Source organism: Vipera ursinii (genome assembly GCF_947247035.1).
Source record: "Vipera ursinii genome assembly, chromosome: 8".
Lineage (NCBI taxonomy): Eukaryota > Metazoa > Chordata > Lepidosauria > Squamata > Viperidae > Vipera > Vipera ursinii.
In genome coordinates, this window is record NC_139519.1 from 7,587,217 (window position 1) to 8,122,941 (window position 535,725).

At 40.4% G+C, this 535,725-nt stretch overlaps 4 protein-coding genes across 7 annotated transcripts; 3 read left to right on the forward strand and 1 right to left on the reverse strand.

Moving 5' to 3' along the window:
- Positions 1–104,996: 104,996 nt before the first annotated feature.
- SFRP1 (secreted frizzled related protein 1) lies at positions 104,997–151,405 on the reverse strand (the record flags this gene model as incomplete). Its single annotated transcript, XM_083368880.1, has 3 exons — positions 104,997–106,315; positions 137,015–137,092; positions 150,865–151,405. 3 exons carry the CDS (start codon positions 151,403–151,405, stop codon positions 105,993–105,995), a joined length of 942 nt encoding a protein of 313 aa, XP_083225006.1. The 3' UTR covers positions 104,997–105,992.
- A 57,714-nt stretch (positions 151,406–209,119) lies between these two features.
- On the forward strand, positions 209,120–227,083 carry GOLGA7 (golgin A7). Of its 3 annotated transcripts, XM_083368480.1 has the most exons (7): positions 212,295–212,309; positions 213,289–213,343; positions 213,605–213,737; positions 218,535–218,687; positions 221,906–222,007; positions 223,099–223,162; positions 225,882–227,083. In XM_083368480.1, exons 2-6 carry the CDS (start codon positions 213,318–213,320, stop codon positions 223,144–223,146), a joined length of 462 nt encoding a protein of 153 aa, XP_083224606.1. In that variant the 5' UTR covers positions 212,295–212,309; positions 213,289–213,317; the 3' UTR covers positions 223,147–223,162; positions 225,882–227,083. The 3 variants fall into 3 exon arrangements, with proteins under 3 accessions (XP_083224607.1, XP_083224606.1, XP_083224605.1); XM_083368481.1 differs by lacking the exons at positions 212,295–212,309; positions 213,289–213,343 and adding an exon at positions 209,120–209,195; XM_083368479.1 differs by lacking the exon at positions 212,295–212,309 and having other exon boundaries at positions 213,244–213,343.
- A 2,911-nt stretch (positions 227,084–229,994) lies between these two features.
- Positions 229,995–239,219, forward strand: GINS4 (GINS complex subunit 4). The gene is made up of 7 exons (XM_083368905.1): positions 229,995–230,098; positions 233,060–233,146; positions 234,415–234,528; positions 235,320–235,417; positions 236,055–236,143; positions 236,476–236,566; positions 238,163–239,219. The coding sequence occupies exons 1-7, from the start codon at positions 230,021–230,023 to the stop codon at positions 238,257–238,259; spliced, it is 654 nt and encodes a 217-aa protein (XP_083225031.1). The 5' UTR covers positions 229,995–230,020; the 3' UTR covers positions 238,260–239,219.
- Positions 239,220–242,636: 3,417 nt separating this feature from the next.
- PEBP4 (phosphatidylethanolamine binding protein 4) lies at positions 242,637–487,370 on the forward strand. Of its 2 annotated transcripts, none has more exons than XM_083368477.1 (7): positions 242,637–242,770; positions 247,456–247,583; positions 250,693–250,825; positions 329,092–329,190; positions 450,161–450,206; positions 459,675–459,791; positions 486,550–487,370. In XM_083368477.1, exons 2-7 carry the CDS (start codon positions 247,462–247,464, stop codon positions 486,639–486,641), a joined length of 609 nt encoding a protein of 202 aa, XP_083224603.1. In that variant the 5' UTR covers positions 242,637–242,770; positions 247,456–247,461; the 3' UTR covers positions 486,642–487,370. The 2 variants fall into 2 exon arrangements, with proteins under 2 accessions (XP_083224603.1, XP_083224604.1); XM_083368478.1 differs by having other exon boundaries at positions 242,657–242,766.
- The last annotated feature ends 48,355 nt before the right edge of the window (positions 487,371–535,725 follow it).

Below are 535,725 nucleotides of genomic sequence, written 5' to 3' on the forward strand. Positions count from 1 at the left end.
ATAGGCACCCTTGATGCGAATGATGTGGAGCTGGCCACGCCCACCCAGTAGGCCATTTGCACTCTAGCCACGCCCACCCAGTAGGCCACGCCCACCCTGGCCATACCCACCCGGCCCCCTGAGGGCAACCGCAATGCTGATGCGGCCCTCAATGAAATTGAGTTTGACACCCCTGTCGTAAGACATTGCTTAAGACAGGCAGGCAGCTTTCTTATTGCTAAGTTGAAGACTTTTCGACTTGCTTTTGTGGAAAATTAGAGCACGTTATTTGCTATTCTTATTGTTAATCTGTATTTTCTCTTTGCTGCCTTTGTTTTAAGTCACTGCAGTCTTTTATTTTCCTCTGCATTAAGATGTAAGAAAACCTCACAGACTCAACCTACTCAGGTTGCCCTTAGATGCTGTCACAATAAACAGGGAAATACTACTTTAATACCAGCATAGCCGAGTGAGCCAAAACTGTCTCACTTGAGAGCTGAAGACAGAGGAAGGTACCGTATTTTCTGGCGTATAAGAGGACTTTTTAACCCATGAAAATCTTCTCAAAAGTCGGGGGTCGTCTTATACACTGGAAAATATGGTATTAAAGATTTTTTCCCCCTGTGGATACATGACAGTTAAGAACAACCTATAATATAAAGTTAGATAACCTTTAGATAGATAGATAACCTTTATTGTCATTTTTTTTCCTGTGGGCACAATGGCATAGATTAAAAATGAAATTTAGTTGCTTCCTCTCAAAGTGTACGCATACATAACATAAAGCTGTCAATTTGAAAAGTCCACATGTAACATTTGGATGTTTTAATAGGTCAGATCTGGAAATCAAAAACTTCTTTTTAAAGTTTTGTTTCTTTTAGGACTGTGAACTTCTTAATGAATTTGAGTTAATTTGACACCAGCTTTTTAACTACAACCCGGATTAATCACACAATTAAAACAATTTTGCAAATAGTTTACACCTCAGCAGTGATACCTATTTTAAGAGAATGGTGGGTGTGTAAGTAACGGTTTTATAAGCAGAAGTTAACACTTGCCAACAAGTGATCTCTCAGTTCCTATGCAGCCCTGATTTATTTATTTTTTAAAAAAAAATTACGGTAGTCTTTTCCAGACTTTTCCAATCTGGAAAAATTGCATGATATTTTGTTTGTATATGACAACAGCAAGACTATTTGTCTGACATTAGAAGGATTTGTTGATCCCTACAACGGAATAGTAATTGGTAAAACAGAGAGAGCAGCCCTTGAGTTGGTGAAACTGATATCTTTTATTAAGTAAAGACATTGGCTAAATTTAATACCAACTAGAAATCCCTTTTGGACTTTTTGCACATAACTGAAAAAAAATGAAATCATGACATCATGGATTTGAGTATTAGGAATATGTACAGATTATTAAAAAATGAAAGGGGTATTGTTACTACAGAGCAAGAATTGAACTCAAGTTTTATTTACATTTGCTGTAAAAGAAAGCATTCTTTGTTGTGTTCATTTTTGTTTCCACATATACACATACACATACGCATAGCATTTCTGCTAATTCTATATTCTTTCTATTCTTTTTCTTGACTATTAACTTTTCAATGGTTTTTTCTTTCAAAAGACAATAAAATTATATGAACTTTTTTAGTTCATTTTATCACTATTATACAGTTTATCTTGTTTTTTATTGTATTAGTAAGGTTGTATCATTTTGATTTCTGTTCATTAAATTCATTGATTTAAAAAATATACCACCCTCAATCAGGAGTGTCCTTAAGACAGGATAAAAAAAAACAACTCAAGATGATGGTGACAAATTAGCATCAAAACCCTTCTCCTTTTTATGGGCATCATATACAGAGCCTTGGTGGAGCAGTGGGCTGATGCCTCCTTAAGTAACACCAGCTGCCTGCAATTAGTGCAGGTTCGAGTCCCACCAGGCTCAAGGTTGACTCAGCCTTCCATCCTTCTGAGGTAGGTAAAATGAGGACCCAGATTGTTGGGGGCAATTAAGCTGACTTTGTAATAATGCCGCTTGGGTGTGTGTGTGTGAAAGCCCTAATAAGCAGGCATATACATAGAATGAAGGCTACTGCTAAGCTTGTAAGCCGCCCTGAGTCTTCGGAGAAGGGCGGGATATAAATGGAATTAAAAATAAAAAAATAAAAAATATGTGACCCATATAACAGAAGGGCAGGGCTACAATTACAGTCCTGACCACCGTGTTGAATTTTTTGACCACAACCTATGAGTATCCCTAGAGACAGCCTTCTTTTGCCTGAAAATCAGCCCAATTCTGAGGCACAAAAAATCAGACCACACATTAAGTTAAAATGATGTATACACACAATAATCTAGATAACTAATGGTCATCACTAAATTGGCATTAGATAATTCAAGGGGAACTGGACTTAGAAATTTTGTGGGAATGTAACAATTCCAGGCTGATTACTATCTTGACTCTATCCCCAGACCCTGCCTGCTCTTCTACATCATCCTTTCCAAAATGTCCTTTTATAGTATCCTAGATCATGGTAATGTCTTTCCTCCATTATGTTTTGTCTAGTAAACAGGAATATTGGGGGCAATTCCCCCAGATTTATTATCTTCTGCCTGACTGGCTTCCCTGATTTGAATCCATCTACTCCTTTGAAAGGCCGAATGCTATTTTGATTGCTGAGGCTTCCAAGGTGGACCTAGGCCAATCATATCCATCAGAGCCCCCCCCCTTTTTTTAAAGATCAGAGTCCTTGCTACTGCCAATTTTTATGGAGAATAAAAACATTGTTTGCTAATTAGTGTCGATCACAGAGTCGTTACAGAACCAGCTGAGAAGTAAACAGTATCTGTTGTAGGCATTTGAAGACTGTATGATATGCATACAAGCACTTCTTTTCTTATAAGAACTTATCAAAAGGATGGGAGGAAGCTTATAAATAGCATTTCTCTCTTTTTAAAGGAATTTCCCAGAGGGAAAATACAATAAACAGCAAACCAATGACACAGGAGGCTCAGGAAATAAACATAAGAAATTGGGCAGAGCCAAAGAGTTTTTTTAAAAAAAAAATCATGTGACCCGTTGGATCATCTTTTGAGAGAAAAATAGTGCTGTGACCAGAATGAATATTAAATATTAGGCAGACCATATTTTTTACCCAATGCTGGATGTTCCCATAATCACCCAGGAAGAATATATCCTAAATGCAAAGATGATTTTACAGCAAATATTAGTACTGCTATATACTTTCTTGGTAAGACCACATTTGGAATATTGCATCTAGTTCTGGTCACCCCAATACAAAAAAGGTGTTGAGATTCTGGAAAGAGTGCAGAGAAGAGCAACAAAGATGATTAGAGGGCTGGAGGCTAAAACATACAATGAATGGTTGCAGGAATTGGGTATATCTAGTCTAACAAAGAGAAGGACTAGGGGTGAGCTGATAGCAGTCTTCCAATATTCACAAAAAGAGGGGGTCAACCTAGTCTCCAACATTGTCTTGAGGGCAAGACAAGAAGTAACAGGTAGAAAGATGTTTATGGAGATTCTCAGTCATCCAGGTCATAGTTATCCCAAAGATGCTTTTTCATGAGGCAAGTGGACTTTCTTGTTTCTTGTTTTTCTTTGAAGACATTTCACTTCTCATCCAAGAAGCTTCTTTAGTTCTGACTGGATGATGGTGAATGGAAAGATTTATACTCCTTGCAGACAAAAAGTCAAGATTCAGCAGTCCATTTGCATTTAAAAGACAAAGGCCACTCTTTTGAAGACAGCAGAGTCCACATTTTGGACAGAGAGGACCGCTGGTTTGAAAGAGGGGTCAAAGAGGCCATCTAGGTCAAAACTGATCAGCCTCTCTCACCAGAAGGGGAGGGATATGACATCATCTATCTCCAGTCTACAACATAGTCCACACCCATTTGCACTACTCAGGTGACCCTGAGGTCATAGATAAACCTCCAGGTAGTACTAACGACTTGCTAAAAGAATGCAAATGGCCAGCTGTCTGTAAGGAGTATAAATCTTTCCATTCCCCACCATCCAGTCAGAGCTGAAGAAGCTCCCTGGTTGAGAAGTGAAATGTCTTCAAAAAAACCCCAAGAAAGTCCAGTTGCCTCATGAAAAAGCATCTTTGGGATAACAGATAAAAGCTTATCAAAGAGAGATCCAACCTTGAATTAGGGAGAAATTTCCTGACAGTGAGAACAATTAACCAGTAGAACAGCTTGCCTCGAGAAGTTGTGGGCAGTCCATTACTGGAGATTTTTAAGAAGAATTGGTCAGCCATTAATAGAGAATGGTATAGGTTCTCCTGCTTGGACAGAAGGTTGGACTAGAATATCTCCAAGATCCCTTCCAACTATGTTATTCTGTATTCATTCCCTTTTGAAACAGTTCACTAGAGAAAGTCTGCATTCAAAACCCATTTCAAACCTTTGAGATAGAACAGAACAGGATAGGACTATGGGAAAATATAGCCTGGAGTCTAGGAGAAGGGGCTCTTTCGCAGAGGCCAAAGAGACAGTGGAGCTTCAGTCTGGTAGGCAGGAAAAGGGCAAATTTGGACCCTCCCTAGCAATTCAGAGTTTATCTAATAATTATGCAGCTAGTTGCTAAAGTCTGGCAAAATTTCTAACTACGTGAATAACAATTGGTGAATATTCACCAGATGAATAACAAAGAAACTAGTCAGAAGTAATTCCATGTGTTGTTCTTGGTTCTTGGGGTTTGACAAGGAAAGAACATCCCTTAGGTCTTTAAAAAAGGAGTTTCAGGAATTCTGTTTTGGCCAGGAGAGCGAACAAGCAGCTTTGGACAGCAGCGGTCTACCTTAAAGCAGCTCCAAGTAGCCAAACTGGCAAAAAGCAAAACGGAATATCAAAATATGTGAGCATATGGCTAGCACCATTGGTGTGTTCATTCTGCTTGGGTTTTTTTTTTGATGGAGCAGACTTTTTGGGGGCTGAAAACATTCCCAAAGGATGGGAAAGAATGAGAGCACATTGCATGCATTCACCATACGGAGACACGTGTCCATTTCAGCAAAGCAATGAGTCTTAATTGTATTTGTTCCCCTTCATTTGTATATGATGCAATTTTCTTTGGAAAGTAATCTGTGTACTGTATGCACCACATGTATGGGTGATGCATTGAACTGCCAAAATAAAAACAGCTACCATCTCACGATGCTTGCAGATGAGCATTGCGGGCAGAAGATGGATTGAGGACATGGCCATTTTGTCTAGGAACCAAGCAAAAAAGCAACCCAACAGGAGAAGAGACTGACATCAGATGATGGGTTGGAAGAAGGCCATTGCAAAGTGTCAGGAACTGATTAATGGAGGATGCCCATGGTTTGATTCTCTCAGCAGCAACGGCCAAGTCCAGGGAAGTCACCCAGCTAGAGGGCAACTTGTAGGTCATGCACAGAAATAAGGCAGAACATTTTCCATGCACTTTCGGTATATCTCCAAAGTATGTTTGCCAAGAATTGGAAAACTATCGATCTTTAGCTTTTGCTGAATGTCATGCAGCCCACCCAGCAGCCATGGCTGTAATGCAGAGCACTGCAGATCAGCAATCCTTAAGAGCCAGTGTTTCTCGGCCCGGATTTATGCTCTTCTCATTGTAGAATAAATCATGTTGTGTTGCACCAAATGAGAAACTCTGCTTTGTTGAACACTGCTTATGCTTCATCAAATGCTTATCAATGTCTAGACCAATGTTTCCCAACCTTGGCAAGTTTTAGAGAGCTGGACTTCAGTTCCCAGAATTCTCCAGCTAGCCATGCTGGTTGGGGAATTCTGGAGTGGAAGTGCATCCACCTTAAACTTCACAAGGTCGAGAAATGCTAGTCTAGATTAAGGTGGTGATTCATTTGGGTTACTAATGAACTTTTATGGCTGGTGGTGCTTAGCAACTGAAAGCTTGCTAATTTGGTTTTACCCAAGTATGATAGGTGCCAGAAATTAGGGATACTTTTGGACTGCCCCAAATTGGAGAAGGACTGAGACTGGAGAGAAAGTTTGGGACTTCAGCATAGTTGGAGAAGGAGGCAAAGATGAGGTTCATATAAAAAGGTAAAGGTTCCCCCGCACATGCGTGCTAGTCGTTTCTGACTCTAGGGGCCGGTGCTTATCTCCGTTTCAAAGCCGAAGAGTCAGCGCTTGTCCGAGGACATCTCCGTGGTCATGTGGCTGGCATGACTAGACGCCAAAGGCGCACGGAACGCTGTTACCTTCCCACCGGAGTCGTCCCTATTTTTCTACTTGCATTTTTATGTGCTTTCGAACTGCTAGGCTGGCAGAAGCTGGGACGAGTAACAGGCCTCACTCTGTTACGCGGCACTCGGGATTTGACCCGCCAAACTTCCGACCTTCTGATCGACAAGCTCAGCGTCCTAACCCACTGAGCCACCGCGTCCCTGAGGTTCATATATCATACATAAATTAAGAGTTCAATTCAGTCTGATCATCAGTCTTGGCTACAGCCTCTCAGAGACAGTATACAATTCAGCAAAGGGGAGGAAGAATTTTGACTATTTACTATGAGGTAGCCCAGGGGAGTCCAACCTTGGCAATTTTAAGACCTGTGGCCATGCTGGCTGGGGAATTTTAGGAAGTTGAAGTCCACAAGTCCTAAACTTCCCAAGGCAGGACACCCCTGATGTACCCATATTCAAAATGAAAATGCAAATTCCTTCTTTTATCTCAGGGCAATTCTTCCCCCATTGCTTTTTCTTCTCATTATGGTTCAACAAAACCTTTGCTGTACGCTTCATGGCCCAGTGGGTTAGCACTCACATGACTGGATCTAATTTTATGACCATTTTTATGGTGGTCATTAGGCAAATCACACAGTTGTAAGCCTAAATCATGCAGTTGTTAAATGAATCTTGAGGTCATAAGTGTGAAGCCATTCTCCCCAGAGGCCAGGCATTGACATCTGTGTCCTTGGAAATCGTGGTTCTTGGCTTCACTTTGACAGAAAGCATGGAAATGTTTCTGGCTACCCAAGCACTTGTTCAGGCTGGTTAACTTTATTTATTTTTTAAAAAAAATGTTTTTAAAAGGTTGCTTAGACAAACTTGCAAACGTTTGGGGATTAACTTTCTGGAGTTACTGTTACCTGTCAAGTCCTCATGGTGTCTTCTTTACAGTCTAGACCAGGGGTCTGCAACCTTGACAACTTTAAGTCTTGCAGACTTCAGCTCTCAGAATTCCTCTGCCAGCATAGTTGGCTGAGGAATTCTGGGAGCTGAAGTCCACAAGTCTTAAAGTTGTCAAGGTTGCAGACCCCTGGTCTAGACCAATCAGCTACAGGCTGAAACTCTGCTTACTGACTTATTAAACAATTTTAATAAATGTATAAGCTGCTCATGTACTGGCTGGACAGGAAGAGTCCAAAGACAATGCAGTTACAAAGCTACAGTATATAAATGAAAACTTGCATTATGGCCTAGATAAAACTACAGGCAGAGCTTGACTTACAACGGTTTAGTGTAAGTCAAAGTTCAAAGTTACAACGGCACTAAAAAAAAGTGACTTATGACGGGTTTTTCACTCTTACGACCACTGCGTCATCCCTATGGCCACATGATCAAAATTCCGATGCTTGGCAACTGACTCATATTTATGACGGTCGCAGGGTCCTGGGGGTCATGTGGTCACCTTTTATGACCTTCTGGCAAGCAAAGTCAATGGGGAAGCCCAGATTCACTTAACAACCCGAATCGCTAACTTAGCAACTGCTGGGATTTACTTAGGAACTGTGGCAAGAGAGGTCGTGAAATGGGGCGAAATGTCTCACTTAGCAACAGAAATTTTGGGCTCGGTGGTGGTTGTAAGTCGAGGACTTCCTGTACTGGTTAGCCATCTGAATGGGATGAGGGAGGGGATGCGTCTTGCAGTCCAGGTTCAAACATTATTTATTTGGTATTATCTTTGGGTGGCTTATAAACCATCCACAGCAGCTTGAAAGCCATGACTCCATGGCTTAATCTCAAGCAAGGAGTCCCCCTTATTAGACATAGCTGAAAAATATATATATCCAGCCTAATACAATGCATAGCTCAGCTCTGATATTAACGGCCAATAAATCCTAATGTTATTGTCCCTGTTGCGTATATGCAATCATACAGGATGAAAATTGTGCTGTTTGTGTTGGTTGGATGCCTCTGAATGCCAGTCACAGGGGAGCAATCTTGTCCTGCTTCTGGGGGACCTAAATGGGAGCGAGGCTTCTAAATGAATCTTTTAGTTTGACCCAGCAGGCTCCTTGATGATTTGGAAAGTGTCCATTTCATTTAAAGCTTTCTGTATTATCAGCGTAGCTCTTCGAGGATCAGCGCTGTATGCTCCCCTCTTTGGCTCAAACAAAGCAATATTAATTTCAAACCCTAAAAGATATTCTTCCCTTGGAACCATTCCCATAAGGAGTAAGCTGCCTCTTGGCTTGAGAACTTTGCTAAATAATCTGTGACCCATTGGGTTATTGTTTCTCAGATACCTCCTTGCCTAAACAGGGAAACAGAATGACCCACAGGAAGGTAAAAAAAAAGCAGTGGGTATGGGAACGACTTCTGATTTCCTGCCGTCTTCCCCATTGACTTTCCCTGTAGGAAACTGGAAGAGAATGTTGGAAATGATGATGCCATGATTGCTACCGATAGCACAACCACAGTGGCACGGCAGGATTAAAGCCATCAAAACTTTGCCCAATTTGCAACCCATGGGAGTCATAGGTCTCAGATTTTGGACCACTTTAAGATAGCCTATTCGAGGTACATTGGTTTGAAAACCGTTGCCCTGGGACACATCATTTCACCCAACCGAAATCAAACAAACATGAGAGTTTAGTAGTGTGTAGATAACCATTCCTCCACCTTTTCCATTGCAATAGGTGACCAACACCAGGATTTCAGCACTCAAATAAATTCAACCAAAAAACAGGCCACATCCCACTCTAACAAGACTTGATTTTCCCAGCATGCATGGACCAGAACATTTTGAATGGGTTTGCACAACAGGCTTAACAGGGTGACTGTTGGAGATGGCCAGGTTGATTCCGAGGGAGAGGTAAAACAAGTCATCAGTCATGAGTCTCTCTGTGCCCACAAGAGATCTAAGACCAGCCTACCTTGAACTCCTTCTTAACTCCCGCTTACTTCCTTTGACCATTAGTAGTTCAGATTCTTGTTGAGAACTTAAACTAACAATAAATCTTTACACACATTTGAACTGTCTGAATCTTTTGATTTCCCTGGTGCTTGACAGTAACTGAATGAACCCATTTTCTGGATTCACACTACATACTGAATTATAAAGTAACCACAAGCCACACACAGAGAGACACAACAGTGTTAACGTAAGATTAGCATGATGTGGGAATGTAACAGAAGGTTCTGAGTTGCCTATGCTTCTGGTTCAAACCCAGGTTAGATAGATTCTCATCCCCATGATGCTCCACAATATTTTAAATAATACTTTCCTTTCCTTTCTTTCTTTCTTTCTTTCTTTCTATTAATGAGGTAAAACAAACAACAGAAAATCAAAAACAAGCATAAGGGAAGGGTAAGGCAATCAATATAATTCTGGCAGTTGAAGTCCACAAGTCTTAAAGTTGCCAAGTTTGGAGATCCCTTTGCTACAGCAAAGGTTAAAGGGAATATGTGATTATTGGAAAAATTTAAAAAACAGGATAAACCCCCCAAAAGAGGGGAGGGGAAATGTAGGATAAAACATTATAGCATCCCTCTTTCTCCCCTCCCCTCATTTTCCCCCAACCACTACTTCTTCCTGAAATATTTTTATGCTCCACTTTAGATTTCTGCCATGATTGCTTAATTCTATTTCAATCCCTTTAATTTTTTTGCAACGTTGTCTCTTTTTCTTCAGAAGCATTCTAACTATCTTAGCTTGTCTTGCTGTATAATAAGTAACATTCCACAATCAAAAGGGGGGAAAACCCAAACAACCTCAGAGAAGCTTTACATATACGTACACGCTGGACACACACAGACACCCCTCTAAGGCTTCTGTGCACAATTATTAATTAATCACATCAGTGTCTTAGAGGCTGAATTTGCAAAACATGCTAGCTTGAGTTGAAACGGATTGGGGCATTTTGTGATTCAGACCACAAAGTGAACCCAGCCACTTTCTTTATCTCTGGTGTGACATTAAGCCATCATTATCTTGCTATAAGCTGGTCAGTGTTACCTTGAACTGAAAGTTGGGCAGCAAATAAATATGAAAAATAAAAAATAAAAATAAAATCATAGTGCATATGATTGGCATCACCATCATCAGTAGTGGCTTGACCGCTGCAACTCACTCTACATGGGGTTGACTTTGAAGACCAACCATTCAGAAACTTTAATGGGTCCAGAGCAGTAACAGATATGGGGGGGGGTCAGAGGTGGGATTCAAATATGTTAACAACTGATTCTCTCTGTGGATGCCACTTCCGGAAGTCCATTCTGGGTCTGGGCAACAAAAAAATAGCTACCAGTTCTGCCGAAGTGGTGTGAACCGGCTGAATCCCACTACTGTGAGGGGTCCTTTGTGCTCTCTGAGCTTGGTTGTTTTCTTGCAGACATTTCATTACCCAAACCTGGGTAAAGGTAAAGGTTCCCCTGTACATGCGTGCTAGTCGTTTCCGACTCTCGGGGCCAGTGCTTCATCTCCATTTCAAAGCCGAAGAGCCAGCGCTTGTCCGAGGACGTCTCCGTGGTCATGTGGCCGGCATGACTAGACGCCAAAGGCACACGGAACGCTGTTACCTTCCCACCGGAGTGGTCCCTATTATTCTACTTGCATTTTTACGTGCTTTCGAACTGCTAGGTTGGCAGAAGCTGGGACGAGTAACAGGAGCTCACTCTGTTACGTGGCACTCGGGATTCGACCCGCCAAACTGCCGACCTTCTGATCGACTAGCTCAGCGTCCTAACCCACTGAGCCACCACGTCCCTATGAACCTGGGTAGCAATGGGTGAAGTTTGGATAATGAAATATCTGCAAGAAAACAGAGCTCCAAGGAACCAATCATTGCAATCCTGAGCTACAAATATGCTCCTTCATTAGTAAATGAACTGGATGCTGACCTCAGTATGCCCTAATACAGGCCGTTCTCAAACTACGACCACAATTGAGTCCAAAATTTCTGTTTAAGCAAGGAATTTGTTAAGTGAGCTTGGCCCCATGTTATGACCGTTCTTGCCTCCATTGTTAAGTGAATCACTGCAGTTGTTAAGTTAGTAACATGGCTGTTAAATGACTCTGGCTTCCTCGTTGACTTTGCTTGTCAGAAGGTCACAAAAGGGGATCACGTGACCCCGGGACGCTGCGACCGTCACAAATACGACCCAGTTGCTAAATTTCAATCACATGACCATGGGGATGTTGCAAAGGTCATAACTGTGAAAAATGGTCATAAGTCACTTTTTCCCCAGTGCCTTGCAACTGAATGGTCACTAAATGAACTGTTATAAGTTGAGGACTACTTGCACACCTCTCTTTTGCAAGCTGCACTGGTAGCCGGTTTCTTCTGGGTGCAATTCAAGATGCTAGTTGTTCCCTATAAAGCTTTACATGTCATAGCATCAAGCTCCAAAAATCAAGGAAGACAGGCTGATGTTCTTTTGAGCAGTTTCCTTTATTGTTCCTCACCTAGAGACAGAAATCTTGCCAAATTAAAGTAGACTTGCACCATTAAACATATGCTCAGAAAATGACTAGGGAGGAGCCATTTTAACTCTCTTTCTCCCAACCAAGCTATCTAAACTTCGCTGTCTTTTTGCTCCTCTGGAACGCATTCCCTCTATCCTGGGAATCCAGACTACACTCCACCACACCTAGAGCCCGGCGACTTGAGGGACCACCTGTCTCCCATAGCCTTTCCTCTGCCAATTTGTTCTTACAAGGTTGGCACACCCCTGGGTACCCTTGATTAAAGGATATCATCCAGCAGCAGTCCAATAACAGCCTTCTCTGTAGCAGTGGCTGCCCTCCGGACTAAGGTTCTCCCTAAGAACTGGATGGTCCCCACTCTGCTATTGTTCAGAAGAGCTATGAAGACCTGGTTCTTCCGCCAGGCCTTTGGCAAGGGATAGTGAGACCCCAAACTTCATTCCAACCTTCCACCTTGTGTCTTGTTTATGTTTCATTCATTTTATTGTAATGCTCTCGTTTGTGAGTCACTGTCAGGACCCACCCCAATCCACGTCTTAGGAAAACAAAAACTCTTGGAGTCAGTTCTAGTCCAAAAGGAATTTTTACTAGGACATGCTTGGTTGTGGAAATACAAGACAGGACTTGGTGTTGTTTTACAAACTGAAACTTTATAAAGAGTTCCTGGTTCAACCCCCCCTTCCCTCAACCCCATTTGGTCAGCCCCCCATCATTTTACTTCGTGTCATCCCTTTCGTGGGAAAAAGGGAACTTCAAATCTTTATGGTTACTGCCTTCTTCCTCTGCAGATTCAAATGGAGACACAGGCCAGATGCCTTCTTCCCTAACCCTCCCTTTTGTTCCCCCAGTTCAAAAGGTTTCCCTTGGTCTTTGAAATAACCTAAGGCAGGCTGAATCCACATGCGCTCCTCCTTCTTTGGGAGATGGCAGAATCCATGGGGGGGGATAATGTTTTAAACATACATTTATGAATGTGATATAAATGGATTCTGACAGTCACCCAGAGTTGATGAGAGTCAGGAGGCATCTAAGCTTAATAAACGATGACGATGATGATGATGATGATCAATGTGTTTTCAGATCTATATTCAAGCTGTCTAACTCTAGCCAATGCCTACCCATAATTTTTGCTTTGTTCACTAGGCTGCCTGAACAACAAGTTCAAAACACAGCAATTATTTAAAAACAAACAAATCATCTATACTGCTGTATATTGTTTGACTTAAGTTGTGTAATATAGTTGTTGAGCTTGGCTTGCTTTGTTTATCAGTTAGCTAAAGCAATTAGCTCATTCTGCAAACATCGCAAGGGAGGGTATTAACATGGTTCCCAGAGTAGTCCTATTACTTCAGTGGGCAGAAACACGGAAGAACGGCCTGTGCAATTTATACTAAATCGTTTCAACTAAATCCCAGGATGGTGTTCTTTCTTGCCCGCTTTAGACTGTTTTAGAATATCTAAAATAAAAATGTAAACCCATCCCAAAATCCTTACATCCTTCAGAAAGCAACGCAGGGAGAAAAAAAAAAGAAATTATCATGAATAAAAGCCGTTAGTCTAAAGAGATTACCAGCTGTTTTCTCTCAGCTGTCATTCCAGAAGCAAAAGTAGAGCGGATTATATTTCAAAAATTTGCTTCTGAGTGCTAGAACAGTGGAGGTGGGGGGGAGACCCCAACCGAAGATATGCTGATTTCGGCCCTAACCTCTGAGTTATTCAATGTGTTCAACTGCATATTCATACTTGGAGTGTAGCAACTTTCTGAGTAGCACAGGAGCAGATGCCTCTTTGGTGAACCTCAGATCTGGCTGTAATTTACTCTTCACCTACAGATGCACACGTAACAGTCCTTTCCATCCTCAGAGGAAAGAAAGGAAGAAAGAATGTGTACAGAGGGGAAAGCAACCCGTTTCTCCATTCTTTCCTTCCTCTTCCCTCTTCCCCCAGTTCTTTCTGCAACCACCGATTCTTGTCTGCAACTCTCTTTCTAGCCACCTCTCCTAATAATATTCTCTATCAGCCCAAACACCTTTGCCAGTTGGCAGCAAAAGCCCTTCAGAAAACAGCCACAACATGTTTCTGGCAAGCTAGGAAAGTCTGTTGTGCTGGGTGACAATGCCCAGCGCCTGGCTTTCTATACAAAACTCTTCAGGCTCCTCACCACACCCAGACCCCCAGTTCCTCTTGAAATACCCAAATCCATGCACTTTTTAAAATTAGTTAGCAGGGCTGCCTGTTGAGGCTCTGCCAAACACATTTTGCACTGTTGTTTTTTTTGCACAAAAACATCCCCATTAGTAAAGCAAATCATTTCGTTTCGATTCTTAATTCCAACAGCGTTCAAAAATAAAAAAGTGAGAAAATAACAAAGGGGCCTTTTTAAAGAAGACAGGAATTCAGCTGGACACAGATAAGGGTTGTATTCTGAAGTTGGCTGGTCTGATACACACATGGTGGGGAATGTACAACTCCAGACACCTCTAGTTAAATAGGTTTGGCAGATTTCTGTAACACTGAAAAAACAAAAAGCTTCCCTGAGCAGGGATGACAGATGGATAATAGAAAACCTCCATGTTCCTGCCAACAATGCCTCCATCCTTATCACCCTCAGCTTTCACAAAAATGATTTATTTGCTGGAGATGTTCACACAACACACTTCCCTTGGTGAATTAACCTATTTTCTGGGCTCACACGATCCTTCCAACTGTCTGCTGACACAACAGATTGGGTTTGTGCGACGCTGGAAGAACTCTCAGGCAGTAAGACTCACTCGAGTTTCATGCATTGTACGAATGCTACCACTGAGTCCTTTTCTGACCTGATTAAATGTATTGTGCTGACACTGTTGTGAGGGCTTTATTGTTTTAATGTATTTTATCTTTCGGGCAACCTGTTTAATCACTTTTAATTTTTGTACTTCTGTATTTTATATTTGCCCTGTTCACCGCCCTGAGACCTTCGGGAGAAGGGCGGTATACAAATAAAATTATTATTATTATTATTATTATTATTATTATTATTATTATTATTATTATTATTATTATTATTATTATTATTACCACCACCATCTGGAAAACAAGCTTGACACTCCGGATCCCACTGAATGAGGGTCTTTGCAATCCAATGCAATGAAGAGATGGATTTCCAGGAGGGAAGGGGTGAATTCCAGAGAAGTAAAGGGCAACTTAATCCAGATACCATGTGTGAGAAAAAGAGGGTGAAGACAGGCACTCCCTAATAGTTCACAGAGTATATTCTAGATGCAGATTACTTACTAGAGTCCTCAGTTTGGCAAGATTCTGTCTACAGGTACGAAACATTAAAGAACTCAACTTGGAAGGATTGTAATGTGTTATTCTTGGTTTGGGGTTTGATACTCTTGGAGGGTCCTACAAAGCCAATCCAGAGTGCCATTTCCTGGTTGACATCAGTAATTCAGTCCTGAGATGTGTTTAAAAGAAACAAAAAGTGCACTGAACTTCTGCAGAAAAAAAACACTTATCACTTCCAGATTAAAAAAAAACGAGGTAACTGTTCCTATAGAAGGGTCTCTCCCAAGACAGATGCCACCAAGTGTCATTAGATCAGTGGTTATCAACCTTAGCAACTTTAAGACGTGTGGACTTCAATTCCCAGAATCCCTCCGCCAGGACGGATGGATGGGGAATTCTGGGAGTTGAAGTCCACAGGTCTTAAAGTTGCCAAGATTGAGAAGCACTGCATTAGATGCTTCAGTAGTGAAGAGGTTGGACAAGGAATGGGGAGACACAGCTTCAATTCCTCTCTCAGTCTGACAGCCATGCAGTGTAATGGTGAAGATGCTGGGATAAGGGGGGGCTGCCTCATTACATATATGACCCAGAAGGAAAAGCAGCTATCAATCTAAAAATAAAAAATAACATGAGAGAGCCTGTAAGGTGCAGTGGTTATGGAACTTGGCTAGGCATGGGGTCCAAGTCTCCTGCAGGGAGTTGAACTATGGTCGCTTCCAGCCTTACGATTCTACAATTCTCCGCAACCTTGCAACGTCCCTGGCAATTTGGTACTGTCCCTTCTCTCTCGACCCAATAAAATGGTTGCTCTGAAAATACAGTAAAGGAAGATCTCCAAGTAAGCCTCTGAACTCCTCAGAACAAAAGGAGAAATCACTCTAACAAATGATAAATTTAATATTAGATTGAAAGGACCGGCCGAGGAGATTCTGGATGAATCAGCTTGCTCCATATGTTTCATGCATATATTTAATACAATAAATGGGCGTGTGGATTTGGCTCAGGCTTATTTTTATACTCCAGGTGTGTGAAAGCACCTCGGAGCCTGCGCTTTCAATCCATTTTCAGCTGGTTGACACTCTCTTAAGCTGAGGCATCAGCTACAATCCGATCACCACTGGCATCAGTGGAATTGCCAGCTGCTTTCTTCTTTATTTCTTTCCTTTCCGATTTGCAGGGGTTATGCCAGCGATTTTTTTCCTCCAGACATGGGGAGAAGTGTGGAGTAAATTTTTTTTAAAAAAATCACTTGTTGAATATCTGCCTATCAGGTTATTGCTCTGGACACTTGCATGCATTTCCAGTGCCAAATTGGGGCAAACCTATTATGAAGAGTGTTACGAATTACATGAATTCAACTGCACTCCAGAAGTGCTGAGAGCTTTGTGGGCGCAATTAGACTTGGTCCCCCTTCAAGAGTTGTTTGGAACAAGAGCAACAAGCTCACATTGTGGCAGGCCAGGGAGGGGAAGGTGCAAGGAACAGCCTTTGTACATGAAATGCAATTTAAGCAGCAAGAAAGGAAGCTCCGAGACTTCATAATAATTGGACCCAGGACTCGTTGTGTGTAGTAGAAGAACATAATTCTGTAGAAATCTCCAAACAGGATCACCAGCACGAGGACTGCAGGGTCCAAATTCCTATCCTATAGCAGCAGCTTTCTGTTGCAAACCTTCCCAGCTCAATTTGAAACCCGGCTGCTTTACTAGCCATCTACCCACACCTACAAGTTCCTGAAAACAAACTTCATCTCGGCCACCTTGCCTCTGGAGAATTGGCTAGCCACTTATTAGAGGCATTTATTCAAGAGTAAGTAACCCCCACGGACCACTCACTAGACTAGCCTTCTACAGGCACAGTTCATTACCCCCCCCTCCAAAGCGTGGCACATTAGAAATATGTCAGGTCAACAGCAATTTCCCCACCCCACCCAACCAGGGTTGATGAACCTCGGGAAAGATTTGAACCCAGCGCTTCCCTTGCTTCGAGGCCTTCTTCCCACGAACGGAGCCCCGGGGAGTTTTCCAGAGGCCTTCCGCAACCGTTCACCCACCCCTGCCCTACGGCGCTCGGTCCCTAAAGTTGGGGAGGGGGGCGCAGAGAGACACCATTAGCCCCGCTCGCCAGCCAAGAGCCAAGCGCGCCGCTTGACCTCCCTCTCGCGTTCCCACGCGATGACAGCCAAACCCAGGTTGAGGACGGGCGGGTGGATAGACGACACGCGTTCGTCCCTCCCTCCCTCCCTCCCACCCACCCACCTCCCACGCTCCCCCAGCCCGCAAGCCACCCCCCTCCCCAGCATCCTCAAACTTTTTGCCTACCTGCAGAAGCAAGACGGAGCCGGGCGCGTCCTCGGCGCCAAAGGGCATCCCCCTTCGGGCAAGGGAGCGCCGCCGCCGGCCCAGAGACGGGGGTCCCGCAAGCCTCCCCAGCTGCGGGGGCCGAGACTCCCGCTCGCCTCGCCCGCTGCAGTGAGAGCGCTTCAATGCCCGGACCGGCTGGGCTCGATGCAATGCTCCGCCTTCCGCCGTTACTATTGGTCGGTCGGCCGACTGCTCGGCGCGGCGCCCGCTTTGGCCGCAGCGCGGAGGAGAGGAGAGGAGAGGAGGGAGGCGAGCGAGCGTTCTCACGACCGAAGCCGGGCGCGCGGCTCGGGTCCGGAGCTGGGCAGCCGGGGTCAAGGCGGAGCCTGGCTTGGCTTGGCTTGGCTTGGCTTGGCTTGGCTTGGCTTGACGCCCGCGTGAGAGGGGGGGGGGCCTTGGCGGGCGGCCTCGGCTTCTCCCACCGGGGCTGGGTACTGGTACCCAGCGGGCCTCTGCCACCTGTAGGTTGGATGGAGTGGCGTTGGCGAGCATCCCTGGGCGCGGAAAGGGATTGGCGGCGGGGGAGGGTCGAGACAGGGAAGGGGGATCGAGGACCCTGGAGCTGCGTTGCCTAGCGCAGCGTTTCCCAACCTTAGGAACTTGAAGATGCGTGGACTTCAACTCCCAGAATTCCCCAGCCAGCTATGCTGGCTGGGGAATTCTGGGAGTTGAAGTCCACGCATCTTCAAGTTCCTAAGGTTGGGAAACGCTGGCCTAGCGGATAAAGTTAGCCCCTCTCTCTCTCCCGCCCCCGCCCTCTGGCCTCAGCCTTCCCCGGCTGTCTTCTGCTCGAATAAATGAAGCCCCCCCCCCAACCCCGGTCCCCACAGCCCCGCAGAGCACCCTGGAGCAGAAAAGGGCAGGCGGTGGGAGTTTGCGCCACGTGCGAGGGGAAACCGTGGCTGGGGGCTGGAGTGCGTGTGTGGGGGTGGGTGGGCTCGGTGTGGGATGAGCGCCCCAACAGAATTTTTATTTTATTTTATTTTTTTAATTCCATTTTTATCCCGCCCTTCTCCGAAGACTCAGGGCGGCTTACACGCTTAGCAGTAGCCTTCATTCTATGTATATGCCTGCTTGTTAGGGCTTTCACACACACACACCCCAAGCGGCATTATTACAAAGTCAGCTTAATTGCCCCCAACAATCTGGGTCTTCATTTTACCTACCTGGGAAGGATGGAAGGCTGAGTCAACCTTGAGCCTGGTGGGACTCGAACCTGCACTAATTGCGGGCAGCTGGTGTTACTTAAGGAGGCATCAGCCCACTGCTCCACCAAGGCTCCCTGGAAACAGGACTAAGAAGCCTTTTCTAACCCAAAGTGTCTCGCCCAACTAAAGCACAAGTCGTGGTAAAGAGCAGAAAGAATGGGTCGTGGGTTATTTGTGTGTTTGTTTAGGCGGCTGGGAGGTTTTTGTAGCCGTTCTGATGAGCATAAAGAATTGATCGTGGATTGTTTGTTTGTTTGGGTGCTTGGGAGTTTTTGTAGCCGTCCTGATGACGCTGCTGAGATTTGAATATTTCCGCATTTAGAGCATAAAGGCTTGATCATGGATTTATGTATGTTTGTATGTAAGTATGTATGTATGTGGCTGGGAGTTTTTTGTAGCCGTTCTGATGACACTACTGAGATTTGAATATTTCCGCATTTATCTCTGGGAGAAATGAGACAGCTCCCAGCTTGATGATGTTGGGTAAGGCCAGGAAAACTTGCAGCCTTTCCTTGGCTTTGAGTGGGTTTTGTTTTATCTAGTCTTCCTGGATGCAAAACATCTACTTCTCTTTTGATGATGTAACAGTGTCCGGAGTTGTTTAGAATCGGGCATTCTCTAAATCTATATTTAAATAAACAAATCGATAAAGAAAGGCCAGCCGCTCTGTTAGAATACCGCTCCGATGGAAAAATTGACCAAACCGAGCCATCAATATTATGATAATGAGGATGATTGTGCTTTATCCAATCTGCTTTAAACATGTTAATTATGTACAACAGGAGCATCCTAATTGTTTACTACCCAGCTCCTAGTCCCTAGATAATTTAATAAAGAGATGGATGCTCTGCATTTATATCTTCTTTTCTATATTGTAAATAACATTTTTTAAAAAGGGTAAAGCGAATTTCAGATTGGTTCCTTTGGGGTACTTAGTATGAAAAAGCGTCTGGATGAATTTTGGGACACCTTAAAGCAATGTTTTTCAACCTTGGCAACTTTAATATGTGTAGACTTAAATGCCTAGAATTCCCCAGAATTCTGGCTGGGGAATTCTGGGAGTTGAAGTCCACACATCTTAAAGCTGCCAAGGTTGAAAAAACGTTGCCTTCACGGTCCATCTGCTTTTATAAAACACAGTCCACTTCATCAGAGGCATGAGATACAGTCCCCTTGAGAAAGGATTACTAAGAGTAGGGTCATTTCACTGACTTTGCAGTGCAGCAATTATCTTAACCATTCTGGGGGAAAAAAATTCTACTCGAGATTAGTTGCATGGATTTATTCCTTTCTCCTCTACTGTGTGGTCAGTTCTATTGCAACTATTGAAGTCGGCACTGCAATGCTTTGATGCCTACAGTCATTCTGGTTGCATCGTGGGAGAAGAGAACTCCTAGACCAGGGGTCTTCAAACTTGACTCTTTTATGACTTGTGGACTTCAACCCCCAGAATTCCTTGCCCAGACATGCTGGCTGAGGAATTCTGGGAGTTGAAGTCCACAAGTCATAAAAGGGCCAAGTTTGAAGACCGCTGAGCTAGACCAAACTATGTTGGCTAGCTGTGCAGTTGGTAGCAAAACTAGGGGCAAATAGAAGGTGCACTTGGAAGGAGACAGGATTAGCGGTGGCTGGTATATCAATTTTGTAAATATTATATAACCTCTTCCTGTAAATTCTGGATATCAGCTAGGTTTAGGATGCAAATTAGGTTAACAGAATACTGATTTTCTTAAAATCCAGTGACATAAAGTTAGTTACAAGCACACAGATTGCTTTCATTGGGGATTAAAGTCTCAAATCTGTATGAACTGCCTCCATTGATTCCATTGTTTTAGTTAGAAGATCTTGCCTCCATTTTATTACCTACCCCCATTATCTTAGCTATTTCTTGTTAATATGAATATATTTTTTGCTTCATTGCTTGACTGGTTTAATTTTTATACTATAGTTTTGTCTGATTGCCCAGAGTCGTGACAGCAAGATGGGCAGTGAAGAAATTGAGTAAATAAACAAATAAAGAAAGAAGTCTCTTTTTACAGGCCTGTAATCCCTGAATTTGGGGGTAGAGTCAGGGTGACTGGATGCAGCTGAGCGTTTACTGGGTGGATGCCCTTCCTGATGCCTATACAAAGTTCTCAGCAGATATATTTTCTTTGCGCCTTGAGAGAGAAACCTCTGCTGCTACCTAGGATCAAACTCCCAACCTTCTAATGGAGATGAACATTTTCACCACTAGGCCACAATACCGCTCTTAAATAAACAAATAAAATCTCCAATTAATTAATTGTTTTACTGTAGCTTCCTGCAATCCAATTTCCTCCACCCATTTCCTTTTCTAGACTGACTGATATTTTTTCTAATTAGGGGCTATTTTAAAATTTATTTTTATTTATTGTAGGGCACATGCACATAAATCTTTCAGTAAAAAGGAACACGGATAAAATAAAAACAAAAACACAGAATATAAAATCTAAAATATTAACCGGAAGATTACAAACGTAATCAGAGGCTGACTGCTACTTTTGAGGTTTGTACGATAGACGAAATCATGGCCAGATCAGAGCAAGAAGTAAATTCTGTATAGAACTTGGACTTAAGGTCCACCTCCTTAACCACGATTTAACCTATTCTCATCATCTGCACAGCGCTTTATGTTTTAATCTAACACCAAACAGCACACCACTGTACCCTCTTTGTCTTCTCCAAAGCCATGAAGACCCACCTCTTCCCTCCCCCAAGCATTGGGCTAAGATCAGAATGAACCCAGCAAACTCAGAATAGACAAAGGTCATGGGAAATGTGATGGCTTTATTTGTGTATAGTGTGGGACTCCCCTTCATGGATCACTGCCCTGTCGTGGCGAAGGGGCTTGCACAGCTCAAAGAAGCTGAGAGCTAAGACAGGGGTCTCCAACCTTGGGAACTTTAAGTCTTGTGGACTTCAACTCCCAGAATTCTCCAGCCAGCGATGCTCAGACCCCTGAGCTAAGACATGCAGGGTCACAGACAGGTCATAGTGGAGACTTCTGACCAAACATGGTCAGAACATTCACTGGAGAAGGAAATGGCACCCCCCTCCTCCTGTATCCTTGCCAAGAATACCCCATGGACAGTATCAAAAGGTCAAAAGATATGATGCTGGAAGATGAGACTCTTGGTTCAGAAGGTGTCCAAATATGCGATTGGGGAAGAGTGGAAGGTAATTACTCTGATGTAGGGAAAGACTGGAGACAAAAGGAGAAAGGAACTACAGAGGATGAGATGACACAATGAGGATGAATTGGGCAAACTCCAGGAGATAGTGGAGGACAAGGGGGCCTGGCGTGCTGTGGCCCATGGGGTCACGAAGAGTTGGACATGGCTTAGCAACAAAACAACAATAACACCAAGTCTGGGACTGTTGTTTTATTTCTATATTTTTTATTGGGGGCAGTTGAGAGCCTCCCAGGATTGGGTCATATAAGATGGGTGCCCATATCAGTCTCTTAAATTAAAGACAACCAAACTAGAACTATAATAATACCAGATTTCTGCTGCAAAAATCCAGATGGCAGCTAAGGGTTAGGGAGAATTTAAGAGAATTTAGAATTCTCCTTGTTGCCTTCTAACGGCCATCAGAATATTTGCAAACTGTTCTGGTAGCCGTGTTACATACATATTTGTATTTATATATACCCGTCATGCAATTCCCTTTTGGAACAAGCAACATTATGCAGTCAGGCAGGGAGAAAAGAAGGAAATAAAGGAATAAAACGCTTGAGATGAGATACATAGCTTTCACACCATTCATATCATTCATTACACCTTCTATTTCTTTCTATTACCACAAACCATTGTCTTTGGTAATTAAATTCCTCTTAGTTTTGGAGGATTTCATCAACACCATGCAGCCACAAGTTTCTTTTGTCTTTCCCTTCCTCTCTATGAATAACATTTATATATTTGTTTTGTTATTCTATCCTCATCTATGTTACCCATACATCTTATTCTACTTTCTTCATACTGATCACTCACTTTTCCATTTAGCTGCTGTTCATTTGGGACTCTATCATTTTGTACCTCACCTTTTCTTGTTTTATGAACGACATATTTTTAGATTTGTTTTATTCTGCCTTTATTATTTTTATAAATAACTCAAGGCAGTGAACATACCTAATACTCTTTCCTATTTCTTGCCCCAAGAAAAAAACTATGAGATGAGTTGGGCTGGGAATGGGTGATCAGACCAAAAGCCCCCAGCCAGCTTTCATGCTTAAAGCAGGACAAGAACTCACTGTATCCTGGTGATTGACCCAAAATAACCTATCTTTCATGCCTAAGACTAGAACTCACCATCTCCTAGTGACTGACCCAAAGTCACCAAGCCAGCTTTCATGGGTAAGGTGAGACTAGGACTCACCATCACCTGGTTTCTAGTCTGGTGCCTTCACCACTACACCAGATTGCTCTCTACACTCAGCTTCTTAAATATTAAACCCCACAGCATCCAACGTAGTTAGTTTCCCCTGACATATCCTTCATTTTCCTATAACAAAGTCAGCAGCAGCAAATGCTTAAATGCAACTCTTCTCAATTTCCCATGGAAAAAGCATTCATTGCTAACAACAAATTACAAACCTACAATTTTTTTTACAACTATTCCTTTGTCCATTTTTCCACTTTTAGTAAATGTCTTATCCAGACACAGAAGTTCACGACTGGCACTACAATTAAAGTATAACTGGCAATTGTTCCTGTCAAACACAGCAACCTTGGACCCGGATATATTAATTTTCAGATCCATACACCTGAATGCATCGGACAATCGGTGTCATATTCCCTGGGAATCATTTGGATTCTCAGCTGATAACGTAGCATCTTCTGCATACAAAATTCATGTGCTTTCAAGGCCGGCATCGCCACAAGCATTTTCATGCATTTATCTACAAACATTTTGAGCGGGGGAGGAAATATCACACAGTATTGCATTCTTTTACCTCTGCTCGATATTGAATCACTTTGTCAGTGTTCTATGTGTTCCCCTGCTGGCTTTCCTTCCTTACTTTAGCAACAAACTGTTAATTCTACATTCATGCAAAACACTGCAGAATGCAAACCTGTTCACTTTATCCTTGCGATGCTCACAATACATTTTGCCTCAAATACAGTCCCTTTTACACACTTCCCAAAAGTGTAGCCTCTACACACTTCTTTGGTTACTCTGTACAGGTCATCTCTGACTTACAATCATTCATTTAGCAACTCTCTGAAATTACAACAGCACAGAAAAAAGTGACTTCTGCTGGGCTTTCCTACTTAAAATCATTGCGGTATCCCCATGTTTAAACGATCAAAATTCAGACGCTTGGCAGCTGTCTCACACGTATGACAGTCACAGTGTCCCGGGGATATGTGATCCCCTTTTGGGACCTTCTGAGAAGCAAAGTCAATGGGGAAGCCAGATTCACTTAACCACTGTGTTACTAACTTAACTGCAATAATTCACTTAACAGCTGTGGCAAGAAAGGTCGTAAAATGGGGCAAAATCTACTAAACAACTATCTTGCTTAACAACTAAAAAGTTGGGCTCAATTGTGGCCATAAGTCAAGGACTACCTGTAATTTATTTATTTTTTTGTTTCAAGCAGATCTCCTCTTTCCTTATATTCACTTTTCATATATTTTGTTAATCTTTCTCCTATTTTTTCCCCCAATCAAAAACCTATCTCATTTCTTTCATTTCTTTCCTTTTCTCCCATGGTTATTTCTTCCTCATGATCCATTTTTGATATGTTCCCCCAAAGCAAAGTCCCCTTGTTCTTATGTATACTAGAACATCTGCAGCCTGGCAAATATTTGTTTATAGCTGAACTCAAAAACAAACAACCAAGCAGGGTGGACCTGATTAATACATGGATGACAGACTATCTTGGAGCCCCCAAACTGGACAAGAGATGGGGAATTAATAATTAAAAAAGGAATGTTGTCTACTGCTGCCAACAATGAATATGTTCATAAATCCACCAAGCTTATTTTGAGAGGGAATTTACCTTTGGGGGGATTTCATCAAACTGTGGGTCCATGGTCCTAACCCTTCGTCTATGGCCAGATGTTCAGACAGACTCTAGGATAGACTTCTGGTTTCCATCTTCAAATCCCAGAATGCTCCTTGTTGCTGCACCAAATAATTCTGAAATCAGTCAAATCAATCAATCAAAGAAATTACTGTTTCTTTCCGCCTGTGAACTCATCCCAAAACCTCTCCTGATACCTATCAGCCTCCTTGTTTTTTTTTATTTTTAATGAAAGACATCAAATGGAAGGAGCCAGGCTACAAAGCCAAGCATCCAATTTGTTACTGGACTTCACAAAATCCTGGTAAATTTATTTTTATTTTTAATTTTTTAATTTTAGTTGTCTCTTTGTTTTTTGTTTGTTGATTAGATTTGTATCTTGCCCATCTCATCTACTCAGAAATGAGGCTAAATGACAGCCATTTGCAAAGAGGCCAGTCAGCCATGGGAATTAATGTTGAAAAAGTCAATTTCTCCTGGAAGTCATATTCTCTCTCTCTCTCTCTCTCTCTCTCTCTCTCTCTCTCTCTCTCTCTCTCTCTCTCTCTCTGTGTGTGTGTGTGTGTGCGCACGCGCCCACACGTGCACGCACATGCAGCATCCATTGCAAAGGTTTAAAGTGGTTTTTAACCAGTTTAAAATGTATCAGGCTTTTATAAAATAAATATTTTCACTGGTCCTTGGAACATTATTTTCCCATTTGTTCTGGGACTCTAGTACTCGCCTACTGTTCCCAGCTACTTCAATTGTGAGCAATCGGCAGATCTGATGACATTAGAGATTCTCTTTGCCTGCTCTGCTCTCCGCTGGGTCTGGGAGTCTCCAGTTTCAATGTTCATCAGGGAAAAAAGGCACCACCAGCAGCATTTGAAGTTCAAATGAACAGAATATCTTCTGTTCAGGCTCCAGAACACAAGCAAAAAAGGCTGCCAGGCTCAGAGCTGTTCAGAGGTTAACACGGGGGGGGGGGCAAGACTTTTGCCAATAGACTCTTTCTTTATCCCAGGCTGGGGAGAATGTTAGAGGGGAAATCCAGAGTTAATCAAGATCCAGGGTTTGCAAAAAAGCAAAGAAGCTCATTCAGTCCTCATAGAGCAGTGGTCCTCAACCTTTTTGGCACCAGGGACTGGTTTCGTGGAAGACAATTTTTCCATGGACCGCTGGAGGGGGAGTATGCAACCTGGATCCCTCGCAGGCACATACTTGCTCTCCTACTGCTCACCTCCAGCTATGTGGCCCATTCCTAACAGGCCACGGACTGGAATCGGGCCACGGTCTGGGTGTTGAGGACCATTGCCATAGAGAAAGTCAAGAAGATGGAATGAATGCCCTGAAGGGGCATCAAAACTAAATCCTGCTGCATTAATTCTCAGCACAATTCAGTTTGGCACTTTTGTTAGAAATCAAACCATATCCCAGAAAAAGCTTTGCTTGTTGAGAAGGAGAAGTTCCCTTCTCCTTTGCAAGAAATTTCAAAAGTGATTTCTGTCAACTGAATGCAAACAATAAGGGGGAAAATGGAGGAGAATTCTTCTGCCTGGCATAAAGATAAACCAGTGAAACATAACTGTTTCTCTATATGCATACACCTATCAGATCTCAATAACAGAAACCATTGTCACCCAATTCAGTGTGTCCTACCTTGTAGCAAGGAAAAGACAATGCTCACCTGAAGCTCCCAACATTTCTTTCTAGAATGTTTCCATTTTTTTTCAGCCCTTCACCTATTCAGGGGTAGGCAACCTTGGCTCTTTTATGACTCGTGGACTTCAACTCCCAGAATTCCTGAGCCAGCATGCTCAGCATGGAAACCTCTCCCTTTCCCCTCAGCATGGCCAGCTCAGGAATTCTGGGAGTTGAAGTCCAGGAGTCATAAAAGAGCCAAGGTTGCCTACCCCTAGCCTATATTCATCAAATATATTATTTCTGGGCAATCTTCCTAATATGGAGCACAGAAAGAGAGTCAGAAATGGGCAGCCAAACAAATGAATGGCATGAGATAAGAAAAAGCAATATACTAAGAAGACTAACACATTTAATTTAAAGGTGTGGGAAGAATCCAGAGAAAGAAATATTTTGGGAAATATTAAAAAGGCAGATTATATTTCCCCAAAGGATTTTAAAGGCAGAAACCCCCACCCCCCACCCCAAGTCTCTCTGCCCCAGACAGAAACCAAGTCTGCAGAAATGCAGATGTGATAATCTTGTCAGAAAGATTAGAGTCAGGAAGCTTGGATTAGAAAGATAAAGATCCCTAGAATCAACAATTCCTCACACCAAAAAATTCCAACAGTCATCAACCACAGCCCCAGGGAAGCAGGATATGACCTTTGGGACATAATAGGATTAACCCACCACCCTCAGAATACAGAAGGGCACACTCAGACTCAGGTCAAAGTACATGACACAGGAAATACAAAGACTCAAACAAGATCAGGGAACAACCTCAAGAGCCCCAGAAGGTATAAAAGCCCACTCCTGGCTACATGTGGTCAGTTTTTTCCAGAGCCATCTTTCTGTCTGGCTCTCCTCTTCAATCAACTACAACCTTCTTTCTAAAGCAGTCTCCATGTTGTTTATTCCCGGCTTGGATTGGACCCTGATGAAGATTTTTCTTTCAACAAAGACATAAGTTTTCATAGCTCATAAAAGCTTGACTTTTAATAAAATAGGCTACTCTGAAAAGGGGCTACCAGACTTCTAATTTTTGGCTACCATAGAGTAACATGGCTCTCCAATGACAATCTCTCATATTATTTTACACTAGTGTTTCTCAACCTTGGCAACTGTAAGGTGTCCAGATTTTAACTCCCAGAATTCCCCAGCCACTGTATCCCTTTTTCCTTTTGTTCTTGCTAATCATTCTTTGTTTCACCATTTGTAAACACTACTTCATGTGTCAATTTTGATCTTTGAGTTACTCGCCTCTTTCATGTGGAATTGCTGACCGATTCATCCAACTCCATTTTTCTTTAGCTACCTCCCTCAAAACTCACCATGGGATTTTGTGAAGCATTGACTTTATTTATGTATTTGTATCCCAACTTTATGTTTACAAATAAGGCAGGGAACGTATTCAACACACAATAAAAATTCTATTCTATTCTATTCTATTCTATTCTATTCTATTCTATTCTATTCTATTCTATTCTATTCTATTCTATTCTATTCTATTCTTCTCACACATATACACAGATTTTCTGACAGTGTGAACAATCAACCAGTGTTGCCTTCAGAAGTTGTAGGTGTTCCATAACTGGAAGCTTTTAAGAAGAGACTGGACAGCCTGAAGATACTGGACAGACAGACATTTCAGCCTGTCTGAAATGGTATAGGGTCTCGTCTCCTGCTTGAGCAGGGGTTGGACTAGAAGACCTCCAAGGTCCCTTCCAACTCTGATATTCTATGTTCTTTTCCAAACTCTGTCTTAATCTGCTTGATATGATTTTTGCCAGCTGCTGGAGAGCCATGATTTCATCTGATCCATTACCATTTTGCCTCCTTAGCTGTTGAATTAAAGAGAGGTTGAAATGGGAATAAGCAACTTAAAAAGTTGCCTGGAGCCTTGGATCCTTAAACACCAAGAATGAAGATGTATGGATGGATGAATAGATGATATTAGCTGAAAAGGGTTATAAGGGAACTATCTTGATGTTAATGACTATAGGAAATTATTTAACTTCCAAACTTGATGGATGGTTCTGCCTTGGAGGCCTCACCTAATCAAAGGAGAGTTAAAAGGAACTTGCACGGTAGAGAGCCTTTAATCCCCTATCAGTTATTTTCTAAGAGTTGTTTAAATATAAGATCAAAGTAGTGTGTGTGGTGGGGGGGCAGAGGATGATTTCATTAAAGGTAAAGGTTCCCCCCGCACATGCCTGCTAGTCGTTTCCGACTCTAGGGGCCGGTGCTCATCTCCGTTTCAAAGCCGAAGAGCCAGCGCTTGTCCGAGGACGTCTCCGTGGTCATGTGGCCGGCATGACTAGATGCCAAAGGCGCACGGAACGCTGTTACCTTCCCACCATAGTGGTCCCTATTTTTCTACTTGCATTTTTACGTGCTTTCGAACTGCTAGGTTGGCAGAAGCTGGGACGAGTAACAGGCACTCACTCTGTTACGCGGCACTCGGGATTCGACCCGCCAAACTGCCAACCTTCTGAATTGAATGTGAGTGGGAAGAACCTTATTCACACAGAAGGAAACTTCACACCGTCCTTATGTGGGTCGTCAGTGATCGCAATTGGGGGCAGAATTTCCATTGCTAAGCAAGACAGTCGTTAAGTTAGTTGCACCTGATTTTATGTCCTTTGACCCAGTTGTTAAGTGAACCACAAGGTTGTGAAGTGAACACAGCTTTCCCCTTTGACTTTGCTTGTTGAAAGCTGGCTGGGAAGGACACAAATGGCAACGACCCCAGGATGCTGCAACGGTCATAAATGCATTCCGGTTGCCAAGTGTCCAAACTTTAATCACATAACTGTGGGGATACTGTGATGGCCATAAGTGCAAAGACCAGTTGGACATCATTTTCAAACAGGCACTAAACTGATAATTGTAAGTCAAGGATTAACTCTATACATTCTTGGACATTCACAGGCAGCCCAAGGGACAGAAGTATTTATGATCCTCTTTATTATTTGCTAAAATAATATTATTGAAGCCAATTACTCAATAAAGCAAGCTAGGATTGTCTTTGGAAAACATGATGAGCTTTAGGAAACATAGGTCTAAAGTGTCCCTTCAGTTGGCAGCTAATTTAAACAAAAAAGCTGGTCATCTTTTGAACTGAGTAAGAGAAGAAAAACAGATGGTGAACTAGGCTTTTTGTGTGACAGACACAAAAGTACCCGGGTTGTTTGCAGCGAAAGGATCAGCAAAAGTCAAGACAGCAACCAAAGCCATACATTTAGCCTGTGTCTTTTTATGTGTGTTGCAACACACATAAAATCAGAACAGGTTGCACATGCATAAAAGAGGGTGCTATTTCAATCCCATGGGCAAACCATGGTTACGTCAACATGCACATATGTGTGTAAATCCTACAAAGCATCCCTTGAAACAAGCCAGCTCTCCTAGCTTATTGAGTTTTGGCTAATTGTAAGGCTATTCCAGTTTGCAAGAAGATTGAAAGTTATGAAAATCAACCCTTGACTGACCTTTTGAAGGACAGATCTTGAAGCTGAAGCTCAAATACTTTGGCCACTAAATGAGAAGAGAGGACTCCTTGGAAAAGATCCAGTTGATGTTGGGAAAGATGGAAGGCAGAAGGAGAAAGGGATGACAGAGGATGTGATAGTGTCATCGGCGCAACAATCATTACAATTCCAGGAGACAGTGAAGAATAGGGGGGGCTTGGCATGCTGTGGTCCATGGGGTCATAACGAGTCAGATCCGACTGAACAAGAATGATCACAAAGGTTGTACAAGATTAGAACTCTTAACTAACTGCATCCTTCTTCTTACCTATTAATTTGTCCTTCAAGGTGGGAAGAGGAAAAAAAATAATAAACAAAGATCTTGGGCCAAACGATCACATCTTTCCCAAGGTTGCACAACATCTTGTTACATTTCCTTAACCCTGAACATTGGCACAATTAAAGAGAAGGATTATTCAAGTAGTCCACCTACAAAATCATTGAATGTGACACTCTCAGCTTCTCCTAAAGTTCTTCCCCAGTTGCCCATTGTAACACGACAGAATATTTTAAAATGCTTAGGTAGTAATCATGACAACTGATTTTAGTTAATATGATTTATGTGGCATGTACTGTACAGTTAAATTAATTCCATTGGGGTGAGCTTTGCCCTGTCCCCTCCTTACTTTTTTATACGGTACCTACCATACATGATACAAAAAAAAGTGAGGCTTCTGGAATTAAGGAAAAGCCCCGTGGTGCTATTAATAAAAACATAAAATGCCCCATGAGCCAAGTCAATGAAAACTTGGTGTCTTCATGGACACATTCATATTGTTTCCTTGGTAACTACACAGAGTTAGTTTTTGTGGTCTTTTTTCTTGGCTCTTCTTTTACTTTCCATCCTGGTTTAGAATCCGTACATTTCCTGGTGCTCTGCCCTCTGAATATTAAGCACGACCAACCATACTTAGCTTTCTGGTGATCATCTGAGGTCCCTTGCTCTATGAATAATCAATTGTAGGGAAGCCAATGGAGAATGCAAAGACACAAAGACGGTGGGCAATACTATACATGAATTTGGGGAAAGGTAGCTCAGTGGGTTAGGACGCTGAGCTTGTCGATCAGAAGGTCGGCAGTTTGGCGGGTCGAATCCCGAGTGCCGCATAACAGAGTGAGCGCCTGTTACTCATCCCAGCTTCTGCCAACCTAGCAGTTCGAAAGCACATAAAAATGCAAGTAGAAAAATAGGGACCACTACGGTGGGAAGGTAACAGTGTTCCGTGCACCTTTGGCGTCTAGTCATGCCGGCCACATGACCACGGAGACGTCCTCGGACAAGCGCTGGCTCTTCGGCTTTGAAACGGAGATGAGCACCGGCCCCTAGAGTCAGAAACGACTAGCACGCATGTGCGGGGGAACCTTTACCTTTACCTTACTTTATTAAAGCCATCTCAGGGCCACTGTGAAGTTCTCATATCCTATTTCATCAGTGTTCTTCTACCCCCACCCCCGCCCCAAGAGCTGAGAAACTGGGCCACCAGCTTCAGCAATCAGAATCAAAAGAATTTCCAGCAACTACAGTAAAGAGGCCTGGGGACACAGGCCAGGGTTATAAAGGGTGGTGGTGAAGGGGTTTCATGATTGAAACCCTATGCTCTTATGTGCATTGCACTTGATACACGTGTAAAAAGGAGCAGGCCTTCAATCACATCGGTGCCTTAGTGACTGTTTTGGTTTATGGTTGATTGGAGACCCCTTCTAGACTTTTTTGCATGAAACAGAAGAGGATGCACTAGTGGGTTTGATGATTAGGAGAAAAAAAATAGGTAAAAATGAGGTTTTTTTGTAATCATAGAATAAGAGATTAGTAATTGCACTGATATTTGCTGTAAAGGAAATTGGAAGATTTCTTACTTCCTCCCTCCCTCTGTCCCTCCTTCCCTCTCCCCCTCCTTCCACCCTTCCTTTTCCCTTCCTTTTCCTTCTCTTCCTAGCGTTCTCCTTCCTCCCTCCCTCCCTTCCGTCCTCCCCCCCTCCCGAAATATCTGATTCTATCCTGCTTGAGACCTTAGCTTTCCTATTGATACATCTCAGTTTTTTACTTAATTGTGAAGAGTGTCCAATGGCAAATGTGTAAATTGAGGGAAGTAAACTAATTTGAACATTCATCCATCGCCCCTCCAGGGGACTTTCAGTCAAATATTTTTTAGCTTCTAATTAGAGAAACAAATATCTTCTGGTGAGTAATTAAGCTATTTAAATTTAGAAGCAAGACAAAATTATTCAGGAATGCTGGGAATGAAAATCTTGAAAGATGGACATATAAGAAAGTCAAGTGAATTATCAGGACCAAAGGGGCAGAAAGATACATTAGATGTGTCTGGTGAAACTTGGCTTAATGCAATAACTATGAGAGAGATCTTGGAGTCCTAACGGACAATCACTTAAATATGAGCCAACAGTGTGTAGCAGCAGCCAAAAAAGCCAATGCAATCCTAGGCTGCATTAATAGAGGGATAGAATCAAGATCACATGAAGTTCTAGTACTGCCTTACAAAGCCTTAGTAAGACCATACTTGGAATACTGTATCCAGTTTTGGTCATCACAATATAAAAATATGTTGAGACTCTGGAAAGGGTTCAGAGAAGAGCAACAAGAATGATTAGGGGACTGGAGGCTAAAACATATGAAGAGAGGTTGCGGGAATTGGGTATGTCTAGTTTAATGAAAAGAAGGACTATGAGTGACATGATAGCCATGTTCCAATATCTCAGGGGTTGCCATAAAAAAGAGGGAGTCGAGCTATTCTCCAAAACACCAAATGGCAAGACAAGAAACAATGGATGGAAACTAACCAAAGAGAGAAGCAACCGGGAAGTAAGGAGAAATTTCCTAACCATGAGAGCAATCAACCAGTGGAACAGATTGCCTTCAGAAGTTGTGGGTGCTCCATCACTGGAAGCTTTCAAAAAGAGAGTGGCTGAAGTATTCTGGGAGTTGAAGTCCACAAATCATAAAAGGGCCAAGTTTAAAGACCCCTGGGTTAGGGCTATGGCAACTACGGCAACTTGATGACCCCAGATTTCAACTCCCAGAATTCCTGAGAGTGAGTGACTACCCCCAAAGTGAATGACTACTTCCAAATACCCCAATCTATCTACCTTCTAAAAAGCCTTCCCCATCTCTCTCTCTCCCTCCCTCCCTCCTTGGGAGAAAAGAAGAGAAAAAGTCATGTTGTAAATCAGTCACAGAATTGCCATCTGCTAATTATAGTGTCAGGTCCTAAAGAACCGGTGGTTTCAAAAGTGCTGAGTCTCCTTGACTACCACCAGCTCAGCATGAATCTTCACACACTTACCTTATTAAGCATGACTTGTGGAACACAAACATTATCTCCTGACTGCATCACATGAGGAAAAGAATCTGCATACGTCAACATGTATATGGATCATGTTAGTTCTGTCTCTTTCCTGTATTCTTGTTTGTAAGATCATTGTGTCCCATTTCTCCATTTGTGTTTTGCTATTAAAAAAACCCCACATAAAAACATACCCATAAACAAACACCGAAATACGACCTTGAAAACATTTTCCTCGCTAGCAATAGAATTGGAAAAGCAGTTGCTCTCAAGCTTTTCATGTTGAAATCTATTATGCACACTTCTGAATGCATTTGGAGCTAAATCCTGCATTAAACAAACAAACCAGGAATTATGAGTGGAAAAGATGATTTGGGTGCAGTCTGCATGCTCATCTGATTGGACCTTATTGCATGTTGTTTTTTCCCCATTCAGTTTAGCTTATATCACTTGGATGGTTAGAAACGTGGGAAGGCAGATAACCACCTCCTCCCTGGTCTGACCATTTTATACTTCTGTTTATTTATCCAATCAATGTATTAGCTGCCTGAATTTCTGAAGCAACTCTCTATGGCAAAGAAAGAAAAGAATTTAAAACCAGCCAAACCCATCCAAAAATAAGAAATAGAAACCACCCACGTTGGAGAAATAACAACATAAACAACAACTTATAAACAAGCAGGGATGTCCACAGAGTGGTCAAAAAGATAGGATGATGTCCATGGTGGCCCCATCCTGCCTCCTTTCCATTTAAGAATCAGGAGTTCCTGTTAAGCTGATTTATTGCTCAAGCCTATACACAAGAAATTAGACAACTAATGGACAGCATTGACCTTTATTTAAACTAAATTTGTGTATCAGTGATGGCATGACCTCTGTAGATGGTCAGCACTAAATTGGCCCTAGATGAGAGTCAATGGAATTCAAGAGGGGTTGGACTTAGACTGTAGGAATGTAATGACTCCAGGCTGGTTCCTCTCTTGACTCTTTTTTTTAATCCCATTTATATCCCGCCCTTCTCCGAAGACTCAGGGCGGCTTACAATCTAAGCACAAACCAATGTGCTTAGCAATAGCCTTCATTCTACGTATATGCCTGCTTATTAGGGTTTTCGCCCCCGCTCCCAAGCGGCATTATTACAAAGTCAGCTTATTGCCCCCAACAATCTGGGTCCTCATTTTACCTACCTCGGAAGGATGGAAGGCTGAGTCAACCTTGAGCCTGGTGGGATGCGAACCTGCACTAATTGCAGGCAGCTGGTGTCCCCAAGCTGTCTGTCCCCAAGCTCTGTCTGTCCAGGAAAAGGTGGGTTTTGTTTTACAAAAGACAACACAGGGACATTGAATTCAGGGACTGAGAATGAAATAGACCAAGCCTTCTCTGTGGAAGGGGTAAAATAAGAAATGCCTAGTCATCCAGTTTTAGTCACCAAGATGTAAAAAAGATGTTGAGACTCTAGAAAGGGTACAGAGAAAAGCAACAAAGATGATCAGGGGACTGGAGGCTAAAACATATAAGGAACGGTTGCTGGAATTGGGTATGTCTAGTTTAATGAAGAGAAGGACAAGGGGGTTCATGATAGCAGTCTTCCAAGATCTAAGGGCCTGCCCCAAAGAAGAGGGAGTCAAGCTATTCTCCAAAGCACATGAAGGCAAAACAAGAAGCAATGGATGGAAACTAGTCAAGGAGAGAAGCAACCTGGAAATAAGGAGAAATTTCCTGACAGTGAGAACAATTAATCAGTGCAATAACCTGCCTCCAGAAGCTGTGGGTGCTCCATCACTGGAGGCTTTTAAGAAGAGACTGGCAGCCATTTGTCTGAAATGGTATAGGGTTTCTTGCCTGAGCAGGGAGTTGGGCTAGATGACCTCCAAGGTTCCTTCCAACTTTTTATTGTTGTTGTTTTGATGCTGCTGAAAATGGCAAGCCACGATTTAGAGGCAGGGATGAGTGAATAAATCACACACTTGTGTTCCCAAGGAACACAAGCCACCCAGATGGAATGTCCAGGAACTATAGTGTGGTGGAATGTTTAATATCTTGACCTTGAATGAGCCATACTAGATATTGAGAATTGGGCTATCCTCAGCAGGCAGTCAAATAGTCTAAAATGGTGTCTGTGACTATCCAGTCAAAGCCTCATCCCTGTTCTATTTGCGACCCATGTAAAAAAGGACAAGGCTTTGATCTGAAAGTGGTCAGAGTCCCTGATGTGCCTTTTTGACATTACCCCAATGGGCTCCCCTTTTGGAGTCCACCATCAAATGACTTGCGTTCTTGGAGCAGTGACTTCTCTTGCCAGACTGATGTGAAGATTAAAATAAAATGGAGATGACATACTTACTGAGGGTTTATTTTCTGAAAGAAGAAGTAGGATAAAATGAGATGGGGGGGGAATGCCCATCTGTTTCTTGCATTCCCTTATGTATTCATTCATGATTTTCTTCTGTTCACTTTTACATTCATCTGAGGTTCTTTTTTTAAAAAAAGAATCACATGAACATTTAAATCTGGAGGCAGGAATGCCATAAGTGTAAAAAGGGATTGTGTCTTTGCATATTTTTAAGGTCTGCACTGGACTGACCACATTCCAAATGAAGAAGAAAGACTTAATCTGTAATTGAATGCAGCAAAATCCAATATTTACAAAACCACCAAAACCAGACCAAGACAGTTGTGCTTTAACATTGCGAAAGGAAGGAACTCTGTCCGAACCATTTCTAATTCTCCATAAAATACCAAGAAATGACCAGGGGGAGATCAAATCAAATCAAGCCTTTTAATCACACTTCATCAACTGCATTCCTGGTGCCTCCCTGGAAGCATAACACTTTGAAAACATTTATTTATGGAATCAATTATTAATAAGATTAATAAAGCTGTCCCTCTCGTGATTTGTAACGCTTGCATGGTGTACAAAAAAGACAAAATAAAGACAATAGCCATAACCAAATCAACCACCAAATCAAACATATAATCAAGACTGATGATGTAAGCATCAAAGGTATGCAGTACAGAACTGATTAATTTGCTACACCAGTCTGATGCACTGGAGAAAAAAGCCAAGCCTTTCCAACTCGATGGTAAGGCAGTAGGAGCAGGTCCAGTAGCAGAGAAGATATGTCTCCTAGGTAGCATTAAACGACCCTGCTTCAGGAAGACCAGGAGCATGCTTGCCTTCCATATCTGCGCAGGACAGATTCTTGAACCTGCACAGGTTGTTGATAGTCCTGCAAGTAGAATGCAATCACAACTTCACATTTGGGGCATTGTCAACTGCATAGCCATAAGCAAACATCACATAGTACTTTTCCCATGCTTCTTAAGCACTCAGTAAGGGTGTGTGAAGCTCTCAAGGCTCACCATTGTCCAGAGATGAACTTCTAGGTAGAAATGGAAGTTGTTACCATCCTGGGCTTGGTACGGAGATGTGTGGACTTTTACCCTCAGAATTTCAGCTAGTAACACAGGTGTTAAGTGAATCTGGCTTCCCCCATTGACTTTGCTTGTCAGAAGTTCACAAAAGGGGATCACATGATCCCAGGACACTGCATCTGTCATAAATATGAGTCAGTTGCCTAGCATCTGAATTTTAATCACGCGACCATGGGGGATGCTGCAAAGGTCAGAATTGTGAAAAATGATCATAAATCACTTTTTTATTGCTGTTGTAACTTTGAATGGTCACTAAACAAACTGTAGCTCTAATATGGTGGCAAACTGGGAAGAGCTTTGGGGAATTGCCTACAACCCTGTAGCTGCACGTTATGCTTCTCAGATTTTGAGCAGCCAGGCTTGCCCTAAAGAATACGTTGCTAAGTGTTTGCCTGGACAGCACTTGGTGCTGAAAACAAAATATTGCTCCAGAATGTAGCTGAGCAGGCAAGCAATATATGTTTTGAACTCCTTCAACAAATGGCTCTTTTACTGGGATCCCATATCATCAGTGGATAGAGAAGGCCCAGCTGTTTAAGGAGTTTATTTTAAAGTATTGTATGACAGTAAATGAGTTTTGTCTGAGTAATCGTTCAGTCACTGAAATCCCTTTCATTCTAACCTTCTCAGCTGAATAAATCTCGGTTAAAGGTAGTATGATCATTTTGCTTAGAAGAGATGTTTTTGGTATTAGGCAAAACGATATGATGCTGGTAGATGAGCCCCTCAGGTCGGAAGGCGTCCAATATGCTACTGGGGAAGAGCAGAGGGCTAGTACTAGTAGCGCCAGAAAGAATGAAGCGACTGGGCCAAAGCCAAAAGGACGCTCAGCTGTGGATGTGTCTGGTGGTGAAAGGAAAGTCCGATGCTGTAAAGATTTTTTCTCCATAGGAACCTGGAATGTAAGATCCATGAATCAAGGAAAGCTGGACGTGGTCAAACAAGAGATGACAAGACTGAACATCGACATCTTAGGTATCAGCGAACTAAAATGGACAGGAATGGGTGAATTTAATTCAGATGACCATCAGGTATACTACTGCGGGCAAGAATCCCTCAGAAGAAATGGAGTAGCCTTCATAGTCAATAAAAGAGTAGGAAAAGCAATACTGGGATACAATCCTCAAAATGGCAGAATGATCTCAGTTCGAATCCAAGGCAAACCATTCAATATCACAGTAGTCCAAGTCTATGCCCCAACCACCGGTGCTGAAGAGGATGAAATTGACCGGTTCTATGAAGCCCTACAGCACCTTATAGAACTTACACCAAAAAATGATGTCCTTATCATCATGGGGGATTGGAATGCTAAAGTATAACTGGAATAACAGGCAAGTTTGGCCTTGGAGTACAAAATGAAGCAGGGCACAGGCTGATAGAATTTTGTCAAGAGAATACGATGGTCATAGCAAACACTCTTTTCCAACAACCCAAGAGACGGCTCTACACATGGACTTCACCAGACGGTCAACACAGAAATCAGATTGACTATATGCTCTGCAGCCAAAGATGGAGAAGCTCTATACAGTCAGTAAAAACAAGACCAGGAGCTGACTGTGGCTCAGACCATGAGCTTCTCCTTGCAAAGTTTAGGCTTAAACTGAAGAAAGTAGGGAAAAGCACTAGGCCACTCAGGTATGAATTAAATCATATCCCTGTTGAATATACAGTAGAGGTGACAAATAGATTTAAGGAATTAGATCTGATAGACAGAGTGCCTGAAGAACTATGGACAGAGGTTCGCGACATTGTACAACAGGTAGCAACCAAAACCATCCCAAAGAAAAAGAAATGCAAGAAAGCAAAATGGCTGTCTGAGGAAGCTTTGCAAATAGCTGAGGAAAGGAGGGAAGCGAAAGGCAAGGGAGAAAAACATAGATATGCCCAATTGAATGCAGAATTCCAGAGAATAGCTAGAAGAGATAAGAATGCCTTCTTAAATGAACAGTGCAAAGAAATAGAAGAAAACAATAGAATAGGGAGGACCAGAGATCTTTTCAAGAAAATTGGAGAGATGAAGGGAACGTTTAATGCAAAAATGGGCATGATAAAGGACCAAAATGGCAGGGACCTAACAGAGGCAGAAGAGATTAAGAAGAGGTGGCAAAATTACACAGAAGAACTATACAAGAATGAGCTTAACGTCCCAGATAATCACAATGAGGTGGTCACTGACCTCGAGCCAGACATCCTAGAATGTGAAGTGAAGTGGGCCTTAGAAAAGCTGAGCAACAACAAAGCTAGTGGAGGTGACAGTATTCCAGCTGAGCTATTCAAAATCTTAAAAGACAGTGCAGTAAAAGTGCTACACTCAATTTGCCAGCAAATCTGGAAAACTCAACAGTGGCCACAGGATTGGAAAAGATCAGTTTACATCCCAATTCCAAAGAAAGGCAGTGCCAAAGAATGTTCAAACTATCGCACCATTGCACTCATTTCTCATGCTAGTAAAGTCATGCATAAAATCCTACAAGCTAGACTTCAGCAGTATGTGGATCGAGAACTACCAGAAGTACAGGCAGGATTTCGAAGAGGCAGAGGAACTAGAGATCAAATTGCCAACATACGCTGGATCATGGAGAAAGCTAGGGAGTTCCAGAAAAACATCTACTTCTGCTTCATTGACTATGCTAAAGCCTTTGATTGTGTGGATCATAACAAACTGTGGCAAGTTCTTAAAGAGATGGGAGTACCAGACCATCTTATTTGTCTCTTGAGAAACCTATATGTGGGCCAAGAAGCAACAGTGAGAACTGGACACGGAACCACTGATTGGTTCAAAATTGGGAAAGGAGTCCGGCAAGGCTGTATACTGTCGCCCTGCCTATTTAACTTATATGCAGAGCACATCATGAGAAAGGCAGGGCTAGATGAATCAAAAGTTGGAATTAAGATTGCCGGAAGAAATATCAACAACCTAAGATACGCAGATGATACCACTCTAATGGCAGAAAGTGAAGAAGAACTAAAGAGCCTCTTGTTGCGGGTGAAGAAGGAGAGTGAAAAACTTGGGTTGAAACTTAACATTAAGAAAACCAAGATCATGGCATCTGGCCCTCTCAATTCCTGGCAAATAGATGGGGAAGAAATGGAGGTAGTGACAGATTTTATTTTCCTGGGCTCCAAGATCACTGCAGATGGGGACTGTAGCCAAGAAATTAAAAGACGCTTGCTCCTGGGGAGGAAAGCCATGGCAAATCTAGACAGCACACTAAAAAGCAGAGACATCACCCTGTCAACAAAAGTGCGCATAGTCAAGGCTATGGTCTTCCCAGTTGCAATGTATGGCAGTGAAAGTTGGACCATAAGAAAGGCTGAGCGCCAAAAAATTGAGGCCTTTGAACTATGGTGCTGGAGAAGACTCCTGCGAGTCCCTTGGACTGCAAGGCGATCAAACCGGTCAGTCCTAGAGGAGATCAATCCTGACTGCTCCTTAGAAGGCCAGATCCTGAAGCTAAAACTCAAATACTTTGGCCACCTAATGAGAAGAAAGGACTCACTGGAGAAGAGCCTAATGCTGGGAAAGATCGAGGGCAATAGAAGAAGGGGACGACAGAGAATGAGGTGGCTGGATGGAGTCACTGAAGCAGTAGGCGTGAGCTTAAATGGACTCCAGAAGATGGTAGAGGACAGGAAGGCCTGGAGGAATGTTGTCCATAGGGTCGCGATGGGTCGGACACGACTTAGCAGCTAACAACAACAACAACAGAAGGTTTTGTGATGCCATGGTGTTTTGTTATCCCAGTTTTAGGATGTAGTGTACTGCAGAGGGATTTGTAAGCCATCTGTTTTCAATTGTTAGCATACGGATAGGAAGAGGCTTCAACACAACACTCTGCTTGCTCAGCTCCTCCTTTGCAACTCAACCATTAGCTTTAACTGGTCATAGCCACAGGCCCACACTTGTTTTTTAATTAGTATGACTTGCTAATCATGTGTTGAAGAATTTTTGTTCACTCTAATTTTAAAAATGTGCCATTAGCTGAGATGTAACACTCAGCTGGTAATGGCACTGCTTGTGCGTGATAAGTGTTTAGTCTTAGGTACATAAAGAGAAAGAGAGAGAGAGAGAAATGTAAATTTAGTATGGGAGGTGCTGGATTAGATGATGCTTATGCTGATACATTACTGACAGCCACGCTTTGCACTATTTGATATCACTGAGAGTCCACTGTAGCTTCTAGATCAGGGGTCTTCAAACTTGGCCCTTTTATGACTTGTGGATGCCTGGCTGAGGAATTCTGGGAGTTGAAGTCCACAAGTCATAAAAGGGCCAAGTTTGAAGACCCCTGATCTAGAGCTAACAACATTACTTATCTAGTAACCTTTGCAGGGTCGGCATTAGTAGCTAGAGGATTCCAGATGTTCAGATGGGGGCTGGAGAGACAGAATCAGGCAGTCGAAAAATAATCAGCACTGGAGATAGAAATCTGGAGTTCAGGCTTTCGGTTTGCGCACACGGCGCTTTCAGACATGCAGAGAGAGCTCCCTCCCTGCCGTCTGATCTTTCTTCATTGGAGGATCCTGAAAAGGGAAGAAAGTTGCCCTGGAGGGGTGACCACCACAAGGAGGGCCTCCTGTGATTGTGGAAGGGTGGCAGCCCTCCTCTTGAATCCGGAGCAGCTCCTTTTGGCCCGAAGAAGAGACTGGCCATCAACATGGCTGATCATTAAGCCGTTCCCTGCCAAAAGCCAAAAGCACCATCAAGCACAACAAAGCAATCTGGAGGACTTGGGTGAGACCTTTTCTTTTCTTATCCCCCTAACTGCCTGCCTGTGGGATTTTTCTGAAAATTTCCCCCCCTCTTTTTTTGTTTTTTGAAAAAACAGCTTTTGTATACTTGGGGGAATAACATTTTAAACCTTAAAGTGAAGGGGAAAAAAACACCATCTGATTAAGCAAAGAAACTAAGTAATCTCATTCCTACCTATTAAAAAGCTCATATTTTTGTGGGGATCTACTGCCCTATTTTCTGTTTAAGATGTGAACTAAGGAAAAAAGAATGGACTAATTATATAAAATGTTAATGTTTATTGCCTTGTACACCGCCCTGAATCCTTCGGGAGAAGGGCGGTATAAAAATTTAATAAATATAAATATAATATATAAAAGTTTTATATTAATTTGAAAAAAAAAGAATTTTACAACTTATTCTATATGCTACTGATGACATCCTGTGGCTAAACATGGAATTGCAAGTAAACCTTTTGCTAATTCTGACAGCTGACTGAATAACAGAGTTGTCCTTGATATTATCTTCAAAGACAAGCGTGGGAACACCTGGCACTGAAAACAACTTTTAGGAGCATTGGAGGTAGAAAATTACTGACTTCTATTAAAATAGCCTCCATGGAAGACTTAACTGTAAACACTAACAAAATGGATGACTATATCCCACCACTTAACTACAAATTGATATTGGACACAATCTTGGCTATAACTGAGCAAATTAAAGCCAAATTGCATGATAAACCTGACAACTCAAAGCCACCAGACCAAACTTTGACCTTAAATGATAAACTGACAACCCAAAAACAAATAGAACTGGAAATTAACACTGAAATAGGAGACTTCAAAGAGCAACAAACGCAGCCTACAGAGAACTTTGAAGTCCAAACTCCAACTTTAACTACAAAACTTACAGTTCAAAAAACAACAACACCCGAAGAAAGAAACATTAAGAGTGAAGATATCAAAGGCCTTCAAATACACTATGTTGAGGATTCAGCTAATCAAATGATAACATTAGCTACTATGTTCTACCTAACCCAGATGGAAATGGAACAAGAATTAAATCAAACATCAAAAACTGAGCTATTAAAGCAATATTTCAATGATTATCAAGGGGACACCAGCTTGGCAAAACTGTCATTTGGATGGTCTCTGTGGATTCAAATAAGAGGTGGAGGAAGAAAGGGAGACACATTTGAGAATTTAAAGACACTAAGGTGGAAGCCTGATTGGCACAAAAGGAAGTCGAGAGTTAGATTTAAAGATTTAGACTTGTCTTTTTTGGGATTTGTAAGGGCAGAACTTAAAAAATCTTTTTTGATGGACTAAGGGGAATCTTTAAAAAAATATAAACTGATTTCATATTTAGATTTTAAATTTTTAAAGGAAAACAAAATTAAGCTTTTTGAATAAAACTTTGAATTATACTATAAAATTTAGAATCTTATAAGATAGTATTTTAATAAGTGTTGAATGGTTAAGACAAAAAATCTTTTCTAACAATTGGTGATTTGTTAAGATGAAAACTAGAATTTACTGTTAAATCATAAGAATGATTTGTAATGAACAATGTAAGTTTTGTAGACAAGAGAATTATTCTTTACTGAAATAGGGAATTGTAGGTTACCCAAAAAGTAAGCTTTCTTCTGTATATTATAGGCCATTTTAGAGTATTTTATTGCAAGTAGGTAAAACTTAAAAACAGGATTTTGATATGTATTAGTCTAATTACATTGAAAACTTTCTTAATTGATTAGGTCATATCTAGAAATGTACTAACTCGATCACTTTGACTATGTGAAAACTAAGGGAATCAGAGAGGGAATCTTTATTGATACAACCTGAACTATTTACAAACAACTTATTATTTGTTACTTTTCACTACCCAACCACCATATTGCTTCACAAATACATGTATATGTAAATATTGAAAAACCAATAAAACTTGAATAAAAAGAAAGAAATCTGGAGTTTAGGGAGAGGTCTTCTTTCAAGGGATGAGCCACAGGCATCTGAAGGATGTGGCAAGGGAGGTTAGTAATACCATGACATTACTGTGCAAAAGATGGGAATTGTGCAATTTGCCCAGTGATACCATAAAATGTGTGTCATTATTGCTTCTCCCAGATACTTACAGAAGAGGTCCCAACTTGTTCTTTTCATATGTACGTGACAGTTTTTCTACACACAAGCACCTTATTGACTTACCTATTTGTCTATAAGATAAATAACAGAACACTGTGTCTTTCTATTTTGTTCCATCTTTTGTAAAAAAAAAAAGATAGTTGTGGATAATTTTTTAGAGCAGGGTATCCAACGTCAGCAACTTTATGACTTGGGGATTTCAACTCCTAGAATTCCCCATGCAGCATTGGGAGAACTGGTAGTTGGGAGAACCAATAAGTTGATGCCAACATTTCTGAGGAATTTGTATCACCTGTTTGAGGATTGCAAATTCTGTAGGAGTACTCGGCAGACCACACAGTTTTCCATCTGCTTCCTTTGTGGTGGTATTCAGTTCATTCGATCTGTCTGTGTGTGTGTGTGTGTGTGTGAGAGAGAGAGAGAGAGAGAAAGAGAGAGAGACAGAGACAGAGACAGAGACAGACAGACAAACAGACAGACAGACAGACAGACAGACCTCTTACATTGGCGGCTTTGATTATACACCATCATATTTTTACCCACCTGCTCCTTCAACTCCTTGCTTTTTAATTCCTAACTTCTACATTAATGTACTTAAAATCTTAATCCGCTTTTAAAATAAGCATTTCAACATTATCAGAATAAGAATTCCAAATAGCTTTTATAAAATAACTTAGCCACTTCCAAGGCCTGTTCCTCTGAACATATTTTATTATTAACCTTACATTGTTTTCAAAGCCAAGGACTGCATTGCAACATTTCAAGGTGTGTGTAATCAGAAGAATTCTTCATATCAAAGTTCAGAAAAATATGCAGATGGAAACTCCAAAGTGAAGATTTAGATATCAAGATATATAGATATTACTAGTCTGAATTAAGCGTATCTATTTAGATATCATTTTTAGCAATTCCAGCCACTACCCTCTTTCTGAAACCTTCCTAGAGTTGCTGTGATACCATAGTAGAAATGTTTTATGCTAAAATATCTCTTTGCTGCTAAATAACATGACCCTTGGGAGATGTGTTTTCCAATCTGGTACCATGCAGAAGTAATTAAATTGCAATTTCCAGCTTAAGCTGGTTAATATCCCTTTTTCTGAGTTCACACAATACATTAAGCTATGATCTAACCAAATGGCATTGGTGCATACAATATATCCAGCACCCCAAACAACAAAAGCCAAGGAGAAATCGAACCAAACTTAGCACAATGTATAAAAGTGATTGTTAGGTAGGAGCAAGTCAAAATTGGTAAGACGATTAAAGGAAAACTGTGAGTAGAGGGTAAAAAAGAAACACTAAAGACAATAGCCACAACAGTGTAGTTGCGGGCAACACTGCAGCCATTTCAGATGATCCTGAGCAACGCCACAGAGGAACTTCTTGGGCAGTACAGGAAGTGGTCCTCAGAAATGAAGGACTATGCCCAAGAGCCGTGGTGGCACAGTGGTTAGAATGCAATATCACAGGCTAATTCTGCCCACAGCCAGCAGTTCGATCCTGACCAGCTCAAGGTTGACTCAGCCTTCCATCCTTCCAAGGACAGTAAAATGAGAACCCAGATTGTTGGGGGCAATATGTTGGGGGCAACATTTGTAAACCACTTAGAGAGGGCTAGCTATAAGTGCTATTGCTATTGTATTCCCTCAAGGCTGGGATTACTACTGAAGACACTGTCTTAAAGGTTCTTCTTGAAGACACTTTAACAATCCAGAACAACAGAAGACCTCTTGAGATGTCATCATAGACGATCCCCAATCCCATACAATTCTTAAAAATGCCTTTCCAAGCCTTTACATCTGCACTGATTTAGCACCAATACACAATTTCTTCATTAAGTACTCTGTTTTGAAATTCAGAAGTGGGAATCATCTAAATAAAGCTAGTTAATAATCTCAATCCATTTCTTGTCCTCCATGCCTAACTAGTACCTAACCAGAAGAGAGGAACGAATTGGAATAAAATGCTTGCTGAGTTGTCAAGAATTCCCGTCTTTATGCATCATGTTGTACAGTCACAGGATCTGTTGCAAGAGAAGGCAGCCATGGAAAAAAATTCAAATAGTTTTCTGGAGGACCCACTTCTATTTACAAGAAAAGCCTTTAGCAATTTGGACTCAGTCCTAAAATTGGTTTCAAAAATCCTGTTTCAAAGATACTTTTCATGATGAAAAGCACAAATGCTTGATGTTACCACCTGTCAGGATGTAACCGACATTAGGAAGAAAACATGAAAAAAATGGGCTAAGTTTCAGAAACAAGACCTCTGATTTTTTTTTAAAAAAAAATTAAAGCAGAGGCTTCAGATGTCATGAATGATTTATTAGCTGCCAAATAACCAATTTCACATCAACCTGAAGAGGGTTTGCTAATTTTCCTTTGTCATTAAAAGGAGGGCTGTAGGACTTCATGCTTAATGAAGAGGCTAACAGCCAGCTCTCTATTTAAAAAGAAAAAACATATATAGCAATGCAATTAAGCATTCATTCAAAGTAGAGATAATAGTGGGGGGAAGGCAGTATATTTTTATTTTTAATAAGTCACTTGAAAACTTTCTGGCTTTTATCGTCATGCATTACAGGCTCTGGAAGCTTTTAAAACAATCATAATTCTGCTTTGTGAAAATCTTCCAATTATGGCAGTCATAAGACAACATAGAAACAAATTATCCTTCAAGAACTCTGATGTTGAATAATGTCCCAGTAGACACAGCATGAATTCCAATTTCCCTTTTCCAAATTTGCAGGGAAAGTTTTTGCTGCACTTTAGAATATTTGCTGGAAGATTGACTTCTGGGACATTCACAGTTCTAATCTGCACTGCCAGAAGTCTCAAAAGATAAATCTAAGAGGAATCTTCACAAGAATGGACATGGGGAGTGTCTAGATGTTGGACATGCTACCCGCTATTTTCTTACCCCCCTCTGGATACTGTACCCATTTTTTTCATGTTGGGCTGCAAAAATTTTATTAAGCAAAAATCAAGAACATGGGGGCATAACCTCAATCTGACAGAGGAAAATTCATAGAGCATAGAACATAGATTAATAGAGTTGGAAGGGACCTCTTAGGTCTTCCAGTCCAACCCCCTGCTTGAGCAGGAGATCCTATACCAGGGGTAGGCAACCTCAGCTCTTTTATGACTCATGGACTTCAACTCCCAGAATTCTGAGAGTTGACGTCCATAAGTCATAAAAGAGCCGAGGTTGCTTACCCCTGCCCATTTCAGACAAATAGTTGTCCAGTCTCTTTTTGAAAGCCTCCAGTGATGGAGCACCTAGAACTTCTGAAGACAAGCTAGTCCATTGGTTGATTCTTCTCACGGTTAGGAAATTCCTCCCCAGTTCTAGGTTGCTGCTCTCCTTGGTTAGTTTCCATCCATTGTTTCTGGTGTTGCCTTTTGGTGCCTTGGAAAATAGTTTGACCCCCTCATCTTTATAGAAGCCCCTCAAATATTTCAACAGTGCTATCATATCCTCCCTAGTCATTCTTTTCATTAAACTAAACATTATAGACATTCTCCAAAGCACCTGAAAGCAGGACAAGAAGCAATAGATGGAAACTAGTCAAGGAGAGAAGCAACCTAGAACTAAGGAGAAACTTCCTGACAGTTAGAACAACTAACCAGTGGAACAACCTGCCTCCAGAGGTGTTGAATGCTCCAACACTGGAGGTTTTTAAGAAGAGACTGGACAGCCATTTGTCTGAAATGTTATAGGGTTTCCTGCCTTGGCAGGGGGTTGGACTAGATGACCTCCAAGGTACTTCCAACTTATTATTATTATTATTATTATTATTATTAGATTAGGCATATATGCATAGTTTAAAAGTAATGACAGAAAATATGACTTCACAGAAAGGGTAGTAGAAGCTTGGAACAAATTTCCAGGGGAGGTAGTGAGTTAATCTTCAGGAACTGAGTTTAAACATGCTTGGGTTAAATAAAGGTCCATCATCTGACAAAAAATAATAAAAATATATAATAAATATAAATATAAATATAAAACTAATAATTAAAAAATGCATAAATTTAAAAGAAAACAAAAACAAAAAACTCAAAGGGCAGACATGAGGAACCACTAAGTCTTTTTCTGCCATCAAGTTTCTATGTTTCTACATTTTTAAAATTAAAAAATGGGCAAAACATTACTGCATATTAACACAGCGTAACTGTGAAAATTTACTTCCTGTTTTGAAGTTTTCTGATTTTTCCCTTATGGTTTAAAAGGAAGGATTTTTTTTAGTTTGTTTGAAAAACACTGAAGCACAAAGTCATTTATTGATCAGCGCCAGAGGCAAAGAGAAAAATTTTTTTTCTTGATATCCAGCTGCTGATACCCAATTGTAGTCTAAATTTTGTGTTTCTTTAATCCAGAGACCAGGCCACCCTCAATGAAGGAAAAATTGCTTTATGTATCAGTGCCAGAAGCATTGACTTGTCCAGAAAAGGGAGGGGTCACAATCCTTTGCTGGAAAACTCTGCCCAGAGCCCGGATTTTGATCCTAACCAGTTCAAGGTTGACTCAGCCTTCCATCCTTCTGTGGTCAGTAATATGAAGACCCAGATTGTTGGGGGCAAGAGGCTGACTCTGTAAACCACTTAAAGAGGGCTGTAAAGCACTGTGAAGTGGTATATAAGTCTGTTATTGCTACACACACAAACACACATACCATGCACACATATACATATAGCAGATATGTATCTGCCAACGGATCTCAGGGGAAAGTGTTACAGTACAATAAAGGAAATTGAACGGCGTGTTAAAAGTGCTTGGCAGGCATTCAGCAAGCTAAGCATAATTTTCAAGAACAACCTCCCCCTGTGCCTGAAAAGTTTTCAATCCGTGTGTGCTACCTGCTCTAATATGTGCCAGTGAAACATGGACACTAACCTCACAATTGGTATAAACGTTTTGAGTGACACAAAGAGCCATGGGAAGATACATGCTCAGCATCACAAGACAAGATAGAAAGACCCGCACGTGGATTAGAGAACAAAGAAAAAAGTACACGATGCCATCAAGAGAGTAAAAGAATTGAAATGGAAAGGGGCCGGCCACACAGCAAGAGGAACTGAGAGCAGGTGGATCAAGGAATCGTAGAACGGATCCCACTCGATCAAAAGCATCCACGAAAGAGACCTGAAAGAAGATGGATCAACGACATCAATAAGTATTGCGGGCCTGACTGGCAAAAGAAAGCTCAGTCACTGCAGTTGTTGAATTAGTAACACCGTTGTTAGGTGAATCTGGCTTTCCCATTTACTTTGCTTGCCAGAAGGTCACAAAAGGTGACTATGTTTGAACACAACAACAGTCATAAATATCTGAACCAGTTGCCAAGCATCCAAATGGAAATCACATCATGGGGATGCTGCAATGTTCTTAAGTGTGAAAAAAGGTCATAAGTCTCTTTTTCCAGTGCTTTTGTAACCTCAAACAGTCACTAGGTGAACTGTTGTAAGTCAAGGACTACACACACACACAAATGCACGCACACAAACAGACAGACAGACACATAGCATACACACACAGCAGATATATACACGCTCACATTTTCATAGCATAACTGCATTAGCATAGTCTTGCATCACCAGTGCTACATGTTAATTCTTTATTGTCCTAGTTAGCATTCTTCCAATTAACACTTTCATTATTTCATTACCACTTGCAACATTCTTTACGCCTGAGTGTTCCTTACACCTAATTGATTATAACTGAGCTACTGTCGTGGGCTTTTTTTTTCTTCCTGGAAGTGAATTTTAATATGGAATTCATCTTAATTTCCAAAGTTCTGTTTCACAACCAAATTACTGGCTATGTTTGAACAACATGCTTAGTACCACAGTTACCGAAATCATGGTTTACTAAACCCAAAATGAATCATCATTGAAGTATGCAGGTTGGTCAACATACAAAATTAAAATGTGGTTGGCAAGCTTGTGGTTCTGTTTATCACATGAAGTAATAAAACACACACACACACAAAACCCAAGTAGAAGCTTACAACAATTCAAACTATTATTAATAACCTTAGAGAATTGATATCTGTTGTGTCTAAAGAGATGAAAATGCACTGATTGACTGAAAAATAGCAGTTGTGTGAATGCCCTCCTTATCATTGGATGAGTGTCTTTCATAAAAACTGGTTTAGTTGTTTGACATTCATTCACATTGTTGCAGTTTAACTAGCAAAGTTTACTTTTAGATTTGTAAGATATGTCGTTGTCTAGAGGTTGAAAACCACCCAAGGATGAAAAATGTAAAATCTTTGAAGAACAATTAAGGTTACAGCACACACATAAACACACACACACAAAAAGCCAGCAAGTACCTTACTTTCAAAGGAGATATCTTGATACAAACAGGTTTGGGCACCAAGAATCCTGTTCATTTCTTTCAAATTTTCAATCTAAAGGGTTGAAAATTTGCTTTATTGTGGAGGAAGGGCACATATTCATTGATCTGATAACTGCTGGTCTATTTATCAGTACAGTTATAGGAAAAATTTCTCACAGGTGTTGGACTGAAGCCAGATTTTCAGGCTTACCCATATTCAAAATTGCAGTATTCAGAAACATATTTTAAAACCATTTTTCTCATTACTTTTACAATTATAATGTAATAAAATTATCACTTCACAGTCAGTTTCCCTCAGCTTCTCAATTTTGCAGCATTAAATTCCGATTATCCCATTTCTTCATAAGCCTGAGTCTTCGGAGAAGGGCGGGATATAAATGGAATTAAAATAAATAAATAATAAATATAAAGTTTACAAGTGAACTCCTATGGATTTTCATAGGCATTTCTTACAACCCATGCACATGTTATTTGTCTATATATTTTTTAAATTTCCATTTATATCCCGCCCTTCTCCGAAGACTCAGGGCGGCTTACAAGCTTAGCAGTAGCCTTCATTCTATGTATATGCCTGCTTATTAGGGCTTTCACACACACCCCAAGCGGCATTATTACAAAGCTTAATTGCCCCCCACAATCTGGGTCCTCCTTTTACCTACCTCGGAAGGATGGAAGGCTGAGTCAACCTTGAGCCTGGTGGGACGCGAACCTGCACTAATTGCAGGCAGCTGGTGTTACTTAAGGAGGCATCAGCCCACTGCTCCACCAAGGCTCTTTTTGCTAGCAATTTTCCTAAAGCAGAACATTTAAAAAGCGTAAGTACATAGCTTTGCATGCACCTTTCATCCATAAAATGTACCGAATGATTTGGTGAACTTAAAAAGATTTCACATGTTGATTTATGTGTTCTTTCAAAAGCATACAATATTTTGCAAAATCCACGTCTCCCTCCTCACCTCACCCTAAAGCGCAAACAAAAAAAGTAGCCATTAGTAAAGCTGTCCACAGACTTGGGAGGATCCAGCCATAAATTCCCAGTCACAAACCAAACCAATAGTGAAAGGAGATTAAAATGACCCTTCGTGTACTTGGAGAACATTTGGTTTAGTACAAGTAGTTACTAACTTACAACCAGAATTGAGCCCAAAATTTGTGTTTCTAAGCAAGACAGTTCTCACATTTTGCCCCCTTTTATGATCTTCCTTGCCACGTTTGTTAAGTGAATCACTACAGTTGTTAAGTTAGTAACACGGTTAAGTGAATCCTAACAACCCATTGAGTTTGCTTGTCAGAAGGTCGCAAAAGGGGATCACGTGACCTTGGGACACAGCAAAGGTCATACATATGAGTTAGAGGACAAACATATGAATCATGTCACTTTTTTCAGTGGTGTTGTAACTTCAGATGAATAGAACAGAACAGAACAGAACAGAACAGAATAGAATATAAATACAAAATAGAATAGAATATAAATACAAAATAGAATAGAATATAAATGTAGAACAGAACAGAGTAGAGTAGAGTAGAGTAGAGTAGAGTAGAGTAGAGTAGAGTAGAATAGAATAGAATAGAATAGAATAGAATAGAATAGAATAGAATAGAATAGAATAGAATAGAATAGAATAGAATAGAATAGAATAGGAATGGGCTATGGTCTTCCCAGTTGCAATGTATGGCAGTGAAAGTTGGACCATAAGAAAGGCTGAGTGCCAAAGAATTGAGGCCTTTGAACTCTGGTGCTGGAGAAGTCTCCTGCGAGTCCCTTGGACTGCAAGGCATTCAAACCGGTCAGTCCTAGAGGAGATCAACCCTGACTGCTCTTTAGAAGGCCAGATCCTGAAGTTGAAACTCAGATACTTTGGCCACCTAATGAGAAGGAAGGACTCACTGGAGAAGAGCCTAAAGATTGTGGGCAAGAGAAGAAGGGGACGACAGAGAATGAGGTGGCTGGATGGAGTCACTGAAGCAGGAGGCGTGAGCTTAAAGGGACTCCAGAAGATGGTAGAGGACAGGAAGGCCTGGAGGAACATTGCCCATGGGGTCGCGATGGGTTGGACATGACTTCGCAACTAACAACAACAACAGAATAGAATAGAATAGAATAGAATAGAATAGAATAGAATAGAATAGAATAGAATAGAATAGAATGGAATGGAATGGAATGGAATGGAATGGAATGGAATGGAATGGAATGGAATGGAATGGAATAGAATAGAATAGAATAGAATAGAATAGAATAGAATAGAATAGAATAGAATAGAATAGAATAGAATAGAATAGGTCACTAAATGGTCACTAAACAAATGGTTGCAAGTCGAGGACTCTTTGTACATTCTCCCATGTTTTCTCATGTTTTAAACCTTCCACCATAAGCATCAAAATCTCCAAGCTGATCAGAAACATAGGAGCCCACAAAGAATAGCAAATCTCATCTATTATCGAGGACAGACCTTCTATCTTGTCCAATACTCAAAGCCCAAACCTTGCAGCTGACAAAACCAGACAAGCTACCAGATGTGACTCAATATGTGCGTTTTTGCCTGATGACTCCCGATTTAAATCATTAAGGCAGGTTTGGGAAAGCTGTAGCCCATAGACAGCCCCCGCCCGCCTGCCAGCCATTTTGCTGCTGGAATGTCATAGTAAAATGGCTGGAGGAAATTGTGGGACAGCTGGGAACTAGTTAGTTGAAAGATTACCTCAGGAAAAACAGTTCAGCTTAGCTTCTGAGATATCAGGAGAAAAGAGCTTCAAAGAATCTCACTGTAAGTAAGACTGGGAAAGTCCTATTTAATTTTAATTTAATTTATTAATATTTCTATACCGCGCTTCTCCCGAAGGACTCAGGGCGGTGTACAGGGCAAGAATAAAACACAGAGATTTACAAAAGATAAAAGGTAATTAAATACATGCCCAATTAAAAATACAGTTAATACATACTAAAAAACCCCAATAAAAATAGTAAAAAACCCCACCAATCCCCCCTCAGGCCAGGCCGGCTTGCTCGAACAAGTATGTTTTCAGATCGCGGCGAAAGGAGCGAAGATCGGGCGCCGTCCGGAGCTCAACTGGTAACTGGTTCCATAGCTCCAGGGCGCCCACAGAGAAGGATCTCCCCCTGGGGGCCACCAGTCGACATTCTCTGACCAGTAGCACCCTGAGGAGGCCCTCTCTGTGGGAACGCACAGGGCGGAGGGAAGTAGACACCGGCAGCAGGTGTTCCCTAAGGTACTCCGGACCCCTGCCATGTAGGGCTTTAAACACCATTACTAGCACCTTGAATCTCACCCGGAAGACAACTGGTAACCAATGCAGCTCACGGAGCAGAGGTGTGACATGGGAGTATCGGGAGACTCCCAACACAACTCTCGCGGCTGCATTCTGTACCAGTTGGAGCTATTATTGCTCCTATTATATAATATTGATCCTATTATTCATGATGCTGTATTTGCTTCCAACTAGCATTCAAGGAACCTTCCCAACATCTGTGTTGTTCTTGGTTCCTTCGTCTTGCCACCTAGCTGTCACATGGCTGATGTTCCACACCATGAATCTTCTCTCTCCTCCTCTCTCTTTCTGGAAAATTAAAAGTGTCTTAAAGGTCCCCTTCCACTGTTCATTCCTCCAGACTCCTCCCAATCTCACATTTGGACTCTGTAAGAGTCTGTCATTGGACAAGGATGAAAGGTCTGTTCTCATTAATAAATCACTTATGATACTCTTTGAAGGCTCCTATATGTCTGATCAACTTGGAGATTTTTATGCTTATGGTGGAGTGTCGAAAAATGGAAGCCTGTTGCAATTTTCTGGTGTTGTCCTATAACCAGACACGCCGAAAAGACAAAGCAAATGTGGCTCTCCACACCAGGAGAAGGAGCATTTTGTGCTACCATGAGAAACCCTTAGAAGTCTAGGCACAGAAGAGGTTGAGAGTTTCCCAAGAACTGGGACATCTGCTGCCACAGATGGTACTGGCTGCTTCAGCAAACAGCTGATGCAAATCCAGACCTATCAAAAATGAGAAAATTACAGCTGGTATCAGTACCAAGTCTCAATATGGTGAGCATCAATTCCTACTGAAGAAAAGAGCTTCCACAGTTGGGGTCTGGTTAAAAGACAACTTGCAATGTTTCCCTTTTGTTTCCAAGACTGCACTGCAAAAGTAAATCTTGTTAATCATTTGGTCTCTTATCTCATCCTACCCTTCAATACGGGAAATAGTTGATAGATATGGACACTAGTATCAAAGTATCAAGGTAGTATCATTTGTATTGACAAATAAATACAAATGCCAAACTGTTTCAAAATAACGTTAGGCCTGTTTGCAAAGATATTAAAAAGGACTTATTAAGATGGGACAGTAGTATCAAGGCCTTGATAGCACTTAGCATTCAGACTTATATACCACTTCACAGTGCTTTACAGAGTCAGCATCTTACCCCAACAATCTGGGTCATCATTTTTACTAACCTCGGAAGGATGGAAGCCTGAGTGAACCTTGAATTGGTGAGATTCGAACTGCCAAACTGCTGGCAGCCGGGAGTCAGCAGAAGTAGCCTGCAGTACTGCATTCTAATCACTGCATGCTCAGAAGCTCTTAATTTTTGAAAGGGCTTTTTTGCAAAGTTTCTAAGTCCAATTTCTTATACAAGACATTGGTGAAATTATGAGTTAATAGGAGTATGTTTTATTCACATAACTCATGAGCAGTGCACAGTCTTCCCCACACCTATGTCCTCCAATTGAATTGGGAAGTCAATTCCCATAATTCCCAGCCAATTTTGGGAAGCCTGCTTTGTTATGTGAGCTATAGAAAGGTCCAGAAACATCCCACCAGGATCTCATTCCTATTTTACTCCTTGCACACATCCTCATACAATATGACTGTGGGATTAACCCAGTTGGGAGAATTGTGCAATGCACAAACTCAGTTGAGCTGACTTTGCATGACATGCTAAGATGCTAACCAAATTTACAGCCTTTTAGGCAACTGATTTAGAGCAGTGTTTAAATGACTTCTTTAAACATGTATGGACTTACAGACATATCAAAACTCGTTTTGTTTCAGTTCCCAGAAAATAGTATCTTTCCTATTCTGCTGGTACCTTAAGCTCCCTGGGAACATGAATCAGAATGGATATAAACAACAACAACAACAACAACAACAAAACAAACCCTCAAGACAGGAAAAGCAGGCAGAGCAAACAATCTGGGGTGACAACAGAGAACAGGACCTTGGAGAGCTCTATATTAGTCCTGACTGAGCTTCTCTATTAGCACAGAGGAAGTTCGAACTCAACACACAATTTGATTTAAATGGTGAAACAAAGTCAGCATATCTTATTACTGCAGTTGACTTTACCAAAACCTATAAAGCTACCTCTGATTCTTTTTTCCCCCACCGTGTATATGTATAGACTAGGGCTGTGGTGTTTCTCTGTGTCATATATATGTGGGTATGTGGGTATATGCATAATGGTATTTTTTTGAGAGCTGAATGCAATGAAATTTCATGTTGACGTATGCTGATTAGTGTAGATTTAAAGTAACAATAAAGTTTCTATTCTATTCTATTCTACTTTACTTGAAAAATTCACAAACCTTCAGAAGATCATGGAAGCTTCGCAAGAGTTGATAAGATCATGCCCCAAAGTTTGTCAAGAACAAACATGTCTAATAAAAGAGCTGCAGTATTAATTCAAGATGACTGTGCAGGAAAGATTGTCTATCACAGTGGTGGCGAACCTATGGCACGGGTGCCAGAGGCGGCACACAGAGCCCTCCCTGTGGGCACCCGCGCCATGCTTCGGAGGTGGCAACTGTCCCTCTTCAACCAGCTGCCCCCCACAAGTGTCCCTCCCCACGAGCGACATTGAGGTGACCACACCCACCTTGGCCACACTCACTCAATCTTCCATGACCACCACAGCCACACCCATCCAGTAGGCCACGCCCACCTAGCACCCAGCGATAAATAAGTGGGTTTTGGTTGCAGTTTGGGCACTCAGTCACTAAAAGGTTCACCATGACTGGTCTATCATCTCTGTAATACAGACACTATCAACTTCTTTTATATTACAGAGCACAAAGATCTGGCAACCTCTTATGTAAGGTAGCTGGTTTGTCTGACCTGGCTGGCCAAAGATCTGACATCTGCTGAACTCTGGACAGAGGGAATCAATGGTGGGCCTTCTGGCTCATACACTACAGTAAACCCTGAAACAATATTATTATTATTGTGTAGTCTTTTGGACCTCTGAAAGCCACCTAAGGACTTAAAATCTTGATGTTTTCAGGGGCCAGGAATAGCATCGCTGATATTCAGCATTAAACTATAGAAATGAAGTTCTGAAGATGTTTGATTTGGGTGAGGGAGACCCAGGTTTGAGTCATTTTGAACCTTGGAGCTCCCTGTAATGATTTCAGCTCAAGTATCCTACATTCTCATTATAAATAAAAGGAGACTGGCCCCTCCCCTTTAGTTCCAGATTCCAAAATGTATCATGAAACCGTTTGAAACATGGAATCAAATTAGAGGCCTCTAGCTTTGTTTGGCAAGGTTGAGATTTGTTTGATGATTTGACAGCTGCCTGGGCATGGACAAAAGTTTATTTTCCAAACTGATTTAGAATCTGAACTGAACTGATTTAACTGTCCAATTCATGTTGTGGATGATTTGCATGCTCATTCTTTCCTGCTGTCTAATTGTGATAAACAAGATATGGAACCAGATAGTTTGGCACTCCTAAAAAATAACAAAGAAAATACATCACTATTTAGGGGGGTAAATAACAGTTCCAAGTTCCCTTACCTTATAGCAATAGCAATAGCACTTATATGCTGTTTCACAGTGCTTTACAGCCCTCTCTAAGCAGTTTACAGAGTCAGCCTATTCCCCCCCCCAACAATCTGGGTCCTCATTTTACTGACCTCGGAAGGATGGGAGGCTGAGTCAACCTTGAGCTGGTGAGGATCAAACTCCTGGCAGTGGGCAGAGTTAGCCTGCAATACTGCATTCTAACCACTGCACCACCATGGCTCTTATAATCAATTTTGCTAAATGAAATGGCAGAAGTCAAGGATACATTGAATGTGACTAAGACACAAACTATGCCCATGTTTGCATGGGTGTTTCCCTGTAATTAACTCAACCTTAGTTTAATTAACGTAGTTCTCTGGGTTTTCATAACATGCTGAACCATCAACTAACCACACAACATACAAGGTTAAAATATGTCTGGCTAATTTGGAGCTCACTGTGTCATGGAAATGTAGTTTATATCTATGTTCCATGTAAATGTAGTCTATTATTCTATGTTCTTCTCTTAAATGTGAACCCTATGTTTACACACTGCAGCACAAGGCTCTCAGTTTTGGGACCCTTTAGGAAAATAGGCATGGGGATAAATGCTTTCTCCCAAACATATCCATTATACAAAAGGGCTTACTCCTCTGAGTAAGTATTTCTGTTTGGAATCTTCATTTCTCCAGATAGTTTTAAGAAATAGGAGACAAGGAATGCACATTGCAGAAGTCCCATTTTTTTTACTTTATTGTTTTTTAAAAAATTAAGAATCCAAATGGGTTTAATAACCACAGAAATTTGAGAGGCTGCTGAATGAGGAAAAAGGTAATAACCTGAGACTGGTGTATGGAGTATCCTTAGAAAAGAATATAGCTGACTGGCTGAAATTCTGGATGGGTTTTCAAGGGCATGCATCTGTCCAAATTAGATTGCATGCAAATCTGCCTCACTCATTGTTCCATGTGCAGCCTTTTATTGTTCTCCCATTTCAAGGCTAAGCTAAGAGGAAATAGGTTTGGTTAAATCTTCAAATGCTAGCAATCACGGCTTAGGCCAGTTTTGACCCAAGGAATGAAATTCTGACATTCCTCCCTATCCTTCCTTGAAGTACTGGGTCAGCTCTCATAGATCAGCCTTTTTCAATTTGATGCCATTGGACTTCAACTTCCATTATGCCCAGCTATAGTGAGTGACCCAGTTCCCATCATTCTCAGCCAAAGTGGCTAATGAGATCAATTGCTAGAAGTGGCAAGAGGATCAAGTTGAAGTACGTACTGTACCAGAGCTGCATTCACACAACCTGCTGGTTTAGGCTAAAATTGGGTTAGGCTGCATTGTGGTCAGTTAAGGAAACCCAGCCTAAAGCCCAAGTGTGAAAAGACCAGTCATTTTCTCAGTTCTCAGGGGTCTGTGGATTCAGCTAAATCAATGAAACATGTCATGCAATTGTCAAAAGCAGGGATGAAATATTCCCCTTCTGTTTTACGATGGCAGGTTGAAATGCAAAAGTCACTTCATGCCTTGTAATTTATTGAAAACAATGCAATCAGCTCAGACCAACCCAGTCAAAAGAAATGGTTTGCTTCACCCTTCCCCAGAGGCTGGCATAATAAGATTGCTCTGCTATTTGCAGAGAAGCCCAATTCTAGGACAAGCTGTGAGATGCAAAATGAAAATTTCTGGCAGGGCTGAGCTACAAAGCATTGTGTTAGCCAGCAAAAGACACTGTGACTTGCTTCATAGATGGGAGTCCTCTATTTAAAAGGGTCCTGGAACTGAATTTGGTGTCTCCCTACAAGAACCCTCAGAAGGTGGAAATTGCCCATAAGTTGGGGACAGCTAAGCCATTGGTGTCTAACCTGGGAAACTTTTAGACTTGTGGACTTCAACTCCCAGAATTCCCCAGCCAGCCATGTGACTGGGGAATTCTAGGAGTTGAAGTTCACAAAATCTTAAAATTGCCAAGATTGGACAGCCCTGATCTAAGCAGAAAGCAAGTTTGGTAGGTAAACTTTTCACCTGCTTTCAGGATTTCCACATTCTGGGAAGATGCTTTTTATTCCTAATTTGGGGATATGCAACTTTTTTCAGCCTCTTTGTCATGCATCTCAGATTGCACCCAAACAGGTAAAAAGCAGGGCCAAGAAAAGCTAAAATTGTAGTATGTAACAAAGATTACCCATAGCCAAGTTTATTGCTCTTTAGTCATGCATTTAACCATGTTCCTTTCCAATTATGTGAAAAAAACTGCACTTTGGTAAAAACATTTGGAGAGTTCACAGAGCCATAACTAAATTTTTCAGGAACTAGTAGTGTTTTCAAATTACCCACTTCTATTTTATTTAAATTATAACCATGATGCCTTCATTTGTAATTCTACTTATAACTTAGGATATATATCAGTTTTACAGGTCAGATGTAGCCATGGAAAGAATGATCATGTGAGGGTGACTGCCATCTTGACTTTTTTGATCCACTCCCGAGTTCGTGAACCTGAGTTTCCTTGTTCAGTGACACAATTGTTCTATTTTCAGTGATATGTTACCAGGTTGTCACAAATGTTCTTTCAATCATGTATCTTTCCAACCCACTTTAGATGTAGCTGGGCTTAATTTATACAATAAAGCCATACAGGCTGGATTCACACATTTCACTAAGGTTTGTATAGATTTTGGTCAATGTGTTGTGTGAACCCAGCCAATTGTGACTAATTTTACAAATCCTGTTTAAGCAAACTATTGTTTAATTCCATGTACAAAATATGTGGTTTATTCAAGAAATCCTGGTTAAATATTAACTGAATGCAACCCACAAAAGTAAAGGTTATACTTTACTTTGCCAAGGAAAATAAAGTTTTTTAAAAATCCAGATAAACTTTCCAATATTTCCACTATTTCTCCCTTGAAATATTTACCGCCCTGAGTCCCTACCAAGGAGAAGGGCGGTATACAAATTAAATAAAACTGAAAAACTGATAAAACTATTCATAGAAGTCAGAGCAGTTTTCTCAAGGACATGATTATCCACAGAGGCTTTGCCTGGGATTCTTTCTTATAGGGAGCCTCAACACACATTGGTTTTTAAGTGAAGTCTTCCATCTAGTGGTTGATTTTAATAAGCTGGGGAAGATTTCCCAAAAGATTCCACATTTTCTTTCTCGCAGATTACTGGACACTGAGAAAATGTTGCTAGTGTCTCTCCTGTCTTCTCTGAGAGGTCCAGTATGTTAGGTCTAAATCAGGGCTTAGCTTTGCACAACTACTTAACTTGTCGCTGATCCTAAATATTTCAAACTGACACATTCTGTGGGTTTGCGTAGTGCATGATTAAAGCATAAATGATCCAGATCACGGGTGTCAAACTCACAGTGTCACGTGACGTGTCGTGATGTATCGTGACTTTTTTTGCATTGCCGGAGCTGGGTTGGGCACGGCCTCTATATGATGCAACCGGCCTGCGGGCCAGCAGTTTGACACCCTTGATCCAGATGGATCCCTCTGCACATTAAGCCACCTCCAAGCCACAAACCTAAGCAAGGTTTGTGCTAACCAGGCTTGGGCTGTTGTATGAATGCAGGCTCAGAGTCCTGCTGCAATACAATCTGCTAGACAAAGATTGGGTAGTTTGTGATTCAGCCTTCTGGGGAATTCTGGCATTGTCTCCATGTGTTTTCTGAACAGCAGTAAGTCCTAATGTGTGTATTGCTTTTACATGTGGCACATCATGTAAACAGGACAATTGCATTTTGTTAAGCCAGGTGGCGAGCTTTGCATCTTGCAAGCTCCAACTCTCCCCTCCTTCCAGGTGTCTTGCATTCCCATTTTATCCTCCTGCCCCCACCCCACCCCACTGGGAGCCCTTTGTCTTCCTTCCCAGGCAGCATTTGATTATTCGATCTCTAGCAAGGGTGCAGTTGGCCGATGCTGGTGAAAAGAACTTTTGGGAAAAAGAGCTCCCACATTCAGAGAGAGAGGTCAAGAAAGCCTTTTGAAAAGAAATGTCACTCTCCGGTTCCCAGAATGGAAGCTGGGTGGGGGAAATCCCCCACCCACTCCTCTTTAGGGTTGTATTCCAAGAAAAGAGTGTGGTTCTAACCATTGTTTCTATTCAAGAGGTAAAAGTGATATGGAGAGGAATTGGGGTTAGGTTCCCATCCCAGGGGCTAAACAAGAAATGGATTACATTTTATTTTATTTTATTTATTTATTTATTTATTAGTTTTTATAAACCGCCCTTCTCCCGAGGGACTCGGGGCGGTGTACAGAGGAAGGGAAGGTATACAGACCGAACAATAAAATAATAAGAAACACTAATGAACACAAACTGGGACCCCAATTAACGCTATCATGCCAGGCCAGCCTGCTGGAACAAAAAAGTTTTTAAGTCGCGACGGACTTCAGTTTTGGAAAACCCATCAGCATTTTACTTTTTCTTATGTTTTTTTTTTCTTTCCCGGAAGGGCATGCATCTCAGCATCTTTATAGGTAGTCCTTGACTTACAATCACGATTCCGTTGCTAAACAAGACAGTTGTTGAGTTTTGCTCCATTTTACGACCTTTCTTGCCACAGCTAGAATCACTCCAGTTGTGAATTTAGTAACACAATTGTTAAGTGTATCGAGGCTTCCCTATTGGCTTTGCTTGTCCAAAGGTCACAAAAGGTGAGGACATGACCCCAGGACACTGCAGCCATCATAATATGAGTCAATTGCCAAGCATCCAAATCTTGATCAACCCCCTCCACTCTGATGTTAGCTACGTCCGCTAGGGAATTCTGGGAGTTGCCAAGGTTAGGGAATCCTGCCATACAGAGAAAGGAAAGCAACAACTTGTGTTGGGAAGATCCAACCTGGTAGGGGTGGGACTTAAGTATGGAGTTAACCTGGAGTTTCTGCAAAATGGATAGGACTGACCTCTCCCCGTGTTAAATGGAGCCTTATCTCATTGTTCCCAAATGAAGGCTGCCAGTCTAGATGCTGGGGAGATTCCTATATTATAGGCAGAACTGTCAGACCCAAAAGGTCAGGCATGCACATGAAGCCCTATGGCTACTCATGCCTATGCAGAGGAATATTTTCAACTAATGATTAGCACTTGCTTGGAGTTAGATAAGGGCCAATTGAATTCAAGAGGGGTTGGACTTGCGGCTATGTAAGGATTCTGAGCTGATCCTCTTTTAACTGCAACCCCAGGTTATGTCACGATTTCTCCTACAAAAACATAATGGTCTGCACAGTATGGCCCTGACAACTTGGGATGTTAAGATGTTTACTTATTCTATGACTAAACTATCTCACCACCCATAATGCTGTATAAGATATGGGATCAGCAAAGCACAAGTTTCATTAAGGGCTGAAAATTGCTGAGCATGTTTTGGTTCTTTGGTCTCTGACCTGCCAACCTTCAAAATGGGATAAACACAAATTATCCACATGCTTGTCTGTTCCTTTATTTGATTATTATTACTGTTCCTTAGGTCTGCAGACCCCCTCAGTTGTAGTCAACTCTAAGCGGTGAACACTGCACCCTTGTGATAAAAGTTTAAAACAAGGCACTTTCAATGGTGTTAAGAACCAACATTCCATGGAAACATTTAAACCAAAGTTATTCAAATTTGACAGCTTTAAGATGTTCAGACATGGAGATCTCCTGTGGAAATCTGGGAGTCTGGAGTCCACACATTTTGAAGTTTTCAGGATTGGAAAACACTGGTTTAAACAATCACAACCTGTATTAAACAAATTGCCAAATAGTATGTCAGGAAGTCTATTAAAATCTGAGCATTCTAAGAAGCCTTTGGAATCAAAGGAATGGGATTTCTTGGAATGCCCAGGCTTCAATTGCCATCCTGAAATGCTTCTATGCAGGATCAACCCGCATCTTTTCATAATAAAGCATTCAGTAACTTTCCATGTAATAGAAATCTATTAGGAATTGTTCAGGATTGCATTTCCCTGAGAATAAGAGCCTATCTTGACATCAGAGGCTGGGGCTTAGCACAAGGACAATCTTATACCATGATGTCTGGGCTGCAGACAGAGTTTTGAAGGATCTATCAAGCTGGACCTGGAAGCGCTGAGGTTTGCATTCAGATGTTGCTGAATTGCAAATTCCAGCATCTTCAACTCTGGCCATGTCAGATGGAATGTTTGGAGAGGCAGAGATCCCAGATTTTAGCTTGAGGGCTTTCCAAGCATGTGTTCAAATCCATTTACAATTAAGAAAAAAAGAAACATAAAATAAAAGAATTCTACCTTGGATCCTATAGATTGAGAGATTTGGCCACAATGGATCATTTGAGATTGTAGAGCCCGCTTTCATCTTCGTGAGAGGGGTAAGTTTGTTTGTTTGCTTTTTGAAACAGAGGAGATGGACTTTATGGAAAACATGGCTCCTCCTTTGTAGCGTTCCCTGGAGATAACCAGATCCAGGGGTCATTCCAGGAAGGGTTGCAAAGAAGCCTCAACATCTGAGCAGGTGTTTCTGTGAAAACATGAGGCATTTTCTATTGTAAGAAGAAAAAGAAAACAGTGCTGGCTGCCTCCTATGATTTCAAAAATGATTACAATGCAACTATTATTTATCTCTAAGTAGACCAACACATTTCCTCCAGTTTTTAATTAAATCTGCCCCATGAAGTGGAGAAGCAAAGCCTAAAAAGAACAAGGGACTGAGGACATATTTATGTCTGCTGGTACCACAACATACATTATACGGAACACTGCATTATCTCAGGTTCCCAGCAATGTACACTTTAATTAAGAACCACACTTCACAATCTCGATGTTCATTCAGCCAGTAGGATCAATGCAGGGGAGAGCTTCATGCTTTCAATCTGGCCAAGTCACTCCGAGCTGTTTTCTTCTGAAGGGTTTTCTGGCTCTAAGCCTCACACATTGTTTATTGTTACACATCCATCAGGCGTGACAAGAAGGAAGCCTGGGAGATGCTTATCTATTTCTAAACCCAACAGAATTCCTTTATAAAAGTGAATGACGGTATTCAATACAGACCTCCCTTGTTGATCCTTCCAGACCTAATCAGCAACTCATTTTCTTGGAAGCCCCTCTTATGTAGCAAGGGACCATCCATCCATCACCTTCCATGCACCCCATCACTGCAATATATGAGGTTAGATAAGTTCTTAGCTGAAGAACCACAGTCTAACAGAATAAGAGAACAACACAATTGTAAGGAATCTTGGAAGTCTTTTCGTCCAACCCCTTGCTCAAGGAGGAGACCTTATACCATTCTGGACAAATTGGACAAAGCTCTCCAATCTCTTCTTAAAAGCTTCCAGTGATGGTGCATCCACAACTTCTGAAGACAAGTCGTCCCACTGATTAATTGTTCTCATTGTCAGGAAATTTCTCCTTAGTTCTAGGTTGGTTCTCTCCTGGATTAGTTTCCATCCATGGTTTCTTGTCCAGCCTTCAGGTGCTTTGGAGAATAGGTTGACCCCCTCTCTTTTGTGGCAGCCCCAACAATTATATATATTTTTGTTCCTCCTCCTCTTTCCTGTTGGTACATCCTTAATTCTACAAATGCAATCCTAGGAATTTGGAAATTGAAATAATCCTGGTCCTTCATCTAAATCATGGAACACAACTTTGAAAAGGATTTTGCATATACAGTAATCTAAACTACCAGTAGTGTTTCCTAACTTTAGCTTTTTTAAGATGTGTGGACTTCAGCATTGCTGGCTGAGGTATTATGAAAGTTGAAGTCCACACAACTTAAAATGGCTAAGGCTTGGAAACCTGATCTAGACCAAGACCCTGCTCAATGCAGGGATTTATTGAACCATCCCCAATTGTTGGCTATTTAGCTCTTGTTTGAGAACCTCCAATGTAAATGAGTCATGGCCATGTTAGTTGGACCAACTGTTGCACCACTTGCCTAATGAACATCTCTTCCAGTCAGAAAAATCCTTCTAATTTTCTCCCTTAAATGTTAGGATATTGAATTTAGTAGCTGGAAAAGTAAAGTTTACAATAGGCCAGAACATACAGTTGTAGTTGATTAGAGAGCACTGACTCATGCATGATGCAATCTACACTATGATTGGTTGCTGTAAGTATAGGGGGGGGATTTCCTTTTTTCCCTCCTTTTTTCCTGTGTGTTCTGTATACTGTTTAATTTACCTCATGATGTCCCTGTGTTCCTGACTATCTTATGTTATTCCTTTTCTAGATGATGACAAAGGCTGCTGTAAATTTGAATATTAAATATATTTATATTTATATTTATATAAAAGACAACAGGTTTGTGTCAATGTCTCCAATTTCATCTGGACAGCTGCTGCACAATTCCTTGATACTAAATTTTCCCTCAAAAGTTCAACCTTATGCTCACCTCATCTTTTAAGCACTCTTAAAGAAGTTGTGGTCAAGACTCATTTCAGTAAAAGTTTATGGTATGAAAAAAGTCATAGATACCATTAGATGCCTCTGTCAGTGAGAGTTTAACTTGATCAGAGCCTTCCCTTCTTCAGCTGATCTCTGTATATATAAACACTGATACCTCAAATAAGGCTAAGAGAGCAACAACAAAAAAATCTTATTGAAAACAGCCTCAACACAGAGGCCAAAGGAAAACAAATTGGTAGAGGTGTAGAGAGAACAAATAAAAATATGGGCTTGAAAGTGGTGGGAACAATAAAGAAGAGATCAGCTCTGGCTAAAAACAAAGCAAAGTCTCTCTTAAGTTGAGTTCAGCTCCTGGCAACTTCATGAATCACATCCATGCAGTTTTTCTGGCCTCGCTGTGGAAGTGGTCTGCCATGGCTTCCTTCCAAGAGATTTTTTTCCCCTCTCCACTTTCTTGTCTAGCCTACAAGCCTGGAATTTCCTGTTGATCTCCCATTGAAAAACAAATCAGGTCTAACTCTGCTCAGCTTTGAGGGATTTAGGAGGAATATAAATATACCATATTTTGTCTTTGCTTTAAGGCAGGGATGTCAAACTGCCGGCCTGCGGGCTGGATGCATCATGAGGAAACCGCGCCCACCCCATTGCTGGCAATGGGGGAAAAAGTTCCGATACTCGTGATGTTGTGAGTTTGACATGTCTGCTTTAAGGGTTTTTTTTCTTAACTGTTCTGTTTGCTGTCCTTGTTTCTAATAAATAGATGGCAAGGTATTACTTGGCCTCCCAGTCTTTCCAGCACATTAAATTTCCAACAAATAGCAATAGCACTTAGACTTATATACTGCTTCATAGTGCTTTACAGCCTCTCTAAGCAGTTTACAGAGTCGACATATTGCCCCACAATCTGGGTCCTCATTTTTACTGACCTCGGAAGGTGAGTGAACCCTGAGCCGATGAGATTCGAACTGCCAAACTGCTGGCAGCCAGGAGTCAGCAGAAGTAGCCTGCAGTACTGCATTCTAACCACTGCATCCTCAGAGGCTCTTAATTTCTTATACAACACACTGGTGAAATTATGAGTTAATAGAAGTATGTTTTATTCACATAACTCATGAGCAGTGCACAGTCTCCCCCACACCTATGTCCTCCAATTGAACTGGGAAGTCAATTCCCATAATTCCCAGCCAATTTTGGGAAGCCTGCTTTGTTATGTGAGCTATAGAAAGGTCCAGAAGCATCCCACCAGGATCTCATTCCTACTTTACTCCTTGAACACATCCTCATACAACATGATTGTGGGCTCAACTAAATATTGGGTTTAGTTGTCCCATTCCAATCTGGTGGATCCTGGACTGTAGTATCCACCATGAAGTTCACAAATTATCCCTTTTAGAGATGCATTGCTCTTCTGATCATCAGCCTTGCAGACCAAAGGCCCCAGTTAGCGTTACACTTGCAATATTAAAAGATATCAGCAGAGATCCTGGTCTGTCGTCCTCCTAGATGCTGCCCCATTCCATGTTTTTTTCCCTAAAAAAACGGCATGTAAGGATGGTATCAGAACTGTCACACTGTGTCCGACATGCTTCACTAGATGCCAGCCTGCCATAAACTATGGGGAGAGGGAGATGAGGGAAGGGGAAAACGGAAACTACTCATCGTGTCCTCCTGAGACATTGGTTCACCATCCCAAGACCATGGACCCAAGTATGGAATGCAATGGCTCACCATCCAGCCTGTGCCGCAGGGATAGTTACCAAAACAACTTCTTCAAATGTGACTGGACAATAGGGACATAATGGGGAGGGGGGGAAAACGTGGAAAGGGAAATTATCTGGGGAATTTTTGCACAAACCTTAATTCTGGCTTTGCTACCCTGTACTCACTTGGCTTTTAGTAAAAGAATTCTCTTTTTTTCTAAAAATGGAGTCGAGGGTCTTTCTTCCCTAAGAGACCAAGCCGGGGCAGGTCTGACAGACAGAGAGAAAGGAGGAAGGGAAGGCACAAGAAATTTGGGAGAGAGAAACAGAAAGGAAGTTCTTTATTACTTTATGGGTATGATTTTTCTCATGTGCTTTAATTCTATTTCTTCATGGATGATGATGATGATGATGATGATGACCTTACAGATAGCTGCTTTGGTTTTTAAAAATTAAAGGAGATTTTTCAGAGATGTATCTGCCTTGAAAGTAGCCGAAGTTGAACTGTATAGCACAGTCAGACATCAGGGGTTAACCACAGTTTTATGACATTTTGCATTATGTCACAAGCGTTCTTCATGATAATTTTTATCCCGTAAAATGCTTTACAAAATTTGCAAAATTTCAATTTCATGGGAGCCGTGAAATTTTGAATGCATTTTGTAAATTAGCGTACTTGAGAAACATTGGTTGAAAAGGTTTTGCCCATTTCACCCAGTTAAAAGTTACAGATTTAAGAGTTGCAGTAGTATAGCTAGCTATGAATTTAGACATATAGGTCGGGGCAGCTAACATTGCATAAAATAACACAAACACAAAATTTCATACACAAAGCAAAATCTAGGTCTTTAGCATCTTATAAAAGTAAAGTCAAGAATGTCAAAATCTGGGGGAAATGCTATAGCAATAACACTTAGGTGTATATACCTGCCCTATAGTGCTTTAAAGCACTCTCTGGGCTGTTTGCAATGTCAGCCTACTTCCCCCAACAATCTGGGTCATCGTTTTACTCACCTCAGAAGGATGGAAGGCTGAGTCAACCTTGAGCCAGTCAGGATCAAACTCCAGACTGTGGGCAGAGTTAGCCTGTAGCACTACAGGCTTTAGTGGAGCAGTGGGCTAATGCCTCCTTAAGTAACACCAGCTGCCTGCAATTAGTGCAGGTTCGAGTCCCACCAGGCTCAAGGTTGACTCAGCCTTCCATCCTTCCGAGGTAGGTAAAATGAGGACCCAGATTGTTGGGGGCAATTAAGCTGACTTTGTAATAATGCCGCTTGGGGGGGGGCGAAAGCCCTAATAAGCAGGCATATACATAGAATGAAGGCTACTGCTAAGCTTGTAAGCCGCCCTGAGTCTTCAGAGAAGGGCGGGATATAAATGGGATTTAAAAAAAAGAAAGAAAAAGAAACAACGGATGGAAACTAATCAAGGAGAGGAGCAACCTGGAACTAAGGAGAAAATTCCTAACAGTGAGAACAATTAACAAGTGTATCAGCTTGCCTTCAGAAGTTGTGGGTTCTCCATCACTGGAAGCTTTTAAAAGGAGACTGGACAGTCCCTTCTCTGGAATGTTACATGTTCTCCTGCTTGATCAGGGAGCTGGACTTCATGGCCTCCAAGGTCCCTTCCCTCTCTGTTATTCTGTTACTGTATTCTAACCAATGAAACGCTATACCAAAACATAGATGACAGAATTTCTATTTGGCATGGCACACCCAATGTGGACATCACATTGGAAAAACCTGCTTAGAAAATAAAATATTAAGCCACTTATCCAGAATGGTATAGGGTCTCCTTCCTGAGCAGAAGGTTTGATTGGAAGACCTCCAAGGTCCCTTCCAATTCTGCTCTTCCATATTCTTCTTTGGTCAGTTCCCAAGACTCAGATTAGAATACGAGAAGAAGAGGCAAAACAGAGTGATCTTTTGGGAGTTGGGCTGTTTCCTCTTTCAGGAAAAATGGGTGTTGGTTGTGTAGGACCAGTTCCCTAATGTTCTTTGGCTGCAAGGAGTAGGGAATGTATGCAAACCTTCAAGTGTAGTCTGTGCTTTTTTTTCCCCTCCAAGAGGCTGTATTTCAAGAAACAAAAATACAGCTGGAGCAGATACATCCTTAGCCTGACTGGAGCTTACCTGCTGACATTGGCACAAGGGAGAAGAGCTGATTTTTGCCAAGACAGGTTTGCTGCTCCTGCTTCTCCTCCATTCCAGAAGCAGGGGTCTGAAACTTGTCTGGACTTTTCAGCCAAGCGGTATTTGTGCCAGTTAAAAAGACAGCAAGCACCAAAGCACCAGAGGGCAGGACGAGAAACAGTGGTTGGAAACTGATCAAAGAGAGAATCAACCTGGAATTAAGGAGAAACTTCCTGACAGTGAGGACAATCAAGCAGTGGAACAGCTTTGCCTCCAGAAATTGTGGGCGCTCCATCACTGGAGATTTTTAAGAAGAAGCTAGACAGTCACTTGTCTGAGATGGTATAGGTTCTCCTGCTTGAGCAGAGGGCTGGACTAGAAGACCTCCAAGGTCCCTTCCAGCTCTATTCTATTCTATTCTATTCTATTCTGTTCTGTTCTGTTCTGTTCTGTTCTGTTCTGTTCTGTTCAGGTCCACCTGAACCCTATGCAGAAAAACCAATTGAGAAGCTTTTCTAACCAATATCTTGCAAAGAAACGGGCATTTCTGCATTTTGGCAGTGCTGGAAAATAAAATAATAATAATAATAATAATAATAATAATAATAATAATAATAATAATAATAATAATAATAATAATAATAATGTGTAAGCCACTCAGTTACTCACAGTGAGATGGGAGGCAAACAAATTTAATAAATAACCAGGCTAGAAAGCAGGAAACTGAGTTTTATACCTGCCTTGAGTATAAGAGATTGGTGGGTGACTTTTGGCCAATCACCGGGAGACCGTGAATTCTCAGCCTAACTCACCTCACAGGATGAGAAAATAGGAGGAGGGAAGTGTGTTGAATATGTTTGCTGCCTTGAGTTTTTTGTGAAAATAATAAAGGGGGAAATGAATGAATGAATAATATACTTGTGGGAAATGATTGAAAAAAAAACCCTCAGGAACTAAGGCTTGATGAAAGTTGCAAATAGACATCAAACTGAAGGGTCAGGCAAAAATGAGTTAAAATGGCTAAGCTGGCTATAAGTTTTGCTTACCCTAAAGAGTGTTTTAAAACATGGCCTGAAACATGAATGACTAATATCTCAGAAAGGATACCATTTTTTTATAAGATGTCAAGCAGTTTTTTTAAAGAAACTTTTACCGAACATAGCCATTATAGAGTATGAAGGCAGAAAAAAACTGTGATTACCAAAATGGGAATTCAAAAGACAAATAAAGAAAAAGATGTGAAAATGGAAACACTGTCACAACAAATCTTGGATGATGCCTCTTTTTGACATTTACAAATTAGACCAGTGGAAGCTTTGAATGCCAAAGAGTGGCGAAAGTTCAAATCCTACAATGCCATAGCAATGATTTAAAGTTCAAGATTGTGTAGAGCAAAAACAAGGAATATAAAGTTGGACTATTTGATCAGGAGTAAGACTATTTGTTTGATATTTCTGGTAAGCCCTATTGGACTTTTTGCCCAACCAGGATTGAAAACATAATGATTTCTGAATTGGTTGTAGATTAAAAAAATAGGCTATGGGGAGAACAGTTCTTTAACTTTAAAAGAGGGTGAAACGTTGTGGTTTTTTTTAATCCCATTTATATCCCGCCCTTCTCCGAAGACTCAGGGCAGCTTACAATCTAAAGCACAAATCAATGTGCTTAGCAATAGCCTTCATTCTATGTATATGCCTGCTTATTAGAGCTTTCGGGGGGGCCCCAGCAGCATTTTACAAAGTCAGCTTATTGCCCCCAACAATCTGGGTCCTCATTTTACCTACCTGGGAAGGATGGAAGGCTGAGTCAACCTTGAGCCTAGTGGGACTCGAACCTGCACTAATTGCAGGCAGCTGGTGTTACTTAAGGAAGCATTAGCCCACTGCTCCACCAAGGCTCTTAGTATACTATCTTATGTTTTGATGAAAGCCTTTTCCTTTTTCCTTCCACTTTTTTATTTTCCTTCCTTTTGTTTCTTCTAGTTTAGTTTGTATTAGTTATTACTATGTTTATTAAAAACTTTAATAATATTAATAAAAAATAAATTCTGAAGGAGACATATCTTCAATTGCAGAGCCCAAAGCTTGGGCTGTGTGATCAGTCCCATACAGAGTAATTTTTCTTCTTCTCTCAGCTAAAGCTACAGCAGCAGCCCAGGAGAATTTGGGGAGTTGAGGTCTACATATCTTGAAGTTGTTAAGGTTGAGAAACATTGCACTAAATAAGAGGAAGTGTACAATCTACCCCACCATTCGGTCTGGGCTTGGCTTTGGTTTTTGAGTGGAGCTACAGCTGGTTGAGCTTCACATCTGGCTGAAAAACAATGTAATAGGTGGGAGAGATAAATATCATATCAAAGATTAGGAAGGGGATAAAATGGTGTTGACAGGACAGATTCTTGGCCATATATGTGTCAGGAGTATTTATTGTTGCTCTTTGAGAAATAATCCAAATCCTCCCCTTTTAATGAAAAAACTTTGGACACAGTACAAACGCTACCCTCTTCCTGAACATCAAGAATCAGGAAATGTTCTCCTACGCGATAATGGATTTTGAATGTTCTTTTTCTTGGGAACCAATCTGGCTTTTTGTTACTTTATTAACGGTTTTAATACATTTTATTGTATGGATGCATTCCATCCTTAAACTCAACCATGAAAACACAGATAAAGACCATCAACTACAGGGGTCTCCACATGGGTCAGTCTTGAAAAGGTAGCCACATGCCCAGCTGTTACAGGAATCACACCATGGTGTGTTGGATCAGCTTCTTCCCCAGTATGATGCAAGTTGTTGGTTGTAATCTTTAAAGTCTTATATAATGTTGAACAGGAGTGGAAAAGGTGCCTTTGAAAGGTTTCAAGTGGATCAGAGGACCCCTTTTGCAACCCCAATTACCCCTAAATGGGTGGGGCAAACATTTGGTTGGTGGGACTCTTTTTAATAATAATAATAATAATAATAATAATAATAATAATAATAATAATAATAATAATAATAATAATAATATCAAAGCTGAATGGTAGAAATATAATTAAAGCCATTAATACATGGGCAGTCCCAGTGATACGCTACCCAGCTGGAATTATCAATTGGACATTGGCCGAATTGGAACACCTAGACCGGAAAATGCGTAAACCTTTGAACATGCACCATGCTCTACATCCACGAAGTAACATCGACAAATTGTACCTGCCAAGAAGAATAGGGGGCAGAGGGCTACTGCAAATCCACCAAACTGTAGAAGAAGAAAAACGAAGTTTGAATGACTATGTGAATCAAAGTTCAGAAAAATTGCTGCAGGCTGTGAAAACAGAGAGCAGAAACAAAGGCAGAATATAAGGAAAAACGGCTGGATGATAGATTAAATAGATGGAAAACCAAAGCTTTGCATGGACAACATTTGAAAAACATTGAAGGAAAATGTGATAACAACTTGACATGGGCATGGATTAAGATGGGAACCATCAAGAAAGAAACAGAAGGCTTAATACTGGCTGCTCAAGAACAAGCACTACAAACTAATGCCATGAAAGCGAAGATACAAAAATCTACTGACAATCCAAATTGCCGACTTTGCAACAACAAAGTTGAAACTGTTTCACATCTAATATGTGAATGCAGCAAAATCTTGCAAACTGATTACAAAGCTAGACATGACCGAGTTGCTAAACTAATCCACTGGGCATTGTGTAAAAAATACGACTTGCCTGTATCTGAAAAGCTGTGGGAACATAGGGTGGAAAAAGTTGTCAAGAATGAGAAGGTGAAGATCTTGTGGGACTTCCAAATACAGACAGATCACCATTTGGAACACAATACACCAGATATCACAGTTGTAGAGAACCGAAGCATATAGCTGATTGATATCACTGTACCAGGAGATGCCAGAGTCAAAGAAAAAGAACTGGAAAAAATTACAAAATATCGTGACCTGGCCATCAAAACTGCGCGATTATGAATGAAACGCATAACAGTGATACCCATTGTCATCGGGGCACTGGGAACTATGTCCAAAAACTTTACAAAACACATCAAGAAATTGCAGTTTCCTGCAATAACTCTAGCAAAGCTACAAAAAACTGTGCTACTCAGAACATTTTACATTTTAAGGAGATACCTGGTTGATATCTAGGATGCTGGCAGCAGCCCGTGTCAGCCATTAGTGCCAGTCAATTTGAGTGTTCAGTTGACTGAGTTTCATGTTTTATGAATAAAAGTTTTATAACAACAATAATAATAATAATAATCTCAAAGGGACCCTGGAGGTCATCTAGTCCAACCCCCTGCTCAGGCAGAAAACCCTATACCATTTCAGACAAATGGCTGTCCAGTTTCTTCTTAAAAACTTCCAGTGTTGGAGCATCCACAGCTTCTGGAGGCAGGTTATTCTCACTGTCAGGAAATTTCTCCTTATTTCCAGGTTGCTTTTCTTTTTGGTTAGTTTCCATCCCTTGCTTCTTGTTTTGCCTTCAGGTGCTTTGGAGAATAGCTTGACTCCCTCTTCTGTGTGGCAGCCCTTGAGATATTGGAAGACTGCTATCATGTCACCCCTAGTCCTTCTCTTCATTAGACTACACATTCCCAATTCCAGCAACCATTCCCTATATGTTTTAGCCTCCAGTCCCCTAATGATATTTGTTGCTCTTCTCTGTACTCTTTCTAGAGTCTCAACATCTTTTTTACACTGTGGTGACCAAAACTGGATGCAGTATTCCAGGTGGGGCCTTACCAAGGCATTGTAAAGTGGTATTAATGCTTCACGTGATCTTGATTCTATCCCTCTGTTAATGCAGCCTAGCCTGTGTTGGCTTTTTTGGCAGCTGCAGCACATTGCTGGCTCATATTTAAGTGATTGTCCACTAGGACTCTGAGATCCCTCTCACAGTTACTACTATTGAGCAAGGTACCCCCTATACTATACCTGTACATTTGCTTTTTCTTGCCTAAATGTAGAACCTTACTTTTTTCACCACTGAATTCCATTTTGTTAGATACCACCCAATGTTCAAGTCTGTCAAGATCCTCCTGTATCTTAAGCCTATCTTCTGGAGTGTTGGCTATTTCTGTCAGCTTGGTATTGTCTGCAAATTTGATGAGTTCCCCACCTATCCCCTCATCCAAATCATTGATGAAGATGTTGAAGAGCACTGGGCCCAAACAGAGCCCTGGGGTACCCCACTACACACTTCCCTCCATATAGATGCAGTTCCATTTTGGACCACACGATGAGTATGGCTGGTCAGCCAGCTACAAATCCATCTGGTGGTGATGCTGTCTAACCCACATTTTTCTATCTCATCAAATAGTAGGTTGTGATCTACTTTATCAAATGCCTTACTGAAGTCCAAGTAAATTATATCCACAGCATTCCTCTGGTCCACTAATTTTGCCACTTGATCAAAGAATGCTTGTCCTTTTTGTCTTTCAATTTATCAGAGAGTTCTTTATGCAGCCATGCTGGTTTCTTTTGAGAGCTATTATTTTTCTTCTTCATTGGTATTGTACTAGCCTGGGCTTTTATAATATCACTTTTCAAAATTTCCCAAGCTTCTTGAGTTGTTTTCCCCTTGAGGATTCTCATCCATGGCATCCTTCCAAAGCTCTTTCTAAGTTTATTGAAATTAGCTCTCTTAAAGTCCAAGACTCGAGTTTCACTGTGTTCTACAGCTTGTGCTTGCATAAGTTTGAATTCCAATATTGCATGATCACTCCCCACCCAAGATTCCTGTGGCTTCAATGCCTTCTATCATTTCATCTCTGTTAGTGAGAATTAGGTCCAATATGGCTTATCTCCTAGTTCCCTTCTCTACTTTTTGGCAGACAAAATTGTCTGCTAGGTTTGCCAGGAATCTGTTTGATCTTCCACTTGGTGCAGAGTTTGTTTCCCAGTTGATGCCAGGGTAAGTAAAGTCCCCCATTACTATTGTGATGTGCTTCCTACATACCTTAGTTAGCTGACTAGCAAAAAGTTCATCTATTTCCTCTGTTTGGTTGGGTGGCCTATAGTACAGTATACACCTATGGCAATGTCATTCCCCCCCCCTTTTATATTGACCAAAATGCATTCAAGACAGTTTTCATCATTGTTGTGTTCTATTTGAATAATATTCCTATATAGCTGGGGCTCCTGCAGGAACTGAGATTTCTTCCACATCTTTCTGAATAAGAGCAAAGGGCAGACAAAGCACAGAGCTCACTTTCCTTTCCCTTAGCATGCAAGAAATATTTTTAAATGTAATTACAGGCTGCATAATCACTGCAAAGAAGAGGGGCTGTGTTGTAATTTATGTCGGATTATATAAATATTCTGGCTGTTTTAGAAACTAGAGGGAAAATGAATTTTCCAAAGAAGCACTTTAGCAAAATGATTGGGGGGAAAAAGAACAGAAGCTGTAGGAAATTGGAGAAAGACACTTCTTAGGAAATCAATACTGTTCACTGCACTTGCTTGGCAGCTATCAGTCCATCCCAACTTTGGTGTGCCAAGAATAAGAGATACACTATCTAAACCTGACTCCTTTGTGTCTAAAGTAGATAGATAGGGTGCACAACTTGGGGGTCCTTCTAGATTCACAGCTCTCTTTAGAAGAGCATATTGGAGCTGTGACTAGGGGGGCCTTTGCCCAGGTTCACCTTGTGCACCAGTTGCGACCCTATCTTGTGCACCAGTTGCGACCCTGCCTTGCGTACAGTCACTCATGCGCTCGTGACTTGTCTAGACTACTGTAATGCTCTCTACATGGGGCTGCCCTTGAAGTCCACTCGGAGGCTCCAACTGGTGCAGAATGCAGCCGCGCGAGTTGTGCTGGGGGTTTCCCGATACTCCCATGTTACACCTTTGCTCCGCGAGCTGCATTGGCTGCTGGTTGCCCTCCGGGTGAGATTCAAGGTGTTAGTAATGACTTACAAAACCCTACATGGCATGGGTCCGGATTACCTACGGCAACACCTGCAGCCGGCGTCAACTTCCCTCCGTCCAGTGCGTTCCCACAGAGAGGGCCTCCTCAGGGTGCCTCCGATCAAAGAATGTCAATTGGTGGCCCCCAGGAGGAGAGCGTTCTCTGTGGGCGCGCCAGACCTATGGAACCGCTTGCCGGTTGAGCTCCGGATGGCCCCCGACCTTCGCTCCTTCCGGCGCGATCTAAAAACGTATCTATTTGAGCAATCTGACCTGGTCTGATGGGTTAGGGTTGGGGTTTTAATATGTCGTAATTATTGTTTTAACCTTGGGCATTTATTTAATCGCTTTTAACTTTTGTATCCTGTTTTTGTATTTATTGCCCTGTACACCACCCTGAGTCCTTCGGGAGAAGGGCAGTATAAAAATATAATAAATAAATAAATAAATAAATAAATAAATAAATAAATAAATAAATAAATAAATAAATAAATAAATAAATAAATAAATAAATAAAGTGGTGTCTCAACTTTGACTACTTTAAGATGGGTGGATTTCAACTCCCAGAATTCTCCAGTCAGCATGCTGGCTTCCAGCTAACTTGCTTCATTACTGCAAATTATAACAGAATCTTGGAAGCCTGCTTGAGATACTTTTCCCACCCATACCAAAGAGCATCAAGGCACAGCAATCTTGAATTTCCTTCTCACTCGCTCCTATCTTGACGTTTCTGCAGAGAGCTGTTAGATATTTTCTTCAAGGCCATCTCTGTACTCCTCTACGTGGTGAGACTTGCTCCCTTATTTGTCACTTTAGAATTGGCAGGAAATTCTTTTACGGAGTGAGTCCCCAAGATTTTCAAAATAAGCATGTGCTTCAGAATTGGAAGGAATTAGTAAAATGCTTTCTCAGCACCACGTTAAGGGTCATTGGAATATCCGTAATTCACTGATTCTCAGCCCTAGAAATGTATAGCACTGATTCTGCAGACATGCATGGTTGCAAATTGATTTCCAAGTGTAATTTAAGAAGCAGTTGTTGACCTACAAGGCCCTTCATGGCTTGAACGACTGCCTGTTCCAACCAGAATTGACCCAACCCAGTAGAGCAGGGTTCTTCAAACTTGGCCCTTTTATGACTTGTGGACTTCAACTCTCAGAATTCCTCAGCCAGGCATGCCTTGCTGAGGAATTCTGGGAGCTGAAGTCCACAAGTCATAAAAGGGCCAAGTTTGAAGACCCCTGTGGTAGAGTATAGGTCACAGGTCTGCAACCTGCGGCTCCGGAGCCACATGTGGCTCTTTCAGCTGTGGCTCCCAGTCCTCTGCCATGTGCAGTCCAAAAAACAAAAAAGTGGGACTAAAAAAGTTCAACCAATCAATTCAAATATGCAGGGTAGGTGCATATCTCGCCTTGGCTCCACTCCTCAGTCAAACCCTGTTCTGCGCATGCGCGCATGTACGCGCATGCGCACACATTTTTTGCGGCTCACAGTTTTTCCTTTTGTGAGGGAACCAGTTCCGAGTGGCTCTTTCACTGTTTCAGGTTGCTGACCCCTGGTATAGGTCAAATAAATAAATAAATCTGCAAATTGTAGACTTGCTTTCTCAAACATTGAACATCTTCCAGATACATCCAGAATTCACTCTCCTGGAACTGTGACATTTACAGCCTCATTGAACCTAGAGAGAAAGCTTCATTGAATGACCCTCATTTTTGTCCGGTCTCTTTACTTTTTCATGTGTGAAGATTTTAAGTACTGATAGAAAAAGCCACCTGGGAAACATGCTTGACATTTGGCAGGCCTCTGCTTGCAATCACTAAAAAAAGCCACAGCCAGGAGAGCCCTTTCACATGCACATGTACACAAAAACACACACCAGCTGGGCAGATCTTCTTTCTGGTTGCAAGATGAAATTTCCCTCAGGCTGCATTACTGGTGCTTTCAAGAAAACAGTTCCTCTTCCTGCCATAGTTGTTTTAACTTGTCAGTTGGTTTTCTCCTCCCCGTACAAACGGGATCTGGATTTAATCAACACTACAGCCCAAGTGTGTTTAGTTTTTGGAAGGTTGTTTTGGCAAAGATGAGGTCCACTGAATAAGTTTTGTGAAATGTATCAGCTAAAGCCTCGGTTCTCTTTCTGGAGATGATTTTGTTCCATTTCAGGCCTCTTATTAACTTGGTATAAATATACATGAAACAAGGACTTCTATGGTGTAGCAGGGCCAATGCTTTCAGCAGTCAGACTGCCCACCCACCCACCCCCATTTGCCCTGTTCCAATCCATTTCTGGAAAGAAAAATGAGCGATGAATGATTAAGATGGATGGTAAGCCACAGATCTTTTACTTGACATTAAAATAATGTTTCCACATTAGAATGGCCCACTTTCTTTTTCATTCAATCTGACATTCCAAACTAAAGTGTCTGGCTTGGGTCAGGCCAGGGTTGTACCTCTTCCAACAGTTGCTAGATGTTTCTGGAAGCTGGCAAGGATTCTATGGAGATGTCCCCCGATATATGTTAATTATAACAGAATAACTGAGTTGGAAAGGGACCTTGGAGATCTTCTAGTTGAAGCAGGAAGCCCTGTACCATTCTGGACAAATGTTGTCCCATCTCTTCTTAAAAACCTCCAGTGATGGAGCACCCACAACCTCTGGAGGTAAGATGATTGTTTTCACTATCAGGAAATTTCTTCTTAATTCTAGGTTGGATCTTTCCTTAATGATTTTCTACCCATTACTTTTTGTCTTGCCCTCAGATGCTTTGAAGAATAGGTTGGTCCCTTCTCTGTGATATCCCCTCAAATACTGAAGACAGCTTTCATGTCACCACTAATTCTTCTCTTCGTTAGACAATACCCAATTTCAACAATCGTTCATTGTATGGTTTAGCGTCCAGATCCCTAATCATCTTTGTTTCTCTGCACTCTTTCTAGCGTCTCTTCCTGTGTATCTTTCTGTACTTCATTATGAGTAATTTGGTCTTCTAATCTTGCTAGTAGGACCTCTATTTGATATTTTGCAGTATTTTATGGATGTCCAAAATCTAATTTTGAATTGCACAGACAAAGTATCTTTTCATATTGTACCTTTCCCTAATGTTTTTGTATGTATTGTTGGGATGGTATCCTCCCTGTAGTCCCAAGTTGCTATTTTTGCAAAGAACCTTTGTGCTGAGAAATATTTCGGAGTCCATGAATATTGTGCCCTTTTTTGTCACATCACATTTAACTGGAACATCCTATTTTGCTGGAAATAAAACCCATGATTTGTTTTGCAGACACACTTATAATTGTCCTAGTCTGCTTAAATTTAGAAAATTGTTTTTAAATGATTCATTTAATGTTTAGTAGCCAGTTTCATGTTCTAAGATAATTTAATTAAATGGAATTATTTGCATGGTTATATTCTCTTTACTGCATTAAAATAAAATAAAATAAAAAATAAATATAATCCTTTATGAAACCCAATCAAAGTCCTTGGTTTTATTCCATCTCTCTCTCTCTCTCTCTCTCTCTCTCTCTCTCTCTCTCTCTCTCTCTCTCTCTCTCTCTCTCTCTCTCTCTCCCACAGCTCACCAACTAAGCATCCAGAAAATGCCTTTTTGTAGGCAATTCTATGTATTATTGTGAACCACTGTACCAATTCAGTCCGTCTTCTTTTGACTAAGAAGCTAAGAATGCCCAAATACGTCTTCAGGTCAGTTTTCAATATATCCAATTATTCTGTCTCTTTTTGTGAGTCAAGTGTTTCACTCATAAACATTACAGTTCAAAGTCAATCTCTAGTTGTATTGTGCAGGAAAGAAAACAAATGTATATTTTCCACTGCTCATTCTCATTTGGTTTGATGAAGGAGAGTTTATCCTGGAAAGCTCAAATGCTTTTTGGTAAAATTCTCATGGAGATAATTTACTTGCACCTTGGTAGTGATGGGAAGCAGCGTGATCAAAGAAGTCAATATGGCAGCCAAGGGCATGTAGTTGAAGCCCCAACACTTTGTCCAGGCCTGTGACGCCATTGTATGACCTGCTGATGCCCTTGATGGAATAGCCAAACCATTGTGTGAATGCTCATTTTTATCCCACTATCTATAACCTCTCTGGCTACCCATCATTATCTATAAATCTCACAGGAAGACATTCAAACCAATGCAATGTTTCAAACAGCCTCTTTCTGTTTAGGAAGCAGAAGCAGAAAAGGGAGGGTTTCAGAATCACAGAACAATGTGAAACAACAGGAGCTTTTGCAACTTTTGTCATCGCCATGAATAATAATAATAATAATAATAATAATAATAATAATAATAATAATAATAATAATAATAATAATAATAATAATTATTTAATTTCTATACCGCCCTTCTCCCGAAGGACTCAGGGCGGTGTACAGGGCAAATACAATAAAAATACAGTATACAAAAGTTAAGATAAAATTAAATATTAAAGCCCAATTACAAAAAAAATTAATTAAAATTAATATTAAAATACCCCAAACCCATCAGACCAGGCCGGCTTGTTCAAATAAATAAGTTTTCAGGTCACGGCGGAAGGAGCGAAGGTCAGGAGCCATCCGGAGCTCAACCGGTAAACGATTCCACAGATCAGGCGCGCCCACAGAGAACGCCCTCCCCCTGTGGGTCGCCAGCCGACACTCTCTGACCAACGGCACCCTGAGGAGGCCCTCTCTGTGGGAGCGCACAGGACGAAGGGAGGTTGACGCCGGCAGCAGGTGCTCCCGTAAGTAATCCGGATGAAGTTCAAAATAAATTCCACCAAGAGAAATTTGAAAGAAGCTCACATGCTCCCTGAAACTAACAGAGAATTAAGAATTACAGAGTTGGAAGAGACGTTGGAGTCTAGTCCAATCTCCTGCTCAAGCAGGAGAACTTATATCATTCCAGTCAAATGGCTGTCCAGTTGTTTTGTTAAAAACCTCCAGCGATGGAGCCCCTACGGTTTCCAGAGGCAAGCCATTCCACTCATGAACTGTTAGAAAGAGAACGTGTAACAAGAGAATTGTTAAGAAAGAGGCAGATTTAGCACAACGTGAGACTCATGGGCTGTGCAGAGCTTCAAAGGTCCTTAAGGTGGATTCTTACCTCCCCCCAAAAGCAAACTGGATGCGGTAAGTAGAATTAGGTGGTTGCCAAGCCCTTCCAAGGCCTTGCTGATTCAGTGGCTTTTCTGTCACTTCATAGATTGCTACAGATAACATACATCAAATGCAGCAGATTTGAAGAACCTGCCAGAAATGGGCCAGTTGCCTGAGGAGGGACATTGAGACGAGAAGCCAGCCAAGGAGGTTTATCCCCTCTTTAAATGCCTTGTTTATCAGAGATCTTCTGCCAAACGTTGCTTTTGGCTTTGTTCACTTTCTCAGCTTCCATCTTTTTAAATAATTCATTAAATATTGTCAGCCCCCAGCCTTTACACTACTTGTTCTCTCTTATGCTAATATTACCCCCTCTGGGCTAGTCAAAAACTCAAGCTTAGCTTTCCCAATTCTAAGTATGGGCTGAAAGTTGATTGAACTGTCAGGAGTTCAATGCCTTCAACCCTGACCAGCTCGAGGTGGACTCAGCCTTCCATTCTTCCAAGGTCGGTAAAATGAGGACCCATGCTGCTAGGGGCAACATGCTGACTCGGTAAACCGCTTAGAGGGCTGTAAAGCACTGTGAAGTGATATATAAATCCAGGGCTTTTTTTGTCATAGAACGCTCAGAACGGAGTTCCGGCACCTTTTTTGGATGGAACCTTGTAGGGTAGGCAAGGCGGGTTGTATAACATGTGTGAGTTCCGGCACCTTTTTCTTTTACAAAAAAAAGCACTGTATAAATCTAAGTGCTATTGCTATTCATTTCGGGGTCAAATCTTGCTTTTAAATTCTGCACAACTAGGACAGTTTTATGTCTCACAATAAAAAATGATCGGAGGCTAGGCTTACACTTACAGACATTAGCCCAAATTGTCACAGCTTTCATGGCGGCGGCAAGCTTCTTGATGTTTTTTCCCAACTGTATAGAAAACCCCCAAGGTCCCATCCAACGCTGTGATTCTATTTTTCCTTTTAATCTGGTCATGTCAGTGGTAATGTATTTCAAAGTGCCGTTGTTTCTGCTTGTCTGTATTAAGAACATAGCCAGGAAGACACCACTGACACAACCAAATTATTCCCAGAAGATCACAAATCTGCCCATGTGTCCAGCCAGCCAGGTATCTCTTTGAAGCTGGTAATGATGGGGTCTGTTCCTGCTTGACATCCATCTATGTCAGTCTCCTGGCAACCCACAAACCCACTAAACAGAGGCAGCAAAGGCTTCCATCCCATGAGGATGAGTCTATAATTCTTCTTTGGAGCCCCACCCAGAAGACAAAGTTTGTCAAGATTCCTTGACCAGCTTGTCACCTTGAGGGAGCAGTCATGATAACATTACATAATAACAGAGCTGGGAGGGACCTTTGAGCAGAGGTTTCCCAACCTTTTGGGCACCAGGGACCGGTTCCGTGGAGAGAGGTTTTTCTGTGGACCGGAGGGGAACGTGGTTTTGTGTGCTGCCTGCATCCCTTGGATGGGGCTTTGCTTGTTTGTGCAGACCGGTTGCTGGCATGCCGCGGCCCGGTACCGGTGCACAGACTAGGGTTTGGGGACCCCTATCTTAGAGGTTTTCTAGTCCAACCCCCTGATAAGGCCCTGTCTAAGAAGGATCAAGCTCTCCAACTAGTTATGCTGTTCCCTTTTGACACCTCACCTAATCTAAGAATTAGAGACAGAAAATTCCTAACAACCAATTAGGGCATATTGATCTTAAAAGGTCCAGAGATAATAGTTTCCAACAGGAAAATCATGACCTTGAATGAAATATGGAGATGGAAAACAGTGGCAGGGTCCTCAGCCTAAATTAAGGATAACTTTCTTCAATTTTTTCCTAGATGATAAACGAACCTTTTCCAAATTAGTACTTTCCGCTGGAATAGTTATGGAGTCCATGCTGGTCATGCCATTATGCCTATTTTTTCCCCAGAAGTTAGTAAATCATAAATCAAAGCATTGCTTGCTTGCACTGAGGAATATAATTCCTTGGGATCGATGCTGATATTCTCTCTAAAGATTTGGTCATAATTTTTTTGACAGCTGCTAATCTGTCCAAAGTTAAGCACTGGAAAAACAAACCCCGATTCCAGACAATGGCATTCAGAACTGGCAAATTGCCACAGCAGAGAAGATTTTAACTCATACATTTCAGTTTGATTCAGGTCGAGTTAAAGCCATTTTTAAAAAATTAATATGTGGCCCAATTTTATAGTTTGTAAATGAGGATTAGAGTTGGGGTTAGACACAACTCTCATTGTGGCTGCTGTGCACTGGTCAAATTCATATCAGGAAGGAATATTAAAGCAATATTAATGTTGGACTATATATACGCACATGCACACACACAGAAAAGGAGACACATGCATATGTCTCTGTGTGCATATACATGCATATATGCATGTTTGTGTATCTGAGTTCTGTAAAATTAGTAATTTTTAAAAGCCAAGGAGAAGTGAAGAAGCATGCTTCACTCTCATGCCAAGACTGGCATCCCAGGAAAAAGGCAGAAAAATTAGTTTTTCTACTTTCTACTAAAAAATATTTTTTATTTGTAGTTTGGAATAGGAAACTTTCTGGATTGCTTGCGAAGTGCTATATAAAAAAACTCTGCTGGGCAAGTCAGAAGCCGGCATGTCACCCTTTCCTCTTTCCTGCTTCTTCCGCCTTAAAAAGGGGACGGGAATATTTCAAAATATCATGGTGATGAAAAATATCAAGTTAAAATCAGAAGGGCATGCCCTTTAAAGAATCTTCCATCTTTCTAATAAATCTGATTTACACAGACTTATTAGGATTCAGATAAAAATGGTAAACAGAATGTAACTGAGGTGCTACATGGGATGTCAGAAAAACAGAGTTGGAAGGGACCTTGGAGGTCTTCTAGTCCAAACCCCTGCTCGAGCAGGAGATCCTATACCAAGGGACTGCAACCTTGACATAGCTGGCTGAGGAATTCTGGGAGCTGAAGTCCACAAATCTTAGTTGTCAAGGTTGCAGACCCCTGCCCTATACCATTCCAGACAAGTGGCTGTCTAGTCTTTTCTTAAAAGCCTCCAGTGATGGAGCACCCACAACTTCTGGAGGCAAGCTGTTCCATGGGTTGATAGTTCTCACTATCAAGAAATTTCTCCTTAGTTCCAGGTTGCTTCTCTCCTTGATTAGTTTCCATCTATTGCACAGGTCTGCAACCCGCGGCTCCAGAGCCGCATGCGGCTCTTTCTGCCGTCTCCTGCGGCTCCCAGTCCTCTGCCATGTGCAGTCCAAAAAAAAAGTGGGACTAAAAAAGTTCAACCAATCAATTCAAATATGCAGGGTAGGTGCATATCTCACCTTGGCTCCACTCTTCAGTCAAACCCTGTTCTGCGCACGCGTGCATGTACACACATGCACACACATTTTTTGCGGCTCCCAGTTTTTCCTTTTGTGAGGGAACCGGTTCCGAGTGGCTCTTTCACTGTTTCAGGTTGCTGACCCCTGATCTATTGCTTCTTTTCCTTCCTTCAGGTGCTTTGGAGAATAGGTTGAGCCCCTCTGTGGCAACCCTTCAGATATTGGAACACTGCTATCATGCCAGCCCTGGTCCTTCTTTTCACTAGACTAGCCACCTCCAATTCCTGCAACCCTCATTCTTCATTCCTATTCCCTTTGTTACATCAGGAGCCTCTGATTTTTTAAAGAATGACAGATATATTTTCAGAAGCAAGATGAACAACTGTCTTCTAAGATCTTAAATACTAGATATAAGTTTGAACCCGCCTACCAAGCAGCCCTTCATACAAGGTAGCCATGAATGAAGAATAGTTCAGTCTGGACTATATTATGGGCAATCCTCAACTTATGACCTTGTGCTTAGTGACCACTCAAAGTTACAGTGGACCCTTCCAAAAGGTACTTATGACTCAGATATGAAGCACTGATGGTTGCATGGGATGTGATAGTATTTTGGGTGCTTGACAACTGGCTCACATTTACAGCTGTTGCAGCATCTTGCAGCCACATGATTGCAATTTTTTGCCAGAAAATGGCATTTATTTCTGGCAAAAAACCCCACCATTGCAAACAATGGTTTAATGACTGTGGTGTTTGCTTAACAATTAAGCATTTGTTTTACAAACAATATATTCCCTTAGCGAATGGTGCAAAAATATAAAATTGGGTCGGTCTTATAGGTGCCTTGATTTATGACTATCATGATGTACAATGGAAACTCTGAAAAAACATCTGTATAACTCTTTAATTTCTCCTGCAGGTGCCATTAGAGTAACTCATTCCACCTAGTTTTCCCAGATGACATGTTCAGGTAAGAAAAACAAAAACTCGATGGAGCCCAGAGCTCTGATGGAATGACCACCTGACAGACAAGCTCCTTCATCCATGCATCAGAAGTATAGAGAGAAACAAAGACTGACCTGTCTGGAAATGGAACTTTTTCCAAAAGAGTAGCCAAAACACTGGATGAGTCAATGCTGTAATAACAAAAATGTGTACAAGAGTTGATGAAAAGGCTTCTGCTTGTAAAAAAAAAAGTAATAAACAGGGACTTATTGTATAATTGTCTCAAGAAGTAAAAGGCAGGCCATGCTACAGTCAATCATTCATAACCCAAGCTATCTACATGCAGTCCACCTTGAATTCCATTGACTCTTATCTACTGCCAATTTGCTTTGACCATTAGTAGTTCAGTTTCATGTATGGGGTATTAGCATGCAATAAACCTTTACGTTCATGTGAATTGCCTGGACTTCCCTGATTTTCCCGTGCTTGACATACATTAAAACCTTTTGCTGTTGTTATTCTTCTATATATATTAGATTGGTACATATATAGTATATAATATATGATATAATGTATATGTGTTATATAATAGATTGTTTTATATACTGTATATAACATAATATATATTAACATATTAAAGGTAAAGGTAAAGGTTCCCCTGCACATGCGTGCTAGTCGTTTCCGACTCTAGGGGCCGGTGCTCATCTCCGTTTCAAAGCCGAAGAGCCAGCACTTGTCCGAGGACGTCTCCGTGGTCATGTGGCCGGCATGACTAGATGCCAAAGGCGCACGGAACGCTGTTACCTTCCCACCGGAGTGGTCCCTGTTTTTCTACTTGCATTTTCACGTGCTTTCGAACTGCCAGGTTGGCAGAAGCTGGGACGAGTAACAGGCGCTCACTCTGTTATGCGGCACTCGGGATTCGACCCGCCAAACTGCCGACCTTCTGATTGACAAGCTCTGCGTCCTAACCCACTGAGCCACCGCGTCCCTCCTATTAACATATTATGTATATGTTAATATATATTATTATACTTGCCATCTTCTATCACTATCTTTTATATTGGATTTTACTGTAATTTCTTTCTTTTGAGTCTTATGAGTCACCCAGTGTCATTGAGAGTCAGGCAGCATGCAAGCGTAAATTTGTTAATTATATATTATTTTTATTGAAAATTTATGGTTGGTCAGAGTCAACCAGGTGTTTAGACTGGACATGGCATTTTTATTCACCTATAGAGTCCTTCTCAAAGGTCTGGGATAGACAGATGTTTGCCTTGGAGGTATTGTCACAATATTATTTTAAGAATGCAATTGCAATTGTTTCCTCTCCTTTCCTCTTTCATACTTTCTTTTCCCATCTTTCTTTTTTATCCTTCTATTGTGCATAATTCCAGCAGATTTCATAAATTAAGCATATGAAGAATGGTTGCAGGAATTGGGTATGTCTAGTTTAGTAAAAAGAAGGACTGGGGTGACATGAGAGCAGTGTTCCAATATTTGAGGGGTTGCCACAAAGAAGAATGGGGTTGTCCTATTTTCCAAAGCACCAGAAGGCAAGACAAAAAAACAGTGGATGTAAACTAACCAAGGAGAAAAGCAACGTAGATAATGAGAAACTTTCTGAAAGTGAGAACAATCAATCAGTGGAACAATCTGCCTTCAAAGGTTGTGGGTGCTCCATTACTGGAGGCATTTAAGAAGAGACTGGACAGTCATTTGTTTGTAATGGTATAGAGTCTTCTGCTTGAGCAGTGGGTTGGACTAGAAGACCTCCAAGTTCCTTCCAGCTCTGATGTTCTGTATTCTATGTTCTGTGTTCTATGTTCTAAGTTGCTTGAAAAGGCCCTGTTTAATTTGCTACAGGCCTTTTGAATCACACCAAGACACCATACAAAAAGGAAGTGAAATTATCTAAGCATGTTTTGTACCCCACTGAGTTTTTAAAGGTCAACATTCAAGAACTCCAGCACCATGCACTTTAACCCCTCTCCTTAAAAGAGGAGCCAAGAATTTTGACCCCGTCATTTCTGGTAAATCACCAATAATTAAATAGCCATCTGTAGATGAGATTCTTCCCTCCAACACCTCCAATTTAGCTCATCTTTAGTCTTATTCCAGTGCAAAATATCCCCAGAGCACCATTTCCCAATTTTGGCAATTTTAGATGTGTGGACTTCTGGGGAATTCTGGAAGCTGAAGACCACACATCTTAAAATTGCCAAGACTGAGAAACACTGTTCTAGAAGAAGGCAAGATAAACCAGCCATCTCTGAAAGAAGTGGGGAAATACAGAACAGAATACTTGAATTCATTCATGGATTGAACCATCCACACTACTGTATTCTTTTTCTGGATGTTCCAGCAACTGAGCAGATGTAGGAGAAATTCACAAGCCTGATGGGGATTTTGACATTTCATTTTGATACTTTATTATTGGTGTGTGTGTGTGTGTGAAATTGCATGTGACTGATACCACCATGTTCCAACTCTATAACCACTACCAACTCTATTGTTAATTTTCCTTCTCTCTGAATATTACACAGGCAGAACATGAGCTTCCAAGAAGTCTTCTAAAACTTTGCATCCTCCCTCATGCTACTCCCAAACCCAGTGACCCTAATGACATGTATTAAAAATAAGAAAGACCCATGAGAATGGTGGAATGTGTGGTTTTATTCTGAATTCAACCCCATTAATAGTATCTTTTAATTATTCTTAAGTGAAAAGGAACAGTTCAACAGAAAGTGAAGGCTTACTTGTGAGACAGCAGCTTGTGTTGCAATGACACTGATGCCCTTAAAAGAAGACATTTGGAAATGATCAGGGAGAACACACTCATACATTCAAAATCAGTTTCATTGCTAACCCAAAGAGTTGAACAGCAACTGCAAAACAGGAAATGAGAGCTTAAATTTCCCAACAGAGAGACACTCCTACAGCAGACTGACCAGGCCTTCCTGGAGGGTAAGGTCAATCCTCCTCAAAAGCATTGTGAGAGGAAACAGCAGGTGAGAAAGTGTAAGCACGCCTGTCCTGGTTACTCAGATCTGTCTAGGCTTATTTTCCAACTGTTAAAAAGCTCCTAGGCAGACTGTGTGTCATTAGGGATCTGAATTTGTGTTGTTCCTTTTTCATTCTCTCTGTTTAAGAAGATGTTGTGGGTAAATTAAGGAGGAATGAATGGAAATTAGAGTGTGGTTGAATTCTACTCAGAGTTGACCATGGTGGTGTAACAAGAGGATGCCAGGACCAGGGAGGTATTTCTTCTTTTCTTTGGGGATTTTAACACATCCCAGCACAGATGTGGTTACTCATGGTGGTGTTGGCAGGGAGGTCTTTTCTTTGTTTCTCCTCCAAGGAAAAGAAAAATTGGAGCACTCGGTGCCACAAGGTCAGATGACCCAGAAGAATTGCTCACAGGCCCAGACAACTTTGTACTGTCAGGTTATTTTTCTTCTTGGAGGGAAAGAAGCAAGAAACAACACATGTTGGGTCTTTATAATATTCAAAAAGAGGGAAGGGAAAAAAAAAGATGCGCAAGGTCACGTCATTCTTTTTCAAGCTGGATTCTCAGAGCCATTAAAGAGACTTGTTAAAGACCGATTTAAGAATATTCAGACGCTGTTTGCAGACCAACCAATTGTACTCAAAGGCTTTCAGGAGCGACAACTCATTTCATCAAATGCCTTTTAAATAATAATAAAAAAAATGCTTATGCTTTTTAGTAATCTTGGTTATTCTGCAAAGGTGCTACCAGACATCTGATTTTTGACTACCATGGACTAACATGGATCTCCTCTTAAATTTTCCATTTAAAGCAATGCATTTATTCCATGGGACATTAGGGTGAAGATTTTTTTCCCCTCTCTTCTTCATAATCACATTACTGAAGAAGTAGCAGGTATCTTCACTGATGACCTAGAAACGTGCAGTTCGGTCTTTTTTGTCAGTCTGGGAGCTAATTGTTATAGGAGGAGTCCCTGTGGATTTTACTCCACTAGTCACTGCTGACTATAGAGGGTGGTGTTCATCTCCGTTTCAAGGCCACTGAGTCAGCACTGTCTGAAGACATTTGGCCAGCACGATGTCATGCAGCGCTGTTACCTTCCCACGGAAGTGATACCTATTTATCTACTTGCATTTGCCTGCTTTCGAACTGCTGGTTGGCAGGAGCTGGGGTGAGGATGGGAACTTGCCCTGTTGCGTGGCACTTGGGTCTCGAACCTGGGTTGCTGGCTTTCTAGCTGACAAGCCCATCATCTTAACCATTGAGCCCCCACACTTCAGTCATTACAGGTAGAGTATTTTTTAAGGTCGTTCTGCTTCAAATGTTCAGTACAATTTATTTATATCTGTGAAAGAAGCAGTCAGGAAAATATAATCATTTTTGCAATGATTTTTTCATTATTACCCTGATCTGCAGGACTAATGGTTAGCATGAATGGAAAACTGACTCTCCTATCAAGTAATGAGCCTTGGTGGAGCAGTGGGCTAATGCCTCCTGAAGTAACACCAGCTGCCTGCAATTAGTGCAGGTTCGCATCCCACCAGGCTCAAGGTTGACTCAGCCTTCCATCCTTCCGAGGTAGGTAAAATGAGGACCCAGATTGTTGGGGGCAATAAGCTGACTTTGTAATAATGCCGCTTGGGGTGTGTGTGAAAGCCCTAATAAGCAGGCATATACATAGAATGAAGGCTACTGCTAAGCTTGTAAGCCGCCCTGAGTCTTCGAAGAAGGGCGGGACATAAATGGAATTAAAATAAAATAAAAAATAAAAAAAATAATGAAGCTGGTCTTAGTTGGCAGGTTTAACACACTACTATGGACAGCCAAAGAACAGAAAAAGAACTGACCCATCTCTACTAAGAGAATCCCCTGCTTAGGTCTCAGTGTAAGGAAGAGCAGCTGTGCAAGCATTGTCAGAAATGGCACATAGCATGCATGGAATCTGACATGAGAACAATTACACAGTGGAACAGCTTGCCTCCAGAGGTTGTTGGTGCTCAAGGAGAGATTGGACAGCCATTTGTTGGAATGGTATAGGGATTCCTGCTCCAGGAGGAGTTGGACTAGAAGACCTCCAAAGTCCCTGCCAACTCTGTTATACTATTACACAAACTAACCTGCATTATTGCCATCACCGGTTCAAACTTGTATTTGATTCACAGTAACTAGGAAGCCTAGGAAGATGGACAAACCAACAAGACTACCATTAGTACTCCAACCTTCTGCAGGGGTAGATAACATAGTTCTATGGGCAATAAGGTAAAGGTAAAGGTTCCCCCGCACACGCGTGCTAGTCATTTCCAACTCTAGGGGCCGGTGCTCATCTCCGTTTCAAAGCCGAAGAGCCAGCGCTTGTCCGAGGACGTCTCCGTGGTCATGTGGCCGGCATGACTAGACGCCAAAGGCGCACGGAACGCTGTTACCTTCCCACCGTAGTGGTCCCTATTTTTCTACTTGCATTTTTACGTGCTTTCAAACTGCTAGGTTGGCAGAAGCTGGGACGAGTAACAGGAGCTCACTCTGTTACGTGGCACTCGGGATTCGACCCGCCAAACTGCCGACCTTCTGATCGACTAGCTCAGCGTCCTAACCCACTGAGCCACCACGTCCCTATGGGCAATAACATTCCCTAAATAGTTTCCTTGGTGTCCATGGGTTCCCTTGCCCCACCTGACTTTTTTTTGAAAATGTTCTTGTAGGAATGTAGAAAAAGAATGAATAAGTAGAAAGGTGTATTGCAAAGCAAAGTAACTTTAGTGTGTGGACTACAGAACTGGATGCCACAGAGATCCCACATGACTAGTAGAAAGCATTCTGGGGGCTAGTTCATCTTCTGATAAATGGATGGCTTGTGTTAACTGTGGCCATCACGGCATAATCTGTGAACAGGAAAGTATCCCATGGCAGCCTTCATGCAACACAATGTCCAGTATGGTCTCAACTCTTCAAACGTCCAAATACAATCCTTGTTCTCCATCCTCGCTGTAGCCCAAACAAGAATTTCCTACATTTACAGGTTATGACTAAGCATTTTCAGACAACATTTAAATTCACTCCCAGTTCTAGTCTAGGCCTTTCTCCAGGAACGGATATTGCTTCAGCCTGCAAGAATCCTTCCAGAACAGGGGGAAGGAGAGAGGGGAAGAGAGAGAGAGAGAGAGAGAGCGTGAAAGAGAGAAAAGGCTGGGGGGGGGGAATGTCAATGTATAAAAAATATTTTTCCAATCAAAAAACTCCAAAAAGTTAAAACAAGCTGCAGTGACAGGCATGTTTACTCCATAATGAAATAAAGTGTTTTTTCCACCTTTTGTAATTTTCTTTCTTTCAATTTCCTGTTTTACAGCTTTGACCAAATGCAATTCATTTGCAATTTTATCATGTGCTGACAGTATGCCGGTGATTGATGATGACTCTGGTTTGATTGATGGAAGGAATTGAGGATTCTGGGACAGGAGGAAATAGCTTGGGTTAGAAGGAACTAATATAGGAATAGTAGCTTCGCCTGTTTAAAAACCAAAATAACTTATCTCTCCAGATTTATTTTTGCAACATCAAGAGCACAGAGTGTAGGCCTTATTTCCATTTCCACTTAATAATATTACAAAATAGGTAAAGTGGCTTCAAGAAAATCTGTGATTGAAAATCCAATTATCTTGGCTCCCAAAAATCACTTTATTGAACTTTATGCCTAGGGCAGAAACTCTTTGTTGAAAAAAAAAATTGCTGTTCTGACTTAAAACATACTTCTGTGAGTTTATGAAATTGGTCCCAGTTTGGTAATTCATATAATCCAGTATTTCTTCGAACTTGGAATTCTGAACATATATGAACTTCAACTCCCCAAATTCCCTAGCATTCTGGCTGAGGGATTCTGCGAGTTGCATTAAATGTGCTGTGCTTGGGGAAAAAACACTTGCAAAAAATAAGTATTTATGGCATTGTAACCCACCTATTTGCTTGATAGTGAGTTGGACAACATATAAATTTAATAAATAAATAAACAAATGTTAAGGCAAATACATAGAAAAATCCCTGTTTGGAGAAATGCATGTGGGAAATGTGTATGAATTTTCATGATATTTTATCTGCAAGCAGTATTAAAAGTCGGCAAATGACATAGATATGAACATGGAACAAAGTTAAGCTTGGGAAAAATAAGTCAATGGTCTTGCTCCAAGTAGATAGATTTGCCCATTCATGTCCTAGTACTATATGTAAAATATGTTATCAGAACCAGTAAATTATCAAAGTTAGTGGAAACCAGCCTAATGGTTTTAGAGTTTAATTAATTGCTGGGAAAATCTAATTTTTGCTCTTCCAAGAATAAGCTCTTTTGATAATTATTTAAGGGAGATAATGTCTTAGTAGTAAATCTTTCTATCTTTTTCTTAGTACAAGTGCATTCCAAAGGACTACAGTCTTGGGCAAGAATGTTGAATTGGGTTGAAAAGAAAAATAAAGTTCTGGCCAGAAACATCTTGAGTGCAGCTATTCCTTTTGCTTTTGTTTTACATTAAGTACATCTTAGTGTTGCAATCTAATCTTTAATTGATTTGTTATGTTTTGGAGCCCGCTTTACTCCAAGTTAAAAATGGAAGTACATAAACATTTTTCAAATTCCAGGACTTGGGAATTTAGGATATTTTTTCCTTGTACATTGAACAAAACAGAAATCCCACGACTGCTGTGATTCCTCCTCCAAGAATTTTAATTATTTTTATTTTTTAATTTATTTTATTTTATTACTAGATGTTGGAGGTATGTGGTAGAACAACATGTTGCTGGCCCTTGGAGATCTCTGCTCTTGTCCCAAAAGAAATCTACAACTTTGGGAAGTATTTGGGGGGGGGGGCAGTGGAGGTCTGAAGCCAAGCAATTTAGGACAAGAGGCCTCTCTTCCATGGCTCACTTGCCTGGGGCCATTGTTGTCTGGCTCTTGCACACAACTTGCTGGGTGGTAGCACTCAAGTTTTGTTTCTTTTGCACATGTTAATATAGACCTCTGAAAGCTAACATTGCTTTGTCACTGTGGAGAGGTAGGACACTAATGGAAAAAAGATGTCAGTCTGATACCTTGACCTTTGCTAAGCCATATTTCACCCTCCTTCCAAGGCCAGTCTTGTCTCTTTCCCCTTCTGTTGTTTCTTTTGCCCCAAAAAAACTAAAGTTGATTGTTAAGTATGGGATTCAGGGTGGTTTGTTTGAGAAGGAAGCCAGAGGGTTTTTGTTTTTTTGTTTAATGACTCTAGACTATTTTGTTCCTCTGTGTTGTTTCATTTCCCTTCAGCCTTTTAGGGGATCCTTCTTCTCCATGAGTTTAATCTCTTCACAAGTCAAAAGCTGAGATGGAGAAAAAAAATGGAATAAAAAGTTTCTTTCTGTGCAACCTTACTCTGCAGGTAGTCCTCAACTTACAACCATTTGTTTAGAACTGTTCAAAATTACGATGGCACTGGAAAAGTGATTTATGACCATCAGATTTGCGACCATCATAGCATCCCTGCAGTCACATGATTATGAACAGGGCATATGGCAACCAGCATGTATTTTTGTAAATGGTTGCAGCATCCTGGGTTGCATGATCACCCTTTGTGACCTTTCCAGATGACGAATAGAATAGAATAGAATAGAATAGAATAGAATAGAATAGAATAGAATAGAATAGGGGAATGGGAATAGAGTAGAGTAGAGTAGAGTAGAGTAGAGTAGAGTAGAGTAGAGTAGAGTAGAATAGAATAGAATAGAATAGAATAGAATAGAATAGAATAGAATAGAATAGAATAGAATAGAATAGAATATGGGAATGAGAATGGGAATGGGAATGGGAATGGGAATAGAGTAGAGTAGAGTAGAATAGAATAGAATAGAATAGAATAGAATAGAATAGAATAGAATAGAATAGAATAGAATAGAATAGAATAGAATAGAATAGAATAGAATAGAATAGAATATGGGAATGAGAATGAGAATGGGAATGGGAATGGGAATGGGAATAGAGTAGAGTAGAGTAGAGTAGAGTAGAGTAGAGTAGAGTAGAGTAGAGTAGAATAGAATAGAATAGAATAGAATAGAATAGAATAGAATAGAATAGAATAGAATAGAATAGAATAGAATAGAATATGGGAATGGGAATGGGAATAGAGTAGAGTAGAGTAGAGTAGAGTAGAGTAGAGTAGAATAGAATAGAATAGAATAGAATAGAATAGAATAGAATAGAATAGAATAGAATAGAATAGAATAGAATAGAATAGAATAGAATAGAATAGAATAGAATATGGGAATGAGAATGGGAATGGGAATGGGAATGGGAATAGAGTAGAGTAGAGTAGAGTAGAGTAGAGTAGAGTAGAGTAGAATAGAATAGAATAGAATAGAATAGAATAGAATAGAATAGAATAGAATAGAATAGAATAGAATAGAATAGAATAGAATAGAATAGAATAGAATCTGGAGGGGACATTGGAAGTCTTCTAGTCCGTAGATCCTAAACCATTTCAGACAAAAGGCTGTCCAGTCTTTTCTCAAAAACCACCAATGATGGAGCACCTACAACCTCTGAAAGGCAAGCTATTCCACTGCTTAATTGTTCTCACTGTTAGGATATTTCTCCTTAATTCCATATTGTTTCTCTCCTTCATTAGTTTCCATCCATTGTTTCTTGTCCTGCCCTCTGGTGCTTCCAATAAGCAAAATCAATACAACTTCAACAAGACCTCCAATAAGCAAAATCAACAAGAGAAATTGCATTCACTTAATAATCATGGTGTTCCCTTAACAACCATGGCAAAAAATGGTCATAAAATTGGGTGCAGTCAATCCTAACAATCCCATCATTTAATGATGGAAGTTCCTATCTCACTTGTGGTCATAATCTAGAATAAAACTACCTGTAATTCCCACAGTGATCCAAATGACATTTCCTATGTCAAGGAATTGCGCAGCAGCTGTCCACTATTATTCCAGCTACTAAATTCAATATTCTGATATTCTAGGAAAATCATCCATGGGCATCCTAGTCCTCCTGGTTGATTTTGGCTCGATTTTCCTGGACCATTCCATTAGGACACCAATTTTCTTTTGGAATTAAGAATAATTTGCCTACTAGTCCATGTAAAAGAAAGGGATTCTGCTAAATAATATGGTTGCATTCATGTTGAATAGAAAAAGAGAGCAGAATCTTTCTAAGTTAGGGTCACTTAATGCTGGTGTGGGACACTGGAGGCCACATTCCAAAGAGCATTCAAGAACAACTTTTGCTCATTTGATTTATTTCACTTCATTAATCAGTTAAAAGTTTGGCTGAATTAAAATGAATTTCAAATTTTTGCAGCCCAGAGATGGTAGCCTAATTCATCTTAAGTGTAATTTGTTACATTTTAGTATGTTTTAGGAAGCCAGCCTCTGTGGTTTGGAAACTATATGGGTTATGGCTTGATGCCTTGTGCAAGCTTAATCAAATGTGGTTCATTCAATCATTAATTGAATTGAATAAGACTTAAGAAAACCTTAATTAATGCAACGTGTCAACCCTTGTGGGAAGATAAAGAAGCTTGAATCTCCAGAATGAAGTAGAGCAGACTTTTGTTTCTGGTTTTTTTTAAAAAGAGGGCACTCCTCTCCTGTCAGGCATTCACTTCCCCCAATATTTTGGACCACATGTCAATAAACTCTTAAAGCATCTACATATCTAATTAGAATGAGAATGACTTTTGCTATCAACTGAAAGGGATTGAAATTCAGCCAATAAGAAAATTGGCAGCAAAGGGAGTCACGGATGTATCTCACTAGAATGCTCTGGGACAGAATTTCTGTTCAAAACATTTCAGCAAATCATCAAGGATTGACTATGGAAATAATTCAAGGGAGGCTTTGTACTCTGCTAAAATTACACAATACAAATTGTAACCTTTCTATGCTTTGGCCCATTGTTCTGTCTGCAAATTGGTAAATGTGGTCTTTTCAATTAGTCATTTTGGACAAAACGGTTGAAGAAGTTGTGAAGATCATTGAAGAGTCATCCATTGTGATTCTGCCTATTGCTTAGTAGAGCTGAGGGGGGTTGGGGGTATTATTTCCAGAAACACTCTTGAGGTTGCTTCACAGATATTTAACTGGAATATTAGATGTTTAAAACATGACTGTTTCTACTGTTTCTTTTCTTTTTTGCATGAGACTTATTTTTCCCGTTTAGTTTTGTAATTTGTAATTTCTATAATTTTTACATTTTTTACTTGATTTTTGATTTATAAAAATTCTGCACACAAAAACACAACTATTCAGTATCTCATTGCTTCAAATTCTGACAAAGGCACAGCCTTCTTCAAAAAGAGGTCACTGAGATTTCAATTTTATCCTTCCTTCCTTCGTTCTCTCTCTCCTTCCCTCCCTCCCTCCCTTTTTTCTTTTCTTTTTGCTATTAATAAATTTTCTTTTAGCACCGTGTTCTTTAAAAGCTTTTATCTTAAACCATTTTTCATCCAGTTTAAAAAAGGGGGGATCCTATTATTGAGCTGAGTTGATAATCTTGCACTCTTGAAGGCACACCTTTCTTGTGGGTTTTATTTTGAATTGAATTATTTCTGAAGTCATAATCGAAGCAATGAACTTTGTCTCAAAAGCCCTTTCATAATCTGAAAGTGTACACAAGAAACAGAAATGAGGGCCTGCAAAGCAATGGTGAGAATGACAATGATCTTGACAGGACTAGATTTCAAGTTTCTCAATGACCCTTTTTAATGGACCAATTGTTTATTATTATGGCCTGTTGATCTCATCATCCAGGGAGGAAAGTAGATACTTGCTATAATCTATAGCACAACTGCCTCTGAAATATTTCCCCCAACTGAACCTTTCTTGAAGTTGACAGTATACGGTATCCAGTGTCTTTTGTAGGCTGTTTCTGGATTTTTCAGCTCAGGAAGTAGAAAGGTAGCAGTGGCCTCTTAGGCCTATCCATCTTTGTTCAAATGCATCCTCTGGACAATCTGATATGAAACTAGATAAAGCCATTTCCCCTAACTTGCTTCCTTCTCAATATTAAGATTGTGTTGATGTGTTGAGATATCTCAGGGCTATGACATTATATTAGAGCAACATCTCCCAGAATGGATGATAAGAGATGTTGACAATAGATCAAAGTATGAAGTTATCCCTCAAGGTGTAATCCATTCAGCCTTCCCTGGGGCCCCATCAAATGATTTAATTACAGCCAGTTGTGCCCACAAAGAGCATCTTAGTGACCTTGCTCTTTTAACCAACACTGGGTCTGACTGGATGAACCCCTTTGACATCCATCACTCTGGCCCCATACCTGCCATAGAACTAGGGAGCAACTGGGGCCACCTCCAGAGGCTCTGAGGAAAGCTGAAGTGTCCTCAGAGACACTAAGTTTAGTCTCTCCTGTTGTCACCCAGGCATTGTCAAATGGAGTAGTACTGACAGGGTGTTTAGCAAACATTTAACCCCAGGAAGCTTTAATAGCTCTTTTTGGCATTATTAAATAAACATTTCAAGAAAACGAGAAGGCTGGTGGAGGAAATGGAGAGGGAGAACTAGTGTAAACTTTCCAACACTCAGGGTTAGAGTAATTATGGGCAAGGAGTGCTCTGCCAAGCTACAATGGCTCTGGAGTATTTCGAGAAGTACCACCACACTTTGAAAACATGCATTCCTCCGAGAGTGTTAATGTGGAAAGGGAGCAAGATCAGCGCAGATGTTTAGTCTACAATGAATGTTTCAAGGTCAAAGACGTTACAGACTGGGCAGTGGGCATTGGGTGCTCTTTATCCAACTATAATCGTCTCTTCACTCCTACTGGCATGGAGTTAATTCCATTGATTATTATTCAGTACAGTTCCAGTGCATGTAGAGGTGTGGTGGCTTAGAAGCGGCTTAAAAGACACTGGAGAAGGTCTGTGCTTTAGCAGTTCAAGTCCTACTACCGCATGAAAAGAATGAGTTCCTACCACTTGCCTCAGATCCTTCCAACCTAGCAGTTTGAAAGCATGTAAATGCGAGTAGATAAATAGGTACCACTTTGATGGAAAGATAACAGCGCTCTGTGTCTGTCAGCCACATGACCATGGAAATGTCTTCAGACAGTGCTGGCTCAATGGCCTAGAAACAGAAATTAGCATTGCCCCCTAAAGTCAGCTACAACTAGCAGAGTAAAACCCACAGGGAAACTTTTACCTTTACATCATCATTGTTGTCGTTGTCATCATCTTTTTATTTAATGCACAAAACACAAGATCAGTATTAAAGTACAAGGTTAAAATATGGGAACTAAAAAAATAAACAAAAGGTAGACAGAAAAGCTTCATGGGAATGTGTGTAGTTATACATATGTATGACTATTTATGTGATCTTAAGGAAATAAACAAGTACTTCAAATATCCAAACGTGGCTACAAAGGTCATGATGATCACACTTGCCCAAAAGGAAGATTGCTTTGAATTTAAGACACTCTCCCATTTAAAATCAGTTTAAGCATCTAAAAAATGCTTCTGCTTTGTATCTCATCCTTCACCTAGAATGTATTTAGGCAGGATCACTTGGAAAGGGAGAGAGGGGGAGAAAGATTTATTTTGCTACAACTTTGCTCACCTGGTTTGCTCTGTTTTTGTGTGATGCTCTATTAAATCCATACCCTTTTATATTTATCATTCCTTATCTCTCAAGCTGTTTGTCTGCTCTGTAGCTGAAGTCCATGATAGTTTCTGCAGCCAATCTGTCTACAGCCCATGAGCTCTTTCAAACACATTTCAATCCTTTTCATTCTTCCCCCAGTTTAAAAATACCTCCCCCCGCTATACTGTCAAGTTCCATCTAGCTGACCATCCAAAGAAGAACCACATGGATTTTTAGACAGGCATATTTAATGCTAGTCTGGGATAGCAGATAACCTTGAAAAATATAAGATTACATTTGCAGCCAGACTTATAATGAGTTAGTTTCTTTAAAATGCTTCTTTGCCACAGTCTCTCACACCTATTTGTAGTAAGCGAGCCTTTTAACAATTTGTGCTTACTATTCAACTGTTCTACATAATGCAAACATATTATATATATATATATATATATTTAACCGCTGTACAAGCAGAACATAAAATACTTTCAAGGGACTTAAACTTGTCAGTGAGCCAAGGCAATAAACCAACTAGCCCAGAAAAGCAGGTAGCACAGATGTATTTGTAAACAACTTTTGGAAGTCTGAAGCTTAACTCAAAGTGCTGGTGATTTGCTGGTGACTAGATGGACACAATCACTGTTAGCAAGGAGGTTCTGGATAGTCCCTACTGCCATGTTATAGGGGGCTTTAGAGCAAATCACCAGCAAATCATCCTTTTTTTCCAGCACCACTGTAACTTGGAAGAGTTGCTAAACGAATGGTTTCATGCTGACTGGGGAATTCTCAGAGCTGAAGTCCACACTTCTTAAAGTTGTCAAGGTTGAGAAATGCTGGTATAAACACACACACACACACAATCGTACTATGTGATCAAATTGGTTTTGTAACAGCACAAAAAAGAGTCTACACAAGCCTTAATCCCTATTGCAATGTTTCTTCAGCCTCCATCCACAGATTTTTTTTTCTTTTTTCAAGCTAATTTTTTTTAAAAAAAAGGTGGGAGGGAGTTGACAAGCCACAATTTGGCTCTGTTGCTATTCAGATTTATTTTTAAACAGCTGATTAAATCACTCCCTCTTAAAAGGCCATGCTGGTTGTTCAAAACACAACAAACCTGAGATAGAAAATGTCATGTTTGAAGGAAAACAAACAAGCCATCCAACTTCCCGCCCCCGCCAAAAAGAATTCATACAGGGACTGGTTTATTCAGCAATTTTAGTTAAATGAATACATAATTGAGGAAACATTCTACAAAAACAAACACTCATAACTTGCTCTGTCTAAAGTTGTATGCAGAAATGGCAGATAAGCCATTTTAATTTGATACAAATATGCATTCTTGTTTGAAAATGAAAAGCAGGGGATTTATGTTCCAGGGTCAGTATAAGAGGAAGTTGATACAGACTCCATATTGCTTTGCTGGCAGCTAAACATGCTGTTGAAATCTAATTAGTGTAGTTGTTTTCATTAGCACTGCAGAGAAGTGAACCAATGAATCAAATCACAAGCCGTGTCAAGCACCCTCTGCAAGAACACTCTACCCTCTTTTTAAGTTGGTTCATGTCTCCTTTTGCTGGAATTTCTGCAGACACAAGTGTTATTCTTTGAAAGCCAAGTTAGTCAAGCATAGCTTTCTATTCTACTCTTCTTTTGTGCCCCTTTAAATCTTACTCCCTTTCGTAGCAACTACCTTGGACAATTTGGCTGATTTGCCTTCAATATGCCAACCCTCCTCCTTTGTGTACCCCAGAAGCAAACAATCACACCACAGAATGGGTCAAAAATATTGAGGTGATGATGACTTAGCAGCAAAAAGGATCAAAACTTCATCTGGGCATGCAGAAGTCAGGAGAAATAAACAGATTCATCTTGGAGTTAAGGTGGTTCCTTCAAATGAGTATCATTGCTTGGACCCTCCATGCGTGGCCTGGGATCAGGAGAACTAGGCACCATCAAGTGAGGAAGCACTATTTTAGACAAAACCACATTTCTCATCAGGAAGCAGTGGTTTAGGAAGAACAGCTTGGTCAAATAATAGGGGAAGGGAAAATAAACTTTTTGCATGAAACATTTACTGAAATGATGGGAGTTAGATCTAATCAGCATTCTTAGTTGGATCAATGATTTGAATCAGACCCGTAACCCCTAGTAGAGACTAATCAGAAGGAGTCATTTGGAATAAATCCATCAGAACTGGCCATGCTGGTGGTGTTGTGTGGCTTTCTAGGAGAAACAAGATTGCACGTGTGCATGTCTTTCTTCTTCTGAAGCCCCAAGGTCATTTGATAGTCAGTGCTGGGAATCAAGAGATTACATCTTCTAGGTAAGCTGGAGATTTGGAATTCCTAATATTTGTACTACAGGGAATGGAAGGAGGCCAGGTATGGCATCCCAGAAGCCATAATCCCATTCATTTTTACTTGGAAGTCACAAATCACATGTTATATGAACCCAACCCATATGTCACAACATCCAGATGGTTCATTTGTCCAATAAAACAGGCCATTCCCACTGGACTTGAAACAAATTCAACTCTAACCCATATCATCCACACAACCCACTAAACCTTTATCTGGTAAACAAATCACATTGGTTGTGTATCCTTAATATGTAATACCCAAATAAACCATTATTTGGCACCTTGAGATGGTTTGAGGGACCTTCATGAGGCACTAACAATGGTACATTCCCATAAGCAAGCTCAACTATTACCTAACTCCATTTTAGCCTAGTCTAGCAGTTGTGTGAATCTACTATGGACAAGAGTAGTAATAAACTTTGTTAAAATAAAGCAAGAATTAGGAAACATTCTTAATTTTATAAAATAGAACATCAGTTGGGAAATAAGCTTCATTGCAACACCACCAAAAGACAAGGACTGTTTAGGATGGGAATAGACTTTCGCTTTTCAATTGTCAAGGAACTTTCTTGTTCGTTCAGATATGCATCTTTTCTGTACCTTTTTGTGGTCATCTCATGACATTCCCAACCCCCCAAATGTCTGAAAGCCGTTGTTTTAGCCAAGTTTTAGAATCTTGATAAAGAGGGAAAGCACAACACAGATGCAAAGTTACAAGTTGGAAATGCATTGATGAAGCCAGAAACATCTGCACTAACTTTTATATACCATGGCTTCTTTGAAATAACATGGAATATTGTGCCCATTTGGGGAAAGAGTAAAAATCATTTTCTGGGAAACATGACATTGGCCAGGAGTAAAAAAAAAATGGCAAAATAAGGGTCTGGCAGCAGAACATAATTCAAACAATTGTTATGTTGGCTGAGGAACAGACTCATCTCTTTCTCAGCTTACAATTATGAGCCAACTTCCTGATTTTCCCCAATATCCATGATGGATAGCACCTGACAGTATTTCAAAATAAGACTGGAAAACAAAGCTTGTGTTGTTGTTTGCCATCAGTGGCCTTCTGCAGAGGATTAACTTGCTGCAATGGCCATTTTGGAGTTTGAAAGCCTCACCGTTGGTTATTTTAGAACTTCATGCAAAGATACCAGAATGGTCTAAAAAGAATGCAAGATTCCTTCGAGATATATTTCTCTCCTTCTTCAGTGTGGCTATCTTGAGAGAAACAGTTAACAGCAGAAAAGTGAAAACAGAAGAAAGCAGAACTTCTTGAAGGCACAAACCCCAGTTCACTCACACCTCTATAGAGATTTATAATCTCACATTTACCCACAAAAATATCCACTAATGAAGAGGCATATGGAAACAAGGGGATGGAAATCCCAAGGAAACAAGCAAAAAGAAACCTACCAAATACAAAATTCACATAAAGTCATTCATGGAAAGGACTGAGGATCTTGCTCCTGTCTATAATCTAAGTCCATGCAAAGCCGAAGGATAGCAATGCGCAATATTTTGCATCTTAAGCTGGAACAGACCCATATGAAATTTCATTGTAGTTCTATCGAATTATGGCCAAATATCAGCATTTGTAGCAAAAAATATTGCCAGGTATGAGAAATATCCCTATTTTGAGGTTTTCTTTGGTTTTCCACAATACGTCCCAAGTGTCCCATTTCTGGGAAGATGTTTATGCCAGATGGATCACCTTGCAAGGAGTGAAAATTTATGCAAGCAATTATATATGCCAACCCATCCAGTCCAGAATGAAGTTGGGTAAGCTTATGTCAAGGGCCACAAATCTTATGTAACCCCTATAGGTAGGGTTAGGCAAGCAGTAGACAGGAAGAAAGATGATGGGATCATCCATCTTTTCTTTTTCTGACCACCTCTACTCTTTCCTACCTCTCCCATTTTTTTTCAACTCACACAGCCCCCAAACCCAAATTAATTACAGAAACTAGCCAAAAGGTTGTGTGAAAGATAAGTCTGGAGTCTGCATAAAATTAGTCTCAGTGTCACCAGAGACCCCTGTCCGTGGGTTGCTCCTGCCCCATTTCTAGAGAAGGGAATTACCAGCATTATTTTTTTTATATTTTATTTTAATTCCATTTATATCCCGCCCTGGAGAAGAGCCTCATGCTGGGAAAGATTGAGGGCAAGAGAAGAAGGGGACGACAGAGAATGAGGTGGCTGGATGGAGTCACTGAAGCAGTAGGCGTGAGCTTAAATGGACTCCAGAAGATGGTAGAGGACAGGAAGGCCTGGAGGAACGTTGTCCATAGGGTCGCGATGGGTCGGACACGACTTCGCAACTAACAACAACAACAATATCCCGCCCTTCTCCGAAGACTCAGGGCGGCTTACAAGCTTAGCAGTAGCCTTCATTCTATGTATATGCCTGCTTATTAGGGCTTTCACACACACCCCAAGCGGCATTATTACAAAGTCAGCTTAATTGCCCCCAACAATCTGGGTCCTCATTTTACCTACCTTGGAAGGATGGAAGGCTGAGTCAACCTTGAGCCTGGTGGGATGCAAACCTGCACTAATTGCAGGCAGCTGGTGTTACTTAAGGAGGCATTAGCCCACTGCTCCACCAAGGCTCTGACTGATAATGTGGTGAGCCTTTGCAAGTCTCCCATGGTTAATGTTATTCATAAGAGTGCTATTCAGAATGTTTCTAGGTAATATTAGAGTACAGAGAAGAGCAACAGAGATGATTAGGGGTCTAGAGACTAAATCATACTATGAATAGTTGAGGGAACTAGTTGTGTCTAGTCTAATGAAAAGAAGGACTAGGGTGACATGATAGCAGTGTTCTAGTACTTGAGGGGCTGTCACAAAGAAAAGGGACTTAATTTATTCTCCAAGGGACCTGAGGGCAGGACAATAAGTACCAGTTGGAAACTGAGCAAGGAGAGATCTAATCTAGAATGGAGAGGAAATTTCCTGACAGTGAGAACCATCAGTGGAATGGCTTGCCTCCAGAAGTTGTGGGTACTCCATCAATGGAGGTTTTCAAGAAGAGTCTGGAATGATATAGGGTCTCCTATTTGACCAGTGGGTTGGACTAGACTAGAAGACCTTCAATGATCCTTCCAACCCTGTTATTTTGTGTTTAACTTCTTCTATTGAAAGAACAGGCTTTTTAATGCCATTCTCAGTAGGATGCTATTACAGATGTCCCTTATTTAGAGCTTCAAAAGGTTCTGACCAGCCATTATGGAAATCAATATGGATTATTTATGGGTAAATAAACCTTTGATATGATCTTGGATTCCTGTTTTTAAAACACAATATCTTCCATCCAAAATCCTCTTTCTGAACTCCCTCTTTTATGGTATAAATAGCTGACAAAAAAGAGCCACAGATGCCAGAACTCTGCACAATTTTGGGAAGTTTCTAGTTCTGCTAGTTCTTGCATCAGATGAACTTTGGAATTCATTCACCTGTGATCAACTTGGAGAAAAGTTTCTTAGAACGAAAAAAAAAGCTCTTGAGAGGTCATTTCTACAAATATAAACAAATGGCCCAATTTAGGATGGATTGAAGAGGACGAGGAAGTCTGAAAACCTCAAGCTGTCACTTTACACCTAGATCCCTCTCTCACATAGGCAAAAATCCCACATGGCCATCGTATATCAACATTCTTGACAGTTCATAGGCCAAGCAGCTGACACTGGAGGAGATCCCTGTGCAAAGGCGCCTCCAAATTTTAATTCCCTGCAATAAAATTTATCTGTTGAAATACAATCCTGTGAACTATCCTTATATGACTTTTCCACTTTTGTTTACTGGGTTATTGAAGAAACTGAACAATCCTTTCAATTTTTTTCTTTCTCCCCTTCCCTTATTTAATTACTTGGGGCTGCAGAAAGAAGAAAATAAGGATTAAATCATCTGTATCCAGATCTGTACACATTTTCAAGAGGTTCTGGCTACACGTTCATGTTAGCAATTTCTGCTCAGTAGGCAAAAACTCCATTCATCTAAAGGAAACATCTTCCTTGTGATAAAACCCATTTGCATCACCTGAACGAATGCTCCGGTACTGTCCTAGTAATTTTCTTGCTACATACACACACATCCTTCAGAGCCGAGTTGAAACAATCTAGGGTTGCTTCTACAATGTAGTCAGACACCTTGGCTATGCCTCTGCAACAATGCTGATAAAATAAGTGAAGATTTACTGTACATTGTCATTTGTAACACTGTCACTATCACACAGTGGCATCATTTACATAGCCAAATCCAACTGGCTATGTAGCACTGTGACAGCATCACATGATCCCTGACTAAAATGGATCATCTACATGGAACTAATCCAGGACAAAGGATGAAGCAGGACTTGGGGAATGGTCGCTGAAGAAAAAAAACAGGTGAAAAGTGATATATACTATATAGAAAAACCAAAAAGCTACAATAGATGTGCTGCGAATGGCTGATTTTTCTGGTTGGCTGTAGAGAGATCTGGGTACAACCCCCCCCCCAACGAAAAGTATATAAATATATTTGCATATTTTGAATATTCCCCAATGAGGATATAACTGGGTCAGAGACACTGGAAGGGGTGCAGAAAAACAATAAAATAGCAGCTACAACCATATGATCGAAGCCCTATCCTTTTTTGTGTGTCACACGTGTCAAAAAAGAGGGTGGGGCTTTGATCACATGATCACAGGCGCCATGTTTACTTTTTTGCCCACCCTCTCCCTTCCCCAGTGGGTGCCCCTGAACTGGGGATGAGTGGAAGAGAGGAACAGGCAAGAAGAACACGAGAAAGGCACAAATGGAAAAGAAGGCGGAAGAATCAGTATCCACAAAGGTTGAAGAAGCCAAAATGTACGTGAACCACCCAATCAGTCTGTGCAAGTTCAGGGCCTGTTATATGTATTTGTTATATATAAAAAAATTAAAATTTTATTAATGGGAAAAAAATGAAAATATGTCCCCTTTCTTCCAGCCCCAGCCGATCATTTGAAGACAGACTGGAATGTGGAACATTCTGGAGTCTTCATCTTCTTCATGAACTTTTTGAATTCTTTATTCTTTTTATCCCACTTATGGATGGCCGTCAGCAAATACTGGGTTTTCACCTTCCGACCCATAATGAGAAACTGGTGGCTGAGGTTGTCCAGCAGGGGGCAAGGACAGTCTGCCCCATTCTTGAGATACAACACGAGCTTCTTCAGTTCTTTCTTCTTGATAGTGCCCAACTTCAAAGGCTTTTTCTTCCTGGGGATGATTTTCTTGTCCCCATTTTCTTTCTTCACCTCCTTAATTTTCATCTTCAGGGCTGGAAAGGCAAAAGAAATTCAAACGGGAGAGGCAAGTTAGTCGGTTACAGAGAAAAAGAAATCACACTGGGAGCTATAAACTACATTGCAGCCAAGCTCAAGTGGAAGAAGGGATGTTTGTTTAAAATGGGCTTCCATAATCAGGTATCCTCCAAATGGCTGACATTTCAACTCTCATAATCTCCAGGAAGATTATGGCAATGGAAATCCAACATATCAACCCAAGAAGCCAGATTTAAAACAAAACAGTATTTATGAAGTTGGGCTTAAAACTGTCTGTGCTGGAAGAGAATCTGATGTTAATAACAGAATAACAGAGTTGGAAGGGACCTTGAATGTCTTCTAGTCCAGCCCCCTGCTTATGCAGGAAACTCTATACCCTTTCAGATGAATGGCTGTCCAATCTCTTTTTAAAAGCCTCCAGTGTTGGAGCACCCACAACCTCTGGAAGCACGTCGTTCCACTGATTAATTGTTCTACCTGTCAGGAAGTTTCTCCTTAGTTCTAGGTTGCTTCTCTCCTTGATAAGTTTCCATCCATTGCTTCTTGTCCTGCCTTCAGGTGCTTTGGAGAATAGGCTGGCCCCCTTCACATCTCTGCTCTTACTACTGTGAAACAGAAGTTATGTCACCTAAAGCAGTCTTCCATAACCCGGAGGTTCTTCATATGTGCTGATTAGTTCCCAGAATATTCAGTATAATCATTACTAGAAAGTTAGAGAACTGCAGTCCAAATGTATGGAGGATTTAGCTGAAATATAGAGTGATTCCAAGTCATAATGACCAGATACATTTTCCATCTCGTGGAAAATTATAATCCTGACCAGCAGTTCCCAAATCTTTGCCTGACCAGCAGTTCTATGAACCACTGCAAGTATATATTCTTGTGAAAATGATGTATTTGTCAACTGTTCAAAATACTTACTCCCCTAACTAACATCAAGAGCAGGCAGCGACCTAAGGAAGTATTCTGCCGAGTAGCCTCTTATTCATTTAGAAATAACTCTGTAGGAGGAATATCAATACCTGAGGCTTTAATTTTTTTGTTGTCCTAATAATTCAGTTATTTAAGTTACCTGCACTGGAGGTGAAGAACACTTGGATTATTTGACAATCACAAACAAAAGGAAGGAAAGGCCAGGGAGGGTAAGATTAGTAAGGCTTCTTGATATCACTGTGTCATCATCAAATGATCCTGGAAATGGGAGCAGATAACTCTGTAGGAACTCAGTGATTCAAAATCTTGACTTTATCCACAATTAGATCAAGCAAGACCTTCCCGTCACTGATGTCCCTCCTCCCTTCTCTTTCTCAATTGTTCACAATTTACAAGGCCACCAAACTCAAGAATCATGATTCTGGGTGACATACGTCTTTAGAGCATCACTTCCATGGATTAAGAATGTAACTATTGTGTCTCAAACCACCAAGACCATGATCATTAAGGGCAAGAGGTGACATTTCAACTGAGAATCCCATCCAGGATACAAAAGAGAAGATCTAAACCAACGCCATTGTTAGTTTGGTTGCTCCAGCATTTGCTATTCTCCTTCGACTTGGGGGTTTGAGCAGAGCAGCAGGTGCCAAAGATCCCAGTTCTGTGCTTCCTGTCCTTTAATTTTAAAACTGTATGATATATTTGACGCAATTTTATGTACATATGTTTTCATTAGTTTAATGTAATAAAATTGGTTGAGAAAGAAAAAAAGCTGGATTTGTGGGATCTCAAGCTAAAATGGAGCAGGTAATTCTGTCATTGTTCAGTGGAAATCCTTGCACTTAATAGACAAATGGTTGAAATGGGTCTAAAACCGTCTTCCAAATTCCTCAACGTTCCCCATGGCTTTGTCTGCTTCCCAACTCTTTCCAGATGCCTCTTCATAGGCTTTAGGGCTGTATTGTCTGTGCTTTTCAATAATCTAACACTGGTGGGATCTCAGGTCTTTGCACTTAGTCCAACTCTTGGTAGGTGATGTTGTCAACACAAGGAAAGCTGACCCCTGAGCTAGACCATGTGAGCAGTCCTGTTGAGATACATAGAGGACTATCAAGTGTTCCTCAAATACATGTAGTTACGAAAGCTTCACGTTTTGTCATCACTCTCCAAAGCAATGGTCCCTTAACTTCACTGCCTGCTATTATCAGGATTCTCACACCCTGTTAAGCCACGATTTGCTTGGCCATTCATGTTGAATAAGCCAGAACTGGTGCGGTTTGTGTAACATGCTAAGCCAAATCAAGCCAGGTGCATTATGATTCAGGATCCAATCTGGGTTGTTCATCGGGATCAGAGGTTTAGTCTTCCAAGCTTACAGACTCATGCTGGAACCCATCCTCAGGGAACTTCTCTCTAGCAGCATGTGTGCTTTGGGCTATTCCAGGGTTCCTCAAACTTGGCCACTTTAAGACTTGTGGACTTCAACTCCCAGAATTCTCCAGCCAGAAGTTGAAGTCCACAAGTCTTAAAGTGGCCAGGTTTGAGGACCCCTGGGCTATTCTGTGTCTGGTATTTATATGGTTCCCTGAGGATGGGATCCAGCACGAGTCCAAAAGCTCGGAAGACTAAACCTGTGGTCCCAGTGACCAATCAAAAATGGAGCCTGCAACATTATCATGGGACACGTATATTCACCTTCATTTGTGCATTATGATTTAGCAGAGAATATGAAGAAAGTTATATTTCCTCTTGAACTGAACTGACTGAAAATTATAGTTTGAATTGACTTAGGATGACCAATTTACAGATGTTCAACTTTGGCACTGACCTATTTGACTCTTTTACATTTTCTAGTTTCGTTTGTCCATCCATTCCTTTGGCTCCCAAGACAAGCTCACAGAGACTCTGATCTAGTTTTCTGATTGGCTGCATTGACTTTGATCCTTCTTTTCTTAATCTAGTGTATCTGGTAAGAATTCAGACATTGTAGCTGGGAATTCTGGGAAATATAGCCCAAACACATCTGCAGGCTACTAGGTTGAGCAAAGAAGAATTAATCACTGGGGGCACCAAGGACCATTAAGTAACTGTCCATGGAAAACAATTTGGAACTTTCTCCTGGAAACTTACAACAGCCCATTCCCCAATTCATATCTTGTGAGGGACAAAACAGAGTTTCAGTCCAATCAACGCAGATTGGAAATTGGCATTTAGCCTGGAGTTGCAGCTGCCAAAACAAATATCTCCCTTCTGCTGGAACCCAACTTTTCCATCAGTTCAACACACGTTCTCAAGCAACTTCTCCCAGGTGGGACCCAGTGTACAAGTGATGGAATAGATCAGGTCCCATTCAGACCTGTTGCCATTTATCCACATCTCTGGAGTCCAGTCTTCAATCTTCCCCCTTATCTAGGCCATTATTCAACCACTTCAGCAGACTGCTGATTTACAGCATCCCAAAATAATGAAATTTCCAGCTGGGTGGAATTACAGAAAGAGAAGGCTGCGCACGTTGTCATGAACATAGAATAACAGAGTTGGGAGGGACCTAGGAAGTCATCTAGTCCAACTCCCCACATGAGCAGGAGTTGTTGTTAGCTGCAAAGTCGTGTCCGACCCATCGTGACACCATGGACAACATTCCTCCAGGCCTTCCTGTCCTCTACCATCTATGAGCAGGAGAGTCTATACCATTTCAGGCAAATGGCTGTCCAGTCACTTCTTAAAAGCCTCCAGTGATAGAGCACTCACATCTTCTGAAGGCATTCCACTAGTTGATTATTCTCATTGTTAGGAAATTTCTCCTTAGTTCTAGGTTGCTTCTCTCCTTGATTAGTTTCCATCTGTTGTTTCTTATCTTGCCTTCTGTTGCTTTAGTAAATAGTTTGCCCTCCTCATCTTTGTGACAGCCCCTCAAATACTGAAACACTGCTGAATGACCATGAGCCATAAACTCCAGGCAGCAGAGACAATTCTGAAAGGCATTGGGATTAACTTTTTAATTTTGCAGCTTCCAAGGAAAGACCAGTTCTATTTCTCCATTCTCTGTACTGGGAGTTGAATCTTCCATTAATGTTACCAATGAAAAAAGTAGTATTATATTGCCAGATAGGGAACAAATCTGCAAATTCTAGCCATTTTCTTCTCATCTGGCTTGGGATTTTTGGGAGTTGAAATCCACAAAAGTTGCCAAGGTTGGACACCTCCAATTTAGATGAAAAATATCTTTTCAACAGCACAAGCCTCCCACATATTCAAATCTACCAAGGAGGGATCTGCATATACACTGACAGATATCACTGGGATATCACAACTTTGTCCCTTCTTGTCATCTTTTCTTTACTTCTGCAATCAACATTTGCAAGTTTGAGGAACAGTCCAACATTCCTTTTAAACTTATGGTCCAAAGGCAAATGAAAGATGAGCCAGTTGCTCACAAGGAACCTCTTACCCTTTTCACACTAACTTCAACTTCTTGCTTAGAAAAAGACTGTTTTCTGTCTCCAGATGTACAGTATAAACACCCGCTTCTCGTAAAGGAAATTTCTTGTCCACCAAGACCGAATGAACGAAAAATCATTAACTCTCTGGAATGATCCATCACAGAGAAAACAGTCTGTAATTGCTGCCATTTTTCTACAACTTGCTCCAAACACAAACATTTTTCAAAGCCATCTCTTTTTTCCTGCTGAATGCACTTTGGCCATTCCTAGGACATATTCGGCATTTCGACAGAGGCTCTCCACAGGCCTCTTAAGGCAACTAACTCTCTTTGACTTGCCTGCATGCCCAAGCAGAGATGGCAGGCTGGCTGACATGCAAGACTACTGGCTACTGGATCTGTACTACTATCATGGACTTTCCAAAACTACAGACTAATGAAATCCAAATCTTAAAAATTGTAGGCAATTGACAGTTATATGTCTAGAGCAGGCATGTCAAACTCGCGAAGTCACGTGATGTCGCGCGACATATTGGAGCTTTTTGCCGGCAATGGGGTGGGCACGGTTTCGTCGTGACGCATCCGGCCCACGGGCTGGCAGTTTGACACCCCTGGTCTAGAGTAAAGGCATCCATAGTCTGTGTGCATGTGTGTGTTTGTGTGTGTGTGTGTGTTTGTGTGTGTGTGTGTGTGAGAGAGAGAGAGACAGAGACAGAGACAGAGACAGAGACAGAGAGAGAAGGTCAGCCACAACTACGTGTGCAGCATATGTTTGCACAGATAGTAAACATGCGCACACCTCACAGTTGCCTCTGTTCTGGGGAGTCAAAGAGATACCTCTGCTTTTAGAGAAACTTTACGGGGTTACTTCTCTGCTAAAGATCCGAAGAGATAACCTGGAGAGCTATTAACTCATTCAGAGATGTCACGGTCAAACTCTTCCAAAGAAAAGTAATTCTGAGACACCTCTTTGGCATGAATGAGTGGGTGTCCTGATTAGCCACAAACCTAAGCTAAGTCAGACATCGGCCCACAACAGGGAAGAAGCAGAAGACGATGTCATGAGCAGAGTCACGCACAACATGTTAGCCTAAGTTAAAACGAAGCTGGAAAGATTGTGGTTCAGGTTTCTGTGGAAATCCAACCACAGAGTTTCAGCAAGTAGTAGGCATTTTCAGAGGAAAAGGGGTTCAAGTAATTTCTTTTTTGTGACTGATGACCCATTTGCTTGTGTTGGATCCGAGTGCCTTGGCAAGCCGTCCAAAGCAGAGGTAAGGATGTTAATCAAGCCCAACCCTAGAACATTAGCCTTGGCCCTGCCAGCAGGGGCTGCTCTAGATTCAAGCTTAATAGTGAACATCTGGAAGGGCCGAGAAGACTAAGCCTAGGTCTTGGCATTAGGGAGTGGCATCATCCACTCAGCAGAGATTCTCCCTGGCCAGAGCTGTCCTCCCAAAGCTAGCACTGCAACAGAAAGTGGCAGGATGAATAGCCCTTGTTCAGGATTCCCACCAGCCAAACATGCTGGTTGGACTCTATTCCTGTTCTCCTACAAACTGCCCATTTCCCACTCCCAATAAAGGCAGCGTTTTCAGGCATCTGAGGTCTGCTTTCAGCCCTCTTATTCCTCTTTACTCCTTGAGGTTGGTGTAACCCCAAATCCAATCCCCCCCTCTTTTTCTCTCTTCATGTTGATGGATCCTAATGACATCACTGCGGGTGCCCATTTTCAAGTTCTCCAAAGCCATCAGGTGAGAGGTTCCCAAATAATAGGGCAAGGTGAAGAAGATAAAAAATACGACATGGGTATGTTTGGTTTAGCACCGTGGTGGCGAACCTATGGCATGGGTGCCACAGGTGGCATGCTGAGCCCTCTCTGTGGGCACGCGTGCTGTTGCCCCAGTCCTAGGCCTTCAGCTGGGCTTTATAAAAGCTTTCCGCTTTAGGCCTCCGCGGCTGTGTGCAAAAAAAAAAAGGTTCAATCAATCAATTTCAACTTCTCGCGGGGGAAAAAAAGTTCTCGCAAAGTTGGAATTGATTGAACTTTTTAGTCCCACCCAGTCTGCCGTTCCCACTGCAGCCACGCCCACCAAATTGGCAACACCCACCCAAAGGGCCACGCCCACCCAGCACCCGATGATACATAAGTGGGTTTTGGGTTGCAGTTTGGGCACTCGGTCTCTCAAAGGTTTGCCATCACTGGTCTAGCGTTTAAAACACCGGGCTAGAAAACGGAAGACCCACCTTAGCCATGGAAATCAGCTGGGTAAGTTTGGACCAATCACTAGGACACAGAGAGTTCTAGTCCCGTCTTAGCCATGAAAGCCAGCTGGCTGACTTTGGGCAGTCACTCACTGTTTCTTAGCCCAACCCACCACCCAGGATTGTGGTTGTGGGAAAACTATTAGGAGGAAGATGTGTTCAATATTTTCGCCACCTTGAGTTACTTGTAAAAATAATAAAGATGGGATGCAAACAAGCAAACAGATAAAATGATCTGGTCCAATTCTTTTTTTTTTAATCCTTCACCATTCCAAGGGGTTCTTTCTCCCCCGCCAACATCTTGTCAAGTTTAGAGAACTCAAACCCTGGCACTCAATTTTAAAGCACTTTTAAGGACACCCCCACCTCCGAAAGAAATCACTTAACTGAGAATTGATTATGCTTTCTTTTTAAAATTAGTCTTTGGGGTTTTTTTCCTCAGCACCTGGAGGAAAAAAGATGTTTCTGTTACTTTCATAACTGACTTGCAAGGTAAGTTTGGCTCAGGCATCTTGGATTACTCAGGTTCACAGCCTGATCTTTTACCCATGGGAGGGGGGGACTTGGGGGGGGAGATCAAATCCAGACTTCAGTCAGAAGCTGCAGAGATTAGAAGCGAGAGCCACGGCCATCTGCCACGTGAAGTGTCCCCAAACTGCCCGGATAGGATCCAGGGAAAAGGCAAAGCAGAAATGCTTTTTGGAGCAAATTTCACTCGTCCTCCTCCTCCTCCTCCCAAAAATGAAGCTGCCAGGAGATCCATTAGATCTGTAAGATAAGGAGGCTCCAAGCAACTTACAACCAGTCAGAGAAGGGACAAAACAAAACCTTGCATTGATTTCCCTTTCAGCTTCCTTGGTAATCTGAGAAGGAGAAAGCCCACTAACCGCAGCTGAGTGGCAGAGACAAAATGAAAAGCTCCTTCTTCTGAGGTGAGGCAGTGGCAGAAATTAGATCTCAAAACTCTGGTTGCTGTAGTTCAGGGGGTCTTCAAACCTGGCCCTTGTATGACTTATGGACTTCAACTCCCATAATTCCTCAGCCACTGGCTGTGGAATTCTGGGAGTTGAAGTCCACAAGTCATAAGAGGGCCGAGTTTGAAGACCCCTGATCTAAGAGCTAGTTCGGTGTTATGGTGAAGGTGCTGGATCAGAAACCAGGAGACAGTAAGTTATAGTCCTCCCTTCGGCATGAAAGCTGGCTGGGTGACTTAGGTCCAATCACCGGGAGACTGTGAGTTCTAGTCCAGCCTTAGGCATGAAATCAGGCTGGGTGACCTGGGGGCAATCACTAGGAAACGGTGAGTTGTAGTCCTGCCTTGTGCAAGAAATCTGCCTGGGTGACTTTGAGTCAATCAACAGGAGACTTTGGGCATGAAAGACAGTTGGGTGACTTTGAGCTAGTCCTTCTCTCTCAGCCCAACCCACCTCACAGGGTTATTGTTGGGGAGATTAAGAGTCGGGAGCAGGATGTATGCATTTAGGACATCTGCAAAACAGGTTGTACTAAGCATTAGTCTCATTGCATCAACAACAACTTTTATTGATTAGCCCTTGGGCCATATCAAAGTACAAAGTTCCAGCAACAAACCGTCACCAAAACTAGATAAAAGCAATCCGAAATGGAATTTGATAAAATACAATTTAAAATGGAATTAAAATACAATTTAAGTTAAAATAGTAATAAAATGCAAATTTAAGATATAGATAAAATATGGAAACATTATATTTCGGAGTCGCCCTTACAATCTACCCCAATCTGTCCCACATATGCAGATCTTAACTGGATCATTTTGTTCAAATACTGTGCTACATTGGATGTTATTTTCAAGTTCTGGCCGGACATAAGGTAAGTTATTTTGATATGGGGATCCCAATGGGTCATTCGTTTGGTATATAGACCAAGATACCTGTCTCTCACCCTCTTATACAAACAACAGTCAAATAGGATGTGAGCCAGGTCCTCTACCTCTGCCGCTCCGCAAATGCAGAGACGCTCATTGTACGGTATAGCATGAAATCTCCCATATCTGACCATTGTATCAAGCTGTTCAAATCTTGCTCTCGTAAATATCTCCCTAAGATGTTTTGGGAGTTGTGACTTCAAATAACTGTCCACTTGAAAAGTACATTTGTATTTACTCAGCCATTTCAAGTTACCCACCTTACTAAGGATAGCTATATCAGTTTGTGCTTCTATATCCTTAATTCTTTGGGCAACTCTTTTTTTAGATTGTTCTCCTGTTACGCAAGAAACAGGAAGGCCACAGCTTCTTACAAAATTTGTTAGTTTGGTGATCCAGGAGATTTGTGATTGTAGTTTTATTTGCTCTAGTAGGCATAATTTGGGGAGTCTATCAGTCTCCATTTCATTAACTTTGCACCAGTAGTTATAAGCTCTAATTTTAGATAATGCCTGAATTGTATGAATGTCTCATTGCATCGATAAAAACATGTCCTTACTATGTGTTACATAGCAATTGTCAGTTGGACCACATCAATGGATTCTCCATTACCTTCTTGTTGCAAAAGACTTCCCAACATTGGAAAGATACATTTTTAGCCCCAATTACTCAATGGATTGAAAACCTATTGTGTTTTGCAGCAAGAGATTATGGATGGTTGGATAATTGCAATGAAATATCATATGTATTGAAATTGTTGGGCATTTCTCATAGATATGAGTGTGCACACATGAATGCACATGTGTGAATGTGCATATGAATAAGGAGGATATATACATGTGTCATTTTATTGTGTTCTTTTTCCCCTTTATTTTTTTCTTTGTTTTGTTTTATTAATTCAGTAAAGGCCAAAATGTTTTTTTTAAAAAATAGATTTATGTGACTCCCAAAGAATAAAGTGAAACAAACCAGCATCATCTACAAGGACCGGACATTTACTTGATCAACTTGCATGTTTTTCAGTGATGGTTGGAGAGGAGAACTGCCTAACAAGTTGCAATTCTGGATCAGGAGGAGGCTTCAAAATGTCTCCGGTCTACCCTAACCAAAGCATTATCCAAGACCAATCTCCTTGCATTCCTTCCCTTGATCCTCACCACTTTACCAAAAACACAGAGACCTTTGTCTCTGTACATCATGTCCAAAAAACTTGGACGTGGTATCCAAGTCCATAATTATTGACTTAACACATGACTGCTTCGTCAGGCTGAGAAAAACAGCAGTTCCTCTGTGAAAGTCTTTTTTGCAGAAGGTCAATAAGTTCTCTTGATGCACATAACACCTTCACACTTTGAACTGCACATTAGCAATCATATTGTCACTTGGCACCCTGGGATAGAAATTTTCTAGCATACACCTAATCATGCTAAGAATTCATTTCTCCCGAGAAAAGTATACTTCCTAGTGTCCTGAAGGTTTCCAAACAGCACAAAATGCTGGCTGACAAGAAGACTAGCTAGGAATGAAAAGGAGGCCAAGGGGAGCAAAGGAGGGGAGATTATCATCTGGCTTCTAATCTAGAGATTCCACCAAATCCAAAGAGGTTTTTGGTTCTGCCCAGTTCCAGAACAAGCTAATGGGAATTTAGCTATCTCTCTAAGGCGGTGTTTCTCAATCTTACCAACTTTAGGATGTATGAACTGATGCAGGAGATGATCAGGCTGAGCCTGATGGTGGGGTCAAACACATCATCAGTCTCAAGTCCCTTCATGCCCACAAGAGATCCAAGCCCTACCCACCTTGACTCTTATTTACTGCCACATTGCTTTGACCATTAGATGTTCAGATTCTTGTAGAGAGTTAGCCTGGAATAAAACTTGTACTCGTTTGAACAGCCACGTTTCCTGATTTCTTGCACTTGACACTTCAACTCCCAGGATTCCCCAGCATAACATAGAGGAATTGGCCGGAGAATTCTGGGAGTTTAAGCCCACACATCTTCAAGTTACTCAGGTTGAGTAACATTGCTCTAAGGAGGTGAAAGCTGGTTTCCTCTTTCTAATTTAATTCCCACGTAGAATATATATCTCTGCGCCTTAACTCTGCTCGTCTTTGGGGAAAACTTCACATTTCCTTTCCAATGAAGGCGCCATGGAAATGCGGAATCTCTCTCTCCCTTTTTTAAAGGTCAGAATCTGGCTGGGTAAGTTTGCTATATAAATAAGGGATGTATATCTTTACAGATAGTCTAGGGGCAAGATACATTGGGATGGGGTTGAGGCATATGGAACCAAAAGTAGGAAGCGATATTTGGTCTCTTTCTGACAGTCCTCTTTTCTGTCTTGGAGACCCTCTTCTTTATCACACATACACACAGGGAGACACACAAACCAAATGGCAGAGAAAGAGGAGGCCACTTCTGCTAGAGCAGGGGTGTCAAACTCAATTTCATTGAGGGCCGCATCAGCATTGCGGTTGCCCTCAGGGGGTCAGGTGGGTGTGGCCAGGGTGGGTGTGGCCTACTGGGTGGGCGTGGCTAGAGTGTGTATGGCCTACTGGGTGGGCGTGGCTAGAGTGCGTATGGCCTGGGTGGGCGTGGCTAGAGTGTGTATGGCCTACTGGGTGGGCGTGGCTAGTGCATGTATGGCCTACTGGGTGGGCATGGCTAGAGTGCGTATGGCCTACTGGGTGGGCGTGGCTAGAGTGCGTATGGCCTGGGTGGGCGTGGCTAGAGTGCGTATGGCCTACTGGGTGGGCGTGGCTAGAGTGCGTATGGCCTACTGGGTGGGCGTGGCCAGCTCTACATCGTTCGCATCAAGGGTGCCTATGGGGGCCTGGGCAGAAGTGGGACAGATCTGGGGGTCTCTGGCAGAAGGAGGGTCTCTGGGCCAGGGCCAAGGCAGTGGGGGCCGTTCCCTCACTGTTTCCAGGATGGCTTCGCGGGCCACATGAAACCACTTTGCGGGCCAGATCCGGCCCCCGGGCCTTGTGTTTGACGTATCTGTTCTAGAGGTTTCAACTGAGTACAAAACTAGGAAGAACGTGCCTGAAGGCCATCTGATCTAATACTAGTTTCAAGGCTTCTCTAAGTGGGCTGCATTCCCACTTCTGATGTATGAGTGGCATCATATATCAAAAAAAGCGCATCATAGTTGCATTCAACTAATGCACTAAATCATCGTATTTTTCTGGATTTGCACACTATTTTGGCCCTAAACTAACAAATCAAACTGGATGTGCACCAATCGCTAAGTAAAAAAAACACACACACCCCACACCCACCCACAAACAAACCTGATCAAATTTAGCATGTTATGCAAAGGTGGCGGCTGCTCTTTGACACTCAATTGAGTGTGTTGTATGAACACAGCCAAGCTCTTTTCCAGTTGGAAGTGGTATTAAGACTTGGGCTTATTTCTTTGGCTGGATAATTCAATAAAAGTGGTTCTACTGTCTTGCCTGGTGCAGGATTATTTCCCCGGCTCCAGGTCTGATTCACCTAAGGTCCATCCTAGGAATTCGTGCTGTTGCTTTCATTACTGATTCTAAAACTGTCCATCCAACTTCTGTATCAGAGGACCAAATAAATGCCTGGTCCATTAGCCAACAAGCCCTCCAGAAAGGGAGTGAACTAAAAGACCAAATAAATTGAAATTGTGGGGGTACTCAAATCATGAAGCCCCGATCTTTCCCCCAAATCCTGACCTTCTATCAGCCACCTTCTGCAAAGTTGACTTGATCTGAACTGGCTAGCGATGATGTGAATTGCAGTCCAGCACATCTGGAGAGCCTCAGATGGAGAAGACAATCCTACAAGGGACGCATTGCTTATTGACGAGTCACGTTGCATGTTATTTTTTTTATCCTATCCAAAATATCCTGGCTTCTCTTTTCCATCAGAGCTATGGCTGCTTTCCAACAGCAGCCAATGTTTTGTCTGAAAGAGGTCTCCAGGCTTCCATCATAAGCCAAACCAAGAGGCACCAAGCACAGTTTCTCGAGCTGCCCACCCTTCGTACAATCAGATTTGAGTGGCACAAAAAACAGGCAAAGTTCATTTTACTCATGATTGGGGATACTCTACAAAGGAGGACAGGAAACAGGGGAGGCAGACAAAATCACCCCTGCCAACTCCCTCCCGTTCCGAACAATGTAATCTCTCCTTGCACCGATTTGGCTTTTTCCCCAGAATTTTTTTACCTGCTAGTTAACATTGTTTACCTTGGTGGAAATTCATGTGAATTGGGAGTCTGAATAGATTAAAAGTTAGGTCCAGCGCCAAACATAATTTTTGCCTAATTACCTTCCTGCCAGGAGATATCATTTGATTAAAGATGTGACAAAAGAATTAGACAGTCTTTCTGTATAGCCTCCCCTTAAAGTTAAGGACGATTCTATTTTGTGGGACGAGGAAGACATGGCAGACACAACAGCAGTGTTCTATACTGGAGTCCCTTTCTATGGGGTTGTTACTATTTAATATATGGCGTACCACACATGGACTAGCAATGTATATTAACATTTCAATGTTAATAAAATATAAATGTTAAAAAGGTCTATGTTCAAATATCAATGTCTAGACCAGGGGTCTTCAAACTTGGCTCTTTTATGACTTGTGGACTTCAACTCCCAGAATTTCTCAGCCAGGCACACGTGCCTGGCTGAGGAATTCTGGGAGTTGAAGTCACAAGTCATAAAAGGGCCAATTTTAGATGGTCTAGACCGGGGGTCTGCAACATGAAACAGTGAAAGAGCCACTCAGAACCAGTTCCCTCACAAAAGGAAAAACTGGGAGCCGCAAAAAATATGTGCGCATGCACGTACATGCGCACCTGCGCAGAACAAGGTATGACTGAAGAGTGGAGCCAAGGCGAGATATGCACCTACCCGGCATATTTGAACTGATTGGTTGAACTTTTTTAGTCCCACTTTTTTTTTGGACTGCACATGGCAGCCTCAGGAGACGGCTGAAAGAGCCGCATGCGGCTCCGGAGCCGCAGGTCGCAGACCTGTGGTCTAGCGAAATTAACCATTGAAGCACAGCATCGTTTATATTAAAAAACAAAATCAGATACTGGACCGATATATGTCCCCCAGGTTACACCCGGTCACGATGTGATCCACAGTATGATGTGGGACTCCTGCAGTCACATTGAAGGGAGGATACTATGCCCCATTTATACAGAGAGTATATATATCTGTGGGGTATGATTGTGGCAGTGATGTCTCCGTGCCCAGGTTGTTCATGCTCAATACAGTATATTCTGTACATGAGCCCAAGCATCTCTGCTACAAAGGTTCTGTCTTTTTCAATAGTGTTGTTGTAGGCTGTCTCGCCTTCTCTTAGTCCAATTCTCTCTTGCAAATGTCCCCCCTTTTTTTTCTTGAACATTTGATGGAGCCTGCAAAAGAGACATTCCATTCCTACCTAATAAACCCATCAGAGAAACCTAAAACAGGGCTAACATTGCTCCCGTCGCTATCTTGATTTTTTTAGCCATTCTCAGCTAAATTTCACAAGCGGTTTTGATCAAATCATCTAATCTAGTTCCTCTTCCGATTCTAGTTCTACTGATTGGTTTACTGCAACCTTTGAAAATGACCCAGCTTGACTCTTCTGACTTGAAGCACAGTACCTTCCCCAGCACAAAAGAGGTAACTTACTTTCTAAAGTCTAAAGGTAAAAGGTAAAGGTTCCCCCGCACACGCGTGCTAGTCGTTTCCAACTCTAGGGGCCGGTGCTCATCTCCGTTTCAAAGCCGAAGAGCCAGCGCTTGTCCGAGGACGTCTCCGTGGTCATGTGGCCGGCATGACTAGACGCCAAAGGCGCACGGAACGCTGTTACCTTCCCACCGTAGTGGTCCCTATTTTTCTACTTGCATTTTTACATGCTTTCGAACTGCTAGGTTGGCAGAAGCTGGGACGAGTAACAGGTGCTCACTCTGTTACGCGGCACTCGGGATTCGACCTGCCAAACTGCCGACCATCTGATCGACAAGCTCAGCGTCCTAACCCACTGAAGTCTAGGAAGCCCCAAATTGATATCCTGACCAACTGAAGGGCTGCCATATGATGCCACAGGAAGGTGCAGTTGATGTGGGAGGGAGAATTTGGAAAAGATTGGGTTTTAAGAGTGAGAATGTGATGAAAAAGCACTTCCGAAGCAAATCCTACAATGTACAAGTACAATAATAATTGTGGTCTGAACTGATTACAAAAAGGCATTTGATTCATTACCATATAATGGGGTCATCGAATGTTTGGAAATAACAGGGGTCACTAAAAACATTAGAATGTTTAGAGAAAAGTTAATAAAGTAATGGAAGACAGAGTTGGTAGTTGGAAATGAAAAATATGAGCGCGTCAACAATAGGAGAGGCATCTTCCAGGGTGACTCACTATCACCCTTATTATTTATCATTGCCACAGCCGCACATTCAGTGATTTTGAAGAAAACAAATCTTGGCTATCAAACAGCAAAAAATGCTAACAAAACTTCACATCACAATCCAGACACTGCCAAATACTGTAAGAAGTTTTAGCCCATATACCGGTAGTCCTCAACTTATGAGCACAACTGAGCTCAAAATTTATGTTGCTAAGTGAAACATTTGCTAAGGGTGTTTTGCCCCATTTTACGACATTTCTTGCTACAGTTGTTAAGTGAATCGTTGTAGTTGTTCAGCCAGTAACATGGTTGTTGAGTGAATCGGGCTTCCCCATTGACTTTGCTTATCAAAAGATCACAAAAGCTGATCACATGACCCCAGGACACTGCAGCCGTCATAAATACAAGCATCTGAATTTTGATCATGTGACCATGGGGAATGTTGCAATGGTCATAAATGTGAAAAATGTTCATACGTTATTTTTTTCAATGCCGTTGTAATTTTGAACAGTCACTAAATGAACTGTTGTAAGTCAAGGACTACTTGGATAGTAATAGAATTTGGCCTAGAGAAATCTGCTACACTAGTCATAAATTGGAGAAAATCACAGACAGTCATCGAATTGAAATGCCAAATGGCCAAACTATCAGAAGCCCTCAGGATGAAACCTACAAGTATCTGGCCATGTTACAGTTGGATATCATCAAGCATGGACAACTTAAAAATCTGATGAGCAAGGAATAAATCCAAAGAGTGAGAAAATTGTTAAAAAATAAAGTTAAATGGAGGACACTCCATCTAAACCATCATTACCTGGGCCATACCTGTGATACAATACATTATTGGAATTAACTGGACACAAACTGAAATGGACTGTTTGGACCAAAAACAAGAAAACCTATGACTATTTACCATCGATTACATCCCTGAAGAGATATTGATAGATTATATTTGTTCTGCAGAAATGGAGGTGGAAATTTACTTTATCAAACAAACTGTCAAAGAAGAATAAAATATTTTATTTACCCAAGTGTGATTAGACACACAAGGAATTCATCTCTGGTGCAAAAGTTTTTCATGAAAATGCAACGCAACAGAATAATCATAATCATAATAGCCAGTAAGAGGGGGTAGTAAAGAACATAGTAAGAAGACTAAATAATAATGCTACAGCCATACTACATGGTAAATATACATAGACATTAGACAGCACTGTGAGAATTAGGTGTTCAGCAGACAAGGGGGAAAAACTGCCCCTATGTTTTGACATGCAATGCTCTATAGCGCCATCCCTAGGGGAGAATTGAAACAGTTTGTGTCCAGGATGCGAGAGGTCTGTAGATATCTTCTCAACTTTCTTTTGCACTTTTACACCATCAGCCAAAGCATGCATTGGCTGATTGTTGTTAAAGACAGCTAAGAACAAACTTTGATGCAAGTTAAAAATTGGAACTTACTGAATGTACAAGAAGCAGAACATGAGTATTATAATAATGTAATAGAAACATGAATAGAATGCTGGCAAGGAAAAGCATGACGTAGTCTGTTTCTATAAAAGATCTAGAGAGGGGGGAAATAAAGACAAAACCTGGCAATTGCTAACAACTTGAACTTAAAAAAAAAGAAACTGAAGGCTTGATTTTGGCTGCACAAAACAGCAATCTATTTAAACTAATATGATCAAGGCCAGAATTTAAAAAAAAATCATCAAATGACAAAGTGCAGATTGTGCAAAGAAGCAGAAAAAACACTAGATCATACACTCGTCTCAGGCAAGAAGATCACACAAACTGATTATAAACAATGACATAACAGATGTGCCAAAATGATTCACTGGAACTTCTGTAAAAAATTAATAATGAAGCTGTGTGGAAAAATACCATATGATACGCTGCTCAACACAGAAGCAGGATATTTTGATGGAGTTTGGACTGGACAAATGTGCTACTTTTACTATTTGTAAATAGTAAACAGGGGAAAAATAGTGAAAAGTAAAGAAATCAAGATGCCCTGTGGAAATAAAATCAGGACACCAGATGAAGAAGATCAATACAAATACCTTTCAGCTGAATTATCAAGCATACTGAAGTCCAGAAAGCTAGAAGTGAAGTCATGAGATGTAAAGAGATCTTAAAGACAAACTCAGTGAATGAAAAACCATCAAGACAATTAAGACCTGGGCAATTTCAGTCCTTAGAATAGTGGACTAGAACAGCGTAGGACTAAAAAGTTTAGATAGAAAGATAAGAAAAATAGTGACAATCAAACTTCATCCATGCAGCAACATTGGCAGACTACTTACAAAGGAGCACGGGGGGGTGGTGGGAGTGGAATGTTGTATAAACCAGATAGTTGAGAAGACCAAAAGGCATTGGAAGAATATTTGAGGGACAATGAAGAAGATGTATTGAAGCTAGTAAACCATGAAGGCTTATTGAATACTGGAGAGACCAAATTGGCCTATAAGAAAGACCAAATGGAAAATAGAAAGGACACTTGGCAAGTATTACATGCCAGTACAAACACACACACACACATACACATCCTTAGCTGGCAAAGCAGATAACAAGAAGACCTGGCATTGGCTAAGACAGGAAAGTTAAAGAAGGAGACAGAGGGGCTAATTCTGACTACACAAGACCAGACCTTCAGAACAAATAAATATCAAGCCAGAATTGAGAAGGGAGCAACAGACAGCAAATACCGCCTCTGCAAAGTTTGGACCACCTAATCATCTGCTGCAAGAAGATCACACAGACTGACTACAAGCAGCGGCATGACAAAGTAGCAGCAATGGTACCTTGGAAGGTCTGCAAGTAAAACCACTTGCCTGCAAGCCAGAACTGGTGGGGACCACAAAATAGACAATAACAGAAAATGAAGAAGCTAAAGCGCCCTGGGACTATAGAATTCAAACTGCAGGCACCTGCCACATAACCCACAAGGCTTGATGATTGTCAGTAAGAAAGACAAAAAATTCTGGATAGTGGATGTTGCAATACCTGGAGACAGAGGAAGAACTGGGGAAACACAAAGACCTGGGCAAACAGAAGTAAAACAACTGTGGCAAAAGAAAGGAAAGATAGTACTAAGAGTAATAGGCACCTTGAGCGCAGTTCCAAAACATCTGGAGCGCCAGTGGAATACCATTGGCATTCACAAAATCATCACCAGTCAATTGAAAAAGGCAACAATATTTTTTAAACAAACAAAAATATCTGCCTATCCCAGATCCTTGACAAGGACTTGTAAGTGGACAAAAATGCCAAATCCAATCTAAACCTCTGGTTGGCTGTGTAATGAACTATAATAATATGGTTTGTTTCCCAGTGGTCTCCCATTCCCATTTCTAACCTTATTTTAGGACAGACATGTCAAACACAAGGCCCGGGGGCCAGATCCGGCCCGCAAAGTGGTTTCATGTGGCCCACGAAGCCATCCTGGAAACAGTGAGGGAACAGCCCCCACTGCCTTGGCCCTGGCCCAGAGACCCTCCTTCTGCCAGAAACCCTCAGATCTGTCCCACTCCTGCCCAGGCCCCCATAGGCACCCTTGATGCGAAAGATGTAGAGCTGGCCATGCCCACCCAGTAGGCCATATGCACTCTAGCCACGCCCACCCAGTAGGCCACACCCACCCTGGCCATACCCACCCGGCCCCCTGAGGGCAACCGCAATGCTGATGCAGCCCTCAATGAAATTGAGTTTGACACCCCTGTTTTAGGAGAAAGAGGGACCTCCACAGACCATCTATCTCTGCTTTATCCATGTCTAGCAAGGGAAACAGGCCCCAGCCCAGCTTCGAAACACATTGCAGCACCTGAAAGTAAGCTGTGATTGCCCAATGAGCCCTATTTGAAGGACAAATTTTAGAGAGAAAAAATAGCAACTGAAGGAAAAATTGGGGTCCATGCCAGGAGTACCATCAACATGGAAATCAACACATGGACAGTTAAGTTTGCCCTAAGCATGAACTGTGGGTGGCTGTGGGTATATATTATGTCTTCTTCTTTTTAGCCATCTGTGAAAGAGTAGAGAAGATGGTCAGTGCAGATGGTAGAAGGATTGGGATTGCTCATGTGTTAGTATTTACCGCAATATGCTGCAATTCACAGGAAAGTCTACTAACTCACACATATTTATTCCTCTGAGGAGAAACACATAGTTCATGCATTTGTAATGCAAAAGAAATTTGGTCAATTCCCCCACACTCGCTGAAAAAAAGATTAACATGAGATTATGTTTGGTTTTTGTAGACTTGAATTCAAGCAGACTTTGTGTTTGGAAAAGCCACAAAGTAAACTCCTGGGGCACCATCACTGGACATACAATAGAAATTTCCTTTGCAAAATATCTCTGGACGTACTTTCTTACATGACAGCATATTACTGAAATTTTAAAAGGGGTGGAAAGAGTCATATGGACATATAGCACATGGGTAAGATAAGGCGGTGATCCAGGAAAGGAGCGAACAGCTGGGGTGGCCCAAGAAAATAAAGGCTCCATTGAACGAAGGAGGCCATCAGTCGCAACTCAGCCTGATTGAGTGTTCAGTGACTACAATAAGCACAATTTAATCCCCCAACTCAGATACTGTGCACCCATCTCTAACAGGTTTCCCAACCAAATTGCTCAAACCCTCAATTTGCGGGAGCTTCACAGATTTTGGATGCAAGAAGACAAAATCTGGACATCCCTTTCTCTCCTATGAGTCTGGTAAGACAAGGTTTACTATATGGAAATAGATTGACATGGGGTCCTAAATTGACCAGATAATCTCAATACTCAGTTAGTGCTATTACATCTAAACATTGGGCTAACTAACTACAACATGATATCCCAGCAGAACAGCCCCTTGGTGATATCATATGATGGTCTGATTCACCCAACATGGTAAAATCAATAGTTGGGTTCTTCTAACACAATGGATGATAAACTCCAAACCTATGTTTGCTTAGCAGAAAGGCCTGGACTGACATTTGAAAACTAGATAAAGTGCACATGCACTGTCACAAACACACCTACATATACACATCTCAAATAAAATGTAATTTCAGCAGGGTTTAAACCAGGAGTGTCCAACCTTGGCGGATCATAACTCCCAGAAATCCCCAGCCAGCATTTTGAGGTCCACAAGTCCTACATTTGCCAAGTTTGAATACTCCTGGTTTTAAAGGAAAAAAAAATAATAGTCTATGTCTAATTAAAAATAATAGTCTATGTCTAAATTAGAGGGCTTCCCATCCACCCCATTTTGATTGGATTTCATTGTGTGCATCTACCCCAAAAGCAAAGTGTGCCTCTCAATTTTAATTCAGGCGGAGAAATCATGTCTCTTTTAGCAATGAAAAGTTGGAGATCCACTTACATAAAGCTCCATGACCTGCAAATTAACTGCCTCTACTTTCTAATCTTGGATCTGGCAACCTGTACTCCCCGAATGACAAACTACCAATGTTCAGATACCTTAAACTAATTAAAGAAGCATTTCCGGATTTGCAGGCACATGCTGGGTTTTTGGCAAGCTCACGCTGTTAAAACTATGACTCCTGGCCAAAGCTGGAGAGAAAAACACAGTGGGGAAGAAAGCCCATTGTCTGATGCATGGCTTAGCAGGGGTCTGCTGCTTCCCCTCACCAAAAATCAATAGAAGCTATCAAAAGAAAAACAATGAGCAGAATTGCCAAATAATTCCTAACAGCCCTGTCTGGAAAAGGCTTGGGCCAAGAGCAATTAGAAGCAAAGACAGGCGAAGCACCACCAGATCTTGACAAGCAGAAATAATTTGGCTTCAATCCCCAACTCATTCATGATGGAGTTGCCCCCTCTTCGCCTCCCCCAATGGCAACATTACTCTGGAGTTGCTATTCCTTCAGCTGTAGCACACACACACACACACATAGAGAGAGAGAGAGATAGAAAGAGACAGAGCAAAGAGTCTTTGATGCTTTCTGAGCTTGTCTGTTTGCTTGCAGACATTTTGTTAAAGGTAAAGTTTTCCCCTGTCCAGTTATGTCGATTTTAGGGGATGGTGCTCATCTATATTTCTTGGCCAAGGAAGCTAGCACTGTCTGATGACAATTTCTATGGTCATGTGACCAGCACGACTATACTCCAAGGCACACGGAACACTATAATCTTTCCACCAAAATGGTACCTACATGTATTTATCTACTTGCATTTGCATGCTTTCAAACAGCTAGGTGGGGAGGAGCTGGAGCAAGTAATGGGAGCTCACCCCATCAAGTGGTGTTTGGGTCTCGAACATGGACTGTCAACTTTCCAGCTGACAAGCTCAGCATCTTTAACCACTGAGCCATCGCACCCCTCAACCTTTTGTTAGCCAGCTAGGTAACGGCATCAGTGTTTTGATGATGTTACCTAGATGGATACTGTAATGAAGCGTGAAACTTAATGAAATCAAGAGGACACCAAGTTGACAGAACAAATTTGTAAAAATACATCAGGTATAATCTGATTCCTCTCTAGTCAGATTTTGCTTCGGTCTCTGATATTTCACTGTTGGCTAATTTTAAAACCTGGAACAAACTTTGCAATGATCTTTTTTTTTAACAAGATGTTCTTCGTTTGGCGTATCTGTTGCACCAATTCAGCTTGTTCCTTCTTTAATTTGTTTGTATAGTGATTGATATTGTTTGAAACTAGAGTTGTAAATAAATTAACACAAATGAAGTATATAAATATTGTAAATGTATAAATGTGAGTAGCATTAACTCTGAGCTGTATAATTGTTGGGCATCCTATTGGCAAATGGACTTATTTATTTTTATAACTGGCTTGAATGGTCATGACCCCTGCTTCCCTCTTCTCCTGCCTCCCAAGATCTTAGGATAAGATGGTCAAGCCTGCTACTTATTCTGCAACAAAAAACATATGGTTTCACTTATATAGTTTCCCAAAGTCAGCCAGTAACAGGTTCCCATGGCAGCCAAAACAAAAATGGATTAGAAAGAAGGAATGCATGCATGGATAAAAGTAGTAGTAGCAGCAGCAACATAGATCCACACAACACAAAGCCAATCCAGGATACCTGAGAATATATCAGTATACAACTGCAATTCTGAATCACAATATATGTCTCTCAGAATAAGATCTTTGTGGGTCTTGTGAAAAAAACCCACTGACATCAAACTGGGGAGCCACCACAAGGGAGACTCTGTTCTTCTCTCTCTTTTTGTGAAAAGGATTTTAAGTAACAGCCTGTTCTGAAGCTACTAAAAAAAACTGGTGTTTCATATCCATCCACATCAGAGAGAAAGAAACCCTGGTTTTTATTTGAATGGGAGACAAGTAGCAATAGCAACAGCATTTAGACTTATAGACCGGTTCATAGTGCTTTACACAGCATCTCTTGGCAGTTTACAATATCAGCATATTGCCCCCAGCAATCTGGGTCCTCATTATACCAACCTTGGAAGGATGGAAGGATGAGTCAACCTTGCCTTGGTCAGGATCGAACTCCTGGCAGTGAGCTGAATGAGGCTGCAACACTAATTTTAACTACTGCAACACCACAGCTCCTGTAGGAAATCCCAGGGCTGCAGACCAGACTTGGATGTCAAACAAAGTAGCGAGAAAAATTAAGAATATGCGGGGGGGGGTGTTTGAGAAAATTTCAATTCCTCTACCACGGTGGCCAATATCTTTGTGCCTACAGGCACCCTGAGAAGGACAGAGGTAGTTTATAGCATCTTCTCCGGGTCATGTGACAGGGAGAAAGGAGGAAGGAGAGATTAGAAAGGAGCAATTGTTAACATTCTAAGTCAGGGGTGTCAAACTCAATTTCATTGAGGGCCGCATCAGCATTGTGGTTGCCCTCAGGGGCTGGGTGGGTGTGGCCTGGGTGGGCGTGGCCTACTGGGTGGGCGTGGCCTACTGGGTGGGCATGGCCAGCTCTACATCTTTGGCATCAAGGGTGCCTATGGGGGCCTGGGCAGGAGTGGGACAGATCTGAGGGTCTCTGGCAGGAGGAGGGTCTCTGGGCCAGGGCCAAGGCAGTGGGGGCCGTTCCCTCACTGTTTCCAGGATGGCTTCGCGGGCCGCATGAAACCACTTTGCGGGCCGGATCCGGCCTTGTGTTTGACATGTCTGTTCTAAGACATAGCCTGATGCTTCATCCATGAGGGATTATTATTATTATTATTATTATTATTATTATTATTATTATTATTATTATTATTATTATTATTATTATTATTATTTTGTCTATACATCTCCCTGCCTAATCCAGTCCATTTTTTGAACTTGTTTTCTTTTGCTGGCTTCTCTCTGTCCCCACTCCTATCACCTCTCCCCACAAGCCAAAGGGGGTCCCTTTGGAGAGATCCCACGCTGGTAGAATGACAGAGTGACTTGACACTCGTGATTTGCAGGACCTGGATCCAGACGGGCTGAAAGCTTGACACCCGAACAGGTAAAAGGCACAAGTCTGAGGAAGGCTAACTTAGACAATGCCCAGGAAATAACAACAGGGATGACAGGTAAATTTCAGGTGCACAGGTGACAAGCTGTGTGAATGAAAAAGCTTTTTTTTTTTTTAACAACAACCATTCACTGCCATTATGCCAACTCAGCCTCCAGGCTGCAAATTCAAAAATTCCCCCTTACTCTAAGTTGGGTCTCTCTTTAACAAGCTTCCACCACCACAAATGGCCCCACAATTGAGCCCAACATTTATGTTGCTAGGTGAGACATTTGTTAAGTGAGTTTTGCCCCTCTTTTATGACCTTTCTTGCCACAGTCGTTAAGTGAATCACTGCAGATCTTAAGTTAGTAACACGGCTGTTAAGTGAATCTGGCTTCCCCATTGACTTGGCTTGTCAGATGGTCACAAAAGAGGTGACGGTCGTTAAGTATGACTCAGTAGCCAAGCATTTGAGTTTTGATCACGTGACCACAGGAATGCTGCAACTGTCATAAGTCCATTGTAACTTCAGTCACTAAATGATCTGTTGTAAGTCAAGGACTATCTGTACTTCTTGTCCTGCCCTCTGATGCTTTGGAGAATAAGTCAATCTCTCTTTTCTGTGCCCAGTATTGGAAGACCACTATCAAGTATCGGGGGACCATTATCATGCCCCTCCTAACCTAAAATAAACCTTTAATGTAAAAGTACTTAAGATTGGGGATATTTTATCTTTATCTTTGCAAATTCCAATGCAAAAATAAATAAATAAATACAGAAACACCAGATTAAATCTGGGCTTGGATCATGATCTACCATTTGACAGTTTTGACTTCCCCACTTCACCCCAGAGGTCAGTAGTGGCTGCCCTTTGGATGTTGCTGTTTTCAGGTCCTGAGAAAGAATCAAAAAGTGGGAGAGAAAATTTGTTTTAACAATGTACATTTTGAGATTCAGATTTGTGTGGATTTGAAGGAAGATTTGGGTAAATTTTAAACAAAGCTGAAGACAATTGAAGAAAAGGAACAGAACTATCCTATGATTGAATATATGAATAAGTGGCTGCTAAACGTATTTAATTCATCTTCCCTGTTGTTTGATGAGCCAACACAGAAATTTCCAGCAGGGCTGGGATTGAGATGTATCAAATCACAGCATCTGCCTCTTATTGTAAGAGAAAACTCTTGTAATCCAGATTCTTAGGTCCTACGAGGTCTCCCAGTATTTAGTCTGCCATGTCCACAAATTGGCTTCTTGGATCCTTTCACCAAAGCCCTGCATAAACCATCAGCAGATGGCTTGGCTGCTGATGTGCAGTTGTTCCAAAGCGTTGCTGGCTGGAGGAATTCTGGGAGTTGAAGTCCGCATTGCTTAAAGTTGCTAAAGTTGAGAAGTGCTGTGCCAAAGCTACATGGAAAAGGAGAGCTGGGACAACTCAAGTAAATGGCTGAACTTCCCAAAGTATCCTTCCCAGTCTGGGCTTCTCTCCAAATGTCAGCGCCTAACATCTCCTGCAACAGCTACACTGGCTGGGGAACTCTGGAAGTTGAAGTTCACATATCTGAATGGCATCTAGTTTGCAGGGCTCTGAGACACACATATTTTTTTATTTTTATTTTTAATTCCATTTATATCCCGCCCTTCTCCGAAGACTCAGGGTGGCTTACAAGCTTAGCAGTAGCCTTCATTCTATGTATATGCCTGCTTATTAGGGCTTTCACACACACACCCAAGCAACATTATTACAAAGTCAGCTTATTGCCCCCAACAATCTGGGTCCTCATTTTACCTACCTCGGAAGGATGGAAGGCTGAGTCAACCTTGAGCCTGGTGGGATGCGAACCTGCACTAATTACAGGCAGCTGGTGTTACTTAAGGAGGCATTAGCCCACTGCTCCACCAAGGCTCTAATATGCCTTAGAGCTCTTCACAATCCTCAAGGATTAGTTCCATTCTCCATTATATGGTTAGTTTGCAACTTTTTGTTTGTGTCTCTTCTCAAGTTGACTAGCAATTTAGCAATAGCACTAACCCTAGCAATAGCGCTTAGACTTCTGCACCGCTTCACCGTGCTTTACAGCCCTCTCTAAACAGTTTGCAGAGTCAGCATCTTGCCCCCAACCATTTGGGTCCTCCTTTTACCCACCTTGGAAAGATGTAAGGCTGAGTCAATCTTGAGCCAGTCAGGATCAAAATCCTGACAGTGGGCAGAGTTAGCTTGCAATACTGCATTGTAACCACTGCACCATTACGGCTCTTGTGCCCCTACAAACAATCCTGAGCCATCGATCTTCCCTATTCATTGGCAGTGTCTACAACATTGAATATACATCTACATATATTCATATATACATCCTTCGGAGTTATTCTCCATTTACTGCAGAGATGAAAGACAGAGAACCTGCTCCAGATGCTGTTAACACTGGGCATATGCTAAGCATTAAAGAGATGAGTCTGCCCTCAACAGTGCCCACATGTTCACTGTTCATAGAGCACTCAGAAAGGAAGAGATAATGCAAGGCTTCCTCAATTAGCCTTGGAGGAGGAGAGTCGTGTTAATAGCAAAAAATTAAGAGTCTGGTACAGCAGAAGGCATAAGACACTTCTGCAGAAAGAAATGACGGGCTGAAGGTGGTTCCATGAAAAGCGGAGCCGAAAACCAAAGAATGAACAGCTGGTGAGTAGACTGCCTTTTCAAAAGTCTCCAGACAAAAATGGGGTGGAAGATAACCCACAAGGGCTCCAGATAATTGTTTTGAATAGTAATACTAAAACATAATAAGATTTTTAAAACCGGACACTAAATTTCAATTGAAGGACAACAGATAAAATTGGATAGCAGTTATAGAATGGTTCAAAATATTCTAACACTGGAAATATTGAAAGACCCTTTGGAAAAATGAAGTTAAAAGTTAATGTTAACAATGTCAGCAGCAAATATCTGTCTCTAGGCCTAGAGTGTCTAAAACAGGGGTAGGCAAACTTGGCTCTTTTATGACTCGTGGACTTCAACTCCCAGAATTCCTGAGCCAGCCATGCTGAGGGGAAAGGGAGAGGTTTCCAAGCTGAGCCATGCTGGCTCAGGAATTCTGGGAGTTGAAGTCCACGAGTCATAAAAGAGCCAAGGTTGCCTACCCCTGGTCTAAAAGATGTTATATATGAGGAACACATTTTACTTTGCAAGACAGAGACTGAATTGAGGGTGGACTTATAAATGACAGGCTACAAAAATGACATGGAAAAAAGAAGAAAGTGGCTGATGTTTTAATAATTAAGAGGGAAATACAAGCAATAAATCAAAAAAGGCATCTGGATAATTTTAGCTTATTCGACTTACAATTGAGACTTTTTACAAGTTTTGAAGAATCTTGTGAGAAAGAATAAAGAAGAAATGAAAAAAAAATAAGTTCTGCGACATTATTTGGATGGACTAAAAATTAAGACATTTAGAAGGAATATAAAGTTGGCCTACGTGATGTTTTTATTCATATCTCGAAATGTCTGTTGACTAAAAAATAAAGAATAGTACAGGCTTCTGGCAGCAACAAGCTAGATGTATGCTGTCTTTTAAGAGGAGGTGAACTTTGGAAGTAAAATCTTTTCTTTTTCTTTGCTATATTTTTTCTTTTCTTTTTTCTTTCTATTTTTCCCCTTTTTTCCGTTTGTAATTACAACCCTTGATGAAATTACTTTTAAAAAAAGAAGGCCTAAGCTTCAGATCATAAAATCTTACACCTTTTAATAAAACCTGTTAGTCAGAAGGAGTGCTACCTCCTCCTGATTTTTCAATTAGCCTGGGTCACCTTAGATCAACTGAGACACTGACAGAGTTTGCATTCCAGAGATGCTCAGAGTGACTCTGAGTGACACAGGTTGGGCTGTTCCCATGACTGAGGTTTTCTGCAACTCAGAAATCCAGCCGGGGCAATTGTTCTACCCTTGCCATTTTTGTCATGATGTAGTATCAAGCAGCAATTTGGTGGAAATCTTGCTGTCTTCTAGTCTCCAACCTGACATCAACAGCTCACCTCTATTGCATGGATAGGTGGGGATGGATGGCAGTGTGAAATAGGGGTGCTTCAAGGAAACCCAACAATGAGCAAATAGTCCCTGTAATCTTGGGATTGGTTTGCCATGGATTAAGGCAGTCTTCCAGCTTTGTCTATAGTTGGCCAGGATGCTATCTGAGTTGGTGTAGAGCAGACATGTCAAACACAAGGCCCGGGGGCCAGATCCGGCCCACGAAGTGGTTTCATGTGGCCCGCGAACCCATCCTGGAAACAGTGAGGGAACGGCCCCCGCTGCCTTGGGCCTGGTCCAGGGCGGCCGGGAGCCAATGTACAATTTCGTGGTGGCCATCTATGCTGAAATGCATTCAGTCTTACCTTAACACGGCCATCTGAAAACAGCGAGGGACCAGCCCCTGCCGCATCGGCACTGCCCCCTGGGTGCACGCTGGGGAGGTATCATCCTTTGTGAGAAATGAAAAAATGCACCCACTCCTGCCCAGGCCCCCATAGGTACCCTTGACGTGAAAGATGTAGAGCTGGCCATGCCCACCCAGTAGGCCACATGCACTCCAGCCATGCCCACCCAGTAGGCCACACCCCCCTGAGGGCAACTGCAATGCTGATGCGGCCCTCAAGGAAATTGAGTTTGACACCCCTGGTGTAGAGGAATGCAAAATAAATAAATAAATAAATAAATTGTCAAAAAAGAAAGGGAAACAACATGGAATGAAAATTAAGATTTATGGGATTCCATTATGTGCTTCAGAAAAGACCAGAAGAACCATCCCTTCCCCTTCAGTTACCCTTTCTATTGTTGGGTTTATCTTGCGAGCTTCTCCATCTTTTGAACTTCAGATAGCAAACAGGACCAGCCTAGTAAATCCAAGGGATTGCTCTAATACTTTTACCGGTCCGCCACATGCCAGAAACTGGGCCGTGGAAATAAGCGAAGCCTCATCCGCGGGATGCAGGTAGCACATTAAACCACACCCCCTCCGGTCCGCAGAAAAACCTCTCTCTATGGAACTGCTCCCTTGGTGCCCCAAAGGTTGGGGGCCTCTGTCCTACAAGACCTGGTCCCATGTCCAACCCTTCCTAATATATACATAAAGGCTGCACAAGCCAGGTGTTCTGTCTACTCTTCAACCAAAGGCAAAATGGAGAACAGTGAATTGCTCAATGACCAAACCAGATGGAAACAAGCATGTAGAAGATCTAAGAGAGCAACAGACACTGGATAATTCCCAACTATGTCAGGCCCAACACCGCTAAGACAAGAATTTGACAGATTTCTCTATGACATCTTCAATACTTGTCTGGGGAAAATATGAAATCTTGGAAACTATTTTAGAAATTTTCCAACCTCATTTGCAGTGAATCAATTTAGGCAAGTCTCTTTGTGTACTTTGAGATCTTTTTCCAGATCTTTTTTTTCATTTGGACTGAGTTTTTTATTTATGAGATGAATTGTTAAGTGACTGATCTGCCATCTCTTGACTGTTGACATCAGTATTCTCTTCCATTCCTTTCTCTGCCTCCCCACAATCCCCTATAGCCACTGTCTGCATCATCATCGACAACATTACCAAGGCACTGTAGAGGGTCCATATGGTACGATATGTGTCGGAAGAAGAATACACTTTCGCATCAGAAAAACTAAAACCTGACACAGCAGAGGTGGGGGATGAAACAGGGAGGACATCATAACTTGTTCCTCAAAAATAACAAAATTAAAAAATAATAATGGGCTTCATGCAGGAAGAAGTTAGATGTATGGATGAGCAATCGAGGGAAAATAAAATAAGGTGTGATTTGATCTTTCAACCACCTACTGCAAATTAATAGCCTCCAAGACTTCAATTCCCACTATCATCGTGAAGCACAGGCAAAAATTAGTATTTGTCCAATTATACTCCAAAAAGGGACCAGAAATCTCTCTATATCTTTGTGGGCAGGAAAAGTTCGTCCCTATTCTAACATAAAATGAAGAGGGCCAAACGGTTATGTACATTTATCTCCATATATGGTCAAACAGAATAGTAGTCAATGAAATTTATGCCCCAGTAAAGTTGTTAAGACTTTGAAGTGCACCAAAGCTCTTACTTGGTTTTGAAGATTAACACCATTAATCTGGAGTACTGTTTAGCAGCTTCAAATATTTACCAAGTGTTTGCTGTCTTGAAACATTGTAGGATTTAAAGCTAATATGAAGGTAAGTGTTTATCCACTCCCAGATACACATCCCAAGTTGTCACAATAGATAGCAACATTCTCAGGATAAGTATGAAACGGCCCAATTCCCTTAAATTTTATATATCTAATTTGAAGTATAAGATGAATTTCAAACAGCAAATTCAGCATTCAAAGATCTGGCAATCCACATTTTACAAGGTTCACTTGAAAATATTCGCTCTAGTCTACATGGAGAACATGCCTGCCTTTTTGAAATCAACTCATTTTCATTTCCCTTTCTGGTTTTCAAACTGGCCAGAACCAATAATATTTTGAAAAATCCAGAAATTCATATGTGACCGATTATATATATCCTTGGTGCACAAAAGGAAAATGTTGTTAATAACGTCTCTGGAACTGTGGCTGGATGGAAGAGTCAAGAAAGAGATAAATGAAGTTTGTAGAGGGCAAAACATGAAGCAGTATAACATCAGCAGAGAGGTAAGGGCTGGGATTTTCAAAACTTTGGACAGAATTTGTCACATTTCTAGGTGAAGTAGGCTCACTACGCCTCATGTTTTTTTTGTTTTCTGAAAATCAGAAGAGAATTAGCCATATTGTTCTTTACCCATTTCTAGTTAATTTTAATTGTGCAAATTGTCTGATGATTTCTGAAAAACCCTCCTAAGTCTATAATATATGGTCCTTGACCACGGTGGGACACTGCTTCCACTCTTGTGATGCTAAGGAGAGCTATATTTCTTATTGCATGGATAGGAGACCACTGAGTGGCGTGGTGGCCTAGTGGTGAAGAGTCCAATCCTAGGTAGTGGCAGAGGTTTCTCTCCTAGGATGCAAAGAGAAAATATCTGCTGCACACTCTGCATGTTATCAGGAAGGGCTTCTGGCAGTAGAGTTCAATTCCATTCAGCCTACCCCAAATTAAGAGATTACAGGATCCTAAAAAGAGAGAGGGTTTTTTTTATGGATAGGAGACCAATCTGGGGAACTGTTCATCAACTATACTCTGGAAGAGTTTCTGGGACTGGTGGATCAGCACATCTGGAGAACATCAGGCAAGAGGAGAATCAACTACTTTGAGTCATAGAGAATGTCTGAGTCTAAGTGTACTTAAAATAAGGGGGGGAAGGCTTCCTTACCAAACTCACTGGCGCACAGGTGCTCCAGGATGGCCTCCGACTTCATTTCATTGTCACAAGGGGGACACACAGCAGTGCCTGGCAAGAGAAGGAGGACACATCAAGCAATGGAAAGTAACAACAGCACGAAAGAAGAACAAGCACCCATATAGGCAAATAGACAAAATTTAACTGCTAATAAGCCGTGCTCGTTAGCTTCCCAAGTGGTTCCTGTTCCTAACGGTGCCAGAGCATTGCATTCAAGTTGGAGTTCATTATTTTGTACTTAAGTAATGAAGTCCAGCTTAAATACAATGCTGTCATTGCACCTATCCAGAAGGAAGACACCGATATGAATAGGAATCTCTTGGGAAAAAATAAGTACGTTGTAATCCAATCCCTCCTTTATTATAGAGGAGGTAAATTGAGAGTTTCGTAGCTAGTTCCAGCCAACAGAGCAGCCATGTGGTGAACAGGGGGGCTTCCCCACAGCCATTGCGTGACAGCGCCCACAACATGGTCTCTTAACAGTTGAGATCAATCATTGACTGCAAAAGATTACCCAACACCGAATTCTTTCAGGCTCACGGGAAACCTGGAAGAGCCACATCCACCACTGAGATCTTTGTTCTGTTGACTTCAGCTACAAAACACAGATGCTTGCCACCTCCGTTCTCTTCTGCACAGTTTGCCAAGATCAGCAACAGGATTCGAAAAGCTAAATCATTTTTTTTTCATCTGCCTCTTGACACTAGAATAGTTTTCCCTCTTCCCAACTCACTCCCATTGCTGTTCAGCTTTCATCTTTGTACATTCCTCCTAAGCTGTTTACATAGCACCTGAAGTTAGCCATAAGAAATGTAATGGGAAGCTATGAGGTTTGCTAGGCAGGACTTCCAAAGAAAACATCCTTTCCTAGTTGAAACTTAACATTCAACCTCCAGCAAGTTGAGTGGAGAATGGAGTCTTATCTGAATCCTTCTTTGTGAGTGTTTGCAGGTGGCTAGGATGGATGGCTGGATGGCTGGATGGCAGGAAGGAAGGAAGGAAGGAAGGAAGGAAGGAAGGAAGGAAGGAAGGAAGGAAGGAAGGAAGGAAGGAAGGAAGGAAAGAAAGAAAGAAAGAAAGAAAGAAAGAAAGAAAGAAAGAAAGAAAGAAAGAAAGAAAGAAAGAAAGAAACTTTATTGGCCAAGTGTGATAGACACACAAGGAATTAGAGGAGCGAGATGAAGATCCATCTTCAGACTGGATTCATACAATATATTACATCCTAAATCTACACTAACTCAATACAGTCACTGTATTCATGTAACATGGTTCCTACTTAATGCTAAGGACACTAGTAACTGAACTGAAGGACCAACCCTAAGATACCCACTGGCAAAGAATTTCCATTCCCACCCTTAAAATCACCCCCATCCTTCCCCCAAAGTCTGCTGTGTTGAAATCCAGATGTTTAGCTGCAGAAATTCGGCAGGTTGGTCTTACAACACTGAGGAGACCCTGGCCCATCACCTACTCACTCTTGCTCTGGGACAGGGGTCTTCAAACTTGGCAACTTTAAGCCTGGCTGAGGAATTCTGGGAGTTGAAGTCCACAAGTCTTATACTTCCCAAGTTTGAAGACCCCTGCTCTAGGACAACAATGTTTAGGACAATCTTAATCATACCTGTACATAAAATTATACAAATAGTCCTTGACTTACCACCACCACTGGGCCCAAAATTTCCATCGCTAAGCAAGGCAGTTGCTTAGTGAGTTTTGCCCCATTTTATGACCTTTTTTGCCACAGTTGTTAACCTAACCATTATGGTTTATTTAAGAACAGCTACAACAGTCCATGATTCAGAACAATGTATAAACCCAGTTATGTAGTGCTTAACCATTCTCTGCCCATTGTTTCTACAGCTTACTTAAACTATTCATCCACAGATTTCATATATTAAAAAAATTTAGTACTAGAAGAATTTGCTGTGGTATTTTATTGTGAAATCATCGTACCATAAAAAAAACCTCAGTGAAAGGTCTCAGCTGTCAAAAAGGAGACTTTCTTTCAAATTCACTTATTCATTCATTCCAGTCTGGCCTCTACCAGGTGCTGCGGATTACAATTCCCATCAGCCCTGACCACAAATTGTGCTGATTTGGGCAGATGGGAATTGAAACACACACACACACATTTAAGTCTGCAAGTAAATATAATGTTGAGGAGGGCGAAAGACAGATTTATCTCTCTTTCATTTATTATGTTTTTGTGGCAGATGTAACCACTAATCCTATAGATAGCATTATACTTCCTACAGGCCAGGGGTGAGAAAGGAAGCACTCATTCATGCTCTCTCTCACACAACCACACACACACACATACAACCAACGCACACACAGAGCAAATGCCAAAGAAGGTGCTTAGAGATAGTTAATAGGTTTTCAGGTCATTGAGCTTCTTCCCCATGAGAAAAGCATAAATCGGGGAGGGGGTGTGTCTTCAAACTTGGCCCTTTTATGACTTGTGGAATTCTGAGGAATTCTGGGAGTTGAAGTCCATAAGACATAAAAGGGCCAAGTTTGAAGAGCCCTGGCATAAATCATAAATCACTGTAGAGAAAGCTCTTGACATATGACCACCACTGGAAACAGAACTCCTATTGTTAAGCAAGGCCGTTGTTAAATGAGACACGCCCAATTTTACAACCTTTTTCCTTGCAATGGTTGTCACTGCAGCTACATGAATCATGTGGTCATTAACTGAATTTGCTTTCCCCCATTGAGTTTGCTTGTCAGAGGTCAAATGGGAAGGTCATAAATGGCAACCATATCACCTTGGTACACAGCAACCCTTATAAACACATGCTGGCTGCCAAGCACCTGGTTTTGATCACGTGATTGTGGGAATGCTGCAATGGTCATAAGCACGAGGACTGATTGTAAGTCACTTTCTTCAGTACCTTTGTAACTCTGAACAAACGATTGTAAGTTAGGGCCTGTTTGTATTGGGGGGAAAAGGGAAAGGAGTTTTGAAGGCAAGAAATACTGTCCTTTGACAGTGCAACACTGGTGGCTCTTTTAAAATTGGAATACAGTTCAGCGTTTTGCAAAGCAAACTTCACAGTTCAATGGCATAATTTTTTCTGTCTGAAATGTTAAAGCTTAAAAAAAATGTTCTTTTTTCTGTTCTTCCGTGTCTCTCTTTAGCTTGATAACCACTCACTCATTATGGATTTTTCATAACTGTTAATGGTAAATCAGTTGTCTGCCAACTAAAAAATACATAATGGGCAAGTGGTTGTACTCTCATTCCAGCAATTTCTTCTGATAACAGCCAGTCAAATTATTATAGCCGGTTCCATTTTTCTTAAGTTCCAAGAAGCAAACTGCTAAACTCATCTTTAGTCCAATTTTTGAAACTTGCATTAGTTGTTTATTAGTAGTAGCATCACTTTCAATTAGTTGGCTATATTTAACTGGGTTTTAGATTTACTCTTGGGGCTTGAATTTAATTTGTTTTGTTTTTATTTTTTGTATTCATGGTTTTAACTGCCCTGTAAACCGCCCTGAGTCCTATGGGAATAGGGCGGTATACAAATCCAATAAAATAAATAAAATAAATAAAAAAATATATTGTACTGTATGTCATATACAAACACTTGCACTCCACAGGAATCAAAACAGAAGACTCTTCCTTGGCCAGCTTCCCACTTGAAAAACAAGACAGTGGAGGGGGGGAGGGAGGAAGCAATGTGGGGAAACCAGGAAAGTTTCAATTCCTAAAGCTAAAAGAAGGAAGAAGGAAAGACACATGGCTGATCAGCATGAATGAAATCAGTTCAAGAGGAAAGAAGCGAAACACAGGTAGTCTTCAACTTACGACCACAATTGAGCCTAAAATTTCAGTGGCTAAGTGAGACATTTGCTAGTGAATTTTGCATCATTTTACGGCTTGTCTTGCCACAGTTGTTAAGTGAATCGCTGCAGTTTTTCAGTGAGTAACACGGTTGTTAAGTAAATCTGGCTTCCCCGTTGACTTTGCTCATCAGAAGGTCACAAAAGGGGATCACATGACCCCGGGACACAGCAACCGTCATACATACGAGTCAGATGCCAAGTGTCTGAATTTTGATCATGTGACCCTGGGGAAATGCTGCAATGGTCGTAAGCGTGAAAAACGGTCATAAGTCACTTTTTCAGCGCCGTTGTCACTTTGAACGGTCACCAAACAAGCTGTTGTTATTGTACCCAGTGGTGGGAATCAAATACATGAACAACCGGTTCTCTGTGTGTGGATGCCACTTCCGGAAGTCTGTTCTGGGCCTAGGCAACCAAAAATTAGCTACTGGTCCTGCCGAAGTGATGCGAACCGGCTGAATCCCACCGATTGTACCCAATTAAATTGTCCAGACTGATTTTAGCTCAGGTCACAGCTCCTCATCTAGGATAAAATAAATTAAAAGTCCCACCGTGCCTCCCTTGAGACACGCTGCAAGGGTTTTAGAAAACCAGGCCTCAGGCTCACTTCTCAATTGGTTTTGTCATTTACTTTCTAATTTTTAAAAAAGGTGAAGAGTTGGTTATATAAAACACACCTTAAGAATTCCACTGGCAGAGAGGGAACTTATGGAAAATAGAGCTTTCTCCTGCTTCTGGCCTTCTCACTAGTAAAAAAAAAAGAAAATCAATCTCTGTCCATCCAATTAACAGAAAATTGTTCTTTTAAAAAAAATTGTTTGCTATAAGGAAAAGCAGCTGGTATTTATCTGCCTGACTTCCAAAAAAGGAACAAGAAACCCTACATTCTTAGCAGTTTCTTTTCATTTTGCAAGCTAGTAAGCAGCATTGTATAGTAAAAGCTTTCCATGTGTTTCTCAACCATCTAATTTGATAGAAAAGTGTTTAATTTTGAAAGGATTTTTTTTTTATTTTAATGAAGTGAGAATGTTAATGAAACTCTGGGGACAAAGGCTATGAGCTGGCAAGAAGTACCTGGAAATAAGAATTTCTCATTTTTATTACATGATACCTTTTCACTGTGAAATACCAAAGGAGAACTCCCATTTTCTTATGGGGAAATGCAAGTTTAAAGTGACAAAAATATATGTACAGAAAAGACCACCAAAGCAGCACCAGGTACCTTGACTGTTCAAGATAAAAGCACCCTTAAATACGTTTGAAAGGAATTTTCAAGCAATTTGAAAATGGAGTAGAAAAGTCTCTTTCATGGGGGAAAGAAAACTGTCAAGCTGCAAGCAGGGATCTGTGCAAATTGTTGGTCAAAAACTCATGAGTGTCACACGTTAAAAGGGGCCAAAATGTCAATTGCACTGTCACAGTTGCCATCTTGAAGTCTGGGGGAGGGGGCCAATTAATACTGTTTAATTGTACTACATTAGTACATTACATTGTTTGGGAACAAAAACCCTTATATGAAAGCCACTATCTTTGTGATATTAATACAGGTAAGTCCTTGACTTACAACCTTAATGGAGCCCAAAACTTCCGTTGCTAAGCAAGACAGTTGTTAGGTGAGTTGTGCCCCTTTTTACTCCTTTTTCTGCCACCGTGGTTAAGTGAATCCCTGTTTAGTGAATCATGTTGTTAAAGCGAATCTGGCTTCCTCCATTGACTGTGCTCGTCAGAAACTGGCTGGGAAGGTCAGAAATAGTGGTCACATGACCCCAAGACAATGGCTACTCTCATAAATTATATGCCATTTATCAAGCGCCACAATGTTGATCTCATGACCACAGAGATGCTGCAACGGTCATAAGTGTGTAACTTCAGTCACTAAATGAATGGTTGTAAGTCGAGGTCTCTCTGTACCATAGAAATCACAAGTCATGTTCTTCTTTAGAAAGATCCCACGACAAAATGGTAGGAAATCACGTTGCTGATTTTCTGCAGTAAAGATTGAAGTGAGTTCTGAGGGCTTTTGATTCCCCTCAGAATTCAAGATAAGAGCACAAGTGTGATAGATAACAATTACGGTGGAGATGTTTTTCTGGGTTGCCAGATCTACAAGGACATTCACCACCAGTTGATTATCCTTCTTTAATTTAAATTTCTGGGCACTCTGATTGCTTTTATTTGCACAACCTGTTAAATAATTAAGATAAATATATTTCTCTAAAAGTAACAACATTTTGTTACCTTAGTTAGTATAAGCTTCGCCCACAAATGGTTGCTAATAGTTCTGATTGTTGGGGGTTAGTCTTGCATTGTTCATTTGATGGATTGCACCTTTATTGCCTTCTCTCTATTAAATATTACAAATATCTGAAAGAGTACGGTGCTATTTACACAGTGTTGACTAGAGAGCATTAACATTCTAATGTTTGAATAACTTCAACCTTTGGAAATAAAGAAGTAGTTTATATCAACGTTAGCTGTGATCTCTAAAATGTTAATGTTGATACAATAAGTTGCTTAAATTTTACATCTAAACCTAAATATGGCATTAATAAGCAACTGCAATGTATATTTAATTATTTGCTATCCAATAAAGGCTTCTGCCATAAGCTTAATATCTCCACCGTAATTCTTATCTATCACGCTTGTGCTCTTATCTTGAATTCTGAGGGGAATCAAAAGCCCTCAGAACTCGCTTCAACCTTTACTGCAGAAAATCAGCAACGTGATTTCCTAGCGTTTTGTAATGGAATCTTTCCAAAATGAAACTTTTTAAAAATAAATCTCCTCCTTTCCATGGAGCATTCTTTCTTTTTTTAATTTATTATTTATAACATTTTAGCCATTGTCTCTCCACTGCGGGATGAAGGCCTCCTCCTCCTGTTTTCAACCTATACCAGGGGTAGGCAACCTCGGCTCTTTTATGACTCATGGACTTCAACTCCCAGAATTCCTGCTGTACTTGCTGATGTCGGCGAGGATGCTTCTGATTGAGCGGAATCCATTCTATGACTGCCTTGGTCCACCTGCCCTCAGTTCTTCTTCCTATGTGATCGGCCCGTTTCCATTTCCATTCTTTTACCCTCTTGATGGCATCGTGTACTTTTCTTTATTCTCCAATCCATGTGCGGGTTTTTCTATCTTGTTCTGTGATGCCGAGCATATCTTTCCACTCCTAGCTTTCGTATCGATTGTGAGCTTGGTGTCTATGTTTCACTGTCACATATTAGAGCAGGTAGCACAGACATTTATTCTTTTATTTCTTTTAAAATAGTGACATGTAACATGAAATATGGGATTCAGTAACAGTATAACACACTTGGAGGGACTTTGGAGATCTTCTAGTCCAACCCCCTACTCCAGCAGGAGACCTTATACCAGGAGTAGGCCACCTTGGCTCTTTTATGACTCGTGGACTTCAACTCCCAGAATTCCTGAGCCAGCATAGCTCAGCATGGAAACCTCTCTCTTTCCCCTCAGCATGGCTGGCTCAGGAATTCTGGGAGTTGAAGTCCACAAGTCATAAAAGAGCCAAGGTTGCCTACCCCTGCCTTATACTATTCTAGACAAATGGCTGTCCAGTCCCTTTTTAAAATCCTCATGATGGGGCACCCACAACTTCTGAAAGCCAGGCCATTCCACTGACTGATTTCACTGTCAGGAAAATTCTCTTAATTCTAGCTTGGAGCATTCTTGATAAATTTCCACCCAGTACTTCTTGCCATGCCTTCAGGTGCTTTGGAGAATAGATCATCTCCTCCTCAACACAGTAGATTTTTTTAAAAAAAATGAAAATAAAATAGGACAGTTTTCTTAGTATTAATAAATCACTGGCTGTCCAGGACTTCCCACTCAAACCTACATCCATGATTCTCCCATCCCAAAGGGAGGGAATCATAATCTTAGTTTCTGGTCTGCTAGATGCCAAAACAAAATAAATTTATACATAAATAACTCATCCCTTTAAATATATATATTTTTTTGTAAAAGAAAAAGGTGCCGGAACTCACACATGTCATACAACCCACCTTGCCTACCCTACAAGGTTCCATCCAAAAAAGGTGGCGGAACTCCGTTCTGAGCGTTCTATGAGAAAAAAAGCCCTGTATATATATTATCCAAGCTATAGAAAAAAGAGAAAGCCCTAATTTCTTTTATGCCTCACCCTCAAAAACACTACCATTTGTGTTCCTTCCCCACGAAACGCGCTGGACGAGGCCTATGACAGTTCTTTCCTTTCCATCTTTTGCAAACTATCACCTTACCTGTCGTATCCTGTTTTAATTTGGCACCAAATTTTAATCAGGAAAAATATCTACGTCTCTCAAAGGAATGGATTTGTAAAATTGGCAGCTTATACCTGAAACCAATACGAGTGGGGGGTGGGGGCAGCAGTGTGTCCGTTTTGTGTGTTTTGTTTTAAAGGAGATTTTTGGTGCCTTTACGGCTGAGACAAACTTCGGCCAAAGCAAAACTCCCGTCAATCAACTCCTAGTTTCCAGCTATGGAGCAGTTATGAAAATAACTTTTTCCTCCCAAGAGATTAGTTTGGAGGGGAGGGAAAAAGTAGTAGCTCTAAATACTGCCTTCTGCTATGGAATGTAAGGAAGGGAGGGAGGAAAAAAGCTTTAAAGGAGAGGGCACTACTTGAGTGCCAAAGTATTGTTTTACATTTGGACCCTGATGTCAGTTTATTCGGAAACCTTGGATAGTATAGGAATGTTAACTTTTTAAAGATGCACAGATTTCATACCTAATGGGAAAAATGGAGAGGCCAATTGTTAAGATAGTCTCTTAAACTACTTTTCCCAACTCACTGATAAAAACTGCATGTGAAATTGAGGAGTCAAAATCCGGGTCAAGGAAATTTGCATAAGGGTTGCCTGGTCTTGGTCTATGCCAGGGGTAGGCAACCTTGACTCTTTTATGACTCGCTGGCTTAGGAATTCTGGGAGTTGAAGTCCACGAGTCATAAAAGAGCCAAGGTTGCCTACCCCTGGTCTATGCTAATAGGGAATTATGGGAATTGAAATCCTTCCTGTTGGGAGAGTGTCAGGGTGGGAATGCCGGTTCCCTACACACAAATATAACGGTCACCTATTCTGCTACAAGAACACACAGAGAGTCCTCCTCTTACAATCACTTGTTTAGCAACAGTTCAAATTACAATAGCCTTGAAAAAAGTGACTTACGGTCCTTGAACTTACAACCGTCGCAGCATCCCCACAATCACATATTCAATATTCGGCCACTTGGCAACAGGCATCCATTTACAACAGTTGCAGTATCTGAGGGTCACGTGATCATCATTTGCAACTTTCCCAGTCCCCTTCCAACAAGCAAAGTCAATGGGAAAAGCCAGTTTTGCTTAATGACAGTATGACTCACTTAACAACTGCAGTGATTCCCTTGACAACTGTAGCTCAAAGGTCTAAAATTGGGTGCAATTCATTTAACCAATCCTGCTTAGTCACCAAAATGCTGGTCTCAGTTGTGATTGTGAAGTCAAGGATTACCTGTAATCATTGTCCATTTGAATTTGGCTTATTGTTCACTTCATTTTTCCTTCTATTTCACTTATGTTTTTATATGATTTGTGGAATGAGTGTCACTGGTAAAGCATCAATGAAAGTCCCACTTGGTATGAGAACCTAACCAAGGGTGGTTTATTGAAGAAATCCTAAAAGAGTCAAGACAACGGCTGTGGCCGTTTCCTGAAGGCCCAACTCCTTTTCAGGCATGGGGTGCTGCAACTCAATGCAAGAGCTTTGCTTGGGACTTTGCATCACGGATCGTGTGAACCAGCTCCCTCTAATGCAAGGCATGTGGTCTATGCAAAGCACAGCGGAGACCAGGCAATGAATAGGCATATGTCCTCAAATCAAATCTTTATAGAAGTCGTAGGCCAGAATAAGGAGTGTAGGGTAGAGTCAATTAAAAAGCACAGAAGGTAGAACAGAGTCTTAAAAAATTATGACAAGCCGGAAGATATACGTGTAGAAAGTACACACAAAAACCAAGAGTCTAAAAAAAATCGAAAGAAGAGGTATCAGCATTGGATGGATGTAGGAGACACCCCCCACACACACACACACATAGCCTTGCTTAATCAGGATTTCTTCAATAAGCCACTCTTGGTTAGGTTTTCACAAACACGTAGGGCTTTCAATGATGCTTTACTAGCCAGGCTCTTTCCACATAATCACAAATCAAGTACAAATATAAGCAAAAATTTGGAAGACTGTACTGAATTACAGAGCATTCTAATAGGGCAAACCAGAGGCTTATTAAGTCTAGTATATGGCACAGGTTCATCACCGAGCCAGTTTTGAGTACTGCTGTGCAGAAACCAACAACATTGTGGTTGTACCATACAGCCTAACTGCACAAGTGGAAAGAGAAAGTATTCAGCAGGTGGGGGAACTAGATAATCTTTGCCGTCCCTTCCAATCCATGACTTTACAGTTCCTTCAAATAAGGTCTCCTAAGAAGACCTAGGAAGCACACTTTCTCCTGTCCCTGTTCTTCCGTACGGAAACAGCATCCCCAGGAGAGCCTCATAGCTTCAATCCTACAGAGATTTCAAAAATCTTTGGAAGCTGGGCTTTGCTTCTAGGGTGGGCTGGAATGACTGTTGAGTTTCCATTGCTTTTCTGATGGGGTGTTCAGTTTGTCTTATTCCAGACATACAAGGGTTTTTTTTCCCCTTTAATTTTCATTTTATTGGTCTCCATTTTGAAATGTAAGCCACCCAAAGTGAAGGAAGTAAGGGAGGGGGGAAGAAGTAAGGGAGGGAGGGAGGGACCCATCCCTACAGAGAGCCCACAGAGTACATTTTACTTTTTGAGGATCCCAGAAGGCAGGATAGGGAACAGCAGATAGAGGCTACAGGAAAGCGGATTCCAACAATTTCTTAAACCCATGACTGGGTTGAACCCAGTTCAACCCATGACTTAGAGAGGTGCTAGTTCCCTTTTTCTGGAGGTGCTCCAGCGGAAACTGGATGGGTTCTGCTTTTTTATGGATGCCTGCAAGGAGCAAAGAGATGGAGTTGAAGGCTTTGGTAGCCCATTCCAATTCTACATTTCCCGGCTTCTAAGTGGAAAAGTATAGTATAGGACATTCTTAAGTTGTAATCTCTTTCATCAGCTATCCTACTAACTGCTTAACTTTATCCGCAAGTGGAGGGTTAGGGCTAGGGTACATGTGACCATATTACTTGCCCAGGATCCATCTCCTTCAGTTTTTTCTGCTTAATATTATATTTTGACTATTAACGCAAACATACACACATATATCCAAATACAGGGGAGGAAAAACCACCTGGATCATGTTCAAGAGCCTTGCTGAGCTCTGGAGTCTCTGGTGTTTTGTTAAAGTTTCTGATTTTGGGCCATTTCTCTACAAGGGTATGAGAAAGGTATTCTATCTTCACAATAGCTCTGAGGTCGAGTGTCCAGGAAGTCATGTTGTTTAAGGCCAGCAAAGTTGCCAGTGCAAGATTTAAGTCACTCAGTACCCAGAACCCTCTCCAACTTGATGCGTTCATATCCTAAGAGTCTAACCACAATGTACTGGGGGGGCACCAGTTTGAGGAAGATCAAGCCCCCAACTGTACTTCAAAGACTAAGGCTGAAAAAGCCTCCCAAGGCAGCCCAGAGTGTAAATTCCAAACAGCCAAGGAGAAACTATCAGGATCATAGCAATACTAAGGTAATGCATTTCCAAAACGTTAGAAAGATTTCCCATGTAATGCTATGCATTTAGACGTAGTAAAACATGCCAGATATAGAGTTTCTATATCTGGCATGTTTTACTACGTCTAAATGCATGTTATATGGGAAATCTTTCTAACATTTTGGAAATACATTACCTTAGTATTGCTGTGATCCTGATAGTGCAGAGAAAAGGGAGATTAAAGAAAGTGGCTTGTTAAGTATGTCTTCTTCTATGCATGCTTAACCAAATAAACATGGCAAGCAGCACACACATAAAGGACTTCTTTGGACTTATTTAAAGTCCAAAGTTCAAACTGCTTGGTGCCCAGTTCCAGCGCTGGTTTCTTTACATCAATTCTCTCCAATGTCTTGCAACTGCAACTCCCATAATTCCTAGTGAGCAAAGGGGCATCTGCCGGTTGACATTATACAAGTCAAGATTGGAGGGCATAAGGGAAGAACCAGTTTAGGAAAGGGTCCTTTAGTCGCTTTCACTTTTTGTACAACATGGTTACAAGCACCACTCAACAAAATCACTGAAGGTCTTTGTCCACAGCAGCTGTTCACCCTAAAACCTCCAGCTGCAAAAGCAGTTGGTGTTAGGGTTTGCCTTCAGGGATAAGACCCAGGACCCATAATTTAGGAGGAAGCCAAATAGGCATCCAGAAAAGTATCCTCACCTGGACTGGCAAGAAGAGCATAGAGCTGGGAACTCGAGTTTGAAATACCCAATAGGGAATCTTTTTTCTTTACCCATTAATAATATAGTAGAGTTGGAAGGAAGCCAACAACAGAGGCTTACTTTATTATCTTTATCTTTGAAATAAATTTCTCTTTTCTGCAACAAAAATAGTGCTTATCAGAACTGGGAGAATCAAGCTTAAATCTTCGCCACAGAGGGGCAACTTTAAGCCAATCAGGATTTCTCAGTCTCGTTTACCACTTGGGTAGGATGAGGAAGTACTAGATGCAATATAATCAGACAAATCTGCTGGGTTCGCCAGCATCCAGGCTCCAAAAGGATCAGGTCATTTATGGTTCAGCATCCTGTGGGAAGCCAGCCATGGATTTTAGCATGTAGTATAAACCAGGTCATCACATGATGCTAAATAGGATGGATTTGTCTGGGCACAGCAGGCATTATAAACAAAGCACTTATGCTTTGTTAGCCCAGGTTGAGCATTAAGCCAATGTGTTGATTAGCAGACCAGCCAGAACTAAATCCTTGTCTATGTCTGGAGTTGTTGGGTATAAAGAACAAAACTGCTGCTATGAAGAGGCTCTCGTCTTAATTAATAGGTAAGGGCAACAATCAGTTGCTTGGTTTTTTTTGTGTGTGTTTTGCTCTCACATTCTGAGAACACAGGACAAGCTGTAACAGAGGAATGTTTGTAGAGGTCCCCAAAAGCTACTAAGATTCCAAAATTACTCAACCACTGCTGCAGAAATGGGAAATTGTTTCTTTCAAGGTCTGCTCTCCCTCCTGCCTACTTTTGGGGAGCAGAACTGCATGAACCTCACTCAGCAAAGTTCTCAGGAAGCTGCCAAGTCAAATAATTAATCCTGTTACTATTAGCAATGTCTGCCATAATTGCAATTAGTATTGGCACCATCAACTTTCTGGAGTCTTTGCCTTACAGACGGTCTAACATTGACATTGAAATCCTCAGCAAGCAGAATCTGTCCTTAATCACTCAGTTACAGCCATTCCCTTCTTAACCTCACACATGAACTCAATTTAGAACGGGTGGGTTACTCAATCCAGAAGAGTCTTCTCCATCCTCCTTCCAACTTTGATGTGCTTCAGAGATGTAGACCAACTTGGTGTCACCACTGCTAACACTTCTGGGAACTAAAGACCAAATAATCAGAAAGTGATGAAGTTATGGAATAATATTCTATTCCAGTGTTTCTCAATCTTGGCAACTTTTAAGACATATGGACAGGCTGGCAGGGGAATTCTGGGAGTTGAAATCCAGATGTTTTAAAGTTCCAAAGTTGAGAAACACTTCTATTCATTACTGAAGACCTTTAAGTGGAAATGGTGTTAATGGGAAGATGGGACCCAGCTGGATCATAATATTACGGGGGGGGGGGTTCCCCCTAAACATTCAGAAGGCCTTCTTGGGTCTTGCTCCAAGATGGCCACCAGGAGCTATCATCTCACCTCAGCTTCCCAGCAGGACCATCTCTAAGTAGCTCCAAGTGAGGCCAATGTAGAAAATGCAGATGCTGCTAAGGACTAAAGCTTACCTTGAGGTTTGGAAGCCTCCGTAGCGTTGGGGGCCGTCATGGCAATGCAGACATCATCCTGTGGAAACTGGTCACACTTCAGCATCTCGGGCCAGTAGAATCCAAAGAACTGCATGACCGGCTCGCAGGAGTCGCGCACGGCCTCGCAGAGCCAACGGCAGGGGTAGATGGGCCGGTCCAAGCAAATGGGGGCAAAGAGAGAACAAAGGAAGAGCTGGGTGCCAAAATGACAGTTCTTGTTGAGCAAAGGCACCCAGCTGCTGGCTTGCTGCTTGACCTCGGCCATGGTCTCGTGGTCCAGCAGGTTGGGCAACACCATCTTGTCGTAGCCCACACTGTGGCAGAGGCGCAGGTCAGCCGGGATGGCCACGCACTGCGGGGGCTTGGTGTAGAAGCGTCCACTTTGGTAGGAGCTGATGTCCGACTGGAAGCTCACGTAGTCGTACTCGTTGGCCTTGGACAGGCCGGGCAGGAGGAGGAGGAGGCCGAAGGCTGCCCAGAGCATCCACAGGGCATCTTGAGGGTGGAAGACGATGCCCATGCTGGAAGATGACGGAGGGCAAGGTTGAAATACCGGTGGTGGCCCGGACTCCGCCCGCCTGGCTTCTTCGAGGCGCTCGGGATGGGGAGAGGCGGAGGGGGGGGGGGTGTTGCAAAAAGCGATTCACCCCAACTTCTGTAACTCAGGAGAACCCGGGGGGGGGAGCAAACCCGCTCGAGTCAAGGCGTCCGGCCGGCTCCTACAGCTAGCTACCTCTGAGTTGCCTCGCCGGTCGGGCTAGCCCAGCCCAGCCTCCCTGCCCGGCGGAACCCGAAGCAAGAACCGGCGCCGAGAACGGCCACCAAAGAGCACTTTCTCCCCCGGAGTTGCGGAGCCCTCCGCCAGCCAATCCGCGGCCAGCTACTCCCCATCCTTTCCAGCCCTCCCTCCCTCCCTCCCCTCCTCCTCCTCCCCGGGCGGGCTACAAGTGTCACTCAATTAGCCAATCACCTCTCCGCCGAGGGCCCCCTCCCCTCGGGACGGGGGGGGGCGGCAGCCGAGCGCTTTTCAGCCCGCCAGGCTCCGCTCCGCTTCCCCCCCCCCAGGTGGGCGGCGGGGGCGAGCGCGGGGCTTGGGGAGCGTCCGCTGATAGAGAAGAAACCGTCCACGCGGAGATTGGCGCGCGCGTGGGGGGGGGGGCAGATGGTCGTGCCGCCGGAGGACCCCCCCCCCCGGCCCCTTCCACACCTGGCTTCCGCAGAGGTCAGCCCGGGGAGCGCCCTGCAGGGGAGCCTCGGCTTCGCTGCGGCTGCTAAACGGCCCGCGCGCCGGAGCCCTAAATCCTGGTTGCAAATCACGGGCCGGCCGGCCCTGCACCGCCACCGGCACCCCCGAACAAAGCAGAGGAGGGCTTAGTAAGAGGTGTTATTTTACTAAGTAGAGAGTCCCCTGCTAATAGAAGAGCCTTGGTGGAGCAGTGGGCTAATGCCTCCTTAAGTGACACCAGCTGCCTGCAATTAGTGCAGGTTCGCATCCCACCAGGCTCAAGGTTGACTCAGCTTTCCATCCTTCCGAGGTGGGTAAAATGAGGACCCAGATTGTTGGGGGGCAATAAGCTGACTTTGTAAAAATGCTGCTTGGGGGGGGGGAAAGCCCTAATAAGCAGGCATATACATAGAATGAAGGCTATTGCTAAGCACATTGATTTGTGCTTAGATTGTAAGCCGCCCTGAGTCTTTGGAGAAGGGCGGGATATAAATGGGATTAAATAAAAAAAAAGTTGGCTTCCTTCTGGGGAAGGGGTCTCTAAGCCCACCTTTGGGGCAGGTTTGAGCTCAGGTTAACCTTGGCCTTCTGAAGGGACGGATTGGAAGAGGTTCAAGCTAAGAGTCGGGGAGAAGGAGCCTTAACCGGTGTGCAAACTCTTGTTGTGGCGATGGGGTGTTAATTTCGTAGACGAGCAAAAGAGCGTTTGGGATCATCCGATGCAGGTTGCAGCCCTGCTGGGGAAAAAAGATGCCAGATGTTCAAAGTGGCTTTAGAAAAGGCTGAGGAACAGGGGACATTGTTGCTGATGGATGCTGGATAACACAGAAAGGCAAGACATACCCAAAAAATTCCTCTGCACTTCATTTGTTAATAGAAAGGCTTTCAGTTGTGTCGTTTGTGTCAAGTTGTGGAAAGTGTTCAGAAACATGGAAATCTCAGAACATCTCATTGTCCTCATGAGAAACTGACATACAAATCAGGAAGCCACGGTACGGACAAAGCAGGGCAAAACAGACTGTTTCCAGGTTGGCAAAGGAGTGAGATAAGGCCTAATAAAAAGGTAAAGGTTCCCCCGCACATGCGTGCTAATCGTTTCCAACTCTAAGAGCCGGTGCTCATCTCCGTTTCAAAGCCGAAGAGCCAGGGCTTGTCCGAGGACGACTCCGTGGTCATGTGGTCATAAGCCTCATACACTCCCCTTATTTATTCAACCTATACGCTGATTATAGTGTGGTTTCAAGACTGGAGGAAGAAGCATCAATAACTCGCACTATACTGATGCTATTACCCTGACAGCCAAAAATCTGCAACCCCTAGTAATAAAAGCCCTGAGTCTTCGGAGAAGGGAGGGATATAAATGGGATTAAAAAAAAAAGTCAAGGAGCACAGTGAAAAAATGGGACTAAAATTATATATAAGGAGACCAGATTAAGAACTAGAGATAGAATAACCAGCTGTAGAACTGACAATTGTGATAAGAAAAGTAGTGGAAGATAGCTTTTCTCTTTTAGGATAAACTGTCAACAAGAAATATGCTACAGAATAGCACTTGGGAGAACAGCTATGAAGGTCTTCAAAAAAGATCCAAATGCCACAATGTTTCTGTACCTATAAAATTCATCATTATGCAAGCCATTGTATTCCTTGTGATGCTCTAGGGAAGCAAAAGGTGGACTTTGAAGATACAGGATAAGAAGAGTATTGATGCTTTTGAACTTTGGTGTTGGAAAAGACTCCCAAGAATCCATGGATAGTTAAGAAAACTAACAAGTGGACCCACCAAACAAATCTATCCCAGTCTTCACTCGAGGCACAAATGACCAGACATAAGAGCCTTGGTGGAGCAGTGGGCTAATGCCTCCTTAAGTAACACCAGCTGCCTGCAATTAGTGCAGGTTCGAGTCCCACCAGGCTCAAGGTTGACTCAGCCTTCCATCCTTCCCAGGTAGGTAAAATGAGGACCCAGATTGTTGGGGGCAATTAAGCTGACTTTGTAATAATGCTGCTTGGGGTGTGTGTGAAAGCCCTAATAAGCAGGCATATACATAGAATGAAGGCTACTGCTAAGCTTGTAAGCCGCCTTGAGTCTTCAGAGAAGGGCGGGATATAAATGGAATTTAAAAAATAATAATAATAATCCTACTTTAATGTATGTTAAGAATCAACTCTTTGGTAAAGGCTCTGATCCTGGGAAAGGTGGAAGGAAGGAAGTGATGACCCCCCAGCAAGGGGGATGGACTCAGTTAAAATGATGGTGGGGGCACCACCGGAAGATCTGAAGGGAGAAGTTACGGGCAGATTGTTCTGGAGAAAAACTGTGATTGCTAAGTGTCAGCAATAACTCAATGGCACATAATCTGAATAAAAAGTTCAGGACACAAAGCAGAATGAATCCCTCTACATTCAAAATGATTTAGATGAGAGACTAGAAGGGGAACTATCAAGTTTTCAGATGACACTAAACACACGAGGATGAGCTCAGGATCCAGAAAGATCTTGACAAACTTGAACAATCTCCCCTATCCAACAAAATGAATTTTAATGGGGAGAAAAGCATGTTTTACATTTAGGCAGGAAAAATCAAAGGTATAAGTACAGATCAGGTATAAGCACAGATCAGGTGAGACCTGGCTCAAAAACAGTAACTGTGAGAGGGACCTTGAAATCCTAGTGGGCGATCACTTCACTATGAGCCAGTAGTGTGCAGCAGCAGCCAAAAAAGCTAATACAATCCTGGGTTGTATAAACAGAGGCATAGAATCAATATCATTACTACTGCTTTATAAAATCCTGGTAAGATCAGACCTGAAATACTGCAACCAGTTTTGGTCACCATACTACAAAAAAGATGTTGAGAGTTTGGAAAAAGATCAGAGAAGAGCAACTAAGATGATCAAAGGCCTGGAGACATATGAAGTATGGCAGCAGGACTTGGATTTGGCTAGTCTAAAGAAAAGAAGAAATAGGGGTGACATGATAGCAGTATTCCAGTATTTGAGGGGCTGCCACAAAGAAGAGGGGGTCAAATTATTCTCCAAAGCACCAGAAGGCAGGACAAGAAACAATGGTTGGAAACTAATCAAAGAGAGAAGCAACCTGGAATTAAGGAGAAACTTTTTAACACTGAGGACCATTAACCAGTGGAACAGCTTGCCTCCTGAAATCATGGGTGCTCCATCACGAGGTTTTTAAGAAGAGACTGGACAGTCATTTATCTGAAATGGTATAAGTTCTGCTTAATCAGGGGACTGGACTAGAAGACTTACAAGGTCCCTTCCAGATTCTCTTCTCTTCTCTTCTCTTCTCTTCTATTCAAAATTATAGGTAAGAATTACATCATAGCTACAATTTATAGTACTAATGAACCTGGTAGAATGTTTATGCAGTCATGAAAAAATGTAATGCAAAACAGAACTTACTTAGTGTAAGTAGATAAGTAAAAGGGAAGAAAATCAGAGGTGGAATCACAAAATGTTTGATATCAGGAATACAGTTGCTCAGAAGGACCCAAAAGAACCTCCATGCTGTTTTCATTCCATGCTCCTGGATATAGTCTGCAATGCCAAGTTACTGTATATTTCCCTGTTTTGCTTGACACTACTTCAAATAAATCACTGGGTTGCTCCCACTTCTTTCCTTCTATCCTCCCCCCCCCCCCCCGCTCAAAAGGAAACAAATTTCTGAGAATCTACTCCTTCCTAGAAATCCAGAAATTCCTTTGGAGAGTGGGACAGTTAGTCTAAGAAGCTGCTAAAGGTTGACACTTTGTTTGGCAACTTGCCAGTCTATAATTCTTTTTTTACTTTCTAATGATGGAAGCATTACAGCCAGAGGTAATGGGTGAATGGGAAGGTTGGGTCTTTCAGCTCACGGGAGACTCAGTGTGCGCCATTCCAATTACTGCATTGCCAGGAGTTAAGGATCATCTTATTCTAACTGTAGTTGTGAACAGGAAAGAGAAATAAAAATCACCTTGTTTTTCTCTTGGAACTAGATTAATCCTAAAGAAATTGACCAGAGTCTAAGTTAGTTTGAGGTTGTCTGACTCCCTGCGAGGAGCAGATTTTTTTAGGACAGCAGTGTCCAACCTTGGCAACTTTTAAGACCTGTGGACTTCAGCTTGCAGAATTCCCCAGCCAGCGTGGGAATTTGAAATCCACAGGTCTTAAAGTTGCCAAGGTTGGCCACCCCTGCTTTAGGGGATGCTTTGCCTTGTGTTTGCTGGCTAGCTCTGGGGAAAGGTCAATCCGTTCAGCAGCTGCCCATCCCATCTTCTCCAAAACCTCTGTGAGGTCCTGACACTCAGCCAATCCAGGAAGTGTCAGGCAGAGTGTTAGTCCCGCCCTAATTTGGAAGCCTGTTGGGAGGTCTCCCTTCCACTTGCACCCCACAGCACCAACTTTCCAGTTCTGCTTCTGCTTGGAAGGCTCATTCAGAACACATCTGGGAAAGTTGGCTTGAGTCATTGTGCATCCAAGAATTGGCAACGGCCAAGAAGCAGACAGGCTGCTGCTCCTGCAACAGCATTTGTGGCAAAAAAAAAATCTGTTGTGCATAAGGCAGAAATGCAGAAACACAAGGAGGGAGCTGCAGGGAATGATCTCAGGGTGTGTGTGTGTGTGTGTGCAAATATTACTATGCTATTTTGTGAGGGTAAACCTGCACCAGCAGCAGTAGATCATCAATCGCGTCCCATTGGCTAGCATTTGAATTAATCTTTTTCCAACAGAGGGAAAAGGCAAGGGAGCTTAGCAAGTTACGTGTCCCCAGCCAACTGTGGCTTATTCAATAGAATGCGGTTAAAGAATTCATAGCTTGGCACAACGTATGTATCCAGTTACTAAGGCAAATCCCATTCAGGTTAGCACGATGCATAAGTTTGGGTCCATCTGGCTGCTGGTGGTGATTCTCCAGAATTTATGCAGGAATTTTCCAGTCCTCGGAAAATACAAAGATTGGAACATGTGACTTCTTGCATGCCAGCGTGCATTCCACCCCTGAGCCTCAACCAGGCTATACAGCTGAGTTTCAGAGGTTTGGGGCATCGCCTTCCGTCAGTTTTTACCGAACATGCCTCTTGGCAAGGCATTGGAAAGGGAGTCCAAAATATCCAATTGTCCCATAACATCCACCCATCCCATTAGAGAGGAGTACAGAGGAGCCTATCAGACAAAGAAGATCTTGTGGGACCCAGGAAGTGGACCTTTCCTGTTACTCTGCCTGCCCTTTGTAACCTCAAGCTTTCATTGGCCCCAACCCTTGCCCTCTTTTCGGAAGGCTCTTAAGAGTGGAGGGGTTCTCAAGTATGAGGTTTGGAGGCCCCGTGATGTGGTTATTGCTTATCTACATTGATTTGGCTCCTTGGTTCTCGTTTATGTTTTGTATTATCCTTATCCTTCTCATCTTTCTTTTTACCTATTCCTATTGGTATTTATGTTGGTAATATCGTACGATGTATGATTTATCCCTTTGTTGCTTATGTGAACATTGAGAACACCAGAGACAAATTTCTTGTGTATCCAATCACACTTGGCCAATAAAGAATATTCTACTCTATTTTATTATATTATTGTATTGCAAGATGCCCAAATTGCTACAATTAGAGAGAATAGAATAGAATAGAATAGAATAGAATAGAATAGAATAGAATAGAATAGAATAGAATAGAATAGAATAGAATAATAGAATAGAATTTAGAATAGAATAGAATAGAATAGAATAGAATAGAATTAATAGAATAGAATAGAATTAATAGAATAGAATTAGAATAGAATAGAATAGAATAGAATAGAATAGAATAGAATAGAATAGAATAGAATAGGATGGGATGGGATGGGATGGGATGGGATGGGATGGGATGGGATGGGATGGGATGGGATGGGATGGGATGGAATGGAATGGAATGGAATAGAATAGAATAGAATAGAATAGAATAGAATAGAATAGAATAGAATAGAATAGAATAGAATAGAATAGAATAGAGCTGGAACGGACCTTGGAGGTCTTCTAGTCCAACCCCCTGTTCAAGCAGGAGAATCTATATCAGGGGTAGGCAACCTTGGCTCTTTTATCACTCGTGGACTTCAACTCCCAGAATAAAAAAGCCAAGGTTGCCTATTCCTGATCTATACCATCTCAGATAGGTGAATGTCCAGTCTCTTCTTAAAAACCTCCAGTGATGGAGCGCCCACGATTTCTGGTGGCAAACTGTTCCACTGGTTAATTGTCCTCACTGTCAGGAAGTTTCTCCTTAGTTCCAGGTTGCTTCTCTCCTTGATCAGTTTCCAACCATTGTTTCTTGTCCTGCCCTCTGGTGCTTTGGGGAAGGAAGGAAGGAAGGAAGGAAGGAAGGAAGGAAGGAAGGAAGGAAGGAAGGAAGGAAGGAAGGAAGGAAGGAAGGAATGAATTTGCAAGGAACTAGTTGCCAATGGCTAACTATAATCCTCCCAACAGAAGCAGGAATGAGTCATATAGCAGGCATGCCCCATTTGAACTGGAAACAACTGAGCAGCAACTTACACTGCAGACTCTATGCCATCTAGTGGGGCATCTACACTTTTGTAGCTTCAATGACGGTAGACTTATCTCATGCGCTTATACCAATAGCACTTAGACTTACAGTTCTGCAAAGAAAAAAACAAATGCAAAAGGAAGGGTTTTCATGAAAGAAGGTGAATGTACGTGTCCCATGATAATGTTGCAGGATCCAATCTGGGTTGGTCACCAGGACCAGAGTTTTAGTCTTCTGAACTTTTAGTCTTCCGAACTCGTCCCCAGGGAACTTGTCTCTAGCTAGTTCCCTGAAAATGGGCTCCAACACAAGTCCAAAAGCTTGGAAGACAAAACCTTCTCTGGTCCTGATGACCAACCCAGATTGGATCCCGCAAGAAGAGTTTTGTTTTTTTACTCAGCCGCTTGGGTTTTTTTTACCCAGCCTGTATCAAGCTCCAAATAAGAACTGGCAGAAATTGCCTTCTGCCCTCAAAATGAGATCCAGTCCGTGATTTGCCTTTGAGAACAGTTATGCTAAATATTGCCATTAATTCAAACCAGATGAGCCCTGAGCCTTGCACGCCCCTAGTGCCAGATGACTTGACCTTTGGGACTTGCTGAAAGTCACCCTGAAATTTACCAGAAGCATTGCAACTTCTGTAAAGATTTAAGATGTATTTATGGCAGGTCCATAAATAATATTGGCTGTGGTTTTCTCTGCCAATCTAGCCTACGAATTAGATTTTTGGGCAAGGGGCGAATTGTGTTTGAATGTCGGGCAGATGTATCTGAGGAAGGGGAGGATAAATGCAGTAGGGCCCATCTACAGAAGGTTTTCATTTTCTGTACTGGGAGGGCAATATTACTTTTCCTCTCTAGCCTTTTTTTTGTGTGAATTTCTACTTAGCATTTATATGGAGTTTTTTTTTTTAAAAAAAAAAACAGGTTCTCCTGCCTTCACTTAAACTTTCAGGCTTTTCTGTAAAAGAAAGTGCAAGTTTCAATTTCTGAATTGAACATCCTCTTCTCTTATAAATAAGGTGACTTATTTGTTTTGTTGGGAAAATGATTTCTGAAGAGGAGCCACTGAAAGCTGCAGCTAATTATGCTCCTGAAGTAATCTGGATTAAATAGCTTAATATGCTTGTGTCTGCTGCATATCCAGGAAATTAATCTGGACTAAGGGCACTTTTAAGCAAAAGCCTTGATCTGCCCTCTGACCAGTTCAGAGTGGGCCATTACTGGGGTATCCGGGAGAGGTCTCAAAAAAAGTCACGCTCAGCAGTCGTGAGCATGGAATTGAAATTTGAACCCATCTTTATATATACATATTTAAAAGGTGGAATTATTACACGGCTACAGCTTTTATTTTTTTTCCTCGGTGGACACTTGCAGGTTACGATATTGTCAGAACATTGGAAATTCAAAGTTTAGTGTCCTTGCTGTTGCTATTGTGCTATTCCCAATCCTGCTTTCTGTTCAGTGGGTGGCAATGTCTGATTGTTTGCTGATAACGCTGACCAATCAATGATTGTTTTGAATGCTTGTTTGGCAGTCAATTCCCAATTTCCCTTAAGCATCTGCAAGTTGAGGTTTAGAAAAATCATTTCTTCATTTTCCCCAGAAGACAAGAACTTGCTAAACTTATTACTCTGGTTACCAGGTGTCTGAACAAGCAAAGGAGGACACAGGAAAATTGGAAATGAGGACAAATAAGAGAAAGGAGACCACATTACGGTAATTGTTTAACATTTTTGGCATTGGTGAAAAAAAAATGCATATGTTGTATACAGGAGCCAGGGTGGCAGAATGGTTAAAAGGCAGTCCTGTAGGCAAACTCTGTCCACAGACTGGAGTTCAATCATGATGGGGTTCAAGGTTGACTCCGTTTTTCATCCTTCCAAGTAGGTAAAATGAGAACTCAGATTTTTTTGGGGGGGTGGGGCTGATATGCAAATAATGCTTACATTGTAAACCACCCAAAGAGTCCCCTTAATTGCTATGGGGTGGTATATAATGCAGTGTATGCCTCACAACATACACAAAGGACAGCACAGCAGGAGGCTGATGGTGCAGATCAGCAGAGGGGTTGGACAGCTCCGGGCGATAACTGCTCACTCAGGATAAGCCTAATGAGTTAAGCTGTTGACAGCCTCAGGCATGGTCAGCCTGGTGGGAAGCCAGGATCTACACCCATTGTCACCTGCACTGGCAGGAAGCCCAGGTTTGAACTGATTGGATGCCATCCAACTGGGTAGGTACATCTTGACCCCAGCTCTGTGTCCGTCTCTATGTGAAGCACGCGACTTTACATATAAGTCTAAATACTTTTGCTATACGTATCTGTATGTAATTTTGGTCTCCAGTGCCAAAGTGCTTTTGCCTAACTAATATTTGTACTTTTTTTACAGTTTTTTTTCACTGTAATTTTTGTTACCCATGCTAAACAAAAGTTAAAGAATGGTATCACTTTTTCCAACATCAGAAAGACTAGGTTTTCAATTGCAGGAACATGCTAAAGCTGGCTAGGAAGAAAAACGCTTCAGCATGTAACTGATTAAAACCCTCAACAGTCTTGTCAATTCCAGTTAGAAGGTAAACTGAGGGAGGGTACTAATCAAAGTCACAGAGTGGATCTTGTTAACTTGCCCTTAGCACTTATTAAGAAAGCACGACATGTGGTAGAAAGAACTGCTCAGAAAGAGATTGTTGGTAGTATTGTGTAGTGGGTCCGACGCAAGGAAGAGACGCCAGACGGTGTGAGTTCAGCTCTTTATTGAAGGGGGGTAGCGAACTGGGGAATGAGGGTTACCTGGCCTCCTTAAATACCCGGCCAGGTAAGCGGACAGCCAATGGGGTTGGCCCTAGGTTTCCTGCCGAAACTAGGTTTCCCGCCAAAACCGTTCAGGCCAACGCCCCCTGGTGGCTGTTGCTATGCAGGTGCCTGCATACATAACAGGTAGGAAATGCAAAAAGCTGGACATTTTTTATTTTATTTTAAGGTTATGTCTAGTACAGGGAACCGGTCAGTCCTAGAGGAGATCAACCCTGACTGCTCTTTAAAAGGCCAGATCCTGAAGTGGAAACTCAGATACTTTGGCCACCTAATGAGAGGGAAGGACTCACTGGAGAAGAGCCTAATGCTGGGAAAGGTTGAGGGCAAGAGAAGAAGGGGACGACAGAGAAGGAGGTGGCTGGATGGAGTCACTGAAGCAGGAGGTGTGAGCCTAAATGGACTCCAGAAGATGGTAGAGGACAGGAAGGCCTGGAGGAACATTGTCCATGGGGTCGTGATGGGTGGGACATGACTTCGCAGCTAACAACAACAAAACTAGACCAGGGGTAGGCAACCTCGGCTCTTTTATGACTCATGGGCTTCAACTCCCAGAATTCCTGAGTCAGCTGACTCAGGAATTCTGGGAGTTGAAGTCCATGAGTCATAAAAGAGCCGAGTTTGCCTACCCCTGGTCTAGTAGATGGAGGAGCTGAGGACATGTCCTTTGGCAGGAGGTCTGGTAACCCTAGCCTAAACCCTACGTCTTTTGAGAGACCCGGTTTTGAGGTGGACCCAAACAGATCGAGATAAGCAGACTCTGAAATGGCTAAAGGCAGAATCTAAGTGCAGCACCTCGGATTGACTAGTCTATTCATTGCTGGAATATCCATAGGAACCAAATGAGGTTTTGATTTGGAAATTCAATTCAGTGGCAATTCAGTCAATTCTCTGAATTCACTGGAAAATCAAAATAAATGGCTTAAACTCTCTCTGGATGATTCAGAGTTTCTGGGTAGGGGCAGAAATGACTTTTTTCCCCCAAATCAGTTCTAGAATCCCAGTTGATTTGATCTGAGGGTGTGAATCGAATTGGAATGACTTTCTGAACCTATTAATCTGTCTCGTCAAATTGAATCGATTTTTCCAAATGAGGGCTGGTGGTGGTGGTGAAAATGAATCAGGGCTTAATAGGAACTAGTCTGTTTATCAGATGGAGAATCTGGGTTACAAGGATATGTGGCTCTGAGAACAGAGTACAAATCACTCAGGAATGTTTTCAGTACTGGAATGCATTATGCTGTAAGGCAACCCTCTGTGCTGCTTCTTTTTTTTCCTTTTTCCTTTTTTTGAAAATAAGTGACTTTTGCTTAGACAGATGTTTCTTTGCCTTTCTTCTGACTATCTCTAGGAAGGTACATTGCAATGGACAGCAATAGTGGGCAAAGGTATTGCAGCGGACCTGTTTCAGTGTGAGAGGTTTTTCCATCGCTTGACCCAAGTGGGCATGGAGACAATTCTTCCACTTGGGTCTGGGGAAGTTTAGAGTTAGGGTTGGATTCACGCTTTAAATCAAGAGTCTCCAAATTTGGCAACTTTGAGACTGGTGGACTTCAGCTCCCAAAATTCTCCAGCCAGCATAACAGAATAACAGAGAGTTGGAAGGGACCTTGGAGGTCATCTAGTCCAATCCCCTGCTCAAGCAAGAAACCCTGTACCATTTCAGACAAATGGTTGTGCAATGTCTTCTAAAACTTCCAGTGTTGAAGCACCCGCAACTTCTGGAGGCAAAGCGTTCCACTGATTAATTGTTCTCACTGTCAGGAAATTTCTCCACAATTTCTAGATTGTGAATATGGCCTATTTTTAAACCTCAAGAATATGTTGCAACAATAGTTTGGGTTCTGGATTAAAAAGTTATGCTTGTTATCTATTGGCTTTTAATACTCTGTTTACCACCCAGTGGCTGTTGTAGTTCTATACATTTTTAAAATAAATACATAATGAATATAATATTAAATTCTCCTTGAGATATTTCAAAAGCCAGGTCTTTTCAAATGTGATGAAAAATAGTAAGAAAAATGAAGAAAGCTTTTTTTTAAAAAAAAAAGAATCATCCTCCCTGTATTGCATTCTCTTTGCCTGGAAAATAAAGAATCCAAGGATAAAATTTTGAAGCCTTCACTAACTTTCCATGTCACCCACCCACCTGGATGATTAACATAAACATCCTTCCTTTACATTGCCTTTAACTTGTGCCAAGTAGCTGATAATATTTATTTTATAAGGCTTCTCCTTCTGCCAGAGGTAACCATTCATTCTGACTTTTGTAGAGAATGAAATGCAGCTGTTCAAAACTAATTCCAATCTAATCATTCAAACTTCCCTATCTATTGGTTTACATATTGATTCCATTGTTTCACCTGAATATAAAGGAGAGTCATCAAAGAACTTATAGTTTGGTTGGCTGTCTTCTACTTCTCCTCTTCCTATTAGTTCATCCCAAGACTTTATGAACTGTTCCTTTCCATTTAACTTTGCAATGGACCTGGATGTTATAATCCTTTACAAAATAATTCCATGTGAACATTTTATGCACCATATTAAGGGTGATACCGTAATACAGTGGTGAGACTCCACGGAATCATTCTTGTGCATTTCTGGGGATATAAAATTTTGGTCACTCTCCAATCCAAAAATAGACTTTGGGGATCAGTCAATAAGACATAGGAAAAGAAAGCAAGAATACATTTGCAGATGGAGGAATTTTTTTTTAATTTTCAAAGAATTCAAAGTTTGGCATTTTTTTTCCTGATTATTACAGATTAGTCCTAGTATGAAATTACTTAATTAAATTAACCTTTCTTCAGTGCCAATCTCTTTCAGCTCTGAAACATGAAGTAACAGCACAAAAATGTTTTGCAATGGACCTGAATGTTATAATTCTTTACAAGATAATTCCACGTGAACATTTTATGCACCATATTAAGGGTGATCCTATATTACAGTGGTGATACTCCACGGAATCATTCTTGTGCATTTCTGGGAATATAAAATTTTGGACACTCTCCAACTTAAATCCAAAAGTAGACTTGGGGGATCAATTAATAAGAGATAGGAAAAGGAAGCAAGAATGAATCTGCAGATGGAGGATTGTTTTCAATTTTCAAAGAATTCAAAGTTTGGCACCTTTTCTGATTATTACAGAATAGTCCTAGTATGAAATTAATTAATTAAATTAATCTTTCTTCAGTGCCAATCTTTTTCAGCTCTGAAACATGAAGTAACAGCACACACAGAAAAAGTCCAAGCAGCCTAGAGACAATGTTTTCCATTGTCCCTAGCATAGCTACAAATTGGCCAGCAAATATATGATCTCTTTCTCAAAAAACATTATTACTCAGGCTCTCAGTCTGATGCCCTGCAGTTTTGCTGCCTTCATATGCCATCCTTGCCAACCAACATGATCTTTGGAGGACATCTGTTTGCAGAAAGTAAGTTTGGTTGATCAGTGGTGATCTACCTAGCAGTAGGAACAGCTATTCTGCAAGCCAGGATAACTTAGTGATTTAGGTGTCCCATTATGAAAAGAGAAATCTAAGTTCAAGACTACCTTCAATCATAGAATCTCATCAGGTAACTTGGTCACAAATAAATAAATAAAACCACTGGCTTTATTCAGACAACATAACCTAACCAAATCAATTTAAAAACTTAACAGCTGCATGCAAACTGTGCCAAACAAACAAAAAGGTTGTAAAGTTCGGGCACAACTCTTCAACAACTGCCTTGCTTAGCAATGGAAGTTCTGGTCCTAATTGTGGTTATAAGTTGAGGACTTGTCAGGTGCAAAGGATCAGGACCACATGTTAAGTTACTGTACAAAGGTTTTATTGCTGAAGCCTGTACACAAGAATCTAGACAACTAAAGTTCAACACTAAATTGGCATCAGATAACAGTCAATGGAATTCAAGAGGGGTTGGACTTGGACCCTTTGTAGGAATGTAATGATTCTGTGTTGATGACTTGTTTAACTCCACTCCCCCAGCTTTGCCTTCTTTTCTCCATCAAGACAATTTGTAAAACTCTCCCATAACATTTGACAGGGAAACTCGTGAGTGAAACCATTGGGATGGGGAGGTCTCGTTTGCTAGATGTGCTAAGCAAAAGCTGGACAGCAGTTGTCAAGATATTTTAATTTGCATCCCTGAACTAAATGGGTTGGCTTCAGTGGCCTGAAAGTGAACAGAATAACAGAGTTGGAAGGCACCTTAGAGGTCTTCTGTTCAACCCTCTGTTCAAACAGGAGATCCTGAACCATTTTTTAAAATCCCATTTATATCCTGCCCTTCTTTTCACAAATGGCTGTCCAATCTCTTCTTAAAAGAGATTATTTATATAGCGCCCTTTCCCGAAGGACTCAGGGCGGTTTACAGGGTATTTAAAACAAGAAACACAAAAGTTAAAAACAATAAAAAAAAATTACATCAATCCCTGAAAAAAAAGTAAAAACCCCAATTAAAATTAATTCTCAGCCTGGTCCAGAGAGCTCGAAGAGCCAGGTCTTCAGGTCCCGGCGGAATGAACGGAGGTCGGGGGGAGTCCTGAGCTCCAAGGGCAGCTGGTTCCAGAGGGCAGGCGCACCCACTGAGAAGGCCCTGTCCCTGGGTGTTATCCGCCGGCAATCTTTTACCGGCGGCACCCTGAGCAGACCCTCCCTGTGGGAGCGCACTGGACGAAGGGAACTTGATGCTGGCAAGATGATCATTCAAGGTGCTGGTAATGACCTATAAAGCTCTAAATGGCTTGGGTCTGGATTATCTAAGGGAACACCTGCTGCCGGCATCAACTTCCCATCGTCCTGTGCGCTCCCACAGGGAGGGCCTTCTCAGGGTGCCGGCGGTTAAGGAGTGCTGGCGGGTGATCCCCAGGGGGAGGGCGTTCTCTGTGGGCGGGCCTGCCCTTTGGAATGACTTACCGGTGGAACTTCGGACCGCCCCCGATCTGCGTTCATTTTTCCGGGACCTGAAAACCTGGTTTTTTTTTATCTATCAGGCCTGGACTGAAGGGGTTTTAGCTTTTAATATTGTTTTAATGGTTGGGCTTAATTAATTTAATCTATTTTAATTTTATACTATTTTTATATTGTATTTTATGCTGCCCTGTAAACCGCCCTGAGTCCTTCGGGAATAGGGCGGTATAAAAATTTAATTAAATAAATAAAATAAATAAATGATCAGAGGAATGATGGAGTTGGCAGAGATGGCCGTGTTTAGCTTAGAGAAAAGAAGTCTGAGGGGGATTCTTATTTTTCTGTTTTTAATTATTTTAGCAACTTTGTCATCTGTCCAAAGAACTGATTAGATGGATTGAAAGTAATTTAAGTAATAATTTGATTGATTTCTATTTTGCCTTCCATTCAAGAGATCCAGGTAGTGCATGTATCCTGTGTTTCTGCTTGTTTCCTTCCACAATTATTTTGTGATGTTATTAAATGAGAGAGATACACAGAGACTGGTCCAAAAATCACCCAATGTGCTTCTATGGTGAGCGTAGAGTAAAAATTGGATTTCCCTGCTTGTGTTCCAACAGCTTACTGACCATGTGGGCTGGGGAATTCTGGGAGCTGAAGTTGAAGTCCACAGGTTGCCAAGATTGGACACCCCTGCACTAGATGGTCTTCCAACTACTTCTCCTCCTCCTCCTCTTCCTCCTGTTTATTATTATATTTCATTGTGAACTTTAGACCTAAGCTAAGCATGCAAAGAAAGTGACTGCCACAACTAGTCACGGGTCAGAGTGATCCTCAGAGCCCAATCTGGAAATGTAAACACAATCCGTGACTTTAAAAAATGGCCCATTGTCTCCATCCCAGCAATGACACTGGAGACAGATGCCCAACCTTCCAGGTGTTTTGTACCAGAAGCTCCAACTTGGTTTCTTCTTGGGCAAGTCCATTCAGAACGAATAATAATGGGAGCCAAAAAAAAAATACCTTGGGGAGAATGTGGGAAAGGTAATCTTTTCCACCAACTCCCAAATACTGACACAACACTGAAGGTTTGTCCTGTAAACATCTAATGGCCAGACATAAATCTAAGCAACTCTCCTTGTAACAAACAGCAGCAGACTTCCAAATGTAGGTCCTTTTTTGTAGGTTCATAATAGACGTTGCCCACATGAAGTCAGCCCGATTTCAGCTGTGTGGGTGGAAGAGATTTGAATTCCCAAAGTAGATTTTAAGATGGCCATTGTTTTTCTCCTCTCTCCCTTCCTCATCCATCCTTGATTCCCTGCTGTTCCTTATCTTGGGTAAAAATTTGTCTCCGGGACATGAGATTTCCATTTGAGTGCCCCTGAAGTGAATGGCTGTGTTTTCATGGGGCCGTGCTGCAAAGTTCTTTTGGAAATCACTGGAGCACAGTGTCATTAGGGAGAAGTGCAGGGGAGTTATACAAAGAAGGACTTGCCAAATTACTAATCGGCAAAAAGCCTCATCCATCTTAATGAGATGGGGTTAAGAAAATAGCAACCTAAGCTGGACACAAAGGGAGCCTTTCTGAGCTGTTTGTTTATTGTGCTCAGAGTAACTCTAAAGTTGGAGAACGGGTCAGTATAAAAATCTATAGGGAAGCTCTCCCCAGAGGAAAAAAATAGATGTTTCACACAGGGGATAAAAATTGAGAGATCAGGGATTTTAATCTTCTTGGGGCAAATACAGGACAAAAAGTGGGAAGAGAAGTTGGTTCAACCTCTTCATCCTGGCATAAACGAAACAGCCTTCTTGACTCAAGGGTCCATAAAACTGGTAGTCTTCTTCCAGACTCTGTTATTGTAAGTGTTAATGCTAACTCTTCTAGGCGTCATACAGATTTCATGGATAAAAACCTCTATAGCAATAACAATAATTGGACAGATGGTCTAGGACAGGGGTGTCAAACTGCTGGCCCATGGGCCGGATGCATCATAGCGAAACCACGTCCACCCCATTGCCAGCAATGGCAAAAAAAGTCGTGATATGTCACGACATGTCACGTGATGTTGCGAGTTTGACACCTCTGGTCTAGGAAGTTGACAAGCAAGGCCATTAAAAAAATAAGTGTTTTGTCCCCAACCTCTGGTGTTCTAGAGAGACTGCATGGAAGATGTATTTAGATACAGCATCTGATCATTGTTGATAAAGGTAATCTCCATGAACATTTCCAGTGCCTTTTTGAGGCTCTGCCATCATAGGTCTTGGAATAGACCTTATTTTGCTTCACACCGAACATTCATTGCTTCATAGGGTCAGCTGCCCTCAATGAAGAAATAATATAGTATTGATTTTGTGCAGCAGCAGAACAATTTATTGGCTATCGGTTCTGTAACACTCATAATTTATTGCAGACGATTAGGAACCTGTGAAAACTCAGTCCACCCTTCAACATCTTGGGTACCTTCCAGAGATGTGGATTCCAACATCCATAATTCTCAGCAGAGGCCATAGTGGCTAGAAGATCCTGGGAGCATGAGTTGAAACATTAGAGGATGCTCAGTCTATAGTTTCCTGCTTGAGGACGGGGTTGGACTAGATGGCCTCCATGGTCCCTTCCAACTTTATTATTATTGTTATTAAATGTACTGGCCGTTATGGCAGGGACTGGCATGGAATTTGGAAGATTTAATGCAGCCACTAGAACTTTTCTATTTTTCAATAGATTTTGGGTCGAAGTACTGCAGGAAACTTTGTCACTCAACTCCAGCAGCAAACTATAGAAAATAAGGCTAAGGAGCTAAGAAATAAAAATAACTCAAGGAGAGACATTCAAAATAGCTTCTGTCCCAACAGCTGAAATAGCAAACATTTGTGTAGGAATTCAGTGTTTTGGAGAAAGTGTACACACTAACAATTTGTACATATTAGAGGACAGGGAGAATCATTGCCCTACAATGCAGCAGGATAAATGAAATGTTTCTCATGTCTCTATCAGGCAATAGGTGACAATGGGAAGAACTTTCCACTTGCTGGATATTTTGGTGAAGAGACATCTGACTAGCTGAGGACAAGATGTGGAAAACACAGACATTGCAAGCAGTTTAGAGACAATGTTCCGGAAGCTTTCACCTCAGGGTTGTCCAACCTTGGCAACTTTAAGACTTGTGGACTTGGACTCCCAGAATTCCTCAGTCATCATTGCCCCTGTTTTTACACAGTTAAGTGAAAAGCTAGATCCTTAATTAATCCTTGTATGTTTGAATTTTTCAGTGACCTAGTGGTATTATTTAAAATCCCTGTCATATAAAACAAACAAAACCACAGATTGTGTGAACTGATCTTTTGCATTCATTTTTATAAATTGCCATGAATAAGGGACAATGAAGTGTCCATCTCACTAGTGCAGGGGTCCCCAACCTTGGCAGCTTGAAGATTTGTGGACTTCAACTCCCAGAACTCTGGGAGTTGAAGTCCACAAGTCTTAGAGTTGTCAAGGTTGGGGACCCCTGCACTAGTTGGTCATCCAGTGTTCATATTTAGGATAAATAAAGAGTGTTGCAAACCATTCATGGGTAGACTGTCTTGCTCAGTGAAATAATGCGCGCTCCAACCATTGTCCTGATATGATTTTCTGTTTAAAATATAAATTAGTTTGGTCTAGTGCAGGGGTAGGAAACCTTGGCTCTTTTATGACTCGTGGACTTCAACTCCCAGAATTCCTGAGCCAGCATGGAAACCTCTCCCTTTCCCCTCAGCATGGCTGGCTCAGGAATTCTGGGAGTTGAAGTCCACGAGTCATAAAAGAGCCAAGGTTGCCTACCCCTGGTCTAGTGATTAAGGCCCCAGACTGGAAGTCACCAAGAGATTGTGAGTTCTAGTTCTACTTTAAAGCATGAAAGTCAGCTGGATGATTTTTGAGCCAGTCATTCTCTTGGCCCAACCCAGCTCAGAGGGCTGCTGTGGTGGGGAAAATAGGAGGAGGAAGGAGTATGTTTGCTGTCTTGAGTTATATCTAAAAATAATAGATGTTACATTTATATTTGTCTCTCTGTGCGTATGTGTGTGTATGGACCAAAGTGGCCCAGTTTTGTTAAGACCACTTGGGACTGTGGCTCCTAAGCTGGGAGAATGGTTCCAACAGATCCGAAATCCCAGTTGCAATGTTAGGAAAAGTTAAGATGTTGCTTAAAACCCTCAAACTCCCAAGGATTTGAGATTTGACCTATAAAGCCCTAAATGGCATGGGTCCGGATTACCTTAGGGAGCACCTGCTGCCAGCATCAGCTTCCCATTGTCCTGTGCGCGCCCATAGGGAGGGCCTCCTTAGGGTTCCGCCGGTTAGAGATTGCCGGCGGGTGATTCCCAGGGGGAGGGCGTTCTCTGTGAGTGCGCCCGCCCTTTGGAACGAACTGCCAATGGAGCTTCGGACTGCCCCCGACCTTCGCTCGTTTCACCGAGATTTAAAAACTTGGTTGTTTGAATTGTCTGGCCTGGACTGAGGGATTTTAAGTTATATTAATTAAATTAAATTAAATTAAATTTTTAATGTTATCTTAATTGTGGGCTGTAGTAATTTTATTTAATTTTATTCTCTCTTTTGTATTGTTTTTAACTTGCCCTGTGAACCGCCCTGAGTCCTTCGGGAATAGGGCGGTATATAAATTCAACTAATAAAATAAATAAGTAAAATAATTAAGGAAGATACATACCACCCTTAGGGGTGAGAAAGGACTATATGTATATTTCTATGTTTGTACATATTATTATTTATTAAATATATATGCTGCCCATCTCATTGTCAGAAAGAGAGAGAGAGAGAGAGAGAGAGAGAGAGAGAGAGAGAGAGAGAGAGAGAGAGAGAGAGAGAGAGAGAGAGAGAGAGTTTGGTGCTCTCCGAGCTTGGTTTTTTGCTTGCAGACATTTTATTACCTGACTTGGTAACACTGTCAGTGTAATTGAGCGTGGGGTTTGCTCCCTGTTTACATGCAGTAGCTTGCCCTGCCATTGTTAGTAGGGATTTGATTTTCTCCTTGGTAGGTCCTTGATTAGGGTATTGTCTTCTACTTGATTGTTTATCTGGCGTTAATCCTTGCTTATCTGAGTGTGGGCTGTTAGAGAGGACATTTTTTGGTGTGTTTTTTTTCTTTCTTTCTTCTGAAGACAAATTGCAAAGCCAGCATCCCTCCCAGAATGGATATTTGTGGATTCAATTAAAACGTTATGAGCTTTCTCCCTTGCAACATGACCAAACGTTCATCAGCTGATCCCTCAACCTGCCTTATGCTGAAAATTAAACTTTAATCTTGCAGGAGGAAATGACATTTCAAAGAAAGCAAGTTTGCAGTATAAATGGTCACAAGCCCTTTCTAGGAGAGTTGAAGCCAAGAAAAAGCAGGGCTGTGGTGGGCTGAGCTGGGTGGGGGCTCCATATTCTTTAGCTCTTAATCACTAGAATGGGAAAATGCGGTAGTGTCACATTCTGGGCTCCAAGACCTGGTTCCATTCAGGCCTTTCAGAAAACGGGGTCAGACATGTCTTTTGACCTCCAACCTTTTGCTTCCCTGGTCTCCATAATTATCTTCTGAAGCGCTCTTCACTGTTCCCCAGGACAAAGAAACAATTTGTCACTTCAATTGTCCATCAGTCAACAGTTGAGCCCCTTTTCAACAGGCCCAACACATGTTTTTTGAGGACTTGTCAGCAAGACCTGTCTAGCCAGACACTATAACCATGGAAAATGGATGCTTTGTTAATTCTCATTCTTAGAAAAGTAAATTCATTCACTTTCCTCTCTCGACCACCACCTCTTTCCCATTCTCCCATTCTTTTCTTCTCCATGGCCTTCAGTTTAGTCTTGAATCGTTCCTGATCCTTAAATGATTGGTCCAAGGATTTGCATGAGGAAGCAGAAATTAATTATTCTTTTCTTTGGCTTGCTTTCCCCCCCTCTCTTTTCTTGTCCCATAATTGTGTGTGCCCAAATGAGATTACATTATGGAAGAGCGCAAAGGATCTCTGTGGAACTGCTTTGCATTTATTTAGCTTCTAGATAAGGTCCCAACCTAATCATTCTAAAGCTTTTCTTAGAATCATTCCTTTCTCTTTTGACACTAGCTATTAAACAAAAATTAGACTTTATTCTACAGGAATTTTCTTGCCAAATGTTCAGGGGAGGTGGGGGCGCGGAATGAGAAATAAAGTAGAGTTTATCTTTCTGGTGAATTTTTGCCAATAATTTTGTGCCAATAGGTTCTTATCGCAAGAGTCAAGAATACGAGAAGATATGCTTCCCATGGATGTCTTTCAACTGTTTTCCTAGATCACATTTCTCTGCAGGAATCCTTTGCCTTGCAGCAGGATACAAATATAATAAGTAAATGCTGCAAACCAGTTCTGAAGAACAGATCATGTTTGAAGATATTAAGGGAAAAAATTACTTCAGATGGGCCTAAATCTATCTGTCCTTCTTTTGGGAGCTTTGCTCCTCTGCATTGTTCTCAAGGTGCTTGACCAGCTCTTTTGAATTTCTCTTTGAGTATTTTGGAGTATTTCTTTTGGAATTTTCTTTCTTTTTCTGTTTTTCCCATGGCAGGAGTGCTACAACTTTTCCCTCAGACTTCCAAGCTTTCAATGGGAAAAGCTTTCCCATTGAAGAGAAAAGGGGATATACATGCACCATGTTTGGTTATTTCCTCACCCAACTACAATAAAATACCAGTTTTCTGAACCTTGATGTGAAGACTGCATGTGTGCAAAAGGCCACATTCTGCTGCAAGTTTCTGCCATGACTGCATTTCACCAATGATCAAAATGATTTCCTTTGTGTTTATGTCTTCGTGCAATGATATCCTAGTGCGAGTGGCATTTTTTGTGTCATTTCCTGGATGAACAGTCAAGTCTCACATAACCAGACAAGATCAAGGAAGGAAGCAAGAATCACACTGTTTATAGAAAAATATCTATCAATAGCCCGTGCCTGCAAAGATGAAGTGAGGAAAGCTAAGGCTCAAAATGAACTAAGGCTTGCGACCAAAATAAAAAATAACAAAAAAAGCTTCTTTCAACATGTAAGAAACAAAAAAAGTGAAGGAAATGATTGGTCCACTAGTGGGTCAAAGTGGCAAGAAGGTGACAAGCAACAGGGAGAAAGCAGAACTATTTAACTCATTTTTTGCATCTGTCTTTACACAAAGGAAAAAACAGACCAATCTATCAAAAATAGTGCCATAAAAACAGAATAGAAACACAAGTTAAGATAGGCAAGAAAATGGTAAGTGAGCACCTGTCCAGCCTAGATGAGCTCAAATCACCAGGACCAGCTGGATTACACCCCAAGGTTCTCAAGGAACTGGCAGATGTGATCTCAGAACCACTGAACTATATTTTTCAAAGATCCTGGAGCACTGGGGAACTACCAGAGGACTGGAAAAGAGCTGATGTTGTTCCCATCTTCAAAAAAGGGAAAAAAATGGATCCAGGAAACTACAGACCTATCAGCCTGTCCTCAATACCTGGGAAGGTTCTGGAAAAGATAATCAAACAACAAATCAGCGAGCACCTAGAGGCAAACAAGATCATTACTAAAAGCCAACATGGGTTTGTGAAGAACAGATCATGCCAGACAAATCTTATTGCATTCTTTGACCAAGTGACAAAATTAATGGATCAGAGGAATGCTGTGGATATAATTTACTTGGACTTCAGTAAGGCATTTGATAAAGTAGATCACAAACTACTACTTGATAAGATAGAAAAATGTGGGTTAGACAGCATCACCACCAGATGGATTCGTAGCTGGCTGACCAGCCGTACTCAGTGTGTGGTCCTCAATAGAACCTCATCTACATGGAGGGAAGTGTGTAGTGGGGTGCCCCAGGGCTCTGTTCTGGGCCCAGTGCTCTTCAACATCTTCATCAACGATTTGGATGAGGGGATAGATGGGGAACTCATCAAATTTGCAGACAACACCAAGCTAGCAGGAATAGCCAACACTTCAGAGGACAGGCTTAAGATACAAGAGGATCTGGACAGACTTGAACACTGGGCGCTACCTAACAAAATGAAATTCAATTGTGAAAAAGTAAGGTTCTACATTTAGGCAAGAAATACCAAATGTACAGGTATAGTATAGGGGGTATCTTCCTCAATAGTAGTAACTGTGAAAGGGATCTCAGAGTCCTAGTGCACAATCACTTAAACATGAGCCAGCAGTGTGCTGCAGCTGCCAAAAAAGCCAACACAGTGCTAGGCTGCATTAACAGAGGGATAGAATCTAGATCATGTGAAGTATTAATACCACTTTACAATGCCTTGGTAAGACCACACTTGGAATACTGCATCCAGTTTTGGTCACTATGATGTAAAAAAGATGTTGAGACTCTAGAAAGAGTACAGAGAAGAGCAACAAAGATGATTGGAGGTCAAAACATATAAGGAATGGCTGCTGGAATTGGGTATATCTAGTGTAATTAAGAGAAGGACTGGGGTGACATGATAGCAGTGTTCCAATATCTCAGGGGTTGCCCCAAAGAAGAGGGAGTCAACCTATTCTCCAAAGCACCCGAAGGCAGGACAAGAAGCAACGGATGGAAACTCGTCAAGGAGAGAAGCAACCTAGAACTAAGGAGAAACTTCCTGACAGTGAGAACAATTAACCAGTGGAACATCCTGCCTCCAGAAGTGGTGAATGCTCCAACACTGGAAGTTTTTAAGAAGAGACTGGCCAGCCATTTGTCTGAAATGGTATAGGGTTTCCTGCCTGAGCAGGGGGTTGGACTAGATGACCTCCAAGGTCCCTTCCAACTTTACTATTATGATTATATGATTATGTTTGTTTGGGAAAACTGCAGGTAGTCCTTGACTTACTTAGTGGTTTCTTTAATTAGACATTTAGTTCATTTAGCGATGGTTCGAAGTTACAACAGCACTGGAAAAAGGGACTGATTAACATTTTTCACACTTATGACCATTGCAGCATTCCCCCCCCGGTCACATGATCAAAATTCAGATGCTTGGCAATGGACTCATATTTATGACAGCTGCAGCGTCCCAAGGTCATGTGATCCCCTCTTGCGATCCTCTGACAAGCAAAGTCAACGGGGGAAGCCAGATTCATTTAATAACCATGTTACTAACTTAACAACTGCAGTGATTCACTTAAAATGGGGCAAACCTCACTTAATGACTGTTTCACTTAGCAACGGGAATTTTGGGCTCAGTTGTGTTCGTAACTCAACAACTACCTGTACTGAATCTTGGAAACTGCAAGATGAATTTTCCTTCCTCGTTTATATTGAGTTTATTAAGGTGGACTTCCACTGAGTGATCTGAAATGTTTCTTTTCAGATTTCTCCCCACCTGGGCTGAGATAGGCTGCCAACAGACTCCTCTTTTATCTCTTGGTTGTTTACATCTGGAGATGCTTTGATCCAGATCCTGTAGGAGACAGAGAATTTGTTTGTGCAGCCAAATGAGAATTGTGTAGATTGGAGGACATATTTTTCCCCGCTTCCCCAAAATGTGCCATCTATCACAATTATCAGACCTGCCTTGTGCTGCAAAGTTTTATGAGACTTTTCTTCAGGCTGGATGTTGTTAAACAAAAAAGAGAGAAAAGGGAGATAAAAAAAAGGTCAGATAAGAGGGCACTCGTGTAATTTCAGACAAGTTAAAAAATGTATCTTTAGACATTTTTATCTCGTAGCTCATGAGATTTTATATATGGGGCGGATGGCAAGAGACATGTGAGATTACACCGAAGTTCCAGAGATATGAAAAAAATCTGTCACCAATTGCAGCAGAAGAGAAAAACCAGGGATATTTCTTTACGGGGTGGGGAATGGGGTTCATAATAGCAGGTATTCATTTTGTCTCAGATCAAGCAAGGAAGAGGAGGGGAGGAGGGAGGGAGGAAAGGAAAAGGAGGAAATACAGTAGTAAGTACATTTTTCGAAGGGATTTCTGTGGGCGAATGTGTGTTCCAAACCGGCTTCAGAGAGGTGGTTTGTCAAAGGACCCAGTCAGAGTGATTGGGAGGCTGAAGTGATTTAATCCACTTACCTGCTCTTGGTGGGATCAATAAGGCAGAGGGCAAGTAAGCACTGTTGGTAGACAGAAAGTCCCGAGTCTTTTGCTCTTGGATATGCCTTTTCATGACAAATGTAAGAGAATCTCTTTGGTAGGTGAGCTACAGAAGATTAAAAAGGCTAGAAAACCCGGATCTCCTAGTACAGTGGTGGCGAACCTATTGCACGGGTGCCACGGGTGGCACGTGGAGCCCTCTCTGTGGGCACGCGTGCCGTCGCCCCATTCCTAGGCCTTCACCTGAGTTTTATAAACCCTTTTCCGCCACCGTGTGCAAAAAAAAAAGGTTCAATCAATCAATTTCAACTTCTTGTGGGGAAAGTAAAGATCTCGCAATGTTGGAATTGATTGAACTTTTTAGTCCCACCCAGTCTGCCGTTACCACCGCAGCCACACCCACCCAATGGGCCACACCCACCCAATGGGCCACGCCCACCCAGCACCTGATGATATATAAGTGGGTTTTGGGTTGTAGTTTGGGCACTCGGTCTCTAAAAAGTTCGCCATCACTGTCCTAGTACCGTAGCAAGGTCCTAAGGCAGAACTTTTCTATCAATGAGTTCAAGTCTGTGAGGGCCTCCACCATGATTGCTGAAAGCAGCTGTGCTGTTTTCAAGTGAGGAATCCCATTAAAATTGTGGTGGATGTTTGATAAATAGCTCAATCTCAATCAGAATAGAGCTGGGACCTTGGATGTCTTCTAGTCCAAGTAGCAAATCCTATACAATTTGAGACAAGTGGTGGCCCAGTCTCTTCTTAAAGACCTCCAGTGATGAAGCACAGGTGATTTCTCAAGGCAAGCTGTTCCATTGGTTAATTGTTCTCACTGTTGGAAAGGTTTTCCTTAATCATAGGTTGCTTCTCTCCTTGATTAGTTTCCATCCATAATTTTTTAAAAAAAATTCCATTTATATCCCGCCCTTCTCCGAAGACTCAGGGCGGCTTACAAGCTTAGCAGTAGCCTTCATTCTATGTATATGCCTGCTTATTAGGGCTTTCACACACACCCCCAAGCGGCATTATTATAAAGTCAGCTCATTGCCCCCAACAATCTGGGTCCTCATTTTACCTACCTCGGAAGGATGGAAGGCTGAGTCAACCTTGAGCCTGGTGGGACTCGAACCTGCACTAGGAGGCATTAGCCCACTGCTCCACCAAGGCTCTGCCTTCTGGTTCTTTGGAAAATAAGTTACCCCCCTCATCTTTGTGGCAGCCCCTCAAATACTGGAATACCATTGTCATGTCCTACCCAGTCTTTCTTTTCTCTTGACTTAGCCATACCCAATTCCTGCAACCATTCTTCATTTGTTTTAGTCTCCAGGACTTTCATCATCTTAGTTGCTCTTCTCTGCACTTTTTCCAAAGTCCTTAACATCTTTTTGGTAATGTGTTGACCAAAACTGGACGCACTATTTTATAAAGCAGGACTAATACTTCACGTGATTTTGATTTTATGCCTCTTTTTATGCAACCAAGGATTGTATTAGCTTTTTTTTTTGCAAAAACAGTCCCAGCCTCATCTACTTGCTTCAATATCCTGCCAAACCCTAAATGCAACCTTGAGCCATGAATGTGTCCTGAATTACAGCTCCCATCAACCCCGGTCAGCAGCCAGCCTGGTATAGTGTATAGTCTGATGCCTTTGAAAGGCACTTGGTTGGAAACAGCGATCTGGAGGCCTCGGCTGTCAGTTCTGCCTGTTTCAGCTCCAGGTTGATTCAGACCAAAGTTGCAGCCCCTTTGTCATCCTAGGGTCATCTCAGCAACCTTTTAATAGCCAATGTTTCCTGCAGACAGACATTCAGACTCCAGCCAAAGAAGCTCCAGGGAATAAGAGAAGAGGGCACAGTTCTACAGAAGGTTTGGATCATGTTACACAGTGAATTTTGGCTGGGAAAAAGAGATCTGCAATTGTTTGGTACAACAAGACTTAGGGAAGGTAGGAAAACAACACGGAGAGCTGAGTGCCTGAACGTCAACTTTCTCTGCAGGCTGGGATAATGATGGATGCATCCAAAGTAGGCTGGATAAGACAAGTACATCTGCAAAGCATCAGTGATTAAAAATCCAGGGAGGAAAAATGAAATATGGGCTCCGATTTCCATGTCAATATCTGGATCCTACAGAATCAGTCCAGAGATCCATCTACCTCCCAAGATGTGCTAGCCAAAAGCACTAGAGAAATCGTGAGCAAGAGAATGTGGCCTCTTTCTCTCTCGCTACCTAATAGATGGTATTTAAGGAGTGGTGCCTGGGGTTCAAGAGGAAGAAGGAAAAAACAACAACAAAAGTAACAGCTGTTGATTTTCATTGGATTTGCATAATCCCCATTCCAAACCATCTAAATTAAAAGCAAATCCCCACTTTGGATGACTGCAGATTTCACACTTTAACTAGGTGTTGGATTAACAAAGTCCTTCCTTTTTGGTCTTCTCTCTTTCCTGAATGTCCCTGCATTTGGCCACAAGGGATACACAGACCTCTAACAATGAAGGAGAAGGAAAAGATAACATTTTTCTTAGCCATACTGCACCAAGCAAGATGGATTCCTGTTCTGTCTCTTCCAACCAACCTTTGCTCTAATCCAGGGGTCTTCAAACTTGGCAAAGCTGGCTGAGGAATTCTGGGAGTTGAAGTCCACAAGTCATAAAAGGGCCAAGTTTGAAGACCCCTGCTCTAATCAAACAGCCCAGTGTTGTCATATTTCTTTGTAGGGGAACTATTCTAATCCTAATTATTTGGTTCCCCCATTTCTGCCTCCTCCAGATCCATGGTGCGAGAATAACAGAATAACAAAATTGGAAGGGACCTTGGAGGTCTTCTAGTCCAACCCCCTGCTCAAGCAGGAGATCCTATACCATTTCAGACAAATGGCTGTGCAATAAAAAAAACCTCCCTTTTTACAACCTCGTAGTCCTTTAATTTGGTGTCCAGTCTCTTTCAGCGATGGAGCACCCACCACTTCTGAAGGCGAGCCATTCCACTGGTTAATTGCTCTCATTGTTAGGAAACTTCGCCTTATTTCTAGGTTCTTTGATCAGTTTCCATCCATGGCTTCCATTGGAAAACCCATTTGAAATCCAACCACACCAGACAAGTGGTTTCATTCCTCTTCTTAAAGGAGAATTTAGGAAGGGAAAAATATCAGCAACAAAAAGCTCTGGGCTGGCTTTGCTTAGAAACTTTTGCCTTAGAATAGAATAGAACTAAAAGGGACGTGGTGGCTCAGTGGGTTAGGACGCTGAGCTTGTCGATCAGAAGGTCGGCAGTTTGGCAGGTCGAATCCCGAGTGCCGCGTAACAGAGTGAGCGCCTGTTACTCGTCCCAGCTTCTGTCAACCTAGCAGTTCGAAAGCACGTAAAAAATGCAAGTAGAAAAATAGGGACCACTACGGTGGGAAGGTAACAGCGTTCCGTGTGCCTTTGGCGTCCAGTCATGCCGGCCACATGACCACAGAGATGTCCTCGGACAAGCGCTGGCTCTTCGGCTTTGAAATGGAGATGAGCACCGGCCCCTAGAGTCGGAAACAACTAGCACGCATGTGCGGGGGAACCTTTACCTAGAATAGAACTGGAAGGGACCTTGGAGGTCTTCTAATCCAGCCCCCTGCTCAAGCAGGAGAACCTGTCCTATACCATTGCAGATAAGCCTCTTTTTAAAAATCTCCAGTGATGGAGAGCCCACGATTTCAGGAGGCAAGCTGTTCCAGTGGTTGATTGTCCTCAATGTCAGGAAGTTTCTCCTTAATTCCAGGTTGCTTCTCTCTTTGATTAGTTTCCAACCATTGTTTCTTGTTCTACCCTCTGGTGCTTTGGGGAATAATGTGACCCCCTCTTCTTTGTGGCAGCCCCTCAGGTACTGGAATACTGCTATCGTGTCTCCCCTATTTCTTATTTTCTTTAGACTAGCCAAACCCACTTCCTGCAGCTGCTCTTGATATGTTTCAGTCTCCAGGTCTTTGATCATCTTAATTGCTCTTCTCTGAACTTTTTCCAAAGTCTCAACATCTTTTTTGTAGTATGGTGACCACAATTGGTTGCAGTATTCCAGGTGTGATCTTAGTAGGGTTTTATAAAGTGGTACCAGTGGTGGGATTCAGCCAGTTCATACCACTTTGGCAGAACCGGTAGCTAATTTTTTGTTGCCTAGGGCCAGAATGGACTTCCGGAAGCGGCATCCACACAGAGAACCGGTTGTTCACATATTTGTATCCCACCACTGAGCGGTACTAATACTTCACCTTCTCTCAGCCTGTTACAGCTTCTGAAAACAGGCCTCTCTCCAGGTGTATTCTTGCACATTGGAAACAAATGGACTTTGCCACCCTCTCAAAGGGCCACCGTTGATTGAGAAAAGAGAGGGGTGAGCTGATGGATCTCTGCAGGTCTGACAGGCCAGTAGGCTTTATGTCAGGGGTCTTCAAACTTGGCCCTTTTATGACTTGTGGACTTCAATTCTCAGAATTCCTCAGCTAGGCACATCCCAGGCATGCCTGGCTGAGGAATTCTGGGAGTTGAAGTCCACAAGTCATAAAAGGGCCAAGTTTGAAGACCCCTGCTTTATGTCAACTGCCTGCTAACACAGCATTACAGTATTTAAAATATTTCACCCAGAAAGAGCAGTGATGACTGACTACAATGGATGGAAAATAGGCAGGGATGAATTTGATTGCCTCTGCCTCTTAAGATAGCTCCATTCCACTTTTTTCATTATGTTTTAGTAGTCCATCCCAAAATTCTTACTTTTACCCACTTTCAGGCATGTTTTTCCTTAAAAATGCATGTTGTAAGTAAGTTACTCTAAGGTAGGCTTTGTTGCGGAGAACTTTTACTAATGCCCGTCTGTTTTATACGTTTTCTTCAGTAATACATGTACATTTCTTTCCTTCCCAACTTTGTGCACACTTTTTTGTCCTGAGGCCTGTGCTGTCAAATCCAGGAAGTGTAAAAGCTGAAGTTTTAGTTTATGAAAGGAAGCAATTTGATTTCTCTCCTGGCTCCTTATTAAAATTCCACAAAACCTTAGTTTGAGTGGGAAGAGTGCAGGCCATTTTTTCAAACCTGACACCCTGGCTGTATTTGAAGGTTTATCGATGATTGTATTTAGATTGTAGATTGTATTTATTGTATTGTATTGTAGATTGTATTTATTGTATAGAGAAAGCAGCTGGTGGCAGAAGACGGATGTTCCCAAAATGCATGTTTCTCTCACTTCTTTTGTTAAAATTGGTCAAATAGGAATTACAGAGTTTTGACGAAAATCTTGTATACAGAAAAAAAGCATCTGGCATCATGAAGGGCAATCTCATGTCAAATCTGTCTTAGCTGCATCAAAGCCATATTGTATGTCACCAGCCTAAAGCATCCAACTGTGTTATGGCTATAATTTTTTTTAAGTTTCCTAGGAGTAAGGATTGGATTCAGATGACTCTTTTACATTTTATTAGCTTGCTGTCAAGACAGAGACTGAAGCCTTTTTTAAAGCATCATCAAGTTGCCCAATCATGAGTTATAGTCACCCTTTAATAAAACTGTTGTGTACAAGATAGATAGATGATAGATAGATAGATAGATAGATAGATAGATAGATAGATAGATAGATAGATAGATAGATAGACAGACAGACAGACAGGTAGATAGATAGATAGAAAGATAGATAGATAGATAGATAGATAGATAGATAGATAGATAGATAGATAGATAGACAGACAGACAGACAGACAGACAGACATATATGAGGAGATTTTATATATACATAACTCAGTTGTTTTACTTTTTACCTTTTTTACCTTTTTCTACTCTCTTTTTCTTCATTTTAACTTACTAAACAAAAAAGGATAAATTTATTGTCTTATTAATAACGATAGAGTAATAACCACAAAGACAAAATATATTGAAGAATTCTTAGTAACCTTCTAATATCAGTTAGGCAAGTAACATTGTTCCCCATTCAATAGTATCAGTAACAGGGCATTCTTTCTCTATAAAATGTAGAACACTGCTGAGTTGATCATTAATAATCACCAGTTTAACCTACCAAAAAGAAGATTATGGATTGTGTGCAGGTATAAAAGGTTGGGGCTTCCATCGTGAAGTTGTGTCCACCATCATGAAGATTTTACACATTTTACACACACACACACACACGCTCACACACACACACACACACACACACACACACACACACACACGTAGATCCTCCAGTAGATTTCCCAACTTCCTGGTTTCAGAAGAGTTATACATAAAATAATAGTTTATTTTTCAGATTTGCTGGGTCCCATGGTGAACTGTTGCTACTTTCCAAAGAATAGAACATGAGTTTACTACTCATAGTTGCACTTGGCTGGTGGTCATCTTAATTTGCCTCATCCCTCCTTTTCTAAAGCAACTGGGTCTAGTTTTTAGGGCTCAAATGCAGCAACTCTTCAACGGAGGCCAACATTTTGCAAGGAAATTGAAGTAGCAGTCAGATGGATCTCTTGCATCTCGATTCTAGAAGAAAAGCCCTAATTTGGAAACCAGCAGCTCAGTCCCAGCCTCCAGTCCTGCCTCTCATCAGGAGGCTGCAAAAACAAGCCCCCCAGCAAAACCCTGACATCAGCTTTAGAGGGAAGTGACAGGCTACAACAACAGAATCCAGCTTCTGTTTCAACAGTTGCCCCGAAAGAGGATCAGGCTTGTCCTTCCAGTCCTAAAGACTAAAAAAGCCAGAGTGAGAGTTTTCTTGCAGGAATTCAATTTTTGAGACTGAAGTGCCTTCATGTTATTTGGGTACAAGCAGTGCTTTTTTTGTAAAAGAAAAAGGTGCCGGAACTCACACATGTCATACAACCCACCTTGCCTATCCTACAAGGTTCCATCCAAAAAAGGTGCTGGAACTCACACGTCATACAACCCGCCTTGCCTATCCTACAAGGTTCCATCCAAAAAAGGTGCCGGAACTCCGTTCTGAGCGTTCTATGAGAAAAAAAGCCCTGGGTACAAGAACTGACCCCTGCATACAAAGATCTGAGTCTTGTGGAGCAGTAGAAATCAATGTGACCTCATCAAGAAGACAAATGCTCTTCCATGTTCAGTACAAATTTATATTTTTGTCTGAGTTGGGTCAAGCAGTCATCGATCTTTCCCTCATTAAAGGTTGGATCAAATAATGTTCCATCCTCTGTCATGTTATTATCCAGAAGGACATAACTTTCAGACCAATTTTACCTCAGAATCTTCCACATTTGCCAAATGACAAATTTGTGGATCTAAGATAGACTTATTGACTTTGCCACTTAAATAAGAGAATAAGATAATGGCTGTAATTCAAGGTGAACTGCAATGGGAAATAATTATTTAGAATAATTATAGATGGCTGGCTCAGGAATTTTGAGAGTTGGATTCCACAGGTTGTTAAAGTTGCCATAGTTAGCTACCCTCGATCTACTAGCATCTTAACTTTTTGATCACCCCACACCAACATCCCTGCAGGCTGAGTCTGTTGTTATCTCAAAGATCAATCTACTGAGCCTCTGCCTTCAAATATTTTTTACCGTACTGTCATAAACTGAGTTCATTCAGCATACTAGGCAACAAATCCTGGTTCACAAACCACTTTGTGAATAAAATGCACTTGGCTGGCTTCTCAATACACACTTAATCCACATATCATGGCTTGCAATGACTGAGCTTGAACAGTATCTTTCTTCAATCAATTCCCAAATAAACCATGCTCTGGATTAGTGTGATGTGTGAATCCAGCCCACTGAGTAAAGTAAAATGCAGCAAATCTGCCAGGAAAAGTTCTCCGCTCTGCTTTTCTTTTCCCACCTCCTGTTTTTCCTACCTTCATGGTGTATTTATCCCCAACTCAGCCATGAGCTGATCAAGGCCTTCCACTCCCCAGCCCAGTAACCTGAACCGATATCGGTGGGAAGCCAACAGAACAAGTTTTCATTTGTTATTGGTAAGCTGAACCAGCTGGGATTTAACGGTTGCAGATCAGGCAGGCCCTGAGAAACTCCAAATGTTGCTGCTCTGTTTTGCCAGCACTTATCACTGGGTTTTGTTGCTTCAGCCCTTGGGCTGCAGGTGTTAATTTGCTTTGGCTGAGCTGATCCAACTGGGAGAATCTCAGAAGAAAACCCAGGTTGAGGATTAAGATTTGGGAGAGATGGAGAAGGAAGAGAAGGTCTCAGCCAGCCCTCCCCAGCCCATTGTTCTCTAAGTAGTTGAGTCCAGGGACAACAGGGATTATACTATTACAGCAATTATACAGTAAAAAGGTAAAGGTAAAGGTTCCCCTGCACATGCGTGATAGTCGTTTCCAACTCTAGGGGCCGGTGCTCATCTCCGTTTCAAAGCGAAGAGCCAGCGCTTGTCCGAGGACGTCTCCGTGGTCATGTGGTCGGCATGACTAGACGCCAAAGGTGCACGGAACGCTGTTACCTTCCCACCGTAGTGGTCCCTATTTTTCTACTTGCATTTTTACGTGCTTTCGAACTGCTAGGTTGGCAGAAGCTGGGACGAGTAACAGGCGCTCACTCTGTTACGCGGCACTCGGGATTCGACCCGCCAAACTACCGACCTTCTGATTGACAAGCTCAGTGTCCTAACCCACTGAGCCACCACGTGCCTTAATTATACAGTACTTCCAGTGAAAAGGTGTTATACCTGCTAGAGGACTGGCCTAAGCCATGAATGACTCCTGCTTGAACATCTAACGTTCAGCTAAACAAGCAACTGCTGATAACTAATAAATTCAAGCATTTCATACTATTACCAAAAGGCAGAAGGGTGAACTTACAGAACTACAGAATAACAGAGTTGGAGAAGACCTTGCAGGTCTTCTACTCCAATTCCCTGCTCAAGCAGAAGACCCTGTGCTATTCTGGACAAATGGCTGTCCAATCTCTGCTTAAAAATCTCCAGTGATGGAGCACCCACAATTTCTGGAGGCAAGCTGTTCCATTAATTGATTGTTCTCATTGGCAGGAAATTTATCCTTATTTCTAAGTTGGATCACTAAATCACTAAATTACAGACTGCTTCCTTCTGCTGTTACTCCATCAGCCTCTACACTTGAGAGTTTCTAAGATTGGGGCAGAGCTTTTATTATGTGGTCCTGGCTGCTATCTTAATATTTTTTTTATCCTCCCCCATGAATTTAGGCCCCTACCTAATGTTTAAAAATAGCACTCGCAGGAGACTACAAAGGACGAGTTTGCAGACCATGTGGTGATCTATAAATGAAGAATGCCCAACCCTATCATAAACTGATCTTGACAAACTACTATGGCTGAGCTTAGATATTATACCAGGGGTCTTCAAACTTGGCCCTTTTATGACTTGTGGACTTCAACTCCCAGAATTCCTGGCTGAGGAATTCTAGGAGTTGAAGTCCACAAGTCATAAAAGGGCCAAGTTTGAAGATCCCTATATTACACTAAGCCTACTTTAACTGAAACCCAGTTTGGCTTAATATAAAATGTGATCCTTGCTTGGGACAGTCTTCTCCCAATACCTTTAATCACTCACCAAATTGCTGCTTTTCTACAAAATGAAAAAGCTGGGTTTACATCAATTGCAGTTAGTTCTTTTGTGACTTAGCATTTGGTGTAGAAAAAGTCCATGTGGTTCATTTGGTGTTTATTGTGAAAGCCTTGAAAATGAATTAGTTCATTCACCAAATGGAACTAGCTGAACACTCCAGTTCTCCGAGTACAAGTTTGCCAAAGCAGTAAATGCTCCTTTGAGTGTAATGGAGTAGTTGAGAGGAATACAGCTGATCTTATAAACTACGGTATATAGCAATCCAGTGAGACAGGCTAATGAAAAATCAAGGAAAAGGGTTGATTGCTTATGCAACTTTTCAAACCAATATACTGATAGAAGAGAATATTTGTAGCTCAGGGTTAAACTGTGAGGTCCTTGGGGCTCTCTGAGTTTGGCTGTTTTCTTGCGGATGTTTCATTACTCAGCTAGATAACACCATCAGTGTTAGAAGGGAGTAGATTTTGGTCTCTATTTATATCTAGTGTTGGTGGGAGCAGTCTTTGTGGATCCTTGATTTGACTGTTGTGTACTGTTTGCCTGAGTTGGTAGTTCCTTGATTGGCGTATTGTTTGCTTCTTGATTGTTGGTCTATTATTATTCTTGGTGTTAATCTCCCAAGGGACAAACACTTGTTGAAGCCCGGCATGTAGACAAATTGGCCATCAACAGGCACATAGAGAGAAACAACGTCTACATACCTAGCAAAGGAAGCAGTCAAAAACCCAACAAGGAACCAAAAGCCCTCCTCACCAGCAATTAACACTCAGATGAGCATAGATTAACAGAAAGATTAATATTAGGCAGAAGCAAGAATATCCCAATCAAGAAACTACCAACTCAGACAAACAAGCTGACAGAAAGCAACAGCCCAATCAAAGGATCTCTAAGACCACCCCCACCAACACTGACAGGGCCAGCCACTAGAATACAAAACAAGAGGAAACCCCACTCTTTATTAACACTCGAGGTTACCTAGTTTGGTAATGAAACATCTGCAAGAAAGCAGCCAAATTCAAAGACCACCAAGGGCCCCTCCCCCCAAATCAATATGCCTATTTATTTGCCCTAGCATTGTGTCATTAGCAGAATAGCTGAAAGGAAATGGCATCATTCCACTTTGAATATTCAACCAGAATATTCAGTCTTCATCCGTGTTAGCAATCTCTCATATGTGAAAGTTTCAACCTTCCTCTGTCATTTAAACAGACTTATTTTGTAAAGATGGACGCGGTGGCTCAGTGGGTTAGGACGCTGAGCTTGTCGATCAGAAGATAGGCAGTTTGGCAGGTCAAATCCTGAGTGCCGCGTAACAGAGTGAGCGCCTGTTACTCGTCCCAGCTCCTGCCAACCTAGCAGTTCGAAAGCACATAAAAATGCAAGTAGAAAAATAGGGACCACTCCGGTGGGAAGGTAACAGCGTTCCGTGCGCCTCTGGCATCTAGTCATGCCGGCCACATGACCACGGAGACGTCCTCGGACAAGCGCTGGCTCTTCGGCTTTGAAACGGAGATGAGCACCAGCCCCTAGAGTCGGAAACGACTAGCACGCATGTGCGGGGGAACCTTTACCTTTACCTATTTTGTAAAGGAAGGAGGGAAGGAGGAAAAGAGAAAAGAAGATGGGCAGAAGGGTGGGAGGAAGAGCTGCAATATAATAGCTCCAACTAGAAATTCTTTTGTACTTTTAAACATTTCAAAAAGAAAGTCAGACCACTGGTGATTTTTTTTTTAAAAAAAGGCAGGAGTGGGGGGAGATTCCAAGAAACAAACTACTTCCTTGCTTTCTCATTGTTTTATTTTTGCTTGTGATTACACAACAGCACATGGGGGGTGGGGGGTGGAATCATCCATCAAAATCCACTTGTTGCCTTCTTGCTTGCTGAGTCTTTGGCTTGATATGTGGAAAAAAAATCATCTTTCCTTGGCCTGTTCCTATGAGACTGCAGAGCTTGTGCACTCTTGTTTGTTCTGCTGAGACCAGAGGCATCTGCATTAGAAATGGACAAATGTGTCTGTTTTGCATTCTCTCGAGTTCTCATTTTGTGAATCTATTAAAGAGCAATTTAAGATCATGCTGAATTTTTAAATGTAATTTAGGGCATATTTTTTCAAAACCAATACATTTTTGTTCTCCAGTTTAGCCCATCATAAACAGATTTCACAAACAATTGTCCCACATAGGCTGCAAATGAATACATCTCTCCCCCCAATATAATTTTTAAAAGAGATTTTATTTAGGTATTAGTTTGAAAATGCCAACTTGCTGGAGATGCACGTGGGGGCGCATGGAGCTTTGATGTAACTGCCATCTTGATTTTCTTTGACTCAAGTAGCAATTGTGTCCTATAAAAGAGGGTCCTAGAGTAAATCGAATGTGGTCTCTAAGAATCAAGGAAGGAAGGAAGGAAGGAAGGAAGGAAGGAAGGAAGGAAGGAAGGAAGGAAGGAAGGAAGGAAGGAAGGAAGGAAATCTTCCAGGTTGAACATGATGCCTATAATATAATCTGGAACGCAAGGAAGAAATATCAATCAGGCACAAGACTTTTCCATCTGGGGAAGCAAGGATGATTTATACATAAAACAAATGCTTTCTTTCTTTTTATTGGTTCACCGCATCTCTTTCTGCAAGTGCCAGGTCACAGTGGGAAGAACACTACTCTAAAATCAGGAATGAATTACACATATTTTTCTGGAATGCTTCTACGTCCTCCTGCTTCTCCACCCTACCTTACCCCTGCCCCATTTTTTTGGAATTTCATAATGCTTTCTTCCATCAGGCAATGTTCCCACCCTTTGAAGCCTTCATTTGCAACCACAAGGACTAGAAACTTTTTTTCCCTTCAAAAGAATCCTCAAGCAATTGATGTTCCCAGAGGGGAACAGCAGAGTCCTGCATTCTGCAGCTGTGTTTCTGCAACTGGGCTCTGAAAAAAGCCATATTGGAAAGGAAGGATCTGTATATAACCGAGAGGACTATCAAAGCATAGTTCTGATGTTTTCAGGAGAGATGTAAGGCCCTGACTTCTTTAGCAAAGCATTTCACTTCTAATTATGTCAGGAGAAATTGTTCTTGTTGTCAGACTTATAACGATGACCTCTGCAAAAAAACACTTGCAGCTGGAGGAGTCACGTATGTTTGTTTTTCTAGTATCCATTAGCATATTTTGAGAACTAACAGAAATTCGGGCTGAAATATTGACACATTTGCATGCAAGCTGAAGAGATGTATTCCTGAATAGAAGTCCTTCCTTCCTTCCTTCCTTCCTTCCTTCCTTCCTTCCTTCCTTCCTTCCTTCCTTCCTTCCTTCCTTCCTTCCTTCCTTCCTTCCTTCCTTCCTTCCTCTCTGTCGGAATCCAACTTTTTAAACACAGCTCCTTGGTTGTAGGTTTTTTTAAAAAAAATGCTAATAAAAGTGTAATTGGATCAAATTTTATATTCCAAAGCACATTCCTACAGAATGTTTTAAATGAACCTTCTCAGAGAGGATGTTCTAACTTGCATCCTTAACTATTTGTACACTGGACAGAATAAAGGGCTAGGGAAGTGTGGATGTACAATAACTTGTGGGTTTGTTTCTCTGTGTTTCTTCCTTGTTGTGGGATTGCAAAACTAGACACATGAGCAGCTATGGATTCTCTTTCCATCAGAAAGAACTTGGTTAATAGTCTGTATAATGCAGGGGTCCCCAACCTTGGCAACTTTAAGACCTGTGGACTTCAACTCCCAGAACTCCCCAGCCACCATGGTTGGCTGGGGAATTCTGGGGGTTGAAGTCCACAAGTCTTAAAGGTGCCAAGATTGGGGACCCCTGCTATAATGTTTACATTTGGATCCCATTCAGACGTAGTGTCTCTGTTTGTACAGGTAGTCCTTGACTTACAACCAAAATTGGAGCCAGAATTTCCATTGCCAAGCAAGCTGGTGGTGAAGTGAGCCTGATTTTATGACCTTTTCCCCATGTTTATTAAGTGAATCACTGAAAGTGTTGTGCGAATCTGGCTTTCTCCATTGTCTTGGCTTGTTGGAAGCTGGCTGGGAAGGCTGCAAGTGGCGATCACACGATCCTAAAAACCATCGTAAATACAATGTCGGTTGCCAAGCACCCACATTTTAACCGTTGCGATTCTGTTTTCCTGTAAACAGTCCATGGGAGAACATCCGGACAGTGTCACCCAAAATACACGCTTTTGCATCAAATAAAATAAGGACTGGTACACAAAAGAATGTGGGAGAGTTCTCTATTTCTGTCTTTCTCTCATTCTGGATCTGCTATATGTATTTGGTTGCTAACTGTATGAATAATGTCAAGGGGGATTGTTAAAGATAAAATGTATTGTAAAACTTTTCAATAAAAAAAGAGTAATTTAATCTTTACCTACCTAATAGTGGATGTTTTCCTGTTGTACCAAAGCTGCTAGGCTTCAGTTGTTTTTCCCATTCCCTGGAACCATCTTTCTGAGCTAAGGATATTCTCCTGTCTCATTCTCAGGCTACGCTGTGTTCAACTCCTTCTGGATCTGATCTAGGGGGAAACTTTCCTTTCTCCATCTCCTTGTTTATTTACTTTATTTCGGGCCGTTTATTTACTTTATTTTGAGCCATCTCAGATGATAAACCTCAGGGTATGGCCTATCACTCTTTATCTGTGTAGAGTGCTTTGTCTGCTCTCTGGCACTTAATGCATATAATAAGATGAATGACAAAAATATGGTGATGGTTGACATTGAACAGGGAGTCTTCAGATTGTTCGGGCCCATCTGTGCCATGTCAGGAATCCTGAGGTCATTTGGACACTTACAACTGTGACATGGTTGGTATCTTTTGTTATCAAGGAAGGTTGACAGCTGGACTCTGCCTGAAGGACATTATGATAGCTTTGAGAACAATTGCTGGCGTGCTGTGCCAGATGCCTAGACATCATATAGCTTAACGGTATGTGTACAGACCATATTGTATTCACAATATTTCCAACCCTTCCTATCCCTAATACAACATCCATTGAGAAACTGTTGTTTGAAGTAGGTCTGTGTGTCTGGCTGAAGCCCCAGTTGCAGAACAGAAAGGGTCAGCTGACCCAGAAGGCCAACGACGAGATTCCCCAATAGGATTCCACTGGATCCTATAGAACAGGGATGGGGAACCATGGCCCTTTTATGACTTGTGGACTTCAACTCCCAGAATTGAATGCTGGCTCAGGAATTCTGGGATTTGAAGTCCACAAGTCCTAAAAGGGGCATGATTTACCTACCCCTGCTATATAACTACTACCTCCATTCAGGTTTTTTCAGTTTGAACTGAATCTAAGATGAGTTGTCCTGATCAAGGTCTGGCCCTACAGCTTCAAGACCACAACAGGAACAGAGTAAACCCTGTCTCCTTTGGGGAATAAATGGGTTTGGGTTACACTCTTCAGAGGCCAAAAGGAAAATATATATACTGTATATAAACTCAGTTTAATTAAAATGAAAGAATCCAGCTAAGTAGATTCAAGGTGATTCATATTCCCTTTATATTTGATATTTCCCTCCACAATCCTCATAAATATTACAATAGGGTAGCAATATTTGGAGGCAGGCTAATTAGAATACTGTTACTGGACAAATTAGAAATTATGTGGATCAGACCATCGTTACATTCTCACCACACATTAACCTGATCCCTAAATTAACATATTTTCTAGTTTCACACAATTCCCTGAGCCATAATAAACAATCCACAAAAATGACAAAAGAATAAAAACAAATTTATATTAAGCAAACTTAGCTTATTGTGCAAATTCATCAGCTAGGTTTGAATAAAAATATTTTATTATTTGTTACTTAAATTTTTATTTATATGGCTGTTCCATCTTAAACAAAACTCTGGGCAGCTCACAATCCAAAAATAACACAATATATACCGACAATAAAATGTCGGTATGAATAAATTTATGTGTGTCTTGTAAAAATTATATACCTACTGTAAGAAATGAATGAGATTAATTTTCTCTCTGGTGGGATTACTCGATTTCCAGGGCACTTGGGGGAAGTAGGGCAAAAAAGTGAAAAGTCCTGGATGTGATGACTACAGGGTTGAAATCTTAATCCGAAGGCAGTGAGACTTCTATCACATGATTGCAGTTCCCATCTTGATACTTCAGACATCCCTGCCTGATTCATTCTTCTCAGCCTGAGTGTCCTGCAGATACGCGGTCTAATTTCCAGAATTCCCTACAAGACTCTTGCAAGTTGGGGCTTTCTGGGAGCAGAAGTTCATATATTTTGAAAGCACTAAAATTGGGAACAGCTAATGTTGGTGCTGTTCCCAATTTTAGTGCTTTCAAAATATATGAACTTCTGCACCCAGAATGCCCCAACCTGCAATTGGGAACAGCTAACATTGGTGCTAGGGATGCGGTGGCTCAGTGGGTTAGGACGCTGAGCTTGTTGATCAGAAGGTTGGCAGTTTGGCGGGTTGAATCCTGAGTGCCGCGTAGCAGAGTGAGCGCCTCTTACTCGTCCCAGCTTCTGCCAACCTAGCAGTTCGAAAGCACGTAAAAATGCAAGTAGAAAAATAGGGACCACTCCGGTGGGAAGGGAACAGCGTTCCGTGCGCCTTTGGCGTCTAGTCATGCCGGCCACATGACCACGGAGATGTCCTTGGACAAGCTCTGGCTCTTCGGCTTTGAAACAGAGATGAGCACCGGCCCCTAGAGTCGGAAACTACAAGCACACATGTGCGGGGGAACCTTTACCTTTACCTTAATGTTGGTGCTGGAGCCATGCATGGTGGACTCTCCCAATCAAGGACTTGCTATAATGATGTCTTCTGCTGGTTTTTTAAAATTGTTTCTTTTTCTTTCTTTCTTTTAACATTCACACTGACTGTACAGGGTGTATTTTCCTTTAGGAGTCCCACGAGGTGTTTATTAGGATTCATCCCAAAGAGTCGAAGGACTAATCAGTTCAGCCTGTTTCTTAAGGGACTGAAGGACGAAGGAGGAAGACCAAGATCTCTTAGCAAAAGGCAGTCTTTTAGAAGCTGAGGTCCACTTATCCTGCCAGAAATATTTGATGTACTGGTTTGACAAGCCAGTGAACAGGGGAGGGAGGGAGGGAGGGAGGGAGGGAGGGAGGGAGGGAGGAAGGAAGGAAGGAAGGAAGGAAGGAAGGAAGGAAGGGAGGGAGGAAGGAAGGAAGGAAGGAAGGAAGGAAGGAAGGAAGGAAGGAAGGAAGGAAGGAAGGAAGGAAGGAAGGAAGGCTACCATGTCTGTTAACAGTAGTTCTGGATTGCCCAGAGGAAAGAAAAAAGCAAGCCTTAGAAGTTCAAATGTTTGTATATCTGAATGCATCATGGTATCATAAGTTTATTAAAATATGCATGGTTTACATTATAACCCTAATGTAAACAATGTGCGTTCGATTTGTTGCTGCTGCGGCTTTACTGTTTGGCTCCTTTACAGTACTGTTGTTATTGTTGCGTAATAAAGTTTGTTTTTCAAGGGGGTCCTTTTGGTAGCTGCTTTTTAAATACTGTTTGGACAACTGCCTTCTAAACATCTTTGAAATTAACTGAAAGGATTAAGAAGTTATTTAAAGGAACAAAATCAATAGGAACTTGATTTTAATATGCGAGAAGAAGAAGCCAGTGTGTTTAACATTCTAGATCCGAATAACCAAATCGTAAAAGCAAACGTTTACTTCAGAGAAGATCCTCTAAACCACAAAAAAGCTATAAAACTTAATATTGCACATAAGATTACATTCTGAATTTGCAGCTGCGTGTACTCCCGGCAATGTTCTTTCCATACAAAAGAGGTGTTTCTTTTTCTACCTTCTTGTGGGTCTTGGGAATTTTGTTGGAAGTTTTTCTCCAAGGAGAAAAGCGAATGAGAATGACTTCCAACCTTTATCACAATGAGTATAAACAATTTTAACGACTCTTCATCCCTATAAGGTTAAATAGCTATCTCTTCATCCCATAACCCATCCCTTATCTATAAGCAAATCCATAAAATATCAACTTTTCAAGCCTTTTCAATAAAAAAAAAAGTCCTTAAAGGGTTGTGTCTGCCTTACGAGATAAACTAGACAGGAAACATGAGCAGTTGAGCTAATTCTACTTTACTGTCAAGGAATATTAACAGAATCTTGGGAGTACTTCTCTCAATCGCCCCACGCTTTTTACAACCTCAAAACTAGGGAGGGTCTTTTCTGAGCCTTTTGCCCACCCCCATCACTGCTGTGGGCTAAGCTGGTGTTTTATCTGACTGTTGTTGTTGTTGTTTTGGTTGCATCTCATTTTCCTGTTTCCCAAGGTCATTTCTACATAGCATTACAGGTTACCAGAACATTTGACAGTTACTTCAAGTTCTTCAAGTGCTTAAGCTTGTAATTTTTTTAAAAAATTTTGTTCAGAATTGAAGATAAACTCACCTGATGAAGATTTTTCAAACCTGCCATTAAATGGTCTCCAAAAGCTTTAAGATGGTCAATAGGCAATTTCGTAAAGTGATTATGAATTGAGGTTTGCAAAGTTAGCGTCCTTTGAAAGTCTCCACCACCGTTGCAAACAAGATGACTAATCCCATCATTTCCTGGCACTCAGACCTACTGAAAACTGTTATTGTGGGGTCTTCTCATGAGGAACAGATGTCCGGAATATATATGGACAATCTCTCCCATCCTCTCTTTATTTGGAGAGTCTGCACACAGGTTCCTTCGGCTTTTGCTGGCTTTGTGGCTGTCGTTATCTCAAAATGCTTTTAGTAAGTTTCCTTATAATTGGAAGAATTGTCAGAGATAACCAGGTATAATAATAACCTCACAGCAAATAAAAGAGATAACACAACTCACAATTTAAATCCATTTTCTTTATTGAAAGTTAATTGGAAGAAAGACAAAAATACAGGCGTGAGGATGGATGTAGACAGAGAGAATGCCTCATATAGGAATTATGGCTAGCCATTTACTCATGTGGAAAATTGGTTCTTATATTTAGGAGTAAAAATGAAATCTGTCTGATGTTCCTAATGACTCTTGCTATTAAAATCCATATAATATATTGTACTACAGGGTTAATATATCATTTCACTGATATTTCTTTAAAAATAGGAAAGTTCATCCATGCAGAACTGGAGTTGGTTAGGGAAAGATTGCAAAAGTTCTCTTCCCCTGCTTTCCTACAAAACAGAAATAATTTCATTACTGTTTTGCTCTGATTGCTTCACTTAAGACATTTTAAATCTACCCATAACAACTTTTTCAAGGGGAAACTTCAGAAAGCAAAGCAATTTCACATTCTTTCTTGCTCCTTTATTTTTACCATAAAAGAAAAAAAAATGACAGCAAATCATTCACCCTGTCAAATCTTCCTGGAGCTGGGAAACCTTTGAACAAAATAATCCGCTGCTCCCTTCTTGCAAATGCTGCAATTTCAGAAATCAGTGCAAAAGGAATTTAATCTAGCTGAACATGTGCTCAGATTCTGAAGTCTAGACAGTTTTGGGATAAAGGAGATAAGGGGTGAGATCTGGCCCAGCCTGGCTGCTACATGACCTGGACAGGAGTCCCGACCAGTGTCTCCTACAAGGAGCAGATATTGTCCCCAACTCATGTTTGAATGACTTTCACCACCTGCAGGAAGCAGTTTGACCTTAAATGTAAACTAGAATCCTAAATGCTGAAATTCTAAAAGCAGCCGGATTATTAGAGAAGATAGAAAATATTTGTAGCTCAGGTGGTAGATGTTGGCGGTAGTTTGTCCTCCACATTTGCTGTTTAGCTTCCAAACGTTTCATCACCTCACCAGAACTTCAGTTGCAGCATCTTCTTTCAGTTCTTCACTGCTTTTATTGATCTCACCATGTGATCAGGCGGTCGGTGGGTCATGTGACCGGCTGGTCATGCCATGTGACCTGTCATGTGTCCGGCTGGTCCTTGTGTGTGAAGGTCACCAAGAGAAGAGTTGGTCGTTGGTGTTGTTGGTTGGTCTCTTGACTGATACGGCTCCTTATGGGTTTGTAAACTGGCTCCAAATTGACATGTTTGTTGATGGATCCGTTGGCTGAATACCGGGTTTTGATGAATGTGTGTGCGTGGCATGTGTCAGATTATTTATTTGGTGATATTTTTTTTTAGACCGGTCATAAGAGGAGGTGACTACAACTGCACAGTTACAGCTACCATCTTGCGTTTTTTTAACCCACCGTCTCCATGGATATCCTAATAGGGTCACCCTTGTAATACAGGTAATTTATTTATTTTTTTATTTATTTTAATTCCATTTATATCCCGCCCTTCTCCGAAGACTCAGGGCGGCTTACAAGCTTAGCAGTAGCCTTCATTCTATGTATATGCCTGCTTATTAGGGCTTTCACACACACACCCCAAGCGGCATTATTACAAAGTCAGCTTATTGCCCCCAACAATCTGGGTCCTCATTTTACCTACCTCGGAAGGATGGAAGGCTGAGTCAACCTTGAGCCTGGTGGGACTCGAACCTGCACTAATTGCAGGCAGCTGGTGTTACTTAAGGAGGCATTAGCCCACTGCTCCACCAAGGTAATCCTCAACTTGCAGCCATTTAGTGACTGTTTGAAGTTACAACGGTCCTGAAAAAACTGACTTACGAACCTTTTTCACACTTAGAACTATTGCAACATCCCTGTGGTCATGTGATCAAAATTCAGACCCTTGGCAACTGACTCATATTTATGACGGCCTCAGTGTCCCGAGGTCATGTGTTCCCCTTTTGCAGCCTTCTGACAAGCAAAGTCAATGGGGAAGGCAGATTCACTTAACAACTGTGTTTCTAAGTGATTCATTTAACAACTATGGCAAGAAGGGAGGCAAAATGGGGCAAAACTACTTAACAACTGTCTCACTTAGTAGTAGAAATTTTGGGCTCAGTTGTGGTTGTATGTTGAGGACCACCTGTATCTTAGTTTAAATTCCAAGGACCAGCAAAACACAAATCCAGAAATCTTCTGCTCTGCTTTTTCCCCCTTTGTTTTGTCAAAGAAAGTCAACACAGGGACTACAGTTCCTGCGATGCAGACATAAAAGGGAAAGAAAGGGCTTTGGTGATTTGGTGGTGGACCCCCTTGTACCTTTTTTTGGAATCCCTGCAGATACCCCTGGTAATAGTTATCTTCTTTGGAGTTGAAAATTGTATACATTAGGGGGAAAGTGATAACATTTTAGTACAGGGATTGTCTCTGATAAGTGGAAGCATCTGAAGCTTATAAAAATTATATGGGAGCGCCATAACTCCACAGCTGTATTAGCTCTCCAACCAAGACAGCTTTTTCAAAGTCTAGTAAAAAGAACATTCTTGAGGTTGGCTTGCACCTTTTAAGGCACTGCTTCCCAAACCTTTTCCTTTGTTACCCCGAAGTGCTAATCAGAAAGTCCTTATTTAAATGTACCCTGTTGGGTAATGGTTTCATTCCACTTTTATCAAATTTTGGATAATTTATGTCTGGGAAGCACTGTTTTAAGGGCTTGCTTGCTCACTGGGATTATAAATCCCTGACATTTGTGAAAAAGCTTCCAGCCAGAGTAAAATCACAGTAAATAAAACAAGAACAGCAGATTAACCCAGAAAGGGGGGGGGGGAGGAAATGACTTTTAATTCAATGCCAGAGAGTCCCACAGAAGAATTATTTTCCTTCGTTCTCATCTAGCTATTCTTCAGGAAATGATAAAACATAAAAGAAGGCCTCATTCTCAAGAAGGGTGGAACAGGTGAACCAATACGGGGATAATGGTTTCCTTCAAAGATCCTATGCAGTCCCTTAAGCCTCTTCTCAGTTTTCAGAGGAATTTGAACAAAAGTGCTCATCTTGAGATTCAGTCTGGTAGTAAGGGAATTGAATGTATTGAGTTTAAGTGTGGTCCAGTCTTTGGTGGTTAGGGTTTTTTGGAGGGGTTGTAAATAGAATGGAATGGAATGGAATGGAATGGAATGGAATGGAATAGAATAGAATAGAATAGATATTGGAATATAGAACAGAACAGAATAGAATAGAATAGAATAGAATAGAATAGAATAGAATAGAATAGAATAGAATAGAATAGAATAGAATAGAATAGAATAGAATAGAATAGAATAGAATAGAATAGAATAGATATTGGAATATAGAACAGAACAGAACAGAACAGAATAGAATAGAATAGAATAGAATAGAATAGAATAGAATAGAATAGAATAGAATAGAATAGAATAGAATAGAATAGAAGGAATAGAGAATAGAATAGAATAGAATAGAATAGAATAGAATAGAATAGAATAGAATAGAATAGAATAGAATAGAATAGAATAGAATAGAATAGAATAGAATAGAATAGAATAGATATTGGAACATAGAACAGAACAGAACAGAACAGAATAGAATAGAATAGAATAGAATAGAATAGAATAGAATAGAATAATGGAATGAAGAATAGAATAGAATAGAATAGAATAGAATAGAATAGAATAGAATAGAATAGAATAGAATAGAATAGAATAGAATAGAATAGAATAGAATAGAATAATGGAATGAAGAATAGAATAGAATAGAATAGAATAGAATAGAATAGAATAGAATAGAATAGAATAGAATAGAATAGAATAGAATAGAATAGAATAGAAAATGTTTTACTGCTGTCTGAAGTGCAGACCTACAAGGGTATCCCAAAAGTCTGGTCCCTTTGATAGAGGGGCTTTCAACCTCCCAGAATTCCCAAACATCTTGCACGGATATCGCAGAAGATTCTGGGAGCCGCTCTCCATTCTGGAGGCTATCCAGGTAGTTCATGGAGGAGTCTGCAAGGACCACACGAAATTAAATATCTCCCAGAATACTGTGTAGGAATTTTACCATGCTTCAAGGCAGTGCTTCATAATCTTGGCAACTATGCTGGCTGGGGAATTCTGGAAGTTGAAATCTACCCATTTTCAACCTGCCCAGATTGAGAAACAGTGTCCAAGGGTTTCCTCCAAATGAACCAGAGCAGTACGTCTTTCCAATAGGAAGTCTGAAAATTCCTGCACTAGGGGATTTGTTGATTAACCAACCAATTTAATTGATTGGGGTTTCCAAATTTTAGGGAAGCAGATACCTCTATACATGGGAGGACTTATTCCAGCGATGAGCTGTTCTGCTCCACTGACTGAAAAACCAACATGCTGCATGCATCAGAAATAAACATCTCAAATTCCTAGCATGACTTTCTATTTTTATCTACCAGTAATAAATTGCTATTTTATTAAAGCCCTTGAGCAGGACATGAAGTTATCCAAAAAACACTACATGACATTGCTTTCTTTTTGTCTATTAATTTTTTAAAAAATGGGGCTACCTCCTCTATGGACAGAAAAGTATATATTTGCAGGTTGGGTTGTTTTAGCTTCATTCTTGCCCTATGGTGCAGGAAGACCTAGTGACACATATAATCATTGCTCGAAGAAGGTTGCAAATAAAATCTGTCTCACTAGCCTGGTAGGGTGTAGAAAATCCTAGCAGTTAAGCCTACTCTGTTCTTGTTTCGGTGTGCTTGAAGAGCATGAGATCCACCAGATATTAATGAAGGACCACTCCTAAATTCCTCACCACTAACCATGTTGGTTGAGATGCTGAGAAGGGTTGACTACCAGTATTTGCAAGTCTATGCTTCTATGTTCCTGGTACAGATTTACTTTATTGCTTTAGATTGGATTCCAATCTTCTATTCTAATTCATATTCTGATGTCCCGAGAGATTACAGTGAGATTTCAGCTCTTCTGGTACAATAAAGGATAATGACAAGGCTAAAGACAATATAACGGTCCAGATGGATTAAGGCAAGGAGGTTTACACATCTATTCAAGAAGACCAAGGCTTCCAGCTCTAGAAAATCTGATTTTAAGGGGACAAAGTGTATTATAAGTCCTGCTCTGCTGCTTAGTGTTCTACTATAGGGGTAGTTCATAATCCCAAAATCCCTTCTTTCTTTCTCTTTCTTCTTTCTTTCTTTCTTTCTTTCTTTCTTTCTTTCTTTCTTTCTTTCTTTCTTTCTTTCCTTCCTTCCTTCCTTCCTTCCTCTCTTTCTTTTCTTTCTTTCTTTCCTTCTTTTTCTTTTCTTTCTTTCTTTCCTTTTCCTTTTCCTTTCTTTCCTTCCTTCTTTTTCTTTTTCCTTCCTTCTTTCTTTTCCTTAATTTTTTCCTCCTTCCTTCCTTTCTTTCTCTCTCTTTCTTTTTCTCCTTCCTTCCTTCCTTCCCAAAATTTGCAGTAAACCAATAAAATTATGGCAGTGGAACAGTTCATATCTTTTAACCTGAAATTGAAAGGCTACTATGTCTTTCCCTCCCCTTCCCCCCCCCCAAAAAAAATCCCCTCCTGGAAGTGAAACTCCCACCTCCTCATTTCAATTCATGCTTTGAGATATTCCTGCTTCATTTCCAGCCTTGGAGATCCCCCTTACAATGACACCATTTCATGTTTACACCTTTTCACTACTCAAAGTCATTGTACTACTTCACCCTGGCACCCTTTCAGAATGGTGCTATCTGAATAAGTTGTTTTCTGTGTGTTTCACTTGCTGCTTTGTCTGCCTAGAGAGAGTGATAAAATGTGTCAGCAGATGAGACTGTCCAGGGGCATCAGCCTGAAATGGCCAATAAATGGCTCTCTGAGACTTCCCACTCCTGGTTGTGTCTCCTGGGTTTTAGCAAAACCTAACACATTTTACACACTTTGCAGTCAGTCCGGGATGTTGTAAGCTTATGGGGGAGGATCCTGCTTTTATATTGGTCCAGCCAAGGCAACCTGTGAGTCAGTTTGAGGTAAAGATGAAGGCACCTGACTAGAAGCCGGGACACTATGAGTTCTAGTCCCACCTAGGCCACAGAGCCATCTGGGTGATCTTGGGCCAGTCACTCTTCTCGCCCCTAGTAAGCAGGCAAAGGAATACCACTTCTGAAACTTCAGGAACTTATCCAGGCAGTCACTTAGAGTCAAGATTGACTCAAAGGAGCAACTTAAGACTGTCTCACTTATGGACTGGGGTCAAGATGAAGGCAATATCTTGGAGACACAGTAGGGAAAAAAGGCTAATGTTTAGCGTTCTCTATATTGCCACCTTAGTTTAATTCAGGGGTCTTCAAACTTGGCCCTTTTATGACTTGTGGACTTCAACTCCCAGAATTCCTCAGCCAGGCCCACCCCAGGCATGCCTGGCTGAGGAATTCTGGGAGTTGAAGTCCACAAATCATAAAAGGGCCAAGTTTGAAGACCCCTGGTTTAATTGTCTGGACACCAAAGATTGTCACAATAGCTTAAAATTTTCTGAACATAAAATCAGATGAAAGTTGCTCTTATTCCCCTGAATTGCCAGAAAGAACATATATGTAAGTATGTAATTTCCCAGTGGACCCAGTGTGAACTGAGTTGTTGTATGCAGTGTTCCCACTCAGGATTTTAACCAGTCAACCCAACCTGCCTTTTTCCAACATTATCGATTTTATCTACCTATCTACCCAGAAAACATTCTTTCATTTGCTTCTCTTTTGCTTTTTTTTGTTTTTTTTTAAAAAGACAATTTACTTTTTCTCACAAGATGTTACCCCAATTCTGCTCAGCCAGAAAGAAAGCCCTGTTAAAAATAAAAATCCTTTTTCATGGTCACCAGGAATGAATTAAATCATTCCATCGGCTGAAGTACTAACAGTATTTCTTTGTAAATATTTTTTTTCAAACTGACAGGGCCTCACATTAAACAAAGAATTAACCATCTTGCCCAGGATGCTCAGGACATTATAAAGAATTATCCAATTATGCTTCCAGTGAAATAGGGGTGCTTCCAGAGCTTTCATGGAGCAATCCCATAGCCCCCCCCCCCTCATTCCTCAATGTCATTCATGGCATCTTATAAAGAGAGGTCTTTTTGTTAAGCACCCTGAACTTTCTTTAACTGCTAATTTTGCCTTTTTAATTGCCAGGGAGGGAAAGATCGGTTGGGAAAGAAAGACAAAAGTAGCTGCAGAAAGTCTCCTGAATGACCAATCTCCCGGGCTCCCAAATTGAAATCTTAACAAGAATTCACGTTTTCAGTTTGTATTCCTCATCTACCAACCTGGAGCTCTTCGGCAACTCTTCCCTGTCTATCCTAACTGGAACACCGACCCACTGCAATAAAAAAAAATCTAAAGGTATAGTGGCCAATGTTAGCCACAATGGCAGATATACAATGTAAAGGAGAAGCAAAATAACTCAAAAGATTGCTTGTCCTTTTATTCAATCTCCATGATACGAATGTGTCTAATACAATGTTTTTCAACCTTGGCAACTTGAAGATGTGTGGAGTTGCCCAGAATTGCCCAGCTAGCAATGAGAAACACTGGTCTAATATAAGGCAGGACTGCCTTGGTGGAGCAGTGGGCTAATGCCTCCTTAAGTAACACCAGCTGCCTGCAATTAGCGCAGGTTCGAGTCCCACCAGGCTCAAGGTTGACTCAGCCTTCCATCCTTCCGAGGTAGGTAAAATGAGGACCCAGATTGTTGGGGGCAATTAAGCTGACTTTGTAATAATGCCGCTTGGGGTGTGTGTGAAAGCCCTAATAAGCAGGCATATACATAGAATGAAGGCTACTGCTAAGCTTGTAAGCCGCCCTGAGTCTTCGGAGAAGGGCGGGATATAAATGGAATTAAAATAAAAAAATAAAATAAATCAGGCTGTGAGGGTGGGATAGACATGTCTTCACAAAGCACAGGGCCAGGATAAAGGAGACATTTTTTTCCCCTTTTCCATTCATTTTTTGCTTAAGTGTTCAAGATGTGTGTTAAATTATCCACTTTACTTTGTGGGTTAGTTGTCTACTGCCAAATGCAGAAATGGAACCTTGGACAAATCCAGAGACCACAAAACAGGGACTTGAAGTTGGGCAACCCATTAACATGTCTGTCCTTCTGGTTATATGGGGATGCTGGGTGAAGGATGCTGAATTGCTGCATTGCTTGACTTTGTTCGTGCAAACTTTAGACAAGCGTCTAAAGAAAATACTTGGACAGAAGGTCTGGGGACAGATTCATTCTTTGTCTACTCTTTATTAAAAAAAAACAAAACCACCCAAATTTCCTTTTCTGCTTTACATACATAGTTTCCAACCAATAGGACCTCTGCTGGTACAGATGATGTGTCCTTTGATGCTGGTTATATTGAACAGAAACAGGATCCTTCTCCATCTTTCCTTAGCATTCTCCTCTTTTCCCCCACTTCTTTTTGTTTCATTGAAAGGTTTCTATGTAAATGTCATTAAACCCAGATTTCAGATTAGCCCAAGCCCTGTGTGTTTGGAGGCTTTTTTTAAACAGACTTTAGTTTATAGCTGCTCTTGGACAGTGGCTCCATTTCCTGTTAGCCACAGGTCCAACAATTTGAGAGTGCCATCTCTGCTGAGAAAGCACATCCCTCTTCCCACAATACCTTTGGATCTGGATTAGCTTCGTAATGTCAGCTGGATATTGATTTTTGACCTATGGGGAAAGGAGATACAGCCAAGAGGGAATTCGGTGAAAATTACTGAACCGACAGGCAGGGAGAAGAATCTCCCGCCAGAAAACTACAATATGCCTCCTTCACCAAGATGGTGTCTTGGGATTTGGTTTGGACCTATAAAGCTCTTTATGGCTTGGTGCCAGCTGGCCAGACTGTTTTGATCACACTCGGACAGGGGTCTTCAAACTTGGCTCTTTTATGACTTGTGGACTTCAACTCCCAGAATTCCTCAGCCAGGCATAAAAGGGCCAGGTTGACCCCTGCACTAGGAGAAGCGGTTGGTTGCCTCCCATTTTTGAGTGGAAAGTGCAAAAAAATAAGATTTATTTTTTTAAGGAAAAAGGTGCAAATCAAACTACTATCTATGGAAAAAGTACATCCTGTCTTTTAGGATAAAGGACACTAAGTCATTGAGAGGCATAACAAGGAAAACAAAATAAGGACAACACTGCAATACTCAGAAATGTAAAAATGTTATTTCCTTTAAAACTGAATTAACACTCTTCAAATATTAAATATTTGAAACATTAAACATCACATCTCCTACCAGGTTAGCAATGTGGGTTATTAAGCCATGGCATAGTGTGTCATGTGAGGGGACCACTGTAAATTGTTAGTCAAAATGTGCTTAAAACCAAGGTAATTTAGCTGGGGGAAAAAATTGATCATCAAAACAAGATAGAAAACTCTCATTGTTCCCCCTAGTGGCCATATAAATTATGGCAGTCGGTTATGGCAAGGCTTTTCAACTAGTGGTACGGGTACCACCTGTGGTACATTGGCACCTGGCAGGTGGTACATGACCATCCTAGAAACGTGGTAGTGGGGGAGGGGAATGAGCACCCCACAAGATTGAGTGAGAGACGGCTGGAGCTGCAGGGCTGTCAGGGCTCAGAAGCACCAGGATCAGTGCCAGGCTCCAGCTGGAGCTCAGCGCTGATCCTGGTGCTTCTGCTGAGCCCAGAAGAAGCGCCGATCAGCTGGAATGTTGCAGCATCTCCAGGATCTGGTGATTTACATTCAGATGCTTGGCAACTGATTTATATTTATGACAGTCACAGTGTCTCAAGATTATGTGAAGTGACCAAAACCTGCTGCAACCACCTAGCAGATGGGGGGAATAAAAACCAAACACCCCCCACCCCACCCCAGCCCTGCTGCCAATCCTCAACAGAAATGCTCACAACAATGAAAACCTCAGACAGGAGGAAGAGTGCCGCTGGGCAGGCAGACAGGTGTCTTGCTTGGCTGTGGCTTGGGGGGCACTTTTTCAGTGCCATTGTAACTTCGAACAGTCACTAAGTGAACTGTTGTAAGTCAAGGACTACCTGTACTTCATCACTTTTTTCCTTTTTTTTTTTTGGTCATCAGGTTTTTGACATCTTGCTAGGCGACTGGTGGTACTCAGATGTTGCCATAACCTAAAAGTGGTACAATGGGTGAAAAGGTTGAAAAGCCCTGGGTTATGGCATGTTTAGTTAAAACAGACCATAGTTAGCACAGTGTAGACCTAGAATTTATCTGAAATGATAGAGAATAATTTTCATTTATACTTTCCTGTCTTGGTAAAAGAAAAAAACAGGCTATACTGTAATTTTATAATTGACAATGGCCACAACTTGCAACAATAACAGTTATACATATACTTTTCTGGGAGCAGGATTCTGACATCCAGAGGACAATTGTGTAAAAAATGCAAGATGAGAATTGCATTCAATGTTGCAAAGCCAGGGAAGTCACGTAAAAAATCCAAGTATTTTAGGCAGACTTTAAAAACACAATTTCTGAAAAGGTTTCATTGCAAAGAACTAGGCAGAAGGCACCCATGATTGGAAAAGAGCGACACCCAGAGGTAATTTGGAGTCATAATTCTTTTTTCAGCCTGTTCGAGAGGATTAATGAATTTTCTTAGATATTTTTGTCAGGAAGCATTGGGGAGCAGGACACAAGGGCGAAGATGACTTGATTCACCCAACACTCTTGAATCTAAATTGTTGTTTTCAAAGTAATTTCTTCCTTCTCTGGAATCATTCATCTAAGGCAGAAACCTAACATACTGGAAAACAACTAGACCAGGGGTCTTCAAACCTGGCCCTTTTATGACTTGTGGACTTCAATTCCCAGAATTCCTCAGCCAGGCACTGAGGAATTCTGGGAGTTGAAGTCCACAAGTCATAAAAGGGCCAGGTTTGAAGACCCCTGAACTAGGGATTCAATTTTAATAGATCAAGCTTTGGTACTCTCCAGGCCTGGGAATATCAACTCCCAGAATTTTTAGAAATCACCATTATGGCCAAGGAATTCTAGGAGCTGAATCCCACCCATCAGATGGAATTTTCAGCTTCAACTTAATATATGCTAAATAAGTGAAATGTATCAGCCAATCTAATAATTTCCAATTTTTTGATTGGTACCACGTGTAGCACTACAGAACTGTCTCCATTGCTCCCTAAAAATGGCTCTGGATTCAGGGATTGTGGGTCTGCCATTCTATATTTTAAGGAATAGCTCCTCGCTGTAATGCTGAAAACATAACCCTAATCAGATCTTTTCAAAAATTTGTTTCCCTGCGGCCAAGCCAACATCTTAATTACTACAGTCGGGAGTGACAGCAGCAAGGAAAGTGACAGCAGCAAGAACATTCCAGGCAAAATGGACAAATGGGTGCAAAAGTTGATGGAATTAGCAGAGATGGCTAAATTTATTGTTTTGATTAAAGAAAAAGAATACAATTAATTTTGTTTCTATTTTGTGCCTGAATTGAAATGAAACTTTCATTTTGGGTTTTGCTGATTAGAAAAGTGTGTTGTTATAGAAATGGCTAGTATATATTATTACGTAAAACATTAAGATTCTATGTATTGCCTTATTTTTCTGCGCCAAAAAGAGTTGGAAGCCAATGTTTTTCTTTTTCCTCTTCCCCTTCCCTATTTGAATCTCATTTTTCCTTGTATTTTTATATTTTATATTTTGAAAAATAAAAATGTGAAAATTGTCCAAAAGGTATGGTTAAAAAGAAACGTCACACTCTCATTGGTGCAGTCAAAACTTTGCTGAAAAAAAATGGCCATTAAAGTCAGTTTATTTATTTAGCGTATGGCTGGTCACACACAGAATTTAAAGCACTTCATATTTACAAGTTAGAACAGTTAAAACAATTTTTTTTTAAAAAAGAAGCAATTATAAAACCTAAGAGGAAAACAGAAATAACATTTCAGAGTTTAATGTCGAGTTTGGAGATCCAGTCAGTAGCTGCCGTTGTTACGCAGAGGAAGTCCTTAAAATCTCCTGGGTATCTTCTATTAGTGCATTCCCTCACTATATGTTGGATAGTCTGTCGGGGAGCCCCGCAATCACATTGTGCTGAAGGTGTCTTTCCCCATTTATACAGAGAATCGGCACACCCCCCATGAGTCGTTCTAATTCTATTGTATGTCACCCATATGTGTCAGGGTAGATTAAATCCTGGAGGTATACTATTAGGATTAATATGCTCAGAAATATCTTGGGAGGTATAGCTACTCCATGCTTCCATCCACTTTTGTATAGTGCTCTGATATTCAGCCAGCAGCTTAAGCGCTGTGAGGAGTGTCAGTGACAGTCCCTTATTCCCAAAATATTCTAACCAATATCCAAGTAGATGGTAGCCTAAAAAGAGAGAAAATTACTGGCCATTTAATTAAGGGTTTGTGGGTAGTCCAAAACATAGCAGCTGCAAATTGGCTGGATGGGCAACCGGCCTGTTCTTGCTGGCCAGCGAGGAGCAAAAGATGTTTTTGTGACATCTGGGGATGTGCAATGGAACTGCTGTGCAAACTCTCTCCCATAAGGGTGCATAAAAGAGGGTCTTGGCAGTGATGCCATAGGAAGACGGGGTGTCTTGTACTTTGTCCTGCTTTGCTGATGACACCCCAGTGATAGGTCTCCCTGTTCGTACCAGAATCCACATCCCCACAAATGTCTCCTCCATTCCTGTCACTTTGTCCTCAGCTGAGTCTTATTCCAGAGGCTGATCCTTCTTGCTAGACACGGAACAGCTGAGCCTGCAAACCACTCAACCTGATTCATAGCTCAGCTATTTATAATATATATGTAATTTTCACAGCAACGCACATGAAGAGGATTTGATTGCGAAAGCACATGCCCATTCCGACTGGCAAAACAGTTGCCTACAGTAGAAAATCTGCTGTATCCCAGGTGGAGCGGCCTTTTAAAAACCTCTAATAGCAATAAATAAATTTGCTCCTTCAGAGAAAAAGCCCCCACTCCTTCAAAAAATCTGGTCGCAACCCATGCAAAGCTGCAGCTGTTACAAATGGAGTGCGGGGTCAGAAGGTGCACCCAAGTGTTAGAATAGAATAGAGCTGGAAGGGACCTTTGAGGTCTTCTAGTCCAGCCCCCTGCTCGAGCAGGAGGACCTATACCAGGGGAAGGCAACCTCGGCTCTTTTATGACTCATGGACTTCAACTCCCAGAATTCCTGAGTCAGCATAGCTGACTCAGGAATTCTGGGAGTTGAAGTCCATGAGTCATAAAAGAGCCGAGGTTGCCTACCCCTGACCTATACCATCTCAGACAGGTGATTGTCTAGTCCAGGGGTAGGCAACCTCGGCTCTTTTATGACTCATGGACTTCAACTCCCAGAATTCCTGAGTCAGCTATGCTGACTCAGGAATTCTGGGAGTTGAAGTCCATGAGTCATAAAAGAGCCGAGGTTGCCTTCCCCTGGTATAGGTCCTCCTGCTCGAGCAGGGGGCTGGACTAGAAGACCTCAAAGGTCCCTTCCAGCTCTGACTCAGGAATTCTGGAAGTTGAAGTCCATGAGTCATAAAAGAGCCGAGGTTGCTGTAAAGTCACGTGCTTCACATAGAGACGGACACAGAGCTGGGGTAAAGATGAGTTTATTCTGAACAGAACGAACTGGGGAAACAGGGAAGCCTGGCGTCTATTTGTACCTGCCCAGGTGGATGGCATCCAATCAGTTCAAACCTGGGCTTCCTGCCAGTGCAGGTGACAATGGGTGTAGATCCTGGCTTCCCACCAGGCTGACCATGCCTGGGGCTGTGAACAGCTTAAGTCCCTAGGCTTATCCTGAGCGAGCAGTCATCGCCCGGAGCTGTCCAACCCCTCTGCTGATCTGCACCATCAGCCTCCTGCTTTGTGTATGCTGGGAGGCATACACTGCAGGCATACACCCCTGGTCTAGTCTTTTCTTAAAAATCTCCAGTGATGGAGCGCCCACAATTTCTGGAGGCAAAGCTGTTCCACTGGTTGAGTGTCCTGACTGTCAGGAAGTTTCTCCTTAATTCCAGGTTGCTTCTCTCTTTGGTCCGTTTCCGACCTTATGGGGCTTTGCTTTCACCCAAGGAAAGTCTCGCTCGGCAGCTTCTCTCCTCCCAGCCTCAATTCCCCCAAATGCCCTAAGGAAGACTCGGTCAGAAGAGTGGAGCTCTCAAGCAAGTCGTAAAAAGCAGCCAAGGCCTGACTTACCAAGCCTTTGGCTCCCAAGGGAACCCGGAAGCGACCCGTCCCGATGGCGAGGAGCACTCTACCCTCCCTGTTTTGTCTAAATCTACGGCGCGGCCACGCCCACGGCCGTAGAGCGCCCGCCCGCCCGCCCGCAAACTTCGTTCTTTGCGACAGCCGTAAGTGAAGGAGCTCGCGTCGCCGGCGGACCGACGCTGGAAGCGGAGGAAGAAGCGGCCGCGGCGGAGGGGCTCTGCCCGTAAGAGGGTGGGGGCGAACGGGGGCGGCCGTTGGGACGAGGGGCGGGGCCGGCCTTGAGTGGGGGAGGGGCGGCGGTCAACTCTGGCAGCCTGGGCCGGCCTACCTGGTGGGGTTGTTGTTGTTGTCGTGAACCCGTCTCAGGCCGTGGGCGAAAGGGGCCACCCGGGTATCCCTTCCCCACCGGGCGGTGGTCCCGCCTGGCCTCCGGTGGGCTCCTCCTTCGCCTGGAGGGGCTCGGGGGCAGAGTCGGGCCGGCCCCCGGCTGGAGGAGGGGGGGGAGGTCGGTGGCTATTGGGGGAGGGGCTCCGTAGGGCTGGCGGGGGGGGGGTCCTCTCCCTGGCCTGGGTCTGGTCGGCCGCCTTTGCTGGGCTGCTGCTGCTGCTTGGCCAAATGGACTTCAGCAGGGGTCTTCAAACTTGGCCCTTTGATGACTTGTGGACTTCAACTCCCAGAATTCCTCAGCCAGCTTTGCTGGCTGGGGAATTCTGGGAGTTGAAGTCCACAAGTCATCAAAGGGCCAAGTTTGAAGACCCCTGGACTTCAGCATCTGAGTGCCATACATAAATGGGCTGCTGCTTAGGAGGAGCCCCGAGGCTTCGTTTGGGGGTGGGGGTCGTGGTGGGGGTGGGGAGAGTGGCCGTAGGGCAGGGGTCTTCAAGCCTGGCCCTTTGATGACTTGTGGACTTCAACTCCCAGAATTCCTGGCTGAGGAATTCTAGGAGTTGAAGTCCACAAGTCATAAAAGGGCCAAGTTTGAAGATCCCTATATTACACTAAGCCTACTTTAACTGAAACCCAGTTTGGCTTAATATAAAATGTGATCCTTGCTTGGGACAGTCTTCTCCCAATACCTTTAATCGCTCACCAAATTGCTGCTTTTCTACAAAATGAAAAAGCTGGGTTTACATCAATTGCAGTTAGTTCTTTTGTGACTTAGCATTTGGTGTAGAAAAAGTCCATGTGGTTCATTTGTTGTTTATTGTGAAAGCCTTGAAAATGAATTAGTTCATTCACCAAATGGAACTATCTGAACACTCCAGTTCTCCGAGTACCAGCTTGCCAAAGCAGTAAATGCTCCTTTGAGTGTAATGGAGTAGTAGTAGTAGTAGTTGTTGTTGTTGTTGTTGTTGTTGTTGTTGTTGTTGTTGTTGTTGTTATTATTATTATTATTATTATTATTATTATTATTATTATTATTATTATAATTTCTATACCGCCCGTCTCCCGAAGGACTCAGGGCGGTGAACAGGGCAATACATAAAAACAAGATACAAAAATTAAAAATTATTAAAAAGTAATTAAACAGTGCCCATAATAAATTAATACAGATTAACAGTTAAAATATAGCAATCCAGTGAGACAGGCTAATGAAAAATCAAGGAAAAGGGTTGATTGCTTATGCAACTTTTCAAACCAATATACTGATGGAAGAGAATATTTGTAGCTCAGGGTTAAACTGTGAGGTCCTTGGGGCTCTCTGAGTTTGGCTGTTTTCTTGCAGATGTTTCATTACTCAGCTAGATAACACCATCAGTGTTAGAAGGGAGTAGATTTTGGTCTCTATTTATATCTAGTGTTGGTGGGAGCAGTCTTTGTGGATCCTTGATTTGACTGTTGTGTACTGTTTGCCTGAGTTGGTAGTTCCTTGATTGGAGTATTGTTTGCTTCTTGATTGTTGGTCTATTATTATTCTTGGTGTTAATCTCCCAAGGGACAAACACTTGGTGAAGCATGTAGACAAATTGGCCATCAACAGGCACATAGAGAGAAACAACGTCTACATACCCAGCAAAGGAATTCTGGGAGTTGAAGTCCACAAGTCATAAAAGGGCCAAGTTTGAAGACCCCTGGGTCACTTCAGCATCTGAGCTGCCATAAATGGGCTGCTGCTTAGGAGGAGCCCCGAGGCTTCGTTTGGGGGTGGGGGTCGTGGTAAGGGTGGGGGTGGGGAGAGTGGCCATAGGGCAGGGGTCTTCAAACCTGGCCCTTTGATGACTTGTGGACTTCAAGCTGGCTGAGGAATTCTGGGAGTTGAAGTCCACAAGTCATAAAAGGGCCAAGTTGGAAGACCCCTGCCCGTAGGGCATAGGCCAGTCTTCTCCAAAGTGACCGAGATTGACTCCCAGGAGTCTCTCTGGGATGGATCGATGCTATCCTTACTTTTATTATTATTCAAGGTACTGTTCCTCAAAGCCGCGTTTATGGAATTGTTTTCATATCATAAAAAAATTTGGGGGGGGGCGAGTTCAATCTGAAATATGAAAGGGAGGGGTGGGGAGCGAGCCAAAGCGTTTGAGGACCCCTCTGGGCGCAAGCCAAAAAACCCCAATACCCTGCAAGGCTGTGTGGCACATAGGAGCAATTAAGCTGACTTTGTAATAATGCCGCTTGGGGGTGTGTGAAAAAGCCCTAATAAGCAGGCATATACATAGAATGAAGGCTACTGCTAAGCTTGTAAGCCGCCCTGAGTCTTCGGAGAAGGGCGGGATATAAATGGAATTAAAAAATTAAAAAAAATCGGGGACCCTGAGAAAGGAAAGAGGGGAAATGTGTAATTTCTGGACTGTAGATTTCCTGGATTTTATGCCTGGGATTCCCTCTTTTGCTGCCTGCTGCTTTTCACTGGAGCGAGAGGGGAGGAAGTTGGTCTCAAAGGAAACAGGATGACAGCTAAAGAATGGGCACGTTTTAAAGCACTTCATGAATGCAGTTGATTTGATTTGGAATCCAAAGGTGCAAAGCGGATAACTTGCGATTGACTGGTATAAGGTGACCTGTCTGTCTGCACTGTGGAGGAAAGACTTGAAAGGGCTTTCTTGGTCCCCCTCTCAGCTGTTTGCGTGAATTTGGACACACTTTCTATGATTTGAGGAGAGCCAGTTTGCTCTAGTGCAGGGGTCTTCTGAGGAATTCTGGGAGTTGAAGTCCACAAGTCATAAAAGGGCCAAGTTTGAAGACCCCCTGTTCTAGTGGTTAAGGCACCAGGCTAGAAAACCGGAGACTTGTTTGAGTTCAAGTCCTGCCTTAACTGTGAAACTCAGCTGGGTGACACTGGGCCATCTCTCAACCTAACCCATCTCACAGGGTTGTTGTGGGGAACAGGAGGAGGAAAGTATGTTGGATACGTTCACTGCCTTGCGTTATTTCTAAAAATAGCGGCAGGATACAGGTAAATAGTAAATTGGGGGGCTGGGAGGCAAGTTAAATTGGGGCGTTTGACCTGTGTCAAGAGGGAGCAGTCCTTTTTCCATTGGTACGTTCATGGGAATTCTTAAGCTAAAATATTCGATTGCAGTATTTTAAACAACTCTTCCTAGTGCTAAGGTGAGCAAAAAATGGAACAAGCTCTGGACCTTTGGGACAGAGAAAATTGACAATAGAATGCCAGCATGTACCTCTTACTGGCATAGAATTTTTGAGATGGCATATGCCTTGGAAGCCACTGAATCTGTTCAAAATATGCACAGCGACACAGGCCATTGCTTTCACTGCTGAATTTTTGCCATTACAAAGGTTGTCCTAACACTCAGTTGGAGTCTGCCTTCCCCTCCATTATTGGTCCATGCCATGTCTTCTGGGATGATGGAGACAAGACTCCTTCTTTTCCTACATTTGGAAACAGCTGTCTTATATTAGCCTTGTCTCTTTGTCTTCTCCGGATGGCGCCCGACCTTCGCTCTTTCCGTCGCGATCTGAAGACACTCTTATTTGAACAAGCCGGCCTGGCCTGATGGGGGATGGGATGGGTTTTTATTGTCATTTTTAATATATGTATTTACTGTTTTTAGTTGGGCATATGTTTAATTCTCTTTTAACTTTTGTATTTTTGTATTTTTTTATATATCTGCCCTGTTCACCGCCCTGAGTCCTTCGGGAGAAGGGTGGTATATAAATAAAATTATTATTATTATTATTATTATTATTATTATTATTATTATTATTATTATTATTATTATTATTATTATTATTATTCTCAAGGCTAAATATCCAAGGTCTTTTCAGTCTCTCTTCATTGGCCTTTAAAAAAACAACAGTGGGGTTCTTGAGTTGCAGGAGGAGCTGAATCATGAGTGTGTTTCATGTTTCAAAAGGCTACCTTGGAGTACATTCAAGATTACAAATGCAGGATGCTGAAGATCACTTGTTGTGAGTGCTTGTATCTCATATCTAGAGCAGTATTATTATACATATTAAATACTCATCCTTTTTAAGTAGAGGGAATAACGCCTTCAGTATGCATGCCGGATATATAGGGTTATTTAATTGATTATAATAGGTGCTCAGCGTGTAAAACCAGAGAGCTGATCAACCAGGCACATGTTCCAATGCAGCACACATGATATAAAACTGTAGTGACCTGATAGAGTGGGACGCAGTTTGATAGCTTATCTCTCCTTTCACATCCAGACTGGCCAGTTTGAGCTGCGAGATGAGGCCACAGCAGCCGCCTGTTGCCAGCAAAGTCTTCATCCAAAGGGACTACAGCAGTGGCACTAAGTGCCAGTTCCAGACCAAATTCCCCCCAGAGTTGGAAAATCGGGTGAGTAATCACTAGCTTTAAATTATAATGAGCTTAATAACCAAAGCTGGCTGGATCCATATCATGCACTGTACCTGGGGGTGGGGGTGTAGGGCAGTTGCCCACTTTTCAGAGTGGCTTGCTTGGTTCTGTACCTCAGCTGAATGTCTGTGGAGATTCTCAGTCATCCAGGTCATGCTTGTCCCAAAGGTGCTTTTTCAAGAGGCAACTTCTTTTTGTTTGAAGACGTTTCTGAAGAAGCTTCTTGGATGAAATGTCTTCAAAGAAAAACAAGAAAGTCCAGTTGCCTCTTTAAAAAGCACCTTTGAGACTCAGCTGAATCTGTATCTAGGTATTTTAACTAAAAGGTGAGGAGCTAGCATGTTACAAAGCAAAGTATTACTTGGCACCAGGGAGTATTCTGCTGCAAGGGATGGATGATGAGTGAAGATTGGAGAGACATTCTGTCAGTCATGTCTTTTGTATCAGCCATTTGGTAAGAGTTCACACAGCAGGTGCTCAAACCTACAATAATAAAGTTGGAAGGGACCTTGGAGGTCATCTAGTCCAACACCCTGCTCAGGCAGGAAACCCTGTACCATTTCAGACAAATGGCTCTCCGGTCTCTTCTTAAAAACTTCAGGTGTCAGAGCATTCACCACTTCTGGAGGCAGGTTGTTCCACTGGTTAATTGTTCTAACTGTCAGGAAGATTCTCCTTAGCTCTAGGTTGCTTCTCTCTTTGGTCAGTTTCCATCCGTTGCTTCTTGTCCTGCTTTCAGGTGCTTTGGAGAATAGCTTGACTCCCTCTTCTTTATGGATCCAGTAGCGCCACTCTGACTTTATGCTTCATGCTTTGACTTCAGTTGATTGGATTTGTCACATGCTAAAGCAAGTCATACTTTGTTAAAACCTTTTTCCTGATAGGGAAAATGTCTGGTCTTGCAAATGATGATGAACCCCAGTTTCTAGCTATCTTAGCATGATCATCGATGGGAGAGTCTTGGGTTGCTCATGCCTAATCTAAGGCTGTTTTATTTAAAGAGCTACGAAGACGTCAGTGAATTGCATGACATATATTGTATTTGCTTCAACACAATGAAAAATGAAGAGTCAAGTTACATAGAACAATAGCTGTGCTATTGTTTGCTTCCTGATACTAAGTTTAGATGGATTTGGGATGTGGAAAACCTACTCCTAGACCTCTAAGACCACCCCCACAACACTGACAGGGAAAGCCACTACAGTTTAAATGAGAGCAAACCCCACTACTCCCTACTAGCGCTTATGATGTTACCTAGTTTGGGTAATGAATCATCTGCAAGAAAACAACCAAGCTCAGAACACCCAAGGACTTCCTCCCCCGCCATTATTGTTTATTTATTTATTTTAATTAATTAAATTTCTATACCGCCCTATTCCCGAAGGACTCAGGGCGGTTTACAGGGCAGCATAAAATGCAATATAAAAGATAATATAAAATTAAAAGACATTAAATTAATTAAACCCAATTAAAACAATATATTTAAAAAGCTAAAACCCCTTCAGTCCAGGCCTGATAGATCGAAAAACCAAGTTTTCAGGTCCCGGCGAAATGAACGCAGATCGGGGGCGGTCCTGAGTTCCACGGGTAAATCATTCCAGAGGGCAGGTGCGCCCACAGAGAACGCTCTTCCCCTAGGAATAACCCGCCGGCATTCCTTAACCGGCGGTATCCTGAGAAGGCCCTCCCTGTGGGAGTGCACGGGACGAAGGGAGCTTGATGCTTCCCTCAGATTGTTGTCTTGAGCTGGCCAGAACAGAGAATTAAGAGGTAGAGTTAGTAGTGATTTCTGTGCTGCTGCCCCTTTCATAAGCAAAGGCTAATGAGAGAGAGCAGTAATTATTACCTGTTCTATACCACTAAAACCACTCAGTGTGAAAACATTTTCCAGCTCCTAGAAAGCAATGAAAGTACTTTTTGAAAATCGCAGAGGATAGGTTTTCCCTTAAGTTAAAATGGCCATGTCGTGTAGTTAACATTACACTGCACAGAATCAAAAGGAATCTGGCAGAAACTTCTGACTAGCAAGTTTACTAAAAGGCTGCAATTTATGTCTTTTAATAGAACTACCTGGTTGGAAAAGATCCTACCAATCTCCTGATTTGGGGCTGTTGTAGAGTAATGTGACTTTCCTCCTATACAATCTTCACTACAAAATTGTATTTCTTCTGGATTTTACACTGCATCGGTTGCCTTCAGCTGTTTTACCATTCTGTCTTTGTTTTTTTAAAATTTTACGATTGCAAATTATATTTACAATTAAGCTAAAATCAATAGTGACAGAGATGCAGGAAAAGCCATCTTTTTCAGTGGAGAGATGGAGAATGGGAGATCTACTCCTAGACAGAGCAACAAATTAGAGTCCAGTGTTGTTGTTTTAACTGAAAACCTCTTACTGTACAGATTTTGAAAGAGTTGTTCTAAAAACTCTGTTATTTCTCTTCTACAACAGGCGAGTATTTCAATCCTGTTGATTGAATTCTTTGGTTTCTCTTTTGATTGATTGGATTTAGGTTTATAGGGCCTCCAGAAGCTTTGGATATGGAATCTCAAGAGCTGTATTCCTGCTCTCTTTGATGTCGGCTACTTCCTGTTAGGAAGTACGCCAAACAAGTTTGTCCTGACTGCTGAGCGCAAGCAATTAAAGAACCAGACAAGACTCAGATCTGTCTGTGGGAATCCCTTTATTACAGTGGTGACTAAAGCTATAGCCTGGCTTCCTGTCTCAGCCTCTCTCCATTGGGCTTCATTCTTGGGGGTTAAGTCAGGGATGTCTTCAAACTTGGCAACTTTAAGACTTGTGGACTTCAACTCCCAGAATTCCTCAGCCAGCTGGCTGATGAATTCTGGAAGTTGAAGTCCACAAGTCTTAAAGTTGCCAAGTTTGAAGACCCCCTGGGTTAAGTTAATTCAGGTTTGAATCTGCCACTAATCAAAACGGTCAAAGCCTACAAGGACTAAGTTGAAGTCCACAAGTCTTAAAGTTGCCAAGTTTGAAGACCCCCTGGGTTAAGTTAATTCAGGTTTGGATCTGCCACTAATCAAAACGGTCAAAGCCTACAAGGACTTAAGTTGGATTTTCAGTGGTTTATTCCAAACCAAAAATAGGATGGTGCGGTAAGATCACAGTAGGCTTTGTGTAGCTATTTTTCCTTAAAGAAAGACAGCGAGAGCTTCCAAGTTGGAAGGGGGAAGAATTGTATATTTCTAGTGATGTCTTGCCATCTCAGCTGTCTCCCTTGTAAGTTTGTGAATACCCAGAAACCAGAGGAAAGCGCAAAATGATTGTGTGCCCTACAATCTATTCTGCCGTCCTGTTTCAATGGTTCCTGTGATTATTAGCCTCCTCTTGAAGAATTCATTGCTAAAAAGCAATGAGATCTATTGCTAAAAAGATCAATTGGTCCTAGGCACATGTTAGCCATGTTGAAGTAACAAACATATTTGATTGGGCTTATATGCCACCGAATCCACGCATAGCAAGGGCACTGTTCAATCAAAATAAGACATCTGTAGCAGCAACGTATAGAAAATTTCCTCACTTCTCCAGTAAATGTTAAACTAACTGCCCTTTTTCCAGCTTTGTCAAAAACATCCTTGGTAAAACCATTTATAATAATTCAAAAAATAGCCCTGACTTCGAAATCCAGGGTTTTTGTTTATAATTCTGTTGTTTTTATACTATTGTTATTTTCTATCATACTTTGACATCTTTGCATGCTGCCTAAGGCCTTTGAGTGAAGTAGCTTATGAGTGTTATAAAATGAATAAACCTGCTGTCACCGTTTTCTGTATTCAGGTCAATGCATTGAATAATAAAATAGGCTGGATTGGTGCAGTTTAGAAAACCACAAAAGAAGCCATAATCAAATATATTATGTGTAACTAATGAAACTAATCTAATGAAAGACCTCTGGGTTTGAGTGCTTGTACTTTGGGGACAGCATTTACAACGTCTAAGATCTCTGGAAGAAAGTCAAAATTTGTGATGTTATAAGTAATTAGGAATCTTGACAGCCAGATTGTCTGTATATTTGCTAAGAAGAAAACTTTACTGCATTGAATGAGCCTCCTAATCGGTAATAGAGGCAGAACAAAAAATTGAATTAATAAAGAAATAAAATAAATATTCTAGGATTGTAGCACCTCTTGGTTTCCAAGTGAAAGAAAGGGAGAAAAAAAAAGAAACATATAAAATCCAGTCATGATAATGCCATCTTTAATGGTTTGAGAATAATGAAGTCATTGCTATGTTCCGGAATTATTATTCTTACTGTGTCGGTCAAGCTTCTCCCTGCTACTGAGAATTTTCTAGTATTTTTGCTCTCAAATGCTCTTAATTTACTGGCTACTTATGCTGGGTGGATATCAGTGTTGAAAGCAAAAGCAAACAATATTTCTCCTTGTGATCTTTTGGTCAGCAGTTCCACCAAGGAAAAACATACTGTTTTCACGGTAGCAGCTGACTGCTCTCTTTTGTGAATTGAGTTATGCCAGGAACAGCTTTGAAAAATGTCTTGAAATGCTCTTCTGAAAGAAGTTGCATTCTTTCTGTGACTATTTTAAAACATGTAATTGTTTCCTTAGTCTCAGTTCTGCAGACGAGGCTCCTGACATGTAACTCTTCATCCAAGAAGTCAAGTTCTATTTCCTGGGGATCTGAGCCGTTGAATTCCATATGGTTTTCATCTTAATACTTTGAAGGTTGTTTCTGTTCAAGAAACTAGATTTCGTACCTGCCTGAAGGTCTGTTTCTAAACGAGATCCTTTGTTCAGATTGACAGGCAGCAATTTGAAGAAACTGTACGGACCCTGAATAATCTTTATGCTGAAGCGGAGAAACTTGGGAGCCACTCCTACCTCGAAGGGTGCTTGGCTTGCTTGACTGCCTACACTATATTTCTGTGCATGGAGACCCATTATGAGAAGGTCAGCTGACTTCCTTTCCCTAAAAGAAAGAAAAAAAAGGCTATATATACACACTGGAGGTTTGATGGCAGAAAAAAAAACAACCCTCCACAGAAGGAATAGCATTTAATCTCTCGCAATAAAATATTGGAAAGGCATCTTTGAGACACGTTCAACCTCACTTAGTAAAACCCAAACAGGATGTGATTTACCGCTTCCAGTCTTACGTTCAAGAATGTAATTTTCCATTCTGACTTTCTGACTGTAGTTACAGGAGATGTATTTAGCCTAAGGTTGCTAAGTATTAGGAGTCACGCTCCTGCATCTGCTCCCCTGTGATAGAGCTGTATCACCTGATAAGACTTATTTTGGTATAAAACAAAGTCTCTGCATAGGTAAAAATTAACTGCATCGAGAGGAAAGGCTAGATTAGCACAGGTGCTTTCTGCCTGTTTTGTTCTCTTTTGATAGGGAAATGTTCCATTATCTGTGCTTTTGCCTTCCAGACTTTGAGGGGGGTGGGTATTTGTTTAATTCTTGGGCTTATATGCCACAACATTAAAAAGAGGGAGAGAGAGAGTTCCTATAGCAGGGGTCTTCAAACTTGGCCCTTTTATGACTTGTGGACTTCAACTCCCAGAATTCCTTAGCCAGGCACTCTGGCTGAGGAATTCTGGGAGTTGAAGTCCACAAGTCATAAAAGGGCCAAGTTTGAAGACCCCTGTCCTATAGTTTATACTACAAGAGTGGAAAAACCTTAGTAATGAAATTATAAAAGCTAATAGAAACAGAAACAGCTGCTGTATAAAAGTGGTAGGCAAATGGAATAGGTAAACAGGGGCGTGGCCAGGCGCTATCGCAGTGGAATCTGATTCCTGCAGTTTGCTAAGCAGTGTTGTCATTTATTTGATCCAGACTTAGCGTATTGTGTGAACCTAATCATGCTAGTTTATAAATCATGATTTACGGCTTCCTACACTGTTTTCAGCCAATTGTGAGTGATTCAAAAGAATGTGAATGTAGCAGAACGGAGCACCCACAACTTCTGAAGGCAACAGCATGCCGCTTGATTAATTGTTCTCGCTGTCAGGAAATGTCTTCTTGGTTCTAGGTTGGTTGTCTCTTGGAGTTGTGCTTCAATAAATTGGGGAAAGGTTGTTTTAAGGTTGACAGTTGGCTCTTCTGACTCCGTTTTCACATCGCCTTTGCTTCTTAAAAGTGTGTCTTGTCTTCCTTTAAAGAACTCCTAGCCCAGGGGTAGGCAACCTTGGCTCTTTTATGACTCGTGGACTTCAACTCCCAGAATTCCTGAGCCAGCATGGCTCAGCTTGGAAACCTCTCCCTTTCCCCTCAGCATGGCTGGCTCAGGAATTCTGGGAGTTGAAGTCCACGAGTCATAAAAGAGCCAAGGTTGCCTACCCCTGGCCTAGCCAAATACTGTCCTAGCCAGGGAACCTTCCTTTTATGCTTCTAACAGTCTTATGAAATAGGTAGAATGGAGAGAAGTGACTCTGGTTTAAAATTACCCAGTGAATTCCGTGGTTGAGTGGGACTTGAACCTGTCTCCCCGCAGTTTCTGTCTAGGTATCTGACCTTTCCCCAGAAGTTTAGTTTTCATCTTCTCCCTCGTCCTGTAATAGCATTGTCTTATATTTCATGCCTGCATCCTAGGCAGTATCCTTTTGAGAACAGTATGGAGCCACGAAAGCTGCCTTTAGCTGCCTCAAGCAAGGTAATCCTCCTGCTATTTTCCTTAGGGTTTATTGCCATAAATTCAGCCACGGAGAATAACTCTCCTCTCAGTCCTTCCATTTCACACTCCTATTGCCTCTATCAGCTAGTTGGCTTTCCTACCATTGATCACATTTCAGGGTGGCCTTCCTGAAAAAAAAAATAATAAAATGGAATTTTTCCCACCCACCACTTTCCTGGCATTAAAAGCCCCGTTTTTGGCCAGATAATGCTCTTCAGAAATTATTTAAAAAGTCATATTTTCTCAGAAGTCAGCACGACGTGGTTCTCTGGCTCTGCCAGGGAGACTTATTTTCCTGCTAATTGCTTCTGTTCCTGATTTTGTATCATTGGGATTTTGTGCCAGTCTGTGGCTACTCTTGAGGACTCTGTACCGAGAGTGCTTCTGTGATATTTTCTTTTTGAAAATGGACACTGAACACATTTAGTTCCAGCCAAGTTGGCTTTCAAAATCTGCCTGTTCTGAACTTGGGGTGAAATAACTTTCCAGGCACCACACTTCTGTCTAATGCTAATCTCTAGATGAATAGAATCTTTTACAAATATTTTAAGTGATGCATGTTGTGGATAGTCAGTTGCGATCCAGGCAACCTACATTCCTGTGTAAAACAACATTTACTTTTTCCACTGAGATTGGCCTCAAGGTTATATTTGCTATAGTAGTTGCTGGGAGCTGTCTCAAGAGAAGACTATTTTTATGTGCGTGCCCAATTGTGTACACACAATACCCCCATTGCAGGGAGAGATCAGAGCAGTTTTGGGAATAGCTTGCAAGGTATTCTGTGCGTTAGGAAGCTAAACAAAATCAGGCCCAGTTAATACTTGGGTGGGAGACTACTAGGCTGTAGGCTAGACTAGGAAAACAAATATGACAGAATGGCAAATGGTTTACTACTTCAAAGGTGAAGTCACCATGAGTTGACCTTGATGGTAGAAAACTAATGTTTTTTTAGTAGCTATAAACAGTTGTTGAACGTGGTACTGGTGTTCTGAGCTACTTTATACTTGGGTTGAATGTGCACAATGTTTTGAGCTAATATGGGATGTACTCCAGTTTGTGGTTCAGTGTGAACACAGCCAGTGTGTTGAGTTTATGGCTCGGTCTTATGCAAACCCAGACAGTTGTGTCAGTTCATTAAATCATGAGTGGGTGGGTGGGTGGGTGGATAAAACACGAGGTTGTCCTGTGACAAGAAAACGATTGGTTTCTTTTTATTCCATGAGAATGATGTTAAATGATATGCTTTTGCTCATGAATGACCATCTAGCGAGTTGAGTATTAGAATTTTTATTTGGTATGTGCTTATATTTAATCACAAAATAGAGCTCCCATAACAATAACAATTCTGTGAGGTTCAGTTGGGCTAAGAGGGAATGATTGGCTTGAACATGAATCTCCCTTGTCGTCAGACCTTTATCATTTAAAAGTATTACCAAGAGTTTGTAACAACAGGAATTGAAACAAGCCTCGTGTCTTTTTATTCCAGGTTCTAAAGAAAATTGCCAAGTACGTTCAGGAGCAAAACGAGAAGATCTATGCTCCACAAGGCCTCCTCTTGACTGACCCCATTGAGAGGGGACTAAGAGTTGTATCTTTTTTTTCTCTGTGGGTTCCTAAACTTTTGCCAGCTCGTGGATTGTCTCTCTTTGTCCATCCCTTTGTGCACCCAAAACAACCACACTGTGGCTCTTTAAAAATAAATGATGGGGCCTGGTGAAACCGTTGAAGGCTTTCGTATTCCAGGACTGATGCGCTGAAGGTTTACTTTTATTTCTCTGAGTTCTGCTCCTTAATTCTATAGCAGACTGACCTTTATGTCTGAAACCCCAGATAATGGGTCTGTCATTTAAGGTGCCGTGATGGGATTCTGGTTAGCCTGTGGGCTTTTAGAAGAAATGCCCTTCCATGTCTCTGAATATTTGAGACTTGCTGCAGGGGGAGAGTGTCTTTTTGCTTCATGGAGCAATTTTGTCATCAGAAAGTGAACTTGCACATGATGAAATGCAGCATAGAGTTTTCTGCTTGTGAAGAATAAAAGCTAGATGTGTCCTGGCTTCATTATTTTCAGGCTTCCAGATGATTGCCTTACAGATGGTTGCCTTACAATCAGTTGCTAAGGGAATGCCTGTTGTAAGAAATCTCTCACCACTGGTAATATCTCTAGAATTGAACTGTAGCTTCCAGAATCCCTGGTCCCTGTGTCGACTCTGGAAGTTAGAAGTCCAACACTTTTGTTGTTGTTGTTGTTAGTTGCGAAGTCGTGTCCGACCCATCGCGACCCTATGGACAACATTCCTCCAGGCTTTCCTGTCCTCTACCATCTTCTGGAGTCCATTTAAGCTCACGCCTACTGCTTCAGTAACTCCATCCAGCCACCTCATTCTCTGTCGTCCCCTTCTTGGAAGAACGTAAAGTTGAAAACCTAGACACAGGGGTAGGCAACCTTGGCTCTTCTATGACTCGTGGCTCAGGAATTCTGGGAGTTGAAGTCCACGAGTCATAAAAGAGCCGAGGTTGCCTACCCCTGCCCTAAACCAGGAATTCTGGGAGTTGAAGTCCACGAGTCATAAAAGAGCCAAGGTTGCCTACCCCTAACCTAGAGCAAACTCTATTATCTCCCCCGTTTTTATCTCTCTGACTTACCCTGCAGAATATTTTCTTAACAGATCTGCTGTACAGATTGAAATTACCATTTATGAAGACAGAAGTGTGACCAGTGGAAGATAAACCTTCGATGTCAACGGTAAACATTATGAATATTTAAATCCTGAAGCTTGCTTCATCAAAGCCTTCCTATCCAAAATGCTACTGATCTGACCGCTCTGTTAACACTTGAAGGAATAACGCCCCTTCATGGTGTCCTAAGTACTTTAGAATATAACTTAGATATATCTCTAATAACTGATAGAATCTAGAAATTTCAACTCAAAACCCCAAAGTTCTGATACAATAATGTACAACGGTGTCAGATTGATTCACGATTGAAATTAAAAAGTGGTAGTTTAGCAGGCAATGGGCATCTTTATTTCAAAGCACACGGTGAAAGAGCTTTTATTTGCTTCTAACCATGTACATATATTTTTATGTTGGTGTTTATTATACAGTTGCATGAGGCTTGTCTCAGTTGGCAACTCAATTATAGGAAAAACATCTGCTTCTTGGGCTTTGAAGAGGCATTAATACTAATATGCTTGAGCAGTGCTGATCCTTAGTGGGTGCTGAATGAATTATTGCTGTTTTTACTTGTTATTTGGGCCAAACTTCCTTCCCCCCCCATCTTGAAGATGTGGGCTTATAAATTAGATTAATAAATTATGTCTAGATAGTTCTTAAATTTGCCAACTTGTACATCATAGACCTGGCCATGTTGAATTCTTTCAAATGCAGACTGGCTGAGGAAGTGGGGATTATGGGGTTTGGACTGAAAACTTGCAAATTTAAATAACAGGAATGCTGTCTTGAAATGGCAGGGTGTGGGTACACATCCCTATTTGAACTGTCTCGGGCATTGCAAGGATGCTCGGCTTTTGAAAATATGGATTAAAGCAAACTTTTGGTCTTTCCTAAGAAATTGCAAAGAACTGCTGGAAGCCTATCTTGTAGCTGGTAAGGTTTCATAATGTCCTGGCAAATGGTGTGCCAAAACTTGAAAAAGCAATTGATTTCCAAGACCACCGTGTTTTGGTTTTAAGTAATTTATTTATTATGGCTAAAATGACCTGAATAGAACAAAATATCGCCAGAAGGGTGGTTTTAGGTAGACAAGAAACCAGTTTACTCTGGAATGAAGTGGTATAAAAGTCTCAGTAATTAATTAGTAACTAATAATTTTCTTAATTCTCCTCCTTTGGCAACTTTAAGACTTGTGGACTTCACCTCCCAGAATTCCTCAGCCAGAACGCTGTTACCTTCCCACCGTAGTGGTCCCTATTTTTCTACTTGCATTTTTACGTGCTTTCGTACTGCTAGGGACAAGTAACGCGCTCACTCTGTTACGCGGCACTTGGGATTCGACCCGCCAAACTGCTGACCATTTGATTGACAAGCTCAGCGTCCTAACCTACTGAGCCACCGCATCCCTCACTCTAGGTAGTAGTTATCCCTAAATTTTGCTACGCTACAATTCTCTGAACCACTGACAGGTGTGGGGCAGTAAAAGAGGAGAGAAGATGCTATTCTGCCATTAGCTTTTTCTGGTTGCTTTCTCTCCAAACGAGCGCCATGGTGGCTGGGGAATTCTGAGAGTGGAAGTCCACAAGTCTTAAAAGTTGCCAAGTTTGAGGACCCCTGACGTAAATTATAACTTAGTGTGTGAATTGGTTCTTTGAAGAAAAAAGGATTCGGTCTCCTCATTCAAGATAGCCTTTTTAGAAACAATTAAGTATCTTGTGGGACCCCAGCATCAGTAGCAGACATAATTAAAGCTGTATTTAGGATGCACAATTAAATATGCTAGACATCCTTACAATAGGGGAACTTGGTGCAATCGCTGACAAAGAAACAAATACATGAGAAGAAACGTGGGCTGGAAGCATGCTCTCTTTCTTCAGTTTGCTGTCTTTGTCAAATTGCTACAGAAAGAAGCAGATTAGAAAGAAGTACAATTGCAACGGTGTATGCTCAAGAGCCAAGCTATTGATTCCCTAAATCAGGGGCGTCCAACCTTGGCAACTTTAAGACATATGGACTTCAACTCATGTTGGCTGGGGAATTCTGGGAGTTGAAGTCCACAGGTCTTAAAATTGCCAAGGTTGGACATCCCTGCCCTAAGTCATCCATTTGTTCCCAAAAAGATAAGCAGGAAAAAGTGATCATATTGGTAGCAACATGGTAATTGCTTACTCCCTCTTTTCTAAGAGAATCCCATGTGATGGCATTCAAAACTTCAAATCACTCTTTATTTATTTATTTATTTATTTAATTAGATTTGTATACCGCCCTTTCCCAAAGGACTCAGGGCGGTTTACAGGGTAATTAAAACAAGAAATACAAAAGTTAAAAACGATTAAAAAAAAATTACAACAGTCCCTGAAAAAGTAAAAGCCCCCAATTAAAATTAAAATTAAAATTCTCAGCCTGGGCCAGAGAGCTCAAAGAGCCAGGTCTTCAGGTCCCGGCGGAATGAACGGAGGTCGGGGGCAGTCCTCAGCTCCACGGGCAGCTGGTTCCAGAGGGCTGCTGGGTGTTATCCGCCGGCAGTCTTTTACAGGCGGCACCCTGAGAAGGCCCTCCCTGTGGGAGCGCACAAGACGAAGGGAGCTTGATGCTGGCAGCAGGTGTTCCCTCAGATATCCCGGACCCAAGCCATTTGTTGGTTTCATTCCCTTTAACAAGGGGCAAAGCTGCATTACAGCCTTGTATTACTACTAACCTTCCAACAGTCCCAAGAGGATGACGTAAAGTCCTGAAAGCAGCCATGTTGTGCTTGAAATTTTGTTAATTAAGCTTTGTTTTCTCTCCAGGGACCGGCGAACTGGTTTCCGCTCGTTTTCTTCCTTCTCTCCTAGCACCCTTTCCTCCGCTTCCCTGAACTCCACAGTGCCATTTACACAAGGACTAACTTGTTCAGACTCCTGTTCTTTCGTGGGGAAACCCAGCCCAGGTGGGCAGCATCCGTCTTGCTTTGTTCGGCCTGAAGCTGCAGCGTCCCTCAGGCAGAAGGCCAACTGGGAAGGACCTCAAGGCGGTGGGACTCTCTCCGTGGACTTTGGGCTTCTATCAGCTTCCGGAAAAAGAAAGCAACTGTGTGTTGTGTTTTGGAAAATGAGGCCTATCTTTATGAAGTACAACCTGCTGGTTTGTCAAAAAGGGACCCAAGCCCCCATCTTCCTGACTGACTCCACTAAGAAATCGCAAAGCGCTTTTTATTTTTACTGCTGACGTATTTTGGGTCGTCCTGCTCTGAATGTACATTTCATGAGAAGGAAGCCGTAAGCCGTGTGTGTTAAAACATGAGGAAAACGCAGCAGCCCCAAATACGTCGCGTTAGCAAAAGTGTCACTTCTCGGCTCCCCTCCACCCTTAAATGTTGAATCTGTAAATGTAGGTAATGAATATGGTTTTGAGGTTTTTATAGATGTTTTAGTTTAGGGCAGGCAGGTTTAGGGCAAGCTAGAAATGGTGTTCAGTGCGTCAGCTTTTTCCTTTCACAGATGTCGTTGTCTGCAATACTTCTACTTGTGCTCGACATTCCAGCGTGATGCTTGCAAGAATATCTGGAACATTTTACCCCTGTCTCGAAAAAATCAAATATTCTTTGTTCCATTCCCTCTTTTCTGTCAAATGTGGGTTACTCTTGTGTATCTCTTTGACTCTAAAACGGCAAAGTAATTCTCTGTGGAAGTTGCTGTCTCTCGTGACAAGGTATTAAGGAATTTGCCAAACAAGACCAGTTTTAAAATTGGTGGCATAGTTTATTTCTTCTTCGAGCAATAGAATGAGGCACCAATAGTGGATCAAGGTTTTCAGGTGTATAATTCTTAAATTCCCTTTCTTCATTGTTTTCTTTATCCTGTTTAAACGTTTAATATTTGAAATATATAGATACTTGTGAGTTGTTTTTCTAATCTGTAACAGTATTTTGCCTTTTGCACCCGTTACAATTGACTTTGGGAAATAATGGCTTAGTAACCTTTTTTCTTAAATAAATTGTCATTTGCTAGCACTGGTGTAAAATACAGGCTGTCTTTGTTTCATAACAGTGAAATGGGTGGTAAGATTAAAGGTCTTCAATTCTGATAGTAAAGCAAAGCAGGGTTTACACTAGTCATCCGAAGATGGCAGTGCATATGGTCGTCATTGTGCAATAACTTAAATTACATCTTGAGCATTAGTATTTCAATGACGGCCTTAGTTGCATACAAATAGGATGACACATTTCATGTCATATTATCTTGTACAAATAATTGGCACACACGCACACCCTATCTTGTGGAAAGTTGTTCCACATGGGCAGGAGGAAGAAGAGAAAGTATGGCTTTTTTTAGATCTACTTATGTTTGCCTAGAAATGACAAAATTGGCTAATCAGCTGCACAATGCCCCTAAATTCCTTATGGAATTCATGTGTCAGAATTTTAGCTTAGACCTGTATTTACCACTCATTGCTTTCTGACATCTTACATTCTCAGCCGTGTTTGTGGCAAATTCACTATGATCGTGGGAGACAGATTTCTCATAGGATGCTCCTAACACAACTGAGGCTCCCTAGTGTTGCAATGTGCAGGCTACAGCAGTAAAGTAAGCCATGTGATTTGTTTGGGGCACGTGTTTGAAGCCAACCATCAGGACTCAAAAACTATGGCTAGTGGTATTCTATGGGTAAGGAAAGCACGGCTTCACAGTGTGAGTACAGGTGTGCCTGGCTGAGGAATTCTGGGAATTGAAGTCTACAAGTCATAAAAGGGCCACGTTTGAAGACCCCTGCCTTAAGAACTTCAGATCAGCATTGTAGGACTTCTTGGCTTTCATTTCTGGGTATTTTTTCCCCTGTAGTTTAAGAAATAAAACCTATGGCCTGATAAACCACAGGGTACAGAATGGAAGATTTAACCTCCCCGCCCCCATGCCCATTATTTTCTCATTTCCTCCTGTCCAGTATGGTCAAGGCACTTTTTAGGGGGGGTAAACTGTACCTTTTGGGCTGCATCACGCTCCCTCCCTCCCTCCCTCTCAAAAAATAGTATTTTTCTTTTGGCTGCAAATACCTCCAATGATTTATAGGTTTATACTTTCTTGCTTTTGAAAGACCCCTGGGCTAAAGCAAAGAATTGGTTATGAGCTCATGGACCGTCTGGTCAATCTTAACAAAATGAAAAAGAGTTGCAGACGCCTTCACATCTCACGTGTTTTCTTTTTTTAACATAGCAGCTCAGATTCCTGGTGGTCTCCTGTCCACCTGCCTTTGGATTAGGCGTCCTGTCTCCAACAACCCCCTGCTTAATGTGTGCTGCAGTGCGACTGTCTGGATGCTTCGATTAATCATGATTAAGAACATGATAGTTAAGTGACTTCCGTGAACCAAGCCAGGCAGCAGCCTCTTGGCTGTCCCGACGTACCCGATTGCAAGCCTCATCTTTCATCACGGGGTATGGCTTCTGTAACTCGAAGGAAGGGAAATTGTTTAACTGTTGCTTTCTTGCTTTCTGTAATCGGCTTTTGCACCAGGGAAATCTCACGCAAGCGTGGGAAACATGGGACATGGATGGGGTGTACTGAAGGAAGGAATAAGGGAGTGTACAGGATTGATTGATATCTTCCTTATGATGTAATGGCTCTGTTGTCCGGCTTTCACTGACTAACAAAGTTTATAAAACAATGCTATCAACTTTCTAGGGACGCGGTGGCTCAGTGGGTTAGGACACTGAGCTTGTCGATCAGAAGGTCGGCAGTTTGGCGGGTCGAATCCCAAGTGCCGCGTAGCAGAGTGAGCGCCTGTTACTCGACCCAGCTTCTGCCAACCTAGCAGTTCGAAAGCACGTAAAAATGCAAGTAGAAAAATAGGGACCACTACGGTGGGAAGGTAACAGCGTTCCACGCGTCTCTGGCATCTAGTCATGCCGGCCACATGACCACGGAGACGTCCTCGGACAAGCGCTGGCTCTTCGGCTTTGAAACGGAGATGAGCACCAGCCCCTAGAGTTGGAAACGACTAGCATGCATGTGCGGGGGAAGCTTTACCTTTACCTTTTACCAACTTTCTAAGTTGTGGCACTTCTGGACATAACTCTGCCAGCATTCCAGATTGTCTGCCACCTAGCCATCTGATTTGATCAAATAAAGAACTGTCTAAGAAGACTGAGCTTGGGTTATCTGGCGGGGTGGGGGTGTCTTCAAACTTGGCCCTTTGATGACTTGTGAACTTCAACTCCCAGAATTCCTCAGCCAGGCACACTGCCTGAGGAATTCTGGGAGTTGAAGTCCACAAGTCATCAAAGGGCCAAGTTTGAAGACTGTGCTGCCACGTGATGGCAGCACAAAGACCCCTGGGTTATCTGATTAGATCAGGGATCTTCAAACTTGGCCCTTTGATGACTTTTGGACTTCAATTCCCAGAATTCCTCAGCCAGGCATGCCTGGCTGAGGAATTCTGGGAGTTGAAGTCCACAAGTCATCAAAGGGCCAAGTTTGAAGATCCCTGGATTAGATTGATATAGTATCTCAAGTTTAAGTAAGGGCGAGGGACCTTACAGGGAGTTACAATAAGGCTGGGTTGCGACTGCTTCTTCTTGACCAGGGAGCTGGACTAGAAGACCTCCAAAGTCCCCTCCACGTCTCGGGGACGTCCAAGCTGAGCTCCCGCAGCTGCCTTGGAGGCGAGACACATCGGCCAACGCAAAAGGGCAAAGTCGGTCAACCGGAGCCTCTCTCCGCTCCCACGTTACGAAGGCGCCGTCGGCCGTGGCGGCGCCAGGACGCCGCTTCCTTCGCTCCAAAGTCGAGAGCGCGTGTCCCGCCACGGTTCCTTTAAGAAAAAGGGGCGGGGCAAAGAGGATTTCCCCGCCTGGTGGGGGGCGAGGGGATCCCGCCTCTTGGAGCGCGCTCGAGGATTTGACGTCACCGAGCAGTGGCGGGAAAGGCGGGAGCCCGGCGCGCTCGTGGGAATGGCGGAGCTGGATTCGGATGCGGGTAGCGACGAGGTGGTGCTCACGCCGGCTCAGCTGATCTGCAGCTTGGAGGAGGTGAGCCCCCCCACCCCGAGGGTCTTGGGGACCCCCTCCGTTGGGAACGAACGGGGCCTTTTCAGACGAGCACGGGGTCCGTTCGGCGCGGCTTGGGGGGTTTAAAGCCGACTCGTTTCACGCGAAGGCTGCCCGCTGGTTTTGCAGCGCGCCCGGCTGAGTACAGGACGCGGGGGCGGAGCGGGCAGAAAGGAACGCTTGCAAGTTGTTTGAAGCCGAAAAATCGCATTGCATCCGTAAGCCGTGTGAACGCAGCTGGCACTTGATTGGCCCGGGCTGAGCTGGTTGGTGGCAGCCCGAGCTGTTAGGTGTTTGCCTTCATAAGCGGTGGTTCAAGACGCCAGGTTTTGGATGGAGCTCCCATTTTCCCCCATACACACACACACACACACACACCTTTGTTCTTTCTGGTTGGGGTGGGGCAGGGGTCGGCAACCTCGGCTCTTTTATGACTCGTGGACTTCAACTCCCAGAATTCCTGAGCCAGCTGGCTCAGGAATTCTGGGAGTTGAAGTCCACGAGTCATAAAAGAGCCGAGGTTGCCGACCCCTGGGGTGGGGGGAAGTGCGTAGGAAACTTCCGCTTTGGGTGGGATAAACTGAAGGATACAGGGCGAAACGGAAATAACTCGTGTCTTTCAGCATGCCAGACGTGCTTCTCCTCTACTACCAACCCCCCCCCCCCCCCGCATCCCTGGGCCTGAACAAAACAGCTTCATGCCATGTTCACCTTTGCAAGTAGTAAAGTGGGCAGTTTAGGAAAAGAAAACCATTCCTGTCTGAGCAACACTTTGAATTGGTTTTTGCTTGGTTCAATTTGCTAGATTAGCCTTCCTCGCCCTGCTGCTTATTACGCTGGGCTTGTAGCAACCAGAACTCAAAGCCCTATGCAGAATCCTCTGCTGAGGAAGGCTGCGGTAGGGCAGCGTTTCCCAACCTTAGGAACTTGAAGATGCGTGGACTTCAACTCCCAGAATTCCCCAGCCAGCTATGCTGGCTGGGGAATTCTGGGAGTTGAAGTCCACGCATCTTCAAGTTCCTAAGGTTGGGAAACGCTGCGGTAGGGGATGAAGCTTGGAAGGAATAGGGCTAATTCTTCCCTCTTTTAAATTAGTTATAGGATCAGGTCTTTAAAAGCCCCCTCCTTCCTCACTCTTTCCCCTTTTGTTGTTATTGTCCTTGGGATGGTGACACTTTGGTGCCTGGCATTTTCTCTCTTTTTTGGAGAGAGGGGGTGCATCGGAATTTCATTTTGATGTGTGTCATCGTCTATACAGGGAAATGACAATAAAGGTTATTCAGATTCAAACTTTCTTTGCACATACAGCAAAGAAATAATTGAGATAGGAAACTTATTACTTGCCTCTGAAGCATGAAAGAGATAAAGAGATCATATGGTGCAACCTTCTTGAGTGTAACTATCACTCAAGAAGGAACTTTGCTTTTAGGAAAAGCCCCCTCTTAGCATATTCCTATAGATGGCTGGAGATCTTCAGTATTGCCCACTGTAGATTGCTAAGGGTTTATTGGTATATTGATAGACATGTGTAAGATGAACTACAGAATATGCTTAGAGGTGCAAATCAAATGTTGGTTATGGTCCTAGACCAGCATTTCTAGAACTGGAGAAGATTCCTTCTGTGTAGACCAGGGATCCCCAACCTCGGCAACTTTAAGCAAAGCTGGCTGAGGAATTCTGGGAGTTGAAGTCCACAAGTCTTAAAGTTGCCAAGGGTGAGGACCCTTGGTGTAGATGTATTTGAGGCCCTGCCCTGGGACCGTTACCTCATGTTCCCTACTGTGTTTTTTTTTGTCATTCCAGCCTTCTTTATTTCTATTATTTGTATCCATTCTTATTTCTATCTGTCCACATTCTGTTTCCATGAATTCATGAAATTCCATCAACCTCAGTTTGTTATTTAAAATTGATTCAACACCAACTGTTTTTTTTGTACAGTTTCAAGTCTTAACAGAATAGAACGTTAAATTCCATGGCTTTTGGAATCAGTTTCACACATGTTGTTTCCCTCACAGACTGAGCTACAGTTGATCAGTCTCTGCAGACACTCGGCAGTTTGAGATTGTACTACTAGTGTCTTGAAAGAGTAGACAAAACGAATATTGCTACTGACCAGGTGGCTGAGAAGGGGTAGAGGTGCAGATTTTTTTTCTCTTGACAGGAATAAGTATGGAAAGGGAACTTTTCAATATTTTCTTGGATGAGATTAGGGTATTCCTAACAGAGTTGCTATGATTCTTATTTTGGTTTAGTTTGATTTCTTTTTTTAAGGATCAACCTTTATTTCTGAGCAAATACTATGAGGGTACTTTCATTGGAAGGACAGATACTGAAGCTGAAGCTCAAATACTTTGCCCACCAAATGAGAAGAGAGCAGTGGTGGGATTCAGCCAGTTCGCACCAGTTCGGCAGAACCGGTAGCTATTTATTTTGTTGCCCAGGCCCAACAATGGACTTCCGGAAGTGGTATCCACACAGAGAACCGGTCGTTCACATATTTGAATCCCACCACTGGAAGAGAGGACTCTTTGGAAAAGACCCTGATGATGTTGGGAAAGATGGAAGGCAAAAGGAGAAGGGATGGCAGAGGTTAAGATAGTTAGATAGTGTCAACGACACAGTTGGCATGAGTTTGGGTAGACTCCGGGAGACAGTGATGGACAGGAGGCCGTGGTGTGCTGTAGTCCGTGGGGTTGTGAAGATTCGGGCCTGACTTGGTGACTGAACAACAATAACAACAACCATGGGGAGGCTTCTAGAGGGTTAGTTTACAAGCCTTCTTACATTCAGAGTAAGATAGTCAGAGAGGGTGGGAGCTATTGATCAGCCAGGACCGTAACAAAAGCATCGAAGAGCTGGGAACATAAAGCTCAGAAGATTGTGAGGACCAGGAAAATGTTTCAGGTGGTAACCATGACGCCCATTTTCTGCTGTTATTCTCAGGCTTGGATGAATGAGAAATTTGCCCCTGAATTGCTTGAAAGCAAAACGGAAATCGTTGAATGTGTCATGGAGCAGCTTGAACACATGGTAAGACATCAGAAGAGGTCAACAGAACATGGCTGGTCTTGGATCAGGAGGGCATTCATGGGCCACTCTTGTTCCAGCCCAGTAACCCTCTTTTGGAAAAAAAAAAACATTCTCCGTAAGGGTAATGTTTTTATTTTATTTTTTATTTTTTTTTTATTTTAATTCCATTTACAGTATATCCCGCCCTTCTCCGAAGACTCAGGGCGGCTTACAAGCTTAGCAGTAGCCTTCATTCTATGTATATGCCTGCTTATTAGGGCTTTCACACACACCCCAAGCGGCATTATTACAAAGTCAGCTTAATTGCCCCCAACAATCTGGGTCCTCATTTTACCTACCTGGGAAGGATGGAAGGCTGAGTCAACCTTGAGCCTGGTGGGATGCAAACCTGCACTAATTGCAGGCAGCTGGTGTTACTTAAGGAGGCATTAGCCCACTGCTCCACCAAGGCTCTTGTCACACCACTGCAATGCAACCTCTGCTCTTTTTGTTCTTGAAACGTCACAAAACATATACAGTGGAGATGGACCTTGTATCACATTGGTGTGATGCTGCTTTTGACATTCACTTCTGTTGCAGAGCGTCTGCTGGTATGCCTTAACAGGCCGCCTTGCATCACAGCGCTGAAAATCAAGAGCTTCAAAGATCTCCTTTTTCCAGTTGGGTCTGAACTCTTGACTTTACTACTCTTGTGATGAGCTGCTACTCCTGTTTCCCCACCTACTGTAGAGCTAAGCAGTTGCAAGTGATCAAGGGGGTGGGGTGGGTTAAGAGTAGGATGAAAGTTGCATATCTTCTAGTGAGTACAGGTAGTCCTTGACTTACAAGCATTCATTTAATGGCCTTTCAAGGCTACAACAGTACTGAAAAAGTGGCTTGTGACTGCTTTTCACACAACTGTTGTGGCAGCCACATGGACGTGTGATCAAAATCCAGATGCTTGGCAACTGGTTCATATTTATAGTGATTGCAATGTCCTGGGAGGATGTGATCACCCCTTGCAAAGTCAGTGAAGAAGACAGATTCACTTGACAAACGTGTTACTAACTTAACAACTGCAATGATTTACTGCAGAAAAAGGTCATACAATGGGGAAAACTCACTTAACAACAACAATTTGGGGCTCAATTGTCATAAGTTGGGGACTACTTGTAGTAAATTTGTTTCAAAGGGAGCAAATCCAATCCATCATTAGTAATAAAATTTGAGAATCCCTGGTCTATTGAAAAATCACAATGGTTTTTTTATTGTTGTTATTTGTTCCATAGGAAGAGAATTTGAAACGAGGCAAACAAGGGGACTTAAAAATTAGTATTCATCGCATGGAAGTGGAAAGAATCCGTTATGTTCTTAGCAGTTACTTGCGCTGCCGACTTCGGAAGGTAATGACCCCACCAGGGCTTAATTAAACACCCCAGGGAGTTGGTGAATAGCAGAAGCATTTAGAATTGCTCTTGGCCTGTTTTTAAGGTAGCAGCCAAATGCTCGTTGTTTCTTTCCTAGCATATCAGTTCCTATTAAACATTTCAGGATAGTTGCATCAATGCAACTGGTGGATTTCATTTTGCAGGTTGCTAAATTGTCTAGTAATAATTGATGATTTTTTTTTTCCAAAGGAATCTGACTTGGACTAGATTCGCGCAACAAACTCAGTTGAAGTAATCTGAGTCCTAACATTTGTTGTGCCAGTGTACAAAGCCAGGATATGTTTAATTTGGTCACAGTAAACTAGGTGAATGCAGGCTATTGTATTGCCTAAATTGGTTGGTTTAGGCAAGTGAACCCAACTCTAGTCTGGGAGGCTAGAAGAGATGGATTAATGTAGGAAGTCCAAATGGACTACAATGGGGCTGTCTAATCTTGGCAAGTTGTGAACTTCAACTCCCAGAATTCCCTAGCCAGCATAAGACCAGCCCCATAAACTACTATGCGAAATTGACTCAATTCAATTCTTGCTTGGGGCTCTTTTCTATGACTCTTCCTTGTACTAGCTACCTATGCAAGGGATAGCCTTGGAAGTGGTAGATTCCTTGAACCTAAAGACATTAGGGACATTAGCCAAGGAAATCAATAATGACAGAGGAACAAGAGATTTTTTTTGTCCCATCGCTGGCTTGCAGCAATGCAGAAGTGACTGTATATTCTTACCTTTGTTGTTTATTTCCTCTGAAAGATTGAGAAATATTTCCCCCATGTCCTAGAGAAGGAAAAGACTCGGGCAGAAGGAGAACCATCCATCCTGTCCCCAGAAGAGTTTGCCTTTGCCAAAGAGTGAGTAAAAGGTTTGGGGTGGGGGGAGACCAAATATGTGTTCTAGGTACGTGCCTCAGTATGCTGGACCCCAATTAGGCAACCAAGACAAGGAAGGCCATTTCATTTATTATTTATTTGAAATGTTTCAATTAAAAAGGATTCCCTTTAGAGCAGGGGTCCCCAACCCCCGGTCCGTGAACCAGCACCGGGCCGCGGCATGCCAGCAACCGGTCCACACGAACAAGCAAAGGCCCATCTGCGGGATGCAGGCAGCACACAAAAACAGGCCTCCTCCGGTCCGCGGAAAAAACCTTTCTCCACGTAACCGGTCCCTGGTGCCCAAAAGGTTGGGGACCTCTGCTGTAGAGGAAAAACCCTGGAACAAAGGCTTACATTTACTTTTATAGTTTGTACAACAAAGAAACTTCAAAGTAGAAGTTGATAGTTTTAGGAAAAATCATTCTACGTGGCCCTCAGGGCCGGGGGTGGGGGTGGGGGGGTTGGGAATGGTAGTTAGGGCACAGATGAGCGAACACTTGCCTCCAGTATTCTATTTCTTTAACTGTAATTGCATTTTGTCAGTCTGCATAGCGACTGCATAGTGAAATAGGAAGCTTCCATTTTGTTTTACAATGAAACAATCTCTTCTTTTTAGGTACATGGCGAACACAGAGAATCATCTCAAAAACATTGCACTGAGACACATGCCTCCAAACCTTCAGAAAGTTGAGTTCCTGAAGGCCGGTAAGGAAGAATGCAGGAAGGGTGGTTTATCTTCAGTCAGGGCCCACCCCCTAGGCCCAAGAGCAGCTGGAGAGCTGTAGGTGACTTCCCTGAAAGAGATTTGTGGGTGGGTGGGGGAAGAGGGGCTGGACCTTTGGGCCAAACAAGGGGAGAAGCAGGCCTTGGAAAACATCCTCTCTGCTGCTGATAATGGCAATACACGTGCACAGACATGGTGGCTGAAGAAATGTTGCTTAGTAGACTTTAGTGTTGTCATATATTGTGGTATGAGATCTTTCTAAACGCTGCTAAGGAAAACCTTTTTTTTAATCCTCTCCGATCTTTCTTGGCAGTTCCCAAGCCCAACCTGGACGCCTTCGTCTTCTTGAGGGTGAAGGAGAGACAGGAAAATATAATGGTGGACCCAGATCACGATGAGCAGAGGTTGGGAATTCTGTTGGCGACAAAGAGAAAAGATAATAGCTAGAAAACAGGACTGGCTGGGCATGCTGGGTTTTCGATTGGTCAATGAGATTTTCAAGACACCAGAACGGTTTCTCTCTCTCTCTCCCCCTCTTTCCTCTTAGCCCTCACATATTTGGCCCTCCTGAAAGATGCTTGGCTGATTGTCAAAATTTCCCCATTTTGGTGCAAGTTAGATGTTCCAATGCATATTCAAGCCAAGGGATCTCACGAATGAAGGCAATTGTAAAAAAAAGGGATCTCAGTCTTTTATTATAATGTTTGGTGCAGATGGATTCAGTCTTACTGTTTGCAAATGGTCAGTCAGCCAGAGGAAAGATCTGGGCAGCCTCTGACTCCACCTTGATCCATGAAAGACCTTCTCCCAAAAGTTTAGACGGGGCACCTGGAATTGCTGTAAGATCTTCCCTTTCACTTTTAATAAGAGAGGGGGAATATTAAGGATGTGAAAAGGAGTGGGATAAAATCATTAAATTATTCTTTTTGTTTTATTAAATTTAATGTATGTGACTCTGGATAGCACGCACAATTCAACTAAGATTAAAACAGACCTATTAAAAACATTAAAATAAGTTACAACTGTAAACAAATAGACTAATTCAAAATCCTACTTACAATATAGGCATTTGGGGGCTCCTGATTTTCATGGGATCCCCCAGTTTGCTGACAGGGTTTTCTGGCAGATCAATAGAGTTGAGGCCAATCTTACCTGGGATGGGGAAAATGATCTTCCAAAGGGCAGGTACCATGGCAGAAAAGGTTCGCCTCCTGTTACAATAGTAAAAAGTAAAGGTTCCCCCGCACATGCATGCTAGTCATTTCCGACTCTAGGGGCCGGTGCTCATCTCCGTTTCAAAGCCGAAGAGCCAGTGCTTGTCCGAGGACGTCTCCGTGGTCATGTGGCCGGCATGACTAGACGCCAAAGGCGCACGGAACGCTGTTACCTTCCCACCGTAGTGGTCCCTATTTTTCTACTTGCGTTTTTACGTGCTTTCGAACTGCTAGGTTGGCAGAAGCTGGGACGAGTAACAGGCGCTCACTGTTCCGCGGAACTTGGGATTCGACCCGCCAAACTGCCGACCTTCTGATCGACAAGCTCAGCGTCCTAACCCACTGAGCCACCGCGTCCCTATGTTACAATAGTACTGGATTTAATTTCATTTGAAACACATGAAAGCTACTTTTATAACATTGAGCTTTTCTTCTAGCTCTGCCCTTGAACAGTTCTCGCTTCCCAAAGGCTGCCCTGCATAAAAAAGGAGGAAAAACGGAAACCCTAAATTATTTTTTTTGTGTGTTAAAGTTACTTTTTCTCCATGAGCTTAGATGGGCTTATTTAACCCCCAAAAGATCCCAGGGAGATAATTGCTGTTTCTCCCCCCCCCCCCCAATCAACTCTACTCTATTGTAGGAGGAAGAAAGAATGGAAAGAAAGAACGTTCTGTATTATTTGTAGAAAGAGAGGTCCTGGAAAAAAGCTGAGAAATAAGCCTACGAATAAGTGTGTATAAAATTACAAGAACAGTCTATTTTTATTGTCCTTTTGTCTCTTTTCAGAGATTACGTGATTGACTTGGATGAAAACTCCCAACATTTGATCCGCTACAAGACAATTGCTCCCTTGGTGGCCTCTGGGGCAGTTCAGCTCATTTAGATCAGATGGATTTATTTACAGAGGCCTTTTTGCCAAGGTACCAATCATAAGAAGAATCTCTGTGCCTGGGGAGCCCGTGCTTGGCGATGCCTCGTGTCTCACCTTGGAAATTTAATTCGACTGGTTTGATTCCAGCATCAGATGCCTGCTGGTGCTGCTGAAACAATGGCGTGCAATCCCATCCCTGGAAAATGGGGTGCTACCCACACCAAAGAAGGGGAGGCTGCTGGCATTGGAGAAAAGATTTGGAAAGTGGAATGCTGTAGTTCAACAACTGGGCCGCTCAAAGGGCCTATCATTTACCTGTCCAGCAGGTGGCAGTAGGCCTGTTCTGGAAGGGCCAGGTTCAAGCCATGGAATGAAAATATGTCATTGTTCAGCAAAGAGTGGGTCATTTTATTGTCTGGGAGAACATTTTTTGCCCATCATCCAGAGCTGCAAGGCATGGCAGGAAGGTCACTGGAGAGGCCAGTCTGAAGCTGTTGAGTCTTTTTTTTAATTTGGGGGAAGGAGGGCTTGAGGGAAAGAGACGTGTCTCACCCTGTAGCTCCTTAAAAAATGTATTTTTAGTGCTTTCGTTGCAGCATTAAAGAAAATCGGCAGTAAGCATCAGGGACCTTGGTGACAAAATTGCAGATGAATGCTAGGTTGTGCACAATTGTATCACACGCTACACTCCTTCAGTCCCTTGGCAGTTTCCCCCATCTTCCACTAGTCCATTGTGTTGTACCCAGAGAATGTACGAGAGGGAGGCAGGTCAGGGGGTGATGGGGTTGCTGAAATGTTAATGGAGAACAGGGGGAAAAAATAACACAATTTTAAGCACCAAGCTCAGGAAAGCAGCTGTAAGAAATGCATGAACGAACTGAGCGGGAACATCTATTCAAGAGGTTTTAACATGCAGTACTTTCCTATTTGGGCAATGTGGGTGTGTATAACTTTTGGATGTGACTCAGAAACATTAGTCCAGGGGTGTGAAACTCAATTTCATTAAGGGCCGCATCAGCATTGCGGTTGCCCTCAGGGGGCTGGGTGGGCGTGGCCTACTGGGTGGGCGTGGCTAGAGTGCGTATGGCCTACTGGGTGGGAATGGCCAGCTCTACATCTTTGGCATCAAGGGTGCCTATGGGGGCCTGGGCAGGAGTGGGACAGATGTGAGGGTCTCTGGGCCAGGGCCAAGGCAGTGTGGGCCGTTCCCTCACTGTTTCCAGGATGGCTTCGCGGGCCGCATGAAACCACGGGCCGGATCTAGCCCCCGGGCCTTGTGTTTGACATGTCTGCATTAGTGAATCTACAAACAGCATCATCCCCCAGTTCAAAACTGCTAGTGGGAGTCAGTGCAAGACTTAAATGGCATAAATTACAGTTTGAAGATGCCTTGGGTTTGCTTCTGTTAAATTCAAGTGATCATATTGTTCTACATAGTTGACCTTGAGATTCCAAAATTCACAGAAGACAGTGTTGTGCTGTGATGATTTCATTGCTGTATTCTCCATTAATGTATAGGGCATATATTGAAATTGTAATACCCTACTCAACTACAATACTGCATTCTCCCCATTGAGCCAGCAATACTCTTCTTGACCCCTAGGTGGCAGACATATATGATATATTGCACCATGATATACATCAGGGGTTCCCAAGGGGCGGGTGCTTGCACCACCTAGGGGTGCCAGACTATATTCCAGGCGGTGCGAAAACTTAATTTTCAAAATTATAGTGTATATGCATAATTCATTGCCTTTATTTCGAACTTTTGTAAGGGATGCGAGAATATAACAAGCATTCTAGGGGTGCAGGGCATAGAAAAGGTTGGGAGCTGCTGATATAGACTGAGGCAAAAAAATACTAAAATAGCTCTTGTAGGCTCAGTACCATTGCCCAATATTCCATACTGAGTGGAATATTCAAGAGGGACAGTTCTTTGTATTATTGGTTGATCATGTGTCAGCAGCAGCTGCAGGGGTGTCAAACTCAATTTCATTGAGGGCCGCATCAGCATTGCAGTTGCCCTCAGGGGGCCAGGTGGGCGTGGCCAGGTGGGCATGGCCTACTGGGTGGGCGTGGCTAGAGTGCGTATGGCCTACTGGGTGGGCGTGGCCAGCTCTACATCGTTTGCATCAAGGGGGCCTATGGGGGCCTGGGCAGGAGTGGGACAGATCTGAGGGTCTCTGGCAGAAGGAGGGTCTCTGGGCCAGGGCCAAGGCAGCGGGGGCCGTTCCCTCCCTGTTTCCAGGATGGCTTCACGGGCCGCATGAAACCACTTCGCGGGCCGGATTCGGCCCCCGGGCCTTGTGTTTGACATGTCTGCCATAGATAGTCTCCGTGACAACCTGGTCCTTCAGGTCTTCCAGTGGTGCACCCATCACCTTTATAACTAACTCCATCCATCTTACTGCTGGTTGTCCTCTTTCCCAGCATCTTTTCCAGAGATCTGGGTCTTCCCATTATGAGTCCAAAATAGGATAATTGGAGCCCAGTCGTTTGCATCTCAAGAACTCCGGGTTGATTTGTTTATTTTCTTCGCTGTTCATGGTATGCTCAGGACTCTTCTCCAACACACCGTAGTTCAAAAGTGTCCAGACAGTTCCTATCCTGCTTTTCGCATCCTTTGGAACAGGAAATAACAAGGGCTTGCAGGATCTTGAACTTTGTAGGTGTCCTGCTTTTAATTTTTACCCACATGCACAGACGTTTCTTGGGAGTTGATCAGTTTTACATTCAGCTGACAGTTTGCATTGGAGCAAGAGATATCGAAGAAAGCAAAAGCTTGTTTTCAAAGAGGGCGCAGAACAGTCATCTAAAGTCAGGCCAAGATTTAAGAGCCAGGTCAAGGTTGTCAAGACAGTCAAAGGGTCTAATATCTAAGAGTAGAATTCACACAGGGAAGTCTACACAAGTGCAGACAATGTTTCCAGCAAAGAGAACAAGTGAAAGGTTTTAATAGGTGGCAGACAAATAGCTGTAACTAATTTATTTAGCATATGGCATCTGCAGAGGTCATGCAAACACCTCTAATCAGAATCAAGTATTAATCAGAATATGTACTCTATTGCTCATCAAACAAGTTTTGGCTGGTGGTTTGTTTTCCAAACTTTAGTTTCTGAACATTTCGTCATCAGACCAGGTAATGAGGACCCAGATTGTTGAGGGCAATAAGCTGACTTTGTAATAATGCCGCTTGGGGTGTGTGTGAAAGCCCTAACAAGCAGGCATATACATAGAATGAAGGCTACTGCTAAGCTTGTAAGCCGCCCTGAGTCTTTGGAGAAGGGCGGGATATAAATGGAATTTAAAAAAAAATCATCAGTGGAACTTCGAAGTGTTTTGTTTTAGTTCTCTTCTGCTTTTATAGGTCTTCTGTGATGGTAAGGTCACCCTGGCTGGTAACAACAGGTTTCTTATAGATTCCAATGTATTACCTTATTTCCATATGGAGCCTACAACTTCATATAGATGAAGTACTGAATATCCAAATATTGCCCTTTGATGCTTCCCTGATGTATTTCAGCCCTGATGGTAAAAAAATGGCGATATAAGTATAATAACAGTTCCCTGTTTACATTTTAAATTTTTTTAGATTGTTAACTACCTATTTCCGGCTCTTTGAAATAAAGGTCCTTGTCGTTTTCAATAAGTATATAGTATAGTATTTCGATATGGTATACAGTGGAAACAGCAATACAGAAAGCTGTTTCAGTTATCTGCCCAAGCAGTTTTCAGTACAGCTTGTTCATTTCTTCACCACTATCGGTGATTCATTAAATAAATGGCTCTTTGAATCGAAGTTAAATTTAGATTGAAAACAGCAAGTGTAGGCATGCTGTTGTACACGGCCCCGAGTTACTGTACCTAAGTGAGATGGGCGGTGCAGAAAATTTAATAAAAATAAAAATGCAATTTAGCTACGACGTCTAGCCACGACGGCTGCCTACGCCCAACCCGGCGGAGAAAAGGCTTAACCGTCTCTTGACCGGCATCTAATGGGGATGACCTAACACTTTTCTTAAAATTCCACCTTTTCCCACCGTTTTCCAGCTGCAGCTGGAACTGCAGTCTAAAGCAGCGTTTTCCAACCTTAGGAACTTGAAGATGCGTGGACTTCAACTCCCAGAATTCCCCAGCCAGCATAGCTGGCTGGGGAATTCTGGGAGTTGAAGTCCACGCATCTTCAAGTTCCTAAGGTTGGGAAACGCTGGTCTAAAGACTCCGCTCAACATCCAACGGCCCCCACCTCCCACGCCCGCTTGCTGGTCCAGCGGGGGCCGGAGGAAAGATAGAACTCGCCAACGGCCAATCCCGAAGGACAGGGAGGAGGGGCAAGGCCCAATCAGCCGCCGCCTTGCAGGGTGATTTCCCCGCCTCTCCTTTGCACCTGCCACCTCTCCGTCAGGTGATTTTACGGGCCGATGGGGGTAATTAAGCTACGCAGCTGCGCAGTTGCGGGCATCCTTCGCTGGCTCGTAGCGGAAAACTTGCCTTGAAGTTTGGATTTGGACTTGGACTCGTAGGTAACGGGGGATTTTCCCACGCTAGCGCTGCCTTTTAAGTTTATCCGGAGTCGAGTCCGTTTGCTTTAGTCAGGCACAGTGAACGGGGCTTTAAGCGTGCAGTTCTTCCAAGCAGAAAGTATAAATCCTGCTGTTGGCCGGGGGGGGGGGGAAAGTTCTATCAATTTATTGTTTTGGCCTAATATGCTATAATGGGGCCAACTGGAAGAAGGCTCCAAGTGGCATTCAGTGAGGGGAAGATGAGGCAGGATTAGTAATCTTATTGATTTATTAAATGCAGGGCTTTTTTTGTCATAGAACGCTCAGAACGGAGTTCCAGCACCTTTTTTGGATGGAACCTTGTAGGGTAGGCAAGACGGGTTGTATGACATGTGTGAGTTCCGGCACCTTTTTCTTGTACAAAAAAAAGTACTGATTAAATGTATATGCTGCTGCCCATCTCGCCCAGAAGCTATTCTGATAATCCGGTCCTGTGCACTTCCGTCCAGAAGTAACACCCATTTCCTCTGGGCATGAGTCAAAACTAGTGATAGAATTATTGATGGGCTAATGTATTTATTTGTATTCCCACGTTGATTATTTTTACAAATAATTCAAGGTGTCAGACATATCCAACACATTCTCCTCTAATTTCCCCACAAAACAAATCAGCCTTGTGAGGTGGGTTGGGCTGAGAGAGAGTGACTGGCACAAAATTACCCAGTTGGCTTTTGCGGCTCGGACAAGCCTCCTGCTTTTTAGGCTGGTGTCTTAACCGCTAGGCTAGACTGATCTGGTTCTCTAAGAATTAAGAATTGTTGCCAACATGTCAGTTAGTGGCAGTAAGAAGATAGAACATAGAATAATAGGGTTGGAAGGGACCTCGGAGGTCTTCTAATCCAACTGCCTGCTAGAGCAGGAGACCGTATACCAGGGGTGGGGAACCTTGGCTCTTTTATGACTTGTGGACTTCAACTGTCAGGAATTCTGGGAGTTGAAGTCCACAAGTCATAAAAGAGCCAAGGTTCCCCACCTCTGCCCTATACCATTTCTGACAAATGGTTTGCCCAATAAGCCTCCAGTGATGGAGCATTCACAACTTCTGAAGGCAACCATTCCACTGGTTCATTGTTCTTACTGTTAGGAAATTTCTCCTTAGTTTTAAATTTCTTCTCTCCATGTTTCAACCATTGTTTCTTGTCTTGTCTTTTGGTGCTTTGGAAAATAGTTTGGCTCCTCATCTTTGTAGGAGTCCCTCAAATATTGGAAATGTGCTATCATGTCACTCCTAGTCCTACTTTTCATTAGCTTTATTTTTATTGTTTTATATTTATATAATTGATATAAAAATATTTTATATAAAATATTTTATTATTTCATTAACTTTATTCTTTTCATTTGCTGTATTCAAAGAATACCGCTCCCCTCCTTCAAATTGTCATGACTGATATATTTGGCTGCAATTTTTGAAATAAGATATTGTCAGAATTGACTTGTAGCAAGATGGGCGGCTAAATAATAAAAAAATAAAATAAAATAAAATAAATCCTGTGAGGCGAATTGGGTTGAGAGAGAGAGAGTGACTGACTCAAAGTCATCTAGCTGGCTTTCATGGTTAAGATGGGACTTGAACTCTCAGCCTACAGCTTTCAGCCCAATACCAACTGCAAAGTTCAAAACTTTTTTGGCATGTACACAGTAAAACCTTTGCGGCTCTTTTAGTCCATTACTCCAAAAACAATCTGAAATTGGAAACATCACATCCTGTAACAAGGAAGACATATTGATACAGGTTTCTACATCTAACCACAGATTAAGAGAAACTGAGTGATATAAACCAAATGAAACAACAGCATTTAAAGGACATAGCACCTCTGGCTGTTATTTTGGAAAGTGCAGAATATTTATTAAATTTGTTTGGAAGTCTGGTTAATAAAAAATCGAAATGAAGCTGCATTGCACATCACAGCTGTTATGTTGATTTTTTCCCCGATCACACCTGTGGACGCTGCTGAGCTGAGCAAGCAAGAGGAAAACCCGCCATGATGAGGCGAAAGAAGAAGCGGGAAGAATTCTGAGGGGAAAAGGATGGAAAATATGTGTTTGCCACCATCTTGCTCAGAGCAGAATGAATTCTCTTCATGGAGGATGGAAAACAATCCTCTTTTCTTTCAGCTGACCTCCACTGAAATGAAATTATCTCACAGATAATATTCTGAGCAAAATGTTTCTCTTGTGAGGGGAGAACAAAACATTCCACCTTTTGAAATGCCCACATATTTAACCCTCCAATGCACACCATTTGCCTTTTAACTTTGGGTACATGAAGTGCCCAAGTGAGTTTTTGAAAGCTTTTTTATGGTGGGTGCCAAATTGCAAACCGAGATGGGAGGGGAGGAGAGAGAGAAGAGGCAGACATGATCTTAGGAGGCCTTGTTTACTTTATTTATTTATTTATTTATTTATTTATTTATTTATTTATTTATTTATTTATTTATTTATTACATTTGTATCCAGCCTTTCATTCAGGTGCTCCAGCACCTCTCTAGTTTTTTATCCCCAAAGAACAACCCTGTGAGGTAGCTCAGGCTGAGGGGGATTAACCTGTAATTGATGAGGGACTTGAACCCAGATTTCCCTTGCCATTATTCCACCACTGTCTGTCAAAACAGTCCAGTAGAGATGTTGGAGGGCAGATCACATGACAGCCATTAGCTCCCATCTGTAAAAATGAGGGGCTCCTTTAACAGGATAAATCTTTTTTCCAATTAATTATTTCTTCTTGTGGTGAGATGGGCGGCAAACAAGTTTGATAATTAAATAAACTACATTTCCTGGGCAAACTGTTCAAAATGTTTTATCTTAATAGCTGTGAGGCTAAGAGGAAATTTCCTGACTGAATAGGAATTTGGACTTGGCTCATTTCCCTCATCATTTTGTTGTTTTCATTTATTTATTTATTTTCATTTTACCAATAATTCAAGGGGGCGAACATATCTGACACACACTCCTCCTTCTATTTTCTCCACAACAACCCTGTGAGGTGAGTTGGGCTGAGAGAGAAGTACTGGCCTAAAGTTACCCAGCCAGCTTTCGTGCCTATGGCGGAACTTGAACTCATGGTCTCCCACTTTCTAGCCTGGAGCTTTAATCACTAGTTATACACTATATATATAGTGTAGCAGTTAAGATTAAACCAGGTGGCTGTGAGTTCTAGTCCTGCCCTAGCCATGAAAGCCGTGTGGGTGAGTTTGGGCCACGCTCTCTCAACTCGCCTCACACAATTGTTGTGGAAAAAATAGGAGAAGGAAGGAAGTATTAGGTATATTTGCCGTGTTGAGTTACTTATTATAAAGTAATAAAGGCAAGGTTAAAAAAACCCTAATAATAAAATATATAAGAATGCTGGGCCTCTGAACTATTTGTTCTCATTTTGTACCTTGCACCCAGTCCCGAATTCAAAGACAGTTATAGAGATGTCTACAGGAAGGAAGGGAAGAGGTCAAAAGATGGTGGTCACAACCCTGTCCTTTTATTTTAAATCTAGTCCTACATGGACAACTCTGCTATGCCAAAGGCACTTTATGCAATTGTTCTATACTTACTGAATTGGGAAGAACAGCCTGAGTTCAGTTCAAATTAAGCTGTTTCTTTCTCTCTGATGAGCTCAAGTTGGAGGAAACCTAGGGTATAAAAGCATTTATTTTTTTCTATTAATAACATGTTACCGAGTAGCCATTAGGCCAGCTCAGAATACAAAACATAAAATATGCAACAGTACTAAGATCATATGTTAAAAAATAAAAGACAAAAGAAAATGCAAATTGTATTTCTGTGTCATCCCTACAGTTTACCCAGATACTCAGAGGCAGTTCTCAACTGTATTTTGTTCAAATAAAGGGCCATGTTAGATGTAATTTTGGATCTAATCCAAAATCATATGAATTTTGACTGCACATGAAATACATTGTTTTAATGTAAGTATCCCAATAGGCCATTTGTCTCATGTGCAGTCCAAAATAATGATCTCTGCTTTTCTTAAATCACTGACATTCAAATTATGTATTATGTTCTGTATCTCAGGGGCTCTGCAAAAATAAATAGGTTTCTCATGAGGGATTTGATTAAACCATATTAAACCATTGTGTCCAGTTGCCTAAATCTTAAGAAAAATATCCCTAAGATGTTTCGGCATTTCTGTATACTTGGCAATTTGTAAGGTGCATTTATCATCAGTGGTTCAGTTAAACCTAATGAGATAATTTTTTCTGTGATATAAATTCCTTAGATTTAAATTTTACTATTCTACAGATTTTCATTTTCTTCATGGAATATGAAGAAAATGAAAATCTGTATATATTTTGAACGATCACAAGACTTAGTCGCATTTACAATATTTAAAACATTTAATATCTTATTTTTATCTATGCACGTTGGTAGATCAAAAATTTACTCACATAAATTGCAGAATGGTTATTAGGTTAACTTATTAGAGACAAACACAGAGAAAAAAATTTGAGATATGTTAATGATTAGAAGGTTTACTTTAATATTAACTTTCATGGATTTGATGCAAACATTTAAAGTGCTGTTGGCAATAGAATGTGGAAATAATTGCCTAAAATAATTTGCAAAAGTATAGGAAGATCTGCAATACAGCTGTTTTTGGGGAAAATCTCTTAACTTTTCACTATTGTTTTTCGCAGGACAAGATGAAGCCTCTGATTTCCTATTTTCTGGCAATTTCTTTTCTTTTAATTATCTTACAAGAGAGTGTCCAAATGGAAGAATGCATTTTTAGAAAACTGGACAGGGAGGACAAAACGTTTTGTAGGTAAGCTCATATTCCTTTATAAGTGTAGGCATTTTATACCAATTTCCATTCATCATGACCATGACATCCATAAAGCAAATATTGTATACAACATCAGTAACATTTTCAGAATAAGAGTCATTGGAAAATTAACTTCCTAGACCTAGGGATAACTACATCTCTTTGGCAATATTCTATTAAAATATGTATTCCATTATCTGATATAAATAGTGTATTTCTGGCAGACAAGTATTTATCCAGTGATACTACTGGATAGAAGAAGCTGCATAAATTTACACTCTATGTTAAAACTGTAGGGCGTGCTTCTTAAATTTAGCTGGTATATACCTCTAATTTTTAAAGAATGCTAGTTCTATACTTGATTAAGAAGTATATAGACGAAGTAGTTTTATGAGCATTACAATAGTATCTTTGTTTATGATATGTGCTTTCTTTATCAGTCTATTTCAACAAATTGGATTCTGGATCATCTAACATTTTGCCTCCTTTCCATATATGTCAATTGCATTTAGAAAGATTTTTTTTTGCAAAAGCGGCATATCTATTACATCATAACGTTAAGGATCAGCCTATTTTTAGAAGGTTCTCGGCAGGCATGTCAAGGTCAAAGAAAATGTTTAAAAAGTAGCAATTCAATTAGTATTTAAAAAGCAAAAGTTTAAAATGGTAACAACTCAGTATCATTTAAAACATCAACAATAAGCTTAGAGACTCATAAAACTAAACAAAGTTAAACTAAGGACCAAACACACACTGAAATAAGACTTCATTGGTCTGCTTACAAAATGCTAGCAAGGTCGGTGTACTTTTGAGTTTCTGTCTCCATCTTTCCTCATCTCAGAAACACTGCAATTATTTAAAAAATAATAATTGTAAAGTCCTTTGAGGAATTGGAACTGGATAGGCATAGTGGGATAAAAGATAGTAGATAGTAGGGCTATCTGGAAACTTTCAGATTGTTTTATTTATTTCAGAGGAGAACAATATGTTTCTGAATTCTACTTTCAAATTGGTCTCAATGTTCTAAAAAGTACTTGCTCATCTCAAAAAAAAAATGGCAACAGCTTTCAAAAATGTGTTACAGTTCCCATTTATTTTATTCCTCCTCATCTTCCGCTTTTTAAATAAGTACTATAGCTTTTCATTCTCCTCCACTATAGTACTGTAAATGGTAGGCAACCCTGTGATTAGATTTAGAGGATAGTCTTAGGTTGCTTTCATCATCCCAACACAAGCTTCAGGGGTGTGACTGCATCTGATCTTGGCTGTATATTAGCCAATATGCAATATCTGATCAGAACTACTTCTCATATAAAGCATGTCATTGATCCAAAGAAGCCACATATTCAAAAGGCCTTGAAAGCTTCTTCCATACCAATGATTATTATCTACTGTAACTCATTGAGTCTTTCAGAAGACTTTTGTAACAACTGCTGCTATCAAAAGAGGTTTTCAACAGTTTACAATAATGCATTAAAAGAGCAATAAAACATCCATAAAAAGCAATAAAACACCCATGATACAACTAGTAAAATAATCAACTAATCCCAATTATACCAATCAGTAATAGATGGCATCAATTCATGCCTCAAATGGTTATCTGAAATAACTTACATTTTAATATTTTATGGAAACCCTACACTGTTTAAACAAAAATAAAGATAAACACTTTCTTTTTTTTTGTATTCTTCATAAAAATACACCTTCCCAATCTCCCACTCTACCCCCAAGAACATTATTTTTGTTATGTTCTTGCATGCAGAGGATGGGGATTTTTGTTTTTAGACATAAATATAAAACTCATCTGGGTAATATTTGCACAGTTTTGCATTTATGTGTCTGAATTAATGAATTATACCAAACAGTTTATATGAAATATAGGCTTTTCAAATATTTATTCATGTTTTTGTTAAATTAACTTGGTTCATGTAGCTAAACCACACCAAACTACATTATTATTTAGCTCCTTATAAATCCAATAAGTATGATCTAAATGTTTCTCCTTATATACATTATTTTATATAAGTACTTTAACAATTATTGCTGAGTTCCCAGCCCACCCTCTTCTGTCTATCTGTCTGTCTGCTGTGATTTCAGACTGTATCTTCAAAATCTAAAGAGGTAATATCACAGAATTACAAATGAATAGTCCCAGTAAATTTGAATTGCTTTTACAGTTGATGTGTTGCATCATTACGCTAACATCAAGGAAAAATTCATTTTGTACCTAGAAAGGGATACATCCATTACAGACAGTAATTACAAATTGTAATTTTACTGTCTAATGCAAATTAATTTGGGGAAACTAGAATTGCCAGATTTGTGGTTGTTCAAAAGACAAAGTTTGCTGAATTTACTCCTACAAATTGTAAATGTATTAATCAGTGCTTTTTTTGTAAAAGAAAAAGGTGCCGGAACTCACACATGTCATACAACCCGCCTTGCCTACCCTACAAGGTTCCATCCAAAAAAGGTGCCGGGACTCCGTTCTGAGCGTTCTATGAGAAAAAAAGCCCTGGTATTAATGATAAGAATCATGAACAAACATCTGCTTCCTGGCTCACCAATTATTTAAGCTGCTTCAGACAATACCTGGAAGACCCACAGTCTTCTTATTCCCTGCTTCCATTTTGTGCATATGTGCATATGTGTGCACCTTTTGACTCCTGAAGAGACATAGACAAATCTTGACAAATCTCTGCATTTTTCAGAATTGGTTTGCCACTGCTTCCTTCCTAGGGCTGAGAGAGAGTGAAAGTCACTGAGCTAGCTTTATGCCTAAGGCAGGACTAGAGCTCATGGTTTCCCAGTTTCTAGCCTGGTGCTCTGCTTCTATTATCCACTGCTTTCTAGAAATTTTCCTGTTTTCTAAGAAAAAAAATCAGTTTTTAATTATTAATCAAATGTATATAGTTGCCCATCTCACTGAAGGCAAGTCTGGGCAGTGCATACAGTAATAAAAAAAAACAGAAAATCTAAAAATAAAAATTGCAAATAGAAAAACCATAGGAATAAATATCCTTTAAAAATGCCAAAAATTGTAATATATTTTTGCTGTAAGATATTAACATGGTCCTAGAAATTGGCTTTTATGTTTGGTTTCTGACAGAGGGAGTCTAGAAATTTTCTATCCAGAACTGGGAGATGTTGGCTGTACATATATTCCAAAGTGCAATGCCTATCGTAAACGGATCAGCAAGGAATGGATCAGCCCTGAAGTTAGATATCAGCAGGCAGATATGGTAAGAACCTAACTACTGTATGTCATTTTATGCAGACTTTTCTGAGGGCAATTACGGTAGATATTTTGATTCATTTTCATACATTGCTCTTTTTTTCTTAACACTGCCTAAAACCACCTGCAAAAAATGTATGCTTTGGGATATTCCTCTATAGCGTGTATCTGTGTTTGAATGTATATGCATACACACACAAATGAATCCCTACATGTGTCATTGCATTATGGTTAGTAGGATGTAGTGGAAAAAAATTCAGAACAGGTCTGTGGAGAGTGAAGTTCGCCCTAGCCATGAAATCAATGTGTCAACAACTAATATGACTTTACCACTCCCCTTGTGTCTGATAGTGTAGCCAGCATATCATTTTCCTACCTAAAACATCAAATAAACTGTTTGAATTTTATGCCCAAGCAGAAATTTTATATGTGTTATATATGGGGGTATAAAATGATAAATAGCAGAATAATGATGAAGACTAATGATTGTAAAGGACTGTTCTTTGCTGTGGAATTTGATTTGTAAAAAGTGCTACAAAGCTTTTATATAAGCAATTATGTACTATAGAAGTTGTATAGTAATCAACTTCTTTTCATTTATATACTGCATTGCATTATAAAAAGTATTATATAGTATAACTGCATTGTATGATAACAGCATGAACCCAGAACAATGTGGAATCAGTGGCATAGATAATAGTCTTTGCAGGAACCATTAGTTGCTTCCTGTAACACTGCCAGCTTTCAAACAAACACCAATGTTAATACATTGGATGATAAAGCATGAATACCAGGTCATCATCCAGTGGAATTGGATTATTGACCTCTAAGCCCAATTCTTCCATCTTTCGTAGAACTGAAACGCACACCTCCCCCTCGGGATTTACAATGGCTTAATCTAGAGAAGATCAAATATAGTCAGATTCATCTTTGGTGGATGTCAAATGTGGTACAACCAAAGGTCAGCAAAAAGAATGGAAAACAATTCTTGAAGAATCATGTCTCATGCTGAACAATTGCAGAAGACATGGCTTTGAGGCTAAGGCAGTTGATAAGACCTCTTTTATAAGCTACTTCAGTCTAGTGAAATAATAGAGGTTATTTTTTATTTTATTTTTTTATTTTATTTTAATTCCATTTATATCCCGCCCTTCTCCGAAGACTCAGGGCGGCTTACAAGCTTAGCAGTAGCCTTCATTCTATGTATATGCCTGCTTATTAGGGCTTTTTCACACACACCCCCAGCGGCATTATTACAAAGTCAGCTTAATTGCCCCCAACAATCTGGCTCCTCATTTTACCTACCTGGGAAGGATGGAAGGCTGAGTCAACCTTGAGCCTGGTGGGATGCGAACCTGCACTAATTGCAGGCAGCTGGTGTTACTTAAGGAGGCTTAACTTAACTTAACTTAACTTAACTTAACTTAACTTAACTTAACTTAAGATTAGTTATCTTTTAAAAATATGTTTTATTGATTTTAACATACACCTTAATATTTAGTAAACATCATGTCTGGGTTAGTGTTTAAAAAACAATAACAATTTCTATAATTCTATAGTCTATATAATAACTTTACTTGATTTCCTCTTCTTCCAATAATATTCTCTTTAGCCAACCTTAAATTAATACAGTTCTTATTTAAATAAGTGACAATTAAATATAAACATTTTTCTTACGTGTGTGTGTGGAAAATAGTGTGGAAAACTATGTTTAGGCACATAGTTTTCTCCAAGGAAATGTAGAGAATGTCAGCAGATTATCTTCAGCCTCATTTGTCCTCCACCCTATGGCTGGATTATTTTATGCTTCTTTGTATTCATTCATTTCTCTGGTTTAAGACAAGTGACTTGGCATTGTATTAAATTTGACTGATAAGGCTTCTCTTTTATAAAATTTAGGATGAGGTGGATAGGGATCACACTCTGTAATACATCTCTTCTACACTTTGGCCTTTCCAGTGTTCCCTAAATGTTTACAAATGCATGGTGATTATAGTTATCTGCTTATCCTGGTTATTGTTGCTATCCTCAAGAGATAAACTGCTTTCTAGTACAGGTAGTCCTCGACTTACAACAGTTCATTTAGTGGTGGTTTGAAGTTACAACGGCACTGAAAATAATGACTTATGACCATTTTTCACACTTATAACCATCCTCAGGGTCACGATTTACATTAGATGCTTGACAACTGGTTTATATTTATGACGGTCGCAGTGTCCCAGGGTCATGTGATCATCTTTAGAGACTTTCTGACAAGCAAAGTCAATGGGGAAGCTGGATTCCCTTAACAACTGTGTTACTAATTTAATAACTGCAGTGATTCACTTTACAAATGTGGCACGAAAAGTCATAAAATGGGGCATAACACACTGAACAAATTTTTCACTTAGCAACATAAATTCTGGGCTCAATTGCAGCTGTAAATTGAGGACTATCTGTATTCAGATACTATATTTCTCAGGATATGTGTTGTCAGTCATAGTAAATCTTAGTTCCTTCCTATACAGACTCTGGAGTTCCAGGACCTCATGTTCAACTGTCAGAAATTTTGACACATCCTAAAAGCAGACAGAAGCAGAAAGGATTGTAATCTTACCATTATGGATTATTACTGTTCCATTACATCACATTTTATCTCTTCAGGGTCAGGCAGCAAGTATAGCATGATTACCTCTGAATGTGACCCATCCAACACTGGTTTATATTGCACTTTTCTCCATAGAATTTTCCAAGCAGTCTTGAGCAAAGTTTTCTCTGCTTGTGGCCATTACCAAGCCCAGTCAATTTGAAGAAAGCCTTCTTTCCTAACCACAAAAATGTGTGTACAATGAGGGAGTGAGCAGGTGTACGGTCACAATGTGACTATAGGAAGGTAATGGTCTCCTGTGGTGAGAGCAAACAACATTAATCTAAGACCTGCTTTAGCTTGGAAAACTTTGAAGGCCTTGAAACCCACCCTTTCAGGAAACAGTTCAGGAAGTTGTAAATAATGTTGCTGCAACTGAACAAGCAAGGAGTAATGAAATACCACACAAATACCTAAATACACTAATATCCCCCCATTAAACAAGACCATGTATAAACTTATTTTTTTTAAAAAAACCTAACAGAAAACAAAGAAAAAGATTTAAAAAACCAGACTAAATATGTATTATTTATATTTAGATAGATAATCTATATTTATATTATTTAATTTAATATAAATGTATATATCTGCTTGTATATGTATATACAGTGTATATACATTGAATATATCTACTTCATATATTGTATCAAGAGTCATTGGTTTACTAATGAACGCTACACATTAATAATATGTAGAGTAGCAAGCTCAGTGAGCTCTGATGGCATACATATCATAAACACAAAGGCATGTGTACCTACTGTATTATAATTTCCCTGTGCGGAATTACTTGCTCCTGGAATGTGATAATGATGTTATCCATTCATTTGTGTCTGGCTCCTAGAGATTCTGTGGGCCAGGTCTCTCCACATCTCCCAATCTTACATTGCTTGTTTGAATTTTTCTGTGCTCTGACTGGTGTTAGCTTTGGTGGTGCCCAGCCACCGTGATCTTTGGAAGCCTAACTCTTCCAAACAGAATTGCTTTCTCCAGTGAATTCCCCTATATGACATGGCCAAAATAAGTGAGTCAAAATAAGGATATTGATGGGGAGAAGCTATTTACTGATCTAGGTATTGCACAACTGTCAAACTCGATCACGTATCATAACGTATCACCATGTTTTTTGCCTTTCTGGAGCCAGGGTGGGCTGCCAGTTTGACACCCCTGAGGTATAGGATGACAAAATGCTGCCCCATTGATGTGACTGTAGCTGTAGACTGGAAGGATGTACCTTGTTATATCTCCCAAATTTATATCACAGACTGCTTTGTTTCAACCTTTCCAGTAGAATATCTGCTGTCAGGACAGTTGTAATAGAGGAAGAATTCCACTAGGATATTTGGACTCTTCTACTGTTGGATTGCTTGTGTGTTTATAGTCCCACATCAAGTCCTTAATAGCCTGGAAATACTCTGACTAAGAATGAGCAGAAATGGTGTCTTGTAAAATGTTTACAGTATTATAGTGGAGAAAAGCCACTAGATGACACTATTGTCCTTGTCATTACATTGCATAACAGATGAAATTTCTCTTGGGATGCTAAAGTTAACTCTGTTATGGAATGTTTTCCACTTACAACAACAAGGCATATCTCAGACTTCTGCTTTTTCACGAAGACTGCATTTCAGTATTCCAAGCTATTTAAAGAAAGGGAGAAAAGTATTGTTTTTGTATTTGAGTTGATGTTTGCACACTCCCAAAGTCATTTTGTTAAATTGGAAGGTTATATCTCTTGCAGCCCTATAGAATACATTACTAAAGCCTACTGTATTTTTTGTTATTGTTGTTAAAGGTCCTAAAAATATCTCTCCACACGTGTAGGTCTTGAATCCTTTCTCAGGACTGCTCTATATATCCTAGGAAAGTATTTGGGCACAATATTGTATAGGTGGCTTTTTCTCTACTGTGTTTTATGCTACCGTAAAAGCTAAGTTATTACTGGCTATGACTCTAGGGCTGATGGAAAGATAGTGCCTGTACATCGTTCAATGTGTTTTTGTAATGCAGAATTAAATCAGCTTGCCTGTATGCATTTTGTCCTGTTTGTCAGCCTTGAGGGGGTCTTCTGGGTCTCTCCAGAAGCTCTGAGAGATAAATTGACAGAAGAGATTCCTAGAGGTGATTGGAAAAAGATGGAGTCTGATTGAACAGACTCATTCAGAGTTTACATTTGTGATTATACTGAGGTGATTAAAAATACCTATTTTCTGCGGTTACTGTATCTTACTGCAGCAGCCCTTTGTAAAGTGAGACTAATCCTGGGCCCACAAGTCTGGGGCAACTTTCCTTCCATCTCGATCTCCTTTTCTCAGGAAATTTGTTAAAGTGATCAGACCTTCAACTTCAAAGAACCCTGGGAGGTGCATAGAGCTTTCTGATTCAGAGACTGGATTTGAATGAGTTTCACTTTCCCATATGGAACTAATGTGCCATTTAGGGGTCTTGCTAGACTTTCAGCTCTTAGCTGAAGAGCAGTGAAAGCTGAAGGCTAGAAGGCCTTGGACTTGTGTGGCAACTGTGCTCATTTCTAGATCAGAAGACCCTTCCCACAATCACTACCACCTTAGTTAACTGACATGTGGACTACTAAAATTCTCTCTACATGAGGCTGCCCTTGAAAAATACTTGGAAGCTTCAGCTGTTCCAGAATACTGTTGTTGTTGCTGTTGCTATTTTATCCTTCCTTTTTTACATATAACTCAAGGCAGTGAGCATACATAGTACTCCTCCTTCCTCCTGTTTTCCCCACAACAAAACCCTGTGAGGTGGGTGGGCTGACAGAGACAGTGAGTGGCCTAAAGTCCTCCAGCTGGCTTTCATACCTAAGGCAGGGCTAGAGCCAGTCAGCCAAAGGCAAGACTAGAACACAGTCTCCTGGCGATTAGCCCAAAGTCACCCAGCTAGCTTTCCTGCCTAATGTGGGCCTAGAACTCACTGTCTTCTGGTTTCTAGACTAGCACCTCAATTACTACACTAAATGATTCTTTGTGATGGAACATGCCGATAACTTTGGGGAAGGAGGGGAAAAGATGCTGCCTAGGAAACAATCAGACAAGAGATGCAGAAGCCCCTGGTGGCTTAATACTTCCAATTTCCTCAGGGAAAGATTTCATTTTGTTCCTGAACAGAATGGCAAAAAGCCAGATTACTTTATTTGTCATGATTATTTTATAATGACTAAAACGCTAAGTTTTGAAAAGAATCGTATGCAATTTGAATATTGATGGATGGTAAGAAAACCCAATTCTTGAAATAGCATCTTTAGCATCTTCTGTGGCCTTAAATATTTATATTGGGGTTATCTGGTCATTAAAATGTTACACCAAGGTAGATTCTAAATCTTCCTGAAAGGTGGAGGTTAACAAGGTATGAAAAATCTTTCTGCTTTACTATGTACTATGTAATTGTTCAAGAGTCCCCAAGTGACTCTACATATTAAATACTTCTAGGTTTTTCATTGCCTGTTACATTCATTCAGCCAGCAGAGAGCATAGCATGGATAATATATCTATAAACCTCCTGTCTATAAGCTATATGTGGCTCGTTTTTTAATTTCTCCCAAATAACTTCGTAGATTTCCAGACAAGTGTCTCTTGAATTACAATAAAAAATACATAAAGTGCTAAGATTTGGAGAATGTGATAATATATTTTAAAACATATATCAGGCAAAGGAAGAAGTATAATAAAATAAAAAAATGAAAAATATGGGTTTGAAATTTCATGTTCATGGTGATTTTAAGTAATTGATTTATTTAAATATATCTAACCCACTTTATATCAAGAGGCAATTAATTTAAAAAGTCTACAACTATGATCATAGGGCATTTGGCAAACAGTTTATCAAGTGCTCAAAATGTGTTTAGGGGTGGGTGGGCTGGCATGAGATCTTATGATGGGTGGAAGCAGTTTTTGAGTTCTGAAGCACCCATTCCAAAGTCATTGTAACTGTGAACAGTCATTAAATCAGAGGTCCCCAACCTTTTCGGCACCAGGGACCGGTTCCGTAGAGAGAGGTTTTTCCACGGACTGGAGGGGGCATGGGTTTGTGTGCTGCCTGCATCCCACGGATGGGGGTTTGCTTGTTTGTGTGGTCCAGTTGCTGGCATGCCGTGGCCTGGTACTGGTACTCAGGGGCTTGGGGACCCCTGCGTTAAATGATTGGTTATAAGTCAGGGACTATCTGTAATGTAAAATAAGGGATAGGAACATTAAATGGATGTAGGGGAATGTAAACAGTATGTGGAAGACTATATCAAATTACGGAGCACTCTGATATGGTATACTAACTGCTCATCAAGCCTAGTTTATGGCACAGATCATCATCCAATGAATTTTGATTCCTGCTGCACCAAATCAGGCAACATAGTATGTTGTAGCAGATAAGCAGATTGTCTCTCCAGATAAGACATCTTTCTATATCAGCCTTCAAGGCCAGCTGAGGGGACTTTATGACATCGTGCCAGACTAAATCCCTCTGGTGTTTAGCTATTTCAAGTTTAGTTAAGTATGAAATAGAGGAAGCAGGGTACCTGTTGGATTTACTGGCAATAAAATTTTGAAAAAAAATTGGAAATCACTCATTATTAATGGGCAAGAGAAAAAAAAGGATAGTTTGAGCCAAAGCTGAGCATGGTCACCCATATCCTAGCCTCCATTTTCTCAAGTAGCAGGATAACATTAGAGACACCGTTTGGGACTTGATGGACTGATCTCAGAAATGTGGATTATACAAAGTCTAACACAATGGTACTTAACTGCTTTGAAACTCAGCTAATTTGGTACTCAACGCATTTTGACATGCAAATTTTGCCCTGGTATTCATTGTTTGGTAGTCAACATAGAAACTAGAACTTGTCAGTGTCAGCTGCCCTGTGACTCACTACATTATTTATTATGGGAAAAATTTGTTTGGTACAAATCATTTTTAATTCCATTTACCAACCTGGAATCAATTAATGATGAGTACTGAGGTACCATTGTAGTGCAAAATTGGAAAAGCTGCCAAGCTAAGCAGTATAAAGAAGTTTTACTATTGCCTTATGTTCAAATAATGTAAGTGCCGCAAGATATAATGGCTATCTCTTGTCTTGCTTTTTTTACTTTAGAATTTTGTTAATGTTGAATTTAAGTGTTCTTTTCCTTTAATTAATCTTTAGTTTCTTCTAGATCACCTTTAGCTTTCAAAATCCCATCCTATCGTGTTTTCTAAAAAGAAAATGAGTTTTCCATAGGAAGGATTTTTATAATTAATTCCAACATTTTATTTGAATTCCATCTGGATCCTTAGCCCATTTTAACTTTACAGAGTCAACAGTCTAAACACCCTCTTGTTTTTTATTTCAAAAATAATATTTTTCCAAGTTCTGAAAATTATATTTACAAATTCTTTCTTGAAAAAGGAGACCCACCAAGGGGGGGTTTACAAGCTCGCCATTCTGAAGGGTCTTAATATTTCCAAAACAACAAAAATAATTCCAAAGATAATTAAAAATTGAGACTCAGATGAGCTTTTTTGTCCATAAAAGGGTGTGTTATGACTAGGAGCTTAGAACTCCCGGCTGCTCAATTCCTAAGCTGTCTGCAAAGTCTCAGTACAGAACAGAATAACAAAGTTGGAAGGGACCTTGGAGATCTTCTAGTCCAGACATGTCAAACACAAGGCCCGAATCCGGCCCGCGAAGTGGTTTCATGCGGCCTGCGAAGCCATCCTGGAAACAGTGAGGGAACGGCCCCCACTGCCTTGGCCCTGGCCCAGAGACCCTCCTTCTGCCAGAGACCCTCAGATCTGTCCCACTCCTGCCCAGGCCCCCATAGGCACCCTTGATGCCAATGATGTAGAGCTGGCCATGCCCACCCAGTAAGCCACACCCACTCTAGCCATGCCCACCCAGTAGGCCACACCCACCCAGGCCACACCCACCCAGCCCCCTGAGGGCAACCGCAATGCTGATGTGGCCCTCAATGAAATTGAGTTTGACACCCCTGTTCTAGTCCAACCCCCTGTTCAAGCAGCAGACCCTATACCATTCTAGACAAGTAGCTGTTCAACCTCTTCTTAAAGCCTCCAGTGATGGAGCACCCACAACTTTTGAAGTAAAACCATTTCACTGGTTAATTGCTCTCACCGTTAGGAAATTTCACATTAGTTCCAGGTTGCTCCTCTCCTTGATTAGTTTCCATCTATTGTTTCTTGTCTTGCCTTCTGGAGCTTTGGAAAATAGCTTGACCCCCTCTTCTTTGTGGCAGCCCCTCAAATATTAAAACACTGTTATCATGTCACCCTGGTCCTTCTTTTCACTAGACTAGACATACCCAATTCCTGCAACCATTCTCGATTACTGCAAAATGTCTGCTCATGAAAAGTAGCTCCCTGAAATGCTGTCTCATGATCTGTCCTTTCTCCGGGGAGATTTTGTCAGGCAGGACCCAGCATCCAGCCGCTGATCTCTGATATAAATTCCATCCTGCTTCAGAAGGAATACCCAGCTTGCTCTAGCAGTCTTCCTTTTTCTGCCCCCTCTTGTCTTACGGAATCTGAGGGTGGCAGTTGAGCTCTTTTGTGTGTTTTCAGCAACATAGTCTCCATGAGATTCCCTATTGCTGTCAGAATGCAGAACTAGCCCCAGGTATTTGAACCATCTTGTGGCTTTCTATGTTCCAGAAAGGGACCTTTTGGAACCTTTGAGCAAGTGCCATAGATTGGAAATGCCCTTTTGAAACACCCTGAGATCCAGCTGTCTTTTGCCCTTATGGCCTTCCAAAAAGCTATAAAGACCTGGCCTTTGGGGAACTATGAGGCTAAAGTCCAGGAAAGCTATACAGTTTCTTTGCACATGGGTGTGTACCATGTTTGGGCTGCTGGGAAGGGTTTGATTGGTTGTTTTTTTAACTTTTTAATGTTTGTATTGTTTTATTACTGTCTGTGAGCTGCTCAATGTTGTGATACATAAGGTTACATAAGGTCAGGGCTTTTTTTCTCATAGAACGCCCAGAACGGAGTTCCGACACCTTTTTTGGATGGAACCTTGTAGGGTAGGCAAGGTGGGTTGTATGACATGTGTGAGTTCCGGCACCTTTTTCTTTTACAAAAAAAGCACTGCATAAGGTAGCTGGCTGTACAAATCTTTTAAATAAATAAGGAGTAATCAAGCTGTCTCAGGCGCTTGTTCAATATTGATCATGCTTAGTTTTCTGGTGGAGACAAGTGGAATTCTTCATAGAGTCCAGTGTTCTTTCTCTTGATCATATTTTGGTAAATGGTCAGCCTTGTAGGAAGAGACATGACTGAAATTTAACTCCTTTTTTATTTATATATTAATAGTACAGTCTCTTTTGGGTCCAAATTTTCATGTTACGTTTTTGATGAGTGAGATGATTTGAACTGAATTGCACTGTGTTGCAGGGTGAACTCCTATCTCTCACCTTAGTTTCTGTCCACCTTGCATGTTCAGTGTGAATAGACAAATAGGTACCACTTTAGTGGGAAGACAGATTGGTACTCCATGCAGGCAGTCAGATTCCCGCTGGCTCTGAACCTTCCCATTGCAATGCTTGTTTGCGAGGTGGCTTCCAATGGCCTCTTTAGCATAAGAATGAGGGAATACATTTTTATATAAATAAGAAATGTAAAGTAACCCTGTCTCCACTTTTGGGGATGTTGATTAGAATGGAAGTCTATGTTATATTAATTCTGTAAGTGGAATCTACTTCATGTCACATATTTTAAGGATGGGCATATTAGTTTAATTAGAATATCTTGGACAACTGTTCCATATTATACATTGGTGATTTTTGGAAAAGCAACATTAACAAAATTGCATTTTATTGTAAATACAGTTATTCCAAAAGTTTCAGCTATGCTTTTTTGTTTGTTTGTTTAAACCAACTTGTGTACCAAATGGATTAATATTACTTATGCTCTCATGGTTTATGTAGATGTAGGATGTAATATTCCAGTTTTCAGTCTGTGATTGAATAACCAAAAATGGCCAAGTTTTTTAAAACAAATCTCTGAGATATATTGTAATGTTCATGAGCAGAGAATATTAATTTCTCAGAAAGTTTTCCTGTTGCCAACCACGTTTCCTTCAATGATGGATACAAAGTTGCTCAATAAGAAGTTCACTTAACATCTGGATAGGTTGGTAGTACTCCTTGTCTTGCAAACACCTCAATATTGCTTTGCTCAACCAAAAATAAATTGGAAAAGAAAATTGAACATTGCATCAATTTGGAGCAAGTTTATAAATTCTGCAGCTAAGCAATCCCAATAGAAGATGATAGATCGCCAGCAAACATGCAGTCCGTGTGGTGATGTATAGTCGCATTAGCTGAAATGCCGTATTACATGATTCTGCTTTATTACCAGTGTTGGTGGCAGACAGAAAAACAGATTACACTTGAGATCAAATCGATAGGAACTTTATTTACTGGCCTTTTAAAAACATATTTCTGCACTTTATAAAAACATACGGTAGATGCTATTGATAGAGCTTGTCTGCTTGTTAAAAAGCAATTTACCCACAGCCATGTTTTTAAGCTGCAATTTATGGCATTACTTTTTTACCTACTCTTCCACATTTCTCTTTTTATCATTACATTTGACAACTTTCTCAGAGGATTCTATAGATTCTAGCCATGTTCACTTAGGTTGAGAGTGTCTCCTTTCTGGAATACGTTTGGTTTTACTTTTACTCCACTGATGTACTTGGAGAGATGATGATATCCATCACCATCCGCCTTTACTCCTCCTTGATTGACATGCCACAAGCAAAAGGGAAAGAACACCACATTGTACAACAGAGCGAACCAATTCAAGTAGCAAGAATAAATTTAGTCTATGCATACTTTTTGAGAAACCAGAAACCTGATTTTCAATGAAGTCAAAAAGTATTAAATATTAAATTGTCATTTAGAAGCTTCGACTGGTTTTCTTTTTCATGTTACATGAAAAAGAGTTGGAGTCCCACTGCGTCAGGAGAGGGAACAGATGCAAGAAGAGGAAAGATGGGCAAAGGCTTTGTGTTCTTCTCCACCAATCCACCAATGATTTAAATTCTACTCTTTATAGACGTGTTACAAAAATTTGGCTACATTGTGATTCTGACCTACATGCATGGGTATCTACAGAGAGAAAAGTAATATTACATACCTTATATAACTATATAACGTATAATTTAAGTAATTTGTACAATCACATCCAAGCCTACATGATACAAATCATGGCTTGTACTGGATGGCCTGGCTTTGTTGTTGTTATGTTCCATCAAGTTAATTTTATTTATTATTTATTCATTTATTAAATTTCTTTCCTGCCCATCTCACCATGAGGTAATTCTTGTAGCTGATTAGTGGGTAAAAGATCTCCAACTTGCTCTGCCTCTCACTACAGTATACAATTTTGGCAGGTGCATTTCTGTGGCTCCCAGTACTTCATCTAGCCAGCTGTTGCACAGTTGATCTCTTCTTTATCCTTCAGTTCACTTTGCCTTGCATCATCATCTTTTTTATAGATACATCAGGTCTCATAATGTGACCAAAAATATTTTTTTTTTGTTTTGCTTCATGATCCTTGCTTTCAGAGAGCATTCTGACCTGGTTTCTTCTAGTACTGAATGATGGGTTCTCTTGGCTGTCCAAGGAATGTGAATCAATCTTCTCCAGCACCATGGTTTAGGAGAATCTATATTCTTTCTGTGGCCCTTGTGCACAGTCTCTCGCATCTGTACAGTACATCATAACAAGGAATGCTAATGGATTAAACATTAAACTTTTGTCTTGATTGAAATGTCACAGTCTTTATGATAAATATTTATTATTTCTATCAATTCATTTTTCTCTGTCTCTGACTACACACACACACACACACACACACACACTTCTATTTTTCTAATTTACATAATTATCATTTTACGATGTTCAGAGGAAACCCTGCTTTTTCCCCTTTCCTGTTTTGCTTTCAGAATGATCATTGTTAGGTTTTTTTTCAGTTCCGCCATCAAGCATTTCCCATATATCTCAGCATATTGCATTCCTTCCATCGACTCCAACCTTTAGTACTCCAACCCATAGAATACATTCAGGTTATAGATTGAGTAGGTATGGTTAATATAACATAGCCCTGTTCAACTCTTTTACTGACAGTGAACTAAATTCTGTTCTCACCAGGGCTTCCTGGTTATTCTAGACATATCTCATACTGAATTATACCCATTGCTTTAAGAAATTTCTAAAGTTTTGAATGATCAACACTATGGAACAGCTAATAAAACAGAGTAGAATTTTTCTTATATTGTCCTCCTATTTCCATTATCCACATAATATTAATTAATATGGTGACATGTTCCTCTATTCTTTCTGAAGTCTGCTCCTTGTTTTGTTTATCCTTTGTAGTCCTTAAGCTCATACTAAAACTTTCTTTGCTAAAAAGAAAACTTACATTCTGAAGGTTCTCAATATTTGAGAAGCAATAACAAAATAATTCCCATGTTATTAAGAAATGAGGCTCGATTGAGTTTTGTGTCCATAAAGGCTATAGCAATAGCACTTCAACTAACATACTGCTCCACAGCAAGCTCTGAGCAGTGTACAATGTCAGCATTATTTTTATATTGTCCCCAACAATCTGGGTCCTCATTTCGCTGACCTCGGAAGGATGGAAGGCTGAGTCAGTTATGATTGGTCAGAATCGAGCTCCTGGCTGTAGTCAGAGTTAACTTGCAATATTCTATTCTAACCACTGTGCCACCACAGTTACAACTATGGGCTTAAATGGAATCTCTCAATTCCCAGCTGTTTGACTCATAAACGTAACTGCAAAAATCTTGGTTCCTGCAATCTATTCAGAAAGAGCAATTGTACAGAATACAGATTTCATGATCTCTCCTTTTTCCGGAGAGATTTTTATCAACTACAGTGCTGCATCTAGGTGAAGTTGAAATCATTTTTTTTTATCCCATTTATATCCCGCCCTTCTCCGAAGACTCAGGGCGGCTTACAATCTAAAGCACAAATCAATGTGCTTAGCAATAGCCTTCATTTTATGTATATGCCTGCTTATTAGGGCTTTGGCCCCCCCCCCAACAGCATTATTACAAAGTCAGCTTATTGCCCCCAACAATCTGGGTCCTCATGTCCTTATGTCTGTGCTACATAAATTTATCAAAATGTTCAACTTGTTAGTTAATAGAAACTTTTGCTATCTAATATTAAGAAATCTGGCATATACAGAGGTATTATTGGAGTAGGCTAAGCTGCACTGCTGATGTATTTTTAAAGAACCTCTTTGCAATGAGTAGGCATGGTAGAAATGTCATTTCTTATCCATAGTATTATTTATGCTCTGACCAGAAATGTAACCATCTCAGACAACATATTCCACCGCTCCAAGAAGAGGAAGGATAACTTCACTACAGCTATTTATTCAACCTTTAAGTGTGCATTTCGGAGAGAAATTTGTGTATTTTAAAGCTGCAGAATGTTGATGGGTTTTACTTTGATCTCTTTAAACAGTCTATAGTAATCAACACTTAAGCCACCTTGTGTGAAATAATTGCATAACAAATGCATAAAAACAAAATGATTCAACAAATGACAATTAGAACTTGTGATATACAGAACAGATGCACTCAGTGTACCATATTATAATGTGTTAATACAAGATTGACAGCACAATAATAGAAGAGAAGAACTACTCAGCCTAGAATTTTAAACCAAATGTGAGGCTGTCCATAGAACTCAAATTCTAAGAGGCTATGAAATAGGAGATAACCTGCCAGACTCATTAACAGGTTGACTGTGAACTGGAGATGGAAAGGAATTTCTCATGTTGGGTGCATGCAAGCTACCACTTCACAAGTTTTGGGGTCTAGAAAAAGGAAATCTAGAAAGAAGAACATTTGCAATAGAGTTAAGGTGCCTGTTTGTTTATTCTCCCTCTCTCTGTGTGTATGTATGTATGTGTGTCTGTGTGACGTGGTAGCTCAGTGGGTTAGGACACTGAGCTTGTCGACCAGATGGTCGGCAGTTTGGCGGGTCGAATCCCAAGTGCCGCATAACAGAGTGAGCGCCTGTTACTCGTCCCAGCTTCTGCCAACCTAGCAGTTCGAAAGCATGTAAAAATGCAAGTAGAAAAATAGGGACCACTACGGTGGGAAGGTAACAGCGTTCCGTGCGCCTTTGGCATCTAGTCATGCCAGCCACATGACCACGGAGACGTCCTTGGACAAGCACTGGCTCTTCGGCTTTGAAACGGAGATGAGCACCGGCCCCTAGAGTTGGAAAGGACTAGCACGCATGTGCGGGGGAACCTTTACCTTTACCTTTACCTTTATATATAACTTTTGAACTCCATGATCTCTATGGAGAACAGCGTAGAGTATGTTAGTTGTTAGATTCAGAGGGTATTACACAGTTTCTACCTTGGAATACTGGTGATAATGCTAAGATGGGTGCCATGCAGAACTTGGGAACACATTTTAAAACAATAAATAGTTCTAAAGCTGCAGGAAAAAATTAGAGCATCTCCAGATTGGTTTTTTAAAAAAAATCAGTTATAGAAGGTGATTTCTCAGCTGCATGTATGAGTCCATGTGAAACCTGGAAAATGATTTTGAATTATTTGACTATCTTGACTTGGTTGATTTTGCGGCCATTTAAATACTATATGAGATCTAGTGCATTTAACAAAGACCATTATTTTTGCCTGTTCATAATTTATTACTAGCTCTTCCCCCTTACAGTAGGTAGCAAGAGAGCTTAAAGCATAGTTCTAAGTTAAATTAGAATCTGGGATAAGAAAACAACATTATCATCATTGGGATAATTGCTAAATATAATTCTAAACAATAGGAGGGGCACTTAACACTAAGCAATTATGATCAAAGATAAGTTTTTGCTAGGAAAATGCAAATCTTACAGGAATAGGAGAAAGGCAGTAGGGAACTCCATTAATGAAGCAGCTGTGAGTGTGTGAATATTATCTCTGAGATGGCACTGAATATCATATTACAGATGTATTCTCAGCATGGAAGTTTTGCCAAAATGCAGAAGGCAAAGGAATTCTCTGTGGAGCTGCTACACTCTCAATGCTCTTCCTGAAAGCTCCTTGCTTCCCCTATTTTCCACCTTCCCATTTACCTATTTGAAAGCCTTTGATAAAAAATGAGTAATTCTTCTAAATTACGGGGGATCCTTCTTTGTTGCCAAGCTGCCTGTGCAAGTCCTGGGGTTTTCTTGCTTTTCTCCTGATGCCACTGTGATGGATTTTCTGTTTAACTGGAGGTGGAATGAAGAGGAGGATCTCAATTAGACAATGCGTGGTGGGAGGTGGGGGAGAAAAGGAGATTATTTTGGAGATGTATTCCCTGCCTACAAATTGCAGTTTAGAATGTGACAAGTTACAAAACACTTGAGTCATCTTTCTTTCTCTCACCCCCACTGTAAGAGGTGAGACTGCTCCCCTCCCTCCCCCTCTGTGACTTTCTACAGCCTACACAGAGGATATCTCTGAAACTCTGTTTATGTAAGCTGTTCGGATTTTGCTGAGCCACAGCCAGCTAAGGAGATGTTGTCAGTTCTGAGGAAAGCCCACGTCTGCCCACACAGGAACTCCCAGGCTGGGTTGTGTAACAAAGATGAGGAGGTGCTTAAAAAGCAGTATTCCTCTGGAACAGGCAGACTTTAGCTTTGGTTAGTGCTCTTGAGTCACTTTGGATGTACATTACCTTCTCTGAAAATGTTTATTTAAAATGGGGCAGTGTGCTCTGCTCAAGAGGAAGGAAGTAGCACATGTAGATATTTTGTATTTTGATACACGTGACATGTTACAACATGAGACTGGCTCATTCACCTTCACAATACCCCAAAGGGGATTGGATCTTGCAGGGTTGACAAAGAATCTTGATATTGCATGAATACTGTCGCAACATTTGTTGCATGTAGTATCTTGATTTTAAACATCTGGGATCAGTGGAAAAAATAGGAGTAGGGTTGTGCTTTACCCTCTGTACCTAAAGAATTGAGCTGTTTGCCCAGAAGTATTATGTCCTTTATGCTGGAGACTAATAGCCTATATTAATGGCTATTTATGTCTCCAGCATTAGCTGCAATCAAATGGCTGATGTCAGATGTTGATCCTTGTCCTATGTTTCTGTTAGCAGAAAACAACTTGCCTACCTCAACAGTCTGCATCTATCACTTTTTTGCTCATTGCTGATGGACAGATTACTTTATGGAAGAACAATTCCCCTCCATGGTCATCTTAGAAGGCATGGGAGAAATCCTTTCCACGCTCCTTAATATGTTACCAACAAATACCTGAAATATACTGGATGTTAAGGGAGAAGAGATAGGATGTGGGTATTATATCACTACTCTAAGCTGCAATAATTTTTTTTCCACTTGCTGTTTCTGATGGTGATTATAGTTGCTCAGAGAATGGCTTTTTCCAATTTTACAGAAGGAGAAAATAGAATGCTTCCTTGCCTAAAGACACCTTAGTGAAATTATGACAGAATAAAAGCCTGAAACAGGCTGTTTCCATGCTAATTATTCAAAATCAGTGCCACTCAACAATCAGTTTCTATGGAGATTCCAGATGATGTCGCTGTCAAACTGCTGCAGTACAGTTTTTTTCTGGACTGTCATCTTTTTAAAGCTAAGTTACAGTAATTTATTAATTGCAATTGCCTTTCAGCTTTCTGATGTGAACGGCATAATGCCATTGTGATACTGCTGCAGAGGAATGATTGATGACACATTCCATCGACTGCATTAGCTTTCCTTGCTGAAGCACTGCTTCTTCCATTTGAACTATCCCCTTCATCAACTCACAGCCAGATTGTTAATGGGGAGAGTGGCAAACTGATGAAGCCTCCCCATTTAGCCTCCACTGCTGTTTTTGCTGGAAGGAGGCAGAGTGTAAAGGTGGGCAGGTCTTGTAAAAACCAATGCATAAGTGGAGAAAATGTATTTTGCATCAACTTTTTTACACCTCTTGGATTTTAGTTTGTACATTCAGAGTATGTAACCTGGGTTTACAGCATCTAACCACTTGCATATCTGGGAGTAGGTACAGGCAGTGGTGCTAGCAAATCCTGGGCAATATTTTCCCATCTGGCTAGTGATTTAACTATTGCAGGGATGTCAAACTGCCGGCCCGCGGGCCAGATGCGCCATGGAGAAACTGCACCCACCCCACTGCCAGCAATGGAAAAAAGTCACGATACGTTGCAACACATCATGTGACGTTGCAAGTTTGACATCCCTGAACTATTGGTTCACTCTCTTAGAGATACAGTTAATGAGAGAGTCTCAGACACCACTTTTCCTCTGAGCAGTATGAATCTCTCTGATTTCTCACTGAAAAGAGGAGGAGAAGGAGAGAAATAAAGGCAGCCATCGTTGATTAAGGATTATTTTATTTCTCAATTCCTAAGAGCACAGTTGCAAAATGGTCCTTGACTTGCAAGCATTTGTTTAGTGATCATTAGAGGTTACCACAGCACTAAAAAAAAGAGACTTACGACAGTTATGACTGTTGCTGCATCCCCGTGGTCATGTGATCAAAATTTGGATGCTAGGTAGCTGACTTGTATTTATGACACTTGCAGTGTCCTGGGGTCATAGGATCACTTTTTGCAACCTTTTGACAAGCAAAGTCAATGGGGAAGCCAGATTCACTTAACAACTGTGTTACTATCCCAAATAACTTCTAACATCTGAATTCTTAAATACTTCCATTGCAACTACAAGAGCTAGAAATTGGCCTCTGAAAGTTAGGCAATTGGAATGTATTTTGCTCAGAAATGTATTTAGATTATAGATATGCAATCTAAATGTAGCCCTATAGATTGCCAGAATTGTGCCTGTGTACGTGTGTGTGTTTAAGTGCAGAAGGGGAAATTAATCAAATAATTAAAATGTAGATATCACTGTAGAATAACATTAACTTTAAACTGCTCATGAATGTGATTATAATTTATTTTAATTTCCTTTAAAAAAAAGTAGGGAAGTAGGCTAAAATGTAAGGAAATAATACTAAAAAAAAAATTAGACTCCTTCCTTCTACACAGTTTAGTTAAATTGAGTAGAGGAAGATTAAGGTTCTGAGTTTGAACGTATTGGGTTTCTGTCCCAATAGCTTTTTATAGTGAACGAAACAAAATTAAGAGCATCTGTAGCATGACTATAGGGCCGCGGTAGCCAAGCAGTTAAGATTTTGAGTTTGTTGACCAGAAGGTTGGCCGTTTGAGTCCCAAGCACTGTGTGACCGGTGAGCTCCCATTCTTGCCCAGCTGCTGCTCACCTAGCAATTTGAAAAAATGCAACCTCTATGTGTGTGTATGTGGGCGGGTACGTATGTATGTATATCATGATTAAATTTGCAGATGAGTAGCACAAATACATCTGTGTTAACTCCCAGATGTTGTCCATATGTAAGCCATAGAGCAGTGGTGGCGAACCTATGGCATGTGTGCCAGAGGTGGCACTCAGAGCCCTCTCTGTTGGCACGTACACCACCGCCGCCAGCAGCAGGTCCATCAGGCCACCACCGCCACCTGGAGCAGGAGCCCCACCCAGCCTTGTATCTGCACCCCACAGCACAGTAGCAGCCATTTTGTGCCTTGCAGCACGGTGGCCCATTTTTGCGCCCCCAGTTTTTGCGTGCCACAGGTGTCACTCAGAAGCGCCTCTCTGCCCCCCCCCCGAGGGCACCACAATGCTGATGTGGCCCTGGCACTTTGCGATAAATAAGTGGGTTTTGGGTTGCGGTTTGGGCACTCGGTCTCTAAAAGGTTCGCCATCACTGCCATAGAGCATATGACATAGGACAAACCTGATAGATATGACATGTCCATGTTAAGACTCCAAAGCATTCACAACTATAAAAAAGAAAGGCAAAGTCCTCTTCCTTCTGTGTAAATTAGCATTATGTTAAAAGTAATTAACAGTATTATATGAAAGACAGAGAGTGCCTGGACTGCTTACTGTTAACAGGTTTGTGCAGATGGCTTTAGCATCTGAGTATTTCTAAGCTACCACAAAAACAGAATTCACGCACATGGAAAAAGAAGAATTTCACATTATCCTTTCAATGGTTCTTTACAAAAATACAGAAGAATCAGAAAAACTAGAGGCTTGTTTTCTGAGAGAGAGAGAGAGAGAGAGAGAGAGAGAGAGAGAGAGAGAGAGAGAGAGAGAGAGAGAGAGAGAGAGAGAGAGAGAGGATATATATGTTTTATTCATGCAGAACAGAAAGGCTGACTTTCTCGCCCTGCCATGGTGCACTGATGGAAACACTGTTATACATAAGAACATATTTTTCATTCCCATCCTCAGAATTGTACTGTATGAAATAGATTATTTTTATTCCTACTGTTTGTTTTAAAGGAGTGTGTGTTAAGATATTTTTTGATCAGTATGGAACATTCTTTTTTAAATTTTGATGTCTTTTGCTTCTGAATTTGTCAATGAACTTCTAAAACGAAAATGCCTAAAAATGAGAATGAGATCCTCCCAAATTGTTTACAGGGAACAATAATCCTTAGCCTGGGGCTTGCTATCATGCAAAAAAGAGGGAGCCAAAGAAGAGGGAATCAAGCTATTCTCCAAAGCGCCTAAAGGCAGGACAAGAAGCAAGGGATGGAAACTAATCAAGGAGAGAAGCAACCTAGAACTAAGGAGGAATTTCCCGACAGTTAGAACAATTAACCAGCGGAACAACCTGCCTCCAGAAGTGGTGAATGCTCCAACACTGGACGTTTTTAAGAGGAGACTGGACAGCCATTTGCCTGAAATGGTATAGGGTTTCCTGCCTGAGCAGGGGGTTGGACTAGATGACCTCCAAGGTCCCTTCCTCCTCCTCCTCCTCCTCCTTCTTCTTCTTCTTCTTCTTCTACTTCTTCTTCTTCTTCTTCTTCTTCTTCTTATTATTATTATTATTATTATTATTATTATTATTATTATTATTATTATTATTTATTATTATTATTATTATTGTTATTATTATTATTATTATTATTATTATTATTATTATTATTATTATTATTATTATTATTATTATTATTATTATTATTATCATCATCAACATCATCTGAGAGCAAGCTCCTGGTTGTCCCAAGTGTTGTTTTCTAAAGAGTAGAAGCTCCCCTGCCTGGTATAAGCAGTATGCTAGAGGAGGCTTCGAACTCAAGTGGTACAATTAATTTAACCTGCAAAAGTTAAAGCAGCTGTTTCATGGCAGTCTCTCTCTTGATGCTTCTCCAAACTGGAATAGTTAATCTTTTCTGATTTAGATTTCTGCAGGTGAAGAGATATTTATAAATATTTGGTAAACAGAAGCAGAAGATCAAATAGGGTAAAGTCATAAGATGTTCTGGCAGCCACAAGCAGAAGACCCAAACGCCCCCTCCCACAGTTTCCTATTCAGGCAAGCAGCAGCCACACAGCAGGGATTTAAAGAGGACAGAAGAGATTTACTTTCTTTAGGCCTGTGTATTTACTGATTAGATTTAGACCCACCGTGATCAAACAGATTCTTGGCGGTTCAGACAATAGGCATAGCCACAGTAATAATTAAAATAACCATTTAAAACAAATAATCCAAAGCAAAAAATGCAATACAGTACATCATACAGCTCAAAACCAGACGGTGACAATTCAGTCTCTATAAGCTTCTGAAAACATTCTGCTTTTAATAATTGTCAGAAGGTTATAAAGAGGGGAGCAAAGTATTCCATAATGCAACAGTATTCAAAGAGAAACAACTTCAACGTCCCTCCACCCTTACCTCACAAAAATGAGGGGACAACGGCAGGACTCTTGGAAGATGTTCTTGTGTCTCTAAATGCAGAAGGCAGTTCTTAAGCTGCTTTGCATAGAAAACCATCCTGTTCTAGGAGATAGAAATCAGTATGCCTACACAGAAGCAATTTTTAGAAAGTTACTTGGGTTTTTTTTGGTTTTTTTTTTGTTTTTTGTTTTGTGTCTTGTAGTCACTCTTGACTCCTGCCGACTGCCTGAACAAGTCCCTGCAGTTTACTTAGTAATGTTTTCAGAACTGGTTTGCCCTTGATTTCTTTTTAAGCTGAGGGAGAGCATCTGGACTAAAGTCACCCAGCTGGCTTCATGCTTAATACAGGACTGGAACTCCCAATTTCTAGCCCACCGTTTTCAGTCATATCAAGCTGGTTCTCACTCAGCTATTTTGGTTCCTCAAAATGCGAAACTCAAACAGGGACAAAATATAGCAGAAATGCCTTCTCAGCATTCAGTCCTTCTCTTCCCCCCCCACCCAGTTAAATATCAATAAATATCAATAATTTTAAAAACTGTGTTGGACAATCTTAGAAATTGGCTTTTGCAAAGAGGTTGGGGAAGAAAGAGAGAAATTGGGATATTGTTTAGAAAATAATACTCATTAAGTGGTATCACCTAATGGAACATAGATGGGTTAGGGCAGGGGTCAGCAACCTGAAACAGTGAAAGAGCCACTCGGAACCGGTTCCCTCACAAAAGGAAAAACTGGGAGCCGCAAAAAATGTGTGCACATGTGCATACATGCATGCATGCCCAGAACAGGGTTTGACTGAAAAGTGGAGCCAAGGCGAGATATGCACCTACCCTGCATATTTGAATTGATTGGTTGAACTTTTTTTTTTTTTGGACTGCACATGGCAGAGGACTGGGAGCCACAGGAAACGGCTGAAAGAGCCGCATGCAGCTCTGGAGCTGCGGGTTGCAGACCTGTGGGTTAGGGTAAGCACTTAGATAAGCTTGTCTGGGTAATGAAGCTAAGCAAATTCAGGGTCAATTACTGGAAATTGTCAGAGCATATCAGGCTGGCAAAATGAACTTAGAATTTTAAAAAAACTGATCATAAAACTGGTTGTAGGAAACTACTTCTGTATTTTTGCCAGGAAAACTGCATGGGCATGTTCATAATATCACCAGGAGCTGAGTTCTGTTCAATGGAGATTTTGAATTACCATGTTCTTTCTAGGATTCTGCTGAGGAAGTCATGACACTTTTAACAAATATAACCTTGGTCTGCTAACTTTTCTACTGTTGATGTTCCACAGATGTTGGAACCAATGACTTGGATAAGGTTTTGTTCTGTTTTGTTTTGTTTCATAGAAATGTACATCTACTCTGTAAAATCTGCATTCTAATGCTGCTTAGAAATGTGAGATTTATTTTGGTTCCAGATTAGAGGGTTGCTTCCCCCCCCCAACTAAAATGGAAGTAGAATTAAATGCAGATCCACCATAATCTTTCATGTGTCCTTCTCTGTGATTAAGGATTTTCTATAATGCTTACTCTCAAGAAAATTGCATCTAGTACTTTTCCCCTACTATTGTTTTGGAGAGACTTTGAACATTTAATAATGATATATAATTAAGACAGCAATTTATGCATAACTTACATGAATTTTATTTTATTACCATAATTCTGATATTCAACTAGAGTTGAATATTAGGTTTCTTTCAAAGAAAAGGATCTATAATAATAACAGTTGCCTGTGACTATTAACTAATACCATAGACTATCAATGCTAATTATATTTGTTTTGAATTAAATAAGTAGCAACATAACAATGTGGTGCTAGATGGCAACATCTAGCTAACCTCAGTTGATCTTGAAAAAGCTAACAAATTTCGAACTTAGAAGATCATGAAATCTCAACCTATACGTTTGATTATGTGCCATCAACTCCTAGAGACCTTATAAATAGATCTTCTCCATGTCGATCTATCCCTAACTTGTCATTTCCGGTTTCCCAATAGTGCATTCAACTCCATTGTAACTGAGTCTATCCACCTTACTGCAAGCCATCCTCCTTTTTTCTCACATTCCACCTTTTCTAGCAGTAGAGCCTTTTCCAGAGAGCTGGGTCCTGTGTTCGAAGTACGATGACTTGAGCCTAGTCATTTATACCTTAAGTGAGACTTCTGGGTTGATTTGTTCTAAGATCCATTTGATTGTTTTCTTGGCTGTCCATAGTATTCTTAGAAGTATAAAGTAGAAAGTTATAAAACATCTTGGAAGAGGAATGGAAATCACTTCTATATTGTTGCCTTAGAAACTTACATCTCTATGCCCATGTTAGCTACTCATCAGGAGATGAGATCAACACAGAGTCATTAAGTAATATAAGGCATCAAAATTATAAATAATCTGAAGTATCTAAGGCGGCCAGAACATAACATAAAAATTAATAGCTAAAATTCTGGCAATGTAATACTGTAATGCCACAACACAGGTAAAATACGAAACTAAAGTAATAACAGTGTAAAATCTGTAATAGAAGAATTCTCCTAACAGCAATAGCAATTGTGCAAATTTTGGTTACTTTCCTCGATATGTTTTCTCCTCATCAATTCAAGCATAATTATTTGACAATCAGCGCACAGTTTCAGTTCTGTATAAGCCCTCTTGTATCCTAAGGGGCTAGGATGCTATGGTGTCTGAAATGTAGATCAATGCTTTTTTAAAAAAATAAAAGTCATCCATGGTCAAAGTTTCTTATATGAAGATCAATTTAATCTAGAACTTGAATTGACATAGCCTCATACAAGCTGCTTTGGAAGCAAGTCTTGGTTCCTGCCATTAAAAAAATGGAAATAAATTGTGTTATTCAAGGAACAAATTTTTAAAAACTTGACTAGATTGCTTTGATAGGTCTTAGATATTTGACAAAGTCAAATGGTGAAGGGTGGGAGGTGAATTCCTTTTTGAATGAGACGGTTGTTCCTTCACCTCGTGAGGCTTTAGTTCATCCTCTCCTCAAGAAGCCATTGCTGAAGCCTATGATACTGGCTTTCATCTAGTAACACCTTTTTGGGAAAAGTAATGGAGAAACTGGTTGTGCAGCAGCTTCAGAGGGCCTTGAAGAAAGTGGATTATCTGGATCCTTTTCAACCAGGATTCATACCCAAGTATGGGAGAGAAATGGCATTGCTCACACTTTGGGATGATCTTTAGTGAGGGAAAGATGATAGATGGGTGTCCATCCTTGGCTAGTATCTTTTGGATCAACTCAGAGGATTGGGAGTGGGCAGCATGGCTTTATGCTGGTTCATACCCTTTCTAGGGCACTGGTTCCAGTCAGTGGTGATTGGGGAGGATATCCAACTTCTTCCCTCTGCTTTGTTGGGTGCTTCTGCTGTGTCTATACATTGCAAGAGAAAAATCAGTACAGCTTGTCAGTCTGGATGATGCTCTTCCCTTTCCTATTTAACATCTATACAACACCCCTGGGTAAGCTCATCCATCATCATAGGGTGAGATATTATCAGGATGCTGATGAGATTCAGTTGTACATCTCCACTCTTGGCAAATTAAGCAATGCTGTACATATCCTGTCCTTGTATCTAGAGTTGTAAGGGTCTGGATGGGAACAAGAGGGGTCAACTGAACCCTTGCAAAACTGAGCGGCTTTGGGCTCTGAGCCTTTCTGGTTCTGGGACTATAATCTTTCATACTAGAAGGGGTTACACTGCCACAAACGTACTCTGTGTGCAATGGGGAGGGGATTTCCTCTAGGACTTATGACCCCTGCTAGGAAAGCAGGTTGTGGTTGTAGCTAAGAGGGCCTTTTCACAGCTTGGTACTGTGAGCCAAATGCTCCCCTTCCTAGGTCAGGAATGTTTTTTGTTTAGATGGATGGGTGAAATTCACCATTTTCTAGGTCTAGACTTACATAGTTGATATGAAAGTTGAAAAAGTGTGACAAATATAGAACCTTGGTTCATTTCTTTTCAAATAAAAATCATTATGGAAGATGGCCCGAGGCAGATCTAACTTACATTAAAATACACTTGTATAAATGATACAATCAAGAACTGCAGTCTTTGATCAAGGAACTTTGCCCAATCTTGGAAATTGAATTGATTGCCAGGTTTAAATAAATACATCTAAAATAAAATAAGAGGATACTCAACACTAGGTAGTATATGGAGGCTTTCTGTCACTTCCCTCCTTTGCAACAATTTATCTCCAAAGGCGAGGTTGGCTTTCACTTTCAAAGCCCTCAGAATGCTACTAAAATTTGGGTTTTCAAGAAGGCATTTAGGGATTGTCAATTCAAATGCTAAGTCATTGATGCCAGAAAGGCTGCCCCTATTATGAATATATTATTGCTGTATACCACGTAGATTTGTTTAGTTTTTTTAGTGGTGTAGTTGGTTCATATGGTGTGGTAGGACGGAGGGTTTGTTGTCACTGTGTGTTGGGGGGAGAGAGCACGGGGGGGAGGCTCAGCTAATCTCAATGTACACATGTTGTACTTTGACAATAAAGGTTTATTTATCTAACAAATAAATAAACATTACACTTTACTAAACAATACAGGAATATTCATGTATCATCATAGTACTGTGTATGGGACCTAGAGTGGGATTTGTGATACTAAACTATTAAATCCATCACTGTTTGCATCTTAAAGACTTTTGTAATTTAAAAAAAATCCATAGTCTTCTGAACATTTGCTCTTTCGTTACAAGTCTTTGAAGGCAGGTGTCATTCTAAGCTCTTCATTATCATGACGAGAAACCACTATGACATATGAATCTCACATTTTAAAACATGCACTCAGCAGATGTCGTTTAATGAAGATTGTCTGTCCACTGTAATTACTGCATATTGACAGACTGTAAGATAGTTGATTTTTGCACAGTGAAGATCTTATAATTGGGAGCAAGAATTTTCAGATATATATACAGTGCAAATTATTCCTGCTGGAGATCCACATTTTGTTGTTTCTTTATTTTAGATGTGGGCTGAAGCTATTCTAAGAGCATCATATTCATATAAATTACTTTTCTGGAGATTGCTTCATGCTGGCATTCATGATTCAGTAAGAGGTGCTCTTCTTCTGATAGAAAGCTAATACCTTACGCACTCTATAGTAGACCGGTTCCCAGGAAAGCAATGCAAACCAATATTCTTGTGTGGTTTGGGCCATTTGTAAATATATTTTACTATATATATTTCTTTAGCATTTTTGGTTTGGAGAATTTTGTTGTTGCAATCTTAATTAAGACTCCACTAAGAGGAGGCTGGTCACTACTAAGCAGTTTGCTCTGCAAAGCAGTTTGAAAAGTTGTAATGATTTTCTCCAGCAATGTATAGCCAGAGCAGAGGAGTGGGTACGTTCTCAATTCCATTTTCATTAAATAACTTTACTATTTTAAATGAAAGTGTCTGTGATAGAAATTCACTGATAGACAGGTTTTCATTCATTCCTCTATCTTCCATACTGCTGAACCCATGATCCTCATTAATATATATATATATATATATATATATATATATATATGATAAGCTGCACCTATGTAATGAACTCAAAATGCTTTTACAAGCTGGAGTTACTATTCATTGCCATTGATCCCTGAGCTCTGTAAGCAACCCAGGGGTGTGGTATGTGAATGAATGAATGAACCTTTATTGTCAAAGTACAACCATGTATACATTGAGATTGGCTGAGCCTCCCTTTGTGCCCCCACCCCCAACTTACAGTGACACAAACCCTCCCTCTTATTACACCATATGAACTAATTGCACAACACACCGGCCTTGCAAGTCAATCATGCATAAAGTTTATAAAATTATTTCCCGTTCAAAAGCCTAACAGCCCATGGATAAAAGCTGTTCTTCAGCCTGTTGGTATGGCTGGCTATACTCCTGTATCTCCTACCAGATGGTAGGAGGGTAAAGACGTACAGACCAGGGTGTGAGTCATCCCTGAGAATTTTCCTCACTCTTCCAAGGCAGCAAGCCCTGGCGATGTAATCCAGTGGTATCAGGGGACAGCCCACGATGTCTTGTGCTGTGCTCACCACCCTCTGTAATGCTTTCCTATCCACAGCTGTCAGACCAGCATACCAAACCACAATACAGTACGAGAGGACGCACTCTATAGTAGACCGGTAAAAGATGGTCATTAGCCATTGTTCTACCCTGTTCTTCCACAAGACCCTGAGAAAGTGAAGTCTCTGTTGGGCCTTTCTGGCCACCTGGGTTGTATTAACTTTCCAGGTAAGATCTTCGCAGAGGTAGACTCCCAGAAATGTAAAGGAGGAAACTCTCTCCACACAGTCCTCCCCGATGTAAAGTGGGGCAGGTTCCTCCTTTTTCCTCCGGAAGTCTAGCACCATCTCTTTCGTCTTGCTGATGTTCAGGTGCAAGTTGTTGTTACAACACCATATGGATAGTTTTTGTACCTCCGCCCTGTATTCTGTCTCATCCCCACCTGTAATAAGACCCACCACAGTAGTATCATCTGTGAATTTAATTATCGCAGTAGATGGGTCGGATGATACACAGTCATATGTGTACAAAGAGTACAGGTAGGGGCTAAGCACGCAGCCCTGTGGTGAGCCGGTGCAAAGCTTCAGTGGGGTGGACAAAACAGACCCAACCCTCACTGTTTGTAACTGGTCCCTAAGAAAGTCTTGAATCCAATCACAGATGGAGGGGGAAAATTTCAAGTCAGTCAGCTTCTCGATGAGAGTGCTTGGCAAAATGGTGTTGAAAGCCGAGCTGTAATCAACAAAAAGCATCCTGACATAGCTTCCAGGTTTCTCAAGATGACTTGCTACAGAGTGTAAAGCAGTAGCTATGGCATCGTCTGTCGACCTGTTCCCCCTGTAGGCAAATTGATGTTTATCGAAATACAGTGGGAAGCATGTCCTGAGATGTTGGAGAACCAGTCTTTTGAAGCATTTCATGACTACAGACGTTAATGCAACAGGTCTGTAGTCATTCAGGCACTCAACTGCAGTTTTCTTTGGGACTGGGACAATGGTAGCTGCTTTCAAGCACGATGGTACACATGCCGTTTGCAAGATGTTAAAAATCCTTGTCAGGACCCCTGCTAATTGGTCGGCAAAATTTTTAACCACTATCCCCAGCACCCCATCTGGGCCTGCAGCTTTTCTGGGATTCACAGCCTTCAATACAGTTCTCACTTGGTCTTCAGATAGGGTGAGTTGCTGAGAATCAGAAGGCCAGCCAGCAGAGGCTACGGGATCTGGTCTTTTTACTTCATAGCGAGCAAAGAAGATATTCAGCTCCTCAGCCAACGAGGCATCGGTGTTAACCATGCTCCTCGTACTGCCCTTATAGTTGGTTAAGTGCTGTAGTCCCTGCCACACTTGCCTCGGATTGTTGTCTGCTAGGTGCTTCTCCACCTTGTGTTTATATTGCTGTTTTGCCATCCTAATGCCTCTTCTAAGATTTGCCCTGCCCTCTCTGTATGTGTCCCTGTCTCCTGCCTTAAAGGCAGAATCCCGGGCTCTCAGGAGTGTTCGTATCTCTGCAGTCATCCAGGGTTTACAGTTCCCATAGACTCTAATGCACTTTTCTGTTGTTACACTATCAGTGCATGTTCTAATATAAGAGACTACGGCATCTGTGTATGCATTCAGGTCTTGATCTTCGAATACACTCCAGTCAGTGGTTTCAAAGCAGTCCTGCAACTGGCTGAGAGCACCCACTGGCCAGGTTCTGACCCTTTTCATGACTGCCTGAGTTCTTTTCTTGAGAGGGACATACTTTGGGCACAACAGGAGTGAAAGATGGTCGGATGTACCCAGGTGGGGGAGAGGGAAAGCTCTGTATGCTTGTTTCAGATTAGAGTACACGTGGTCTAAAGTGTTCTTCCCTCTGGTGGGAACTTGCACATACTGTACAAACTTGGGGAGAACTGTCTTCAGACAAGCTTGATTGAACTCACCAGCCATGACAAGAGCGCCCTCTGGGTGAGTTTGCTGCTGCCTGGTGATGATGTCATAGAGCTTGGAAAGTGCCGTGCTGACACTGGCATCAGGTGGAAAATAAACAGCTGTAATAATTTATGTATTAAAGAGAGGGTGACTAGAAAGCAACATTTCACATACAAGTGCAAGAGTGAAACCTCTTAAAAATCCCTTTTAACCTGAGCCTTAGAACAGAACTAGAAAAAAGAGAAGCTTTTGAAATTAGTAGTATCTTAAGAAACAAGAATAAAGGCGGAGATACAGGACTGTGCATTTGTGACATGCAGTTGTTGTGGCATGTTTATCTTCCTGCCCGAGAATAACCTGATATATAGTTACATTAAGTGTAAGACTACAGTAGTGCTTGAAGAAAAAGTGAAAGAATTGCACCAGTGAAAACTGATGAGATAGAATAAAGATTTACAAGCTCAAAGAAAAAAAAACGACTGATAGTGGAAGCAATGTTCCACAAGGCCTACAAGAAGATGAAAATGTTAGATGTTTTGTGCCAGCCATGGCAGTTCCCCAAAAAGGTCATCAGATGGGAGCAAAGAGGCTTCTTTGCTCCCACTGGTGGGTCAGGGGTCCCCGGCCCCTGCATCCCCATTGGTGAGAGAGTTTTATGGTTAGGGAGGGGCTGAGACCCCCCATAAATACCTCTGCTCAAGGGGCTGCTCTCTGCTTGCTCTCTGTTCTCTTTGTTCTTTCTTTTGCTTGCTTGCTTATCCATGAGCTCAACCCAGGCATGGATGCCTCCATGCCAGGGAACTCTTTCTATTTACTTTATTGTTAAATAAAGCTTTGAATGATTGCATCCCTGCGTGATGCCTTTTACTTGGAAGCACCTTAACGAACATCAACCTCGTGAGACCATCTCACAGAAAAGAAGAGTTGTGGTGGTGAATAAGTTACATCTAAGTAGGTTCAAAACAAATTTCGGGACACTGAATGAGTTTAGTATTATGAGTAGTTAGAAAAGCTTTAAACTGAATCGTGGGGGGGGTCAAACACTCAGAAAGACTTCAGAAAAAGACTTGTAGACGAGAAGAAAGTGGGAACGTTACTGTGCAAGACTTTATAAATTACACAATGAAAAAACAACATCCATGCCCTTCTTCTCTCAATGCCAATACTCAGTATATGAGATATAAAAATGGAAAGCTCTGGATCAAAATAAATTGAGGAACAAATGAAAGCATTATTACCGTTGGTATCTATTATCACGTACTCAATCAACGCGAAGATGTTCCTGAGAGCAATTTGCATTTCTTTCAAAGAAGCATTATGCAGTAATAACGGCAAGGTTTATGTTGGTAACCTTTGGGTTATCAGCACAAGACTGTACAAGCATAGTCTTTCCAGGAAATTCCTGATTTGATTTATTAACAACTTTCTTCAAAAGAAAATAGAGAAAAGTACGAGAAGATTAGCCGTATTTGACTTGATACCGATCAAAAGAGAACAATAACAATTAGTTGAGCATGTGGAAATACCAGGTACATTGGAGAAAAGTGACGACATAATGCTAGATTTTAAGAGGGATTACCTTTGAGTGTATTCGGGTGTACATCTTGGACTTGGGGGAAAAACAGATTTTAATTACATCAAAATCACGATGAATAGGATGACAGAAGAAGGCAAAAGGAAAAGGATCTCTAGTCAGGGTGTGAGTTCCTAAAAGAGAAACTAAACAATCCCAATGAAGAGGGGAAAAGGAGGACGTTAGGAAAAGCTAATGAAGCTACACAAAATGTCTGCAACGGTGTTGAGATAAAAAAAAGGATACATGCAAGAGATGGAAAGAGGGCCATGACTTGAAGGAAGCGACATGTATAATTATCTGGAGTTGTAAAGATGATGTCAGGCAGCCTATAAATTAGAATGAACTATGGTTAAGCATCTTAAAAACAACAAAAAAGGGCTTCTTAAGATATATAACAAAGAAATTGATCAGAATGCCAGCTGCTCCAAAAACCCTGAATATGGAAATGCAGAGTTACTCAAGTCTCATTTTACTGTAGTCTTTATTCTGCTTTGTTCAGACCTCACCTTGAGTTCTGTATTCATTTCAGAATTTCTTAAAGCATGATGCTTTAAAAAACTATTCAAAGAAATGGAAACACATTCAAAGAAAGACAGTGAGTGGGAAAGAACAGGAAAGTAGAAACTAAACTCTTTGCCAGAGATTAAAGTAGCTGGAAATGTTTAACCTTGAAAAATCAGATAGGAGGTAGGAGTATATGATACTAGCTTTTCAAGTGCCTGAAAGGATACAACTCTCATCATCTGTTGAAGAGGACCCAGTCCGTCCTGGTTAAGGAGGAGCCTGTGAAGCATCAACCTTCGCCCAGGTTCGCCTGGTGCGCCAGTTGCGGCCCTATCTAGACCGGGATGCCTTGCGTACAGTCACTCATGCGCTCGTGACCTCTCGTTTGGACTACTGCAATGCTCTCTACATGGGGCTGCCCTTGAGGACCACTCGGAGGCTTCAACTGGTGCAGAATGCAGCCGTGCGAGTGGTGTTGGGGGTCTCCCAATACTCCCATGTTACACCTCTGCTCCGCGAGCTGCATTGGCTGCCAGTTGCCCTCCGGGTGAGATTCAAGGTCCTGGTAATGACCTATAAAGCCCTACATGGCATGGGTCCGGATTACCTACGGCAGCACCTGCCCCAATCCGATCCCTTAGGAAACAAAACCCTTCGAATTCCACTTGACTAAAGCAAAGGGTTCTTTGGCTAAGAGGGTTGGTTGCAGTAAATTCAAGCCAGCTCTGATATCACTGCATTCGCTGGATGCCAAATAAGGTGTAGGTTTGCCCCCAGCTCATCCCATCCCGCCATGACCAGTCTATTTCAGCCAACCAGAGCTTGCCAAGATGTTTTGAGAACTCTGAGATGTTCAGGGTGTCTGTCCGTGGGATGCTGATAGAAACAGGATCCAGCTGCTCTGGTCCTTCTCATCTGTCATTTCCCCCCCTCCCAATTTCCTGTTACATACATACAAAGCTTTATTGCCTTTTCATCTTTCCCCTTTTCATCCCTTCTCTCCCCTCCCTTCTTTTGATGGCAGGATGCTTGTGAGGCCCCAGCTGAGCCAGGCAGAGCTGACATTCTGCCCCCCTTGACAGGGACACTAGTCCTGCAGAAGAAGAAGGAAAAAAAAGAGAAGGGAGGGAGAGTTACACAAAATTTCTCAATAGCAAACAGTTCAATGCAGCTTATCTGGATATCGGTCATGGAATTTTTTTTTAAATAGTTTGGGGGCTTTAATGTGCTGGAAGTCGACCCATTCAGTTTCTAGGTGGGAAAGTCTTTCCACACTACCAAATACCAAATTTTCTCCAAAGTATGCGAGAGTCCAAAATGTCTTTGACTTCAAAGTGCTGGTCTCCCTTAATCATAGTGAGGTTAGGAGGTGGTTGCGATTCGGGAAGCAAGGAAGATGTGATTTCTGGTTTCAATAGGCTACAATGAAATACCGGGTATACACATCTGAGCATTTTGGGCAGCTCAAGTTCTAGAGTTACTCGGTTAATAATCCTCTTGATGGGGAAACATATTTTGGCCCCAATCTTTTTGATGGTTGTCTAGATTGTAGGAATTTGGTAGAGAGACTGACCTTGTCTCCCACCTTAAAGTTCTTCGGCTTGATGCATTTTTTTATCAGCCTGTTTTTTAAATGCTTCCCTAGCTTCATCCAAAGCTTTTCTCACCACTGGCCAGGTGTTCTGTAACTGGGCAACCCAATCTTGCAGCGATGCAGTCAGTGGGATGGCCTGAGGTAATTCAGAGATAGATACAAAGTCTTGTGCTGTGGCACTTTAAATGAAGTGAACCCCAATGCTACTGTGCACTGAGTTATTGTAGGCGACTCCCGCGAAAGGAAGGAGGTCCCTCCAATTGTCCTGTTGGTAATTAATGTAGCATCTGAGGTACTGCTCTAGGATACCTTTAACCCTCTTGCACCCCTAGTTAGTAGCTAGATGATGCAAGGAGCTGAGCTCCTGTGTGGTCCCCAAAAGTTTTCGGAACTCCTGCCCAAACCGTGAAGTGAATTAGACTCTGCAATCTGAGATTAATCTTTCTGAAGCACCATGCAGCCAATAGATGTGCCACACAAATAGTTTAGCCAAAGCGTGTGCTGAGGGTTTTTTTTTGACAGCGTATTAAGTGCACTTGCTTGGAGAACAGATCAGTTATCACCCAGATCACTGTATTCCTAGAGCTTTTGGGCAGGTCTACAATAAAGTCCATTGATATCTCTTTCCGTGGGGCTTTGGGCTCTGTTAGTGACTGGAGAAGCATGAGTATATACCCTTGCTGCCTCTTGGCAGAGGCACAAATGAGGCAGCTAGGTACATAGCTCTCTATGTCCTTTTTCAGTGATGGCCACCAAAATTGCCGCTTGATTAGGTGCAGGTTTTTTACAAAGCCAAAGTGCCCCGCCACTTTTGAATCATGTTTTTTTTTGTAGGACCATTAATCATTGGCTTTGTGGGACATATAGTTTAGCTCCCACCCAAGCTAGAATATCTTGCATTGTACATTCTCCCTTGTGCATTTGGAACCACTCATCCGCTTCCAAAGCTGCTTTTAGGGTATCTTTTAAGATCGACTCAGCCTTTCATCCTTCCGAGGTCGGTAGAATGAGGACCCAGGTTGTTGGGGGCAATGTGCTGATTCTGTAAACTGCTTAGAGAGGGCTGTAAAGCACTGTGAAGCGGTATATAAGTCTAAATGCTATTGCTATTAAATCATCAGTTAATTGGGTTTTCATTTTGGCTTGTGCCCGGGTGGTGACTGAGGCCATCAGTTGCCTGGAAGGGATGACTGGTTTAATCACCTCTGGCTTTGAACTATTGTATTGCGGCAGCCTGGATAAAGCATCTGCTAGAAAGTTCCTTCTCCCTGGAAGGTACCCTAACTTGAAGTTGAATCCTTTAAAGGGCTGGGCCCAGCGAGCCTGTTTGTGTAGTAGTCTCCTGGAGGGGGTTGTTAACGCTTCTAAATTTTTATGGTCAGTCCATACTTTAAATAGGGTTTTCCCTCCTCCTAGAAAATGTCCCAAGCGCAATGCATAGACTTCCTTCTCCCAGACTGCCCGTCTCTGCTCTGTCTCATTTAGCTTTTTAGAAGTGTAGGCGCAGGGCTGCAGGACCCCTTGCTTGTTTTCGTGTAAAAGCACTGTACCCACTGCGACATCACTAGCAAGAGCCTGAACGACGATGGGGGTTTTGGGGTCAGTGTTTCAGCACCGGCTCTGCTGCGAGCAAGCACTTAAACTTCTCGAATGCAGCCTGGCATTCCGTAGTCCATTTAAGTGGCTGGCTGGGTTTGGGTTTCCCCTCCCCTTTTGTCTTTAGCAGGTTGGTGATGGGGAGGGCTATCCGGGATGAACTGGCAGTAAACTTTTGCAAATCCCTGGAAGCAGGTGTTCTAGACCTCGTCACTTAGCCCATTTTGGAAGCATCTGATCAAGATGTCTTCTGGCTAGTCGGTCAGTCGGCAGGCCAGGTCGCTAAACTCCTGGGTATACTCGGCCACCCCCCTGCACTCTTGGCTGATGGTTTTTATGCAATTTCTGGCTTTGCAATCAGCTAGAGGTCTTCAAAGCACTTCTGAAGTGCAACCGTGAAGCAGTTGACCTTTCTCAGTGCCGGGACATCATCGTTGTGGAGGGTGACCATCCATTCAGCTGTAGCCCCCTCTGATGCCGTGGTAATGCACCTCTCTTTAGCCCCTTACATGCTCTTGCATGTATGTCCACACTTGTGCCAAGAAGAACCCCAACTGCTTGGGCTCTCCATTGAATTTTACTCCCCTCTCTGCATTGCTGGTACTGCTCCTGCAGCCAGTACAGACCGGCTCTGGGGCCAGGCGCTGGGGTGGCTGTGGTTGCCGAGGGGCTCGCTGCTGCCACCATTGCAGCAGCAGAGGTAGTTGCCCCCATATTTGTCATGGCTGGTGAGTGGGATGTGCCAACCAGGTAGGGCTTCTCGAGCTTTGAAATACCAAAAGCCCCCTTGCTGGCAGCTGCCTTGACCTCCACGGGTGAATGTCACTCCCGTAGGTTTCTCTTCCCATTCTTCCTTTTTCCTGATCCCAAGGGACTATTGGGATCTTGGTGGTTTGTCCTCTCCCAGCCATAGATCCAGCCCTTCAGGAGGGGGTTTTGAGGATGCTTTCCCCCGCCCAGGCCTCAATCTCTTCCTAGTCGCTCCCTTGAGCTGACATTGTTTGCACTTTCCCCAAGGTAGAGGCAGTTTCCTCTCTGGGTTGACGCCAACTGCAGAGCTCTCTTAATGTCAGACCTGCCCCAATCCGATCCCTTAGGAAAGAAAAGCCTTTGATTCCATTTGATTAAAGCAAAGGGTCCTTTTAATAAGAGGGTTGGTTGCAGTACATTCAAGCCAGCTCTGAAACCACTGTGCTCGCTGGATGCAAAATAAGGTGTAGGTTTGCCCCCAGCCCATCCCTCCCCGCCATGACCAGTCTGTTTCAGCCAACCGGAGCTTGCCAAGATATTTTGAGAACTCTTGAGATGTTAGGGGATAACCCGCCTATTTCTAAGGGTGTCTGGCTGTGGGATGTTGGTACAAATAGGATCCGGCTGCTCTGGTCCTTCTCATCTGTCATCCCCCCCTCCCGATTTCCTATCACATACACACAAAGCTTTATTGCCTTTTCATCTTTCCCTTTTTCACCCCCTCCCCCTCTTCTTTTGATGGCAGGATGCCTATGAGGCCCCAGTCAAGCCAGGCAGTGCTTTTTTTGTAAAAGGAAAAGGTGCCGGAACTCACACATGTCATACAACCCACCTTGCCTACCCTACAAGGTTCCATCCAAAAAAGGTGCCGGAACTCCGTTCTGAGCGTTCTATGACAAAAAAAAAGCCCTGGATGAAGGCAATATCATGTTTCTGAGTCATCCCTACAATTTACTACACTCAATTAGCACAGGGAAAAGACAGAAATAAAGCTCTGCCATACTGTCATAATACAATAGCTTCTAGATAGAAAGCAGGGGTATTATGGTTTACCTTGTTTATTCCAATTGTCCAAATCACTGAATATACTCATGTTGTAGTGCTAGACACACTGTGCTTAAAAAAACACCAATGTATTAAAATAATGATGCAAGAATAAGATAGCTCTGGGAAAATTGTGGAAAATGATCACATCCCTGCTCCATTCTTAGATTTCTAATGACATAACCTGGCCACTTCATGTCAGTTGTTGTAAATTCATGTCCCATAGTGACACTAAGATTTCTTTTATAGTCATTATTTTTCTTGGCATTGCCCAAAAGCTCAATTGTATCTTAGTCAGACATCATCACAGAGTGATTAAATCATCTTAAGAGGTGATCTTTTGCTTCCTATTTAAAAAAAGCAAAAGAAAAAAAAGTACTTCACTATGTTTATATGCTGATATGTACCAACTTTCAGTTGCATGCTGTTTCTGAGCTGCAAATAAACAATTTAGCAACTTATATTTTTGTTGCCCTATAGAGTGGCAAGTAGCAAATGTTTTGCTTTCATCTCCGTTCCACAATAATAGATAAACACAATCCTCTATTTTACCCAGTAACACCTAAAATGATTTCAGCTTTCCCTTAAACATTATAAAAAGAGCATAAGATAGAAAGTCCATGTCGACATGAAATTAATGAATCAGTTTATAGCTGATTTTATCATTGCCACCCTCCTTTTCCCCTTTGGTAGAATATTAGTTTATAGCTCAAAAATGCTTCTGTAGAATTTAGGTCAAAGTGTCATCTTTTATCCATACCAATAAGACTGTATTCCTTTGGTTGTCCTGTAAAGGTGTTAGTTTTATTAAAGCATCTCTAGTTTTCATAAGTCATTTTTACATTCTCAACATACAGCTCCAAAGCAGAGAATGAGTGCTACAAATAAATATCAATTGTACAGTTGTATTGTCTTTTTAGAGCATGGATCCCAATATTGAGTTTGGGTTATTAAAGCACTAGATTTGATATGGAGGTGGGAGCAATCTTGATGCTATTAAGAGTAAGAGAAGCTTACTAGTGCATTAGTCTCAAAATGTATTTGCTCTTGCCCTATTTTGCTGCATTACCTTTAATAAACAAAGAATGATTTTTTTTAAAGAGAACTCTTTTTTGCTGTAGATTTTGTATCTATTTTAAAATTTTCTATTAAAAGTTCTTCCAAGTCCTTTACCTTACGAACAACATACAAATGTAACAAAACTAAAACAAAAAAACAAAAACCTTGCCAGTCTCTTCTCCATGATGAATTTCTATTCTGATGTGCTAGATTTCAACTGTAATTTGCAGCATGAGGTCTACCACATGTAGACTGGATCCATGTTGCTCTGATTCTTTTGGGCAACCAGCATCTTTGGTATGGTTGAATTCAAGAGCTGTTTCATAATTCCTCTTTAAGTGGTACTGACTGTCTCAAAGGAAGCAGTGGGTTTTTCTTCCTTGAAGAGCCATGTCTCACTCCCAATGAACTAGAAAACCTTTTCAGGGAGGATTGTGGAGAAGTCTCAGAGAATCCTACATACAGCAGAATATCTGGAGTCCTCTCAGTACACTGAAGTCACGAGGTGCCTCCCTGACTCTTGCCGTATCTTCCTTGCACCCTCACATTTTTATTTATTTTTATTTTATTTTAATCTCATTTATATCCCGCCCTTCTCCGAAGACTCAGGGCATCTTACAATCTAAAGCACAAATCAATGTGCTTAGCAATAGCCTTCATTCTATGTATATGCCTGCTTATTAGGGCTTTTGCCCCCCCCCCAGCAGCATTATTACAAAGTCAGCTTATTGCCCCCAACAATCTGGGTCCTCATTTTACCTACCTTGGAAGGATGGAAGACTGAGTCAACCTTGAGCCTGGTGGGATGCGAACCTGCTCTAATTGCAGGCAGCTGGTGTTACTTAAGGAGGCATTAGCCCACTGCTCCACCAAGGCTCACATACCATATGCAACCCTCATTGTGCTTCCTGTGCAATGTTCCTGACCCTTGCTGTACCACCCTTGGGTATCCTTTCCAAACCTTTCAAGGTCTCTTTTGCATAACCTCACAGATTCTCCCTGACCATATCTACACCTTCCTCACATCCCCTCCCCAGCCCTGTCTGTGCCTCACTCACCCCCCTGTGCACCCTCCTCAAGTATCGCCATGCTCCTTGCACATTCTCCCTGATTCTCACTACACTTCCTTACATCCTCGCACACCCTCCCTGGCCCTCAGCACGCCTCCCTTGCACCATCATGTATTCTCCCAAACCTTACCATACTTCCCAATCCTTCCCATGCCTCCCTCTCATCCTCATTCACCCTCTTGCACTCTCCCCCACGTGGCAGCAACCGCTTACCTGGCTGCTGGCTTGCTTGCAAGCTATTTGAGACTTGCAGCATTCTGCCAGCTTCCCCAATGACTTGGCGGTGGCAAGCTGGAAGGAAGTGGTCTTGCCTAATGACTATGGAATTTGAATAATGTTAGCAGCCTGGATGCAGGGATTGCCATCACAAAGCAATATGGTTGTGCTTTTTTCTGTTTGGGCCTTCATTTGGGCTACAGCTTTCTTTGTTGTATTATACAGTATGTGTGGTAAATTCTACTGGCCTGGATTTTAGGAGGGAAGGAGTGCATTTCAGAAGAGCAAGAGACAGCTCTGTTCAAATAGTTTATATGAGAGAAAGTGGGTCAAGACAGCACCTCCCTAATAGTTATCTAGGTCATGGGTCTTCAAACTCGGCCCTTTTATGACTCATGGACTTCAATTTCCAGAATTCCTAGAGTGCCTGGCTGAGGAATTCTGGGAGTTGAAGTCCATGAGTCATAAAAGGGCCGAGTTTGAAGACCCATGATCTAGGTATAGCATTGTGTAGATAGCAAAGTGATGTAGTAAAATTTTGTCTGTAGGTGTGGCACAATAAAGACATCTACATGGAAGAATCACCATGTGTTTTCCTTAGTTTTGGGCTTCTGGAAATATCTTTGCTTATTTCTGGGTTAATTAGGAACCTGGGTTCTAGTGATTGCTTTTATTGTAATAGTTTTGTACCTTGTCCAGGGCCTTAGGATGAGATGCTACATAGATTGCTGTAATTGATAATAAATCAATAATATGAAAACTGGCAGCTAAATTACAACATATCTGGAGAATGTAAGATTTCAGAAGGCTATATTAAATATGAAATAAGTCGTTATTGCCAGGATCTTAATAATACACCATGTTCAAAAGTCAGTATGGGATTGGCTGCTAAGTAATAAAGGAATAGAACAGCAGTTAGATGAGCAGAAGGCTCAGGTAATCTCATTTTGATATGAGATGAGAACAATTGTTGCAAAAATATCTTTTTTTACTCTGTGAAATGATGGGATGTATGCTACGCTTTATCAGAAGTAGGAGAAAGTACAAGAGGGAACAAATCATAACTAATGTAAGGAAGCAATCAATGGAGCTCCTGTTCTATCCCTTAATAATTAGCTCTTTGGTTTAGAATTTTAGTTGAAATGTCTTTGAATTACAATATTATCCCAACTGAGTCCACTTGATTTTTATGGAAATAGATGTCTTGTGACTGCACCAATGGTAGTTCCAGAATTTCCAGTTGCCATCATTAAGCAAATTCTGTGCCATCATTGGGTGAGACATCACGTAGTTGCCATTTGTGACCTTCTTCCAGCTTCCCCATTGACTTTGCTTTGTTTGCAATGTCATAATTGCAAGCCAGTCTCCAAGCACCCAGATCACGGTCATATGATTGTGGGGATGCTGTGGCAGCTGGAAGTTCAAAGACCATCATAAGTACTAGTTGTTCAGTGCCACCATCACTTCAAACAGTCATTGAATGAGTAATTGTTATGCAAGAACCAACTATCCCCCCCACACACACAGTCCTTTACCCAACATAAGGGTGCTCAGATCTGACTCTTTTTGTGAATTTCCTATTCAGAAAGCATTCACAGCTAATAAAGAAATGTTGGGGATGCAATCTTATACATTGTGAAGCCATCTTTGTGTTATTTATTACTTCCAACAGTAATATCTCTGCTGACTTTATTGGTTTAGTCCCTTAATCTCAACACATGGATTATTTCAATTTATGGAACATATTTAGAGAGAATGATAGGAGTGTTTTACAGGTTTCCCTTGAATGAGTCTTCCATGACAGCCAAAGGGCAACAAAATAAAAATAGTATGCAAGAATAGACTGTCAAGATAATAATACAATACACAATAAAGTAGACAGCAGCATAAAGCAAGAAGAGATTACATGCTACAATGGCGAGAGAGCTGGATGATCAGGCTATCCCCTGATTATCTGCCTCCATTCTCTATATGGCATGGAGCAAATATGACCTATATTAGAGATAGTAGCCTGGGACATCAGTTAAAAAGTGAAATAATTTTTCTGTATAGCTCCCTATAACATTTACACTATTGTAGAACATGTTTGGAATAAGCAACTGAACTTATTTTCTTATTGGTTTGAGACTTTCACTGCTCTTCCAAACAGTTTCTTCAAACTGAACAAGTTGGTTAGGGGAATCTGAGTAAACAGAGTATCATTGGAATGCCATCTCTTGCCTATATATGGAGTGCTATAGTGAATGAATGAACCTTTATTGTCAAAGCACAACCATGTATACATTGAGATTGGCTGAGCCTCCCTTTGTGCCCCCACCCTCAACTCACAGTGACACAAACCCTCCATCTTATAAAACCATGTGAGATAATTGTACAACACACCGGCCTGGCAAGTCAATCATGCATAAAGTTTATAAAATTATATCCCGTTCAAAAGCCTAACAGCCCATGGATAAAAGCTGTTCTTCAGCCTGTTGGTACGGCTGGCTATACTCCTATATCTCCTACCCGATGGTAGGAGAGTAAAGAGATACCGTCCAGGGTGTGAGTCATCCCTGAGAATCTTCCTCACTCTTCCAAGACAGCGAGCCCTGGTGAGGTCATCCAGTGGTGTCAGGGAACAGCCCACAATGTCTTGTGCTGTGCTCACTACCCTCTGTAATACTTTCCTATCCGCAGCTGTCAGACCAGCATACCAAACCACAATACCATACGAGAGGACGCTCTCTATAGTAGACCGGTAAAAGAGGGTCATTAGCCGTTGTTTTACTCTGTTCTTCCGCAAGACCCTGAGAAAGTGAAGTCTCTGTTGGGCCTTTCTGGCCACCTGGGTTATATTAACTTTCCAGGTAAGATCTTCGCAGAGGTAGACTCCCAGAAATTTAAAGGAGGAAACTCTCTCCACACAGTCTTCCCTGATGTAAAGTGGGGCAGGTTCCTCCTTTTTCCTCCGGAAGTCTAGCACCATCTCTTTTGTCTTGCCGATGTTCAGGTGCAAGTTGTTGTTACAACACCATATGGATAGTTTTTGTACCTCCGCCCTGTATGCTGTCTCAATGGTGTTCATATAAAAAAACTTGCTTTAACTACATTTTCATTTTGTCTAATGCCTTTAGTTTCTTTGCCTTACAATTTCTTTCTGTGTTTTGCATAATGATTCCTACCCCAAAACAATATAGCATGATGGGTATACACTTTGTAAGTAGCAAATTTATTTTCCAGCACAGAGGATGGAAAATGCCAAGTCAAGATTCTCAGCTTCAGTCTCCAAGACACAATATTGTTAGGTTTTCCATATAGAATATGAGACCAGGGGTAATCTCCAGTTTAAAGGACCTAGGAGAGAAACACAGAAGTAAGATAATATTTTAAAGAAAATATAACACAAAATTAACTAGCTTGAGCTTACTTAACAAGAATCCTCTAACTGATAATAACTTGGTCATTTAAGGGAGATCCTGATATAATTCTTCCTTCCAAGCACAAGTACAGAGCAGTACCTAATTGTTTTTAGGAATGATGTCTGGGTAGAACCTGTTGGCCAGAGATTTATAAAACTGAGGAGAAGGGGTTCTCAAGTTCAAGTTTCTTAAAACACATGTACAAGATTATAATACAGAATTGCAATCCTATCTAGTACATACTTGATAGAAAGTTTCTGTTGAATTCGGTGGGACTTATATTTGAGTAGACATGTCTTCCTGTTTTTTAAATTTTCCACAGTTTTAAAATATATTTTTCCCCTAAAATAAATATTTGTGGCATAAGTGTGGATAATAACACAAATTAAACAATTGGATTTAGGTTCCTTAAATCCAATTCCTTAATTCCTTAAATCAGAGGCCCCCAACCTTCTGGGTACCAGGGAGCGGTTCCGTGGGGTTTTGCTTGTTTGTGCGGACCGGTTGCTGGCATGCCATGGCCTGGTACCGGTCCATGGAACAGGGTTTGGGGACTCCTGCCTTAAATGACCAAGTTGTTAAAATCCACAGCAAAGTCACTAAACTGAGTATTACCTATATAAAGCAAATGATGGATTAGTGAACATGCGAAAGGGTGACTGTTTTGATACTGTAAGTAAATTATTAAGCAAGCTCAAGGCATGATCTCTCTCCTTTCTTCTCCTACCTTAATTTTGATTTATGTTTTCCCATATTTATTTTAATGAGATAGCACTTGTGGAAAGAGTATTTTTGCGAAAGGATTTTGCACCACTTTGAAAGCAACTTCATATATCAGTGTTCCCACAGCAGTGTTGGAAAGCTGAGCTGATTTATTCCCTTCTCTGTTGCACCATAGTTGAAATTATGCCAAAGGTACTTGTCTTTTTTGAGAAGCTGTGGCTGCATTTGCCCATTGGAGGGAACTCTTGCCTTACTCCTCCTCTTTATAGGAACTTCTTCCTATAAAGGAAATACAGTTGTGCAGAGAAAATCTGATCTGAAGTATAAGTAGAAGCACATGGAGCATCTTTTAGAAATATCTTAAAAGCAGTGTCTTTTCTGGTCCTTGTGCAGCCACTGTGCAAGCCCAGGAAACCTCAGATTTGTTTTTAGGAGTTCCCAACAGGTGCCGTGTGTGCCCACGCATGCTCCAAAATTTAACCTTTCAAATCTAATTCTTTGTACAGTCCTCAAAAGAAATCCCAGCTTGTCTGTTAGGAAGCTTGTTTTCAAAAGCTCTGATAAAATAAAACAAGTTGGCAAGAATTATGTGAGTGACCCCCCCCCTCTTTCTTTTCCAGCATTTGACTAGTCTGTGAAAAGTGCAAAACGTTTTTTCTTTTCTATTTGCTACTTTTAGAAAGGGGGGGTGTTAGAAGATTGTTGCTGCTTTGGATTTTGCAGAAACAGTGGTAGGGCAATGATGTTCATTTTTTGTTCTTAGCTTTTAAATTTGAAAAAAAAAATGATGACTCCCAATTGCCTTCAGGTTGCTTCTAAGTGCTTCAGGAATTAAAACATTTGTAGTCAAAGATAATTGATCATATGCAGTCATCAATAGAAATGGCCACAAAAATCCTTTTTAAAATCAATTGATACTTGATTTTGATAGTTAGCCCAGGATTTGCTGCCAAGTCACATATTGAGAAACTTGAGTATCAGGTTCCATAAATGTGGAAGACACCTCATCCCCATTTGAACATGGCATATAGAAATCCATTCAGCTATTTTACTCACATACATAAGCATAAGGATGTAACGAAGAAATAACAGTCATATCTTCTATCTGGAGTTGACTACAAATAAAGAGACAGAAATAAAGAGACAGATATAATTATATATTTCATTAATCACTATTATTGAAAAAGTTTGAAAATTTAGGCCACACATTGATAATGCAAGCCTTCAGATTCAAAAATACGGTATATGCAAACACACACACACACATGTCCATATACGATTTGAATGTTATAAATTAAAAACTATTTTAAGCCATACAAAGTATCCTTCACTCCTCTGTTCAGAAAAGCTGTCATTAGCAAAGAAAATCTGAGAAGCAGAATTCTTGATTTTCTCTGCATGCCAGAAAAACATATTTTATATATAGTTTCTGCACATACACTGGATATATGTGCAACCAAAATGAATTATTACCTATTATTCATTAAAATATAATTAGCATAATACTATGATTACAAACATGATTTAAAACCTTAATAGTCTCATAACAGCAAGATATAATTAAACCTACTCAAGATACTAAGATAAATTTTAAAAATGCAAAGACAATGGATTATATTCAGCTCCGAGGTTAGTGAGATCCACAGGGTGAGAGAGCAGAGCTGTGTGCAAGCATCTCTTGCCATTCTCGGGGTCAAAACATGACCATACTAAGGAGCTGGTCTATTAGATGCAAAATTTATTATGGTTGATTGCACAGTCAGCCAGATGTTTAGACGGGATTCAACATTTTTATCCACCTCTCGATTTCTTCCCAAGAACCTGAGATAGGCAGATGTGGATGTGTGGTGGTGTTAAAGGTATTGTCGCAGGATGTAAGCTGTTCCAAGTAAAACTGCCTTTTGCAATTGACTGAGGGTGATTTTGTCAATGCTGATGGTGTTCAGGTGATGCTCCAGATGTTTTGGGATTGTATCCAAGGCATCTATTAGTATTTGTACTACCTTTGCTTTCTTTTGCCACAATTGTTGTATTGCTGTTCGTAGTTTCTTACCTTCTCCAGTTCTTTCTCTTCTCTTCTACTGCCATGTCCACTATCCAGACTTTTTTTGTATTTCTCATTAACAAATGTTAAGTCTGGGGAGTTATGTGACAGGTGCCTGTTGGTTTGAATTTTAAAGCCCCAGAGCACTTTAGCTTCTTCATTTTCTGTTACTTTATTTTATGTTCCCACTAATTCCTGCTTGCAGGCAAATGATATTCCTTGAAGATCTTCCTATGCGCTATTATATTATTATTCTATTTTATTTACTTGTATCCCACCTTTATTATTGTTTATACAAGCATAATAATTAAGACAATACTCTTAAATCAATATGTTGAGTGGTTTGAGAAATATGAAGTAGTGCTTAAAATGAAACACTTCTCCCACCCCACCCCACAGCAAACCAATAATCTAAGACATTTAATGGATTGATGGATCACAATTATGCTTTATTGAGATAGGCTATAACAATAGAATCTGACAAGCCTGATTGTACTTTGTCTCTCCTCCTCAAATCACTTTTGAATACTATCTTGCTACTTAAAGAAAGTTTCAGCCCTCTTTGCTTATGTAACAGTTCTTGCATATTTTTGCCAAGATCACCTGATTTACTCTATGCCAGGGGTTCCCAACGCACCCCCTGGGAGTGCGAGATGATATTCCAGGTGGTGCAAAAACTTGGGTTTTCAAAATTATAGTGTATATGCATAATTCATTGCTTTTTATTTTAAACTTTTGTAAGTGGTGCAAGAATATATCAGAAGCGTTCTAGGGGTGCGGGGTATAGAAAAAGTTGGGAACCACTGCTCTGTGCCTAATCCTGATATCACTCTTCTGAGGAAGTAGAAGAATAGCTTGCTTTATTTATCAATTTCTTAATATAAATCTTTTTTAAAAATATAATAAGCATAATTTATACTTTAAAAGCCAACTTTGTCTACAATTTCATTTAATTTTAGATAATTCCATGGAAGCCAATTTCAAGTGAATGAAATAAGGCAGTTAATGCTGATCAAAATCATAGCGTATTAAAAGAAATGTCAGTGGGCAGGATCTCCTACTCAAACAGCCCAAAGCAGAACAATTATACAATAACTGAGTTTAATAGAAAGCAAAAAAAAAAGTTAAAGGCTATAATCATAGAGATGAAAAAGTAGGGGACATACATTAAAATAAAAACCTGATGGATGGTTCTAGATGAACCTAAAGGTAAAAGGTAAAGGTTCCTCCGCACATGCGTGCTAGTCGTTTCCAACTCTAGGGGCCAGTGCTCATCTCCGTTTCAAAGCCGAAGAGCCAGCGCTTGTCCAAGGACGTCTCCGTGGTCATGTGGCCGGCATGACTAGACGCCAAAGGCGCACGGAATGCTGTTACCTCCCCACCGGAGTGGTCCCTATTTTTCTACTTGCATTTTTACGTGCTTTCGAACTGCTAGGTTGGCAGAAGCTGGGACGAGTAACAGGCGCTCAATCTGTTACGCGGCACTCGGGATTCGACCCTCCAAACTGCCGACCATTTTATTGACAAGCTCAGCGTCCTAACCCACTGAGCCACTACGTCCCTAGATGAATCTACATCTACCCAAGCAACCGTTTCTTTCTGATTTTATCCTTGATTTGTTTGGAGTTTTTCTGGAATGTCCCCACTTACTTCGAGGGAGGTCCTTATTTCTATTCAGCTTCAACTTTTCATACAAGACCTTCTTGCTTGGATTTTTAAATGGCTGCTTTTTCCTGTAGGGCAGTGATGGCGAACCTTTTAGAGACTGAGTGCCCAAACTGCAACCCAAAACCCACTTATGTATTGTCGGGTGCCGGGTGGGCGTGGCCCATTGGGTGGGCGTGGCTGCGGTGGTAACAGCAGAGTAGGTGGGACTAAAAAATTCAATCAATCCCAACTTTACAAGATCTTTTTTTCCCCCTCGAGAAGTTGAAATTTGATTGATTGATTGAACCTTTTTTTTGCACATGGCGGCCGGCGGAGGCCTAAAGCGAAAAGGTTTTATGAAACACAGCTGAAGGCCTAGGACTGGGGTGATGGTGCGTGTGCCCACAGAGAGGGCCCTGCATGCCACCTGTGGCACGCATGCCATAGGTTGGCCACCACGGCTGTAGGGAAAGAAGAAGCTGAAGGGAGCTACCAAGCCTAGGAGCACAAATTCATGTCTTAGACAAGAAGATCCCACTTGAGGCAGAGAGAGGCTGTTTCTGTGTTGAGGAAATATCTACCAATCTTGTGTTGGTTGAATGGCATCAGTTTTATCTCCCTAAGTAACCGAATGAGGAATTCAGCTTTAATTTTTTAAGTTTGTTTTGTAATCTCTTTACTGTTGGTAGTAGCAGATTTCATGAAATAAATATAAGTAATATTTTGGGAAAGTATGGCAGAAGAATTGTCACACTGAATCTATGAGAGAAGAGAAGGGAGTAGGGCTTTATATTAAGAGACAGCAAATAGACAAGGCTTTAATCTGAGTCCTTTCGAGAGAAGCAGAATACTCTGGCTGTCTAACACAAGACTGGTTAATTATGACATGTACAAAATTGTTCTTTTGGTGAGTGTATATGCTCCTCCCACCCCACCCTGCCAATTTTGCTTTAAAATCCAGGGGTCCTTCACCTTTTGCTTTTTTTCCCCTCAAGTTTATACTAGCAGGACTGTGGGAAATGAAAAACGAATATAATGTGACCTGTAAACTTCATCACATCCTCATTAATTTGGTGATGTATTTCATTGTAGCCCAAGGGAACAGTCAGATTTTTAACAAGAGAACGAAGATGCCATCACATTAACAGCTTCCTCTTGACAGCCAGGAAGGCATAGAAAAGGTGCCATGTCAGGTTGTACATTCCCCCACACTCTTTTTCATCTGGTGTTCACAATCATATAAATCTGACTGCACAATGTTAGGACTCTATAAGAAAAGGCAAAGACCTCAGGGCATGGTATGTTTTGACCTATATTCCTCATTACCCAGTTCTCTGCTACTACAAAAGCTGTCAGGGAGATATAATAGGAGAGTGATGTATATAATAGTGAGTGACCTAGACTATTGTATCTTAATACTTTTATTATAATACTTTTATTATAATACTTTTATTATAATCAACAAATTGCAAAGGAATGAGTTTGCAATTTCAAACTTCACAGAATTCTTAGGCTTGATGTTGGAGCAAAGAGAGAAGGATATTGCTGGCAGAGGGCATGTTAGAAACCTATGTCTGTAATATGTTACAATAAATCAGGGACTTTTTTGCAGAGTAATTACTGCTATATTCAAAACAATCACAACTTGCTGCAAAGATTAATAGGACAAAGAGGGAATATCATAAATAAATTAATTTAGTCTGTGAAGGGCTGCTGAATCACCATCTGATAAAAAATTGTGCTGATTCTCAGATTTACTCTCAGATATTCTCAAGCAGCTACTGAGATGTTGTATATTCTCTTTTAAAACAGCAGCTGGATCTGGAAGATCTCATTTTAGTTTCCTACAGTATCTTGGAGCAATATTATGCAGGTGTCATTCTTGGAAATAGAAATGGCAGGTGATTTCCCAGTTGAACTGTACAGCACTGATGAAAGCATTATTGCCAGCTTCTGTTAGCTGGTCAGCTATAAGGGACCATTACTATAGACCAGGGGTGTCAAACTCAATTTTATTGAGGGCCTCATCAGCATTGCGGTTGCCCTCAGGGGGCCGGGTGGGTATGGCCAGGGTGGGCGTGGCCTACTGGGTGGGCGTGGCTAGAGTGCGTATGGCCTACTGGGTGGTCGTGGCCAGCTCTGCATCGTTCGCATCAAGGGTGCCTATGGGGGCCTGGGCAGGAGTGGGACAGATCTGAGGGTCTCTGGCAGGAGGAGGGTCTCTGGGCCAGGGCCAAGGCAGTGGGGGCCGTTCCCTCACTGTTTCCAGGATGGCTTCGCGGGCCGCATGAAACCACTTCGCGGGCCGGATCTGGCCCCCGGGCCTTGTGTTTGACAAGTCTGCTATAGACAGTTCTCCACTAGAAGACGTTCTGATGATTGAATGAATGACAGTTAAATTTCTGGGGGGAAAAACCCATGCCTACTATGTTTTGGCTTTCCTCATTTTTAGAAAGGCATCATTTCACAAATAATATAATAACATAATTAATGAGTTTGCTATAGCAGCCAGTCAAGAAATATGTCACAGACTAGCACTTGGTATAGCAGTCATGAAAGACTTGGAAAAGATATTTAAATGCCATGATATCAAATATCACAATCATGCAAGCCATGATATTCCCTGTGACAATCTATAGAAGTGAAAGTTGGTCTTTGAAAAACAGGAACAGTAGTGAACTTTGGTGTTGGAGCAATTGCTTTTATCAAGTTTTGGTGACGGTGAGAAAAGCACATCTTCCTTCCCCTGTCCTGGCCACTTTCTACAGAGGGACGATCGAGAGCATCCTGTCATACAGCATCACAGTCTGGTTTGGAAGCATCCCTGCTTCAGACAGGAAGGCAGTGCAGAGAGTGGTAAGGATGGCTGAAAAGATCATTGGCAGGTCCCTGCCTTCCATCCAGGACATAGCACAGAAGCGTTGCTTGAGCAGGGTCTGCAAGATTCTCTTCATGATCTGTTTTCCTTGTTACCTTCTGGGAGGAGGCTTCGTGATATCCGAAGCAGAACATCCAGATTCAGTCACAGCTTTGTTCCATACAGTATTAACCTTGTGAACTCTAAATCTTCCTCCTTCTGTTATGTATTCAAGATGGACAGTGAATAATATTTATATGTTACTTATATGTAAGGGTGTAGGTCTATATGTATGTTGTCTATAGCATGTTTTAAATGTGTCATGTATGTGCACACTTTGAGATAAAGCAACTAAATTTCATTTTTAACGTGTTCCATTGTGCCCACAGGAAAAAAATGACAATAAAGGTTATCTATCTAAATCATGCATGTCAAACTCGCGACATCACATGACGTCGCGCAATGTATCGCAACTTTTTCCCCATTGCCAGCAATGGGGTGGGCGTAGTTTCAGTGTGACACATCCGGCCCGTGGGCTGGCAGTTTGACATGCCTGATCTAAATGAACATTGTTGTGAAACTGAAATAATGCAGTATTTTTTTCATGTAACAACAGTACCCCTACAAAGTACACACACACACACACACACACACACGTGTGTGTGTGTGTGTGTGTGTGTGTGTGTGTATAAACAAACTAAGCGAACACTGGGATGGAATAAGAAAAACAGTTTTTATTGCTAAAACATCAAGCTTTCATTGGCTAACTGCCAATGTCAGAATGGAAACGCTGGGGTGTGGAGATCGGATTTATACTGTTGGTGTCTGCACTCCACTCATGGAGTGTGTCACCGGTCTGTTTGTTGAGGCCGGCTGTATTCCTTTGAGTTGTGCATCCGTGGTGGCAAACCTATGGCACGTATGCCACGAGTGGCACACAGAGCCCTCTCTGTGGGCACACAAGCCGTCACCCCAGTCCTAAGCCTTCAGCTGGGTTTTATAAAACCTTTTGCTTTAGGCCTCTGCCACCATGTGCAAAAAAAGGTTAATCAATCAATTTCAACTTCTTGCTGGGAAAAAAAAATCTCGCAAAGTTGGAATTGATTGATTGAACTTTTTAGTCTCACCCAGTCTGCCTTTATCACCACAGCCACGCCCACCCAATTGGCCACACCCACCCGGCACCCAACGATACATAAGTGGGTTTTGGGTTGCAGTTTGGGCACTCGGTCTCTAAAAGGTTCGCCATCACTGATCTAGACCAATTTTTTCAGATCATTTTTTCAAATCAGAATTTTTTCTGCAGTTTTAAAAATAATCAGTCGAACAATTAAGGTTTATATTGTTTAGGAAAACAACTTTAATACACCTTTGCATCATAATTGATGTTTATTTTGGTTGGTTTTTATCTGCATTTATGAGTTTAGTGCCATAGTTTTATGCATTGTTATGAAGAGTGTATCTTAAATGTAGCCTATAAATATTGATAAAAATAAAATTTAAATTATATTCAAATTCAAAGCTTTATTTGCACTTTACTTCCATGAGAATATATATGCATATTTTGAAATGTAGGGGCACAATTTCATATTTCCCCCCCTATATTAAGAAAAAAATAGAAGGTAATGCAAAAGAGTGCTTTCTAATTGTAGTATGTTTCAAGGTAAGTGTGTGTGTGTGTCTGTGTGTGTGTCTCTGTGTGTGTGTGTATTGATAAGATTAAAAATGTGAATCCCAGGCATATTAAAATTAACAAACTAAGTGAACATTGGGATGGAATAAGAAAAACTAAAACAGTTTTTATTGCTAACAGATCAAGCTTTCATTGGCTAACTGCCAACGTCATCAGGATGGAAACGCTCGGGTGGGGAGATCAGGTTTATACTGTTGGTGTCTGCACTCCACTCATGGAGCACATCACCGGTCTGTTTGTTAAGGCCGGCCTTATTCCTTTGAGTTGTCACGCATCCGGTTTTGGGGAATGTAGTTCTCTCTGGGTGTCTGTTGTCAAAAGTGGATTGCTGACAGTTCCGTGTGTTATAGCCATAGCTCTAGTCATTGCCTGTGTTCTTATACTAGAGGTTCTTTAGTGCCTCAGTCCCTGTTAAAGACGTGGTTATATGTAGCCATGTGTGCCCACACCTGTGAATGTTGTTTTTGTCTTCTAATAGCGAGCTTGTGTTCGTGCACTCTAGTCCTCAGTCGTTTTGCTGTCTCCCCAATGTAATTGTAATTGCAATTTTGGCATGACATCTTGTACACGACCGATGTCATGCCAAAATTGCAATTGCAGTTACATTGGGGAGATGGCAAAATGGCACATAGCCCTCCCCCCTGCATACCAGGCACTAAGGAATTGGGAAGAGGAACAACGTGCGCGATATGGAGGCAAACAGCGCAAGCACTTACAGAGCGCCTCATTGTATCAAAATCAAGTTTGCACAAACATACAACCACCCTGCATTGTAGAACACAGGGAAGAAGAGAAACAACTATTTAGAACCTCTGGTATAAGAACACGGGCAATAACTAGAGCTATGGCTATAACACACGGAACTGTCAGCAATCCACTTTTGACAACAGACACCCAGAGACAACTACATCCCCCCAAAACGGATGCGCAACAGCTCAAAGGAATACAGCCGATTCCGTGTCTGGCAATAAACAGATTTAATTGGCATGCATATTTTAATATCTATGTAGGTTCATATCAACTAATCTTTTATATAAAATGTTATCATGTTGTGTAATGTAATGCTAATAATAAACACGCTACATAAAATATCAACTTAGGCCACATCCATTAAAAATTTTCTGAGAGGCTCACATTATGAAAGGGAACCTTATAACTGGGAGCTGTTCTTACACATTATATTCCAAAAGGAAATGCTTTTTCTTTCTTCTCTCTCCTCCTTAATAAACAAGTTAATGAATCATTACTTTCTGTTGGTAAAACCATTATCAAATGAAATCTACATTATGTATTTGAATCAACATGGCTGAAATGCTATTTTTATCTTGATTACTGCAGAACAAAGATCTGTCCTATATTATCTTTAAAGAGTAAATTCTCTCTGTGGGGAAATAGATATTTATCTATGGAAAGTAATGGTAGATTTCTTGAAAACCTGGCAAACATTAGGGTGAAAGAAGTATTGATTTGTACAGTTCATTGGCTTTGCCATAGTTTTAGTTTGCATCCATTATTTAGGTGGGTCGTCCAAAATGAACAGCCTAACTGAACAGCTGGATAATATATTCTCAAATTAGGCATGTCCCAGCCTCCCTGCTTTTGAGGTCTATGTAAAATCCTTTTATTAACCTTCCTTCCTTCCTTCCTTCCTTCCTTCCTTCCTTCCTTCCTTCCTTCCTTCCTTCCTTCGAATGAAATAAATGGATTTAGTTGTCGAATTTTAAGTGTAAAGCTAATCCTCTGAATACCAAATAGAACATCAAAGTGTTATCAAATAACAGTTCCAAAAAATGATTCTTGGTTTCTCCTTCTTGTCCTCTCACCTTAACTAATTGCCCAAGTTGCCTATAATTTCATTTCTAATTCCTCTAGGGAAATGAATTGATTTGCTTCCTAAATGTCACTTGATAAAGAAGGTGAACTGCTTGTTATTAAGTCTAAGAACAGCAATAGACGAGGCAATTCTCCTGTGCTTCCTGTATTCTTTTGTTTAAAGTGCAATCCCTAGAGAATAGGTTCCACCTTCACTAATGAAATTGATAATTAAAGATATTTCAGAACAATTATCTAAACCACTTTGCCACTGAGCTACCTATATCTATTCAGGGTTCAATATTTGGCCAATTAGAGCATTAAAACAAAAACCCTTGTGTTTTGTTTTCACATGGATGATTATCATTTCATTTAAAAAGACTCATTTTCCATGAAAAGTTCATCTTTCCAAAATATATATTAAAGGCTGATGTTTAAAAGATCATAGCACAGCTTCAACTTATGAAATGGTTGCCCCAACATAACACAGATTGGCTATAAATTACTTAGCCACTAGGTTCCCACATGTTTCTCCATGAATAAGAGGTGGCTTTCTGGCCACACTCTTTCCACAAAAGGCCCTAGAAGTTCTCTAACATACATCTTACGTCTCTAGATAATAATGAGGCCTGAGTTCTATTAATTTTTTAAAGTTTTTATCAATGCATTCTATATTGAGGGGAAAGAATAACATTCTGGAGACTTCAAAGTCCTAAACTGAATCTATAGTATGCTTGAAAATTAAATTCTAAGTCTAGGTCAGGACCTCAAGAAATATGAAGTTCTCTTGATAATACAATTCTAATCTTTTTTTAATAAACATTTTATTAATTTTTAAGAATTACAATCTTTAGTGCTTAGTAAACAACATGTTTGGGTTCAGATATTTAACAACTTCTTCAATATAAATCTGTTCAATATTACACAATTCAGTATTTTTTTCCCTGATCCTCCTTTCTTCTCCATATTTTTTCCATTTTTCCCCTCATTATATAGTTACAATTTTTGGTACTGTTAATGTTAGATAAAGTTAGATATAAGCATCATCATATTTTACTAATATCATACAAATAACAATATCAGTTCATAAATCAATAATGTCAGTTCATAAATCAATATCCTTTTGGTGCTCTTGTTGATTTCCCATCAGTATTTAAAATATCTTTGTCAGTTATAATTTTCTCAATATTAATTACATTTATATAGCTAATTTTGTTATTCATATCAATTCTCTTATTTTCATATTTCCCATATCAAAAAAAAGAAAAAATGCAATTTTAAATCTAAATAATATCTTCTATTATAAAAGTCTAATTTTATGTAAGGGTCATCTGTTCTTTTAATCTTATTCAAACAAGTATTTAAACATATAATGCCCCCTCTAAAAGGTCAGGTCTTCTGTTTTTTAAATCTAACTCTCGCTTTATTTCTTTGCCAAGTAGCTTTCCAAGCCAGGGCAATTAGATCACCCAGGAATTTTCTTTTTATGTTGGGGGAAATTGCTTGGTATGAGAAAGACAATTTAGGTAAGGTATTTGTGTGTGGGGGGGGGGAATTCTGCCCATTTGTATTCCTTAAACAACTCTCAGTTTTTTTCTCCTTCCATTTCTCTTTTCATTCCCTGTCCCCCAAGTTGTGACATTTCCCCTAACAGCTCCATATTCCATTTTTTAAAATCATCTTCCTTGCCATCAGATGTATTTTGCAGACGTAAGGGGTAAAGGGTCCTTTGTATTTTCATTGTTATGGCTAAGTCTTGCAGTATTTTGTTTATACAGTATATAGTCATTTATATTTCACTTCTTTTATCTCTTCCATCTCTAAATCCATTTCCTCTGTTTCTTCTTCTGATTTCTGGTTTATTTGTTCATATTTTGTAGTCGTTATCTGAGAACTTTCTAGTTATAGATTTAATTTGGAGATTTGCTCATTTATATTGTCTAAATTGTTTTTAGTCTCATTATGATTTCTTTTTATGTCCTCTCTGTATGCAACAATTGTTTGGTGAATTAGTTGTAGCATAGATTTCATTTCCTTCTGGAAAGTGTTTGTGTCAAGTTTTTTCTTGAGGCATCATTCCTGGAGATTCTCTAGAATCACCAGTTTCAGTAAGAGTAGATCAAAGTTTCCTCTAGTTTTCTGGTCTTTATATGTATATAGCCTTTATAATCCAATAGCTTCCAGAGTGTAGGTCAAGTCCTAAAAGCAATATTTTACAGTGATCCTTTGTCTCAAGTATCCAAAAATTGTCAATCTGGTATTTTTACACTGAGTCAGTCTCACCCTGTTCTATCACAGTAGCCTCCAAGAACACAAGTGTTTGATATCTAACTCAGGCCTTGCAGTTTGTCTTTGACTTGTTATTCTTCTCACTCTAGAAGGCATGAGGCTTCATATCTCCAAAAGTGAATTTCCATCATCTGTTCTTATGATAGTATCCTTGTAACCAGTTATTTTTTAGATAATCATACAGCCTTTACTCCTGAAATTTGACTGCAAGTCCCAGCAGAATATTTTCTGTTCATGTGCAGACATCTGGGCAAACCCTTCAAAACAGTTACACAATTTTTTTTCTAAAGGGTGTTACAAGATCATAGTGACTACAAAGCTGTGTGACTTCCACACGTCAAATACATGTAATGCAAAAAAATTCTTCCAATGAATACCTTAATCCTCTTGGATTCGCATTATAAGCATTGTATTGCTTTGGATACTTTGTTTCTGATTGTTGTATTCCCTGCAGCTTTAGAATAACCAATAAAACATGTAAAACCAAATGAACATTAAATAATATAAAACGATGTGTCCATCCCAGCATCTATTATCCAACAATTGTTTTGATAACTAAATTGTTCTCTCACTACTCTCCAGGTCTCACAAATGGAAAGGGATCATTATCAATCACCTTCTTGCTTGTGAATTGGAAAGGTTGCTTGAAGGAGGTTACCATCATAAAGATAACTAAACACAAATAAAAGGACCTTTACAGCTCAAAAATAGCATTAGGATTTGTTTTCAGAAGTTTATGGAAGCCATTCAGCATCCAGAGAATTGGTGTTATGTAGCTATAATGTCTTTTAAGGTCCTTCAAATGGGAAGTTTCTGCCTCTTCAGTTGCCTCACATAGGGTCTACTGGGATTTTTCCCCCGTCACTAAACTAATGTACACAATATGAATGTAGATGGCATGCATGTATATTTCCCTTTTCAATGGAATTTTTATTGATGGATGAGATAACTTTTTGTTACTGTAGGATCTGTAAAAGCTTAGAATAAGATATTGCTCTTAGCTCTTCAGTGTCAATTAATCTGAAGACAACAGTGGATCATCTTCAAATTGCTTTTGAAATTAAAAAAAAAATGTTTGCAGAAGTGTCCTCTGTCTTGTCAGCTGTTCTTAAATATCTTTTTGATTATCTAATTTGTTTAACTTAGTTCCATGATTTATTTTTCTTCTCTGATTTCAGGATAGGATTTTGACTTAGCCTTGTAGTAATCCACATTTTTTCTAATCAAGGTTTGGGGGATGAGGCTACTAATTTTTGAATTGCTGCTTTATGGCAGATCCCATGTAAGTAATTACACAGATGGTTGAAAAAGTACAATTATTGGTCAGCAATGCAGGCAGTGTTATGAATGTTATATTCACATTTGGAGAATCCTCCTGATTTGACATGAAGTATCAAACTTTTTTCTTTTCAGCAACACTTTCTAAATAACATAAGAATGTGCTTCTATGACAGAAGAAAGAACTCTGCGGCTTAACCTGCTGATTGACCTAGTAAACATAATTGGATCAGATAGGTAGTCTTTACAGTAGGTTTCAATGGACAGGAAAACGACGATCCCATCCATTAACCCAGTCTGGAAAAGAACGGAGACAAGATGACTAATGGTTCATAAAAAGCAGCAACTTATTGACTAATAGAATTCTTAGTCATGAAGTCTCCATGTTCCATATGTACCAGAATCAAAGCAATTACTGATTTAAGTGAAGCTGAAATCTATAGAGCAGAAAATGCTTGTTTTAGCATACGATTGGACGGAGGTGAACAACCTGTAAAACCTTTGGTAATGAAAGCTCTTCACAGCTTGCAGTGTTTCAGGGAATGATAATTGCTTCAGTCTGTGATATAGATCTGACTGTGTTAATGATGCACTGTTCCTTTTTGCAGGACTTATTTAAGCTTCACATTTTTCATAGGTTTGGGAGAAACAAGGCATAGTAGAAATTAACACATTAACAATGGACATTTTCTCACTTTGCATATTGAAAATATTGAAAAATCTGAACTTCTAAAAAAATCGTTTATGACTCAGAACATTTTGGGACACTTAATCACTTAAGTATGCAGATAGGTGGCATAACATAATTTTAGATTAGTGAAATCAAGAAGTAGGGAAAGAAAAGAAGCTGGTTTTAGCAAGGGCTTCATTGGAAAATTAATATTAGCATCTATCTCTCTTACCAAATTAATCAAGATTGTTCCCCCTTCCACAATCCTCTCTAATGCTTATGGTAGATTCTTGCTTTGCGCAGCCTTTATTTGGATTTTTAAAAAGATGCACTTCTGAGTTTATATAAGCTGTTATATATTGATTTCTGGTAGTTCTTAAGAGGTTTCTTGGTTCGGATCAACAGTTGTGAGGAAGACTGTTTGTCACGACTATACAAACAATCATAGGTGAAGGGCCAATGAAATGACTACCCTGAACTGACATTAAATTTTGCTGATGGGGTTGGCAAAGAGGTCTGTTCTTACTGCTTCTGAAATAGTTTTAAGGAAGACTAATAAGTAGTCCTAGAAGGATATTGCTCGATTTTCTCTTAACATGAGTAATTTTCTCTGGATGAAAGAGAGGCAGCTATCCCAAGGGAATAGAAGTTAATTTCTTTCTGTGACCTATAAGACTGACCTGGCCTGACCTCTCGCCTTTCTGGACAGGCAGATCAGGCACAATGGCTGGAAAAGACTGGGAGTAAATGATAAAGGGCCTTTGCCACTTAGAGTTTGAACAAGACGGGAATAGCATTTTCAGTTAACTTAATCATAGGACAGTGTCGGATTGAAGAGAAGCAACAGGATTCAATTACTGTTCCTGTTAACACTGCCCCGAAAGATAAGTGTTCAGTCTTCCAATGCAGTTCATACACAAAGTACTGAAGTCCCATTAATAATCAGGTATGTACTTCTGAAACTGAACAGATGAGTGAACAAGAACGGTACAATATTTCATGGCTGTGTGTTTACAAAAACTCTAACTCTGTTCTTTCTTTAAACAGGGACTAAGTAATATGCATGTGATATGGTCAACAATTCTGTGTTATCTAATTCCCTAGAAACTCCCCTCTAGGGAAAACCAATAAAAAAACCAGTAATAGTCAAAGATAATAAATACAAGACAGGACTTTGTCACTAGGAAAATAAATACTGAGTCAAAATATAGCTTTTTGACCTTTACCTTGTGTTCTGTGAATGTAATTATTCTTTTAAATTATAGTTTATGGCTCAGACGTCTGATGCTAGCAAATCAGAGTATGTTCAACAAAACACGGTTAAACTTGGCAGTGTGAGAACTCTGTGTGTGGTGAACAGAATGGTTGATAACTCACAACAATGTGAAAGGTAGCTCAGCCTTTTAGGAATTAGAAAGGTTTTGTCCTATTTTCTGTTAAGTTTATATACTTCTTTAGAGTACAATAAAACTGAAACATGAGTAGTATACAAATTTAAGTACAGCAAAATCAAGAGCAAAAGAAAATCAAAAGAATATTGGGAGACATAAAAATCAAAAAATTTTCAGGGCTTCACGCTAGCAGTTAAGAAAGCCTCCAAACATAATGGAACTTCAAGCAGAAGAACCAGAGTTGAGGGGGAGATTTCGTGTGAATAGTATTAGGAATTGCTGGTAATAATTAGTATCCTTTGTCCAACTATTTTTCTACCCAATATTCTGACAGCATGTCATTTACTCAAGAGTATGGAATATTCTCCATTTTTCATGTTCTCAAAATAAGATATTTAGCAATATATTTAATATGATGAACATGGGAGAAATTGCATTTTAGGCTTATCTTAAAAATATAAGGGTTGGTTCTTTCACATTGCCATCGCAAACTTTCTAGCCAATCCAAAGGGTTGCTTACCTCTGCTGCCCGCAAAACACAAACAGCACTACATAGAGCAGGGATGTCAAACTGCCAGCCCACAGGCCGGATGTGTCATGCCAAAACTGCGCCCACCCCATTGCCAGCAATGGGGGGAAAAAAGTTACGATACGTCACGTGACATTGCAAGTTTGACACCCCTGACATAGAGCAATCTTAACAGTGAGGTTTGTGGACTTCAATTCACAGAATTCCCCAGCTGGAATCTATGCCTCTCAGAGAACATTCCGAGCATCCTCCAGCAGGCCAACAAATAAATACAAGAAAACATTAGACAAGGCTCACCCATATTCTATCCACAAACTGTTTCGTTGGTATTTGTCTTTGGAGGTTGGGATTATAAGCCACCAAAATGCCACCACTCTTTTCAGTTTGAAGCAACAGAGAAATGCTAATGCAAAGGTACCTCTAAGGGGGGGGGGGGCTGGAAACCTGGAAGTGACAAAAATTTCCCTCCCATAAGATGCCCTTGGATGACATGGAATTGTGTTCCCATGACATTAAAATAACTTCAAAAATCACAGCAGAAGGAACGTATGTCTTCTTACTATCCTTGTAATTCTCTCCTCCTCCTCATTTGACTAACCAAAATCAAAGATTGATCTACTGCATGTGTCTCAAAATGGTATTTTATTGTATGCATGGAAACAGCAAAGCAGGCTGTCTGTGTTGTCAGTTTGGAAAAACAAACCTCAGTAGCAAACAGCTCCTATTTAACTTTGGAACAGGGATGCAAATTCTTTAGGGAGTTTGCTGCTCTGGTATTAAAGGAAGAGCATTCTTTGCCCCTTTGCATGCATACATGATAGGGAAAACTAGATTCTAATCTATTGCCATTATACTAAGCACTAGAAATGCTGCTTTCCCCAGTTCTACCAACAGCACCTGACTGAGCCACATTTCAGCAGCTAATGAGTGTGAGGTTTAAAAAAAATAATAAAAAACTTAAAGCCTTTTCCTGCAAGCTGGTGACTGACACAAATGGAGTTCATATTTAATCATCTGTTAACTCGTTGTCTATTATAGCTCTTTAATAGCACCATAGATATTCTTAATGAAGCATGATTTAAGGTATTTACAGCTCTAGGACCGACAGACATCACTCACAGTGTGTAGGTAATGAGGCATAAAGCAGCTCTTGGAAACGGTAAAAAAGAAAGCGGAGAGTGCAAGACAAGAAGGTAGTAGCTGAATTGTTCTAAGGTTTGTTTTAAAATGTTTAGGCATTTAAAGTCATTTTAGCTTTTTAGAGGTGTCTGCTAGCTTAGGGTTCAGCAATTACAGCTGCTGTACAGCTCCCGTCACAGTGAAGGAGTTCATGGTGCTAATACTCATCTTTAAGATCCTTTCGAAGACAAAATAATGGCTTTTCATTGCTATAACTGCTCAGACTGTCAGAAACTCCCTTTTTTCACATTGTTTTGTACCTATGGCTTCTGTGGCCTATTGGACTAGGATATGGCTGTTCCAGGTTCAAGGAATGAAGGTGCTATAATTAATTTTGAGAAGTAAAGTAGCAAATTTTAAAATGCACCAGAGATGACTTATTAGGGCTTGGCATGCTTCAGGTCACAGGCTTTCCTTAAGGATAACTGAATATTATTTACAGTACAAGCTTGTTTTAGTTGACACTTGATTCGAGACAGGTTCACCTGATCTTGGCAAATAGGCACAATTCAAAATATCCTGTGCATGTATAAATGAGATCTCTCTTCTTGATATAGAGAGATTGGTGTCTTCTTTATTTTAATCATGAAAAACAAAGCTGTAAAATTTTACTGGGATATTTCAATGAGCTGCTTGCAAACAAGGTTGGGTTAGGCTGGGTTACAACAACTTGTGACTAAAATTTCAATTTCAATGAATGCTGGCTTATTTGTCTTGCTGAAGTCTAATTTATCACTTTTGAAGGGGCTGTTTTAACTTTCTCTTCATTTGGTGTTTACTTTTAAAAGTCTAAATAGCTTGGAGTCAAGTACTTGTAGGTAGGTAGGTAGACAGACAGACAGACAGACAGACAGACAGATAACCTTTATTGTCATTTTTTACTGTGGGCACAATGGTGCCTTCTTCCTACCAGCTTGTCTAGCCTTTTAAGAACATCTGAAGAAGCTTTTATCTCCATTACTTCTCTGAGAGAAATAAAAAGTTACACAGCATTTTCTATGGTATTGCACTAACTATCTTCTGTTTCTAGTTAAGGAAGTAATTTCATTCATCATTTTTTACAGTCTAGATTCCAAGATCATAAGATATCTTGCCAGTCTTTTTTTACCTCTACTCCTTGTTCAGATTCTTTACAATTTCTTTGTTTGTCTAACTTGTTTGTCTCCATAACAAATTAATCAATCATCAACATAATACTTGAAGGATATTTGTGTTTCCAAACCTTGCTATGATCCAAGGGTTTCTAAAAAAATACTCCATACATAACCCATAGTTCCTAATCCTAACTTTTAAAGAAAAAAGATTCTGAAATATGTTACCTTACAGAGTTTGCATCTTGCTTGCCAAGATTTTTAAAGACCCGTCAAACCAAAATCCTACTTGGTTATCTTTCTCTGAATTCTCTGCATTTGCTTTTATAATTATTTACACATAGTCCTCGCTTAGTGACCACAGTTGGGACCAATTCTGTCACTAAGTACCACACTTACTAAATGGAAAATCATGTGACTGTGATGGATTTACGATGTAATTTCTCATTTGGTCATTAAGCAAGTCACCATGGTGGTAGAGTGAAACATAATGTGATTGCAACTTGCAATTCTACTTCTGTCTTCTCTCTTAACTCTGCTTGTTGTGAGCTGGTTGGGAAGCATACAGATGGTGATCACATGACAGCAGGACACTACAACGTCATTATATGTTTGCTAGTGGCAAAGTGCCCAAATAGCAATCATGTAACAATGAGACGTGGTCATAGCCATGAATGCAGGGATTGGTCGCAAAGCTAGTTCATTTTCTTTTTTTTACACTATTATAACTTTGAATGGTCGCTAAATGAGGCAAGTTGGTAAATGAGAACTACTTATATTATGAGTTTATAGCCTGAAAGTTTCTCTAGACCCACAATCCTGCTGACTATTTGAATTCAGGAAGTGCTCTTATTAGAATATATTTTCTGAACATAACCAGAGAACTAAAATAATACTGAGTAAATGTCAGAGCTTATCATTACAAAGAAAAAAGTTTATAATACAGATGTTTTGAATGCAGAGTCTAGCTTTAACAACAAGTGAATACTAGGAGATATTCATTGTATTTATAATAAAAGTTAAATTCATTAAGAGTTACATGGAGTTTAAGCTATTTATACACTCTTGAATGGTTGCATTATCTTTTTGCAGATGTTCTTCCAGCTGTTAATAGTCAAGTTGCTCCTTTTGCTTTGTTGTCATTTATATCCAAGAATTAAATTTTTAAGTTCTTAATCACAGCTCTTACCTTGTTTTGACTTCTTTGTATCTAGCACTGATTTTATTACTCCACTCTCATCTCTTCCATTTCTGTTTTGTTTTACCATATTTTATGCTACAACACTTTGTTATAAACTATAGTTACAACAATGAATTTATTTATAACTTGAAGAGAAGGCCAGATGAGAAACAAATACATACATACATACATACATACATACATACATACATACATACATATATATATGAAGACCCTTATCCTCATCTATCTCTCAACTTTTTTCCTAATTATCAGAAGGTCCATAGGTACAAAGAGATGGTGCAATTCTCAACAATTTTAGATTTGCAAGTATCTAAAATGTCTGTGCTTGTTATTGACCTGATATATTAATCTTAAAATAATCCAGTAAAGCCACGGAGATTGTTTTAAATTGAATTCAGAAGAGGTGAAAAAGAAAAAGTCTGGTTATCTGGAAGATCTGTCAGTCTTTTTAATATATTGTTGCCAATAAAAGAAAATGTATTTATCAAACCCAGGCAAAACAATTTCAATTCACTTCAACAAAATAACTTGTTTGGCTTTGCACCTCTTTGCAACCAGTGTCATGGAGAAGTTTCTTCTCCATGCTCACCAAATGCTTCCAGGCTGGTCAACTCCAAGATTGCGCACAACAATTTTAACAAAGTTGCCCAGCCTGGAAGACCTTGTGCATAAAGCTTTTGTCAAATAGGGTGCAAAGCTATTGGGAAATCATCTGGAAGAGGCAAATACCATCGTCTCTTATTTGGTGAATGCTACCTGCTTCCTCCAACACTGCTTGTTATAGTTTCTCATGAGAGAGATGGAGGAGGAGAGTGGCACCTCTAGTATAGTGCTTGCCCCAAAAGAAAGCAAGGAGTAGATCTTCTGCAATTCCCTGCAAAACTTTGGCAAGTACAGCACAGGAGGCTCCACAATAGTGGGCTTCAGGAGCTGCTGTAAGATTGCCTCAGGATTGTCAGAGATACCAAGCTTTGCAGATCTCTGGATTTTTTCCCCAAGGTCCAGGCTTGCTATGATTGCTACATCCTATCCACGATCCTACAGTGTTTTTGAAGATGCCCAGGCTTGAAGGACTTCAGCCACTACTATGGGAGAAGTTTCTTCTCAACCATCTCCCATAGAATGAGCTCTGTGGAAGTGCTCCAAATCAGAGCAAGGCCAAGCAATAGAGTTGTTGTGCTTTGTTGTTAAAAATTGCTTCACAAAACAGCCTTGAGGTTTGCACTTCATTCAGATGGTTATTGAAATGATGCACTGTTTAAAACTTTGTACAGCCTAGTTATTTATATCAAGAAAAAATTAATAAAGCATTACAGTAATGCCAACAAAAGTTTGCTATTCTAGTAAAATAGCTGTGCTGAAAGGAGGGATCTCATTGGTTTATTGCTCCATTGATTGCTGCCTTAAATTCCTTAAATTCCTTGCAGATGAAACTCATGGAAATTAAACAGAGTGAGAATGTGATAAAAAAAATCTGCCAATCAGCATTATAGTGCTTCCCGTAAATAGGAATAATATGACAGATAAGGCATAATTATGCAGAAATAGCCCTTAAACTTTGGTCAGAAAATAGCTTTTTTTATTCTTGAAAGATGTAACCCACTAAGAGTTTTACAGAATCTCAGAATTATGAAAATAATTTGTGACGCAGTGCCATTTTTCATAACATTTTCTAAAAATTGTCAAATGTCACCCATCTGCATGTCCCGCCAGTATGATAGTAATTGGGTTGGAAAGCTATGCTCTGTTGACGGCATTGCTTGTCTCTCGCCTCTTACTTGGTGGGATTTTAAAATGCACCAAGCTTCCTTCCTTAAAGTAGCTGACTTCCTTGCCTCTGAAAAGGCACATCTCTATCTGGGCTCTGAAATATGTGGTGAGAGGAGCAGGATTTTAAATTTGATTTTGATAATTATTAGTTTTTCCAAGGAAAAAGATTTGACAGCATTATGAGGTAAAGGGATTTCTGATTATGTGCTAGGAGAGAATGTAAATTCTCCTAGTCTATCCAGGTAACTTTTATCAAGGTGAAGAAATCACACTGCTTTTTCTTAACTGAGTAATTTTTGTTTCATTGACTTCTCTTTTTGCTGCCAGATGCTGGATATAGCCTTTCTGCTGCAGCTTTATTTTATGTTAAGTATGCCATCCAATTACACCTTGTGTGAGTTAGAGATGATTGAGTATGTTTGGGGAATGGAAGGTAGGAAAGAATCGTATTGTCCGTTACAAATTTATTTTTATATCTATAACCTATATTTGTAATTGGTTTCTATCTCCACGAAAATGAAAAGTATAAATTTGCTCTCATCATCGTATATTGCAACCAATTCAAAGCGGCTTTGTAGAATGCATTTTTGCTTCCTGTCTGATTTTTCCACCTCTATTTATTTCACTTTTAAGAATGGCGCTGCATTTTTTCACTTTATTATTTATAATTTTCAGGAGAAAGATTTTGGATGTGAATTCTGATCTTGCTTCCATTAGGCCTTAACACTGTGCTGCCTTTATTATAGAAACTTGAATTTTACCTGATATGTCTTCAAATATTTTTTTTTGTTGTAAACTTTTCCCTTACTTTTTAATATTGTGTTTTCCATTTTAAGCCACTTATGGTGTTTCATAAACTTTAACCTATTTTTATTATAAGTGAGCAATGACATTTCACTGATGTCTCATAAGTGTGTGGGCATGAACATATAAAGAAAAACTGTAAGGAAAGAATGAAGACTTGCACGCTCAACATTTGCTTTGGTTCTCTGGATTGACCTGCTGTATTCTTGATGTTCTCTGACTTGGTGGTTTGCTTTTAGAATCCAATTTACAAGATGCAGTGTAAGGTCTACAACAGGAAAGGACATACATATAATGGAATGTATGAATGATGTTGAGGAAAGAGGGGAAGAGTCAAGGAAACAATTAGATAAGAGAGGGGGACCCACAGTCCCTTAATGGTCAGAAAAGGAAATTAAGAAGGACCCTTCCTATTGAAGCAAGAACTTATAAGTGGAGGCAGGTGCCCTCAGACTTGCAAGAATTTCTTAATGTTACCTTACAGTAAAATAAAATTAGTTCATCTTACTGTGTTTCCTGCATGATTTACTTGGGAGAGTTGACACTCCATGAACAGCAACTGGTATTTCCTCCATTAAGTCTTCTTCACTCTCTTGATGTATTCACCTCTAATCTTTTTCTTGACTTCAGTGTGCTTGATGTTGTCAGCTTGAAGGATACCCAAGTATTTGAATCCTTCAAGCTGACAATATTATTCTATATTATTATTGCTATCATTATCATTATAATAAACACTAAGCGTTTTCCACATCTAAGATGTGTCTCCCAGAACTGGTTAATACTACTAAGTGCCCTACTGAGAAAGGCTTTTACATCCCTCTCCCTGAAGACTGTATCTTCAGGTTGAAAGGAGATTTTGTAGATGAACCAGACTTCTGTGTTGCTGGCCAAGTGGAGGACATTATTCACTGTGTCCTCCACTGTCCCATTCACAATGAGATTAAGACAGGAATTACTGATGGTTGGTGGACTCAAAAGCTTGGACTTGATTATCTTCATGTAGATGTGTTTCCAGCTGTTAATAGCCAGGTTGCTTCTTTTGCTTTGTTGACATTTAAATTCAGAAAGAAAGAAAGAAGGAAAGAAAGAAAGAAAGAAAGAAAGAAAGAAAGAAAGAAAGAAAGAAAGGAAGGAAGGAAGGAAGGAAGGAAGGAAGGAAGAAAGGAAGGAAGGAAGAAAGAGGAAGGAAGGAAGGAAAGGAAGAAAGGAAGAAAGGAAGAAAGAAAGAAAGAAAGAAAGAAGAAAGAAAGAAAGAAAGAAAGAAAGAAAGAAAGAAAGAAAGAAAGAAAGAAAGAAAAAAGAAAGAAAGAAAGAAAGTTCTTAGCTATAGCCCTGGATTTATTTTTCTCGATTTTCTTATATCTAGCACTCTTTTTTATATTTTATCATTTTACTTCATCAATTTTATGCTATGTTACGCTGTTATGATCTATGGTTATAACAATAAACCTACTTACTTATTAATTTTCTAATTTAATTTTTATCACATCTTAATAGAATAAACTAATTTTTGAAGAGGATGACTTAAAACAGAGAGATGCAACCTTGTTTAAATTGTGATGCTTAAATCATGCTTTGGTGAGGGTTATACCTTCTTATTTGCAGTTCTGTTTTTTTTTTTAATATCAGAGAAGAGCCAAGGTAGAGCTGCAGCCTGGAATTATGCCACACAAACCTTCCTATTGAGTCCAGTGTGAGGCTAAAGTTAGTCATACAGTAACCTTCTCTCTTCACTGCTGTTAGAAATGACTTAATTAAGATAGTTTGGAAGATCAAATAATCAAATAATTCTGCTTGGTTCAAATATGAACTGTGACATACTTTTTTGTATTTTCTCTTCATATACAAAACACATAAACGGGCATGTGTTACAAACATGTATTTGGCCAAATCCAAGATACATGTATCTTGCAACTCCAAGTTTTGTTTTGTTTTTGCAAATCAATCACAAGTTAATATAGCTTATGAACTTGACTATTTTAATCCAAAATTCATTTTCCTTCAGTTATCATTTCAGCTCAGCCCTTTGGCTATTCAGCTTTTTCAGAATTTTGCATTTCTGTGGTCTTTCTGTTATACTGCATTCCCATGTTTAAATCTTTAGCCATATTCTTATTATTTTGGGGATCTATTCCAGGCTTCCAATACTAACATAGTGTTCTCATATACTTTTCATACAATTATTGCTGAGTTTATTCCTCCATCTGTTTCTCAGTTTCAGAAGTGAACACATCAAAGTTCCTTTGTGTTATGTTTAAGAAGTCACGTTTCTTATTTCCTGGGTCAAGAAAAAGTCATTTCTGAGCTATCTTTCTGCAAATGTGAAGAGAATACAGAGGATGTTCAGATTCTTCCAGATTACTTCAGTCTTCTTTATTTTTAAATGCTGTAGCTGATTCTCTGAGAATCCATATGAATTCAGTCTGGACTTTGACACATTCCTTGGCATTGTTCAGTTGCTGCAAATATATGATGGGCTTCTTAACTAGTGCATGTATGGCAATTCTCTAGTGCACTTGTTACCTAGGAAACCATAAGCTCTCCATGTGTGTCACTTAACACCCTATTTGCTTTCATTTAGGTCTTTAATTTTTGCACTGCCCCATCTCCTCTGGATCTATTCAAGCTGTTTGTCTTCCTACACTAATCCCTTTCCCTTTGCCCTGCCTTGTCTCTGGCTGTAGTTCTCAAAAATAAAATAAAATAAAAAATAAAAATCCTTTCCTTCTTAAAGAAGTTTCTAAACCTGTGGATAATCTAACAGCTCGTGCCTTCAACAATAATAACTCAAATTATATACGCGGCTTCTCCCATCCAGAAGCAATTAGTAGCTCAAATGTGATGCTTAACACTTCCATCATCAAAGCACTCTGCAGACATTAACTAATTAATCCTTCAAATCATACAATGAAGCACAGTAAGATGGTGATGTCTGCTTTGCAGATGGGGAGATAAGGCACACCGACAATCCAAGTAGGACAGTGGCAGGTTCTGTCTACTTCTGCAAATGAAAGGTATGGTGTGCGGGATCATTAGGTAGAAATTTGAAGTCATCTTTCTAATTCTAAAAAAATTAGATGCTGATGTTTTACTTTATTAAAGATTCCATGCAATGTATTTACTACCTCATGTTTCATGTACCAAACAGCTGAAAATTGTCTAAAAAAATCAAAAAGTACAGCAATGTAATAATAATAAATAATAATAATAAACCTTTATTGTCAAAGTACAACATGTGTACATTGAGATTAGCTGAGCCTCCCCCCGTGCTCTCTCCCCCCAACACACAGTGACAACAAACCCTCCATCCCACCACACTATGTGAACCAACTACACCACACACCGGCCTCCCAAGTCAATAACAATATTGAACTTCCATAAAAAAGAAGCCACATGCAGGGGCACAAAGCAGACCTTTGAAATGGGGCAGAGTTGGAGTTTTTTGTATTTCTTTGCTTCCATCTAGTGGTCAGTTGGGGTTTTGTGGCCTGGATGTAGTACTGTATGCCTGTTTAAGAAAACCAAGATCATGGCATCAGGCCCTCTCAATTCCTGGCAAATAGATGGGGAAGAAATGGAGGTAGTGACAGATTTTATTTTCCTCTGCTCCAAGATCACCACAGATGGTGACTGCAGCCAAGAAATTAAAAGACGCTTGCTCCTGGGGAGGAAAGCAATGGCAAATCTAGACAGCACACTAAAAAGCAGAGACATCACCCTGCCAACAAAAGTACGTATAGTCAAGGCTATGGTCTTCCCAGTTGTAATGTATGGCTGTGAAAGTTGGACCATAAGAAAGGCTGAGCGCCAAAGAATTGAGGCCTTTGAACTATGGTGCTAGAGAAGACTCTTGTGAGTCCCTTGGACTGCAAGGCGATCAAACCGGTCAGTCCTAGAGGAGATCAACCCTGACTGCTCTTTAGAAGGCCAGATCCTGAAGTGGAAACTCAGATACTTTGGCCACCTAATGAGAGGGAAGGACTCACTGGAGAAGAGCCTAATGCTGGGAAAGGTTGAGGGCAAGAGAAGAAGGGGACGACAGAGAATGAGGTGGCTGGATGGAGTCACTGAAGCAGGAGGCGTGAGCTTAAATGAACTCCAGAAGATGGTAGAGGACAGGAAGGCCTGGAGGAATATTGTCCATGGGGTTGCAATGGGTGGGACATGACTTCGCAACTAACAACAACAACATGCCTCTTTCCCCGAGCCTTGTTCCTTCACAAGACTAGATGAAAAAAGGAAGAAATAGGTTAGTAGCAATCATCAGGAAAGTTGCCAGATCTTCCAAAGGCTCATCTTCCAGTGCATCCTGATCTTCTGAGGCTATGTCTGGTTTGGGACTAGCAATGGAAAGGCAATAGTAATGGCAAGTCTTCCATTCCATAATTTTTAAACATCACACCTTCATTGTTGTTGTTATTGGGCTGCAAAAATCCAGGTGACCAATAGATTTGACAGCAGGTGGTGAAAAAAACCACTTTTATTTCTTTGTTGGCATCTAGCAGCTTGACGGATTTTTGTAGAGCAGACATGGCAGCTCTACGACATTTGGTGAAATTTGTTCAGGATGTGAGGTAAGGAGTAGGCAGCAAAGGGAGCCCAATGGGGCCCAAGTTAGCTTCCTCCTCTGCCTTCAACACACGCATGTGTACACACAGAAACAAAATCACATATATGGCACCAATTTCATCTTTTGAAATTCTATCTTCTGGAAACCTATGGGAATGCCATTTCAGATTAGTTTCAAAAGATAACTCTGAACCTTAAATAATTGAATCTTAGCTCCAGGTATATATTAATTTAGAAATACCACAGTGTCCCCTCATCTAATGATTCAGGGATGACTTACAATTCGTGAAAATATTAGGTTGGATAAATGAACAATACTGGCTCTTTTGTGCTGGTGCTCCAGTTTGTATGAACAAGCATGCACACGAAAAGGAAATTTGGGAAGCTCATCAGTACATTTTTAATTATTATTATTACTACTATCTTGCAATTTATGATCCATGCTTCTTGACAAGATCTGTCACCACCTTCCACAAGAGGCTACAGGGGTTAGTTTATTCATATGTTCAAACTATGCTGTAACTTGAATGATAATTTAAAATGCAGTTGGATAAAATTATATAGGGGACCTTCTTAAATCCTATCCAGTAAGGTACAGATGCTCAAAAGAACAGGCTTGAAATTACAGATCCTGAATTTTACATTGGATAGCAGATGGCCTAGACATTTATGAAGACAATACTGCCTGTCTGTAGCATTTTCAGCACAATATGGTACATATATGTGCCCTTTTAAAAATACGCTTGTCATTAATGAGAGCATTTGTCTTGTGAGCAGCAAAAGTCATCTTAGACTGTTTAATTAAGTTGCACCACTAGTGCTAGGTGCAAAAGGAAAGCAAATAAACAACGTACACAAATTTATAAATTTCAAATACAATAATATGATAATTATTTAACAGTCAAGCCACAAGCCAGCCTGGGGGAACCAGCTCCATTTGAAGAGCCAGGTTACCTGTTCATCCCAGAGCCCCGGTGATAATCTGGCTTCCTAGAAAGAGACCCCCACTTTTAATCAAACCTTTGGACTGAACCATGACTTTTTTCCGTGCAGAAAATCTCTGCCTTGAGAAAAATAGAAAAGAGGAAATTAAGGAATTGTTTCCTGGTTGTTGTTTTTTTCCTGCAAGTAGAAAGGAATCTTTTCAATAGAGATTTTGAGTACTGAGAATGGTCAAGGAGGATGAAAATGCTGAATGGAAAGGATCAAGAGGAATGGAGCAGGAAGTCGCAGATTAGATGGGGAACAGATTAGAGATGTTAAAACAAACTTTCAGTGTAGGACTTAAAACAGAAATTACTTTAAAAGATTTAAAATGTAAAACACCAGCATAATAGTGAAAGCAAATCTAAAAGCATATGTACCCCACTCTGGCAGTCAATATATTAAAAATCCTATATCTACCTAAAAATTACCTCAGGTGATGTTTAACCAGACTTAAATCCAGACAAGTGTTTTAACTGCAATCTAAACAATGTAGTAGTAAGGCACCCCAATCCAACTAAAACCCGCAAGATGGGTTGTGATTCAGCTAGTTTTTCTCAACTACTAAAAAGATTCCTAGAGTTCAAATCCTGAATGAATCTCAGCTCCTTATGCAAATTGTCATGGGAATGTAGCCTGGTTGTTTTCATCATTTATTAACACTTGGAAGCATATTGCTCTTAAGATCAATTTCATCAACCCTAATCTTACCTTGTGCAATTGTGGGAACAGAAAATGACTTTCATGTGACAGTGAATGTTTGCCCCTATTTCTTTACATAGAGTTCAGTTTCTTGTATCAGTGGTATATTCTGCTACATGTAGGCATGCGAGACAAACCATTTCAAGATATTCTCTGAAAGTTTTTTTGTTTTATGTATTTTCTTCTATAGCATTTTTAAAATCTCTTGGATGGTGTGTGTGTGTGTGTGTGTGTGTGTGTGTGTGTTTGTGTAATCTTGCAGCATATGTATGGTATAGTTCAGGGGTAGGCAACCTTGGCTCTTTTATGACTCATGGACTTCAACTCCCAGAATTCCTGAGCCAGCCAAGCTGGCTCAGGAATTCTGGGAGTTGAAGTCCATGAGTCATAAAAGAGCCAAGGTTGCCTACCCCTGGTATAGTTGATACATAGATAAAGATAGAGCTTGCCCAAAATTGTCACAAGGTTGCCAAGCCCTGTTTGCTTTAATTTAAGGTCTCATTTGACCACCCTGAAACTGTGTAATGATGCTGTTGTAGACTGCAATCTGTACTGAAATTCAAGCCTGCTGTTAGCTTCACTAGTGCCTTATTCTCGTGTTGCTGTTATTTTTTAACACTTTTTTTTGTGCATAAAAGCACTATCCTCTCCCCAGAGTCTGCCTGCAGTGAAGACATGGTCTGTACAACTGCAATTATTTAGAAGAACAGATGGAGTGAGGAGCAGAAAGTCTGTTAATAGTAATAGAAATGCTACATGTTAACCTGGACAGCACACGATGACAGTCCCATGACTACACGTTCTGTTCTCACCAGCTGGGCACCAAGACAAAAGTGAGAGATTCATAACCATAGCAAAACCAAGAACCCACCTAAGTTAGAAATCAAATTCCACACTTTCCGGTCTCAGTTTGTTCCCCCACCTCCCAAATAAAAGAACCACATGGTCATTTCAAAATATTTTCGTATTTAAGGTGAGGTGTTAAAAATTTCATCATGGTTGGCAGGACACAAACTAGGCATCAATGTAGTGGAGGAAGCATGGGCTAGTAAGGGGAATACAAGAAACACAGTGTTGAGCTGAATGACTGTGCTTCTGTAATATCAGTGATAGAGCTCTACTATCACACATGGAAAAATGTACATGGAATTGGAGGTAGCGCCTATGAGCACGAGGAAAGTGGAAGCTTGAGCTGATGGGAAAATGCCCCACTGTTAACTGTAGCCAGGGACTAGATTTCTATGTTTAGGGACTTGCAGCACAATTCTTCTATCGATACATGTTCTTGCTAAAACTTGGGCTGTCTGATGATGTTATTGGAACAAAGCTTTGAAGGCAAATAGATCCTATTGTAGTGGTGGTTGAGGCTTCAAGTTGAGTCAAACTGATAACATATAACGAATTAAACCAAGATCAGTTTTAGTAGAACACTTCATTTCTGGTTGCAACAGAATTATAATTCTGGTGATTGGCCAAAGCTTGTGTCAAGTTTGAAATCAAATATTTAACCTTCTTGGAACAAATAAGTATAAAATAAACATAATAAACATTTTAATTGGTTTTTAAAGAAATATGTTATCCTCTCTGGATCTGGCCAAGGCCTTCTTAGTGCAGTTATTTATTTTTCATAATGACCAGACAGATGTCTCTAGGAGATGAAGATATATCCATCTTCTTCCAGTGATCCTCTAACTCATATTTGGAGGCAAAATCCCCCAAATCAGAAGTAATACTGGGTTTAGTCTAATAGTTGGTGGTGATAGATCTGTTCTCTGTGAATGTATCCAATTTCTTTCTGGCCGCGTCGTAGAGTAATGCATTTCCCAATTAAATTTTGTGCTGTGTGAAAAAGTATTTCATTTCATTGGTTCTAGATTATCTTCCAGTCAGCTTCACTTGATGAACCCTGATTCTAATTCTAATGCTTCAACAGAAAAAAAGAAAAAAAATTCAGTTTCCTGGATATTCTCTATGCCATTTTCTCCATTCCCCCTTTTATATGCTCTCCAGTCCAATGGCTTCCCAATGTTGGAAAGAACTTATGTAAAGTGACTTGGAACTTCTGTTTGGGTTTTCTTTCATCAGTAAGGTTACTCTCAAAAACCAAATGGAATTGGACTGAATTTAGTAGGTGAGATAAGCTGGCAAAGAAAGATGGGAGAAAAATATTACAGGAAAATATCTCTCATGCTTTTCTATGGGAGAGACAATTGAGCAGTGACTTGGAATCCTGCTGACTGTCCAGTTCTAAACCACCCTGACTCCTGATCATATGAAGAAACTAGAGCAAATGCAGCCCACCCCATGTTTCCCAAGGCACACCATATACAAAAACAAAATATGAGGGAAAGACAGAAACAGATAACAGTTCTTACTTATAACCACCCTTCTTGCCACAGTTGTTAAATGAATCACTACAGTTGTTAAGTTAGTAACACAGATGTTACATGAATCTGGCTTCCCAAATGACTTTGCTTCTCAGAAGGTTGCAAAAGGTGGTCACATGACCCTGGGTCATTGTAGCCATCATAAATATGAGCCAGTTGCCAAGTGTCCAAATTTTGATCATGTGATCATGGGGCTATGCAACAAGTTATAAGTGTGAAAAATGATAAGTCACTTTTGTAAGTTTGAATGTCACTAAAAAACTGTGTAAGACAAGGATTACCTGTATAGGGAAGGATAACATGTTATTTTGTTAACACACCTCCAAAAGCAGACACCTCCTATACATATTGCCAATAAAGGGATAGGGAAGAATTCCAGAATCTTTACTCTTCATGCTTTCCGTACCTTATTTATTCTTACTAAAATAACATTATGTTGGAAAGAAAGTAAATAAATAAGCTGGAGACTGACCAATTATCTGTCCATGAGCAGACTATGGCTACTGGAACTGTACATACACTTCCAGATTCAAATATACCATAGATTTTCATTAAGTTATTAACAGTTTTGGCATTTCCTGGGATGGGATTTGTCTTTTTTAGCTTCGTTTAATCATCTGCAATGACTTCCTTTTTTTCTCTAGTTAGTTATTGGGAATTGAAAACAACTGAATGATTTCAATGATTTGTTTTGTTTAAATATATGTTTAAGCAATACAATCTTAATGGATGAAGGATGCCTTAATATAATTTAAGAAAACACTTACCTGCTAAGCTTGTAAGCCGCCCTGAGTCTTCGGAGAAGGGCGGGATATAAATGGAATTAAAATAAAAATAAAATAAAATAAAGTGGATGCAAAGAAGGAAATAGAAAAGAAATGGACATACACACTAGCTTAAAACAAAAATAGTTCAAAAATAATGTAAATTGTTTCAACCTTTATCATTTAAAAGCTGTAATATTAAGTATCCTGGTCATCTGTGCAATCCGTGTTTCTCACTTTAAGCACGTATTTTATTTTAACCTCCTCCCGTGATGAACGGTGAAAATCACATACTTTGTGCACTGGCAAAAAGCCAGTATTAAACCAAGCCAGAAATGGCAAACTCCTTAGAAAAGTAAATATTCATGTCTAAATGTTACTGTATTTTACCTCACATTTTATTTAACAGCATTAATATTAGGTGAATGAAATGTTTGCCTGAAAGTTGTTCTGAGCCAATGGAATGAATCAAAGTGGGGAAGACATAAAAACCCTGGTTTTGTAATTTTCCTTCTCTCTCATTAGTCATTTAATTTTTATGGAGATCAGTCTTCTACTTTGGGCCATCCACTGTAAATTAGTTCTAGACAGCATTAAAAGAATGAAAAATTGTTATAAATAAGGATTTCTGTAAATAACCTATTGTGCAGGAAATGCTTTTTAAATAACTTTTCGTTGTTGGGAGTTATCACTTCACTTCTTATATATTATATAAATGTCGACTAACAATTTATTCATGTCTGTGTTAACTGTATAGTGTAGAAACCATGTATAAACTTGTTAAGACTCTCTAAAAACTGTTTTATTCATTGGCAACTAAGATGAAATATTTGGTACAGTATTTGCTATTAAACCTAGAATTTTTAGACAGTTGGATGTCATGTTTTTGCTTCTTACTGATTTTCTAAATTAGAGTTAGCATTTCCATCCCACATATATTTTAGCACTTGGTGAATAAGAATGAAATGCCTAATATCAACAAGCTTATTAATTAGGATTAGGCCTATTGAGTTAAGTACCATTCATTAAAGAGGAAAGAAACTTAGTTTGGATTAAAAAATAAACTTTTATCCACTTCTTTATTTCAAAACATTTGGCTAGCAATTTAATTAAAATTAAAATACAATCGACATTTAAACACAATGTACGTTTAAAATGTATTCATTTGAAACATCAACAAAAAGTGAGAAACAAACTTTAAAAGCCAGAAAAAAAATCCAAGTCCTCACTTTAGCCCTAAAAATGCAAACAGCTGAGGTTGGGTGATTATCAGGCAGTACAGAAGTCTGTGAAATTGGATTGGCCATTGGAAATACCCACTTTTATATTGGTATTAACTTGACTTCAACCTGGGAAGAGTCATGCGAGTCTAGGTCATGGGTAGGCAACCTTGGCTCTTTTATGACTCGTGGACTTCAACTCCCAGAATTCTGATAGCTGGCTCAGGAATTCTGGGAGTTGAAGTCCACGAGTCATAAAAGAGCCAAGGTTGCCTACCCTTGGTCTAGGTAGTCCTCTGATCCCAAGCAGTTTAGAATTTGAAGAACTCATCCAGACTTTGAATTATATCTGAAAGCAAATTGGTAACTGGTTCAGCTGGGAGTGAAATTTATAACCTTGAATCATGTAGAAACTGATAACAGTTTAAATTTTTTTATGAATTTTTTTTTGGCAACTTCATGTAATGGTGAATATCATAGGCGCTAATGCCTCCTTCAGTAACACCAGCTGCCTGCAATTAGTGCAGGTTCGCATTCCACCAGGCTCAAGGTTTGTTTGTTTATTTATTTATTTATTTATTTATTTATTTATTTATTTATTTATTTATTTTATTCGATTTATATACCGCCCTTTTCCCGAAGGACTCAGGGTGGTTTACAGGGCAACTTAAAAAAGAGATACAATATAAGGTTGACTCAGCCTTCCATCCTTCCGAGGTAGGTAAAATGAGGACCCAGATTGTTGGGGGCAATTAAGCTGACTTTGTAATAATGCCGCTTGGGGTGTGTGTGAAAGCCCTAATAAGCAGGCATATACATAGAATGAAGGCTACTGCTAAGCTTGTAAGCCGCCCTGAGTCTTAGGAGAAGGGCGGGATATAAATGGAATTAAAATAAAATAAATAAAATAAATATGAAGAAAAATGGACCCTTAAGTGATGTCATAGGATCATGTCCATGATGTCAAAGATGTGCAGCAGCTCCAAGAGACTGGAGCTGATTGTCAATCTTCTGATTATACTTGGATTCATTTTTTCTTACCAGCCTGAGTGTCTCTAGACTACAAGGGACTAAATATAAGAAAGCAAATTTTGACAACAGAGTGGTTATTAACCCCAGGAATGTCAGCAATGAATGTTATATGAGTTGTTCCAGGTCTTGGAATTTGGGACTTTATATCTGATGCTAAATAGACATAGAGAAATTTTACAGGAAGAAGAATTTTTCATCAGAGTTGGCTGATAAGATGCATTTCTTCCTGACAGATTGGATTGTGTTAATACATCTTTCAAGGAATGAGCCCTTAAAATAATCCAAATATTATACCTAGACCAGAATCCATCTTACATTATAACTATATACTTCTATCTGAAGAGTGAAGCTGAGGAAGCATAAGGAGAGAGTTTGCAGAAGAAAAGTAGATCACAAAATAGAATGGCCAATCATTCTGAGTCATACCCAGGTTCCTTGAGCAAATTAATCAAGCAAATGAGTAGATGAAATTGTAGAATGATCTAAAGTTAAAGTGCGTATTTCAGGAGTCATAGGGTACAAGAAGCAGAGAAGGACATAAGCACCAAACAACAAAAAGCATGAATTAGCCAGCTTCCTTCAGTCTGCCAGGCTGAGTGTCTCATCCCAGATGTTGTTTGATTAAACAGCCAGGACAATCCTCCTCCTGTCACCTATGAGCCTTATTTGCTCATTATTCTAACCTTGCAATATGACAAGTTTTTTCCCTTGGACTAGTAGGTGGAGATTCTTAACTGTTCTCTGACTTCTGCTATTTCTGCTTCTGAAGACATATTTATCTCTGGCACTTCCCAGACGAATGACTATGATTCCAGTCTCCCATAGGTATTATATCCTCCTTATCAGAAATCTCTTTAAAAGCTATCCTGACAATAAGTGAGGTCTCTTGAAGGTCTCACATAACTTTCAAGTTGAAACAGCCTTACTGGTTGCCAGTTGCATTCTGATTATCATGATTATTCATGATTCATTATTATCATGATGTTCTTTAAAGTTGAACACCTGCTCTACATTCCACCCTATACTTTTATGTCAGTAACAGGGCACATTTCATGGGACCCACACTGAATAAGATTGACATCAAGAATTAATTCTGGTTTCTACTGGGACAAGTGTTATGGATCAAAATGTCACCAATGTTGAAGCAAGTTCACTTCTCATTACAATTCAAAGCACAGATCATCAAATCAGAATGACCAAAATCTCCTGTAGTTCCAAATACTAATTTTATTTCTTATCTGTGAGATATTTTGAATTTAGAAACTATAGGTATCAACAGCAAGAAATATCTATATCTCTGGTTCTGTGAGAATTGTCTTTTTGTAAATTGCTACTGCTGCAGAAAAAGGGAACTGAAGATCTATTGTCATTGATGACTAGATGGATAGTAGGTGTTTTGTTTAGAATGTCCCCTTTTTAATTTGCTAAATAACAAAATTCTTAAGACTGATTTTCAAATATATTTTACAGAATAAGAAGTATGTTCTCATCATGGTTGATCCAGATGCTCCTAGCAGATCTAATCCAAAGTATCGCTTCTGGAGACATTGGGCTGTGACTGACATCAATGTGAGTACCATGAATATTTGATATTTCTTTCTTGATATGTTTATTACATATTTTGTGAGATTAATGGCTGTTTTCTACTTCTTATTTTAATCCTTCTCACATGAGTGATTCTTTTGGTTCAAAGTGTCAGGCTTTTCTTATCAGACACAGCTTGATTAAATTATTACTGTAACTCAAGAACAGTCCTTATAAAACATTTGACGCCTCTGAGCAGTTAGGATTCCTCCTGGTTTAAATGGAAGTACCATCTGTTCTACCTTTGTACAGTAGAATTCTGACTTTCATTTCCAGTCCTTGCTTGTTAATGGCAGCTGAGTGTTTATATTCTACACATTCCTACTCTGCTTTAGCACTTGAAGAAACAGACTTTGAGGATTTCTGTGTTGCTGTCTTGATGCTTGGTGTATCTGGAAAAAAACACTTTCAATTTCTCACAACTGTCATTGGAAAAGAGTAGTTTAGAGGACTATCCTGTTAGCCCTGCCATATGGGAGAAATCGGTCATTTCTATGGGTAAAAAGGAATAAGGGCAGAAACAAGTGAATTATGTTAAATAAGGATGAGTTTGTCTTTCCCTCCTTCCCCTCCTGTTAGCTCAGGCCCTGGAAACTGATGGGTTTGCTAAGTGCCAGATCAGCCAGTGTGAAATCTTTGGCTATCTAGGACTTTAACCTGGACAAAAAAAAATTAAGGATGTATCATAGAAATTTAGCCCAAAGAACGGAGTGAGTAGATTTGTCCCATCTACATCGCTGGAGGTTTTTAAGAAAAGATTGGATAACCATTGTCTGGGATGGAATAAGGATTCCTGCCTTGGGTGGTGGGTTGGACTAGAAGACTGCCAAGGTCCCTTTTAGCCCTATGATTCTATACCTGATAACCTCTTTGATAGTCAGGAGGTTAGGATTAATGTCTGATTGTGATCTGTTAAAGTTTATGGTCTTCAACCACCTGCTCTATTCAGCATTCTTTCACGTATATTGTTGCAAATAATATATCAGGATACTTTGGTTATCCTTAATTAATTAATTAATTAATTAATTAAATTTTTATACCGCCCTATTCCCGAAGGACTCAGGGCGGTTTACAGGGCAGCATAAAATACAATATAAAATAGTATAAAATTAAAATAGATTAAATTAATTAAGCCCAACCATTAAAACAATATTAAAAGGTAAAACCCCTTCGGTCCAGGCCTGATAGATCAAAAAACCAGGTTTTGAGGTCCCGGCGAAATGAACGCAGATCGGGGGCGGTCCGAAGTTCCACCGGTAAGTCATTCCAAAGGGCAGGCCCGCCCACAGAGAACGCCCTCCCCCTGGGGATCACCCGCCGGCACTCCTTAACCGCCGGCACCCTGAGAAGGCCCTCCCTGTGGGAGCGCACAGGACGATGGGAAGTTGATGCCGGCAGCAGGTGTTCCCTTAAATAATCCGGACCCAAGCCATTTAGGGCTTTATAGGTCATTACCAGCATGCTGGGCAGCATGTTGGGCAGCCTTCGCATCTGAACTAGTTGGATGGTAGTGAAAGTAGTGCTGAATTTTCTGCAGTTGGTGGTGCTTGGAGAATGTTATGTAGGGAACAGCTTAGGGCTTCATAGTTGCTTAGGCATTGCTTTTCTGCATGGATGAATTTTTTAGCATATTATTTGTAATTTACTTAAACAAGTAGCCTCTTGAACACCATATGATAATAGTTCTATTACAATATTCCTCAACAGTTACTCCTCCTCCCTAAATATTGGGAAGAGGTTGGTGGGTAGGTTGTACAATACTAGGGCACGAGGCCAGATAGTCTAATTATAGCGGTGATGACATTGCTGCTGATTATGATTTTAAACTTCCTGATATGATAATATTGGATAATTTTATCCATTTTTTTTAAATTTCTGAAAAAAAAGTGCTTTAGTGTGTACTGGTAGCCTGACAGGTGTTTTTGAATAGTATTGTTTTGGGGTAGTTTTAGAACAGAAATATTTCTGGTCACCTTATTAAACAGTCTACATTTTAAATAAAATAAGTTCATGTCTCAATGTCTATGGAGATTCTCAGTCATGCAGGTCATAGTTGTCCCAAAGATGCTTTTTCACAAGGCAACTGGACTTTCTTGTTTTTCTTTAAAGCCATTTCACTTCTCATCCAAGAAGCTTCTTCAGCAGTGACTGTATGGTGGGGAATGAAAGGATTTATATCCTTGCAGACAGCTGGTCATTGGCATTCTTTTAGAGAGTCATTGAGGCCACCTGAAGGATTGTCTGTGTCATCAGGGTGCAAATGGGTGTGGAGCCTTCTTGCAACTGCTGAAAGGACTGTGTTATAGACTGGAGATAGATTATGCTGTATCCCTCCCCCTCTATTGAGAGAGGGCTGTTCAATTTTGACATAGATGGCCTCTTTGGCCCCACTTTCAAACCAGCAGACGGCTTCCAAAATGAGGAGTTTGCCGTCTTTGAAAGAGTGGCCTTTGTGTTTTAACTTAATTATTAAATTAATTCTTGGTGTCATCAATATGGTATCCTGAATATGGGTTGTTTTTTTAAAAAAATATTTTATAGACCTTTCAGATTGGATTAATTTAGAATCTAATATTGGAGGATTCATGTTCAAGACCTGCCCTAACTGCTATCCAACGTATACAGGAAGTCACTGGGTGAGGTCTTTGTTATCACCAATGTAATGGTCCCTTCTGCTTTTTATCTAAAACCAGCGAAGCTACTGAGATTCTGAAATGCACTTGTTGCAGGAATGGACTGGGTGCAGGCTCACGCATTCTGACATAAAATGGGAGATAGATTTGGGAGTATTCTACTTATTTTAAAAATTGTATCCCATTTTATCATTGTTTCAAAGTACAAACACCTGATTTTAACTTTCATGAGTGATTGTGCATCAATTGCATCTGTTCCTGATGAGTCAGACCTGATTAGGGAAGTACATGCCATTATAGGTAGTTTGATTTATTGAGTGGGTACTTAAATGACTTAGGAAATTCAGTTGGCCCACAATATAGCAGTAAGAGTGGTAGTCATTGTAAATATGTCACATTGTAAAAGGTAACCACAATTCAAAATGTTGGTGATTTTCTTAACTATTGGAAACTGATCCAAATAATACATAAGTGTGGAAGGAATGGCATATAAATCCAACAAAATAAAGATTGCCTTTATTAAGTATGCAAATTAAAATGTACTACATGTATGTATATAATCTGGGATATGCATTGGGATATCTTTGAGTAACACATTGCTATCTTCTCAGCTGAACAACATATTTAAGGCACAAAGGCATTCCATTAAATTTTCAGGTAAAGGCCTATTGCATTTCAATATTAGAACCAAGTTCAGGCTGTATAACCGATTCTGTGTTCTGGGTATGTTTGCATGCAGTTTTTCCTCAATGCAAGTATATATGCACATGGGAACAATAAAGTATCATTCTGCACACATGTTGATAATACAGATTATTTTTCTAGTATAATGAACACATAATTTCTTAATTTTATAAATATCCCGAGTTAAATTAATATAGCCTATAAAGTGATGCTTTCATCAATGTATAATAAGGAGTGGGGTTCAGACAGTAATGCCTAAAATGACAATGCTTTAAAATATGTCAATTGTTTAATCTATGTATATTTAAGAAATGTGTTCACTTCAAAAGACCTCTGCTAAAGAAGCAGTAATATCATAATAGGACCATCATGATCTCTTGCCCTTTGTACTATCAAAAGAGAATTTGCAAGTTTTACAGTGCTTCAAACACCTGTAAAATGCATTTGACCTGAGACAAGTGTGGAAGTAAAATGAATATGTAAGTCAGGAGTAATGAATAATAACCGTACCATTCAATGGACTGTGATCACCTTTGACTTACAATGTTTCTTAATAATCCAAAAATGAGTTAGCATAGTTCTTTGGTAGACTGGAGTAGTTTGACTTGTAGTTCAAAACATTTTCTTAAATACCTGGAAATTAAGAAATTAAATAAAACAAGTACAGGATGGCTACTACCATTAAATCTATTACATCTCTCATCTTCCTTTTCATGAATTACAAGTTTTAAATAAAACTACTTAGAATAATTTATTTCTCTTTATGCCTCCATTTGACAATACTGTATGTTTAAAAATTTAGGTGTTTCCAACTACGATTTGATATTAGTATAAAGTCTAATTAAGATATCAATTAATAAAGCAACCTGCATTTAAAGAAGAACTATCTAGTTGTTCTCTATTATTCTCTAAAATTGCAGCCAAGTTTTTCCCCTTTTCTTTTTTCATACCTTTTTACATACCTTAATTAAACTTTTTTTATTGTTAATGGCACTACAGAGCAAATTAAAATTAGATATTAATACTTTTCACAATTTTCATAATTGGCTGAAAAGAGTAAAGCATTCAGAATAATTGTAGCAGCTTGTGTACCATTTTACTCCTATACAAATTCTTTCACAGGAATCTTTACACATTTCTTAACAATAGGGTCTTGAAAGTCTCTCATTAATTTTAATATTTATTAATCAAGGAAAAAAGCTGGAAGTAGCATTCCTTCTTCTGTAGTCAGTTCCTTCTGGTATATTAACTGTTGCTAATTATTGTAATTAAAAATAACTTTAAGGAAGTTTTTTTTAAAAAAATCTCAAGTGGTGTAATTTTCTTCTGAAAAAACGCTTATGTCCTAATGGCATGATATTGTATATTCTTATAACACAGTGGTAATTCTTGTTTTCTTTATAACTGTAAATTTATTATTGAAAAGATGAAACTTTGCATTATGTCTATAGCAGATTCTCTTAAGATGGTATAGATCTTTTATTTTTAATCTATTTTTTTAAAAAATAGGAAGTCAGGAAGATAAAGGGAATAGTGTACAAGTAGTACTCAACTTACAACCATAATTCAGCCCAAAATTTCTGTTGCTAAGCAAGACTGTTGTTAAGTGAATTTTGCCCCATTTGATGATTTTTTTTCTTGCCACTGTTGTTAAGTGAATCACTGCAGTTGTTAAGTTAGTAACACGGTTGTTAAGTGAATCTGGTTTCCCCATTGACTTTAATTTGTCTCGGTTGTTGCCTTTTTCAATGCAAATTACCTTGGGAATATTTGGAAATTGTTCTAAACTTATGGACATAGTCAACCTTTATTTTAGATTAGCAAAAATATGTAATAATGCAATCATTCAAACAATAAGAATTTAAGGTGTAGAATAACATAGTAATAATATAATTATATGTCCTATAACAGAATTGTAGGATTTTATAGTACTAGTAATCTAATTATAAGAACTGTACTTTGTATTTATATTAAAACTATAAAGACTAAAAATGGTGATGTAATATAAATAAAGCAAACTAGCATAAAATAAAAAACAGCACATCAAAAATCTAGTCAGGATATAATGGACTTTTTTATTATTGTCTATACCATCTCGTCCGTTGACCTTGCATAGCTCACTCTCCCAGCCTGGCCTCTGATTTGTATGCTGACTCAGGAATTCTGGGAGTTGAAGTCCATGAGTCATAAAAGAGCCAAGGTTGCCTAGCCCTGGTCTATACCTATAGTGAGCCGATTGTCACCCCGCCCTTGATATACCACTAAGAATACAGTAATATATATGGCACTGTCACTGCAATTCAATAAAGGCTTGGGTGTAGAGGACCTCAGCAAATCTGCAAATCTAATTGCAAAGGGTAAAGTGTTTAAATAGGCCAAAGAAAAGGCACTCTGCAGTAGGGCCTTCAGGAAAGAAGAGTAGGGGAGAAAATTTTAGTAGGGTTCCCAACAGCATAACAACAGGTTGTTCTACTGCTGTTTATCAATACCCATAGATAATATTGTATAGTTTCTTTGTCTTCTGCATTTCCGCTTGATGCTGTGAGAGATGAAGAAGGGCCTTATAGAATTAAATCATCCGCTAGGAATGATGTTAGTCATAAACAGTTTAGGAGACTGCATCTTCTGGACAATATATCAGCTTAAGGAAATAGACAAATCTGCTTTGACAAATACAGGCTTCGAAGAAAGTAAAAGGGACGTGGTGGTTCAGTGGGTTAGGATGCTGAGCTTGTCAATCAGAAGGTCGGCAGTTTGGCAGGTCAAATCCCAAGTGCCGCGTAGCAGAGTGAGTGCCAACCTAGTAGTTTGAAAGCACATAAAAATGCAAGTAGAACAGGGACCACTACGGTGGGAAGGTAACAGCGTTCCGTGCGCCTTTGGCGTCTAGTCATGCCGGCCACATGACCACGGAGATGTCCTCAGACATCTCTGGCTCTTCGGCTTTGAAACGGAGATGAGCACCAGCCCCTAGAGTTGGAAACGACTAGCACGCATGTGCGGGGGAACCTTTACCTTTTAAGAAAGTAAGGCAAACTTCAGATCATCTGTGTTGCCTTTTGAATGCAAACAGAAGCACTAAAAATCACTCTCAGGAATTTAGATTCACCATTTCAAATTAATAGCCTTTGCCTTTATGTGTAAATGTCTATGAACAGTGAAGAAGTAATTGACGAAGACCAGTGTTTTGAGATTACTAGAGAAGAATCGGTGGCAGGAAAAAGGACTGCTAAAATTGATGCCCAAAAAGCAATATTAGTTGTTTTTGTTTTAGTTTTAAAGTGCAATGGAATTATAATTGCATCCCACTGCTTTGTATGCGTTAGCCTGTACCACTAATTTCTTAACTTCTGTTGTACAAATCAGAGGCCAGGCTGGGAGAGTGAGCTATGCAAGGTCAACGGACGAGATGCATTTGTATCTAACTCTGAAGTGAAGAAAATGTGTAAATGCATACCCAGTTTACTACAGAAATAGGGCAAGTTAGCCAGAGATGATCACTTTTAATCTATTTTAGTACCTAATCTAATCTGCTCATTTGGCCTGATGGCTTTGTGTGTGCACATAACAAAGAAATGCATAATGAATAATTTATTGCAATAGAAATCATTTAATAAAACCATTCAGAAAAGGTAACTGGCCTTTCTGATCTCAAATAAAGGCTGTTTCTCTTCCTATCAGAATTCTACTCTTTTCAGATACTTCTTGTTCCATTTGCAAATGGGAAGAGGAACCCAAAGAGACTGTATTTGCTTGGATACAAAGGTGCAGTGTCATTTTGTGGACCATATTGCATATTACTTTGTAGGAACATGTTACAAATTAGATATTATTTTCCAACACCCTTCAGGGTGAATTCAGTCTTATTCTAAAGTTTTGGCAGAACTTTGATCCATTACTGCAGGAGTGTCAAACTCAATTTCATTGAGTGCTGCATCAGCATTGTGGTTGCCCTCAGGGGGCCGGGTGGGTATGGCCAGGGTGGGCGTGGCCTACTGGGTGGGCGTGGCCTACTGGGTGGGCGTGGCCAGTTCTACATTGTTCGCATCAAGGGTACCTATGGGGGCCTGGGCAGGAGTGGAACAGATCTGAGGGTCTCTGGCAGAAGGAGGGTCTCTGGGCCAGGGCCAAGGCAGTGGGGGCCGTTCCCTCACTGTTTCCAGGATGGCTTCATGGGCCGCATGAAACCACTTCACGGGCCGGATCTGGCCCCCGGGCCTTGTGTTTGACATGTCTGCGTTACTGCATGATGAAAATTTCAGTACCCTAATCTGAAACAAAAATGGTTAAAAAATTCATCATTCACTACTTACCTTTGTTGATTATAGTGTTATTTTAAATTTCAGAAGGTACATGGCTTAACTACAATTCAAAATACGGCACAGTAAAAATGCTTCTGTAAAGTGGAATAATATCTGTTGATGACTGTTTTTAAGGCCCTTTAAGTTTTCATGGTAATTTGCAGTTTAAAATTATTTAAGAGATAAGAACCAAATTAGCTCCTAAAGCTAGAAGGTCAATATGTCCCGTTATCCATACAAGAAGTGTTTAAATATAATCAGCCTTTACTCCAATGCAGCATAATTGTTCATTTGAAGTAGCTTTTTTTTCATTCAATGAATCATTAAAATATTTAAAGGATAATGCAGTGAATTAAAAATAAATTTATCATATTATCCCGGATACATTGAGGAGTATCAAGTAACTAGGTGGAGGCTGAACTAGTTTACAAACCAATCCAATAAACATTCTTTTAAATAGTTTAAAATAGGGAAGGAATAAATTATACTATCACATTTTGTTTCCTGCTTTTTAAATCATGGGCAACAAAAGAGAGAAGCAAAATGGATGCTCTTTGAAGTTTTCCTGTTCTAAGATTTATTTCTTCTAGAACAATTATTTGGAATAAAAAGCCTGAGCTGTCTAACTAATCAGAAAAAGATGTTGGGATCATAGTGGATAGCTGAATGGCTGGTGACTCAGTGTGTGGTAGCTGTGAAAGAAACAAATTCTGCATTAATGATCATTAGAAAGGGTTTGAAAATAGCACTATAAACATTTTAATAGCCTTACACAAATCTATGGCATGTCTGCATTTGGAATTCCATTCCGGTTGCCACACTTGAAAAAGAACATAATAAAGAAAAGTGAAAGTGCAGAAGAGGAAACCAAACTTATCAGGGGGCTTAAGCACCATTGTCATGAAAGGAGACTAGAGTTTTTGAAATTCTATCACTTCAAAAAGATTCTGAATTGGAAAGGGACAGGACTAAGGGGTGTAAAGTAATGAAAGTGCAACCAGGGAAAAGGTGTTCTGCCTCTCTCAAAATGCTGTGACCAGTTCTCATTGATGAAAATGGTCAGAAAACCGATCAGAAGAAAAGATAAAAGTGCTTCTTCACACTGTATATAATGACCATTCACTTGTATACTTTTTAAAAGGGAACTGGATATACTGTATTCATGGAGAACAGGTCTACCAAGACTTCTCAATCTTGAAGATCCCGTGCTAACTGTGGGTTCAGAGCAGCATTCTTCAAATACTGACAGCAGAGGAATGAGGATGGCAGGCTAATTTTTCATCTTCTTAATCAAGAAAGCTGGATTAAGACAGGCCTTCTATTTAGTCCAGTGAGGCTAGTTATACGTATGTTCTTCTGTTCATTGTGAAAACATCTTCTTACAGGAAAAGTTTTGCGTGATACTTCTGTTTTTTCACTTGGTGAGGGAGAGTTCCTAAATTGGATGACATTCAATGAGCACCAACTTTTAGGAATACGCCTTCAGAGTTGGTGATTGACTTATACCTACAAATTTGATCCTTTTCAAGGCTAGAGGGGTACGAGTGCATACTTGGACACTTGAACATATAATATTTTAGTGAAGCCCAGAAGTAAACACTGGGTCACTTGCCCTTTCTTCTGTCTTATTTCCATCAGCTACTTGAAAGAGCACTTAAGAGATACAGTTTTCTTTGACACATTCACTGTGAAAGAAAGTCCCAAACATGCTCATCCTAGGCAAATGCAAGCAGCCCTATCTCTCCAGGCTCCAGGTGTTCTCATTAAAGATGCTTTGATGCCTGAGGTGAAGCAGCAGGGACGGTGAAGAAAACAATCTGTTCAGTGATGAACATGGTATAGAGACAGCTGTTCCTTCTGTGCAGTACAGTAGCAGTGTGAAAAGCATATCCCACTAGCATGTTAGACTAGCAAGCTGCTTCTGTGACATGAAGAGCATGGCTGTTTTCATCAGCAATGAACTCTTAATCATCTCTGTGTATAATCCTCTATCTTAAACAAGTGCAGAAGAAAGGATAGAGAGTAGCACTCTCCTGGGAAAGGATCAGGCCTCTCATCTCTTGAGGATCCTACAATTGGCTTCAATTGACTTTGTTGGTGATTTTTTTCCTTATGGGCTGATGGAGCAGTTCTGGGTTGCAAGTGTCACCATAGAAACAGGTGCTGACTAAATCAAAAGCTTTATTTTAACAGCTGAATGTTTGAATCAGAGTTGTGGCATGATGATGGCAAAGTCTGGTTAAGCTCACGGTTCTTTGTGGAGAGTTGGTGTGAAGGAGAAGGAGAAATATTTCTGGACATAAATTTAAGTAGAATGTTGAGCATTCAGATTGATCTTTCTAGTCTAAATGAGGAGTAGACATTTCTATTTATTTTCTTAAACTGCCTTTTGTTTGCTTGTTGATTAATTCTAAATCTGATTGTCAACGAAATTGCTGCTTTATTTTCTGTTGCCTTAGGATTTCTCAGTCTAAAACCCATGTTAAGAAATAAAAACAAAAATATTGTAGTTCTCAGCCTATCACCCTTTAAGGACATCTTTGTTCATGCATACTTGTTATATATTTACTTGGTGGTAATGGAGTGAAACGTATCAGTGTAAATAGATGGGATTATAACACAACCTTTCTTGTGCTTTATGTTTACGTTTACGTTTACGTTTTATTTAATTTGTATACCGCCCTTCTCCCTAGGGACTCAGGGCGGTTCACAGGGCATATAAATAACAATACAATACAATACAAAAGTTAAAACAAAGATTAAATCAGTGCCCAATTAAAAAACAATAATGCAATTCTAAAACAACAATTTAAAACCCAGCTCCCCCGTCAGGCCAGACCGGCTAATTCAAATAAATGGGTCTTCAGGCCATGACGGAAAGTTCGGAGGTCTGATGCCATCCGGAGCTCCACCGGCAGTTGGTTCCACAAAGCCGGGGCACCCACAGAGAAGGCTCTCCCCCTGGGGGCTGCCAGTCGGCATTCCCTGACCGGAGGCACCCTGAGGAGGCCCTCTCTGTGGGAACGCACAGGGCGGAGGGGAGTTGAAGCCGGCAGCAGGTGGTGCCATGTGAATGCCATGTGAATGCTATAGAAAGTTATTTATTTATTTTATAGGACTTATATGGCTACCTATCCCATATAATGATTCTAGGTGGCTGACAACAATCCATCCAAACACAGATTAAAATTGGAAATACCCTTCTCCCCAGACCAAACAGCCTCCCATCTTAGCTCAGTGCTTGGATAAAGAACCAGGTCTTAGATCCTCCAAAAGATAAAGCGGTAGGGTTTTAGCTAGCACAGATCTTACCTTTATATTACAGATCAACCCTCCTCCTTTTTCTTCTCTTTCTCCTCCACTGCAGAAGCCTACAAAGCAGTAAACAGCAGGTCAAAAATACAATACATATACAGCTAATAAAAATACAATAGTGCCAATAAAAATAATGTAAAACTTTAAAAACAGTAATAAAGCGACTGAGATTTTAAAATGCCACTTTAAGAAGACGTATCTTAAAACTTTTTTTTAAAAAAGAAATAGGCCTATCATAACTTTGACAGGAATGCATTTCACATTTCACAGAACTGAAACAGGATAATAAAGCCACTTTTCCTAGATCTCTACCAGTAGCAAGATCCTAAAAAGTACATTTCCACAGATTTGAATAATTGGACAGATTTATTTAAAAAAATCTTCTGATACTTGTAAAGAGCAGCCTAATACTTTAGATGGTTTCTACCCATGTGGTTTTCCCGGTAAAAAATATACTACTGGTTTGCCATTACCATTTCCTGTGCAGTATGAATTGATACCGCAAACGATTAGGTTCAAATTATCTACTTTAGGCTCATTGTGCAAAGACCTATTTCTCTAGATAAGAGTCTAATGATGGGATAGCAGGAAAAAAATGGAGAGAATGACCAACAGCAAGGTGGATGGATTCACTGCAGTGGTGATGGATGCATCATTGGAAATGCTGAAGGGCATATATCACTCAGAAGCTTCAGCTGGTACAGAGTGCAGCTGCACGGACGCTTTTGGGGGCTCCCCGATACTCCCATATTACACCTCTGCTTCATGAGCTGCACTGGCTTCCAGTTGCCTTCCGGGTGAAATTCAAGGTGCTAACAATGACATACAAAGCCCTACATGGCATGGGTCTGGAATACCTACGGGAGCACCTACTGCCAGCGTCAACACACCTCCGTCCTGTGCGCTCCCACAGAGAGGGCCTCCTCAGGGTGCCATCGGTCAGAGAATGCCGGCTGGTGACCCCCAGGGGGAGAGCATTCTCTGTGGGTGCGCCAATCCTCTGGAACCGCTTACCAGCCGAAATCCGGATGGCCCCCGACCGTCGCACCTTTCGGCGAGATTTAAAAACCTATCTATTCCAGCAAGCCGGCCTGGCCTGATAGATTTGGGGATTTATTTGTAGATCTGGGGTTTTATTTGTTTTATTGTTGGTTTATTGTATACTTACTTTGCTCTGTACACCGCCCTGAGAAGGGCGGTATATAAAACGAATAAATAAATAAATAAATAAATAAATAAATAAATAAATAAATAAATAAATATTGTCCTGGACAATATCTACATGACTGCTAAGAGTCAAGGCTGACTTGATGGCACTTAATAGCTAAACACTGTACAATTGTAATTTCTGAACACCCTTCTGGGATAGCGCTGAATTATGCAGTTGTTTAAGCATGATGAGAATGAGCATTTAACCTTTGTCAAATCACACTAACTCAGGAGGGTTAAATATAATTATGTGCACATATTTTGCTACTGCCACCATTTGAAATTAGTTTTATCATATTACTGATGCTGCACTTCAGAGCATCTCCAAACCCCTTTTTATAATTAATAAATAGAAAAGGGACCAAAACAGCACCTTTGAGGATAGCATAAACTAGGGAACTGTTTATGAATATTAGTACAATCAGCAAATGAGAGATTAGAAAGGCCTAAAACCAGTTAAAAAATGAGTAACACCCAAATCTGTCTGCAATAGTCATGCCCCTAAACCTAAGCTCTTTCATTCAGCCCAGTCAAAGCATGGTTGGAGAGTTTTATTCATGGGGTGGTGCCACACAGGTTATATTATTATTTTTAAAGGTTATGCCCTAGGAAACTATTGGGAGAGAAACAGCCTTAGAAAAGCTAATAGACACTTGTTTACAAATCCAAGTTAGAATATTAATTTCCAAGCTAAATGAAGAGAAGCAGTCCAATGAAATTCCTTGCAGAAGGTTTATAGAGATAATCTCCAACCTATGAGCATAATGGAACCTGCCCGTTAAGGTCATTAGTTTCAAGGGTCATAAAGAGGGTCACCATGTGACTGGACTTGTTTTTATGACATTTAGGCAAATATCACAGTTGTAAAGAGAACCCATTTTTCGCTGTGGCTGTTTTTGCTGAAAATCGGAAGTAAATCTCAATTATCGGCAAAAACATTGTAAAACCCAGTCACATCACCACAGGATGCTGCAAATGGCCATAAATGTAGGTTGGTGACTGAGCAACTAGCATATGATCATATGACCAAGGGGGGATGGCCATTAGAACTTGGGATCAGGTCATAAATACATTTTTTTTTGTGTGGGGGGGAAATACAGTTGTAGGTTGAAGACTATCTGTATAATGATTATGGCCTTTCAGTAACTTATGCCAGAGGTCTCCAACTTTTCCAGGCTCATGGACCAGAGGGAAGGAGAGCAGCTTCAAAATTAGTGCGCGCATGCACAGGGATACGCATACTGGTGCATGTGCAAACAGCCAAGCACCCCCTATGTGCATATGGGCCATGCAACCCACCCAGGCTAGAGACCCCATTCGCTCATGCACAGACGGGCCATGGGTGTTAGTGTGAGTGGGGGAGAATGTGCGTCCATGCATGTGCGCTCCGGCCAGCCATTTCTGCAGCCCATTGGCCAAGAGCCTGCAGCCCGGTACTGGGCCCCAACCGATAGGTTGGGACCCCTGACTTATGCAACAATTGTTTTATAATAAAAATAAAAATAACTGCTCATGCAGTATACTGGTCCTCAATGGAAGGCAAGCTGGTTGCAATTCTTCTTTCAGCAGTCCTATCAGTTGAATTCTGTGTCTGTCTTGTTTGGTTGCTGTGCCAAGAAAGATGAAATCTGTAAATTTGGTTAGGCAGAACAGAATTCCTGAGATGACTAAATATTAATCCCTCAGACTTTTAACTATTTTTTTCTGATGATCTATAAACATATGTTTACAATGTAAAATATTTGAATGAACGTAAGTATTGTTATACGCCCCTGAATACAAAACAGGAAATTTATAATTTCTCTTTATGTAATATTGCACCATTTTAATAATATGATATGGTCTCATATTAGAGTAATCAAATCTCTGAATTTTTTTCTTTCATAGTCGGTTTTTAATTTGTATGCCCCCTGCTGTGTGAGTGAAATAAACTGTTGCTTTGTAGTGATGTTACGCATGTCATATAGTGACTATATGATCAGTGATACAGAGCAAAGGGACTTGCAGCATTCAATGGACTTCAAAATCCACAAAATTATTAAAATTCAGGGTGATATTGAATCTGTCTATATTTAATCTCTTCCAGTATTAACCTATTCAACCATGAATTTGCAGAATGCATATGCATTTTGCAATTAAACAAAATTACACAAAATCTGCATTTGTTTTATATACAACTTTGCCATGCTAGAAAATTACTATACTGTAGGCTTCTAGTTGGCAATTACATTATGAAATTTCATCTTGAGGTTTGATTAACTCTACTATATATTTATATATTTTTGATAACAACCTTAATAATTTCATGATTAAATCATCAGAAAGGTTCACCCTATTTTATTTTGTCCTCTGAATAGAGAAATACTCTGACACATGTTCCATTAAATCTCCATTCCCTGCTCATTTCAATTTTATGTACATTAAAGTACAGTTGCTCAATTCATGAGTGAATATGTACTGTCTTAGCCTGTCCCAGATCTCTCTTCATGAAGCACAGTTCTGAATTAATTTGTTGGTTTCAACCTCAGAATTACTTCAAATTTCAACAATCAACTGTTTTTGTCCATAATGTTTTGCTAAAATTTTCTTGCTTATCTCCAAGACGTCCAATTTTTCAAATAGTACTTTCATTTTCAGACTCCAGATGCTACATTCTTTCTCAACTTCAAGCATGAGATTTACCTAGTCCAATATCACTGCCCTTTTAAAATTTGGGTGTGTGTTTGTGTGTGTTAAAAAAGAAATGCTCCTCAATTGGGACATTTTTGTGATTGAACTGCTCAGAGTTTAGTTCTAGCTGCCTACTTGACCCATATACATTTTGTTGAAAAAAATTACAGCAGATAATTTAGTTTTTATCCCTCACACAATCAATCCCTGAATCAAGAACAGAGTAAGAATATGTTTTCTTGTTAAATTTGGCTTGATCAAAAACAGTCTTTAGAGTGAAATGGGCAACATAGAAAATAAATAAATAAATGACAAAAAAGGGCAAAAGACATTTACATCATTAAAGAAACAATTTGGTGGGTGGGGATGATATATACAATATGTCAAAAATATATGCATTTTTACACACCACCTGCATTTTTATATATTACATTTTCTGCTGTTGTATTTTAAAATGGAAGTTAATGGACTCCATCAATCATTCTGTTTTGAATCTATATGAACCACTTCATTCAAAAAATGATCACTTAACATACTAAAAAAAAAGAAGAAGTAAATTTGTCTATGGACATACTAAGACCATAAAGTCAGTATGGGCCATACAAAATACAGAAAGTATGGCGAGATGACAGCCTTTGTTAGATTAAGCTCACCTACAAGGGATTTGCTATATGTTACATCTAGGAATGTTTTTAAGGATTTTTTTTGTAGAACTGAAAGCTACTTCAGGTTGAAGGAAAGATCCCATTCCTTCCCTTCTCCAGTTCTCTTATGAATTTTTATTTACCCATCCATAGATGTCTCTAAAAATTCAGACAGGTTGACATAGTTAATACTAATATCTGTTCCATTGCAAAAACCTTTTTACAGTTTAATAATATGTGATATATGCAAACTATTTTGGGGAGAAGAGAGGGATAAAGAACAGCCTGACCTGATCCAGACAAATGTTAAACCATCATTATTGAATAAATTACAATTGGCCAGGTTTATACAAAAATGCCAAACCAAAAGTCGTGAGTGAGTTCACTAGGCCAACATTATTGCTGTTTAGGGCAGTGTGTGAACTTTAACCTTCATGGTACATATCAAAATGCTTGAATGGCTATTCAGGAATTGTTTTTGTTGCCAATATTTAAATTTCTTTATGAGTTTTGGGGGCAAAGATATTGCTGAGAACTGTGCTGTCTAATAATATCTAGATCAATTTGGCTTGGAGTCCCACAGCAAAGAAACAAGCCATAGCTTTGGTGATGAAGCCCAAGCTTCATGGCAGAGTTCAGCTTGAGGACACATTATTTCTGCCACAAGTTTTATGTTTAATAGGTTTCCCCATGCATTATGTTAGAAGTTGACTGTCAACTGTTATTATTTGTGCCCTGAAAACAGATAGGGTTTAATTGCTATATCTGTCAGCCTAGCAGGAAATATCACAAGGAAAAAGCTGGAGTTTGAGGCTAATTGTTTTCAAGTTGAGAAAAGATGTATAGAACTTATTGATTAAATGCATTTGAAAGATCAAACTGTTTATATGACCTACTGCATTTAAATACAGTTTTTAGTCAAAAGTGTTAAGATCAGTGAATGGCTGAGAGATACAATGCCACCCTATGGCCTCAACTGAAGGAACAATACGACTGCAGTAAGTTGTTATTGATGTCAGGGGTGGGGTGAAAAATATGCTTGGGTAGCATAGTAGAATAATAGATCTGTTTATCTTGGTGATTTCATGAGAACCATTAAGGCAAAATTCTGATTTTATAGATTTTTGAGGAGAACAAGATACAATAGATCTGCAGTGGCACTGAGAATTAAAAGACTCCTCGGTTGGGCAAGGAGAGTTATGGCTTCTTTTCACCTCCTAAGCAAAGGAAGAGCTGAGCTGTAGGAAAGACAATAAATAAGTATAATAGAATAAGGTAGTTTATTAATTTATAATACAATAAGTTAAGCGTGAGTATGAGAATGAGAAGATATAAATAAATAAAGTACTAATGAATGTACATTGTTGTTACAGAATCTTTCATGGATGTGTGAGTCACAACATTTAAAAAAATGGCTTTAATTATGCAGCTTTCACATGCCCATCTTCATCTGAGAGAAAACCTCTACCCACCATGGTTCTCAGGGGCAAATCATAATAAACTTATATTTCAAGTGTGGGAAACAAGTAGGAAAAGATGTAGATAGGGCGTAATAATAAGACAAAGATAATACAGATAATAACTAGGACTGAAAATAGATGCTTATATCAACCAATGTGAATATAAAAGTCATAATTGCATACTAAAACATTAATACTTCTGCCAATTTTGGCCATTTTGCTCATAGAAATTGATCGTGTATATGAACCAAGAGTAATACATAAGTGATATATGTTTTTCCAGTCTAGGCTACCAGAAAAGGTTTATGATTCTTAGGTCGTCTGTTAAAATAATTCGCCTTGACTTGGCTAGTATATATTTTGGAGGCAGGTCATAGGGACGCATACATGAACATTGTTTGTCCTGCTGTTTTCAGCTTTGTTTTGATTTTTTTTGCCAATTTGAATAATTGTGCTCTTACTCTTAATAATTTTTTATAAGATTCAGTTGAAATCTGCCTTTTTAACTTTTAACTTTGACTCCTGGAATTTCCTGAAATTGTGCTGCTAAAATGTGGGGAATATTAGTGTTGCAATTTTCTGCAGAATGCTTAGAAAATAAGAAATCAGATATATTGCACTTCCTATAGGCTTAAGAACCAATTTCATTTAATCTTCTCAGACCAGTGAAAGACAGAAGGATCAGTAATTCAACTACCTCCTCTCCTGTGATATATGATGATATCCCTCTAACGTAAACAAGGAGCATCATCCCTTCTTTTAGAAATTATACCTCCCTTTCTCTTGCATAGACTACCTGATCTTCTATGACATAACTGTTGGGTGCAGGACAATTGCTAATGGTAATAAGGCAACTGAGTGGAATTGAATGATTCACAATGTGAGCCCTGTTGCTCGATCCCTAGATCCTGTCCACCAAGCAGTTTGAAAGCAGGCAATATTGCGTGTAGATAAATGGGTACCACTTCAGCAGGGGGGGAAAAAAACTAGCTGCGTTCATGTGTGTAGACTGGAAGCTGGCACTGGACCTGGCCCCACACAAGGCATCATGACACAAGGTGAGGGGAAAATGGTGGAGGATTCTGGAAGAGCCAGCAATCCAAGCGCTGCTAGCCAAGGTTTTCTATATGGTATAATTCATCATCATCATCATCATGCAGAGCACATTGGGCAGGAAAAGTATTTTCCAGTGATTTTGATCATTTGCAGCAGCTCATTTCCTCTTTCCTCCAGAAGGTATCCAACATAGTACAATTTTTGGATGTCAGCCTTTAGGTGTATGTAAGATATGGCCAACAAGCCGCATTCGATGTTCATTCAGAGTTCTCGATAGGTGTTCTGAATCTGGTCTTTATAGTGCCTCTTCATTAGTGATGTGGTCGTGATATGAGATGCAGAGGATTCTTCTCAAGCAGCATTGTTGGAAAACATTTAATTGTTTAATCATATTGGTTGTACAATTCCATGTTTCACAAGCATATATTGTAGTTGGTATAACAATACTCCTGAAGAGTTTTGTCTTTGTGGTAATACATATGGTTGCTGTAGATCAAATTGGGCACACGCATTAAAACACAATTATATGGTACAATTACAATGCAATAATTGTGTTGTGGTTGAAGGTTCCATTTGTATCTTGATAATCAGACAACTAATTGAACATCGGAGGAACTTTGTTCTAGAGAAATGAATTTTTATTTTGCCACCATTGAGAATGTAGAAGTAGTTTGATATTGTCTGTTGCACTGTGCATCGTTGCATTGTGAATTGTTTTAGATTTTTCAAACAGAGATTACAAAAAACTGAATAGCAGAATGATTATGACCAAACAATAACTGGAAAAAAAAATTGGCTGGAGGGCTAGTTCCTCGAAATGTGCTTCTCTGTAAAAATATACTACTGACAAGCCTTTAGAATTCACTTGGATAGGAGTATGCAATGCATATATTTCAGGAATGCCTGGTATATTTCCAGTATGTCTTGCTTTGATGACTTTGGGGTGTTTTTTTTAGCACACATGAATATATAAGCTCATATTTATTACAATTCTAGGCAATTCATGCATTATCTGAAGTCTGCTCACTTATACCTGTGAACAAGAAATTTAAATTCATTATAAATGCCAATACCTCATTCTTGTCATATAAAACAAGAGTGTAAAGTGGTTAACCTAATATTTACTGCAAAGCCCAGGCACTCTGTTTGATTCAGTGACTGGGCCAAGTCTGTTACTAAACTCCCACAAAGATGTATTATTTTCTGAATTGTAATTAATGCTGTCAGGTAATTACATCTAAAGCACAATTGCAAAACAGTCCTTCCTAAGCAGACCTCCTTTTTATGTAAAAAAAAACAGCAGCAGCAGCTAATATAATGCATAAAAGAATGTCAGGAATTTGGGTTATCAAAGTATTTCCTGCTGTTATTTATTTCCATAAATAAATATGAAAATAAACACCTTTCTGTAATGAATTTAGGTGAATACTGGTGATTTTTCCCCCCTAGATAGGTAACCTTCTGCAGGTACATTTCTACAATCATTCTCAACAAAAATAAATTATGACAACAACAGATTTTGAACAATATTCTGATGTAGGTTTTCATGGTCTGCATCTATTAAATGGTAATCAGTTTTCAAGCTAAATCACATGGTCTAATTTTCTACTGTCCTGATGTTTCACTGGCAACTGTGGTTGGCATTCTCAAATGCAAAGTGATCTGCTCCATAGCACATTTCTTGGCAAGTCACAAGTAACTGAGCAGGGAGTATTTAAACTCTTGTATTTATAATTGAACAATCTGGATTCTGAATAAATTTTCCATTCAAGCTGATGTCTAGTTGGTCCTTGTCATGGGAATCTGAGAAAGCTGATTTCTGATTGCTTCTTCACTCAGATAAATTTCCAATTTGTTGAATTTGAGGAAATTCCAAGAGAACTAGTTTCTGATTGGCCTAAGACAGACTACTGTTTGATATTCTTTGGAAATTCATTGCCAAAGCTGTTGTACATTCTTCTTTGCTCTTTGTTAATTAAGGGCTGTTTATTCTTGGTATAAAATAAAGCCACAATCCAGGCTTTGTCAGGATACCAGAAAATTAGATTGTGGACATTTAGCCCAGAAATTCATCCCCATTTGAATGTTGTCACACTTCTCTATATCTTTTTACCTCTCTAGATTTAAAGAGAGGGAAGGAACAACAGAATTTCCAGAACATGTTTAGAGTCTAGTCTTTAAAGAGATGCATTAAGTCTTGGATATGATGATGATAACTTTATTGTCACTTTGAATGTACACCAATCGGCATACATCAAAATGAAATTTCGTTGCATACAGCTCTCAAAGGGTCACCACCTCCGATATATACTCCTTGTTTGGGGCCCGCTCAAATTTCACATTGTCCATTTTAGTCTCTAGGGAGTGAACGATGGCACACAGGACAGATGGAAATGGGTCTCCATGTGGATTAGCCCTCAAATTCGCTTGTATTCTGACAACCTCGCCTTCTTTCCTTTTTCTGATCCTGACTCTTCCACCTTTTCCTTTAAGAGGCCTTGCTTCTTTTCACCCCTGGAGCACGCTGCCACCGCCACCAACTCCTCCTAAAGCCTCTCTCTCTTCCTCTGGGCCTGCCGACAGCCTCATCCAGTTCCTTCGCTCCATAAGCTCCAGGTCCTCTCCTCCTCTGCCTCCTCTGGAAACAGCCCTGATTTGCAATACAATCCATCACTGGGCCAGCAGTCAGATCTTGCTGCTGGCAGAACAAATTCAAACAGTGCCAACAACTTTTAACGGTCTCACCAACAGTTCCAAAACAACTAGAAACTCGCCAGGCCAGCAAAGATTGTCGGTCGTATGTCGTATGTTACCTTAGTTCCACCATGTTGCTCAAACACGTTAAAATCTTCCTGATCATGTGGCCTATAGCCCTTACTATCCCTCCCAAAACTATTTGCCTTCAAGAGCCAATGCAGCCGCAGCCATTCCAGGCGCCGCCATCTTAGAAACATTCTTTCTACCCTAGCTCTCTTTCATTTTAAAACATCTCCATGAAGATTCAGAGATATTGTGTTCCTTATGACAGCTCCAAACACAAAGACAAGAGGACTATGGATCTCACTGACCTTGCATAGACCTTGCTCATTTCGCCGGGACCTGAAAACTTGGCTCTTCAATCTGTTTGGTCCAGACTGTGGGGTTGTTAATTTAACTGGGTTTTAGATTTACTCTTGAGGCTTGAATTTAATTTAATTGTTTTAATTGTTTTTAATTTTTTGTATTCATGGTTTTAACTGCCCTGTAAACTGCCCTGAGTCCTACGGGAATAGGGTGGTATACAAATCCAATAAAATAAATAAATAAATAAATAGTTGATTTTCTGAAGGTTCTTACTCTTCTTATTCATGGTTCTCTTCTTATTCGTGGTTGTCACCTGGTAGGAGTTACAAGAAAGAGCAGAGTAGAAAGCCATGTCGTAGTTCTTCTGAAATGCAGGAAACTGAGATCATTAAAATTGGATTCTCAGACCCCAAATCCTTTCCCACTGTTGGGAGTTATTCCTTGGCAGGTGTATCTTGTGTCGGCTCTCCCCAAGTAAGAGAAAACATTCACTTACAGTAATTGTCATGCCATCCAATCGGCATTTAATAAGCTTGCTGTTCATAATGTCATGGGATACTTTGTCAGATTTTGATGAAATCGTGTAAAATTGCATCTAGTTAACCAGTGAAACAATCTGGCAAAACTTGTTCATGTTGATTTCTCATAATTGCCACATTATTTTGAAGGCGCTTGACCTAAGTGACCTAAGTGACTTCTGTTCTTCTATATGTTACTCCAATCTTTTCTATCTAACCCCCTATAAGCCCTAGGTTATAGCTAACCCCTAGCATCAGTTGTATTAGTCCTGTGAATGGGTAAAACTACTCCTTTATAGTGACTTAAATTGTAAGAACCCCTGGCACTTTGCCAAACTGGGATGCACTTAATTATAAGAAATTCCAGAATTCTCTGCAGGACTAGATTACAGAGGAATCATTCATTAAAAGATGAGATTGCTGGATAACATCAGGCTGTTAAGAGCAGCTGAAAAATCACAACTTTTTTTATCGTGCTATTTCATGGTTCCTCAGGATTCACCGCAATCTGCCTCTTCTTTGAACCAAATAAATCTGCATTTGTATTTGTTCCATACATGACTTAGTCTCTTTAGCAGGCTGGTTTTACTATGAAACAATGAATTTATTGCAGACTGTAAGAATATAATGAAATGGTATGAACTAAGCTGCCTGTTAAGGGGCATTTAGTCTGTATGTGTATGTGTATAGTGAGAAAGAGGAAACAGTAGAATAATATGGGTCACTTGGGATTTAAAAACAACTTCAAGTCTCTCTCCCTCTCTCTGAATCCTTGCTAACTCCTGGCTGAAACAAAATCTTAACACTTCCCCTATTCATATATGAATGAAGGCTGTACTGAGCAGGCCAGCTATTTTATCTAGCTGATTAGCTCAAGCTTATCTAAATGTCTTTACAAAGCAAGGGAAAAAGAAAGCAGAAAAAGTGCTTTGCTGGCCCATAGAACTGTGGTCTATGAATGTTCAAGTCATTCAAGCCTTAGAATAAGAATCTAAGCATGCTAGATAGGCTTGGGTTCCAGTTATTTATTTACTCACTTTGTATGCATGCCTATCTCAAATAAATGACTCTTGACACAGAACAATCATAAAATCAAATAAAAACCAAATTACAATCACAAAACAAAAATTATAGATAATATTCTCTCAGTTGCAGATGTTTAATTTTTCTATATATGAATAAAATCAAACATGCAGCCGAGAAAATATTATAATAATAGATGTTAACATAACAGCAAAACAAGGCCCCAGATCCAGGCACATAATCAGGACTTCAAGGCTTTCCAAAAGGCCAAAAGGGTTGGGATCATCCTAATCTCTGGAGGGAGAATGTTCCAGAGGGCAGATTATAGCAAAAAGGGGAGCCTCTACTGTAGATCTGTGCCAGCTGACATTCCTCCAGGCACTGAGACAGGACATCCATGGCATCTCTGAGGCAGCCTGGGGTGGAGATAAAAAGCTGATTATCATTAGCATATGTTAAGGAGAAGAGCCTGATGCTGGGAAAGATTGAGGGCAAGAGAAGAAGGGGACGACAGAGAATCAGGTGGCTGGATGGAGTCACTGAAGCAGTAGGCGTGAGCTTAAAGGGACTCCAGAAGATGGTAGAGGACAGGAAGGCCTGGAGGAATGTTGTCCATAGGGTCGCGATGGGTCGGACACGACTTCGCAGTTAACAACAACAATCAATGATATGACATTCCAAATGGTCAAATTACCTCACCCAGCAGCCTTATGTAGTTGTTAACTAAGAGGGAAGAGAGGACTTAACCCGACAGCATCAACACTGACCGGAACTGACCCCAGAGGAAGGAGGAGAACTAGTGCAACACAGTACCACCCATCTCCAACTCCTGAAGCTGGTCCAGAATAATGGATGGTACTGAAGGCTGATGAGAAGTGCATATTCCTCAGAGCAGCCATACATCCATATTATGCTTGACTTTCTAAAGCAATTCTACCAGCCTGAACAACAAACTCAAAGACAGTGATTAATTACAGCCATAAGGTTAAAGCCAGTTCAGTGTTTCTCACCACTAACCAACAAAATAGTAACTTCTGATCCCACCAAGTGCAGCAGTCAAACCCCGGAGAAAGACTATGCTGATGTCAAGGCCAAAGAAGTACTAGAGATAGAGAAGACTACGTGTTCAAGCAAATATAGTAGATTTGGGAAAAGTTGGAGAACAAACTAGTGGAAGTTGAGAATGTTACCAATTGTAGAACAGCGAACAAAGGCTGAATTCAAACTTGAGTGCCCCTGAGAATTGTTCAGCATGCCCAATTAAAGCCATCTCAGGCAGGTGGAGAAGATCAACATATAACTGAACATGCTCTTCCTTAGAAGAGGCATCAGGGTAAAGTATGTCTTTCAACTGAGGCTATGATAAATGAAGCCCTCTACTGCTGCTGCTTCATGTCTGTTTGAAAGATCTGCAGTTTGCTTTTAAAAGGTAATTTCCACAACTTTTCCATGGCTAGTCAGGCAATAGCACACATTAGAAACAGCACTGCTTTTATTCCAAGATCTTTATTTCATGGAATCCTCTCCTACTTATGTGGGATTAAATTATCCCTGCCGCCAATGCTCAACATGCTCCAACTATGCACGTTTTGTGTGAGTCCTTGTGAGATGCATCTCATCTCGTGATCCAATTAATCACTTACCTTACTTTTTAATACTCTGAGGGAGATAGTTTAAAAATATGAAATATAAAAATAAATTTAAATAGACACTCATACGCCTGAAACATTCTTGAAGCTGGAGACCCTGTTCATGAATATTCGTGCCCTGATCAGTTACCAGTTGGACTGTGGCAATGTGCTGTATATGGGATTGGCATACCCTGGAAGCTTCAGTTGTCCAAATTGCAGCAGCCTGAATTGTTCTGAGTGCAGCTTGTTATACCCCTGTAGCACCTCTCCTCTGCAAGGCGAACTGACTGCTAATAGACTTCCAGGTGCAATTCAAGGTGCTGATTATCACCTTTAAAGCCTTAAGTAGCATAGGTCTGCCCCACTCACTCTCACAGGGTTTCCTCTTTTAGATCTTGCCAACTGATGGGATAAGAAGTATGTCTTTTTGGTGGCTGCCCCTATTCTCTGGAAGAATCTAAGACCTGGCTTTTACCTTAGGCATTTGGGGACAATTGGGTGGAGACTTTTGGTTGCTTTGATTATGATGCTGGTTACAAATTCATACTCTTTATTTTATATTTATGTTTTAGTATCATATAGTTCTGTTGGTTTGTTTATGAATCACGTTGTTGAGTTAGATGCCCTTTGTAAATCCAGGAAATAAATACATTTCCTTTTCAAATTCTTTTAATGAACTGGAAGAATTGATGAAAACATCTTTAAAATCCATGATAATAAAAACGTAGCTGCTCCAATCAGTAATATTTGTCCTAACAAAGATTAGCAGGAAGAGATATTTGTCAACAAATCTTGATAAATCTTGGACGTTGTTCTGTCATAGCCCTAGTCTGTGATCTTGGCAGGCAGCACACCTCACAAATCAATGGGTTGTCAACACATTTTTGTTTTGTTCTTCATTGGAATGAATTGCTCTCTACTACAACTCTTGTCTTAGTCTTCTTGCAGGACACCTTCCGCTCTTTGTGGATCCAGTGTCCTCTCCTATTCAGCAATGTTTTTCTTTACTTGAAAGCTCAGTATCTTTTTTTCTTTTGCACAACTATTTCAGAATTACAATTGTGCAGAATATTTTCCACATTTCTTAGTTCTGGTTTTCATTCTTGTCCACTGGACTTCCCTCTTGTTTAGATATTGGTTTTGTATACTTTGAACCAAGACTTAATATGGTGCCAGTTCAGTTCAGATCTTTATATTATAGATTAATAAATAGGTTTATGACTTCCAGAAATCCTGTGATTTAATAAACAGTTCATTAACTAAATTTTTAAACTGATATCATAAAAATAGGCAGCTTAAAATTTATGGAGACTGTAGAACAAATAGTGTTGAAAGGTAACATACAATACAATCAAATATATAGTAGCAATCTATGAGAATTTAACATATTGTTCAGTTCAATAAGAGAAAGGCAAGAAATTTAGAAAGAAGCAAAGGAAATGCAGAAAGCCTTAAAAAAGTGATTGACTTTTATAATTTTCATCTAGAGGCAAAGGGACTATAGACTATATAGTGATTATTGCTGCAATCAGCAAAGCCAGAATTTTGAAGGCTTCCTGTAACAGCAAAGAGGAAGAATTACAAAAATCTAGCGTTCATTTAGGTGCTATGCAAAATTGCATGGGTACCTCTTCACTTAGGAATGGAGAAATAAATAGAATATTTCCAGACTGAAGAAAAAAGTTGAGGGAGAATTCTATTTCCTTTGCAGCTTGTTCACAGAGTTCACAAAGGAAGATGGTGGTGGTGGTGGGGTTGTCACTGTAAATAACTGCTTTGCTGCTGTTCTTTGGCTGAGTTTGCTCAGCATGCTTCCTGTAATTGCAATTCTCCTGGAGCTGGAGACTCAGGCTGTTCAAAGGATAAGTATTGGTATACTTCGTTTTTTTAGATCCTGGAACAAATTTCTTCATTATTAGTTTATTTCTCTTCTCAAATTCTGGATCCAACTGATCAAATGAACTTGTTTTGGTCTTGAAGGTTCAGAAAACCATTTGGTTACTTCAGAACCAGGAAGGCTGTGCAATATAAGACAATATAATGTAGGGGTTTGGTTCAGCTTTTATAGGGCCCAGCAAGTCCAAATTTATTAAGGATCTTGACTGACCACTGCCTGATAAAGATCACATTGCTATGTTCTTCTAGTCAGGACTTGTGTCTAGGACAACTTGCCATGGACAATTCACTGCAGCCAATTTGCCATGGGACAACTCGCCATGGACAACTCGCTGCAAGACAACTCAGGGACAAACGTTACACTAATATTGAAGAAATTGTGGAATAGAATCATTAAGCAATGATGCAAAAGGAAGGACAAAATGAAATGTGAATGACAAAAATTAAAATATTTTAAAAATGATTTTAAATAATTGAATTGTTGAATCGACTCGTGAGTTGTCCTGCAGTGAGTTGGCCGTGGTGAGTTGGCCATGGCAAGTTGGCCATGACATTCTGTCAGGGGGGAGGGTATCTCTCTAGGATAAGTAAAAAAAAGTTGGCTGTACCTTTTGGCATTTACTCTGGGTGACCACAATTATGGACGGAGGTGAGAAAAAGAAGTGGGGAAATAGACAAAAAGATGATCAAGTCTTAGACCAGAAGGAGACAAAAAGGAAAAAAATGTTGGGCCAGTTGATGGTGTTAATTCAGCAGTTTACCTTCTTGTATATCAAAAGAGTTGCAGAAAGTTTGATGGCCTTAATAAGGCTTCCAAACTCCTTTTGATTTCCAAAAGAAACTTCAAAAAAGAGCGGAACAGTTATTTTAAAACTGATGCCTCTTGATCTGATTTACATTAAGGGTAGCTCGGGATGAATTCATGGCAAGCAACATTACTTTATTGAGCTACTGTTTTTGCTAGCCTTATCATTCTATATATCAGCTTTGACTGGAAAGCAGAACTGTTTCCTGCAATCTGTTAAATCACTCTTTTTTATGAGTTGAAGTGTGGTTGTTTGCTCCTCCAAACCTCTGACTTTTTCTTCGAGCATCACTACAAAATGTACTTAATGCAAATATACACCAAGTTATTTTTAGGCCAGAAAGATAAACCTGTCACAAGCATTGCAGTCAGGATTGCAGAGTTTTGATTATTCATTCCCACTGTTAAAGCATGTTTATATATTTTAGTAGATGACAACTTTTTCAGTGCCATGTCCTTTTCTTTAGAGGAGATCTAACCGACATTTGACCCAGCTTTCCCATCATAGAGAAGAGGGTTTTCAAAAGGATAGGTGCATTTGATTTGTTGTAGGAATTCTAAAAAAAAAAAAAAGAATTTACAGTGTACATCTCTGTTGTAACATTTTTAGAGCTGGCATATGTGTATTCACATATATACCCTTAAACAACATACTATTTTTATGCTTTCTGCACCCTGTTATATTATTGAAGAATAGAATAGCTGGGCAGTGTGGGCAATACAGACGTTAAATGCCATTTGGAAATATCGTTGCTTCTTTTTGATTTCTGCACTTTCTTTGTCAGCAACCTATTGGAAATGACAAAAGTTCCACTGTTAGCGTTTTGGGATAGATAAAATGTTCTACCAAAATAGAAGTCATAGTAATTAATGTTATATTAAATTCCTTAATTATTAGCATGCCTCCAAATATCTCCTTTGAAAATTATATTCAGTCGATCATTTATTTATCTATTTTCTATATTTATTCAATTTCCTGGTTAATATGGCTACATCTAGCACCTAATTTTGTCTTTCCCCATTGGAGGAAGGCAAATGATTGAATTGCTCTGAAGAAGATATTTCATCCAGAATCTTATTGTCTCTATCTTTAGTTAGAGCTCTCTTCCATTGCATCCAAATAGCTAATCTGTTATATTTATTTTTGTTTCTCCAACTCAAATTTATTATTCTCATCATATCTGCTCTTTCCATATTGCACCAGCAATCTCTTCTGACCAGATGTGGAGGCTTAAGAAGTGGGCATAGGGGAAGTAAAAGGAATTAAGGGAAGGGAAGGGAATTTTTATGGAGATTAGGTTTCATTTTTATTTTATTTTTAAAATAATTTGAAAAATAGATAGCAGAAGTACAAGCCTAAAAGAATATAGAGAAGAGGTAATCCAATAAGGTATTTATGGGTTTTATAATGTTGATTTTATAAATTGCATTTTTACTATATACTCCTAAAACTCTGACTGTACACTCAAATAAGGCAAAATAGTGCATTATACCACAATAATTTTTGAACCAATGTAGCTAAGATCTACTAATTTAAAAAACGTATAGAAAAACTCATTACTTCTGTGGAATTTCTGCAAAGTTCAGATCAGTTTTATGTGCACAGTTTGTGGCCATTGCAGCATCTTAGGGCACATGATCATGATTTCTATCGCTCCTTGCCAGCTTCCCACAAGCAAAGTCAAAGAGGAAGCTGCCAGGAAGTTGGAAATCACTCCCACTCCCACTGCTTTTTTGCCCGCCTGTGGTCTTTTTGCTTGCCTTTTTACATGTTGACTTGTTGAAGTTTATTTGTATCTACAATTATATTTCTGTTTATGTTACATACTCTTCTCAGATGAACATAGGACTGCCCAGTTTGGGTCTTTAAAAAAAATTGTAATATAAAATAAAATAAACCTCCATATGGTTATCAATGACAGACACTTGCAGATACAGGACTTATTATTATTACTATTATTATTATTATTATTATTATTATTATTATTATTATTATTGATGATGATGATGATGATGACATCCTGCCTGACGTTCACTGAACTTTAGTTCCTTCTTAATAACAATAATAAAGTTGGAAGGTACCTTGGAGGTCATCTAGTCCAATCCCCTGCTCAGGCAGGAAACCCTGAACCATTTTAGACAAATGGCGGTCCAGTTTCTTCTTTAAAAATTTCAGTGTTGTAGCGTTCCCAGCTTCTGGAGGCAGGTTGTTCCACTGGTTAACTGTTCTAACTGTCAGGAAGTTTCTCCTTAGTTCTAGGTTGCTTCTCTCTTTGGTCAGTTTCCATCCCTTGCTTCTTGTCCTGCCTTCAGGTGCTTTGGAGAATAGCTTGACTTCCTCTTGACAACCCCTGAGATATTGGAACAATGCTTTCATGTCACCCCTCGTCCTTCTCTTCATTAAACTAGACATACCCAATTCCAGCAACTGTTTCCTTATATGTTTTAGCCTCCAGTCCTCTGATCATCTTTGTTGCTCTTTCTAGAGCCTCAACATCTTTTTTACATTGTGGTGACCAAAACTGGATGCAGTATTCCAAGTGTGGCCTTACCAAGGCATTGTAAAGTGGTATTAACACTTCATTTGATCTTGATTCTATCCCTCTGTTAATGCAGCCTAGAACTGTGTTGACTTTTTTAGCAGCTGCAGCACACTGCTGGCTTATATTAAGTGATTGTCCACTAGGACTCCAAGATCCCTCTCACAGTTACTACTATTGAGCAAGGTACCACCTATACTATACCTGTACATTTGGTTTTTCTTGCCAAAATGTAGAACCTTACTTTTTTCACCACTGAATTTCATTTTGTTAGGTAGCACCCAATGTTCAAGTCTGTCAGGATCCTTCTGTATCTTAAGCCTATCTTCTGGAGTGTTGGCTATTCCTGCTAGCTTGGTGTCGTCTGCAAATTTGATGAGTAGAAAACTACAACATTACATTACTTTTCGACATAATCGCCATTCAAATTGAGGCACTTGTTAGAACATCTTACAAGTTTTGAAATTCCTTAGTAGTCGCTCAGCGCCAAATCTGGGCTATAGCAGGGATGATCAAAACATCCCAACAGAACTGCTTCAAATATTCTTGAGTGCGTCTAGTGGTGTATGGGCAAGCATTGTCATGAACCAACACCACACCGGAAGTCAGTTATCAATGGCTCATCTGAGTTTTCGTAACTTTTCATAGTAGACTTCTGAATTGATGGTCGAACTACGCTCCATGAACTTCACTAGCAGTACTCTTTTGGCATCTTCACACTTGGCGGAATTTTCTATGGAATCACTTCCAGTGTGGTGTTGCTTCATGATAATGCTTTCCCACACATCACTAGACGCACCCAAGAACTTTTGAAGCAGTTCTGTTGGGATGTTTTTGATCACCCCTCTATAGCCCAGATTTGGCGCCGAGCAACTACTACTAGGGAATTTCAAACCTTGTAAGACTTATGACAAGTGCCTCAATTTGAATGGCGATTATGTCAAAAAGTAATGTAATGTTGTAGTTTTCTAATGTGTATAATAAAAGTTCTGTATCTGCAAGTCTCTGTCATTGATAAATAAACAGAGGTTTATTTCCGAATTGCCCTCGTATCATACTGCACTATCTTTCTCTCAAAGGATGACCTGATGGACCACATTGTTATGTATTTACTTGCAGACTCTGGATCTCTTCCAAATTCTCTAGAATCTAAATGCATGTAACTTTAGTTCCTATGGAAGCTCTGGAAGAAATTTAACAAAAATTAGATTGAAAAAATTTATTAACATTTGTTTTTCCAATGCTGTGACAGCTAGAACCCAATATTGCTTTGAGAATAATAGTAAATTGTTCCTTGCTATCTGTGCCTTGTTTAAAATCTCTCTCCCCACCACTTCTTGCTCCTCCCCACCTATAAGAAATAATCTGAAGCATCACATTGTTGATGAGATTTTGGGCTAATAGGTTGTGGTTTAAGAAGTTGGTATCCTGACATTATGCCAGCAGTTGTGGTTGGCATCTCCAGAGGTGCAACTGATAGGGATCTGCTGTGTAGCACACTTCTTGTCAACTCACAAGCAACTGAATAGGAACTGACTGAGCTCTTCCCTTTGTAACAGAACTAATCTCTAATTGGACCATGTCATTGGAATTATGAAAAGTCAGTTTTCTGAAGATAAAGTTCCGAAGGAGCTAATTTTTTATTGAGCTTTCTTTGAAACATGCTGCTATTAATTATTTTTTAGGTTACACTGTGGAAGATTCTCTATATTTGTTAAGAAGGGCTGTTTTGTTTGGTGTGATATAAAACTGGAAACTGTGCTTTGTTAACCATCAATCTCTTCCTTCTTGCTGTTTTTAACAAGTATTTTTTTGAAAATTTTGAATCATTAAGAAAAATACAAAATGAGATAAAAAGATAAAAGACAGCTAGAGAAAAGAAAAATAGAAAGTGCAGAAAAGTAAAAGAAAAAGAAAAAATATTTAAAGAAGTGACTTCTGATCTTCTTTAGAGCAGTTACAAAGAGGTTTCACATCATTCCTCCCCCTTTGAAATTACCTTGCACAGATCCCTTTTTTCCTTATCTAGCTCTTTCAAATTGCCAGATCCAACTCAGTCCAATTTTTCAGCAAAATTCCATAACAGTTTTCCAGGATTTTATAAAAAAATACTTATCATTGTATTCCTCATTAAACAAGTCAGTTTTGTATTTCTTTGTCTTAGCAGTACTTTAAGCATTACTAATCCTTAACCTGATATTAAGCTGCTGTATTCTGACCTGCTTCCATATCTTGTTTTTCACATCCTCATTTTTATCAGATTGCTTCCTTTTTTGTTTTCTAAACTTTCCACCTTGACTTTAATTTGTTTCACCTCTCCGCTCAATTGTGCTGCAAATTCTTCAAAGCTATTTTTCATTTTTTTTTCTTTCAACTTGTCTTTCAGGTTTTTTTTTCAATGATGCATTCATGTAAGTAATTGATGCTGTTACTGTAGCTGTACATTCTTTTCCAATTTCTCAAAGATCCTTTGGAATATTTCAAGTGTAATATTGTCAATTCTGTAAATGTCAGTATAGCCAATTCAGTCAAGAGAGGACAAATAAAAGAAGAGCTTTTTGTCCCTCACCCCAGATCCTTAAATCTTTAGTCCCATTCAACACTCCAGTTTTGTGGTCAGATGGTCTTTCCTACAGAGAGAGCTATATTAATTGTTCAATTGTTTCAAAAATACTTTAAAGTCACTAATTCTAAATTCAATCGTCCTCTTAGTTTGTTTTAAACTAAGTTTAAACTTTGGTTTAAACTTCTGGCAAGCATTTTTCCTTTAACTATTTTTAGAAACTTTAAATTGTTTCTTTGCTATTATCTTTAATCCAGGATGAAGGATCACTCATCAGCTAGCAGGATTACTCTGCTGCTCTGAACATTTCTTTAACTTTAAAATAATTGTCTTCCAAAAGTGTTTTTTAAAGTGTAGTTTTTGTGAATCTAATGCAGTCTCTGCTGTGGCTTTGAGCTCACAGTCTCTTTAGCATCTCCTGGCACTCTCAACTTGCCAGACCCTGCAAAATCTGCTTGGATCCTGCAGGTCTTCTCCTGAGGAGTTGCCTGTTGGGTTGCACAAGTGGGCACTCTCCTTGTCTTTCCTTATCTGAAGAGGTGCCATTCACTCAGTCTTAATGCCTGGCTGCCAGTCTCTGCTGTTACAGAGGCACATCACTCTCCCGTCTTGTTAAAGTTATTAGCATGTTCATAAACCTCCATTACTTCTCTTTGTAGTCACACATGTTGATTTCATATGCTTGTTAGTTCTTGTGTGTCTTTAAACTGAGTTTCTCTTCTGAAATGCTAGATAGGGAAGTCAGAAGATATCCTCGAACAGTAGGTCTCTAACATTTTGTATTAGGACCTCTATAAATTCTTAAAAATGATTGAAGATCCCAAGGCTTTGATTTATGTGGATTAGATCTATCAACTTGTACTGCGTGAGAAATTAAAACTGAAGAATGTTAACATATTTATGTGACTTAGTGGACTTGGTAAATGGGTCTCAGGGACCTCCAGACTACACTTTGAGAACCATTGTCTGAGTAGAAGGTAATGGTAAGCCAGTTTTTACTGTGCCAGAAAAAAAAGTGGTTATATCCATGAGGTCATGAACTGAATTCCACCCAGAGGAGGCTTTATTTTTCTTACTCATTTTATGGTAATTTAGAAACCAAGGGCTTTGGAAAGCCCAGAGCATTTTCTAAATGTAGCAAAACCCTCTTAGAAACACAGAAACAGGGAATAATATTTTAAAAATTATTAAATGAGTGTTCAGAGTTGGAGAAGATTCATGCAAGAAAATAACATTTTAATAAATGTTCTTGTAAAAATGTAAATTAAGATTGCATTTTATTTTAAAATTATCCACTCATAAGATGAAAGTGGAGAATAATTAACATAGAAGAAAATAATATTTTAAACCAGCAGTAGTCTTGGAAAAAATGTATATTTTCCACACCAAGAATTATTAAGTTATCTTTGCTTTTCCTAATGTAAAAGAAATTATTGTCTTGCCAAATTGTGAGGAAAAACTTGAAAATAATGGGAAAACATGGGAGAGGGGAATAAAAAAAACACAGAGAAAAGTATGAGGAAAGATAACTTTTCTGTTATAGTCCACGTTGCCATCCAGGTCTACCCCAGGTTTTGTTTCAACTTTATTTTTTAAAAAAAGTAAGTTATTCATAAACAGGAAATACCGTATACAGAAAATAAGTAACACAACTGACACAGCTTTCTATTTGTTGTATTATTGTGTCTCAGTGACTCTGATTTCATTATATTGCTTCTGACAACAAGCTAACACATTCTCACTCCTGTTTTTGTCTTTATGATACACACAAAGAGAGCAACAGTTTGACAAAACTGTTGGATATTGTGAGCAGGTTATCTTAGACCAACCATTTACATCTGGTATGGGGTAACTGATTTAAATAATTGACTAATGGACATGTTTATCAATATGTGTTTCCTACGTACATTTTCATTGGTTTAGAACTAAATCCCATATAACAGTAAGCTAAATTATGCTTCCCAACCCTCTTCTAGCTATAGGTAATCCCCGAGTTACGAGCATTCACTTAACGCTCGTTCAAAGTTACGCAAACAGTACCACCTCGTGTTTACGAGCAAGTCCCAAAATTACGAATATTGCAGCATCATGGCAGTCGTTCACCCTTACAAATGACCACAGAGGCTCTACAACATTCACCCTATTCCCCCCACACACACTTCCCATAACTCCTTCCCCCTCCCTTCCTACCATGCCAGACTCACCTATCTTGCAAAATCTGTCTCCTCTCTGCCGTGGTTCTTTTCCCTTTGAGGAAGAGGAGATTCGGCTTGGAAATGCTTTTTGTGCAAGAATTGAAGCTCCTGGGTGCCGTAATATTGCCCGAGTTCAAACACAAATTCTCTGCAAAAGAGACCATGGCCCCCGGAAGCTTCTGTTCTGTGGAGGGAAAGTGTTTGCTTCATTTGCATGCCTATGGGTCAAAGCGTGCAATTGGAGTCAGCTGGGCGCATAAACCATTGCTGTCCGTGGCCCGGGTGCACTGGCCTTAGTTTGAGGGCAGAAACAAAGGCTTCAGTTGAGCGGGGAGGCATCATGGGGTGACTCCCCTTGCACCTCCGTCCAAGCTGGTGGTGGCGGCAGCAGCAGCAGCAACATCTACCTGAAAGGCCACGATCTGCCGTCCCCAGCCAGCCGTCCCCAGCCAGCCAGCCACCCGACATACTCCTTGCCTGACCGGCCGGTGGCACAAATCCTGACCACTCTTCTGCTTGTTGTCCTCCCCAGTCAAGTGGCAGCAGCAGCTTGAGTTCTCCATTCCATCCAAAAAGAAGAAAACAGAGGCACAGAGCAGGATTGCTTTCAAGAAGACGCGGGTGCGCTGCTCGCTTGCATCCACCGGCCTTGTTGAGAGCAATCCTTCACTGCGCCTCCACTTCTTTCCACTCGGATGGAGTGGAGAAACTCAAGCCGTTGCCACGCAAAGACTTTTTATCCAAAGGGAGATTGGAAGGTCTCTGTGACTGCCAATGGGGGGGACACAATGGGAAAGGAACACTCTTGTTTCTGAAGCTCCCCGCATTGGCAGTCACACCGACTTTCTGATCTCTTTCAGGTCTCCTTTGGATAAAAAGTGTTTGCGCGCCTGTGAGGCTATTCAAAATGCAAGGATGTGTTGGAGCTATAAGTGGAAAATAAATAGAGTGTTGGATCAGAAGAAGAAACCTAAGGGACTACTTGCCTAAACAATAATTGTTTTACAAAAACACCTGCCTTTGTTTTATCAATTCATTTTGAAAGGTGAGGTAGATTCCTTCATATAGCCTGCAGGAGTTCAGTCAGCTTCATAATGTAATTCAAAATCAGAATTTGGGAATTAATTTTTTCAGAATTTTATTAAATCAACATTTGTAGAGAATGGCTTTATAAAGATAAAAACAGTCTGCATAGAAGTTACCCCAGGCTTCCTAGAGAAAAGTGGAATATTAGATGTAATAAAACCTATAAGAATTATTTATTATATTTAATAATAATAATAATAATAATAATAATAATAATAATAATAATAATAATAATAATAATAATAATTTTATTTATATATTCCATTACCTTCCAGGGAGCTTGGGGCATCTTCCATGGGGTTTCCTGGGATTTGGATCCACACAGTTTCTAAAGCCAGATTTGTTATTTTCAATGATCCAAACAGTGTTGTATAACTTCAGCACTGCTCACATGATTAATACTCCATTCAGATTCCAAAGTCCCAGGGTCCAATTTTGTGTGACATTAACTCCCACCTGAATGGTAAGGAGGTGGTTGTGAATGACTTAGAGTGGCATTTTGATTCCCAGATTTACCTTGTGGAAGAGACTTTCTAATCGGTGATTAATCAGGCATATGTATCTGTGTGGGAGAATTTTGTTGGAGGAGGGAACTCCTACAACACCCTGGTCATGAATCACTTGAAAAGCAAATTCATTTGGTTACCAAGGGAACATAGGAAAGGAAGGGACTTCCCTCGCCAGGATGACTCCATCTCTGATGCTGCTGAGAAAATCACTCCATATTTTTTAAAAAGAGTAAAACCTGTGACTAAGCAACAGAAGTTATGTAAAGTGCAGGGGATGGCTTGCTAAATCTCATCTTAGGGAGAGCACATAGGGGCCTTCCACCTACGGGCCAAAAGACAACTGTTGTGGCTTCTTTACTCAGAGGGAATAAGCCCTCTATCATATAATTAGGGAAAGAAAGTTTAAGTCATGTTTGGATAAAGGAAGACACTCAGAAAGGGTTCTCTTTTCTAGAATCTGATCTGGCCAGATTCAAGCATGTGATAAGTATGTGTATCTATGATGGATGACCGGCAGTTAAAGCCCAGTCAATTTTAAGGTCCTTTCAAAAGAGAGGAATGTATTTTTTAAAGCTCTTTCTCTTTCTGCCTTTTTTTAAAAAACCTTTGATTCATTGGTAAGAAATGAGTCATTTCAAATCTGCACTCATAAATATTAAGGTGGGTTTATACAAGATGCTAAACTAAAATGTGATTAGCAGATTTATGATTCTCTGTGTTCTGTGAAGTGTGATTAGGTTATGACTTAGTGTCTTGGGAAATTTAGGTAAATTGATTAACTAATTCAGTTTTCTCCTCAAGTCCCACGTGGTAATCAAAATTAAGTGATTGGCAGTACAGTGCCAGATGATGAGGCATAATAGAGCAGAGCTGTCCTCAGAAAAGGTATGAGGTGTAGTTACTAAAATATGAACGTAGCCTGGGAAGACAAGACAGAGGGTGTAAGACAGAGGGAAGGGGAAATGCTATATTGTTATAGCCAATCACATCAAGCTCATATCATGTCCTCAAAGGGCTGATACCAGGTTAGAAGGCATTCCACATGCTAGTGAGAAATTGCTGAGGATCTTTCAGAGTACTAAGGTGTATATAACCACACTATATTTAACAACATATTGGGTATGTCTAGTTTAATGAAGAGAAGGACAAGGGGTGACATGATAGCAGTGTTCCAATATCTCAGGGGCTGCCCCAAAGAAGAGGGAGTCAAGCTATTCTCCAAAGCGCCCGGAGGCAGGACAAGAAACAACGGATGGAAACTGATCAAAGAGAGAAGCAACCTAGAAGTAAAGAGAAATTTTCTGACAGTGAGAACAATTAACCAGTGGAACAACCTGCCTCCAGAAGCTGTCAATGCTGCAAAACTGGAAGTTTTTAAGGAGAGACTGCACAACTATTTTTTTTAAATGGTATAGGTTTTTCTGCCTAAGCAGGGGTTGGACTAGATGACCTCCAAGGTCTCTTCCAACTTTATTAAGATATCTAATTGCTGACATTGCCATGAATGAAAGAAAATGTAAAGGCAGAAATATTGTGGGAACATGGAATGTGAGAAATATGAACACGTACAACACAGTATAAAATTAAATCAATTGATTACCTAGTAACATATAGGGCATCAGAAAATTGAAATGGCATGAAATTGGAAACTTTCAATCAGAAGATTATATTGTTTATTGTTCAGGACATAAAAAATGGAGGAACAGTATTGCTTTCATAGTTAGGGTGACTATACCAAAGACCATGAATAGCAAAATAATATCAATTAGACTTGAAGTAAATCTTTAATACAAGAGTCTGGAGATCGGAATACCAAAGTTCAAAATGATACAGATGAAAACATAGTTGGACTTTATGGTCTAGGAAACAAAGATGAAGGAGGAAAATATCTTCTCAGTTCCTGCCTAACCAATTATTTTTTCATTGCTAACACAGTTGTCAAGCAACGAAAACAAAATGCCTGTGTACATGAACATCACCAGATGGAGTACACTGAAATCACATTGATTATTATTGGTACAAGGAAATGGAAAACCTCAAAGATATGTAGATCAGATCATAGAATTATTTGTGTTCAAGTATCAAACTGAGCAAAAGCAGCAGATGAAAAATAACCAGTTCCCATGTTATCTTGATTACATAACCACCATTTATAAAAGAATATTAAGAATAACTTTGAACTCTTGAAACTCATTGACAGAGAACTAAAGGACTTGTGGAATGAAATCAAAGAAGCCGTTAAGGTTGAAAGCAAAAAGAGGCTGCCAAGCATCAATAAACAGAAGAAAGCAAACTAGATGTCAGTACAAAAGACTGAAATTGCCAAGAAGAGAAGGTATAGCCAAGAAAGACAAAGATCTTAGGAAGAAATTTAATAAAGAATTTCAGATATTCAAGCTGGTTTTAGTCATGGCTAAGCAACAAGGGAAATTATTGCTGATGCACACCAGATAATTGAGAGGGCCAAATAATATCAAAAAGTAAAGCAATTTGTACATTATTGGTTATACAAGACATTTGATAGTGCCAAACATGTTAAGCTTTGGAATGTCTGGGAATCCCAGTACATCTCATTGTCCTGATGTGAAACGTATGCATGGCCTAGAGAGTCATTGTGCATGTGTGTATGTGTGTGTGTCTTTACACATATATGCATACACCTATTTATCCAATCTATGTTCTGAATATATATTGAAGGAAACTGGATTGGAAGATTAACTTGGTTTTAAAAATGGAGGAAGGAACTCAAAAACCTATGCTATGCTGATGATACTGTACTGATAGCTGACAGTGCAAATGACTTGCAACATTTAGTAATAAAACTTAAGGAGCACAATGAAAGAATAGGACTTGGTTCAATTTACCATATTTTGGGCTCATTATGACCTTTCCTTTCCTGTTCCTGTCCTATAGAACACACTTTCCTCATGGGATTAGATTGACCCTGACCTTACTGATCTTTTAGAAGGTTGTTAAGATCTGACTGTTCTCTTGAGGGCAGGGGTCAAGTGGTCTGGTGAGTCTGTGAATTACTGTTATTAGTGCTGATGGTCTTGGCCACTATGTTTTATTTTTATTGTGTACTTTAGTTTATAATTACACTGATGTTTTTAATCCCTGTTAGCTTCCCAGCATTGTTGTGTGAGATGGTTGGAAGAAAGAAAGAATAATTGTTAATAATAATGGCTACTAGAGATCCACTGATATGGAGAGATATGTTAATTGGCAGCAATGTGCTTACAGTATATACATTTCTGTAATATACATAGCTTGGAAAATATTTGCATTTGGTATTTCATTTGCTCCTGAAGTCTATCAAAGAATAATACAAGAGACCTGTGAGAGTATTGAGGGAATTATGCATTATGATGATATATAGATCAAGGGCAGAAATAAAGAAGAATAAGGTTAGAAGAGATTGAAACTGCATGTAAGAAATATAAATTTATAAATAATGTTTGTTTTAGCAACAATGATTTATTTGGCAAAATATGTTCACAGGTATCATTCCTTCTAAGAGCTATTGCTCAATGTTGAGTTTTAATATTAGATACAGATGAGACACTTTTTGCAGAGATACTGTGATATTGATAATGGGTGCAGTTTCTGTTATTAGTGTGACAAGCTTGGGAGCAGTATCACTTGCTATCAGTTTAATTTAAAACAATGTATCAGTTAGAAAGGAATGGGGTTTTAAGCATCCTTATTATGGTCAGTTCAAGCAATATAAATGGTGAAAGGGCTTTTAAAAATGGCAGTTAACAATATCTTAATTTTTTCCCCTATAGAAACACTTCATTAGTTGATAAGAAATCATCAGCCAAACTTTTAATAGGTAGAGGTGTTTATAGCCAAGACAACACGCCGATGATACCCAACTTTTCATCTCTACCCCAAACCACCCCAGTGATGCCCTCGATGTGATGTCCCATTGCCTAGAGGTGGTTCGGGTCTGGATGGGGAGGAACAGGCTTCGGCTCAATCCTGACAAGACTGAGTGGTTGTACGTTCCGGCATCTTGGGAAATTCAGTCCATTCCATCTTTAACCATGGGGGGTGAGGTGTTACCCCCCCGTAGATAGGGCTTGCAACTTGGGTGTCCTCCTGGACTCACAGCTCAGTTTGGAAGACCATGTAGGAGCTGTGACCAGGGGAGCTTTTGCCCAGGTTCGCCTGGTGTGCCAGTTGCGACCCTATCTGGACCGGGATGCCCTGCATACAGTCACTCATGCGCTCGTGACCTCCCGTATAGACTACTGCAATGCTCTGTACATGGGGCTGCCCTTGAGGACCACTCGGAGGCTTCAGCTGGTGCAGAATGCGGCCGCGCGAGTTGTGATGGGGGTCTCCCGATACTCCCATGTAACACCTCTTCTCCGCGAGCTGCATTGGCTTCCAGTTGCCCTCCGGGTGAGATTCAAGGTGCTGGTGATGACCTATAAAGCCCTAAATGGCATGGGTCCGGATTACTTACGGGAGCACCTTCTGTCGGCGTCATCTTCCCTTCGTCCTGTGCGCTCCCACAGAGAGGGCCTCCTCAGGGTGCCGTCGGTCATAGAGTGTCGGCTGGCGGCCCCCCAGGGGGAGAGCATTCTCTGTGGGCACGCCAGCCCTTTGGAATCAATTACCGGTTGAGCTCCGGATGGCTCCTGACCTTTGCTCTTTCTGCTGTGATCTGAAAACCTATTTATTTGAACAGGCCGGCCTGGTTTAAGGGTTTGGGCTATTTTTAATTATTTATTGTAAGGGCTTAATTAATTTAATCTTACTTTTAACTTTTGTATGTAATGCTTTTATTGCCCTGTACACCGCCCTGATTCCTTTGGGAGAAGGGTGGTATAGAAATTCAATTAAATAAATAAACACTCAACAAGTGTTTCGTTGCATCCTCATGGTTGTTGTGTAAATGAGACAACTGATGCAAGAAAAACAAAACCAATATTAGGATACAGTAATGCTATTATCACCTTTGGAAATGGGCGATAAGGTGAATATTCAGCCAGATGTTTGATGGAAATCTGTTTAAGTGAAAGAAAAGCACAAAACATCTAAGTGTTCTATGATGCAGACTGTGGGTTCATGTTTTTGTAGGAACAGGAAAAATCTACCATGAACTACAGAACTAATGATATCTTTTGGACAAAATCTAAAATTAAAAATATTGGCACTACAACAAAATTTCCTACTGATACTAGGAAATTTATTAACATCTTGTGAAAAAGAAATTGGAAAAGTGAAAATGCATTAATAATAAAATAAAATAAAATACAACTGTAACTACCGCTAATATAAAATGGGAGATGTAGTGGTTACTTTTGAATAATGATTTACTCAAGTGTAACATATTGTTCTATATACCATTTGTGAAGACCAATGTAAGTAACAAGAGCATGTCTTTAGAGGCAAACCTGCAGACAGCTATGTTATTAACAAAAATATTTTGTTAAACGAAGAATAAAGCTCTTCATATTATTCCTTGGGTCTGTCTTTTTAACATTCATCTAAAGACAGATTTAACAATTGATATCCAAGATGTTCTGCCACATTTACCAACTGGAAATGTTGGTGTTCCTGAAGGCATTTCAGGCATTAGGGTCAGTGGTCCAGGATGTATCATGAAGTGTCACACTTGTCTAATAAATAAACATACAAGGGAGTATGAGATCCTTTGCAGTTGTACCTTTAAATCTGCTCCTTCAGCTTTTGTTATAGTATCTTCTGTGAGCCATCTACTCGGTGGGAATACACTTGATGTGTGGAAGTCAGGTCTTTGGGCAGTACGTACTGTAAACTGATCTGGATTTGAACAATCAGATGTGAATGGGTACTGCATTTGAGAGCAATGAATACTCTCAACGGCTGCTCTTTTTGTATCTTGTTACATCTAACAGTGCTTCTGCAGGAAAGGGAGTTTGCTTACAGCCTCTTGACAGCAGCACTTTACTCTCCTGAAGTAGCCCTCTTGTATATCTCTTCAATTCTACTCATAAACAAATTGCTTGCAAAAATCATTTTTGGCTGATTGCATTTTTATGATAGGCTAAAAATGCTGGTTTCTTCCACTGTTAGGCTGGTTCAGCCATTTTTTTATCTGTTTCCTAGCTCACCCATACTTACTGTCTCTCCATCAAGGACATGTTTAGGTTTCTAACTATGACTTCTTCTTTCTCACAGTCCCAACTTCCCATAGATTAAACTAGATGTGATCTTACTGATTTTCAACCCAAAGTTCCAACATCCTATTTTATTGAAAAAGAAGACTTTTTCAGTGTGAGACTCTCCATGTCCCAGTTTTTCTGTTAAATTTAAAACATTGTAGTTGGGATGAATATCTTATAAGTATTTCAGTGTTCCATTTCCAGGTTGTTGAGTCAGATTATCCCCACCCCATCCTTAACCAATTCAATAAACATTTAACTCAGCTTTACTCATTGGTGTTTCTGTTCACACAAATTTAGAATATTCTTTAATTCTGAACATGCCAATAGCAAAGTCATTTGTACCAATGGCATCTGCTTCTATCCCTTAATTTTTATGGCAGAGTGAATTTTTAGTAGTTAACATATAACCATGTTGTTATGTCATTCTGGCAAACTATAGAGACACTTGTTCTGGCTATGAATCATATAGTTCTCTGGCCAGATTTTTTCTTCTACCAAAGTCTGTTTCTGAGTTTCCTCTGAGAGAAGACATTGTTTTAACGCTTTTATCTCTGATTGTTCAACACTGATGGAGAGCTCTTTACATACTCCTGATAACTGCTTATCACTAGCCCTTTATTTATAGAGAACTGCAGTATTCAGAATGGACTAATTCACTGTTGTTCTCCAAGTCCATCTAACATTTCATTATTTCTTCAAATGAACTGTGTCAGTTATGTGTCAGCCAAGCAACAATCTTTGCAGCAGATTTGAAGGCTTCCTTCAAAAAGAATTGTGATCTTTGAAGGTTTACTTCCCAATGTCCCTTTGCCAGAACACCAACAATTCCGATTGGTAAATGTGCCAGAGGGATATTCGTTGAACCTAATATTCTATGCTTATTCACCAATATTGTCTAGAACACAGTTCTCAGAAAGGTGTAAAGTTTAATACAGCAGTTTTTCTTTTGCCATCTTACGAACAATATCCCTCTTCCAGGCAAAAGCCAAACTATTTAGCCATACTGTATATGTGAAATACAGAAGAAGAAATGGTTACTTACCTCTAACAGGTTTTGAACAGTTATCTGCAAATTCATATAAATCTCCATCCCTACTTTGGTGTCAGGTGAAATCACTGCTCCCTTCAGTCTGGGTGATTTATTGCATTATTGCCAAATTTGATCAGTGGAAGCCACCTCTAGATTCATATGATATGAATCATGGAGAGTGTAAAGATTCTAGAAGATTCCAAGTAAAGTTCTAGGGAAACCCTAAATCATGTGTAAATGCATATGAATTTCAGTTACACATAAGGAGCCACTTCATTCTATAAAAATTGCTATGCACGTTCAGAACAACCATCAACATTCCAGGTCAAAGACAATTGGGTTTGTGTTTCTTTTTGACTGAGGTCAGTGAAACATAACATAATCTAATCTCAATGTACACATGTTGTACTTTGACAATAAAAGGTTTATTATTTAAAAATGTTTGCAATAAAATTTTGTAGATTACTAATATAACTGATATTTGAAATTAAGTTATTAGCTCAAGATTCTATATTGCCTAGAATATATCTTGTTGGTGAACAAAATATATTGTTGGTAAACTCTCAAACTGGCCTTTTTAGCCAAACCAGATGCTGCTTTAGGACCTCTTTCCAGAGCACGATACCATAGTCTCTCGAGACTGAAGGATGCCAATGAATGGTGAACAAAGTACAAGAATGCAAGTTGTTGCTTGCTGAAATGTAATGCCAGTCTAAATCCTGATTTGTTTTATAAAAGAATAGATAAAAATGGAGGGAAATATTCTCACACAATTGTCTGGTATCTTTATATTCCTATTTCTGAAATTTTACTATGTGGGATATTCATATTCCAAATGGACATTGCCCTAACATATGGGAAAAGCTTCCTTACGTAGAAGCAAGGGTCTGGGGTAAACAAAATATCCATCATCTCCACTGCAATGAACCTTCTGCTCTCCGTGGTTTGACATTTTAATCGGCTCTAGCAGCAAACAAGGCCCTCTTAAACGTTGTATTTTAGTAGTATAAAAAATGTGACCAAGATTGACACATAAGTTAGCACCCATCAATTTTGAAAGAGTTCTCTCTGCTGTGGATAATTCCAACAGTGGAGTGCAGAGAGCCCCCAACAACTTTTGTTGAGCAGATTTCCAAACTGTTACACATATTTGTGGTCTCTTGCCTCACCAATGTGAAGCTTTGAAGGAAGTGTTAGAAATAATTTTGTGTGACACTACATTCATCCCCATGGCAACACATGCTGCACTCAGCATTGGTATGCTTACTCTTACTTTTAGGTGCCATTTAAGGATTGCAGAAAGAATTAAAAGGATGCAGCCAGGCTGTTCAAGTTTCAAATGGCCTCCATGTAATATGAGGATTAAGATAGGTGGGACAAAAAGGAAGCAGTTCAAGTTATTGTACTATTTGGACCACTAGAAAAAGAGAACATATCTAGTTTCTAGAATTCTTGGCATATTTGATGAGTAGAACAATGCAGACATGTTTTTCACAGATCCATCTAATAGAAAATTGTATGCAGTATTAAATATTTACTCAGGGATGGGATGGGTGTTCAATTAGTTCTGATGCTTAGAAACAGCATAATTTATGTTTTATAGAAATTATCTTTGCTTCTGCTTGCTAAAACAACCAGGCTTGTCATATTTAGTAGTAAGCATGAGATCAAGAGCCAAATAGTGGTAAGTATTTCCTTAGAAGAACTCTAGATACAACATCTGGCTCATTTTTTAATTTATTGCTATTAGTTTTGGGGTTTTTTTACACTTCGAAAATGTAAATACTTCATGCAAATGAAATAGTTTGCCTTCCCTTCAACTGATTGTATCTTACACGAAAAGCTGTGGGGCCATGTATCTGGTTCAAACATGCCTGGACCTTCCAAAAGAGTCCACATGACATGGTTAGGAATGAGTCTTTATTCTAATTGTTAGAGTGCCTCTGATATATACGGCAGTTGCTCCATCTTTTCCTTTCTCCTTTTCCTCTTCATATGAAACTTGATCTAGGGCTTGCCATGTTTTATGCTAACTAACAATTGTTTGTTGCCATTCTCTGTATATCAGGCATATATATAGCTAAAACGCCGAACTCCAGGATGAAAAAACTTTATTCAATACTGAGCTTTCGTCAGCAACTGCTAACGTTATCAAAGTATGAGCATGGAACTGGAGGCGCTCATTCTTATAGCCCTTTAGATGTTAATGATCGGGTCATTGAGCATGTCGTAGGTCTATCCACCCCACCCACCCTCCTGTAATTGATTGTATTAATCCTGATTTGGCTGTGCTGGCCGACATCTGCTTTGATTTTACTGTTCCTCTCACCTGCCTCGCCAGCTGATCCTGCTTGTCCCACAAAATGTGGCTGTCAGGCGTTGCCGCCAGATCACTCCCCCCACTGTCATGTCTAGATGCACCATTAGTATGCAAGGTGATTATGCCAGTTAGTAGTCTATTTGCTGTGTTGATCATGTTGGCCGCGCTGGTCTGTTGTTTCCTCTTTGATCTTGTAATGGGTCCAGTCTGCACTTCCGTATTTCCATTCCCCATAGCCCTCTGCTGCGCCAATGTTTCCGTGGGTATGTGACTAGAATCTTTCACTTTCCTGTTTGCCCCGGAGAGGGGTGGTTGATGGTTTGTCCATTTTAACCCCTTGCACAACCGTTTGTGTTGTCTCAGCGCTTGGTATGCCGGTAGTAACTCGACATGCCGGTTGATACAGTGCTGGTTAGATAGCCAGGCCTCCTTCGTTAACACTGCATATGAGACCTGAATAGAATATGAACAAAAATTTATTGGACTCCAGATCTTATTTTGAAGTATTGACTACTAGATGTACCTGCTAGTTTTATTATTGTCTTCAGGAAATCTAGTGTCTCTTTCTATTTAACTTCAGGCTTGAACAATGTGTCAAATTCATAAAAATATCACAACAATAAAACAACTCTGTTACTTAGGATCTTGAAAAGATGCTATTGATGGTGGTGTTATCTTTTATTCAGAATAATTATTTTGTCTTTTGGATGCAATGACTTTCAGTATATGAAATAAAAATGGGTAACTACGATGTAGCAAAGTGATGGTTATTGTGCTAACCTGCTAACCAGAATGAAGTTAAGGAGACAGGAACCTAATGGGCTTGTGAGGAAAGCCTAATTATGGAGCAACATTGTGTTCCTAGACTCCTACAGTTTGTATAAAAAGAAGAGTGTATAAGTTGCTATATTTCTTCCTCATTCAGTAGATCCTTATAATCTACTGGGATGGTGAATGTAACCTCGTAACAATGTCAGAAACATTTTTTTAAAAAAAAATTATATAAAAAGAAATGCAGGGGCAGCTGAATTCTGAGGAAAACCCCCTTCTGTGCTTCTACTCCATGTAGCAGACAGTTGGTGTCTAAACGATTAGTCACTGCAATAAAACCAAGACTTCTTTCCTTAATTGGAATACCTCACGCCCTTAGATGTGCTGTAAAATCTTAACTGAAATGACAGGATGATCAAAGCACCACAATTGGAACCTGGAGCTCTAGGTTGCTATGGAGTTTCTAGCTTTGGAATTAAATGCATATACACACATGGGTAGTATATACATAATGAAATGGGAAAGAACTAGAACAGCTTCAGTATCGATATGAGGTCACTGTATGTGCTCTGAAAAAATGAAATCTAGATTCATCTATATAATTTGCATGAAAGCAACAACATATTGCTAGGAAACTAGGAAATGGTCAGGACAAATAAATCAGTTTTTCAAGTTCTTTATTCCAATTTCTTTTTCTATCAATTATTTTTACCACTGGCTTTGGTGTATTAGTAATTTGATAGATGGGATGTAAAGTTTATAGGTGGCATGGTAAAGTCTAATAGAAGGTAGACTCCAACATTTTGCTTTCTGGAGAATGTTAAAGGAATAAGCTGATTAACAATTTGCACACATACATTTCATTATGGTACAGAAATTCAACAACCAGGTCTTCATTTTCCCTTAGAGTTGCATCTTTGTTGGTATGTGAAGATCTTTACTTAGCTTGGCTAATAGACAGTATCTTATGTTTATCTAGCAGAATATCACTGCTTGGTGATGTGTGGGTGCACTTTGACTTCGGGGTAACAATGATTGCTATTGGAGAACTGTCAACATCCAGCACAAGAATCCACATAAAACTCCAGGTTCATTCAGTTTCCGAAAATCTTACTGTCGATTGAATACACTGTATGGTTTTGTCGAATTCATGGACTTAAACAATAACTTTCCCAGCCAAATCCCCAACATCTTACGTAATTCATATCAACAAGTTCACTTTGTTATGGGAACTGTCTGCTTCAAATCCACACCTGTTCTGGTGTCCTTGGCAAGCCTTCAGGCTCTCATGGTCTTCAGCTTAATCAAAGAGGTTTCATTTCTCCATTTAACCCATTTGAAAATAACATCTCTCCCCCCCACTTAATCTAAAGGTAAGATGAAAAGCAGAGGCACATAGTGCCAAAGTTTCACCCTTGACATGGGGTGTGTTTTTTCAATTCTTGTAATAGAGATCTCAACATTTACTCTTCTGCAATTTTTTCCTGTGCACAACTTTTTGAAAACTCAGTACAGGCTATTGGTTTCATTTGTGAATGCCAGTCTTATTGAGGAAAAGGGTTCAGTCAATAAAGCTTTTGTTGCTGAGGGACATCATTAATAGGATTACAAAAACTAATCCTCATTTAAAATAATCTTCATCTATGAATATCTTGCTAATAAGATTGACAGTGTTTACAAGAGCAATTAATTCTGTATAATCTATTAAAGTGTGACCATCGTTCTTCATTGATCAGGGCCCTAAGGATTTGCAATAGGGAGTTTTCTATGATAACTGTGAGTGTGAATTGTAACAATTCTTGATGGTTAATTTTTCATATCTGAAAAAAAAATTTTACCAATACATTACCCCCTCCTCCCCCCCCACCTAAATCACTCTGTATATAATTCTGGATTCCAGTGTTTATAATAAATTAATCATTAATCCTTACCTGTTTAATAATTTGCAGAAATGTTGAATACATAAGTCTTATTTTCAATTAAAATGATTATATCAAAAGCAAAAGAGAGTTAAGATATTCCTAGTCGGGACTAATGATGCCATAGAAGACCAGAGGAGGTCAAATGTCATCTCCATCTTCAAAAGGAGGAGAAAGCTGGATGCAGGAAACTGGAGACCTATCTATCTGGACAAAGTCCTCAAGATTACCAAACAGTATGTTTGTGACTATTTGGATAGGCATGCTACAGTTAACAAGAGCCAGCATGTCTTTGTCACAAACAAAATGTGTCATACCAAATTTATCTTCTTTGACAGTAGATCAGAGGAATGCCATAGACCTGGTGTATCTGGATCTCAACAAAACCTTCCACAATGTTTTCATGAACTTCTTTTTCAGTCAAATATGGGCTAAATAATAATACTGTATTGTAAGATGGATTCACAAAGGGCTGAATGACTGCACCCAAAGAATGCTTATTAATGGCCCCACTTCAACTTGCCAAAATGGTATCCTGCCTGGATAGTTTGCTGGCAGGTCCTGGCTCTGCTACTGTCATCGCTACAGGACAGGACCTATAGGGTCTTTATAGGACCAAGAAACCAATGTTGTATAGATCAAGGCAACTTCTATTGTAACAACTATCCTTGCCATTCTGAACATGCTTTCCACCTGCCTCACTTTATCTTAGTGTGAGATGCTTAATCAAACTTGTTTCTTGTCATGGGCTCATGCCACACTTGTCTCATCATTGCTTCAGTAACAGCTCTCCCTGCTGTCCGTCAAGGCTGTACATCCTAAGCCCTCTGCAGCTCTCCACACCCTAGTCCAGAATCATGCAGGTTATGTGATCCTGGGCCTATTTGGTTCCATGTTTACTTCTTTCCATTAAATTCTTACATTGGCTGGGTGTTCGGGAACATTACCAATTTCAATTGTTGGTACAGTGCAGGAACAACCATTTATTTGAACAGTCAATTGTGATTCGTATTCCTGTGTGCTTGGCTAATTCATGCAGTCAGGGTCACATATTTTTTCCACGTGTCAGAATGTTGACCTCACATTTGACAGCTTCTTCCCACATAACTCCTATTCTTTGGAATCAACACTCCCTTGAACTCCAGAGATTTAAAAATGCTCTGAGTTTTTAAAATGCTTATTGGGGGTGGGGAACCTTTCTTTGCAGTGACAGTATTTGATAATGATTTAGAACTATTGTTCTGCTAGGACTAGGAAATGATTGAAATTGATTATTATATTGTACTGTCGATATTGACCCATACTGTTTTATGTTATTTAAATAACATATTAAATATATAAAAACATATTTATGTCTCTTTTTCTGTAGGGTGTATATGTTTGGGAGAGGGTCTCTGGATACATATGACTGTGTATGATTCATTTAAGTGATTAATGGGAAATCTTGTTCCTGTTTGCCTAGAGGAAAGATAATGGAACAGAACTTTAATGTTGCATTACTTTTGCCCATGAAAGTTTTACTTTACATGCATACATATCTGCGTGTGTTATACCAAGTATGAATTGAGCGGTGGAAGTAAAAGCTCCTCTACTGCCAGAGAAGCTTTCAACTTTGAATGGCCTGGAGCCAACCCTGACCTGAAGGCAGAATTAAGGTTAACTACAGGCTGTGTGTCTACAGGAAGCAAGAGATGAGACTGAAGAAAGCCTCCATCTTTTCCCCTGATAAACGAATTTCAGTTTGGTTTTAGTGGCTAGCTCCATAGCTGAATGTGAGGTTTCCCTCCTTCGTAGCAAACCTTCTCCCACACAGACAAAAAGGCTGCATATTTAATTGGAATTCCTTACACCTACAGGGTAAAGCCTTGTCAGTAGAAATATAGACCATTGCCAGCTTGAATCCCTGCACTCCACCCACCTTATCTCTTTTAAAAAATCCTTCCCTCCTCCTCCCCCCCACCAGTCCACACCCACGAGTCTGTACAGATTCACTTCCATGCCGTTTTGCATTTGAGGAAAGCTGTACTTACTAACTCAGGGAAGGTTACTCTCTGAACTGATCTTGGTATTTCCTAAGAACAGATAGGATGTGCGTATGTCTGTTTTCTCAGAACAATTAGGACATTATCAGATCAGGGGTGTACACTATATATGTGAGGCACATTTTTTTTTAATCCCATTTATATCCCGCCCTTCTCCGAAGACTCAGGGCGGCTTACAAGCTTAGCAGTAGCCTTCATTCTATGTATATGCCTGCTTATTAGGGCTTTCCCCCCCCCCAAAGCGGCATTATTACAAAGTCAGCTTATTGCCCCCAACAATCTGGGTCCTCATTTTACCTACCTTGGAAGGATGGAAGGCTGAGTCAACCTTGAGCCTGGTGGGACTCGAACCTGCACTAATTGCAGGTAGCTGGTGTTAATTAAGGAGGCATTAGCCCACTGCTCCACCAAGGCTCCTGCGTTATTCTACATACCGAATAAGTGTATACTGTATATATCTCTGAAGAGTATCTTTCCTGATTTAACCTTTTCCAGCAGCAAGTTAGGAATATGTTCAATGGCTATAAATAGTAGTTCTGAAACTTCCTAGGTATCTAAGCAGATATGCCCCTGCTGTTAAACAAGCGAACTTTGGCATCTGTGCCTAAAACAAAGGATAGGTGTGAGAACCTTCTCATATTGGTTTTTTTTTTCTGATTGGCATGCAAGCAGTATAATTTAATATTTTGAGATTTAATTCCTGGTAAAAGTATAAACCTATATTTCTGTTTGACTCAAGCTATTAGATTATGTGTGGTTGGAGCAGAGGGGCCTAAATGCCCTCTGATTAATTTTGTGAAGCTGAGATTTTTTCCCCTAACTCTTGAACTCCCACATTCAGAGTTCTCAGCAATGACTCTGTTAAGTGGATATTCTTGAAGACCACAACTCTGGATGACTGGTATATTTTGTCTGCTGTGAACAAAGCACAAAATATTTGTAAGCTAGCAACTCAAGTAAACAGAAAATTTCAAGAGTGCAGAAATTATATGGAGAGGTTGAAGAGACTAGGCAAACCAGAGGCTAGGGCTTTCTTTGTGGATGGATTATCACTGTTTTCCAATCTGACCAACTGATGAAAATCCCTTCACACATCCTGCTTCTACAGAAAGAAAGAAAAACTTTTGGGATTGTAATTAGCAAATGATGAAAAGTCCACTTAGATGGCTGACCTATGGAACCGCTTGCTGGTTGAGCTCCAGACGGCCCCCGACCTTCGCTCCTTCCGGCGCGATCTAAAAACGTATCTATTTGAGCAGTCTGACCTGGTCTGATGGGTTAGGGTTGGGGTTTTAATACATCTTAATTATTGTTTTAACCCTGGGCATTTATTTAATCGCTTTTAACTTTTGTATCCTGTTTTTGTATTTATTGCCCTGTGCACCACCCTGAGTCCTTCGGGAGAAGGGCGGTATAAAAATATAATAAAATAAAAAAAATAAGAATTGCTTGCAAACCAAATTAAATCTAAAGACTGACAGAAAAGCCTGAAGGAGACCAAATGGTAAGAAAACAATGCATTAGAGGAAAAAAAAGTTTTTTATTGTTATTTTAATGACAAAAAACAATGGAGCACAAAAAATGTCTGGGAACTGCTATGCCAGTTCTGTGTTCTCTGGAAAGCCTGTGTGAGTGTATGCAAACGCTTTTCCATTATTGTTTTTTACTTTTTTTATTTGATAGAGTTATATTCCATTTTTTCTCCAAGACATCCTTTAATTTCCTTTTTAAAAAAAATATATGGCCAAACTCATACAATTCATTGAGCTACTGTATTCCAAACTCAGGGCATTCAAGAACTTTGTGTCTGGCAAGCTGCATCCTTTCTCTGACATGTAATCAACTCCTGTTTTTACTTCTGTGCCTACTTCATCTAATTGTCATTCATCATGCCTCCAGAAGTTAAAGGATATGAAAATCTTTTCCTATTCCAACCTGATAAGATCTATTAGCATTACTGTATATTCTGTAGATAGCAGTGAGACAGCAACTACTCTCACCTGCCTATCCTCCCCAAAGCCATGGTACCAAAGCTAGCCAAATTATGCTAACATCTAAGGCAGGAAATCCTTCAAACATTTCTATCTTTTTCTCTCCTCCACTCATCCTCTCCCTCTCCTCCCCCCACCCCCAGCAGTAAAATAAATTATTATTAAATTCAACAAGTACTGCTGTCACCTATAAAATAACTGGTAGCACTACAGGTTTTGGTACCAACAGCTCTTGTAAGAGGAGGAATAACTTTTATCCCAATAAAAAGAGTGATTATCACGTTGTAAAGCGAAAACATGATTATGACAGTCCAGTGACAGGGATTATTATCAATAGAAATAGCCAGATACCTCAAGATCTATTAGATGCCAAAGGCAGACCAACCCAATGTCAAGGTTTTGGTAATGGTTTTCAAGGCCCTACATGGCATGGGTCCGGAGTACCTCGGGGACCACCTGCTGCCGGCGTCAACTTCCCTCCGCCCTTTGCGTTCCCACAGAGAGGGCCTCCTCAGGGTGCCTCCGGTCAGAGAATGTCGGCTGGTGGCCCCCAGGGGGAGGGCCTTCTCTGTGGGCGCCCCGGATTTATGGAATCAGCTGCCAGTTGAGCTCTGGATGGCACCTGACCTTCGCTCCTTCCGACGCGGTCTGAAGACCCATCTATTTGAACAAGCCGGCCTGGCCTGATGGGGGATATGTTGGGGTTTTAATGGGGATTTTTATTACGCTACTGTTTTTAGCTCAGGCTCTTATTTAATTCTTTTTTAATTTTTGTATTTTGTATTTTTATGTGCCCTGTTCACCGCCCTGAGTCCTTCGGGAGAAGGGCGGTATATAAATATAATAAAGAAAGAAAGAACTCTAAGAAAACAATGAGCAACAGTCTCTTCTAGCCTGTGGTTATATTGATGTTGTATAAGGATGATGAGGCAGAGCTGAACACAGCTACCAACAGAGGAGAATATTTGCAGCTCAAGGTTGAACTGTAGAGTCCTTGGTGCTCTTGGATCTTGGTTGTTTGCTTGCGGACGTTTCATTACCCAAACTAAGTAACATCGTCAGTGCTATTAGGGAGTAGTGGGGTTTGCTCTCATTTTATATTCTAGTGGTTTGTATTCTAGTGTCTGTGTCTGTGGGAATGGTCTTGGTGGTTCTTTGATTGGGTAGTTTACTGTTATCTTGTTTGACAGTTCCTTGATTGTGGTATTGTTTGTTTCTTGATTGTTGGCCTAATGTAAATCTTGGTGTTAATCTCTGTTTATCTGGGCATTGATTGCTGGTGAGGAGATGTTCTGGTCTTTTTGTTCCCTTTTGATTGTCTCTTTTGAATGGTGTATAGATGTCTGTGTAGAACCTTCACAAGACCCTCACTTGACACACCCCACCTGAAGCCCTTATAAACAGAAGAACACTTACACTGACATCCCCTAAGCTCCGCTGAAGATGTTGCCTAGCCTGGTAACGAAACATTCAGAAACCAACCCACAAGCTCGAAGAACGAAACCTTCACCCTCATAGTTTTCCATAGTCTAGAGGTGACTATATCTCCATGCTCAATATATATTTAGCAATGGACTTTAAGGGCCATGAGCCTTAGGGCCAAGCAAGGCAGCTCATTAGTTATCCAAATTGCTTGGTGGTTTGAATTGGTTGTTAAAGAAAATGAGCCGGTTTGCTTTAGTGGTTAAGCCACGGTGACACAGTGGTTGAAAGAGAACGGTGGGGAAAGGCAAGAAGGGCCTTGCATTTGCATATTAGGAAGGCACTTCTCATTGCAACAGTCTGTACCACAGGAAAAGTTTTAATTCAGGTTCTAGGCATTTGTACACGTGATGCATTGAGAGGTGCGCAAATAGTATGGGCAAAAGAAGTTTTAAATTTAATAAGTTGCTGTTGAATAGTCTTAGGTATGTATGATGTCCAGACATCACAATGAATATACTAAATCATTACCGTGAAACAGCTACGCTACTCTATAAAGGTAGTTCTTGACTTACAACAGTTCATTTAATGACCGTTCAAAGTTACAACAGCATTGAAAAGCGTGACTTATGGCCATTTTTCACAGTTGCAAGCTTTGTAGCATCCCCATGATCATGTGATCAAAATTCAGATGCTTGGCAACTGGTTCATATTTCTGACCATTGCTGTGTCCCAAGGTCATGTGATCACCTTTTGCAACCTTTTGACAAGCAAAGTCAATGGGGAAGCCAGATTCAATTAACAACTGGGTTACTAACTTATCAATTGCAGTGATTAATTTAACAACTGTGGCAAGTAAAATTGTAAAATGGGGCAAAATTAACAAATGTCTCACTTAACAACAAGAACTTTGGACTCAATTGTAGTGGTAAGTCAAGGACTACCGGTATATTAATGGGATTTTCCAAGCTTTATCACAAGAATTCATCTTGACATTCCGAACCACTGTCACTTCTTTCTAATGTACAAAATTTATTTTCTCTTTCTTTCCTGTCCCTTCTCCCAGTTCCTGCTGGGCTGCCTTATCATAGCAGAGAGGGGGGATATTCCTGGGAGGAATGAGTGAAGAACACTGAAAATGTGTGCCAAGATTATATATTCCTATCAGGTCACCCAAGACATAAAAGTCATCCCAGCTATCCAGCTAACAAAGCCGACACCTGTAGTGGGCAGCAGCAATACAGGATCATGGTAGACAATCAAAGGCATCAATTATACTATGCAGAAAAGGGCAATGGTAAACTACTCCTGTATCTTTTATCAACAAAACCACACAGATAGAAAATATTAAATGATTGATATTATAGTGCTGAATGATAGGCCCCTTAAGTCAAATGGCACTCAGCATGCTACTAAGGAATTGCTGAGGATGTCTCGGATTAGCAATGGTGTTTAAATCACTAGATTAAAAGCCTTTGCGGTGCCTAGTTGCTAATGTTGCCATTCAGGAAAAGAAAATCTGAAGCTGCAAAGGCAGGTTTACAATGGGAACATGCAACACAAAAAGCATGAATACAGGAAAGCTTAACACTGTGAAAGATGAAATGAAACAACTACAAATTGATGTCTTAGGCATCAGTGAATTAAGATGGACTGATCAGACACTTTCAGTCAGAAAATCACACTTTTACTCAAGACATGAAAAAGCAAAGAAGGAATGGTGTTGCTTTTATAGTTAGGAAGGGTACAGCAAGAACAGCATTTAGCTAGAAATGCAATCAATGGCCAAACAATATCAGTTAGACTTCACAGACAGTCCCAAGGTACTTTTTCAAAAGGCAACATTTTTCTTGAAGACGTTTCGCTTCTCATCCAAGAAGCTTCTTGAGTTCTGACTGAATGGTGGAGGATGGAAGGATTTATATTCCTTGCAATCATCTGGTCCTTAGCACAATGTAAGATCCTGGCTCAACTACTCCTCCCAAGAAAGCAGAGCTCTTGAAACAGGCATTGTTTCAAAAGGAACTTTTATTGAGAGACAGTGATGGCAAGAGAGCAAAGCAAGGTCTGAAGATTTCCCACAGAAATTATTACATTAAAACAGTCATTTCAGAATCCCACCCTAGAGCCCAACTGTCCAGTTCATTCTCAGCCAATCCACAGGTGCAAGGTTGTTATGGGAACCGGAGCTGATAAGGGACGGTTCCCAGGCTCTTCACTGGATCTCGCAACATCTGGAGATAAGGCAGATGGTCCCTGGCACATTCCATTCCACTTTTCATCCCCAAAGAGATACATCAAAGGTCAGAGGAACAAAGCAAAGGAAGAACACCTAAAAGCCCCCTCCCAGCAAAGAAAAGGAAAACCTCCTCCCTCCCACTAGAATGGCGGAGCCCTGAAAGAAGGACTGAAGGACTTAATAGAAGGAGAAATCCACCTACAAACACAAAACAAAGAGAGAAAGAACAACAGGTTAATTAGGTTTATCTGGATAATGGGCATGAAACCGTTTAAGTAATCTAGGGGCCCTGCTTTTTATGTACCCACTCATTTTGGGAAGCTGGAAGGTCTTTCCAGGCCACTAAATACTGAGTAGCCCCTTCAGTCATAAGAGGTAGTGGTGCAGGAAGAGCTTTTGGCCTTAAAGGTGAGTTTATTTCTGGTTTTAGTAGGCTACAATGGAATACTGGGTGGAGTTGTCTTAAAGGTTTTGGGAGGTCCAACTCCACAGTAACTGGGTTTATGATATGTTTGATGGGAAAGGGCCCTACAAAATTGGGGCCCAGCTTCTTTGAGGGTTGCAATGACTGAAGGAATCTAGTGGACAGGTAAACTTTGTCCCCGATGTGGAAAGGTTTTGGTTCTATTTGTTTCTTATCTGCTTGGGCTTTGTAAGGATATCTGGCTTCATCCAGGGCTTCCCTTACTGTTGGCCAAAGATTTTGTAACTGACTTATCCATTCCTTAAGGGAAGGGATGGTGGGTTCAATAGCAGGCAGTTCTGGCATTGGGTTAAACACTGGCCCTGTAGCTACTTGGAAAGAAGTGTATCCAGTACTGGAATGGATACCATTGTTATATGCCACTTCAGCAAATGGCAAGAGGTCAGTTCAATTATCTTGTTGATAGTTGATGAAACATCTCTAAGATATTGTTCTAGAACTGAGTCCATTCATTCTGTCCCCCCCCCCCCATTCATTTGACACACTCTTTCTGAGGGTTGTTGAAGCTACTTGGAGGTTTGTCTATGCCCTCAGGATCACCTGAATAGTGCAAATGGGTGTGGAACCTTCTTGGAATTGCTGAAAGGACTGTGGTATCTCTGCCCCTTTGTTGAGAAAGGGCTGTTCAGATTACAAAAAATTGTAAGAACTGTAAAGAGATACTGCTTGTATGAAATCTCACTTGCACCTTTGTTTCTGTTGTTATTTTAGAATTTAAAAATACTTTTTATTCTACAACTTCCCTATGCCCACCTTAGTTTCTCTAGAGCTGGGAAGACTGTCAAACTAAACATACTGAATTTATTTGCTTAGGCATACACGCTACTTATTTCCATTGATGGTTACACAAAGATTTTTCTAAATAAGTTTTCTAATAAAATAAAAACATTTCCAATGTAATACAGGAGATCCATTTTAAATTAGTAGAACTGAATCTAGTCTCACCCTGCAATTTAAAAATTTAAACAGCATCTTTAACGGTTTCCTGAAAGTCAGGTTAGATGAGCAGAAATAATGCACGAAGTTTAAATGGTATCAAAGCTTGGTTTCCTTGAGTAAAAAAGTCTACATTTGATATCAGCTGGAAGTACACAGCGGCATCATTCAAAAAACATTGAAACATATCCAAAATCTATAATCTGACTTTCAAGAACAATTTAGATATGTTATTGTGATTTGTTTTTTTACTTTGGATCTAACCCACATCATCCTAAGGGATGGGCAGCAATGTTCTTAGCCCCAGAAACTAGTGCTAGTTTACACAAATTATTGCCATTAAACTACCAATACTGTATTCATGATTAGATTTCATCTGAAGTGAAGTAAATTGCTCTAAGTTGCTCTGAATTCAGCTATGGGGAGTGACTTCAGAGAACCACAGAGACACAGATATACATATTTCCCACAAAGAAAAGAATTGTACAGACGTACAAATTGTCTTCCACCAAAACAAAAGGGGATAAATAAAAAAATGTTTTTTTAAAAAAAAACAGATTGTAAAGGCTGCTTTTCCAAAAGCAGACTAACAAACCTGCATTACTGTGACTGAAATTTGGCAGAAATCATTCCCTCAGAAAATGTAATTATATATGCAAATTTTATCCAGTTCTGCTAAAAAAAACACACCAAGTTATTCACAGTTCCTTTAAAAGAAAGAGTGAAGACTAAAAGGCTACTTTTCCATAAAGTTCTTCCATTTATTTGTTTGAAATGTTGAAACATTAACCACTTAAGATAATCATACTTGCAAATATCTCATTTTTATCAAAAGTGGGAAAGAGGCTATACCTAGGTATTTGTTTGCCATTGAAAAAGTCTCCCATTTCCAGAAGTGAGGTTTTGAACTGAACTCAAATCAGACATTCTCTGAAATCATCTGAGCCCAAATCAATTAAATGGGGTTTGAAGTGAAGGTTAACAGCTAAAATACATTTCTAGTTAAGAATAACCACAGAATTACTGAAAACGTATGTCATCTTATTGGTAGAAGTGATAAATATAAATGTGCATTTTTGCCTTGGGAAGGTCTTTGTATCTTCCTCTTCATACAGATTTTTTCTCTCTTATAAAAAGAAGTGAATTTTTTACCACTTTGGGGTTTCTTATAGACTTTATTTCCTGACTGAGGAGAGTAGTTGAAATTTTTCATTAACAGTCCACTGCATCCTAGACTATGTTGTATTTAACTTTCCTTGGGTGAAGTTGGAAGTAAGATAAAGCCATCCTTCTTGGAGATGGTAACTACAGCACAACTGAAGGCTAAAGAGCAGCCTCTCTTAATGTAATTCAAAAATCAGAATAAATAATTAGACTTTTTAGATAAGTATATTTTTCACGACTAGGCCACCAGATCCAAATATCCACCTCATCCAATTCACCACGCAGGCCATCCACCAGAGCAGATTTGAAAGCTTACCAACTACTGCTAAGCTTGTAAGCCGCCCTGAGTCTTCGGAGAAGGGCGGGATATAAATGGAATTAAATAAATAAATAAATATAAATGCCGATCTACTATTTTAGTCTACTGTACATTATTCAACATAAGTGCGCTTCTGCTCTACCATTTCCTGAAGGGATGGTGGAGACCTTCTGAATCCCACTCCTTCCCTCAAGACACACAGCAGAGGGAAAGAGAAAAGTAACTCACAACCCTCGACTTGGGGAATAGAAAGAGCATGAGAAAAGACAAACGAGGAAGCCAGGGGAAAAACAATTTTTGAGTTCCAAGTCTTTTATACTTCAGAGCTTTAACAGAAATGGCAGCTATTTGTATTCCCCAATGCCTCTCAATTTAGTGTGATTGAAATGTCAAGGAAGTAGAAGATGGAAAGCACACTTGGGGAGCATGCAAGTTTTTTTCCCCCATTGTTCCTACCCAAGTTGTACAAAGATATTTCAAAACCTTCCTGCTGCAAAGCCAGCTCACCTTCCAGAATGATACCACTGCTTCTTATTTTCTGTCCTAATAGCAGATTTTTGTCCTGGTGGCTGCTATTTGTTTTTGACATCAACAACAGTGAATCACCACTGCGCCAGGTTATGAAAGGCTTCAGGCCCAATAGGAATCTCTCCAGTCTTCTGCTTTTTAATTGTCTTTCCTTTTCCTTATGCCTTTGTCTTAACGAGCCAGGTTAAATATTCTGTAATCAGTGTAATAACACACCTGGGTTTGTTCTTGCGCTATCTGCCTTTTGTACTGCGACAGGACATTAATAGTAATTATTCTGCTTTGTAATTGGAGCTTTAAATACTAATTCAAACAGCCAGAGAAAAAACCAATTAGTGCTAATTTATCTCTATGTGTTTTGGAGAGACTGTGTCTGTCATACTGTGAAGAAATAGGTTGGTAATTAGTACAGTTGAGTGGTAGATAAAAGTAATTATCAGATTCTTTCATGTTCTTGAGAGAGAGAGAGAGAGAGAGAAAGAGACAGAGGAAAAGAGGGGTTGGATGACTCTTCCTTTCCAGGGACTTTTTGCACCTAGAAGGAACTCAGCTAGAACCATGTCATTCATTTATTTATGTTTATTTATATCTCACCTTTCAGATTGTGGCTTTCAGCTCACTCTCTCACACACATACAGAATTACAATCCTGTTATCTAAACTAGGGTTTGTGACTAAAGACTTCCTAGTAACAATAGCAGCATAACAATTTATCAGCATGTCCACCACTTTTTGGTTTAACAAGTTCTTCGAGAGGCATAAAAAAAATTAAAATGGGAGAAATCTGAAAGAAAAATAGGGATCTTCTTACTAAAGTGAATGTTCTGACTAAAAGGTGTATACAATTTGTACCCTTCTACACGATGCCCTGAGTGTAAACTGTAAGGAGCTCAAATGGGGAATTTTTTTAAAAAATGCGGTATTTTTCCCCAAATATATTTCAGCATTTATCCTATTCATTTGTCAATGGGATATTTTTGAAGTACCGGTACTTATGTGACCTTTCTCCCTTAAAGATTTTCTGTATTTCTACAAAAGGTTAGATTTATCCCATAATCTTGAATTCCTAGTAGTTGTTTGATATATATTCCATCTGGAATTCACTTCCTGAGTTTCAGCTTCAAGGGAGTGCATCATATAAAATAATAACATTGCTTAGTTGAGGATGCTTCTTTCCATTATTATTGTCTTCTGATCTGTATGTTGGATTCTGTCTTCAGAGGTGTTTTTCCCTTTTGTTGGTGGATGGGAAAAACTAATCTATTCATCCATACATGGTAGTAATCTTCAATATTCTGCTGAAGCATAGTTTAGGGCAGGGGTCTTCAAACTTGGCCCTTTGATGACTTGTGGACTTCAATTCCCAGAATTCCTCAGCCAGCTTTGCTGGCTGAGGAATTCTGGGAGTTGAAGTCCACAAGTCATCAAAGGGCCAAGTTTGAAGACCCCTGGTTTAGGGAACACTTTATTATTTTTTTATTTATTTTTTATTTATTTTAATTCCATTTATATCCCGCCCTTCTCCGAAGACTCAGGGCGGCTTACAAGCTTAGCAGTAGCAGTAGCCTTCATTCTATGTATATGCCTGCTTATTAGGGCTTTCACACACACCCCAGCGGCATTATTACAAAGTCAGCTTAATTGCCCCCAACAATCTGGGTCCTCATTTTACCTACCTCGGAAGGATGGAAGGCTGAGTCAACCTTGAGCCTGGTGGGACTCGAACCTGCACTAATTGCAGGCAGCTGGTGTTACTTAAGGAGGCATTAGCCCACTGCTCCACCAAGGCTCTTTATTCCAAATGATTAATTCTATGTATTATTTATTCCAAAGATTTTTAGCAATCTTTCCACAGTAGTCAAACCAGCACTTATGATGATGAAATAACATCCCTCTGATACAGCAATATATTGTCCTTACTCTTATTGCTATCCTATCGATCTTGCTCTGCCTCCTATAACAGCCTTATGAGACATGAAACAGATAACCACACTTTTGGTGCAGAATGAATGAAAGGATCATAAAATTGCAGATCCTCTTGATGTCAAACAGAAACATTACGCTGGATAGGGATTTAGGAGGCCTTTGTAAAGACTATTTGCTTTTATGAAAAATCCTTTCACAACTTTTGGCAGGAAGCAGACAAACTTAATAAAAAACCATGTAAGTGGCATTTTGAAGCTCAGAACTTTAGGAAGCACAGAAGAGCTTCCAATTTTCAAAATGCAAACATATCATTTAGATGCTGAACTTTTGTTGACTGTCAGTAGGTAATAAGCATCTAATCGCCTCTTTTATTTATTCATTCATTTGATTGGATTGTCAACCTACAGAACTCTGTGTAAAGAATATTCAGTATTCTAATAGAGGCAATTTTATTAATATTCACACCAAGAGTTGTCTGGATGGCAAGTATGAGACTCGGTGTCATTGGACTTAAAGGGAAGGCAACACATCTCTCCCTCTTCAACCTTTGCTGTTTTCGGTTGTCGTAGATAAGTGCAGTTTTCTGTCTCATAATTATTATGATAGTTTGATACCATGTTGTCTTAATACTAGAAAATCACAACCTCAAAGAGTACTTTTAGACCTTATTATAACCCGAAGCATTTTTCGAACCAGGTTCATAAATATTAAGAGCTGATGGTAACTGAAAATGTCAGTGTCTATGGCTAAAGGCCTTGGGACATAAAGGTCTGGATAAGAGGTGACCTGAAGCTCATCTTGGTAGTAAAGCCTGTGTTCATATCTGTGAGAGTCAATTCCCTTCCTGACTAGCTTCCTTTTCTGGATGATAGCTCCCTTAGGATTCAATTCGCACGTCAGCTTTTCTTTCAGAGTTTAGTTTTCCATATTGATAGTGATAGTTTTTGCACTAGAACTTTTTTTTTATTTCTGAGGCATTGCTATTATTCAGTGTTCACACGTTAATATGGTGCAGTATATTCGGTAGCTCTAACGCAATCAAGTGCCACACTAAAGCCAAACATTGTAATTGTGGGAGGAAGAGTTTGAAAGATAATGTGGCTTTACAAGAAGAGCAGAGGCTGCAACTACAGCTGCTAAAATGGAAGCTCACGCTCTCTTTTCCATGTTCCTTTAAAAAAAGGTTTTAAAATAAAAAGGTACACAGTTATTCAGAACTATGAAGAAACATTTACTTCTCCAAAGTGGTACTTGCCAAGAATTCCCATTGGGGGAAAAAAGAAAATGGAAGATAGTCATGGATTTCCACTCAGTAAATACCTTCTTCCTGTCAAAGAGGAAGTTGGAAAAATTATGATTCAAAATTAGTTCTGCAGGTTTGAAGACAATACTACCAATTAAATATCGATTAGATATTTAAACTGATTAGATTGGAAACTGCACAGCTCAGTAATAGGTAGAAATAAGAGCTACCAGCATAATGAAATCATAAAAATGGACTGGAAAACATGGATATATTTGTTATGTCAGTAGCTTTATTGCAAAGAAGGTTCCTTTGAAGCGGGAAGCCTGGGTGCAATTATTGGCTAACGTTGTAACGGCGGGAAAGTCCAGGCTAGGGATTGGATACAGTTCAAACGGCTCGAGTATATAAGCCGGAGTTATTTTGACAATTGTCAGTTGACTTATGTGTATTAATAAACCTTCTTGTTGTTAAAACCTCACTGAGTCATTCGTCTGTCTGAACCTAACAATATTCATAGAAAAAACATAAAGAGAAATAATTAAAGAAAGTAACGTGCATTACAAATAAGTCAGATATGGCAATATCACAAAAAAACTCTAGAGTACATTGGCTGTAACAAAGGATAGTAAAATATAAATGAATTGTATTAGTTGGAAGCTACATGACATAATTCTAAATCAATCAATCATATCATAAAAAAAATACACTAGCTATCTCTTCCGTGTGTAACATTGAATACTTACTCCAAGTTTATGGAATGCTGACAACAGTTTGTTGAGTTGCACGATATCTATACATTAAAGATCCTATCTTGGAGTAAAACTGGGCTTTAGTTGCATTTGTTGCAACCAAAGATGTGGCCAAAATTGACCAGTAATTACCATTAGCTAGGAATGCTGCATATGGGACAGATACAACTAAGTCTGGTATGCAGTTTACTCTCTAATTAAAGAATTATTATGTAAAAGCCTTAATTGACCAAAGTTATGATGGGCAGTGAAGGTCAATATTCATGGACCTATCAGTTGACACTTCTGACAACTCTGACTTTTAGAAAACTGTGACTTGGAAGACCCTCTTCTTACATTTGTTAATCCAAAGATTATGGATTAACAAATATAAGAAGGGGAATTAAATATGTTATTTTTGGTGAAATTGAGAGAAAAGCAAAGGATACAACAAAGGAGGTTTTCTTGATGAAATATGCATGGAAGAGAATTTCTTGGGTAATTAGGAAATGAAAAATCTAAAATGGATATCAAAATGGATGAAATGGAGTCATCTACCATGGTGGCGAAGTAGTTAGAATGCAGTATTGCAGGCTAACTCTGACCAGAGCCAGGAGTTCAATCCTGATGGACTCAAGGTTGATTCAGCCTTCCATCCTTTCAAGGTCAGTAAATAAGGACCCAGATTGTTGGGGCCAATATGCTAACTCTGAAAACTGATCTCCTGCATGGACTACCGCAATGTATTCTACACGGAGCTACCATGAAGTGTATCCGGAAGTGCAACAGGTGCAGAACACAATGGCACAGACAGTTTGGGGGTGCCTCTTGAGTTGTGCATGTAACACCTCTGCTACATGAGCTGCATTGGGTACCAGTTTGCTTTGGGTTTAATTAAACGTTATGGTTATCACCTTCAAAGTCTTTCATCTCATAAGATAAGATTACCCAAGGAACCATCTTGTTCCAATTACATTATCCTGCCCTATGCAGTCAGGCAGGGAGGGAATGTTGCAGACTCTGTTATTTAAAGAATGTTGACGTATCATTTCTCTTTCTACATGATCCATCCTTCCTTCCTTCCTTCCTTCCTTCCTTCCTTCCATCCTTCCTTCCTTCCTTCCTTCCTTCCTTCCTTCCTTCCTTCCTTCCTTCCTTCCTTCCTTCCTTCCACAGAGCTGTTAATACTTTGCTTCTTTTCTTACAGATTTCAACTATTTGGTGGATTTTAGACCTGTGCCCACTGCTTCCCTATTTGACAGCTAGTTTGTTGTTCTCATATTTCATCTTTTAGTAGGATCTGTTCTGTAGTATATTGCCCCTCTTTTAAAAAGCTACATTCTATAATCCTATTGGTAAAGAGTTTCAGTACAGTTTTCATATTGTCTTTGAACCTACTTTGCTTTGAATAGATCTTTTCCATAAGTATTCTTTGATACAGCTTTATATTTTCTGTGATTTCTCTCATGGTCTGAAAAATAGCTCCCATTTTCTTTAATATTTTCTTTTCGGCTGACTTTCTTAACTTTTTCCCTGTTTGATGCTGAAAGTCTGTCTTTGTCATATGCCATTTCCCTGGCTTTCAAAAATTACACGGACATTTTCTCCTGAAATATTGAATTTTTTTAAATTTTGTTTTGCACAATATTGCCTGCCTCTGGTTCTATTTGAGTCTTTTAGATTTGTTCCTTAAACCTATCTTATATGTTGATTGAATTTTGAATGTATAGAATACTATTTAAACATTAAGTAACTTAATTTAAGTAGCATTTTTTGATATATTATTTTATATCATATTGATAAGTGGAAAAGGAATGTTCATCAATCCAGCAGTTCCATTCAAAAGATTTGGGAAGGTAAAAGAAATTACAAATTTATTAAAATCCCACATTTATTTTCATTTATTAATCTCATTGATTGTTACTCCCATTAGTATATTTAACTATGTGCATGTTTCAGCAAATGTGTAGTATTGTGATGTTTGAACTTTTAATATAAAAAATATGATGAGATTAATAATTGGTAAACATGGTGATGCATAGTTCTCCTTTGATTGGATGGACACATTACTTGAAGATGTCCATTTTCTTTTTCTTTTTTTTATGCCTCTTTGCATTCCATAAACTCACAAGTCAAATTTCAATAAAATGGTGGAAACACAGATGTTTTCTATTGTTTGCTGTTTCTTTTGATGCCTTTAAAATATTAGAATTACACAACAGTTGCAGCAGTTAGCATCTGGCTCATGAATACTTAAATTCCTCAGCTGCAGTTGAAAAAATAAAAAAAGGAGCAAAACATACTTTTTTTAAAAAAACAAACTTTTGGAACAGCTGTATAGTTTAACCCAGAAATTCAGCAAAAGCCATGGGAAAGTACTGCTAGATGATTTACAGCCTCTTTTTAATTTTAAAAAACAAATACAGTATCTAGCAGTTAATAAAATGTACTATTCCTAAAGGGAGCATACAGATTTGTATTTTGCTTAAACAGACGTTTCCCCCCCTCCCTTTTGCCCTTTTTATTCCTGCCAATTTAAATCAGACTTTAAAAAAAAACAACCAAGGACAATAAGCAAATTCTAGTAAAAAAAAAATCATTTGTTAGAAATCTGCCATTGGAAATGTTTGATGCAGAGTGATGCTGGGGGGCACAATATATCAAAGAAAATATAATACAGCCAGTTTAAAACTAATGATTGCCATATAATTAGATGTGAACCATTGTGCTATAAATGTGTATTCTTCAGCATGCTGTGATTTTACTGTAAGAGTGAGAGAAAGAAAGAAAAAAACACAGGACCCAGCAACATACTATAAAAAGAACTCTGTTGACTTTTCCGCTGTTTAGTATTCCTTGCCTGTTCTCTCCTGGGAGTATGTAATTAGTGCTTTATGAAGAGTGCATTTAAAGCAGTTTAATATTCACCTCATTCAGTCTGAAACAATGTGATCACTGCTTAGACAAATCAGTGCTCCTTACTGACATAATCTGTCAGTACATTACCTCTGAAAAGACCTTTCAAGAGGCTTGGATGTTAATGAGTTGTCTATCATGTATAAACAGAGCGGTGAGCAGAAGGGGCTTCAACAGGCCAAAGACACATAGGCCGATGCATTTCTGTACATGTTAGTTCCTTTATTTCTTAAAAGAATTAGGCGGGCTATCGTGCATGGAAATCTGAATATAGATGTGGATGTGTGTTTGTGTGTGTTTGTGTGTGGACAAAATAAATGGCCTTTTCTTTCTCTTTGCTTTGCTTGCTTGCTTGCTTGCTTGATTATTCCACTTTTCCTTCAGGAACTAAGGAGCCAGTTTTTTCCCATAACAATAACTCTGTGAGGTAGGTTGGGTTGAGAGACCATGCTTGTCCCAAAAATCCCCATGAATTTCCATGGCTGAGATAGATACAAGAGGGAAGGGCGGTAAAGCATAATGAGTCTTGCAAGATTGATGCCAGCCTTTTGAGGTAGAGCAGATCAGGAAAAGAACTGAACTGTACTTCGTTGAAACAAGCTGTAATAACAGGTTCTTCTGAGTCTGACTGGGCTTTACCTCCCCACCCTTTTATATCTCAGTAAATCTTCTGAATACTATGATGTTTCTCAGGACCCTTTAAGGAATCTTCCTGCCCTCTTTGCTGATATAATGATCCTTGCCTACTTCCCTCAAGGTCACCTACTTGATTCTCTATAGTAATAAACAATAAAAACACAGTACAGTACAACACCAGATGGGATTCAGTTACTACATTAAAAAATAGACAAAATCATATCCAACAAGGGGTTCCATCCACCCAACAACTAGATCCTCAAAGCCTTACAGAGGCAGGAACTCTCATTCCAGAGGGCACCTGTTCTGAGTCCCAATAAATGGTACTGATTAATCAAAGAACCAGAGGGTGCCAGCTTTGCTGGCATTTAGTGATCAGGCAGAAATCATGGGAGATCACCTCGAGTTACCTGGCGCTGTTCTAATTGTAGCTTTCAATTTATTGTGATATTTCCATGTGCAACGCAAGAGATCCTACCACTTTGAGAAAGAGGAGACCATTTACAACTGTTTTGTCATTCCTTTCTGTACAGCATTTCCACTTTGGTTATTATTCATTCATCTTTGTCCAAATGATCATTAAACAGCATTAGAGCCTAAGCTGGCATGTCTATAAATTAGTATGTATAATTTTTTATTCATATAAAACATGCTCGTATAATTGCCATAGTAGCTTTACTTTTCCTGTTCAAGCAGAGAGGAGAAAAAGATAAATAATAATAATAATAATAATAATAATAATAATAATAATAATAATAATAATAATATAATAATAATAAGAAGAAGAAGAAGAAGAAGAAAAAGAAAAAGAAAAAGAAAAAGAAAAAGAAAAAGAAAAAGAAAAAGAAAAAGAAAAAGAAAAAGAAGAAGAAGAAGAAGAAGAAGAAGAAGAAGAAGAAGAAGAAGAAGAAGAAGAAGAAGAAGAAGAAGAAGAAGAAGAAGAAGAAGAAGAAGAAGAAGAAGTTGGAAGGGACCTTGGAGGTCATCTAGTCCAACCCTATACCATTTCAGACAAATGGCTATCCAATCTCTTCTTAAAGACTTCTAGTGTTGGAGCATTCACCGCTTCTGGAGGCAGGTTGTTCCACTGGTTAATTGTTCTAACTGTCAGGAAGTTTCTCCTTAGAAGTTTCTCCTTAGTTCTGGGTTACTTCTCTCCTTGAATAGTTTCCATCTGTTGCTTCTTGTCCTGCCTTCGGGCACTTTGGAGAATAGCTTGACTCCCTCTTCTTTGTGGCAACCCCTGAGATATTGGAACACTGCTCTCATGTCACTCCTAGTCCTTCTCTTCATTAAACTACACATACCCAATTCCAGCAGCCATTCCTTATATATTTTAGGCTCCAGACCTCTAATCATCTTTGTTGCTCTTCTCTGTACTCTTTCCAGAGTCTCAACATCTTTTTTATATCGTAGTGACCAAAACTGGATGCAGTATTCCAAGTATGGTCTTACCAAGGCATTGTAAAGTGGTATTAATACTTCATGTGAAGTATCTCTTCATTCATTTTCAAGAGGGATAGATTGTGAGAAAGTTGTTTTTCTAGTCCTGATTCTGTTCCTAGAACCACAGAGAAAAATCAGTCGTACCTTCCCTGTATCAAGCATAAACCATAGATCTAGGCAATAGGGAGATATACTTGACTGCCCATATGGTAAGCAAGAGATGACAAAGAGAATTCTACAGAAGTATATTTGCCAATAGCCTTTGCACAAGGCTATGTTCTACCAGATAGAGCCTTTAGCCTTTTTTTAGATGATGATGCTGGTGTTTTCTCTGAATACTATCAAGAACATGGCTGCTGTTACTAAAAGCAGGTTATTACTTCCATGGGGCCACTGCTGCATAACATTAAGCCAAACATCATCTTTTGCAAGGTTTCCCAGAGGCCCTTTAGATATTTGGTCAGCCTAGGTTTCACAGCCTGTGAGTGGTCTTACCTGCCCTGCAACACCCTGCTCTGACCTTTTGGTTAGTCCATAGCCTTTTGTCGCTCTCATCTCCCTACAGGTTTTCAATTCATTCATCCTTTTTGATCCCCTGTTTACATGTCTTTCTACTTTTCAGGGAAATTGACTTGAGTGTTGTAATTTTTAACTTCAAAGGAGCATTGGATGGGATGCAGAAAGGCTATTAGTTTTAACATTGTTAAGTTAAATGGGACTGAAGAAATAGCTATTGAAAGATATATATACATATATCTATAGAGAATATTGGGATTATGTATGTTAATGAATGAAAATAAACCAGTCATTGATTTAACATGAGATTTTGCTAAAATCTGAACAAATAAAACTGCTTCACAAGATAATTTGGAGTTACTAAATGTTAATATTAAAATATTTTTAAGCCAATGCAAGCTTTAATCGATAGCTTAGTCTAACTTTGAGCTAATTAATTGCAAGATGGGTGGCAATACAATACAAATCAAAATAATAAGTTCATTTGATAAGTGCAAAAAAATAAGACTAGTGTTAAAGACACTATTAAGTTGTTATTCTATATTTTATTGACTGAAGGTCAAATGGTTGATCAACTACAAACAATTTTAGCTGATTGGAAGCCCAAGCTGTTACTCAATGATTGCATTCATGTGGCTTAGTAAATACCAATGTGATTTGTTTGTTTGGCTTAGCATGATATGTGAACTTAGCATATGCAAGTGAATTAATATAGCTATTCTGATAATGTTCCACATGGTCTGGCTGATGTTTCTGTTTGATCAGAGCATCAGGTCAGTTTGATCCCAACAGCAATGTGTGAGTGTGAAAATTCCTTGGCAGAACCAGCACAATCTCATTTGACTGGAATCTAATTGTATGGATATATACTGCCATGGCAGTTTGTTTTTGCCATATACAAAGTGAAAATCCTATAAGTTCATGCCAAGTGCAGCTCCCTCCTGAAATTTGGATGCGAATCTGGAAAATAAAGCAACTTTACTATCTAGCCTTAGCCATCAAAAACAAATATAGTATATATTTATATTTAGTGTGCTCAATACATTTCAAGTTAGATATGGATTCTGCTGCATAAAAAAAACCCCACCACTCAGTTCAATGAAAGTAATGCTGCCCACTCAGGCTTCTCACTTTCTGTGAAAGAAGTACACTATTGGCATTTTGCAGGCAATAAGATTAGCCCAGAAGAATCCATGTCTACTCTGGTTAGATAGAAAACTTCCAGATTTCTATAGAGCATTTGTTTTCCATAGCCAAAATTAGATGCCGAAGTTGCTTAGCTTTCCAATTCTGTAATAAATTTTCACAGACTTTTCACGCTTACATATTGCAGTTGACATCAAACTTCAATACATTACTCAGAATAACACATACACACACACACACACACGCACACACACACACACACACACAGAGTAAACTGGTGGCCAAGTTCCTTCTTTATGTTTCTGTGGCATACTAAAATACTACACTGTCAGTCTAATAGATAAATTTAAGTAGAATGTGTATATTCAAAGTATGAAGCTTTAGAAAGAGAAATCGTGACATCATTTCAATTGGTCCAGTTTTTTCATTCAGACTCCTCTGCCAATTCCCTTCATCTGAATTTGAAAATAAAATGTTAAGGGAAGTTAATTTCCCTCATGTGGACAGAAAAATACTTACTCAATATGGTCAGTAGAGGGCAGGCTGGTTTGGCTCTGGGGTTTCCCCTAGTTTTCAATGAGCTGTCTCAACAGAGGAATGGTTGGTGATTGGTGATACTATGACTTAGCCCATTGCTGTGAAGAATTCATAGGAAACTAGCTCTTTCGGTGCCATCTTGTGAGACGGAAGAAGGGGTTGCATATTTAAAAATTCCTTCCGTTTACTCTCTTTGCAAATGGTGGTTTTCAAGTGGATGTTTTCCGTAAATGGATGGAATGGATACCAGCCGTAATATTCTAGGTACTTTCATTAGCATACTTTTGGTTCCCTCCCCACCCCACCCCGTTGTTGTTGTGTTTTTTTTTTTTTTGCCTCATGCTACAATAGATAGCCGACTAAAACTGTTTCCTTTTCATGCTGTTCTGTAGAATTATACAAAGGCACAACATTTTAAAGTAAAATATCATACATAATAGCGAAAACAGTGTCCAGTAGAAAGATAAAAAGCTCTTGGGACTTCCAGCCTGATTACAATTTGAAACGTACACGTTTCTACCGACTTGTTTGAGGTTTCACTCAAAATCAAAGATAAAAAATGGAGGATGGGTAGAAGAAGGAAATACTTCAAAATGATCAGAACCTGAACGATCTGAACAACAATCTAATGGTGTGGGACAGGGGTAGGCAACCTCGGCTCTTTTATGACTCATGGACTTCAACTCCCAGAATTCCTGAGTCAGCATAGCTGACTCAGGAATTCTGGGAGTTGAAGTCCATGAGTCATAAAAGAGCCGAGGTTGCCTACCCCTGGTGTGGGAGGAACAGCAAAGACCCTGGTCTGCCTCCCTCGAGAGAGAGAGCCCTATCGGTAGTAACAGCTGTTAAGTTTGGAGCAGTAACACAAACACGCGTGAAGGCTACAATTGGTCTTTATTGCAATGGCAGACTGGAACAAAGCAAACTGGGGGAAAGAGGTTACTTGGGTCCTTTTGTACCTGTCCAGGTGAGCGCTAGCCAATGGATTCAAACCTGGTTTTCCCACCAGGCTGTCAACCAATGGGCTTGCGAGGTTTTCCCGCCGAATGCGGCTCCTTACCGGAGCTGTCCAGCACAGCACCTCCTGTAGTTTTTAACCTGTATGTCAGTCACATACATTACAACAGCCATATTGATTTTTTAAACAGCTGTTACAAAAACATTTATGCAGATCTTTAGCAGAATCATAATGATAATGTTTATTCTTGAAGTTGGTTACATCTCTCATGAACTGTTTTAATGGAATAATTAATTGATGCAATCTTTTGTGCTCATAGTTGATTACTTTTATTTTAATTGTAAGAAATCTTGGCAGGACTGAAACAGACCAAAGATTGAGATTTCATTTAAAAAAACACTATAAAACGAGGATGTTTCAGGTGAAAGTTTCATTCAGAGACAATTGAGGTTCTACAGTTTTGCCCCAGAAATATGCTGCTTTTTTGCTGACTACTGGTATAAGTCTGATAAGAACTCCAATTTATCTTGTGATGTAATTTATCATCTGATTTGGGTAAAATCACCTGTTCGATTACAAAAATTCTTATATTCTGAACTCTTTTGTTTATTATTTTGAATTGGGGTTCCTTGAATTCATTTGTTTTTCATACTGTATACATAATCTATATACATATAGATTGTACATATAGATTATATACATATAGACTGGAGGCTAAAACATATAGGGAATGGTTGCTGGAATTGGGTATGTGTAGTTTAACGAAGAGAAGGGTGAGGGGTGACGTGATAGCAGTGTTCCAGTATCTCAGGGGCTGCCACAAAGAAGAGGGAGTCAAGCTATTCTCCAAAGCACCTGAAAGCAGGACAAGAAGCAACGGATGGAAACCTAGAACTAAGGAGAAACTTCCTGACAGTTAGAACAATTAACCAGTGGAACAACCTGCTTCCAGAAGCTGTGAATGCTCCAACACTGGAAGTTTTTAAGAAGAGACTGGACAGCCATTTGTCTGAAATGGTATAGGGTTTCCTGCCTGAGCAGGGGGTTGGACTAGATGACCTCCAAGGTCCCTTCCAACTTTATTATTATTATTATTATTATTATTATTATTATTATTGTTGTTGTTGTTGTTGTTGTTGTTGTTGTTGTTGTTTTGTTGTTGTTGTTGTTTTGTTGTTGTTGTTATTATTATTATTATTATTATTATTATTATTATTATTATTATTATTATTATATACATGCATGTATTGCATACTGGTCCTATTATTTACAGAGGAAAAATAGCATGAAGTGATTTTTAATAGTGCAAGGATCAGATAAAGGATGAGAGCTTATTTGATTAGGAAAATCAGGTTCTGATGAAACATATCCAAGCTTGTTGTTTTCTAAGCCTATAGCACTAACAGGTAAATCTTTAATTCCCAGATAATGTAGAATTAACTAGCAACTAAAATCCTTACTCCGGTGGAACATATCCCAGTGCTTTGCATCTTTTGAAACCCTCCTTGACAAATAAAAGGCTCTCTCTTTGAAAAATAGGCTTTTGCTTAGCTTATATATTCTTTGGGTGTAGGTATATAAGAACATGGATATTTCTTCTAGAGACACCAGACAAAAAATATCTCTACCTATACAATAATTCTGTAACATGGGCATTATTTAGACTGCAAAGACAACATGCTCCTCTTAAAAATGTTTATGGTCAATATAGCAAAAAAGGAAATGTGCAAATAACATTTGTTGAAAAAAAATATGAAGATTAGATTAAATAAGGCTTAGACAACAGATCCAACAAAAACAAATCCAGCTTGCAGTTGGCAAGTTGATGTGAATGAAGTTGCTCTATGACTGTCAAAAACAAAAAGCCTCGAAAATAGGAATGTTTTGAGAAATGCAGAGGAAATATAAAGTTCATAATAAAAAAATATGTTCTAAGCATATGAGAGAGAAAAAAGTAGATACAGAAAAGAGAAAAAACAGGTTAGAGATAGCATCAGCATAAACATCTTTACTTTAGAAACCATTTGAGAATACGATGGATTTGCATAATGCTGTGCTATCCTTTAATGCAAGTAGTTAATGCATACTCCACCCAGTATCCAAAAATTACTCAGGATACAATTATGAAATGTTTTCGCAAAAGAGTATTTCCCTTCTGATTGTCTGCAATACAGTATTCTGCAAAAGAGAGAGCCTGCCCCAGCTGTCACTTAATCTTTTGGTGTTTCAGCTTTCTTAGTGGTTTAAAAAGGGAGTGAAGGGAATAAATAGTAGACATGCTAGCTTCACATGAATGTTTAGGTTTAACTGCGGCTTTCAAAATACACTGAGTTTCTCGGATTAATCGCAGTCTTAGTAGAAGTTTGAAACATATACCGTTGAAAGACTTTGTCTTAGAGAATTGTTTGTTTATTCACAGGAATAGTTCTTCCTCTGTGCAAACATAGCAAAACAATGGTTGAATCTGCCAGGACCAGAAGGCACAATAAGCCTGCATTTATATATTGCTTGTTTGTTTTTTGTTCGTTAATAGGCCTTGTACTCACTTGCAATTTAGAAAAACGCTATCATGCCCTAACGATGCCAGTCTTCTATTTTCATCCCAAATGAAGGTCTTTCCTAAATAATAATTTAAATAATTATATGCTTCCACACCACCTAGAGAGGGCTGTCCCCCTTAATCTTACACTGTCCCACCACAGTTTTGCAGCTTGTGAAATCTATAATACTTTGCCAGCCATTACTTTAGAAATGAGATCAGATGACCTATTGCAGGTGTGACCCTACAGCTGTGCTTTGGCTGTCTTAGTAGGTATGAACATACTTCCGCTCTGGTCACTGATCAAGCGTCACCTTAGCCATTTCTGTCCCAGCCTTTGCTCTTCAAATAGAGCTACGGTATGTTTCCTGAGTCCATTTCCTATACAAATGCTCATATTTCATATCCATTATGAAATTTAGTCACTTTTCCTTCTCTGCTTTTAACTGAGCTTCTCTCCAGACTTCCAACCAGATTAAGAGAGGTAAACAGAGTTTCGCTCTTCTCCTCCCCACTCTGTAAGACTGGGAAACATAATTATGCAATACTAGGGCATTTCTAACTCTTTTATGCAACTTTTTGTTCAGAAGAGGTTGCTTTCAAGATTCACATTAGAAATACCTATAGAAAAGCTACCAAGAACCACCTACTGCCAGTAAAACGAGGATCCAGATTGTTGGGGGCAATATACTGACTCTGTAAACTGCTTAGAGTGTGCTGTAAAGCACTATGAAGCGGTATATAAGTCTAAGTCCTATTGTTATTTCCTTTGCCTTATATGACTTAAGGAAGACACATTAATGATAATGTTTGTTTATTTAGATCTATAAGCTGCCAACTCAAGAGACTAAGCAGTGATTCATGCTCATTCTATCAAAGGTTTACCAAATTCATTCAGTGATGAGTTAATAATTTATTCTGATTTCAAAATATAATTATTAGTAAGATGAAAATAAAAGATATTAAGTTGCTTATTTTGCAATGGTCTACTCTACTGGTTCCTGTATTTTAAAATGAGTAGTACAATGTTCGATGAACTTCAAAAATATGGGGGAATCCTGAGAGACTTGGCTGATCTTATAACACATAACATGGAACATTTTGATGTATTCAGTGACTATATTCACACCCACCTTTTAGTGAGTGACTATTTATCTATACATCTGTTTCCATATTAAAGCCTTTTTGTCTTAAATATATTTCGGAGAAAAGGGGTTTTTACATTATTTTTTGGATCTTAGTCTATCATCCCAAACATTCTGTAAAGCTAACTAATATTCTCTGTGCCAGATTGTTCATCCTTGCCATATCAAGGCATGAAATTTGGAGAGATTTGTCCAGTATGTTTTTGGTTAAAATAATGATAATTCAGAAACAATACAGTAAAATGTGATATTTTACACAATTATATGTCAAACTGAATTTAGCACTTTCTACAGGCGTAAAATCACAAACAATTATGTCTGAATTTTTCCTGTGGCAGATTGTCTCACATAAAACATCTATTGAGTAGAGTTGCCATTCCATGCCTTTAAACTTTGGGAAAGGAAAATCTGTATCTTCAAAAACATTTTGCTCCAATTTACCTTGCTTAATTTCTAACAATCTCATCTGCGAATTAATTTCAGCACTTTAAGAAAAGTTGCAATTTTGTCTTTTCATTTTTGAGCACTAAACAACCTAGTGGGACACGATTCATCATTTTAGTAAAGGATGTGGAAAATCCAAATCCAAAAATAAAAAAGCAAAATGTCTGATGTTGGGTAAATTAGGGTCAAAATCTTTTATCTTCTAACATAAATCTGCAATTACATTGTTATTATAAAATATATCCCTATTTAACAGCAAGCTTCCATTCACTATGGGATGAAGTTCTTGATACTGTTGTACACGGGGAAATAATTAGCCAATGTAATTTAAAAGTTATTTTTCCTAATAGTCATTGATATTTTTGACTTTCTGGATTTTGTTTTTATTCTTAGCATTATTATAGATTTACTAGTCAGTGCCAAATCAGTAATATTGGAAGTGCATACATACATTCATACACATGTATTGAGCCAAGATGCGCATTTCTACACAAGTAATAGATGAACAAATAAAACCTTTTCTCAAGTGATGTTAACTATTATAGTATATGCCTCACAAGTGGAAATTTTTGTCATGTTCCATTATGTTATGACTTTACATAAGTTAAGGACTCCCCTCACAATCCCTGATGTTGCACAGATTGCTGGGAGAGAAAGATACAGCTTCCTGGAGGGCAGCATTGATTGCCACAAAGTCTCAGGAATAAGTATTCTTTGCAAGCTGGAGAGGAAAACATTATCATTATTTGAACAGGAAATGGATTCCCAAAGGAACCTTTGCAGCCTAGATAGGTTCAGTCCAAAAAGACACATGTGTTTAGGTTTTTTTTTTGTTTTTTTTTAAAGTTAGCATTAGATCCTATAATCCATACAAGTATGAGTCTTCAGTTGTATCTTTTGTGAGCTCCCTCAGAACCACAGGAAGTGAGTTCTTTCTGCCAATTTTTCTGTCTGCTGAGAAAGCCTGAATCCTATGGGAAGCATGTTCCGGTTGTCTTTTAAGGAGAACCAGGAAGTATAGGAAGTTGAGTAATCTTGGCAAGACCAGCTGTTCAGCCCTGCCAGCATTACAGTAAAATAAAGCCACAATTAAAAAAATAGTTTTTAGCATTAACCTCTTTGCTACATAAACAGCTCTAGTCTAGAAGATCACATTAAGAGAGATGAAAATGACAAAGTGCACACGCTAATTTTATTTTTGTGTAGGTATTGTATAGGAATTCTGGTTTGGTTCCATTAATTTATGTACTGTACATGATCAGACCTAATCTTGTAGCTGAATCCTCAAAGTAAGGTTTAAGCAGTTCCTGAAGTAATCCCCCCCCACACACACACCCACAGGGAACCTTGCATTCTCTACAAGAAGAAGATGAAATTAGGCTGTATAACATGAAGGTGTGAATAAATAAAGTGGATCACCTGAATTGACCTCAGAGAAACCAAAACTACCACAGGTTGAAAAGTTCAGTTTTTCACAAAAGTTCCCATCAGTAAAATAATGGAACGGATGGGAATAAGGTTATGTTACTCAAATTACAGCCTTTTCCTGTTTAGCTTATAAAGTCCTAATGGCAGTTCATTTTTTTTTATTTTGTAGACTGCCAAAATAGCCTTTCCCAATCAGAAAGCAATTTCTCCAAGGAGCCCACTAGAATGTCAGTATATAAAATTTAAAAATTCTATTTGATTTCTTAAAAAGAGAATCAGGAGTGGTCAATCTTGCTTAAAAAATATGTCCCTGAATTACAGCCAACAGGAAGCTGATTCTACTAACCAGCTAGGGAGGGCATGCTACTGTTCTGTACCAGCCTGCTACCGGCCCAGCAGAAAAGGCAGGGACAACCCCTTTACAAATGGCAAGAGGCTGGAATTAAGCCTGCCAAATTTATTAAGATAAAACAGAGCAAAACAAGACACCAACCATGAAACAGGAGCTATGAAACAGGAACTAATCAAGCGGTTGCCTTCAGCAAACCAGCCCTCCCACGCATTCCCCTTTTATACAGTTCAGGGCGTGGCTTCTCTCTGCCTCCTTCCGAGGTGCCCCATTGCCTTCCTCTGTTTACTCCTGATTGACTGCCTCCTGCGTCGGGCATCCTTGAACAGGGCCAGCTGTGGGTCATCTTCATCCACGCTGTCAGGCTCACACAGCTGGGTCTCCGTCGTGACCAGGTGGGAGGGGCCTGGCTGAGGGCTCTCATCAGCAAGATCTTCAACCCCCTCAGCAAGCTCTTCAACACCCCCCTCCTCCTCTGAGTCGTCCGACCCAACTGCCGAACCCACAGGCTGACCCTGAATCACAACAGCTACGGATTTGTAGACCAATGTATATAATGTGCAAGTTTCCAATTCTAAAATCTGAACCCAGTTGTTATAGGGTAGTTAGTTCAAATTCTTATGAACCATTGTTTGAAAGATATATCACATGAAGAAAATGCCCCATTTTACAGTTTCCATCTCTTCTTTCATGTCTTCCCCAGCATTTCTAAGGACTGTTTCTCAACACTCTTTGCAAAATAAGTGGAATATTTATTTTCATAGCTCTGTTCCAGGAGGAACATGCCTATGTTTCTGTCTCTCTAATTTTTTAGTTTATTTATTATGGTCATTGACCAGTGCAATGTAAGTTATATAACAAAAGACATATTGAATACTTAATAAAAATATTAAATTCATGGACAAACAGAATAATAGATATTGGTACAATCCTTAGGACAGGGATGTCAAACCCATGGGTCTGTTGCATCATGCGGAGGCCATACCCACCCCAGCTCCGGCAATGAGAAAAAAGTCATGATACCTCTCAACACATCACATGATGCGTCAAGTTTGACACCTGTGCCTTAGGATATTAAAAATAATAGTATAAAAATGAACTAAGATATTGATAGACTATTAATTTAAATTAAATTTATTAAATGTTCAACATTAAATTAAGAGGCTACTTAAATACTAATAGCTTTTAAAAGTTTACAAATCTCAGCATCAATAAAACTTTTAAAAATGTAATAAATTTTAAAAAGGTTGACCTCAACAGTATTTCATTAATGCTATTTCTCAGATTTAAAATTGCTATCAAATTATCTCTTAATGCCACTTATTTAATTATTATATTTAATTATTAAATCAAAGAATTTAAGTATTTTTGTCCATGGCCTGACCTAATAATTAGCTGTTATTTAATTGCCATGATGCCAGACCTCGCAAAGGTGATAATCAGTCTCCTGTCTGATAAAATACATCAGTGAAAAAACTTGCATTTTGACCTATGAAGCATGTCAGTAAAGAAGGAATAACAATTTGGTTCCTATCTAAAGTGTGTTATATTCTGAAGTTTGCTGTCTAAGACTTCTTGTCTAACTCTTCTTTTCAATAGAAGCAGTTGCTTCAGTGGCCACCATAATGAGTGAATTTTCTCCAAATTGCTTCTTGCCATTAGAACTAATATTGGAATCAGTTCTGATTGGAAAGACAATGGTATGCAGTCCCCTCACCTTTCCATTCCCGTTAAATATGCATCTTAGTCCTTGGAAAAAGATTGCCTGTTACTCATCCCAGCTTCTGCCAACCTAGCAGTTCAAAAGCACGTAAAAATGCAAGTAGAAAAATAGAGACCACTACGGTGGGAAGGTAACAGCGTTCCGTGCGCCTTTGGCGTCTAGTCATGCCGGCCACATGACCACGGAGACGTCCTCGGACAAGCGCTGGCTCTTCGGCTTTGAAACGGAGATGAGCACCGGCCCCTAGAGTCGGAAACGACTAGCACGCATGTACAGGGGAACCTTTACCTTTATATGGTTTATTATGGAAAAATGGTCCCAACTGGGCACTATAAGCATAGGGTTTGATATGAAGAGTTTTGGAGTATACCATCCCTGCACTTTGCCTAAGTAAATTTCAAATTTGTGTGGATGAAGCAACATGATCGATATGCATTTCCCAGCCACCAATCTCTGTATCTATCCTGTCCCTTTCAGTTGGGGAAGATGACTCCCTCCTCCATCTGGAGTTTAGGTGAAAGGAACTCTAGTAGGAAGCTGGGCTTAGTCTTTGTAGAAGGTGGCATGCAACCCCAACTGCAATCAATCAATCAGTCAATCAATCAATCTTTATTTGGTCAAAAAACAGCACATGAAACATAAAAACCACAATTAATTAGGATAAAAAAAGGAAAAATATAATTGTTCTAACATACCTAAAAAGGATTAGAAGAAATACTACAGCATACTGCTTGCAGCTCTCCATCAATGGCCCACTGTTTGAATTCAGCCAGTGTGCGTTCATGGCCTATCAAAATGATGGCTGGCAAAGAAAAGCCATAAAGTTGCAATTTGGCATGTATTACCTGGCACCAGGAATGCTGAAAGCTGTCAATCATAATTAAAGGAGCCAAGCCAGCTGGGAAAAAAAAAACATAAGCCAATAGGAGAAGGTGAAAATCCACGGAGAAGTTTCTATTTTAAGTAGGCCAGCTTCACGGTGTAGGAGCAAGTTCGAAACACAAGGAAGTGCTTGAAAAAGTTTCTCAAAACCTGGACTGAACTCTTTCCAGAGGGAGGATTGAGTACTAGGGACCCAAATGAGCTCCAAAAATAAGCTGTACCCCAGCCACTTGTGATATATTACAGTTTAATAGGACTATGAAATCACTAAGGTAATAATCAAGCCAAAGTTTTGCCATACAACAATGGCAAAAAGTGTTGTTGGTTTTTGCAATGAGAAAGCTCTGCAGTTGAGGGTGAAGGTTCGTTCTCCGAGCTTGTGGGTTGGTTTCTGAACGTTTCATTACCAGGCTAGGTAACATCTTCAGTGGAGTCTAGGGGTTCTCTGTGTCACTGCTCTTTTATTTACAGTATTGCAAAGCTCTGCAGTTCTTGTGAGTGGTCTATTTTCCATTCAAGGAAATTATTCCCTCATCCCATCTGGGCTTGGAGCTTCAGCTTCTAGTTAGCAGGTCTCTTTAAGAGAAATGTTGACTTTGACTTAGCTGAGTGAATGTGATAGGAGTTCTACTTTTCTCTGCATTTCTGCAGAGCATTAAATGAGTCAGACCGCTTGAATGTGTTATTATTTCCTTTCCATCATTTGTGTGGAATGGGAATGGTAGTGTGATGAGTCATTTTTTATTATTCTAATGAAGATTAGAAATGGCACTATGAAAATATTCTTACAGTTAGTTCCAGTTCTTAAAACTAAACACAATAGTTCTGTTTAAAATATAGAAACTCTTCTCCTCTTCTTCTTCTTCAGCTACTGCTTAGGCCTGTAGTGATGGTCAAAGGTGTTGAAAAAACCTGTTACAAAATTGACACAATATCATGCTAACTTCATAACTCACAATGAGATTTTAATATACTAGGAACAACAGCTTAGTCAATGTTCAAATTGTGTTTACAAGTGACCAAACAAATGACCCAACATGTTCTGAAAAGTAAAAATGGGGAGGGTTAAGATTTGTTGTTGTTGTTAGCTGCGAAGTCGTGTCCGACCCATCGCGACCCTATGGACAACGTTCCTCCAGGCCTTCCTGTCCTCTACCATCTTCTGGAGTCCGTTTAAGCTCACGCCTACTGCTTCAAGGGTTAACATAAGCCCTAGCAATTTGCTTCATTTCCTTTCCGAGTGGAGGCTTGGGATATTTTGCTCCCCTAGGATTGGTAGTAGCTGGAGTGGGACATTGATTGAACAACACTTTTTTTCAGGTTCCTACTAGTTATCTAGAGAAAGAACATTGAAGAGCTCCTTGTGTTTGCATTTGGTGAATGAGGCCCCATCATAGTTAGCATTTTAAAAACAAAGTTGAAGCAATGACAGCTTTCTTCAAGCTAGTGATGTCCAGATGTGTAGGACTACAACTCTTATTTGATTAGCATGGCCAAAAACCATCATGCTTGGGAACAAGCCTATTTAAAGGGCTCCAAGAGGATATACAGTACTATGTTTTCTTTTCTTGTATTTCCAAGAGAGTTTTGATAGGCGGCAGACTTCTTACTTCTCTGTGCCGTATTCTGTCTTCATTCAAGATAGCTGAGACAAGGAACCAGGAGAGGATGATATGATGTTCTGTCCACCTCCAATTTCATTTCAGCCTCTGTCTATATTTTCTGTTTTTCCCACCATTCTGTCTCTGATTCATCTGCAGAAAACAACTTGAGATTGGGCAAACCTAGACTATTCTGATTCTTCCCCCAGAGGCCTCTTAATTCCCAGCCATTTATCCTCTCGTTAGAAAATGTATATACGATAATAACAATTATCCCAGCCCAGGGCACTACGCCCATTTCATATTTTACAAATATGGATTCAGACAAGCTTTACGGGATCTTTACTCTTGGTTTACACCCTCCTTATCAAAAGAGTTCAAAGGCAAAGCGTGTTGAATCCCACATGAAAAAATCTTTTCTTTTAAGATTTCATCATTTAGTGGAGAATCTTGAGACCAGAAGGTCACAATGATTCATAATAAACAAGGGTTTGTAATCTCATCCCAAATTGCATCATGTAACATTACTGTGTTACGGTCAGCATTTCTGCACACAATTTATCCTTAATTATTAAATAATTATTCTCATATTATGGAAGGACAGAGGAAAAATCTACAGGTTTTTTTCTGCGATGTGATGGTAGTGAGTATGAGCTAAGAAAGTGTGTTTTAACATTTCTCATTTTTGTATGCATGCTTTAAAATGTTTTAACATTTAAAGATGAATGTGACAGTTCACATTTGGATCTGAAGTGCATGTAGTATACTAAACTGAAAGTTTGAGATGCTTTTAAGTTACAATATTAAATAATGCTTCCAGAAGCTGAAACTGTCAGAAGCACCTTGAACAAAGGCTTCGTGAACACCTATAAGAAAAGAAGAGCAGCTTGCTAAAAACTGTCTGTAGCTTAGCACGGTCATTTGTATAAAACCTCTCTCTGCAAAGCTCTGCAAACATTCCCACGGCTTGAAAGTATAATATGGAAATAGCCTCAAGAGGATAATACTGGAATAAATGAGATGAAACTCAGGCATAAATATGCTCAGGCAGTTTTTGTATATTACATATTTGCCTTAAGTGCTACATTCATTATATAAATTTAGCCGCAGCCCTTGATTTCTTTTAATGGTTTTAAAATCATGATGGCCATTTAAAACATTCTAAATATATTATGAACATTCTGGGACTCCTTTGTAATTAATTTTTGAATTAAGTTTATTAATTGCTTCTCCTATATTCCATGCAATATGTTCAGAAAAGCATATGAAGTTCCTCTCCACCCCTCTTCCTCCATGCTTAGGTGAGAGACACCATCTGTGTCCTTTGTAAATCCCAATCAAAGTGGTTTACAATGATAAAAGAAACATAGAAATAAGTACATTAAAAATACTAATTAATAACAGACATCTACTAAGCAGAAAACTCTTATCAGATATCTTTTCTCTGTCAGTTCAGTTGTGCCCAGTTCTCTGAAACTGTCCAGACGAGTCCCTCCAAAGTTCTTGGCAAGGTTTTCCAGAAGTGGTTTGCCATTGCCTCCTTTCTAGGACTGACAGAAAGGAACTAGGCCAAAGTCACTTTTGTATTTAAGCAATATCAATAGCACTTAGACTTATACTGTATACCGTTTCACAGTGCTTTACAGCCCTCTCTAAGGGGTTTACTGAGTCAGCCTGTTGCCTCCAACAATCTGGGTCCTCATTTTACTGACCTCGGAAGGATGGAAGGCTGAGTCAACCTTGAGCCCGTGAGACTCGAACTGCTGACAGTCAGCAGTCAGCAGAATTAGCCTGCAATTCTGCATTCTAACCAGTGTGCCACCACTGCTCTTAAGGTGAGACTAGAACTCACAATCTCTTGGTTTCTAGCCTGATGCCTTAATCACTATATTAAATAGCTCTAAAAAAAATTTGCCTGCTCACTCCAAGTCATGAGTTCATTTTTCCACATCTGCCATCCATGCATTAGCCATGTCCAAACCTGCTTAACCTCTGAGTCCAAACTCAGCCAGCTGGTGCCAACCTCTGAGATTATGATATGTGTGTGGTATGTAGTTAGCCAAGTCTTATTTTAGTTTCTTCAAAAATACAGACCACATATGTTCTAACACTCTGAAAACTATTTTGGCTCTGAATTGTGTAGCCTGAAAGATATTCACAAGAAACTGAGCTCAACTAATAGTGAGCCATGTACATTTCAGCATATACAAGAGAAAGCAAGCAAGGTCTGTCCCAGTTCTTACCAAACTATATTTCCTAGCATGCCTTTCCATTTGGAGCTTCTGACAATAAAAGTCCAACTGCATTTAGAGGGCTGCAGTTTGCTCATTCCTGATTTACAAGTATGGCAGTTCATATGATCTCTTTTTCTCAAAGGTGAAAATATACAATCCCCAGAATCCTTCTTGTGAACCCTGTAAAATGGGCTACTTTATTATGTCCTTATTGCAAAGTAAGTATGGAGATAAAAGTCATGACCAAGTTGGGATTCTATATTTTCAACGACTACACTGTACAATACATACAATATTTCAAGGAAATTATTTTAGGTTGTTTATAGATTGTCCACCAACAATATTACCAGAGTAGCAAAGTTATATTTTTAAAATAATGAGTCGTTAATGTATCACAATAAAAAAGATATTTTGAGCAATACAATAATGATGGTGATTATGTTTTAGAAGGAATTCCAGAAAGAGAATACAACAATAGAAACATCTTCAACAATTAATCCCATTACTAGTGATGTTGGGACTTGGACATTGATCTTACTGTTCAGGCAGATTCATATAGACACCATTTTATAAAAAAAACTGGCCATCTGAATTAGCCCTTGAGTTTCTTTCTTTCTTTCACACCAAAACGCTTGCAATGCAGTTGTCATGGTTCCGACAGATGAAACTCTTCAGAAGAACTTCAAGGCATTGTTTACTTTAAATAATCTTTTATTTGAGAAACAAAGTATCAGCACTACATAGTTAAAGCCAAAAACTGAATTCCCCTCCCCTGGACACAAAGTAGCAAAGCACAATTACCTCCTCCAATTAACAGTCATAAATCACATTCCCCAATTAGCTTGAAGCAATCAACTCTGGGCGCAATAACCTTGGATTCCCAGGCTGAGTTATTATTGTTACGACTAGCTGGACTCTCATCCACATTCCCCCTCCCAGCATCAACTAATTCTAAAAGCAAAAGACTAAAATGGCTGAATTTCCATCTGTTGTCAAACCAAGAACATCTGATGTTAGCAGCATTGACATCAGTTTGTCCTGCAAAATTGAAAAAGACAGTTAGGATATGTACATATGCAAAGTAAGGATACAGTATTGCCTATTAAAATGTTCAACAGTTGCTGCATATGCTACTATTTGATTATTTGATTTATTTACAAGTTCCCTGAATTGATATCATTTATCTCATCATTTATCTCATTATCTCATTTTATTGTTCTAACATTACATAAGGCATTAATGAATAAATGAATACTTTTCTCATATTCTTTCCTTTCCTTTCCTTTGCATAGAAGAGATTTTAATTCATTCAGTTATAAAATCTTCTGAATTAATCCAGAATGGATTTATGTTTCATATCACAACAATTCTCATTGACCAGGTACATGTGAAATAATTGATTATGGAAAGTATGTACAAACCTTTGTAGAAATAATACAGGCACTGCCTCATTTAATGATCATTCAGTTACAACAATGATGAAAAAGTACCTTCACAACCAGTCCATGTATTTACAACATTCTCAGGTCTGTAAAGCAAAGGAAAACTGAAGTAACATCATAAGCACAGTTGTGGTTTCACTTAGTGACTACTTCACTTAACAACCAAGTTGCCAATCCCAATTTGTAAACAACAAGTATAGTGTTGTGATATAACTAGTGATAAATCATTCTGGTATGCTTCAGAGTGAAAGACGATTATAAATTGCAATCTTTGATTATTATTTTATTATACACCTAAAAGCTTAAATGATAAACTGTAATTAAAGGTACAGAAAGATTTGCTGATCTTCTGTATTTAAAAGAAGCAGCAGCAGCAATTTAAGTAAGCACGGCTTAAGTTTCCTTATGCTCAGAACAAAAACACCTGGACTCTATTTTTTGTGACTTTGCATCCAGGTTAAAAAAGTCACATTATAGCCAAGCCTTAGAATTTTCAGTCAGCAACTCTAGCATGATAAGAAGTGTTACTAGATCTTTCATAAATGTCAAATAATACCTTAGAGAGAAGGAATCAAAGTAAAAATCATATTGAGTACAATCTGTGTCCTGACTGAATCACAGATTAACAGGTTGTAACAGTTGTAATGATGGGATCATAATTCAAAAAACTAAGAAGATGAGTGGATTGCTCATTTATTTATTTATTTATTTAGCATATGACATATCATACATGGACTAGCAATATATATTTACATTTCATCTAGATTAGTATAACCCAATAAAATATAAATGTTAAAAAGATTTACAGTATATTCAAATACCAATGTCTAGGTCAGAGGTAGGCAACCTTGGTTCTTTTATGACCTGTGGACTTCAACTCCCAGAATTCCTGAGCCAGCCATCTCAGGAATTCTGGGAGTTGAAATCTACGAGTCATGAAAGGGCCAAGGTTGCCTACCCCTGGTCTAGGTCATCTAACCATTGAAGCACAACTTTATCTATATTTTTTTAAAAAAATCAGGTACTTGACAAATATATCCCCTCAGTTGATTGTTCAGATGAGCAGTCACACACAAGCTCCAGGAAAAAACATAAAGAAGGTGATATTTTGTCTGGTAGCCATGGCCAATAGTGGCAAGATGAGCTTAAAACAATAGTTCAGGATAGCTCAGTGCTAACAAAGAAGACAACTATTGTCTGTGCTGTCTATCAGGAGAATGGATCAGAAATATAATAAAACAATTGCAATCCAAAGGTGCTTTTTCAAAAGGCAACTGGATTTCGTTTTTCCTTGAAGACATTTCGCTTCTCATCCAAGAAGCTTTTTGAGTTCTGACTGAAGACTGAGTCAGAACTGAAGAAGCTTCTTGGATGAGAAGGGAGACGTCTTTAAGAAAAAACGAAATCCAGTTGCCTTTTGAAAAAGCACCTTTGGGACAACCATTACTTGGATGACTGAGAATCTCTATAGACATAAAACAATTGCAAGTTTTATAAAATCCACTGACAATTATCTACTGCTACTGCAAATTCAACCACATCACTAAAGATTTTGAAGGTCTAAAAATTAAGCTTGAGAATTGGCAGAAACAGATAGCATTCTCATCCAAGAAACGAAACAGAAAAAGAATATGGCAAGTAAATAATAATCTGAATTATCAAGGCTACTAGCATGAGACAGGTTGAATCTGAAAAAGACTGACTTAAATATGGCCATAACAGAGCAGGCTTAATTGATGGATTTCTAATATTTCTGGAATAACCAGAAGGTCTTAGTTATGATCTTTAAGTCCCTACATGGCATGGGTCCGGGGTACCTCGGGGACCACCTGCTGCCGGCTTCAACTCCCCTCTGCCCTGTGCGTTCCCACAGAGAGGGCCTCCTCAGGGTGCCTCCGGTCAGGGAATGCCGACTGGCGGCCCCCAGGGGGAGAGCCTTCTCTGTGGGTGCCCCGGCTTTGTGGAACCAACTGCCGGTGGAGCTCCGGACGGCATCGGACCTCCGAACTTTCCGTCGTGGTCTGAAGACCCATTTGTTTGAATTGGCCGGTCTGGCCTGATGGGGGAGTTGGGTTTTAAATTGTCATTTTAGATTGTATTATTGTTTTTTAATTGGGCACTGATTTAATCTTTGTTTTAACTTTTGTATAGTATTGTATTTTTATTTATATGCCCTGTGAACCGCCCTGAGTCCCCAGGGAGAAGGGCGGTATATAAATTAAATAAAACATAAACATAAAACAAACCTATAAAAAGTACATTCAGTGGCACTCTGGGCTCTATAGAAGGCAGTGGGGATGATTCTATAAGGGAGACACATTAAACCACCAAAAATTCATAAAGAACATCAAACTTCCTAAAAGGAGGAGACAAAAATTCCTTCTTGGTATCAGTGGGAATTATTGAGATGTTAACTAAGTCTGTAGTATAGTAATCATATAATTGGTTCGAAAGGAACAGGAGGCAATAAAATGAAGAAGGAATTGCATTTTGTACTAAAAGTATCCACAATTAAATTTCAAGTAAAGAAATTTGGAGATCAGGAATAAAATAAAGGGAGAGCTGAATAAAAAATAATCCTGCTGTTGGTGTTTACTACCACCTGCACAAGAAGAAAGTTGTCTTTTAGAAAGAAACTGCGGTTATTTCAAAGGGATGAGAACTAGTGGTAATGAGGAATGCGACTGAGATCTATTGAAAGACAAACTTTTCCAAGAAACTGCTGATATGTCATACTGACACCTTTAATTGTCAAAAAATGTAGGAAGGCATAAGAGGATCTATTTTTATATGATGTTTGCCAACTGATTTCTACTTAATTTATTAAGTGGAAATAGCAGGAAAATTGGGGAAATAAACATGTAGTGTTAGAGGTATAATAATAATAATAATAAGTTGGAAGGGACCTTGGAGGTCATCTAGTCCAACCCCCTGCTCAGGCAGGAAACCTTATACCATTTCAGGCAAATGGCTGTCCATTCTCTTCTTAAAAACCTCCAGTGTTGGAGCATTCACCACTTCTGGAGGCAGGTTGTTCCACTGGTTAATTGTTCTAACTGTCAGGAAGTTTCTCCTTAGTTCCAGGTTGCTTCTCTCCTTGACTAGTTTCCATTCGTTGCTTCTTGTCCTGCTTTCAGGTGCTTTGGAGAAGAGCTTGACTCCCTCTTCTTTGGGGCAGCCCCTGAGATATTGGAAGACTGCTATCATGTCTCCCCTCACTCTTCTCTTCGTTAAACTACACATACCCAATTCCAGCAACCATTCCCTATATAGGTCTTCATTTTAAGGGAATCTAACACACTGTGGGCTTTTTAAAAGTTGGTTTAGCAAAGAGGGTGAAGAGGAAGAGGGAAGAGGAGGAGAGGAGGAGAGGAGGAGGAGGAGGCGGCAAAATATTATTGAGAGACAAAAAAAATAGAATTACTCAACTTCTAATTTGCCTGCCTTCTCCAACAGTTTTTTCTAGGGTTGTGCGAAACTCAAAAGAGTGTTTTCCTTGGGAGAAGGATCTTGGTAAGACCCCCTTTGGGGCTGTTTCATAAAGCAATCCACTTCCTCCTCACTTTTAAAAGTAAATGTGTTCTACTTCTCCAAGGCTGTCAGCCAGGAGTTAATGTTAGCTTCTATTGTCTACTGGAAATGCTAAATAAGAGGCTAGGAGAGATGCTAAGCACTTCATTAAGAAAAATCACTTCAGGTTGAATTGTTCTATCTCTCTCATGGGAAGTGCCTTGTCAATATAAAACAAAGCCACTTGGCATGGAGAGGTGTTTCCCCAGGTAGAGCAGAATGAAGGCATAGAGTTGATGCTTGAGATTTATAGGAAAATAATGAATATTAAGCAGGGCATAACGGACACTGGGAAAATGCTCAACCTTAAGGATCTCAGATGAAGATAGGTGGTGGTGATGTAATAATTCATAGCAAAGGTGAGCAATCCATGGCTGTTACCTACATGAATCATCAGAAGAACCAACCAATCATGCTGTGAAAATTATCAGTCAAAGATTAGTACATTTTTATAATATTTAGGCCAGAAAACTTTCCGGTCTTTACCCAGAGATCAGTATAAGATGGACAGCTATATAAATGTTTTAAATAGATGAATTCTCAGAGATAAGTCCAGGAATCCCATTCCAAAGCTTGTTGCCATAATCTTCCTTCATACAGTACCACACAAAGGAATATATATTATTTTTACTTTCAGAAAAGTGAACAGTTATAACCATTTCAAACAATAGCTTGCTTTTAATCTCAAGTAATTTTATTTCTGTTATTATTATTTAATCTTCTCTTGCTTTAGAGAGAGAGTAAATTTAGAGACTAAATACCTATATCTTGATAGGATATTAAGTCTCCTTATAGTTAAGTAAACAATGCATTATAACAAGTGGAAGAAACAAATTCTTATTTATGTTAGTCTTTACAGCACTTTGTGATGAACACACTGAGGGTCCATCACAGCTATATAAATATCTTGCGTTTCTCTTATTTTTATAGGCAAAAAGATAAAATTAACCATTAAGTTACTTTTTCAGAAAAATTGGATTGGCCTTCTATAATCTTTCTCAAGACTCTACTTGTTCAGGCAGAATAGGGTAAGAAAAATTAAAAATGAAGCCATTTAAATTCCCTCTTCTATGGAATAATTATATAAAAACATTTATTTAGTTGTCTGCTTTTCTTTCTTATACAAACCTACAAATAAAAATGATGGGTGTGTCACTAGTCTGACTCACTTCTGACCCTAATTCATACATTTTGCAGTAATTAATATATATTAATTTTACAAATTGTTTGAGCAAGCAAATATTATATAACATTTTTCATTTAATTTTTTATAGAAACCTTGTCCCCAGTTTTTGTGATTTCTTAGGAACAGATTCAATTTTTGCTGTTTGTGGAAGAGTTACAAAGTGAGGGCAATCATATCTTTTGTTTGCACACCTTAGCTTGTGTTCCTCCCAACCTGCAAGCAGGTAGTAATACTCTTTTGGTAGTTCTCTATGTATTTTAAATCACTCTTCTTTGACATATCCCATTCATAATACCAAACATATATGAAAACAGGCATTATCTGAATCATCTTGCTGTGTAATACAGGCAATAAAAAAACCAAAATAATTAAAAACTAGAGGAACAAAAAGAGAATGCCAAAATTAAACCATAGCAACTTAGTCATAGGCTAGCATAAATAGACAATTTTGTTTCTTCAAAAAGTTGGGGAAAGAGGAGAGAGAATTAATTAAATACCCATGAGCAATGAATTCCATAAATAAGCACTAATAAGGCAAAAATCAAGATGAAGAACAAAAATGCAAGCTTTAATGAACAACACAGAACCACAGAACTCAATGCTGAAGAAAGTGAATGTGCAGAAATAAAAAAATGAAACCTAAAAATGTTAAAAGAACTGACACATTAAAAACATAACTTCATTATAGAAAAAATAGCTAAAATTTCACCCTTTAATTGTGGCAAAATTGTCACTCCATTATAGCCTTCTAAAAGTAGTAGCTGGCAGACTCCTAAAAGAGGTTAATTCAGTCTGACTCTACTTTAATTCAAGCATTGGAATATCATCAGTATAGATACAACAATATCAAAGGAAGAAAGAAGGAAAGATCATCTGCATTAAATTTGAAAGATAAATGAATTATATTGAAATCAGAAAAGTTCATGCAAAGAAGTAAAAATAATTGTACAATTTTATATGCATGCATTTAGAGCTAAATGTTACAATGTTTGGTGGAGGTTACTCATAATTAGGTATAAGACTACAGCCTGAAGGTATCACAGGTGAGAAAAACATCTAGGAAAAACAACGCAATACCATTACTCCTGCTGAAACATTTGAGAAACTAGTAAAATCACAGGAAAACACCAAGCTATTCCAAAGAGTTAGATATTTGTGTAAGCTGCTGCAGTTTGAAACAAAGATGCAGTGATTTAAGAACCCAAACTGTTCTTAAATGTTTTCTACTCATTGGCAAAAAAACTGTTCAGAGAAGTTTAAGTTGACTAATTCCATTCAATTGTGAAATTTTCAGTGAACAAATAATATTAAAAAGCCAACCAAGGTTCACATTTCATAGCAACAAGGCAGCTATGAAATTCAGACCCTGCATGCTTCTCCTATTGTAACATTAAGTCTATGAGTTAGATGTTTGTAAGTGAACTGTCTGGCTCTAATGGAATATAATATTGAATGAAGTATGGGGATACCCAGCAGAGATAAGCAATAGTTCTCAAGATGTTGATTAATCTCCTGTCACGTAAATTCATTAAAGCCAATTCAGATAGGGTGGATCAAAGTGCATGGACCATTAACTATAGGTCAAAAGTTAAACCCCAATTTCTAGGCATCTCAGAAGTCCTTTACCTACAATAGTTCTATCAACTACAATAAGGTGTGACTGAGAGAAAGATAGGTTCCTATTTTCCCATCCTCCATCTCCAAAGGAGCTCCATCTGGTAGGATCCAGGAGTCATGCCTTTTCTGCTGTGGCCTTCGTCCCATCTCAGTTAGCCTTCCAGAAGGCCTTTAAAACATGTTTTTCCAGGAACCTTGGGGATCCCAGGGAGAGCCTGCAAGGTGACTGCATTAAATGTGATGTATGTTCTTCCACTTTCTTGAGTTTATCTGTTTATGTTTCCTTTATTTTTTTTTGTTTTTGGATTGTTATGGAGTTTTGATCTGTTTCAAAAAAAGGCTATTAGGTAGCCTATTCTGCTAATCAATTAAAACAATGTCAGGGATACCTCTGTGCAGTCATTCTTAGCAAATAATGACATCACTTGTCGAAAAGAATGTACAAATAGATGGACCAATTAAAATCACTCATATGAAACCGAGCTTATTGAACTTACTTTTTTATCAACACATCTTACACTGAACACACTCAAGGATGATAAAAATGCCCAAACTAGTATCGTTTTCTGCAAAACAATGTACTTAAATAAGAAAATTTATATGAAGAAGCTAATAAGTGAGTTATTTTATGCAATTTTATTTTATTTTTTTATTTTAATTCCATTTATATCCCGCCCTTCTCCGAAGACTCAGGGCGGCTTACAAGCTTAGCAGTAGCCTTCATTCTATGTATATGCCTGCTTATTAGGGCTTTCACACACACACCCAGCGGCATTATTACAAAGTCAGCTTAATTGCCCCCAACAATCTGGGTCCTCATTTTACCTACCTCAGAAGGATGGAAGGCTGAGTCAACCTTGAGCCTGGTGGGACTCGAACCTGCACTAATTGCAGGCAGCTGGTGTTACTTAAGGAGGCATTAGCCCACTGCTCCACCAAGGCTCTTTTGGGAATCTGATTGTTTAGAGTTCAAAAGTCTACATTTTATTTTCTCCATTATAGGAGTATGATGTACAGAAGTCTGTGCTTTAATGAAAATTCTCAGAAGACCATGTGATTTAGTCTCCAGAGGAAAATATTATGTTCCTGGAATATTTTCTATTATTTCAGTAATTGTGGCTTACATTGTCCAAAGACTGTCACTGCACGTTTTTTTTGTTCGTCAGAAAAGTTCATTTCTAACTGTACATTTTCCCCTGTTCTCTGCACCTGTTGTGATAACTTATCTGGTAACCATAGTGAATCCCATATGACTAGCTATGTTATGGTTTCAGTCTGTTTAGTGCGCATGTCTAGAAGAAGTTCCCAGAGTTATTATCTGTATTGTTTTTCTTCACTTTGCTGTTACTGTCTGTTACGTTAGGATGCAGCTAGCTAGCTCTGTATAATATATATTTAGTTTTTATATTTTGTAAGTAAAAGGTATTTAGTAAGATTATGCGTCGTGTTTTTTCTTGCCTTCCTGCAAGTGTATCATGCATTCTCCGAAGCACGGTCCGTCGCCCTCTACAAAGGTGATTTTTACCTTGACATTTTGGTATCGAGGATGGTTTGATTTATGTTTTTGGAGAAGCATGTTTCTGCGGCTGTTATCAGTTAGTTAGTGCTAGTGAGGCAGCGGTGATTAACTGCTGAAACATGTCAGGAAGGAAGCCACGGCTGGAAAGGAGTCTTTCTGTGGGGCAGATCCCTTCGACCTTAAGAACTCCGATAGCTTCGGCCACACGCCTTGGAGAAGACGCGCCTGCTCCTGTCCACGATGCAAGGTCAGTCACTCCTTTTTCTACTTTTCCAAGCTCCCTGGCAGCTGCTTTTGAAAATGTTCACACTCCAGGGGCTCAAGATGAATTTCAAAGGCTTGGAGCGAAACCTAAAGTTCAGCCGAGGAAAATTCCTTCTGCTCCTTCAAGCCCCAAGCAAACTATGCGAGATAGGGCTATGCAAGGCTACTGTGAACTAATTGGGGTTTTTGAAAGGCATTTGCAGCAGGCAAAGAAATATGTGTCAATGGTTCAGCAATATGAGAGGAATTATGAGCATGAACCGGCCATATTGCCACACCCACAAGGAGAAGCCATATTGCCTCCTTCTTCCCCAAAGCCAAAGTCACGCCCATCATTGAGTGTCATGCAAGACAAATGGGAACCGGAGGCTCCTATGTCACATGATTATGGGCTGTCCCAAAGGACATACAGAGCCACAGTGATGCCTGAAGCAAATGTTATGGCACCATCTACTGGTGAAGCTGCATTAAGACATGAATTGGAGCTCTTACTCTCGCAATTGTCTATGGAGGAGTCTTTGCTCAGAGATACAAGATTTCTGCCATCATCTGAGGCTCCAGTCCCTGATGGTGCTAGGATTCCTGTTACTATTGCTTCTCCTGTTAATATTGCTTCTATGCAAGCCCCTCTACCTGGCAGAACACAGCCATATTTAACCCACATGCAATTGCCACCGGGTTCTTATATGCGAAGGCCAGTGTCATCTGCAAGTTATGCTACTGCACCAGCCCCAGCGCCAGCGCCTCCTGCTGGCCAGGGTGGAATAGCAGCTCAAAGACAGTCACAGCCAGCACCAAGACTACCGGCAGCTTCAATGCAACTGCCGCATGTCCAGGCACAGACGCCACTGGTGCCCCCTGCAGGTTATGGTCGGATTGCACAACCTGCACAGCCAGTACCTCAATTGTATTTTCCTCGTCAAACACCTTCCATTGTACCACTGGCTGGTGACTCAAAATTAAAGAAGTCAGGACAGAATTACAGGGCATGGGTCAGTGAGGTTGGACTTTTGTTACGCAGAGAAGGTACTCACATGATGGTGTTTAATCCTCCTGCCCAGCCATGGACTCCTGACATATGGGACTTGGATAATAGAGCATGCACAACATTATTGATGTCAATGGACACTGAATTGCAGCTCACGTTTTCACAAGATGCAACTGCCCAACAAATTTGGACTCAGTTAGAGACATGTTATCGGCCTACATCAATTGAGTCTACATGTTTACTTTTGTCTGAGTTCCATGGTTCCAGATTAAAACCTGGTGAACATATTGGAGCACATTTGACTAAAATGAAAGGTATTAGAAAAGAACTGGGTGAAAAAGGCTATCCTATTGATGATTTTCAAATGATCAGCATTATCATCAATTCTTTGAATCATGAGTGGAAAGATGCTATTTCCAAGATTAATCAAGTGCCTATTGCTCAATGCACAGTGGATCATGTATGCAGAATCTTAGCCGAAGAAGAGGCAGTTATGCAAGCTGCGCCACATTTAAGGGAACCACCTGCATCAAGAGCTTCAGCGAGGCGTGCCTTCCGTGGAAGGACCTACGTTCCAAGGATGCCAAGATGCTACATCTGCAATCGTGTGGGACATGCCACCCGGGATTGTCCCCAACGAGTTCCAGCGCCCGTCACATACCAGCCCAGAGGAACAGATTCCAGAGGAGGCAGAGGTAGAGGCGGACGACAAAGTCATGGTCGTGGTTCCAAGCGTGATCCACAAGCTCCACTTGCCACATTGGTTGTGACCAACGATCCACAGCCTCAACCAGAGTACGACAGACGACTTCTTTGGACTTTGGACAGTGGAGCAGCATTACATGTAACCTACAGAAAAGAGCTTTACACTGAGATGCACGAGCCTGAACCTGAACTTCGTGGACTTTACTCTTTTTCCAATCATCCTGTTCAGGTCATGGGAAAAGGAACTGTCTACATTGAAGAGCTTGATGCTCTCATTCCAAATGTTTACTATGTTCCATCTGCCAGTAGTAATTTGCTTAGTCAGAGTCATTTGTCTAGGTTTTCTCATTTTCAGGTCCACCATCTTGAAAAAGCAAGTTATGTAGTCAAAGACGGAGATATTGTTGCTGAAACCATGTTGATTGGTGGTGTTTATTACTTAAAACCAAAGCCTAAGCAGCAAGAGCAGGCAAGTATACAAGCTCCAAAAAGGGAAAGCACAGGCCCAGAGAGAGATGTCCCAGAGAGAGATCCTGTTGCTACTCCAAAGGTTCCTAATAATGATAAAAATACAAAAAAGACACAGGTTGCTCACAGCAAGCCTGGGGTTCCTAATAAAAATGCTAAAGTTGGCATGTGCGTAAACAGAATCTTGTTTCTTGTTCCTCTACAGAAGCTGAGTATGCTTGTGTGTCTGATGCATGCAATTCTTTAACCTGGTTTGATGCTTTAGTCACAGAGATCTGGACACATCCGATTCGACCAATCACAGTAATGGAGGATAATGAATCTGTGGTTTATATTTCTGAAACACGTTTTACAGGTTCAAGGTCCAGACACATTGACATCCGATATCAAAACATAAGGCAACTGGTTAAACAAGGTTTTGTGACGTTACAGTATGTGCCTACACGTGATCAAATTGCTGACATGCTGAACAAACCACTTCCTACAGCCCAGCATGAGTATCTGCGTGAGAAGATGTGCCTTACCTGAGTCTTCACTTTGCTGACGAAAGAAGGGGAATGTCACTGCACGTTTTTTTTGTTCGTCAGAAAAGTTCATTTCTAACTGTACATTTTCCCCTGTTCTCTGCACCTGTTGTGATAACTTATCTGGTAACCATAGTGAATCCCATATGACTAGCTATGTTATGGTTTCAGTCTGTTTAGTGCGCATGTCTAGAAGAAGTTCCCAGAGTTATTATCTGTATTGTTTTTCTTCACTTTGCTGTTACTGTCTGTTACGTTAGGATGCAGCTAGCTAGCTCTGTATAATATATATTTAGTTTTTATATTTTGTAAGTAAAAGGTATTTAGTAAGATTATGCGTCGTGTTTTTTCTTGCCTTCCTGCAAGTGTATCATGCATTCTCCGAAGCACGGTCCGTCGCCCTCTACAAAGGTGATTTTTACCTTGACAAAGACAAGGCAGTTGGCATTGTGGTTTGAAGGTGGCAGTTATGTTATAATTTTAGTTTATGTCATAAGGGCTACTACTCATTCTCAAACTAAAATCACTAAGTTGGGCCCAGGCTTGTGCCCTGTTGAAAGAGTATTTTAATCAAAAGTATATCAAGGGGATTTTGGATAGGATATTTCTCCTTATGTAAAGATAATTTGTTTTCAGAAAGTGGGAGAAATAGAAATAGCACTGGTAGAAACTCTCAGCAGTACCTGTCATTTTGCATTGTAAATTTTTGTGATGGAATATGTAAGCAGAACATGGAGACGGGAGCCCAATTGATAGCAGGGTCATTATAGAAAAAATTCTTGGTCCAGGAGAGGGTAAAAGCATAGGAAAGAGACTTAATAGCTGCCTTAATTATGCTACTTTTAAGTTGAGCTGGAGAATTACTCTGGCAGGCTTCAAAATTATGTTATAATACCTACTAGCACTAAAGTTTCTTTTTAGAAATCCAAATGCTTCTTATTTCCTCAAGTTGCATGCCTCAAACTGTTTGTGACTCATATATGTTTCATGATAATAGTGAACCTTATGCGAGAGGAAGAAATTAGATTTGGTAGGGAGCAAATTAATAAGCCAAGACACCATTCCAGTTGTTCATCCCACATTATGACCAGTTGGTGGCAACATGTTTAGTTGTGTTCCATCAGCCTGAATATGGATCAATGCATAATTTATGATTAATGGTGAAATATTGTTTCAAGTCATCACAAAAGCTTGAGGTTTAGAAATTGCAAAATAAATAGTACAGCATGTGGAATTCTAGGCCTCTTGATTAACTGTAGAGAGCTTAATTTGTAAAGATGGGATGAATTTATTTTGATAATATTGGTTGGGAAATCTGCAGTTCTCAATGCATCAACAGAAGTAATCTACAGGACAGTTTCTTCTGTGTTTTGATTTCATTCAAACCTGCAGCCTCTGGTCAGGAGATGCTCAAGAAACCATAATTAGAAATAACTTGACTGGACTCTTACTTTTCTTTGTATTGACGTAAATTATTCTGATCATCTGTGGTTATATCTTCTAGCCTGCTTCTTATAATCATTCATGATAGCTAAGCTCTCAAGTTCTACAGCAGACATGTCAAACTCGTGACATCACGTAACGTCGTGCAACATATTGGGATGGTTTTTCCACTGCCAGCAATGGGGTGGGTGCAGCTTCTGTGTGATGCATCCGGCCCATGGGCCGGCAGTTTCACACCCCTGTTCTACAGCTTTTGTTTATCCTTTTTTTTATCACAGGACCTCTGAAGATTTATTCATTTAGCAAATGGTAATAAACCAGAGAAATAATAACTAACAATCCACAAAGTAACAGCTATTATTATATTGCTACTACATTCAGTTGCACCTATTCGGAATATTAGTTTTCATTTTAAAGTAAACATAATTTTAAAATTATCTTGCCAACCTGGGAATCTCCATCAGTTTGGAGAAATTGTCTAACTTCTACTCAGGCACTTTAGTTTTAGGAATCTTCTAGATAATAAAATTCACAATCAACATTTCTCCCTCAGGACAATTTATACACACACTATGTATGTATGTATGTATGTATGTATGTATGGATGGATGGATGGATGGATGGATGGATGAATGAATGAATGAATGAATGACAACATCTAAATCACTGATACACGATAGAAGCTCAGTGGTTTACATAAATTTACCCTAATCAATTATTAATCATTCATTAAAATATACTACTAACTAAATAATAGTTCCCATGGTATCCATTAAGAGTCAAATATCTTCCTGTTCCTGAAAGTGAACAGGAACAGTAATGAGCTTCTGTGGATAAACTATTGTATTGTATAGTTCATACTGTGACAAATTGTTTCCTTGCTCTCCCTTCCTGGATTTTACATGGGGAGAGATGCTTATATTGAAATGGAATCCATTGGGGCAATATGCTGACTCTGTAAACCGCTTGGAGGGTGCTGTATAGTGCTATAAAGTGGTTTATAAATCTAAGTGCTATTGCTATTGCTATTCCACATGCGGAGAGAAGTGCACACCAGATGGATTAACTCAGAGCTGGTGATCCTAAAAGTACCTTGATGCCCAAACCATAAAGAACTTTCTAGTCTGGATTGTACTCAGAAGCCACTGCACTGTTGTTAGAAATTTTAATGGCTCTTGTCTGCTAGTTCAGCCTTACCAGGCTGTCAGGCTCAAAACTAAGAATGACACATGGTGATATCTGAGTTCTTCATTGTTTTCACACCCATAGACAAAATCTTGCTGGACTAAGGACTTTGTTATTTGCATTTACAATATACTCTATAAACCTTTAGGGAGGAGGGACTGTCTTCACCCTCTTTCTCACAAATATAATATTTGGACTGAGTTGCCTCTTTCTCCTCTGGAATACACCCTCTCCCTCCTGGGAATCCAGTTCCTTACTACATTCCGTCACACAATAGACTAGACAGGAAACGCAACCTGATGAGCTAATTCTACTTTATTGTAAGGCTACTCAAACAGAAGCTTGCAAGTCTGAAGGTACAACTCCCCCATCTCCTTTATATCCCAAGAAATTAAGGACGGCCTTTATGAGCCTATCGCTCCACCCACTAATCCAGCTGTGGACTATGCTGTCTCTTATCTGACTATTCCCTAGGCAGCGTCTCTAGACCCAGTCTCCTAGGTCACTCCAACATACCCATACAGCCAGAAGATTGATTGCGGCATTCTGTTCTAATTACAGCTTTTGGCTAGTCTTGAAAAGCAGCCCTTTCTAGAAAGTATTACAGTAGTCCAGTGTAGAGGTGAAAAGAATTCCATGGCCTCCTGTTCCAGATAGAGCCAGAATGTTGTTGTTGTTAACTGCAAAGTCATGTCCGACCCATCGCGACCCTATGGACAACATTCCTCCAGGCTTTCCTGTCCTCTACCATCTTCTGGAGTCCATTTAAGCTCAGAATAGTGCACCAGAAAAGTTGAGGAAAAGCCCCTCACCAGCCAAAGGACCCACCTGCCTATTTAATAATAACTGTGAGTTCAGGACAATTTCCCAAATAGCAAAGCTGTTCCTTCCGGGAGCGTGCTTTGTTGTCCAGAATAGTAACTGGAGCCAAAAGAAAATCAAGACAGTTTCTGGACAGATGGTATTGCCATCTTACCAGAATTTAGTTTCAATTTTTCCCCCCTTCCCATCCAATTTTTCACAGCTTCCAGGCAACAAGTCATGACAATATATTAACAATCTCAGCACTAGCATTTCATCTCTCAGTGGCATCATCTCCTATCATATATGGTGCTCAATAGTTGCTGAAATACATGTCAGCTGCAGCAATTGCTGTGGATTATGCCTATCTGTAGATATATTGCCTCCAGTAATGCTTTCTCCAATGATTCCTGGTTGCAGTTTCTGTATAAGACGTTCAAATTTCGGAAATGTTTTTATAATCTCACACGATTTATTCGTGAAAAATGCTTACCTGACCAGTTCGTTTGCTGTAAGAGCAGATTTAGAACTACTAAATACTATTTCAAAATTAAGTTTATCAGAAATGTATTAAGTCAAGTCCAAGGAACCACTCTGGTATATCATGGAATTGTGATATCTAGGATACCTATAGTTGATGCTGTTGTTTTGTTTTAAACATCTACCTTAAAATTGCTGTGAATTCAGTTGTAGTGTATTATACAGCATATAGAATTTACAACTTACTAAAATGCATCTTTATCTGATACATAAGGATGTAGGTACAGTTCTTTGAATCCTGGGACAACCATCTAAAAATGGGAAATCCCCCCTTCCCGCCTCCACAAAATGGGACTGTGTGTCTTTGAATATATTAAGGAAATGTGGCATTTCCTTTGATCCAGCATTTCACCAGGTTTTTAAGCCACAAGAAACCAAGAACAAATATGAAGAGAGTGACATTGTGCTGAGCAGCTTCTGAGGAGACAGTTGTGAGGACACTGGACAGCATAACAATTCTTGTAAGGTCTCTGTAGAACTGCTCTTAGTATTCAACACTGACTATAATCAACATTGATTATAAAGGCAGTGATGAGAGAAAGACCTATAATCTGAAAAGGCTGAAAGACAACATGTGACACTCCCAAATCATTCTGACATAAAAAAAAACTATGATAAAAACCAAATCAACAAAAGTTTTTATTACAGATTCTTTACATGTCAGAATGATTTGGGAATGTCATATGTTGTCATGCACCCTATTCAGATTATGGGTCTTTCTCTTATCACTGCCATTCTTATTAAATCAATAGAGACAGGCATTTTTTAAAAAAATCATTAAGATATTGCATTCTGGAGACGTAATTTCACTTCTTCCTTGAACACATATTTGGCATTATAGCCATTCTGGTCTTCTGTTGTATAACCTCTTAACATAGTACGGAGGGATCTTACCTCTCATGTTTGCTTTGTTTATCATAATTATATGATAATTACATTTCTGTGAGGTTTCAATAATTTGAGCAGTACTGTTCACTTAATGTAGTAATTAAAATAATGGTACACATTAGAGAAGAAAGAGGATCTAGTTCTTGAGATGGTGTTTTTCTAAGCGTTTCAAAACAAGAAAGCCCAGTGCCAAAACCAAAACAAAACCATTAAGAGCTCCATCATAATTTTGGAGGACTAGTAGAGACTTTTAACATGGCCTCCCTAGCATGCAATTATCATAGACCTGTGCCATTATATATGGTAAGTTATGAAATAAACATTTTCTGTTTTAATTCTGAGTTGTACTTTTTGCATGGTTGAAATTGCAGCATGGTTCATGATGAAAACTTTCTACCATAGCTTAAAACAATCCCTGCTTCTCTCCACAGTTTTGTGGAAATTCTATAGATTTTGCTGATTATTTTGAATTGGCAGCAATTCTAGTTCCCACATGAGTTTAGTGCTCCTGATTATTATTGCTTTGTCTTTCCTGTGAAGTGCCCTTTGTTCTTGTTTTTATACAAATATGATGGAATGTTGTCTGGATTGCCAGGAGGGAGAGAATGCATTCCAGAAGAGCAAAAGACAGAACTGTTTAGATAGTTTCTGTGGGAGAAAGAGAGTGAAGATAGTTCCTCCCTAATAGTTCCTAGAGTATGTGATTTATGGGACAAGTAATCTGCTTAGGTTTGGCAAGATAAGGAACAATAAAGGAAACTGCTTAGAAGAATCTCATCGTGTCTTTCTTGGAGCCTGACAACAAGGGATTCTGAGACTTGTAGCGCTTGTGAAAACATATCAGATAAGGATCACTCCTCAACTGGCCCTGATTTAACTGCCCACTTTATTGTAAAGACTCAGTATCTGGAATGTAACTTGACCTACTCTGACCTTATTTCTAATGATCTCTTGTGTGTTTCTCATGATCTGAATTCAGTAATCCTCAGCTTACGACCACAATTGGAACAGGTACTTCCATCACTAAATGATGCATCTGTTAACTGAGTTGTGCCCAATTTTATGACCTTTTTTGCCATGGTCATTAAGTGAATCCTGCTTCCCACATTGACTTTGCTTGTTAGAAGCCCCCAGAGGAATGTCACGAATGGCAATCACATGAACCTGGGATGCTGCAGCTCTCATAAACACATGCCAGTTGCCAAGCACCTGAATGATGGGGGTGCTGCAACGGTTGTCAAGCTAGGATCATTTGTAAGTCATTAAGCAAATGGTCACAAATTGAAGTCTAGCTGTAAAGATACCGGGAAGTGGAATTCCGCAATATCCTTAAGCATATTCTGCAGTTTATAAATTCTAATCTTCCTTAATTGCAACAGGATTGCTAAAGAACCTTCGCTCATTAAGTTACTGTAGGGTGAATTCTGCTCCTCATATACAGTACTTGGTCACTGAGAACTCTTCTAGTTGGGAGAATTAAAAGCTAGAAGTTAAGGAAGAATCTAATAATTTGTACGATGATCATCACATCATAAAATATAATTACAGCCCACAGCAAACAATACCCAATCAGAAGGATCTGCTTTATTTCATTTTCAATAGTAAATGTCTGAAATGTATTTGTTTGGCTGGGAGTGAGGTGTGATTAAACATTAGCATGTTCCCAAGTACAGGAAAGCTGCAGATAATTGTAAACATCAGGAAACCATAACCACTATGACCTGCCTCTGAATAAGGGAAAATTGCAAGTATTGCTAGATTCACCAAACTATTCTCGGGGCCTGTAGGGCAGCCTCAACCTCCACAGGATTGTCTTTCCCCTCCCTCACCAGGCAATTCTCCTGTCCTATATTAGAATCCAGCTAGATCTGAGTCATCCAAAGGACTGAACTATCTGTGTGGGATTCCACTGCTCAATGTTTTCCAGACAGGCTCATTTAATTAGATCCTCAAATGAGTAGGATATGTAATCTTAGTACTCATCAGTAAACAATGGGAAAATTAGCACTTCATAGTACATAGAAAACAAAATATAGACGTACAAAAGAGTTCTGAGAGTAGGTAGAGGAGCATTACACATGCTTACCATTAAAGTGTGAACTGTACATGTAGCCCACCTACATGGTTCCATAATCTTAAGAATAATCAAATGCTTCCAGTTCCCACAGAATTCAAATTCAAAATTCATCAAATGCTGTTGAGTATTGTATCTCACATTAGAACATTGGTTTTTGATTGGATCTATTAATATGTTAACGTGAGAATAGTTCAAATTGAATTCTATACCTTTTAAAACAGGGATATGTTGAAAGTTTCTAGGATGACAGTTTTCCAAATTCAGGAAATAATTTATCTTAAAATTGTTTTGTGAAGGATTCTAAACATCTACTGTAGAACTCATATGTGTAACAGATGTTTAAAGATATGGCTTGGGCAACTATTCAGCCAGAGAGTTCCATCAGGAATAATTGTTCCCTTGCAACAGGTGAGAATGTGTGATAAATGCACCCCAAATGTCCCCATGCTTTACATCATAGAAGGTGACCCTGTGTCTTAGATCACAGAACTTAATTTTCTATTTGAGGTTCTTTGTTTAAAGTTCTTTCTTTTTTCTCTTTGAAGTTCTCTGAAGGCCATCCAGTCCAAGGTTGGATCTTTATTAAAGTCCTATTCCTGAATGAATCTCCAAAATACAAAATATAACCTACAAAATAAAAATAATCTGAAAACGTTACATACATTACAATAAACAGGTGGGGAGACAAAAATAAAGCAAAAGTAGTAACAAAAACCATTCCATCGATGTTCCTACAGAAAAGGTATATAGATGGAGTGTTGCACAACAAATTTTAAAGAGAAACACTTTCCCAAATATAGATGCCATCACAGAACCTAGACATCTCACTCAGCAACCTGATTCCATGCATTGCATGAATTGCAATTTCCAGTCCAAATATAAGAATAGAATTTAGTAATCACAAATAGGAAGTTAGAAAGCCAGTTTGGTCTAGGCATCAAGATGGAAACTTAGGAGACTGTGAGTTCTAGTCCCACGTTGGGCACAAAACCAACCACTTTCTCTCAGCCCTAGACAGGAAGCAATGGCAAACCTCTTCTGGAAAACCTTGCCAAGAAAACCTAACCAGGCAGTCTCCAAGATTCAGATACAATTGAACAGAAGGAGAAGAAAAGTAGGAAGTTGCCATTTCCTGGACAATAATATCCAGGCTGTTCCTGTCCTGGATCATTATAGTTGGTGTACCAACTAAATCTGATAACGGGTGTTTCTGATAAAGTCTTCAGTGACAGTGATTGAAATAACACCCAAATCATATACCTGTTTGTTTTAAGGGAATATAATCCAATTAATAATCAGCAAATTTCTCTAGGAATTTTACACAAAGTGCCCCTATTCCACAACTGATAGAAATGGTAAAAGGATATTTGAGCAATAGTTGGTGGGTTTCTCTGAAGCCAAGGACAGTTTCTTCAAGCAGATGGGCTACTGTTTCTTTGAAGTCCACTAGCACCCTTCCAACATATGTTCACTTCTTCAGTTAGAAGTAATAAGGCAACATGGGAAAGGGTCAACAGAGCTTGTGGAAGTCCTGATAGCTACAAGCATCTTGTCCACATCCCAGGCCTTATAAACTGAAAGTGATCCCATGCAGCTAAACCAGATGGTGCGCTGAACAACTCAGTATGATTTGTGTCAAACGCAGAAGTCAAATTGTTATGAAGATGAGCAGTTTTATCCTCATATTGCCTCACTGATTTGTCACAGCAGGGCTGAATGCTTCAACATCAGGCTGTCCAGAGAATATGACTGTACTGCCTTTGACCATCTTAAAATATTTGGTTGGATGGCTACTTGACAATGCAGTGGAAGCTGCAAACAATTTATGGTCTCCATGCCATATGTTGGGCATAATTATATATGTGTGCAATCATTTTCAAGACAGAGCTTACATAATTTATGCTCTGGCTATCTCCTGGCTAGCTTCAGAGGACCAAAAACAAAAAGAGTCCTAGGTTCCATTGGACTGTATAGTGCAATTACAGTAACCATAATCAGACCATAATCCCTTATTCCGTAAGTCAATAAGCACATCAATATGCTCTCCACCTCAGCAGCATCCCACATTCAGAAACCAGTCAAATTTCATAAGCATCTAGAAGCTTATGGCCCATTACCTGTACAGAATAAGAATGACACTATGAAGTCAAACTTTACCAATCCAGTCCACTTCAAGCCAGCTTGGTCACGGAGAATATTAGATATTGGATGGGGTTCTACCAATACTTTTCTCAGTCTGTTGCATTTCCCAATACTCTTGTCCCAGTTTAAAGAGAGGGTTTTTTTGTGGGGAGGGAGGTCAGGAGAATGTGTTCCTATGGTTTATAGCAAATCCCACCACCATCAATACCTTGGAACAATGCACTGAGAAGACATATGGTAGATTTGATAAAATGCACACCACCCAGCTTGCCCATATGAGTTTTACTAATACTTATTTATCCATACTTCTGTCTCTCATGAATGTTATAAAGGAGTAAAGTTTTACTTCAAACAAACCAAGTATTTGGCAGCAGCAGGGGAATCAGAAACCATATCACTAGTTGCATGACTAGGGGGATGATCATGTGAAGTGATAGTACATTGGAGTGCCCACAGATGAAATACTGCATCCAATTCTGATCACCACAATATAAAAATGATGTTGAGACCCTAGAAAGAGTTCAGAAAAAGAATAACAAAGATGATGGGTCTAGAGGCTAAACCATGTGATAAACCATTGAGGGAACTAGATATGTGAATGAAGGCAAATATATGTGTTTCAGGATAATGTTGCAGGATCCAATCTGAATCAGTCACCGGGACTAGAGGTTTAGCCTTGCAAGCTTTCAGATTTGTGCTCGTGCCCAGCCAGGGAAGGGAAGTTCCTTGGATGGGTTCCAGCACGAGTCCATAAGCTTGGAAGACTAAGCTTCCAGTCCCGGTGACCAACTGAGATTGGATCCTGGAACTATGTATGTCTAGTCTAACAAAGAGGACTAGGGGTGGTATGAGAGCAGTCTTCCAGTACAGGTGCTGTCACAGAGAAGAGGGAGTCAACATATTCTCCAAAGCACCTAGGCAAGGCAAGAAGTAACAGATGAAAGTTCATTAAAGAGAAATCCATCTTAGAACTAAGGAGAAATTTCCCGACAGAATAATTTGTCATTTGTCCAGAATGGTATAGGATTTCCTACCATGGGTAGTAGGTTGAAATAGAAGACCTCCAAGGTCTCTTTTAACCCTATTATTCTATGTTCTACAACTTATAATGGTCTATGATCTCTACACTCCCTCCCAGTCCCTAACTGATGGTCTAAAATGGGATTCCTCCTTTCTCTTCCTTCATCTCGCCACTTCAAAGACATCTGTCAATGAACATGGAGGGTTTTCCCCATCATTACATTAATAAATTTTCCTCTAGTCCTTGAGTTGTCAAAAACAAAATCCTGACATAACTTGTGCTGGCCTGATGATTAAATTCTAATCTCCCTTATTAATAACACTTCTGAGTGGTCCTGTCCTACAGCTTTAGTGTGCGACAATTGATTTACTTTCTGCACTGTCTCTCTGAAGAAGGGTGGTAGATTGGACTTGGGTTGATGTCTGGGAGAAGGCTTTAATTGTCTTTCAGGTTGCCCACTGACAAGTCTCTGATTGTCAGTCCTTCAAGGTAGACCAAGTCAGGAAACTAGGTGCACGAATACGAATGGAACTATATTTTATTTATAAGTTAGAGCAATAGAATCTTGAAAGCTTGGCTTTGATTTCCTTTCCCTCCTTTATTGCTACAATGAATTTGAGTGGAACCAGACTTTCTTTCTATTGCTTTTTCTGATTTTCTGTTTCCTGTTTTTAGTAATTCTTTTGAATTTGTAATTCTGCATAGTTTCTCCAACCTCATCTTTATGGCTCTCTACGCTGTCATAGAAATACAGTACTTGTGCTAGCAAGCTTTGCTTGAGTTATTTCTGAACACAAGTCTACTTGTCTTCTGAAAGAAAGGTAGATCTATATCCAGAAATATCCCAAGTACAGGTAACTGAGGTTGACAGTTATCATTGGGACTGCAAGATAAGGTAGGAGAGAGCTCACATGATTCATTGAAAGAGATCTCTCCACCTCGGCAATCTGTAATCAGGTCTATATTTGGAGAGAGGTTTATTAGATTTTAAAAAGAGTGGTAAACAGTTTGCCAGTGTTCCTAACACTTGGGCCAGAAGGAAAGATTTCAGCTTAACTTGCAAATATGCCAAATCCATTGGGTGGATAGATAGATAGATAGATAGATAGATAGATAGATAGATAGATAGATAGATAGATAGACAGATAGATGATAGATAGATAGATAGATAGATAGATAGATAGATAGATAGATAGATAGATAGATCTACTAGTCTTTTGGGAGATCATTGAACACATTTTAATAATACTATTATTTATTTATTAAACTTAAATGGCCACCCATCTCACCTGGAGGTAATTCTAGGTGGCTTACAATTGATGAAACACCAGTATAAAATACTGAAACATTAAAACTATAAATTATTGTTTTAATCTGTATAATTATTATACTGTTATTGTACTACAGTAGTTTCTGCAAGACCAGCATAGTAACATATATAAGGATCCCAGATACTATCTGAAGAGAGCTTTAAGAATGGGTGAGGCATTACACAGACAGATGCCTCTGTGGTGATCAAGTACCTAGTCATGGGGAGGGGCAAGGGCATCCCCTGACCATGTAATTACCAAATTTTGAATGAGGCATCGTAGATTGTACATACACCAAGAGCTGCGTCAGGAGAGGTTGAAAATCTACTTTCAATCTGGAACAGTTGAGAACAAATTGAAGCTGCTTTCACAGTGGGCTGGCAGTGAGACAAAGGTTGTGTCATGAATCTTCTAAATATAGTTAAACAAATTCATGATGAGGGAGTTGTGAGGAAGTGACCAAACAAAAAGGAAAAGTAATGATTTACAGATAAATATGTAAAAAATATTTCCGGTAGTAATCTACCATAACCTAGACAGATAATGGAGCTATAGCATCTTATTTTGCAGTTAATATTGCCAGACACATAATCACATTAATGTGCAATGCAACCATATTATGGAATGAAGCCCAACCAAGAATTAGCACTCCATGAAATGAGGTGCTGTACTATATTTTGGGCTGCTTCGTGTATTACTCGGGCGGAGAGATAACACATGAACTGTCTTTTCATTCACAGTCCAATCAATCAGTCACTGTTTGTCCTGGGCTGCTGCCAATGATTGTGTCAATTCCCACACCCACTTTCCTTCATCCTGAATCATTGCCTTATAGAAAGCCATGATCCCTTTGCCTAGTTCTCTGTTCCCTACTTGCTTGCAACAGTAGCAAGAACAGTCTTGTTCTTTTGGAAATGATTTCTTGCAGAGAAATGGGGAGAAGGTGACTTTTATTCATGGACCCTGCTCTGAATAGCCCACCCCAAGCTTTTTTCACACGATGGATAGCTAGACAGACAGACAGACAGACAGACAGACAGACAGACAGACAGACAGACAGACAGACAGACAAGGGGATTGACCTATTCTCCATGGAGGACAAGAAATAATGTTGAAGAGAGATCCAGCCTTAGAAGTAAGAAGAAACTTTCTGACACTGAGACCAATTAATCATCTGGGAGTTGTAGGTGCTCCATCACTAGAGATGTTTAAGAAGAAATTTGGCAGCCATTTGTCCAGAATGGTATAAGGTTTCCTGCCTTGAGCTGCAAGTTGGACTAGTCACTAGAAGACCCCTATGGTTTTATGATTCTATGATAGATAGATAGATAGATAGATGATAGATAGATAGATAGATAGATAGATAGATAGATAGATAGATAGATAGATAGATAGATAGATAGATAGATAGATAGATATGTTATGAACTGCTCAGCTTTGTTGGGAGGTACATAAACTAGTACAAAACTATGGTCAATATAACTTTTTTATTAGTTTTAATTTATCATCAATGGTAGTTTAGCAGCTATGAGTCATGCGACAGTATGTGGTATTACAGAGAGATTCCTTAAATTAATATGTTGGTGGTGATGCTTTAGCGTTGTTTTGGGACTTTTGGAAATTCAGTGGGATTCTTTCTTCTCTGTTCTTCATACTTTACAGCAGTGAAAATGAATAATACAAAAGAATTCTGCTGATTGGACCTGTATTCAATTACTAGAACTGCAATCTCAGGCTGAAATTCTTTATTTTTAGCTGGGAGGAAGCTGTTGTGAACACAATGGGGCTTTTTTCATAGCAGGCAGATGATTGTTCTATACATCTGCTTAACTGAGATGCTTTATCCATTTGACACATTGTAAGATTTTGATTTAGGATTGAGTTTTTCAGTTTGTTCGCTTTTTGCTTCGCAATATAAAAAGATATGTTTAAAGCTATATTTGACTTTAAGACAGTTCTTTTGAAGTTTTGTTTTTCTAATTCTGGAATGTATAAGGACTAGAAAATGAAGTTAGAACATAGAATGTAGACTAATAGAGTTGGAAGGGACCTTGGAGGTCATCTAGTCCAACCCCCTGCTTGAGCAGGAAATCCTATACCATTTCAGACAAATGGCTGTTCAATCTCTTCTTAAAAGCCTCCAGTGGGAGCACCCACAACTTCTGAAGGCAAGCCATTCCACTGGTTAATTGTTCTCACTGTTAGGAAAATTTTCCTTACTTCTACCTTGCTTCTCTCCTTTCCATACTTTACTGCCTGTCTGGCCTTCAAGTGCTTTGAAGAATAGGTTGACCCTTTCTTCTTTGTGGCAGCCCCTCAAATACTGGAAGACTGCTATCATGTCAACCCTAGTCCTTCTTTTTGTTAGACTAGACCAGGGGTCCTCAAACTATGGCCCACGGGACGGATGTGGCCCACCTTGTCTTTTTATCCAGCCCAATGGGTGAACGTTGGTGGTATAATGCAGGGCTTTTCAACCTGTGGTACGCTGGCACCTGGCAGGTGGTACACGATCCTGCCTAGCCTAGATAAGTGTAGTGGGGGAGGGAATGAGCTAAAGCGGTGCAGCGCAGGACTTGCCTTGAAAGAGTCATTAGGAGTTGCAGTGCTGCTGGGGCCAGACAAAGGCCCCAGGATCGGCACTTCCAGCACACCCGGAAGAAAAAGAAGGAGGAGGGCAGAGACAGGGGAGGCTATGAAAGCAGACAATTTTGGTAGGAGAGGGAGCGAGAGAGAAAAAGACACAGCCTTGGGAAGAGGAGTCAGCTGGAGCTGCACCAAAGAGAAAAGGGGGAGGAAGGAGCAGAGGAGATAAAGCAGACTGACCAGGAGCCAATCTTTAACTTCATAGCAGCCATCTGAGCCAGGCACGTGCACAAATTGCAGCGAAAAACAGGCAAGAAACGCAGCTGGGGAGGGGTCAACCTCTGCAAGGAATGAAGAAAGGCACCATCGGCTGGAGGTGACCAGCAATTGGCTCTCGCCCACTTCACACCCCCGGCTCTGTGGCTCCACGGGAGGGGACACCAGACCCTGCACTGCTCGCCACCTCATGTGAGCACCAAGGCAGGTTCAGCTTCTCGCTAGCTTCGCCTCGCCCAGCCCAGCCTTTCTGCGCTGTGAGGAGAGCGCGGCGCTGCCTGCCGAAACCGGGTAGGCTGGGGGCTGGACGGTAAATATCTTCCCGCCACTCTGCTCTTAAGGCTGTGTGGCTCTTCTCCAGGAATTTACAGTGGCCTTTCAAGCCATGGCCACCAGCAGCACGACCACCAGCCTCTCCCCCTCCCCTTGTCCCTTCCTGGGCATGGAGGGAGGAAGGAAGGAGATGGGAATGAGAAAGAGGAAGGAAGGAAGGAAGGAAGGAAGGAAGGAAGGAAGGAAGGAAGGAAGGAAGGAAGGAAGGAAGGAAGGAGATGGAAATGAGAAAGAGGGAGGCAGGGAAGGAAGGAGGGGAGGGAGGGAGGAAGGAAGGAAAGAGATTGGAATGAGAGGGAGGGAGGGTCTGAGGGAAGTCCTGCCTTAGCCCTGCCCTGCTCCCCTTTTGCCATCTCCTTGCCCCCTCCTCCTGGCCTATCCTGGTGGTCTCCCGTCCTATCTCTAAGGATGCTTTGGTTAGAATTATTATTTTTTTTCAAACTGTAGTCCGGCCACCCAACAGTCTGAGGGACAATGAACTGGCCCCTTGTTTAAAAAGTTTGAGGACCCTTGAACTAGACATATCCAGTTCCTGCAATCGTTCTTCATATGTTTTACCCTCCAGCCCCCTAATCATCTTTGTGGCTCTTCTCTGCACTTTTCTAGAGACAAGAGTCAGTAGAGACATTGGGAATAGAATAACAGAGTAAGAAGGGATCTTGGAGGTCTTCTCTTCAAACCCCCGGCTTAGGCAGGAAACCCTATATACCATTTCAGACAAATGGTTGTAATTATTAAGATAGACTTTCCTTCTTTCACTGGCTTGCAGTTTTTGTTCTAGGTTTATTACATTTTGGTATAGCAATAAGTCATCATATCCCATAAGTTTTTGATAATGTACCTATTTATTTAAATGTAATTATTTAATTAATTGCATCAACAGCAAAATATTGTCAACTGAAACCCATTTAATACAAATTCTATGAGTGTAAGTATGTGTATTTGTGAAATTACCAGAAGCCTATGGAGCTTCTTGGAGACACTTTTTTAATGCCAGTAATTGAAGCCTGGAACACATTTATCCATCCATCCATCCATCCATCCACCCTCTCCCTCTCCCACCATTCCTTTTGCTCTTTTAAAGGACGCTTCTAAATTCCCTTGGTGACTTAGAGAACAATAATCATCGAGCATAAAAGTGGTGTCTCATTCAGAAGTACCGAAAGGGGCTTAGGTTACTTCATTCAGAATCTTTGATTGCATGAGAGAGAATTTTAAAATGCAGATGCTCTCAACACTGTGGATCACATGAAATACACAATCAAACAGTACAGCCCTCAACATATTCCCTAAAAGACTGGCTCCACTGGATTCAACTCTAATGATACTTAATGAAAAAAATTCAAGATATTATATATGTCAACAATCTTCGAAAGAAGTCCTTTGAATATAAATCTTGTTGGTGTAGTATCCTGAAATATTTATCCCAAGAAATAATTAATAGGAATCAGATTACTCTGATATTGATGCTGTTAGGTATTTCCAAAGAATTGTACTTATTTATTAAATACAATTCATTGTGTAAGAGATTTATATTCTACCTTTCTTATACGAAAAAATATGCAGTGGCAAAAAGCAATATGAAAATACAAATGACAGTATAGAATTAAAAGCTTATAACGAGCTTATGACAAGAATCATATAAAATTGAACTGTTGTTGAAGATATTGTTTTGAGAAAGATGCTCTTTAGGTTCAATAGGTGCTAGCTTTGTACTACTAATTAAAGACTTTCCAATTCATTTCTTTTATTATCATCTTTGAACTGTTGCCTCAGTAGTAGACTTAATCAGGCATCAGGATAGTTAAGGTCCTTGAACCAAATGATGCTTTTGTTTCTGAAAGACAAACTCCACAGTTTAGACGCATTAAAGTTCAATCAACACCCATAAGCACTGGATGTTCTGGAGCAGAAGGCTTCTCTAACACCAGAGAAAGTTCATTATGTACTTTTGAAATATTCCTCTATATACTGGTGCTGTTTATTGTTGTTCTGAGAAGTTCATGAGCGCATTCAGGAGAATGGATAGCTCTGCATCCCATCCTAAAGCTGGGAGCAAATACCAGGAAGTTGTTTTAAAATGAGACAAACTCCAGACACAGAGCTCAACTCCGGTCTTTCACTGTTCCCTGCTGCACTTGGCAGCTAAAGAAAAATGATTTATTCCTCCTGGTAAATGGGAAGAAGTGGATGAAAAGATTAAATCATCTCTTGCTGCACTCACAGAAATATGCTGCTGACCCTTGATGGAGGCAGGGTCAAGAGGAGGCAGCAGTGAGGGACTTGGGTGCTCCGTAGTGGGCGGGCAGTTTGCAGTTAGTAATTGAAGTGAAATGAGGAAATGCTTTACGCCACTGCCAGGACCCTGGGTGTCCAAAATAGGAGGACGGCATCTACTTTCTGTAGTGAACGAATTGAAGCTATGAAACTTTTCGTTTTCTTATCAAGGAGGGGAGGAGAGTAATCCCAAACTCCTCGAGACTTACAAGGAGTTAGTGATCTTATTTACATCAGCTTGTTAATAACTTGCATTTTAATGTAGTTTACACACAAATAAAAACGAAAGGATTTTTGCCTTAGCATTCTTAATAAAGGCAACATGACTAATGTAAGATCTGAATGCTTATGGAAATTGTCATGGGCCCTGGAGATAACTATTGTTCTAAGAAACCGGCAAAAGAATTATCAGGAGTTTTATCTTCTGATGGTTGAACATGCAAAGTAACAGATGTTTGTTCATTTAGTTGTTAAATGTACAGTTATAGATCAAAAGAACAATAAGAAATCACCTAAAACAAATAGCAATAATAATGGTAATAATAATAGTAAACATTAACAAAGGGTCTTTAGAGCTTCATAAGCCAATATCAAAATTGATGATCCAACTAGTCACACCTTGCCTCTCCTAATTGCTATTGCTAGGGAAAAATATGTGCATTTTTAGGAGATTTCTCTAGCCTTTTCCCTTCATAAAAAAAACCTATATCTTACTGCACACAGCCAGAGCATCTTTTAATAAGTGGGGAAATTAAGACTAGGTGCCAAGTGCATCTGAGAAGAACACATATCATTGATTCAATCTCTGAGTCCAAGCATATGCGTACATATGCGTGATAGAAGCTGTGGCACAGTGGTTGGAATGCAACATTGCAGGCTAACACTGCCCTCAGTCTGGAGTTCAATCCTGACGAGCTTGAGGTTGACTCAGCTTTCTGTCCTTCCGAGTTTGGTAAGATGAGGATCCAGATTGTTGGGGATAATATGCTGACACTGTAAACCACTCAGAGCATTCTGTAAAGCACTATGGAGCAGTACATAAGTCTAACTGCTACTGCTTTTCCTAAGGGCTTTGTGGGATTTTGTGAAATCTCTCTTCCATCATCTTCAAGGGTAAGGCAAGGCATCAAATATCACCTAAGGAAATGTACCTCTTTGAGGGTCTAGGAGTATATTTGCTAAATTATTTGACAATACAATAAGGATTTGTAATAAGTACATTATAGGGATGCTGAAATAAAATCCCTGACACTGCCATAAAACCAGAAAAGTACAGAAGTAGATATGACTCATTCAAGCTACCATCAAATGATTATACATTTTGCTTGAAGAACGTACAAGCGTTATAAGCATGTTAGTTACAAACTGAATTGAAATAAAAGAAACAAGAGTTAGTAATACTTTATCCCACCTCCTCCCCCACAAGAAGGGTCCCACTTCAGATCAACCTGCTCTATTGACCTAGATCCATTACTTCTAAATATATAGTGAATGATTCAGTGTCAACTGAAGCTGCCACTTAACTAGTTTTGAAATGATTTGGCGTGGCACAGTTATTGTTAGCATGATTTAATCTATGTTTGCTCATCCTTTCTTTATAGATGGCCTCATATTACCTTCAAAGGTTGAGTCAGATCAATGTAGTACTTGGATGGGAGACCATTTAGAATTCCCAGAACTAGGCAAGGAAGTTGATAAAAATATTCCAGAAGAAGATAGTGCCAAGCCACTTCCTTACTATTGCCAAGAAAGTTACAAGGCTGTGCCTATGAAGTCACCAAGAGCTGAGCTCAACTCAAGCAAATGCCTTTCTTTATGCTATACGACCTACTTAGTTACCCATAGTATGACCCCGTTGTGGAGTTGCCATAGGTTAAATGTTTCTTAGCAGCAGATTATTTGAATTAACCTTCAGAATAAAACAATTTTTTCCCAGGAATTGTATTTGCTTATGAAGCTTAGGCATTTTGAACTGGACTGAAGATGAGTCCATGAGATGGTTATCTTGATTTATATAGCTCAAATGGTATGCCTAATTGAACAGTACTGTAGCATAACTCACTGCAAAAAAAATACAGTTTTCAAAGCAGCATGCCTTTTAATTTGGCTCTTAAGATTTCAAGACAGACTAGTCAACTATGTCGCTCTTTTCAAAATTAGAAAGGTATTGATGGGAGCAGTTAAAATGCAGCCCACAAAATACTTCAGTACAATTGAGCATCTAATGCTAATTTGCAAAACAAGACAAATGTATTGTTGTCATGAAGCAGTCATATTCACTTAGTCTTTGATGGTGTTTAACATGTGTGTCTATGCCACAAATCATTTTTTTTCTATTATTATATGGTGATAAGCTTGCAAATTGGCTGGTAGTGTGATACTTCCCAAATAATTTGGTTCCAGATTATTAGAACAATGTTGAGGTAAGTATATTATTTAGTTAGAGCTACACTATTCCAGGTCAGTTGGTTCTGCTGGGCCTTTGTTAGATTATATTGACTAAGTTGTAGTCATAACCACATTTGAAAGACCCTAAGATGCAAACCAGCTGTTCTGTGTATAGTAGACAAATTATTATCTTGTCTAATATGCGAAGTTTGGGCAAGCAACTAGACTGCCACTGTTTTTAGGCTTCATGAGATTATTATCATAAGAATGCCAGGATTTTGTTTTGTTTGATGTATACTATCAAGATATGTCCTTGTTGCCCCCAGTTCTGGTTTAATACAATAAGCAGGTATGCATCAGAAGCATATTATTCATTATTATTCTATGTATGAAAAAGGCACAGTAAGATACAGACTATTGATTTTTTTATTTACTTATTCAAAATTTATACTATAATGCAGTATTTGAAATAAATAAATAAACATCATTTTGCCAATCATTTTGGTTTGGTTTGGTTTCCTATGCCATTCTCTCCATAAAATGGTGATTCCACCATCAGATTGGTAACTAATAGATATGATATTCTACACGAAATCTTTTTGCATAGCTACATGCCAATCTGGAACAGAACATTAAAATAGCATCTCATCTGATAAATACTATTGCCATTTTTTGTTGTTATGATTTGAGCACCCTTGTGACAGGCAGAAATTATCTGACACTATTTTAGTTTTTTGGCGATGGACCTTTCCTTTTTAATTGCTATTGTAAAAATATTAAAAGCATTGGAATGATGCCGAAAAGTGGGTACTTTTAATAGTTCAAAAACCATAATTCATATTACTTTCTTTTTTTATTTGGTATATTTTGGAAAATTGGGCTAGTTATCTGAGATGATTATCATTGTACTATTTCTAATGATAACTTAGTGGATCAAGTTAGACTTGAATCTTTTTGGTAGAAAAGAGGTGTGCCCATACTACAGGATTAATAAGAGATGTTGCAAATCAAAACTGATATGGTTTATCAGAGCTAGATGGGAGGGAAGAATTTAAAGTAGCAATAGGTGTGGCAGGAAGTTGCACAGGACAGGTTCCTTATAGTGCAACAAACACCATATATTATTAAATTATATTATATCATGTCATATAAATTCTTCATTCTTTAATACTGCTAATCCTGCTGTAATGTTTTCTGCTGTATTTTTGTTTCATAATTATTCCAGTCTATCAGTAGGAGATAAATAAATTATCTACTTCTGGTAGATTGAAGTTTTTTTTTTAATCATAAGAATCTTTTTTTTTCTAAACTGACTTGCAATCAATGTTATCAGGTTTCTTCCCATTCAAAATAGTACAGTATCAGAAACCTGTATGTTTATAAAGGAGAAAAGAGATCGAAACTGGCTCTGCCACCGTCATACCTAGTTTAAGCACAATGTCCCAACCTTTTTGGTACCTTAATACCAATATATGGAACACTTTGCTTGCAGACTGAACAAAACATTAGCACTAACATTCACCTACACTTGCAGCATATTTTTCATGCAGAAGGAATTTTGATGACTGCTAAAACTGTATGATTAAGATGAAGTGCAAAGATAATATATCTGGTCTAAAAAAAAATACATCCACCTCATTGTAATCTGCTGTGAAGAGTATTTAAAAGCTATGGGCTAGCACGAGCTTTTTACATACCATCCCTGTATAGAACTGAAAAAGCATCGACAATCCTCTGAGAATGCGACAAACACTTAAGTGCTTAAGGTATTTCTAGCCCTACGCAGCAATGCGCTGTCACTTAACAAATAATCCATAACTACTAAAATCAGCTGGGAATTTGCCATGGTATATTAATGGGATATGCTTTGCACTCATACTGAATTCAAAGTGACCACATGCTTTCAGTCAGAAACTGAATATCATGATGTATACTGTGCTACTTAAATATCTCTTGTTCTCTTTATAAGATGCACGTAAGCAGAAGCTGGACAACTATTTATTGTGGATGGCTTAATGTGTTTACATCACTCAACAGACCCATTTGGTGTCTCTTTCAATGTTATTATTTTATTCTGCTGCTAGAAGTAGATGATATAAATCTTCATGGCTGTGTTGACTTGCGAAATTATTATTAACTGTACATGTTCTGCCTTTTTAGTGGGCATTCAACCAATGTACATGGTTCCCTCTCGCCCTCATTGTTATCCTTACAACTAATGTATGATTAGGCTGAGAGTCAGAAACGGCAAAAAAAACAACACCTCATACATATAACAGCCACAAGTGTTCATACAACAAACACCTGCTTGGAAGCAGAGAAATCATCTACAAGAACATATGTGAGGGAATTACAACTAGAGTAAGAGGAGGAGCAAGAAGAAGAGGAAGAGTTTATTTCTTCCTGAACTGAGAATAACTTTACTGAATGACTAATAATAAGAGGGAATCAGGGTAATCTATGAAATAACCCTATGTTTAAGCATTTTATTTGGACTCCATAACTGAGCTGAGAGGAGTATATACTGTACATAGTGTATAGATGTATAATTCATAATCTCTGTCACAGCGTAATTGCTTCTTTTCTTTTGTAGAAAAGATAGAGTCATGTACATCTCCTCGATATGCCTCTGAAATTTAGCAGCAAGTCAGTTGAATTTTGATGGCATGATTTCAGGATGTGTTGAGAAGACTAGGAAGTGTAACGTTAGCCTGGGATCAGCTTACCCCTTAGAGGCTTCTGCACCCAATTCCCATTTTAATTCCCTCTCCAAAACTTAAAAATTGCCTTTAAAAAGTAACCCCTGCCCCTTTCAAAGCATCACTAGATAGCCTTCTGCAGCCCTCCGGAAGAGCAAGATAAGTCTACATCTTCTCGATAATCTTTCCAGTTTGGCCATAGTAGGTTTAATGATAATACAGTAATAAATTGGTGGTAGTTCATTGTTCCTACCTTTTTCTTTGTAAACATTTCAAATGATGATTTTATGCCACATATAAACTATCTTGATTACAATTTAATATATATTCAAAGCACTTAAATACATATCACTGTTTTAATTATGATTAAATTCAAGCCTATAATTCTGAAAACAGATCTGCAAGGTGCTTTTTACAGTTAAATTAACTTCTATTCAAATCAAAATTAGTTTGGCTTCAGAGCCCATTTGATAACTTTTTAATAATTTTCCCATTTAAAGGCATGCACATCTAACAGGAAAAAAAACCATGAAAAAAAGTTAAATGCACTTTTCAGCACCATGTATTAAATGCCTAAATGGTCTTTGACAGAGCTGAAATGTTTTCAATGAATACCTCTTAGGGATACAGCTGAGAAATATGTGCATTGTCCTTGCATATTTCCCTTTTCTCTCCTCATACTTTACCTCCTTTCTGATGTACTAGCTCACTTGTTTTTTAAAAGCACGGTGACCTTTTTGCCATGGCAGAGACAATAATTAACTACTGCCTGAATTCCTGTGCATACAATGGCCTCACAGGTTGGAAGGAAAACATTTGCAGCCTTCCTAGCAACCTGGAGCCCAGAGAACAGGTACAGGACTATCAGTCTGTCACTCCCTCTGTGACATGGTAACAACACAGCCTGTGATTCAGGAGAATTCCACAGGGTGCTGTGCTGCCATGTATAAAGCTATGACACTTTAAATATAAATTAGCAAGCAAACTATAGCTCCTACCAGCAGATTTCCCCTCCCCATCTTTGCTGTATTGATTAGGCACAAAACAAAGTGTCAGGCAAATCTTAGGGGGGGGGGAAACAAGTAAAGTGAAGTTAAGCAAACTTGGGACAACTTTAATTGGGCAAAATATCGTTGCATTTTTTTTCTCTAACAAGATGATTGAAAAGGACATTTTAATCTCCTAGTATGGGAAGTTGCTACAAATTGTACTTAAGTTGAGAAGGACAAAGTAAGATTCCTGTTTTATAGTCAAACAGCCTTCTTTGTCCACAGTGGGGAGATAATTCATTTATTTCATATCAATCCTGTCTTGGTTCTGGAAGTTCAAAATGGTGCAAAAAAAAGAGTTAGGTATGATTTCATGCATGCAACACCAGCTTTGAAATATGTTGGGCACATCCTCACTAGTTCCATACTCAACTGAAACCCTTCAACTGGCTCACACCTTTAATTAGTAATGTTGAGGCCACAATGCAATCTGTCATGGTTCTGACAGATGAAACTCTTCAAAGAACTTTGAGGCATTGTTTACCTTAAAGAATCTTTATTCCAGTAGCATAGCATCGGCATGTACATGGTTGAAGCCAAAATCTGAATTCCCCTCCCCTGAGCACATAGTATCAAGCACAATCCCCTCCTCTAATTAACAGTCATAAATCACATTCTCCAATTAGTTTGAAATGCAGGCTTTCCCTCCAGTTCTCCAACCCACCATTTCTTATCATCTCTTATTTCAAAAAAACCTTGGTTCTCACACTGTTACAATATTGTTATGTCTAACTAACTCCCATGCACATTCCTCCTCCCCCCCCAGTATCATCTAACTCTAATTCTAAGAGTAAAATATAAGAAGGAAAATGGCTGCATCTGCTTACATTGTCAAAGCAAGAAGATCCAATGTTATCAGCGTTGACACAATCATTATATTTCTTCATCTCTGCACTTCCATATTTATTTTAGGAGCCTTGGTGGCGCAGTGGGCTAATGCCTCCTTAAGTAACACCAGCTGCCTGCAATTAGTGCAGGTTCGCATCCCACCAGGCTCAAGGTTGACTCAGCCTTCCATCCTTCCCAGGTAGGTAAAATGAGGACCCAGATTGTTGGGGGCAATTAAGCTGACTTTGTAATAATGCCACTTGGGGGGGCCCAAAAGCCCTAATAAGCAGGCATATACATAGAATGAAGGCTATTGCTAAGCACATTGGTTTGTGCTTTAGATTGTAAGCCGCCCTGAGTCTTTGGAGAAGGGAGGGATATAAATGGGATTAAACTAAAAAAAATAAAAAAATAAAATTTTATTTATTTATTTATAAAATTTATTGGCCGCCCATTTTCCCACAAGGTAACTCTGGGCAGTTTACAATTAAAAAAAGATAAAGATGATTTTAAAAAACATATGTATTAAAATATAAATTAATATAAGACGCTATATTCCAATTACAGATGGGGAGGGCAAGAGGAGGGGAGGTGTGATCTGTTGTTAATCGATCAGCCACCTCCATGTGATGCTCCCCATTGGAGGTCCAAGCTAACTGGTAGAGCCAGGTCTTTAGGCTCATACGAAAAGTCAGGAGAGTTGGGGCCAATCCTTCAAGCAGGAGAGATGTTCCAGTGGGCAGGTGTAACAGCAGAGTTTCATTAACTGATATTCCAGTTCTTTCTTCTATACATCGGTGTTTTCCATGTTAAAGCTTATTTTATTTTTGATACAAATATAGACTTCATAAAAAAAAAGAAAGCATCTCAGTGCATAGTTGTCCTGGTGCTGTCCAAAAGTGCTAGAATTAATGATAGTATGAAGAGTGTTATTTCAACAATCAGGATTACTAGTTTTAATGGCATGTCAAGAGATCAGGACAGGGGTCTTCAAACTTGGCCCTTTTATGACTTGTGGACCTCAACTCCCAGAATTCCTCAGCCAACTGGGTTGGCTGAGTTGAGGTCCACAAGTCATAAAAGGGCCAAGTTTGAAGACCCCTGGATCCAAACTTTACCTTGGCTGTGAATTTGCTGCTCATGGATGGTTTGTTTCAAGTAGCAATAGCTGTGAATCCGAATCCTGTTTCCTTTTTTTCTGCCTGCCTATTCATATTCTTCTAAACAAAATCTACACAATATGTACATTTATGAAATCTTGGAAAAGAGCTGGTTCCATTTAACAGAATTTATCTCTCTTCAGGGTGCTGATTTGAAGACGGGGAACCTGCAAGGTCATGTATTAGCAGGTAAGCAGAAGCTCTCAATACTTCCTAAGAACTTCTGTGTATCATTCGGTATCTATTATAGAGGCCTCTACAGTTGTATAGGAAGTATGGATCCCTGTTCATGTGTGTGATTGTGTGATCTTGATTGCCTGCAAATCAGTGAAGGCCAGATCCATTCCAAGCACATCAAGATGAATCCCATTGCTCAACAGCTAGATTTTTTTTGTCTGTTAAGAAACAGGGAAATTCTAAAACTATTCTCTTATATAGGAATGATCCCAAAACACCTCATTTTTCCCCACCTGAATCTTTTTTTAAAAAAAGCATCAGGTAATTGGGATGCTGCTACAAATTATTTTAGTCTCATGTGCAACCTAATTGAAGTTCATGCTGAGGTGTGACACCACCAGCACAAAAGCCATTCCCAAATTCCACCTCTTTCAACTGATTTCATGAAAGAGCACCTCCTATAGAAACTAGGAAGCATTTATCTCCACATGGTAACTGATTGGAAAGAGGCACTTTTTTCATTTCAGAGTATTTATAATGTCCAAAAAGCTATTTCTCCAATAGGAATGAAATAGGTATGGTTATTAGAGCAATTTCTATGTTTGATAAATAAACATTAAATTATATTCTGGCTATTTGTACTGAGGAGAGGGGTGTGTTTGCTCTGTTCTTGATGTAGTTTGACTGGGAATGTGCTGGATGCACACTAATCTGGAAATTACCCACAGTAATTTTCCAACAAAATCCATCTATTTTACATAGCCAATGTCTGTCCTCATTATCAATAATACATTTAAAAAACTCCTAAGTATGAATAACAGTATTTTGCATATTTTCCCCTCATTATACTTTTCTGTCTGCTTCTGCTTTCTTTACCTTACATTACAAATTCCTTAGGAATTTGTTTTGCTTTTAAAATGTAGGTAACATTCAGTAAGGTAAACATCTCACTCGATATTGGAGCAATAGTAAAGGTAAAGGTTCCCCTGCACATGCGTGCTAGTCGTTTCCGACTCTAGGGGGCAGTGCTCATCTCCGTTTCAAAGCCGAAGAGCCAGCGCTTGTCCGAGGACGTCTCCGTGGTCATGTGGCTGGCATGACTAGATGCCAAAGGCGCACGGAACGCTGTTACCTTCCCACCATAGTGGTCCCTGTTTTTCTACTTGCATTTTTACGTGCTTTCGAACTGCTAGGTTGGCAGAAGCTGGGACGAGTAACAGGTGCTCACTCTGTTACACGGCACTCGGGATTCGACCTGCCAAACTGCCGACCTTCTGATCAACAGGCTCAGCGTCCTAACCCACTGAGCCACCGCGTCCCTTGTTGGAGCAATATCCAGTATTAAACAATATACGAGCATTTCAAATTAAAAAAGAAAAACTATTGTTGAATAAATAACAAAATCTGTGCAAAAGGTAAACATGTTGATTAGTAGATTGCCTTTTCAGAAATGGATAATTACACATGTCTTGTATGTAATCCTTCATATAAAAGTTTTTCCAATTTTTTCAAAATAATTCTCTTAATAATTCCTGCCTGATTCTTCCATAAAGATAAACATTAGTGAATCTCAATATCAAAATCTAATCTACAACACAAAAGGTCCAAATATCTCTAGCTCCTTTCAATCCCAGAAATAAAAATTACTTTTTATTTTACATTGATCTATGTAATTGCCAAGATGTTTGTGGAAATAAGTAATCTTTCTAACGAGGCCCACAGGTATTGGTAGCATACAAAATTTTCATTCCACATAAATATAGCCAATAAGAAGGAAGTCCAGTGATACATTTGAAAATCTGTGAAGTAAAATTAAAACCACCACCATCATCAAAAGATAATCTTAATTTAGCCATAGTTGCAATACATTGCAGAGTAAAATACAAATATTGTGCCTATGGGCACTGCTAATAAAGGGACTGGAAAGAACTCAAGTGGCATGGTCTGTATATTTGTTCTAATTTGCTTGAACAGAGTGCACCATCTAAATTTATATCTTGCTTAATGTACAAACAGCCTGGCTTTTCCACCTAGCAAGGAACTTTGCCTAACCATGGAGATTGGTCTGAGTAAAACAAGTGGATTTTGTATTCACATAAAGGATTGGAGGTTCAGCCATTATTTATTTGCTTGTTCGTGCCAGCAGTCCTTAAGTGAGTCTTAAGTGCAGTTCAGCTCAAAATCTGATTTGAAGGGCTGCAACCTTCTCCTGTATTTCATCAAGACTGTAACTAAATGTAGATTCAAAGCTTAAACATCAGGGTTTTTTTTCTTCCCTACTCCCACCCCCATTTTTAAAGGATTTTCCATCTGGTCCAAGAAAAAAAAATCAAGAAACTTTGAAAGCTTGCACTGTACTTTATGAACTTGTTTTGCCTATTCAAAACAGATTTGCTGATGGCATTTTATAAAGTAGTAGCAATAGAGTCTGAGCTTGTTTAAACAAGCAGGGTGTTGAATTTTAACAAATATGTCCCTTCTTAAGGTAGCATAACAACATTCTGCAAGATTTTAGTCTATTTTTTAAATTCAATTTTAGAAGATGCTGCATTAGCTTTCAAAAACACTATTGCATACACACCACTGACCACCTTGTAAAAATGAGACCTCAATAAACTGAGAACCAAGATATGCACTGTGGGTTCTCTGAAAGATGGCAGAGAGTATAGCTTTGAAATATCCTGTGCAGAATAGTGTGGATAGGCTCTGGGTGACCCAGTTCAGGTTCCAAGATTTCCAGAGAGGGAAGATAATAACACGAAAGATTCCTAGGACTACAGGCTCAGAAAGTTCAAGAAATTTCAGCATCGGACCAGCAAATCAAAAGAATCATTTCACACTCAAGCTGGACAGCAGATTGTGACTTATTCTTTATCTTATACAAAAAGAGAGCCATCATTATGCAACAGGTTATGCTTTTCTATCACAGAAAAAAGCAAAGTATTTCCTACTCTTACTTGCTATAATCTTCCGCATCTAATTCTGCTTCCCAAAGACTACTTTTTCTAAGTTCACACACATAATGTGAAAACCAGAAAGGTGGTTTCTATTTTAAAGAGAAACCCAATCTGGAATGAAGGAGGAATTTCCTGAGAGTGAGAACAGTTAATCAGTGAAATAGCTTGTCTCCTGGAATTGTGGATGCTCCTTCATTGGAGGTTTTCAAGAAAGGATTGCACAGCCGTTTATCCTGGATGGTATAAGATCTCCTGTCATGGCAAGGGGTTGAAGAACTCCAAGGTCCCTTCCAATCCTGTTACTCTGTAAAGTAGACATAGAGTATACTTGAGGTCCTCAAAACGTCCAGGTAATAATGAGTCTATCGGTGCATTCTCTGATGTTTAGTGCCTCCTGCTTATTCACACTGCAATGCGAGATAGCATAACTTTAATCTTCAACAATATCTTTGGGTCTCATATGAGTCCCAAGATAAACTCTTAGAAAATATGATTTGAAATGGCCATAGATTTCTGCTTTGTTTTCTGCTGTATGGATATGGTGTGATAGGCCATGTTCATCATGTCAACCATTTTATTGTGGGAGTGCTGAAAATATATTCTTAAAATTCCAGTTTCACTGGCCCCGCCTGCAAGGCATTTACATCAGCTGGTGGATTTGCAGAACTGGACAATCGTAAGAAAGCTACAGGTTTTTTTTGTTTTCTTTTGTTTTGTTTTGAAGTGGAAAAAATGCATCAGGAAGTAAATTTTTGATAGTTACATTCAAGAAGAAAGAGTACCACCTCCCCCGCCCCCCTTTTGATTAGGCTGTGAAGAATTTTATCTCTTCAATTTCTTTACATCATCTTGTCTTCTTGAATCCAATCTGAAATGCCCTTTGAGCTAAGATTGGGGTTTTAAACCATTAAGGAGCATCTGCATATATAATAGCTCTGCTTGATATTTGATTCTTTTTTTCACAACACCGAGGGAGGGGAAGCCATCAACCCACTAGTGAAGCATTAAAGATTGACAGCAAGTAATACCCTGATTTCATTTACATCTGAGCTCTTCAGAAATTAAGTGTAGTTTCCTCTTGCTGGTTCTTATGGCAACCTATGCAATTGATAGAGCATATGGAAGCTAAACTAGCTAGCAACGTTGAGATGATTGAAGTTGGAACTTGACGGGGAGGTCTGGATTCCTGCTTTCTAACTAACATCTTGTCAGGCAGGAAAGTATGTTTTAAGCCCCTGTCATGGTCAAATGCATGCTCTCAGAGGGAAGCTATTATATAGTTTGCCAGTTCTGCAAAAACAGAAAATAGTGCTTTTGTGAACCTTACAGCAACCAGTTGCTGTCCTAAACTCAAACATTACGGTAGTGTTGTGACTTTATCTTTCATTAGTTACAGGCTTAGAAGACCCAGTTCCCAATACCCATCCAGCCATGGATCTTACCAAGTTTAGGCCAATCACTCTCTCCCAGCTTACTCTACTCTATAGGGATGTTATGAGAAAGGACCTGGGTCAAAAGTATGATAAAAATGTAAAAAATAATAAATGCTGGGGAAAAACCTGAAAAAAATATTTAAAATATCTTATCCTGTTCTTTCAAGAGAATTTGTTAGCTTAATGAAAAGTATTAACTTGATTTTTGTTTTCTCATCTAAATTGTTAATGGAGCACTTTTAAGATTTGTGTTATCTATAATAAACACTCATCAATTAATTTAATATTTAAGTATATCAATAGCTGAGTGGCTTCATACAGTATTTCCATATCCTATGTTTGGGTATCTTATCAACTTAGCAGTTTTTAGTTTTAATTTTATCTTAATTTGTACAACCTACTTAGAATGTTTCCTTTTATCTTCTTATAAATCTTTAAAATGTTATGAACTTATCAGAGTTAATAATAAAAATAATAAAAAGTACAATTAATCCAGATACTGGCTGTGTGTGGGCTAAAATTTAACTAGTTGGTATTATATGGATCATGAATGGGTGTATGGCTCATTGAGCTATATGAGCCATAGTGGTGCAGTGGTTAGAATGCAGTACTGCAGGCTACTTCAGTTGATTGCTGGCTACCAGCAGTTGAGCAGTTCGATCCTGACCAGCTCAAGGTTGACTCAGCCTTCCATCCTTCTGAGATCGGTAAAATTAGGACCCAGATTGTTGGGGGCAAGATGCTGACTTTGTAAACTGCTTAGAGAGGGATGACAAGCACTGTGAAGTGGTATATACTGTAAGTCTAAGTACTATTGCTATCTGAATCCACCCAGCATAATAAACCATGATTTCTTTAACCATATATCAATGTACTGTACAAAAAAGCCACTTTCCTGCTGCAGCATGTTTGCATGACATTTTCATCCATGATTAAAGTAATTAACCTGATTTCCTAGGTTTGCATAAAAATTCACCAAAAACATGTGAGTTCACACAACACACTAGACCAAAATGTGTAGATAGTTAATTTGCCATTCAGTCTCTTTTGCCAATAGTCATTTCCTCCTAGTAATAAGTAATCATTTTCCTTTTTAAAAGCCATCTTTATATAAATGCACCACCATTCACAAAGGTCAGACTCATGTAACTCTATGATATATGGATAGCTTTAAATGTTAGTATTTCTATAGCTGTATTCAAAACATATTGAGGCACAAAATTGGCAACCACATTATAACCTCAGCCTATACAAACTCAGCCTATATGATTAGCTGAATGTTGAGTATATTGGATTACTGGGTTAATTAATTAAACCAGATTACATTCCCCAGGGAGAAATTAATGTAAAAATGGCCTATTTTCCCCAATATATTTTTTCTCTCTAACAATAATATTCAATTGAAGAGAAGCAAGATAAAAAAAATCATTTCTCACCTCCAAATTATTCTTTTGCAAGGCTATTTTGGCCCAAAGTTGAAACTTGGAGAGTTCGGTTTAGTAATGAAAAAATGATGGGAAGAAAGATACTGTATTAAAATAATTCCCCACAGGTCAGGGAATTATGGTGATAAGAACATCAATGCATTAATTATCTGCTTTTTCATTAAAGGACAGTGTTTAAGGTGGCTAACAAGAGTAAAATAAAAGGCAAACACAAATGAAAACATTATTGAATTATCATTAAAATAGAGGATTGCACTTATGCAAGTCAGCAGCCAACCCAGTACACACATCCAAGATTTGCCTGGAATTCTTCAGTTGAGTTCTCATTCCAACATAACTAAGTTACAGTATTCTTTATTCATTTATTTAGATTCACATTTATACCTTCCCCTCCACAATTACATATAGACTTTCAACATATAATAATAATAATAATAATAATAATAATAATAATAATAATAATAATAAGAAGAAGAAGAAGAAGAAGAAGAAGAAGAAGAAGAAGAAGAAGAAGAAGAAGAAGAAGAAGAAGAAGAAGAAGAAGTTGTTGTTGGAAGGGACCTTGGAGGTCATCTAGTCCAACCCCCTGCTCAGGCAGGAAACCCTATACCATTTCAGGCAAATGGCTGTCCAGTGTCTTCTTAAAAACTTCCAGTGTTGGAGCATTCACCACTTCTGGAGGCAGGTTGTTCCACTGGTTAATTGTTCTCACTGTCAGGAAGTTTCTCCTTAGTTCTAGGTTGCTTCTCTCCTTGACTAGTTTCCATCCATTGCTTCTTGTCCTGCTTTCAGGGGCTTTGGAGAATAGCTTGACTCCCTCTTCTTTGGGGCAGCCCCTGAGATATTGGAACACTGCTATCATGTCACTCCTCACCCTTCTCTTCGTTAAACTACACATACCCAATTCCAGCAACCGTTCCCTATATGTTTTAGCCTCCAGTCCCCCAATCATCTTTGTTGCTCTTCTCTGTACCCTTTCTAGAGTCTCGACATCTTTTTTACATCGTGGTGACCAAAACTGGATGCAGTATTCCAGGTGTGGCCTTACCAAAGCATTGTAACCAAAGCATTAAAACAATAAAAATTAAAAATACAAAATCAACAGTCAGAAAATGTCATACTATTGATTATATATATTTCAGGATCAGGGATGTAGTGTGCAAGATATAATGTTGTGAAGATTGTCCTCCTTCTGGGGCCAGTTCCAATCAATATTGGTAGCAGATAAAATATCTAACCCTGGACCTCCATGTTGTGAGATACCTGAGGACTCAATGTCTATGTAGATTCTTAAATCGTTCAGGTAATGGTTGTCCTAGAGGTGCTTTTTCCAAAAGTGGACTCTCTTTCTTTTTTCTTTGAAAAATTCATTTCTCATTCAAGAAGCTTCTTTAGTGATCCTGTCTGTCTAGACCAGGGGTAGGCAACCTCGGCTCTTTTATGACTCATGGACTTCAACTCCCAGAATTCCTGAGTCAGCTATGCTGACTCAGGAATTCTGGGAGTTGAAGTCCATGAGTCATAAAAGAGCCGAGGTTGCCTACCCCTGGTCTAGAACGACAGAGACAGAACTATTTACTTTGTCCAGCAAAATTAACATTCTGGATAGAGAGGACTGGTTTGAAAAGGAGTCAAAGAAATTGTTGAAATTGAATAGCCTTCCCTCAACATAAGGGGATACCACCTATCTCCTATTTACAGGGCAGTCCTTTCAGCAGTCACAAGAAGGTTCCACACCCATTTTACACTCTAATTCAGGTGACAGTGAGGATGCAGTTAGAACTGAAGAAGCTGCTTGCATGAGAAGTGAGATGTTTTAAAAAAAATCCAAATAAAGTCCAGTTGCCCTTTAGAAAAAGTTACTTTGGGACTACCTGAGGACTCCTCTCTTCCTCCACTCCTGTTGAATTCTACATGAAGCTGCTACATAAAGTTGTACATTGGCCCAGTTTGATGATGTTACACCAGCTTTGCATCTCAACCCTGCATTGATCAAATGATGCTATTAAAGTTTTTCCCCAGTGTGAAAGTTGAGGATGGGTGAAGGTTTGGATGAAGAAAGACAAGCTTCAGCTCAACCCAGACAAGACTGGCCATGATTTAAAAACAGACTGACCCCCAAATCTGCAGACTTTCCATCTTTAGCTCTAAATGAAGTTGCAATGCCACAGATAAATCTGATGCCCATTTGGGGAGTCATCCGTGACTCAAATCCTGCTTGAAGAACAGGTGGCCAATACATCCAAGAGGGCCTTTGCACTGTATTGTGTGCCAATTGCACCTGTTTCTAGATCAGAAGGCCCTGCTGACAGTAATTACTACTTCCATCACTTCCTACTTGAACTCTAGCATTGTGCCTTGAAGACCATCCTGGAGCTACAATTGGTCTGTAAAACAGTGGTGCAAATAGTTGGCAGTGTACCATGGTATGCCCATGTAATACTATAACTTGTGAGTTGTACTGGCTTATAGGTTTCAGATTGCAATTCAAAATGATTATCACCTATAAAACCCAGCACGGCTCAGCTGGATTGGTTGTGAGACTACCTATCTCCAATTATTATCTTCCCCTACTACAAGAGCTGATAGGTTGACACTCCAGGTCCTCTCTGTGTAAGAATGCCATCAATGGGATCCAGAAAACATCCCCCCCTTTTTGGGGGGGGGTCCTGGTGCACTCTCTTTGACAAAGCACGTCCCACCCTCTCCTGCCTCCCGAGATTCTGGTGACACAATCCAATCGGCCCTCAAGTTTTTAAAACTTGGTTTTCCCCCTGTGAACTGGGTTAGGGCATTGAGAATCCTTCACTTATAATTTAGAATATGTCATGTTTTAAAATCTTGTTTTATTATTTAGCCTGTTTTATTGCTTTGTGTGTTTTGCATTTGTTATTTATCTTGTTTTGTTTTTAATCACATATTGTGAGTTATTTTATTTAAATAAATATTTGCGAACATGATAATGAGAGGCAGACAAACTGGAACAAGTCTAAAATTAGGTAGTGCTTTGGGGCTTGGGTGTCATCCATCTGGAAGATGGGTTAGGAGAGGTAACAAGAGGTGGATTTGGAAAAAAAAGGAACTAATCTAAGCTTGAGTGGTTGGGAAAACCAGGTGAGGTTAGAGGGAGTTTTTTCCCCAACAAAGAATAGACAAGCACATTCTTGCAACTTGATGGAAAACAGCCAGACAAAAAGAAAGGGTGGCAACATGTTCAGAGATTGTACATACACACCAGGTGCTCTAAAGAAAGATCGAAATCTATACCATCAATCCTCATTTGCTTCCATCATTATATTCCTTATTAAGAATATTTAATAATGCCTCTCTAAATAGGAATCACAGTTGAAGAAAATAAAGAATTCTAGTCCTACGTCTGGTGTAGTGTATAAATGCAAACAAACTAAAAATTAATAGAGCTGTGAAAAAATGCCTCTGAGAAATAGAAAAAAAAAGTCTCAGCAAAACTATGCCAAAGAGGCCCAGTATAGATAAATTCAACAAATAAGATGGTTATTAAGAAAGAACAATAGGCTCATTCCTTCTCCAAAGTGGCTGTGTCTCAATCTTAAATAAATGTTATAAGGGGGCGTATATACACACATACAACCAGCATTTTATTTTACTTTTATTTCTGGTAATCAGACTACCTCCGACCCACACCACCACCCGAAAGTGGTTACCACCGCTACCAGTTCCTCCTCTTTGAACAACCAGCTCATGAAGCGGTATCCTTGAATTCAGAAGAAATTGCATCTTCCGGTGAGAAACTCCTTTGCCTCTTTGGCAGTTCAAATGTGTCATTTGTTATTATGTTAGTCGCAGGAAGAGAATTGGTGCCTTCTTTCTGGTTGATATTTTTCAGTCTGTTTCAGCATGGTTAGAATTCCCCATAGGTATGTATCTGTTTGTGAAAATGATGAAAATGCCCCAGCAGGGGGTACGGCTTTGCTTGAAGCAGGATGTATATTTACTTGACAGTGTGGGAAAAATTTGTTTCTGCTGCTGTTACCAAAGTAAATTCGCATGTCAACTCTGTAAAGGTGACCAAGCAATCGTATTGTTGGATAAGTCTCAGAAACAAACGGCTCAAGGTGCTTTGTTTAGAATATATAAGTTATACTGGTCCCCAGATAAGGTGAACCTATGCAGATAGTGATGCTTTTAAATGGAGAATGGTGGTTAGAGCTGGGGTGGCAAAGCTTTGATGGCCAGGGGGCATGTGCTGTTGTCGTTACTGTCATTCTTTGAGGGACACAATCAAAAAGGACATGAGACTGTGACTGCATAAAATGAATAAGGAAGGCCTGTATTTCTGTGGATGGCATGTGTAGAAGGTACAGAGATGCTAAGCTTCTTGGGTGTGCTAAGCCTAATTAAAGACTTATCTGGTATTTTATTTTATTTTATTTTATTATTAATATGGTGGGAAAAGTTAGGAAATAACATTGCCAAAGGTTTGTTGCTATACTTCAGTGGTAAAGTGTATTGAGGAATTGGGGACCTCAAAGGAAAAAGCATCCAACATGTGTTATGGCAGCTGGCCAACTCTGCGAGTTGGTCCACATACATTAGTTGCCGAGTTTGAGAAATGCTACCTTAAAAAGTAGGCATGCTGGCATTCATGCTTATGTTTTAATGTCTGAGTAAAGGAGGAAAGGTGTTAGGGGGAAAAAAGGAATGGACCTGAGGGATAGGAACACCTTCCTTTGAATTCCTGGGAAAGGGAGGAGGAAAAGCATCAGGAAGATTGGTGGGTGACTGAGTTAAGCAGCAGAGTTGAGGCTGGGAAGAACAGGGAACTGGGCAGGGCTAGAAGGTAGAGGCTGAAAAGAGGACGAGGGAGGAAAGCTTCTGAAATGATGGGATGTTCAGGCGAGCAGATGTGTGCTGGATTCCTTTCCTCCACCCTAGCTACTGCCCCAGTCAGCACCAGATGATAGAGCAATGAGGAAACAAAACATTCTTAAAGTTGGCACCAGAATTGACATGATAAATTCAAGCAGACATGCTAAGCAGAAAGCATACCGCATGCTTGGCAAGACAGAATCAGGTTTTCCAGCCCGGCTGATTCTGCTGTGTTCAGAATCAAAGCCTGTCTGTGATTATTTGATTAAGTTTCCATAGTGTAATAAGCCTTGGTTTCTTCCAGCCACAATTTTTTAAACAGCCACATTGACTGCATTCAAACTTCATATTAAGCAGATAAAGACATCCCTCTTCCCCTTATGGCTTATTTATGACCTGAGAACCACCGAGCCTTTGAGCATCAGTGGACTCAATCACTGGGTTACGTAGGAGAAAACTACTAGTAATCCAGCTCCATGGCAAAGCTATTTAGGGTACATATATACTTTCCATTGCATGTCAGTTGAGAAGAAACAGCCAGGCTGAAAGACAGATTAGGGTGGCAGATGTAAAGGTGAGGAAGATCTCAAATACTGTGAAACTGAGAATAGTCTTTGCTCGTGTATCCAAGAGCTTTAGGAGTTTCATTGGTGACACCTCAAAGCTATCATGCATGTCAAGCAATGAGATAAAAATCAGGAATAATAAGATTTGGCAATTGAGTTGCACAAACAGTCTCCAAACAATGTTAATAAAATAACAGCTTTGCTGAGCCAGGCACGTTCTTAGCATGGAGGGACAACTAGTCTCCCAGAGGTAAATGCTGCTTTAAGAATTATTTGCTCAAGTGGAATGTCAAAACAGAGATGAATAGAGAGATTCATGAATAAGAATGCCTCACCCATGGTGACATGACACTACACAAGAAATATCAAGCACCTATTGAAATCACTTTATGGAGTCAAAGAAACAACAGGTGCATAACATTCTGCTTTAAGAAGTATAATTCACATTATGGCTGTAAAAAAAACTGAGCAAACTCTTTGAAAGCAGTGAGAGAGGAATGAAATTTCCCAAATTACCAGTCAGTCCTAGAGGAGATCAACCCTGACTGCTCTTTAGAAGGCCAGATCCTGAAGCTAAAACTCAAATACTTTGGCCACCTAATGAGAAGGAAGGACTCACTGGAGAAGAGCCTAATGCTGGGAAAGATTGAGGGCAATAGAAGAAGGGGACGACAGAGAATGAGGTGGCTGGATGGAGTCACTGAAGCAGTAGGTGTGAGCCTAGATGGACTCCAGAAGATGGTAGAGGACAGGAAGGCCTGGAGGAACATTGTCCATAGGGTCGCGATGGGTCAGACACGACTTCGCAACTAACAACAACAAACCAATGCTATATATTACAGCTGAATAAGGATGATGACACAATGCAAATTAGATGGTGATGAGAGCACCTTTCTAAGGTCTGCTGGGGGTAGGTAAAATATAGTCAGGAGTCTGCAGCTCTGTCACCAACTACATAGTTATGGGGTGTGCAGAAGACATATCTACAAAGAGGTCACTAAGTTTGGGCCTCAAGGAGTGACCTATTCAATTGACTACAGTACTATGATAGTATATATCAGGGGTGTCAAAGTCGCGACGTCACGTGATGTGTCACGATGTATCATGACTTTTTTTCCATTGCCAGCAATAGGGTGGGCGCGGTTTCGGCATGACGCATCCAGCCCATGGGCCGGCAGTTTGACACTCCTGGTATATGCTGTAGTGTAGAATAGGAGGAGAGAATTGCTTCATTGTTCTTAGTGTGTGCATGTATAAACAGATACACATGAAGGAGAAGGATTCGTGTGCTTTGAGAACCTGTGTTTGGTCTCAGGCCTGGGGTGGTGTTTTATTATTTGTTAGGGCCCCTGTTTCATTTTGTTTTATTTATTAAAAAAATGTATAAAATTACTTTAGTATGGGCTGACTGATTTGATGATTTTATCTGTTTTTATGTTTTTGCTAGTTTTACATGCTGCCCAGAGTCCTTTACAGTTGAGCAGCAAAATTCAGATAGAGAGACTAATGGACAAATAAATAGATATGCTGGGCTACACAAAGAAAAATGATGCCAAACATCAAAGCAAAATATTAAGTTATTGATAGAAAAATTGAAAAAAAATGGTGCACAGATAGAGAAAGGGGGAGGAGTCACTCTTTATCAGGTGCATCAGAGGAAATATCCAATAGGTTTCTGTGAGACTCACACAACCACATTCCACACAACATATTGGTTATCACATCAGTAGGTGTGCTATCTGAGGAAAGGATTGTAGTATTTTCCAAGGATGAACTTGTGTGCTTTGTTGCAGGATTGTTGCATATGCTCTCTATACAAAAGTTAACACTGTATTAACTGTCAAAGCACAAAGTGTATGGTAAATGAGAAGAATGTGTGCAAGAAGTATGTAATAAATACATAACAAGAGAGGGGAAAATAATTCTGGCAATTGGACAGAATTCATTATTTCTCATCTTGACAGGTAACAACCTTGGATTGTGATTTCCCGCTCATGATTCTCAGATGCTTCAACTTTATTAAAATAGGTAGCTGTTGGAAATTTGTTTACTTATACATGTGAAGCTATGTATTTATATAATTAGCTCCAAATTTATATGATAAAATTTTAACCCATGCATTACAAGCGTTTCTGTTTAGATTCCATAGTTAAAATTCCAAAATTAATGTGCTAAAATCTCAAATCCTTAGAAAAGGAGGAATTCCTTAGCCCACGACTGAAAAGATAAGCATATAGGTAGAGTAGCAGTTAGTTGCATGCAGGAAAGGTCTCGATCAAACAAAAAAAAAGGATGTATTTTAAATATGACTACGTTTGCCTCAATCCCTCGTTCAGAATCACCGAAGTAAATATTTAAAATATTGTTAAAAAAATTTGTACAGAGCTTAACATTTAAAAAAATCTTAAATGAGCCTATGTTCTTTCATAAACACAAGTGATTCTTGCATAACCAATTTTGTCTTTAAATTATCATGAGTTCAAGACCAATTACTACTGGCTTCTATGTAGATCCATGGGAGGATTTCCTACTGATTTGGGGGAATTTTTATAAAACAAGTGTGGGGTCTCCAGATTTAGTTGAAGTTTGGTCCCAGGGTGTCCTTTTCCTTAGGGAAGCCATGGAATAAGTCACAATAGCACCCCAATCAGGAAAGGGAAGTTCTGGACAAATGATCCTATAGAAGGTAAGGGATGTGCTTCTATATGACTACTTTGATGGTTCTTTCAGTGGGGTAAATCTTCAGGAAAATATGGCAGTGGAGGTGTAGGGAGGAACAGGAAGTTTTGAAAGGGGGGGGTCTCGTCACTTCATAGTGCCCAGATGTGCTGGCCAAAACTCTGGTCAAAGGCAAAGCTATAGTGGTTAAAAAAAACTGGGTGTGTTTGACTATTGCTGTTGTTTTTGTATTACTTTTGCTCTTAGTCTCTGAGAGCAGCTGATCAAGTTCTCTGGAACCCTGGGGTTCTACAGAACACGGTTTGAAAAGTCCAGGTTTAAACAATCTGATGAATAGTTTTGTGCTGTCTTGATCAGTAACCAGTTTCAAACATCTGATGAAGTGTTCCATAATTAATATACAAAATGCCATAAAACTCTTTGTTGCTTTTTCTGGCAGAAAAAAAAAGAACTCTAACTTGGCTGCCATTCTAGAAACTTTAATTAAAAACAAATTCAGTGAAACAAATGTTATCCAATTCAGACATTTCCTGAAAATATGACATTAACAACTGAAACAGAAGCTTATTTTCAAAGGGAAATTTAACAAGTCTGATTAAAATACCGTGAGAGCAGAATTAAATAATACATTGGGATCAAGTCTCTGACAAACTACCACCTTGCTGTACAAAGCCAAAGATCTAAATCGTTTCAGGGGTAAAATCAAAGGAAAATTTAAGTTGCCTGATTTGAAGGGAATGAGGAATGGGATACTTTAAAGTTTAAACTGTAATAGTTCAAGGCCAGAGAGGAATCTAAGAGTTAAAGATTTCTGAGCAATGCCCCCAGAATGTGGAGTAGGCAGTCAGTGCATTGACTTCAGTTTATGCTGAAATCCAATCTGATATAAGTAGAGTATTGAGTTGCACTAGCAAAACTGATCATGAGGTTTGCTCAGTGATCTCAGAGTAGCCAAAAGCACAATCATATCTACTGTAAAGATAAAATTGTAGCTAAAATGTATGTAGCCTGAGGTTCCAAGAGGGAAGGGCAGGATAAAAGCAAGGCCTCTTTAAGGAAAAGGTGGAAGAGTCGGGATCAGAAAAAGGAAAGAAGGTGAGGTTGTCAGAATACAAGCTAACTTGAGGGCTAATCCACATGGAGCCCCATTTCCATCTGTCCTGTGTGCCATCGTTCACTCCCTAGAGACTAAAATGGACAATGTGAAATTTGAGCGGGCCACGAACAAGGAGTATATATCGAAGGTGGTGACCCTTTGAGAGCTGTATGCAACAAAATTTCATTTTGATGTATGCCGATTGGTGTACATTCAAAGTGACAATAAAGTTATCATTATCATTATCATTATCATCAATTCCATATAGTATTCTTTTTCTTCCGTAGTCTCTAAAGCATTCTATGTCTAGTCTTCTTATGAACATAACTTCAAAAATAGCTTTCTGTAGAGCACAGTGCTATTATAGTTATAAACAATTTTAAATTAATTCGGTGGCGAGCTTCAGACTGATGTATTCAATGATGATGTGGTCCTAGGAGAAGAAACAAAAGTCCATCAAGTTAGGAGAGTTAAACTTGGCATCCTAGTTCAGCTCCATGTATTTAGGAAGAGGTGTTGCACGTTAGGATTATGTACCACAACAATGCTTTTTAGTTTAGAACCCCTTCCTTAGTATTAGTGAGGTTTCTGAAAGCAGAATTACTGATTCCAACAGTCCTTCTATTTACTCTTGGTTTAAAATTGTGCAATCCAATTTAAAGGAAATCATGAATCTTAACATAGTGTATTGTTAACTACCTCACTGAAATTCAACAAGTTTCAAGTGACTTCTGTGTAATTTCCTTTTCTTTCAATCCTACCTATGAATTTGTTTTTGTGGCAATCTGATCTTGAGAGTACTCAGTTCTGTGCAAGAAACAGAGCTCCCCTTTTGTTAAATATCTCCTGCTGGCCAACGTAAGTGGCTCCAAAAACATTATGAGAAAAAAAGAAATATTCTTTTTTTTCCCCTCCAGGCCTTGCATACAGACCTATATTGTGTTTGTCCTTGAACTCTCCCCTATTTAAAAAAAAATTCAAAAGTACTATACCATTTTCTTACAGAAAAGCTACTTCAACAATTTTATCATTTAGCTTTCTTTTAGCTTCATTTAAATCTTATTTAAAATTATGACATCGTTTCAGCTTCCAGGCATATGGGTCAATTATATTTTATAGCTGATTGTTCTCTGCTGTCATTTTCACGTCAGCTCACTATTTTACTGAAGTGATCTCCTCTACAGTAAGTGTCTTAAATACGAGTGGTCCATGATTCATCAGTTCACACATTCCATTGTTAAACCATCATTAATTTTCCGTAAATATTGGGTTAGCACGAAGTCACCCAGGGAATCCAAAATCTGAAAAAGAAAAAATGCTCAACAAATCAATAAGCAGACTCACACATTCTATATTTTTTGTATAATTTGTTAGTTCAACAGCACATTTCAGCTGGCATGAAATATTGTTTAATACTGACGCAAAAACATTACTAGTGGCAAAACAAACTATTTGAATAAAAATGGCCACCCAATGGCCATTTAGAGTTCAACCGATCCAAAAAGTGTTTGCTTCACATCCTTGTGCCCAAACCTGAATCCCAAACTTGCATACTTTGCTAATGTTACTGGCCAATCCATTGTAATATTTCAGTCACCCCCCAAAATATATTTAAATAGCAATTAAACCTTTCTTAAAGGTAAAGGTAAAGGTTCCCCCACACATGCATGCTAGTCATTTCCAACTCTAGGGGCCGGTGCTCATCTCCATTTCAAAGCCGAAGAGCCAGCGCTTGTCCGAGGACGTCTCCGTGGTCATGTGGCCGGCATGACTAAACGCCAAAGGCGCACGGAACGCTGTTACCTTCCCACCGTAGTGGTCCCTATTTTTCTACTTGCATTTTTACATGCTTTCAAACTGCTAGGTTGGCAGAAGCTGAGACGAGTAACAGGTGCTCACTCTGTTACGCGGCACTCGGGATTCGACCCGCCAAACTGCTGGCCATCTGATGGACAAGCTCAGCGTCCTAACCCACTGAGCCACTGTGTCCCTAAACTTTCTTAGGGCTCTCCATAACTCAGCCAGACTTTAAACATGAATAAGCATAATCAAACTAATTTCGAAGTCATTCTCTTTGTTGTTCAGATCTATATTAGGAGCAGCATCTACCCAAAATGCTACAGAAACACAGGTCAAGCTTTCCATATTTCATTGTTACTTTTTAGACATAAAATATACGTTGGATTAACTACATGAATCTTAGATCTCTCTAATTAATGAAGAGGAAGACCTGTGCTGCTTGAAAAAGTTGTCCCATAATTAGGGCACAATTGTTATTTAATTATTCCATCTGTAGCTTAGTATGCTTCTACCAACTCCTTGCCAGCTAACTTCAGCTGATTGTGATACTCTTTATTTTCCTAGATAGATCTGAAAAATTTAACATAATTGGCCACTTACACTATAAGGCAGTGCACCACATTTTGTTGCAATGTGGCTAAGAATTTTGAAAAAAAATCACTTTGTAGTGTGCTAGTTGGCTAAAGCATAGCGTCACCTCCATGTATACCCTTATTCTGAAAGGTGCTGATTACATGTGTCTCAAGAATCAAGAGAAGAGAGCGCATTTTTAAAATATTTTCTATTGTAGGAAGCTTTCTTATGCCACAGTAGGAGCTGCAACCCACAGCCATATTGTTCATTTGATCTGAGATATATCTAGTTTAAAGCAAATGGCCCATGGTTAAGGACAGAAGTTCCCAAATTGTTCCACAAGTTCCTAACACTGTTCAAACCTTGGAAATCTCACTAAAATAAAATTAAGCAAAGTTTCACCTGCAAATTGATAAACCCTCTCTTGGACAGAAAACAAGCTAATTGGAGAAAAATGAAGGAAGAATGAAGTTACTGTATCCACAATTTTTTTAAAAAAAAATCCCATAAAATATCAAAATCCACAATCTTCAGCAGCAAAAAAATCAAACATAATCCAGCAACTAATACTGATAAAGAGCACCTAATTCTACTGGTTGTAACCACTAAACTGAGTTCATTTGGAAGGCATAAGTTGTCTGACAGAATCCTTCTTGTCTTCAGTAATATATTCAATACACACACAGAGAGAGAGAGAGAGAGAGAAAGCTCAGATTGCCCAAGGATCTGCTGATACAGTTCTACAGAGGAATTATTGAGTCTGTCATATGTACCCTCAATATCTGTCTGGTTTGGCACAGCAACCAAACAGGAGAGGGACAGACTTCAACGGATAGTTAGGACTGCAGAAGAAAAAAAACAAACCACAACCAGCCTGCCTTCCATTGAGGATTTGTATACTGCACAAACCAGAAACAGGGCTGAGAAAATATCTACAGTCCCCCTCACATCCTGCTTCAACTCTTCTCCTCAGGCACCATTATAAAGCCTTGCATGCCAAAACAACGAGACATATAGTTTTTTTTCACCTTATGACATTACTCTGCTGAACACTTAATTCCCACAGCACCGTCTCATTTCTATTCTTTTCTCATCTTTTATGATTTATCAATTGTTTGTAACTTATGATTAATATTGTAACTATGATTATGACTTATGACCTATTACTTGCTGTTTATATGTACACTGTGAGCTTATGCACTGGAGACAAATTCCTTGTCTATTCCTTGACCACACTTGGCCAATAAAGAATTTTACTCTACTCTACTCTACTCTACTCTACTCTACTCTACTCTACTCTGCTCTACTAGGATAAGGACAAAGATGAAGTGAGGAAAGCTAAGGCTCAAAATGAACTAAGGCTTGCAACCAAAGTCAAAAATAACAAAAAATGCTTCTTTCAACATATAAAAAACAAGAAAAAAGTTAAGGAAATGATTGGTCTATTAGTGGGGGAAAGTGGCAAGAAGGTGACAAGCAACAGGGAGAAAGCAGAACTATTTAACTCGTTTTTTGCATCTGTCTTTACACAAAGGAAAAAAACAGTCCAACCTACTAAAACCAGTGCCATAAACAACAGAATAGAAACGCAAGTTAAGATAGGCAAGAAAATGGTAAGTGAACACCTGTCCAGCCTAGACGAGTTCAAATCACCAGGACCAGATGGATTACACCCCAAGGTTCTCAAGGAACTGGCAGACGTGATCTCAGAACCACTGAACTATATTTTTCAAAGATCCTGGAGCACTGGGGAACTACCAGAGGACTGGAAGAGAGCTGATGTAGTTCCCATCTTCAAAAAAGGGAAAAAAATAGATCCTGGAAACTACAGACCTATCAGCCTGACCTCAATACCTGAGAAGATTCTGGAAAAGATAATCAAACAACAAATCAGCGAACACCTTGATGCAAACAAAGTCATCATTAAAAGTCAACATGGGTTTGTCAAAAACAGATCATGCCAGACAAATCTTATTACTTTCTTTGACCAAGTGACAAAATTAGTGGACCAGAGGAATGCTGTAGATATAATTTACTTGGACTTCAGTAAGGCATTTGATAAAGTAGATCACAACCTACTACTTGATAAGATAGAAAAATGTGGGTTAGATAGCATCACCACCAGATGGATTCGTAGCTGGCTGACAGACCGTACTCAGCGTGTGGTCCTCAATGGAACTGCATCTACATGGAAGGAAGTGTGTAGTGGGGTGCCCAGGGCTCTGTTCTGGGCCCAGTGCTCTTCAATATCTTCATTAATGATTTGGATGAGGGGATAGATGGGGAACTCATCAAATTTGCAGACTACACCAAGCTGGCAGGAATAGCCAATACTCCAGAAGATAGGCTTAAAATACAGGAGGATCTGGACAGACTCGAACACTAGGTGCTATCTAACAATATGAAATTCAATGGTGAAAAAAGTAAGGTTCTACATTTAGGCAGGAAAAATCAAATGCACAGGTATAGTATAGGTGGTACCTTGCTCAATAGTAGTAACTGTGAGAGGGATCTCGGAGTCCTAGTAGACAATCACTTCAATATGAGCCAGCAGTGTGCTGCAGCTGCCAAAAAAGCCAACACAGTGCTAGGCTGCATTAACAGAGGGATAGAATCAAGATCACATGAAGCATTAATACCACTTTACAATGCCTTGGTAAGGCCATACTTGGAATACTGCATCCAGTTTTGGTCACCACAATGTAAAAAAGATGTTGAGACTCTAGAAAGAGTACAGAGAAGAGCAACAAAGATGATTAGAGGACTGGAGGCTAAAACATATAAGGCAGGGCTTTTCAACCTTTTCACCAATTGTACCACTTTTAGGATATTTTATTTTATTTATTTATTTATTTTTATTACATTTATATCCCGCCCTTCTCCGAAGACTCAGGGCGGCTTACAAGCTTAGCAGTAGCCTTCATTCTATGTATATGCCTGCTTGTTAGGGCTTTCACACACGCCCCCAAGCGGCATTATTACAAAGTCAGCTTAATTGCTCCCAACAATCTGGGTCCTCATTTTACCTACCTCGGAAGGATGGAAGGCTGAGTCAACCTTGAGCCTGGTGGGATGCGAACCTGCACTAATTGCAGGCAGCTGGTGTTACTTAAGGAGGCATTACTTAAGGAGGCATTAAGTAACATTCAAGTACCATCTAGCAAGGTGTCAAAAACCTGATGACACCCTCCCCCTCCTGCTGCCAAAAAAAACCTGTTCAAAGTTGCAATTGCACTGAAATGACCTATGACCATTTTTCACACTTATGACCATTGCAGCATGACCAGGGTCACTCTTGGAAAAGGCAACCCAAAGAGTAATGCAGTATCCACGATTTGTATTTTAGGTGGCATTATCACAAGATGTTGCTCTTCTTGTATATCATTTGCAAACTGTGAGCTGTTACCTTTGGAGCCCTTTTCTAGAACTCTGGAAAAACAGAATCTACCTGTATTGTGAATTTCTAAAGCAGGGTCAGGATTCTGACCTTCAACAAAGAGGCCCTGCTGCTAAAACACTTGATGGAAGATTATTTTTAGCTGTTTTGCTGCTGAATCATACAGCTCTTCTGAGAATTTTATGCCAAATTCTCAAAGCAGTTTTATGAGAGTTTATTGTTTCCTAGTTGACCTGATCATCCACCATATGGCTCATCCCTTGGATTTCAAATGAATGTTGATTCACACCATTCAATCTGTAAAGAAGCATTTTACTCTTCTATATCTCTTATTATTTGTATATCAGTAAAGGCAGGAGGTAAAAATCTTAGGCTGGCTCTTCCACCATAAATAGAAAAATCAAAAAGTATTGAAACCCCTAGTTGAAAAATTCTGCTGCGACAGAGAAGACATGATTCCTGGGTCCCAGAAATTGCTTAAAAGAAGGAACCTAAAGTCCCTACTTCATTTGTTACATTCAGGAACAGTCAAATTTACTAGATGGGAGGGACACATAATCAACATTGCACTGCAAATTGTATGTAATCTTACACACACACACACACACACACACACAAATGCTGCATGAAGATAATTTATGAGATCAATCTAGAAGAAGAAGCAGCAAACTGAGATCCTCAATTCTTTCATTCCAGTCATGGAAGAACTGTTAGTGGTATTAAAGAGAAGCATGTGGGTTCAATAACTTGAAGGTTTATCGAGATTTTTGAGCCATTCTTTTTACTTTAATCCCTCGTAGGGCAACCTATAGACTACAGATTAAATCCTTTTGCTTAAAAGCAGAGGCTAGTAAGTGAAATGTAGTAAGGGCAAACAAAGTTAATGGGAGAAACTGGATTTGCTTAACAACTGTGTGTTTCACTTAACAATTGCAGTGATTTGCTTAACAACAGTGGCAAAAAGGTCAATCAACAGAGTGCTATTCACTTAAGAACTGCCTTGCTTGGCAGTGGAAATTCTGTTCCCAATTATGTTGTAAGTTTGAGGAGTACCTATACCCCATAGTTATATACTGTCCTCTTTATTTATTCAGCTTATATACAAAGTATGTTGGACTAGGAAAAAACAGAATGTGAAATTGAAATTTGCTGATAGTGCTACTTCAGTGGCAGGAAATGGAGAAGATTTAAGAAATCTCTTGTTGGAGATGAAAGAAGAGATTGTAAAAAATATTCTGCTATTCTTTTTTTTAAAAAAAAACTAAGATTATATCAACAAGGAATGTGGGCATTTGAGAAGAGGCTGACAGAAAACAAGATGGCTAAACACTTTCACACAAGCATAAAACAGCAAGAAATCAAGAAGCAACTAAGTGACAGTGCTGACAAAATGATGTCCATCAAGCCACGAAGAATCAGAAGTGACCGAACTAAAAAAATAACAAATCTGATGTACCAACACAATCTAATGATCCCATTTAGAATAAATATTGTATTTTAGGTTATTCCAGTGGATTATCTTAAATATCTCTTTTGTAGTATCTCTACTGTGATTTTCTAATACTTTCTTTTCTTTTAAGTATTTCTGCTTGCTGGTCTGTTGTTGTTTTTTTATATGAGTTGCAAAAGTTACAGATATTATATGCAAAGTTACATTTATGTGAAGAGATTAGACAACAATTTGTTTGTAGTGGTATAAGGTTTCCTGCCTGAGCAGGGGTTGGACTAGAAGACCTCTAAGGTCACTTCCAACTCTGTTATTCTGAATTACCTATTTTTAAAAAACTCCATCGCGAAAGCAACATTTGAAGAAGTGGTGCCAGATTTATATCCTTTCTTTCCATTCATAACACAAGGTGATCTGCATAGTATTCCCTCCTCAGTTTTCCCCTACAGCCATCTTCCTACCAAGTAGATTGGTTTGAGAGAGAAATGGATTCCAGAATTACCAAAACAGCTTCCATGGCTGAGGATGAATTTGAATCAGAATCTCCTTGATTTTTAGTTAAACCCCCTGGTTTTGGAAAAAAAACCCTTCTTTATCATGTCTTCTGGTATTTGAGGGGCTATCACAGAGAAGCACTCAAGCATTAAACAAGAAGTAACAGGTGGTAAATCATTAACGAGAGAAGCAACCTAGAACTAAGGAGAAATGTCCCGACAGTGAGAACAATTAATCAGTGGAACACTTTTTTCTCCCAGAGTTGTGGGTGCTGCATCTCTGGATATTTTTCAAGAAACAATCCCCCCTCAAAAGTAATGCCGATCTTGCCTGATTGTACAACTAGGTAGCCATCATTGTGCAATCTTGCCAATATAAATTATATTGTGATGAATGTTTAGTATAGGTTTTTTTCCCCCGATTTAGTGCTCCATTAAGCTGGCTGAACATGTTTGGAATTTAGTCTGATGCTTCTGAAGAATATTTTAGGAATTAATATTCATTTTGAGCCGAGTATATCCAGTTACTAATATATAATGCTATCTGGCTTCCTCTAAAATTCATAAATGTATGCATTTCTATACTTTCATTCCATTCCTTCTAGTGAAAATGAAATTAAAGCTAAGTTCTTTTCATCTTTTTAGTATTCACCAGAGCCTAGGGATCCCATTTTATACAAAATAAACCGAATCTCTCAAGGGTAGTCTCCGAGAGCCTTCCTTAAACTAAAATTCAAATGACCAGAAGAGGGCACTCAACTCTGGACTGTGTTGGTTTTTAATTTAAATACTTGGTTAAATCAGTGGCAAATGGAAAGAGGAAAGTGACAGTTAAGGAAGTTTAAAGGCAAAAAAAATAGTTGAAGAATCACAGCAATTATCTTTCATAAACCTCTTAATAAGAAATCCTGTGAGTTTGATTTTTTTGCAGCAGGAGCATCTGTATGCATTTGTATCTATTTTTTGATAATGTGAGTTGGCACACTCAGCAGCTGAGAGTAAATCAAATAAATGAATATCAGTTGAAGTGACATCAGCTGATTAGAGAAAGGATTTTTTAAAAAACAGTTATTTACTCCTCAGTGACAAATGTCATATATACTGTATTATAGCAAGTTTATTTAGTGAAGTATAGTATCCTAATTCTGTGTAGAATTAGATGGAGAGATTTTCTTATTTGACTTAAAAATAATTAAGGAATATGTGATAAACAAGTATTAGAGAAGTAAATACGTATCTCAACTTTTTTTGTTTTTTCTTATACCCAGAGTGCTTTCTGTCAACCTGGGATAAGATGTTCTATTATATACCTACTATTTTCTTCCTAGCAAACAATGACTGCTGCCTTCATTGGAAGGTCTTATATTCAATTGGAAGGCCTCAGTATTTATTATGTTGCTTTGTTTTATGTCGATATGCTAAAGTGGTCAACAAAGGAAAAACTAGATATATCCAACAACATTAAAGGATCAATAAAAAAAACCCAAAGCTGATAGAGAAATTTTAAAAAAAGGAAAAGTGCTTAGAAATTATGTTATAAACTGAACTCTATTTTATAAAAGAACTCTAAAAACATTGATTATATTACTTAAAAATCATTTTCCATGCCTATTTGATTAAAACAAACTTAATCCAAATAACGCCAAGATCCCATATCAGCAACAGAGGCTGCAGATCAGATGTAGATTTCTTCTTTCAGAGTTTTCTAATAATTCTTTTAATCCATGTATCAGAAAAATCCACCAGTTTCATTTTAAACTATTTATACACGAGAGTGAAAACACACACCTTTAGCATATGTGCAGCAGTTGATCCAGAACCACATTAACACTCCTTTTGATATCAACCCCAAGCCTGCTAATAACAACATAAATGTATGAATATGAATAGATTGCTGAAGCTATGATGGCATGTATATACTGACAAAGAATATAATTTATATCCAGAGTTTGATGGTCATCTTCATTTGAAGTGATTGCTTCAGATACTGTTTGACCTGACTTCATAGCTTAGCTTTTAATGCACTAGGTGCTGTATATATGTGCTAAATGTATTACAATAGCAGTTTCCAGGCTGGAAAAAGTGGAGCTCTATCATAGGATTGCTTCAAAAGCAAACTCAGGAAATATTAGGAAATACCCTGTAAATTGAAACCACTACTTTGAAAATCAGGATATGCTCAAATATGATATATGCATAAACCTATTTGTTAATTTTGCTCAGTGAGAAAATTTGATAAAAACCCTTATCAGTATGAGAACCTGCTACTTTTATGGGACTGTTACAAACCTTCAGACTCTTGAGCCTAATGGGTATATTTGGAATTTTGAGAAAAATCATGGGTATTCTCCCCAAATGACTGCCAAAGTGCTATGACCAGATTCCTCTTTTCCAGCTGGAAATTGGATGAAACAAAGAAGAATAGCTTATCCAGGAATCTAATAATATTGCAGAGTTGAAGCTTGATTTCCAAACCACTTTTTAAAATTTGCCGTTCTGTCTTCCAACATCCATGACACGGATTAATTGATGAGGTGTAGAGACAAGTAATTAGGCCAAGAATTTGACTAAAAGAATGAGAGGAAATAATCAAATCACATGTTGGCACTATGAAGCCCAATAATAAACACATTTTACCAAAGAAAATTTTTGATTTTCATACAAATATGCATTGACAAAATATCCACTCACCAAAGCCAACAGCTTACACGTACATATACAGCTGCACAAAATAAATATATAATTAATAAAGAGAAGTAACAGATAATTGCAGACAGGCCAAGCTCCTCACCACCCCCATTAATCCTCAAGTTGTAGGCAGATACTACTCACAGATTACTTTTTAATTTTCTGCAGATGGCTGGGTACACTTCGAATGACATGGTAAACTGCAGCTGCTTAATGGCTGGTGTTTGAAGCTGGAATTTTACTTTGCATCAAGCTACATTACCAGTTCAAGAAGTATATATACTCATAAAGCCATGCACTAAAAGGGGAGAAAACCTGGTGGGTGCTAAAATTCATTACCATCATATTAGACACTCCCTAATAAACACAGAAATATACAAATTTCTCAGATGTTTAAGATTCCAGCATTTAAGATTCCCCAAGAGAATCGGGGGGGGGGGATCTAAAATGTTATAATCAAAAAGAAATTATATTTTTCTTTTATGTTTAGTTCTCAGGGTCAGACATAGTCACTTTCTTATTATTAGTATCTTATTATACTAAATGTGAAATGCTGTATGAATTTAATATAAGGCAGACTTTCTTGCTGTACAAGCATAGTGCTTTAAGCAGTTGTTAAGACTGGCTAGTAAAGTTCATTAAAAATGCAGTTCACCACAAACTATAACTGTAAAGCTTATTTCATCCTAATTTTGGGGTGCCTGCAGGTAGTTCCTCTATATAACTCAATATTTCTGCCAGTCCAATGAGGTGTGAAGAATTTAAAGGTTCCTAGGCATTGAGAAGAAATGCAGTGATTGTCCAAGCATCCCTCCAAAATTAGTCTTTGCCTAAACTTACCAGCTGGCTTCTCAGTAGGGGTTACCAGTTGGCTGGTCTTGTCTTTTGAATTAAATGAATGGAACTGCAAGATGAGTGTGTTTAGCAGCATAATCAAAAGTCCCTAAAACTCTGTGGCTATTGTTAACAGCAAAAAGGATTCCCGCCTACTGCCACTAGGACATCATTAATCTTGGCAGAAAACCTTTAGGACCCCTTTCACCAAGAAGAGCCCCAGTTAATAAGGCAGATAAATTATAAGATACAAACTGTGCTGATATCAGTACAAAAAGATGGCTCTAATTTTTCTCAGTCTTTCTGCCATATATTAAATTAGAATATCATGGCCTGCAAAGCCATTCATTCAATAATGTTGGATCCTGTATTTCCACAATATTGGAGCCTTTATGCTTAATAAAGTGGCCTTGAATTTAGGCAGTCAGATGCACACTAACGCTGTCTACAAAAAAATCTGAACTACTAATGGTCAAGGTAAATTGGTTGTATATAAGAGTCAATGGAATTCAAGGTGGACTGGGCTTATATCTCTTGTGGGTGCGAAGGGACTCAAGATTAAGGATGTGCTTGACCCCTCCCTCAGGCTCAGCCTGGTCATCTCCTACAAATAGGTCCATACTGAACTGGAATATCAAAGTCATAGGAGAAAGTTGGTGCAACATGAGCTAACAGAATGCAACTGGATTGGGGTGTGACTGTAAACTTTATTCAAGTCCCATGTGCTGACATATACATTCCACATCCTTACCCTGCTGCTTCTCCCTGGCGGGGCAGAGGGGTATGCCAAACCAGTAGCTTGTCCTCTGGAGATTCTGACATATTCAGCCATTCAGACTTCTCCCATAGTGCAAAGTGAAGAAGATAATGAAAGAGCCATATCCTTCCACTGTCACCTTTTCTTCTCTCACAAGTTGAAGGTAAACATCTGCAACTTGGAGCTTTCTCTCTTTGGATAGGCTTTCTGATTTAGATTTAGATTTCCCAGGATGTTTTCTAAATCATTCTAGTAGATTCTGTAAGTACATATAGTTCTCTGCTATAGAAAGAGGCCTCCAGCTCATGGTGAGAGGCAATAGTTATAAAGAGGAGTGTAGTGACTACACTGGCCCACATTATTCCTCATTCTGTAAGTAATTTGCACTCAAAATAAGATTAGAGTCTCAAAAATAACAAGGTGTTATTGTTATAAACAGCACTGCAATTGTTGGGAATTGTTGGGAAGAGATAATGTGAGTGTGTATATGTAAAGTGTGTGTGTGTGTGTGTGTGTGTGTGTGTGTGTGTGTGTGTGTGTGTAATGGCAGGGTATAAGATGCAGGCAGGAACAACATACACTGGACAGCACAATCACATAGCTGGTGTTGTTTGCATGAACATCTGCACAATGTATAGATTAGACCCTCCCAAGTCCAGATTGGAGGTCCCACAGAAGATTGTGAAGGATAAAAGGGCTAATATTCTGTGGGACTTCCAAATCCAGACAGACAGGCAGGTAGGTACTAGAAGACATCAGGGTAGTAGACAAGACCAGAAGACAATGGTGATAAGTGCCAAGTGACAGCAACATGATGGTGATAAGTGCCAAGTGACAGGAATATGAGAAGCTGGAGAAATGCCAGGGCCTGAAGGAGGAACTAGAGAGGATGAGGAAAGTGAAGGCCAAAGTAGTCCCAGTAGTGGTAGGAGCATTTGAGGATGGGACTCCTAAGCTGGAAGAATGCTGCAACATATCCCAGGAATGACTTCAGAGCTCTCTGTCCTGAAGAGTGCATTGTTAGGGTACAGCTAAGATATTGCAAAAATCCTTGAACCCTCAGGCCTCTGGTAGAGGATCTGAAATTGAGAGAGACACATATCACCCATAGAAATTAAATGATAGATAGATAGATAGATAGATAGATAGATAGATAGATAGATAGATAGACAGACAGACAGACAGACAGACAGACAGACAGACAGACAGACAGACAGACAGACAGATAGATAGATAGATAGATAGATAGATAGATAGATAGATAGATAGATGATAGATAGATAGATTAGATAGATAGATAGATAGATAGATAGATAGATAGATAGATAGATAGATAGATAGATAGATAGATAGATAGATAGATTGGGCAAAGTAGTATGGCCCCCCAGTATGTTTCACTGTCTCCATCTGGTCAGGAAAAGGGCAGCAAGAGTGGAGGTTTGCTGTATATTTTCAGCTTCTGAGGATAAGCAAAAGCTTCAATAAGAGCAAGAAACTATGATATAATTCTGCAGGAAATGAGCTGCAGACATGGACTAAGCCAAGTGTGAAGTCCCTCATTGTTCCAATGCAGCATGGATTTTAGCATTTCTCACCCATTGTGGTTGTCTTTTCCACCCTCTTTCCCTTCCCCTTGTTGGTAGTTAGTGTTGGTGAGTCATCAACACACAAGATTAGTGAGTGTGCTGCCCAGTTTGTATTTAACCCATAAAGGCTGCAATGTATTCATAAACCATTTTCAATCTCTACTTATGGTGGGAGGATAGGGAAAAAAGATAAGAGTTTATTGGATATTTATTTCATCCAACAGGGTGGGTTTCATAGTTTACTCCAGTTTTGGTTTTGTTCATTAAAGCAATGAAATGACCTCTGAAGTTGCCAGTTGGAAACATCTGTTTCCACAGTCATCGTTTTCAACTGCAAGTGTCTTCCTCTTCACCCTTATTCAACTTCTAATTCTCTTCTGAGAATAACTGTTGCTGTCCCCTTTTCAAATAATACAATACTAATCCTGAGGACAAAGATATTGCTTTCTTATAAACATATGAATCAGCTAAAACATGGGTCTCTGAATTCTTGCTAGGGTTTTCCAGTGAAATATACTACAAGGAATAATCTTCCAGAATTATATAGCTCACAAAAAGGTTAGAATCAGTCAAATATTTAACATGTAAAGATTTGTCTGTCTATCTTGCCCAACATGGTGGCGATAATCGAAGAGCCAGGGGGCATTGTGTAGTTTTGTCATCTCCATCCCTCACAAGGTCCCCAGCTAAAATGTAGAACTCATCTCCCTAATGCTAGACATCTCACTTCCTTTTCCCCTTTCCATTTATTCAAAGTCCACCTGGGAAAGATTGGGGAGAGACCGAGAGTGTTCCCAGAGTAGAAAGGTTTCTGTCCATTGCAGAGCATAACATATACGCACATTTAGTAATTCAGACCGTTGTTCTAATATCAACCCTAGTTGCAAATGGAGATTGTCAATAGTAAGCTAAAGCTGTGTCCAACCATTTCTTGGGTGTCATTTAGAACTGGACAGAATTTCGATCTAACTCAACATGTTACACAGAAGACAGAATACTAAGCTGCTCGAACAGTGATGGCGAACCTTTTACAGACTGAGTGCCCAAACTGCAACCCAAAACCCACTTATGTATTGTCGGGTGCTGGGTGGGCGTGGCCCATTGGGTGGGTGTGGCCCATTGGGTGGGCATGGCTGTGGTGGTAACAGCAGACTGGGTGGGACTAAAAAGTTCAATCAATCAATTCTAACTTTGCGAGATCTTTTTTTTCCCCACGAGAAGTTGAAAGTGATTGATTGATTGAAACTTTTTTTTTGCACATGGCAGCTGAGGCCTAAAGTGAAAAGGTTTTATAAAACCCAGCTAAAGGGCTAGGACTGGGGCGATGGCACGCATGCCCACAGAGAGAGCTCTGCATGCCACCTGTGGCACGCGTGCCATAGGTTCACCACCATGGTGCTAGAATATTTACTAGGTTTAGCCAACCCAGAATCTTTTTTTCTTATCATTAATCAAACAGGGTCATACTACTTCCAACTTCTAAGTGTCTAAGGTAGGTATAGGTATATGCATTGTGACCACACTAGGCTACGATCAGGATACAGTATTGAAGACAGGCAATTGCAAAAGTGGATTTGATCCGGACAATTCTTCTCTTTTTCAGAGAAGAATTGGGTGCCTTAAACCTGTGCAAAGGTATCTCAAACCCCTGCAAGAAGAGATGCATTTTGCCCATTGACCTTCCTAAAGTTTTAAGAACAGCTGAAAAAAATGGATTCAACCAATTTGGTGACCACGCTGGAGGACACAGCAAGGCTAAGACATGAGATATAATTCTGCAGGAAATAAGCCTCATCTCTGTGCAGACAGCTAAAAGGCCACACTGATAGTGAGCATATTAAACTGAACCTCAGCTAAAGTTTCAAATGCCTAAAGACAGTTTCATCATTCTTTTAGTATGTGATACTGCATGAGGTTCATTTGTGATTAGGATTTCCAATGAAATATTCAGACAAACCGTCTCTTGGCGACATCACATTGAGTGCTGTTGATAATATTTGAATTTGCTGCACATTGCCTCTTTCTTAATGTCTGACTTTGCCCAAGACATTTAACTTGGCTATTGAATTAAACCATTTTTTGGATTTATAAACTATGTTAACCATAAAGTAATCAACAGGACTGAGTTTGTGCAGTACAGGAAAAGCTCCTAAGCAAGGTTAAAACTAACCATGCCAGCATATTGTACAAATGCATCTGCAAGCTGTTTAACTAACTAACCTGATTAAGCATGTTGTGCAAACCAGACTTTCTGTATGTGCTGTTCCTAGAACTTTAAAGACCAGTTACAAAACAAATCATTGTTCTAAGTCAAATTTGTTTCCTCCAAAAGAAATGGCCAGCCCCTTGGAAAAACATGAATGACCTGGCATTCCACAACTTGTACTCTCCCAATCAGAGCAGCCTCTCAAGTTCCATGATTGCACTTCCCTAGGGTTTATACAGATGTCACTTTATGCGTACAGGGGTCAGGAAGCGCAATCTTCTGTAGAGTTTCTCCTTTACAGTAGTGAAACTGCAGCAGCATGTTAAACTTCAGCCTCTTTGCTCTTGAAGACTATTGACTCCCAAACCTCTGAGCACGTATGAGCTTGCTCTTCAGCTGCTTCTTCCTTTAAGTCGGCTGCATCACCCCTTGTTCTCTAATGGATCTATTGCCCTGGAGGCAGTTGATGAAGCAACTGCAGTTGGCTAATGCTTTTGCAAGAGCTGCAGGGTCACTTTCTGATGTTTATTAAACACTTAAGATTTGAATTTAGATAAAACAGGTAGCCTTCCCAGCTGAATGACAATTGCAGCATTACAAGGCAACATGGGCGAGTCCAGGTGGGGCCCTAGCAATCCAACAGTTCCTACCAAACTGATCCTCCATTTCCATCTTAATCCTGTGTCACGGCTGTATCAAATCTCTTTCATTCCCGGAATACATACATTGCTTTGATGGCAGTCCCTAGGTTTGAGACGGCAGGCTAGCTTAAGAAGCCTGGGAAAAAGCTACTCGCAGACTCCGTGTATTCTTTAGCAGAGAAAGAGAAACAGCCAGAGGGTGGAGGAATCATGCCACTAATTGCTAGCACATAGTGTCTTAGGTAAAGTAACACCTTTACAGGGACTAATCAAGAAGCTACAGAATGCACAGTAAACTTTGTAAAGTTCTTCTCCACCTACAGATTATGTTAAACAGAAACAATAGGGACATGGGTGCTGGGGTAGTGAGAGGTGAAAACCTCCAGTATGAGCCATTTTAGAGGGACGCGGTGGCTCAGTGGGTTAGGACACTGAGCTTGTCGATCAGAAGGTCGGCAGTTTAGTGGGTTGAATCCCGAGTGCCGCGTAACAGAGTGAGCGCCTGTTACTTGTCCCAGCTTCTGCCCACCTAGCAGTTCGAAAGCACGTAAAAATGCAAGTAGAAAAATAGGGCCACTATGGTGGGAAGGTAACAGCGTTCCGTGCGCCTTTGGCGTCTAGTCATGCCGGCCACGTGACCACAGAGACGTCCTCGGACAAGCGCTGGCTCTTCGGCTTTGAAACGGAGATGAGCACTGGCCCCTAGAGTTGGAAACGACTAGCACGCATGTGCGGGGGAACCTTTACCTTTACCTTTTTATGAGCCATTTTATGTAGAAAACGTAGAATTAAATTTGTTTTGCATCAGATTCATGAGATAGATATAGGCTTTTGGTAGGAAGAATCGTGTGTGATATCAGTTAATGGGCCTCTGACGTTTAGACCTTAATGGTGAATCAATTTACTCTTTATTTATTACTTCTGTTGCAAAAGAAATTGTGTAAAATACTTCTGAGATTGAGTAAGGATGTTTTGACTATTTTCAGTTCTATTTAGGACCTAAATAGAGCATGGAAACATTTCAGTTTTCAAGTCTAGAGCTCACAATGAACTGACAGCCAATCAAAGCTTGTTCTTTTTGGTTATTCATTGAGGACAGAGACTTATCAGCCAACCTGGATCCATATCAAAACATGTTTCCTTCCTCCTCCCCTACCCCAAAGTAAAAGAAAGATATAACTAATATTCCAATGTTAATCTCTTCACCACAATGGGAAATCTCTATTGCTTTTCAGAATCTGAATACTGATGTGCTGGGAATTCAACATTTCCTTCATCAGGCCAACAGGCCAGGGATTAGTGTGTCTGTGGAGCCCCTGTCATAATTTTCATGGTTATAGCTGATTTTAATGTGGGCTGTTGCATTTATTTTTAACTTATTTTAATCGTATATTTCAATATTATACTATAAATCACTCAGGGTCTATTGGAGTGGGTGGTCATAATGTAAATAAATAAATCACACTACTAAAAGTTAGAAAATGGGGCAAATCAAGAACTCCCTCCAGTAAGAGCATAGCTTCAAACACAAAACAGTGATCTGTTGTGTTTCCAAAGTGTCCTTCATTGTCTTGACACAGCATTCCCCATCCAGTAATAAAGAGATGTATCAGAACTGCTCACAGCTGTAGCTTCTTGGGTCAAACACCGTTTGATCAACAAGGAATCTATTTTGCTCCACAACTGGCACATTATCTCCAAGTTAAGCTGTAAGCAGGGCATGCTGGAAAACAATTGCAAAAAGAGTGCACTGTTTTTATCCAGAAATTATGGGAAATATAATTCTGTATTACAGCCTTCCTGGTGTCCTCTTGTTAGGTCAAATTGCAACTTCCAGAACTCCCAAAAAAAATGAAAGGACAGCAAGTTTGAGAAAACTGTTATCCTAAGGGTACTTTGGTGTGATCCTTCTGTCTCTGCTTAGATATTCATGAACAGCCAAAGAAGGAGTATATATTCAGAATAAAAACATAACCTCAGTAAAAAAAATAACCTATATTATATCTGTGTCTTGTTATGAATTGCTAGCATGTCAAACTCAGAAAGTATAATTCTCTGCCGAAGTTAGAAGAGAAGCTCTCGTGTCTGTAGTATCAGACCTGGACTGGAAGGAAGATGCCATTGTTAGTGCTTCTGTTCCATTTACTTTTGACTTAGAAACACATGTGGACACACGCATATATATTCATGCTGCCACCACAGTATAAATTCTTCACAGCATGTAGCAGCAAAGATTAATGCCGCTTGGGGGGGGCGAAAGCCCTAATAAGCAGGCATATACATAGAATGAAGGCTATTGCTAAGCACATTGGTTTGTGCTTAAATTGTAAGCCGCCCTGAGTCTTTGGAGAAGGGCGGGATATAAATGGGATTAAAAATAAAAAAAAAAAATTTCCTGTACAGGTTAAGAGACATGAAACTCATTCAATTCTCGTTTCTTAGGGCTGTAAATTCAGTTTTCCTTTGGTTCTCAGGTCACAACATTCAAAGTTTGCAGAAAGTCTTCCTTTTAAAAATTTATGTTTGTCCTATTTTCTCATGGACAGTCAAAAAAAACAACAGCAGCAGTTTGAAATCTAGCAGAAAGATATTGCCGTAGAAACACCTGGACACATATGGATGTGTGGGCTCAACTGAGTTTTAGAACAGTAACAAAATATGCCGTACGTAAGGATGTAAGTTTAGATTCTAACATAGAGAAGAGTTATCAAAAGGGAGGAACTAATCATCAACAAATAGGCTTTGGAACAATAAGAAACAGTGAGCACTGAGAGTTTAATCACATGAAATTGACGGTTGCAGAAAGGAGAAGTCTCTTATTCTCTACACCAACACAGTGCTACGGATCTGCAGGGATTTCCTGGACGGCTTGAAATGGAAAACTACAAGAAACTTTTCTTCAGAACTCACATTTTAAGTCATAGGATTTAAAATAGGATAAAATTAAGCGTCTTGTAATATTGAATGGATCCTTGGATTTGGATGGCTTTGAATTGACATTTATTCCAACTTCATTTTGAGGGAGCTGGGAAGCTCTCCTTTGCCGTGTTGGTAGTAGCAAGCAGGCATCTCCAAGGAGTTTATTATCCTTCCTTCAAACAAAGCCCAGTTGAATCTGTTTTTATTCATGCTTTAAGCAAAAGACGATTAAGTCAGTCTATAAATAATTAAAATAGAATGAAATGCAATAATAATAATAATAATAATAATAATAATAATAATAATAATAATAATAATAACAACAACAATAATATTTGCTCTGGGACTTCAGAATTCAAACAGACAAGCACCTGCAACATAACACCCTGGACTTAACAATTGTTGATAAGAAAGACAAATAAGTCTGGATAGTGGACGTGGCAGTGCCTGGAGACAGCAGAATAGACGAGAAATAACTGGAGAAGATAACAAAATACAAAGACCTACAAATAGAAGTAGAAAGACTGTGGCAAAGGCAAGCAAGGGTACTACCAATAGGAATAGGTACCTTGGGTGCAATCCCAAAACAACTGGAGCACCACTTGAACACCATCGGCATTGACCAATTCACCATTAGTCAATGGCAAAAGGCGGCCTTACTAGGAACTGCTTCCATCCTGCAACGATATCTATAATACCATCAAACATCCACATCTGCCTATCCCAGGTCCTTCGTAAGGACTTGATAGGTAGACAAAAATGCCAAATCCAGTCTGAACATCTGGCTGACTGTGCGATGATCAATAATAATAATACATCACCATCAGTCAATTGCAAAAGGCAGCCTTACTCAGAACAATTGGCATTCTGCAACAATACCTTTAACACCATCGGGATTCAGTGTCTGCCTGCCCCAGGACTTTGGAAGGAACTGGATAGGTGGATAAAAATGCCAAACACAGTCTGAACATCTGTCTGCGCAATGAACAATACATTTTTATGCCACCCAATTCCCAATGACTATGAACACTACATAGATATGGTGTATTGTAAAAATCCCTAGACACATATGCAGTATACAGATGTCCTAGGAAAATAATTGGACAAGAATGCTGAGAATTCTTTTTCATATATCTCAATTCATTTGTCACAGGGAAAATATATCTGGTCGTTTGGAGTCAATAGTGACTTGGTGGCACATAATATCTCATTGATAGAACCATACATCCACTCACATCCTAAAACCAGAGTGAACGACAACTAAAGTTAAAAGGCCAGCATTTAAATAATCTACTGGGAATTTGTTTTCTTTCCTCTTCATAATTCTGTTGGGCCTGATGTAATCAAGACATAGGCCAAAATGTGAACATTTTATAGTGTCAGACCAGAAAGACTGGCGTGCACAGTCCAAGGATATGTATGTTGAAACATACTACACACCTATCTAGGTGAAAATGCAATTAATGGCCACAAAACAATAAAGCCTTCTTGGTTGTAACAGAGAGTATTCCAGAATATTTTGCCCTGTTAAGCATGTGTGATTCTTCTGGTTATCCTTGGCAGGAAAGTAAAAGTGTTTTGCCATCAGAAAATTATTGTTTCATGTTGGTATTTTTTCCCTCCTGTGGATTCAGTATCCTACAGCATTAGAGCTTGGTGTCTAAGAAGCACATTTGGGGCGGATACTACTTTTCAAACAGTTGAAACTTCAACGTTTAAAATGCATAGGAGAACAAGATTCTGATTTTAGAGATAAAAGTTGTGGTTAGAAGAAGCCAAAATGTTGTCTCAGCTATATCTTCACAGAATTGATTTTGCCTCCTTTCCAGTGTACATTTCTTTTCAGCCAAGCTCCATACATGGAAAATTTTACCAGCAAATATACAGCACATGGGAAAGAGTCACCTAATTTCCCATTGAGTAACTGCATCACGGGCCACATCACTTCTAAGAGTAAAAGGTTTTGAGATCTTTCTCTTTCCTTTGCAGGTTCCTGGAACATAAACAACTTTGTGGATCGGTTTCAGCTTGGAACACCTGTGGCTTCAACCCAGTTTATCACTAAGGATTACCGTGACTAGCAATAGAAGCACCAGCAGTACAAGCGCTATTGCTCTCAATAATTTAGCTTGCTTTCTTCCCTGTGGAGCAAATCAGATTGAATCTTTCTCTTCATTCAGCAAGCATGGGCTGGATTTTTGCATGACCAATAGGCTTTATAGAGCTGGCTATGATTTTATTTCAGGATTCATTATACTTTTTGACTGGCATTAATACAATAGCATAGTCATCCCTAGCATTCTACTCACATATCACAGAAAATGCAGCGCATTCACTGCAGAACTTGTATGGCCTTAAAATTAAATATGTGTTCTAAATTCCTCTCATATTAGCTTGGAAGCAAAGTGTCAGTATAGCCACAAATCTATAATCATTCCTTAAACAATGAAACATTGCCCCTTACCAGCTCAGATTTTTGCCGAATGTGTCTTCTGTTAAAATTCTATCCAAGTATGATGTGTGTATATTCCCCAAGGACTTTTTTTTACTATTGAAAGATCCATAGCCTACTCATGACCAACAACTACAACCAGCCTTTTGTTTTAGATATTTAATTGACATCAAATACTCTTTTGTGGCACTTCCATTCATGATTTCCCTTCCCAGGCTACATATTCTTTGCAAGTATGCATCCGTGTTTCACCCTTGAACTAATATCTGCCATTTATTGCAGCATTCAATTAAAAAAAGCACTTCATTCTTGCTTTCTCAAGTTTTTTATTGCACAGTTGGGATATGGAATCTCACTGAAATTGAACATAAGCTTCATAAAATATTACAAAATATTGTAATATTTTTTTTCTGGTATCAGTATTTTTTTTCTTTGAGGGAATACTGTCCCTGTATATGATTCAGGATAGCATGCAGCACAAATGGATAAATCAGCAACAGGCAACTGCAAAGTTGGAAATGTGCAGTTTAGAAATAACTTTAAAATAGAACATAGAACAGTAGAATTGTAAGGGACCTTGAAGGTCATCTAATCCAGCCTCTTGCTCAAGCAGGAGACCCTATATCATTCCAGATAAATGGCTGCCCAATCTCTTCTTAAAGACCTCCAGTGGTGGAACACCCACAACTTCTGGAGATAAGCCTTTCCACTGATTAATTGCTCTCACTGTCAGGAAATTTCTCCTTAATTCTAGGCTGGATTTCTCTTTAACAAGCTTTCATCCATTACTTTTTGTCTTGGCCTCAGGTGCTTTGGAGAATAGGTTGACCCCCTCTTCTCTGTGACACCCCTCAAGGACTGGAAGACTGCTACCATGTCTCCCCTAAGCCTCTTCGTTAGAGTAGACATGCCTAGTTCCCTCAAACATTTAATACTCTTATTTGCCATGTTACAGTGCTTGGTTGAAATAAGTGATTCTATATAATTTTCAACTTGAAATAATCAAATTGCTGTGTTTTGATTACAGAAGCCCCCCAAATTGACTTTATTTATCAGATTGATATGCTTCTTAGTCAATGACATTGTCACCTTTGAGGACACCCTTTGACAAAATGCTTTGTGCCTGCATTCACACCACTGGATACTTCATCATCACTCCTGTTGTCCCACCTCCTCAGCTCTTTTACTTTCTTCCCTGTCACACGCATGGCTATTCTTTTTTTTTTTTCATTTTTACTCTTCCAACCTATTACTGGACAATGAAATTAGCACTTCACTTTCCTTTAAAAGGAATTGTGCATCTGCAAAGCAGCAGTTCCTTTTTCCAGAATGTTACTAAGAGAAGAAGGAAGCTAAATATGATTTTTGCCTTTTTATGTAAGTATAAGAAAGTTTAAGAAAGCAGCTACTGCATGTGTGGCCCCAATTGCATGATTCCTTCTCAAACAACCCATTTATATTCAAATACATCCTAGAATGTTTCTACTTGGGAGAAGTAATTTCCATTCTGGAATGGTCTTGGTTCAGTCAGTGAGAATAACTGATGCCAATCATTCTTAAGTTTCAGTGAAATCTGGCTATCACCAAATTTTTAAGGTGCATTATGAGAAAAAGGAACAAAGCCATCAACCAGTTTCATATATTCTTGACCCGTTCTATTCATAAATCACATGAGTGTCTATCACGGTTCCATTTCCAGTGTGATGTAAGCTTCATAACAGCCAATTATATCCTTCTCCGTGAGGCAGAAGAAAAAAGTTTGAAATAGAGAGGAAGCTTGTGTTAGGGGTGTAACTTACCACAAGTAAAGAGGAAGAAGGTCCAAAACACATAACTCTACTTTAACTGTGTGAGTTAAAATTAGAAGCAAGAGGAAATGACAATTTAGCATGTCATGGGAGTCAGCTAAAGTGGGTTCTCTTCTTTTTTATATATTTATCATTTGCCCAGGGTGTAATTGGTGTTTCAGATTAAGGCCAAGGAACCAGTAGAAATGAAAGGTCACACTTAGTTGACATCCCAACATCAGATTGTAGTCATCCTTTCCTCTCTGTCTTTAATTCCTTGTGGTGAACATGTTTACTTTCAGGAGAAAAGGAGCAGAGAGTCAGATGGTTACCTCTCTAGGAAATTGTCGCCATAGTTTCCCCTCCCTCCTTTTTTTTCCTTTTAATTGAAATATAAGAGGAGAAAATGGTACGGAAACCACACTGGTGTTTATTTTATAGCTAGGTCTGAACTATCAGTTGAGTTCAAATTGAAAGTCTAGTTGGGTGGCAGGGTTTTATGTAGAAATACTAGAATTCTCAAATTATATTAGGAGTATTGACTCACACGTTGGTATGGCTTCACCCAGAAAGACCAGAAGTGGAGACGGGAGAGGGCAGTGTTGTGGTATCTGAAGTCCACCAGAAGGCATCAGGCAATTAAAGTATTCCTTCAGAAAATGCAGAGAAGAACTAAATGTCCATGCCAAGTTCAGACTTGGCAAGTGTCATTAATCTTCAAAGAACAAATCTTAGGTTTTCATCACATACCATGTTCCCAAAAGACAGTATCAGACTCTTTCGTTAATGTATAAATTCCGTTTGTGGCTTATTTGTAATTTTGGGGTTGCAACTTTATGGTTCCTTGCTTGGGAAAAATCTCATTTAACTCAATTAGACTTACTCTTAGGTAAACCTCTGATGTGTTGTCATCAGCAAGTCTTCGTTTTCTCTTTTCCTGGGATTTTTATCTTTATTGGCTGTGTTTGTAATCCTGTGTTAGCTCCCTAGAATTGCCATTTGCGCATGGGGCAAGCATAAAAATTCTTTCAATGTTCTCCATAAATAAATTCGGTTTTATGTATTTATTTTACAATGTTTGCAAGCCATCCCAATCTGTGGATATTAAGTGGTGGTGTGCAGCAGAGCAAACATAAACAGACATCAAATTAATAACTACATGGTTATTGCTAAACTATCAACATGGATTAAAAGCTCAGATGAACAGGATTGTTCTGATAGCTTTACAAAATACCAGGAGGTGCTGAGGGGAGTCTGCATGTACTTCTGGGGGGCAATAAACAGAAAGAGTATGGGGCCTCACCAGAAAAACCTGCTACCTGATCCAGCTAGCCCTAACTTCATCTGAAGGATTCTTGGAAGGCCTTCTCATGCTATTACTAGATAGACATATACACTCCTGCTGCCTGATGTAGCCCACACTACTATATTGTATAGATGTCAGGTGCAAAAGACCAGGATCACACCTGAAGTTCCAATTAGAGTGATCTATTACTACCCATGCTTAGGCACAGGAATATTCTCAACTTGGAACTAGATACAGGTCAATGGTATTCAAGAGGTTGGACTTAGTCCATTTGTAGCTATGTAGGGATTCTAGATTGATTCCTCTTTTGACTCTGCCCCAGGTTCTGCCACTCCTTCTCCTACAATGGAGCTTCATACTTTCCATGACCAGCACCAGCATTTGATCTGAAAGCCTACTAGTGTTTAATAATGGTGTTGGCTTTCAGTGCAGTCTAGCTAGCCTATTCTGGACCTTCTGTATCTCCAAGTTCATGTCCAAAGCCTGCCCCTTAAATAGTAGATGTTTCAGTTGTACAGCACATCAAATTTTCCACGTATTTATCCTTATATTATGCATGATTTGTTCTATTTTATTTATCCCACTAGAACTAAAGTGTTCTGAATTAAAATTTAAACAATTAGTCCTTCATCATGAGGTTTTCAAGCCTGAGTGTGTTTGCTAGTAAAGCCTGCATAGAAGAGGGAGTTTTTGTGTAGTAGCATATCACATGACTTATTGAGCTAAAACAGAGAGATCTGTAATCACATCCTATTTTGATTTTGAATACATTATGCATTATGTAGCAAGGCAATGACAGGATTGAGAAATTGTGGTTGACATTAATTACAACTGCAACCAGCTGTTGAAAATCCTTCCTTTTGGTCACTCAGCATTGTGCTCATCTCATTTCAGCCCATGAGTGAAACATCATAAGGTATCTTTAGATGCATCAGTTTTAATAATGAGGAAATAATATTTCTCCCCAAAGACAATACTATCTCACTGCAAGCTTTAAGAAGTACATCTGTAATGTTGTGTTGGTCATTATTTTGGAGATTTTGTGTGAGATCAGAGATACATTTTGGAATGTATCTGCTCCCTTCCTATGACTGGACAAGCCACCTCTATGATAACCATTACTATAGTACCTGCTTTCCCAATTGCTACTACGTTTCCTGAGTTCCTTTCATACCTGACATCTCCTGCACCGTTAACTTTGATACCATCTAATTTGACCACTTCTGTCCAGGCTTTCAATGCATTAAGAGGGCAGTGCACTTTTGCTGAGGGTGGAGAGATGTCCACATGGGTTGAATGGAGAAGCTGACAAACCAGAAAAATCCTGGTAGTGTCCCAAATTCAGGCTTTCTTTGTTCCTGCATGGTGGATGTTTTCTCCATTGGGTTTTACAAGTTAAGAGGGTGTGGCAGCAAAACCAGAAGAAAAAAACAAAACGATCTTACAAGGAGTGGTGTTCTCACAAGACAAGATGTCATTTGATGGTGACTCAGATCAGATACAACCAAGACAGGATAAGGTTTGGCAACTTTTTATGCCTGCATTGTTTTGTATGGATGGACGTGTTGGAAGAATCCTCAGTCATGACCTACAGATAGCAACTTGTAGAATGATCCAGAATGTCTTCGTCTCGATAATGGCTAGATGACATTACAAGATACTATGTCAGTAGTGGAAACCCATAGCACTTGAAAAAGAACTTTATTGTTGTTTTTGTTAGCTACATAGAATCAAACAAGTAAGCAGCACAATCATGTTCCTTACCTGAATAACTGACCTTAAAGGTGAGCAACGGCTTGATAAAAGCTTTGAGAAACTTTGCATTCAGTTTTTGCAGCAATTCCAGATTGGCCTTAATGTCCCCATTTTATCTATATCCTTGAACACTACCTTGTTCCATTCAAGAAAATAGTCTATGCAACCTTTGTCTGTATTTTCCAGACCACAAATACTAGTCACAAAACATAAAAGCCAGCCGAGATAGTCATGACAATAAAGTATATGAGTATACCAACAGTTCTTCATAACTCCAGAGCCACAGGCTGTATTCCACTAAATGCTGTTAACAAGGAAAGACTCTTCCAGTGGAAGTCAAATAGAGGTGAATAAGGCACCATGAACAATTTAACCCAGATTGATAATACAGGTAGTCCTCAAATTACAACCACAATTGATACCAGAATTACCTCTGCTAAGCAAGGCAGTTGTTAAGTGAGTCACACCAGATGTTACAACCTTTTTTCTGAACGCTGTTGAGCAAATCACTGCAATTGTGAAGCGAATCTGGTTTCCCCCTGACTTTGCTTGTTAGAAGCTGGCTGGTCGCAAAAACAGCGATCACAAATGCACTGGGATCCTGCAACCATTGTAAATGCATGCTGGTTGCCAAGTGCCCAAATTATGATCACATGACTATAGGGCTGCTCTAACAGTTATAAGTGTGAGGACCAGTTGTGACCAGTTTTCAGTGCTGTAACTCTGAATGGTCATGAAAAATGGTTGTAAGCCAAGGACCACCTGTGCTACTATGCTGAAAAATTTGGACCCTCAACAAAATGTTGTAGAATAACTTCAGTTTCCAAAAACAGTCATTTTGTTTCTCACAATTGACAACCTGATATCTCTGAGGTGTTCAAAATCAGGAGATGAAGCCAATCCTTTTTTTGTTGCTGTCCCCTTGTGACTGTATTAGGAAACATGCTGACTTGAAGATAACTTTGATTCTTAAGGAACAATAGTCCTTAATAAACCTGCTCTTCATTAATTTTCCAGCTATCATTAATGCTTTGCTTTACATACTGCGTATGGTTTTTATTAATATATGTTACATAGTAGAAACATTGACTTGATCATAACCACAAACTCTCACTTCAGTGTTTGCAAGAATTGCATTATGTGGAAAATATTAATTGTGGGTTTACTTAATTTACACTAATATCAGAGAGAGAGAGAGAAAAGGATGTAGTCACTGGCCAGCCCAGCTCTCTTCCACTCTTTCATTTGCTGCAAAGCGGGGGGAAAAAGAGAAGCTAAAATTCTCTGTGGCTAAATGTAGAAAGTTTTGTTTCTAAATCAGTCGGTGATGGAAAGGAAATACGTCACATCCTGGAGGAAGAGACTAGACTTCGACACAAATTTTCAGCAGTGTTGTAATGGAACAGGTCAGCACTGAAATAGATTTAAATTTATTCCTTCCAGAATATTTACTTCTCTCTTTATGTAGTTATCATTTTTAGCATCCAGAAGAGGTACTATTTGTAGTTAGTCTGAGTTTCCATTACAGGTTTTTGTGGTGGCTTTTTTTCTGTAGAATAAGAAAAGAATAAGAAATAATATACCATAAACCAAATTCGGAGCATCAGTGAAATTGGAACAAATTACTTAGAAACCCAATTTTTAAGAGAGTAATTTCCCAGATGGTCTTTGGTTTTGAACAAGTTTACTTTGAATTGTACAAGCTGATTAAATCCAATATCGTTTATTTTCTGATTTTGTACTAAGCAAAAAAAGTATTTACTCGGGGCTGTTTTGACAATAGAATATTCATCTATGACCAGTTACTGATACATTTACATTTATATACATTTACTGTATATAGCCTGTCTAATATCTCTCAGGCTATATGCAGTAAATGTATATAAATGTAATTGTATCAGTAACTGGTCATAAATGAATAATCTATTGTCAAAACAATTCTCAAATTACTCTATTGCTAATGTTCCATAGGTATGAAACATCATCAAGATCCATAGAAACCTTAACTCCGAAATCCTAACAAATTCTGTCTGAAGTCCAAATTTACAAGTTTATCCAGACCAAAATGGACAACATCTTTGGTTCCCCAATTCCTACTGAAGCCCCTAATTTGTATGATCCTTAACCAGCACGGTTAGTTATGAGAAATGAAGATACTTGCAAATTGACAGCATTTGCAAAACAGAGTATTATTTCTCATCTGTTCTATTTAGGTCTAAAAGGCAAAATATAACCTATCATTTCCCATAGGTTTACTAACCACATACTTCATTATACGCTGGACTGCATTTATACTTGTCATTCAATTTCTTGCCATTAGGGATAGTTTTGTGAGTGAGAGGAGTTTTCCGGAGAAGCTTTTATCCTTCACCTGCATGTTCTCTCCAAAGTTTTTGCCCTACTCCCTAGTTTGAAAAGTCTCCGGAGATAAAATATTTAGTGTTTTTAGACAGAAAAATATGTCAATGATACAATCCACATACAAAAATTACTGGTTTTTTTTCCTCATATTATTTCCAAACTTAGTACACTTTGGAAAGTTTCCCTTTACCCATTTTTTGAATGTCACTGTTGAATTTGTAACTGTGAGCACTCCTAAAATATTGTCACTTGGGTGACTTGGATCTAGCTAGCTCCTGTGCCCAGTGTCAGAAAGTTTTCTAAGTAGAACTCCTTTGCCTCCAATGCTCATTATGTTTTAGATGCGACTTAAATGTTGCCAAACATCCATGTTTGCTGGGGTACCACAGAAGATGTCCTTATGTGCCATTACTGGATTCATGCCATTAGGCTTCATCGAAACCAGAATCATTGGGAATTAAATGGCTTACAAATTGGATGAATGGATAGATGGATGGATGGATGGATGGATGGATGGGTGGATGGATGGATGGATGATGGATGGATGGATGGATGGATGATGGATGGATGGATGGATGGATGGATGATGGATGGATGGATGGATGATGGATGGATGGATGATGGATGGATGGATGGATGGATGGATGGATGATGGATGGATGGATGGATGGATGGATAGATGGATGGATGGATGGAAGGAAGGAAGGAAGAATACTGGAACTAAAAGTCTTCCAGGCAGATTCAAGGACTCATATCTTGATAAGATGGTTTTATAACAGAAATTAGAAAGGCCATTACAGTTAGATCTCGACTTACAACAGTTCATTTAGTGACTGTTCAAAGTTACAACGGCACTGAAAAAGCGACCTACGACCATTTTCCCATACTTACTACGCTGCAACGGTCAGAATTTCAGAGTTAATGGTCACATGATCAAAATTTAGATGCTTGGCAACTGGTTCATATTTATGATAGTTGGAGTGTCTGAGGGTCATGTGATCAGCTTTTGTGAACTTCTGACAAGCAAAGTCATCGGGGGATCCAGATTCACTTACCAACCATGTTACTAACTGAACAAATGCAATGATTCACTTAACAACTGTGGCAAGAAAAGTTGTAAAATGGGGCAAAACTCACTTAACAAGCGTTTCACTTTGCAACATAAATTTTGGGCTCAACTCTGGTTGTAACTTGAGGGCTACCTGTACTACAAAGGAGATCAGCAATTGCAAATTGTAAGAAATCCTATATATGGCAGATGCAAAATTCAGATCAAATGCCCCTTTCTCCTTTTTTGTCATAGTGGGGCAAAAGTCATTTGTTTCTAGCAGGAAGAATGGATCACATTCTTGCACATTTGTCATTGTAATGGATGAGTCTGGTTTATGAGGGTTGCTTCCTAAAAGATTTTCTCCACACATATTTAGTAACTGGAATGGAGAAACCTTCAATAGTACTTCTAACTGCTTGATTACTTCTATGGCCATCGTACAAATTGTAGACGCGCTTAATGTTTTTTCCTGTTTTAAAAAATGGGGGGGGAAACTGGGCTTAAAAAAAACAATCCTTTGATTATTTGGGTTTTTCTGTGTCATTTAATATTGTTTGTGAGGCCTGAGATTAACAAGGCAGTAAATGAAATCCTCCTTTGGTGTTTTTGGAGCTTCCAAAGCTGCATATGGACTTGAAGCTGAGTTTCCCTGAACCAAGGTCTCCCAGCACCTTGACCATTGCACCACACTGACTTTTAGCATGTGAAGTGCCACTGTGTTCATCTAGGTCCGTTGACTAGCCTCAGAAACTTATGCACAGTTTTTCTTTAAACTGGTACTTCAGTATGTATTGCCTGGAGCTGCCTCTAAAGATGGGTTTGCATTGTCCACTTAATGTATAATACAGTGGCTTTTAGGCTGAAGAGGGGCTAGGAAATCAGAGGGACTAATCCACTGCAACTTCCAATCTCAGTTCAGAGTTGACTTTTAAATTCACCCAAGCCTTTAAATCCTAAGTAGCTTAAAACAGGATAACTAAAATTGCCTCTACCTTTAAGAGCCTGCCTATTGTGTCATAGATTCTTATTAATTTCCCACAGAAGTTTGATGAATGGAAATGATAGGGACTTCTTAGAGTTTGCTCATTAGAGTGTAAACTTTCCTATAGATAGGCTCACTTCTTCTATAAATGAGTAGGCAAAAAAAATGAATAGTTTTTCAATTTACAACTGTACTGAATTTCAGCTTGACTTGGTGTACTCAAACCAGTTTTGCAATTCTATCTGGGCTGCTGCTACAGTTGACTACAGCCAGGTTCTTCTTTGTACAGTGCTTTATGACGACATAACCCTGAAAAAACACTAAAAAATACTTTAAATGATTAAGGAAATAAATTACATATTGGGAAACTGCATGCATGCAGTGGCTTGCAGATTACTGTATTCACAGAAAAGCACGGGTTACTGTGGGATACGCTAAGTGAGATGGAAGCAGTCCTATCTGTATGTTCTCATTTGTTGTCCTACTCACATTTAATGAAGGAATACAGAGGTCAGTCTGTTTTTACCACCACCATCTAAATACATGGCTTCCTTTCTCACAACCTTCACCTTGTTTACATCAAGCTTTTTCATCCAGCCAGCAAAATAGCTTGATCAGTATGAAATGCTTTACAACCAGTGGTGGGATTCAGCTGGTTCGCACCACTTCAGCAGAACACTGGTAGCTAATTTTTGGTTGCCCAGACCCAGAATGGACTTCCGGAAGCGGCATCCACACAGAGAACCGGCTGTTCCCGTATTTGAATCCCACCACTGTTTACAACGTGTCTTGAAGAGCTTGAAAGTCCTTGTTGCTCTTCTAACATTGAAATGCCTCGGATTAGCCCCTCTAGCTTCATATTATTTCTACAACTCTTGAGACCACAAAATAGCTCTGGTTTATATCACATTTACTCAGAGACTGGCTGTAAAATATATAGCAAAATTAATCCATATGTAGACAGATGGATAGGGAGGGAGGGAGACATCTGAGGTCAGGTACAAGTTAACTCTCATCTATAGAATCTAACCAAGTGACAAAGTTCAGTGTTGTTTGAATGCTTTTCTTACCGAGCCTTGTTCCAACAGAAAAGTATGACTGGTGTAAATTATGTTATTCCAATAATGAACTCTAAGATGAGGTGAGTGAATAAAGGTGTCCGTAGCCTTTTAATATGTAGGACAACGCAAGGAAAGTGATTAGTGGATTCCCTCAGCTTAATTCCTCCTCTCACTGAACCTTACCTGCCAACAGGAAACAAGCCAACAATATTTTACCTAGGGTGGGACACAATTGGGGGGTATAGATGGACATTTTGAATAGCAGATTTAACTTGGTGGAGCCTTGGTGGAGCAGTGGGCTAATGCCTCCTTAAGTAACACCAGCTGCCTGCAATTAGTGCAGGTTCGAGTCCCACCAGGCTCAAGGTTGACTCAGCCTTCCATCCTTCCCAGGTAGGTAAAATGAGGTAGGTAAAATGAGGACCCAGATTGTTGGGGGCAATAAGCTGACTGTGTAATAATGCCGCTTGGGGAGGGCGGGGCAAAAGCCCTAATAAGCAGGCATATACATAGAATGAAGGCTATTGCTAAGCACATTGGTTTGTGCTTAGATTGTAAGCCGCCCTGAGTCTTCGGAGAAGGGCGGGATATAAATGGGATTAAAAATAATAAAATAAAAAAACCTACCTATCAAGTTACTCAACTGACAGGTCACTGGTATAGAGGTGCTCCATGCCTACAACCTATTAGCCAAGAGATTTATGAACATAGGTCTCTAGAGGTCTTGGAAAGAACCAAAATTAGCCCAGCTGACAGACTGTAGGGGTGAGGAAATGCAGAAAGGAGCTCTCCACTGTGACACCATGCCTTCATCCCATACCCTTCCTTTACACCTGTGACCTGTCAGACAGGTTAATAGGCATGAAAGAGAAGTGCAGTTTTAGCTGGGAATGCACAATCAGTTATCAGGTAGTGCCATCAGCAACTACTGTTCCAAGAGAGTAATGGAGTGGCTGTGGCCAGTAACCCATGGAGGAAGTAAAACAGTATATGGAGTAAGCCTCCTCTCATTGAAGTAATTAAAATAATAACAATTATGATCACACAAAACTCCTTGCTTGCTGATATGTTCATGTGCAGATTGGCCTCAGAACCAAGATCCAGCTGGCAGAATCTGCTCCTCTTTCCTGGTTTAAATTGATGCTTTGTGCAGAGCAGTTTCCATGAAACATCTCTGCTTTTTCAAAAAGCGCCAAGTCCAATGCAAATGCTTCGGTAGAAACCAGGTGTCTGGCTAATCCTGTACCCCAAGCCCAACTGGTCCTAGAGAGTATCTCTCAGCGGCTGAAGGGAAGGGATGTGTCCACAACAGCCAAGAGGGCAGATCCCAGCCTCTAACCACATCAGAAACCATATCAACTAATGAACGTTCTAGACCAGAGGTCTCCAACCTTTCTCGGTTGGCGGACCAGAAGGAAAGGGAGGCGGGGAAGCATTTTACGCATGCGCACGCACAAATGGGGCCATGAGCATGTGCAACGCAAATGGGGCAGTGCTAGCGCCCGTGTGACACTCGCTAGCACTGCCCTGTTTTCACCACACGGCACCCCGTTTGTGTAACAGCTGCAGTACTAGTGCAAGTGGGGGTGAGCACATGCACACACATGCACGCCCTGGCCAGCCTGTTTTGCGGCCCGCTGGCCAGCAAGCCCCGGCCCATTTGGGGATCCCTGTTCTAGACTGTGTCCACAGCAGAAAGGTATTTGAAGAAGAAGGAAAATGCTACTTTAAAACAGGAGCAGCTAAATATAATTCTAAGCTGCTTCAGTTGGGTTGGAGACGAGACACAGGCTGAGGTCCTACCATATAAACGGGAGGCATTTGTGCCAGGATTAGGGTGTGTGAGGATGAGCCCTGTGGCTAATTACTATCTCTTAAGCCCGATCTTTCTCACATAGCCACTGTTCTGAGGGAGAATGTTGAAAAAGAAATGCTCCATACGCTGCTTTGAGATCCTTGGGAAAAGACAGGATATAAATCTTAAGAAATAAATATCACACTGCTCCCTTCCCTTTACCAGCCTGATTATCATCAATGGGCATAACATGCATTATGACATCAAATTTCTTTCAGAGGCAGCTTGCACATCGTGATAGCGTATCTGGATGAACTGGCCAACCCTTTTGAGTCAGGGTTTCATAATGCAGAGCTGGCAGGTTACTCACTAACAAATCCAGTACTCACCAGCATCCTCCTCCCCCCGACAATCTTTACATACCTTATTGTTCATTCAATGGTTAATGCTGTAACCTGGAGCTATTCATTTCTAGTGATCTGAATCCCACCCATAGCATCAAAATAATTTCTTCCCACATCGGTTTGCTGAACATTTAAAAACATGAGGCTCCAGAATAGTGAGAATCTCTAAAGCAGGGCTCTTCAAACTTGGCCCTTTGATGACTTTCTGGATTTCAACTCCCACAATTCCTCAGCCGGCATGCCTGGCTGAGGAATTCTGGGAGTTGAAGTCCACAAGTCATAAAACGGCCAAGTTTGAAGACCCCTGCTCTAACGGAAGGATGAATATTCCCGCATGTTTATATTTCACATTTATTATCCTTCCTTTCCCACCCACCCCCACAGAACTCAAGGTAGCAAGCAGGGTTTCAGGTGGTTTCCCATGGAGCCCTTGATTTGGTTAGTGCCTACAGGTAGTCCTTGACTTATGGCCACAACTGAGCCCAAAATTTCTATTGCTAGGCCACAGGTCTGCAACCCGCATGCGGCTCTTTCAGCCGTCTCTTGCAGCTCCCAGTCCTCTGCCATGTGCAGTCCCCCCCCAAAAAAAAGTGGGACTAAAAAATTTCAACCAATCAATTCAGATATGCAGGGTAGGTGCATATCTCACCTTGGCTCCACTCTTCAGTCAAACCCTGTTCTGCGCATGTGCACATGTGCACACATTTTTTGCGGCTCCCAGTTTTTCCTTTTGTGAGGGAACCGGTTCCGAGTGGCTCTTTCACTGTTTCAGGTTGCTGACCCCTGTGCTAGGCAAGACAATCATTAAGGGCTCTTTGCCCTATTTTATGACTTTTCTTGCCACATTGGTTAAATGAATCACTGCAGTTCAATTAGTAACCGTTCAAATTAGTAAATTTGAAGTGAATCTGGCAGTTGCAAAAACTGAGCCCGTGTCATAAATATGAGTTGGTTGCCCAGCATCTCAACTTTGGTCACATAACCAGGGGGATGCTACGATTACTTAAGTGTGGGAAATGGTCATAAGTCACTTTTTCCAGTGCCGTTGTAACTTTGAATGGTCACTAAATGAACGGTTGTAAATCAAGGACTACCTGTACATTGGAGGCCTTCACGCCATGCTGTTAGCCGGAAGGATTCACCCATTGTAGTTCTGCCCTTGTCTCGTTTCACCTCTGAGCTCCTTTGCAATGAAATTTAGAACAAAATCACCCTCATTGGAAAGGAAAGAAAAATTAAACCAACTTTAAAACAAGGAAGTGACTCCAGGAAGTGGCTGGTGAGCACTTGCTTCAGGGCATTGCTTGCTGTAGGAGAAGAAAAGAGAACAGTCCCTGGTCCGCTATGCTGCTCTTCTCCAACATTGACTCTCAACCCTTCTACTTCCCATTCTCTCCAGAACACTTTGAAAACCTTCCATGGTCCTTTTCAAATCTGCCAGCCTTGAAACTCTGAGCGCTGAAAGTAAAAAAAAAAAATTGTGACTGCAAATCTGTCATTCTCACTCCATGCAAAAGAGAAAAAATAATTATTATTTGCCATCATCTCTTCTCTCTCTGTAAAATTCCTGGGTTCACTTTATTCCTGGGTTCACTTTGTATGCATGTGACCAGTTGTATGCAAAAACATCCCAGGCACAGGAGGCAGAGTCAAGCAAGAAATCCTGCAAAGAGGGAAATGGGCCACCTACAAGTTCAATTTTACTGCAGCATACAAACAACTACATTTATTTATGCCCTATGTCAGCACCCAGTCCACCATAAAGACCTTTCTGGTGGCTGTCAAGACACTTAAGGACAGCATCCCACTGACAATCACATAGCTAGCCTATATATAGTTAAGAGGTAGACGTCCTACTTTATTTTCCTATACCAGCAGAAAGTCTATACACTTGCAAGAAGAACTGTCCGTGTTTCTAATTCCAGACAGCAGATTTTACAGGATCTGTGAAAATGACTGTAAAGATTGCAAGACTCCTGGGGTGCTGAATTGCCATCTGGACTAATCCACGTCCCAAAGTAACATTCTCCATGGGCAGATTCCAATAGAGTCCAGATTGCCATAAGCAAGAAGGCAAAAGTGGGAACAGCACGCTCTGCCTAATGCATGTGTTGGACAAAATATTGCGTTTCGTAAAATACATGCAAACGCTTCAACTAAGCCATGCAGAGCGGGCAGGCATCTCCATATGTCACCAAGCCATCAGAAAAGGCACAGGGCATAATGCTGGGCAGACCATTCGGTTATCTGGAGAAGCTCATACTTTCCTTGCTGTTTGTTTTCAAGGGCAAGCCTTACCCATATGGCGGAGTGCTTGAAAGTGGGCACGCCAGCCGGGTGCCAGAAAGCGCCTGGAGATTGAGGATCCCTGGTTTCTGCGGCTGCTTGCTTTCCCCCATCCCTAGCAAAACCTGGATAAATTATGCAACCCAATGGAGTTGTCAGAAATAAAAGAGAAACCCGCAGCCGACTTAAGTTGCAGAATTCAGGTTGTAAGAGCATTTTCATTTTGTTTTGTAGATTTTTGTTTGTGGGTGTTTGATGCAGAACTTTCTTGATTGGTATGGATAAAAATAAGGTGATTTGCTATCTGCATCCTATTAGCTGTTTTCATTAGTGTGAAATCGGATAGATAAATTATAAGAATTTAGAAAGAATTTCTCAGATATCTCTCCTTAGTCTGAATGAAACGGATGTTGCTGATCTTCTTTTAAAAGAATGGTACCGAGACTCAGTAAGGCTCATTTTTATATTCAGCAATAATATAGTGTAGTGTAGTGGATACTGTGATAATACTGCATAACTTTACATGCCAAATGGGAGATTTACATGAATCTTGAATATCTCCTTATAGGACAGCTCTGATCCCTTATTTCATAACTGCCTTCAGCAGGGCTCCTCAACCTTGGCGACTTTAAGACTTATGGACTTCAACTCCCAGAGTTCCTGAGCCAGCTGAGGAATTCTGGGAGCTGAAGCCCACAAGTCTTAAAGTTGCCAAGGTTGAGGAGCCCTGGCCTACAGTATCTGCTACACACATATTGGGTAATGGTAAGACCACTGAGTTGGCAAGATCATCCCCTGATCTTGTTGATCGAGCTAATGACCAGAACTTTAATCATTTTCACATTGCCATTCCCCTAATCCTCCCAGCTGTTTCCGAGTGGTCCATGGTCTCTTTATTACCACCAATCTGAAAATAACAAGTTAATGTCCTTCTAGCCAAAGAATAGGTCACCATTTTAATGGCCCTACCAATCTTTTATTTGTGTTTGTTGTGATTTGAAGGGGGGGAAATTGCCATCATTTTTATGACAAGAAGGCTCTGCTCTGATCAAAACTATAGCGAGCAATGAAATGGTTGCATTTCAATGTACTACTACAGCTGAGGAAAAACCATCTCTTCATTTTTCAAATGAAAAAGTAGGCTTCTACAATTTTACAGGTTTTAGGGCTGAGCTGGAAATAAATTTTAATAAATTTCTCACGTGTAGTGTAGAGGTCCAGCAAGGATTCAGGGTCAGTAATGAGCACACCCTCCCCATCATACATGTTTCCACTCTTCTGATGATTTTGTTTACATAAAGATAACACTAGAGAATAAACACGTTATAGAAACCATTTGTTGCATTCTTTTCAGAATATACCAAAGGTGAAGAAAGTATTAAGTGTGTTTGTCGTGTAGTTGAAGGCCCTTCCTTGGAGGCATTTCATTCTAAAACTGGTTCTAGTTCAGAGGAGCCTGTGTAAATGGGATGTCTAAATCAGTAGACTAATAATTATCTATTTTAACAATTATTGAAATAATTGCTATCGTGAAAATCTGAAGAAAGTGCTTGAGGTTATTTAGGCAAGTTAGGTACAATATCTTCCCCTGTTTAAACCCATCTGTGCGTGACTCCTTGTAAGATGACTTACCTAAGAAGGTTCTTGTTTATCGGTCTGTCCTCATGAAACCTGGTGGCGGGAGCACCACCAGGAATCTCAGAGAAGCATAAAGGGTGGCTTTAATGCAAGTGATCCCACTTCTGTGGTTCAAACTGTGCAGGAGCTTGTCACTGCCAATCTGAAAAGAGCAAACTTACTCCCTTCCAGCTAAAGAGCAAGTCAATGAAAAACAAAGCCCAGTTGCCTTTTGGAAAAGCACTTTGGGGACCACCATTACCTGGATGACCATAGGTGTTGAGGAGCTTGCTAAAGGAACCCTTCAAAATACACATCAGCATCTTTCTGAATGGATATAATTTTCAAGGCGTAGGGAGAAATCCCTCTTATGGGTCCAATCCCACACCAACCTGCTCCCGAAAGTGTCCCTGTGGTTCTCCACAAAGAGCCTGCAATCTTCTGCCAGCTCATTACAAGCCTAGATCCTGGTTGCTCTGCAGTTCTCAGTCACATGCTGGAATCCTCCCTCCGATTGCTCTGTTACCTATTTTCTACTATGTATGGTGATCCGAGATGCTGTCACACCACCACACTCCCTGACCTGCAGCCTAGACTCCATAAATTGGTGCAGGTTCGCATCCCACTAGGCTCAAGGTTGACTCAGCCTTCCATCCTTCCGAGGTAGGTAAAATGAGGACCCAGACTGTTGGGGGCAATTAAGCTGACTTTGTAATAAAGCCGCTTGGGGGGGTGGGCGAATGCCCTAATAAGCAGGCATATACATAGAATGAAGGCTATTGCTAAGCACATTGATTTGTGCTTAGATTGTAAGCCGCCCTGAGTCTTTGGAGAAGGGCAGGATATAAATGGGATTTTTTTTAAAAAAATTACAACAGCAGAAGCAACCTGGAGGAGCCCTACCTTGCCAAATTTCATTGGGGATGTTTGGAACTGCTGACCACTGGCCTGGCAAATACCGTGGATCTGACCGAGGCTGAGTCTTGTCCTATTATCTAGAAAGAGTTTCAACTAGGGATACTTTTGCAAGCAGATAGGACTCTTGGAAGTATGAACCTAGTCACCTGCATGTTAGACAACGGCTGAAGGGTTAGGACCTTCCAGAAAGCGGCACCATCCAGGGGTGAAATCATTCATTCATTCATTCATTCATTCATTCATTCATTCATTCATTCATTCATTTATTTATGGGATTTGTATGCCGCCCTATCTCCCAAAGAACTCAGGGCGGCTAACAATAATAAAAACACAAAATACAAATTAAAAGGTATTAAATCAAATTATCCCATAAATAGTCCAATTAAAAAGACAATAAAACAAAATTAAGAAAACCTCCCTTCCATCAGTCCAGGTCGGCCTGTTGAAAAAGCCATGTTTTAAGGTCATGACGAAAGGAACGGAGATCCGGGGCCATCCGGAGCTCCAAGGGGAGTTGATTCCAAAGGGCAGGTGCCCCCACAGAGAAGGCCCTCCCCCTGGGGGTCGCCAGACGACATTGTCTGGCCGACGGCACCCTGAGGAGGCCCTGTGTGAGCGCACAGGGTGATGGGCAGTCGTTCCTGGCAGCAGACAGTCCTGCAAATATCCTGGACCTAAGCCATGTAGGGCTTTATAGGTAAGAACCAGCACCTTTAATCTCACCCGGAAGGCAACCGGTAACCAATGCAGCTCATGCAGGAGGGGTGTAATATCGGTACACTCCCATCACAACCCGTGCAGCCACATTCTGCACCAGTTGAAGCCTTTGGGTGGTCTTCAAGGGCAGTCCCATGTAGAGAGCGTTGCAGTAATCTATACGAGAGGTAATGAGCACATGAGTGACCGTACGTAGGGCATCTCGGTCCAGATAGGGGTGCAACTGGCACACCAGGCGAACCTGGGCAAATGCCCCCCTGGCTACGGCTCCTATATGATCTTCTAAACTGAGTCGTGCATCCAGGAGGACGCCTAAGTTGTGCACCCTTTCAACGGGGGGTAACACCTCTCCCCCCATAACCAAAGATGGAATATCCTGGATTACCCGAGATGCTGGTACTTATAGCCACTCGGTCTTGGCCGGGTTGAGTTGGAGCCTGTTCTTCCCCATCCAGACTCGTACTGCTTCCAGACAATGGGACATCACCTCGAGGGCATCACTGGGTTGGTTCGGAGTAGAGATGAAAAGCTGGGTATCATCAGCATATTGATGGTATCTTACTCAGAAACCACGGATGATCTCACCCAGCGGCTTCATATAGATGTTGAACAGGAGGGGAGAGAGGACCAACCCCTGAGGCACCCCACAAGTGAGGGGCCTCGGGGTCGACCTCTGCCCCCTGCCAACACCGACTGCAAATGGCCCGAGAGGTAGGAGGAGAACCACCGTAAAACGGTGCCTCCCACTCCCAACCCCTCGAGACGTCGCAACAGGATACCATGGTCGATGGTATCAAAAGCCGCTGAGAGATCTAATAGGACCAAGACTGAGGAATAACCCCTGTCCTGGGAAATCATCCTTTGAGTGAGGGAGTTGTTCTGCCTAGTCGGAAAACAGGTTGTTGTGCCTCTTCCCCAAGAAACAATAGATGGACCCAGTGGTGCTGGATGACTTCCAACCAGCCTCCAACTTTCTCTTCTACAGACGACTGCTGAAAAAGCAGGCTGCAGCACCAGAGGGCCCTCGAAGAAATAGGAATTTTGCACTGTGCTTTTCAGACCAGGGCAGAGCACGGAGATGGCTTTGATTTCACACATAAAGGAGCCAGGATTGGGGGCGGGTTAGGGTGTGTGTGACTATCCTGATTCTTCTTGAGATCTCAACCATATTAGTGCCATCAATCATGCACTGATTCCAGCAATTGGAAGTGGGGGCATAAAGGTTCATTGATTCTACTTTATTTACGATTAGTACCAATCAGTGGGGGTTATTTTTGGGGTGGGTGGGGGCGTTGGAAAATTTTTGAAAACTCATCTAAGCCATTAGATCTGGTTTGCTGACGTGGCTGTCAGTATGCTGATGATACTTCAACATGTATTTTTGATTTATTTATTTGTATTTTTACAAATAACTTAAGGCGGAGAACATATCTAACACATTTTCCTCCTGTTTTCCTCACGCCAACAACCCTGTGAGGTGGGTTGAGCTGAGATAGTGACTGGCCTAAAGTCACCCAGCTGGCTTTCATGGCTAAAGTGGGACTTGAACACACAGTCTCCGGCTTTTTAACCTGGTGATTTAACCACTAGACCCGTGTGTGTGTGTCTGTGTGTCTGTGTGTGTCTGTGTGTCTGTGTGTGTCTGTGTGTCTGTGTGTGTGTGTGTTTTCTGAGGTTTTCGCGGGTGTTTGTATGTAGATCTTTGGTCATTCGGGCTTTTCCCCATGTAAAATTGGAGGTATCAGGGCAATGTTTCAACTAAATCTCATCCGTCATCCTCAGGCTGGTGGCTTCAGCTTCGTTCTTCTGGGAGAAGTGTGTGATAGTGGCTGTTTTTTCTTCTTTTTTAAACTGCCAGAGGGGGTGTGTTCTGTGGGTGGAGGCTTGGCTGTGTTCTGATGGGGTGGAGGTGTGTTCTGATTGGGTGGGGGCTTAGCTGTGTTCTGATTGGGTGGGAGTGCCCTGATACCTCCAATTCTACGTGGGGAAAAACCTGAATGACCAAAGATCTACATATATATATATATATATATATATATATATATATATATATATATATATATGTATGTATGTATGTATGTATGTATGTATGTATGTATATATATATATATATATGTATGTATATATATATATATATATATATATATATATATATATATATATATATATATATATATATATATATACATACATACATACATACATACATACATACACATACACACACATGTCTTGAGTGTTTTGATAGCTATATCAGTCTCCCTTTAATTCTTTGTCAGCAATCCAAATTTATTACACACACACACACACACACACTTGTAAGACATGACATGGATGTCATATCATAGGCTAACATATTGTGTGCTAAAATGAATCCAGATACAAGGCAAATAATGTCCCTGCAGATGCCACCCTGAATGCCAATCAAGCTCCCTGTTCCACCTAACTTAAATTTAAATTATTTTAATTAAAAACGTTAATAAATGGTAAGCCAGCATGATGCAAATTAAAGTGCTTGCCTCTAGCATCATCTTTATTTTCAAGCATGCTACCGAACTCCAGAAGCACTCTTCAGAAACCAATCGTGATACTCAATGTGGCTGAAGCCTCATGCTTCTTTGTGAAATTTTTCCCCAGTTCCCTCCCCCGGGGACGGGATGAAGGAAGCTCAAGTGGGTTAGAAGAGACCCTCCCAGGAGTTTAAACAGAGTAGCAGGGAACAACCTTTTGCTTTCTAGCAAAAGATGGTTTCTGATCATCCTTCACAAAGCTTTTGAGACCACACAAATCCTAAATATTTCTGTGCGTGCTCACGATGCACTGCGCTTCTAGAATTCTAACAGAGCTCGTGGCTGTAGATCAGACATGTCAAACACAAGGCCTGGGGGCTGGATCCGGCCCACGAAGTGGTTTCAGGTGGCCCGCGAAGCCATCCTGGAAACAGTGAGGGAACAGCCCCCACTGCCTTGGCCCTGGCCCAGAGACCCTCCTTCTGCCAGAGACCCTCAGATCTGTCCCACTCCTGCCCAGGCCCCCATAGGCACCCTTGATGCCAACGATGTAGAGCTGGCCATGCCCACCCAGTAGGCCATACATACTCTAGCCACGCCCACCCAGTAGGCCATGCCCACCCTGGCCATACCCACCCGGCCCCTTGAGGGCAACCGCAATGCTGATGCGGCCCTCAATGAAATTGAGTTTGACACCCCTGCTGTAGATGGTAGCCAGCCCTTACTCAACCTCATTCTACTTATCAGCAACAGCCTAGATTCTCATCCCTATTGAATCGCTATTTAAACAGGGTGTCCCACTTTTTTTGTGTGTTAGGATCCTTGTTTTAAGATATGTAGCTTCTTGGATTTCCAGTCTTCCAATTGCAAACTTGTATCCCAAGATAGCTAATGAAAATGTTAAATCTCTGAGTTTAGACAGGGGCATGTTGGGTGGATTAATCTTGGCCCTAATGGATACCATAGAGAATGATATAAACGAGAGGGAGTTCTACATTCAAATCCCCTGTAAGAATAACATTACTGGGTGAACCCTGCTTCATTTTCCATTTCTCAGTCTAACCAACTTATTGTATTATTATTGAGATGACATGAAGGTTGAAATGGAGAACATTAATTTGAACTACTTGATGGAAAATGAGGATGGATGGAAAATAAGGATGGGTGGATGGATGGATGGATGGATGGATGGATGGATGGATGGAGTGGGAGAAGAAAGAAGGAAGGAAGGAAGGAAGGAAGGAAGGAAGGAAGGAAGGAAGGAAGGAAGGAAGAAAGAAAGAAAGAAAGAAAGAAAGAAAGAAAGAAAGAAAGAAAGAGGAAGGAAGGAAGGAAGGAAGGAAGGAAGGAAGGAAGAAAGAAAGAAAGAAAGAAAGAAAGAAAGAAAGAAAGAAAGAAAGAAAGAAAGAAAGAAAGAAAGAAAGAAAAGAAAGAAAAGAAAGGATGGATGGATGGATGGATGGAGTGGGAGAAGAAAGAAGGAAGGAAGGAAGGAAGAAAGAAAGAAAGAAAGAAAGAAAGAAAGAAAGAAAGAAAGAAAGAGGAAGGAAGGAAGGAAGGAAGGAAGGAAGAAGAAAGAAAGAAAGAAAGAAAGAAAGAAAGAAAGAAAGAAAGAAAGAAAGAAAGAAAGGAAGGAAGGAAGGAAGGAAGGAAGGAAGGAAGGAAGGAAGGAAGGAAGGAAGGAAGGAAGGAAGGAAGGAAGGAAAACCGTGTCACACATAGTCTATCTTATGTACTGTTGATGTTCATTTCTTAAAACAAGTTAATAGAACAATATTTTTCTAGCAAATATTTAAACATGAACATTTCTTTGACTTTTAAAACTGTGGACCTATGGGTCAGTTCTGACAAACTGGAGATTAGGATTGCCCAGTAGTCTCTATCCAGCAATCCCCGGTAGAATGACTTGGCTGTATTTACACACTATGCTTAATAAACTCAGTTGTAAACTTAATGGCTGCATTAACATATTAAGTTTTAGATAGTTATATCTTTGGTTAACCTTTTAGAATGCTCTATGGGTTCAGGGCATTCAACTAGTTTACAGTTCACATACAGGTAGTCCTCACTTAGTGACCATTTGAGGTTATAATGAATCAATCAAAAGCTACTTACAACCCCGCTCCAGAGTTCCAATGGCCGAATACTCCCGGTGGTCACATGATTGCATTTTGGGGACTTGGCAACTGGCTCTTCTTTATGGCCGGTTGCAGCATTAATTCAATAAAGAGATTTGGTGGGTTTATCGCTCCACAGCTGTAGTAGAATTGGGCAACTGCTAAAGAAAGCATTAGTGACCCCTCCCTCTACCTATTCCTTCTGAGTTCACCAGATGTTATTTTCTATTTCATATGGGCTGTCCGGAGCCGTGTAAACTAACCTGCTGCCTTCCGCCCCATCTTACTCTGTATCTAATCAACTTCTGTACTTGAAATGCCTCCTGCTAGAGATAGCCTGGTCCATCGCTATTACCCAACTGATTTTTTTTTTAAAAAATGGAAATGCTAGGATTGAACCCAGCCCTCTGCAAACAAAGCAGATGTTTGTCTAGTACTTTTCAGAACAGGCAAATGGAGAGGGCTTGGATCATGAACTTCAGTACAAATGCTTTCTTTATATCTGTGAAATACATAGCAAATGTTTGTTAGCAACTGCTGTATCCGGCTTTTCTAAAAGGGGAGAAGGGGAGACAATTACAGATATTAAGAGAAAGCTTCCCCTGCACTCCATACAGATCCTGTACTGAAAAGTACGCTGAAATGGGTCTCTTGGTGTTCTGCTTTGCTAGTCCTCCATAGGTGCACTATTTCAACTCTTTCAACTCTGCCCCTGGAATCCACTTCATCTTTTTATACAGCACGGAGTTAAACGCCTCTTTTTCAGAGCTTTGTGAAGAAATTTTGCCCACTGGGGCTCAGATTGTGTTATGCTTAGAAGAGTGCAGCAAACAAACAAGGAGACGTTTGCGTGTTCCCTGAACATGATCCAGCCGATAGATAAAATCTGGGATGATACATCACTTACCTCCAACTGTGGCCCATGGGGCAGCAGCCGCAAAGAAGAACAACTGGCTGAGCAGGCAGCCTTTTTGCACATGGAGGTTCAATGCCTCTGGGAATCTCATAATCACTATAATTAGCTTTCAGAGCAGAAGTGTATATCCATGTTTTCCCAAAGCCACTGTCTAGGGCAGGCACTCCGATGCACTTCATTTTCAATATTTACTCCCCTTTTTCTTCCTATAAAATCCCTTCTAAATTACATCTTGATCTTAACAAGTCAGGACCCCCAAAGTGGTTTAACAATAAATTCAAAACGAGACACGTTCAGGCACTGTAGCAAGAGGAGAAAAGTAATTAAAACAAAATAGAGAATAAAAACTCAAAATATAGAAACAAGTTGACCCTTTGGGGGGGCGGAGAAAAAGTTTACTACCCATCTAAAAATGCTATCAGATGATGTTTCAGAGATCTGGTCCTAAACCATTAAAATGTATTTTGAGAAGAACTGCTAGGCCTGAAAACAAATTGGAAATCGGAGCAGTTGTTGTAAGCAAGCAATAGAATAAGGTTTAAAAAGTACAGACTAGGGAGTCCCCTGAATTTGGTCTACAGGCACTTTTGGTCTTTCTCTGGGTCATTTCCATTAACGCATTAAAAATGAAAATACAGTCCTCCAACACCATTGGTTTCCTGCAGGCATTTATAACACCACCCATGTCAGTTTAGCAGGTCCTGACCCCTCTAGAAGCTGTTCACGCAAACCTATCCACATAAAGATCTCTTATCTTCACTGTGTAAAACACAGCAACCTTAGCAGTGACACCAAACACCCGCCTGCTGAAAAAAGTCAGCATCATCTGAGTGATACTTGTTTTTTGAATGCCTGAATTAGAGAGACCTTCAAATCCCACAGTTGACTATTAGCTATGTCTTTCTTTGTCCTTCTGAAACGTTCTTTCACTTTAAGTGCAAACCTTTTATCAACAGGATAAAATTGAAAGCTGTTTCTGTGACTGATCATTGTATTAACGCTACATCTATAGGGACGCAAAATAATCGTTTCAAATTTTAAAAAATGCTTTCTGTGCAGTGGCATCCATGGAGGGTCACAAGAGTCAAGATGGTGGTTACAACCTGTGCGATCGTAGCTCTGCCCCATTTTTATGTGCATTGATGCAGATTAAAAAGGGTCAGGGCTTAGATCACGCTCTAGTCCAGACATGTCAAACACAAGGCCCGGGGGGCCAGATCCGTCCCATGAAGTGGTTTCATGCGGCCCGCGAAGCCATCCTGGAAACAGTGAGGGAATGGCCCCCACTGCCTTGGCCCTGGCCCAGAGACCCTCCTCCTGCCAGAGACCCTCAGATCTGTCCCACTCCTGCCCAGGCCCCCATAGGCACTCTTGATGCCAATGATGTAGAGCTGGCCATGCCCACCCAGTAGGCCATATGCACTCCACCTGCACCCACCCAGTAGGCCCCGCCCACACTGGCCATACCCACCCGGCCCCCCGAGGGCAACCACAATGCTGATGTGCCCAATGAAGTTGAGTTTGACACCCCTGCTCTAGTCCCTCTCTCTCTCTCTCAACCCAACCTATCTCACAGGAGTGGCTGTCTTAGGGAAAATAGGAGACAAGAGCATTATATATGCCATCTTGAGTTGTACACAGTAAAGGCGCAATATAAATCTAACATAAATGAAATGGTGCAATATTTACTTGTATCTGCACTAAAATAATACGATTTTTCCCCCCTCAAAACTGCAAATTTGCTAAACAATTGATGTACCAAGCATCAAGGGTTTGTCAATTTGGTCAATTAAAAGAAGAAAAACAAGGAGCCGTATTGGATCAAACTGTTCAGCATCACATTTTTCAAATCCAAGGAAGAGCAGGCCAAAACCTTTGGCTTCTCAAGGCTTCTCTAAAAAAAATGGCCTCCCTCGTACCAAGTGCAAAATTCAGCCAGTCAACCTTCTTGCAGAGCTGATAAGCGGCACATTTGCAGGCAGATTTCCTAAGGTTAAACGGCATGCTTTGCGTAATCATTTCTGCCTCTTTCTCAGAAGGTATAGTCAAGAACATCAAGATTGCCATCACAGTGGTGCAATCACTGTTTCCCATATTTTATGTGTATTGCACATAAAAATCAAATGGAGCTTCAGTAACATTGTGGCTACCACCGCCGCTTTTTTCCTCACTTCCCGCAGACATTCCTGCTCTCCCCTTTGGGTCATTTTACCTGCAAACCAGAGACTCCGCGTGGCTTCCTAGTCTATTTCTGCGTTCCTGGATCTTGGAGATTTAAGGATGCTGAGCTTGTCGATCAGAAGGCCGGCAGTTTGGCGGGTCGAATCCCGAGTGCCGCGTAGCATAGTGAGCGCCTGTTACTCATCCCAGCTTCTGCCAACCTAGCAGTACGAAAGCATGTAAAAATGCAAGTAGAAAAATTGGGACCACTACGGTGGGAAGGTAACAGCGTTCCGTGCGCCTTTGGCGTCTAGTCATGCCGGCCACATGACCACGGAGACGTCCTCGGACAAGCGCTGGCTCTTCGGCTTTGAAACGGAGATGAGCACCGGCCCCTAGAGTCGGAAACGACTAGCACACATGTGCGGGGGAACCTTTACCTTTACCTTTGTACTGTTGTTCCAGTAAACTCTTGACTTCTTTTTACATGTATTTTTTTTTCTTTTTTTTTATGGCAAGCCATCCAAGTTGAAATTAGATAATAAAATATAGATTTTAGAATTGTTGCAGAAGACCCACAATACAGGTAGTCCTTGACTTATGATGACAATTGGGAGCAGAATTTTCATTACTAAGCAATGCGGTCCTTAAGTGAATTGTGCCCAATTTTGATCACTTGACTGCGGGGATGCTGTGACAGTCATAAGTCCTTTTATTCAGCACTGCTGTAACTTTGTATAGTCATTAAATGAATGGTTATAACTTGAAGATTACCTGTATATTACCTGGTCATTCTTTTGGAAACCTATGAGTGAAAAATCCCTAGATTCATGTTTTTACCACTATGGAGACGGCCCTTCATCTGAGAAATATTGCAGCTCATCATGTCTGGGAAAAGGGGGAGAGGAAACTTGCCTGGGATGGAGAAACATCAGCCTGTTATGGCCAATACATAAGCCTCTCAACAACACCAATCAAAAACTACATCCTAACCAAAATGTCTTTCATGGGGCAGCCCACATCTTCTCCAGATTTTAAGTGGAATCAGATCTCATCTCCTCTGGCTACATCTTGGCTTCCTCTTTTCACACAGCAGTTTTAATTAGACCATCGGTCCTTTGCTCGTGGCTGTTAATGTGGCTTTTCTCGCATTCATCAAAGCTGATGGGGACGGAGGTGGGGAAGTCCAGAAGAAGGCTACTCTTTCCCCTTCAACAATCAGATTCTGAAGTTATAATATCTGTTTGTTTCTTTCCATTTGCTTCACCCTTTGTTGTTGTCTTTCTATGAAGATATACATCAAAGCCAAGTAAAATTACAAAAATTGCAATCATCTCACATGGGATCCAATAAAGGATATAATAATTCACCCAGAGGATTAAACAGGCAAGTGGTTCAATGCATCATATTATGGTTATGCCTTTAACCTCCACTCCATTTCATCAAGACTGGACTGAATATTAGTGATGAAGGCGCTGGTTTGCGACCAGAGACATGTAGAGTCAAACCCCACCCTGAATGCCTTTGGTCCACTCACTCACTGATTGTCCACCTAATCAACTTTACAGGAGTAAAGTTGTGGCCTCAGGAATGTGTAGGATGCACTGAGATCCTAGTGGATAGGTACAATGTACATCTAATGAACATACATCTAACAAAACAAAAACCTCCAAACCTGGAGTTTTTAAAGAAGAGATTGGACAACCATTTGTCTGAAATGGAACAGGATTTCCTGCTTGAGCAGGGGGTTGGACTACAAGACCTCCGAGGTCTCTTTCAACTCTGTTATTCAAAATGTTCTAAATAAATACACACACATAAGTATTTCACCAAGTGGTGCTGTTATACCTCAATGACGTGGGACTATCTCATTGTACATAGAGTATTTGGCCATTTTGTCCTACTTTCTACACTGAAGTCTTTTAGAATTCTTTGAAATTCAAAACAACATTGCTTTTTTAGCCCAGCTAGCACCAAATTTTAAAGGATGCTTCACACGTTAGTATATTAACGTTAGTATATTATATCAACATACTTTTCCGCAGAGCTTTCCTGTTATATTATTGGGTCTGCATGATTCTGTGGATAACTTGACAGCTGTATTCAGACAAGTCTCCTCTTTCCTGTTGCATTCTTGCTTTTCCAGTTCATTCATGTTTCTTCTGCGACATGGCATCTGGGCAATTTATTTCTCTTGCTTTATTGCAATAGAAATAAATATCCTATCCACCCCAGTGGACAGATCCCAAGATTTAGTTTGACTTTGACATATTTGATCTGCCTCCCTCAACCTCTCTTCCTTCCCTTGCTCATTTCCTTTACACAATTTTAAGAGCATTCACAGGCACTTTGCACACCTACGTACATGCTTATGTTCTTTTTTAGAATACTGACATTCCAAATCCAGAAAATATTCCCAGATCACTTGCTAAATACTCTTGTCATAATATTGATATTCTTGTTTGGAAACAATGAAAACCCGCTTCCTATTATCATAGCGTAATGTGTTTCTCATAAGAAATACATTGCAGTTAGCAGTGAAACATTTAATAATGTTAATAATAAGCCTCCCCGAGTCAATCGATAGTGAGATGGGCAGCATATAAATTTAATAAATAAAATAAAATGGGAATCAGCACTCCTCCTGGAGCAGCAGTTGAACTACAAGGTAGTCAGGGCTCCTTACAGGGGAGAACCAAAGGCACAGAACCAATATAGATCGGTCTGACTGTCGGAGAAGCAGAATGAAAGAGAGATGAAACAGAACAACATTCCCCAGAGTTTGGAATCCAGGCAGCTTTCAAAAGTCTTACCTAGAAATTTCTTGGAATGACTTTTCCCCACCATTGTGCTTTCTCTCTCTCTCTCTCTCTCTCTCTCTCTCTCTCTCTCTCTCTCTCTCTCTCTCTCTCTCTCTCTCTCTCTCTGTGTGTGTGTGTGTGTGTGTGTGTGAATGTTGTCTCTGCTGGTGCTGCCCCCTTCAGGGCTGCATTTCTTCAGCTGCAGATGGAACTTTTCATTCAGTGGATTTTCCAGATCAGCACCCATTTGACTCTTTTTCCCTTTTGTACGAGCATCTTTAAGCTTGGTTTCTGTGACCCCCCCCCTGATCTTTTATGTCTGGGTAGTTGGGAATTTCCACAAGATGTGTAGTTCTACCATTGATACAGTACCACTACATAAGGAGCAGTGTGAATTAGCGTGGTTGCCAACCGCAAGCAATAAACATCCCTCAGCTCCTCCCTCACGTAGCTGAATCATATTTTTGGCCTCTTTTCTTTCTACTTGAAGAATTGCTGGGTAGCCCTCTGTAAGGTCCAGCGCACCTAAGTTTCATTCTGGGTCATTCTCAAACTCAACTCCTGTATTGAAAATAAACCTGGTCTGCTCTACCTAGAATGGTCACATCAAAATACAAGTTGCAATGAATTAAAAGAAGTTGCAAAGTAAAAGTCATCTAGACCGCCAAGTCAAATACAGATCGTCCTCGACTTACAACCCACAACTGAGCCCAAAGTTTCTGTTGCTAAGTGAGACAGTTGTTAAGTGAATTTTGCCCCATTTTACGACTTCTCTTGCCACAGTGGTTAAGTGAAGCACTGCAGTTGTTAAGTTAGTAACAAGGTTGTTAAGTGACTCTGCTTCCTCCATTGCCTTTCTTGTCAGAAGGTTGCAAAAGTGATCATGTGACCTCAGGACACTGCAACAGGCATAAATACGTGCCAGTTGCAAGCATCTGAATTTTGATCACCTGACTGTGGGGATGCTGCAACAGTCGTAATTGTGAAAAATGGTCATAAGTCACTTTTTCAGTGACATAGTACCTTCGAATGGTCACTAAATGAATCGTTATAGTATATATCGTACTCTTTTCCTTCTCTGAATTCATATTTCAAATAACACAACTTTGCTCCCATTTCAAATATAGGAAGAATTCAATTTCTGGTATTAATGTGGATCTTTTGTATAACAAAGAGGTTATTTCTATAAATTCTACTTCTATTCCTTAGAATTGTGTAGTTTGAAATAATAATCCTCTCTTCTCCTGGCAGACTTATTGTCAGTCTCTTTTAAAAGTATGTCATTTTGAGCGTAAGGTAGACTGCCAACTTTTTTCTTCTTGTTCTTCTTTTGGCAGAGTTCTTGTGCCTCTCAGAGCTATATGACTAGCAGATGAATATTTACTTCCACCTGTAGATGCAGCGAAGTGCTTTAATTCTATTTATTCTACTGCCAACAGAAATGTTAGAGAAATAAATGCAAACTGCAGCGCCATGACTGATTCAGTTTTTCAGTCACCATTTGATTGCATCAGGCTTCGTAAAATAATTGCATACAATGAAAAACCCGTAAGAAACAAGACAAGCTGTTGTCAAGATGAGCCAGTGGTTCTATTTACCATACCATCATTAGCTTGGTTTGTTTCTTATTAGTTCCAGATGGAAAGAGATCTGCTTATCATTTGGGGCAATAATATAAAGGCAACTATGTCGGAAATCTAAGAGGAAGTAACTACTTCTACTGTATTGACTCTGACTTACCAAGAAAGCTCTATTGCATTTTAACAGTCAGTTTCCTCATAAGTAAGTACTTATTTGACAGGGTGTTTGATTTTGCCCTGAGGGTGTTTTCAGCTATTTTAATATAACAGAATAACAGAATTGGAAGTGACCTTGGAGGTCTTCTAGTCCAACCCCCTGCTGAGGCAGGAAACTATACTATTTAAGACAAATGGCTGTCTAATCTTTTCTTTAAAATCTCCAGTGTTGGAGCACCCACAAGGAAAGTCATTCCACTGATTAATTGTCCTCATTGACGGAAATTTCTCCTTAGTATAGTTGCTTCTCTCCTTGATTAGTTTCCATCCATTGCTTCTTGTCCTGCTTTCAGGTGCTTTGGAGAATAGATTGACTCCCTCTTCTTTGGGGCAGCCCCTGAGATATTGGAACACTGCTATCATGTCACCCAGTCCTTTGTTTCATTGAACAAGACATACCCAATTCCCTGCAACCATTCTTCATATATTTTAGCAACCAGTCTCCTAGTCATCTTTGTTGCTCTTCTCTGCACTCTTTCTAGAGTCTCAACATCTTTTTTACACCGTGTTGACCAAAACTGGATGTAGTATTCCTAGTGTGGTCTTACTAGTGCAGTATAAAGTGATACTAACACCAATTTCTTGGTTTCCTATTTCTTAGTCATTTTTCCATCCTGCATAATGGAGAATGGAGAATCTGTTTCCCACACAGAGAGAAAAAATACTAATAGGTGTTACACGGTGTACATATGCATAAAAATTTGAACAGCAGCAGAGACACTCAGTCCCCAAATTGACCCAGGGCAAAAGAATTATTGAAGACTCCTTGTTAATGGCCGATTCATAAAGATGTTAATCGATTCATTGTTTTCACAGTCTTCTCTCTCTCTAATCTCCCTCTCTCACAAAGAAATAGGTAAAGATTGCAGAATGGATAATGAATTATTGTATTCTATACCAGTGACGTGCGTTGTTCTCCTATGACATTAAAAACAAACTCTTGTTTGTTTGTTTTTTAGCCTTCCTCTTCCCCTTTGAAAGTGCCTCCGTCCTTACTTTGCTCTCTTTTAAATTCTCCTGCATCAGAGCTGTGTGAGTTAGCAGTGGAGTGAATCACCCTCCTGAACACAAGGACTACAATATAAAAGCTATCAGCCACACGGTCATAAGATCTAGGTCTAGTGCCTTAAAAAGGGGACCTGCATGAGTGCTGGTATTGAAAGGCTGTGCCACGGAAAAGACCATGTAAGCCCACAAGCTTTGGTGTTATTCAGAATCTGTGGTTTCCGTGAAAGCCAGCAGGTTTGATTTCTTCCCTTCCCCCATAATTGGTCCTCATAATATAGAACCTCAAGTTGCACTAGTTCCTGCATCGAGATATCTCTGTGATAGAAGGAAAATAATAGCTTTCGTTTTTTGTAATTATTACTACGAGCACATTTCTCGAATTCCAATAGCTCGCTTGGGTTTCAACTGTCTCTGTTTAAAAAGGTACAATCCTTAATTTTTAACTCTGCTTATGACGATGTGGGGAACAAAGTCCCACGAGGAAGTAGAGCTAGAGGAAGATAAGATTAAAGGGAGCAAAAGCATTGAACTTCCTAAAATAATGCTAGGCAGAAGCCAGAGCAAATTTATTTCTTGTGTGAGAAAGCTCTAATGAAAAGAAGGGCAGCAGTTTTCAGCTAGCTAGAAAGACGAGCTTCCTAAGAGTAAAACTTGTGGGGTCTTTTGGTAGAATTATATAAATATTTACTGAGAGTGCTATAATCATGACCTTCCCCTATTTTGCATCTTCCAGTTATATTGCATTCCAGCTTTCCATAACTTACAGCCAACATGGCCTTAGATTATACAGATAGTCCTCGATTTGCAAGCGTTCATTTGGTGACTGTTTGAAGTTACAGTGGCACTGGAAAAAAAGTGACATGGCCATTTTTCACACGACCATTGCAACCACCCATGGTCATGTGATCAAAATTCAGACCCTTGGCAACTGGCAGGTATTTATGACGGTTGCAGCATCCTGGGGTTGTGTGATCCTTTTTTTGTGACCTTCTCACAAGCAAAGTCAAAGGGGAAGCCAGATTCACTGAGCAGTCGTGTTACTAGATTTAGATTTAGATTTTATTAGATTTATATACCGCCCTTTCCCGAAGGACTCAGGGCGGTTTACAGGGCATTTTAAAATCACATCAATATAAAATACAAAGTTAAAAGAGAATTAAAAGATTAAATTATCCCTGAAAATAAAACCCCAGTTAAAATTCTCAGCCTGGGCTAGAGAGCTCAAAGAGCCAGGTCTTCAGGTCCTGGCGAAATGTGCGAAGGTCGGGGGCAGTCCTAAGCTCCACGGGCAGCTGGTTCCACAGGGCAGGCGCACCGACAGAGAAGGCCCTGTCCCTGGGTGTTATCCACCGGCAATCTTTTACCGGCGGCACCCTGAGAAGACCCTCCCTCTGCGAGCACACTGGACGAAGGGAACTTGATGCTGGCAGCAGGTGTTCCCTCAAATATCCCGGACCCAAGCCATTTAGGGCTTTATAGGTCATCACCAGCACTTTGAATCTCACCCGGAGAGCAACCGGAAGCGAATACAGCTTACGGAGTAGAGGTGTTAACATGGGAGTATCGGGAGACCCCCATCACAACTCGCGCGGCCGCATTCTGCACCAGTTGTAGTCTCCGAATGGTCCTCAAGGGCAGCCCCATGTAGAGAGCATTGCAATAGTCTAAACGGGAGGTCACGAGCGCATGAGTGACTGTGCGTAGGGCATCTCGGTCCAGGTAGGGTCGCAACTGGTGCACCAGGCGAACCTGGGCAAAAGCTCCCCTGGTCACGGTTCGTATATGATCTTCAAAATTGAGCCGTGAGTCCAGGAGGACGCCTAAGTTGCGAGCCCTATCGACGGGGGGGGGGGTAACACCTCACCCCCCCCATCATTAAAGGTGGAATAGTTTGGTTAGCCCGAGATGCCGGTATGCAAAGCCACTCAGTCTTGGCAGGATTGAGACGAAGCCTGTTTCTCCCCATCCAGACCTGGACCGCCTAGCATAACAATTGCAATGATTCATTTAACAACTTTTACAAGAAAGGTCATAAAATGGGGCAAAACTCACTTAACAACTATCTCGCTTGCAATGGACATTTTGGGCTCCGTTATGGTGGTAACTTGAGGACTATCTCCATTAGTTGGCAGATTATGGGAACCGAAGGCCAACATATTTGACATCATCAACTGGTCACTGCTGAAGAAACATTACACAATGAGCGAATGATTAGATTGCGGGCCCTGCAAGATCCCTTCGGATCCTCTCTTCTGTTTTGCTTATCACTGTTATCGCTACTGACAACCACAATTGAGACTAGAATTTTGGTTATTAAGTGACGTGGTTGTTACGACCGTCTCTGCAGTTGTTAAGCGAATCATACAATTGTGAAGCGGATCCAGCTTCCCCTGCTGTAATGTATGCTTAATAGACTTAATTTTATCAAACACCAAAACAAAAAAACTTCAAGAGCTTATAACTTCCTTGAATTCGAATGAGCAGAAGGCAGACTGCTGTGGAGTAAATGAAAGCAGTAGACTAGAACTTTTAGTAACAGTGATAATTCAGCCAACTGGGAGTGGAATGAAATGCTGGCAATGAAATTCTTCCTTCCCATTTTCAAAGCGTTGCTCAGACCCGAAGACCTCCTAAGACAGGGGTAGGCAACCTCGGCTCTTGTATGACTCATGGACTTCAACTCCCAGAATTCCTGAGTCAGTATGCTCACTCAGGAATTCTGGGAGTTGAAGTCCATGAGTCATAAAAGAGCCGAGGTTGCCTACCCCTGTCCTAAGACATCCGATTCAAAATCTCACTCATTTACCTTCGTGCTTTAACTCCGCTTAGATGACAGCTTGGTGTGGTTGTTTTTTGTACTTAGAAAAGCTTTTCAAAAATTCACAGATGCTTTCGATAAGTGAGATCGGCAGAACAATCTTTCTCAAGCTCACCAACTTTTAAGATGGGTGGACCTCAACTCCCAGAATTCCCCAGCCAGCCGCCTTTCCTGGCTGGAGAATTCTGGGAGTTGACGTCCATCCATCTTAAAAGTTGCTGAGGTTGAGAAACAGGTAGAACAAAGAGGAGTTTTCAAAAATGTAGGAGAAAAGATATTTTCCTCAAGAAACCAGAAGAGATTTCTCCAACGATGGGAGGGGGTATTTGGTTTCTTTCTCAAGGTCTTCCGTCTTTGGGGGCTAGTGGGCACGTTTGGAATTTTGAAAACGTTGTGGGTAATTTTGCATAGAAAGAGGAACCTATGGGTGCCCTGGCACTCCTAGGCATAAGCTGGAGAACGCAGTTCTTATAATTAGTGATACTGAATTACAACTGAAAGCTAATGTGGTATAATGGTGAGGGTGCTGGATTAGGACTGGAGGGAAGAGGTTCTAATCCATCCACAATCATGGAAATTAACAGAAACAGAATAACGGAATAAGAGTGGGAAGGGGCCTTGGAGGTCTTCTAGTCCAACCCCCTACTCAGGCAGGAAATCCTATACCATATTAGACAAATGGTTGTCCAATCTCTTCTTAACATACTTCCAGTATTGGAGCACCCACAACTTCTGGAGGCAAGTCGGTCCACTGATCAATTGTTCCAACTGTCAGGAAATTCCTCCTTAGTTCTAGGTTGCTTCTCTCCTTGATTAGTTTCCATCTGTTGCGTCTTGTCCTGCCTAGAGGCGCTTTGGAGAATAGCTTGACTCCCTCTTCTTTGTGGCAGCCCCTGACTGCTATCATGTTACCCCTGGTCCTTCTCTTCATTAAACTAGACATACCCAGTTCCAGCAACCGTTCTTTATATGTTTTAGCCTCCAGTTCCCTGATCATCTTTGTTGCTCTTCTCTGCGTGATCTTCTCTTCCTTACTGAGTGACTTTGGACTAATCTATTTGGAATAATAATTGGACTCACTGAGGGGTTACTGTACAGCAAAATTGGAGGAGGGTGTGTGATATATGAGGCTTTGCGATCAGAAGAAAGAGGACAAATGCAATACAGTAATACTGTAAGCTGGTTCTTGACGTTCCTTTAGCCATTCCTTTAGCAACCATTCAAAGTTACAGTGGTGCTAAAAAATAGGACGTGTATTCCTCGCACTTAAAACTGTTGCAGCATCCCCACAGTTACGTGATCCAAATTCAGTCACCTGGCAACTGGCGTGTATTTATGACAGTTGCAGCATCCCGGGGTCACGCAGTTCCCATTTGCAACCTGCTCGACTGGCTTCTGACAAGCAAAGTCAGTGGGGGAAGCCAGATTCACTTAACAACTGTGTGCGCCACTTAACAACTGCAGTGATTTGCTTAACAACTATGGCAAAAAAAAAAGGTCATAGAATGAGGCATCATTCACATAACAGCCGTCTTGCTGAGCAATGGAAATTCTGATTGCCAACTGTGGTCATAAGTTGAGGACTAACTGTAGACAAATAAATAATGATACTTCTTTAGGAATTAATCAATATCAGATATCTGTAAAAATTATTGGGAGTGGCTTTAGTCAGGTGTGAAAATCCCATTCCATTTGTGACTTTTTAAAATAAGAATTAAATAAGAATTTCCCAAACTTCCACAGGTGCAGTAGTTAGTGGAAGGAACGTGGAATGAACAGCGTGAAGCAGTTTTGCAGATTCATCCATTCCTTACTACTCAGCTTAACACTTTAATTTTCTCCAGTATGGGGAGTGGGATCACGCCTTCAAAGTGCTGTAGCTGGATTCAAATAAATATCCTGCACTTTGCAGAGCTCAAGCCAAATTATGTTACGTTACATGGATACGCACATATAAACTGCAGTCATCCAAGATACAAAATACTCCCCCGATTAACCACAAACATATTGCACCAATGCCAGAGAGAGTCTAAAAGGGGTTTTGTTTTGATTTTTTTTTAAAAAAAACATCTCTAGAAGATGCATTCATATTCCGGCAAACCTCCAGAGTTACGTAACAATAAAATGGCAACACAGAACATCTCTGTAGACATCTTTCTTGCAAAGGCATAGTAGGGTTCATAAAATGTAGGCAAAAGCACATTTACCCTCTGATGGTTTAAATTAACAGAATCGCATTGGCACATATCGATCTGGTGGGTACACTGGACTGATGTCACTAAGGGTTTTTCAAATCCAAACAGCCTTTCCTGATCTGGTGTCCTTTAGCTGTAATGGGACTACAAGTTCCCCCAAATCCAGCCATCCTGACCAGCATATCTGGAGGAACACAGAAGGTCACAGAAGGCCACCTTAAAAACCTGATGTAGCTAGAACAGATGAATGCTCCATCTCCTTAAAGAACTCGTCTGTTCATTTCTAGCCTCAAACAACCTTCAAGGGTCGGCTTCCACAGACACCGAAAGGGAGTAATAATTAGCATGGGCTAATTACAAGGTTTGTCATACACAGCTAAAATGCAGTTTATTTTCCATGTAAAGCATCATAACTGTCAACATAAACCTGTCTGTACATGTTTTGCAATAGTCATAGGAAAAACCAAAAGGTACAATGGAAAAAGGGAACGAACCACATTGCAATCATCACTTTCCCCCCTCCATACGTGCGTGCAGAGAGAGGGAGAGGGAGAGAGAGAGAGAAGAAAGGAGAGGGAGAGAAGAAGAGGGAGAGGGAAAGAGAGAGAAAGAGGGAGAAGGGGAGAGAGAGGAGGGAAAGGGGAGAGAGAGAAGGAGGGAGAAGGAGAGAGATAGAGAATGAGGGAGAGGGAAGGAGAAGGAGGGAGAGGGAGAGAGGAGAGAGGGAAAGAGGGAGAGGGAGGGAGGAGAGAGGGAAAGAGGGAGAGGGAGAGAAGGAGGGAGAAGGAGGGAGAGGGAGAGAGAGAGGAGGAGGGACAGGGAAGGAGAAGGAGGGAGAAGGAAGGAGAAGGGGAGAGGTAGAGAAGGAGGGAGAAGGAGAGGGAAGGAGAAGGAGGGAGAGGGGGAGAGAGAGGAGGAGGGAGAGGGAAGGAGAAGGAGGGAAAAGGATAGAGAGAGGAGGGACAGGGAAGAAGAAGGAGGGAGGGAGAGAGGAGGGAGAGAAGGAGGGAGAGGGAGAGGGAAGGAGAAGGAGGGAGAGGGGGAGAGAGAGGAGGAGGGAGAGGGAAGGAGAAGGAGAGAGGGAGAGAGGAGGGAGAGGGAGAGAAGGAGGGAGAGGGAGAGGGAAGGAGAAGGAGGGAGAGGGGGAGAGAGAGAGGAGGGACAGGGAAGAAGAAGGAGGGAGGGAGAGAGGAGGGAGAGGGAAGGAGAAGGAGGGAGAGGGGGAGAGAGAGGAGGAGGGAGAGGGAAGGAGAAGGAGGGAAAAGGAGAGAGAGAGGAGGGACAGGGAAGAAGAAGGAGGGAGGGAGAGAGGAGGGAGAGGGAAGGAGGAGGGAGAGGGAGAGGGAAGGAGAAGGAGGGAGAGGGAGAGAGAGTGTTCATGCTTCTTCCTCTACCTCAACCCCAGGATTTCCTGACATAGGAAGTGTATCTCTGACTGGGATACAACAGATGAATAACCCAGTCAGAATCAGCTTGGGAGCAACTTGGGAGACTCGAGAATACTTCTCCTCCTCTTCCCCTTCTCCTCCTCCCCCCCACCCCACCCCCACCCCCGTTTCACACCTCTCAGGGCACCCATGGTTCACTCGTTTTCTTTTGCCCTTTGAGCCTAGCCACCCTCTTAAAAGGCAAGCAAAGGATCCACCATTCCCTTCAGGCTTTATGTAAAATGGGTGTGCTTGTTTTTTTAAATCATCTGTTTATGAACAACAACACAAATGTCCCTGGCTCCTTTCCCCTGAACTTGATGGGAAGCGATGTCTGAGGTAAGGAGGCCTCGCTAGCAGCTCCTTCACACCCCGCCTGCTCTTTGGCCCCTCCACCCACTGTAGACTCGTCTTTTCCCCAGGCGGATTCCGACGCTGCTCCTACCGGCTAGCCCCGCATGGAAGGTTACCAAGGCTGGGGCTGGGCTCCCTGGCATTCTGAGGGATGCGGTGCTGGAACCTGCCTTTCACCATCTTGTAGGGGGAGGAGAGTTTGGGCCAGTGCCTGCTTGCTCTTGCATAGGAATTGCAAATGAAATTCTCACTTGCCTTTGCCAAACAGAAGAAAGCAAACCACTCCGTCTTTCCACTACAAAGTTAGGAGCAACATTTTTATTATTACTGCTCTGGATTTGGGATTAGGCCCAGGGGAAGGGGTGGCCTCTGTTGGTTGAGGGAACAGGCTTGAACTGTACATCTTGCCTCAGATTTGTCTTCTTGGCTCCCAAAGGTTGATCACCTTCTTCTGAAAGCAACCTTCCCATATTTCACCTATCCCAGGGGTAGGCAACTTCGGCTCTTTTATGACTCATGGACTTCAACTCCCAGAATTCCTGAGTCAGCTATGCTGACTCAGGAATTCTGGGAGTTGAAGTCCATGAGTCATAAAAGAGCCGAGGTTGCCTACCCCTAACTTATCCTAAGGTGGGATGTTGCACCCGTCCCCAATTTGCCTCCATACAGGGAGATTGGCTGTCAATTGGGGGAATTGCAGACCCAGTACATGGGGGGAGGGGGGGAAATCAGGTTTGGAAAGGCCCATATGTCGGCTGAGGCCTAACTAAGCAAAGATTTAGATACGTATTTGCACAGAATCTTCATTTTCAAACAGCAAACACAGGTCCTCGCATTGCCAGCTCTTCTTTGACCTCTTTGGAGCTTTCTGTCCGCTTCAGTTCTCCATCTGAGAACTAGAAGCTGATATGCCTAGCTCTTTGCTTCTGGATATGCAGTGAGAAAGGTTTTTTTTTTTTAAAAAAAAAACATACAACAATAGCCATTGTAATGGAATCAATGCATAAGACAAATAATAACATAGAGTAATATTGTAGTTGGACCTGATTCGAACACTTCCACAAAACACACCTATGAAAAGCTTCTTTGTAAGCCAGCCTAACAATCTTGATGTCCAAAGATGGAGGAAGTCAAGGTTTATTTATTTATTAAAATTTTATTTATATCCTGTCTTTATTATTCGTGTTCTGTTCCCCATAGCAATTGGAAAGAACATGGAAGTAGCGGTGCTGCTTAACCAAAGTCTGAAATCCGTTTAGCCAAAACCTAGGAAAGATCAGCGTTACTAATTTCATCCTCTGTCTCTTCTCCCGAAATATAAAACCTCCACATCTTATACAATTTGTTCCCTACCACATCAAGAACCCTTCAGTGCTTGTTTTGTTTTAAATTGACTAGAATACAAATTGTTACTTTAGAAACATGCACCAGTGAGGGAACTAATTCACGTTCCTTATTTCTTGGTTTAAACAATAAAATGCACAGCTACCCTATTTTGCCCCAAAGCAGCATATAATAAAATCAAAATAATGTCCAAGTTTAAAATTGATATTAAAAATGCAATTACAACTGAGAGCAAAATAAAATAGGCTCGGTCAAGAGCAAAAAAAATATTTAGCCCAAGCCAAAAGCCAGGCAAAATGTTTAAGGAGTCTTCACAGTATTTCTAAAGCTTCAAGAAGAAGAGGAGAGAAAAAAGGAACCAGCTAATGCTTGGAGGAAAGGAGGGTCATAATCTGCATCCCAGACAAGCAACCAGATGTGGAGCAAAGCCTAAGATGTTGAAACAATGGTAGAGCCGGTTCCTACTGACTGGTGGAAGTGAACCTTCCTTTCACAACTTGGGTTGTTAAGATTCCTTTCCAGCTTTGCACGCCCAAGAGTTGCATATCCATAAATTTCAGGTGTATAGTATTTACTAAACAAGGTAAAACATGTGAGCTCATGGAGGCCTACTCAGGGAGTAAGGGTAGCCCAAGTTTCATCTGAAGACAATACTTCCAAATGTCTGTTGAGATTTCAGTTTGGTTCCATGGCCATCCATTAAACATTCTGCGAGGAGTCATATTATCAACCAGATAGTCTTTAGAAAGCAACAAAAGAAAGATTAGATGTTTGGAGTTGTTTTACTGCCATAGGCAGTGCATTCTAGTATCCCTTATAGGAGAAGGACAGGAAGAGCTTGGGGGCAGAGTCAAGAGAGGAATCAGTCTGGAGTCCTTTCATTCTCACAAACAGTCTTAAGGCCAACGCACGCTTTGAATTCCATTAACTCTTATCTAGGGCCAGTTTAGTGCTGACCATTAGTTGACTAGATTCATGTGCATGGGCATGAGCAATAAATCAGATTAACTGGAGCTTAACATGTGGTTCTGATTCTTCACACCTAACCTCACTAAAGGCAGAGGGCTTACGTCTAGCCCAGGAGTAGGCAACCTTGGCTCTTTTATGACTCGTGGACGTCAACACCAAGAGCCTTGGTGGAGCAGTGGGCTAATGCCTCCTTAAGTAACACCAGCTGCCTGCAATTAGTGCAGGTTCGAGTCCCACCAGGCTCAAGGTTGACTCAGCCTTCCATCCTTCCGAGGTAGGTAAAATGAGGACCCAGATTGTTGGGGGCAATAAGCTGACTTTGTAATAATGCCGCTTGGGGTATGTGTGAAAGCCCTAATAAGCAGGCATATACATAGAATGAAGGCTACTGCTAAGCTTGTAAGCCGCCCTGAGTCTTCGGAGAAAGGCAGGACATAAATGGGATAAAAAAAAACTCCCAGAATTCCTGAGCCAGCACAGGAAACTATTTCCTATTGAGTTTAGATCTATTACCCATTCTTTTCCCAGCCATTTAGGCAGCATACACAGATCTCCCCCATTCCTTTTTTCTCTTAGCAACAAGCCAATGAATAAAATGTGGGTACCTAAAATGGAGAGGCGAGCCTGATCTTCCCAGATGAAGTCCATTCTTCTAATGGCCCCTGTGATGAGATGTTGTAATGGTAATAGCCAGCCAAGGTTTTTTCCAATAGAGATCTCACCTCCCTTCAGGTATTCGGCATTCTGGAAGTGTCTTTCAATTTAGTTTTCTCCCTTAGTCAGTTTCCCACTTCACGCTGCCTCTCACATCAGAGGTCACCATTCTTGCTTCATACAGAGGGTTGCTCGCCTCTTTTCTTCACCACGGCCTGGTTTTGATCACCTTTTGCAGCTCTTGGGTTTGTCTTGAGCTTTCCCCCACCCTACATCTGCTCTTCTTCAGTAGGAGCTTCAGGACAAAGAAAAGCTCTTTGATTTGCATGAAGCTGCCTCCTACTGAGTTTCCCCCTAAGATGCCATCAAAGAATGCAACTGTCTTGTGGCCCACACATCTCTCTCTCAGCTGTTGGGAGACGGAGCAAGCTCTAAAACCAGGCAAAGGGTTTCTTAAGGAATATTTTGCCTAGCAAAGTAGAAGCAGTTCTGAGTGCCATTAACAGCAGCCAATAGGAAGACTGACTCACTGGCCTGGTTTACAGGGATAAACTATAGTAAAGCTATTGTATCACACTCATTCAAAACAGGTGGGCTTGTTCAGGACAAGTTCCTAGGGCAGGTGTCCCCAACCCCCAGCCCTTGGACCAGTACCGGGATGCCGGCATGCCAGAAACTGGTCCACACAAACAAGCAAAGCTCCATCCGCGGGATGCAAGCAGTACACAAAACCACGCACCTTCCCGTCCACGGAAAAACCTCTCTCCATGGAACCGGTCCCTGGTGCCCAAAAGGTTGGGGACCTCTAAATTAGGGGATTTTATTTCCCCGAAAGCTTGCTTCAGTGAGATGTTCAGCTATGGAAAAACTAAAGATGTGTAGAGCCCGTCCTAATTATTGAAAATCTATAAAACATTGACAGTTGTTAGCTGTGAAGTCGTGTCTGAGCCATCGCGACCCTATGGACAACGTTCCTCCAGGCCTTCCTGTCCTCTACCATCTTCTGGAGTCCATTTAAGCTCACACACACTGCTTCAGTGACTCCATCCAGCCACCTCATTCTCTGTCGTCCCCTATAAAACATAACTTGCAATAAAATGTTAGTACACACAAGGCTGTGTATATTAGCTGCGGTCATGCCCTTTTCCAGAATACACCCATTCCACCATTAAGCTTTTCATTTTTATTTTTATTTTTTACTCCACCCAGTGGCTGGCATTCCCATGCAAACGTAGCATGCACAAACTTTCAGGAGACTGCTTTGCGAATCCCCTGCTACAGGTTCCTCTCCGCCCACCATCTTTACATTCTACAGAGTATTTATTGTCTTCCCATCTCTGCTCTTGTACACCCCTGGTAATATGGTAACTCTGGCTCTGTTCCCAGAGAGTAAGTTCACAACTCCTATCTTTATGATCTGACATTAGGATGCAAGTTCTCTAACTTAACTGAGATACTATCATATCCCAGTTTTTCCTTTGCAGATGGAAATTCAACACCATCACTTTCCTTTGCATGCATCTGGCAGTGCAGTGTAGTTTGGTGGGATTATCAGAGGTTGTGCTTCATAATCCTAATAGTCAAGAAAAAAAAGCCATTGTGGCAATGGCTTTAGAGCACAGGTGGGGAACTACGGCCCTTGCTGGCTCAGGAATTCTGGGAGTTGAAGTCCATAGATCGTAAAAGCGCCATAGCACCCCACCCCTGCTTTAAAGAGAGGTGATGTTGTTTTGCAGAGAGATTTGGCATGTACCTAGAGAAGCAGGCCAATGGCTTTTAGTTCTTTTCTATGTTAGCTAGTGGGGGAGAAATATGGTCCTCATATCAGCCTTCTGGCAACATCTGAAGAAAGATGATCCTTGCTCTGTTCCTATTATGATAAAGGATGCTGGGACATCTTGGTTTACACACATTGCCATACGTCCTGTTAAAAATGGCCACGTCCCCCTTCCAAGTCAGTCTAAATTGTTCTCGAGCTGTCGCCATTCTAGCTAAGCTTTGCCCCTTCTGTTAGACAGTTGGCTTCCTTGTCAAGACATGATCCTCACATAAGCTGAAATGTCTACCTTAGACAATAAATACCCATAGCTATTAAGGTTGAGAAGAAGGCAGACTTGACCGATAGGCCGCACTTATTGCCTAGGAAACAGACCTACACAAATGCCACCAAAATGCATAATTGCCTGCTACACAAATGGGGAGTCAAATACTCCCTGGTTCCCCCTTACTTAGGCATACCAAATGCCCTGGCTGGATGTCCCAATAGCTTAGTGGCAGGGGAGTAGATACATGCTCCATTTTGGGGTGAAGAGGTCTGGACTTGGTATGATTTCACCTTTGGGAAATTCATTTAAGCAAGATTTCTTGAATACCTAACTGATGCTACACCCCACCCCCAAAGCTGACACACCATGGGCCTCCGCCTTGGGCAACATCACTGCTTCTGATTTTTTTCTCTGAGCAAGAGGAGCTGGCTGGGATGGCAATAGAGTCCAGGGGTAGGCAACCTTGGCTTTTTTATGACTCGTGGACTTCAACTCCCAGAATTCCTGAGCCAGCATGGCTCAGCTTGGAAACCTCTCCCTTTCCCTTCAGCATGGCTGGCTCAGGAATTCTGGGAGTTGAAGTCCACGAGTCATAAAAGAGCCAACGTTGCCTGCAAGAGAAAGCAAAAGGGCCTTGCCTAAACACTGCAAGACTTGAACTGTGGCAGTCAAGGCCACCACTAACAACCCGCCCACCCTACAGATCCTAGAAAGTCTCCTGAGCCGAGACCTAAAATTCTCTTTTACAGATGAGAGTACAGGTGGTGCTCAACTTACAACAATTCGTTTAGTGACCATTCAAAGTTACAACAGCATTAAAAAAAGTGACTTATGAGCATTTTTCACACTTCTGACCGTTGCGGCCTCCCCCGTGGTCATGTGATTAAAATTCTGCCGCTTGGCAATTGATTCATATTTACAACGGTTTGCAGTGTCCCGGGGTCATGTGATCCCCTTTTGCGACCTTCTGACAAGCAAAGTCAATGGGGGAAGCCAGATTCACTTAACAACCGAGGTTATTAACTTATCAACTACAGCGATCCACTTAACCACAGAGGCGAGAAAAGTCGTAACTCACTTAAGAAATGTCTCACTTAACAACAGAAATTTTGGGCTCAATTGTGGTCATAGGTCAAGGACTATTTGTAGTTTGTGTGTTATAGCAGTGTTTCTCAACCTTGGCCTCTTGAATTCTGGGAGTTGATGTCCATTCATCTTTAAGAGGCCAAGGTTGAGAAACACTGTGTTTGGTTTTTGGTTTGTTTTTTTTTTTAAAATAAGGTAGGTCTATTCAAGCTCTGAAAGGGACGCGGTGGCTCAGTGGGTTAGGACGCTGAGCTTGTCGATCGGAAGGTCCGGCAGTTTGGCGGGTCGAATCCCAAGTGCCGCGTAACAGAGTGAGCGCCTGTTACTCGTCCCAGCTTCTGCCCACCTAGCAGTTCGAAAGCACGTAAAAATGCAAGTAGAAAAATAGGGACCACTACGGTGGGAAGGTGACAGCGTTCCGTGCACCTTTGGCGTCTAGTCATGCCGGCCACATGACCACAGAGACGTCCTCGGACAAGTGCTGGCTCTTCGGCTTTGAAACGGAGATGAGCACCGACCCCTAGAGTTGGAAACGACTAGCACGCGTGTGCGGGGGAACCTTTACCTTTTTATTCAGGCTCTGCTCAGAAGCTTCCCAAAAAGAAAGCCTCATTGTGCAGACTGGGTTGGCACAGCCAAGAAACATGTCAAAATTCAGCTGTCAAAACTTGTCAGTGGATAGCTTTTCCACTATAAGTTGTCATTTTGCTTCTCTGCCAGGGCACGGGTACTGCAAGGCAGCCTTAAATACATTGAGTGGAAAGTCTCACATAGAGTCATCGAGGCAGGCAAGATAAGCTAAGGAAGCTAAGAAAAAGATGGAGAGAATGGGGTCTCTAGAGGTGAATAAATTATTATTGATCAGGCCCAGAGCATTCGTGATAGAGACGTTTCTTCCGAGCAGATTTTAAAAAATGCCTAGATTTTAAAAAAGCAAAAATCAATTTGGACAACAGGAGTTTCCAAGGAAAGGTACTTATCACCGGCCACGTAATAATAAATGGGTTTCAATATAATATCCTTTTTTAAAATGTCTAAGGAGCTTCTCAGTCATCCAGGTCATGGTTGTCCCAAAGATACGTTTTGAAAAGGCAACCGGACTTTGTTTTTCCTTGAAGACGTTTCGCTTCTCATCCAAGAAGCTTCTTCAGTTCTGACCACCTCAGAACTGAAGAAGCTTAACGTCTTCAAGGAAAAACAAAAGCCCAGTTGCCTTTTCAAAAAGCACCTTTGGGACATCCTTTTTTTTAACTCTTAGGTTTACAGATTCCTGTCAATAATTAGATAACGGCTTTGGCCATCTATTGCACAACAAAAGACTACAAAACAATGTTTTAAAGCAAACCTACTTGATAAGTACGTTTATGACTTCCTGATCTTTTTGATAAACGGCTATATAATAATACCTTATAACTATGAAACAAGTGTTTTGGCCTACTGATTACATAACAAATGCTGCAACCTTTTGACAGCTTGGGTGGTGTTTGGTAGTTAGTTGTGGATAATGCCCCTAAAAAGGCTTTTTATCGGTCAGATCTGATCAATATTTTTTTGAGGCTGGTGATGGAGACTGCCTTGGTGGAGCAGTGGGCTAATGCCTCCTTAAGTAACACCAGCTGCCTGCAATTAGTGCAGGTTCGCGTCCCACCAGGCTCAAGGTTGACTCAGCCTTCCATCCTTCCAAGGTAGGTAAAATGAGGACCCAGATTGTTGGGGGCAATAAGATGACTTTTGTAATAATGCTGGCCCCGAAAGCCCTAATAAGCAGGCATATACATAGAATGAGCGCATAGAATGAGCGCAAAAGAATTGAGGCCTTTGAACTATGGTGCTGGAGAAGACTCCTGCGAGTCTTCAGTCCTAGAGGAGATCAACCCTGACTGCTCTTTAGAAGGCCAGATCCTGAAGCTAAAACTCAAATACTTTGGCCACCTAATGAGGAGGAAGGACTCACTGGAGAAGAGCCTAATGCTGGGAAAGATTGAGGGCAATAGAAGAAGGGGACAGAGAATGAGGTGGCTGGATGGAGTCACTGAAGCAGTAGGCGTGAGCTTACGGTAAATGGACTCCAGAAAATGGTAGAGGACAGGAAAGCTTGGAGGAACATTGTCCATAGGGTCGCGATGGGTCGGACACGACTTCGCAACTAACAACAACATACATAGAATGAAGGCTATTGCTAAGCACATTTGATTTTTGATTTGTGCTTAGATTGTAAGCCGCCCTGAGTTTTCAGAGAAGGGCGGGATATAAATGGGATTAAAATAAAATTTAAAAAAAATAAATTCACTCTCTTTCTTTATGCAATAGGAGGAAAGGACGCCAGGCAGATTGCATTGGGGTGCTTTGGGACACTAAACGCGGGCTTCTGGGAAGGGGGAGGGGGGTTAGAGACAATTTAGTCGCCTGCCTTAACCAAGTGGGGAAGGGAGGGGGGGCTTTGCAGGCGGCGCCCCGTCCGATGTGCCCCCCCCCCGGGTCTGGCTTGCCAGCCTTTTTAAGTTTCGCGCGCGCCCGCGCTGCCCTCGCCGCCAGGCCACGGGCGCCGCGGAGGGCAAGGCGGGGGCCGGCGGTTGGAAGGCGAGGGGGCGTCTTTTTCCCTCCGCAGCTTTCCTGGCTGCTCGGAGCCGCCGCGGATGGGGAGGAGAAGGGAGGACGAGGCCCGATCCTTCGCCTGCAACCAAATCTGGCCGTGGGGCGGAACTCGGGAGCATTTCCACGCGGGGGTGTTGCCCACGCCTTCGCCGAGCCCGGCCGGCCGGGTGTCCGCGCTCCCTCTTTCCCCGCTGTCTCCGAGCTGGCTCTTCTCCCCTCCCCGGAGCAGGCGGCGCCTTGAAAGGCCGCCGGTTCCGCTCCGTCTCTCTTCCCCTTTCCACTTGTAGCAGATCGAGGGTTGGCTGGGGAGGGGGGAGGGGGTGGGTGGAAATGCCACCCGGGAGCCGGAACCTGCCGCCAAATAAGGCGTCCGAGGCGGGGCCGGATCCTGGCCTTGTATGGCGCTTCCCCTCGGCGGCCGGCCCAGCTAAGCCCGTGGCTGCCACGGGCGAAAGCATCTCGGGGCTCCCACGACTAGCCCACTCTCTCTCTCTCTTTCCCCCCCCCCACACACACTCTGCCACCCCCGCCACCACCACCCCACCGGGCACCTGGCTGCACCCCCCGAGGAAGCTTCGCTTAGTCTCGACTCTTTGAAGCATCCTCAATCGGAGGAGGAGGGGGGGCATCCTTTGGCACCCTGCCCTTTTTGCACATCTCTGCCTCCCCGCCCGGCTCCTGCTCCGCTCGCGAACTTCTCTTTCCAGGACAAGCGCCGCTCCCGTGAGGAAGGCTGCGCTCAGAGCCAGCCCGGAAGCCCCGCTCGCCCCCCCCCCCGCCGCCGCCCCCACTCGGGGTGGGGGGGGGCTGCTGCTGCTGCCTGTGTCGTTTTCAGCCGATTGAACTCGCGGTCAGATCAAAGTTGAACTTCTTGGCCATCCTCCCCCCCCCCACCCGCCGCCGGTGCATACCGTTTCTCCCCAAATCCCTTTGTGAAGGCAGCCAGTGTCTCCAGCATCTGTTCGGAGGGGACCGAGCAGTTTTTATCTCTCTTTCCCCCACCCACCCACCCTTAGGGAAACAAAATGCAATCTCGGAGAAGTTTTGCCCACCGCTGCCCGCCCCGGAGCGATAGCACGGAATCCCAAATTCGGGGGGGGGGAAAGACTGTTCTCACTTTCTCCCCTTCCCCCCCCCTTTAAGCGATGCCTTTTCAGGTGGGGCGGGGGAGGGGCAGCCTTCACTGCAAAGTTCAGCATTCAAAATCCCTGCTGTTGGGTGAATTATTTGCAACACCGAGACATAACACCTGCGCTTGTTGTACCCTGTTCCTAGCACTTCCTAAAAGCTAAAGCCGCCTTTATAATACGCCCGCAGGTGCCCCCATACACACACACACACACACATACCTTCCTTAGGAGTGCTTTTCTCCGAGGCAACCTTCCTTGAGAACAGCTCTTAGGGTGGTGCGCAGATGGCGGCTATCCATTCTCCGAGTTATACAATAGCGCATCTCCGGAGGCAGGACCCGAGAGTCCCACCTGAGTCACACACACACCCCGGTGTCTCCCCAAAATCAGTGGGCCTCGGAAGGCGGTCTGAGATTGCAGCGCAATGCGTAGTGGCTGAGTTGGAGCGAGGTGCGCTGTAACTCACTGAAGTTTACGTCCCAGTAAAGGGATTTCAGACGACCTTGAGAGATGCCGGAAAAGTAAACAAGGTTGGCCGTGGCTGTTGACCTGCAGGGGGAAACCGTTAGCAATTCCCAAGTTTGTAGAACCAAACTGAATTTTTTTTTTAAAAAAAATGTGTTTTTTTAAAAAAAACCCCTCCCGTCCCGAAGATGTTGGTAAGAAAAGTGCCTGAATTGTTTTCCTCGTCTCTGGGATGAACTCTACTGGAGGGAGAGAAGACAATAATAAGCTCACGACCTCGCAT

Excerpts from the sequence above, each read along its gene's own strand:
- GOLGA7 (XM_083368479.1), top strand. The coding sequence starts at position 213,264 with ATGAGTGTGTTTCATGTTTCAAAAGGCTACCTTGGAGTACATTCAAGA. Across the intron at positions 218,688-221,905 it reads TGGAGACCCATTATGAGAAG|GTTCTAAAGAAAATTGCCAA; the intron begins GTCAGCTGACTT and ends TTTTTATTCCAG. Across the intron at positions 222,008-223,098 it reads TTGAGAGGGGACTAAGAGTT|ATTGAAATTACCATTTATGA; the intron begins GTATCTTTTTTT and ends TCTGCTGTACAG.
- GINS4 (XM_083368905.1), top strand. The coding sequence starts at position 230,021 with ATGGCGGAGCTGGATTCGGATGCGGGTAGCGACGAGGTGGTGCTCACG. Across the intron at positions 230,099-233,059 it reads TGATCTGCAGCTTGGAGGAG|GCTTGGATGAATGAGAAATT; the intron begins GTGAGCCCCCCC and ends TGTTATTCTCAG. Across the intron at positions 234,529-235,319 it reads TGCGCTGCCGACTTCGGAAG|ATTGAGAAATATTTCCCCCA; the intron begins GTAATGACCCCA and ends TTCCTCTGAAAG.
- PEBP4 (XM_083368477.1), top strand. The coding sequence starts at position 247,462 with ATGAAGCCTCTGATTTCCTATTTTCTGGCAATTTCTTTTCTTTTAATT. Across the intron at positions 250,826-329,091 it reads GATATCAGCAGGCAGATATG|AATAAGAAGTATGTTCTCAT; the intron begins GTAAGAACCTAA and ends TATATTTTACAG. Across the intron at positions 459,792-486,549 it reads AGAAGAAATTGCATCTTCCG|GTTCCTGGAACATAAACAAC; the intron begins GTGAGAAACTCC and ends TTTCCTTTGCAG.